This window comes from Oryctolagus cuniculus, chromosome 11, assembly GCF_051225735.1.
Source record: "Oryctolagus cuniculus isolate XC-2025 breed Fujian yellow rabbit chromosome 11, ASM5122573v1, whole genome shotgun sequence".
Classification (NCBI taxonomy): domain Eukaryota; kingdom Metazoa; phylum Chordata; class Mammalia; order Lagomorpha; family Leporidae; genus Oryctolagus; species Oryctolagus cuniculus.
Window position 1 is genome coordinate 14,838,479 of NC_142877.1, and position 495,636 is coordinate 15,334,114.

General features: G+C 52.6%; 6 protein-coding genes and 4 long non-coding RNA genes across 44 annotated transcripts; 5 read left to right on the top strand and 5 right to left on the bottom strand.

Moving 5' to 3' along the window:
• Positions 1–20,439: 20,439 nt before the first annotated feature.
• Positions 20,440–25,225, top strand: FITM2 (fat storage inducing transmembrane protein 2). The gene is made up of 2 exons (XM_002721080.6): positions 20,440–20,669; positions 22,247–25,225. Exons 1-2 carry the CDS (start codon positions 20,497–20,499, stop codon positions 22,860–22,862), a joined length of 789 nt encoding a protein of 262 aa, XP_002721126.4. The 5' UTR covers positions 20,440–20,496; the 3' UTR covers positions 22,863–25,225.
• Positions 25,226–32,899: 7,674 nt separating this feature from the next.
• Positions 32,900–83,770, bottom strand: GDAP1L1 (ganglioside induced differentiation associated protein 1 like 1). 7 transcript variants are annotated; one of them, XR_011379875.2, is made up of 8 exons: positions 83,665–83,770; positions 57,518–57,659; positions 49,937–50,129; positions 49,137–49,310; positions 44,001–44,098; positions 43,114–43,228; positions 33,960–34,615; positions 32,900–33,861 (listed from the first exon to the last, which is right to left on the bottom strand). XR_011379875.2 is itself a non-coding variant. In XM_070051819.2 (7 exons), exons 3-7 carry the CDS (start codon positions 50,040–50,042, stop codon positions 34,272–34,274), a joined length of 837 nt encoding a protein of 278 aa, XP_069907920.1. In that variant the 5' UTR covers positions 50,043–50,129; positions 57,518–57,659; positions 83,665–83,758; the 3' UTR covers positions 32,900–34,271. The 7 variants fall into 7 exon arrangements, 5 of the variants coding, with proteins under 5 accessions (XP_069907920.1, XP_069907921.1, XP_089164095.1 ...); XR_519789.5 differs by lacking the exon at positions 83,665–83,770 and having other exon boundaries at positions 49,937–50,180; positions 57,518–57,790; XM_070051819.2 differs by having other exon boundaries at positions 32,900–34,615; positions 83,665–83,758.
• Positions 83,771–83,935: 165 nt separating this feature from the next.
• OSER1 (oxidative stress responsive serine rich 1) lies at positions 83,936–94,180 on the top strand. 2 transcript variants are annotated; one of them, XM_051845036.3, is made up of 4 exons: positions 83,936–84,044; positions 87,516–87,632; positions 90,476–90,589; positions 92,945–94,180. In XM_051845036.3, the coding sequence occupies exons 2-4, from the start codon at positions 87,556–87,558 to the stop codon at positions 93,630–93,632; spliced, it is 879 nt and encodes a 292-aa protein (XP_051700996.1). In that variant the 5' UTR covers positions 83,936–84,044; positions 87,516–87,555; the 3' UTR covers positions 93,633–94,180. The 2 variants fall into 2 exon arrangements, with proteins under 2 accessions (XP_051700996.1, XP_069907923.1); XM_070051822.1 differs by lacking the exon at positions 83,936–84,044 and having other exon boundaries at positions 87,514–87,644.
• Positions 94,181–100,243: 6,063 nt separating this feature from the next.
• LOC138844291 (uncharacterized) lies at positions 100,244–102,574 on the bottom strand. The gene is made up of 2 exons (XR_011379880.2): positions 102,445–102,574; positions 100,244–101,990 (listed from the first exon to the last, which is right to left on the bottom strand). It is a non-coding gene; the product is annotated as an uncharacterized LOC138844291 (long non-coding RNA).
• A 556-nt stretch (positions 102,575–103,130) lies between these two features.
• Positions 103,131–178,133, top strand: JPH2 (junctophilin 2). Its single transcript, NM_001081998.1, has 6 exons — positions 103,131–103,552; positions 129,697–130,483; positions 171,420–171,538; positions 174,317–175,035; positions 175,587–175,681; positions 178,004–178,133. The coding sequence occupies exons 1-5, from the start codon at positions 103,174–103,176 to the stop codon at positions 175,665–175,667; spliced, it is 2,085 nt and encodes a 694-aa protein (NP_001075467.1). The 5' UTR covers positions 103,131–103,173; the 3' UTR covers positions 175,668–175,681; positions 178,004–178,133.
• Positions 135,518–136,396, bottom strand: LOC149123353 (uncharacterized). Its single transcript, XR_016216564.1, has 3 exons — positions 136,282–136,396; positions 136,087–136,194; positions 135,518–135,654 (listed from the first exon to the last, which is right to left on the bottom strand). It is a non-coding gene; the product is annotated as an uncharacterized LOC149123353 (long non-coding RNA).
• Positions 178,134–192,706: 14,573 nt separating the features above from the next.
• TOX2 (TOX high mobility group box family member 2) lies at positions 192,707–323,265 on the bottom strand. 17 transcript variants are annotated; one of them, XM_089307979.1, is made up of 10 exons: positions 323,084–323,209; positions 283,223–283,350; positions 272,167–272,232; positions 239,122–239,367; positions 204,734–204,973; positions 203,401–203,628; positions 197,635–197,715; positions 196,499–196,919; positions 195,717–195,844; positions 192,707–194,031 (listed from the first exon to the last, which is right to left on the bottom strand). In XM_089307979.1, exons 3-10 carry the CDS (start codon positions 272,203–272,205, stop codon positions 193,936–193,938), a joined length of 1,479 nt encoding a protein of 492 aa, XP_089164105.1. In that variant the 5' UTR covers positions 272,206–272,232; positions 283,223–283,350; positions 323,084–323,209; the 3' UTR covers positions 192,707–193,935. The 17 variants fall into 17 exon arrangements, with proteins under 17 accessions (XP_089164105.1, XP_089164099.1, XP_051700990.2 ...); XM_089307973.1 differs by lacking the exon at positions 283,223–283,350 and having other exon boundaries at positions 323,084–323,263; XM_051845030.3 differs by lacking the exon at positions 283,223–283,350 and having other exon boundaries at positions 196,499–196,894; positions 323,084–323,261.
• An 87-nt stretch (positions 323,266–323,352) lies between these two features.
• LOC103352312 (uncharacterized) lies at positions 323,353–368,895 on the top strand. 4 transcript variants are annotated; one of them, XR_016216565.1, is made up of 5 exons: positions 323,353–323,510; positions 323,766–323,963; positions 325,966–326,005; positions 331,258–331,408; positions 331,611–331,951. It is a non-coding gene; the product is annotated as an uncharacterized LOC103352312 (long non-coding RNA). The 4 variants fall into 4 exon arrangements; XR_016216566.1 differs by lacking the exons at positions 331,258–331,408; positions 331,611–331,951 and adding an exon at positions 328,315–331,251; XR_011379878.2 differs by lacking the exons at positions 331,258–331,408; positions 331,611–331,951 and adding an exon at positions 364,716–368,895 and having other exon boundaries at positions 323,354–323,510.
• Positions 368,896–407,215: 38,320 nt separating this feature from the next.
• Positions 407,216–444,236, bottom strand: LOC149123354 (uncharacterized). 9 transcript variants are annotated; one of them, XR_016215811.1, is made up of 4 exons: positions 443,863–444,214; positions 440,454–440,649; positions 435,013–435,184; positions 419,052–419,817 (listed from the first exon to the last, which is right to left on the bottom strand). It is a non-coding gene; the product is annotated as an uncharacterized LOC149123354 (long non-coding RNA). The 9 variants fall into 9 exon arrangements; XR_016215810.1 differs by lacking the exon at positions 419,052–419,817 and adding an exon at positions 431,630–432,494; XR_016215814.1 differs by lacking the exons at positions 419,052–419,817; positions 435,013–435,184 and adding an exon at positions 407,216–407,409 and having other exon boundaries at positions 443,863–444,208.
• A 34,644-nt stretch (positions 444,237–478,880) lies between these two features.
• GTSF1L (gametocyte specific factor 1 like) lies at positions 478,881–485,315 on the top strand. The gene has a single exon (XM_089307091.1). The coding sequence runs from the start codon at positions 484,750–484,752 to the stop codon at positions 485,194–485,196; it is 447 nt and encodes a 148-aa protein (XP_089163217.1). The 5' UTR covers positions 478,881–484,749; the 3' UTR covers positions 485,197–485,315.
• Positions 485,316–495,636: the final 10,321 nt, after the last annotated feature.

A 495,636-nucleotide genomic window follows, 5' to 3' on the forward strand; every position in this document is an offset into this window, starting at 1 on the left:
CTCCAAGAGGGCGGTTAATACAGCCCCATTCAACGAACACCTTCTGTGTCCCAGGCCCAGGCTTGAGTGCTTTACACCCACAAGCTCCGCCACCTCTCAGAAGCAAGACACTAGAGCTCCCCATTTTACTGATGAAGAAACTGAGCCCCAGGGAGGGGAAGGAACAAGCCGGAAGTCAGGCCAGCCAGTCTGCAGTGCGAGCTTCTGAGCCCAGGGCCCTGTTAGGTGGTGAAAAGGATGTAATTAAACCAAATATAGGTGCATGGAGGGAAATGGGCGCTGTGCTGCCCTCGGACACAGCACCGTGTAGTGTAATTAACTAGCCCCCGGGTCAGAAACCCATCCCGCCCCTCGCTAACTGGGTGTTCTCGGTGAGTTACTCGACCGTTCTGTGCCATGTCTGTAACATAGCTCTCTCATAGCTTGGTGAGGGGTAAATGAGTTCCCATTTGGGCACACATTAAGTGCTCTATGTATGCATTTGTGTGCACACATGTGTACTTGGTCGAGAGTGTATGCACTTGTGTATTATGTGTGTGCAAGGACACTGACATGCACGTATGTATGTGTGTTCCTGTGCCACACCTATGTGTCCAGCTGTCTGTACATGGTACACGTATGCTGGTCTCTGAGTTGCTGAATTTCTGCATGAAAGAAAGTTTTTCTTATTGATTCCTTGTATTCTCTACAAATAGCAAGCATTGTTTTTGTAATAGGAGAAGCAGATTACAACAAGAAAGGCGTTCAATCAGTCAACGAGAAAGCATTTCTATCCTCAGCCTCCTCTTCCAGCCCAGGCTGAACCCAGTCCTGCCCTGGTCCAGCTGGCAACATGTGACTGGGCTGGGACTGCCTACTCCAGCTGGGTCCCCCAGACACATGGAATTCCCACCGCAGGTAGCCACCAGCCTCAACCTCCGCAGCCCAGACAGCAGCGGCTGCCAAAGCACACAGCTTCCCCGCTGGAGTGGCTTCCCCGGCCAGGCGGCCGCTGCTGCCTGCCAAAGGGGGAGGCAGGGAAACAGAGCTGCAAGTGCTGGGGCCGCAGGCCACTCCCCTCTGCGGGGCTTTCCCATCACCGCCTCGCCAGGAGGACAAGAGGCACTGACTCAGTCTAGCCCACCTCTGCCTGCAGTGTGCTGGGTGTCCTGAGGCAGGACCCAGTCCTTCTCTGGGCCTCCAATGCCCCATTGGAAAAATTGAACTCAGAGCTCTTGTCTAGGCAGGCTGGGGTCCTCGCACCCCCAGGGCAAGCCCTGCAGCCCAGAGGGGGCACACTTGAACAGCCCAGAACATAGGAACCTGGGAGTGCCAACAGTGATGCCTGGCTCCCTCACACAGTCCTCTCCCGCGCTGGTTCGGGACTTCACATCTGTGACTCACTCGGGCTTCGTGGCTCCCTTTGGGGGTAGTCCTACCCACGGTGCAGATCGATCCTGAGGCTCGCCTGAGCCTGGATGACTTGCCCAAGGGCATGGAGCTGGTCTGTGTGGCAGCTGGAGTTCTGGTGGTGAGCATCCGGCACATATGTGGGATGGACATGCATTTGCTGTGCAGACCACACACACACACACATGTGTGTGTACACCTTCCTATCAGCCCGTACTCAAATCACAGAGGCCCCATCCCCGCAGCCCCTCATCCTCTCTGTAGGGCACCCCCAGGGCCTTTGCATAGCTCATAGAAGTTCGTCCTGCTCCCACCTGCGCGTCCTTAATGCTTATGAGCAAATACAGGTGCCCCGGCTACATCTGACCCATGCAGCCCTTGGCACAGATAACCTCATTCAGCCTTCAGAAATCCCCTGTTATCATCAGCCCCATTTTTATACGCATGAAGAAGTAGCACAATGAAGTGATTCACTTCCCCGCCATCACACATGCCCTGGGTGGTAGAGGCCAGGTGTGTCCTCCTCTCCCAGGGACAGACAGACAGACATGGAGGAAGGTACAGCCCAGACACCTGGACAGAGGCAGCATGTCTGTCCCACACATCGGCAGAAACCCAGCGAACCACACCGGCAGCAGGCACACAGCGACAGCCCAGCCGCTGCACCTGGAGGACCCTCCCTGTGGCCCCCACTGGCCAGGGCTGTTCCCAGGTGCACCGGCAGGTTTCCAGTGGAGTGGAAACGCTAGGTGGGGAGGGTCCAAAATTGGGCTCCAGCGTTGATCTCACCTTCCGGTAAGGACATCTTTCTCGCTTGTAGATTTTACCTGCCCAGACCCCAGTGGAATGCTTGCTGGGTTATGCAAGTGAAGTGAAAAATCTACAAATCTTTGAGAGTGGGGGCCAGCGCCGCGGCTCACTAGGCTAATCCTCCGCCTAGCGGCGCCTGCACACCGGGTTCTAGTCCCGGTCGGGGCGCCGGATTCTGTCCCGGTTGCCCCTCTTCCAGGCCAGCTCTCTGCTGTGGCCAGGGAGTGCAGTGGAGGATGGCCCAGGTGCTTGGGCCCTGCACCCCATGGGAGACCAGGAAAAGCACCTGGCTCCTGGCTCCTGCCATCGGATCAGCACGGTGCGCCGACCGCAGCGTGCCGGCCGCGGCGGCCATTGGAGGGTGAACCAACGGCAAAGGAAGACCTTTCTCTCTGTCTCTCTCTCTCACTGTCCACTCTGCCTGTCAAAAAAAAAAAAAAAATCTTTGAGAGTGGGAGCTGTTCGAAGCAGTGTGGCTTGGCGAGGAACAGTGCAGGCTCCAGATCCAGACAGCCAGGGTTTGTGGCCCACATCCATAGCTTAGTAGCTGCGTGACCCTAAGCACGTTACTTCAGCTGCCTCAGTTTCCACATCTATAAAATGGAGCTACCACATTGCAAAGTTTGTGAGGACTAAATGAGTTGGAACGTCTTAAGACACTTGAGACAATGCCTGGCACAGAGTCATCAATCGATAATAGCAGCAGCTAATAATAGTCACGTAGCCAACATTTGGGTAGCACACACCAGGCGCCAGGCACCAGATGCTTTCTGTGCGTGATTTTATTTCCGTGTCATCTGCAATCTCATGGGTGAGGAAGTAAAGCTCAGAGAGGGTGAGTAACGTGCCCAGGTTCACACAGCTCGTTCCAGTGGGAACTGGAGTCCATGCTACTTCTCTTTGACTCTTACCCAAGAAAGTTGCTTTTGGGAAGAGACTGCAGGACCAGAGCCTGGTGCTTGGAGAGAGATGGAGAAAGCTGCAAGGCCCTTAGAGATGATTCAGGTCACCTGGACATGTGCCAGTGGAGGAATGAGTTTCAGAGAGGTTAAGTGACTTGGCTAAGGTCACAGAGGAGCTGGCAGACTCAAGAGAGCAGCTCGGGGGCTGGTGTTGTGGTGCAGTGGATTAAGCCACCACTGTGATGCTGGCATCCCAGATGGGAGCTGGTGAGTCCTGGCTGCTCCACTTCCAATCCAGCTCCCTGCTAATGGCTTGGGAAAGCAGCAGAAGACGGCCCAAGTGCTTGGGCCCCCGCCATCCACATGGGAGACCTAGGTGAAGCTCCTGGTTCCTGGCTTTGGCTTGGCCCAGCCCTGGTTGTTGTGGTCATCTGAGTAGTGAACCAGATGATGGAAGATCTCTCTCTCTCTCTGTAACTTTTTCAAAATAAATATATAAATCTTAAAGAAAAAAGAGTGCAGCCCAGGGCGGGTCTTTGATACAGCGGTTAAGAAGTGGCTGGGGACACCCACACACCATATCAAAGAGCCTGGGTTCAAGTCTTGGCTCTGCTTCCAATTCCAGCTTTCTACTAGTGCACACCCTGGGGGCAGCAGGTGACGGCTCGAGTGCTGGAGTCCCTGACACCCCTGCGGGAGACTGGATGGAGTTCCAGGCTCCTGGCTTCAGCCTGGCCCAGCCCTGGCTGTTGGGGGCATCTGGGGAGTGAACCAGTGAATGAAAGGCATCTCTCTCTCTCTTTCAAATACAATGAATGAATGGATGGATGGACGAATATTGTACAGGAGAGTGCAGCCCAGACCTGTGTCACTTCAAACCCAAGCAGTTGCGAGAAGAGAGTGCCGCCTCTCTGCGGTATCCCGAGGGATGCAGGGGTCTAGTGGGCTGTGACCCGGCTGTGGAGCTGCATAGCTTCCGGTGGCCCAGGGTAGGTCATGGACCCCTCTCAGCCTCAGTTCCCTCACTGTAAAATGGGAAGAATAAATAGAGAGTACTTTCTCAGGCTCCTCTGAGAAATTCAGTGTGGTAGAGGAAGTGTTAGGACAGGGATGGATATTTGGTGCTTTGCCAAGTTAGCACAGGCACAGTTGATGGGTTCTGGGGGGTCCCGTAGTACACTAATGGAGCACACATTCAGGCAGACATGAGTTCGAGTCTAGTCTCAGGATTTAAAAACAAAAACCAAGCAAGTGGTTGGGACGCCCGCCTCCCATATTGGAACGCCTGATTGAGCCCCAGCTTCTTGCTTCCAGTCCCAGCTTCCTCCTAGTGTGCACCTGAGAGGCAGCAGACGGCTTAAGCACTTGGGTCCCTGCCACCGCGTGGGAACCCTGGGCTGGGTTTGGCCTCCTAGCTTTGGCCTGGCCTAGCTGGCTGTTATAGGCATTTGAGAAATGAACCAGCGCAGGGATGATCTCTCTGTCTCTCAAGCTTCTCTCTCTCTGCCTTTCAAATAGAATGAACATAAATAAACAAAATTTCCTAAAAAGTGGATTTCCGTGTATAAAGCACTAGTACAAAAGGCAAAATTTACTAGATATTAGCTATGGACTTCCCCACACAGAAGCACCGCGTGATTCCATCGACAAAGCGCCCAAGAACAGGCACGAGTAACTCGGGGAACGGCGGTCAGAACAGTGGCTTCTTAGTGGGGGGTTCTGACAAACGGGTGCCAGGGACTGCTCCTGGGGTGGCGCGCTGCTTTTTAGGTTGTGATTGCCACACAGTGGCTGTGCAGATTTCGGGGACACGGTGTGGGGTTCGGGACACGTGCACGGTGTGCACTGATCCAGTCTGAGTATCCAGGTACTTCTATTTCCTCCACTGCCAGCATTTCTCTGTGTTGGGGACCTCTGGGCTCATCCAGTCCAGGTCTTTCTGAAGCATCTCTACATGTCTTGTATCCTGACTGGCTCGTGACTACACGGGTGAACATATGTGCACTTTCATCTAGCTGTCCATTTAAGATTGAGGTACTCACACATTATAATTCAATTACAATCTTCAGGTTTATATATGGTAAAAGAAAAAATTTTGTGTGGGGCCAGCGTTGTGGCATAGAGGGTTAAGTCACTGCCTGAGACTCCATATGAGCACGGATTCGAGTCCCAGCTGCTCCACTTCCAATCCTGCGCCCTGCTAATGCGCCTAGAAAAGCAGCAGAAGATGGTCCCGGTCTTTGGGCCTCTGCTACCCACATGGGAGACCCAGACAAGAGTTCTGGGCTTGACCCAGGCTTGGCTGTTGTGATCACTGGGGGAGTGAGCCAGCAAATGAAAGACCTCTCTCCATCACCCTCTCCCCCTGTAACTCTGACTTTCAGATAAATAAAAAGGAAATCTTAAAAAAAAAACAAACATTGTGTCATTTAAAAAAGTTCTTTCACCCAAGTATAAAATTAAAATCCTACATAAGGAAAAGCACACACACCAAGAGAACTGGCTCATTCATGCCGCTCCCCCCCAGGGTATGTCCTACCCCACACACGTAAATACTCCTGCCAATATATCCACAAACCCCTCAAACTGTGCACACACAGGCAAAGACCCCAATGCAGACACAAACAGATGTCACGGTTCAATGCAGCAGCACACCTACTCGCCCGCTCAACCCCATGGCACATCCACATCCAAATACAAGCTCCAGGCCCACGCAAACACTCCCTCCAGGCAAACACACCAACCAAACCATGGGCTGAGTTAACTCAATGGGCAGATTCTTTAAAAACTTTATTTATTTTCATTTTATTTGAAAGGCCAAGAGACAGACAGACAGACAGAGATCTTCTGTCTGCTTATTCACTTCCCAAGTGCCTGCAACAGCCAGGGTTGGGCCAGACTGAAGCCAGGAGACCAGAGCTCCACGTGTGTCTCCCACACGGGAGGCAGGGACCCCAGTTCTGGGGCCATCCCCGTGGTGTGCATTCACAGAAAACTGGAATGGGTAGCAGAGCTGCGACTGGATCCCAGGCACTCTGCTGAGCGCTGTGGCAGATGCCAGCCTGCCTGCCCCCAAACGGGCAGCTTCTCGAATCAGACAGATGTGGGTGGACGTCTTGGCCCCATTGCTTCCTCACCATAGGACCTAGGGCAAGTCCATCAACTCATGAGCCTTATTTCCTCATCTGTAAAATGGGTCCCTCTGTCATGAAATGAAATGAAAAGGCAGACCATAAGCAAATAAGCTCCTTGAGGGAAGGAGCTGTCTGGCTGGTCTGCGTTCTCGGGACGCCCATCATGTTGTTATTGGTACCTTACATGTGCTACCAATCCACTCCAGATCAGTGTATGGATTTAAGAGTGTCGCCATCAAAATCCCAACGAGGCTTTTGGAGGAAGCTGGCAAGTTGGTTCTAAAGTTCTCAGAGAAGAACTTTATGGCCCACGAATTTTCGAGAGATTTCATTGATGGTATTAGGAGTGATGGACAATGATGACGCAGAAAACAGGAAGTGGGCAGAGGACAGGGGCACAGCAGTACAGGAGGTGCCCAGGCCTGACGCCAGGGGGACTTGGGTTCATTTGAAGACCTGAAGCTGTCAGAGTAGGGAGGACCCAACGGGCAGGCCGCTGGCTCACAGGTGAACAGGTGCTTGTGGGGCTGGGGGCCCTTGAATGCTTTGCCTGTGCTGGCTCCTGGCGCCCAATGGGGCCCGGGAGAGGGGAGCGGGAGGAGGCAAGGAGAGCAGATCGAGTGTGGCCCCCGCATCCCAGTCCTGTCCAAGGAGCCCATTTCCCGCAGACGCCGCACGCCTGGACCCAGAGCCGGCCCCTGCGGTGGCTGAGCAGGACGTTCTCGGGGCAGCCCCGGGACAGGGGGCCGCCCACCCTCGTGGGCAGCAGAAAGGACCTGCCCTTCGTCAGGGGCGCTGCAACCTCCTACCCCGAGGTGCCAGAGGCCTGGGGTTGGCCCAGGCCGGGCATGCCGACCCCCAGAGGGCGCCCAGTGCTCCGGAGCAGAGGCCCCCAGGCCCGGCCAGCCCAGGTCAAAGCCGTGCCCTCCAGGGCCGGCGGCCGGAGGACTGGGAAATCCGAGCTGCGGTCCGGCCCAGCTGCACGACCAGGTGTGGCCGCGGAATCTGCTGCGTTGCCGGCCCGCGCAGCCGAGCGGAAAAGCCTCGGCGTCAGCGCCCGCCGCATCCCGCATTCCTGCGCCTGGTGCTGAGCGTGGCCTGAGGCCAGGGCCCAGCTCCGGACCCTAAGCATCCGACAGGGCCGGTGGTGGGAGAACTGAGCCGCCTTCCCCATCCATTAAATGGGGACAGCAACCCTCTGCCTGCCCTGGCTTGCAAGCCGCTGTGGCAACCATTTATTGTGCACCTGCTATATGCCAGGCACCAGCAAAATAACAGCTTCACATACCCATCAGGCAGCGGGATGGGATGTAGGGGGTGGCGAGTGCTCCTACCCGCTGGTTCACTCCCCGAATGCCCAGGATAGCCAGGGCTGATCTCTAGCGGGGGTGGCAGGGACCCAAGGACTTGAGCCATCTCTTGCTGCCTCCAGGACGCACATGAGCGGGAAGATAGAATTGAGAGCAGAGCCAAGTCTCCAGCCCAGGCCCTCCGCCGATATGGGAAGCAGGCATCCCAAGCAATGTTGTAATCACCATGTCAACAGCCTGCTTGGTTTTTGTTTTTAAATCCTGAGACTAGGCTTGAACCCGTGTCTGCCTGACTGTGTGCTCCATCAGTGTACTACATGGGTGCCAACCCTATCAACTGTGCCTGTGCTAGCTTGGCAAAGTGCTGTGGCTATCACCAAGACAGGTGATGTGGGAGCAGCACCTCCAGAGCCAGGAGGCAGTGTGGGGTAGTGGTTAGGCCTGCCGATGAACCAAAGACATAGCCTCAGCCATTCTCCCTCATTGCCCAAAAGACAGATAACATTGGAATTTATTCCTTGCTCTTAAATCTCAATGGGTCTCACACCCTATTGCCTTCATACTCACCCCCCACAGACACCTGAAAGACCAGTCCAGGAATTCCCCTCCACCTGCTGCCCTTCCTCCACCCCCATCCCTAGCCCTCCTAAAATATAAAAGACCTGACCCCTGGGGGTGGGGGCCTTCTGCCACGTGTTTCAACACGTGCATGCGGGCAGCTGGTCACCCACCTCTACAAATTTATTTTCTCTGAATCAGTTCGGTCTGGCTGTAAAATCCGTGCACTGCCTCCTCTCTATTCTGCGCCTCTTTCCCTGATACCCGCCCTGGGGCGCACGGAGCTGGGTGGCCAGCCGTGTTTCCTCCGCGTTTCCCTTTGTGGAGGCAGGGGTGACAATCCTCACCCGCGGGTCCTTCGGAGCGAGCAAAGAATCAGAAAGAGTAAGCACTCAGCACAGTGCTTTGCTTGACACGTTAATGTCTCTGCGAAGCCTAAGCATCTCATTCCCAGTCGGAGGTTCCTTGTGTTGTAGTTTTTGCTGTTTATTTTTTTCCCCCCAAAGATTTGTTTATTTGAAAGTCAGAGTTACAGAGAAGGAAAGGCAGAGGTGGGGAAAGAGTGGGGGAGGAGAGACAAAGCGAAAGAGAGAGATCTTCCATCTGCTGGTTCACTCCCTAGCTGGCTGAAATGGCTGGGGGTGGACCAAGCTGAAGCCAGGAGCCAGCAGCTTCATCTGAGCCTCCCACATGGGTGCAGGCGCAAGCACTTGGGCCATCCTCTGCTGCTTTCCCAGGCCCATTAGCAGGGAGCTGGATTTGAAGTGGAGCAGCCGGGACTCGAACCGGCGCCCATATGAATTGCTGGTGTTGCAGGTGGTGGCTTTACCCATTATACCACAGCACTGGCCCCACTGTTTTTTATGCCATTCTTATGCAGTATAATAAACACACACAGGATTTATGAAATGCAAATGTTAGTGTAATGGCTGCTTTTAAAGCACACACCTAGGTGACTACACCCAGGTAAAGGACCACAGCATTGTCTGCACCAACCAAACCCTCCCTCCACCCCCAGCCAGGCCCTGGGAGACTGGCTGCTGCGATGGGAGATGGAAGTGTGGGGTCTGCAGGAGATAATGACCAGAGGCAGGACCTGGAGGGTCTTCAAGGCCGCTGGGGACAGTCAGAGTCCAGGCAGCCATTCCTGCCCTTCTCCTGTAGCTTGCGGGTGAGCAAAGTCAGACCCTTGCCCTGTAGCGCCCATCCTGATAACCTGGACCCAGATGGGCCCAGGTGATGGAAGCCTGGGGTTGAGTGTGTTGGGGAGCACAGCCAGTGGCTGCAGCCCTCCCGGTCAGGCAGCCAGGGAGCCTGGCCTCCAGCAGACCCTGGCTGAGCTCAAATGCCTTACCCCAGGGAGTGGCTTGAGTCAGCCCCTGGGGCCAGAAAGCAGTGGCCAGAGGTTAACACAGAGGCAGTGCAGAGCAGAGCTCAGAAGGAAGGCATTGGTGCTGGGGCCCCAACGGTCCTGCTCCCTGGCCAACAGCTGTGGACAAAGAGGGCCGCCCACTGGGAGAATTTCTGGGCTGCCAGTTCCCAGCCCCCAGCCCAGAGGGAATTAGTTCACACCCACCAGCCAACAAAAGAGCACCTGCTGGTTGCTGTTCCTGGAATGACCCAGGCCTGGCTGCTCCGCAGGCCAGTCCCTGGCCAGCCCTGCAGGCCTCAGCTTAGCAGCAATCCTACTTCCAAGAACTCTTCCCTGCCCTGCCCCTCTCCTCTGGGGCCCCTGAGCAGCCTCTATTAACCCATCAGTATCCCACTGCCACTTCTTTCTCTCTGCACCAGAAAACCCCTCTCTCAGCCGTTAGTAATTTGGGGAATTCCTTAATTAAAAAAATTAAATTTCATAATTATTTTCTGTTATTTCTCTTCTAGTTATAATAAATTCACAACTTAAAAACAACTGCCTTCAGATCAATCAGCATATGAAAAATGATTCACTTATTCAACAAATATTTTGAATGCTTAGTAGGTGTTGGACACTGTTCTAGACAGTTTGGGTGCATCTGTGAATGAAACAGGTAATATTTTTTAAAGAATTATGTATCTATTTATTTAAAACACACGGCAATACAGCGGGGAGTGGGGGAGAGAGATCGATCCTCCACCTGCTGGCTCAAACCGAAATGGCTACAGCAGCCAGAAGCCAGGAACTCCAACTGGATCTCTCACGTGGACGGCAGGGGACCGACCCTGTGGGCCACCCTCTGCTGCCATCCAGACACAAACGCAGGGACCTGGAATGGAAGCGAGCACTGTGCTGTGGTGTGGACACTGTGCTGTGTGTGGACACTGTGCTGTGGTGTGGGCGCTGTGCTGTGGTGTGGACACTGTGCTGTGGTGTGGACACTGTGCTGTGGTGTGGAAACTGTACTGCGTTGTGGAAACTGTGCTGTGGTGGTGACACTGTGCTGTGGTGTGGACACTGTGCTGTGGTGTGGGCACTATGCTGTGGTGTGGACACTGTGCTGTGGTGTGGGCCTCTGTGCTGTGGTGTGGACACTGTGCTGTGGTGTGGGCTCTGTGCTGTGGTGTGGACACTATGCTGTGGTGTGGACACTGTGCTGTGGTGGTGACACTGTGCTTTGTGTGGACACTGTGCTGTGGTATGAGCACTGTGCTGTGGTGTGGACACTGTGCTGTGGTGTGAGCTCTGTGCTGTGGTGTGGACACTGTGCTGTGCTGTGGGCTCTGTGCTGTGGTGTGGGCTCTGTGCTGTGGTGTGGACACTGTGCTGTGGTGTGGACACTGTGCTGTTGTGTGAGTTCTGTGCTGTGGCGTGAGCACTGTGCTTTGTGTGGACACTGTGCTGTGGTGTGGGCTCTGTGCTGTGGCATGGACACTGTGCTGTGCTGTGGACACTCTGCTGTGGTGTGAGTTCTGTGCTGTGGTGTGAGTACTGTGCTGCGGTGTGGACACTGTGCTGTGGTGTGGGCTCTGTGTTGTGGTGTGGGCTCTGTGCTGTGGGATGAGCTCTGTGCTGTGTTGTGGGCTCTGTGCTGTGGTGTGGACACTGTGCTGTGGTGTGGACACTGTGCTGTGGTGTGGGCTCTGTGCTGTGGTGTGGGCACTGTGCTGTGGTGTGAGTACTGTGCTGTGGTGTGGACACTGTGCTGCAGTGTGGGCTCTGTGCTCTGGTGTGGACACTGTGCTGTGTTGTGGACACTGTGCTGTGTTGTGGACACTGTGCTGTGGTGTGGGCTCTGTGCTGTGGTGTGGGCTCCGTGCTGCGTTGTGGACACTGTGCTGTGGTGTGGGCTCTGTGCTGTGCTGTGGACACTCTGCTGTGGTGTGAGTTCTGTGCTGTGGTGTGAGCTCTGTGCTGTGGTGTGGGCTCCGTGCTGTGGTGTGAGCTCTGTGCTGTGGTGTGAGCTCTGTGCTGTGGTGTGGGCTCTGTGCTGTGGTGTGGACACTGTGCTGTGGTGTGGACACTGTGCTGTGGTGTGGACACTGTGCTGTGGTGTGAGCTCTGTGCTGTGGTGTGGACACTGTGCTGTGGTGTGGACACTGTGCTGTGGTGTGAGCACTGTACTTTGTGTGGACACTGTGCTGTGGTGTGGGCTCTGTGCTGTGGTGTGGACACTGTGCTGTGGTGTGGGCTCTGTGCTGTGGTGTGGACACTGTGCTCTGGTGTGGACTCTGTGCTGTGGTGTGGGCACTGTGCTGTGGTGTGGGCTCCGTGCTGTGGTGTGAGCTCTGTGCTGTGGTGTGGACACTGTGCTGTGGACATGGAGGCCTCCATTGCAAGCTGCAGTTTAACCCCTGTGCCCCAGTGCTGGCCCCACCTCCTACCTTGTTTTCTCTGTGGAGCTCCCTTACAAATATTCTAGACAGCGAAAAATGGATAATATTACAAAGTCTATTTTATATATGATCTTTGATGGATAACCCTAAATATCCAAATGTTTTTTTTCATTAAACGAAATGATACTGGAGTTGACCAAAATCATGATTAAAATAAATATTTTTTTTCCAATTGGAAACACTCATTTTGTTGTTTTTTTATAGATTTTTATTTATTTGAAATTTATTTATTTATTTATTTGACCACTGTGCTAAATGCTCACCCCTACTTTAATCTTTAGTTTATGTACATTGATGTCCAAACTGGCCAAAGGACATTTGTACCCTCAGATCATTTCCATGTATCCATTCCACAAATGTGGTGACTTTGCCTATTTCAAAAATAAAAAAGTGACTTTTGAAACACTGGAAAAGCAGAGTGTTTATTTGTTGCAGCGACTCAAGTTTCAAGATCCACTCTACAATCCACAGACTCTTGCAACAAAGCGACCAATGTGTGAGGTTTGCTTGTGAAGTTACCTTCAGAATTCAGAAAGGAAACGTTACCTTTTGAGGCCCAGGTCTCCATGTCTGCTCTAACCATGAAGCCACATGCCTCTGGAAAACCTGACTCTGGGAAACTCAGAACACAAGATTCTGAGCCAAGGGCAAGATTATGATCATCATCTGATTTTTAGAGGTATATGTTACGAGGTGGAGTTTTAGAGATTTAGTGAAAAACGCTGCTGAATATTTTATCCAACGTTGCTCTGGGTGGGTGGCCATTATGGTTGTACGGCACTAAGCTGCCCCTTGGGACACCTGTACCTCCTATGAGAGTGCCTGGGACTGAGTCCTATCTCTGCTTCTCATCCAGATTCCTGTTAATGCACCTGGGTGGCAGCAAATCAAGGCCCAATCACTTGGGTCCATGTGGGTACCTGGGAGATCCAGATGGAGTTTCAGGTGCTTGGTTTCGGCCTAGCCCAGGCCCAGCTATTGTGAGTGTTTGAAGAGTGAACCAGTGGATAGGAGATCTTGCTCTGTCTTTCTCTCTCTCTCAGTGTCTCTCTGCCTCTCAAATAAATTATTTTAAAAATGATTTTTATTTATTTATTTATTTGAGTGGTAGAGTTACAGACAGAGAGAGGGAGAGACAGAGAGAAAGGTTTCCACTTGCTGGTTCACTCCCCAAATGGCTGCCTTAACAGCCAAAGCTGATCCGATCTGAAACCAGGAGCCGGGAGCTTATTCTGGATCTCCCACCTGAGTGCAGGGACCTACGCACTCGGGCCATCTTCCACTGCTTTCCTAGGCTATAGCAGAGAGCTGGATTTGAAGAGGAGCTGCCGGGATGAACCAATACCCATATAGGATATGGTGCTGCAGGGGGTGGCTTAGCCTAGTATGCCAAAGCGCTGGCACCCAAATGAATTAAATACATATATTTTTAAAAAGATTTTATTTCTTTATTTGAATGGCAGAGAGAGAGAGCACCAGATGTCCACAATGGCCGGAGCTGCACTGATCTGAAACCAGGAACCAGGATCTTCTTCCGGGTCTCCCACATGGGTGCAGGGGTCCAAGGACTTGGGCCACCTTCTGATGTTTTCCCGGGCCATACTGAGAGCTGGATGGGAAGTGGACAGCTGGGACTCAAACTGGCGCCTATATGGAATGCTGGTGCCACAGGCTGGGACTTTAACCCACTGCACCACAGTTCCGGCCCCTATATATACCTCTTTTAAATATTACAAATGGTCAATTGAGAAGTTACAGTTGTAAATACTCACAGGTGCAAAGTGATATATGAATACAATGTGGAATAGTTAAAATAAGCTAATTAATATAGCTATTGTCACCTATTTTCTGTGGTGTGAACATTTGATATTTACTTAGTGATTTTGAAATGTACAATACAATGTTACTATATTCACCATGCTGTGCAACAGATCTCAAAAAGCAAAGCACCTGTGCATCTAACTGAGGCTTTGTACCCTTCTGTAACCCTCTTTCTGCCCCCCCCCCCCCCCCAGCCTCTGTAACCACCATGTTACTCTGATTCACGAGCTGGATTGCTCCAGATCCCACCTATAGGCAAGAATGTGCACTGCATGTCTTTCTGTGCCTGATTTATTTCACCTCGCATTATGCTCTCCAGTTCCATCCAAGGTGTCACAAATGACAGAATTCCTTCCTTTTTGAAGGCTGAATAATATCCCATTCTATGTATATATACCCCAACTTCCTTACCCACTCACCCGTTGATGGACACTTAGAACGTTAACTTGCCCTTGTGAGTATCACTGCAATGGAAACGGAGTGCACGCGTCTCCTCGACACACCATTTCAAAACTCTGGGTGAATAGCCAGAGGCAGGACTGCTGAATCACATAAAGATTCTATTTCTAGACTTTTGAGGAACCTCCGTACAGTTCTCTGTAACGGCTGTACTAACTGCCATCAGCGCTGTTCAAGAGTCCCCTTTTCTCACACCTGTTACCTTCCGTCCTTTGATGATAGCTGTTCTGACAGGTGTGGGGTGATGCTTCATTGTGGTTTCAATTTGCATTTTGCTACTGATTAGTGATTTGAACATTTTTTCATACATCTGTTGACCATTTGTATGTCTCCTTTTGAGAGCTGTCTATTCAGATCCCTCACCCATTTTGAAATTGGAGTATCTGTTTTCTCTCTATAGAGTAGTTTGGATTCCTTATAAATCTGGGATGATAACATCTATCAGACACAACCATTTTCGCCCAGTATGTGGGCTGGCTCCTGCTCATTGTTTGCTTTGTTGTAGAAGATGCTTGCCATTGTGATGTTGTCCGCTTTTGCATTTGTTGCCTGCCTTTTCAGGGTCACGTCTAATAAACCATTCCCAGACCAATGTTCCCTGTTCCCGTGCTTTCTTTCTGTGGAAGTTTCAGTCTTGTGTTTAAGTCTCTAACCTGTTCTGAGTTGATTTTGCTCACAGTATAGGATAAAGCGCCAACTTCCTTCCCCTGTGGGTGACTATCCAGTTTTCCCAACATCGTTTATTGAACAGCCTTTTCTTGTTCTGCATCTATGCTGAAATTCAATCGACTATAAACATGTGGTTTCTTTTTTTTATATAAATTTACTTTCAAACTGTTGTTCCTTTTTTTCCCCCAAGATATTTATTCATTTGAAAGTCATAGTTACACAGAGAGAGATGGAGAAGCAGAGAGAGAGAGAGAGAGAGAGAGAGAGAGAGAGAGAGAGGTCTTCCATCCGCTGGTTTATTTTCTAATTGGCCACAATGGTGGAGCTGCACCGATCCAAAGCCAGGAGCCAGGAGCTTCCTCTGGGTCTTCCCACATGGGTGCAGGGGCCCAAGGACTTGGGCATCTTCTGCTGCTTTCCCAGGCCATAATAGAGAGCTAGATCAGAAGTGGAGCAGCCAGGACTTGAACCGGCACCCATGTGGGATGCCGGCACTGCAGTCAGTGGGTTTACCTGCTACACCACAGTGCCAGCCCCTGCATAGAGTTTCATTTCTGGGCTTTCTATTCTGTTCCATGGGTTGATGTCTGTTTTTATATCAGTAATATGCTGTTTTATTTACTATTGCTTGGTGGTATAGTTTGAAATCAGATAATGTGATGATTCTAGTTGTGTTCACTTTTCTCATAATTACCTTGGCTATTTAGGGGTTAAATGTGAATTTTAGGTTTTTTTTTTTTTTTCTATTTCCATGAAAAATGATACTGGAATTCTGGTAGGGATGGTGTTGAATTGGTAGCATGAACACTTTAACTATATGAACTCTCCCAGCTCATGAATACGGGAAATCTTTGCATTTCCTTGTGCTGAGATCACACACTTCTAACAAGTATTTGCAGGATAGGCCCTGGGGCTGCGGAGGCCTCAGGCAGGGCAGAAGCCTGGGATCTGTGGTCTTCTATCCCCCTCTAGGGGGAGTGCTGGGGATATCATTCTCTTAACGTCTGAAATTGCCTAGCGCAGTGTTTTTCAAACTACTCATTAGCGCGTTAGAAAAGCAATTCAGTGTGTCATGACTAGCATTTTAGAAAATTGAATTTAAAAACTGAGTAGAAAACACCAGAGTGCCTCACACTCAGGGAGAGAAATCCTAGCAGGATCTGTATGCGATTCTATCTACCGTTATGTCCTTACTAGCTGTATACATTCTCTTATATGCTACATACACTTAAAATATTTTAAAAATTATTTATGGGTTGTTTGAGAGAGAGAGAGAGAGAGAGAGAGAGATCCCTTTCTTGTTTCTCCCCCAGATTTGCCCGCAACAGCTGGGCTGGGCGAGGCTGAAGCTGGGAACTGGGTACAGCCTGGGTTCTTCCACGTGGGGATCACCACCTACTACCTCCCAGGATGCACATGAGCAGGAAACTGGAATTGGGAGCAGAGTCTGGCCCCAACCCAGGCACTCGGATACGGATCCCAAGCAGCACTTTAACCGCTGCACCGAACGCCTGCCCCCATAGATTACGTACATGGATATTAGATCCCACCCAGCAGCTTGCTGAAAAGTGCTTAACCACTAGCTCTCTAGGGAATACGTGTCACCACATATGTACACATGTTCATTGTAAATTTTCCCCATAGAAAGTATGTAGCACGTGATTTACAGAGAATGGAACTCCCAGAAGCCCTTTATTATCACTCTAGCAGAGTGAGTCTCAGAGAACACGCTTATGAATTTCTGCTGGGCTCTTGTGTCCATCGCCAACCTAGGGGTTCCATCCGTGCTTGGCAAATGGAACTGCGTCCCGATGCAGACAACCAACCAAGGAGTAACGCCCTGAGTTGCCTCACTTGTGAACTTCTTGGTGTAAAACTCCACCCTCCCTGCCCCTTACTGGCTGGATCTGGTTCTCCAATCAGACACCACGCACTGCGGAGTCGGGAGGAGATGTTTGGTACATGCAAGTGAGCCCAAGAGCCCAGGTTCCAGCAGAACGTGGTAACAGAATTAGGGAGCCAAGAGTTGGGAGTGTTTATTTTGGGCTTAACTGTCAGTTTATACAATGCAATTCTCAACGTGGCTATTTAACCATCAGCTTGCAAAAGTCCTGAAAACGCATCAGTCGGCTCCCGCAGGCCACTATCAGCTGCTGGAGCTGGTCAGTGGACCCACAACACAGCAGGTACTTCCTAGCATGGGTGGAAGTTCAAAGGAAATGGATGAAAACTGATCCAGAGCCCTGTAACAAGGTTTCAGGCCTGAATCTAATCAGCCTGCAAAAATCTCCAGCAATAGGAGTGGCTGTTTAGCCCACTGGTTAAGATGCCCACATCCCACTGGTTAAGTTGCGGGATATCTGCAGTCAATCCCACTCCACTTCCTGCTGCCTGCAGGCCCTGGGAGACAGCAGGTGACGGCTCACATACCTGGGGCCCCGCCATGCCATCCACGAGGGATCGCATCCTGCCTCCCAGCTTCTTCCCCGTCTGGTGCTGGCCGTTGTGGGCATTTGGGGAGTAAACCAGTGCATGGGAGCTTGCTCCTCTCTCTTCTTTCTCTCTCTTTCCTTCTCATCTCCACTTCCAAATCACTTTCCTGGTAACGCACAGCCTGGGAGGCAGCAGAAATGGCTCAAGTTCTCACCACCCAGGGGGGAGAGTTCTTGGCTCCTGGCTTCGGGCTGGCTTAGCCTGATCTGTTGGGGTGCATCTCAGGGCATGAATCAGTGAATGGAAGATCTCTCTCTCTCTCTCTCTCTGTGTCACTCTGCCTTTCAAAAATAAAAAGAAATAAATAAACTTAAAAGAAGAACTTTGATTAGATAAATGCAATTTACAGGTATGAGGATCATCTTAAGAAGGTCTTAAGGATCCATTACTTTTATTTTCATTGATTTGCTGGCTCTCTGCATTAGAGACTCTAACCACGGGTCCAATAGAGGCATAAATTAGACAATCTTGCCCAGAATGTGGTGGATATCTTAGATTCAGGGGCAGGAGATAATCCTAGGCAGCTAGTGAAGATGAATATTTCAGTACGTGCATTTTCTTGGTAATAGAAGAAATATAACTGACGCACAAAATGCATGATGTCATGGGTGATTTTGGTTGCAAAGCTATTCAGTAGGTATTTACATTTTTTTTTTTTTGACAGGCAGAGTGGACAGTGAGAGAGAGAGACAGAGAGAAAGGTCTTCCTTTTGCCGTTGGTTCACCCTCCAATGGCTGCCGCGGCCGGCGCACCGCGCTGATCCGATGGCAGGAGCCAGGAGCCAGGTGCTTTTCCTGGTCTCCCATGGGGTGCAGGGCCCAAGCACCTGGGCCATCCTCCACTGCACTCCCTGGCCACAGCAGAGGGCTGGCCTGGAAGAGGGGCAACCGGGACAGAATCCGGCGCCCCGACCGGGACTAGAACCCGGTGTGCTGGCGCCGCTAGTCGGAGGATTAGCCTATTGAGCCGCGGCGCCGGCCGGTATTTACATTTTTTAAAATTTTATTTGACAGATTGAGAGAGACAGAGAGAAAGGTCTTCCTTCTGTTGGTTCACCCCCCAAATGGCTGCAATGGCTGGAGCTATGCCAATCCGAAGCCAGGAGCCAGGAGCCAGGAGCTTCCTCCTGGTCTCCCATGCGGGTGCAGGGCCCAAGCACTTGGGCCATCCTCCACTGTCCCTCCCGGGCCACAGCTGAGAGCTGGACTGGAAGAGGAGCAATCAGGACAGAATCCGGCGCCCCAACCGGGACTAGAACCCAGGGCCCATATGGGATTCCGGTGCCATAGGCAGAGGATTAACCAAGTGAGCCATGGTGCCAGCCCCTAGGTATTTAAATTTTTTTTAAAAGTTTTATTTATTTATTCAAAAAGTAGCAGCAGCGAGAGAGGTAAACAAAGAGTAGTCTTCCATCTGTTGGTTCACTCCCCAAATGCTTGCAATAGGAGAGGCTGGGCCAAGCCCAACACAGAAGCCCAGAACTCAGTGCACTTCTCCCACATGGGTGGCAGGGGCCCGAGCACTCGAGTCATCATCTGTGGCTGCCAGGGTGTGCATGGGCAGGACTGCAGGAATGGAAGCAGGGCAGCTAGGACTTGGACCAGGCACTTCACTGAGGATGCAGGCGTCCTGAGCAACCACGCTCTGCCACGTGCCTACTCCTGCAATCTTTTTTTTTTAAGATTAATTATTTGAAAGGCAAATGACCAAGAGGAGAGATATAGGCAGAAAGATCTTCAATACCTTGGTTCACTCCCCCAAATGGCTGCAACAGCCAGGGCTGATCAAAGACTGAAGCCAGGAGCCTGGAACTCCATCCAGGTTTCCTATGTGGGTGGCAGGGGCCTAGGTGCGTGGGCCATCACCTGCTGCTTTCCCAGACACATCAGCAGGGAGCTGCATCGGGATGCCGGCATCGCAGGAGTAGCCTAACCTGCTGCTCTACAGCACAGGGCCCTGTAATTAAGTTCTGATGTGTGTTATTTAAAGAAAAGTTAGAGGTTATGATATTAGGTTACAGAACTGGTGGTAAACTGACGAGCATTGATCCCCCAAAAGATATGTCCAAATCCTAATCTCTGGTACCTAGGAATGCGAATTTGTTTGGGAATCAGTCTTTGCAGTCACAATTAAATGGAAGATCTGAAAACGCGATTATCCTGGATTTAGGGTGGGCCCCAGCTCCAGTGACCGGTGTCCTTGACCAGTGTCCTCAGAGGAGACAGGAGAGAGGACCCACAGGACATGACAAGGAAGAGACGGAAGCTGGGAGTCGCCAGAGCCGCGGAGGAGACTTCCCCTGGGGAACCAACCCTGCAGACACCTTGACCCTGGGCTCCTGGATTCCAGAACTACAAGTGGACACATTTCAGTTATCTTAAACCAGTAGGTTTGTGATCATTTGTCACATCCACCACTGGAAACTAAGACAGCGGCCAAGGAACGGCTCCAGGCTGGGAAACACTGACTTGGACGCCAGGCTGTGCGGGGGCAGGGTTCAGCTCTGTGACAACTGACGGGTGGCCGACACCCTCCAGCCGTCTACACTCACCCTGGCACCCACCACTTGCCCTCAGCGCACCCGGCGGCTTTAAGTGGGACAATCACTCATTTCAGTTGCGTAGGCTCGTGCATTTACGTCCTGGTGAAATGTCATCTCATGTCCCCGTACGTGACACCTGCAAGGAACCCCTGAGTGCATTAACTGACTCTCGGGAAAGGGGGCTCCCTTGTCCCCCCATTTTACGGATGAGAAAGCTAAGGCTCAGATGGAGGAGGCATCTCCAAGGCAGACTAAGTGATGGTGTGAACGCTGCTCCTATGCCTACAGGGCTGTATGTACTCATCTCCAACAAAAACTCCCACGGAGCTCTCCCCTAGACCACAGCAAACCGCGGAGCCTGCTAGAGAGAGGAGCCAGCAGCTCTCAGGCGGGCACTCTGCAGAGAGCGCCAGTGGCCACGAGGGGGAGCGCGCGGGCTCCGAGCGCCTTCCCTCCTCCCTTCCCGCAGGGGGGGGTGGGGCTCCGGGCAGTGCGCATGCGCCTGAGCAGAGGCGGCGGCGCCCGCCCAAAGCAAGGGCAAGACGGTGGCCGGGAGGCCGGGAGCCCGGACGGTGGCCGACGGCCGACGAGGTCGGGCATGGAGCACCTGGAACGCTGCGCGTGGTTCCTGCGCGGGATGCTGGTGCGGGCGGCGGTGAGGCGCTACCTGCCCTGGGCGCTCGTGGCTTCCATGGTGGCGGGCTCCGTCCTCAAGGAGTTCTCCCCGCTGCCCGAGAGCTACCTCAGCAACAAGCGCAACGTCCTGAACGTGTGAGTACACCCGGGGTCTCCCGCTGCCGCGCCGTCGCCCGGGGCCCCCTGGACACGCTCCTGCCACGCGCGGTCCGCGTTTGCAGAGCGGGAGGGGATGGCCCGAGCCGGACGCGGCGGGCGGCCGTGTGTTCGGGGGCTTGCGGGCCGGGCTGAGGGCGCACCTGCCCTGCAGTCAACCATCCGGCGCCCGCCTGCCGGGCTCAGACCCCGCAGCCGGGCCAGCCCCGTCACCGCCGCCACCGCCGCGCAGGGCCTGGCCCCAGCCTGGGACACAGCCCCGCCCAGGGTCCTGACGGGAGGGGGGGTGGGGTCCTGCAGCCCTTGACCTAACCCCTGGGCCTCCTCGGACCTTCCCAGCCCCCCAAGTGCGTGGCCGTGGCCCAGAGAAGCACTCGCTCCCGGGCTCTTTGGGGCTCCTTAACTCCATCCACGCACGCCTCTCCTTTCTTTCTTTTTTTTTTTTTTTTTAACTAGTGAGTAGTTTGCACAAAACACGGTTGCAATAAGCAGGGGAAACTCTGAACGGTAAAACTGCTCCCTGGGGGTGAGCCCCTGTCTTTCAGTGCCCCCAGCATCCCCTGTTTCTCCACAGGCAGCTGACAGGTGTCTGGCAGGTGTTGGTGAGGGGCCACGGCCCTTCCAGTGGTGTCTGCAGAAGCCGGGAAGCCGGGGAGGAGGCCTGTCCTCAGCCCACCCGCTGTCCTCACCCTTCCTGTGGGCTGGGCTAAGAATAGCCGTGAACGTGGCAGCCGCCCCACGTCTTCCTGGGCGGTCCCTGCGCTGGACCCCAGGTCAGCCCCCTCTGGGGGCACAGGGGCGGCAGGCAGGGTGGCGGCTGCCTTGTCCGGCCCGGGTGATGGCAGCCAGGCAGCCTGGCACACGGCCCGTGTTGTTTGGGGCAGCCATGAATCCAGGCTTCTGTGCTAACCCCTGGGAGGGGACACAGGGAAGCACTGCACCTGCAAGGAGAAGCTGGGGAAGTGGGAAGCCGGAGGGGCGTCAAGTCAGAGTCCGCGTTCGGATCCGGATCTTGTAGCTGGGAGCTGTTTGTTCTAGGATGATTTCTGCTGTTGAGGAATGAACCACGCTGGGGTAGAAAAAGCGTGGATTTGGGGACTGGCCAAACCGGCTTAATCCAGGCCTGCTGATGGAGAGAGTGACCCTGGGCGACGGCTCCTGAGCCTCCCACCCCTGTGTGTGCAGTGGGGCCTGCAGGGTAGCTGAGAGTTGAGTGCTGGCAAAGCTCCTGGCGTTTGCCAAGTGTTCCGGAGCTGTGCCTTCCTGAGCAGGTGGCAGAGCGCTCAACGCCGCAGACCCTGGCTTTGAACCCCAGCTCCACCGCTTACAACCTTGGCTTCGGGCAGGACGGGTCTCCAAGCCTCAGTTTCTTTGTCTGTAAAATGGGGATAATAACAGTGCCTCCCTCCAGGTGACCGACCCCGGACCCCTGGGAAGTGAAGCCCATGCTAAACACGGCTTCCGGCCTGCAGCTTTGGCCAGAGTTTCTCACGGGCCCCACGTCGTTCCCTGTCCGTCGTGTGCCCTGCCTTCACTCGTCTTTCCTCCTCTGTCAGGTATTTTGTCAAAATGGCCTGGGCCTGGACGTTCTGTCTCCTCCTGCCCTTCATTGCCCTCACCAACTACCTCCTGACGGGCAAGGCCGGCCTGGTCCTGCGGCGGCTCAGCACCCTGCTCGTGGGCACGGCCATCTGGTACGTCTGCACAGCCCTGTTCTCCACCGTCGAGCACTACACGGGCCGCTGCTACCAGTCCCCCGCGCTGGACGGGGTCCGGCAGGAGCCGCAGAGCAAGCAGCAGTGCCAGCGGGAAGGCGGCTTCTGGCACGGCTTCGACATCTCGGGCCACTCCTTCCTGCTGGCCTACTGCGCCCTCGTGGTCGTGGAGGAGCTGGCCGTGCTGCGCGAGGTGAAGACGGAGCGCGGCCACTCGCTGCACGCCGCCGTCACCGCGCTGGGCGTGGCCCTGGGCCTGCTGACCCTCATCTGGGTGTGCATGTTTCTGTGCACGGCTGTGTACTTCCACGACTTCTCCCAGAAAGCGTTCGGCACCTTGTTCGGGTTGCTGGGCTGGTACGGGACGTACGGGTTCTGGTATCTGAAGCCCTTTTCGCCGGGACTCCCTCCCCAGAGCGCTAGTTTGAGTTTGAAGCGAGACAGCTACAAGAAGTAAAGCCGGGAAGAAGCGGGGGCGGGGAGCGGCCGGACGACCCGCGTGTGTTTTAGTTGTTGGCGGAATTACCGACCCTGCTTCTCCCAGGCAGTTGGGGGGATTGGTGTTGGAGTCCTGGAGCTACTTTTGGCGATGGCGCCGGGTCACAAGCACCATCCTTCCCACCCGGGCACGGCTTGTCCCTGGCAAGACCTGACTGGAGCCTGGAACACCCCTTTTGTCCCGAGCGCCGAGAGCCAGGGCTCAGCCAAAGGACGGAATCAGGAGGCCTCCACGGAGCGGCCGCGGGGGGCCGAGCCCCGGGCTCCCTGATTCCCCATGCCTTTCGGTTTGAGTGGCTCTCATGTGTGGCACAGTGTTTCGCTGTGGTCAGTTTGCACACGCTTTGATTTCCGGCAGGGTTCTGGAAGATATCTGGTTGCAGGTTTGTGTCCCCCTTGGAATGTTCACTGTTGCACCTGGCGCGTGACCAGCCGCCCCAGCGCCCTTCAATCTGCAGTGCCTCCGAGCCTCAGTGCCGACTGACTCCTATGTAACAAGCAATGGAACTTCCTGTCCGTGTTGTCTGTTCTGTGTTGGTGTCTGGAGCAATAAGGTTGCCTTTTCCCCCTCTGCTGCACTGAGTGAACACTTTTGTAGTTTTTCGTAACAACTGACCAGAGGGCTGGCCCAGATGAGCCCCTGCTCCTGTGCCGTTCTTTGGCACGTGTGGCTGGTTTTGAGGGTTTATTTGAGGACACTAATTTACTTTTTATAAACCAGACTCTTGGCTTATAGTATTAAATTCCACCTCGTGGGGCTGTTTGCTCTGGGAGGAATAAACTGGAAAGCACTATTCTAATCGTAATTGGGTGGATTTTAAGCTGAATCAGAAGAATTTAGTGAAAGACTTATTTACACTGAAATTGTCCCCACCGCACACCCAGGTCGCAGGTCCTTTACTCTGCAGTGGCCCGAGGGGTTTTTACTTTTGTCCAAGATTGGGAGGATCCTGCAGTGAAGTGCAGCGCCCCCTTCTGGCTGCAGGGAGCTGCCCTGTTTGCAAAGACCTCTTATCATGCACCTTGGGCAAAGCAAGGCAAAGTCTGGGCCTGCCCCCCGCCCTTGACCTCAGTTGACCTTTGCTTTCTCAGCGCAGCTCTCTTGTGCTGTGGCCTTCGCGGTGCTGGCGAGGGGAGGTAGTCTTCCGCCTCCGTCCCACAGAGCCACAGGCCGCACTCTGGAGCCGGGCGCCCCTCTCTGCTCCCAGACCGCGTCTCCCGCTTAACTTCCCGATGCAGCCCCCCGCCTTTTGGATAATCATCCTGGAAGCTGCTCTGGTCAGGCCTGGCAATGGCATTGACTGATACACACTACACGTGACTGGCTCAACTCAAGCTTAGGTTGTTAAGAGCTCGAGGGCAGGTCTTCAGGGTAAATTTTCATGTATATATACATAAAGATATATTTAAAATACATATTTTATATCCCATCCAGCTGCAGGTTAGCATTATTGATCAACACGTGAGACGTGACAGTATTGTACCCAGAAACCCAGGCAATTTGATGTCAGGTGTCCCCGCCCGGGGGCTTTGGAGACGGTGGCACGATGTGGCTGGTGGACCCGAGAAACCGTTTTGCCTCCTGGCCTTCCCCTTTGTGAAGTGGGGGTAGGCGGCAGGGGCCTTGCTTGTTCAGCACCGGAAGGGGAGAAGCACCTGCGGAGTCCAGAGTTCTCAGGCCCACGTCAGTCTCCGGATGCGTTCCCTGGGCAGCCCGGGCTCTGGCTCGGTACTAAATGGGCCGTGGGGAAGCGGCAGTCACCGGCCCGCCGTGCGGTCCAGGCGCCCACCACTTGCTGCCTTTTCCTTGGGAGCCCCGTGTGAGACCGCCTGGCAGAGGTGGAAGAGTGGGGCTCAGGCAGACAAGAGGGGTGGGGTGTGGGCGTGGGCAAGCTTCATTTTCCCCAACGGTGTTGTCAGGGGTGAGGGACATGACGCGTGTAGCTGCGTCACAGACAACGATGCCCTCATTGCCCTTTTCTGGGCTAAGCCTCCAGAGCGTCCTGGCTGGTGACAAGAAGCCTGACAAGCGAGCCCCTTTGGGGTGCCGGGGTCCAGGTTTCCCGTTAGACTAGTTTGCAGAGTCTCCTGTCCCCAGGTGCTGAGCAAGAGGGTCTGGGGGCCTCTGCGACCCCAGAACACTGCTGTGGCTTCTGCCTCTCTGTGTTGAGGTTCAGTCCCTGGCGCCTCATTTTCCACGTGCATCTGCTGTAGTCTGGGTACCAGATTGTATTTGGAGAATGGCTGTTGCCACGGTTACGTGCACAGATGTCGTGTGTGTAAACAAGCAAATTGAAGTAAACTGGAGATAATGAAACCTCACGTGCCAGCGTCTCGTGTGTTCCTTTCTGATGCCCAGGAAACCCCAGACCACTTGAGGAGAGTGGTCATTCCTCCTGTGGACGTAGGGTGTTTCGGGCCGTCATTACTCCGTTTCCCCTATGCGCTGTGTCATGTCTTCCCTCGGTGCCGCCTGCGTGTCTTGCAGCCCTGAGGTCTGGGGCAGGCTTGGGAGCCGTCTTGTAGAAGCAGGGCTTGGCCTTGCGTGGAACCCTGAGGAGCAGTCAGAGTCCATGCACATGAGGTCATCTCTGTAAGTCCTTTGCAGCCCTCAGTGCCTCTGGCCGCGTGACCACTCCCCGGGCCTCTCACCGTCAGCCTCACCTGCCTGGACCCCCAGCTTGTCTGTTGAAAGCTCCCTAGCTCCGGGAGCAGCAAAACTTCCTGTTCAGATTCCAGCAGCCGAGCCCTTGGCCTCACACTGGGAGCTGGGAGCTGAAGTGGCCTGGTCCGCTCCCTGCCTCCTGGAGTCTTGGTCCAAAGTCCGTCCCTCCCTTGTTGGAGCTGGCGCAGGGGTTGCAAAGGTGAATTGGATACAGTGCTGCGTCTGGTGCCTTTGGCTGACTGCGTTCTCAGGGAGAAGAACCAGTGCCACCACCAAGGGTCCCGAGTGCCGAGGCAAGGGCGGGGCCTGCGGGCATTGGGGGGGCCCAGCGGCTGCTCTGCAGAATCCAGGAGCGTTTGCAAGGGAGGCAGCAGTGCTGCGGGGTCCTGGAGGATGAGGAGCTCAGCGGCGTGGCGGAGGGGGGCTCCCAGGCAGTGGGAGAGCAGGTGCAAGACTCGGCAGCTCCCCGGCCCTTCGTGCCTTCAGCCTTCCTCAAGCACCCAACTCACCCAACTTTGCTTTTTTTTTTTTTAAGATTTACATATTTGAAAGGCAAAGAGACAGATCTTCTACCCATGGGTTCACTCCCCAAGTGGCCGCAACATCCAGGCCTTGGCCATGCCAAAGCTGGGAGGCAGGAGCTCCGTCCTGGTCTCCCCTGTGGGTGCTGGGGGCCCGATTACCTGGGCCATCCTCTGCCGCCTTCCCAGGCGCCCTAGCAGGAAACTAGTCCCAGAGTAGCTGGGACTCAAACCAGCATTCCAGTATGGCTTAACCTGCTGTGCCACGATGCTGGCCCCTTTCCTGTCATTTTCCAAAGCAGCCGAGACTGAAGGCCGGCAGACTTACAGGACTGCCGTAATGTAAGGAGCGCTCACTAGAAGTTACAGTGCCTGGCTTTGTGTCGGCTTCTGCGGCTGCTTTTCCTGCTGTTCTCTGTGACCTTGAACTTGTCGATCAATGCATCTGAGTCCCAGTTTCATCTGTTCCTCTAGGTGGGTGCACTGCAGAATCACCAGCCCTCCTCAGCCTCTCTGCTCGCTTCTGTGTTCTTCCCAAGCTGCGTGTGGCTTTTATTTTAGGAAACAACATGAAAAGAAACTCCCACTCAGAATGAGGTGGCTGCTGGCTTCCCGGTGATGACAGGGGAGCAGGCCTTGGGGGCCCTTCATCACCACCTGCCTCTTCTCTGCCCTGGTACCTTAGTGTAGCACAGAACTTATCCCGTGGGCTCCTGTGGGCTTACTGGACCTTACTAACTCCCAGGTGGATGAACTCCAAGGTCCTTGAAAAGATCTCCAAAACTGGAACACTGTTGGTAGCTATGAAGGAGGGAGGCTCTGTGAAGAGGGACCTGGTGCAGTTTAGACATCTTCAGAAACTGTCCCAGATGGTGGCTTTGGTGCAGCGGCAAAGGTACCACTTCTGACAACCAGATCTCCTATCCGAGGGCCTAGGTCTGAGTCCCGGCTCTGCTTCCTCTTCCGGGTTCCTGCTGCTGTGTGTCCGGGGGGGCAGCAGGTCGTGGCTCCAGTACTTGAGTCGCTGCCACCATGTGGAGACCCAGATCGAAGTCCTGGCTCCAGATACTGACTTCAGCCTGGCCCAGCCGCTGCTATTGTGGACATCTGGCAGGTGAACTACCAGATGGAAGACCTCTGTCTCTCTCTCTCTGCCTTTCAAATGCATTTTTAAAAAAAGTTGTCCCAGAAACATCTGAGACAGTCTCTGGGGAGTTTAAAGTTGCACACACACAGTACATAAAACAAACACTCTCCCACCTGAGGGGGAGGGGCCGGTAGGCTGGTACCACCTGTTTATCTGGTGACCTCATTGTGTCCTGACTTAGGATGTACGTAAGGATTTGGGCCATGGAAATCCTTCTGGAAGTGGGCAAAGACAAGCACCAAGTTTTACTGCAGTCATCCACCAGAGTGATAAATTGTCAAGAACCCAGACGCCAACCTGCAACATAAATGACAGTGAGTGTGTGTCAGCCACATAACGCAGCCACCACAGAGTGTCCGTGGTGTGGCTCGTGTGCAGTCTGGGGGTGGAAGGGCCTGGGCTCGGCTGAGGATAGCTCAGGGCAGTGTGTCCTCGGCCGGGTCAGAGTCCTGAGCCCCTAGGAGTGAAGCGGGAGCCGGGGGTAGCAGGGCCTCACCTGGCTCCACATCCGTGTCCCGATAGCTAAGGTGTGGCAGGTGCTCCCAGCCCGGTGCTAAGTATCCATTCACAGAGACACGGGCCTCCCCGCAGTGGCCTTACAGCCCAGCTGCGCACGACAAAACAAGCCACTCCGAACAGCGTGTGAAGTTCCACCACTGAAGCAGGAAGGATTTCCATGCAGCATTGAGAAAAGCAAACAGAGAGGAGATTGTCGTGGACCACCTGGGCTCAAGTCTGGCTCTGCCATATACACTGACTGTGTGACCTTGGACATGGGCCTTACCTTCTCTGGACTCCGGCTTCCTCATCCGCAAAGCGGGAGATAAGCACCCACCTCACAGGGTAGTGAGCGATAAATGAGTGACCTCGGGCAGCGGAGGCACTGTGGGAGTACTCACTGCAGGTCCCTCACGGGCTGGCAGTGCCACAGCTTGCTTTCAAAACTGGCAAAAGAGGCCCCGTACACGTGAATAGATCAGAGGTGGGACTGCCCCAGAATGCCAGTGTGGGACTGTGGGACTGGAGCCTCATGGGGACTGTGCAGCCTGGCCTTGGGGCCAGCTAGAGGGTGCAGGGCTTTGAGAAGAGATAAAAGGAAAGGACTCATTGTATCCATGGTATCTTTCTTGCTAAGATAAAATAGTCCCCTATTTCGTTTGAGGTGCTGTCCACTCAGGCCAGCTAAGGGCTGCCTGACCCTGGTTCCCAGGCTACTTATTTTAAGGGACTAGGCTGGGATCCTTATGGGATCCTGTCTTTGTAGGGTGTGGCCACCTGGGTACGTGTACTGGCAAAGCCTGAGTGCCTAGGAGGTGAGTGGGCACAGAGCCCGAGAACCACCCGATCAGCATCTTAATTTCTGGAGCAAAGTTATTCCAGCCCTACTTGGACTGTCTGCCGTAGCCCTTTTCCCACCTCCGTGGCAATGAGGCAAGGACTGACTGCCTGCTGCCTCCCCCGGTGCACAGTAGCAGGACTGCTGGAATTGGGAACGGAGCTAGGACTTAAGCCCAGGCACTCCGAGATGTGACGTGGGCGTCCCAGCTGGCAGCTTCACTGCTATCCCGAATGCCTCCTCTGTGCCCGAGTTCTGACCGTGCACGCGCAGACGGGGCCCTGGAAGGTGGAGCTCAAGCTTGCAGAGTGAACCTGGGAACCAAGATTCTGTGCCAGCGCACAGCCCTCACCTGGGTATCGGAAGATAATGGAACTTTTACTCTCCTAGGTCCCTGCTGTTTCTTGGTAAAGCAGCTCAGCCTCACACAGGCAATTCTGCATCGCCCACCCCTGTGCTCCACCTCCGTCCTTATGTTTGCTTCTCCAGGCCTGGCCGCCTTGCTTCGTCCATGTAGACGCTGCTGGGAAAGCCACAATGCGCTAGGCATTTGTTGGGAGACAGCTCCGTTGGGTAGCCGTCCTGCAGGTTCTAGAAAGAGTTACCAGCTCTTCCAACAACTGAAGACCCTCCCTGTGTCCCAACTGAGATGGGCTTTCTCTGTCTTTGGTGTGAGAAGCCATCTCTGACCTGCAGGGTCACAGACCTCCCCTTCTTCCTGCTAATCTCAGCCCCTTCCCCACCCCCAACATTTATCACGGTGGCCAAAACTGCCTCCCATCCTGCTCCCAGCGTGCTTCTCACCTTTGAGCAGTATTGCTTGCTTCTTCGGCCCCAAGGTCCCGCGGGAGATGGGCTGGAAACTGGTCCCATTTAATGAGCCTGGCCCAGGATAGGTGCTCCAGGAGTGTTGTGAATGGGTTTTCTTCTACCTAGTCCCCCTGCCAGGGAACCAGAGCCAAGTCAACGTGCTTCTCTGCTCCTGCTCCTACTTCTGCCCCAGCTAACACATCTCATCTTGCCCAGCTCAAATCCCTGGGCCCCCAAAACAGTCATCTCTGCCTTCTCTCGGAGTGGAGTCATCAAAGCATCACAGGTCAAGATAAGCCCTCCAAGTGAGGAACAAGGTGCACCTGCTACTAAGAAAAAGCACAGCAATTGTTGGCCCCCTTGGAATTTTGGAGGCCACACACACCCCTTTGTATGTGCTGCTCAAACCGTTCACCGAGTGTCCCCCAACCACCAGTTAGGACTGCGTCCCAAGGCAGGTTCGGGCCACAGTGTTAGAAGCTCGGCCAGCTGCGCCTCACGATCCAGCAGATCCAGCTGTGCACACTGTGAGGAAAGCACACAGCATGGAGTGTTCCGTGAGCTCGAACAGAAAGACCTCAGGGCGTCCCTGGCGGACTTGACATAAAGCCATGCCCTCTCCTGCAAATGACAGTTGTTCTTTCTGAGCAGTGCTGAGTGCTTGCTCCTGGGCTTTGGTCGATACCAAGCCCCTGACCACGAGACGCCAAGTGACTGTGCAACGTGAACTCACGCACCGGGTGTCAGCTGACCCATCCAGCCATAAAGCTGGGCACATGCGTAAGTAGTCTGTCATCAAGTGAAAGTGACACAGCTCAGACTGTCCTGGTTCTGCCACACTGCTGCCTCTCCTTCAGCAGAGGCCTGGGAGAGAAGTCCCCATGATTAGTTGATGCAGGAAGAAAAAACTCAGGCCTGGAGCCAACTGGAAACGGATGGCCGTAGCACTCAAGAACGCCCGAGAGGCGTAGCAGGAGGCAAGTCCTGTGAGTGGACAGAGTTCCAAGCTGCACATTTGGTTATCCGCTTTTTCCAAGTGGAGCTAAAAGTCCAGAAATGTGACGTCACACAATCGCTGGACTGGGTGGGTTTGCTGGATGGTCAGGAGCGTGGGAAGATCGGGACCGGAGGGCTGATGGGAAGGAGGTCTGGGGGAATGTGCGTGAATGGACCTCCCACTGCCCAGCACCAGAGTTCCTTTCAAGGAGACCTGCTGCAGAGGAGCCCGTGGGTCAGCGAGCCCATGGACAACCTGTGCTGCGATGTCAGTCGTTCTCTCTCCCTGGCCACTCCAGTCTTGCTCAGTAGGCTCACACACAGACTGGCCATGACCGTTGAGCCAGAGGCTACTAACGGACACATGGAATTTTTCTCATCAAGACTGATTCGGCTAATCCTACTGCCGAGGGCTCAGCTTCCACAGAGTTCCTGCCAGGGCGCCGTCCACCACAGGAACTAGCCACTAAGTGTCAGCTTACGTCGAATCCCTTCCATCACAGGGAGCAGCAATCTGTACTCACTTTCTGCATGTGGTTCTGCTTTCTCTGACCACTGCATCCATGGACTACGATGCCTGGGTTTCAGTTTTGCTATTCCACATGTAACACCACTGCTGACAAAGAGCTGATGTTACAGCAAAAGAAACACAGCAATGTGGTTGCACCTGCCGACGTTTCTGGTCTTACTCTGAACTTCTCTCATCTTTAAGCTGCTGGACCAGAACACTGAAATGGCCAATGGGAGACCCTGTTACAGTGCCAGCTGGAGACACTGCAGGGTTGTAGCTGTGTCCTGCAGGATACAGTGTATCCACTGCAGCCAGCCAGTGTGAGTCCAGCAATGCTGAGGTGGACGTGGAAGTAACCTCACTACTGCACAGAATAACTCATCCCCAAACTTGTGTTCCCATCCCTGAAACTTTGGACTCTGATGGCTTAGGCCTTACTTTTTTTTTTTGGACAGGCAGAGTGGACAGTGAGAGAGACAGACAGAGAGAAAGGTCTTCCTTTGCCGTTGGTTCACCCTCCAGTGGCCACCGCGGCCAGCGCGCTGCAGCTGGTGCACCGCGCTGATCCGAAGCCAGGAGCCAGGTGTTTCTCCTGGTCTCCCATGCGGGTGCAGGGCCCAGGCACTTGGGCCATCCTCCACTGCACTCCCGGGCCACAGCAGAGAGCTGGCCTGGAAGAGGGGCAACCAGGACAGAATCCGGTGCCCCAACCGGGACTAGAACCCGGTGTGCCGGTGCCGCAGGTGGAGGATTAGCCTAGTGAGCCGCGGCGCCAGCCTCAACCCTTACTGCTCCCAAGGCAGCAGTGCCTCTTGGACTTGAGTGGTTCAGCTGAATTAGAAGTTGAGACTTCCACTTGGCCATCGAGCTCCTCGTATCATTGAAACTACAGGCAAAGAAGTCGGATACTCTTCTGGCTGGGGCACGTGATCTTGACTACTAAGGATGCACTGGGCTCTTCCTGCACGATGGTAACATGAAGACTATGTGTAGAAATCGGGTGCCCCATTGCACGTCCACATCCAATACGAAAAGAGTAGTGGAAGAGCACAGCAACCCAAGGGCCACCAAGCTTGAGCCATTTCACCTGGCGAGACACCCCCAGCAGCTGAGATGCTGGCTGAGGGCCGAGGACTAGCTAGAGAGAAAGAAATTTAAATGTCAGCAGTGACTTGGGCTCAGTTACAGCAGTGAGGGCTGGAGCAGACATGGGTATTTTTTTTTAATTTTTTTTTTTTTTTTGACAGGAAGAGTAGACAGAGAGAGAGAGAGAGAGAGAGAGAGAAAGGTCTTCCTTTGCCGTTGGTTCACCCTCCAATGGCTGCCACGGCTGGCGCGCTGCAGCGGCGCACCACACTGATCCGTTGGCAGGAGCCAGGTACTTATCCTGGTCTCCCATGGGGTGCAGGGCCCAAGGACTTGGGCCATCCTCCACTGCACTCTCTGGCCACAGCAGAGAGCTGGCCTGGAAGAGGGGCAACAGGGACAGAATCCGGCGCCCCGACCGGGACTAGAACCCGGTGTGCCGGCGCCGCAAGGCAGAGGATTAGCTTAGTGAGCCGCGGCACCAGCCATGGGTATTTTCTTCTTTGTTCCTGGGTGCAGGTGCACTGACTATAAGGGATGCTGATGACAGTTACACTGGCATTTTAACCTGTGTATGATGGGATGGGACTAGAGGAGGAATGGGAAGAGACTCCAGCATCCTACAGAGTGGTGTTTGTGAGTCTTCTTTTAGGAGGGGGTGAGCAGGTCCTCATCCTGGGAGAGGGGCCAATCCTGTTAGGTTGAGCATGAAGACCTTGTTCAGGTTTTACTGTGAGTGGGGAGTGCCAGTGTGGGTGTTTGCGCAGCCTGGGGGGTGGGCAGTGCCAGTTGCTGTCTGTGGACCCTAAGATCCACCTTGCCTTGCTTAACCCTGGCTATTTTTTCTTTTTCCCTTGATGAAAAGTTGTGCAAATTTTCATTCTTTTTTTTTTTTTTTCAAAATAAATAAAACTATGCCTTATATTCCATCAATTATACTCTGGTTTAATGTTCTTTGGGCATTTTAACAGATTTTCCCTGCTGGGGCTGTGGGGTGGAGGGGTGTGCCCTGGGTGCCCACCTGAGGTCCATGGATGGGTATCGTGAGCCGGTGGTTCTGAGCGTGCTCAGTGCGCTGGGAAGCGCTGTGCCCGAGTCAAGAGCAGAGCTGTGGGAAGTCTCTCCAGAAGCCAGCCGCAGACCCAGCAGCCTGACCGCTGAACGCAACTCCTGCTTGCTCTTGCTGAGAAGTGAGCTGGAAACTTCGTGTCTCCCCGCCTCTAGCCCGTTTTGGAGACGAGAGTTGGGTGGACCCCACCGGGTTAGAAAAGAAAAGCAATGGCTCCTCCTGGATGCTTTATTGGGGACTTTCAGTGGTTTCTAAGCATGAGCCTCGGTGACACCCAGACCCTTTCCCAACATGCGAAAGGCACAGGAAGGCGAGCCCTGTCCAGGGTGGGCAGTGTGGATGCAGAGACCTCCCTGCGTGGCACGGTGCAACATGGGGGGCCCCAGGGCCTGATGGGGAAGGAGGGCGTCGGAGGAGGTGGCATGGGCGGAGCCTGGAGAGGGACCCGCCCCTGCCCTGGGCTGGGCCTGACCTTCGGGCAGAAGGTCAGCATGGCTTTTACTGAACGTCCCACCTTATGGGAAAGCTCTAAGGTAGGCAAGGGTGACAGAGGCTGCCTCTGGGGCTTTCTGTTCCAATGCCAAATTGGGAGGGATGAGGGTATGCTCTCCAGGTTGGTCCCAACCATGGCCTGGTGTTTGGGTGCCACCGCCTTGGCCCGAGCCAGGGCTGCCTCAGTCCATGTCCAGGAGAAGAACGAAGCCCCTTCTGATCTTCAGGGGCCTCCCGGGGGCATCTCTGGCCCTCCAGCCCCACGCAGAGGTACTGGTTAGAAGAGTCGAGTCTCGATGTTGGCTTTGTCCCGTGGAAGAGTTCCCTGGGCAAGAGGGAAGCAGAGCCGAGGGGTCAGGCCCCCTGAGCCTCCAGCACCTCTCAGAATCTGGGCCCCGCTGGATGAAATGGCAGGGGACTCACCTCAGGTCCTAACCAGCCCCCGCAGTTCTGTCTCGAGACCTTGAGTCAAAAGGAAAGGCATTCAGGTTGTTTCCACTTTCACTTCCTTCCGGTCCTTAGCAGAGCCGCGGCCTCTGGTCAAGGTCACGGTCACGGTCACGCATTGGCAACGTCTACTTCTACACTATGGCACGTGTCCACACTGACGATGGGAGTACTCAGAACAGGGGCGGGGAGGGGCTGCCGCGTGTTCATGGGACATGGGTGGTGGAGAGCTCGTGGGGTATCACACGGCAGACACACCGACAGTCAGACGTCAAGCCCGGCCTGGCTCTAGATGTATTTTTTCTTGAGGTACCAGTAGGCAAAGTAGCCCATCCCGCCCAGGGAGCCCATGAGGAAGGACGCCCCGAAGAACGAGGGGGGCTTCCGCTTGACCAGCCGGAACGCATTGGGGATGACGGCTGACAGCAGGGTGGTGTGGATGTCGCCTAGAACTTTCCGGAAAGCAAAGCGTCTCTGGACCCTCTCAAAGAAGGACTGCAGGTTGGGCCGGCTGCCGTCTTCCCAGTATTTCTTGGACAGTCCCAGGAACTTGAGGCGGTGCAGGGTGGCTCCGAGGAGGACGTCGGCGAGGGTGAAGGCGCAGCCGCAGAGCCACAGCTCGCACTTCTGCCCTGCAGCGGGAGAGAGCAGAGGTCGACACCACTTCCCTCTCACCAGTCCCCTGGCTTCCGCCTGCCCACCATCGTGCTTCCCACTATTCCTGGTGGTGCCACCGCCTTACCCTGATGCTGCCTCTATCACGTTTTTCTGTAAGTCAGCTGACTTGAGCGCAAGTAGGGGTTTACACTCCAGACTCACAAATCCACTGTCCCTGACAGCCCCACTTGGGTGTCCACACACGTCCACCTCCACCCTTCCAGCCGCTCAGGCCGGAGTCCTTGGTGCCAACATGAGTTATTGCCTTTCCTTTCTTCTACCCTCCAGGCCCCACATACATGGCCAGCAGTTCCCATCGGCTTTATTTTAAAAACACAGCCAGGGTCTGATGCCACCTGCACCGTCCTGGTGTAAACAGCCGTGCTCGCCTACCCCAGTGCGCACAGCGTCCCCTGAGGTCTCCCTGCCCCCAGAGTTCACTCAGCACAGCCGCCGGGGGTCCTGAGAACTTCACCCTGACCATGCCACTTTTCTGCACCCAAGCCCCCTGAGGGGCACCTTGTTGGGGTCACAGTAAAAGCTGGGCCCTCTAAGCTCCCAGGCGCTGCGAGATTTGGCCCTCGGGCATGGCTCAGACCTGATTCTACTTCCCCCCTCTTCTACTCCTCCAGCCACACTACCCTCCTTGCAGCCCTCAGGCCAGGAACAGCCCACCTCTGGGCCTGGAACAGAATCCTCCACAGGACTCAGTCCTCTGCCTCCTCAGGTCTTGGCTCAGAGGCATCTTCTCAGGGGGCTTCATGGACCAGCGACTTATAAATGACCCCCGGCCAGCAGCCGCCGTCCTCTGCCCTGCTTTGTTTCCCTCCACAGAGCTTGTCACTGCTCTGCGCCATCTGTTTCCCGTATCTACTCTGTCAGACTCTGTGGGGCAGGGACTTGGACCTGCGTGCTCATGGCTGGATCTCGCACCTGAGACAGTGCCTGATGCACAGTGGGTGTTCAGCCAGTCTTTTTTTTTTTTTTCTTGATAGAGTGGACAGTGAGAGAGACAGAGAGAAAGGTCTTCCTTTTGCCATTGGTTCACCCCCCAATGGCTGCCACGGCCGGCGCGCTGCGACCGGCGCACCGCGCTGATCTGAAGCCAGAAGCCATGTGCTTCTCCTGGTCTCCCATGCGGATGCAGGGCCCAAGCACTTGGGCCATCCTCCACTGCCTTCCTGGGCCACAGCAGAGAGCTGGCCTGGAAGAGGGGCAACCGGGACAGAATCCGGCGCCCTGACCAGGACTAGAACCTGGTGTGCCGGCGCCACAAGGCAGAGGATTAGCCTAGTGAGCCACGGCGCCGGCCTCAGCCAGTCTTTATGGGATGACTGATGGTGCCATGATCAGTGTTGTTAGCCACAAACTATCTGAAATGATAAAACTAAGCCGAACAAAACACATACCATTCAGCTCTGACTGGTGCAACTGCTCACCAAAACCTCTGAGGCCAAGACTTATGTTTTGTTTGCTTGTTGTATTTTTTTAAAGGGGCCAATATTAACACATTATAAAGGGGTTAACACATATTTAAAGGTAGCAACAAGCACCCTTTCTTTGATATGGTCAAAAGAACTGAAAAGAGAGTAATCCTCAGTGTGTGGTTCTAATTGTTCTCACCACGGTCGTGGGCATCTAAAAGCAGCCTGCATGCAGAGGGTACGCTTTGTGCACGCTGCCTCTCCCGGCTGCTTAGACTTGAAGTTCTGCAGCTCCTTCGTCTCTCTCACCTCTTTGCTCACAGACCTTCAGTTCTCCTCACTGACTACAAGTTCATGTCTAAATTCTTTTGCTTGGTTTTGAAGCCCTTTCGAGAGAGGGTTTAGCTCCAATATACTTCTCTAATCTTTTTTTTTTTTTTTTTTGACAGGCAGAGTGGACAGTGAGAGAGACAGACAGAGAGAATGGTCTTCCTTTGCCGTTGGTTCACCCTCCAATGGCCGCCGCGGCTGGCGCACCGCGCTGATCTTAAGGCAGAAGCCAGGTGCTTCTCCTGGTCTCCCATGGGGTGCAGGGCCCAAGCACTTGGGCCATCCTCCACTGCACTCCCGGGCCACAGCAGAGAGCTGGCCTGGAAGAGGGGCAACAGGGACAGAATCTGGCGCCCCGACTGGGACTAGAACTGGCGCTGCAAGGCAGAGGATTAGCCTAGTGAGCCACGGCGCCGGCCAACTTCTCTAATCTTGACTTCTCTCAAATTGCCTGTCTGCTCACTGTTCCCCCAAACAGGCCACGCCCATCGCAGCCTCTGGGCCTTCGTCCCTGCTGTGTCCCACGCCCGTGATGCTCTCTTCTCTCCCTCCACTTCCTGTAAAGTCTGCTTTCCTGGGAAGAGCACTTCCGCACATTTGGATGAGCTATTCCTTCCAGCTCAGGAATTCCATGAATCGGATGCCCTCCATCATCAAAACTGCCACCCCCAGCATGCTTCCTGTTACTTCAACAGATATTGACCTGGGAGTATGTGCTGGGATGAAGACATTTCAAGACACAATGACTTCCCTCGGGAGGCTCAGGGCCATGGAGGGAAGGAGTTAAGATAGAGTGAAGGCTTTAGCCCGAAGTTGTTCTTGTGTATATAACTTCCAAGATGCCAGATGGACATGCAGGGGAGAGAGACAGTGAGGCAGCAGGTGGAGGCAGCGCCTGGTTCAGTGTCCTCAGCAGAGAGGTGGGTCTTGAAGCTGGGAGACTGCATGGCACTAGAAAGGGGATGAGTGCACAGACTTGCACATTGGGGTGCTCCAAAGCTTAGACACTGGGCAAGAAGGAGAAAGCAGCAGAGGGGTGAGGAGCATCTTGTGAGATAGGAGACAAACCAGGGGGGCGTGGTGGCAAAGAGGAGGGAGTGCTCAGTGTGTTCAAAATCTGGGTCAAATAAGAGGAGACCTGAGAAGTGGTGATTGCGTTTAGTGACTGGTGACCTTGACAAAGGCAAGTGGAGCAGAATGCTGCTGCTGAAAGCCTGGTTGGAGGGTGTTCAAAAAAGGAGGAGAGGAATTGGAGGCAGTGAGCAAAGATCATTGTTTCAAGTTTTGATGTAACAGGAAGGGCAGGCCAACAGAGTGAGACAGGTCAAATGCACGTTTCAAAGCACATCGATGGGAAAGATCCAGCAGAGACGAGAAATGCCTCTACCAGGAAGAGCGGAGAGAATTACGGACAGGTGTCTGGAGGGGATGAGTGTGGATGGTTTGCAGTGCGCTAGGGAAGGGACTGGTCTTAGCTAGTTCATCCTTGGCAACGAGAGGGAATATGTGCTACCACATTCCATCCAATCTCAGTCATCACCAAATGTAAGACACTGCCCCAAAGTAAGAGAGGTAATGAAGCTTCTGATTGTGAGAAGCATTCCAGTTTCAGGGGTGTTAAGATGTGATTGAACAAAAATGCACCCTGCAATTGGTGAGAAACAATTTAGGTGTGGACACTGATGCCAGCGGATGGTGGTTGTGGGGAGCAGAGCTGTGCAGTCTCTTCCAATGCTTCGATTTTCTCAGTGACAAAGCGATCGGAGGGTTAAGGACAGGGAGGTTAGGGAGCCACCTGGAGAGGGAGCAGTGGGAGGCCGGGGCAGCGTCTAGGTCCCCTGCGAGTTGCGCTCATGAGTTCAAGTGGGAGTCCAAGTCCCTGCAGCTGTCTACGCACAAGGGTATTGCACACATGGGCATCTTTCTGTGGCGTGGGATCACCACGTGGGTTAGCATAGAGCATGCCCACATCACCTGGCTGTTTGCCTGTAGACATGTTCACGAGCTTGTATGTGTGGGTTACAATTATGCTATTTATGTTTGTAGGCAAATACCAATAGCTACAATGCACAACTGTGTCCATGCAAGCTCCTGTGTAGCTGTCTGGATGTCACCTGAGGCCCTGCCCCTTCCCTTTCCTCCTCTCCTCTCTTCTAGCCATGCATGAACCCCACCTGGTGCTTCTCCCAGTCTGCCAGCTCCCCATAAAGCTGGCCATCCACACCTTGCCACGCCCACGCCCACGCCCTGGAGGGCACTCTGCTGACGGCCCCATCACCTCCTTCTCTGAGCAGACAATCGCGTGTCTTTGCATCTTCTCCCACTTCGCTCAGCCCTTTCCTCAGGGGTCTCTTCGTTCTGAAAAGAGAAGCCTTCGGACACGAAGGCCCTCACTCTCCGCCTTGACGCCCACAAACCCGCAGGCAGGCACCTCTGCTGGCTGCCGTCGGGGACACCATGGCAGGTGCTGTCCTATGCATCCGGGCCTGCGCATCTTCAGTTTCCCCGTCTAGACCCTCCCACCTTCACCACGCTGCTCCGCGCCCCGGAAGGCCGACGTAATGGAGGTGTCACTGGGGTCCCTGCCCTCTGGCTCCCCAGGGTTAGGCAAGGAGGGAGCGAGGCTGGAGATTTGCCTCCATCAGCCCCACTCTGTGGGTGGCCCTGGCCAGGGTGGCCCTGAACTGAAAGTCAGGTGGCCTGTCTGGTGGCCCCCCAACACTGTCTCTGTCCCAGTTCTTGAATCTGCTCCCACCCCTAAGGATGTCAGGGCCAGGGTGCTGCTCGTTGTCTTGTGTCCCTGCGTCCTGCCCACAGTCCCTTTATTGAGCCCTCTAATTTGGCCCAGTTGGAGGATGACCCGTTTCCCACGCCCTCCTGTCTTCCCATGATCTTTGTGTGGCCGCTCCCACACCATCCACTTCTTTCTGCCGCGTCATTCCGAGCAGCGTGAAAACACACCCGTCTGTCTCCTGTCTTAAACCTTTGCCTCTGCTCAGCCCGCATCCGTCTCCAGCTCCCGCTTCTCTGTTCCGTCTGCAGGCACACTTTGCACAAGGGCTGTTCTGTTCCTTGCCTCCCATTCATTCTTTAACTTGTTCCAATTTGCCTTTTGCCCCCACACCCTTGTGCAACTGCTCTTGGTGAGGCCACTGCCAATATTCTTCATAACAAATCCAGGGCTCTTTCCTCTCCTGGCTCACTCAGTCTCTGAGTAGCATCTGACACCATCTGCCTCCTTAAAACACAGCCTAGTCCCAGCTCCTGAGAGACAGGCCCTCTGCGCTGTCTGGCCACTCCCCCTCTGGCACCTCTGCCTGTTTTCCTCCTCAGAGTGGCAGAGCCCATGGCAGCTGAGGTGGTTGTAAAATATGTTGACAACTACCTGATGCTGCACCCTTCAGTGGAGCCCAAATCTGCCCCCTCTGCAGTAGGGGCTGTGTTTCGTGACTTCTGCGCAGAGCATGGCAGGCCACAGGAGACACTGTGCCTTCTGCCTCTGTCTGTCTGGGATCACTCACTCGGGAGACAGTCAGCTGCCATACTGCAAGGAAACCCAAGCAGCGCTGGGAGAGGGCCATGGCGCTGAGGACCTGAGATCTGCTTAGCTCACCAGTGAGGCCCTGCGCCTCTAGCTAAGAACCGTGGGGATGAACCAGCTCAGAAGGGAATCCTCCAGCCCTCGTCAGGCCGTAAATGACCACAGCCTCAGCCCACGGCGTGACTACGACCTGCACCAGACAGTCCGGAACGAGAGCCAGCCAGCTAAGCCGCTCCAGAACCCCGGATCTGCAGGAAGCGCTTTCTTTGTGGGAGCCTCAGAGCTCTCCGTTACGCAGCTAGAGGCAGCTAACTCGGCCCAACTGCTCCTCTGTCTCTCTTCATCCCTCCCTAGAAGACCATCCGTTTCTGCAGCTTTGCACGTCATGTGGTGGCTGAGCTCTCCCGAGTCCCTAGCTCCAAATCCTGACCCCTCCTTTGAGAGCCAGACTATAGTGTCTCACGCCTATGTGATATCCCCCGGGGTGTCTCAAAGGCATCCCAAACTCACTGTCTCCCAAATGGAACCCTCAGTTCCTCCTTGCCCCATCAGCAAATGGTTCCCTTCAGTGGTTCAGGCCTCTCCTCCCTTCACTCCTCCCCCCACTGTCAAGTTCCTTTCTATCCCCCAATCCTTCTTAAGTCCATCACACCTCTCCATCTCCACTGTGGCCACCTCAGCCCAAGCCAACATCACCTGTCTCCCAGGTGGCTCCAGTGGCCTCCCTGGAATCCATTTCCACAAGGCCATCAGAACTCAGCACCTCACAGACTGCAAGAGTGGCCACAATCCCCTCCACTCCTGTACACACACCCCTGGGTGATGCGGCTGTGCTGCCATCAGGAGGCAGAGTCTAAGCCTCCACCCCTCAACCTGGGCTTTACCGGATCACTCGCTTGAGCTCGGGGGACTTCAGAGCAAACGTGGGACAAGCAGAGGCTGGAGGGGGTTTGCACATCGGGTCTCTATTCTCGCACTGCAACTATTGCTGTCTGAAGGAGCCCGGGCTAGCCTGCTGGATTAGGGCAACTAGTGGCCCAGTCAGCTCCAGGGCCTTGCAGATGGCAGCAACAGCAGATATGCTTGTGAGACCACTGCCACTGGCCACGAACATGGGAGACCAGCTGTCCCCATATGGGACAGCCACGAGCTATCCCAGCTGAGCCCAGCCCCCAGACCAGGCCACAACTCATGAACAAACTCATATTTGGGATGGTTTGATATACAGCAAGAGCTAACGGACACAAAACCTTCCTAGGAGTTCCCCTTGTATTTAGTACAAAATCTAACCTTGTCAACATAGATAGCTCAAGGCCACGATCTCACCTTGTCCCTCTAGCTCCTCCCAAGCTCACTCACATCACTGACCACACAACACAGCACACGGTCACCTGGGGATCCCTGTCCTCTCCCACCTCCTGTCATTCCCTCAGCCTGGGACCCACCTCCCCTGGTTCTCCAATGGGCTCCTTCCGGTCACACCTTGAAGTCCAGCTCCTCACAGAGGCTTTTTCTGTCCTGCTCTCAACACAAATCACTGTTTGTGACTCTGTTGCCTTGCGACATTACTGGACGAATGGCCTTCCCCTCCCCAAGGTGAGCTCCATGAGAGCAGGAACAATGTCGGGTTGTGGTTCACAGCTGTACCTCCAGGACAAGCCACATAGCAGATGTTCAGTAAATGTCTGAGTGCACGAGTGAAAAACCAAGGTCTTCCCCATTATTGTGTCCATTTCTGCTCCTGGAGGACTTCGCCTCCAGCCAGGCGCTGTGAGAGCACTCAGCACTCCCTGTGCTCGTGGATCCTTGCAACCCTGTGGCCCAGACTTAACTCCCAGCACCTCGGGGTGTGACTGCCTTTGTAGAAAGGGCCTTTACAGAGGTGGTTACGTGAAAATGGGGATGTTCCGGGGGGCCCCGAGACACTCGGACTGCAGTAGTTAGAGGGGATTTGGACGTGCAAAGACACCAGGAGGCTGTGGCCCAGACTCAGCAGGAAGCGGCCACAGGCGTGCCAAGGAGAGAGGCTCAGCAGAATCAACCCTGACGACACCCTGACCTTGGACTTGCAGCCTCTAGAATGGTGAGACAATAGAGATTTCTGCTGACACTTTGTCTTGGCAGTCCTAACATCTAATACAGAAATAAACAACAGCCGAGAGTCAAGGTCACCCAGCGAGAGGACAGCAGAGCCGAGACTCCATCTGACCATGGAGGCCAGACCACCATGCCTTTCGGCCCTGACTCCCCCCAGGCACCGTCTCAGGTAGTGGCAGGAAACTTACTGTGTAAGTAGGCAGCATTTTTCACTCACTTAGCCATACCACGCGGATTTTCAGAAAGGCTTTAAGGAAGCTGGCTTCCATAGGCACGGTGGCATCGCTGAGCAGGACTTTAGGTTTCTGTGTGTGTCCTGAGGCTGAGGAGACTCGGGGCCCGCTGCAGAGGGGGACCCTGTCCTTGGCCCAGCGATGCCGTTTATGAGCTGCCTGACCAAGCCCGTCACAGCATCTCTCGGAGCCTTCCTTTTCACATCTGGAGAACGGGCACACTTTCACTCTCACGTGTTTGCCACTGGCATTGCCAAGAATGGGGCCAAGTGCTCTTCCCATCTTACCCATCAAGATGGGTCAAGGGCTATAAGTTGTGGTCTCACCACACCAGTTCACAGATGAGGAAGCAAAGACTGATCGGGAGAGCCATTTGTCCACAGTCCCAAAGGCCATCCAGCAAAGCTGGAACTCTAACTCAAAGCTGTCTCACTCTAGACGCCTCCTTCCAGTCTGCTCTGCAGTCCCCTCCCACCACATACACAGACACGTGTGTGCAGGGAGCCATGCGTGCAGTAGTGTCATACATCTGCATGGCTGAGGAGACGGGACTATCAGACTCAGAAAACAGAGCAAGATGGAAAGGATTTGAAGAGGGCTCTGAAAAAGATGGGGTGTAACTGGCAGATGGAGCCAGGTAGCGTGGGGTGGGTACGCCAGCCATAGGAGCAAGGCTGTGGAGGCGGAATGAAGCTGGCATGTCAGACTCAGAGACCCGCTCGCAAGCAGGAAGTCAGGGTCAGAGAGTGGGTGAGCTTGAATGTCTGGCTGTAGCAGCAGTCGGGGCTGGGCAGGGCAGGGAGGGTTGGGTGGGCTGCAGCCCCCACCATGCCCAGGCTGGCACCCACCCTCATTCTCGAGTTTCCTCTTCTCCAGCTCAGCCTCGATCTGGTCCAGCACCATGGCCAGCTCCCCGAGGATCTTCTTCAGGTAGCTCACGTCATCATGCTCCAGTATCTTGGCCTGGGGGATAGGGCAGGTGGGAGCGGGGGAGGCTGAGCCGGCTCCACACAGCCAGGATATCCAGGGGTAGAGGGAGCTGTGCCTCACCCACTCTGCAAACCCAGCCTCCAAATATCCCCTCGGGGGAGAGAAGGTCCCACTGTCAGTCCTATAGGTTTGGCTTCCTTGCCTAGGTCATTTTGTGGGGCTGGTCCCTCCCTCCTACACACGGCTGCTGGCTGCCAGTGGCTCACAGCTGCCTCTTTCCCAGAGAATTGCTCTCAGCCAATGAGGAGCTGCTCAGACCAGAAATCCCTGGGAGGTCATCCGCTCTACCACCAGATAGTCTGAAGGCAGGGATACGGCGACATGAAATGCTGGTCCCTGCCCTGAGGCGGGCCACCCTGACACTGCGTTTTATGCCACAAAGCATCTGTGGCGCTGGATGTGGCTTTGCTTCCTCTCCATGCTCCCCCACCCCCATCCTTACTGGGTTTTCTTCAGAGATCCCACACTTTCTCCTCAGCTGAGGACCTCTGCTCAAGGTGCTGCTTTTAGGAACACAACCCAAGACACGAGGAAACAGAAGCCCGGGGTGGCAGTGGCCTGCCCAAGATCAAGCAGTCGGCCAGCGGTGGAGGGGACAGGATTGGAAAAGCAAGTCAATAGTTTCTTCCATTTCATGTCATCAGTGGGTCTTCTATGTAGAACCAGCGCCTTCTAGTTGCTCCTTTCCATGGAAAAGAAGGTGTGTGTGTGTGTGGGGGGGGGGTCTGCAGGCCAGGGCACTCACCATGAGCTTCTTCTGTTTAGAAAGGTAGGGCTCAGAGAGCGGAGGCTCCTCCTCATGGTCCAGTTTCGTGAGGTCCGTGGTGGCGCTGGCTAAATGTCCTGCAGAGAGAAGAGGAAAGGCCCTGCCCCTCTGATACCCTGTGCCTCCCCCTCCCTTCCTGCACACAGCCCAAACACTGCGCAGGACGGTGACAACATCTACAGCTGACACTGGTGCTGCAGTGATGCAGTGATGGAGGGGATGCTACCCTGCCCCAGGCTCAGGCTGGTGGGAGACGGACGCACCAAGACACTCAGTGTCACAGCGTCACCCGTCTGTACTGCAGAGCAGACAGAATGCTGTGGGAGCCAGGGAGCCGCCCGCCTGGGGCACAAGGGGTCAATCAAGCACCTCCACCAAACAGGAGCTGCCACTCATGAGCTTGAGTAAGGATGTCAGAAATGGACAGAACCCCAAGCCATGACCTCATCGTCTCCCCTGCCTCACCTGCTCCTCCTCCTGCAGCCTCCCCCACCTCGAGCCCAGCCAGGCCCTGGGAGTGGTCCTTCCGTCTTTCCCTCTCTCCTCCTCACAGCAACCCAGCCCCAAGTCACGCTGACTCCTCCTCCTTAATCTTTCTCCTATGTCCTCACATCCAACCTCGCCCATTCAGCCCACTGATCACCTCTTTATTAAGACCCCCAGTCATCTTTTACCTGGATGATTTTTAACCCACCCCTATCACCCCACGCCCTCCCCTCCAAGCCCTTCTCCCCACTTCTGCCAGTCACACACTTGACCCTGCCTTTTTTTTTTTTTTTTTTTTTTTGACAGGCAGAGTGGACAATGAGAGAGAGAGACAGAGAAAGGTCTTCCTTTGCCATTGGTTCACCCTCCAATGGCCGCTGCGGCTGGTGTGTTGCAGCCGGCGCACCGCACTGATCCGAAGGTAGGAGCCAGGTGCTTCTCCTGGTCTCCCATGGGGTGCAGGGCCCAAGCACTTGGGCCATCCTCCACTGCACTCCCGGGCCACAGCAGAGAGCTGGCCTGGAAGAGGAGCAACTGGGACAGAATCCGGCGCCCCGACCGGGACTAGAACCTGGTGTGCCGGCGCCGCGGGTGGAGGGTTAGCCTATTGAGCCACGGCGCCAGCCTTGACCCTGCTTTTAAAACTACCTTTAAAACTTGCCCCTGGCTCCCCTCTGCCCTCAGATAATGTCCCAGCTCCTCAACCTGACTTCAGAGATCCTGCAGGCTCCAGCTCCTCTCCCTCTCACCCATTCCTTCTTCCACTGAGTTCCCCCAGCTGCCCCAATGGTACATTTCAGCCACTCCAAATGCTTGCTATTCCCTCATGGTGCCAGACCATTCCAAACTGCCAGCTTCTGTCCACACTGCTTCTCCCTCTGGAACAGCCTTACCCTCTGTTCCTGAAAACATTCTTCCAGGTCACTGCTCCATGAAGCCGTTCCTGTTCCTCCAGATCTGACCATCTGATGCCTTTCTTGCCCAGTGTCCACTGCCACCAGGGAACACAGACAGTGATCAGAGCGGCCATGGCACAGCTCGATCAACCTCGCAGACATGTGAAAAGAGCCCCACTGGACGTGAGCGGTGCACAGCCTGTAGTCTTTGCTCCATGGCCATACTGAACCCAGGCACTGTGGCAGGGGACACGGGCGTCTTAACTGCTGGGCTGAATGCCCACCCCCTGTATGTGGAGATTTTGATGCTGATGTCCCCATCTCTGCAGGTAGATGTCTCCCACTAGACTTTAAGCTTCTGGACAGCAGTGCCTATGTCAGACTTCTCTCCGTTCCCTTAAAACCCAGTGCAGGCTGGCACAGAGCAAGAGCTTAATGAGCGCTGAACAAATGAACGAATGAATGAATGAAACGAGTGACTGGTGTTGTTTATCCAGTGTCCTCTAAGGTCTCACCCTCCATCACCTTGATCCTGGCCTGATACTCTGGCCTGACACAAACCCATGCTACACACTCCCAGCTCTTTCAGCTTCAGAGCTATATTAAGTCTCATGGATGTTTTATGAATGTGAAGGTCAAGTAGCGCAGCTTCTTTCTTGCCAGTCACTGGGGCTGCCCGTGGCGCTCTCTTTAGACTGCAGGAGGCCAGGCCAGGCCGGGGAAGACGTTGGGCTGACTGGAAGGGTTCTGCAGGCTGGGTGATGCTCCTTCTGCAACCCCTGAGGTCCCTTCTCCCCTGGCAGGGGCCCTGAGATCCTCTCTGCCTTTTTATTTTTTTAAAGATTTATTTATTTTCTTGAAAGGCAGAGTTACAGAGAGGCAAAGGCAGGGAGAGAGAGGGAGAGGGAGAGAGGGAGAGAGGGAAAGAGAGAGAGTCTTCCATTTGCTGGTCACTCCCCAGATGGCCACAATGGCCAGAGCTGCGCTGATCTGAAGCCAGGAGTCAGGAGCTTCCTCCAGGTCTCCCTCGTGGGTGCAGGAGCCCAATTACTTGGGCCACCTTCTACTGCTTTCCTAGGACATAGCAGAGAGCTAGATTGGAGGTGGAGCAGCTGGGACTTGAACTAGCGCCCATTTTGGATACCAGCACTGCAGGCGGTGGCTGTACCCACTACACCACATCGCTGGCCCCTTCTCTGCCTCTTCAAAGGAAGGAGTAGCCCGGGCACCTTCAAGTGGCTCAGGACAGGTTGGGAGGACACCTCCAGCTGCCCTTGGGCCTGTCTCTGCCCCAGGCCAGGCATCATTGCTCACCTGGAAGACAGCGGGGCTCTGAGCGTTCTATGCACACTGCTCTCTGGGAAGCGCCCTTCCTGTCACTTTCTCCTCTGCTCTCTGGATGAAATCCCTCTCCTGCCAGACCACCCCCCAGACTCACACCACGGCCAGTGCCAGCTCCTGGGCTAACATCAGCTCCCACCACACCACATCCTGTCCCACCCAGGATCCGAAACGATAACGATGCCCCTCTCCTTCTCCAACCACCTCCTACTCATCCTTGGATGTTGCTGCATTCTGGTCCCACAGCCTCGATGCTGCTGCCTGGATTATAATGCTGATGGGTACTGGATGGAACATTGTTACACTCACTTACTTTGAACAGGTTATACATGCATACTTGCTAGCAATTCAGATTAAAGAATGTATGGGAGGGGCCAGCATTGTGGTGCAGTGGGTTAAGCCGCCATGTGCCACATCAGCATCCCATATTCAAGCGCCAGTTTGGGTCCCAGTTGCTTTGCTTCTGCTCCAGCTTCCTGCTAACGCACCTGAAAAGTGCTTGGTTCCCTGCACCCAGGTAGGAGACCTGGATGGAGTTCCAGGCTCCTGGCTTTGGCCTAGCCCAGCCCTAGCTGTTGAGTCATCTTGGAAGTGAATCAAAAGAGAGAGGAGCTCTCTTGCTTGCTCTCTCTCTCTGTCTTTCAAATAAATAAGTCTTTTTTTTTTGACAGGGAGAGTGGACAGTGAGAGAGAGACAGAGAGAAAGGTCTTCCTTTTCCATTGGTTCACCCCACAATGGCCACTGCGGCTGGCGCACTGTGGCCAGTGCACCGCGCTGATCCAAAGCAGGAGCCAGGTGTTTCTCCTGGTCTCCTCAAATAAATAAGTCTTTACAAGAACAACTGTTTAGTAAACTTCTCTTCTTTCCACCTGTGGTCCCTCAGTTTGCCTCAAGGGAAACACACCAGCAGCTTCTTGCACATCCTTCCAGAAGTCCCCTTTGCAATGCAAACAACCTGTGTGTTTAGCCCCTTTAGGTGCACTTGGGAGAGCATCCCAGGTTCACATGATAGCATTCCATACACCTGTTAAATTTTAGACACCTGCACAGTATCCGCATGTATGGAAGTACTGTAGCTTATTTTCCCAGTCCTTGACTCATGCATAGCTGGGTTATTTCCAGTGATATTTCTTGCTGTTGCCCTCTGTGCTGCAGTGAATATCCTGTTCCGACCTGTGAGTGCACACTTCCAAGTGTAACCTTGGATCATTCCCAAGGTGTGAGTCATTTTCGGGTTGGGACAGGCTAGCCACACTGCCCTTCAGAGAGGCTGCTCAAACTTACTTAGTCTCGTACTGTAACTAACTGGTTACTTTCTTTGCTTCCACAGAACCATGACCCTGGGATGGTAACAGCTGTGTCTGTCCCCGTCTGTCCCTGGCCCTCTGTCTAGAGCTTTTATAAGTGCTGTTGACTGAATATGGGCAGGACTGTATAGATATGTTCCGAGTCTTGTTCAAGGGGATTCTAAAGGGAGAGGGCTAAGTTCCTCAACCTGACACCCCACCCCCTCACCTTTGGACATCAGCCTCATTCCTTTCAGAGGGAGGAAGCGATCATTTACTGAGCACTGATTGTCTACTGAGAATCTTCAAGGGGCCCGATGCTGTGGCACAGCGGGTTGAAGCCCTGGCCTGCAGCACCGTCATCCCACATGGACACCGGTTCAAGTCCCAGCTGCTCCACTTCCAATCCAGCTCCCTGCTTATGCACCTAGGTGGGCAGTAGGAGATGGCCTAAGTGTTTGGGCCCCTGTACCGACATGGGAGAGCCAGAAGAAGCTCCTGGCTCCTGGTTTCTGCCTGGCCCAGCCCTGGTCGTTGTGGCCACTTGGGCAGTGGATGGAAGACCTCTTTCTCTGTCTCTACCTCTCTCTGTAACTCTTTCAAATAAATAAAATAAATCTTTTTTTTAAAAAATAATCTTCAAGAATCAGACAAACCCCTACATAGGACAAATAACCCCATGGCCACTACAAGGGTTGTAAGGGGGAGAGGGAGAGTAGGGGCAGGAAAAAGGAATGAGAGGAGAGAGAGACACAGAGAGAGAGACACTGGGAGAGGAGGACGGGCGCATTTAATTAGGAACACGGTGAACAAGATGGAAGGCCAGAGACAGGGGGCGAGAAAGCAGCAAGAGACGGAAAGGAGAAAGAGCACTGGGTGCCCAGACGAGGCAGAGACCAACAGAGACAGCAAGAGAGAGGAAGAGGTGGGAGGAAGGAGGCAGAGGAAGACACACACGGAGACACACACACACACACACACACACACAGAGCATGCACGCCCACGAGAGAGAGAGAGAGAGAGAGAGAGAGACCCAGGAGAGAGGACTCTGTCCAAAGAGGGGGGGGGCAGCGGGGGGGCTCGCTTGGCTGCGCCTGGCACTCACTGCGGATCTCGGCCGTGGCGTACTTGGGGATCATGGAGTCGGTGGTGAGCTCGGGGTGCAGGATGCAGCCGTGCGTGTAGGCGTCCATGGGCAGCGCATCCAGCAGCTCGCGGTACTGCAGCACCCGTGCGTGCTGTGGGCTCCCCGCCTCGGGCATCAGGGCCAGCACATGTTCTGCAGGCACCAGCAGGGCTCCGCCTCAGACACCCACCCTAGCACCCCCAGACCACAAAGGGTAGCATCCAGGGGTCCCGGGCCCATCCCTCTCCTGCTGGGCTGTCAAGCTGTCCCCCTGACAGCCAGCTCCTCTCTGCTTAAAACCTGTGGCCAGATGGGGTCTAGGCCCAGTGCTGCCTGACTTCCAGAGAATGGACGTCCAGGACTGAAGAGCCTTCCTTTCACCCAGAACCTGCCTGAGCCCTGAGGCCCTTCTGCCTCGGTGGTGGACAGCGAGCTCCTGAGGGAGACCACGCGCTGCTGTGGGCTTCGGGGTGTCTGGGACAGCGCACTGTGCTCTGAGGAGTCTGGCCCTGCCTGTGTCCTGCCCATGCCCCAGGACCCCGGGAGATCCTGACCCTGTCTGTGGGGACTGAGGGACTCCCGAGGGGCCGTGGCCCTGCCTGTGACTCCGGGCCTCCTGGGGAAGGGGCTGTAGCCCCAGTACTTCTAAGAAGTGTCCGGGCCCTGCCCTCTGCCGGGGGTCCTCGGGGAGCCTGCCTGTCGCCCCGCGGTGCCTCGCCCATGACCCTGGCGGATCTCCGAGGTGTCCCGCAGTGCACGCAGCCCCGCGGGGGCTGTACCTCCGGTGAAGGTGCGCTCCACGTAGTCGATGATCTGGTCATAGTCACTGATGATGTTGTCGCCGTGGATGATGACGGGCACCTCCTCGCCCAGGTTGAGCCGCATGAACCAGGGCTCCTTGTGCTCGCTCTGCGGCAGGCTCACGTCCCGCTCCTCACAGGCCAGGCCCTTCTCGGCGATCACCAGCCGCACCTGCAGGCGCCAGGGGCAGAGCGGGGAAGGCGGGTGGACACAGGGGACACTCTGCCCAGGCAGGGCGGGGGCGTGCAGGGAGGGAGGTCAGAGGTCACACACAGGAGGGGACACTGTTGCTTTCAGCCTGTTCTTGGGCACCTGGGTTGGGGCAGAGCTGCCAGGGACGTGCACTTGGTGGTGGGAAGAGCCCGGCTATGCCGGGGCACAAGGGGCAGTGCTGCCTGCTGGGTAAGGGGCTGGTTTACAACTGGGCACAGCCGGGATAGGACGCTGGTCCTGTGGGCAAATGCCTTGCACTTGCTGGGCCTCAGCTCCCCTCCAGGCAGGATGGGAGTATGAGCAGAACCAACCCAAGGCCCGGTACCCAGACACCCACGCCACGACTGATCACCAGCAGGACACAGGGGCAGACTTTCTCATCACCACAATCGAGAGTTAACTTTTTCAAACTACTTGAGGAACAACAGGTAGAGAAAAATGATTTGCCCACATCCGCTGAGCCCTTTATTATCCTCTGACAGCGTCCCACCTGGATGCTCCCCAGAGGAGGGCAGATCAAGGAGCAGTTTCCTATCTTTCCTGCCGAGAAAACTAAAGCTCCGAGAAGGGAAGTAACTTTCCCAAAGTCAAACAGCAGCAATTCAGCAGCAGACTTAGGGCCGGAAGCAACCATTGCTGACTCCTATCCCAGTGTTCTCTGCTCAGACGGCTTCCTCCAGGGGTTCCAGGCTCACCCCTCCTACCCCCACCCCTACCTCCACCCTCGGTCTTTCCTTATATCTCGTGGGAGCTAACAGACAGCCCTGAGACTGAGCATGCTCCTGAGCCAGCCCCAGGTTTCTGAGCTGGGAGATGGTTAGATCACCCGGTCCAGTCCCCCCACCTGTGGATGGAGATTCAGCAAGGAGGAGCACCTAGCGCAAGCCGCCCCTCCGCCGACAGGATGGCACGTGGTCAGCTCCCACACCCTCCTCCCTACCTCTGGCTCCAGCCCAGAGAGCAGGGCTACCAGACAGGCAAGGTCAGTTCTCAAGGAATCACCCCACACAGTGGGCAGTTCCTGGGCCTGGCCATCCCCGGCCTCCCCACCAACACTCCTGCTGCCAGAGCCAGGAAGTGCACACCCAGCGGAGGCCTCCTGCTGTCATGGGCAGCTCTGGCTGACTTGGCTCTGCAGGTAGCTCTACTTCTGTGTGCCTCAGTTTCCTTTCCTGGAAGCCCTACAGCAGTTCCCCCAGAGGGCTGCTGTGAGGATGAGGTGTGTCAGACCCCGTGGGACGGTGCCTGGTGCCCAGCAGGGGCAATGTGTCTCGGCTACTTGCACTAGATTTGGTTTTGGAGGCGGCCAGATCTGGATCTGAAGCGTGGCTCCTCGGCATGTTTTTGTTGTTGTTGCTGTGTGGGCCTGAACGCGTCAGTTGACCTCTCTGATCTCTAGTTACCATGAAATGGGCAATGTGGTATGCTTTTTCGAAGCTGGCATGAGGTAGGGACGGGGTGATGTGGATGGAGTCCCGGAATGGAGAGTACTATGTGGGTTCTGACATCACTGTGATCTCTCTCTCTCTCTCTCTCTCTCACACACACACACACGTGCGCTCCTGAACCCCCTGTTGATGTCCTGTAGTACTTGGCACCCTACCCTCACAGCTAACCTCAACATGCCCTTCTGTTTGGTGGAGTGTGGGGAAGGAGAGGGAATCGAGCCCTGAGCACCCAGCACTTCTTCATGGCTTGATTTGCTGTTAGCCAAAAGCAGGTCCTACAGGTGGGGCCCGAGGTACAGGAATAGTCCCTGGGCTGGGAGGCTGGGATTGGACTTTCATCCTTTCTCTGTCCCAGCAGTGCTGTGTGACCTTAGGGCTATTGCTGCCCCTTTCTGAGCCCCTGTTTCTCCTTAGCAAAACAAGGGGTCTGGACTCTGTGTCCAAGGAGTGTCCTGCAGCCCTGCTGAGAGCTGACAGCACATTCACGCTGTGCGGGAGACAGGGCGGCTCCCCTTCCCTCCGCGGCAGCAGAAGCAGCAGGTGCAGAAAGTGAGCAGCCCCAGCAGCAGCTATATGGGTCTGGGTGTGTGAGTGTGTGAGTGGGGCGCATGAGTGAGCAAGTATGTGTGCATGAATGTGGGCGAGTATGTGTGCGTGCACAGGACTCTGGGCACTCACGCCCTGCGTGAGAGCATATGTGCAGATGTGAGTGCGCATGAGCAAGAGTGGGTATGCCCATGTGCATCTGAGCTCCAGGGTGGCCTGTGGCCTTGTAGCAGCCCCAGAGCAGTTGAGGCTGGGATTTGACGGGAGCAAAACCATTCGTTCTATTTCTACTCACCCTGGTCTCCTTCAGCCTCAGCAGCTGAGTTCTACCCAGCCATTCAGCCTCCCTACCCAGCTGAATACATGCAAATGGCAACTGAACCAGGCTTTTGCCCTTGGCCTTCCATCCTGGCAGGGTGCCCCCTGCTCTTTCTGGGACTCCAGTGAGGGTGCCAGCTGTGGCTGCTGCCTGGGGGAGGGGACTGCCTTCAGAGGTAAAGTAACGCTGTCTGGAGCTGCCCAGGGTCTCCTTTATCTGAGCAGGCCAGAAACGTGTGCCATCCTGTGGGTGGGGGACCCAGAGCGGAGCCAAGCCAAGGGAAGGCCACGCAGCCACCAAGGCCCACACCCAGTGTGACCAGGCTTCATGCAGCCCAGGGCCAAGCTTCTGCCCCGTGGGAGCCCGAAAACAGCCCACTGATGCGTCGTGCCGTGGCTCAGGCACTGTCCCACGTGTGATGCTGACTGGGTTGGCATCTCCGCTCAGCCGTTTAGTTGCTGTGTGACTTTGTAAAGGCATTTGGAGTCTGAGCCTCAGTTTATCTCAACTATCTTTAAAAATAATTAATAGACTATTTTTTTTAGAGTGGTTTCAGGCTTACAGAAACAGATATCTTTTTCCTGTAACACCTTCTGGCTTGCAGACTCATCACTTTTCAACACTTATTGAGTATCTATTCTGTGCCACATATTGTTCTAAGTGTTAGAGACTCACGGGGAATGAAAGAAACACCCCTGCCCACGGCGGGGGGGGGGGGCTGCCCTTCTAGTGGGGCAGATGGAGGAGAAGCAGTTAAGATGCTACAGTACAGTCAACAGATGGTGGGGAAGGGGAACAGGGTGCCTAGCGCTGGGGAGATGAGTGGCAATTTAAGTGGGGTGGACCAGCAGGGCGCGCCTTGTGGATAGGGCCAAGCGTGGAACAAGCGGAGGGAGTGGTACACACACAGGGACCTGGGGCAGGGAGTTCCAGGCTGAGGGCGCAGCCAGTGCAAAGCCTGCAAGGGGAAAACATGTCCAGTAAGTTCCCAAAACAGGAGGGAAGCCAGAGTGGCTGGGGCAGAGTGATGGGGAGACGGGGAGATGAGGAGGAGGTGAGGTCAGAAAGGGGCACAGCAGGGACTTGTGATGGAGACTCCCAGACCAAGAGGCCCCCACGTGGATAAGCTCAGAGTCTTTGAACTAGGATGGATGGGAAAATTACATGTTTATGTCAGACTGACATTTAGCATTTCCTTCAATTATGAATGTAGGCGATAAGTATGGTGGTGCTAGCAGCACTTCCCCACTGCTGCAGCTACCCCGAAATTCCACGTAGCTCATCGTGACTTCAACACGACAGCGCTTAGCAGACCTGCCACTAGCTCGGGTTATGTAATGGGTTAATATGGAAACACATATGTCATTATATAACATACTTGTTTTAAAAATATTTCGATAGCTGTACTTCAATATGATGTTGCTTTTTGTAACCTAATACTCTCACGCGTTTTATTTTATTCAGTTAAAAATAATATTCAGAGAAGCGCCCCTAGGCATCCTCTCACTTGGCTGGGACCCTAGCAAGCCTGGGACTGTGCAGTAGGGCCTGAGGCCGCTGGGAGGGACTGGGGAGCCACTGTAGGCCTCTGAGCAGGGGAGCGGGGACAGGTGCTGCATATCGCCCTGCTGGTTCTTGCCTGTGGACACTGAACAGTCAAGTGCAGCATGAGTATAGGGCCAGGGAGCCAGTGCCCAAGAGTCTGCACAAGGGGCAGAGGTCATCCTTCATCTGTTTCTTCCCTGCCCTGCCTGCATGTCAGGACCCAGACCTGAGTCTCTTACCACTGAGGGCCGAAGACGGGCCCGGGAGCTCTCCACAGGCGCATTCAAGACAAGAGCGGACTCTGAGGATGTGGTCAGGGAACCTCGAACTGCACTCGCTGCAGGATCCATGGGTGGTCCTCAGGCAGCAACGATAACAACTAACTCTCATCCAGCACTTCCGTGGTGCTGGACACGGCTCTGAGAGCTTTAGCCGTCTTCTCTCAAATCCTCACAAACATCGAGTGAGCTAGGTATCCATTAACACCCTGATTTTACAAAAGAGGACACAGGCACAGAGACAGTAAGTAACTTGCCCAAAGTCACACAGCTAGTAAGCAGCAATCTTGGTTTTGAAAAAAAAAAAAAACTGGCAGGTGTAAGGACAGAAGGACATGAAAAAGGCAGGAGACACTGAGAAACCGAGCAGCTTCCTGTCTGGGGAGGGAGGGAGCAATTTGTATCACACATCAGTCCATTCTCCTGCTGAGAAAACTGAAGGCTGGTTCCCTGCATTTTTGCCCTTCTCAGCCTCGCTTCTGCCACCAAAGGAGGTCTCGGTGGCTGGGGGCAGGTGCCTGGGAGCATTTGTACCACACCTTACAGCCCTCACCTGCCAAGTTCACACTTAGTGCGCCATGTCTAAGGGCTTTGTGCTGAGTGCGTGACCATGTGGGACATCAACCTGCACAACCCCCGAGGCAGGCGTGGCTATGCCCTATCCTGCCACCCCAGGAAGAAGGTGGGACTTAGAGAGGCAAAGACCCTCACACAAGGCCTCCCAGCGGGGCAGTGGCAGGGCTAGGGTTTGACCTGAGGCTGGCCAGCGGTGAAGTCCCCTCCCTATGACAGTCTTGCTGAGTGCGCTTCCCAGTGATTTACACGAATGTGGTCACTGAATCCTCACGGCAACCCCGCTGGGCCCTGCATTTTTCTTACACATGTGGAGAACTGAGGCACGAGAGGTTAGGAACTTGTGCAGGACTACTCAGCTGGTCTGTGGCAGACCTGAGACGGAAGCCTGGCCAGTCTGGCCCCAGAGCCTGGGCTCTGCACCCCACACTGTCCTGCTGCCCTCTGGCTCTTGAGTGGGCCCCACATACCCAGTGGGATTGCCGTCACTCCTGGAGGTGGGCTGTTTTCTGCTGTGAATAGTTCAGGTGTCATTGAGGCAAGCTTCTCAGACCCTCCACAAAGCAGAGGGCTCTCTGCATGCAAGCAAGGCCTCTGGAGACTGGGGGGAAGGAAGGGAACTCACATGTATATGTCCTGGGACAGCCATACAGACCCATCTCCTCTAAAGCACTCAGCAATACCTTGTATTCTGCAGGATACACAAGTTCCCTTTTCCAGACAACGATGTTGAGGCACAGAAAAGTGAAGTGACTTGTCCAAAGTCACTCAGCCAGTAAGCCACTCTGATGAGACTGGAACCCTGGACCATCTGACTGCTGAGCCCACACCCTTTCTGCCAGGCTAGTCTGGCCCTAGAATCCACCATGGGTGTCTGGGAAGGCGCTGGCAGGGGAGGCAGGGAGACACTCAGGCTAGCTCAGTCAGAGAACTGGTCAAAAGTGGGGTAGTAGTGGGTGGTCTCATCCCTGACCAAGGGACCACCTGAACCCTGAGGTCAGGGTAATGGGGACTTTACCATTGGGGTGGGGTTGGGGGAGGGGGACAGAAGGCTCCCTTGGGAAAAGGTAACAAGAGGTGCCACGCCCCTGTCCCCTGTCCAGTCCCAGCCACTGGCGCCTGGTTCCTGAGGGGCTGGGTGGGAGAAGGTTCTACAATCAGGAAGTCACACCGATGCATAGCCACTCCCCAGCTCCTGCACAGGGCTGGCCATGGAGCAGGCATGAGCCAAATTTATGGATGAGCCCTGGTACGACCTTGGTCAGCCCTTGCCCCTCCTTTACGTGACACTTCAATGACGTCACATCACCCACTACTAGCAGGGCCTTGACCCCCTGCCAGGCACCACCCATCAGCACCGTCTGTGCATCACCTCATTCCACCCTCTCAGTAGCCCTCTAAGGAGACTACTGCATTGCTCCATTTTACAGGTTATACAGCTGAGGCTTTGGAGAGGCCAAGCGACCTGTGAAAGCACCACAGTGAGTTATAGGAAGACAACAGTTCTGCTGGGGACAGTGTGGCCTCTGAGTCTGCACTCTAAATAGGGGCTACTCCGAGGGGGTCAGTGGGCCTGCCCTAGCAGCACCAGCCCGCAGCTGGCTGGAGACACACACCTGGGGCCCCAACCAGAATTTCTGGGGTAGAATCCAGCAGACTATGTTTTAAAGAGGGATTCCCACGATCCTCACATACTCAAGTTTGAATAGAACACTAAGTTAATGGCCTCTTCAGCCCTCTTAGCTCCTGCAGACCCTGGAATCAGAAGCAGCTGTCACTGCTATATTCCGTGTTCTACCAATTCCCAGGTGGTGAGACTGCCCCTGGGCTCAGACTCAGACCCAAGTCCTTTGGTCCAAGGCCTTTTCCCTTTATGGTATCCATTTCTTCATCTAGAAAATGAGCCGATGGAACAAAGAGGAGCAGGAAGGTCAGGCAGCCAGTGGGTGTCTGGCTCAGGCCCTGGCCATGGTGCTGAATCCCTGCCAGAGACACGGGTGGGAGAGTGCGCCCCTAGGGGTGCAGTCCAGGCCTCAGCCCTGCCCCAGGAAGCGGGAAACCCAGCAACTCAGCACCAGGCTGGACTCCCCGCTGCTGGCCCAGCTCCCTGGGTCTGAGAAGGGTCTAAGGGGCCAGGCCACTCTGTGTCTTTAAGAGGGGAAACCTGGACGTGCTGGGCCAAGTAGGGCTGGCCCAAGGGGATGGGTTAACTCCTTCCCTCTCAGCTCAAGATAGAAGGTGGGGCATGGCTGCCGGGGACAGACTCTCCAAGCCCCAGCAGGACGAAGGCCCCATCTAGGACAGGGGGCAGAGGAGCAGTGACCTGCGCCAGGGTCTGCGATGCGGCCCCTGGGGCAGGACCCCAGGAGGTTTTTCTGCCTTCCATCCCCTCCACTGCGCGCCCCACCCCCAGCACCTGTGCCCCCCGCGGCCGCCCCCGCAGCAGAGCCCAGGCCCGTCCTCTTGTCTTTGTCTCTCTCCTGAGCCCCTCAGCACGCCGCGCCTTTCGGGGTGGGGATGGGGAAGAGGCAGAATGGGCGCCCCTGGAATTGGGGGGCTGCGCTCCTGGAGCCCGCACAGGGCCAGCCACCTCCTGGGAGCACCCCCTCCGCCATCTCGGGAGCCCCCAGGCCCTACCTTCTGCGAGCTGAAAGACTGGGTCCAGTGGTACAGAACCAGGCTCTCCTTGGGCCGATGGGCGGGGCTGGCCGCCTCGGGCGCGTCGGGGGCCTCCGCCGGCTTGGCCACATCGCTCTCCAGCGCCGAGATGGGCCACCAGCTGCAGTTGGTGGGGGTCAGGTTATTGGGGGTCGCCATGACGGCCCGCAATCGCAGGGAGCCAGGAAGGAGGCTCCGGCGGCGCGGCGCGACTCGCTCTCGCCCAGCATCACATGGCCTCGCCGAGCCTGCCCCCTCCCTCCCGATGAATGTCATTACTCACTGGGCCGGTGGGGGAGGGGCCGGGGATCCCGGGAGCGCCTCCCCCCCTCCCCCAGCCCCCTGCCTCGCAGCCGCCGCCCCGGGCCCGCGCCCGCCTGGAAAGCCACCAGTTCCTCGGTGGCGTCAGTCTCCTGGGAAGGGGTGCAAGGAAGCGCAAGCAGCTCCTAGGACGTGGCCGGTCACCCGCCAAAGATGCCACCATGACAGACGCATTCCTGCCTTCCAAGGAGCAGACACCTCTCAGGACAACTGGTGTGGCAGAGCTCTCCTCCGTTTGGAAAGCAGTGCCCAGAACCAGCGGGCCTCTCTTTGAAGCTGCTATTTGCTGACTCTCCTTCCCCCTTATAAGGGTCTCTGGGGCAGAAGGGAACACACTCCGATTTATTTTACACACATACTGTGGGCCCAGGCACGGTTCGCCCAGTCAGCCCCCACAAGAATCCCCTTAGCCTCGTTTTACAGGGGAGGAAACTGAGGCACCAAGAGGTTAAGTGACCTTGCCCAAGGTCACTTGCCTACTGAGCGGTGGAGCTGAGGCTTGAACTTGGGCAGTCTGGCTTCAGCGTTCCTGCTCCTAGCCACAAGGTCAAGAAAACATAATAATATAAACAACAGCACAGCAGGCATTTATCAACCTGAGCAGGTGAGTCATGGCCAGAGGTCACACCTTCCCCAGGAAACCAAGACACAACCAGAGTCCAAATAAAGCGGTGATGCCTCTGCTGTCACACACGATCTATCCTAAACTTCCGAGAACTTGGACATCCCGTTCCCTAACACGCCATGCTCCCCTTACCATGGAAGTGTGTTTCATTTATTTGCCACTGAGCGAACAGAAGCAGATGTTGAGATGGCAGATGCAAATGGAAGTACTAGGAAGGTGAGCTCAGTTTGTCCCCATCTCCTGCTACACCTGTGCTTCTAAGACTTCTGGGCACGGGAGCCTGGATCGAAGGCACAGCCCCTGAGGAGTCAGCTCCTTCCTTCCTCTGGTGTGTAGGGGTTCTGGGTCCACGGCCTTCCCTATGTTCTCGGCTGCCAGAGGCAGGGAACTGTGTTCTCTATGACATCCCTGGTGTTACATTAACCTCCCCTGCTAGCAAATTCTTCTTGTTACCCTTTTACAGAAATTGTTTTCCTTCTTTCCCTTCAGAATTTGTTGTTCACTGATTTTGCAAAGGAGGACATGGTACGTTTTATGGGAAAATTGAAGTATCTGTGAACTCAAGGAAGAAATTTGTTCAGGACGGAAACTGTGGCCCTACCTGTGGCTGCACCTGACTGCATGCTGGGAGCCTAGCAGCAGTGGTACTCAAACGTGAATTTACTCCCTCAGCCTGCACTGACTGTGGGCCACTGCGCCCGGCGCCACGGACACAACACTGAGTAACACAAGCAGGACTTTCTGGCACTGTTTGCTTTGTTCATCCAGCAACACTCCTTGGAAATCTGTTTCCTGCACAAAATGCCTAATCCATACTTCATAACATATGGGTACCATCAGCTCCTATTGTTGGACATGTATGTTGTCTCTAGTCTTTTGTTACAAGAATGAAGCTGCCATGGATACCCTTATTCATTGTGGAATTTGAGTAAAATCCACGTTAAATTCTTAGATGTGGAACTGCTGGATTAAAGCACATGTCTTTGCCAAGGTCCCTCCGAACAGGTTCCAAGTTCCACTAATAATAGAGGAAAATACTCATTCCCTACACCCCTGCCAAAACAGTATGTTTTCAAACTTCTTTAAAAAAAAACAAAAACAAAAACAAAAAAACCTCACTCTTCTTTTATTTGGCGGGGGGGGAGAGAATGAATCCCATCCACTGGTTTACTACCCAAATGCCCCACAAAGACCAGAGAATTCAACCCAGGTCTCTCATGTGGGTGGGTGGCAGGAATCCAATCACGCCATCATCGCCACCCGCCCAGGGTCTGCATTAGCAGGAAGCTGGAGTCAAGAGCTGTAGCTCGGCCTTGAGCCCAGGTACTCCGATGCAGGACGCAGGCATCTGAACTGGTGTTTTAACCACTAGACAACACCTGCCCCCAAACTTTAATTTTTCATTGTCAATCTACGGCTAGAAAGTAGTATCTTTTTTTAAAAAATTTCATTAGATAAAAAATTCAAACTTGAAAATTCAAAGAAAATAGCTCAACGAATACTCAGATACCCATCATCCAGATATAATAATAGTTCAAAATTTGTGAGGGGCTGGCACTGTGGCTTAGTAGACTAAGGCACTGCCTGCAGTGCCAGCATCCCATATGGGCACTGGTTCCTGTCCTGCCTGCTCCACTTTTTTTTTTTTTTTTTTTTTTACAGGCAGAGTGGACAGTGAGAGAGAGAGACAGAGAGAAAGGTCTTCCTTTGCCGTTGGTTCACCCTCCAATGGCCGCCACGGCCGGCGCGCTGCGGCCGGCGCACCGCGCTGATCCGATGGCAGGAGCCAGGAGCCAGGTGCTTCTCCTGGTCTCCCATGGGGTGCAGGGCCCAAGCACCTGGGCCATCCTCCACTGCACTCCCGGGCCACAGCAGAGAGCTGGCCTGGAAGAGGGGCAACCGGGACAGAATCCGGCGCCCCGACCGGGACTAGAACCCGGTGTGCTGGCGCCGCAAGGCGGAGGATTAGCCTAGTGAGCCGCGGCGCCGGCCCTGCCTGCTCCACTTCTGATCCAGCTCTCTGCCATGGCCTGGGAAAGCAGTGGAAGATGGCCCAAGTGCTTCGGCCCCTGCACCCGCATGGGAGATTTGGAGGAAGCTCCTGGCTCCTGGCTTTGGATCGGTGCAGCTCTGGCCTCTGTGGCCATTTGGGTAGTAAACCAGCAGATGGAAGACTTTTCTGTCTCTCCCTCTGTCTGTAATTCTACCTTTCAAACAAATAAATAAAATCTTTTAAAAAAAATTGTCATTTTTGTTTGGTTGGGGGAGGTGATGTATTTTGAAATAAACTATAGGCATGATGATATTTTGCCAACTAAATTCTTCTTCATAAAGTATCAGTTACTTTATATCTAAGCCAGGTCATTTTCTTACACAAACACAACTTTCACATTTAAAAAATTTATAAGACTGTAAAAATCTGATTCATATTCCATTTCTCCAGTTTTCTCCAGAAATGTCTTTATAGCAGATTTCAACCAGGATCCATCCAGTCAAGGACCATCCAGCAAATCTTGCTTCATCTCTCAAGCGTCTCAGTGAGAATGGACCTCACTCCTTTTCCCCTGGGCACTGACTCATGAGCGGACTGGGCCGGTGTCTCATACAATGTCTGGGATTTGGTTGCTTCCTCTGGCGTCCTTTCAGTTCTTATACTCTCCCCTAAATCTTCTATAAATTACTATCTAGATTGATGGATGCATTAGATTTAGGTTAAAATTCTGGGGGCAGGAATTTAGTTAATCCTGCAAGGGTGGTGCTGCGTGCTCCATTTCACCTGCATCAGGAGGCACACCATGTCCTGACCCCCACTATAAATGATGCCAACCTTGATTACGTGGTTTAGGGGATGCCCACACGTCTCTGTGGCACCAATGTCCATTTCTCCACGGCCAAGCAGTACGTGTGGATGTCCAGAATCTCGCCCACTGGGAGTCCTTCACTGAGTCAGCAGCAGAGGTTGTGAAATGATGACTTTCTAACTTGGTCCTTTTGTCTGCATTTATCAGCTGCCATTCTTTATTTGAATTTGATGAATTATGAGAGAAGCTGATCATGCTTCCAAATGTCTAAATGTCATTTTAATTTCTTTGTTGGAGAACTGTCTGTTTCCGCGAGGGCCTGAGCAATTACAGCGCAGCAGGGAAGTGCTGTGACTGGGACCAGGAAAGGTGGTGGAGAGCTGGGCAGGAGCCTCCTGTTTTCTGAGGGAATGCTTAATCTGTAAAAGCACTTATCTTTTCTAAGTCGAATCTTGATGGTTGTTTAGGATTAAAGCTCTCTAAAAAAATGGTTTGAGATACAAAATCCAAATCTCCGAAGGTATACTTCAATTGTGATTTCTTAAATTGTGATTCAAAACCAATAAGCCTCTCTGTCTTAATCATGGACGTAAGTGTCCCCAAGGAGGGTATAAAACATGCAGTCCCCTTCAAGATCCAAGTTTTCCTAAGGGAGCAAAGACTGTCATTATTAACAAGGCAACACAAGCTGGGACAATTGAGATAAATGTTCCACTTCTCTAAAGTCTCCATCACACAATCTTAGTCTCCTGGTTCTTGTTTCCAGAACACTAATTCCATTCACTGAGTATAGTTCTAATTACCAAGAACTTGAAAAAAATGTCACTTTTGTTCCTCAGACCACTTCAAATCCTGAGTGGATTAAAAGAGTAGTGTAGAGGGCTGACAGATTGGACACACCGAGCTTTGCAGAATTTTTGTCCATAAAAATGATTATGAAATTAAGTTAAAAGATAAGCCATGGGCTGGAAGAAATATCCACAACTTATATAAGGTCAGAGAAATACTCATCAAATATAAAAAGCTCCTACAAATCAATAATAAGTAGTTAAAATTTTACAAAAGACAGAGGGTATAAACAAATCATAATAAAATTGCAATGTGGACACTGTGATTATTTCTCGCATACACATTCTACCCCACCTGCCATTCCCCACCTCAGCACGTTGCAGCCATGGAGAGGGGGTGGGACTCACCTATTCCTATGCTCAGTGGTCAAAGCCAATCAGAGCATTCCCACCAACCCTTGCTCCAGTGATTGATTCTAATATCAGCCCATCAGCCCAGGGCATTGCCCTGCTAGTCCAGGGGTAGTCCTGCCACAGTAAAGCTTGGGGTTTGTGTAACATTTGGGGGCTGTGTCTTCCCACCCACTCTGAAGCTGACAGTAAAGGGAGATGGGGTGTTGAACTAGGAAACAAAGTGAGCTCTGGATGAAATCACTGAGTTGCTACCTTAGGCATCCCTAAGGCACCAGCCCACGATGGACTTGCCAGTTATAAAAGCCAATGATTGGGGCTGGCGCTGTGGTGCAGTGGGTTAACGCCCTTGCCTGAGGCGCCGACATCCCATATGGGCGCTGGTTCGAGACCCAGCTGCTCTACTTCTGATCCAGCTCTTTGCTGTGGCCTGGGAAAGCAGTAGAGGATGGCCCAAGTCCTTGGGCCCCTGCACCCACGTGGGAGACCTGGAAGAAGCTCCTGGCTCCTGGCTCCGGATCTGCCCAGCTCCGGCCGTTGCAGCCAATTGGGGAGTGAACCATCGGATGGAAGACCTCTCTCCCTCTCTCTCTCTGCCTCTCCTCTCTGTGTAACTCTGACTTTCAAATAAATAAATAAATCCTAGAAATTAAAGCCAATGATTCCCTACTTGCAATCCCCAAATCCAACAAATCATGACCCAAAAGTCTCCCTTCTTTTTCCCTCTGCTCACTTTGGGGTAACATCTGACCTGAAATGACAGGAGGGTATTTTCTGTGTATTTAACTGACTCTCCCTGGAGAATAGCATTGTGTTTGATTAAGTGCTGTTCTCTTTGGGGTCAGACATGGCAGATGGAAGACCTCTGTTTCTGACTCTCTTCTGCCTTTCAAATAAAATGAAATTTTAAGAAATAGCAGCACTGGGGCCACGCCACGTTGCAGCGGGACAGGCCGCCTCCTGAGCACTGGCGTCGCACAGGGGCGCCATTCTGAGTCCTGGCTACTCCACTTCTGATCCAGCTCCCTGCTGAAGCACCCGTGAAGGCAGTGGAGCACGACCCAGGTGCTTGGGCCCCTGCCACCCATGTGGGAGACCCAGATGTAGGTGTGGCTCCGGGCCTCGGCTTGGCCCAGCCCTCTGGGGATTTGGCCCTGCCATTTGGGGAGTGAACCAGCAGATGGAAAATCTCTCTCTCTCTCTCTCTCTCTCTTTAACTCTGCTTTCAAATAAATGTCTTAAAAAAAAAAAAAAAGAGGTGCTTTTCCCAGCCTCCACAGGGTACATCACATCCTCCGGATGGCCCTGCACTACCTTTCCGAGATCCTATGAAATCTGAATTCCAAATTCCCACTTCAGATAAGAGACTGTGGATTTCTTATGGGAGAAGAAGTTGGCAGAACATAACAAGCCTTTAAAGTGTGCCTACACTTTGATTCTGGGGCTTGACTTTTTAGGAACTGATCCTGTGGAAACCACTGGGTAGGTATACAGTCTCAGTCCCGCCCTAGGCCTGTTCAGCAAGAACCCACAGTTCTGCCAGACTCCCAGGAGACCCGCATGCACGTTAAGTGTGAGGAGCTCTGTTCTAAGGGACATAGGCTCTTTTTGGAAGAACAGCAGATAAGTCCCTCCAGTCAGGGTTGGTCTGTCTTCTCTTCCCCACGTACCTCCTGAAGCTGCGGAATCTTTGCTAGGGTCACCAGCATAGGCTGTCCTCAAAGAGCTGGGCCTTGTTGCCCTCTTGCTGTGACCATCTGTTCATAGTTGCTTTGCTGGAAAAGCTGGGCATGTGCACTGCCTGATGAATCAACAGGGAGCTTGCCCCCCCTCCCTGCCAAGGAGGGACATCACAGATTTGGGGAAGAGACTGTAGGATGGGACACTTCATCCAAAGAGGATCTAAAGGTTGTTTTATGAAGCTCTGGGACCAATTAGAGGAAGTTACAGGGAGAGAAGCTGCAGTTCAAAATAAAGAAAAGTTTCAAACAAGCAGCAAAGGCCTGAGTTGCAGGGTGGCGGCTGAGCTAACTGTTTCCAGAAGGGGACACGCATTCTGAGGCAACTCTGGGCTGGGTGTGAGTTTGAAGTAGGTGTCTGCTTGGGACTGAAACCCATAGTCTCCTCAAAGGCAAGAGGCCGGGCATGCAGTGAGAAAAGGATGGAGAGTGAGAAAATTCAGGGGCTACCATGGCAGAGCCGTGGGTCATGAAGGCTGGCTGGCTAAACGAGAACTTGTGTTTCTGTATGAAATGCTTCCAGTGTTAGTCTCCACCAATTGCAAGCTCAGTGGGGTGAACGACTGGGCTGTTGAGCTGCAGCACCTGCCACAGGTGCTGGCACAGAACAGTATTTGACCAATAGGTATTTGTTGTCTTAAATTTGGTTTGAAATGAAATTTGTCTCTTGCTTGTCTATCTTACAGGTAAACCTTGCACGCTATGAGATAATTTGGATTCTTTCATGTTCTTTAAATCGTTTTTGTTTTATGTTCAAATGTTCCTTTCCTTGTTTTCTCATTACATTCTAATTCTTTTTCATCTAGCTCTGCTGTGGGTACTTCAAAAGGCTCGTGGAAAATGGAGTTTAACAGATAACTTTATTTTGGTGCACAAAAACTGGAAGTCCACGCATAGTTTTTTCCTAATATGCATTTCCCACAAACTTTTTGAACGCTGCCTCATATTTGTACTGCATTCTTTGCAACAGTGAAACAACTAAGATATACAAAATGTCCCATAAACGGGGTCAAGAACTTCTCTGGAGCTGAAACACACAACTTTATTGGGTTCAGGGACTCCCTTCCCCCAAAGCCCATCCCCCAGGAAGAACCCCTTTTCTGGAAAGACCTCAGCAGATTGCCAACAGCTGGGTCTCTGGGTGGGCGGAATTATGGGTGTTCTGTAGGAACCACTTTCTGCTTGGTTGGACTGTTTCTTCTTTTTTCCCCCATTTTGAACAACCATTACTTTCAAGTGAGAAAAAATAATAAATAGGAACCAGGCTTGTTCTAAACTCTACTTTAAATCTCTAGTTTATTTTAGCCAGCTCTATCTAATTGGTTATGTTCTTATTAGAGAAAATTGCAAAATGGAATGAATGCTTTTAACAGTTAACCAGTCCAAGAAGGTCAAGCGACTCACTTGGCCCAGGCAGGCATCAGGGCAGGGCCAGGACTCAGGTCCTTTCCCTCCCCACTGGGAGCCTCTCACCCTCCTCTTTTTTTTTTTTTTTTTGACAGGCGGAGTGGACAGTGAGAGAGAGAGACAGAGAGAAAGGTCTTCCTTTTGCCGTTGGTTCACCCTCCAATGGCTGCCGCAGTTGGTGCGCTGCGGCCGGCGCACCGCGCTGATCCGATGGCAGGAGCCAGGTACTTATCCTGGTCTCCCATGGGGTGCAGGGCCCAAGCACCTGGGCCATCCTCCACTGCACTCCCTGGCCACAGCAGAGAGCTGGCCTGGAAGAGGGGCAACAAGGGACAGAATCCGGCGCCCTGACCGGGACTAGTACCCGGTGTGCCGGCACCGCAAGGCGGAGGATTAGCCTAGTGAGCCGCGGCGCCGGCCACCCTCCTCTCTTAAGTGATGCCCAGAGTCCCAGGCATCCAATGCCCTGCAACATGGACACCTCCACCCCTCCCCCAGACATGATCTGTGTGGATTCTAGCGTGGAGAGAGCATTAGACCATTCAGCCTCCACACACGCCTTTGCTTTACTGGAAACCCACACTGTACTGCGATCACACAGAATTGCTGGCGCAAGTCCTGTCCCTGGCACCAGGGCCAGCAGCTCTCTGCCCGCTCTGGAAGTCTGCTTATTAGGTGATTCCAGTCCACGTGACCTGCAGAGCCTGCTGGTAGGTTTATGCCATGTCTGCCGTGTGGGATACTTTCTTGGGAATAGCCAGGTGATCCTGACAAGTCCTCAGACTTTTTCCAGGCTGGCTGGCTCTCGTTTGCACTGGGTCACGTGGAAAGAGTCAGGCACTGTTCCAGGGGTCGCTGCCATGCTGGGCAGGGGTGAGGAGGGCTCTGCTTCATGTCCACTCTGTTGGGACTTGGCAGAAGTAAGGGAATGTGAACTCCAGCAGAGCCTCAGCTAGCAGCTCTGGGCTCCGCAGAAGTGCCAGGGGGCTTGGAGATCAGGTTTCCAGGCTGAGAACTGAGCAGGAGGGTGCCCCCACCCCTGGTGTTTGGTGAGTGTCCTGGATTCTCTGAGGTCAGCCCCAGGATGCATTTTGTTTGGAGCCCTGGTCTGCAGGGAGGGGCATCTCTAGGCCGAGATTTTTTTGTTTGTTTGTTTGTTTTTCATCCACTGGTTCACTCCCCAGATGGCCGTAATGGCTGAAGCTGTGCCAATATGAAGCCAGGAGCCAGGAGCTTCTTTCTGGTTTCCCACATGGGTGCAGGAGCCCAACAATCATCTCGGCCAGGGCCGGCACTGTGGTGTAGCAGGTGAAGCTGCCACCTGCAGTGCCGCCATCCCATATGGGCACCGGTTTGAGTCCTGGCTGCTCCACTTCCAATGCAGCTCTCTGCTATGGCCTGGGAAAGCAGTAGAAGACCCAAGAGTTGTTGGGCTCCTGCACCCATGTGGGAAACCAGAAAGAAGCTCCTGGCTCCTGGCTTCGTATTGGCACAGCTTCAGCCATTACAGCCATCTGGGGAGTGAACCAGTGGATGGCTCCTGCGTCTAGGTGTCCACTGGGAGAAGGTGCTTTAGAAGAGCCATAGAGAAATTCTTGAAGGCCAGAGAGTGGGAGACTTGAACCTGTAGTGCTGACAGCTTCCCACGGCCCACAGAGCAGCCTTCTTTCTATACCTACCAGGGAAAAACATCATTGAAACTTAAGATCGTCCATAAACTAACAGTCAAAGAGAGGCAGATTTAAAAAAAAATCTTTAATGAGTTTCAAAAGAATTACAGAAATAATACATGTCCTTCATAATTCAAATACAGAAATAACTCCATTATTCTGAAGAGGTATAAAATAAAATAAGAACTCATTTTTCAATTATTTGATTACAGATGAAAAAAATGAAGGGGTGAGGGTTAGGTGGAGCAGTTCGCCACTTGGGGCACCCCCATCCCACATGGGAGTGGCTTCCTGCCTAATACACTTCCTGGGAGGTACCAGGTGACAGCTCAAGTACTTGGGTTCCTGCCACCCACAGGGGAGACCCTGAGTTAGCTCCTGGCCTGAGCCTGGCCCAGTTCCAGCTGTTGCAGTCACTTGGGGAGTGAACCAGTGGATTGGCAATCTCTTTCTCTCTTCCTTTCAAATTAAATCAATTAATTCATCCAAAATTTTTTTTTAAAAAATGACAATATTGGGGCCAGCACTGTGGCGTAGTAGGCTAAGCCTCTGCCTATGGTGCCAACATCTCATATGGACACCAGTTCATGTCCCAACTACTCCTCTTCTGATCCAGTTCCCACTTCTGACTGGGAAAACAGTGGAAGACGGCCCAAGTGCTTGGGCCCCTGCACCTGTGTGGGAAATGAGGGAGAAGCTCCTGGCTCCTGGCTTCGGATCAGCTCAGCTGCGGCCGTTGTGGCCATTGGGGGAGTGAGCCAACAAATGGAAGACCTCTCTCTCTCTCTGTCTCTCCCTCTGTCTGTAACTATACTTCCCAAATAAATATCTAAAATCTTTAAAAAAAAAAAAAAAAGAATGAATGCCCAGCACTGGCAAGGGCTGAGGGCAGGATGTCCAGCCTTGGCACTGCTGAGGCACGATTCTGTGCTGTGTGGGATTTGCCCTGCCGAGGAGTGTTGTAGGATGGTGAGCAGCGTCCTGAGGTCTACCCATTAGACAGCAGTGGCACCTCCATCACCATCCCTAGACTGTTGCAACTGAAAACGCCCCAGGCACTGCCCATATGTCCCCTTGGGGGACACAATCACCTGCAGGTGAGAACCACTCTGGGCAATGAGCACTCCGAACACTTCTGCTGGGTGGACTGGCGTCTGCTCTCACTGTCGAATACGAAACTCTGTCGTCAGAACCTTCACTGCAAAATCCACTTAAACGTGTACCAACTTGCTGCACATACATTTTAACTCAGCACCCCTGGTAATGCTTAAAACTTGGAAATAGGCCAAAAGACATGGGTAGGAAATCAGGTAAATGCACATCCCTGGAAAAGAATTAGGCGTCTCTGATGTGGAGGTCTTCAAGATGGAAATTAAGGGGACGAGGCGAGTGTGCAGACGGCAGAGAGGGTATTTTTTAAACATGTAAAGAACACAACTGAGCGCAGGTGTCTGCAAGCCCTGGAAAGCGACACAGAGAAACACACAGGGCCCGCCAGGCATCTCTGTAGTGCAGGACGGAGGGGAGGGAGGAGCACACGGGATTTTCCACTTCTACTCCATTTCAGCGGCGCTTGCTTGCGTCACCTTACAAGGCCACTGCAGCAGAATGGAGATAAGAAGAAGAGGGAGAAGAGGGAAGGAACAGGGGGAAGAACTCTCACTGGAGGCCCTGCCGTGCGCTGCCGGCCCACTCCGCGCCACCTGACCAGATCCTCCAAGTTGGCAGAGAGGATGGGGAAACTGAGACTGAGAGGGTGGTGACTTGCCCAAGGCCCACAGGCAGTGCAGGGCACCTGTCTCCAGAGTCCTGGCTGCTACTATCTGTGGCGATGCCCCGGTCACAGGAGCAGGTCCCGCGCAGGCTGTGGCAGCACCGGGCCTCACATCCACCTGCATTTGAGCTGCGTCTCCGCTCCTTCAACCCCTCTGCAGCTTTAATTCCCTCCCATGGGGCTGGCAATCTTCTCCCCAAAGCCATTTCCCCCTCGGGCTCTCCCCCTCTGAAGGGGCTGGGGGTCTGACTGGCCTCCACAGCTCAACCCAAGGCTTTGCCTCTGGGTTCTGCAAATCAGATAAGTACAGGCACCACGAGGCGGCCTTGTCACCACAGCGGCAGGAGAGTGGCGGTGGTGGCAGCAACAGTGTCGATGGTTGATAACCTTTCTTTCCAGCAGCTGGTCAGCGTTTCCCAGAGACTCTGAACAGTTCCTACCTTCTCAGCCAGCCGCCCCGGGTGCAGAAGTCTATGCTAAGAAAATCATCAGACTCCTGGTCAGATGTAGCTGCAGGTAGAGACATGTGTATTTTTATGTGAATATATTCACAGATTTTTAGTTCAGAGTTCTTTGCTACAGTAAATATATACTTCTAATTGTCCCAAACCAGAAGAATGGTTAACTACGAAATAAATTATGAATATGTGTATATGATGGACTATTATACTTTTTATAGTCACGTTTTGAGGACTATTTTATGATATGAAGAAAGGTTCACAATAAATGAAAAAAGTCTACAAAGCTTGTACACAGTTTATCAGCAATTAACATCAAACACATTTCCACTTAAAATATGAATAATAAGTAGCAGGCAGGCCTCTTCCATCATGTCATCCTGCCCATACTCCAAGGTAGCTCCTATCAGTATTTCTGCTTTCAGAGAAGTGAATGGGGGCACAGCGCCTGGGCAGCATGTTCAAAGCCACACAGGGGTGGGGCAGGCGAGGCACGGCTTCCGCTAGGGCTGCTCTGGCTCTGACGCACACTGCACGCTAGGACAAAACCCTAGGGCTGGTGACCTTCTTTTTATGCTTTTCTGAATTATCTATAGAGGCAGTGTTTTCTTTTGTTAAAATTAGTTGTTACTAGGATATTAACATATTAACAATATTTCCAAAGTATGGGGGACAGGTATCCAATGATGGAGGTGGCAAGTCCAAGTTCAATTTGATTAATTAAATTGAAGGGCCTGGAAAGGGCCAGAAAACCAGGCGTAGAGGGAACGATAACCTGTTCCTTCCAGAGTACATCATGCTTCACCAGCTTTTGTGGGACAGCCCCGTGGACGACTGGCAGCCCCATGGCCCCAGAGGGGTGCAGCTGGGACGCAAGCATGAGTTAGACATACACATCTGGCCCCACCAGCAGGTGGGTGCGGCCTGAAGCAGTAGCAGGCATTTCCTGTCTGCCTGACCTTCCCCGCTATTCCCCACTCCCCCTCTCTTTGGGTAACAGAAACGGATTTTCCCCTTGGGAGAACTGCCCTGCCTTCCGACAGGCCTGGCGAATCACCGTGGGCACAGCCACCAAGACGGCTGTAGAGGAGAACATCTCTTCAAATCAAAACCAATGCGTTTCTGCTGCGGCTCAACCTCAATTCCCAGTGTGCTGGCAGCTCCCCAGCCATTCAGCCGAGGCCTCCACTGCTCAGGGAATCTTGGTTGAACTCTGGGTTTGAAATTTGATTTTCTTGTGTCCACAGGGAGATAACAGCCTGCCAATCTCACTTCACTGAGGGAGAAAAGCTCTTCCTACTTTCTAAACTCTTCCCTTTGTGGACCAAGAGTTTGCTGTGGGGAGCAGAGCTAGGGTTTTTATTTATTTATTATTATTATTATTATGCACGTGCAGAGATGATACAATCTAAGATTAAAGACAAGTTCCCAAGGAACAGGAAGGGCCAGAGCCTTCTGGTACTGCCAAGGAATAAAGCAGGACAAGCGTTCAGATGCAAGTGTCTACCGACCCTCCTCTAAGGCCAAATCCCCCGGGCAGGGCTAAGAAGCACCCGGACAGGCTTGGAGGATTTTGGTACTCCACTTCTTCCCTGAGCACAGTCCAGGCAAAGCACTGGGCCCCAGAAATGCCTCCTGCTGACCATGACACTGCACCAAGTGGGCACCTAAGATATAAAAGTAGCCTTGGGAGTGGTGTGGTGGTAACAGTAGCTCTCTGCATTTCTCTTGCGCCGGGAGTGCCTGGCCGGTGATCTGGAAGCATCTGAATCTCTAGTGATGTGCTTGGATGAAAGCTGTGAGGGCTGTGGCCCATGAAGATATCACAACTAAAGACAATGGCAATTTTCACTCTTCTAAGTAATACTGCTTTGGAATTAAATCAGGCCAGCCCCTCCGTAACCCATAGTGCCTGGGGCTAAGTCCAGAGCAGCCATGTGGTGGTGACGACCAGCAAAGGGAAGGGAACAGCAGCTGCCCCGTGAAGCTCATCCACCACCCCCTTAACCCAGATGCCACCCTGGAAGAAGGAAGAGAGGAGAAACCCTGACGTATTGAACGTGTATGTATAAAGCAGAGTGCTATAGACCGGAAGGGACTGGAGCACCTGCTAATGATGAGAGGGTGCGAGTTTGAGAGGAAGAGATCAGCTGGGAAATGCAGAGGAAGCTGCGCTGGTTGCGCACCTCCAGGTGCCACAGAGGCCATCAGAGCGCCTCTCCCAGGAATCTGATATACAGGGAGGACCCAGGATCAGACGTGTGGAGCTCAATCACCCTGACGGCAGTGCCCAGAGGCTCCTGGCACCTGGGACAGGCTCTGCTTCCCAGGCTGATGAGGCCTGGTTTAGTTTGTCCTTTTGTTGAGTGAGCTCTCTGGTATCCTTCCAGTATAGTATATTCCCTGTTTGCTCAGGTACATCAGGGTGTCTTTCTATATTATATTCTCCGACACAGGATCATCCAGGAAATAAAAATGAGATGAAGGGAATCAGCTCTCTGACTCTCCCCTTCTGTCACTGTCTTGCAAAGAAATTCATAACTAGTCCTATTGTTTTTTTTAAAGGCAAGGCCCTGAGGATTAGCAGATGGGCACAGGTGACTGAGGATGTCCCCAGGGGCCAGGAGAGCGAGCCAAGGAGGAGGCTGTACTCAGTGTCAGAGTTCAGAACTCCGGCAATGTAAGAACCGTGCCTGGGCCTGCTGGATTCAGCTACAGGGAGGATATTCACGACCTTGGCGACAAGCACCTCCGTGGGCACCAAAGTCTAGTTGCAGGAGGCTAGAGAGAGACAGACACGGTGAAGAAGGAGACACTGATGATGGCTCTAAATTGGAGGAAAGGTCAGGAGCTTTAAGGGAAATGTAGGTAGAAGGGGAACTTGTGGGTCTGGATTTCACACTTTTTTCATTTCTTTTTTTTCAAACACAAGAGAAGACACGATGTGTTTGCATGTACAGAAACAAATAGTGTGAGTTTCCTGAGGTGGGAGATGGGGGCCAATGTGACACTAGGGTAGGAGGAAGGGACTGGTCTTAGGCAGGAGTGGGGGCGGGACGGATGGCGACAGGCAAAGATCAAGGACAGGGCGAGAGCGCTTCTCCCAAGCTTCTGGGGACACAGGTGCACTTTCTGGTGAAACCTTTTTTTTCTTCCCCTTGGACGGAGTAAGATGCTCAGGAATGTGTAAGCAGAGGGTGAAGAAATACTTTGAACGATTTAGTTGAGTGTCAACATCTGAAGGGCAAGATTAGTTTGGCACACGAAGGACAAGAGCAGGATTCCTGGGAGTTCAAGTGCAGAACCCACTGAACGCTCACACCAAGACACAGCTTAAAGAACCAATTAAAGAACCAAATCCAAGCTCTCTGAAACTGGGGAGGGAGCGATCCCTGCAGGCTGTATTCAACAGCTCTCAGCAAGGGCTCTCAGGTTTTGTTGGGCACACACGTAATTCACTGATGTGGTGTAAAAATCAGAATGACAGGTTCTCGTTAAGAAGTCTGGCTCCCCCGACCCCTGCTCCTCACCATTCTATGAAATATTTCTCTTAGTTTCTTGTCTGTGTTTTTCAGTGTTTCTTTCTGTATCTACAAGCAACCCAAATATCTATTCTTATTTATTTATTTGAAAGGCAGACACAGAGAGACGGAAGGAGAGAAAGAACTCTTATCTGCTGGTTCACTCTCTAAATGGCTGCAACAGCCAGGTCTGAGCCAAAATGAAGCCAGGAGCCCAGAACCCTGTCCAGGTCTCCCACACCAGCAGCAGGAGCTCCAGTACTTAGGCCATTTTCTTGTGCCTTCCCAGTCATATTAGCAGGAAGCTGGACTGGAAGCAGAGCAGTCAGGACTTGAACTGACACTCTGATATTGGGATCACAAATAGTGGCTCAACCCACTGGGCCAAAATGCTGGTTCCCAAATATCTACCCTTATCTGTACATCTTGTTTTCTTCATTATCTTAGAGTTTTCTCAGCACACAAGAGGCTCCCTCCAGCTTTTTTTCTGGTTACAAAGTATTTCCCTCTGGGGACTCACAGGTTTTCTCCTCCAGTTCTCTGCCCACTGACATGGTTGTTGCCAATGTTTTGCTATTGCAACTGATGCTGCAATGAATAACCTTTTGCCTAAGCCATCACTTACATGTACAAATGTCATCTACAGGGTAGCTTTGAGGCTTGTTATTTTAATGGACATTGCCAAATCAACAGGGTTGTCCATTTCACAATCCCACTAGCAGGCCATGAAAGGGCCTGCTGCCTGCCCCTGTCCCCCATCTCTGCCAGCCCCAGCCAGTGTGCACTGCCACAGACTGGGGTTTCTGCCAATCTGATGGGCTAAGAGTGGTAACTCAGTGCACTCTAAGATTGAGGCTGAGTATCTTCTCCTACATGTCCGGGCCTTGGACTCCAGATCTGTTCATGTCCTCTGCTCACTTTTTGTATTCTACTGCTGCAAAGCTTCTTAAATTGGGGTTTGTGGCTGTCTCAGGTGATCTCAAGGCTCAGATAATGTTCATAACTGGAGAGAGGAAATGACCAGCTCACTCTAACCCAGTACCTACCTTGTAGCATACAGTTTTTCCCTGTTGTTCTTTTAAAAACTTTGGGGAGGGGTCAGCACTGTTGTGTAGCAGGTAAAGCTTCTGCCTGAAGTGCCAGCATCCCATATGGATGCTGGTTTGAGTCCCAGCTACTCCACTTCCGATCCAGTTCTCTGCTATGGCCTGGGAAAGCAGTAGAAGATGGCCCAAGTCCTTGGGCCCCTATACCTGGCTGAAGCTCCTGGCTCCTGACTTTGGATCGGCGCAGCTCCAGCCGTGGCAGCCAGTTGGGGAGTGAACCAGTGGATGGAAGACCTCTCTTTCTCTGCCTCTCCTTCTCTCTCTGTGTAACTAACTCTGACTTTCAAATAAATAAATAAATAAATCTTAAAAAAAAAAAAACCTTCGGGGAGCTTTCTGTTGAAGTTTAATATGCACATAAAGACATATTTGTACTATGTTGCGGCTTGATCACTTTTACAAACTGAATGTATACCCATAACCGACATCAGATCAAGTGGCAGTATTACCGGTGCCCTGATGCCCCCCTCAATACTGCCTCATCTTCACCAGCACACATTCCTGTCTTTTGTAGCTTTACTTGTTCTTTTTTTCCATCTTACACCATCCTGATGGTGTCACATAGTTTAAGTTACAAAGTTCAAATGAATGAAAAGTAGAGGGAGAAGGTGAGAGATGTCACTAACCTTGATCTTCACCAGGTTTGAAAGCCCAGGGTGAAGGGCGTCACTGGTTAAGGAAAGAGAACCTACAATCCTAGGGCTCCCTCTGCTGGGGATCGGTAGCAACTGGGAAAAGGTCCCCACTCCTGGAGCTCTGAGTCCCGGAGTTCAAGTTGCTGCAGACTGAGTGGGAGCCAGCAGAGAGGTGCAAGTTCAGATCACTGATGACCCCACAAAGTTCTCCTCCATCCACTCCCCATTCTGTTCCCTGACATCTCATGAAAGTCACCACAACAGTAACAGACCCCAGTAGCTTTGGGACAGGAAGAGAATGACAGGAGAGAGAAGCTTATCAGTCCCCACTTCCCCAGCTCCCACTCACTCCCCTCTGAGACAAGTCTGCCATGAGAGGCTCTGCTGCTCAAATCCACCATCAGAGTCCCCAGGCCCCAGGCATGGTTCTCAGGAGCCAGCGGGCAACCAGGATTTTTTGCTAAGTGAGACGACTGACTGACTGACCGACGCGCTCCCTGTGCTGGTGCAGTCACTGCATCATGGAAGCACCCAGTGCAGGGCGCTTGCTTAATCTGCACAAGGGGACCAGCGGTTGAGGGAGGGGGAAACGCTAGTGGATGCTTCCTGTCTTTCAGAAACAGGATCTAGCTGAAGATGCAAGAAACGCACAGGCAAAGCCTAGAACAGCCACGTGATGAGGCACCTGGAGTTCCAAGTTAGAGTTACTACAGGATTAGAGATGGGGAGGCGCTGAGCTGGCAAAGGTGACAGGTGGTAGAGAGGGGAGCGACAGGCTCTCCAGGTGCGGGAGGGGCAGAACCACCTGTGCCAGTGGTGTCCCATGGTAGAAGACCTGCCTGACCACCGTAGGGGTAGGTCCTTTGGTTGTGGGTCCAGGAGTTCTACTTCGTCAGGGACCCAGAGCTGGTCACATTCAGGCAGACGGGCTCAGTAACTGTTGACCGACCGTCTAGAACCAGATGCCCGTTCGGCCATCTGTAGGAGGGAGGACATCCTCCCCATAAAGGTCGGTGTTTCCCGCCTACACTTCCCCTGGCCTCTTCCCTCCGGTTATTTCCCATGCCTTCCTGGGGGTCCTCACCCTCCCCTGTGGCTTCAGAGACCCCACAAGCTATTTCTAGTCCCAATCTCCTAGTTGAGCTTCAGATTCGGATTTGGATCTGCTAGGGATTGGTTCCAGCCCCTAACCCTTCCTCAAGGACGCCAGGAAATGACCTACTACCTGCACTGAAACTTTGTGTATCTTCCTGTACCTTCCCGTTATCTCCAGATTACCTCTGATACCTACTATGACGTCAACGCCAAGACGGTAGTTGTTACACTACATTGTTTAGGGAATTGCCAAGAGAAACAGTCTGCACATCTTCAGGACAGAGGCAATTTTTTCCCCCAAATATTTTCGATCTGTGGTTCATTGATTCCACAGATGTGGAGCCTATGAGCAGGGGGAGTATTTTCCCACCCCACAGAACACTCAAGTTCGTATGTTCAAACTGAGCTGATGCCTGACGGGCGGGCATCTCCGCACAGGCAGGCAGGGAGAACAGACTGCCTGGGGTCAAACTCGAGTCCTGCCCCTCAGCAGCCGCGTGACCTCGCGCAGTGACTCAGCTCTGCTTCAGCCTCCTCACGTGGAAAATGAAGATGGTAATGGTGCTCTCCTAGGATTGTTGCGAACATGAAAATGAGTTTTCTGGCATATAGTAAGAACCATAAAATCATCGGCCATTATTCTCACCCTCAATTAAATGAGGTTCTGTCTCCACACCTTGTCCAGTGGATGCAACAGCTTAATTAGAAACAGGCAATGGTATCCACTGGAAAGCAAAATGTCCTGGTCAGCTTCCTCTCACTAATCCACCTCCACCCCACCCCACGCCTATCAGTCTCTCACCCACTCTTCAGTCTGTGACCCTGTTCTCCGCACTTACAGCCACCTGTGCTTTACTTTTTTTTTTTTTTTTTTTTTTACAGGCAGAGTGGACAGTGAGAGAGAGAGACAGAGAGAAAGGTCTTCCTTTTGCCGTTGGTTCACCCTCTAATGGCCGCCGCGGCCAGCGCACCGCGCTGATCCAAAGCCAAGAGCCAGGTGCTTCTCCTGGTCTCCCATGGGGTGCAGGGCCCAAGCACTTGGGCCATCCTCCACTGCACTCCAGGGCCACAGCAGAGAGCTGGCCTGGAAGAGGGGCAACCGGGACAGAATCCGGCACCCTGACCGGGACTAGAACCCGGGGTGCTGGCGCCGCAAGGCGGAGGATTAGCCTAGTGAGCCGCAGCGCCGGCCATGCGCTTTACTCTTTACATCACTGCCAGCCCAGGCTGAAACCAGAGCCATCTCTTCAAAATCAGTCTGCTCGCTCCTCCCCCACTCCAGAGCTCCCATGGTTCTCAGGATAAACCCCTGCCACGGTGTTAAGACCCTTCATGACCTGATCCTTGCTTTCATCTGCACTACAAGCTCCTCCCCAAACCTGTTCTGGAATTCCTTCCTTCGTGAAGGGGCCAAGTGCCGGCTCCCCTCTAACCAGAGCCCCTGCCCAGTGCCCTGTGGTCCCTTTTCAACCCACTGGCTCCTCGCTGTCCTTCCGCCTGGTTTCAGTTTCAGCCTTCCTCAGCGCATTTCGTGTCTTCCTCTCCTGCCGACTCTCCAGGAGGCTGCCAGGGTGACCGAAATGCTCACCAGCACAGCACCGTTTTGCTTAAAACCATTCCTGACCCGTAGGACAAAATCCAAGCTCCTTCCCACGATTCTCTCCTTCCGTAGGCTTGGCCTGGTCTCCAGTCACCCCTGCCTTCCCTGTGCCCAGGCCATGCCTGACTCTGAGAGCGTCCCCCTCCCCCTGGAAGGTGCCGAGAGGCTGCCCTGCACCTCCCATGGGGGGCCTCCAGGGCTTCCCCTTCCTCCTCCACTGGCCCGTGCACTCCTGCCCAACACAGGCGAGCAGCAGGCGCACTCTACGGTCTGTGGAAAGAACAAGAGGAACTGAGGACACGAGGGGCAACCCGATCCGTGTGGTCAGAGCCAACTGCACGCAGCTCTCTGCTCTCCCAGGTTCTAAAAATGATTCACACACACTCAATGCCTACAACCACGCTGCCCTGGGGATGGGATGTACTTCCTAACAGGGCAATTGTGGGGACTGAATTTTTTTAAAGATTTATTTTATTTATTTGAAAGACAGAGTTATAGAGAGAGGTAGAGAGAGAGAGAGAGAGAGAGAGAGAGAAAGAGAGAGGTCTTCCATCCGCTGGTTTACTCCCCAGATGGCCGTAACGACCAGAGCTGTGACATCCAAAGCCAGGAGCCAGGAGCCAGGAGCTTCTTCCGGGTCTCCCACGCAGGTGCAGGGGCCCAAGGACTTGGGCCATCCTCTACTGCTTTCCCAGGCTGGATCAGAAGAAGAGCAGCCGGGACTAGAACTGGCACCCATATGGGATGCTGGCACTGCAGGGCGGGGCTTTAACCTGCTGCACACAGAGCCAGCCCCGGGGACTGATGTGTAAATTTTAAAGTTTCCAGCACATAACATGCAGTGCCTTCACTATATACATGAGAGGCCCCAGAGTTATACTCTCCTTTTTGTATTCATTAAGGCAGAGAGGGAAAGGGAGTGGAGAGAGAAAGAGAAAGCCAGCGAGAATACTACCTCCCATCTGCTGGGTCATTCTCCAAACACAAGTGCTTGAGGCTGGGATAGGCCAATGCCAAAAGTCTAGAACTCATGGCTAGGGCCCCAGTGTGGGTGACAGGGAGCCAACCCCCTGAGCCATTACCTGTTGCCCCTCAGGGTCTGCATTAGCAGGAAGCCAGAGTCAGGAGTCAGGAGTCGGAGCAGGCATTGAATCTAGGCACTCGACAGGGGAGGTGGGAGTCTTAACCACCAGGCCAAATGCCCGCCACTATACTGTAATTTTCATCAACTCTAAAACATCATTGTTTTAAAGACTCAACTTTTTTTTTGTATGTACAATTAAGAAAGAAAAAACTAGCAATTATGCCAGGGCACATTACTGATTACAAGACATATCCAGATTTTCAGAGGGCTAAATTAAGAGACAGTAAGTATCTTAGATTCCATTGAAACAAAAAAAAAAGTAACAATAAAGAAAAGAGGCAAACTGTCCTCAGGTCATTTGGATTCTAGTGAGAGGGCCCAACAACAAAGACACATTGACAGGTGGAAAATACATGCCGTAAGGAAAACTAAATCAGGGTAAGTGGATACAGAGTGCAAGGAGTTCCCGGGGTGGCCAGAGACGGTTCCCCGGGGAACCACATGAGCAGAGATTAAATCAGAGATGCACTGTGGGTAAACAGTGATCCAGCAGAGGAAACATCACATACAGAGACTTAGGAGGGGAGTGTGTCTGGTAGGTCCAAGGACTCCAGGCAAGTGTAGCTGGATCATGGTTCCAGATCCTGGGCAGATTTCTCCAACCCAGCTGTATTCCCCAGGTGGAAGTGCGTACTCCCGGTCTAGTAAGACATGCAGTGGTATAGGGCTGGGAGCCAAGTGCTGCTGTGTGACTCCGCATTCAGGAGTGCGGGTGTAGAGTTACACTGCCCTGATTAGAATTCCCATTCTGCTGCTATGTGGTCTTGGGCAAGTTAACTAACTATTCTGAGCCTCAGTTTCCTCAGCTGTAAAATGGACATAATAAAAGTATTTCACAAGTTGTTCATGAAGGTTAATAATTGCAAATGAAGACACATTGATTACTATTATCATCACTACTTTCTATCTCAAAGTAATTTTATTTTATTTTATTTTTTTAAAGATTTCTTTTACTTGAAAGTCAGAGTTACACACAGAGAGGTCTTCCATCTGCTGGTTCACTCCCCAATTGGCTGCAATGGCCGGAGCTGTGCTGATACGAAGCCAGGAGCCAGGAGCTTCTTCCAGGTCTCCCATGCAGGTACAGGGGCCCAAGGATTTGGGCCATCTTCTACTGCTTTCCCAGGCCATAGCAGAGAGCTAGATCAGAAGGGGAGCAGTCAGGACTTGAACTGGCGCCCATATGGGATGCCGGCACTGTAGGTGGAGGCTTTACCTGCTATGCCACAGTGCCAGCCCCACCCCCCCAAAGTAATTTTAAAAAGTGTATCAGGGGCCGGCGCCGTGGCTCACTAGGCTAATCCTCTGCCTTGCGGCGCCGGCACACTGGGTTCTAGTTCCGGTCAGGGCGCCAGATTCTGTCCCGGTTGCCCCTCTTCCAGGCCAGCTCTCTGCTGTGGCCAGGGAGTGCAGTGGAGGATGGCCCAAGTCCTTGGGCCCTGCAGCCCATGGGAGACCAGGATAAGTACCTAGCTCCTGCCATCGGATCAGCGCGGTACGCCGGCCACAGTGCGCTGGCCGCGGTGGCCATTGGAGGGTGAACCAACGGCAAAAAGGAAGACCTTTCTCTCTGTCTCTCTCTCTCACTGTCCACTCTGCCTGTCAAAAAATAAATAAAAATAAAAATAAAAGTATATCAGGGCCAGCGCTGTGGCATAGTGGGTAAAGCTGCTGCCTGAAGTGCCAGAATCCCATATGAGCACTGGTTTGAGTCCTGGCTGCTCCACCTCTGATCCAGCTCTGCTATGGCCTGGGAAAGCAGTAGAAGATGGCCCAAATCCTTGGGCTCCTGCACTTGCATAGGCGACCTGGAAGAAGCTCCTGGCTCCTGGCTTTGGATCGGCACAGTTCCAGCTGCTGTAGCCAATTAGGGAGTTAACCAGTGGATGGAAGACCTCTCTCTCTGCCTCTCCTTCTTCTCTGTGTAACTCTGATTTACAAATAACTAGATAAATCTTTTCAAAAAAAAGTATATCAAGGTAAGGAATAAATTATTTGAGGCTTAAAACATAAGAAAACACTACTTTTGCAGATTACCTCTGCCAGGAGGGCATTCATGTCCTGAGGAAGATAAAATCTGTCAAGACTGTGACCTTGCATTCTCCAGGGCTGTACTGAGCATCTGCTAACTCCCAGGAACAGTGTTATGCTCTGGGAATTCAACAGTGACCTTGATACAGCCCTCGCTCTCAAGGATGTATGAGCTTCTGCCAGAAGCTACAATTTCCAAGGGCACCTGAAGTGTTTGGTCCTGACAATATTCACTTGGCAACCTCTGGGAAAAACCAGCATCAAGCCTCCCTCTTCCTTACTCTTCTCCAAGAGTGCTGTGGATGGCAAGGTTTCAGATGGTTTAGCTCCTGACTTACTAGCACTGTGCAACACAGAACAGGTTTTCTAATCTCCTGGGACCCAGTCATCCTCCTTGCAGAATGTGTAAAATCTCAGGATGATTAAATGAGAGAATACGTCTGTAACTGCTCCTCAGCGGAGGGCAGCCTTTACTATTAGCATCGTTAGGCTACAATGAGTGGGTTATTTATTTATATTTATGTATTTGAAAGGCAGAATGAGAACGAGAGAGAGAATATGAATAAGAATCTCCCATCAGCTTGTTCACTCCTCAAATGCCTTCAACAGCCTGAGCTGGGCTAGGCCAGGCCAAAGCCAGGAGGTAGGAACTCCATCTGGGTTCTCACATGCCTGGCAGGGACCCAGGTACTTGAGCCATCATCTGCTACTTCCTAGGGTGCACACTAGCAGGGAGCTGGGTGGGAAGCAGAGTGGGGCATCCCAAGCAGCAGCTTAACCTTTCACCTGTCAGCTGCTGAGCCTCCGGTATGAACACAAAGAGAATGAAAATGCTTTACCTAGGACTCACTACGCGCTTTAGGTTTAACAACCTTACACAGATGCTCTTTGACTTACAATGGAATTACATCCCAACAAACCCAACTTATGTTGGAAATATGTACAGTCAAAAACACATTTTGGGGTCCAGTGTCATGGCATAGCAGGTTAAGTCGGGGTGTGAAAGGCTGACAACCCGCACGGGAATGCACGTTTGAGTCCTGGCTGCTCTGCTGTTTCAGCTCCATATTAATGTACGTGGGAAGGCAGCAGAAGATGGCCCAAGTGACTGGGCCCCTGCCACCCACATGGAGACCCAGATGGAGTTCGTGGCTCCTGGCTTGGGCCTGGCCCAGACCTGGCTGTTGCAGCCATTGGGGAGGATGGAAACCTCTCTCCCTCTTCTCCTCCTGCTCTGCTTTTCAAATAAATAAGTAACTCTTTTTTTTTTTTTTTTTTGACAGGCAGAGTGGACAGTGAGAGAGAGAGACAGAGAGAAAGGTCTTCCTTTTGCCGTTGGTTCACCCTCCAATGGCTGCCGCGGCCGGCACACCGCTCTGATCCGATGGCAGGAGCCAGGTACTTATCCTGGTCTCCCATGGGGTGCAGGGCCCAAGCACTTGGGCCATCTCCACTGCACTCCCGGGCCAAAGTAAAGAGCTGGCCTGGAAGAGGGGCAACCGGGACAGAATCTGGCGCCCCGACCGGGACTAGAACCCAGTGTGCCGGCGCCGCAGGCGGAGGATTAGACTATTGAGCTGCGGCGCCAGCCATAAGTAACTCTCATAACGTACGTAATACATTTAGCTTACTGACCATTGTGGCTTAGTAACACAGCGCACTGTGTAGTGCCAGCTGTAGACCCTGGGGTCACAGGGCTGCCTGGGAGCTAGGCTCACTGCCACTGCCCACATCGCAGGAGTGTATCCTGTGCCACATTATCAATAGCTGAGCGAAAGATCAAAATTCAAAGTATGGCTATCCCTTTCACACCGGAAGCTGGAAGGCCTATTCCATGAACTGCAGATTTTATTCCCAGACCTGGTCCAGGCCGTCCAAGGTCTGGCTGTAGTTCAGTTGGATTTAGTCCAGTTGGGTGGTACCCCTGTGGTACCGAGGAGAGTTGCGAGGGGCCGGTTTGGACTCATGAAAAAAAAGGGCAGGGCTAGAACCAACTCTATTGAGAAAAGCCAGCCTTCTTCCTTCTTTTTTTCTTAAAGATTTATTTATTTGAGAGTTACAGAGATAGAGGGAGAGACAGAGAAATCTTCTATCCGTTGTTTCACTCCCCAGATGGCCACAGCAGCCAGGGCTGGGCCAGCCAGGAGCCAGGAGCTTCTTCCAGGTCTCCCACGTGGGTGCAGGGGTCCAAGCACTTGGGCCATCCGCTGCTTTCCCAGGCGCATTAGTAGGGAGCCGGATCAGAAGCGGAGCAGCCGGGATTCAACAGGTGCCCTTCCGGGATGAGGACGTTGCAGGCGGCAACTTAAGCTGCTGCGCTCCCTCGCCACAACGCAGCCCGAGAAGAGGCATCTCTTCCCAGGAAGCTTCGCGATGCGTAGACTGCAGGCAGGGACACGCGCGGCCGCATCAGCAAAACTAGGCCCCGCGATGAAGGCGTCGGCCACGCCAGATCGCTCCTTCCCTGCCTCCCGAGTGAGCAGCCGTCAGGATCAGGACTGGAAGACCCCGACGATCGCCGCCGTGGGCGAGCCGCCTACGCCTTTTTGCCAAATACGCAGTGCGGGTGCGTTTCGACGGGCCTCACGGCCTTCCCGGAGATCAGCGTGAAAAGAGGAGATGCGCTGACACAGCCCAGCGCCACAGACGGAGAAGCCGAGATGCGGAGAGGGAGAAGCGGTGCCTCGGCACTTCCCCCCCAGTTCCGGCCTCACAGCCGCGGCCCTGCGCCGGGCCAACTCCTCCGGCTCTCCGCAGGCCCCGAAAGATCCCCAGGAGGCCAGGCTGGCGCCGGAGCCAGGAGATGTCGCAGGGGGTCCAGACTCCGCCGCCACCGAGGAGACTCCGGGCGAGCGCCCCGACGGGGCTCAGCCGCCCCGGAGACTCCGCACACGGCTCAGACCCCGAGCGGAACTGCGTGTTCTGGGGGACTGCGGGTAAAGGGAGCCCCCGAGGAAGTGGAGGCGGCCGGACGACGGCGAACAGCGAGTACTCACTCACCTGACAGAGAGGAAGCAGGCACGCCCCAAAAACAGACCGTGAGCAAAGCCACGCCAGAGGGAGGAGGGAGAGAAAAGAATAACAGGAAATGACGTCAGGCGCACGTGCTTCCTAGAGGGGCGGGCACCAGGCGTTAGAGAGGCGCGGCTGCCGCCCTGCGCCTGCGCAGCAGCCGTCGGCCGCGCTGCCGAGTCACTGGGGCGGGCGGGGCTTGCGCGGAGGGCGGGGCGCGTGCCTGGGTGACGCAGGCGCAGTGCGGCTCCGGAGGCGCGGGCCGCCCCGTCCGCTGGTGTGGATCCGGGTCAGTCAGGCGCGGCGACCGGGGAGAGACGATCTGAACTGACGGCACCGGATCACCGGAGCGCTCCAGCTGCGAGGAGGTAAGGGCCCTGACGTGACGGGGAGGGGCCGCGGCACGGCGACGCGGCCTGCGGGCCCGGCCTGGCGGCGGGCGGCTCCCTGGGGGCCCGCCCGCCTCTCGTCGCGTCGTCTCCGGGCGCCGACTGCCCGGGTTCGGGCCTGGGCGTCCCAGCGCCCCCGGATCCGCCGCGGCCTGGCCCGGCCGGAGTTCCGCGCGGTCGCCCCTTCCCGCCTTGTTGTCGCCTCACAGCCCCCGCCCGCTCGCGCTCCTCCGCCGTCTCCCGCCCGGCCGTAGCTTCCCCTTTTCGCTCCCTTCAGCCGCCCTTTGCCCCTTCCCGCCCTTTCCCGCTCTGCTCCGAGCCCGGCTCTCGCGGGCTGCCCCCGGCTCCTCCGCCGTCTCCTGCGGTGTCCCTGGCGCCTCGGCCCCACTCCAGCCTGGGTTCTGGCCCGAGAAGTCTCCCGAGGGGGCAGAGCCGGGGCCCTGGACAGTTCCCCCGCGGCCTTGTGCCCGCTCTCCGAGCCCTCCCGGCTTCTGGGTGAAAAGAACCAGCGCCGTGCGTCGTGCGTGGAGGGGGCCGCGAGTGTGTGTTTTTGTCCCGGGGGCCGCTCCTCTCGCCTGTTGGAGGCTTCCTGGACCGGGGCTTCTTCCGCGCCTCCCGGCGGCCTGGGGAAGTTTGAAAGTCTTGGACATTGTGAGGACACTCGCGCCGACCCCTCCAGGAGGTCTGGGTTAAAACGGCGAGGGGCAGCTAGGATTGTGACACCGGCTCGGCGTCGAAAAGCCCGAGAAAAGCAGGAGTGTTCCCCCTGACGGAGGGACGTAAGAGAACTTACTTCTGAGCGCTGAGGGGGAAATCCGAGGCGAAGTTTAATTGCCCGGTGTCATTCGACTTGCTACAAAGTAACTTTTAATAGATCTTCATGGGTTTAATCTCTGTGGGGATTAAGTCGCTGCAGTGAAAACTTCGAGAGTGTCTGCCACAAGTTTAATGTCAAGGAGAGCAGACCTGTTGTATATCTGCTGTTCGGAGTCGCTCGGACAGCTCTTGCGTTGAGTGAATGGGAAGTTGGAAATCTCGAGGCGCACAGTAAACCTTTTGTTAATTACAAACACGTTCTGATCTAGCTCCTCAGGTCATGCCCAAGACTCACTCTCGCTGTGGATTAAAATCACAGCAGAAAAATTAATCAGGATGCTGCAAGTCTGAAAGTAGTTGAGATAGAACTTCATTCCTGAACTTTTAGTCTGCAGCCAGGTTTTTATTTGGGTCTGTTTTGGGTTTTTAGATGATGGATCCTTTAGTGTGTCAACCGGAATGCTAGCTAAGTGTGTATTATTGTATCTAGGGTGATCATCTGCCCTGCTAGTAAGTCAGCACTGTGTAATTAAGTTACATATCTGGGTGCAACATTTTTTTGTTAACACAGTGTTATATTGTGAGCTGCTGGGAGCCAGAAATGAGATTCTAGACCTTACAGACATGGAGTTTACAGGCTTTCTGTGTGTTGGGTTCACCCTTCTATCCCTAGCGTTCAGTCTGACCAAGCACATGGCAGGAATTCTGTACATATTTGTGGAAGGACTGAATTTCTGCCTATAGAGTCTAGCAATGAGTACTTAGATGTGACGGGTACTTAAATATTGACTGATCTCTAGAGAGGCCAGAGAGGGTTTGTGTGGGGTCTACAGGTTGAGGAGACTGGCTCAGATGTTTATTAACTCTCTAAAGGGCCATAGGCAGTGTGTGTTTAACAGATCATAAGGTAATTAAGAACTGTACGTCAGACTTCAGTTCTGTCAGCGGGGAGAATATATTTACACTCCGCAAGAGCATCCTTTGAGATGCTGTGGAGTTTGAAATGTACTAGATGTGTGATCTCTGTTCATTCCTCCCCCAGGTATGTAGATTATTATGGGTTATTGGGTTTTGGGTGGTGAGATGGAGAGGATTCTACTTAAATTGAGAAGAATCAGAGACTGCTGGAGCAGGACTTGTATGAATAAAGGTTTCCTAATGTTCCCGCGCTGGTTAAATAAACCAGCAAAATCTGTGTGGAGAGAGTATTTAAATTTTGTCCTAAGAACTTAAGCTGAAAGCTAGCAGAATTCTTCGCTGTTTGCAGTGTTCCCCAAAAAGATCTGGCTAAAATACTCTAATTTCTACACATGAATAAATGAAGTGAAAAGACTCGATTCCTTGCTTCTTTATTATACCATGGATACTACATGGTTACATTATATCAAACATATTATGACACCTTGACCTTTAGAATATTGGAGGTCTCACAATAACATCAAACTCACCTCTGAGAAATGAGCAGCTGTGGAATCAGAGGACCCACAGGTCCGCAGAGAGTCCTTGCTGCATCCCAGAGTGCCTGAGAGGAGTCGGGGGAATGGGCTTGGTGCTAACATTTTTCTGTCATCTGCTTTTTGTTTGACTTAAAGAAAATTTCTGATTCCCTGTGATATGTTCACAGATACTGGTTTGCTATTTTTTTGTTCAGGATTTGAAAGTGATTAGTTTATTGCCCCGAGTGAAAGTAATTTAGAGATTAGATTCTAGAGTTTATTAACAGACTTCTTTGTTGTGTTTCTTGCTGCCTTGATTGGTACTTCATTCTCCTGTCTCTGCTTAAATACAAAAATCAAGGTAAAAAGGAATTGAGAACTTTAGTTAGAGGAGGTTGTTTAAGGGCCCATCTACAGAACAGTAATGTGTAATTTTTACTTTACTTCCTAATTCTTTTTTTGTCTAAAGAAAAGGTCTGGTCTGTTCTTTATGAAAGTATAGTCCATTTATTTCTTTTTTGCTTAACAATTACAGTATTTAAAGCTATGAGGGGAAAAAAAATGAAAGTATCAGCCTTATAAGTAGAGTGTAGAATAATCAATAATTGAAATAAACTTCTAATCTTGCTTTAACAAGATTAAAGCATCTTGTTCTTTAAAACGTGTCTTCGTGAATATTGATATCTGGATCAGAATTGCTTGAGAGAAATGCTATCATTTATCATGAAGTTATACTAAATTGGAATTGTTAGAGTTTGGACAAAAAGTTATCATTTTAAAGAATCAAAGCACCGTAGTATGAGCTTTTCCCTCTTATTTCTGATGTAAAGGTCATTTTGTCTGAAGATTTCTAGTCCTCTATCATTGGAGAGGTTTCCCCTGTTCAGAAGTATGTGAAAATGTAGATTTCAGATGATTCCCATTCCAAAAGTGTCTTACACAGTATTGGCATCAGTTATTTGTACAGTTTAAGTCCCATCAGAATACATATATATTTTCTGTTTGATTTCATTTGTTTCATCTTAAATAAAACCCACAACCTCCCAGGCATCTACACTGAGACTTTCTTTTAGAAATGAAAATTTACATTTTTTTCTTCTGATAGAAGTTATATCAGGAATATGGATTTTAACAAGAGGTATACTTTTGATCCTGCCTATTTCCACATTGCTCATCTTATTTTTATTTTCTGTCTTAGAATTAACGGGAACATCCATAGTAGTGTAAAACCTTTAACAATGAAATCTGAAGCCAAGGATGGAGAAGAGGAGAGTCTACAAACTGCTTTCAAGAAATTGAGAGTGGATGCATCGGGGTAATTAAATATGTAATTGTTATTTAGAAGTATTTGTTTACTAGATTTAAGTAGTCCTTTTCCCCTAAAGAACTCTTCCTTGTCTAATATTTCTTTATTCATAGAAGACACATGCTTATAGTGGGACAGTCTACCAAATTCTGCACAATATTACTTTAAGAAGAAACCCTTCTGTTAAATTTGCAGAGTAACAGCTCCTTTGTATTCCTGTGTTGGATGTTCTGGTTTTCTTTAACTTTGAGGAGGGTTCTCAAAGGTTATCAAGCAGTATCCCTTCTGAGGTTTCCCCATACGTCTCAAAGGAATCACAATATTTTTCACTAAAAATGAATTGGCTCAGTAGAAATCTATGAAGAGTGCTGATTTCATGGTCTCTGATTGCTGAGTCTGTCACTATGGAAACCTCTATTCAGTAGTGTTCTGACACTGAGATCGATAATCTTGGACCCTTTGGCCAAACTAATTAGAGCACCTGCAGACCAGCTGCTGTCAAATGTTAATATTTCTCCCTTTGCAAAATGTTCTGTGCAAGGCTCTTCTCACCCTCATGTGTTGCTCTAGGCTAAAAGAAGCTCAGAATTTTAATGACTTACGATTTTTCATTTATATGAATGGGAACCAAATGCTGGCAAGGTCAGAATAAAACACTTCACAACAAATAGTAGTAATCATTGCTAATGTCTGCTACTCGTTTACTCACACCTTCACCACTGGATTAAGTACTCTGTGCACACTATTAACCCTCACTATCACTTAGAGGTAGGTAGTACTGTCATTTCAGTTTGCACGAGACTCACAAAAATTAAGTCACTTGCGAAAAGTCACATTGGTAAGAAGAGAGAGTCATGATTTGAATCCAGACTGTTTGACTCCAGAACCTGTGTTCACTATCCTTTATATGGTACCCTGAAGACAATATGAAATGTATGCAGTACCTAGCACAAAGAATTAGATAAATGTTATATCTGTTTGCCAGTTGATAATACTGTTTCTAGCCTACCAAAGATTTGTGTTAATAAATTTGTATGGTAGATGTTATAGGTACTCATCTTTGCTTTCATGACACTTTAAAACATATCTTTCCTCACAGAGGTTTTTCCAGTGTGATCATCTTACCATTTCACATCTTTACTTGGATAAACCATTTTAGGAAATGGAAACAAAGCACAGAAGCAGTTAGTTACAGATTGTGGTCACAGTGTATTCTTTTGTGATTTCTGGTATAGGAATAACTTCTTTTTTAAAATCAGGAAAGTACTAGGAGTGTATACAAATATAAACATGGAAATCACTTAGTGTGTAAACTTACTTGTATGTAAATAACTCTTGATATCCAGGCTTTTTTCCTGATGTTTTAAAAAATTTAAATGTAAGCCATTTCAGTGCTGCTAAAAATTAGTTGGAACATGAAAACAAATCTTAACGAAGTATTCACGCAGTGTATTATTGAGAATTATACAATTGTAGCATGTGTTCTGCCTTGAGTAAAATTCTAGGAGGAGAAGGAGCAGTAGAGAACATTTGAGAAAACCAAATAAGAGTGGAAGGGGTGAGTCATGAGTATGACTAAGCAGAGTAAGACTTGGGTAGTGTGTCACACGTTTTGAGTTGTTTCATATTGTTGCCTGTTTACAAAAGGGACATCTGAGGGACTGACTCACACGCTAACCGAGCCTTGCCAAGAATTCAGCATGATCCTGTTGAACAGGTTTTGATTCCCCAATGGTATTTGTCTTATCAGGATAAATCTGTATATGTTTATCATAAAACAACATAATCTGACCATAAAATAATACATGCTTACTATAGAAAAAATATCCAAAAATAAAAACGGATAAGAAAGGAAGAATCATAATTTTACATCCAGACCATCTATATATGAGGCTATGTACTCTTTTCACATAATTGAGAGCCTAATGTATATAGAGATACATCCATGCTGTTTTCTCCTGTTGGAAAGATCTCATTATTAAAAATTCTTTAATTTTTAATACATTCTTGATATTCCACTGTATAGCTGTGCTTTAATTTGTATAATCAGTATTTTTCCTATTGTTGGATATTTAGGTTATTCCCAGTTACTTAAAATTATGTTTTAGTATCTTTTTACTTTAGTGTATTAATGTCTCTTTCTAAAGGATTTTTTTTTTTTATCAATACCATGGCATATATAGCAGAAGCTCTGTGTATATATGTATTTTTGTGTACTGAAAAGGTCTTAGAAGGATTTACATTAAAATGTTAATGTGGCTTATCTCCAGGTTGTGAGATTATAGGTGATTGTCTTTTTCTCTGTTAAATTTTTTCATGTTTTTTTAACGAGAACCTATATTACCTGCACAGTTTTGATCTGTAGAGCTTTAATTCTGAGTAATAATTGAAGTTTATTGTAAAAATTAGAGTATTTTTCTAGAAGTTGTGTAATATTTTAAAATGTATTTATTTTCAATATAGTTAGATGGAGCCTCCTAAAGTTTTTGCTCCTAAACTTAGTTTCTACAGCTCTGGGTTGCTTGTATAAAACAAGTGATCCATGTCATTTGCATTCTCTCTGGATATAGGGCCTGATCTGCCCCAGATAAACAGCCTAAATGTCTATTTATATCTGGCTTCTGGTTCTACCTAAGAGTCATTCTTTGGCTTATGATTTTGCAACTATTGGCTTTTAAGGATCTTCCTTATTTGGCTTTAGAAAAGAATTTACACTGAAAGCTGAGCAATTTTTGAGAAATCTGAACTAGAAAGAAGCTAAAGGTGTTGATAAAAATTGTATTTGGGTTGATGAGAGCAATAAATTCTGCTCATTGTAGTTTTCTGTAACAATAAACTGTTCCTGCTTTCAGGTCCATAGTGTCACTGTCTGTTGGAGAAGGCACAAGTGTCAGAACATCGGTCAGAACGGTAGCAGATGATAGCAAACCTAAAACTGCATGTGCAGCTAAAGACGGTTGGCATGGGTAAGAATTTTTTATTGAGATGAGTTAAAGTCTTTTTGATTTTTTTCCCCCTAAGTGTCCAGAAGACTTTGTTTTGAAATAGAAACCAAGACTAAAAGATGAGGGGACCCATTCTGCTTATTTATGAATTTGTTAAGGCTTTAATATGGCTTGGTCCGTAGTCAGTTTTATGACTATCCTGTGTACATTTGAGCAGAGCAGGTCTTCTCCAATTACAGCTTCTTGGGTTCTAGGCCCACTAAGTCAGGCTGTTGAATGTGTCGGCTGAGTCCTTCTTTCACTCTTTCTTGTCAGACCTGTCAGTATTGAGAGGTATGTTGGTATCTCCTCCGTGGGAGCATATTTGTCTCTTTTCTCCTTAAGTTATGTATTTTTGCTTGATGTGTTTTTGAGATTCTTTTGTTAGCTTTATATAGCCTGGGTTCCTTCAAGCTAGAAATTTTTTCCTGGTGAATTGAAACCTTTAGTATGTAGTAACAGTCTTAATCCCTCATGATTACATTTTTTAAAAGTCTACTTTGGAATTTGTGTAGCTAATCCGGTTTTCTTTCAGTTAGTGTGTGCCTCATCTGTCTTTTTGTATTCTTTCAACCATTCTGTATTTTTACATTTTAGGTGTGTTTCATATAAATAACTTCTGGCTAGGTTTTATTTTGTTCTGTTATTTATTTCTATCATTGCATTTTTAAAAAACTGAATTTAGTGTGTATATATATTTGTTTTGATTTGATATTTTTAAACTTATGGCATTTTAGCTTATATGTTGTCCTTTTTCTTTAGTCTTTTTTCCTTCTTTTCCCACCTTCCGTGTCCTCACCACCTTTTAAAGATTTGAAAAGGTTTTGTTTGATTTTTTTTTCTCCTTTATCATTTTTCCCTCCACTGGTTTGGAAATTGTATACTTTGTTTCTCTTCTTTTGTTAGTCTTGAAATTTACCATGCATGCTTTTAACAAAGACAAAAAGTTAATATTTAAAAACTCCTTAGAATGCTTTTATTTTGGTCTAGTGTCTTTCATGATGTAGTTGGCTATTTCTTAAAATCTTGTTTCTTTTTCAATTTGCTTTATAGTTTTGATTCTCTTTTTTTCTTTGCTCCCTCAGTTCTTTTCTTTATGTACGTTTTTTAATGAGTAATTATATATTGTGTTTGATAAGTCCTAGTATCTGAAAATCTCCAGAAGTCTGCTAGGGAATCTAAATCTGTTTGTTTGTTTTGGTCAGCTGTTTCCAGTGATAAAAATAAGTCATGGGGGCCAGCGCTGTGGCTGACTTGGTTAATCCTCCGCCTGCGGCGCCGGCACCCCATATGGGTGTTGGGTTCTAGTCCCAGTTGCTCCTCTTCCACTCCAGCTCTCTGCTGTGGCCCAGGAGGGCAGTGGAGGATGGCCCAAGTGCTTGGGTGCCTGCACCCACATGGGGAGACCAGGAAGAAGTACCTGGCTCCTGGCTTCGGATTGGCATAGCTTCGGCCGTGGCAGCCATTTGGGTTGTGAACCAATGGAAGGAAGACCTTTCTCTCTGTCTCTCTCCCTCACTGTCTAACTCTGTCAGAAAAAAAAAAAAAATAAAAAAAAATCATAAACCTAAGACTGGTGATAATGGCATATTGGCCACAGAATGATATTACTATGCTCAGGCTTTGGGCACACCATTGGGCTTTACAGCATCAGTTTAAGTTGTCTACAGTATGATTCTTCAAAGACCGTCTGGTAAAAGGCTCCCAAGCTAGGGTGAGGACAAGGCACATGTACCATGTTTGGCACAGGAGATTAAATTGTCTCACCTTCCATAGCTTACTAATAAGGAGATGTAGGGGCTGGCATTGTGACAAAGCAGGTAAAGCGACTGCCTTGAGTGCCAGTTGGAGACCCGGCTGCTCCACTTCCTATCCAGCTCCCTGCTAATGCACCTGGGAAGGCAGCAGAGGATGGCCCAAGTGCTTAGGTGGGCCCCTGCACCCATGTGGCAGGCAGGGAGGATGCTCCTGACTCCTGGCTCTGGCCTGGCCCAGCCTCAGCTGTTGTGGCCATTTGGGGAGTGGACCAGCAGATGGAAGATCTCTCTCTCTCTCTCCTGTAAATCTGACTTTCAAATAAATAAAATAAATTTTAAAAAAAGATATGAAGAAAAATAAAGAGTCAAGAGGAAACAACAACAATAAAAAAAGGGAGATGTAGAAGTTTTTGAGACACAAAGAGAACTTGAAAATGGAGGCAGCCACGTCTCTTTGGGGGAGGTTTATGACCTTTGAGAAAATTTATGACCTGAGAGGAAATGTATTTCCATTGATCATGAAGAATCTGTTTAGGAGAGCTCTGTATCCGAGTGTCTTCTCTTATTTCTTTTCTCTTAGGTCTACCAGGAAGTCGTCACGAGGAGCAGTGAGAACCCAGCGTCGTCGACGTTCTAAATCTCCTGTCCTCCACCCTCCGAAGTTTATACATTGCAGTACAATAGCATCTCCTTCCAGCAGCCAGCTCAAGCACAAGAGCCAGACTGACTCCCCTGATGGCAGCAGTGGGCTTGGAATTTCATCCCCTAAAGAGTTCAGTGCAGGAGGAGGCTCTACTTCTGTTGATGGAAATCACACAGGGGCAGTCGTTGAGCCTTTGAGAACTTCGGTTCCAAGGCTTCCATCGGAGAGTAAGAAGGAAGACTCCTCTGCCACTACCCAAGTCTCCCAAGAAAGTCTCAAGGCCAATGATCTCTCTGACTTTCAGTCTGTTTCCAGGTTAAACCAGGGCAAACCATGTGCATGCATAGGCAAGGAGTGCCAGTGTCAGCGATGGCATGATATGGAAGTGTATTCCTTTTCAGGCCTGCAGAACGTCCCTCCCTTGGCTCCAGAGCGAAGATCCACGCTCGAGGACTACTCTCAGTCGCTGCACACCAGAACTCTGTCTGGGTCTCCCCGCTCCTGTTCTGAGCAAGCTCGAGTCTACGTGGATGATGTGACCATTGAGGACCTATCAGGCTACATGGAGTATTACTTGTATATTCCCAAGAAAATGTCCCACATGGCAGAAATGATGTATACTTGAGAGCGAGAAGCTAATTCTTATGCTTTAAACCAATGAAGGGTTGTCAGAGAGATTTAGTTAATGGCAGCCCCTGCAGCCACTTTGTGTGAGAAGACATCTCTTTCTGCTCACTGTGCTTGCAATAAAAACTTTTCTTGGCATCTCAGTTAATCCTCCTCCTTTAAACATTCTCTCTTGAGTTCTTACATACCCATCAAGGCAAACAAATCCCAGAAAAAATCTGTCATTTAGAAATGTTCCTGATGTCAAAGAAACCATGATGACTTGACTTACAGCGGTGGGTATACCATAAAAGCCTTTGTAAAACAGTGCATTTTTCAGGTCTGTTTAAGATTTCTTAGCCAAGGAAAATCAAACATGGTTTTGTAACTGGACTGAAAGTTTGTCATGTTGTAGTTGCCAGCCTGGAATATTAGAATTTGTTAAGACTGATTTAAGCCATCTCTGATTTAACACCAGATTTATTGTGTCTTTTCAGGTTTCTTATGTTATTGTTAAGCCAGGTATCTAAGATTTACATTCAATTTGAATAAACTAGCTGGCCTGCCTGTGTTGTTTGAGGGAGTCATTGACCATCACCAATAAACCTCTGCTGGTGCCATTCACATGAAGTACTCCAGTAAGCAGCAACCTCGGGTGGGCCACTTCCCTTGGAGCAAGGGACTGTGACGTTTGAAACTCGTGTTTGTCTTCTGTCTCTGCCATTTATGGATGCTGTGTTGGTGTGTTGCTTGCAATCAGCTGGTCATACAGGCCTCACACTTGAGGTTCAAACATTCTTCCTGATTATTATCTCTTTGACAAGCCCCCCTCAGACCAGCAATCCCAAGAATATTTTGTGCATACTATACTCTCCATTTTGGGGCAGCCATCCCAAAATTCCCTGCAAAAATTGGGGGGGGGGGGGAATGTCTTTAGTTTTACCTGAAGGATGAGTAAGATGGACTTTGCATATGCCACATAGCTTAGATTTTAAGTCACACACCCTAAGCATACCCACCAAATTTAGTGGAAATGTCTACCAGGAAATCTGTTTAGATTGCAGTACAAGTTTCTGCTAAAGTAGCCCACTGGCTGTGTGGCTGATTCTTGACAGTGGAGCCGGGGGACCTGTACAAGTTTACTAGGAAAGCCCAGAATTTGCATAGTGGGAGGCCCTTGCTAGTCACCAGTTTAGTTGGAAGTTTTGTAACCTCTGAGGGTTGTGATTAGAGTGCCTCGCCATCACAGCACTAGAAGTTAAAACGCTTCTGAATCATGGTGTTAGAAGGTAGACTATTTTGTATAAGGCAGTAATTCTCAAATGTTTTGGTCTTAATACCAATTCAGGCCCCCAAAGTGTACATTCTGTGCATGTGAATTATATCAATATTTACCAGATTAGAAACTACAGGTTGGGGTCAGGGTTGTGGTGTTAATGGGTTAAGCCACTAGCTGCAAAGCTGGCATCCCATATACGTGCCGGTTCAAGTCCTGGCTGTTCCACTTCTGAACCAGCTCCCTGCTGATGCACTTGGGAAAGCAGTGGAGGATGGCCAAAGTGCTTGGGCCCCTGCTACCCATGTGGGAGACCAGGAAGAGGCTCCTGTTTTCCGCCTGGCCCAGTGCTGGTGGTTGTGACCATTTGGGGAGTGAACCAGCAGATGGCAGATCTCTATCCCTGTCTAACTCTGCCTTTCAAATAAAAATTTTAAAAATGTATCTTTAAAAAAACTTTATTAAAAAAGGAAAGTAAACCAGTGTATGGAGATTGTGCTTGCTCTCCTGCCTCAAAATAATTCTGTAAGCTAATACTTCTTCATGAAAAATGATTCCAAAACAAAAAATATTTAGGAGAGGGGCATCATTTTATACTTTTTGCAAATCTCTGGAATGTTTGGTTTAATAGAAGGAGTCTGCCTGTTCCTGCACTCAGTCTGGCCATGCAGCATAGTGTCTGACCCCTAGCAAACTAGGGTACACCTGTGAGAAATGAGTGTGAAAACGGTTTTGACTTCTCAGATTGCCTAAAAGGGTCTCCGGAGGATTCTTGAGACTCCTAGAGCATCCTCTGGGAACCCCTCATCTGGACCATGTAAGCGCTGGTTGTAAAGGTGCCACCTCATGCTCCACAACTGGTGTTTTGCCTCCTTTTTTTTTTTTTTTTTTTACTAGAAATAGTAGAACTACTTGAAATTGGGTAGTTACTTAATTCAAGTAAGTGGCAAATGGGCTTAGCATGAGACTTGTATGAAGCTGATTACTACGTCTAAGTCTTTTTCAGCTTGCAAACCAGGGGTCGATTATTAATGCTGTATATTAGTATATCAGTGCACTCACTAGAGAGGGAAGAATGATATGTATTCTTTCCATATAAAGTTGTTAAGAAAGGTGTAGGGATTGAGGAGAAAGTCCCAATGATGTCATAACCTGTTGAAGAAATCCAATTTAGATCAAAATTAGGCACTCCATGTTTGGGGAATAAATTGCAAGTTACATGTCAATATTTTCAAAACGTGAATTTTTCAAAGGATTTTTATTTGAAAGGTAGAGTTACAGATAGAGGGAGAGACAGAGACAGAGGTCTTCCATCTGCTGGTTCACTCCCCAAATGGCCACAATGGCTAGAGCTGAGCTGATTCGAAGCCAGGAGCCAGAAGCTTCTTCGAGATCTCCCATACAGGTTCAGGGGGCCAAGCACCTGGGCCAACTTCCACTGCTTTCCCAGGCCATTAGAAGGGAACTGGATGGGAAGAGGAGCAACCAGGACATGAACCAGCGCCCATATGGATGCTGGCCCTGCAGGTGGAGGCTTAGCCTGTGCCACAGCGCCAGCCCCAAAACATGAATCTTATAGTTAAAAATTACTCTGTTGAGACCCAGTAGGCCAAACTGATCAGTGTGCTTCGCTGGAGCATTTGACTTTCCTGGATGAGACTGCCAAGCACATTTCCTTTCTCTGATGTGTTCTGATGAAAATGGATTCATTTTGTGGATTGAGGGATTGCTTAACTTTTATTCTGATGTTCTTAAAACTGGGCATTCTGACTTCCACATGTCTTCATTTCACAACTTTTAAAAGATTTATTTACTTGAAAGGGAGAGTTACAATGAGAGAGGGAGAGACAGAGACAGATCTTTTATCCACTGGTCTGCTCCTCAGATGGCCACAATGGCCATGGCCAGGCCAAACAGGAGCCAGGAGTTTCTTCTAGATCTCCTATGTGGGCGCAGGGGCCCAAGTACTTGGCCCTGCTGCTGCTTTCTCAGGTACATTAACAGGGAGCTGGATTGGAAGTGGAGCAGCCAGGACTTGAACTAGGGCCTGTATGGGATGCCAGTGCTGCAGGTGGTGGCTTTACCTGCTACGCCTCAGCTCCTGTCTGCTTTTTTCTTCTCTCTCTCTCTCTCTCACTGTGTCAATAATAAGAAAGAGAGCACACTTTCATCCACTGGTTCACTCCCCAGTGGATAACAATAGCCAAGTCTGGGCCAAACTGAAGCCAAAAGCCAGGAGTTTCTTCCAGGTCTCCCATGTGGTTGGCAGGGGCCCGAGCACTTGGGCCATCTTCTGTTTTCCCAGTCCATTAGTAGGAGCTGGATCACAAGTGGAGCAGCCATGAAACGGTGCCCATATGGAATGCTGGCATCACAGGCAGCAGTGCTACAGCACTGGTCCCTCACAACTTTTCATTGAACACTCGTTCACTCCACAAATACTGAGTGCCTACACACACCAGGCACACTGTACTGGGTGCTGGGAGAACGGTGAGTGGCGTAATATCCTTGTCCTCGTGGAGAAGGGGGAAGGACATGTAAGTGGTACAGAGAGAAAACTGTTGGGAGACAGGGAGGGCTGAGGAGGACTAGGGATTGCTCTTTTATTTGGGGTGGTAAAGAAGAATCTGTGATGAAGTGACATGCGAGCAGAGACCTGGGGGAAGTGAGTGAGCCGTGAGGATATGTAGCAAAGAAGTGTTCTTGGCATGAAGAGTGGCAAAGACATCAGTGCACCTGGAGCAGGTGTGGGGTGGGGCTGATCACAGAGGGCCTGGTGGCTCTAACAGCTTTGGCTCCTATTCTGGGTGGTAGGGAGCCATGCGGTGTTTGGAGCAGATGAGAGTGACGTGGTTAGACTGTTTTTGAGAAGTGCACCAGCTGCAATATGTAGACTCGGGAGGTGAGGAGGGCATTAGGAGGCCGCTGCAGTAACTGGACAATGGCTTTTGTGGCTTGGACACTTGGCAGTGCAGGACATGTGTTCTGGAATTACTCTGAAGGTAGAGTGGAGGGGGTTTGCTGATGGACTAGATACAGGGTGTGGGTGATAGGAATTAAAGATGACTCCAAAGGTTTTAAGAAGTTGAGAGTCAGCTGGAGGAGTAGACTTGGGAGAGGAAATTGAGTTTGGTTTTGTTTTTGTCAAGTTTGAGATGCTTATGAGACACAGTGATGTTGGGTAGAGGGTTGGTCGTAGATTGACGATGAGGAGAAAGGAGCAGGCTGGTGATGTACAGTTGTCGCTCAGCATCCCTGGGGGATTGGTGCCAGGGCCTCTGGCAGACTCCAGCGCCCATGGATGCGCAAGTCCCTAATCTAAAGTTGCGTGGTGTTTCATAGAACCTGCGCCCACCCCAGAATACCTAATACGATGAAAAGCCGGTGTGAACGGCTGCTCCACTGTAGTGTTGAGGGAATGATAATGAAAAAGGCTCTGCACATGCTCAGGTGCAATTCAAAATATATGGATTTTCCGTCTGTGGTTGGTGGAATCGGCCAGTTTGGACTCCACCACTAAGGACCGGAGGAGATCACCTAGGAAGTGACCGTAAATAAAGAAGTCAGAGGGGCCGGCGCCGCGGCTCACTAGGCTAATCCTCCGCCTTGTGGCGCCGGCACACCGGGTTCTAGTCCCGGTCGGGGCGCCGGATTCTGTCCCGGTTGCCCCTCTTCCAGGCCAGCTCTCTGCTGTGGCCAGGGAGTGCAGTGGAGGATGGCCCAAGTGCTTGGGCCCTGTACCCCATGGGAGACCAGGAGAAGCACCTGGCTCCTGCCTTCGGATCAGCGCAGTGCGCCGGCCGCAGCGCGCCAGCCGTGGCGGCCTTTGGAGGGTGAACCAACGGCAAAAGGAAGACCTTTCTCTCTGTCTCTCTCTCTCTCACTGTCCACTCTGCCTGTCAAAAAAAAAAAAAAAAAAAAAAAAAAAAAAAAAAAAAAGAAGTCAGAGGGCTAAGCTCTGGGACATTCCCGGGGGCAGAAGTCAGGGGATGAGAGGACCCACTGAGGCAGGAGCAGAACCAAGAGACAGACCCTGGGAATCCTCTGAAAAAAACACTTCAAAAAGGGAGCCTCCAGCTGCCCACTGCTGCTACGGAAGAAACATGAGGGTCACCCACGACGTGCAGGCACTGGCTGTTCACAGCTGAGCCAGCGTGGCCGGTGCACAGGCGGCGTTCATGTGTTTTTTGGAAAGAAGGTAACCCTTGCTTCAAAGAGCTCGGGTTGGGCAGGGCGTCAGCACCTGGGCAGGGCGCCTAACGGGCCGGAAACATCTGGCAAGGCTTCCCCAGGGAGTGAGGCCTCCTCGGCCAGCCTTGCATGGCCACGAAGGACTCGGGGGACTAACGCCTTCTGTCCTCCTCTGTCCTAGATTTTTGGTTCTCGCTGCTCCGGGCTTTCCTGGGACGCGGTGGACTTTGAGATGTTGAGAAGGAAATGGACGCAGGAGTGATTGCTTCCTCTGACCGAGGAGCAGAACCCTGGAGGGAGACAAGGCCTGGGAGGAACGGAAAATGCCACAGCTGCCTTTACGAAAGCTGAATTTCCTTTCACGTGTGGTCAATCCAGTGAGTGGAAAGAATTTTACCTCAGAAAAATCTGTTGTAATACACATATGGCCACAAGGGGTCTCCTTTCCCCTGAACTGCATGGTTTTTTGTTTTGTTTTTTTTTGAACAGAGACAAAAAAGTGGCGGCAGCCTGGACTGGTAAGGTCACTACCAAATTTGGCAACTTGGACGTAAACTTTTACAAAATCAGAGTGTTTCTTCACGGGTGGCTTGGTTTAGCAGCGTAGGAAATGAGAAGCTACTGGGTACTGTGGAGTGGGAAGAGCAAGAATGGTTCAATGTCAAGGTATTTCATGTTTAGGGCTTCTCCCCTCTCTCTTTGTTGGTGATTTTATTCCGCATGATGATCTGAAAAGCGATTTATTATGTGAGAATAATATTTATCATAGCAAACATTTGTTAGGTATTTAGTGTGTTCTAATCCTTTTTTACAATATTACCTGATGTGATTCTCACCCAGCCGTATAAGATAGGCAACATTATCCTTAATGCCAGTAATCCTTGGAGGTGGGGACTTAGCAGTGAAGGATTTGTGGCTTAGAGAAATTGACAATTGGCCCAGGGTCACACAGCTCGTGAAGGGCAGAAGTGGGATGTGAACACATATCTAACTCCACAATTACCTATCCTGTGTAGCCAATTGTAAGTAGATGGCTTTGTGAATTTAGAAATACTAAGAAACAGTTACATTGTTTGACAACATGCCCTGGTTTAGAACCAGGAATGAGAGTCGGATTTGTCTGAAGACCTTTCTTTCCCCCCAAATTTCTTTATGTCTTTTGGTTTCTTTTTTTTTTTTTTTTAAATAAGATTTATTTATTTATTTGAAATCCAGAGTTACACAGAGAGAGGAGAGGCAGAGAGAAAGAGAACTCTTCCATCCGATGGTTCACTCCCCAACTAGCCGCAACGGCTGGAGCTGCACTGATCCAAGGCCAGGAGCCAGGAGCTTCTTCTAATCTCTCATGTGGGTGCAGGGGCCCAAGGACTTGGGCCATCTTCCACTGCTCTCCCAGGCCACAGCAGAGAGCTGGATCAGAAGTGGAGCAGCCAGGACTCGAACCGATGCCCATATGGGATGCTGGCGCCTCAGGCCAGGGCATTAACCCGCTGTGCCACAGCCCCCACCCCTGTCTGAGGAGCTTTTAAGGGAGCTTTTAAAAAGGGCGTTGTTGTCACGGTTTTCTCCCACTCTGGGTCTCGGGTCTGGGGCGGAGCTCTCAAATCTGTTTTTTCAGTTTTACGGGTGCGTCTTTTGTGGAGTCACCCTTGGGAGGGACCCCCGTGGGGAGCTGCTGGGGGTGAGCAGTGGCTAAATGGCTACAGGTAGAGCGGCTCCACTGGGACACGGCCGTGGCCACTTAGCTGTAGGACAGAATCATGGTGACCTGCCTGGCATTAAAAAAAAAAAAAAGTATTTAAAAAATTTCTTTGAGAAGCAGAGACAGAGAAAGCAGACAGCAAGCTCCCGCCTGCTTGCTGGTTCACTCCCAGATGTCTGCAGTGGTTGGGATGGGGCCAAGGGGCAAGCTGGGAGCTGGGAAGTCAGTCCAGGTCTCCCATGCAGGAGGCAGGAGCCTGATCACTCGAGCCATCGCTGCCTGCCGGGGTGGGCATTGGCAGGAAGCCGGACTCGGGAGCTGTGACTCAAGCCCAGGCTCTGTGATGCGGACGTGGGCGTTTCAACCAGCGTCTCAGCTGCTGGGCCAGACGTGAACACAGAGGGTGTGACTCAGGCAGCCCCAACGCCAGCTTCCGGTTTGAGATGCTCTTCCCTCTTCCTGGGACAGCACAGTGGAAGGAAACATGTGATTCTCCGAAGACTTTGGTGAGACATGGTCAAAGCAGAACCCCAGAGGAGGCGTTGAGGTGTTCTGGGAGGTGGGCCGTGCCAGCAGGCTGTCAGTCAACCTGGCCAGGGGGTGACTCCCGCTACCTAGGTGGTGGTCTGTATCCGCCGTCACTGCTGCCTGTTAGCCTGGCAGCAGCCCACACCGGTAGTGCCTGGGTGTTTCTGCCCCGGGTGGAAATGTGCACTAGGAAGGGGCTCCCTCAAGGTCGGGGGCCCCAACACTGCCAAGTCCTGAGAACTGGCTCTGGGCAGCAGGAAAAGAGGGAACGGTTTCCAGCCACTTTAAGAACAAAACTTCTGCAGCGACGTTAAGTGGCTTCAAGTCCTCGGGGGATTTGGGGACAGGTCAGAAAGGCTGGAAGTCAGTTAACAGTGGAATGTCCTCCTGTGCTTGCTTCTCCAGCGACCCCGTCCCCAACAGTCACACGTGCCCAGCTTCCTCTTCTCCGTGGCCCGTACCTTTCCCGGAATGACTCCCCACCCCCGCCCCCACCCCGGCACCCTGGGCTCAGTGGGGATTTACAGCCATCAGCCCCCGGCGGCAGCTTCTTCAGATTTATTTGTTCTTTCTTCCTGGAGTTTGGTGGGAACCTGAGCACTCGTGACCCACCCAGGCCCTTTGCTCTCGACCCTGCCCCAGGAGCTTTCTGAGGTCTGGCCTCTCAGGCTCTTAGGACCCTGGAGAAAGAGGGGAATTGAAAAAAATAGCACTGTGACCCCTGAGCATTCCTGAGGGGACCTCATGCAGACTCAGCCCCCACCCAGGCTCTCAGGGACCGAGAGGGAGAGAGGGCAAGGGGTGGTCCCTGCTTTCTGCACTGGCACCCCCAGGGCTGTGCACGAGCTCAGGGCTCGCCTTCCGGAGCCTCACCTCGGCTTGGGAGCGCCAGCCCCAGCTTTCAGAGCCTGCGTGAAACAGTCCCGTTCCTTTCTCTCTAGGTCACAGGATTCCGGGATGGGGCTGGCATGGGTGCTGCAGCCCCAGGTCCCGTCAGGGCATGCGAGTGGGGGGGCTGAGATTGGCCAAGCGCCACGCTCGGGGGTTCTCAGCCTTCGGGGCTTGGGCCTCCTGCTCCTCCATCCACGCTGACGCCTCTGCTCCCTCCCGGCTGTAGCCCCCGGGGCCTCTTACCCACGGAGGGCACGCGAGCCACCACCGCATTGCCTGGCTGCCCACTCCCCGGGCGCCTGCCGCCTTCCTCAGTCCTCCAGCTGCGCTGGGTCTGCAGCCGCCCGAGTTGAAACACCCCTCGCTCCCTCCCACTTTGAAGGAGGCTGGGCTGGCCAGGGGGCTATTTTGGGAGCAGCTTCTGAGATCCAATGGCCTTGTTAGGGCAACACTGACCTTTCCGTCCCAGGGGGAGGGCAGCATGGGAGTAGGGGCGGGGCCGCGGCAGAGTGCAACCGCCCCGCACACCCACTGGGGTGCAGGAGAAGGGGGCCAGCGGGCTGTGGAATTCAGCCTGGGGCTGGGGCTGCCGCCGAGGGGGAGTTGCCCCTCTGGAAAGCGCTGGGGACCCCGCCAGCCCTCCCCTTTCACTGTGCCTCCTGAAGGATCACCGTGATTTTCCTTGGACTCCATGGAAGCCCGGCTTGGGATGCTTCGTGGGGGCTGTGCCTCTTCCCCACCTGACCCCCTCCCGAGGGGCAGCCTGCCCCTGGCTGACTGAGGGGGGCCTCCCAGGCATGGCTCTGCCCAGCCCACCCGGCACTGACCTGGCTGCTGGGCTCCTTCAGCCTCTGCTGGCCTCTCGCTCCCCCTGTTGTGGGGCGCGGTGGTGAGTCTGGGGCCCAGCCCTGAGGGTGCTGCAGGGCGTCGCCCAAGCTGGAGGCCGGGCAGGTGGCCGGAGGCGAGGATGCCATGAGCGGGGGCCGCTTTGACTTTGATGACGGCGGGGCGTACTGTGGGGGCTGGGAGGGGGGGAAGGCCCACGGACACGGGCTGTGCACGGGCCCCAAGGGCCAGGGCGAATACTCCGGCTCCTGGAACTTCGGCTTTGAAGTGGCAGGCGTCTACACCTGGCCCAGCGGAAACACCTTTGAAGGCTACTGGAGCCAGGGCAAGCGGCATGGGCTGGGCATAGAGACCAAGGGGCGCTGGCTGTACAAGGGCGAGTGGACGCATGGCTTCAAGGGACGCTACGGAACCCGGCAGAGCACCAGCAGCGGTGCCAAGTATGAGGGGACTTGGAACAATGGCTTGCAGGATGGCTATGGCACCGAGACCTATGCAGATGGAGGTGAGCCCGGAGGAGGGGCCGGAGCAGGAGGAAGGCCGGTGGAGGGCGGGGGGGGGGGGGGGAGCCAGGGGCTGTTGGCAGAGAGTCTGAGGGCTAGGATGTGATTTCGCTGTGTGGCTTTGGGCAAGATGACCTACCTCTCTGAGCATCGTTTTCTTGGTAGCAAAGGTGGTGCCAATAAAGGGGCCGCCGAGAGCCGTGGCAGGGATGCTGCATGCACGCCTGCCACGTAAACACAATAGAATGTGCCTGCTGCTGTTTGCATGCCCGGTGGAGGAGCAGCTGTGGAGCAGACCCCAGCTTGTGCGGTAGCAGCGTCAGGGTCCAGTCTCAACTCTGCCATGACAGCCATTTGGCTATTATTTTCAAACAATAGGTCACGAGCGGTGTTCATCCGTTCATCCCTCCACACACCTGCCCGCCCACCCAAAAGCCGACACACTCACCCATCCACATGCCCAGCCACCCGCCCATCTCTCTGTCTGTCCATCCGTCCATCCGTGTATCCATTCACTGTGCATCCACACACTCCTGATTCGCTGCACATCCTATTTGCTGGGCACTATGCGAAGGGTTAGTTACCGTCCCCGACTTCCAAGCCGGCCAAGCAGACAAGCTGCTGCTCACGGGTACGTCCCGCGTGCCGAGACGGAGAGCAGTTAGATGGATCGTGATGGGAAACTTGCTGTGAGGGTGAGAGCGGGGGCTGCACAGGCTGAGAGGGGAGGGCCGCGGGGCCGCAGGGCTCAGGAGCAGGAGGGCCGTCGCAGGGCGAGAACACACACAGGAGCCTGGCACAGGGACGACAGAGCCGCTGTCATGGACCTCATCCATCCACCGAGTGTAACTTCCCATGCTCCACTTACTCAGCCTCAGTTTCCCCATCCATAAAATGAGACACCTTAAGTATAGGTACCGCTCCAAATGTGGGTGGTCGACGAGCCTTTCCACCCGTTAGAAATGTAAATTCAGGACCCCTCGCGGCCCTCCTGAATCCGGATCCCTGAGCAAGGGCCCAGGGAACTCTGAACCGGCTCATCAGGCAGTTTTTTACATATTACAGTTTGAATCAGGGGCTAGCAAGCTATAGACCACAGGCAAAGAGACAAACAGTATTTTGTGAGTTGTAGAACTTTTGTGACGGTCCCGAATGATGACCCCAAAGTGCCCCTTCTCTGGCCAAGCCAGAGGCCTTGGCTGTGCGACGCCCGTGGAAGTGGACGTGGAAGCGGGTTGCCCCTCCTCCCTTGAGTGGGCGTTAGCACTGGACTCAGGGTAGCTCGATGGCATTTTCCTGGCAGGCTGTTTACCTGGAAACCACGGCTAATGAAAAGCGTGAACTTGGGTTAGAGGCATTTGTATGGAATGGTGTTTGCCACTGGTCTCCTCTCTTTGTGCCAGAGGACTGGGAGTAGGCCGCTCCGAGTGGGCTGGGGTCGGGGTGTGACCCAGGCATGTGGGGCAGAAAGAGGCGTCAGGCAGCCCAGGTGCAAGGTTTGCTCACGCCGGGCCCCTGGGGTGCACTGAGACACCCTGGGGTGCAGGGTGGGTTGGTGTCTTGGCTACAGGTGGTGGGTGTCTGGGTGAGCACTGCCCTCATGTGCCTTGAGTTTCCGTGGCCACCTGGGGTGGCTGCAGAGCACAGGCCGGCATGGCACAAGCTTGGGGTCAACGTCTGGCTGCACCACGTGCTACTTTGATGACCTCCAGCTATTTGCAGAAACTCTGTGATCCAGTGCCCTTCCGTCCCCCAGAGGTTTTTGCCAGGCCCTGTGCTGGGCGCCGGGCTCACAGCAGAGAGCAGGCCTCAGTTCCTGTGGCTGGAAAACGCAGGAGATCCTTGAGTCGTTTGGAGGTGTTGGTTACCTATGCAAAGGGGTGCACCGTGGGCGCGCGCCAAATGCCCTTTGCCTTCCCACTTCTCTCTTCCCTCTCTCCACACCAAGGGGTGTGTGCAGTGGGGGTCCGGATGCAAGTCAAAGGGACGCACATTTCCAGGCTGAGCTGAGCGTGGGAAACTGAGCCGATGCCAAAATGTTGAGAAGGAGAAAAACTCACTCCTTCGTTCACGCAGTCATTATTACCGAGCTCCTCCTCTGTGCCAGAAACTACCCCACAGCGTATGTTAGGGGCCAGTGAGCAAGACAAGGGGCTCCCTGTCAAGTGGAGAAGAGAGAAGACAAACATGTATAATTTTCAGAAGTTGACAGGGCTATGAAGGAAGCTGGCAGAGCGGGAAGAGGGCGGCATTTTCACATGGGATGGTTTCAGAAGCGGGATGGGAGAGGTTGGAAGGACGTGAAGGCTTTCAGGCAGAGAGAGTGGTGACGCAAAGGCCCTGGGGCAGGACTGGGCTTTGCTCTGTGGGAGGAACAGCAAGAATACCAGAAGGCAGGAACAGAGGGGCTGAGGGAGGCAAGCCGGGTGCAGGCTGGAATTGTGGGCGGGGCCAGGTCACCTCACTCTGCAGGCCCTGGGTTTTGCAGGCCCAGGTGTGGCCAGGGGCTCTTCAGGCCGGGTAATGAGAGGACCTGCTGCTCAGGTTTGTCAGGGGCCCAAGGCTTCCTCAGAATGAGACGCCTAGAGGCCCTGGAAGCCTCACAGATTCTCTCTCCCAAGCCACACACAACGTGTAACCCTCCAAAATTAGATATGGCGGCTGCTTCGGAAAATCTCTTTAATCAACCTGTCAGCAGTGCCCTGGAGAGTTTGCTAAGGCCCTGCCCTCTGCCCCATCCTGGGTAGCACGGAGGGGAATGTGCACAAATAAGATCCTGGGATTAGGAAGTCAGGAGTCAGTAGCCCAGCCTCTTGCCCTGGCCCCATCCTCTTGTTTAATCTCTTCGAGCCTTCGTTTCCTTACCCATACGATGGACCTATCCTAAACCTCTCATAAGACTTCACATGAGATAAATGAATATTCAGTAATGATAGTCACCATTACTGCTATATATTATGAATTCATTCAACAAATGTTTATTGAATGATCACGAAGCCACTCAGGAATTTATTGAGTGATTATGAAGCCACTGTGCTACGCAGTGGGTGAGCAATGAACAGCATGGAGAGACTAGCAGGAAACTGTGCTATGGCCCAGTGTCGGGTAGGAGGCGGGCACGGGCAGGGGACCAAGGAAGCGAGAGCAGGCCACCACCTGACGTGCGCACCCAGGGAAGTGTCCTAGAGCAGATGGGGTCCGTGTCCTGCCACTGTGCAGGAGACAGCCAGGTGCCCCCAGGAAAGGGCCGCTCCAGGTGGAGCTAAAAGCGGGCACAGACACCGGGACGTCCAAGTTTGCTGTCCGGCCAGGAGAGGAAGCTGACACGGGTCTCTCATCCCACATGCTGGGGGCTGCCTTAGCCCGTGTCAGAGTCACCGGGGCTGCAACCAGCAGCGCCCACCCCTGAGCGTGGTGAACTCACTTTAGCGACCCACAGGTTTTCACATGCAAGAATGGAATAGAACAGAACATGCGAGAATGTTTCACAGAGAATAAGAGAGAGGATTATTTCCCGAAAAACTTGCTGGTCGGGGGATAGATGTATGTGTATGAGTGTGTGTTCATGTATGTGTTTATGTGTGTTGGGATATAAAATATATTTATTTATTTGAAAGGCAAAGTAACGCAGAGAGGAGGGGAGACACACCGAGAGATCTTCCATCAGCTGTTTACTCCCCTCTGGGAGTGCGCAGTGGCTGGGGCTGCGCCAGGCCAAAGCCAGGAGCCTGGAGCTTCTTCCAGGTCTCCCACTTGGGTGCAGGGGCACAAGGACTTGGGCATCTTCCATTGCTTTCCCAGGTGCATTAGCAGGGAGCTGGATCAGAAGTGGAGCAGCCGGGTCTCAAACTGGTGTCCATATGGGACGCTGGCATCTCAGGCAGCAGCTTAGCCTGCTCTACCACAATGCCAGCCCCCCCAAAATGTTTCTCACTAGAGGTCATGGACAAAAACACTGGAAGGTCACAGTTCCGAAGGGACTCAAACAGACTTGTGCTCCCAAGCCCCTGCTGTTCCAGTGCCCTCCCCACACCCTCTCGTCTTGCCTGGCTTGGAGGCGACGCTCTCTCTCTTGCGTGGAAAGAGGAAGGAGAAGGCACTTGGGCTCCTGCCTCCCAACCTGTTGTAAGCCCCCAGCACCACCGCCCTCCTATAGCCCTCATTCCTCTCTGGCCATATATAGCAAAGCTAAAAATAGCTGCTGATTTAAAGCCGGCGTCCCCCCTCCCCCCGGGCCCCAGCCCCGAAGTTGTCATGTGTGGCTGCCGACTGTTCCTGCCCAGCGGCCCAGAGGCTCCAGCACTGCAGGGGCCATCAGGGATCCTTGCTTCCTGAGCTTCTCGACTGGGGCCCTGCCTTGGTCTCAGAGGCCTAACGCGACCTGAAACCGTGTGCCTGGGCTGGCTACACGTTGCTGCTAAGCTTTCTCTTAGCTCGTCCCCAGATACTTGAAGTGATCCTGTGTTCAGATACAGTCCAGAGCCTTTGGTTAGTTTTACAATCCTCTCCCCAAACTGTGCTGTGGAAAAACCAGGCCCAACGTTGACTTGTTTCCATAGGCTAATTATAATAATAATTAATACTAATATTTTAGGACTGCTTACTGTGTGCTGAGTGCAGTTCTTGGCCCTTCACAACCACAAGGAGCAGAACTGTTATTCCCTGTTATACAGATAAAGAAGCTGAGACGAGATCAGACAGGGATTCTCATTCAAGGTCCTCTAGCTAGAAAGAGGAAGGGATGGAATTTGATAATAATAAGAGACAATTGAATATTTTATAATGTGAATACATATTTTAAAAAATTATAGTGATATAAAAAAGTTAGGATTGGCTACGTAATTTGTGGGACCCAGATCCAAATGAAAGGGCAGGGCTCCTTCAACACCATTTAAGACTTTTTTTAAAAGAAGATTCATTTATGTATTTACAAGGCAGAGTTACAGAGAGAGGAGGAGGAGAAAGAGAAGAGAAAGATCTTCCATCTGCTGCTTCACTCCCCAAATGGCTGAAATGGCCATGGTGGAGCCAGGCCAAAGCTGGGAACCAGAAGCTCCATCCAGGGCCGGCACCGTGGCTCACTAGGCTAATCCTCCACCCGCAGCGCCAGCACACCGGGTTCTAGTCCCGGTCGGGGTGCCAGATTCTGTCCCGGTTGCCCCTCTTCCAGTCCAGCTCTCTGCTGTGGCCTGGGAGTACAGTAGAGGATGGCCCAGGTCCTTGGGCCCTGAACCCCATGGGAGACCAGGAGAAGCACCTGGCTCCTGCCTTCGGATCAGCGTGGAGCACCAGCCGCAATGCGCCAGCTGCAGGGGCCATTGTGGGGTGAACCAATGGAAAAGGAAGACCTTTCTCTCTGTCTCTCTCTCTCACTGTCCACTCTGCCTGTAAAAAAAAAAAAAAAAAAAAAAAAAAAAGGCAGCTCCATCCAGGTCTCCCACATGGGTTGCAGGTGCTCAAGCACTTGGACCATCCTCCACTGCTTTCCCAGGCACATTAGCAAGGAGCTGCATAGGAAGTGGAGCCCTGGGACTTGAACTGGTGCTCATATGGGCTGCTGGTGTTCCAGGTTGTGGCTCAATCTGCTGTGCCACAGCGCCAGCCCCACCACGTAATAACTTGAGAGGGACAGAGCAAGTATTGAAATAGTGCCGGACTCTCCGAAACTGCGTGGAACCAACACCAGTGAAGCCTACCTCAGCAATGGTTTTAATCGCACCTCCCGTGTTTTGAGTCTACTATGTTCCAGGCTCAAGGCTAAGAATCTTATGTGCATTATTATTTAGGCTTCTTCATCACCCTCTCTTGCACTACTCTAGTAGCTTCAAACTTTTAGGATTACAACCCCCTGCAAGGCATGCATTTCATCCTATAATTGTCTATCCACACGTAAGTACAAAAACAGAAAACTGACTCCAGTCATCACAAAATCATATTTCCCTTCCTACGTGTCACCCTGACTATTTTCTCTCTAATGCCTTCTTGCTGAGAGAATTAAATAAAGCTCTGGTATGTGTGAAGTTCTTAGAACAGAGTTGGGCACATGTTAGGGCTTTATTATTACTGTTGTTCCATGATGAAAAAATGAGCCCTCTGCTTTCACTCTGATAACTGGGTCAGAACCCAGGCTTCTGCTCTCTGGAACTGGCTTTGTTTCCTACCCAAAGTTAATGACTTAAGCTCTTTGGACTCTGAACACAGGAGCTAAGTGAATTTGCCAGAAAGGAGGACTGAGCAATACCTGGTGTTAATTCTCTCGGCTCGTGATATCCTATGAAGACAAGCTTAAAGAAGCTTAACCTTCATATTTATTTGCCCCAAAGGAATATGTTTTCTGTGGATCTATGAGTATTTTTCTGTCTCTATGCCAGTTTCAATCTGTCTTGGTTACTGCAGCCTTATAGGAAATCTTAGAACTGGGCAAGTCCTCCAGCTTTGCTCTTCTTGTTTGGGATCGGATTGTTCTAGATCATTTCCATTCTTCTATGTATTATAAAATCAGCTTGTCAATTTCTAAAAGAAAATAAAATAAGAAGAGCCTGCTAAGGTTTTGATTAAGATTGCATTAGAGCTACAGATTAGTTTTGAGAGAATTGACATCTTAGCAACAGGGAGTCTTCCAATCCATGAACATGGTATGTAGCCATATTTGTTTGGTTCTTCCTTAATTTCACGCAGCCATGCTTTGGAGTCTTCACTGTCTTGCACATCTTTTGTTTTTTATGGAATGATATCATAAATGGCATGTTAAATTTCATTTTTCCAAGTGTTAATTGCTAGTTTACAGATATACAATTATTTTTGCATGTTGACTTGAATCTCTTTAGCTTTTACTGTAATTTCTTAGTTCTAGTGAAGTTTTTTGTTTTTGTTTTTCAGCTTTTAAAGGGGTATTTTTTTATGTAAAATGGCTTAATTGCTGTTAAACATCAAGTGTAGAAATCCTAAGAGAATCTGACATTCCTAAAGGGAGATATGCAGTTTGGAAGCTTGCAGAAGCCAGATCTGGGTTCAGATCGCAGGTGTGCTAATTCTTAGGCATGTGATACTGGGCATATCATGTAACTGCTCTGAGCTTCCATTTTCTTTTGTCCACTAGATATGTTAAAATATCCCTCAATATATATTTGAGACATGAAATGAGATATGACATATAAAGTACTTAGCATAATGCCAGACACATAGAAAATGCCAAAATACATATTTTATTTCCTGTATTGTCTTCACACTTCAAAAGGTAAATGAATCCAGGATGGCCCAAACCACAGCTGTCCTTGTCTGTGGGAGATTTTGATACTGGAAGCATTAATAAGCCAAGACTCTGATTCACTTGGTTCTGCCTTGAGTCCTGCCAGTGTAGAGGGAACCACGCCAGGCACGATTCCTTTTCCAATGTGGAATCAGCATAATTTAACCTCATCTTGGAAGTTTCATGTCCAACTTCACAGCCAGGGGTCAGCTTGACAGCCGGTGGAGTTGCTGTCTTGGCAGCTTCTTGGCATCATCTGGAGACCCCAGGAGAGCAGGGCAGACCAGCAGTAAGACAAGGAGGCAGACATCATGAGTCCTTCCTCACCACGGCCTTCTCTGGTTCAGGGGGCAGATGGGCCCAGTGCCTGCAGCCACGCCCCTGCCCAAGGCCAGGCCCTGAGGTTCATGACTTGCTTGTTTCCTGGGCCTGCATATTCTGTGCCCCGACCGCAGCAGCTGTCCCTGGATCAAGCCTTGCCCACCACACCCTGGGGAAGAATGTCGAGTGTTTGCAGAGGGCCCTGGCTGAGGGGGGAGCGTGAGGTGAGGGGACAGGGTGGCTTCCTGCCGTAGGCTAGAGCACCGTCCTTGTTCTCACCCATCTCCTACCAAGCCAGAGCCGCGGAGTCGGTGGGCCGTGAGGCCTGGCCCTCCTTGCTCCTGGTAGCTTCTACTCCCTGTATAAGGGGGAGTTGATGAGTTGAATGGCCCAGACAGACTCCAGCTGGCAGGAGTCACAGAGCAGCCCAAGGCAGTAGGAACGCAGAGCTCTCCTCCACCAGGCCAGAAGTGAGCACCTGGTACCTAGGGGTGGTCAAGCCTCTGTGGGCAACTGTGGCTGTGGATGGTGTCAGAGGCCCAAGGGCGTGTGCAGCCTGCAGGAGACGCACTGCCTGGTTGGCATCATGTTTCCATGCCTGTTACTAATTTTTTAAAAAGACAATTTATTTATTCGAATGGCAGTTACAGGGAGAGAGGGAGAGGAAGAGAGAGAGAGATCTTCCATCTGTTGGTTCACTCCCCAGATGGCTACAATGGCCAGGGCTGAGCTGACCCGAAGCAAGGATCCAGGAGCTTCTTCAGGGTCTCCCACATGGGAGGCAGGGGCCCAAGCACTTGGGACATCCGCTGCTGCTTTTCCCAGGCCATTAGCAGGGAGCTGGATCTGAAATGGAGCAGCCAGGACATGAGCCAGTGCCCATACAGGGTGCCGGCACTGCAGGCAGCAGCTCTTACCTGCTGTGCCACAATGCTGGCCCCCATGCTTGTTATTTCTAATTAAATTGGAAGCCTTTATGGACCACTTCGTAAGCAGGTGGTCAGATTTAATAACATCAGTGACAGGACAGACTGACAGTCTGTCTCCTGTGTGGGATATACAGGAAGGATACATGATCCACGTAATGTTCCTGCCCTCAAGGTGTGGAGGGGCCAGCGCTGTGGCGTAGTGGGTAAAGCTGCCGCCTGCAGTGCCAGCATCCCATATGGGTGCCAGTTTGAGTCCTGGCCACTCCACTTCTGATCCAGATCTCTGCTATGGCCTAGGAAAGTAGTAGAAGATGGCCCAAGTCCTTGGGTCCCTGCACCCACTGGGAGACCCAGAAGAAGCACCTGGCTCCTGGCTTCAGATTGGTGCAGCTCTGCCCTTGTGGCTAATTGGGGAATGAACCAGTGGTTGGAAGACCTCTCTTTCTCTCTTTCTCTCTCTCTCTCTCTCTCTGGCTCTCCTTCTCTCTCTGTGTAACTCTGACTTTCAAATAAGTAAATAAATCTTTTAAAAAGAAAAAAAAAAAAAGGTGTGGAGGGCTGTGCAGGGCCAGGTAGGCCTTGGTGAGATTTGAGGTTTCACTCTGGGGAAAATGAGGATTATAAGGTACAGAACCTGACTCCGTGAAATGGGATCCTTTAGCTGCTGTGTTGAAAAGAGACTGGAGTCGGGGGGCTGGCATTATGTGACACTGGCTTGCATCCATATGGGTACCGGTTCGAGTCTCAGCTGCTCCACTTCCCATCCAGCTCTCTGCTAATGCGCCTGGGAAAGCAGAGAAAGATGGTCTATGTGTTTGGGCCCCTGAAACCCTTGGGGAAACCCGGATGGAGAAGAGACTGGGGTGGGGGAGGAGGTAGCGTTGAGAACATTTAGTGAGTTCATTGCAGTAACACAGATGAGAGATGACGGAGACCTGGGCCACCACCTCATAGCAGCCAAGGTGGCCAGAGGTGGAGTTTTGAAGGAAGAACTGATGTATTTTGCTGGTTGTTGGATCAGAGGAGTGAGAAAAGAGGGGTGAAGGCGATCCCAGGGCTTTGGCTCGAGCCATGGAAGGACAGCATTCCTGAGCTGAGATGGCTGCCGAGTGTGAAAAGGGGATTAGGAGTTCAGTCTCGGGCAGTGTCGGGTGGCGATGCCTGTCCAACGTGCCCAGGGGCATAAGGGTGGTAGGCGGCCTGTACACACTCAAGGTGGGCCTCCCTTTGAACCCAGCCCACTTCTTTGGCCCCATTTGTCCCCTGCACCCCCAGTCATTTCTGGCTTCCAAAGCCCTTAGTGTTGCAGCCTCAGGATCGCGGAGCTGCCCCAGGCCACCGGCCCTGGGCTGTCAGCATGTGGGCAGTCGCCTGGCTAATCCTCGGCTTCGTGTGTGAGCCACAGGGTGTCATCCGGGGCAGCAGCTCTGGCTGTGGGGGCGGCAGAGCCCTGCAGGCTGAGGGGACTTCTCTTCCTCTCACCACAACCCGACCCAGCTCCCGGGAACTGCTCACAAACGCCGCCAGGCTCTCCGTTCTGGGGTGTCCGTCTGTGATCCCAGGAAACCGGAGACTCAAACTTTGATGGACGGCCGCATTTGGGACCTTGGGAAGAGACTTCGGTGCCAGCCCCGTGGGCGGGCCAGAGAGCAAAGCCTTGCGATTGTTCTGGGAAAATGTAATACAGTCCAAATGCTCACCAAAGGGACTCTTGGATTCATCCGTGCAGCCAGACATGGCGTTCTAAAGCCATTTGGGAAGGCCCAGGTAGACCACTCACCCTGCTAGGGAAAGGAGCCTGAGGCGTCTCAGGGAGCAAGAGCCATGTGGCAGGTTGTCGTGGGTGCTGCTGGGTGCTAGGTAGTGTTCCCAGGGTGGAGTGGGGAGCAACCACTTTTTGAATTTTTTTTAAACATTTTATGATTTATTTGAAAGGCAGAGTGACAAAGAGAGATCTTACATCCACTAGTTCACTCCCAAAACGGTCACAATGGCCAGGACTGGGCCACGCCAAAGCCAGGAGCCTGGAACTCCATCTGGGTCTCCCACATGGGGTGGCAAGGACTCAGATACCCGGGCCATCTTTCACTGCTGTCCCACGTGCATTAGCAGGAAGCTGGATTGGAAGTGGAGCAGGCAGGACTTGAACCAGCACCCATGTGGGATGCTGGCATTGCAGCCTTAACCAGTTGTGCCACAACACTAGCCCCAATTTGTTTTATGTAGATGCTATAGTGAGTAGAAAAAGGCCATGAAAGAACTTAACTTGTTAACAGCAGTCACCCCTGGGGACGGTAGAGGTCATCTATTTTATGTTTGAACTTTTGCAATGAGCAAATATGACATTTGTTTTCAGAAGTTTTAGGAAAGTGCTCCTTCCCCAACACCCACACAATATTTACCCACAGACATGATGAGAAGACCTTAGGTTGCAAAGAGGGTTTGGAGGGGTCTACACAGAGTCCCCAGCATCTAGACTCAGAATCTCAAATGGTTCCCCCTTTGGTCCTCTTCACTCAAGACCAGGCAAGCAGGAAAGGACAAGTGAGGGATAGGTCTGTTCTGTAGTCCCAGCCGAGATACTGCCTGGCTGCATGGCCTCAGGCGGGTCCCTCTACCTCTCTGAGCCTAAGCTTCCTCCTCTGTACTATGAGGGTGCTGGACCACACTTACCCCTAACGGTAGGTTGATTTTCTACCACACACACCACTAGCTAGTTGGCTGTGGTTGCTGGAGAAGCAGTGAGGGGAGACTGTGAGGCCATATTAAGATTGAGCATCATGATCGATTAGTAATGTCTGTTGCAAACACAGGACAAGGAAAGGTGGCCCATGAGATTACTCATTGCCTTGGGCTGGATGGTCTCCAAGCTCCGCTGCAGCTGTGAGCCTCTCAGAACTGAGATATTCTCACTTCTGCGGGGCCGATTCTCTATGACCGTGTCACACATTTGCAGATATCAGGAATATGAAAGTCCATATTAAATATAAGGTGGTGAAGCCAGCTCCTACTGGACATGGGATCCCATCATTGCACTTTCAGGAATTTTGCAAGCGAGATGTTCAACAGTTGGTAGCCTGTGGTGGAATGAGAAGGCCATGCCAAGATGGCTGCTGGCAAGCGAACGTCAGTTACTCAGGAATGGCTTCAAAACCCACCTGGCAACGGAACCTGCCTGGCAGCAGGCTGTGATTGGATGGCTTCGGATACTGCCTGGCAACAGGCTGTGATTGGTTAGGGCATAAACCGCCCCTTGACCGGATTGGCTGCCTTGGCTATTTAAGCTGCTGTACCAACTGAAATATATGCGTCTGCAGGCTGCTCGCCTCAGGCCTGCTTTCACCCGGGGTCTGTGTGGTGACTCTACGCCTCTTACCCCCACCACGCTCCTCCTCTCAGAACGAATCCACAGCAACATCTGGCGCCCAACGTGGGGCTCGAACCCACGACCCTGGGGTTGAGAGTCCCATGTTCTACCAACTGAGCTAGCCACAGCAACAGTAGCCTGACCAGCTCTGGTAGGATATTGGCTGCAGAGACTGTTCTGTGGGTTTTTGCAGAAGGGCTGGGTGGCCTGCCTGCCTGAATGTTGAGCTACAGTGAGATCCCCGTCTCTCCTTCTCACCCAGACTTAGGGTAACCACTCACCTCAGGTTGCCTGGAACTGTCCTGGTGTTAGCACTGGGTGTCCCATATCCCAAGAGCCCCCTGGATCTCAGGCAAGCTGGGGTGGTCACTCATGCTGTAGTCTGTCCCTGTGAAATGAAGGGAGTCAACAGTTGTTGAGAATTGGTGCAAGGCCATGAACTCACTCATGCACTTGACAGTGTCTACTGGATGCCTTCTGGTGTCAGCCATTGCACTGGGTGTTGGGGCTGCTGTGGTGGGCAAGGCAGGCTTGGTCCCTGTCCTCAGGCACATGCACTCTCACAGCAGAGATCGCGTCTAACAGTTTCTTAGTTACCAAGTACAGCAAGTGATTGGCAGGGAAAGCAGAAGAATTGATGAGCTGGTAACAGGGGAACCTGGCCTGGTAACAGGGAGAAGTCTTCCTGGAGGAGGTGACGCTTGAGCCAAGGTCTGAAGGATGAAGAGGAGTTAACGGGGGGAGACTATACTGGCAGGCAGAAGAGCAGCGACTGTGGGAATGGAGTGTACTGTGTTCTAGGAAAGGCAGGAGCACAGAGACGGGGCAGGGGCAGGGGCAGGGGGCAGGGGGCAGGGGTTCTGGAGTGGATAAGGCTGGAGAGGTTGTCAGAGCCCAGCTAATTTGACGTTATCCTTGAGTAGACTCTGGGGTGCACCTTCAAACAGCACCCAGGACGGTGCCTCCTGCTGCCAGGAGTGTCAGCTGCTGGCGGCTCCCAGCCTCTTGCATAGTCAGGGAGTGGTTCCATCATGGACAGCTCCGACGGGCTGCACCGCTTAGGAAGATGTCCCTGGGGTCAGCTGGAGCTTCTACTGCAGATGTTCAGCTTCTTCCTCTTCCAAACCCTGAGTCGTCCCTTTCAGGCGTGCTTCCCAAGAGCCCGCCCTGCAAAGTCACCCACCTGCAGCACCCCTGAGGCCGACCAAGGCATCCTCAAGGCCCTGGGAAGCCATTGCACACTCCCAAGAGGGGGAATAACCTGTGGAGCCCTGCCTCGATTAAAGCAAATGACCCCGTCAGCAGCCAAGGTCAAGCTGAGGGGAGACCAGGGGGGATTCTACTGTAGTCAGCTGGAGGGACCAGTGTGGCTTGGGCTGCAGGGATAGGGTAGAGATCATGGGAGGTAGAAAGATTAGGGAGGCTGTGGGTCAGCTCTTTCTGTTCCACAAACCCATGCAAATTCTACGATTCTTTGCTGCCCCAAAGATGTCAACTCTGCGTGGGTCTCTAGTCTTTATCAAGTGGGGCAGAGCTAATCTGGGATGTGTCCCTACACCCAGGAGCATCTACACAGCGCCTGTGCATGGGCATGGCGGCCACCACAATGTGTGTCCCTGGCTTTCCTGGCCTGGCCTTGGTGGGTTTGGATGAGAGCTGTAGACCCCTCCAAAATGGAATTCCTACTGTCAAGGTATCACTTCAACTTCTGTGGTGCCCACTCTGAACCTGCCCGCTCCATCTGAAACCCTGTGTGGTGTCTGTTGATGATGTTCACGTGGGCCGTCCAGAGACCCTGTGCTGACATCTGATCTGCGTGAGAGGCCGGAAGGAGCAGGGATGGCTGTCAGACAGAGCAGACGAGATACAGACAAAGCAGATGAGGTACAGAGAGCTGCCCCAGAAGATGGGAGATGACACACGTGGCAGGCAGTGAGAATTTGGAGGGAGGACCGTGGTTTCCTGAAGGAGGTGGCTTTGAAACTGGGCGTGGGAAGACCAGGCTGGCAGGTGCATGGGAACTGGGGCAGTCAGGACTTCCGTAGGCAGTGGGGATCGCCAGGATCCTGTGTCTCTCAGTGGCTTCCAGGTCTTCTTGCCTTCTCCTGGGCTTCTGTAATGGCCACGCTCTCTGAACAGAGCTGGGATTGGGTGAGGGCCTTGGAAGGGAGCTCTGTTTCTCAGAGGAGCAAGTTCTAGTCAAGGCACTTGGAACAGTGCCAGGTTTTCTGCTGTAAAATCAGAATGATACCCATGTGTGTCTGTTAAGTTTTTTCAATCTGCAGTTCACTGAAGTGACTTAAAACTGTACTTTCCAATGAAGTCTATTGTGATCTACATGTGCATTCGAACATTGTCTAGTAGGGGTGTTTAAACAGGGGAGATAAATTCTAATGATACATAATTAGCCCATTATCCAAAATATTATTGTTTCTGTGTGATATCAATGTACACTTATTAATGAGCCATTTTACATTATTTTCTACACTGATTCTTTGAAATTCATTGCTCAGTGACCACATACAGCTGGAGGATATGGTGTCAGACAACACAGACATATATGATTTCACATAAATGAAAATCTCAAGGTAGGGCAGCCCCAGGATGTTAATCAACAACACCAACAAGGACCTAGGTTCCCAACACCCTCTTTCTTGGCCATCCACAGTGCATCACCTGTGCTCTCCACTAGCTTGCCTCATGGTCTCAGAACGGCTACCACAGCCTCCCAGGCCACCTGTAGCGTGTGTCAGATTCTGGCAGAGGGAGAGGGTGTGTTTTCCTGTGTGCATCTCTTCTCAAAGAACTCTTTCCTGCCTCCCCACCAGGCTGATTGTCCCTCAAGTCTCAATGTCAGATCTCGTCACATGCTCGTGCCTAATCCAAGCCCTGGAAAGGTGAATGGACTTGGAAGTCCAATTTCAGAGATCGGAATTTGTCCCTGAGTTAGAGAGGTTTCCCCTTCTCTGAGTCGGTGGAAGAGATCAGACACTGGAATAAGACAGGTCGTATCAGCAAAGCCCCGGGGGAACAGTTGAGTAGACAAGGACCCAGCAGTGTCTGCACAGCCCCTACTCCACGGCCCTCGGCTCCTTTGCTAGTCCACATTTCCCATGTGGAAAATGATGGAGTTTCAAGTAGTTTCCCAAACTGGGTTCCATGGAACACAGATCCCAACAGATGTGCTGCGAAAAGACTCTTGTAAAAGAAATTCATTTCTTAATTAACTGTGTCTATTTATGGGCCACAGTGTGAGGTCTTGATCTATGTATGCATTGTAGGAAAACTTAAGCATGCTGATAGCATATTCATCACCTCACCAACCTTTCTCTTCTGTGGTGAGAATGGCTGTTAAAAGTCCTCTCTTTTTAGCTACTTTGAAATCTGCAACACGTCACCAGTCACCTGGGCACTTGCAGCATGGTCGGTCCCTAGGGCTCCCCCTGAAGTCTGAGACCCGCACCCCTTGGTTCACATCTCTCCTTGCCCCATTCTCCACCCCATGCCGCCCCCAGCCTCCGGGAACCATGCTTCTCCTCTCTGTTCTATGAGATCAGCCTTTTTTAGATTCTCTATGTAAGTGAGATCACAGAGGTTTTGTCTTTCTGTGCCTGGGTGAGTTCACAAAAGGAGGCTTCTGACGAAATAGCACCTGCCTCCTGGCAACTCACAGCACCTACGAGAACCTTCAGGTTCTGGGAAGGCCCACTGTGATCTACCCTGGGTTTCTCAGATTTCTTGGCTTCAGAGCCCCAGGGGTAGAATACATTAACCCAGGTTTGAGAAACACATTTGGAGCTCCTGCCTTAATGAACTATGAGTTTATCCAGCAGGAAAAAGCTTACACAGACACCACGTCCCCCACGTGGCCTCTTGTGGTTGGCAGTAAATGACCTGCTCCTGCTGGGAAAATTCCCACAGACCATGCACGGCGAAGACTGTAGCTCAGACCACAGACTACACATGGTGAAGACTGTAGCTCAGACCACAGACTACACACGGCGAAGACTGTAGCTCAGACCACAGACTACGCACGGCGAAGGCTGTAGCTCAGACCGCAGACTACACACGGCAAAGACTGTAGCTCAGACCACAGACTACGCACGGCGAAGGCTGTAGCTCAGACTGCAGACTACACACGGCGAAGACTGTAGCTAGGACCACGGAATACACATGGCAAAGACTGTAGCTCAGACCACGGACCACACACGGCGAAGACTGTAGCTCAGACCACGGACCATGCACGGTGAAGACTGTAGCTCAGACCACAGACTACGCATGGCGAAGACTGTAGCTCAGATCACAGTTCTCATTTCCCTGAGGAAGAACAAGAACTACAGGGCCCCACCTTGCTTACCTCATCCAAACCTTTGATCCTCACCCCACAGGGGAGTCTCCCACTTGGTCAGACGCCAAGCAGATGGCTACTCACTCATTTTCCCTGCCTCCACTTGGTGATGTATCTGGTGTCTTCCTTCCTGGGATGGGCAGACATCTGTGTCCAAGGAGATGTGTTCAGGCTCTTATCTGACGTTATCAGTACCAGTTATAAGTTAGTTGATCGAATGAGTCGGTAAAAGCAGAGAAACATAAAACATGGTACATACATCTTCTAACCTTTATTTTTTAACAGGAGTCACATGTAACACATGTATAGTCGATCAGTCTGCTTTGTCGAGGGTCCTATTGGATGGAAGTCCTCCTTGTCTTTCTTGCTTTCTGTGATGCAGCATCAACAATTCCCAGTTCCCTTAAAGTGGAATGAGAAATGAAAGACCCATGCAAAATAACTGAATATAGAAAATGAGCAAACTTTTACAGGTTCCCTCGCAGTCTTTCATGGCTGTCACATTCCTACCGAAGTCGGGGGCAGTTTTTTAGGGACTCCTTGGGGATGTTCAAAAGCACTGAGCTTGTGTTCAGAGAACCATGAGAATGCACTCGTACTGCACTCCTCTAGATGGTAAATTTTTTTAAGGATTTGTTTATTTGAAAGGCAGAGTTAGAGAGAGAGAGATGGAGAGCCAGAGAGAGAGGTCTTCCATCTACTGGTTCACTCCCCAAATGGCCACAATGGCAGGAGCTGGGCTGATCTGAAGCCAGGAGCCAATAGCTTCCTCTGGGTCTACTACGTGGGTGCAGGGGCCCAAGTGCTTGGACCATCTTAGCTGGATCAGAAGAGGAGCAGCTGAAACAGGAACTGGCACCCATATGGGATGCCGATGCTGCAGGTGGAGGCTTAGTCTACTACACCACAGTGCTGGCCCCCAAGAGTAAATATTAAAAAACCACATACATTTAAAAAATTTTATTTTATTTTTTTAAAGATTTATTTGTTTATTTGAAAGGCAGAGTTACAGAGAAAGAGGCAGAGACAGACAGAGAAAGAGAGAGAGAGAGAGAGATTTTCCATCCATTGGTTCACTCCCCAAATGGCCAAAATGGCCAGGGCTGGGCCAGGCCAAAGCCAGCAGCCAGGCACTCCATCTGGGTCTCCCACATCAGTGGCAGGGGCCCAAACATTTGAGCCATCTTCCACCGCCTTCTCAGGCATATTAGCAGGGAGCTGGATCAGAAGTAGAGCAGCCGGGACTCGAACCAGTAGTCATTTGGGATACCAGCATCTTAAGCCATAGCACCAGCCTCCAAATCACACACTTTCAACACTGGGCACCACTGACATCAACAGTCTGAAAATGAACATGTAACTTCCCACGTGGACTGGAGCCTGCGTGTGCTAAGGGTGTCAGCTGGTGTGACAGCAGGAGTGGAGCGTGCTGGTCCATCGGAGGTCAGCAGAGGTGGCCAGGTTGTGTATTGGAATCACCTGCTTTAAAGAAAACTCCAAGGGGCTCAATTCCATCATGGTCACCATCTCCAGCTGGGCAGGATGGGGGGTCTGTGCACGGAAGCCATCCTGTGGTGCAGGTGTAGGGAGGTGCAGGCCGAGGAGCAGAGCCCACGTTTTTTCCTCCCAGGGCTGCGGGCCCTGCGGTCTGCTACCTGAGTCAGGGGTACAGGAAGCTCTGCGTGTCCCTGAGCACGCACACGCCGCTCTCCAGCATCCAGAGCCGGACAGGAAACTGGAGCCCGGCTCCGCCCCTTGCCCGGTTCTCCGTGTCCTGCCTGGCTCGTTCTCATCTTTCCAGTTAATCCTCTGGGCCAGCTTTCCTCGCAGACTGACCTGCCAACCAGCGAGGCTTTCTCGAGTGCTTCCTGTGTGCCAGGCGCCGTGTGAGCCACGTCCCACAAGGTTCACGTAGTCTGCAGCTCATCAGGCCCCTCCCTTGCCACGCCACTCAAGACCTGGACCATCCCCTCTCACCTGGGCCCCTGCTGGGGCTGCCATCTGCTTAGTTTTGTGATCCAGGGCTTAAATTTCTTTTCTCTTTTTAATATTTATTTATTTATTTGAAAGTCAGAGTTACACAGAGAGAGGAGAGGCAGACACAGAGAGAGGGCTTTCATACGCTGGTCCACTCTGCAATTGGCTGCAACGGCCAGAGCTGCGCCGATCCGAAGCCAGGAACCAGGAGCTTCCTCCAGGTCTCCCACGTGGGTGCAGGGGCCCAAGGATTTGGGCCATCTACTTTTTCCCAGGCCATAGCAGAGAGCTGGATTGGAAGTGGAGCAGCCGGGTCTTGAACCGGCGCCCATGTGGGATGCTGGCGCTTCAGACCAGGGCATTAAGCTGCTGTGCCACAGCGCCGGACAGGGCTTAAATTTCATCTTGGCCTGGTGGTAGACTCCACACCCCACCAAGGGTAGGGACTCTGTCTCCAGCTCACCGCCGTGGCCACCATCCCTGGCCTGGTGAATGGATGGAAACACTTGTCAAACGTAAAGGAACGGATAAACAACCACATGAAGTAGCTATCATCATCTCCATTTTGCAGGACAAACCGAGGCTCAGCAGGCTGATGTGACTGATGCGTGTTTTAGAATCATTCAGGTTCAGGGTTAAGGTTAAGGTTAAAATCCGGGTTATGCAACAATAAACCAAAGAGCAACTGGTTCTGTTAAATTCAGGAGCCCTGTGTACGCGATAGGTCTGCATTCACCATGGCTATGGCCTTTGCCAGCCTCTTTTGTGCATCCCAGTAGCTCCCAGGGTTTGAGCTGATGGGTTCCTTGGCATCCCCTGCCATGCACTGTTGAGCGCCTGCTGTATGCTGAGTCACAAGGGAAAGGGGGTGTGGTTCCCGCCTCCTGCAGGAAAAGATGGCCCCAGAGTCACCGGGTGTTTCTGGGGTATCTCCTTGGGCCTGGGAACCATGCTGGAATCTGGGAAGCAGCTGGACATGGCTCCCTCTCGCAGAAGCCCAGGTTTGGTAGGGGAGGCGTATGGGGAACAGATGATAACATAATTATTGAAGTGCACTGGGGAGAGTGCTGTGAAAAACGTGACGTGACAGGGTGTGGCTCTCAGCGGGACTCAGGCGATGGGGCTCAAGCAACCTGGATGAAGTCACACTGAGGATGAAACTTGGCCAGGGGAAGAGGGAGGAGACGAGCATGGCAAGAAAAGGGGGAAGCCAGTGCAAAGGCCCTGAGGTGGGAGGATGAGTGTGACTACAGAGCAGTCTCGGCTGAGGCAGGAGCAGTGGGCAGGGGCGGCCAGGCTAGGCTTTATAGGCTGCTGGGCCTTGGTCTGGAGGACAACGGGAGGCTCTATAGGGATGACAGGGCCCATTGAGGGGCAGCCCAAAGGGAGTCAGAGGAGGCGCCGCCCTCCCCAGAGGCCCCTCCCACCAGGTGGCTGTGGGCAGGGTCCTCCTTCTGGGCCTCTGCGGCTGCTTTCTTCCTGTCCCCAGGGAGGACTGTCCAGTCTTAGAGAGCATCAGGCTGGGGACGGCCCAGCACTTGGCTCTTCCCCCTTCCCAGGGCCCCGCCACTCCCAGCCTCCCCTGGGTGTCTGCGCCTCTCGCCACTTGCTGGGAGCTTCCTAATATAGTCTGGCTGTTTCCTCCCCGACGGTGGCCAAGAGCTGCTCTCGTATCGCAAGCTCCATTTTTCTTGGGCTTAAAGGGACCACGTCAGCCCATCTCATGCCAAACGGAGGCTAAAGGAAGGTTGCCTGAGTTAATGTCATGGCCTCGTCCGGCCCAGGGATTAGCTGTCTCTCCCGTCACCATCTTCCCTGCCCTGTTCCTGCTCATTTTCCGCTTTCACGTGCACTTCTTTTTTCTGAGCAGCAGCAGGGGTGGGGGGGGGGCAGAGCTGGGCTCGGATGCGTGATTGGCCCTGGTCGTTCATTAGCTGTGTCCTCTTGGGTGAGTCCTTGGTCCCTGCCGGGCCTTCATTTCCTCTCATCTGTAAAAGAGGAACCGTCGAATCCATCTCCGGGGGTTTCTGCAGAGCTGTTTCCAGGTGATAAAGCAGAAAGCAGCAGCTGGGCTGCTAAGGAACGCACGCCGCTCATTCATTCGTTCACACACTCATTCATTCATTCGTGCATGGAGTGCCTCCTTGGCACCGTTATGGGCACTGAGGGTGCAGTGGACACAGAAGAAAGGAATCCCTGCCTCTGGGAAGGTGCGTGCCAGTGAGACCATCCATAAGCAACAGCAAAAGCAAAACACAGTGGATTCCATACGCTGTGAGGAGAATGGAGATGGGGGTGCAGGGGCCCCACCTCAACAGCCTGGTCGGGGACGCGTCACTGAGCAGAGCAAAGCCTAGGAGATGGTGGGGGAGGGATATCTGGGGGAAGGGCATTGTAGACACGTGCAAAGGCCCTGAGGCAGGACCACTGCTCCTGTGTGGGAGAAGCAGCAAAGAGGTCTTTGAGGCAAGAGTTGAATGAGGGGAAGGAGAGAACGGGAGAGGGGAGAGGAGAGGGGTGATGGGAAGAGGTCAGGTAGGGTCTTGTGGGCCACCCCGGACTTCAGCTTCTCCTGAGTGAGAAGGAGCGTGGCAGGGTGATAATCTGACTTACTGCGTCTGGACAGAACCCCACCGACTGCTGTGCTGGCGACAGACGCAGGAGCCCGTGTGGCAGCTGTTGTGAACACCCAGGTGCGAGACACAGTGGCTCAGACCACCCTGGGTCGAAGGGCTGGGAGATGCTGAGAACAGCTGGGTTCTGGATCCATTTGGAAAAGATTTCTTCAGGAATATTTGTAGAACACCATGCTGGGTGTTTTATTTTTCCTTAAATGTTTATTTACAAAGAATTTGTTTAAATTTAAACAACAACTTTATTAAGGTATAATTTCCATACAATAAAATATATTTTGTTTTATTTTCTATTCATTTGAAAGACAGAGATAAAGAGAAAGAGCTCAAATGCCTGCCAGGACCGGGCCGGGCTAAAGCTGGGGCCAGGACTCCATCCAGGTCGCCCACCTGCTGCCTCCCAGGGTCTGCATTAGCGTGATGCTGGAGGCAGACACTGAACCTAAGAATTATATGGGATGCAGGCATCCGACCCGTGGCTTAACCCCGAGGCTAAAATGCATTTCAAGTGGGTGGTCCTGACAAATGAGTACACCTGTGTCAACCACCAGCAGCATCAAGATACAGAACATTTCCGTCACTCAGAGTCTCCTTGTCCCCCTCCCCAGTTCTGCCTCCGTCCCACTCCCCGGGCTATCACAGACTGAGTTTTTCTAGACTTTCACATGACTGGAATTGTAGTTTACTTCTCTTGTCTCTGACATCATTCACTTGGCATGTTCTTGAGATGTCTGCATGTGGTTGTATGTATGGTCATGTGTTCCCTGTTACTGCTGGCTGACAGAGCCCTGTGCAGGTGTCCTGCAGCGTGTGTGGCTGTCCTACAGTGTGCAGCTGTCCTACAGTGTGCGGCTATCCTACAGTGTGTGTGTGACTGTCTCACATTGTGTGTGGGGCTGTCCTACAGTGTGTGTGTGACTATCCTACAGTGTGCAGCTGTCCTACAGTGTGTGTGTGACTGTCTCACATTGTGTGTGGGGCTGTCCTACAGTGTGTGTGACTGTCCTACAGTGTGTGGCTGTCCTACAGTGTGTGTGACTATCCTACAGTGTGCGGCTGTCCTACAGTGTGTGTGTGTGTGTGTGTGTGTGTGTGTGACTGTCTCACATTGTGTGTGGGGCTGTCCTACAGTGTGCAGCTGTCCTACAGTGTGCGACTATCCTACAGTGTGTGTGTGTGACTGTCTCACATTGTGTGTGGGGCTGTCCTACAGTGTGTGTGTGACTATCCTACAGTGTGCAGCTGTCCTACAGTGTGTGTGTGTGACTGTCTCACATTGTGTGTGGGGCTGTCCTACAGTGTGTGTGACTATCCTACAGTGTGTGGCTGTCCTACAGTGTGTGTGTGACTGTCTCACATTGTGTGTGGGGCTGTCTTACAGTGTGTGTGACTATCCTACAGTGTGCGGCTGTCCTACAGTGTGTGTGTGACTGTCTCACATTGTGTGTGGGGCTGTCCTACAGTGTGTGTGACTGTCCTACAGTGTGCGGCTGTCCTACAGTGTGTGTGTGACTGTGTCACATTGTGTGTGGGGCTGTCCTGCAGTGTGTGTGTGACTATCCTACAGCGTGCGGCTGTCCTACAGTGTGTGTGTGACTGTCTCACATTGTGTGTGGGGCTGTCTTACAGTGTGTGTGACTATCCTACAGTGTGTATAACTGTCCTACACCATGCATTGCTGTCCTACAGCACATGAGGCTGTCCTACAGGGTGTGTGCAACTGTCCTACAGTATGTGTGGTTATCCTACAGCATCAGGCTGTCCTACAGTGCGTGTGACTGTCCTACACCATGCATGGCTGTCCTACAGTGTGTGTGTAACTGTCTTACAGTGTGTGACTGTCCTACAGCATGTGTGACTGTCCTATACCATGCATGGCTGTCCTATAATGTGTGTGACTGTCTTATGGTATGTGGCTTTCCTACAGTGTGTATGACTGTCCTACACCATGCATGGCTGCCCTATAGCATGTGTGGCTGTCCTACCATATGTGTGTGACTGTCTTACAGTGTGTGGCTATCCTACAGTATGTGAAGCTCTCTTACAGTGTGTGGGGCTGTCCTACAGTACGTTTACCCATGCATCTGTTGATGGACAGTGGGTTGTTTCCATTTTGTGTTGTCTCACTTTTGAACCCTGGTGTGGGTGTCATTTTTCTGTTTTCTGGATGAAGAAATGAGAATCAGAAGAAGGAACTTGTCCAGGACCCCACAGCTTAGGTGATATTGAAAGCAGGTTGGCTCCCCATTCCGTTCTGCCTCCTGCCTGATCCAAGGTGATCACACGTGAATGAGCTTGGAAAATGGCAGCCAGTCGCTTCCACCTGTCCATCTCCCCATGTTCATCTTGTGTGCCATAGTCTCATCCATTTGCTGCACTTGCCTCGCAATCTCATTTTCTCGCTTCCTAGCTGGAGATGGGCCTTAGCTCAAGCCCCAGTCCTGCTCCTTCCTCATTGTGTCTTTGGGCAAGACCCATACCTCCTCTGAGCACCAGTCCACCTATGAAATGGAGGCTCTATCCTCCCCTCAAGATCATGCCCGGTGCCCTCCTCTCTCTGTCTCTCTTCACTTCCCTTTGGCCCATTCACAGCTGAGTGTCCACGCTCACTGGTTTTCTGTGGCTTGCCACTGAAGGGAGGTGAGCTCTGATGCCTCCCTCACCTCTGGCTATCCTGGCTACAGGACAGAGAGCTGGAACTCTCCCACCAGATCAGACTAGGGTTTCTGGTGGTGAGAGCCAGGGTCAGTTTTTTTTAAGGTTTCCCTGGCACTTCAAAAGTGTGCCAGGACCAAGAACACGGGCTCAGACCATGAGCTTTGGCCTCGGTTGGCCTGGGTCTAGATCCTGCTTCCTTGGTCAAGTCGTTTAACCTCTCAGACCACAGCTTCCTCTCCTGGACGTGAGCGTCGCCATGGACCTGCCTACCAGGACACTGTACATGCTGCTTAGTGGGGGCTCTTAGGGAAGGAAGTGGGACCCTGAGCTGGAGCAGTCTGAGCTGGGAGGGGACCAGGCCATGTGGAGACATCTGGATGTGGCACCCTCCACCTCCGGAGCCCCAGTGCCCTGATTCCTAGAAGCCAGCATCTCAGTGCTCCACACCCAACACGTCTGACAGGTGGCGGCTGGACGAGGGGAGGGGAGTTGCCCAGGAGGTGGAGTTTCTGATCAGGCTCAGCCAGTCAGTCATGCAGCAGGTGTTAATGGAGCAGCTCTGGGCGCCAGGTTCTGGGGATGCATCCTAGAGCCAAACAGAAGAGACCCATTTTCTCAGGGGGAAAAAGCTGGCGTGCAGGAGGAGAGAAATGCCACAGGGAACACATGAAAGGAGACCAGGGTGCGGGGTGCAGGCGGATTGCAATTCAAGGTGGGGTCTCAGGGCGGGTCTCCTGAGGCACAGGCAGCGGGAACAGCCAGTGTGATAGCCGGGTGAGAGTTCTCCTTCCGGCTTGAGCTTAGACGTCCCTTCCTGGCTGGCTGATTGGGCTCCCCAGTGTCCCCACAAGGGCACGAGTAGGGAAAGAGGCCGTTTGATGTCTGTGAACCAGGGGATGGATCATCGTGGGGGACAGTCGAGGCTTTGCATGTCTGCCTCCAGCTCTGCGAGGGTGACGTGTCAGGGACCGTCCACCTCCTGACGGTAGGGATGGAGGCGCTCTTGTGGGGCACAAAGACCCAGAAGGAGGCACGGAGGTGTGTGGGCCAGGGGAGTGGAGGAGCCGGAGGGGGCTGGGTTAGTCTCGAGGTGGCATCTGTCTGCCCGCTGACGCCTGGGGCAGAGGGGAGGCCAGGGGCAGGGGCTGGACCTCGGGGAGTCAGCAGGATACAGGACACAGCAGTTCTGAAACATGAATGATGCAATCAGGGAGAACGGGAGAAGGTTTGGGTGGCGCCCTGGGGAGCAGCATGTGACAGGAGGAGGATGAAGGATGGGGCTGTGGGCAGGTTTTGTATCAGCTTGCTCCTGCAGCTCACCCAGCAGCACGACTTTGTACAATCACAGACCTCATATGTATTTTCTTCCAGCTTTTCAGGCACATTAACTCATTAAAACCTTATCACAATGAGGTAAGAGTCAATTGCTGTATGTTTGACAGATGAGGCCCAGAGAGGTTAAGTCGGTTGCCCAAGGTCACACAGCTAGTAAGAGCAGAGGCAGGGTTTGGAGTCTGCTCCCCACCTGTGCCCTCTGCTGCCTCTGCAGTTGCACAGGAATTACACAGCCACCTCCGCAAACTCCTTCCCAGGAGCTCACGCACTGCGCACACCCTGGCTGCTGACGCCCCCTGGGCACGCCACCATTCTGCATGCGTACGGTCTCACACAGCCTCGCACACCCACCCAGCCTCCAGCACCTCGGATTGCTCTGTGCTTTGACACTCGAATGGGCTTACACACTCAGAGCCTACACACCCGTGGTGTCACCTCCCGGGGACCTCGGGCCCTGCACACTTACGATCGTATACACTCAAAAGACACGGCCGTGCTTACCCACACGTCTCTGGGACAAATAACGTCGCACAAATGCCCTCTCGCAGCCTCACGCTCCCCAACATCCACGTTACTGTGCAGGCTCACCCTTCCCCGCTCATGACCTTCAACACCCACATCACCCTGGACACTAGGATAGGGTGCACCTGCCTGTCACCTCGTGTACTGGCAGGGCCTGGCCTGCCCACACAGCTTTGCACTCCGTGACCTGCTAATGGTCTTGCACCCTCACTCAATGCCACCTTTCCTGGCACACTCAAGACCTCACATCTCTCACACCTGAGTTTACACGCCACCATGTCTCGCTCACGTGACTTGGCCGGCCTCTGTGCACACTCTGTTTTGCACACTCCCACAAATGCAGTCACACTGTTGCACACCCTCGCAGTCTTGCCCATTCTCTTATGCGAGCCAAGATCTGTGCACACTCATGTAAACCCACACTCAGGGCTCACTGCTCATGTCACTTCACACGGCTGCAACCTATCTCGCACACCAACGGAAATGCTCACCTCATCATGCAAAATCCTCCCGCCTTGTCCACGCGTGTCCTCGCACTCATTCAACTTCCCACATCCCCAGGCCCCACCTGCGCACAACTTCACACACCGATGCCCACACACACCGCACCCTCTCTCCACACTTGTGACCTTAGCGCGTGTCCACCAATGGGGAGTTCCACATGGCGGGGTCCTGGCTCGCCCCGTCGTGGCCCTGCACACTCGCACCCTGCCCCTCTTCCAGGCCCGCCCGGCCTTGCCCTCCCGTGCCCCGGCGCCCGCGTGGGGGCCGGGTTCCACCCCCTGACGCCCCTCTCCTCGCCCGCAGGCACGTACCAAGGCCAGTTCACCAACGGCATGCGCCACGGCTACGGCGTGCGCCAGAGCGTGCCCTACGGGATGGCCGTGGTGGTGCGCTCGCCGCTGCGCACGTCGCTGTCGTCCCTGCGCAGCGAGCACAGCAACGGCACGGTGGCCCCCGACTCGCCCGCGTCGCCGGCCGCCGACGGCCCCGCGCTGCCCTCGCCCGCCATCCCGCGCGGCGGCTTCGCGCTCAGCCTGCTGGCCAATGCCGAGGCGGCGCGGGCGCCCAAGGGCGGCGGCCTCTTCCCGCGCGGCGCGCTGCTGGGCAAGCTGAGGCGGGCCGAGTCCCGCACGTCCGTGGGCAGCCAGCGCAGCCGCGTCAGCTTCCTCAAGAGCGACCTGAGCTCGGGCGCCAGCGACGCCGCCTCCACCGCCAGCCTGGGAGAGGGCGCCGAGGGCGCGGACGACGCGGCGCCCTTCGAGGCCGACATCGACGCCACCACCACCGAGACCTACATGGGCGAGTGGAAGAACGACAAGCGCTCGGGCTTCGGCGTGAGCGAGCGCTCCAGCGGCCTCCGCTACGAGGGCGAGTGGCTGGACAACCTGCGCCACGGCTACGGCTGCACCACGCTGCCCGACGGTCACCGCGAGGAGGGCAAGTACCGCCACAACGTGCTGGTCAAGGGCACCAAGCGCCGCGTGCTGCCGCTCAAGAGCAACAAGGTCCGGCAGAAGGTGGAGCACAGCGTGGAGGGCGCCCAGCGCGCGGCCGCCATCGCGCGCCAGAAGGCGGAGATCGCCGTCTCCAGGTAGGACCGCGGGCGGAGCGGCGGGATGGGGGCCTCAGCTGGGAGGGGCCCTGCCTCCACGCCTGTTCCTGCGGCTTTTTACCCTCCCCGGGTTCCCTCACGGCCTTTAGGGGCTTGACCTGAGGCACTGCTGAAGCTGACGTCACCTCTTCAACCATTGTTCATCCATCCACTGGTGTAACCACCCAGCCAGCCAGCCACTTTCCCATCCATCCTCCATCCGCCCATCCATTTTTCCATACACTCATCCAGTTGCCCATCTGTCCGCCCACTTGCCCATCCATTCATCCTCTCATTCATCTACTGTTATTCCTGTCCACCAAAGTGACCCATCCCCTTCACTGATTTAAACCTTCCATTCACTCAACCTTTCTAATACTCACTTGATAGCCATCTCTCCACTCCATCATCCAAATCCACTCCCAACCCCCCACTTTCTGTAAAATCCAGTTACCCATCCATCCACTGGAACACACAGATGTCCATCCAACCCCAGTATTCATCTAGCTTCTTTAATACCCACCGGAACAACCACCCACCCACCCAGCCATTTTACGCATTCTCCCATCCGACTTTCCATCTTTTACCCACCCACTCATTCATTACCCATCCATCCAACTACACAGACACCCATTCAAACATCTGTTCACTCAACTGCCTAACCACCAATCCTAACATCCACACATCCAACCATCTCCATCACCCACCCACACTCCCACCCACCCAATCATTCAACTACCCACCCATCTCTCATCCATCTAACCACCTTATGGCCCAACTGTCCTTCAGCAACCCATCACACTTCCACTCACTCAACCAACGTCACCCATCCATGCATCCATCCAGCCTCCCACCCACTAAGCACTCACTCTGTCACCTACATTCAAACCAGATCACGTCTTCTCTCTGTACTTCAGATAAAGTTGTCTTGAAGCATTTGTAGTGCCTACCAAGTACACAACAGTTTTCTGTGGCTTACAAATATTGACATACTCAACCCTCTGAAAACCCTTATGCGGTGGGCACTATTTGTATTTCCATTTTACAGATGAGCTAAGTGAGGCTTGAGGAGATAAGGTGACTTGTTCAAAGTCAGCCGTGAGTGAGTGGTTGGTCTTTCATAATCTGTCCAGCCTCACCTGCTACCACTCTTGCCCTGGGCTCAGATGGTCTTCCTCTGTGATGGGCACTCTGACCTGTATCGTCCTTCTTTTGTTCCTTTTGCCAAAGTGTTTTTGTTCATGCTGATCTCTCAGCCTGGATGGCTCCTCCCTCTTCCTGCTGTCCATGCAGTTCCTACCCGGTGGGGCTCAGATCCAGCCTGACTCCCTTAGAGAGCCGAGAAGGTCCACCCCTGGCAGACTGTCCCTAGGCTGCAAGAACCGATCTCAGAATACAGTGGTTGCAACGTTACACTGCTTACACGATTTGTTGCTAACCTACCATTTAATGAAGGGCTCCCTGAGTGCCAGCCACAGCCCTGAGATCTTTATGTGTACTAACTCAGCCCGTCTTTCTAAGCTCTGGAAGAGGTAAGTACTGTTATTGTTCTCATTTGGCAAGTTTGGGGTGAGCTGCAGGGACAGCAGTGGGTGCGGCAGGGCAGTGGTGAAAGGCACTGCTGTGGCTGTAAATGGCCTGGGCCGAACGCGGTGGCTCGTGGTCTTCAGAGTTAGGCAGACCCAGAGCCAAAATCTGGCCCTGCCGTCTTAGCTCAGTGATGTGCCCAGGTCTGTTTCCTGTGAGTTTCAATGTTCCCATCCATGGCGCCATCATTGCTTCATTGCCTGTCCTTGGCCAGAGCAGTTTTCTTCTCTGACTTGAAAAACGAGGCTTAGGAGAGAGAGTACGGGCCCAGCATCCCAGTCCCACGGTGGGGCGAGTGCCCTGGGGAGCAGACTCTGAGACTGAGATCAGTGCACAGGACAAGGGTGGGGAGCGTTCCCAGGATCAGCTCTTGGGGGAGCAGAAGGAAGCAGGATTGTGCAGAGGGGGCCTCTGGGCTGCCATGCAGTCTCCACAGAGGCCCAGCAACCACAGGAGGGCCTAAGCCGTGGAAGTGACCTTCAGTGTGGTCCCAGGTTGGGGTGCGGGAGCTGGAGCTCTCTGCCCTCTGCACTGGGTGCAGGTCACCCACCATGCACTGGGGCGGAATGCCGCTCTTCAGCCAGGGCCAATGCCTGGAAGAGCCTGGCAGCTGACAGTTCCCTGGGCCGCTGGGGATGGGAGAGAGAATCCTTCAGGCCTGAGGGCACCCTGGGAGGCCCGTCACAGTATCCACAGTAGGGAGCACGAGTCCTGGTCACCCTTCACTGAAAGCCTTAGACAGACAGATGAGGTGCAGAGAGAGAATGAGAGACACCCAAGGCCACCTGGCAAGCGAGTGGGAGAACCAGAGTCTTGGACCCTTGCTTCCTGATTCCAAAGGTCTGACCACCACGTCTTGCTATGTCTGCCCTTATACACCCTACACCGCCGTGAATGTCTGATCAGTTAGCATCATTGAGGGAGAGCGTAGGTCTGGGTGATTCTCTTAAGACTCCTTGGCTAGGGGCTGCTATGGTCTGGGGCTGTGTGGCTGCCGTTGTGACAGCGTTAAGGGGTAGGAGCTTTGCGTGGTGAGTGGGCCATGAGGGCTGTGCTGTCACGGGTGGAGTCCTCTGTTACTAAAGGCTGAATTTGGCCCCTTTTGCCCCTTGGCCTTCCACCCTCTGCCTTGAGAGGATCCAGCCTTCTGCCCCACTGGAGGACACAGTGTGCCAGGCACCATCTTGGAAGATGAGAGTGGCCTCACCAGACACCACGCCTGCTGGCGTCTCGGCTGCAGCTGCCCCAGGCTCCAGACCTGTGAGCCAGTGTGTCTGTGCTGTTACACAGTCCCTGGCCTCAAGCGTTCTGTTATGAAAGCACACACGGACCAGGGCAGAAGCAGGGCTCAGGTGACCGCATAATTCTGTCTAAACCTGGATACTCTTATGTAGGGGCACCTGCCACCCACGGGACTTCCCGCTGGTGGTACCAGCTGTGATCCCTCGCTCGGTTCCTCGGCTGTAAAGTTACTATTTCCCCTTTCCGTACTCTATCCTTTGGAATCCAGACATTAAATGCAGCCCACCATCAAGAGGGAGAAGAGTGGGGAGTTAAGCTGCACCCTTTGTTGGGGGGATTATTTCAAATTCTCTTGCATGTAGGGAAGATTTGTCCCTTCTTCTGCAGGGAGCATTTTATTTATTTATTTTTAATATTTTATTTATTTATTTGAGAGGTAGAGTTACAGACAGTGAGAGGGAAAGACAGAGAGAAAGGTCTTCCGTCTGCTGGTTCACTCCCCAAATGGTTGCAATGGCCAGAGCTACGCCGATCCGAAGCCAGGAGCCAGGAGCTTCTTCCTGGTCTTCCACGCGGGTGCAGGGGCCCAAGCACTTGGGCCATCTTCTACTGCTTTCCCAGGCCACAGCAGAGAGCTGGATGGGAAGAGGAGCAGCCGGGACTAGAACCGGCGCCCATATGGGATGCTGGCGCTGCAGGCAGAGGATTAACCTACTGTGCCGCAGCGCCGGCCCCTGCAGGGAGCATTTTAAATATCTGTGCCAGGTGAGACCTGTGGTTACGACAGGTGAAAGCCAGCGCTGTGCTGGGCCATCCCAGGGAAATGCTGGAGGCAGGTGGGTGAGAGCTCAGCCTCTTCGTACTGAAGAATTGGAACTCCGGCTGCTCAACTGACAGGCTGTGTGACCTTGCCCAGGTCGCTTCACCTCTCTGAACCTGGGATCCTCTCCTCCTAGGGTTGTCAGGGACAAGCAGGGAGTTGGTGCCTGCAAAAGGCTTGGCATAGAACAGCCTGCAGTGAACACAGTCATTGTCCTCACCCAGCATCTGGGCTGCAGGGTGGGGAAGAGAGGCACAGTGAGGGGGGAAAGGCGGGATTTCCCAGCCATCACCTGTCGGGGTGAAGCCTCGCCCCTCTCTGCCCCTGGTTTCCCCTGCTCCCCGCATCCTCCGTGCCAGCACCTGTTCCCTTGAACGTGGAGGTGCTGAGCTCCCACTCAGAGGGTGGCCAGGCCCAGAGCCGGGGCCTGCATCTCTGGAGTGAGAAGTCAGTGCAGCTTCCTGCCTATGGTGCTGCTACGAGGGGAGAGAGGAGGGTTTGGGTCCCTCCTGTGTGTGAGGAAGGCGGCCCGGGGCTGGTGCCGTGCATGTGTGTGTGTGTGCACGCACGTGTGTGGAGCGCTGGCTGCCAGCTTGCTTTCCAGCTGTGGTGGAGTTTCCAGTTGAGGGAATGAATCTCTGGATCACACGGAGAAGCAGAGCTGAGGCCGTCTTCTCGGATGCTGTCCTCTCCCGGGGCCTGGCTGGCTGCAGAGGACAGCCAGCACCCATGCAGCCAGCGGCCTCCCGGCGCCAGGCAGGCCTGGGCTCTGCCCGCTTTGTGGGCTCCGGGTCCTTGCCCGGGGGGATGTGGGACTTGTCAGCCCAGAGTCTACGCTCAGGAAACCCTCCCAGGAGAAGAGAGAGAGCCGAGGCAGTGCCTGCCCTCCAGCTGGGCTGTGGACTGAGCAAGATGCTAGACCCGGGAGTCACGTGTGCCTGTCGGCGGCTGGAGGGCCGCTGGTCCCCACGGAGGTGGGCTGTGCGTGTGAAACAGTCTGACTCTGGGGAGAACGTAAAGGAGCCTGTTAATGTGGAAATACCGACTAGTTGTTGAATATGGCTGTATGTTAGGTGTCTCGAGTTAGTTAAAATACAGCACGGACATTAATTTCACCTGTTTCTTTTTACGTCTTTAATTGTGGTTATGCGAGAACATTTTAAGATTAGGTATGTGGCTGACAGTGCCTCCATCCACCAGGTAGGGAAACCAAGGTACAGAAGGGACAACAGAGCCCTCAGGGCCATCAAGTGGTGGCAGGGGCGGGGGGACGAGAGTCTCGCCTTCCGATTCCGTGGCTATGCACTCTTTCTGTAACGCCTTTTACGGTCGTGGCTGCTGAGCTGTGGAGGGAAGCTGGCATGTCTGGGGCGATGCCGAAACTTGTCTGGTCTGGTTGTCGTGCCAGTGCCCTGTGAATGGCTCCCTTCCGCCGGAGCGCCGGGAGGGTAAGGGGGCCGCTTTGACTTTGCCTCTGGCCTGCTGTGTCTTGTCCTCTCTCCAGACCTCAGTTCCCTCGTTTCTAAAGGAGAACAGTGAACAATGAACTCCTCTGGCAGCGTTCACATGGATTCAGGTGGAGCTTGTACACGAAACACCTGGCACAGCGCTGGCCAGCAGGAAGCCCCCCCCCCCCCATCCAAAACGCTGGCTGCGGTAGTCACTGTGTCCTACTCTGGCTGTGCTCCGGAGCCGGGGGCAGTGGAGCCTGGAGGAGCCCAGGGGGTGGGGTTGGAGCAGCTCAAGGTGGCACCGCTCAACTGGCCTCTGACCCTTCTCCACCTTCATCCCCTCCCCAGGCAGGCCCTGGAGCCTCCCACATTGAGTGCAAGGCGTAGAGTTGGTTTTGAGAATTGCTGGGAGCCGTTTCTCCCGTGAGCAGGTGCCCTTGGGGTGCAGGGACCAAGAGCTGGGCCGTGGCACTGGACAGAGCCGGGTTTGAGTCTGAGTTCACCGTCTGCCAAGCTGCGTGGCCTGAGACGAGTTGCGTCGTCTCCCGGGGGCTCACTTCCCTCTGCAGTCAGCTGCTATGAAGTCCTCGTGCTCTCTGCCCGCCGTATTGCTGCAGAGAGTAAGAGAAGTGGCTCGGGTGAAGGCACGCAAGGGGCTGTACAGTGTGGTGACGACCCCTGCAGCATGCTGTACTGACCTGAGTCTCTCCCTGCTAGTGAAATCACGAGAGAAAGCCCTGTATTCTCATATGGTGTGGGCACGTGTTTCCAAGTACCACGATTCTGAGTACTTCATGTATGTCAGCATATTTCATCCTCAGAGCAGCCCCACGAGGAAGGTGGGGAAACTGAGGCATAGACAGTTAAGCATCTCAAACAAGGGCATGCATGTAACAGCACAGCTGGGTGCTGAAGCCAGGAAATCTGGTTCTAGAATGTTCTAGATGGGCTGCCCTCGGGTCAGTTTTCTCTCCCAGGCTTTGATTAGCACTTCCTCTGTGCGGGGGCGCTGGTTATGCAGTGCTAGATTGAAGTGGTCGGCACTCTCCGGGGACTCACAGCCCGGTGGGGAAGGAGGACAGGGGCTGGACACGGTCACTGGTGGAGCAGAGGAGGGAGCGGGCTGAGAGCAGCAGGTCCAAAGCCAAGAGCGACTCCGTCCTGGGCGTGGTGGGGGAGAGCTCCCTGCAGGTGGTCGCCTCTGGGTGGGAGTTGGCCAGGTGAAGAGGGAGAGGTCACTCCAGGGAGAACCGTTAGGATGGGCGCAGGCATGGAGGCAGGAATGTGCATGGTATATTTAGGGAACGATGAGTCACTGAGGACTGGAGTACGCAGGAGTGGGGTTGGGGAGAGATTAGAGACGCGGCTGGCCAGGCAGCCTCCGCCAGGTTAGGTTGGGCTTTGCATGCCAGCGCCTGATGTTACAAACTAAAATACTGCGGGGACCAGGCAGGCAGCGGGCTTGTGTCCAACTCACGGGGGCCTCGCCAGGCTCCCCCGGGAGGCCACACTGCTTCCTACCGGGGCCCGGACTGTGGACTCAGCTTTTGCATAGTCCTTGAGTTTTCAAGAAAACTGGGGATTTGCATTTTGACATAAAATCTTCCTTGTTGTGATTTTGTTGTTATAGAAAAAGTTAAACATTTATAAAAATAGAGAAACTGATATAATATATACCCGTTGGATTCAACAGTTGTTAACAGGTTTGCCATATTTGCTTCACCATATATATATATATTTCTGAAATAATATCAAGTAAATTCTAGATATCATCAGAGCATTTACCTTAAAGCGCTTTAAAGTGCGCTTCTAAAAGACAGAGGCATTTCTGGGCAGGTGTTACAATGCAGCCGATCAAGCCATCGCTTGGGGCACTTGCATCCCGTATCAGAGCACTAGGTCAAGTCCCAGCAGCTCCTCTTCAGATCCAGCTTCCTGATAATGCATGCTGGGAGGCAGCAGATCAAGTGCTTGGGCCCTGCCCCCACGTAGGAGACCTGCACGGAGTCCTGGGCCCCTGGCTGTGGCCTGGCCCAGCCCAGCCCTGGCTGTTTTGGGCATTTGGGGAGTGAACCAGCAGCTGGACCATCTCTCCTCCCCTCTTCTTTTCCCTTTTTCTCTCTTTCTCCCTGTCACTCTGCCTTTCGAGTAGATGGAAATAACCAAAACTAAACATAAGACCTTATGAATAATTCTCAGTTTTATCCAGTGTACTTCTTGTCTGATGTGTTCAAATGAGTTATCTCACTGTGGCTTTGATTTGCTTTTCCCTGGTGACTAATGATGTCATTTTTTGGCTGTCTGTGTGTCTTCTTCCAAGCAATATCTATTCAAATCCTTTCACCATTTTTAAATTGAATTTTTTTTATTATTATCAGGTTGGGAGAATTCTTTGTATATTCTAGATACAAGTCCCTTATGAGATTGGTGATTTGCAAATGTTTCTGCCCATTCTGTGGATTGTCGTTTCACTTTCGTTTTTCTTTTTGAAGATTTTTTTCTTGTTTATTTGGAAGGCAGAATTACAGAGAAAGGCAGAGAGAGAGGGAGGGAGAGAGGTCTTGCATTTGCTGGTTCTCTCCCCAGATGGCTGCAATGGCAGGACTGGCCTCCTAGACAGGATGCCGGCGTCTCGGGTGGCAGTGGAACGCACTGAGCCGCATGCCGTCTCGGGTGGCAGTGGAACGCACTGTGCCGCATGCCGTCTCGGGTGGCAGTGGAACGCACTGTGCCGCATGCCGACTCCTGTCTCTTCACTTCTTTACCTGCTACGCCACAATGCCAGCCTCTCTTTACTTTCTTTCTTTTTTTTTTTTTTAATTTATTTTTTTGATAGGCAGAGTGGACAGTGAGAGAGAGAGACAGAGAGAAAGGTCTTCCCTTGCCGTTGGTTCACCCTCCAATGGCCGCCGCTGCAGCCGGCGCACCGCGCTGATCCGATGGCAGGAGCCAGGATCCAGGTGCTTTTTCCTGGTCTCCCATGGGGTGCAGGGCCCAAGCACCTGGGCCATCCTCCACTGCACTCCCTGGCCATAGCAGAGAGCTGGCCTGGAAGAGGGGCAACTGGGACAGAATCCGGCGCCCCGACCGGGACTAGAACCCGGTGTGCCGGCGCCGCAAGGTGGAGGATTAGCCTGTTGAGCCACGGCGCCGGCTCTCTCTTTACTTTCTTAATGATGTTCTTTGAGGTCTAGAAGTTTTCAGTTTCGACGAAGTCCAGTTTATCTGTTTCTCCTTTGGTCGCCTGTGCTTTTGTGTCATGCCTGAGGAACCATTGTCTACTTCGGGATCTACTACTACCTGCTTTCCAACTCTTAGAGTTTTTAGTTTATAGTTTTAGCTCTAAAACCTTTGATTTTGAATTTATTTTTGTCAGTGGTATGAAGTTGAATCTAATTTCATTTTTTAAAAGATTTATTTTATTTATTTGAAAGGCAGATGCACAGAGTGAGAGAGAGGTCTTCCATCTGCTGGTTCACTCCCCAAATGGCTGCAACAGCTGGAGCTGTGCTGATCTGAAGCCAGGAGCCAGGAGCTTCTTCCGGGTCTCCCACACAGGTGCAGGGGCCCAAGGACTTGGGCCATCTTCTACTGCTTTCCCAGGCCATAGCAGAGAGCTGGATCAGAAGGGGAGCAACCAGGTCTTGAACTGGTGCTCACATGGGATATTGGAGTCACAGGTGGCGGCTTAACCCACTGCACTACAGCATTGGCCCTAATTTTCTTCTTTTACTTTGGAGATACAGCTGTGCCACCGCTGTGTGTTAAGACCAGCCTTTCCCCCTTAAGCTCTCTTGACTTCCTAATTGAAAATCAGTCGGTCACAGATGTGGGGCTCTGTTTCTGGACTCCCGTTCCGTTCCTGTGAGCTGTTTGTCCTGCTGTCAGTGGCTGCTGTTGAGTGCTCTAGCTTTGGACCAAGTATTGACATTGGGAAACAGGGATCCCCTAACTTTGTTCTTGTTTTTCAAGATGACCTTGGATGTCTGGGGTCTTTTGCATTCCCGTAGATTTTTGCATCTGCTTATCAATTTCTACCAAAGAAAGGCAACTTGGATCTTGGTAGGGTTTGTGTTGCATCTTTAGATTCGTTTGAGAGTATCATTGTTTTAACAGTTTTAAGCCTTCTTGTCCATGAACATGGGGGCATCTTTGCAAAATGCCCCTGTCTGGTGTCCCCTCCAACCCATCCAATATGCCTTCAGTAGTGTTTAAAGAATGATTGTTGGGGCTGGCGTGTGGCATAGCAGGTTAAACTGCTGCTTGTAATGCTGACATCCCATATGGGTGCCATTCGAGTCCTGGCTGCTCCACTTCTGATCCAGCTCCCTGCTAATGGCCTGGGAAAGGCAGCAGCAGATGACCCAGGTGCTTGGCCCCCTGTAACCCATGTGAGAGACCTGGATGGAGCTCCTGGCTCCTGGCTTTAGCCTGGCTCAGTCCTGGCTGTTGCAGCCACCTGGGGGAGCGAACCAGTGGATAGAACATCTCTGTCCCTCTTTCTCTATAACTCTGACTTTCAAGTAAACAAATAAATCTTTTTTTTTTTTTTAAAAAAAAGACTGTTGCCAGGGAAATGCAGATCTAATTTAGGGGTTAAATGCCTAGCAGTGGATTTGCTGGGTCAGCGAGAGTGTGCGTTCAAGTTATTATCAGAAGCCCAGTTAGCTCTCAAATTTACCCTTCATCTCCCCTCGGCCGTCTGGAGGAGTGAGGCATCGCTCCCACCTCGCTCCCAGTGCTAGGTCTTCTCTGGCCTTGCCTCTGACTTTTGCCACATCATTTGAAGACAATCAGTGTCCCACAAACCCAGTGCCACCTTCGACGCCCACCAACCCCCTGCCCTTGCCCATAGGGGCCAAGTTCGTCCTTGGTCTCTGTCCCTGCTCTGTCTCCTGAGACTGCTGGACCTGAGGTTCCGCTGAGTGGGTGAAGCTGCCTGGGCATGGGCTTGAAACATCAGAGAGGCCCCCAGCCCCCTGCCCTCCCTTGTGACCCTCCTCTGAGAATCAGCAGATGGATAAAATCGCTCTGCACCTGGGCCTGAAGACTGGGCCAAGCGGAACTTCCTGCGCTGTCAGAGCGGGCCTCTCGTGATGTACGCGAGGCAGCTGTCACTGAGGCTGAGTGGTCTGGGGGTGAGGGTGGGGGAGAACAGCTGGCCCGGTTCCTGGCAGTAGGGAGCTGTTGGAACTACAAGGACAGTGTGCCCAGGTGAGTCAGGCCCCCCAAACTCGGAGAGTAGAGAACTAGAGAAAAGACCCTGCCCGCTCCTGTCAGTCCTCAGAATTAGCTGGTCTGAGTTGAAAGGTGCCTTAGGGATGAGGAGGTCCAATGTGCCCATTTCACAGATGAAGAAACTGAGGCCTACAAAGGTAGAGGGTTGGTCGGGGTCCTGCAGTGAGCCTGGTGAGAGCAAGCGGAGTGTGGCTGGAGGGCCAGACGAGGGAGGCTGTCCTGAAACTTTGAGTGGCTGCTGAGTCACCTTGAGTAAGCCACGGGGAAGGGGACAAGGCCTGCTAAGTGGGAGGCGACGTTTTTAATCTTCCCCACCCCAGCTCTGTAAACTGTGCCGAGGGTCCGGCTCCAGGGCCTTTCCAGCCTTATTTTTTAGCTTAAATAGCAGGGTCAGGGGTCAGGCAAACCAGCGGCCGACACCTTGAGAAGCAGAGGACCCCTGCCCCCCAGACGCAAGGGTTTCCCCACTTCCCAGTGGGGCCAGCGTGTGGCTCTGACCCTAGCACGCAGACTGAGTGCCAGGGACCAGGGCTCAGCGCTGGGAGGGCCCGGGCACGAGGACGTTGGAGCGCCGGCGATCACAGAGTGCCAGTGGCTGCTGCAAGTCGGTGTCCGAGCTCGGACCAGGGTCGGGAGGGCGGTTCCTAGGCCCTCGTCCTGTGTGACGCCAGCTTCCTGCCCCTGCGCTTCTCGGTCTTTGAGATGAGGCTGTGCCTCGCGGGGCAGGGAGGGAGCTGGGTGTGCACAGGACCGGGCTCCCTCAGTGCTTGGCTCCTCCTGTGCGTCGGCTCCCGTGATGCTCACGACGGAGGTGCTGCAGGTCATATCTACCCACTTCACAGATGAGAAAGTGAGTCCAAACTTACGGAACAGTTGATATAGCCAGGTCTTAGATGCTCAGATCCAGACCCTGCCCTTTTAACCACTGTTGGAAAGGAAAGTTTGTCGGATGACCATCCTGCCAGCCCGAGGCCCCAGGCCTTGACCTTGGTGCTGGGCAGAGATGTTGAGAGCATGGAGGAGGACACAGAGAGACAGGCTCAGATCCCATCTGTTACTTCCTGTTGTGTGTTCCTGGTCCTCTCTCAGCCTCACTTTGCTTGTCTGTAGAATGGGGACAATAACAGCCCTGCTTGTCAAGGTTATGATGAGGACTGCATGGCGTGGTGGTGGCACACAGTGGGTACATGATAAGTAGAGGCCATGGTCAGTGGTGCCATTCATCTTCTTACCTAGAGATGGAGGCCAGTGGGACTTGGTGACACCAGCGTGTTCCTCCTTTAAGCTCTTCCCTCCCCAAGTGCATTTAGCTCCCCTGGGTTTCAAAAGCCCCATGCAGCTTCCACTTGACTTCCTAAGTTCGTATCAGCAATCCCTGCCACTGGGAGGGCAGTTAAAAATAAAGCCGGTCTTCCAATCCCTCACGTAAACACCCAGCTTGCTAAAAATAGCCCCTTTGCAGCGGGTCCTGGAGCCAGGCCTGGCTTCGGGATGGAGCTTGGCAAGGCTGGTTCTCAGGCCAGGCCGGACCTGGACAAAGCCTGCGCACCACCCCCCTCCCCGCCCCGCCCCGAGCCTCTGCCCCTGCAGGGAGCCAAGTGCACCTATCTGTCTGCAGCCCCTGCTCTCTGCCTCCCCCTGCTGCAGCCCCTGCCCTCTCACTGCCCCCGGCAAGTGTCCCTGCCTGGTTTTGTGCCTCCTCCCTGCCTCTCTGCTCTTCCCCACGCAGCCGCCGGCTGAGGTCTTCAGCTGGCGGCCAGGGTCTCTTGGAGGCCTGAGTTTGGGGCCCTGAGAAAGTGGAGCCCGAGACAGGTGCAGGTGGGCTGTTGGGGAGGCGATGCTAGGAAGGAGGAGGTGAGGAGGGGTGGGGAGGGCGAGAGGAGGATGAGCCAGTGAGTGTGTTACTGAGGGGGCATCAGTGCAGGCCACGGGGACTGGGTCAGCCGGGGCCTCGGTGCTCCCAGGATGTTCCTGAAAGAGGGCTCCGATGCAGGTCTCTTCTACACTGGGTGTCTCCCCCAGGGCCGATGTCCCCTCTGCCCCACTTCCGGGCTGTGCTTGCTCTTGGGGTGAGGATGGAGCAGCCTCCTGCAGCCTCCCAGCAGGCACTGGGCGCTGTGCTGGGCTGGCCCTGACAGTGCCAGGCCAGTCTGATGGCACATGGATGTTCCACGCCCACCAGGGATGAAATCAGGTGTAGGCATGATAAGGGCCCCAGGGTGTCTGCTCTTAGGGAGAGGTGCAGCTCCCTTACCTTGGCCCACCAGACCCTTCCTGTCTGGCTCCAGTTCACCCCCCAGCCCCATTCCATACCCCCTCTCCATCGATCCCTGTAGCCGTGTCCCACTCTCTCCCCACCTTGCTCTCCCACCCATGCTGCTCCATTTGCCTCTACCATGACCTCACTAACACCTGCCTGTTCATCCACTCACTCAGCTCAGGTGCGTCTTCCCCAGGGAAGCTCTGGGCCCCCTTCTAGCTGGGATCTCCGTGTTATGCGTCCTGGGCACTCTGGTCCTAGGCACCAGGACCTGGCAAGGCACCCGCCACCTCTGTGGAGCTCGGGAGGCATGGGTGGCTAATGTTAGGGCTCTGTCAGCTTAGGCTGGGCTCTTAGCAGGACAGAGGCACCCTCCGTTTTACACAGGTACGCCCTCACACTCGTTCAGCAGAGCTGTGTCGAGAGCTGACTTTGTGCTAAGTGGTGTTCAAGGCTCATGGGAAAGGAGAGCCAAAAGATCCTGCCTTCCCGGCCCCCACGTTCTAGCCAGGCAGGCAACACAGGGGACGTGGTACAGGACAGAGCACGTGAGAGGGCCCAGTGGCCAGGGCATACCTCATTGATTTTTCTGGTTTTCTTTTTCTTTCTTTTTTTTTTTTTTAAGATTTATTTATTTATTTGAAAGTCAGAGTTACACAGAGAGAGGAGAGGCAGAGAGAGAGAGAGAGGTCTTCCATATGCTGGTTCACTCCCCAGATGGTCTCAATGGCTGGAGCTGTGCCAATCCGAAGCCAGGAACCAGGAGCTTCTTCCGGGTCTCCCACACAAGTGCATGTGCCCAAGGACTTGGGCTATCTTCTACTGCTTTCCCAGGCCTTAGCAGAGAGCTGGATCGGAAGTAGAGCAGCCGGGTCTTGAACCGGCGCCCATATGGGATGCCGGTGCTTCAGGCCAGGGCATTAACCTGCTACACCATAGCACCAGCCCCTGGTTTTCTTTTTCAAGAGCCAGAGAGACAGACAGAGCGCCCATCTTCTGGGTCACTCCCCATGTGCCTGCAATGATGGGGCTGAGCCAGGCCAAAGCCTGGAGTTGGGGACTCTCTCCGTGTCTCCTGAGTGGAAGGCCAGGGCCCGACTACTTGAGCCATCACCTGCTGCCTCCCGGGATCTGCACATGCAGGAAGCTGGGATCAGGGATGGAGCCAGGACCCAAAGCCTGGGCACTGTATGTGGGACATGGGTGTCCCAGCTGGCAGTGGCTTAGCTGCAGCCCCAAACGCTCGCCCTCTCCCTGTTTCAGCAGAGGCATGCAGGAGCTGAAAGAGTTGTCCAGGGGCCGTCTCGGGGCAGAGCTGCCCTGTACGGGACGAGCAAGGAGACGCTCCGAGGTGGGCATGTGGCTGGTGTGCTCCAGGGACAGCAGGGAGACCAGTGTGGTGGGCGTGGAGGCACGGGGTGGGCCGGGGTAGGAGAGGAGGCAAAGAATGCCCGGGGTGGGGCAGGAGCAGAGGGCCGTGCTGTCCTGTGCAGAGCCACTGGCAGCAGGTGTATGTCGCTCCCCCTCTTCGTGGAGGAGCAACACAGGACCCTGCGCTGTTCTTTTGTCTGCTCGGCCCTCCCCGGGTTTGCTGCTGGTTCTTCCCGGGTTGGCTACTATCCCTTCCACCTCCGTGGAAGGGCAGTTCCCCCTGGCCGCATTCCCCACTTCCGCAGGGGAGCGGCACACCGCCGGCCGGTTCTCTCGGGGGCTGCACGGGTTCCCTTAGATGTTCCCCATAGATGTTCCCGGTGCATGCCGTCTCTCTCCTCCTTTATAGTCCTCCTCCGCCAATCCCAACTCGGCTGAATACGCTGCTCTCCAATCAGGAGCAAGTCCTACAGTTAATTGGTTGAACTGGAGGCAGCTGTGCGGAAGCTGTTTACTTCTCTCCCAGCGCCATATTGTGGGAGAGCAGATGCATAGAATAAGTCCTAATTCGAGCAACTTAGTCTAGTCCGGATTGCTCCCCACAGATCCCCCTTTCTTTTTATTTTTGGCGTTGATACGCGCCTGTCTTCGGTGTCCCGCGGCACACACTAGAGTTGCCACAGGCTCTTACAAGTCCTATCCATCAGGCAAACCGAATCCGGGTCCTCTCTTCGCCATGTTGTGAGGAGGTTTTTAGGCGCTGATGCGTGCCTGTGTTCGGTGCCCTGCAGCGCATGCTCTGCTCTGCTAGAACTGCCTGCAGGTGTTTACAAAACCTATCAGGCAAACCGAATCCAAGCCTTCTCATTGCCGTATTGTGGGGGAGACTTATTAGTGTTGGTTTGTGCCTATCTTCGGTGACCTGCAGCTCATACTCTGGTCGAGCTTTGCTGGCGCTTACCGCCTTAAATCAGGCAGACCGAATCCAAGCCTCCTAATTGGCATGTTGAGGGGAGGCCTTATTTTTCTCTATTTCTCTATCTCCGGGCATTTCTATTTCTCCCATTTTACTTCTGTCTGCCAACATTCCTATTTCTCTTTTACTTCTAAACTTCTGTTTCTCTTATCCCCGCAGCTTTCCGGCACCCCGCCCCGCCGGCGGGTTCCCGGCTCTGCGCCGCTTCAGCCCGCGCGCCTCTCTCATCTGCGCAGCTTCCCGGCTTTGCGCGGCTCGGCTTTGCGCGCTCCGCGGTCTCCACGCTTAACCCTTTCGCGTCTGAACCACGGCCTACGCCAGCGTTCCCTATCTATTCACGCCCCGTGCTCTCTCTGCACGCGGCGGCTTCCGCGAGTAACACAGCGTAGCTTGCGTCTCCGCCACTAGGATTCAATCTAAGTTCCCCGGGCTAGCCTGGCGAATTCAACCCAGCGTACGTCTCCGCCCCACGATTTGGCTTCCCGTCCTTTGCTCCCCGGGCTAATCAGACGGATCCCAATCTGGCTTACGTCTCAGCTTCTGGTTTTAACTTTTCGCCCCCTATTCCCGGGCTAACTTGAGAATCCCAAAGTGGCTTTCGTTTCCGCCTTGGCCTGCCCCCCGCGGCTTCAATTTCCCTAACATTTTTCTCTACCCGGTATGTTTCCCCAAGCTTTCCTCCAACAATACTCCTCCCTCATTTCTCCTGGCCTCTCCCCACAGTCCGCGTCCGAGTCTGTTTGTTCTAGCTTTCACTTTCTGGCCTCTCCCCACAGTCCGCGTCTGAGTCTGTGCCTAGGCTTTCAATAGCTTCTTCCGGCTCCTTTTTCGTCCGGCTTTTCCCTAGGCTGTTTCGAGTCTATGCCTAGGCTTTCAATAGCTTCTTCCGGCTCCTTTTTCGTCCGGCTTTTCCCTAGGCTGTTTGCTAGTTTCTCTCTCCGATATTTTCCCTAGTTCTTCCCGTTTCTTCCCTCCTAAGTTTCCTATCCGTCCTAGGTTTCCTATCCGAGTCACGGCACCATTATGTCGCTCCCCCTCTTCGTGGAGGAGCAACACAGGACCCTGCGCTGTTCTTTTGTCTGCTCGGCCCTCCCCGGGTTTGCTGCTGGTTCTTCCCGGGTTGGCTACTATCCCTTCCACCTCCGTGGAAGGGCAGTTCCCCCTGGCCGCATTCCCCACTTCCGCAGGGGAGCGGCACACCGCCGGCCGGTTCTCTCGGGGGCTGCACGGGTTCCCTTAGATGTTCCCCATAGATGTTCCCGGTGCATGCCGTCTCTCTCCTCCTTTATAGTCCTCCTCCGCCAATCCCAACTCGGCTGAATACGCTGCTCTCCAATCAGGAGCAAGTCCTACAGTTAATTGGTTGAACTGGAGGCAGCTGTGCGGAAGCTGTTTACTTCTCTCCCAGCGCCATATTGTGGGAGAGCAGATGCATAGAATAAGTCCTAATTCGAGCAACTTAGTCTAGTCCGGATTGCTCCCCACAGGTGTATAAGTTTAAATTCACTGAAAGTGCATCAATGTCAAGTGGCCTTCCCCGGTTGCAGTGGCCACATGGCAAGTACTCGGCCGCTGCCGCCTCGGATAGCACGGATGGAGAGCGTTCTCACTGCTGCTACAGGTTCTCCTGGACAGGGCCTCTGTGGGGCCTCGCAGGTCACTGGCGGGCGGGTGTGCCTGCCCATACATAACTGGGCACGCGTCCTGGGGGCCTTTCCTCACCTCTCAAAGAGGGTATGATTAAAGCACGCATGGCCACGTGGCCCAGCCAGTGTCACAATGCCCTCCTGTCACTCTTGCCAAGTGGGCATCCATCACTGCTTCTCTGTTTCCAGCGTGGGGAGCGCATGGTCTCTCCAGCAGGTCTGGGCCACCTTGGGCAGCTTGGATTTGTGAAAACCAGACTTTCTGCCCTCAAACCCCAGCCCTGCCCTGGAAGGGCTCCATCAGCTCGCGCTGTGGAGCCCTCCCAGGGCTGACTTCTCAGTAACAGGATCAGAGAGGCGGTGGGAGGCTGATGAGGCCACACTGAGGGAAATCCCCAGGGACCCCCCACCATCTGACTTCAGCTCCCACTGTCCTTACAGTGTGGCCTTTGTCCTCACACTCAAAAGACGGCTGCTGAGCCGCACACCTCCTCTGCACTCCAGAAACAGGTCAGAGCGCCACTGCTTCCCTTTGTGGGGACGGGAGGCCCAGCCAGGGATTTGCCCCTCCTTAGATGCAAAGGAGCTGGGAAGGTGACTGTCTCACTCCAGACACGCAGCCTCCATAACAGAGGTCAGGCCCCTCGGGCGGGCAGGGAGGGACGCTGGGCATTTGCTGAGTGGCAGTCACCGTGTGCCCCGATGTCCCAGCAAACATGGGGACATTCCCCCTCCCACCCTCGAGTTCTCTTTGGTGGACAGCTCTCCCAGCCAGGCCACATGCACGGTTTAGGGCAGGAGCCAGGAATTTGGGACAGCCCTCGTCCCTTGGGCAAGACACTTCCTGGAGCCTCAGTTTCCCGTGGTTGATCTGCTCACTGCGGAGGGGGTTGCCAGAGCAGAATACAATCACCTGTGTGGAGCGCTGACCATGGCACCCAGCCCACAGTGGTGGGCGGGGTCTCTCTCTCTCTCTCTCTCTCTATATATATATATATATATATCTCCCTCTCTCTCTCAAGATTTCTTTATTTACTTGAAAGGCAGAGTTTTATATATAGAGAGATCCTCCTACTTCTGGTTCACTCCCCACATGCCTGCAGCAGCTGGAGCTAGGTCAGGTCAAAGCCAGGAACCAGGAAGTCCATCAGGGTCTCTCACATGGGTGTCAGCCATCACCTTCTGCTTTGCCAGATGCGTTAGCAGGGAGCCGGATCGGAAGCAGAGCAGCTGCACCCAACTGGCACCCTGTTGCAGGCTGCTGGCGGAAAGTGGCGGCTTAGCCGCTGCACCTCAGCCCCGCCCTGCAGTGGTTGTGTCCGTTATTGTGACGATTCTTACCCTTACTCCAGTCCTCTGGTGTTGCTGAATGAAGAACCAGAGAGCCCAGGACAGAGTAGGCTCTGTGGGTGACACCCGTGAGTTCCCATTATCCCAGAGAACCTGTGTCCTGTGCTGAGAGTGGTGTGCTGTGAGAGACCGCTCTTAGGAGGAGGGGCTGTCGGGGGGGGGGGGTCCCTCTGCAAGGCCACCTCCGGCCACGCCACATCCTTGTCCCCACATATCGCTGACCTGTTGCATTACTGCTGAAATGCTGTTCCATCAGCCCTGGCTTCGCGCAACCCTATCTGGGAAGCGGGTGTTACCACAAGGTCATGGGAGCCTGATGCCAGCACCTTAGCCCCACAGGGCGGGCTTGCTGTGGCTTTGCCAGGGCCTGGCTGAGGCCTGGGGGCCCCAGGTCCCTGACTAACTGGCGGAGGGGGCAATGCCACAGCTGGTTCTGTGGAAGAGTTTAAGCTGGGGGCCTCACCCCTCGCAGGCGTAGTTCCTCCCTGATTACCCCAGCACCGTGACACAGAAAACCTGACCTGAGCAGCCCAAGGATTTTCCCCTTTATTAAAAAAAAATGTTGTACTTCCCTGGGCCCCAGTGCCCAGCTGTAGAAGTGGGGAGAGTCCACCTCCTGTCCCTGTGCCCATCTCCCTGTCACCTCCACACCCCACGGGCAACTGTTGTTTGTAGCATCTCTCCTTCCTCTCTGGAATCACTTTGTGCATATATTAAGGTGGGACTTTGAAATCGCTGGTCTTGAATGGCAGTTTCACGTGGCCCAGCCTAACACAAGCACAAGCACATTTAGATTCCTGTGTTCCCCGTACCCAAAAGGTGGCATCCATGCACTTGTGAACCTTGCCTTTTCCTCTTTGCTGTACCTGCGTTGGAGATCTTTCCGAGTCAGGAACTTTGTCCATTTGTTTTCATGGCTGTGCATTATTCCAGCACCCGGCTGCATCGAAACACATTTCCTCATGCCAGTGATTTTTTTTTTTTTCTTAAGATCTTTAAAAAATGTACTTGAGAGATGGAGTTACAGACAGACAGAGGGAGAGACAAAAAGGTCTTCCATCCTCTGGTTGACTTCCCAAATGGCCACAATGGCTGGAGTTGGGCTGATCTGAAGCCAGGAGCTTCCTCTGGGTCTCCCACTTGGGTGCAGGGCCACCTTCCACTGCTTTCTCAGGCCATAGCAGAGAGCTGGATGGGAAGAGGAGCAGGTGGGACTCAAACCGGTGCCCATGTGGGATGCTGGCACTGCAGGCGGCAGCTTTACCTGCTATGCCACAGCGCCGGCCCCCGGCCCGTGATGTCGACTGTATCTGTTGTGACTTCCGCAGCATTAGACGGAGCTGCACGCCCTCCAGATCACCCACGGGCTCCTCCAGAGAGCACCTGCTCCCCCAGATGTAGGGTGCCCATTTGGTCTTCCCATCTGCGCTACCTTGGTGGGGGAAGGCCTCTGCTGTGAACTTGATGAATGACCTTGGGCATGACCTTGCTTCTCTGCAGCTCCATTTCCCAGAGCACTGAGCCGTCTTTGCCTTGTCCCTGCGGAAAAAGAGCCAGCCCAGAGCCGCGTCCTTGTTTGTCCTTTCCCACGTATTGTGACCCTGGCTTCTCTGGGAGATGACTTCAGCCCAGACGGTGTCCAAGGCAGCCCAGGGGGGCCAGCGTGGAAGGGCGGAAGGACCAGCCTGGGCGAAGGCACAGATCTGTGACAGCGGGAGCCTCTGGTACATCTTCCTAAGCCCTCACGCCTGCATTCTGATCCCTGCACTACTTACCAGTGTTGTCACTTTCTGAAATCTGAATTCAGCTTTATAAAGATAGTTTAGAGCCGGCGCCGCGGCTCAACAGGCTAATCCTCTGCCTAGTGGCTCCAGCACACTGGGTTCTAGTCCCGGTCGGGGCGCCGGATTCTGTCCCGGTTGCCCCTCTTCCAGGCCAGCTCTCTGCTATGGCCCGGGAGTGCAGTGGAGGATGGCCCAAGTGCTTGGGCCCTGCACCCCCATGGGAGACCAGGATAAGTACCTGGCTCCTGCCATCGGATCAGCGCGGTGCGCCGGCCGCGGTGGCCATTGGAGGGTGAACCAACAGCAAAGGAAGACCTTTCTCTCTGTCTCTGTCTCTCTGTCTCTCTCTCACTGTCCACTCTGTCAAAAAAATTAAATAAAAAAAGATAGTTTAGTACTATAAATAGAAATCATACAGAAGGTTAAGAGAAGTTAACCAAAAAAAGAAAAAGAACAGGAAAAATATGTTAGCAACAGGGCAAAGACTATTACATCATCTGCAGTTGCTCACTTGCCACTGCTCTGCTCAGGAGAATCTTTAAATTTTTTAAAAGATTTGCTTATTGGCCGGCGCCGCGGCTCACTAGGCTAATCCTCCGCCTTGCGGCACCGGCACACCGGGTTCTAGTCCCGGTTGGGGCGCTGGATTCTGTCCTGGTTGCCCCTCTTCCAGGCCAGCTCTCTGCTGTGGCCAGGGAGTGCAGTGGAGGATGGCCCAAGTGCTTGGGCCCTGCACCCCATGGGAGACCAGGATAAGTACCTGGCTCCTGCCATCGGATCATTGCGGTGCAACGGCCGCAGCGCTCTGGCCGCGGCGGCCATTGGAGGGTGAACCAACGGTAAAAGGAAGACCTTTCTCTCTGTCTCTCTCTCTGTCCACTCTGCCTGTCAAAAAAATTAAAAATAAAAATAAAAAAAAAAGATTTGCTTATTTATTTGAAAATCTGAGTTAGAGAGAGGGAGATACAGAGAAATCTTCCATCTGCTGGTTCACCCTCCAGGTAGCCGCAACGGCCAGGGCTGGGCGAGACTGAAGCCAGGAGCTTCTTCCAGGTGCAGGGGCCCAAACACTCGGGCCATCTTCTGCTGCTTTCCCAAGGCCGTTAGCAGGGAGCTGGATTGGGAGGCAGCATCCGGGACATGTACCAGTGCTCAGATGGGATGCTGGCACTGCAGGCAGCAGCTTAACCCACTATGCCACAATGCTGGCCCCAGGAGAATTTTTTTTTTAAAGATTTATTTACTTGAAAGGCAAGTGTGTGTGTGTGTGTGTGTGTGTGTGGGAGAGAGAGAGAGCGAGAGAGAGCGAGAGCATTTGCTGATTCCCTTCCCAAATGGTTGCAACAACCAGGTTTAGGTGAGGCTGAAACTAGGAGCCAGGAACTCCAACTGAGACTCACATGTGGGTGGCAGGGATCCATGCACTTGGACTTTCTTGTGCTGCCTTCCCAGGGAGCTGGATCGGAAACAGGGCATCGAAGACTTGAACCAGTGCTCTGATGTGGGATGCAGTGGCTCAACCCTCTGAGCCATAGTATTGGCCCCTGTGTGCTCTGTGTTGAAAAATGGAGTGGGGTGGGTGTTTGGTGCAGCACTTAGGGGGCTGGTGCTGTGGCACAGTGGGTTAAAGGCCCAGCCCGCAGCGCCGGCATCCCATATGGCCGCCGGTTTGAGTCCCGGCTGCTCCTCTTCCGATCCAGCTCTCTGCTGTGGCCTGGGAAGGCAGTGGAAGATTGTCCAAATTCTTGGGCCCCTGCACCCGTGTGGGAGACTTGGAGGAAGCTCCTGGCTCCTGGCTTCAGATAGCTCAGCTCCGGCCGTTGCGGTCATTTGGGGAGTGTGCCAGCGCAATGGAAGACCTCTCTCTCTGGCTCTATCTCTCTATAACTCTTTCAAAGAAATAAAATAATTCTTAAAAAAAAAAAAAAAAAAAAGATGCGGCTTAGGATGCCTGCATCCCACATTGGAGTGCGTGGTTGAGCTCCGGTTCTGCTTCTGCTGCAAGCTTCCTTCTAATGTACATCCTGGGAGGCAGCAGGTGATGGCTTAAGTATTTGGGTCTCTGCCACCCGTATAGGAGACGACCTGGAGTGAGGTCTTGACCCAGCCCAGCCCCAGCTGCTGTGAGCATTTGCGGAGTGAACCAGCAGATGAAAGTCCTCTTTCCATCTGTCTCTCTTTCAAATTAGATGAATGAATGAATTCAAATAAGTTTTAAAAATAGAGTTTAAGAGGGACCTTTGAAGTACACTAGCACCCAGTGAGACCTTCTCATTGGTACAATTAGGATGGTTGAAATTGGATTTCAGGGACTGGCGCTGTGGCGTAGCAGGTAAAGCCGTCACCTGCAGTGCCGGCATCCCATATGGGCGCTAGAGGTGGAACAAGGATGTGAATTTACTGAGAGCGTTCACGTTTCTCTAATGAGTGTCTGTTGCCAGGATAGCAGATGGACTCAGCGGCTCCTCCATGTGGCCAATTCCACCTGCTCTGATGTCACTGATGGAGCGGTTGGCCCCACGGGCTGATTCTTCAACCCTGGTCAGCTTCAAGCTACAGCTCACAGCTCTCATTTGTAGGGAAGTTTTCCAAGCTCCCTCTGCTTTTTTTAACCTTCTGGGCTTCCTGTTTTAGAAGCCAGAGTAGTCTAAATTGGATGGTTTTCTTACAGATCTTCCTTTTTTAAAATTTATTTTACTTGAAAGAGTTACACAGAGAGAGAGAGAGATGTCCTCCATCCACTGGTTCACCCTCCAGGTGGCTGCAACAGCCGGGGCTGAGCCAGACCAAAGCCATTTGCCAGGAATTCTTCCAGGTGCCCCCGTGGGTGCAGAGGCCCAAAGACTTGTGTCCTCCTCTGCTGCTTTCCCAGGCACCGCAGCAGGGAGTTGTACAAGCACTCGGTATGGGATGCCAGAGTCGCAAGTGGTGACTTAACCAGCTGCCACCCAGGCCTGGAATCCTCCCTCTAGACGTCTCTCCCCTTCCCTTCCGCTGCACCCCGGGCCCCAGACATGGACCCGTGTGCAGGGCTCAATAAGCACGCCTGAATTAAGGCAATGAACCCCTTAGCTTTCCCTTGGACTCTAGCTCCAGGCCGAGTTTTAAGTGTCTTTGTTGTATTCTTCCTGGGAAGATTCAAGATCAAATCTGTTAAACAAAACCTCAACTCCCTTCCCCCGAGTGTACCTACTATGTGCTGGGTGTGGTGGTCACTGCCATGGTGGGGGAGGCATAATCGCCATCCTTGGTCTCCGTGTCTCCTTGGCATGGCCGAGGCTGAGACGCCCGCACGGCCCCGTGTGCCTGGGACGTGCCTGGTCCATGCCGGGTGCGATCACTACTCTCAGATGTCCTGCTTTGAATGATAAACTCCCTGGTCCCCTAACAAGGCCTGAGAATGTGGCCTGATCTGCCAGCACTCAGTAGACACCAGGTCACTTAGTCCTTTCAGCCCTGTGAGGGTGGTGCTGTCTCACACACACACACACACACACACACCCCGTCATGATGGCTGTGACGAGCTCTTGTGACAGGAAGACAGCGGGGGGATCTGCTCGGGAGCCCTGGTGCCTGGCGCCGCCCTGGAGATGCTTGTCCACGGGCTGTGATTTCCCAGGGCTTGGCCTGGGTCGGGCCTCCTTGTGGCTTCTTCCTCCCCTGTCCCGTGGCAGCTGCAATGCCAGCCCGCAGGAGCAAAAGCAGCTGCCTGGGATTCCATCCCAAATCCCCTTATCAGCCTGCAGAGCCGGCCTGTGGTGGGCTGGCAGGGGGTGTCAGTGACCCTGGGGCACCTCTGGGGCAGCTGGAATGCTCAGTGAGCCCCACCTGGGGAGGGGCCGGAGGCGGGGGCGGTGCTGGGCAGGGAGGGCTCAGCTGTCACATTCCTCCGGCTCCCAGAAAGCTCTCCTGGACGCCTTGTCCTTATTTAGGCAGGAGACGTCCCGCTGACTTGGGCCTTGTCAGATGCCATTGCAGCCGCTCAACCAGGCGGGGGGAGGGGCAGGGCGCTCCCTGGGCCAAGTCAGCAGGCTCTTCAGTCCAATCCGTGCAGAGAGAGAAATCTCTAAGTGATAATAACAAAAATAGCCGTTTCCCTCCATGGGCGCCTACTGTGTGCGGGAACCATGCTGAGCTAGTCTGAGTGCTCTGGGAGGTGAGTCTCCCCTGTTCACCTGGCACACAGCAGGTACTCCATAAGTGCTTGTCACAGTGGAGTGGATATACGTCTTCCATGTCACAGTTCAGTTAATCTTCACGATATTTCTAGGGGTAGCTAAGTGCTTTTATTAAGCCATTTTGCAGATGGAGAAACTGAGACTTGGAGAGATTTCATGACTTGGCAAAGGTCATGCAAGTTGGAAGTGGGGGAGCTGGGGCTTAAAGACCAGGTCATGTGACTCCAACACTAAGCAATGCTTCCATGTTCTTATTTTGATGTCCTGGCTTTTCCCTTTCCCACCATGTGAGCTGGCAGCATAGCCTTCTTCCCTGTAAAATGGGACTCGATTGTGACATCTAGTCTAGAGAATGTTATGAGGATTTACATGAGATAGCACAGTGCTTTGGCGTAGTTCCCGGCCCACAGTAGGTGCTCAGTGTAGGACCCCAAAAGCGGTGTCCTCTTGTGACGACCCCAGAAACACAGACTCCAGACCAGACGATGCAATAGAGCACGAGGTAATTTTATTTATTTCATTTGCGCAAATGGGCCCTCTACTGCTGCAAGCAGCGAGCAAGCGAGAGGAGCCCCGAGCAGCTATCTCACACAGCTTTTAAGGGGCAAAACCACAAAATTAACATACCATAGGGTGGCGTAAGTTTATTGGGTAACTACAAGGGGAGGAGGTCGTCGAGGAGGAGGAGAGAACAGAAACGGGGGCTACGTGCCCTACGTGTCTAAGCTTGGACAAGGGGAGGGGGTCCTTGAAGAGCAGAAAGGGGTGGCTACGTGCCCTACGTGTCTCGCGGTTTCTTTGTTAAGCTTGAACAAGCACAGGGGAGGGGGCTTATGTGCATACCAGGATGTTCTGTCGCCCTTATCTCTGGGTAGTAGCCCTTATCTCTGGGTAGTAGCCCTTATCTCTGGCTAGTAGCTATCTGCTTTCTCTGTGAACTTAGTTTACTCCCCATTTCCCAGGACTGTTTTATTAAGGCCATTTTATGGCGGCTCTCGGCCGCTCCTTTCACTCAGCAGGTGTTGCTTATTAATGATGGAGGTCGTGATGTGATGATGATGGCGATGGTGATGGTGATGACGATGGCGATGGTGATGATGATGGTGATGGTGGGCTCTGGGTGCAGCGGAGGAGCAGCGTGGGCCATTCTCCAGCAGGCTGTGGCCCCTTCTGGAGCCCCTGACAGCCCTGGCCTCCTGGGGAGGGTAGCAAGGCCTTCGTCCTGTCCCCAGTTTCCTAAAGAGAGACGTGCACTGCTTCCTAGGCCACGGGAAGCTGCCCAGTCTCGCAGGGCAAGAGGCCAGGGGCTCCAGCTTCTGCTCGTACCTGGTGCATGATCCAGCTCTCGTGTCGGCCTGGTCAACCATGGCTTCCGTGAGCACCTGCTGGGCGCCCAAACCTCCTGGCTTCCCATCCTTTGCTCTCTCCGTGCCCTTGGGCATGTTACTGAAGTGTTCAGGGTCCCAGCTGTGCCGTCTGTCCACTGACAGTTATGGTAGCCGTATCTGTCTCGTGAGGAGGCTGTTGGAGTGCAGGGGCAGAAGGTGTGCACACTGAGAGTGGGGGCTGTCATGTCGCGAGCCTTCCAGTGTGACCGTACGGAGTAGGGATCCCAGTGGCTGGAAACTGGAACTGACCCCAGGGCTTCCCTGAGCCGCAGTCCCCCTCTTGTCACCGTGTTGGCCTGCATGAGATGAGACGCTTCCTGGAGGTCTCCCAGCTCACACAAACATTTCCGGCCCATATAACAACATGTCTCTGACGAGCATTTGATGAGTCTTGTTGGTTAAGCAGGCATCCGCATGCCAGCCTCTGTGTGGTAGCAGGGGCTCGCGGACTAACCGAAGGAAGGTGATGTCACCTGGCAGCTGAGTGCAGGGGACTGTGAGAGCCGAGAGCTGGCAGTCGGGGTGAGTTCTCCCAGCAAGGGTCCTCACCCAGCAAAGTAGGAGCTCAGCCAGCAAGGAAGTGAGGCTCGGAGGTGCGTACGAGTGTTCTCAGGAGAGGAAACAGCCCGTGTAGAAGCCCCAGGGCTGAGGCCAGTGCTGTGGTGCAGTGGGCTAAGCCTCTGCCTGCAGCGCCAGCATCCTGTATGGGCACTGGTTCGAGTCCTGGCTGTTCCACTTCTGATCCAGCCCCCTGCCTATGGCCTGGGAGAGCAGTGGAAGATGGCCCAAGTGCTTGAGACCCTGCACCCATGTGGGAGACCTGGAGGAAGCTCCTGGCTCCTGGCTCCTGGCTTTGGATTGGCCCAGCTCCGGCTATTGAGGCCACCTGGGGAGTGAACCTGCAGATGGAAGACCTCTCTCTGTCTCTCCCTCTCTCTGTCTGTGACTCTGCCTCTCAAATAAATAAATAAATAACTTTTTAAAACGCCCCAGAGGAAGAAACAGGAGATAGGATGCGTGTGAGGAGCTGGGCGTTTCTGTCTGGCTGGGAGCTGAGTGTGGCTGTCACAGGAAAGTGTTAGGTCAGGGTCCGACGTGCTGGTGGCTTCTGGGCAAGGCTTCCGGGGCCAGGTGGGCATAGGAAGGGAAATTCACATCCAGGCTCAGTCTCTGGTTCAACCTCCAGTAGGGTCGTGCCAGCTGAGATATTCTGGGCTGGTGGGTAACCAGCAGTTGCGCTGAGTCTCCCAGGTAACTACCATCCCCTGTCACCCTGACCCCTTGGCCTCCTGCCCAGAACATTGTCTTCCCCAGCACACAGCAACTATATAGCACCTGGCACAGCAGGGGGACCTCCACACCATTCTCACTGCAGGGGTGCCCGCCCCCACCATGCCAAATGCTGCATGTCTCCCTTCACCCCTCCCTGCTACCCCCTGCCTGCATCTCAGCCAAGCCTTCCGGCTCTAAGGAGGCATTCCAGGGCACCCGAGAAGGCAGGACCAGCCCGTGAGACCCAAGCGTCAGCACAGCCCTGCCCTCTTCTGCTAGGTAGGCGGGGGGTTAGCCTGCAACGGCCTCTAGGGCCATCCTGCACTAACTGACCCTGGGCAGCCTCTGCAGAGGCATAGCTCAGGCTGTGCAGCCAGGTGGACCTGCAGTTCTCCGCCAGGCCAGTGTTTCCTGGCTGCATGGCTGCGCCCAGAGGTTTCCCTATGTACTGGGTGGACAGAATAACATCCTACCCCTAGGGTTGCCGTGGTGAAGAACGGACATCATCCTCCTGCTGGCCCCACACCCACACGCGCTGCACCACAGCGTAGAGCTCTGGCTTTTGGTGTGAGTCTATGTGATGCACCTCCAGGGTTCTGGCAGGAGAGGCTTGAAGAGACTTTAGTGAGGATACAGTGTGCAGAGGCGTGGGCAGGAAGTGAGCAGGGGCTGGTGAGGCGTCCAGGGCTAGCAGCCACCGGGGGCCGTTGGGACCCCAGGGTTGAAGGCACGATGTGGGGATTTGGTGGAGCGACAGCTGGAACACCCAGACCTCTGTCTGCTCCACCCTCTCCCTCCAGCCTCTCGCTGGTGGCTGCCATGGGCTGAGTGCCGGGAGCAGGGGTGCTGCTGGGTGCTGCTGGGTGCTGCTGGGTGCTGCAGGCTGTGGAAGAGTCTTCCAGGCACAGGGCAGGGTGGCGAGCAGGTAGGGCAGGGCCGAGAGGAAGAGTTGGAGTGGAAGGAAATGAACCAGCCCCAAATAAACCAGGCCGTGTGTGTGTGTGTGTGTGTGTGTGTGTGTGTGTGTTCACGGATGATAGAATGAAGTTTATTTTGGTGCAAGATATTTTTGTAATCCATGCATAGTTTTTTCATAATGTGTATTTTCATGAACTTTTTTGGTAACCTCTTAAATGCATGGATTTGATTTTTTTTTAACCAAAATCAGCTTATCTTTGGATCCCATTTCCATGATCTTTCTGAAATATTTGTTTCCCTTCCACCTGCTCGCAGCCACTCAGTTTCTTCCCAACATGCGACCTGTCGACCTGTCTTACCAGCTTCCTGCCTGTCCTCCCATGAATATTCCATGTGGAGAGGACAGCATGCTGTTTGCAGTGTTACAGAGGGTGTGCGCTCTCTCAGACCTTGCCCTTCAACCAAACTCATCTTGGAATTCACTCAGCATCAGTCCATAAAGCTCACCCTCCTTCCTGCTGCTGGCTACAGAATAAACCTTCCGATGGTTATGCCATAAATGAGTTAACCAGCTTCCAGCTGCTGGCTGGACTCAAATGCCCCTACAAACAGTGTTGCAATAAATGCTCTTATTTGTCCCTGGGTCATTTTGCACGATTTGGATGTATTTGTTGAGCAGATTCCTAGGAGAGAAAGCAGAAGCTATGTAGATGCTGGATTTCTAAAGAAGAAAAACAGTTGAGCAATTTGAAACAATAGCTACGAATGTATGGAACTGGGGCAAACAGGTAAGGGAGAAATGCCTGACAGTGGCAGCAGACACTTTCCTAGTGTGTTCTCTGAGCCAAGCACCGCTCTGAGCACTTAATTTTCCTAACGGTCCCAGCAGGTGGCCATTATCGTTATCCCATTGTATTTGTTACCTGTTTTTTTTTTATTTTATTTATTTATTTATTTGAAAGGTAGAGTTACAGATAGAGAGAGGGAAAGACAGAGAGAAAGGTCTTCCATCTGTTGGTTCACTCCCCAAATGGCTGCTATGGCCAGAGCTGGGCTGATCTGAAGCCAGGAGCCAGGAGCTTCTTCCGGGTCTCCCATGTGGGTGCAGGGGCCCAAGCACTTGGGCCATCTTCTACTGCTTTCCCAGGCTGCAGCAGAGAGCTGGAACCGAAGAGGAGCAGCCAGAACTCTAACCGATGCCCCTGTGGAATACCAGCACTGCAGGCGAGGGCTTAGACTAGTACACCACAGCACAGGCTTGCTACCTGGTTTTTTAAAGATTTATTTGAAATGCAGGGTGAGAGAGAGAGAGAGAGAAAGAGAGAGAGAGAGAGAGAGAGAGAGAGAGAGAATATCTTCCCTCTACAGGTTCACTCCTCAAATGGTCACAATTGCAGGTGCAGGCTAAAGCCAGAAGGCCGGAACTCCATCCGGGTCTCCACCAGTGCCCCAAGCACTTGGACCATCTTCTGCTGCCTTCTCAGGCACACTAGCAGGGAGCTGGATCAAGAGGAGGGCAGCTGGAACGCGAACCTGTACTCTCACATGTGATGCCGATGTCGGAGCTTAACCTGCTGTGCCCCAACATCAGTCCCAGCATTTGACATCTGTGACTGCATAACAGATTATCCCCAAATGCAGCCACTTAAGACAACACACGTGCATAAGCTCACAGTCTCTGTGGGGTTTCAGGGCGTGGCTCTGCCGGGTCCTGTGGCTCAGCATCTGTAACAAGGCAGAGGTCAAGGTGTCAGCCAGGGCTGTAGTCTTACTTGAAGGCTGCATGGGGGAAGGATCTACTCCCGGTTCACACACATGGTTGTTAGCAGGATCCAGTTTCTTGCAAGCCATTGGACTGAGGGCCTCAGTGCCTTCCTGGATGTTGGCAGGAGGCCACCCTCAGTTCCTTGCCATGTGGGTGCCCCCTGCACACAACCGGCTTCGTCAAGACAGCAGGAGGGTCTGCGGTTGGAGTCAAGCCATCTGCTTGTACTCACTACATGGAAATGACATCCCATCTCTTTGCCGTATTCTGTTTCTTAGAAGCTGTCACCGGGCTCAGCACACACTAGAGGGGAGGGCACTAAACCGAGTGGGAGCGCCAGCAGCCTTCTGGGAAGTCTCCCAGAGGTAGCACAGAGAGGTCCTGGGATTTGAGCAGGTCACACAGCCCATGAGCGTCTGAGTCGGAATTCAACTTCAGGTACAGGACTGCGGATTCCATGCACCTGACCGCGATGCCTCCCAATTGCACCTTTACGGGGTTCCCAGGTGTGTGCAGGGATGGAGGAGAAGAAAGGCTCCAACCCTGGGGCAGCTGCTGTGTCTGCACAATGGCCTCAGGCCGCTGTGGCTTTGATGGTGCTGTTTGACAGACAGTAAAACGCCATTTTAAAGGCCTTTTGCAGAAGGAAGTTCCGGCTGCTTTGAAGCCCTGCGCCAGCTTACTCATGGACGGATGTGGGGACGGCCTCCCTGCAGGCCAGGCCTCGGGGGGAGGGGGAGCGAGGCCCTGGGTCCCCTAAGGCATTTCACTGGCTGCAGCCGCACCTCAGGCCTCCAACCAGGCTGCAGCAGACCAGCCTTTCTCTGGGAAAGGGAGAAGGCCCCAGGCAGTTACCACGCGCTCTCCCACGGGAGCGTGGGTGCCGGAAACACGCACGTCGGGCCTCCCAACTCCTCTGAGGAAGGTCTGTGGCCGTCTGCGAAGTGGGCTTGACCTGGGCAGGGTAAGCAAAGGCTCTGGGGTTGATCAGATGTGGGGTCAGGCTCGGCCAGTTTGGCCTGTTCCAGCTTTGTTCCGGCTTCAGGCTTTGGGCGAATGATCTCCCCCTGCAAAGCGGGCCGCCTGGAGGGGACCTGAGGCCGCACAGCTGTTTTATCTCCTCTGGCCGTGGGCTGCCAGCATGCCCCAGGTGCCTTAAACGCGTAGAGGGATCCTCTTGCCACTGTGGAGGTCCCTGGGCTGCCCGGGTCAAGGCAACTGCAGGGCCAGGTCCTGCTGGCACTCGGAGGGTGGGATCCGATCCCCTGAATTTGCAGTTTCCCGTGACCACCCCCATTCCTTGCCTCAAGCCCTCCCCCCTTCCTCTGACTTCAAAGCACACTACTGCTGTCTCCGCTTCCATCCCCACCGCGGCTTCTCCTCTGTCAAAAAATAGCCCTGCCGTCCCTGTCGTAAGGACACTTGTGGTTACATTTAGGCTGCCCGTGGAGTCCAGGATAATCCCTCATCCCAAGATCTTGAATTCGATCACACCTCCAAAGCCCCCTTTGCCATGTGTGGCAGCGTCCCCAGGTTCCAGGGATTAAGAGCTGGAACTCTCTGGGGCCGTTATTCAGCCGACTGCATAGGTCAAGTGTCTGGCACGGGGTTAGCACTCAGCACACAGCGACTCCTGTTACTTGGCTTCCGTCTTCTGGGCTAGGAGGGCCGCATTCCATCCCCAGCCACGGAGGGGACCTCGCGCGGGGCTGGGGGCTCTTTAAGAAGACAGGTCTCCACGATGCAGGATCTGGAAGGAGCCACCTCCGTGGCCAGGGGACTGGGGCGGGGCTTCCAGCAGAGAGATTCTGCACAGGGCCTGTGGGGGCAGCACAGCCCCCCAGACTCAGAACCCACCCCCACCCTCCGCTTCAGCTAGGACAGATCCACGTTTTAAATGTTGCAAACGCCTGCCCAGGGCTGATGGCGCGCCAGGCCCTGTTCTGGATGCTCTCGGAGCCTCAGCTACTTCATTCACTCTGTAATCTCCACAGCCCTGAGGTAGGGCTTTTTGTGTCCCCATTTAACAGATGGAAAAATTGAGGCACAGAGAATTTAAGTCAATCATGGCCATTCAGCTGTGCTCCTAACCACCGCAAGCTATCAAACTCTATACAGAATTGTTTTCTTTTTTTAAATCCTACTTGTTTTCTAAATTTTCTATAATGAAGCCATATCATTTTTATAATACAACTGTATGTTATGTGTATAATATACTTAAAATTTATTCACTTTATTTAAAAGATAGAGAGAGAGAGAGATCTCTTCCGTCTGCTGATTCACTCTTCAGTTGCCTACAACAGCCAGGGCTGGGCCAAGCCAAAGTCTGGAGCCAGGAACTCCATCCAGAGCTCCCACATAGATATCAGCAACCCATGTACCTGAGCCATCACTGCTGTTTCCCAGGGTGCATATGAGCAGAAGCTAACACTGGGAGTCAGAGCTGGGACTTGAACCCAGACTCTCCAGTATGGAACACAGGCGTCCCAAGCACCTAGCCCTTGCCCTTTTAATGTACATTTTCTAATAATGAACACAGAGACAATAAAATACGTTTTATTTGCATATTTATCCACATGTATTGCAAAGTACAGACTGTGAACTTACAACCCACCAGATGGGCTGCTCTTGCCCCGTGCTCTGCCCCGGGTAAGTGACTTGCCTGAGGGTTTTTTTTTGTTTTGTTTTTGTTTTTTTTTTTGACAGGCAGAGTGGATAGTGAGAGAGAGAGACAGAGAGAAAAGTCTTCCTTTTGCCGTTGGTTCACCCTCCAATGGCCGCCACGGCTGGCGCGCTACGGCCAGCGCACCGCGCTGATCCAAAGGCAGGAGCCAGGTGCTTCTCCTGGTCTCCCATGGGGTGCAGGGCCCAAGCACTTGGGCCATCCTCCACTGCACTCCCTGGCCACAGCAGAGAGCTGGCCTGGAAGAGGGGCAACCGGGACAGAATCCGGCGCCCTGACCAGCACTAGAACCCGGTGTGCCGGCGCCGCTAGGTGGAGGATTAGCCTAGTGAGCCGCGGCGCCGGCCTGTGCCTGAGTTTTGCCATCTGTAAAATGGCCATGTTTCTTAGCTCCTGGGTCAGTATGAACCCGTAAGTTATTTTCCACTTTTGTCTTAGGAGAGGCAATGTTCATGCGTCTAAACAGAAGAGCCAAAAGCATGATGGAAGAAAATGTAGGACTAAGTCTCTGACCTTCCGCAAAGCTTTGCTGTGACAGCTGAAGTACAGGAGACAACAGTACAAATAGATCAGTTGCACTAAATTGAAATTTAGAACTTCTGTGTTTTTCTTTAAATGGTCACAATGGCCAGGGCTGGACCAGGCTGAAGCCAGGAGCCAGGAGCTTCATCCGGGTCTCCTATGTGGGTGCAGGAGCTAAGGACTTGGACCATCTTCTGCTACTTTCCCAGGTGCATTAGCAACCTGGAAGTGGAGCGGCTGGGACTCCCTCCAGCGTCCATATGGGATGCCGGTGCTGCAGACCGGGGCTTAGCCTGCTGCACACAGCGCCGCCGCCTGGAACTTCTGTGATTTAAAGGGCAATGCAAGAAAGAGAAAGCCCAAGGTTGGGAAAAGTATCTTCAAATTATAGACAGTTTGCTATGAGAAGGGACTTGTATCTGGACTATCTAGAGGACTTCCAGAACCCAAACAAACAAATCCCAAGTACATGAAAGCCGACTGAGGGTCTGAGTAGTTCCTTCTTCTAGGGAGATGCACAGATGACCATGACGCTGGGAAATCCAAACCAAACTATGATGAGACAGCACTTCCCAAACCGCTGCTGCGGCCGTCATCAGAGAGACAGACAGGGACAGGTGCAGCGAGGCTGTGGGGAGGCTGGAACCCCCGTATGTTACTGGTAGAACGTAAGATGTTGCCGCCGCTTTGGAAAAGTCTGGCAGATCCTCCACAGACCCAGCCATTCCACCTTCACGAATACGCCCACGAGAAATGACAGGCTCCGTCCACCCAGAGACGTGTGCGTGAGCATTCGCAGCAGCGTTCTCCGTGACAACCCACTCGTGCAAACAGCCCAGGTGCCCTCACCTGGTGAGCAGGGCCACGGGTACAGCGAGCCCACACGTGGGATGTTAGCAAGAGAGAGGCAGGAAGTACTGACACCTGCTACAACGTGGGCACGAGGCGAAACTGTTCAGTGGCGTATCCCAGTGTGTCGGCAGTGGGTAGAATTTTGGAAGGGAATACTGCTAAGCATGGTCGTAATAATGACAAAAACAAGAACAGTGATAGTGAGTCTGTGTTGGGCGCTTAGTTTATGCTAAGCACTTGGGTGCTAGCTCATTTCAGACTGCCAGGAATTGCACGAGAGGAGTGTTATCCCCATCTCACAGCTGAAGACCTGGAGGCGGGGTCCTCAGAGCGGAGTTGAGTGCCTGCCCCTGCCCCTGTGCTGAGGGGCCTCCCGGTGGGTGCCGTCTGCGCTGTGGACCACTGTCTGTGTCTCTGGCACCCAGCACTGGCCCCACACAGCAGGGGCTCAGCATACGCTCGCAGAATGAGGGTGAATGGTGTTCCAAGTTGGGGGCTCGCTGCCTGCGTCCTTGGGGCTGCAGGGGACTTTCTCCCCGGGAGCTCCCTGGGCCAGAGCCTGGATGCTCAGCTCTGATTCCTTCTCCTAATTAGTGGGATTCTGATAGTCCTGGGGAAGTGATGGTGGCCAGCCGGAGCTGGGGCGAGGGGCTGTTTTGGGAGAGGGAAGGCCACTGGCATCTGAAGCCTCCCCAGTCCCAGGAAGGCTCCTGGTAGCGCTGTCCTGTAACCACTCCTCCAGGCTCCTCCAGGGGGCTGGCAGGGGCCTGGGCGGGGACTGGCTGTCCAGCCCCTTCCCCAGGCTCCCTTCAGAAGGATTTTCCTTCTCATTCTAAAGAGAGCAATTGAGTACATTCAGCATTTATGTCTTAGTCCTCTCCAAAAACTGGGCTTCCTGGTTTTTTTTTTTTTTTTTTGACAGTCAGAGTGGACAGTGAGAGAGAGACACAGAGAGAGAAAGGTCTTCCTTTGCCGTTGGTTCACCCTCCAATGGCCGCCACAGCTGGCGCGCTGCAGCCGGCGCACCGAGCTGATCCAAAGGCAGGAGCCAGGTGCTTCTCCTGGTCTCCCATGGGGTGCAGGGCCCAAGCACTTGGGCCATCCTCTACTGCACACCCGGGCCACAGCAGAGAGCTGGCCTGGAAGAGGGGCAACCGGGACTGAATCCGGCCTCCCCCACTGGGACTAGTACCCGGTGTGCCGGCGCCTCAAGGCGGAGGATTAGCCTAGTGAGCCGCGGCGCCAGCCTTCCTGGTCTTTTTTTTTTTTTTTAAAGGTTTTTTTATTTATTTTAAAGGCAAAGTTACAGAGGGCAGAGGTGGGGGCGTCTTCCATCCACCAGTTCACTCCCTGGATGGCCGCAATGTTCAGAGCTGGGCCGATCCGAGGCCAGGAGCCAGGAGCTTCCTCTGGGTCTCCCATGCGGGTGCAGGGGCCCAAGCGCCTGGGCCATCCTCTGCTTTCCCAGGCCACAGCAGAGAGCCGGATCAGAAGTGGAGCAGTTGGGACTTGAACCAGCTCCCATATGGGATGCTGGCAACATAGGCGGTGGCTCTACCCTCCACACCACAGCTCCAGCCCCCGTCTTGTTCTTTTTTTTTTTGAAGAGATTTATTTATTTATTTGAAAGGCAGAGTGACAGAGAGGGAAGAAGAGACAGAGGGAGCTCTGCCTTCAGCTGATTCACTCCTCAAATGGCTGCGGGAGCTGCAATAGCCAGGTCTGGGCCAGGCTGAAGGTAGGAGTTAAAAACACCATCTTCTGCTGCTTTCCCAGGCATATTAGCAGGAAGCTGGATTAGAAGTGGAGCAGCCAGGACTCTAGCCAGTGCTGCCATATGGGATGCTGTGTTGGAAGCAGCCGCTTAACCCACTGGTCTCTTGTTCGTTTTATGTAACGAGCACTTAAATAGCACCCATGTGCCCCAGCCCCTCTCCTGAGATCTGTGACTGTGACAGACTCCTCCTGAACCGTTCCTCTGGGGTGAGTGCTGCTTTGTTCCCATTTTGCAGATGAGAAGAGTGAGGCTCAAGGTTCTAAGGAGCAGAGCTTGGATCTGTGCCTGAGCAACCTGGCCAGGCCTTGCTCTGAGCCCCTCTTCGTCCACTGATTTGCAGAGACTTGGCCTGCCTTAGGCCGCATCTTTAGGCTGCTTTAAGCTGCCAGCTCGCCAGGGGCTCCTGGGTCTTTTTCATCTCTGCCCTTGGCCTCGGCACATGGAAGATGTTGGTGCCCGGGGTAGAGGCAGCTTGGGCAGCTTCTGCCAGCTGTGTGACCTCGCGAATGTGACTCCACCTCTCTGAGGTCTGCTGTGTTTATAACGGGGGCCATAGTGGAGTTGAGTGCAAAGCCTCTTACAAGTAGCCAAGGTCGTGACCATTAACAAGAGTAGTAGAAAAAACGTTTGTTGAACAAATGCATTAGAATAGGGATCAGAAAATCGCTTCTGTAAGGGACAGGGTGGTGGATAGTTTTGGCTTTATTGGTTAGAGTCTCCATGGCAACAGCTCAGCTTTAGACAGTATCATTGAGCATGGCCGTGTTCCAATAAAACTTTACTGATGTGGACACTGCTGTATGAATTCTATGTGATTTTCATGCCACAAAATATTGAGTTTTTTGTCCAACCATGCAAAAATATGAAAAATATTCTGAGCTCACGAGTGCTACAAAGACAGGCATTTGCTTCCCCCACAGTGGAATGGGAGCCCTAGAATGGGTTTTGGATGTTGGGTTTGCTTCTGTGTTCACAGTGCCCAGAGGAGTGCCCAGAACGTTGTAGGCATCTCGTTGTATCAAATGAATGGACCGATGTGCTGGCCCTTTAAGGCAGGAAGAGCATTCCAGGCAGGGGACAGAGCAAGGGCCTGGAGTCAGGGCAGGCCTGTGAGTGTCCTTGGATCCTGTGGAGCCACCAGGGCCTGGGGGAGGCAGTGGAGCAAGGTGGCCCTACCTGAGCAGTTGCGGATATGGGAAGCAGGCGAGGGCCGGGGGGGCAGCTCTCAGAAGTGGTTCTGTTGGGTGCAGGCCCTGCCCCATCCCAGAACCACCAGCCTTATTTTTAATCTTGCTGACGAAAGATAATCTGAATGCAATCAAGAAGCCTGACTTCTCTCTGCCCCTCCCCTTGCCCCAGTTACTGCCCCCACCCCCACTCCACAGGGGCAGAGCTGCCCTGGGGGACCCTCCCCGCAGGCCCCAGGCTGGATGTGGTGAGTGGTCCGAGGGGAAATGGCTGGTGTATTCCCTCCAGGGTCCTGTCTCAGGGCTGCAGACACACAGGGGAGGCTCCTGGGGCCCTGAGCCAGCTGGGAGCGGCCCAAGGCAGAGCTGGACTTTCTGACAGCCCTGCACCTGCTGGCTTCTCGGACTTCAGTGAGCCGCAGCGCACCTGGCTTAGGACGCACAGATTCCTGGGCTCTGCCCCGTTCAGTTCTGCTCCAGCAGACTGGGGTGGGGCCCTGGAATGTGCCTGTCCAAGGAGCCCCCATGTGATGGAGATGCTGGGGTGGGGAGGTGTGTGGACCACACTGGGGGTCACTGGACAGCCAGGGCGCCGCCTGCCCTCGGCCCTGTGAGCACCTGTCGTCCCCTGTGGAGACTGCCTCTGGTGGAGGACCAGGAGAGCCACGGGACTTCATTTTGAGGACGAGAGGAAGCCTTGCAAAGATTTGAAGCCAGAGGTGAGGCTGTGGGAGGCCGGGCTAAGCGCAGTCCCTGTGCCGCCAGCTTGCTCTGTGTGTGTGTGTGTGTGTGTGTGTGTGTGTTTGCGCGCGCGCGCTGCAGGGAGACAGATGGGGGAGGGGTTTTGCAGGAGGACTGGCAGGGGGACTGGGAGATGGGCAGGGTCAAGAGCTCCAAGCAGGGCAGGAGAGACAGGAGCTGGGCAGGGGAGTGTGGGAGAGCACTGGGACCCCTGGCCTGAAGATTGGAGCGCTGGGAGCTGTCTTGGGGTCCAAAAGGCAGGGGTGGGGAAGAGGGGGCTGCCGAGGAGTTCCCTGGGGCCAGGCTGATGAGGGGGCAGAGGAGTGCGCGTGCTTCCTCCAACCCAGCAGTGCGCCCTGCCCTGGGCCCACTTCTGGCTGCCCATACAGGCCTGCAGTTGATCCCCAGAATCTTCTAGAAGTCTGGGTGGAAGCTGCCACTTCAGCCCGAGTCCCACAACGCGGCTCACCGAGGCACTGCAAATGAGCGTCATTCGGCTCACAGCACCAAAAAAGGCATCTTCTTGGCTCAGCGCCGCCCCTCCTCCCCCACCGGGGTGTCAGGTTCCCAGGGAAGCGGCTCTGAAAAGTTGAGGACTTTGTCTCAGGGGCACCCGCGGGTGGGGGGAGGCAGAACTGCACCTGGGATCCACGTGGTCGCCCTCGGTTTTGTTTCCAATGTCACCGCCCTATGCTCTTCCTCCGTGGCTACCCCCACCACCACCACCACCATGTGGGCTGAGCAGGCTCAGGTGCTGCCTCTCACAGTGCCTCCAAGAGGGGAGAAGTATCGTGTCCACTTGACAGATGGAGAAACTGAGGCATGGAGTGAGGAGAGCCAGTGTCCTGGAGTCCCAGTGGGTGAGGACCAGAGGAGGGTGAGGTGAGAAAGGGACACAGCTCAGGAGCCAACCCAGTCCGTCCTTAACAATCTATGATTTGTTCAGCAAGGATTTTTTTTTCTTTTGGCATTTATTTGATTCATAAAAATACTGCAGTAAAATATGATTTATCTTGATTACTGGTTTTTCCTGGCCTCCCTGTAAATTTTGTACCTACGACTAGTGACTGTCCCCAGGCAGAGCCAAGATTGGAATCCAGGGCTGCTGATTCCAAAGCGGGGCCCTGCCTCTTCCCTCTGCTGCCCCCATGCTCGGGCACGAGTTCACGGTCGGGCACAAGTTCACGGCCACGTGTGTGTGTTCCTCCATGCCCTCCTTCACTGGGTAGGCGGCGGTGTGGCCGGGAGGTGCAGTGGAGAGTGCTGGGACCTAGAACTCAGGCAGTTCTGGGTTTGGCATCTCACTTCACACCTCCTGGAGTGGAAGAGGAATCACTGTGGTTAGAACAAAGCCCTGGAGCCGAGAACGCCGTGGTTGGAGGCTTCGCTCCATTGCGGGTTGTGTAACCTGGGGCGGGGTTCTTTCAAACGTTCTTGTTCTGTGTTTTTCTCCATCACACAGCTCCGGGCGGGGGGTGGGGGTGAGTGAATTCGTTTCTGTGAAGTCCTCGGTGTGCTGACTACTATTCTGCAGCCTTGAGCAAGGGTCTCCGAGTCTCAGTTTCCCCATCTGTGAAGTGGAGCCAGGGAAACACCACCTCAGAGGCCTGGCAAGGGTCAGAGGTGGCGGGGCGGGGTGGGGTGGGGGTGCTTGGTCGCCCCTGTCTGGGTGCACTGCTCTGCTGGACATGGAGACACAGGGGTGGGATCACTGTGAGTTGGCCTTGCAGTCACCCAAGGCACCAGATCTGGGCTTGTCTCAGGGCCTTTGCACATGCTCTCCTCACTGCCTGGTAAGATAGAGAGAGAGAGAAAGAGAGAGAGAGAGAGAGATAGGGATAGGTAGAGGTAGAGAGAGAGAGAGAGAGAGATCTTCCATCCACTGGCTCACTCCCTAAATAGCTGCAACAGCCAGGGCTGAGCAAGGCTGAAGCCAGGCACCAGGAGCTTCATCCGGGTCCATCTTCTGCTGCTTTCCCAGGTGCATTAGCAGGGAGCTGGATCAGAAGAGCAGTCGGGACTCAGACTGGCACTCTGATAGAGGATGCTGGCGTGGCGAGGGGCACCTGCTGTGCCCCAGCCCTGGTTCCTAATCCTCTGTACTTAGTTCCATGTTATTCAGGATTTTCTGTTCATTGTCCATTTCCCCCACCTTACAGTAAGGATGAGAGCCAGTGGCCTGGTCCACCAGCGTCTCAGTCACCAGCTCCTGGTGGTGCCTGGCACATGCTCTAGGGTAGCTCAGAACACAGGGTGGGGTTGGGGCTCCAGCCATAACCACTTTGCATCCCCGCCTGGCTGTTCGTAAAGAGGGGGTGTTGTTGCTTAGGTGCCTCCGTCAGTCCAGCTGGAGTGTCTCTGGGACTCCACAGGAGAAGTGTGCGAGCTTTGGTCTGCTCGTGTCGATGGGCGGGCTCTCTGCTGCATGCAGTCGGTCACGGACTTGACCTTCCTTCCGCTGCATTTCTTAACTTGGGTCTGTGGATGGAGTGCAAGGGGCTTTGTGACTCTGGCCAGCGCTTTTAGGCTCGGTTCCCTAGAAACAGAACCGTAGATGGTGATTCCATGCGAGTGATTTATCGAGGAAGCACGCGGCAGAGGGGCGGAGGGAGGGAGGCCCTGGAGGGTTAGGAAGCCGCCAGGCTGTGACCTCGGCTGCAGACCTACTTCAGCCTGGCCCCCAAGAATTGCTCCATGCTGGCCCTCGCACGCTGCATTCCTTTTGGAGCAGGACGTGGCTGGCAGGTGCCCACTGGCTGCTGCTGTGGGCTGCCGCGGGCTGCCTGGGCAGGGCTGGCTGTGTCTTCACTTCTGGAACAAGGTGGCTTCTCTTCACTTCTGGAACAAGGTGGCTTCTGTCGGTTGGCAGTTCTCTGGGAGCCGGGAGCCATTAGCAGGCACCACTGATAGCAGCAAGGGGAAGAGGCATGAACCTAGGGAAGGGATCAGGACAGGGCACTGGGAGCATGCACTAAAGACGGGAGAGACAGCATCCGTAGTCTGCTCAGCCTCTGGCTGGAAGTTCACGTTTCCTTCAGTGATGGAAGTGAGTGGTAAACAATGCCGGTATCGGCAGTGTCTGTGCCTTGTCGCCAGTCGTAATCGCCTCTGTTTTGATGTCACGTTACTGTCATTGCAAGCATCCTTGAAATATCCTTTGAGCTAATCTAAGCCTTAAAATTAAAGTCATTAATGCAGCTCATATGCTGCTGGATGTGTTAATAAAGAACATAAAAATTTGTTCTTTTAAATATTTTGGTAGCAGAGTGGCGCTGTCGCTGCGTCCATTTTCCAAGAAGGGGCGCATGGGGCTCACCAGACTGCCCAAGGGGCCAGTGATGACAGAGATCCAGAGCCCTGTTCTGGGGCCTTCTTCTCTCTGCATTCAGCCAGCAACTGGAGAAACGCAGAGGGCATAGATTTTTTATGGACCAGGCCTGGAATAGCGGTACCCTGCCTTCCCATGATGCATTGGGCAGCGCTCAGACACCTGACACCACTGAAGTGCAAGGGAGCCTGGAACATGTAGTCTGGCATAGCAGTTTTGGCCACAGGCAGGGGCGGGCATTTGGCCTGCCCGTTAAGACAGGTCCCACGCCAGAGTGCCGGGGTTCAACACCCGGCACCGGCTCCTCATTCCATCTTCGTGCTGGGAGGCAGCGACGGTGACTGGAAGCAGCTGGGCTCCTGCCACCCCGTCTGGGAGGCCTGGATTGAGTTCCAGCTCCGGCTTTGGCCTGGCCCAGCTCTGCAGGCATTTGGGGAGGAAGCAGTGAGTAGGAGCTCTGTCTGTCTCTCTCTGCCTTTCAAATAAGTAACCAATTTTTAAAAACCCTCTGGCAGCCTGAGTGAAAGAACGCTCTGTAAACGCTCATGTGGGCTGGGGAGGGCTGACAGCACCCTGATCTCCCCCGTGTTGTCTTCTCAGGACAAGCCACGCCCGGGCCAAAGCCGAGGCAGCGGAACAGGCTGCCCTGGCTGCCAACCAGGAGTCCAACATCGCCCGCAGCTTGGCCCGGGAGCTGGCGCCGGACTTCTACCAGCCAGGTAGGCCCAGCCAGGCACGCGGCAGGCAGCCGCTGGGCGGATCCTTCCCCTCGCTTGGGGGACAGCTGAGATGCTCGGGGTGTCTGCATGAGTGCTGTGGGTTTTGGAAACTCTGGGACACGGCGCGCTTGGTACAGGTGTAGGATGGGTCAAGCGAGGGGCGGGGGAGGCACTTCCCTGCTAGAGGCTGAGCAGCGGGGGTGGGGGCAGCCCAGGCTGCAGTCACGGAAGTGGCTCCTTCCAACCTGTCTCTTTTCTCTGCTCCGAGACGACTGGAGCTGGGCTAGAGGATGAGGAGGCTCTGATGGCTGAGGAGCCAAAGAGCCTTCCCGCCCCTGCTCACGCTTTGTCGAGTGCGCGTTGGGTGCTGCCCAGGTGTCAGGACTAGGAGGGCCTTGGGGGACCTAACCCTAACCCTAACCACAACCCTAACCCTAACTAACCCTACCATAAACCTATCCCTACCCCTAACCTAACCCTAACTCTAACCCTAACTAACCCTATCTAACCCTAAACCTAACCCTAACACCAACCCTAACCCTAACCCTAATTAACCCTAACCCTAACCCCAACCCTAACATAACACTAACTAACCCAAACCCTAACCCTAACCTTACCCCTACCCCTACCCCAACCTAACCCTAACCTAACCGTAACCCTAACTAACCCTAACCCTAACCCTAACCCTAACTAACCCTAACCTAACACTAACCCTAACCTAACCATAACCTAACCCTAACCTAACCTAACCCTAACTAACCCTAACCCTAACCTAACCCTAACCTAAACCTAATGTAACCAAACCCTAACCCTAACCTAACCCTAACCTAACCCTACACCTAACCTAACCGTAACCCTAAGCTAACCTAACCATAACCCTAAATAACCCAAACCCGAACCCTAACCCTAACCTTACCCCTACCCCTAACCCTAACCTAACCCTAAGCTACCCCTAACCTACCCCTAACCTAACCCTAACCCTAACCACAACCCTAACCCTAACCCTAACTAACCCTACCATAAACCTACCCCTATCCCTAACCTAACCCTAAATCTAACCCTAACTAACCCCTATCTAACCCTAAACCTAACCCTAACCCTAACCCTAACTAACCCTAACCCTAAACCCAACCATAACCCTAACATAACCCTAACTAAACCAAACCCGAACCCTAACCCAAGCCTTACCCCTACCCCTAACCGAACCATAACCCTAACTAACCCAAACCCGAACCCTAACCCTAACCTTACCCCTACCCCTACCCCTACCCCAACCCTAACCTAACCCTAACCTAACCCTAAGCTACCCCTAACCTACCCCTACCCCACCCCTAACCTAACCCTAACCCTAAACCCAACCATAACCCTAACATAACCCTAACTAAACCAAACCCGAACCCTAACCCAAGCCTTACCCCTACCCCTAACCTAACCCTAACCTAACCGAACCATAACCCTAACTAACCCAAACCCGAACCCTAACCCTAACCTTACCCCTACCCCTACCCCTAACCTAACCCTAACCTAACCCTAAGCTACCTCTAACCTACCCCACCCCTAACCTAACCCTAACCCTAACCTAGCCCTAACCCTAACCTTACCCCTAACCTCACCCTAACCTCACCCTAACCTAACCCTAACCTAACCTAACCAGAATCTGGAAAGAACAGAGGGTCACAGAGACAGCAGAGCAGGGCCAGAGCACAAGACTGCACATGGGCACGTCCTGCCTCCAGTGCTCACCAGCCGTGAGGCCTGGGCAAGTTCCCCAGGCTCTGCAAGCCCCAGCTTACTGATCTGGAGAATGGGAGGAAGAACGACCCTGCTGTCCCGGGCAGGGGTGAAATGCACGGGTGCTGCGGGCCCAGGCCCCGGGCGGCTCTTGGCCACTGCGGCTGCTGTTGCGCTGTGGTGATGCAACCTCACACAGCGCGATGAGTGGAGCTCAGGGGAAGCTCTCTGCTCACTTAGACAAGGGGGGGGGGGGTGTCAGGGAGGGCTGCTCCCAGGAGAGACCACTGGAGCCGAAGGCCAGATGAGGCCAGTGACGCTCAGACTTGACAGGTGGCCGGGCCCGCCCTGAGCTTCTCACTCAGTAGGTGCAGGGTGGGGCCCGGGAGCGCGCACCCCTCATCGGGATCAGGTGGTGTGGGTGTTGCTCAGCCCCAGGGAGCGCTGGTGGGACAGGATGGGCACTGGAGGCCGCCAGAGCAGGAAGTCCGTGTTCTCCACGCTGAAGGGTGTCAGGTGAGCCGCGTGGTCACTCTCGTGTTTTCTGGACATGACTGAAGCTGCAGCAAAGACTCCCAAGGGATACCCAGAAGCGCGGCTCTGCCTGGGAGATCAGTCACTGCTGGTCACAGCGCTCCCCCTGCTGGTGCCAGGAGGCGCAACAACCAGCCGGAGCCACAGCTGCACCTGCTCGTGCCGCCGGCACGGGGCTCGGCGCTCTGTGCATTCCCGCGTGAATCCTTCCATGGGCGTACATCAAGGAGGCAAGGCTAGGCCCGCTTTCCAGATAAGGAGAGGCGAGTGGCACGCTTAAGAACATCACCCAGGCGGCGTGGCTCTGGCCTTTGCCTGCTGTGAGGTTCACAGTAGGGGCAACCTCGTGGGGCGAAGCCGTGAAGCGACTTAGTATCTAAGGGTGCTTGGGAGCAGTGCCTGGCGCTCCACCAGGGCTGCAAATGAGTGGGGGCGCGCGGCCGGGTGGGATTGGGCGGCTGGCCCACGGGGCTCCCGGGTGCCAGACCAGCCTCGCGCCCTCGCCCCGGGCAGGTCCTGAATACCAGAAGCGCCGGCTGCTGCAGGAGATCCTGGAGCACTCCGAGAGCCTTTTGGAGCCGCCAGACCGGGGAGCCGCGGGCCTCCCGCAGCCGCCCCGCGAGAGCCCGCAGTTGCACGAGCGCGAGACCCCTCGGCCAGAGGGAGGGCCCCCGTCGCCGGCCGGGACGCCCCCGCAGCCCAAGCGGCCCCGGCCCGGCGCGTCCAAGGACGGCCTGCTGGGCCCCGGCGCCTGGAACGGCGAGCCCAGCGGCGGCAGCGGCGGCGAGGGCAGCCGGCCGGCCACCCCGGCGGCGGCGGGCGCGGGCCGCCGCAGCCCCGCGCGCCCGGCCAGTGAGCACATGGCCATTGAGGCGCTGCAGGCACCGCCCGCACCGTCGCGGGAGCCCGAGGTGGCCCTGTACCGGGGCTACCACAGCTACGCCGTGCGCACCGCGCCGCCCGCACCGCCGCCCTTCGAGGACGACCCCCAGCCCGAGGCCGCCGACCCCGACTCCGCGCCCGCGTCCCCCGCCACCGCCCCGGGCCAGGCCCCCGCGCTCGGGAACCCTGAGCCCGCACCCGAGTCGCCGGCCAAGCTGGAGCCCAAGCCCATCGTGCCCAAGGCCAAGGCCCGCAAGACTGAGGCCCGAGGGCTGAGCAAGACCGGGGCCAAGAAGAAGCCCCGGAAGGAGGCAGCGCAGGCAGCCGAGGCGGAAGTGGAGGTCGAAGAGGTGAGCCTGCCGCCAGGGGCCGGGGGGGCCAGGGTGGAGCCAGGCGAACGGGCAGGGTCGGGCAGGGGCCACGTTCAGCTGAGGGTGTCCTTGGCCTGAAGGGGGAGGGTTCTGGGGCCCAGAGGACACCAGAGACCGCCCACTTTGAGTGAGTGCCTTAGCACCTGGGATCCCCTCAGCAAGGCAGTTCTTGCAGCAGGGGCAGCTGGGGGAAGGGCACCCCTGCCAGGTCACGGCAGCATCAGCTACCAGGTATAGCAGGGAGGGCTTCCTGGAGGCGGAGGAAGGGCCCAGCAGCCCTGCTGGCTTACAGGTGGCTGGGAGCCAGGAGCAGCAGCTCTGGGAGACCAGGGGATGCTTCTTCGTAGGAGCTGTGGCCAGGAAGGCTGCAGGCCCACTCCGTCCACTGAGTATTCTTGGGCACTCTCTTGTCGCTCTGTGGACCGTCAAGGACCCGGATCCTTATTTCCCAGAATCCTTCTGGCCCTGACAGGGAGCGTGCCGAGGCTCGGAGTCGCCGGGCACTCAGGCAGCCTCTGTCCCTGTTCCAGGTCCCCAACACCGTCCTCATCTGCATGGTGATCCTGCTGAACATTGGCCTGGCCATCCTCTTCGTGCACCTCCTGACCTGAGCCTCATTCTCCAGGTGCAACGGGGGCGGGGCTCCCTGGGTGGGGCGGGGCTCCCTGGGGGCGGGGCTTCCGGGCAGGGCGGGGCGGGGAACACTGGGTCTGGCTCTGCCAAGGCAGCCACGGGTGGGGCACGAGATTCAGAAATCTACAGCAGGTGACTTGGTAAGTTGCTAATTCTGTGTGGCCCACAGATGATGTTATAAGTACCCAAATAGCCCTTGGCAGACAACGGTCCCCCCAACCCCTGCTGGGTGTCCTGTGACTAATTAGGGCCACCCCAGGAGAAGCAGGGACCCAGAGTGTGGGCGGGACGGACCAGACCCTCCCCAGAACGCACACACACATGCACTTGCACACGCACACACACGCACGCGCACGCACACGCATGCACATGCACCCTCCATTGGTCCCTGCAGAGCACCTGCTCTCTGCCAGGTGAGCACACAGGGCTTCACTCACTCATTCATTCACTCATTCATTCATTCAGTTGGCCCACATTTTCCAAGCAGGTGCTCTGTTGGGATCTAGGGGTACAGCTGGCACTCAACTCCTGCCCTAAGATACGGAGTGAACGCCAGGAGGGCTGACCTACAGCTCACGATGGAAAAGTCCTGCTGTTCCAACCCCACGCTGAGCAGTTCTGGATGCTGGGACCCTCCTCCCTTCCCTCCTCTCTCTCCCACCCCTGTCTTCAGTCCCTCTGCCTCCCCAGCCCTCACCCCCCACACTTGGTGCCATGCCAGTGTCCCCACGACTGAAGCTGGGGGCCAGGGTAAGGCTCTGTGACAAGGGCTGGAGGAGAGTGGGCCCCGCTGGTCTCTGGGTCAAGTGTGCATGTGACAAGTGAAACTTTTGTCTTGCGGGGCCAGCCTTGGCAGCCCTGTCCTGTGCTTGCTTATGCACATGGAGTTTCTGCCTCTTGCCCTGCCCCCACCACACTCCATTCTTTGACCCTAGCTTAGGGTCCCGCTCAGGGACCATACCAGCCTCATAGGCACAGCTCTGGGGGTGAATGCTGAGCTCTGTGGGTTCCCCTGCTTCCTACAGGACCTGGGAGCCCATGCTGCAGGCGCTGATGGCTTCAGTGACCTTAAGAATGAAAAAGAGTGACGCAGACTGGGGGAGGGGTGGGGAGAGTGTACAAGCAAGGGAACAGCAGGTGCACGTGAGCAGAGGCGGGCATCCTGGGGCTAGGAGCGTTCTCCGGAACTTGGTTCTCATCCTGTGGAGCTTCAGTGTCCAAGGGCGAGGCTGCGGGGTGGCGGTGGGGATGGAGGGAAGGGGGGATGGGGGTGGAGGGCAGGGGAGATGGGGGTGGAGGGCAGGGAGATGGGGGTGGAGGGCAGGGGAGATGGGGGTGGAGGGCAGGGGGATGGGGGTGGAGGGCAGGGAGATGGGGGTGGAGGGCAGGGGAGATGGGTGGAGGGCAGGGAGATGGGTGGAGGGCAGGGAGATGGGGGTGGAGGGCAGGGGAGATGGGGGTGGAGGGCAGGGGAGATGGGGGTGGAGGGCAGGGAGATGGGGGTGGAGGGCAGGGGAGATGGGGGTGGAGGGCAGGGGGATGGGGGTGGAGGGCAGGGGAGATGGGTGGAGGGCAGGGAGATGGGGGTGGAGGGCAGGGGGATGGGGGTGGAGGGCAGGGAGATGGGGGTGGAGGGCAGGGGGATGGGGGTGGAGGGCAGGGGGATGGGTGGAGGGCAGGGGGATGGGGGTGGAGGGCAGGGAGATGGGTGGAGGGCAGGGGGATGGGGTGGAGGGCAGGGGGATGGGTGGAGGGCAGGGGGATGGGGGTGGAGGGCAGGGAGATGGGTGGAGGGCAGGGGGATGGGGTGGAGGGCAGGGGGATGGGGGTGGAGGGCAGGGGAGATGGGGGTGGAGGGCAGGGGGATGGGTGGAGGGCAGGGGAGATGAGTGGAGGGCAGGGGAGATGGGGGTGGAGGGCAGGGGAGATGGGTGGAGGGCAGGGGGATGGGTGGAGGGCAGGGGAGATGGGGGTGGAGGGCAGGGGGATGGGGGTGGAGGGCAGGGGAGATGGGGGTGGAGGGCAGGGGAGATAGGTGTAGGGCAGGGAGATGGGGGTGTAGGGCAGGGGAGATGAGGGTGGAGGGCAGGGAGATGGGGGTGGAGGGCAGGGGGATGGGGGTGGAGGGCAGGGGAGATGGGTGGAGGACAGGGAGATGGGAGTGGAGGGCAGGGGAGATGAGGGTGGAGGGCAGGGGGATGGGTGGAGGGCAGGGAGATGGGATTTTGCTCTGGAGAGCAAGCCTGAGGCGTTGGCAGCACCCCGCCCCGGACGCCCCGGCTCCCTTAGCCTCACCCTGCCGCTGTCTTTGCAGAGCCGGGAGTCCCTGCTGAGGATGCCAGGACCCATCTTTGTGCAGTGCCAAGCAGGTGGCCGCGGAGGACTGGACTCGACCTGGAGCCCCGGGCCAGCTCAGTGCCGCACACGAACGTTTAAGGAGGTCTCCCGTGGCACCCCTGCTTGGTGGCGGTGTCCCGAAGAATAGAATGTGCTAGACCCTCCAGGAGTGCTCTGCCCAGGGCAAGGGGGGCCTGAGAGTCCTGGCCAGCCCCTGCCCCCCCTCACCTCCCCCAGGTCACCCGTCCCTGGGCTTTTCTGCTTTTCCGGACAAATCACCCAACCAGGATGTTCACGCTGAATCTCCCCCTTCCTGTACCCTGCCCCCACTTTAACTGACTTCCCTGAATGGAGGGCTGAGAGTTCCCGGGAAAGCTGGGGTGTAGAGGGGCTGACCAGGGAGACCGTGGCCCAGCACACAGTCTGCCCCTCGCTCACAGATGTCCCGGATGAGAGTGGAGGAAGCCGACAGGCTCAGCCTGACCATCCCTGGGCGCAGCGCTCTGTCTCCTCCCCCTCTGCACCAGAAGAGGCAATGGGAGCCCTTGGCTGGGAGGCTGGTGCCCTGGGGAGGGTGGGGGGTGGCGCCGGGGGAGGGGCGTGGGGAGAGGGGAGAGGTTAAGGCACAGTGGTGGTGGTCCCTGGTTTTGTGTGTCTGAGCCTGAGCCTGCCCCTGAGGGCTCCAGTGCACTTGGGGCCACCGTGCAAGAGCCCTGGGGAGCCAGAGCTCCTGGGGTGCCTGGGTCAGACTGTCAGGTGCTCCTGCGGGCTGTGTCCGACTGGGCTCCAGCCGGGGGTCATCCTGCAATCCTGAGCCCCTTCGGTTTGCTTGGCAGAGGATGATCCTTGCATGTTTGGCCTCACGCTGGGTCTCTGGGCCCTCCTGCTTGCTGGGGTGGGGGTGGGGGGCTGAGGCCCCGGAGGACGGAGGGAAAGGGCTTCCAGGCTGCTTCCGTGCCAGGGGGTGCCGGCGTCCGGGAGGAGCTGGAGGGAGCTGCGGCTGTGCGGCCTGGCTTTCTCCCGACCTCTGGGGCTGCGGCGCGGTGGCTGGGCCTCCCCCAGGCCAGCTCTGGGGCCTGGACGTTTGCTGCCGAGGGGCCGGCCTGCCCATTCCCCACTCAGCACCCAGAGGCCTCCCCCCTGCCAGTTTCACACTTGCTGTTCACAGCCCTGCAGTGGGCCCGCGGCTCGGCTCGGAGGGACTCCCGGACTGCATTTCAGCCAAGAGGAGCCGGCGGATCCCCCGCCCCCCAACGTGGCGGCCAGCCCAGCCTGCTCTGCCCCTGTGTGTGGGCTGCTCTGGACTCCCAGGGGGTGGGGGGGCTGGGGGCACTGCCTGGGACACAGCCCCCAGGCCCGGCCCCGAGGTACTTACTCTGGTCTGCTCTGTCTGGTCCCGTGCTGGGGACAGGCCTTTGGCTGCCGGAGCTCCCGGGCTGCTTTGGGGCTGGCGCTGGGTGAAGTTCAGGACGCTGCAGTCTGACGATAATAAACCCGCATCTGCTCACGGGCTCTGGCCGGGCTGCAGTGCCTGTCTGTGGGCCCAGGACAGGGGTCAGGCGGAGGGAGGGCAGCCGAGGGGCTGGAGAACCCTGCATCCTGCCGGCCCGTGCTCTCCGAAGATCCCATACCCTGCTTGAGGGCAGCTGTGGGGCTTCCAGAAGTTTATCTACCATTTACAGTAAAAGCAAGAGCCTGCCCTTTGAGGCGGAGCCCTCTACCCCACCCTGCCCCGGGGGCTGCCGTCGTGGCCCAGCCACGGTCTACACTTCCCTGAGCCTCAGTGTCCTCATCTGTAAAGTGGGGATACTCACGGCACCTGCCTCTGGGGGTGGGGGTGCAGGGAGGACTCGCTCCCTGCCGAAGCACACAGAGTGGCCAGCCGTAGAAAGCAGGGCTGCGGGTGGTCCTGGCACCAGTTTCACAGAATGTCCTGGTCGGCAGGGACCCAGATGCTGTCCCCACCTCTCAGGCTCAGAGGAGCAGAGACTTCCCAAGGCCACACACACAGTGAGTGGGGGGCAGGAGAGCTGTTCTCTTGATGGTGCCCATTAAGGTCCTCCCAAAGCCATGGTCCCCGGGAGAGGGTGGGGAGGGCGCAGTGCAGGTGCACCCAGGAGTGATTGGCTGACAGGAGCCCTGACTCTGCCCCCAGCGATGCCACTGACTTGCTGTGTCCCCTGGGCGCCCACCTTCCCTCTGTGCCTCCGTTCCTCTCTCTCCCAGGAGGCTGTAAACCTGGTCCCATGGCCTCCTGCCCCAGCCAGAGTTGTGAGAGTCAAATGAGGTCTGCACAGCCCTGGGATGATCCAGGGAGCCTGAGGAGGGAGGGGTGGCAAGAGTTGGGGGGTGAGACAGGAATTGTGGTATGCGGAGATTTGATAAAACTTGCAGTAGGGGAGGGGGAGGCCGCCAGCCTGGTCAGCTGGTGAGCAGAGGGTGTGTGTGTGTGTGTGTGTGTGTGTGTGTGTGTGTGTTGAGTGGGAGCACAGGATGCCTGCATTAGAATCCCCCTCTCCAGCCCCAGGACTGGACAATCAGGTAAGGTTGGCTGGAGTCTGGCGCCCCCTGGTGGCTCGGGCCCGGGACACACGCCGGCTTTGCCTTCATTCCTTATTGGTGCTCAGCAGCTCTGGGGAGCGAGCGCGACCTGTTCCCTGTCACATCGTGGATGCATTGAAGGTGTTCTGTACGGAGCTTGGGTGGAGTTCCGGGCTCCTGGCTTCTGCCTAGCCAAGCCTCAACCACTGAGGCCGTATGGGGTGTGGACTCGTAGATAGGCGATCTGTTTTTCAAATAACCACCCAAGTAAGTTTAATAATAATAATCACATTGATACAAATGTATAGAATTATTTAATTCTTACAGCAAGGAGCATAACCTACATATATCAACAGTAAGTGTATCTGAAAACCTGTGAGTAGAGAATGGTTACAGTATGGGAAATTTATATAAAAGTTTAAAACATGCACAGAAATATGTTAATTATGGCTGTTTACATACTTGCAGGTTATAGCTAATGTATAAATAGTTTTTCTTTATTTGAAACAGACACAGAGCTCTCGTCTGCTGCCTCACTTCACTCCCCATGCGCCCACCATGGCTGGGGCCAGCCCGGGAACTCAACCCAGGCTTTCCCGTGGGTGGCAGAGGCATGTGACTCACAAGAGCCATCACTGCTTCCTCCCGGGGGCTGCGTGGCAGGAAGCTGGAGTCAGGCCCCGGGGCCGGGAACGGGAGCTAAGCTAAGTGCCGAGGCACTTCAAATATTTCAGAATATTTCACAAAAAGATCGAATTTGACCCACAATTTTGCTTAAACACAGATTAAGCATCCCCAAGTCAAAAATGTGAAATCCAAAAATGCCCCCAAACCTGCAGCATTTTGAGTCCCACCCATGGTGCTACGGTGGAAAATGCCACGCCATGGAACTTTGCTCCACGCGTGGAACGATTTGCCACGTGGTGTAAGATCAGCTGCGGGCTGTGTGCATAAGAGGTCTGGGAAGCACAAACGAATTCCGTGTTTAGACACGGGTCCCTTTGCCAAGGCGTCTCATTATGTGTGCGCACGTATTCCCAAACATGACAAACATCGGGAATAAAAAACACTTCCGATCTCAAGCACACAGACTAAGGGACCCGATCCTGGATGAAAAAGTCAGCCCTCGAAGGGCTTAGGTTGTGGGAAGAGGAGAAGCCCTTGGCAGCCCTGCCTGTGTGTGCTGGTGCCCGATGGCCATGGCCACCAAGCAGGGTTGGGGCATACATTAGAAGAAGGAGCCTCTCCCTCCAGTCATTTCTTTTAAAATTAGTGTTCCCTGAGAGCCGCAGAGACAGACACACACACACACAGGAGCTCCCAGTGGCTGGCTGAATCCCAAAATGCCCATAAAGACGGGGGTGCTAGGCAGGTCCAAAGCTGGGAGCCGGGACCTCAGTCGTGTTTTCCCAGCCAACACCTGCTGTCTCCCAGGAGCCCCAGCAGCAGGAAGCTGGGATCAGCAGCCAGAGCTGGGACAGGAACCCAGGCCCTGCAATACCAGGCCTGGGTGTTCCAACAGCCGACAAGTGCCTGCTCCTGCAGTCTTGTCTTAAACCATCGAGTCACTGCCCAGCCTGGCTGGCCAGAGGCAGCCCTGGGGAAAGGTAGGGCCCAGGAGGGACCGTCCCTCCAGGTATGTGGAGGGACGAGAGTCACGGCCTGAGTCAAGGGTAGGAGAGGGAGAGGGTGTGGAGGCCCCGGCACTGGGGCATAGATAGTAGCAGCCAATGTACTAACAGCAGTCTCAGCGATAGAGTATTTTTGTCACATCATACACCATAAAAGGAACACAGGACACGTATGCATGACTCTGGAGATGAAGCTCAAAAAATGAGTTTGAGAAAAATAAACCGTATGCAAAGGATGCCAGGAGGAGAGTCTGTTTATATAAAGTTACAGAGTGGGCACACTCAGCTTACAGTGATAAAAGTCAGGGTTGTGGTTGCCAGGGGTGGTGGTGGGGAGAGGGGTGGAGCTATCGATGAAGAAGGGGCTCGGGGTTTTCAGGGGCGATGCCTCTGCACCGTCTGGATCTGGGTAGTGTGGCAGAGAGGGCCTTGTGAAAATTCACCAATTAGAAACAAATGAAACACACACAAAGCCATCTTGCTGTTTTAACACTTTACTTATTTGAAAGAGAGAGAGAGAATCTGCTGCTCCACTCCCCAAATGCCTGCAACAGCCAAGGACTGGGCCAGGCTGAAGCCAGGGGCATGGAATTCCATCCATGTCTCCCTCGTGGGTGGCAGGGACCCAAGGACCAGGGCCATCACCTGCTGCCTCCCAGGGTGCACCTTGGCAGGAAGCTGGAATCAGAAGAATCTGGATTTGAACCCAGGCACCCTGATATGGGATGCGGGCTTCCCGAGCAAGGTCCTAACTGCTGTGCCAAACGCCCGCCCTTGTCCTTTCATACAAACGTCCACGGCTTGCACAAGGTGCAAGAAGCCAGGCAGACCTTGAGCTGCCAAAGCGAGCTCAGCAGCACACACGTGGGCCTCTGGCTGCAGTATGCTCACACGCCCCCTGACAGCAGTGTCAAGGCCAGAGTGAGGGGAACCTGCTGTGCCCAGCGTGTGGCATGGCGGGGCTGCCAGCATGCCCCCTGGGATCAGGAGGGAGCCCGAGATCCTGCCTCTGCCACTCATAAGTTAGTCCATGCCTGCCAGGGTCCCCTTAGATATTTCTGCAGTGCCCAACCTGGACACCTGGACACTCATGTCTTACCTGTTTGAATCCAAAACCCACCCAGGGCAAACCGTGAGCTTCAGGCCATTTTTTCTGCATTTCTCGGCTGGTGTTGGTTGGGCTGTGTTGTGGTTTGAATCCTCCAGCTCAGATCCACAACAAATGAGCCACCAGAGGTCCTGGATCTGGACCGGGGCTCACTCATAAACTACAGCTACAGGTCCAGGTCCCATGATCTCAGGGGGGCGGGGCCTACAAGTCTCAAGCCCAGTGTGAGGTGTCCCAAAGAGGTGGGCTGCCCCTGAAGGCCGTCAGGGAGCGGGCCGGTGCCCCCACGGTTCCACAGGCTCCTCTCGTGGAGTCAGCCTGGCCTGATGATTTGTTTACCCCGTGGTTTTCAATCCTGGGTCAGTCTTCCTCCCAGGGGACACTAGCACTGTCCAGAGACGCTTTGTCTCATCGTGTCCTGGTGGGGGTGGCACCTGTGCTGCTGACACCCAGGAGGTGGAGGCCAGGGTTTGGCTAAACATCTGGCATGGGGTTGGCATCGTGGGCTAATGGGGGGAGCTGCCGTTTGCACCACTGGCACCCCGTATCAGAGCACTGGTTCAAACTCTGGCTGCTCCGCTTCTCATCCAGCTCCCTGCTGCACCGGGAAGGCAGCAGAAGGTGGGCCAAGGGCTTGGGCTCCTGCACCCACGTGGGAGACCCGGATGTAGTTCCTGGCTCCTGGCTTAGGTCATGTGGGGAGTGAACCAGAGGATGGACAATCTCTCTCCCTTCCTCTTTCTCTCTGTTGCTCTGCCTTTCAAATACATACACACACCCACACACACACCATCCATACACACATATGCACATGTACAGATACATACACACATGTATATACACACATATACATACACATACACAAATATACATAAACATGCATCTATATACACACCACACACACATATATACATCATACATACACACATATGTACACATCAATCTTTTCAAGACAAATCGTCCTGACGTGCTCAGAGCCATATCCTCCCTCGCTCCCCCGCCCCTGCCCAGGCAAGCCCCTTCATGCGTTCAGAGCCCCTGGGCTGAGCAGCCCCGCTGTGAGCAGGGGACGGTGGCAGTGACACTGGGTGCCCAGGTGCCATGCGTGCCCGTCCCCAGGCTGCCACAGGAGCGCGTTCTCACCCAGCTGCGGAGGCTGGGAGGCTGCCTCTGAGCTGTGACAGGATGGGCTCCTTCCGGAAGCTCCGAGGACCGTCCTGTCCCTGCCTCTGTCCTGGGTGCTGGCGACACCTGGCGGTGTGAGCACAGATTCCCTCCCCGTCCCCTCTGTCCCCTGCGCACCCTCTGGCCTTCTCTGCAGGACACTTGGCATGGAGTTAGGCTCTGCGCTCACCCTGGTGCCCTTGCCTCAAGACGTTCCATCTGCAAAGACCCTGTTTTCAAGTCGGGTCATGTTCTGAGGTTCTGGACGGACACGAACTCGGAGGGGACGCCACGCAGGCCACCACATGCAGGAAGCCCTGTATCCTCCCCACCAGGATGCTATGAGCACGCCCCAGCTCACCCCCTGGACAGCCCACCAGGGCTGCCCATCCACCCCCGGGTGTCTCAGCCATCCCAGCTGAGCCTGGATACAGAAGCCGTCCTGTATGTGCCGGCTCAGCCGCCCTTGTCTGTCCCTAAGCGTGTGTTGCAGGAGACCCACCTAGCAGCCCACGCAGTCGCAACAATTGTAAGCTGTCAGCTTTGAGGCACAGAAGGGCCCTGCGATGGACCCGTGACACTGGCCAGGCTGGTGACGGTCTTGGCCACCCTCTGGCGGGCCCAGTCACTTCCTCTCTCAGATCCGTGGTGCAGCTGAACCCAGAACTCCGAGGCACCGGCCTTCTCCCTGCTACCACCCCAGTCGTGGCAGCCTTAGGGCCCCGGTCGTCCCAGGGGCGCCTTGCTGCGCATTTCCCCTCGCAGCCTGCAGGGGGAGCCAGAGCAGAAGTCCTCAGCCTCCCTCCTGGGGTCCCTAGTGTGGCTTTTCAGATGAGTAGCTCCAAGTAGCTGGCCAGGCGGTGCACCTACTTTGGGAGACACTCTGGTGCCGCTTCCTGAAGTGAAACATATTCTACCGTGCGATCCAGGCTCTCCACTCCCACGTCCCTACCCAGAATACATGAAAGCATATGTCCAGAAAAGCTGTGCGGGAATGTTTGTGCAGCTTGCAGTGTCATTGCCAAAAGCCAGCCACACCACCTCCGACTCTCAGAGGACAAAAATGGAAAACACAAAAAAAACAAACAAAGAGCCACGCCCAGCTGTGCTCTCCCCCGGCCTCGCGGGTCATCAGGCCGCGCCAGCTGCCTTTGCACGCCTCGCTGCTCAGGGAATGCAGCCGTCACGTGAGCGGCACGTTCAGAACACGGCTATTATAGGAAATTCTAGAAAAAGCAAAAGCCAGCTCTAGTGACACGGATCAGAGCAGGGCGGGCTTGGGGCGGCGGGGGCGGGACTGTGAGGAAACTTTGGGAGTGAAGGGCTGGTGACCACCCATGCATATGCCCAACCTCTTCCATCTGTCCACCGAAAGCTTGGGAATTTTAAGTTAAACTTCAATTAAATGCTTAAAAGTGTTTTAAAAAAACTTTTAAATAAAATTTAAGATATTTTAATTATTGATTTAATATTCCTAGTTTCATGTTTCAAATTTTCATTTGTTTGAAAGGCAGATGGGGCCGGAGCTGTGCCATAGAGGGTAAAGCCGCTGCCTGCAAAGCCAGCATCCCGTATGGGCTCCGGTTCAAGTCCCGGCTGCTCCATTTCCGATCCAGCTCCTTGCTGAAGCACTGGGAAAGCAGCAGAGGATGGCCCAAGTGCTTGGGCCCCTGCACCCACATGGGAGACCCGGAGGAAGCTCCTGGCTTCAGCCCAGCCCAGCCCAGCCTCAGCTATTACAGCCGTTTGGGGAGTGAGCCGTCTAGTGGAAGATCTCTCTCTCTTTCTGTGTCTCTCCCTTTGTCTCTGTAACTCTGCCTTACAAATGAACAGAACAAATCTTTAACAGAAAAGAAAGAAATAGAGAGAGGAGAGGAGAGGAGAGAGAGAGAGAAAGAGAGGAGAGAGAGAGAGGAGAGAGAGAGAGAGAAAGAGAGGAGAGAGAGAGGAGAGAGGAGAAAGGAGAGAGAGAGAGGAGAGAGAGGGGAGAGGAGAGGAGAGAGGAGAAAGGAGAGAGAGAGGGGAGAGGAGAGGAGAGAGGAGAGAGAGAGAGAAAGAGAGGAGAAAAAGAGAGGAGAGAAAGAGGAGAGAGAGAGAAAGGAGAGAAAGAGAGGAGAGAGGAGAGAGAGAGGAGAGAGAGAGAGAGGAGAGAGAGAGGAGAGAGGGGGGGGAGAGAGAGAGGGAGAGAGAGAGGAGAGAGAGAGAGAGAGAGAGAGAGAGAGAGAGAGAGAGAAGAGAGAGAGAGAGAGGCTGAGAGGAAGAGCTTCCGTCCGCTGGTTCACTCCCCAAACGCCTGCAATGTTCAGTGCTGGCCGCTGGGACATTAGAGGGCCACAGCTCAGCCCAGGTCTCCACCCGCGTGGTAGGGACCCAGGCTCCTGAGCCAGCCCCCCTGCCTCCCAGGGCGCCCGCGAGCAGGAAGCTGGAATTGGCAGTGGGGCTGGGACTCCGACCCAGGCCCCTGGTAAGGAATGCAGGTCTCCTAGGCGGCCTCTTAGCTGCTGCCCCGAACTCCCCACCCCTTAGGATGGTTCACAAAGCACAGAGGAGCCGCCGAGGAAGGCGCCTGTCCACCTGCCAGTGCGTGAACGCCCTGGGTCTCAGCGACCCCCACAGCTGCTCGGTGGGGAGCAGGCCCCGAGTCGGGGGTGAAGAGAGCGCCCATCACTGGGCAAGCCCTGGCGGGTGCCAGACTGCCTCGTCCCCACCCCCACCTCCACCCCTGCCCCAACCCGCTCCGCGACCCGCCAGCTCTGACCCGCGCGGGCGGCTAGCCCCTCCGTGCCTCCAAAGCCCCTTTCCCAAGGACGTACGCACGCCACTGTTGCGTTCTCGACTCTGGGGGCCCCGCGGAGGCCCCTCGCCCGAGGTTTCCAGACCCTCAGTGCTTGGGTTATCGGCGGGGCTGGCGTAGGGGAGGCTGCTCCGGGGGCAGCTGGAGGGCAGGTCTGGCCGGAGCTCCTCTCTGGGGGTGGCTGTGCCGGCCTGCAGGTGGGCGCAGTGCAGCAATGAACAACGCAGGGTGTCCCCCCCGCCCCCCGGGAGGGAAGCAGCTGGGAAACTCACGCTCACCCGGGAGCCTGGGATGGAGTTCCTTGCAGAGACTTTGAGTTTGAATGAGGGTTCTGGAGAGAGCAGTGCCCAGCCCCGGGGACTCTTGTGCCTCGATGGAATTCTGAGCGTCCACCCGGGGGTAACCCCTTCTCACCACCCAATCAAATAAATCCTGACACGCGGGGTCCCGCCTGTCTCACCTGCTCACAGCGGGAGGGATGTTGGCCACGCAAGGCCCAGGACGCTCTGAATTCTGGGATCCTGCTGGCTTCTCGCTAGAGCCATCCTGGGCTCATAGCCCGCACCTCCTAAATGCTAACTGCATGCGGCATGATACTATACTGTCTCATTAAATTGTCAGAGCCGCCCCGCGGCGGGTAGAACATGGAGACTAAGTGTGCAAGTGAACAACGTGTGTCACCTGCAGATAGCAGAACTGCATTCAAGGCGCCGCGGCTCAATAGGCTAATCCTCCGCCTGCGGCGCCGGCACCCCGGGTTCTAGTCCCGGTCACTCCTCTGCCAGTCCAGCTCTCTGCTGTGGCCCGGGAAGGCAGTGGAGGATGGCCCAAGTGTTTGGGCCCTGCACCCGCATGGGAGACCAGGAGAAGCACCTGGCTCCTGGCTTCGGATCAGTGTGGTGCGCCGGCCACAGTGGCCACTGGGAGGGGGTGAACCAACGGAAAAGGAAGACCTTTCTCTCTGTCTCTCTCTCACTGTCCACTCTGCCTATCAAAAAAACAAAACAAAACAAAACAAAACCAAACCAAACCTCTGGAACTCCCAACCCTGCTCCTAACCATTCTTATGGCTGCTACATATGCAGTTCTTGATGATGACCACCAGGAGGAGCCACCACCCCACACGAGAGTGAGCTCATCAATTTGCGCTACAAGAAAGATTGTTTAAAAATAATCACCATGGCTACTCTCTCATTTACCACAATAGTAGTAGTAGTAGTAGTAATGATAATAGCTGCTGTTAACGGAGTGCCAGCTCCATCTCGACCCGGGCTCACTGCTTAGCCTGATTACCAACATCTCTCACAGCGGCTCTAGATTGGAGACACAATTGTTTTACAGATGAGAAGCAAAGATTCAACATCAGGCCTGTGTGACTGTCGCAGAGCCCATGCCATTCACCATGTCTTCCCCGGAAACCACAGACTAGATGGTCTGGGGTGCATTTCACTGGAAAACCTGGCAATTTTGGCAAACTTAGGTGTGTGTTTGGTTTTTGTTTGGGGCTAGCATGGTGGTTTTTTTTTTTTTTTTAAGATTTATTTTATTTGAAAGGTAGAGCTACAGAGAGAGTGAGAGAGCGAGAGAGAGAGAGAGAGAGAGAGCAAGAGAGAGAGAGAGAGAGATCTTCCATCAATCAGTTAACTCCTTTATGGCTGCAAGGGCCAGGATTAGGCCAGGCCAAAGCCAGGAGCCAGGAGCTTCATCTGGGTCTCCCACATGGGTGCAGGGGCCCAAGCACTTGGGCCATCTTCTGCTGCTTTTCCAGGTGCATTAGCAGGGAGCTGGACTGGCAGAGGAACAGCTGGGGCTGGAACCGGCACCCATACGGGATGCTGGTGCTTTGAGCAGCTTCACTCACTGTGCCGCAATGCCAGACCCTGGCACGGTGTTTATTATCCATCAACTTTAAATGCCTGTAGGCAGAGCGGTCATGTTCTGCTTAGCCACAGTCCCCACCACGCCCTCCTGCCCCTTCCTTTGTGTGCAGCAGGATCATCTGGGGACCTTGGCCATGGCCCCAGCGGCTCCTGCTAAGGCTACACTGGTGTATGGGGACATCTGCAGAAGGCACTTGGTACCGGGATGGGTGAGGGGTGCCGGATCTGGGGCCAGCTCTGTAGACAGTGGGGACAGGACATGCTCCAGGGGCTGGCAATGACACAGGGCCTTGAGGGGTGGCGGGCCAGGTGCACACTGATCCTGCAGGGTTGAGGCTGTCACTCCCACAGGAGTCCCTGGCCTGTGACAAGACCACAGGGGAGCAGGCCTGGCACCTGGCAGGAGCGCACCTGGCAGAGACCTCAGGGCTGGAGTGTGGAGTGGTGCTGGGCTCTCAGGGCCAGCGTCGCTGCAGGATGGACTGGGAAGATCCAGGGGACGCTGCTTCCCGGATCTGAGGAAGCCCTGGCGTGAGGCTTGGGTGGGTGTCTGAGCTTTCTGTTCTATGATTAAAATACTTGAGGAAAACTAGGTGCAAAGGAACGAGGTTTGCTTCAGCTCATGGCCAAAGCGGATGGCGCCATTCGTCTGGCCTCTGACAGCAGCAGGTGGAAGGCGCATCATGTGGTGAGCCAGGAAGTGCAGACAGAGCACACTGGGCCCAGCACAGCTTCCTAAGCAAGCCCTGGAGGGGGTGCACCCCAGCGACCTACAGACCCCTCTCTGGGCTGATTGATTTCATTGATTTCAAATGCAGAAGGATAAAGAGAGAGAGAGGGAGCTATCACCACTGGCTCACTCCCCATTGGCCACCGCATCCAGGGCTGGGCCAGGCCAAAGCCAGGAGCCAGGAGCTTCTTCCAGGTCTCCCACTTGGGTGCAGGGGCCCAAGCACGTGGCCCATCTTCCGCTGCTTTCCCAGGTGCGTTAGTACAGAGCTGGATCAGAAGTGGAGCAGCCAAGACTGGAACCAATGCTCTGTTATGACGTGCTGGGATCACAAGTGGTGGCTTCTCCCGCTGCACCACCACGCCTGCCCCTCTGGAGTCTTAGGAGGGCACAGAACCCCACAGTGGATCAAGTCTTCATCGCTACTCCGTTCATCATTAGCACGAGACTTCGTGGTATAAACAGGAGCACAAGATGGGGAGTGGCCAGGGGCTGAGGGCCTTGCACCTGCAGGTAGGACTGGAGGCAGTGACCTAGTGTGCAACGTCATTGTGGGGCTCCAGGTCCACTTCCCAGACTCAGACAGAGGCCCAGATAGGGTCCTGGCTTACAGCTATGACTCATTATTCAGTCACTTAGTGAGTGAGTACGCACAGAAGGGGCGGAAGGCACCAGAGCAGGGCGCCGTGGGCCAGGGGGACGCTGCAGCCGGAGACCTGCGTCGGGCCCACCCCGTGGGGCGCCAGAGTGTGAATGGCATCAATCAGGGGGCTTCTCCATCATAGGTCACCATTGTGTGGTGACCAGGGGCAATGACTAGACCATGGGCAGCTGTAAATCAGGAGGGCAACACTCAGGGCCAGTAGCAGAGACCTGGGTGGGTTACAGAACCCACCATGCCCACTGCTGTCTGTGGCTCCCACACTCACTGTTAAGGTCCTTGCCCCCAGTGTGATGATTTTGGGGATGGGGCCGCGGGGAGATGGTAAGGCCGTGAGGGTGGAGGCCTCATGACTTGGTTCTGTGCCCTCGTAAGACTCCGGAGGGGCAGGCGTGGTGGTGCAGCGGGAGAAGCCACCACTTGTGATCCCAGGACGTCATAACAGAGCATTGGTTCCAGTCTTGGCTGCTCCACTTCTGATCCAGCTCCGTACTAACGCACCTGGGAAAGCAGCGGAAGATGGGCCACGTGCTTGGGCCCCTGCACCCACGTGGGAGATCCAGAAGAAGCTCCTGGCTCCTGGCTCCTGGCTTCGGCCTGGCCCAGTCCTGGATGCGGTGGCCAATGGGGAGTGAGCCAGTGGTGATAGCTCCCTCTCTCTCTCTTTATCCTTCTGTGTTTGAAATCAATGAAATCAATCAGTCTTTAAAAGGACCCCGTTGCCCCACTGCCACAAGAGGATAGGGCGAGGAGATGGACGTCGACGAATCAGGAAAGCGGCTTTTGCCAGACAGCAGATCTGCTGGCCCCTTTGGTCCTGGATGCCCCAGCTCCCAGAACTGGGAGAGGCAGTCACTGTGGTCCATAAGCCACCCTGCACACCGTGAGGACAGCCTGGATGGACTGGGACAACGGGTGTCCACCCTGGCCCTGGAATCACCTTTCTGAACCTTCCATTGACCCAGTGATTCTGTTCCAACCCTTCGAGGCCACAGAGCAGCCACGTGGCCGCCCCTGGTGTCCGCAGGCAGGCACGCAGGCTCTGCTTGGGGACCTCAGGGCGCAGAGCAGCCGCGATGCCAGCTGGGCGTGGGGGACACTTCCATGCGACCCCTGAGCCGCTGGCCCAGCAGCGAGGGGCAGGGGTCTCCTCGGAAGAGGAGCCTGACGGCCTCACACCCTGCTCCTTGGGGCTGAACGCAACCCCGTGACGCTGTCCCCTCCAAGGCAAAAGCAAAAGCTGAACGCGAGACAAAGTCGCCCCGCCGGGGGACTGACCAGGAGCCTCTGCCCTTCGAGCTGCTCCGGCTCCACGTCGGCGCTGCCAAGGGGACCCGGGCTGCTTTTTGCTTATGGTTCTTTCCTTTTCCACGGAGGAATCGGCCCCCACAGCTCCCAGCCCACCCACTGGCATCTGCAAGGATAGAGCTTCTTCCGGCTGCAGCAGAGACCCCGAGAGCTGTCAAAAGTGGAGGAGGGCGGTGCTCCTCGGTCTGGCCCGTGGGTCTGGGAGCACCTGCCGTGTCCAGACAGCGGTGTCACAGTGGCAACGGTGCAGCCTCCAAGCTACTGCTGGGCCCCAGGCTGCCGTTTTGTGCCCGCAGTGAAAGCCGTCGCCAGACTGTTACTTGTTCCTTTCCACCACCCAAGATCTGGGGAAGGAAGTGCAGAGAGCTCGTCCGGGCAGCTGCCTGCACTCAGGGTCCCCTGGGCTCTCCCCACTCCCCACCCCCGCCGACAAGAACGGTGGGGGGGCCTCTCCCTGCCACCGGCTGATGAGAGCCCCAGGCCGGCACACCCGTACCCCCTTTCCCTCGCCGCTGGCACACCTGGGTCTGCTCCATTGTCACTCCGCTCCTTCCCCGCTGTCCCCGTACCGTGTTTGCTTTCACACAATGCATCAGCTGCTTTTCATAGGAAAGCAGAACATGGGATTGTGCATCCTCACATTGGGGTCCCCCTCTGGGCAGGAGGGATTTTGCTGAGACTTTTCTGTTCCTGCAGGGGCAGATTCAAGCCGCGCTGTTGGGGGCGACACCCTGCGCCCATCCACAGATACTGACTGCCTCTGGGCTCAACTTCGTTCTCACCTCCTTAGACGGCCACACTGAGGTCAGGGAGATCCTGCCGCCCGCACAGAGCCCCCTGGGCTGGCACGGGGCAGGCGGGGCTTTTTTTTTTTTTTTAAGATTTATTTATTTATTTGAAGGGCAGAGTTACAGAGAGGCAGAGGCAGAGGCAGAGAGAGAGAGAGAGAGAGAGAGGTCTTCGATCTACTGGTTCACTCCCCAGATGGCTGCAACTACCTGAGCTGAGCCAGTCTGAAGCCAGGAGCCAGGAGCTTCTTCCAGGTCTCCCACGCAGGTGCAGGGGGGCTCAAGGACTTGGGCCATCTTCTACTGCTTTACCAGTCCATAGCAGAGAGCTGGATTGGAAGTGGAGCAGCCGGGTCTCGAACCAGTGCCCATATGGGATGCCGGTGCTGCAGGTGGTGGCTTTACCCACTACGCCACAGTGCCGGCCCCCAGGCGGGGCTTTTACCCGAGCCCGCCCACATGAGGGGCTCCATCCTGGCACAGCCAGCACCAAACCCACTCTGAGAGGCCCAGCCTACAACGGTCAAGAAGTCACAGGCTTGTTTCTGGAGTTTTATTACAAAGAGATCTGAGAGAAGCACTGGGCACCCGGATGGATGTCCGCCAGGGTGGGAGACAGCCACGGACAGAGCCAGGAACCGAAACCCAAGCGACCCCTGGGCCACACGCACGTCAGGACAAACCACAACAGTGGCCTCCAGTTTTCATTGGAAATAGACGACAGTCGTGGCTGCCCATCGCACATCCGTGGACGTCGGCTTGGAACCAGGAGCACCGTCCACACGTGCGGCCAGCAGCTCGGGTGCTCGCTGTGTAGACGACGAAACGCTAGACAGCCAGTCCCTTCAGAGAAACTTAAGAAAGAAGGTGCTAGGGGCATAGAAAATGCTTCTGACCATACAGGAAACGACATTTCCCCCCAACAAAATAACCTCACAGATGTCTCGGCACGGTTCTAACACATTTAGTCAGCTACGCACACGGGGCCCACAGCGAGGCTCTTGGAACTTCAGTCCACACCGGAAAACCATAAGTGCACCCCTGCGGCTGGGCCGGGCGCCCAGGGCTGGGTTTCTGTTGGCGGCGGCCCTGCCGGGGCAGCCCGCGTGAGCTGGGGCTGGGGCCAGACGTCCAGACCTAGGGGGCCGTGTGCGGGGCGAGAGGTGGGGTCCGCGGTTCCCCGGAGCAAGCAGGTGAGCAGCAGGGGCTGCTGGGAGTTGAGGGAGAGACTGAGCCCCGGGCACTGGCGTGTCACTGCTCTGTCCGGCCGTCACCTGCCTCCTGCCAAGGCCTCTTTCCTGCGCTCAGCCCTTCAGGCGCCGAGCAGTGCCCTTCCAGCGAGCCTCAGGGAGAGGAGGCAGGATTAGGTGAGGTAGAGCGATTTGTCCCTGGGCAGCAGGCTGTGGGGGGGAGAGAGGAGGGGCTGTCAGAGCAGCTGCGAGCCCACCAGGTGCCCACCAGGAGCCCAGTCCAGGGAGCGTGCGTGAGGACCCAATTCTCTGCCCCACTGGGGATCCCTGTGGCTGTCCCCCGCACTCCCGTCCCCAACGGCCCACCACGGAGAACCGGACACCCTTCCTGGAACCACAGCGGGGATTCCTCATCCCCAAGCCTGGGGCAGAGCGGCAGGGGGCTTGTCCTAGAAGCCCATTGCAGCAGCGCCCGTGCCCAGGCCAGCTGGGATCGCCATGTCTTCATCTGTCCACTCCAAACAGAACTACAGGGGGCAGGCGCTTTCTGTGTGTTTAAAACAGGGACTGAGTGCCACGTGGGATACGAAGGGCCTGCCCCAGGAAGCTGGGCACTGGTGACGGCCCCTAGAGACCGTCCCTCGTGGGCTGGGTGTCTGGTGTAGAGGTTAAGATGCCGCTTGTCATGCCCGCGTCCCATATCGCAGGGTCTGGGTTCAAGCCCCAGCTCTGCTCCCAATTCCCAAAATCTGCTCATTGCACACCCTGGGAGACAGCAGGTGCTGGCTCAAGTACAGGGGGCCCTATCACTCCCGTGGAAGAGCCTGGGTGGATTTCCCAGCTCCCCAGCGGATGGGAATTCTTGCACACGCGCTTTCTCTCTCAAATAAACAACAAAAAGAGCACCTTCTATCTGCCCCCATTCGCTGACTTCTGGGAAGGCAGAGACAAGGGAACGGGTGGGGAACGGGATTTTGCTGAGCTGTGCCCACCCACCCCCTGGAAGCTCTGCTCGCCGGGGCTGGGGCAGCTGGCGCTCTCTGGCCTCTTGGCCACCACACATCAGTGCTTGCCCTCCCCGGCGTGGAGCTGCCGTGGGGACAGCGGCTGAGGGCTCGGCTCCCCAGGTGTGGCCCTGGACTCCGCGGCCCAGGGAGCAGAAGCCAGCCTGGCAGGATGTGGAGCAGGTGCGCCCGCTCTGCTGGCTAACAGGAAAGGGCGCTCTTCCTTGAGCTGGTGTGGCGCGGACCCAGGAGGGCTTCCGAGAGGAGGGGCAGGTGAAGGGTGCAGGACGGGAAAAGGACCAGGGTGACCTTGGAGCCCGTGTGTTAAGAGGATGCTGGGCCACGAGGGCTGCAGTCGCCCCTCCCCCTGGCCCCCTTTCCTGTGCCCCCAGCTGTCCCCTTCTCTCAGTGGGGCTGCCCTGCCGGGGGGGGGGGGGCACACCCTGGGGACAGCCCAGAGCTGCGTCAGGGCTGGCTGACGCAGGGCAGACACAGCCAGCTCCCGACCTCCAGGCGGGGCCTGCTCTGGGGTACCTCAGGGCTCCCATGGGGGGTCAGTGAGTCTCCAGCTGGAGCCACGACCCTGCCCCGCCCTGCCTCTGTGTCCTTTCTCCCACAAACCCCGCGACCCATGGCAGAGGCACCCGGCCCCTGTCACTAGGGCTCTGCCCCGGGAACCTGGCCAACGACCCACCTGCGACTGTCCCAGGGAGGTGGGAAACCCAGGAGGGAAGGGGGAACGCAGCCTGACGGGCAGCCTTGGTTTCCCAGCGGGACGAAGCCTCTGGAAGACCCGGGGGTCCCCTTTCCGCGTCCCCCTTAGCGTTGTCGACCACTTTGTCATCTCTGTTCCCCACGCTCCCGGAGCTGGGACGGAGGCCGGGGACTGACCTGCAGGTGCTGGTGCTGCACTCCCCGCTCCGGTAACTGCTGTCCCAGTCCCCACTGCTTGGGGGGTTGGATGGGCCCGGTGAGCGGGACCCGGAGCCGCTGGGGAACTCGGAGATGTGAGGGAAGTCCTGGGGAGGGGAAGGAGGAGACGGTGAACGAGGGAAGGCAGAAGGGGGTGGGGGCTGTCTCGGGCGCTCTGCAGATGGACACGTCCGCTGGGGGCCCACAGAGTCCCCTCTGCCTCTCTGCCCCCCAGCGCTTCTTCCCGTTCCCCATGAGACACCTGCCCAAACAATTCAGCTATTGTCTAAGATGACTGGGGGTGGGTGACATTGTTGTCACAGCCTTTCCTTTCCTGGGCCTCAGTTCCTCAATCTATAAAATGGGGCCATTAGGCTGAATGAACTCCCAGGGTGGTGTGCGCCTTGGAATTGTCTCTATGAAACAATTGTGGGGTGGGGGTTAGACCTTGGAGGAGAGAGCAGGGGGCTGGGGCCAATGCCCACACCTTCCTCTTGGGGCGGGGAGCCAAGGTGGACTGGGCATAAGAGGAGGCCCTGGAATATGCCAGGCTCTGGAGCTCGTGAACTCTTCACTGCTGCTGGGGCCTCGGATGAGCCAAGGTGATTTCAGAGATGGGGAAGTTGAGGCACAGAGAGGTAGGGTGCCAAGGCTGCAGTCACACAGCTGGTGAGTGGCAGGGCCAGTGTTCCAGATCCCAAGCCACCTCCCGTCTCCACCAGGGATCCCAGAAGGACTCACCCCTCCTCTGCTCTGCTCACCTGTGGCCCTGGAGGCGAGGGGCTCATTGCCAGCTGCACCTGCAGTGCCATGGGGGTGGGCAGGACAGAGGGCTGGGGGGCAGGGGACATGCTGACAGAGGGACTGAGGAGGGCGCCCTGTGCGTGCGGAGGCAGTGGCAGCTGCTGATGCAGGGAAGGGCTGAGCGGGAAGGCGGGTGGCGGCGGTGGGGACGCGCTGAGGCCTGGCAGCAGCGACTTGGAGCCCAGTGTCCGGGCGAGGGTGGCGGGAGAGGCCCCGCTGCGGAAGGCCTGCAGGTCCGAGGGCGTGAGGAAGGAGGCGAGGCCTGGCATGGCGTACATGGGCTGCTTCGGGGGCAGCATCTTGGCTGGCGGGTTTGCCTGCGTGCTCTTGCTCTCGCTCTGCTCCGGGGGGCTCTGGAAGGAGAGAGGACCCATCACTCTGGAGGAGAGCGGGCAAGAATGTGGGCTGTGAGGCCAGGGGCTTTGCAACCCCCGACACAGCCTGGGCTGGCTCTTTAGGCCCTTAGGGGAGCAGTGTGGACTGACCAGGGAACTGTGCAGAATCCCTGGCATGCACTTGGACCTCACTAGACACCTCCCCCTGCTGTTACCCCCACCCAGGGGGGACTCCTGTGGTCCTTGGCCAGCAGTGAAGCCAGCACCAGCCGGCAGAGCCATCACCCGCTGAAGCCCTGCCCCGGCTCCCATGCCTTTGCACGAGGTCTTCTCAGAACTGTGCCCTTTGCCACCCCCCTGATGCCATCTTCTCCATAGCAGCCCTCTCTCTGCTGGGCCATCCAGCCCCCTGCACTGCTGGTGTTGACCGTGGGGAAAGATGGTGTGGGCAGGTGCAAAGACTGGTGAAACCAAGTTTGAGTGCGAGTGCAGGCACCGAACAAACTGGATAACGTCAGGCATGCTGCCTGCCCCCTCCGAGTGCTGGGCCCTTCCTGGAAGAACTGGATGGCATTTCATTGCACATAAAGAGGCCGGCACGAGCCTGGCACATGGCAGGTGTGCTGCAGACCTGGCCATGTCGGTCTCACCCCTCCTTTCCAAGGTCCAGGCTGCTGCCCACTCCTGAGGGCCTCTCTTCTTGCTGCCTCCCCCAGGGGCCCCTGGCTTATCGAAGCTGTGCTCAGGGATTCCGTTACCTTGGAGACCAGGCTAGCCCTGTAGGCCGCCAGAGCCTTCAGATACTCCTTCTTTGCTGCTTCGGTCTTCCTCTTGTAGGCCTGGAAGATCCAAGACACAGGCAACGCTGGGGAGGGGTGCCACAGAGGAGACAGGCTGCAGGGGCCTGGGGCAGGGAGGCATGCACTCAAGGGCCTTGTGTGGATGAGGGTGGCTGATCAGACGCTGGGGAAGCCACCAGGGGCTCATTTCTGGGAGCACTCTCAGAGTGTGGAGGCAAGACTGTATCCCGGCTCCTCAGCCACATGGCTGTGTGCCCTTGGCTAGCGCATTTCTCCTCCCTGGGCCTCCAGCTCACATCAGCACAACTGACAACAGAGAGACAGAATGAAGTCTAGAAAGAAGCCCCTAAAGCCCCTGATTTTAATCCAGCACAGTACAGAATGTCTTAATCATCTTTGTATCCTTGAATGAACGCTACTTGTTTATAGTGTCTTCGGATTCATATTTACTAAGCTAGTTATTAGGAAGTTTAGACATAGGTTCATATGCCATAGTAGGAATGGCCCCATTTTGTCCAAACCTCCTTGTGTCTCTGCCTTTGAATAGAGCCCTCCCACAGTGTTGTGGGGCTTGGCCTTGGAACTTGCTTTTGCCAACAGAACAGGGGCAGAGTTGATGCCAGCAGACTTGAAAAGTGCTTGCACAGTGGGGCCTGCCTTCTGCCGCTCCTGGGACTCTGATTTGCCACGTGAGCAAGCATAGGCCAGCCAGCTGGGTGATGAGACACTCGTGGCCCAGTTTGACTGACAGTCATCTGGTTCCCAGAAGCAGAGCTGCCTACCCTACTGCACTGCAGATGCACAGCCGAGCCCAGCCAAGAGCGGCAGCAGAATCACCCAGCTGAGCCCAGCCAAGAGCGGCAGCAGAATCACCCAGCTGAGCCCAGCCAAGAGCAGCAGCAGAACCACCAAGCTGAGCCCAGCACAAGCCCCGGAACCTCGACATCTTAAGTTGAGTAAATGGTGGTTGCTTTAAGTTTGGGGATTGTTTGTTATCTTTCAAACCTAACTGACACAGTTTCCTTCATAATGCTTAGTTTCCAGATTACATTGTATAGAAAGACTTGGGCAGGTTTTCCTTTTTCTAAGTGCTAGAATCATCTGCTGTTCGATGATTTGTAAGAATTTACTACCAAATCAGCTAGGCTAGAAATTTTTGAGGAGAAGTAGGGTTTTTATTGGTTTCCTATAATTTTCTCAACACTACTGCCCTTGGTTATTAGTGTATTCAATATTAGTAAAATTGGAGTATAAATAAAATTTTAAATGTGATTTAAAAAACTGACACAATAGTCTCCCTTATGCTTAATAGTTAAAAACTATTACATGAAAGGTAATTCAAAGAACCTAAGACCACTGTCATCACCATTATTTAACATATTTTTGTGAAAGTCCTAATTATTATAACTGGGAAGATAAAATCAGAATTATAACTACAGGAAATTAGGAGATAAAAATAAGGAGACAAAAACCGTCACCATCATTTGTAGAGCATACATGCATGTAATGTATTTATAGATTATACACACACACACATACGCACACACTGAGATGTGTATGTTTTTATATTTATGTATATTTTTTTACCTGAAAACCCAGGAATTAATTGAACATTCCCAGAAATAATAAGACAGCTTAGCCAGGTGGGTAGTTAAAAAGATAAATTCTGGGGCTGGCCCTGTGGCATAGCAGGAAAAGCTGCCACCTGCAGTGCCAGCATCCCATATGGTATGTTTTGAGTCCCAGCTGCTCCACTTTTTTTTTTTAATTTTTATTTATTTATTTGACAGGCAGAGTGGACAGTGAGAGAGAGAGACAGAGAGAAAGGTCTTCCTTTGCCGTTGGTTCACCCTCCAATGGCTGCCGTGGCCGGCGCACCGCGCTGATCCGATGGCAGGAACCAGGTACTTACCCTGGTCTCCCATGGGGTGCAGGGCCCAAGCTCTTGGGCCATCCTCCACTGCACTCCCTGGCCACAGCAGAGAGCTGGCCCTGGAAGAGGGGCAACTGGGACAGAATCCGGCGTTCCGACCGGGACTAGAACCCGGTGTGCCGGCGCCGCTAGGTGGAGGATTAGCCTATTGAGCCACGGCGCCGGCCTGCTCCACTTCTGATCCAGCTCTCTGCTATGCCCTGGGAAAGCAGTAGAAGATGGCCCAAGTCCTTGGGCCCCTGCACCTGTGTGGGAGACCCAGAAGAAGCTGCTGGCTCCTGGCTTTGGATCAGGACAGTTCCAGCTGCTGCGGCCACTTGGGGAGTGAACCAGTGAATGGAAGACCTCTCTCTCTGCCTCTGCTTCTTTGTAACTCAGTATTTCAAATAAATAAATAAATTTTTTATTTTTAAATTTATTTTATTTATTTGAAAGACAGAGCTACAGAGAGAGGGAGAGTCAGAGAGAGGTCTGGTTCACTCCCCAGATGGCCGCAACGGCTGGAGCTACGCTGTTCCGAAGCCAGGAGCCAGGAGCTTCCTCCGGGTCGTCTACTGCTTTCCCAGGCCATAGCAGAGAGCTGGATTGAAAGTGGAGCAGCCGGAACTAGAACCAGCACCCATATGGGATGCCGGCGCTTCAGGCCAGGGCTTTAACCCACTGCTCTACAGCACCAGCCCCAATAAATCTTTTTATTTTTTATTTTTTGACAGTCAGAGTTAGACAGTGAGAGAGAGAGAGACAGAGAGAAAGGTCTTCCTTTTTCCGTTGGTTTACCCCCCAAGTGGCAGCTACAGCCGATCCGAAGCCAGGAGCCAGGTGCTTCCTCCTGGTCTCCCATGCGGGTGCAGGGCCCAAACACTTGGGCCATCCTCCACTGCCTTCCCGGGCCACAGCAGAGAGCTGGACCGGAAGAGGAGCAACCAGGACAGAATCTGGCACCCCGACTGGGACTAGAACCCGGGGTGCCAGCACCGCAGGTGGAGGATTAGCCTAGTGAGCTGCGGCACCGGCCCCCAACAAATCTTTTAAAAATGCCTATTTAGCAAGCACTTGGGAGGCCCACATCCCATAGCAGAGTGTCTGGGATGGAGTCCCACCTCTGTTTCTGTCCAGGTCCCTGCCAATGCACCTGGGAGGTGGCAAGTGATGGCCCAAGTACTTGAGTCCCTGCCACTATGTGGGAGACCCGGATGGAGTTCCTGGCTCCTGGTCTTGGCTTGGCCCAGCCCTTGCTGTTGTGGGAAAATGGGGAGTGAACCAGTGGATAGAAGATCTTTTTCTCCCAGTCTGCCTTTTTAATGAGTAAAAATGGATGTTTTTAAAATAGGAAAAAACATACCAACAACAGTTTGCAAAAAAAAAAAAAAAAAATTGGATGGGGGGCAGCAGCACTGTGGCGTAGCAGGTAAAGCCATGGCCTGCAGTGCCAGCATGCCATTTGGGCGTTGGTTCGAGTCCCAGCTGCTCCACTTCTGATCCAGTTCTCTGCTATGGCCTGGGAAAGCAGTAGAAGATGGCCCAAGTCCTTGGGCCCCTGTACCTGCTTGGGAGACCTGGAAGGGGCTCCTGGCTCCTGACTTTGGATTGGCTCAGCTCTGGCCATTGTGGCCATTTTGGTGAGTGAGCTAGCAGATGGAAGACCTCCCTCTCTCTGCCTCTTCCTCTGCCTCTCTGTAATTCTGGTTTTCAATTAAATAAATAAATAAATAAATAAATGTGCGTGCTCACCATTTATAATGCATTGACTGAAAGGAGAGATTACCAAGCTCTTGGATGGAAATAAATATGTATCAAGTTGTTAGATTAAAAAAAAAACAGAGAAGTCAATGAAAAGGAATAAAAATGCCTCAGAAACAGCACCAACATGGGGGCTGGGCCCCTCAGCCTCCTCTGCCGACTCTGGGCTGCCCTCTGGGGTCAGTGGGGAGCCTCCTGGGACAGAGTGCCTGAGCTCTCCATCCTTGCAGGGACTGAGCACGAGAGGGAGATGGATGCCAGTGAAAGAAACCAATGACAGTGACAGTGTCGGTGCAGCAGACGCCGCCGGTGCCCTCCCCAGCCCTGTCCACAGCCCCTGGGGTCTTGGCATTGCTGCAGCTCCGCTTCCAACCACACCCACCACTATGGCATCCATTGGCACAGGGCTCTTTGGGCACAGGGCAGAAGTGCTGGGGTATTTGTGTCCCCTGCAGCAGCTGTCAACCCATGATGGACAGAGCAGGTGTAGGACAGCAGCCTTGCTCTCCCGTGGGGTGACCCACCATGTAGGGTGTCCTACACTGGCTCCCCAAGTGCCCTGGTGGGACTGCTCCAGGCGCCCGTGGTGGCCACCTCCTTGAGAAGGTCCCCTTCTGGCCGCCCCCTTCCTCCCTCCCCCGCCAGCCAATGCAGCCTCCCCGGTAAAGCCCTCCCACTGTAATCTATTCCAAAAGGGTAGTAGATGTTAGGGTGTGATAAGGGCTAGCGCTCAGGCAGGACAACAGCCCTTGTCTCTGGCCCACACCTGCTACCTTCCTCGTGTTTCCCGGCTCAGTGAGCAAATCTCCCTTCACCCCGAACCCAGACCAGACTCTTAAGAAGGCGTTTCCCATGCAGTGTTCCACGGCCACCCCCAATCCTCTGGTCCCAGCTGCTGTCACCTCCCACCTGGACGTCGGTCGCCCTGCCACGTCCACCCTTACCTGCCTGCAGGCGGCCACACGGGTCTTCGCTCTGCTTAAACTTCTTCAGTGGTTTCCTCTGCTCTTAGAATGTGGACCTGACCCTTTCCCAGGCTCCGCCCCTGCCACCACCCCAGCTCCGTCTCTGCCCCACTGGCTCTCACTGCCCTCCACAGCCACGGGGGTCTCCCTGCGGTCCCAGGGCCTCACTGGGCTCCTTCCCTCCCCAGGCCTTCGTAAGCTTGGCACTCCCACCTGGAGCACTTCCTCTCCCCCAAAGGAACTCACCCTCAGCTTGCACCTGGAGACCTGGCCCTAGGACTGGGGCCGTCCCCTCTCTTTGCTCTCGTGTGTACCTGGGCCCTCCTGGTACGTGGCACAGTGACAACCCCAGCGTTACACCCATGATGTATCTGCTCACGGGACTGACACGGGGCTGTGTCACCAGCAGCCTCACTGGGCCTCCTGGTTCCACCGATCTGACTTCAGATGCTGACTACCCTGACTCACAGCGGCGACCTGGGCCAGGTGCTTAGTCTCTTGGCATCTCCATTTCCTGCTAACGAAACAGGAATGCAGCGGCCACTCCACAGGGTGTTGTAAGGATTCCAGGACACAGTGGAGAGAGCCCTGCACAGCACTCAGCTCCGACGTGAGCTCAGAGCACGGCAGCCAGCTCTCTGCTTCGCAGATAGGAAAAGCGAGGCTCAGAGAGGTTAAGTGGTCAGCTCAAGGTCACACAGCTGGCGACTGCATTGGCCAGTGAGCTGGTTCTGCTCTCTGTTGCCCCCAGGAGGCCTCTAGGGGGGCCCCAGACATGTGGTGAGTGGGACAGGAAGCTCTGGCCTGGACTCCAGACCTGCAGAGCTGAGGGGCAGGATGGACAGAGACGCTCATTCACAGCTGGGGAAGCAGAAGTCTAGGACCGGGGGTCCCCTGGGGAACACAGCTGGCACTCAGGGGAGCTGGAGGGAACCTCAGCGCTGGCCAGGGAGCTGAGCCCGGGGAGGCCCTCTGCAGGAGCCGTTGGCTGCAGAGGCCAGGCCTGGGTCCAGACCTTCAAGGTCTGTCCTTGGCCCCAAGCACATAGGTCCTCAGGGGCCATCTCAGGAAGGGGTCCTGGCTCACCTGCTTCTGCTCCTCTCCCAAGCTGTCCCACATGGAGGCCACGATTTTGGACACGTCCCCGAAGGTGGCGCTGGGGTTCTGCCCCTTGATGGCGGCCTGGGTGTCCCTGAAGAAGAGCGCGTAGGCTGACACGGGCTTCTGCGGCTCGTTTGGGTCTTTCTTCTTCTTCTTCTTGGGGTTCTTGGCCTTTTTCCCTGGGTCGGCAGAGGGTCTCTTCTCTCCTGAGAGCTGCCCAGGTGAGAGAGGGCAAAAAGCCACACAGCGTGGGTGTTTGGCCCAAGTGCCTGGGTTCGAATCCCGGCTCTGCTCCTGGCTCCAGCTTCCCGCTAATGCACACCCCGGGAGGCAGCAGGTAAAGGCTAAAGTTCCTGAGTCCCTGCCACCAACATGGGAGGCCTCCATGGACTTCTCGGTTCCTGGACGCAGTCTGCTCTGGCCTTGACTAGTGAGGGCATTTGGGAATGAACTGGTGGAAAGAAGCTCTCTCTGTCTCAAATGCTCCTACTGCTACTCCTATTGTTCCTACTGCTGCTGCTGCTGTGGCCATTTGGAAAGTGAGCCAGAGGATGGAAGACCTCTTTTCTGTGTGTCTCCCTCTCTCTGTGTAAATCAATAAATAAATCTTAAAAAAAAAAATTGAAAGAAAGAAGGAATGAAGGAAGGAAGGAAGGAAGGAAGGAAGGAAGGAAGGAAGGAAAGAAAGAAAAAAAAGAAAGAAAAAAGACAGAAGGAAGGAAGGAAGGAAGGAAGGAAGGAAGGAAGGAAGGAAAGAAAGAAAGAAAGAAAGAAAGAAAGAAAGAAAGAAAGAAAGAAAGAAAGAAAGAAAGAAAGAAAGAAAGAAAGAGAAAACCAGGGAAGCCCCGGAGCCCGCTGTCTAGGGGGCCCTGGCCCAGGCTGAGGCTGAGCTGGACTTTTCCCGCAGCTCCGGTGTGTGCTGGTCTAGCTCCTAGAACACACAGGCAACACCAGGCCACCGCGCGGTCCCAGACACAGGCACCCGGGCTGGGCTGTGGGGTCAGGCTCCATGCCCCACAGAGTATGGACAGATGCCCACACCCTGGGTCGGAGCCCGGGCTGTGTGTGTAGCTCATGCGTGAGAACCAGCAGGGCTGTGGCGTTGACTTCACCATGGGAGGGAGAGGAGGCGCGAGCAGGATACTGAGCGGCAGGTGGACCTGGCGGATGCTCTGCAGGCAACTGAGCCATCACCTCTGGGACGGTCCAGCGTCCTGCCGTCCAGGACCCTTTGCCCTGGGGTCACTCTTTCCCAGCTGACACCTTCCTGGCTCCTCTACGAGGGCTGACTCCAGGTGCCATGCCCCACCCCGCCTACCTTGAAGTGAGCTTCTGACTCCTCCTCCTGGGTGGAACTGGAGGGTGAGGGCGTGGCTGACTTGCTCCCTGGGGGCGAGGGGGAGCTGTGGGCAATGCCGCTCCGGAGGCCCATCTGCGAGATGAGCTGGGACTGGCTGAGGGCAGTCATGTGGCTGGCCAGCATGGCAGGGCGGCCCAGCAGGGGCCCTGGCCGGCCCGCGTCGTAGGCCGCCACCTCCGAGTGCACCATCTCCTGGATCTGCAAGCGGAGCACAGGGCACTGGGTCATCACACAGTTCTACCCCTTCTTGACCCCTGCAGGATCAGTGCACCTGCAGGGGAGCTATGGTGACCAACTGCCACTCCGTTGACGGTCACCTGGGAAGACAGTTGGCATCTCAGCCCGGGCCAGAGCTCAGGCCAGCTGCAAACGGCTCATTTGATTATACACAGTTTTGCCCCTGGAATGGGACGAACCTCTGCACTGATTTGCCAGGCAGCATACTAGCAATCAGTACACAAGTACACACAGACTGTTTTCAGACTGTTTTGAATCCTTTTTTTTTTTTTGGTCAGGCAGAGTGGACAGTGACAGAGAGAGAGACAGAGAGAAAGGTCTTCCTTTCCGTTGGTTTACCCCCCCAATGGCCGCTCTGGTGGCATGCTGCGGCCAGCGCAGTGCACCTATCGGAAGCCAGGAGCCAGGTACTTCCTCCTGGTCTCCCATGGGGTGCAGGGCCCAAGCACTTGGGCCATCCTCCACTGCACTCCCGGGCCACAGCAGAGAGCTGGACAGTAAAAGGAGAAACCAGGACAGAATCCGATGCCCTGACCGGGACTAGAACCTGGGGTGCCAGCGCCTCAGGCAGAGGATTAGCCTATTGAACCACGGTGCCGGCCAAATCCTGGTCCTGTTCCTAAACAGCTGGGTGACTTGGCCAAGTTACTTACCCTCGCTGTGTCTCATTTATTCATTAGTAAAATGTGGATATAATGTGGGGTTGGCCCTGAGGTATACTAAGTGCAGCCTTTGCCTGCAGTGCCTGCATCCCATATGGGCACCAGTTCCAGTCCTGGCTGCTCCGCTTCTGATCCAGCTCCTTCCTTATGTGCCTGGGAAAGCAGCGGAAGATGACCCAAGTACTTGGGCCCCTGCACCCACATGGAAGACCTGGAAGAAGCTCCTGGCTCCTGGTTTCGGATTGGCCCAGCCCTGGCTGTTACAGCCATTTGGGGGGGGTGGGGGGTGAACAAACCTCTCTCTCTGTCTCTCCCTCTCTAACTCTGCTTCCCAATAAATAAATAAATCTTTTAAAAAATTGGATGTAATCAACCCTACCTTCTACGGCTGTTACAGATCAAATCTACCTGGCATTTGCTAAGCCCTATATTGAATAAGCTTTTCTTAAATACACTGAATAAATACAATTGATAAAGTTTAGCCATAATTTCCTTATTAACTCTATTCCCTATGAGTCTCTCAGTGGTTATTTCTGGCATACACACATAAGCGTTCCTCATAGCAGACACACGTTGAGAACCGTGTGCACATCTGACCTAGGCGTAATCCGTATGCACACAGGTCAGCAAGGCACAGCGATTTGTAGACTCCTAATTATTTTTATTTCCTCTGTATCTGGGGTTATTGTCTACCATCTAATGCTACATATCTGTGTTTTCCTCACTTTTTCTTCATTAGGCAAGTTAATAGGTTTTCAATTTTTTAATTTTATTTTTATTTAATTTCATTTATTTGAATGGGGAGAGAGAGAGAGAGAAGTACTGGTTGTTTATTTTCCTGTTGCTGCTAATCTCTGGCAAAAAAAAAAAGTGATCGAAGAACGTAGAAGGTACTCTTTGCACCTTCTAGAATTCGCTAAGTTTTCTTCAGGACCCAACGGTGATGACATTTTACAAAAATTCCACAGCGCTCACCTGCAAAGACCCAAAGGGACAGGGCTATGCCCCTTCTCACCTGCTGCCTCCTGTATCTGACAGCACCTTGTCAGGCTTCCCGCAACTTTTTCTGCTTCTATCAAAATCTCCCTTTAATACGTACAGCTTTTGTTTTGGGAATCTGAAGTGGGTTTTTATTGCACACAAGAAAGACCACAAACTGCATCTTCCTTCTGGATGGAACTTTTTATTATGATGAAGTATTCAGTCTCTTGGTCTCACTTTTGCTTTGACTTCAGGAGAGTCTGACACAAACGCGGCTGCCCTGGCCTGTGCGTGGGTTTGTCTGACTTAGCCTGACATGTCTTTATTTCTGAAAAGCTTGCCCGTTTCAACCGATCTCTTAGTTTTATTTGTTGGGGTTTTCTTTGTGCAAAGCCGGTGCTTATATTATGGTATAGGGCAGACACAAAACCATCTGAAGCCCAGCACCTTTTGTTTTTGCAATATTTTCCATGTCTGGTAGGTTTATTTTCCTTTCTAGTTCTCGCAAATATTTTGGTAATTTAAATATGTACTATATGGTATATATTTAAATTTGTAAGTATATGTTCCATACATACACACTCACACACACATACCTACACATCTAAAGAAATGGCCCATTTCATCTAGATTTTAACTGAGATAATATAACATTTTTAATCTACTATATGGCTTTTGTAGTTAAATCCTCATTCAAAATTTTAATATTGTGAATGTAGGCTGATTTTAATTTTTTTCTTTTCAATAGTTTAGATTTTAACTGCTCATCAATTAAAAAAATTAACTTGACAACTTTAATCATTTTTAACCGAATTATGCTTTCCTGTCTATTAAGGTAGAAGTCAGGTGTCACACGTGGTTTTCTATCTAGCTTTTCCAAACTACACAATTTATTTTCATATTTCCTTTATTAGTAACAGAGGCCTCCAGGGCAGGGGTTCACATGGGAGCCAGCTGGCCAGGCAGGGGACAATTGGTGGTGTCTGAATATATTTGTGCTTCTCACAGCTGGGGTACTACGGACCTCCCACAGCGCACGGGGCGACTCCCTCCCCACCCACTGTCCCCAGATGTCAATCTGCTGAGACTGAGGGACCCTGCTCCACAACTTGGAGTTTTCCATTGAAAAGATTCTTAGCTGCGTCATATAAACATTTTACCACTGAATGTGTGCCCTCCTTTTTTACCTGCCGTTGTCTGGAAGAGTGCTTTATTTCATGCACCCTTTTGTTATTGTGGTCAGAGAACGTGACTCGTAGCATTTTACCTTTTTGGTCCATGCCGAGTTTTTCATGATGGCTCAGGATAGGATTGAATCATGTAAAATTTCCATGCACCTCTGAAATAGTGTCTACTCTGGAACATCCAGATTTCTCTGCATGTCTATTTAATAAATTATTTTGACCACTTTAGCTGTGAAATCTCGAGAAAAATGAGTTAAGCCTGCCATTCCGATTGTGTTCCCATCAGTTTCTCTACGGGGTTTAAACGGGCTTTCTTCATATATATTGATGTGAAGCTGTTCACCCCGTAAGTGCCCCAGAACGCTTCCTCTCCACCATGGCTGCTCCTTGTTCATAAAAAAATAAGCATCTTTGCCTGGATGGATGCTTCTGTCTTAAATTCTGCTTCAGCTGCTGTCATTATCACTTTATTTATTCCCCTGCTCTACTTTCGTCCTGCGTGCACCTTGTACCTAGCAGCTAAGTCTGACAGAGGCACAACTGAGCCCGGTGGGTAGAAAAATGACTGAAGCGCTACATTCCACCGCCCTACAGATAGTGTGCAGTTTGGCATTCCTTAGTGAATTTACGTTAACATTCCTGATTGCTACACGCGTATGTTTGTTCTCTGTACTCTCCTTTGAACTGGCTGTAATTAACCTTACTTCCTCACTAACGAATGGATTAAAAACATTTTTTGACACGTTTTCGTTTTACCGTTGTTATAAGAATCATGTTTGGAAAATTTTCCTTGCAACAAAGATGATCATGTCAGCATTTTTTTTTCATTCCAGAAAAACTTGTAATCACCTAAATGCTCACCAATTTGGAAATGGCCAAAGTCCATGTCACAGTCACATAATGGAATTCTGACCCGGAACTCCATCTGCCATTGTGGGTGAACTTGGAAACAATAGCAAGTGAAGAGTTCCAGGAGAACACGTAGTCTAATACCCTATGTACGTGTTTAAGGCACATAACATTATGAAGCGTGTATGGGCATGTAAGGAGGTAGTAAAGGCACACAGACACCTGCAGTTGGACAGTGATCATGGCCTTCTTCTTCTTTTTTTTTTTTTTTTTTTTTTTTTTTGACAGGCAGAGTGGACAGTGAGAGAAAGAGACAGAGCGAAAGGTCTTCCTTTTGCCGTTGGTTCACCCTCCAATGGCCGCCGCGGCCGGTGCGCTGCAGCCGGCGTACCGCGCTGATCCAATGGCAGGAGCCAGGTGCTTCTCCTGGTCTCCCATGGGGTGCAGGGCCCAAGCACTTGGGCCATCCTCCACTGCACTCTCTGGCCATAGCCGAGAGCTGGCCTGGAAGAGGGGCAACAGGGACAGAATCCGGTGCCCCGACCGGGACTAGAATCTGGTGTGCCGGCGCCGCAAGGTAGAGGATTAGCCTAGCGAGCCGCGGTGCCGGCCAATCATGGTCTTCTAAGGAAAGAGTGACACATACAAAAGGAGCTCAACCGAGATTCAAAGTGAAAAACAAAATCATCACGCGCGTTCTTCAAGGCAGAGTCTAGACCACAGTCATGGTGGGCTCTGGGAAGGCTGGGACAGGGCACAGCTTGGGAGGGGTGGCTAGGATGGGAGACAGGTGGCCTCCAGGTGACACATTTGGTTCAAGGCAAGCCTGGCCCCCTAACCTCCAGCCTGGGCTCCAAACTCATCCATTCAGTGGCCTCAGCAACGCCTTTCGTGTGGTGAAAGCAGATCTTGAATTCTGAGGTCTGGTTCCCTTGCAGTTTGACCAGAACAGTAGCGAAGGGGCCTGGCACCAAAATTCCTACAGTTGCCTGAGCCCCAAGCCTGGGCGCAGCCTCTCTCTCCCTGTCCCCCACGCCCTTTGCTCTGGCCCTGCATACCCACTACTGGCCCCGCCTCCACCACAAATCCTAAATCTCCATCCCACACTGCTGTCACTCTCTCTAAAATATAGAAATGAGGCCATGGGATGCCCCTCCTAAAAACTCTCCCCTGGGGCGGGTGTTGAGGCACAGTGGGTTAGGCTGCTATTGGGGACACCTGCACCCCACATCAGAGTGGCTGGGGAGGTTTCCTGGTTCCACTTCTGATTCCAACTAAGGGCACCCTGGAAGGCAGCAGATGATGACAGAAGTGCGTGGGTCCCTGCCACCTGTGTGGCACACAGAGTGAGTTCCTGTCTCCTAGCTTTAGCCTGGCCTAGCCCTGGCTGTTGCAGACATTTGGGGAGTGAACCCACAGATGGAAGATCTATGTCTCTGTCTCTCTCTCTCTCCCAACGCTCTGCCTTTCAAACACATAAAGATAAATAAAATTAAAACAAATTCTTGATCAGCTTCCTAATCCTTTTAGAATAAAATTCTATCCAAATAATAATAGTATTTTTAACCTCCAAGTTTCTTTGAAAGAAAAAAAAAAACCTATACTATGCTATTTTACATATGGGCAATATATTTGCTTTTACTGATAGTTGGTAAGCTCTTTCTTTAAAAAAAAAAAAGGTGTTTTTTGTTTGTTTGTTTGTTTGTTTTTTTACTTACTTGAAAGGCAGTTGGAGGGAGGGAGGGTGGGAGAAAAGAGAGAGAGGGAATATTTTCCATCCAGTGGTTCACACCTCAAATGGCCTCAATGCCAGGGCTGGGCCAGGCTGAAGCCAGGAGCCTGGAGCTTCTTCCGGGTCTCTGACATGGGTGCAGGGGCCCAAGGACTTGGGCCATCCTCTGCTGCTTTCCCAGGCACATTACTAGGGAGGATCAGAAGTGGAGCAGCCGGGTCTCAAACCAGTGCCCATATGGGATGCTGGCATTGCAGGCGGAGGCTTAACCTGCTCCGCCACCACGCCAGCCCGATAGGCTCTTTCCCACCTGCCAATTTCTACTTCTGTTCACTTGATTATGCCTTTCCTCTGAACTCCCTGTTGTGCACATGTGGAGCATCAGGATCTTTTCTCTTTGCAGCCCTCCCCAGAGCTCCCCAGGGACACGTGGCTTCGCTCTGCATCAGGTCCTTCCCTCTGTGTCGCCATCCTTCGAGGCCTACCTGAAATGCCACCTCCTCAGGGCAGCCTTCCTTGCCTGCATCTCCTCCTCCATGCTGGACCCCCACCTGGCACAGAGCGCTCCCTGGCGTGCTGGACACCCCTGCTCACGAGCAGGGAGACACAAGTCTGGTGGAGGGCCTGGCACACGGGAGGGGTCTGGGACCAAAGGAGGTGTGCCTGCTGCTCCCTGCATGGAAGCAGACTCCATGGTCAGGAGCCACGGCTGCAGCACTCCGGGAAGGCGGAGTGAATGATGTGAATGTATTGGGTCCTCAGAGGGTCTCAGCGCAGGGGAAACACAAAGGCCTCGTGACCAAAGCCTCATCCACCTCTGGATGCAGCCTGAGGACAGAGCAAAAAGCCCACAGCTGCCCTTCGCACCTTCTGTCCGTTCCCAGAACTTCCTGGGAGGCGGGCCCAGCTGTCACTCACTGCACGCAGCCGCCCTCTGCCCAGGGACTCGGAGCAGCGTTTCTGGTGGCCACAGCAGCTCTGCTCCACTGCGGTCTCTCACCCTCTGCCTCAGCTCAGAGGGTGCGAAAGCCTTGCCTCCATTTCTGGGCCCATTAGACCCCAAAGGAGCAGTAGCAACTCACCGGTCAGCACAGCAGTACACCCCCACCCCCACCCCCACCCCGGCAGTCTCAGAAGTAACGAGGGCTGGGAGGCTCATGACACTCAGGGTCAAGCGAGGCGGGGCTCACCTGTCTCTCTCTGTCTCTAAATCTTTCTGTAACTCTGTCTTTCAAATAAATAAAATAAATCCTAAAAAAAAAAAATACATGTTGGTTCACATTCTCTCTGTGTCCAGTCTTGGCTTCTTCCTTCCTCATGAGTGACATTCCTGAGAGCATCCCCCAAAACCTGCTGACCACAGCCCCCCTCCCAGTCTGTGTGCAGGGAACCTGAGTGGTGACAGCCCTGTAGCTGGCCCCTGCCACCTCCCCCGCACCCCCCCAAGTACAGCTGAGCTCTTTGCAGCTCCCAGCCCTGCTGAGAGCGCCAAGGGCCAGCCTCTCCCTGATGCTCACCCGTGCCTCCCCACCCTTCAGCAACCTTCCTGAGCATGCCCAGTGTGACTGAACACAGCCGTCTCTGCAAGAGGCCTGCGTGGTGGGGACACAGTGGTGAGACCTGTAGCTCCGTCCCCAGCCAGTCGGCAGAAGAAGGCTACTGGGAGGAAGCAGAGTGAGACTGGGCCTCACAGCTGGCCACTTTGCTGGCAAGGAGGGGAGGATGTCAGAGAAGACGGAATGGTCTGTGCAGACCTTGGAGTTGCATCCAAGGCAGCTTTATCGAGGCTTTCAAGGTCAAGGTCAGCAGGGACAGACAGCGCCTGGCCCGGTGCCCAGTTGGGAAGCTTTGGCCAGGCCAGTGGGGGAGCCATCAAAGCCACACCAGGAGAGAGACGTGTTCAAGGTTGCCCTTTGGAAAGGCCAGTTTGACTGCATGTGGATGATGCTGTCAGGACAGGAGGCCACTGTAACTGTCCAGGAGAGGGGACGGTGGTGTTGACCATGGCAATGGCCAAGGCCAATGGGGGTCTAAGAGACACTGAGGAAGATTAATGGATGATTGAGTGGGAGGTAGGGGATGAGTAGTAGCCAGCAGTCGAGCACAATTCTTGGATGCAAGGTGACACGGAGTGGACATTGCAGTTCTCTGAGGCAGAGACGCAGGAGGAGGACGGGGTGGGGGGGAGGGAGAAGGCAGTGAGCAGAGGCAGAGGGGAGTCCACAGAGGGTCTGTGGAAGTTACCATATCCATAGGAGCTGAAGGTTAGCTGTGGACATATGGGGGACATTATTTGGCCTACAATACTTGGATCGCTGAAGGGAGAGGTCAACGCCAAAGCTCCCTCACACAGTTCCGGAGTGTGAAAAAGACTCATACGCCTGAGGAGCCAGCCTAGGAGTCGGGGTTTAGCAGAGAAGCCTGGACTGGAGACAGAGACCTGGACATTGATCACTGTCCTCTGACCCTGGGCATCCACCGCTGCCTCCATCCTCGTTCTCCTGCCCTCTACTGGGCCTCTGCCAATGTGACCATTTCGTTCCTTCAGTCCTCCAGGGTCCAAGCCTACTGCTGTCACTCATTCACTCACTCACTCATTCATTCATCAAACGTTCCCAGAGGCTGAGACCCTGGGTCAGATGCAGAAGACAAACAGCAGACTAACAACACCTCATCTAGAGAGTACGGTCTGAGGGGAAGAGGCAGAGGTGCACCTGCAGTTTTAACAGCATCCCAAGTATGCCTTTTGTCCTGTGTGTGTGTTGGGGGGGCGCCAGAGAAGAAGCCCCTCTAGTGTCTAAAGAGCCAGAAAGCCTTTCCACAGGAAGGCTGAGCCGACTGTGGAAGGGGAAGTTTGTGGAAGACAAGGAGGGTACAGAACAGGAACCGCATATGCAAAGGCACTGAGGCAAGTGGCAGCTTGATGAGCTTTGCAAGCTGACCACAGCCTGGCGGAGCTGGAGTGTCAGGAAAAGTGGGAGATGAGGATGGAGCAGTGTCCAGGGGTTAGGACTTGGTGGAGGCAACTGTGCCTGCAGGTTCTAAGGGGATGGCAATGGGCAATGAGCCTGTGCCCTGACTGCTGGCAGGAAGCCCTGCCATCTGCAGCAAATCCACCTCCCTAGAGAGTTGCCACAGTGCTATTGCTGCTGGAACAAATGGCCACAAACCCAGCGTCTTACAATAACACAAACTCATTCTGTTAAGGTTCCAGAGGCTGGATGCTCCAAATCATTCTTGCGGGACAAAGGTCAAGGTATGGGCAGGGCTGGCTCCCTCTGGAAGCTCCTGAGGGGTCAGTTACCTTTCTTTTTTCGGGGTGGACACTGTCCTCGACCCTTGGCACATGATCTTGCTTCCCGTGGACTTTTCTCTCATTCTGCTTCCATGGTCCCGATGGTCCCTCTGTGTGCTGGACCTTCCCGCCTCTTTCTTATAAGGACTCTTGTCATGACAACATTGGGCCCGCACAACCCAGGAAAATCTTCCCATCTCATGATCTTTATCTTTTTTTTTTTAATTTTTTTTTTTTTTGACAGGCAGAGTGGACAGTGAGAGAGACAGAGAGAGAAAGGTCTTCCTTTGCCGTTGGTTCACCCTCCAATGGCCGCCACTGCAGCCGGCACACCGCGCTGATCCGATGGCAGGAGCCAGGATCCAGGTGCTTTTCCTGGTCTCCCATGGGGTGCAGGGCCCAAGCACCTGGGCCATCCTCCACTGCACTCCCTGGCCATAGCAGAGAGCTGGCCTGGAAGAGGGGCAACCGGGACAGAATCCGGCGCCCCAACCGGGACTAGAACCCGGTGTGCCGGCGCCGCAAGGTGGAGGATTAGCCTATTGAGCCACGGCGCCGGCTCTCATGATCTTTATCTTAACCAGATCTACAAAGTCCCTGCTGTCATATAAGGGGACAAACACTCACAGGTTCTGGCACCAGACTAGGACGTCCTGGGAGGGAATTATTTAGCCTATTCCTCCCCAGAGCGGATGATGTGAGAAGTCACTCCCAAAGCCTCACCCTGCCAGTGTTCCCAGGGGCACGCTGCCCTCTGAAACAGCCTCAGGTTTTAAGGGTCAAATATTTGAAAAGTATCTCCCTTTAGGAAAAACAAATGCAGCACACAAGAGAAGAAAAGAAAGCCGACAGCAGGCCGCCCCTGTGCCTGGCCCTCGCTGGGAGCCTCTTCGGAAAGCATCTCTAATAAACTTTCATGCTTGGCGGGAGATCCTTCGCACGCTGACAAATTCCTCCTGAAATTTAGATGTCTTGTTCAGAGTAATAGCTTTAGCGCACAGGTGCCCAGCTGCTATTGTACAATCAGTAAGCATTTAATTGAAACAAACGACTATAATAATAGTACATTATCCCTGCAGGCCGAGCGCCACCACAGTTTTAATTATTAAGAGTCAGACTAATTTATCCATAAAGCAACAGCCCCTTTCCTGGTTAAACGGATGATCCTGTTATGAATATGAAGTCACCAGCAGGGAAGGACGTGAATGGAAAGCAATTTGTCCCCTCTGGGGCCAGTTTTGTCTTTGAAGAAAGGTTTGTAAACATGGTGGGCTGGTGGGCGGGCAAACTGCCAAGCTACCAACCCATGGGGTCTGGGATTGCCCAGCTGCAGGTGTCGGATTTCTGTTCCAGTTAGGAGGGAGGTTGCCATCCTTCTGCTTCAAACAGCCGAGATGCAGGCCCTCCTGCCTCTGCTCCAGAGCCTACACTCGTTCCCCATTTCATTCCAAGTCAAAGCCAGAGTCCTCACTGAGCCCCTGTGACAACGGCCCCCCAACCCACCCTCTTCCCATCTCTTCCCTCACCTATCCAGCACACTCACCCTTGATCTTCAAAGGGCCCTTGATGGAGCAAGGACGTAGGTCTCAGGACCATTCTGGCTCCTTGTGTGAGATCAGGCCAGCTCCATCCCATGCCCTGTATTCTTCTCTAACCTACCCTCTGCTCATTGAGTTTGAAAAGCCCTAGAAAAGCTAGCTCAGCTCTGCCCCAGGCCCCATGGCTCTTATCTGCCTTATGCTATATAAACCCAGCCTGGAACTACATTCTCGCTCTCTGCCATGTGCTCGCTCTGTGTGTACACCAGCAATTAGCCACCTCTGTGAACGTATTTTCCCTTGAATCAATGCATTTTGGCGGTGAGTTTGTATCCTGTCTCCTCTCTGTTCTGCCCATCTGTCCTTACAGCGCTGCTCTAGCCCCCTGTGTGTGGGCCCCTCAGGCGGTGTATGGTGGTATTTACAGACACTTCTACTTGTTACAGTGAGAGGGTGCTGCCAGCATGCAGGGTGCCAACACCAGGAAGCTGCTACTCATGGGACACAGACACGACAGAGGATGATCTGGCTCCAAGTGCCAACAGTGTCGAGGCTGGAAAGCCCTAAGTTAAGCTGTATGGAATGTTCTTCCCCTCTCCTTGGGGTCTGCCCCAGCCCACTCTCCCACTTCCCACAGGACTGTTCAAGTCAGTCTCTGGCCATGCTCCCTAACACTGGCTCCTGCCCTCCTCTCCACCACTGAAGAAGTCCCAGACCCTTCAAACTGAGGTTCCTGTTCTTTCCCCACAAAGCACTGAATGCCAGCTAACAGGCTGTACGACTTACTTACTAGTTCAATGTTTGTTATCTTGTGTCCCATGCTAGGATGTAAATTCTGCCCGGGAAAGATCTTTGTTCAGCACCTAGGACAGCGCCCAATGCATCCCGGGGTGGGAGGAGCGTTCATTGCAGGAATTATCCTCCCAGGCTCCTCCTCCCCTCCCTTCCCCTCCCCTCCCATGTCCACTGGCCTCCTTTCCTGGTTAAATGGCCGGGCACCTGCCACCTCCTTGTCATCTCCTCAACCCACCCCTTCTGGTCAAGCTTCAGGGCCCCTTTCTTTTTCCTGGACAAGGAAACGTCTCTCCATGGGCCGCTCAGGTCTTTCCCAGCAAGCATTTTTGGGCAAGTCCCACAATCTTGTTCTAGGAGGGCAGAAACCAAAGCCTGTGAACTGCTCTCAGGGCCCCTAGCGTGACAACTCATGAGTCACAGGCCCTGGGACACCAGGAAGGCAGGCCATTCAGAAAGGGCCCCCGAGTCCAGCAGGACAGACGGGTAAGTGAGTTGGTCAGGACAATACAGTAAAACACATGCCACTGAAGCACTGGCCCACTCATACAACACAGGGTGCTCCTGTGATACGAAGCATGGCATGATGCTTCCAGCACAGTCACTCTGTGCTACCCAGGACAGCTGCTGGTGGCACAGGGTATGGATACTGGGACTAGGCAAGCAGTGAGGAAAGAGCGTTATTCCCACACCTGCTGGGCCATGCCTTCCTGGAATTCCATTGGGCCACATGTTCCAGTGCAAACAGGCAGACCCAGCTTCTCCCTAGCCCTTATCTCCATAACCTAGCAGCAGGAGGGGTCCACATACCTCCTCCCACAAGCTGCCTTCTGGGTTCTGTTTTTTTTTTTTTTTTTTTTTTTTTTGTAAGAATAGAACAAGTGTTTTTAAATTGTGCCCATAGATGCATCAGGATTGTTGTTTTCTCTTAGTGCTCTGGTTACAAAGTTGCATAGACCTCCAGCGGTTTGCTCCAGCTCTACCTCCCCCATAAACTGCCAGTTTTAGGAACTGGAAGGTTTTTCAGGGTTGCACCTGTCACGTGTTAGCAGACATGCCTGCATTTATGAAGCATCTGCTGCATGCCAGGCACTGTACTCAGCCTGGGGGATGCTCGGTGACCAGTGCTGGTGATCCCTGCCCTCTGGAGCTAGTCCCTCACCCCAGTCACTGTTCTGCACAGTTGTGGTGGTGACAGGAGTGGAAAGACAAGGCACAGGCCATGGGGAGGCTATCAGGCAGGGCCAGGAGCATACTGGGAGATCAGGAAAGGCGCAGTGCTGTGGCAGTGGGGCACGGTGAGGGGGAGGGGTGCAGAGGGCTGAGGGAGGAGGAGCTTGGGAGAGCAGGCAGGGGCAGGCTGCTGGGCCCTGAATGTCAGGTGAAGCTGGTGGTCACTGGGAATCCGGAAGGTCTTAGGCAGAGCAGTGTGTTTCACAAAGGCCAGCTTGGCTGCCAAGGGCAGGTGGCAGCTTCTGGGTCAGACGTGATGTAGGGGCTGGGAAGTTCAGTGTCTGGGGCAGGGGGTATCTTTTCCCCATGGGAAAAGGCCAGAGAGGGTGAGGGCAAGAGAGCAAGAGGGGCCAAACTCGCTTTTGCAACACCTGCTCTCTCAGTGACAAAGCTATTCCCGCAATGACAACATTAATCCCAATTAATTCTGATCACCTCTTGTGAGGCCCTACGGTCAACACTGCAGCGCTGGGGGCTGAGTTTTCAACACGAGGACTTTGGGGAACCCACTCGAACCATAGCAAGATGGGCATGGGAGATGCTGGGGGACAGAATGCAGGACACAGAACTGCTCCTAGCGGCTGGTCAAGAAGGCGTTCACAGGCTGGCCACGTGGGAGACGCGATGTGTCTGTCCAGGTGGGGAGCAGTGGTTGGTCTGGTGTAAAATCCTGGTGGGGTCTCCAGGTGGACACAGGTTGATCCCATTGTCTATTGCTTGGGACAGAGGACTAAGCAGTAGAAACTGGTCTGGGCTTCCAGAGTGGTACCCAGCCATGAAGGAGGGGGCCGAGAGAGAGAGAGAGAGAGAGAGAGAGAAGAAGAGGAAGAAGAAGAAGGAGGGAGAGGGAGAGGGAGAGGGAGAGGGAGAGGGAGAGGGAGAGGGAGAGGGAGAGGGAGAGGGAGAGGGAGGCCGTGAAGGGGTGTGCTGAGCAGTGCAGGACATCAGGAGGGTGTCCCGTGGAGGGAGCAGAGAAAGAAATGATGTTCATGAAGAAGCAACCGGCCAGCTGGTCGCACACAGTCAGTCAGCTCGGTGGATCTGCCAATGTGGAAGCCACCAGTGGCCCTCAGCAGAGAAACCTCATATCATGGGGCAGCCCCAGAGACCAAGAGTGCACAAAGTACAGCTTTGACCTCTGCTGGCCCGGCTCCTTCTACCGGGGACCCAGTTTCCTTCCCTCAATCACTTTTCGAGACTCAGCTTAAATGCCTCTGCCTCCAGGTGGCCTTCCTGGCTCTCCCACGTAAGTCAGGGTCCCCAGTGATGCCCTCTCATAGCGCCCTGCTAGTTCTCCCATGGGACTTGTCCCATTTGCAATTGTACCTGAGTGTGTACTTGATTCTGGCTGTGTGCTCCATCCATGAAGGCAGGGACCCTGGCTGGTCTGCTCTGGGCCATTTTCTGGAGCCTGGCCCCAGGCCTGGCATACAGCAAGCACTCAGTAAAGGTTGAGGAACGAGCCCCATGGTGGGCCCCACAGTGTCGGCCTCCTCAAGCCCCTAAGCAGGACCTGTCTCCTCTGCTCTTTCTTGCCCTCCAAGCACTCAAGGCCATGGCCAGGCCCTGCCTCCTCCAAGCCCCTCCTCATCCTGCCCCCTTTTGGCAGCTCCTACACTGAAGGTTCCTGCCTCCTCACCTTTGCTTGGGCAGCTCCCTCTGCCCAAGTGGTGCCTCGCCTGGCCCCAGAACCTGGCTCTACACAGCGGATCCTGGAGTGCCCGTGGAATCCGTATGATCCCCCAGGCTTTCTCAACCAAGGGGCAGAGATGGAGTCAGATCTGCACTCCGAAAGCTCCCACTGTGCTCCATGGAGATGAAAGGGAGTGGGAGTGGGAGACACAATGCAGGGAGACCAGGTCAGAGGCTCCTGTACCTGCCCAGGCCATGGTGGAAGATGCCTGAGCCAGGATGGGGCAACAGAGAGGAAAGGATTCAGGAAGCAGAGGCTGGAAAGCCTAGTGGTGGGCGCAGGTGGGCTCAGTGTGGCTCAGAGACTCTCCCCAGGTGGTGGGCACCACCCCAGGCCCCTACCATGAGAGGGAAACATAGGAAGGGCAAGGGTGACCCCCACCCACTCCATTACACTGCACATTCTCCATTCTGCATCAGCACCTGTGCTAATTAAAACCATCTTTCCCAGAGAATTTATTACAGGCCGTTCCAGGCTAATTATAAATTCCCTGTCACTGATCCTGAGCAGTTGCTAATGCAAGTGTTGAAATCTCTTTGGCCACCCTCACGTAAATTATTCATCAGGCCCCGCAACAGTTGTAAACTGTAATTTAAACCGTCAGCTCATGAATATTCAATTAACACAACAAACACTGGCGTGTTTTTACTGCCTTGCCGCACGATATTTTGTATCCTCACCCGTGTTTACATGTTTTTATGAACTCTCCAGGAAAGCGCTGCCTGTTACCATCCCTGGTTAAGCGGAGATTGAAATGCCGGGGAGCGGAGGAGGCAGCAGGCACAGCCGCCAGCATCCTTCCTCGAGAGAGCTGTGGACGCTCAGGCTGCAGGGGTGCAGGGCTGAGAGGGTAAGGGCCGGCCTTGAGGCCACACAGCAGATCCAAGGCCCAGACGGGGCTTAGAGTCTGGAGGGGAAGTGCCCACTGCTTAATCTGCTGCAGCTTAGTTGGCAAAAGAGGAGTGGGAGGAGACCCGGCCTCCGAGACAAGGTGAGGGAGGCAGAGGCTGCCAGGCAGGCCCTGCTGCCCAGCCTCTACGGGCAACACCAGGTGCTGCCAGATCTAGCGCAGCTGATCCAGGCCATGGCTGGCTCCACCTGTACAGGTCAGATTGCCGCCCGCCCTGCTGGGGTCCGAGAGAGGAATGGATGTTCTCTCTCCTCCCGTGTGCGCTAGGGCTCCCAGTCCACGAGCCAATCTGAAGTTGCCACAGATGGCTCTGTGGCCGTCCAGACACCCCACTGTGGGCGGGTGCTGTGCTGGCCCCATGGATTACAGATGAGAAACTGAGGCCCAGAGGGCTGGGGTGCTTACCCCAGGAAGGGGGCGGGGCTTGAGCCGGGTCTGCTAGGCCCACCAGGGTCTTGCCTCTCCTCACTGCAGCAAATTGTCCCCAGCTGAGGGGAGAGGCTGGGGCTCAGCTTGGGGCTGGGTGGGGGCTGTAACACAGTCCTCCCAAGGATCCAGAAAGGGGACCTTGGGGAACAACATTTTTCAGTCATCAGAGCAGTTTTAAAAGCTTCAGACCTACAAGATTTAGTGCCAACATGCCAGGGGGAAGCCTGGCATCTTTGGCACTGTTAGCGTTTGTGTGTGGGGGAGGGCAGGTGGTGCACCTGTTCACTGGACAGTGACACTGGACAGATGCACCTGGCTTGAACACTCCCCCAGAGCTTCCCGTATGGCCCCATACCCTCCAGTTGCCTCATCCATACCTAGGCTAACAAGGCCTTGCTGTTACAGGTGTGTGAGAACAAAGCCACACAGAGGAAACACCTTGTGCACCACGCGCCTCATGAACAGTCCCTGGCAAAGGACAAGCACGCCCCCAATGCGCCACAGCCATCGTGACTGTCACTATCAATCTTTCTCAGCAAAGTCACTTGGCCACACTCTTCAACACCAGATGCTTCTAGGCCACACACTAACATAGAGCTCCCTCACGGGGACAAAGAGGAGGCAGGGATGACCCCAGGTTTTGTGATCTGGGCACCTGAGAGCCTGCAGCTGCTGTTTATTGAGACAGGGAGCAGGGGGTAGTGGAGGAGCAGGGGAAGGGAGAGGATCAGGACCTTGGTTTTACACAGATAGAATTAGACATCAGGGAAGATATTCAAGGCTGGAGATAAAAAATTGGACTTCCTGCTGGGCATGGTGGCTCAGCAGATTAAGCCACTGCTTGTGACACCAGCATCCCATTTTGGGGAAGCTCCATGACTCAGTTTCCAATCCAGCTTCCTGCTCATGCTCCTGACCCAAGTACTTGGGCCCCTGCCACCCATGTGGAAGACCCAGTTCCTGGCTGCTGCGTTCGGCCTGGTCTAGCTCTGGCTATTAGAGCTATTACAGGCATTTAGGTGTGAACCACTGGATGGAAGAGTCTCTCTCTCTCTCTCTCTCTCTCTCTCTCTCTCTCACACACACACACACACACACACACGCTCTGCCTTTAAAATAAATAAATTTTTAAGACAAAATTTGGATATGATCAGCACGTTGACGGTATTCAAAATCACAAAACAGAGGTGGGATCCTTGCACGTGTGGGTACAGATAAGAAAGAGGAGAGGAGCAAGGACTGAGCATTGGGCCTTTCAGGGAACCTAGAAGGCTCAGCCAGGAATGGAGAAAACCAGGAGCGTGTGGTCTGGGAGCCAAGTGCAGGGAGCACTCCCACAAGTAGTTAAGCTAAAAACTTGAGAAACTAATTGTGGCACAGTCGATGGCTGGGTGAGCGAGACGAGGGTGGAGAACCGTCCGTGAATTTAGCAACACAGAGGTCACTGGAAACCACGCAGAAGGCAGTGCCGTGAAGGGGTTGGAAAGGAAGCCGAGATGTGGGGAGAGAGAAATCAGTGATTCCAAGGAGTCTTGCAGTTCCATGGAAGATAAATACATAAAGCTACAAATGTGAAAAGATAAATCCACACAAATTGTTGTGCAGGGTGGCTCAACCTTGGTGCTAATGACGTTCAGAGCTGCCCTGTGCAGGTCAGGATGCTTAGCCATCACCCCGGCCTCTCCCCACTCCAGCTGTGACCACCAGACACTGACGAATGTTCCCTTGGGCAGCAGACCTCCCCGTGAAACAGCACAGATGTAGCAGGAGCTCATGGGGCCTTGCCCAGGCAGCCTGCACTGGGTGCTAGCTCAGCCCCCCACCTCCTGGCGGTGTGGTTGGAGAGGTTCCCAGCTGTCCCCTTCCAGAGGACAGCCCTTGGCCAGCAGGTGCCACTGCCTCCAGGAGGCTCTTCAACCCTCCAACCTCTGGCCCCTGGCCGATGGGCAGGGAATACAGAAGGCCAGCCCTTGCCAGCCCTCGGTCCTAGGGGGACCTGCTCTGCAGTGTGATTCATGTTCAAGGGCACCCGTGGGTCAGGGTGAGGCTCACCTCCAGACAAAGGCGACTCCTTCATCCCCTAACACAGTTCTCTCACTCCCTCTCCTGAGACCCCACTCTCAGAAAGGCACTTTTCCAGCTCCTAAGGGACACATCCCAAGACAGTGTGCACCAGGAAATCAGGGAGAGCCTCTATGTACCAGTGTACCACCCAAGCTGTGTTGAGGGCGTGTGGCACCTTTAAGAGGTGGGTCTGAGGAGAGGCCCCCGGACGTACTGTGGGGCCCCAGGTGCTTGATGGCTTTCTTTCTTTTTATAAGCATTTTGAAAAAAATTTATTTATTTATTTGAAAGGCAGAGTTAGAGAGAGAAAGAGAGAGAGAGAGAGAGAATCTTCCATCCACTGGTTCACTCCCCAAATGGCCACAACAGCTGGAGATGGGCCAGTCTGAAGCCAGGAGCCAGAACTTCTTCCAGGTCTCCCACAGGGATGGCAGGGGCCCAAGGACTCAGGCCATCTCCTGCTGCGTTCCCAGGCACATTAGCAGGGACCTGGATCAGAAGTGGCACAGTCTGGACTCAAACCAACACCTATATGGGATGCTGGTGCTGCAGGCAGCAGCTTAACCCACTGTGTCAAGTGCTGGCCCCTCGATGGCTTTCTGTTTCCCAATGTGACCTCTTCTGTCGCACCTGCTCCTCCTGTGATGCCATCCACCATGAGGCTCTCACTAGAGCTGGACCAGGGGTCACCCGATCTTGGACTTTTGGCCTTGAAAACCGTGAGGTCATCAGCTGCTTCACTTTATAAACTAGCCTGCTGCGAGTTATCCTTATAGCAACAAAAACCGGACCAAGTCAGGGCGAGGTTCACAATGGGGCAGCCACACAATGGGAGGCTGCACAGCCCCTATAAGGGAGAGCACGCCTTAAAATGATGGATACGGGAATGTGCCTACTGCACACTCTGCTGGAAACCGGCAAGTCACAGACCGACTCCTACGGAGCCGGCCACAGCACCTGAACAAGCACCGCATGACCGTCCCGTTTGCGTAACGCGTATGTGTGTAACACACACGGAAGTGACTGGAACGATATTTAGCAAATGGTTAGGTTAATAATGGCCACCTGTGGATGCTACAATGTTAATGATTTTCAGTTCTTCTTTCTATTTGTCTATGTTTAATTTTATAAAATCCACAAGTCTTTGGGGAGAAAGAAGTAAAACATGTAAGAACACTTCATTTCAAAATTTATAGGACACAGCCAAAGCCATAGTAAGAAAAACTGCAGTCATGATTTTTTTATTGTTAAACAATAAACAGTAAAAGTAAATGAACTAAAGAATTGAAAATGAAAAATTTAAGCATCTACACGAAGAAAGAGGAAAGGATTCATAGACATAACAGGGAAATGAATAAATTAAGAAAAAGGAAATAGAATTGAAACATAACTTGAATGGTTAGTTATGAATAAAATAAAGTAGGTAAACCAATAATATAGACAAACCTCCAGTGGAGGATGAGCATGAAAAAAAGAGAAAAATACCCACAACTACACAACTTTAGGAATATGAATGGGGTATAATTACAGGTGCATAGGCTATAAAACTGATAAGCTAATACCATCTACAATTCAATGGTAACAATTGTACAGACCTCAGCATAATAAACTCTTCATCTTATGAGATGATATAACCTCAATAAAGAAGTATGAGAAAGCTGTCTTATAAAAAGGAAGCTACAGTCCCATTTCACCACGAAATATGTAAAAGAAAAATCCTACGCAAAACAATAAGTCAAATCCAGTCTCATATTAAAAATATATACAAGTGGGTATTTTTATGTATATATGTTTAAAAATCTATGTATACCCCACACACACTGTCACCAAGAACTTGGCTACACACATACACAAGGGGGCTCCAAATTTTTCAGGAAAATTTGTGTAACAATTTGTTAAATCTGTAACAATTTGTTAAAAATTATTTTTTATTTATTTGAGAGGCAGAGAGACACACAGAGAAAGCTTCTGTCCGCTGGTTCACTCCCGGAATGCCTGCCGGAAAGGCTGAAGCTGGGGTCTGGGTTCAGTGCAGGACTCCCGTGTGGGTGGCAGGAGCCCGGTTACCTGAGCCATCACCTGCAGCTCCCGGGGTGGGCACTGGTGGGAAGCTGGAGTCCGGAGCTGGAGCCAAGCTCCTGCCGTGGGCATCTGAGCCAGCTTCTTGACAACTAGGCTAGATGCCCACTTTTGTGCGGTATCTTTTAATTGCATTTTCCCTTTATAGCTGCATGTAAATGTAGTTACAGATACAGTGGTTACTACTGATATCGGGGACTCTATTAACAAAACTCACCACATCAATATACCACGGAAAATGATGTGACCATCCTAATACACAATAGGCATTTGATAGAGCTCCACAAAACTGTAAGGAAGCTGAAAAATTAAGAATTTTTTAAAAGTATGCTAAAGAGGGACTGGCGTTGTGGCGTAGAGGGGAAAGCTGCCACCTGCGATGCTGGCACCCCCTATGAGCACCAGTTGTGTCTCGGTTGTTCTACTTCCAATCCAGCTCCCTGCTAACGGCCTGGGAAAAGCAGTGGAAGATGGCCCAAGTGCTCAGGTCACCACACCCAGGTGGGCGGCTTGGAGGAAGCTCCTGGCTCCTGGCTTCAGCCTGGCCAGCCCTGTTGTTGCAGCCATCTGGAGAATGAAACAGCACATGGAAGATGTGTGTCTCTCTCTCTCCCTCTCTCTACACCTCTGACTTTCTAATAAATAAATTTCCAAAAAAACTGAAAGGGGCTGGTGCTGTAGCATAGTGGTTAAAGCCATGCGTGCAGTGCTGGCATCCCATATGGGCCCATAAGGGCCGGTTCAAGTCCCAGATACTCCACTTCTGATCCAGCTCCCTGCTATGGCCTAGGAAAGCAGTAGAAGATGGGGCCCTTGCACCTGCATGGAAGACCTGGAAGAAGCTCCTGGCTCCTGGTTTCGGATCAGCGCAGCTCAGGTCACTGTGGCCATTTGGGGAGTGAACCAGCAGATGGAAGACCTCTCTCTCTCCTTCTCTGTAATTCTGCCTTTCAAATAAATAAATAAATAAATCTTTTTTAAAAAATGAAAATATGCTAAAGAAAATGGACTCTCTGCCAAGGGTGCATCTCATTGTCATTAAACTGGGGGAGAAGGGAGAGGCCTCTGCCATGACAGCAGCAGCACCAGGTCAAAGCTCAACCTCTTGCAAGGAAACGAAGAGAAGTGTTAAGAGCACCGTAAGGCTCTTCCTTGTGGGTGTGGGAGCACTGCTAGCAACCTCAAACCTCGGATTCTGAAGAGTTAGAATAAGAAATCAATATAAGATAAAATGAACCTGAGACATCATACAAAGACTCAGGGGTACAGGAAGAGGCCCAGGGCTGCACCTCACTTCCCAGCCACTTCGATTTCTTATTCACCAGCAACAATGTGAATACAGGAACATACTTCAAAAAGTTCATGGAAAATGGAGATAAGTTTATGTTGGTCAAAAAATATGAAATCCATGCCCGATTTTTTCATGATGTGCAGTTCCATGCACTTTTGAAGACTCCCTCATGTAAAATTATAAATCATAAAATCTGTAAGAGAAGTGCTGGGCTCACCTATAGGCAGATGTGGATATACATACAGACATTAAAATAGGAGGCAAAAGCGTTTGAATGAATGGAGATTCACGATGTGTGTCTGGATGGCAGAGCCCAACACCAAACCGACAAACTCTGGCCATCTTCACTTGCGGATATAATGAAATTTACTATGAAAAAGCAATGGTTTTATAAAAGTGACTTCAAAACTCATGTGGGAGAAGAAATGGGTGAGATCAACCCAGGAAAGTAGCTGAAGCGCTTGGAAAGACAGTCTTGTCCGATACTAAAACATACTATGAAGCCACAGTAACTTTCAAAGTGTGGGAAGGACATGAGAGAAGGCAGGACAGAGAAGGGAGCCCAGCTATGGGAGAGTATAATTTTTTGGCATACAATAATGGCAGTGATTCAAGTTGGGGGGAAGGGCAGATTTTTAAATAAATGATATTGATAACCATTTGGGCTCTTAGAAAAATAATTTTAGAACCAGTGCAATATTTTGTTGAAGAGCTTTCGAAGTATCCCATTGAAGGCAGAAATCATAAAAAAAAAAAAAGTTAGATTTAGGTTCATAGGAAGCAGAAGTTTTACATGAAGGAAAAGAAACCCCAAGCTCGTGAGGAGGTGCAGGGCTGGCGTGGGGCCATTTTCAGCAGACTCAGATGGGTCCCTGCATTGAATCAGAGACGTGGATTGACAGCCAAGGTGACGAAGTGAGAGCGGCCCTGCTGGTGTCCTCCCAAGACCCACAGGGGAGTGCGCCTTCCTGACACGCGGCTCTCCACGCCCATGTGACACAGAGTCCCAATATGCTAGGAGCTATGGCTGCTGCCAGGGACTCAGATGCCCTTGGACTGCCGATGTCCAGGGCCGGGCAGGCGAGGCTGCTGTTACTCCACGAGGGACCCAGGAGCTCCACGTGGTGCTTCCCAGACACCTTTCCCCACTGCAGCTGTGCGTGGCCCCGGGCAGCACCCGGACCTGAGGAGGCCACAGCTGTCAAGGGCAGCGATGATTAAACATCTGGACCTGCCAAGGCCATCGCTGAAGGTGGGGGACTCAACATGGAGGAAGCAGGAGAGGGTGAGTACAGATGATGGCCTAGGCTAGAAGCAGCAGTGTGTGTGTGTGTGTGTGTGTGTGCAGGGGGGAGGTGTCATTTGTTCCAACAATGTCCCCTGGGCACAGGGGCCCAGGGCTCCATGCAGGTGCTGCTCCCTCACCTGCACCGAGCAGCATGGCAGGGCACAGTGGCTGGGCTGTGGTGGCCACGGGAACGCACGGCTCAGGCCTCTGTGCTGAACACACCACGTGCTGATCTCCCGGCTCCGTGACTGCGGGCCGTTCCCAGCCAGTGCCTGAGTTCAGGGCCCAGGGCTCCATGCAGGTGCTGCTCCCTCACCTGCACCAAGCAGCATGGCAGGGCACAGTGGCTGGGCTGTGATGGCCACAGGAGCGCACAGCTCAGGCCTCCTGTATCAGGGGCACCTGTGCTGAACATACCACGAGCTGATCTCCCAGCTCCATGACTGTGGGCCGTTCCCAGCCAGTGCCTGAGTTCAGGGCCCAGGGCTCCTACAGCAGGTGGTCCCAGTGAGACATGTGACTCTGGTGCACAACTCACGTTTGAGGACTGCCTGTGAGCCTGGCCAAACCTTTCTTAAAACGATGCTGCAGTCCAAGATCCCCCCCCCCCCAGTCTTCTTCCTCCCTCCCTCGGGGGTCAGACCTGATGTTCTCTGAAATTTCCCCACGGTGCCTTCTCTGTCTCCCCCCTCAACAGATCTCGCCTGGTCCAAACCAGTCTGCTGACAGCTTCTTGGGAGACTCCAACTGATGCAACCAGGATCCCTCTTGGGGAGGAAACTGTACGAGGGGTCCTCACACAGGTAGTGGAAAATACACATTCTGAAACATCGTGCATGGATTTCGAAACGCTTTTGCGCTGAAATAAACTCACCTTCATTCCATTCTCCGTGAACTGTTTGAAGTGCCCTAGTATTTGTCTCGAGGAAAAACACCGATGAGCAGCTCTGGGTGGAGGGTGGAACACAATGGTGCTCCAACTCAGACCCCAGGGCCCCTAGAGTCACCTCTAAGGAAGGCGTCCCATTCATGGAGGTGTCTTTGCTCAGGGAGTGTAGAGGTGAGTGTGGACCCCGAAATCTGGGGCAGACACCGAGGCTGAGGGAGGAGCCCCAGGTCAGTGCCAAGAGAAGAGATTGCTACAGTGACAGTGTGGCCACCAGGGACTTGGGAGCGCAGAGATAAGCCAACCATCTGCAGTGGGTACCCCAGAAAGCAACCAGGGAGTCAGCTTCCTTCACCTGTACTTGGGCAGGTGGGCTTGCTGGGGGACCCACAAAGGACAGACCTTCCACGTGGGGTAGCAGGGAGAAAAGCAGGGACAGCTCACACATAAAGTGCTCAGAGACAGATGACAGCGTTGTCGCTGCGGACACACTCAGCACTGTGTGCACATCACAGCATTGAACACGCAAAGCCACCCCTCAAGGTCCGGGTTATTCACATATGTCACACGTAAGAGAGCTCAACCTCACAACAGGAGGGACTTGCTCAACACAGCCAGAAGCTGGAGGAGGTCAGGTTTAAACTCAGGCCTGGCCGGCGCCGCGGCTCACTAGGCTAATCCTCCGCCTAGCGGCGCCGGCACACCGGGTTCTAGTCCCGGTTGGGGTGCCGGATTCTGTCCCGGTTGCCCCTCTTCCAGGCCAGCCCTCTGCTGTGGCCAGGGAGTGCAGTGGAGGATGGCCCAGGTGCTTGGGCCCTGCACCCCATGGGAGACCAGGAAAAGCACCTGGCTCCTGGCTCCTGCCATCGGATCAGCGCGGTGCGCCGGCCACATCGCGCTGGCCGCGGCGGCCATTGGAGGGTGAACCAACGGCAAAGGAAGACCTTTCTCTCTGTCTCTCTCTCTCACTGTCCACTCTGCCTGTCAAAAATAAAAAAATAAAAAAAAAAAAAAATTAAAAAAAAAAAAAAATTAAACTCAGGCCTGTGCTATCTGCAATCCCTGCAGCCCATACGGGTGCCGGTTCGAGTCCCGGCTCCCAACAAAGCCCCATCACACGGGCACCAGGCTGCCACGTCACAGCCCGGCCCTGCCCAGCCCGGCTGGCACTGCAGTGCAGCCTTCGGTCTCCCTGGAGCGTGGATGTTGACATCTGTTCCATCTGTCTTGCTGCCTTTGCACAGACTCCGAGCTGTAAATGGACAAAGTCACAGAGGAGGAGTGTGTGCAAGGCGGACTTTCCATGATCTGGCGAGCCGGGGTGGGAATGACTCCAATAAAACTCACGTTGTCTGTGCTCCTCGGTGCTGCCCACGATGCACTAAAAGCTCATTTTCCCAAACACGGGGCTGAGTATGCACTCGGGGTGGAGGGGTGGGGGCGGCACACAGAGCCACGGTGACGCTGCTGCGCTCCCCCTTCTCACTCGCACCAGAACTCGCTCTCTGCTGAGGCTGGCAGCTTGCCTGGAATGCAAGTCAAACACCCGGGCTTGTACTCCCTGAGGCTGGGGTCACAGCCCCGATTAGGAGCCTGGCGGGAGGGGAGAGGGTGGGGACAGAGGGCAGCTAAGCGATCATAAAACATCACAGCCCGTTTCACGAATTCCAGAAGGATGCTGACTTGGTCTCACCAGGGAGGTCTGTTTCCTCCTCTTTGGTTTTGCTACTGTCCTCTGGACGCCAAGACCCAGCCTGAAAGCCACTGCCTCCCGGAAGCCCTCCCTGCTGTCACGCTCCTTTGAGTCCTCAGAACTTTGTTCCCTGTCTAGGGCACTGAGCACCTCATCCTTCACCCTTAACATTCGGGAACGGCGCAACTCAGCGCTGCACACACAAGCCGGTCTCGCTCACCCCCTTGCTCGTGGATTCACTGATGCTGAGGGAGCAGGCTGGGGAGTGAGCCTGCTTGGGTTCAAATCTTGGCACCACCGTTTTGATCGCGGTGTAGCCAAGTCACCTCCCTCCCCGTGCCTCTGTCTTCCCATCTATAAAATGGCAACAGTAACAGCATCTCCTTCTCCACACCAAGGATCAAATGACATCAACATAATGGGTATAAGGACTAGTGAGTGCTAATAAACATCAGCAGACGACAGTTCCAAGAGAAGGCACCTGCCCACCCGAGCACCCGGCCTCCGTGGCTGTGCCCTGAGGGGGTGCCCTGCCTCGGGAGCTGCCTGCCCAGCCCTCCTGGCATGGGGGCTGTGAGGGCAGTAACGGAGCAGCCACTGGGAAAGCCAAGTAGACACCAAGCGGAAATGCCCCTCCCCCGACCGTGAGTGCTCACAGCGCGTTTAACTCCTTCATGGCTCAGTCGCCACCTGCAGGCAGGGAAGAGGCACCCAGGTGCACACAGCACCGGGTTTGCAGGCAGAAGTCTGGGTTCAAGCTCCGGCTCCACCCTTTGTCTAGCTCTGTGGCCTTAGACGAGAGATTCTCTTCCACGGCTCATCAGGACTAAACAGACACTACACAGACTCGCTAGGCAGGCCCCTCGAGAGATGCTGGTGCCAGCAAGGCAGAAAGCGTGAGCCCGGGCTTCGGGGTGCCCCAGGCTGGCAGTGCCAATGAGCCTGTGAAGGGACAACCATGAACTCCCAGGCACTCAGGCTGCGCCCACCTTCATTTACATTTTCATCTGATCATCGCACAGTCCTCTGTGCGAATTCTGACTTTTTAAACTCTTGCATTACCTGTTATTTGCTTTGATGACTGAAGTTCTTGGCACTCCCTGAAATTTTAGGATCGAGGCAGGTGCCTCACTTGCTTTTCCCAATCCCAGCCTGGAGGGTCCCGAGACCCTCAGGGGACAGAGGGTTTCTGAATGGCTCTGACACTGGCCTGGGAGTTCCCCAGAGGAACAGAGGGAAGTGACAACAGTGCAGGGTGGTTTCCAGCCAGGGGCACAGCACTGCCCTAGGGGATGCGTGGCAACATCTACAGACGCCTCTGGATTTGCTTCTGACCTGGCGAGGGCTGCTGGGGGCCCGGACCGTGGGTGGCAGCCAGGGATGCGCTGGACTCTCTGCAAGGCACAGGCCAGCGCCCGCTCTGGGGAACGGGTTCCCCCCTGCAACATTGGTGGTGCCAAGGTTGCAGAAACCCTGTGCCAGACAGCCAGGGGGTGAACACGATGGCACCCAAGGTGCTGACCTCATGGCTGCCCCAAGCCTCACTTTCTACATCTGAAAAATGGGACCAGAGGGATGTGGGGAGGAGGTAGCCACACCAAGTGTGTGCACAGCAGGTGCCCAAGACACCACGCTCCGCCCTTCCCTGATCTTTGAAGGCACTGCAAACTTTAGAGAGACGGCTCTCAGCTGAGACGGCGACCCCAGCTTGCAAAGCAGAGCAGCACACAGAAAAGAACACGTTTTCTTCCTCCCCGACTTTTCTTACAGCAAAAGCCATGAATCTTATCTTTGCACAAACGCATCTTGTTGAGAAGGAACCAGCGCTGTGCGGCTTATCGCTGGCCCGAGTGCTAGCGGGGAGAGGATTTTTATGACCGAGTTGTAAACCTTCGCAAAAACCATTTTTACGCTAAAAACGCTGACAGATCCTTAACTACTCAAGCTGCTAAATTAAGCATGAGGGATGGAGCGGGGGGGGGGGGGGCGGGGGGGTGCGGCGTGCAGAAGGAAAAACAAAAGTGCCCGGCCAGAGTTCGTGGAAGTAAAATAATGTTCATTAAAAACAGAAAAACAAACACACAGAAAAAAATCTTTTGTGTTCGACTTCACACTCGTACATCATAATGTTCCAGTAAAAGGCCATTTCCCCCTGAGATAATAAAAGAATTGAATTTTTCCTTATCGGTCATCTATTTTCCTAGCCAAAGCTATTACTCCCGCTCTGGGGTTGCTAGGCAACCAGAAATATTAATAGCAGCTTTTATTAGCTTAGCTTTCGCAGCCGAGCACCAGAATGAGAAAATGGGAAACACAAATGTGTTACATAAATCTTTCAACCTTTCAGAGCCGGTGTTAGTCTCTGTTTTCATAATGATTTATTGAAGTGATGGTTCATTTATGAGAAAAAGGAGTGTAGGGTAAGAAAACGGAGCAGTCCCCTGCAGGAGTGTTTGAAAATAAATAATTATAGCAGGGGAGCAAAAGCTGTTTAAAGCCATTTTTCTGAGTTTTAGAAAATGTAAAAAGACATATGTCTTGTGCTTACTGCCTTTGAAAAACAAGGCATGGGGCGGGGGGTTTCTCGGGACCCTGGTGCATGCAAAAGAGACCTTGGGGCCTCCAATTATCCCCATTTAGATCAATGTCCCCCCTTCTCCCACCCCTGGAGGGAAGTTAGAGGCAAACATGGCGCCAGGGAAAGCACACGCTGCAGGTTCTCCCACCGGCCCCTGCTTCCCCAGTCACACACCGAGGAGGGGCGTGTCTGGCCCTTGCTGCCGCTGCTGGTGGAGCTGTCACTTCACTCTTGCTTTGCAGCTCTGAGCCCTGCCCAAGTCCTAGTGCAAGCAAGGCGTCCTGCGCTGCCCACCCCAGCCACAGGCCTGCCCACGGTCCCACGAGGCCCACAGCCCACAGGCTGGCCTGGACAGAGGTCAAATGAGTAAGTTAATCAACAGGGTGGCTCACTTTTACGGAACGCTGACTGCGTGCCCCTCGACCTGCATCCAACCAGTGAATCTCCCTCAGTTCCTCCAAGACAAGTCATGTTACCTCCCTTGTACAGATGGGAGGGTTAACCCCTTGCGCTGGGTCACAGGGTGAGCGGTAACAAATGCAGGAGCTGGGTTTGGAGCTGAAGTCAGCCTGACCACAGCCCTGTGCTCCTAACCACTAGATGATACCATTTGTCAAGAAAGCAAAACACATATATGATGGCCACAAGGCCACGCCTTCCTGCCCTCCCTGCATTCGGCCCAGCCCCCACCCCCAGCCAGCAGCGTGGCTTGGCCATCCCTGCACTTGGGAGGCAGGGTGTGGCTCTGCACCCCTTGCTGCTGGGTTTCACCTTGGGACAGTGGCAAATGTGCTGCTGGCAGAGGTTTGAAAAGCACTTGCATGTTGGGTCCTACCCCTTCTTTTCTTTGTAAAAAAAGATTTATTTATTTGAGAGGCAGAGTTACAGACAGAGAAAGTGAGAGACAGTGAGAGAAGTCTTCCATCCACCGGTTCACTCCCCAGATGGCCACAATGGTGGAGCTGGGTTGATCTGAAGCCAGGAGCCGGTAGCCTCTTCCAGGTCTCTCTTGCAGGTGCAGGAGCCCAAGCACTTAGGCCATCTTCCACTGCTTTCCCAGGCCATCAGCAGGGAGCTGGGTCAGAAGTGGAGGTGCCAGGACTTGAACTGGCGCCCCTATGGGAGGCTGGTGCTGCAGGCAGAGGCTTCACCCAGTATGCCACAGCCCCTGGGTCCTACCCTTTCTAGATACTCTCGGGAGCCCTGTGACAATCACCATGGGAGTGAGCCCAGGCCACCACACGATGACATATTGGGCAGACGCCGAGCCAACTGCCGAGGCATGCATGAGGCCCTTCTGGGCTACACAGCCCAGGCCCAGCTGCCAGCCGGCCCAGACACCCCCAAGCCAGCCCAGGTATAAACGGACACCTTGCTGACCCTCAGAATCAGGAGCAACACCCCAAGTTCATTGTCCGAAGTCATTAAGGGCTGGGCTGGCTTGTTACACGGCCCACGCTAACTGACACAACTGGAAAAGAACAACAAGAGACTATGCACTAAGCACAATCAAAGGAACAGGTTGACTGGGGAGGTCCTAGGACCCCCCATGTGGCTCAGAAGCCCAAGGGGGCTCTGGTCCCAGTGCCCAGATCAGGAGGGGGACTCAGGCTTCAACTTGTGAGGGTCAAGCAGGGACGGGGAAGCCTCCTGGGAGCAGGAGGGCAGCAGCACAGCAGGTTAGGGAGGAGGAGGGGCGGGGAACAGCACAGAGCGGGAAGAGAGGGGCTGTGAGGAGGTGCACTAGGGACTCCACAGGTGACTACCCAGACACCGCCCCTGGGCTCAGGGCCCTGCCCTAGGCTCCAGTCTCCACCCCAGGTTCTCGGCTGTCCCGTGAACATCGCGAAAGCAAGGTGGCCAAGCGGCAATCGAGGCGCTGCCCAGCCCCCTCCCCAGCAGCCTAGCCCAGGACGCTGGCCTGGAAATGCCCTTTGCTGGGGTGGGGGTGGGGTCCCTGGACCGTGGACCCCACCTCTCTGCCCAGAGACAGTTCTGGGGCAGTGACTTGGAGCACAAAGAATCTGCCACTCAGCACTCGGACCTAGACCCGCAGGGGGACCGGGTTTCAGACCCTGGCCAGTGGCACGTGTGAGTGGTGGGGAGCCGTCGATGGGCTCTCAAAGCCAGGATTCCATAGCTGACAAGCAGTTATGCCCGTTGTCCTATGTGCGAGTTTACCGCAGCTAGAATCCTGCTCCCTATTTCACAGATGGAAAAACTGAGGCTGGGACAGAAGTGCCGTCTCTAAGGAGAGGTCCCACAGAAAGCTAACAGCAGTCAAGGTCTGCACACACCCCATACTGCTACCACCCCGTGGACCCCACAGTGCCAGTGACCCACAGGGCTTGGCTCAGGGAAACCCCACCTTTCCCGCCCCCCAGAACCCACAGGTGGGATGTGGGAGTCCTCGTCAGAACTCATTGCCCCATAGGCCCAGCCTCCATCCACTCAGAGCTCTACCAGCAGATTCGCGTATCGCACAAAATGTGCAGCTTCCCCAGTAACCTGCCTGGAAATGTCAGACTGAGCCCCACCCAGGATAATTCCTCCCGTGGAGGGGAAGGGCCCCAAGCTCCCACCTCTCCCAAGGACGACTCCAAAATAAAGGATTTCAGACTTCACAGAAGCTGCTTAATCAATTCCACTCTCTGAGTTTCTTTGGGTATTTTAGAAACTGATTTATACATACAATATCTCTCTCAAAATGAGACAATCAACACGGGATAAAATTATTGAGTTATGAAAATAGGGGTCAGATGGAGGTGCAGTGCTTTAAATTAAACTGGCAAAATATATCTTTCATACTAAATTGACTCTTTTTGTCTTGGAAATGAATGTTTAATCAGTTAAGACGCTGAAGTCGAGGGAGAAGCCTTGAGCATATTTAATTTTGTAAGAAAAGGGTCCCACTGCAATCCCGGACACCATTCCTGCTAGCAGCCACATCTTTAGGCAGAGGGGATGACTCCCACACTTGGCCCCGAGGCTGACAGGGCCAGCCAGGGGACCACAAGGGATGGGTGGCTCTCAGATCACAGCCAAGGGAGGCTGGGCTTTCACGAGATGTCTGTCAAGTGCCTGAGCCTAACCACCTCCGCAGACACACACTGGGTGCATCCCAGTCCGCGCACTCCACACCTGAGGCACCCTGGCCTCAGGGCTTCCTGTGTGCCACCTGGGGCCCTGTCTCCTGGTAAAACTGACAGGTGGAGGGCAGGGACAGGGCTGGGTTTGAATCCTGGAGTTGCTGCTTAGGCATAAATCAGGGTATCAGTTCACATACCAAGGAGTAGCCCCATCTACTGCTTTACACAGTGGCGACCATACAGTGTCCTAGGCTCAGTCTGCTAACCCCTAACCGTGCTGAGAACCTGGCAGACATCTACTGAGCACCCTGTCAGTACTACTGGCATTGCCTTTTACATGTTAGGCCATCAAGGCACCGATTGGACTTTGTGTCTTTGGACTCATGAGAAATCTTGTGTTCCTTCTACCACGTCCCCTCCCTGAAAAGGACAGTGCCCCCAGGGAGGAAGTGATGACCTCATGTCCAAGTCAGGGACCTGTCCCGGGTGCACACAGCAGTGTGCACTGACCCTACAGAGCATCCACCATGTGTCTGGAAATGAGCTTCCCCTGCCTGTGCGCCAGGATAGCTTCTAGAGCGTCTTGTAGGACCCAAGACCAGAAAATGCCAGGGACGCGGTTGGCGCCCAGTAGAGGCTGGGCCATGACAAAGGTCACTGCCCCAGGGAGCAATGCCTCCACAGATGCTGGCTCCTACTCCTTGGAACTGGCATCGGGGAAAAGGGCCTTGGTGGATGTAACAAAGTTATGGATCTTGGGATGACCGTCGCTAAATGCTCCAAGTGGGGTAATTTGTTAGAGCGGCCACAGAGAGCTGGCACGGTCTCCTGCCTCGGGACAGCAGCACTCCTGCCAGGCCTGCTGTATGGGCTCCACCCCCCAGCAGGTGTAACAGGAGCTCCGGCCAGGCCCCCTGCACCCTGCCGTGCAGATGCATTTGCGACCGCATCCGCAAGGGCCCCTTGTCCTCTTTGCCAGAGTCCCAGTGTGTGTGCAGGGTCTTATCTCGTTTTCCCAGTAGGTCCGGTGCTCTCCCCTGGGTAATGGGTTTGGCTTATCTTTCATTATGTAACAAGGGCATGTGAAACTCAGCGAGCCTCTGCAAAGCCAGACTAATGGAAGAATTAATGCTATCTAAATTCGCGAAGCATCCTAAACATGGACCAGTTATAAAGAAATCTGGAAAACAGCTGCCTCTTTGGACACCACCCAACAGCAGTGCCTCCTGGGAGGGGCGGCCAGGGGTCCTCTTTGGGAAGCAGATAACATACTTTGTCATTGTCGGAGCTACGATAAGCAGATGGTCTACAAGTGTGCCGGAGACGATTTGCAGTCTGCTCCTTGGGGTAAATGAGATGGAAGGAAAGGCACTAGCATTCGGTTACAGCGGGAGTTCTTTTTATTGCTACCGATAATGGCAAACACGCAACAACTGTTGACTCTGTGCCAGACATTTGCTCAGAGTTTACATACATTACCCCAGACACATGTCACCATGACCTCAAGGTGGGTACTACCAGGGTTCCAAGGCAAGAAGATCCAAGCCCTAGAGGTAGAGCCAGGATCTGACTCAGGTCCAGGGTATGCTAGAGCCTGCACTAACCACTACCCCACATAGTCTCCATTATCTGCCAGTGCCAAAGGCCAGTGACCTGTGGTTAGAGCTGTAGCCATCCTCATCTTTGAACCTTGAACTGTGACCCTCACAGCACCTGACAAAGGTGTCCGCCTGGTCTTGATCTTGCTTGTGTTATCATAAATCCCAAACGGGGGCAGCTGGGGGCAGGGGAGGTTCTGTTAGGACAGATGCTAACTGGGCAAGCAGCTAGAACCTTCTAACAAAGTGAAGTGAAAACCACAAGGCTATGGGCTGGCGCTGTGGCGTAGTGGGTGAAGTCGCTGCCTGCAGTGCTGGCGTCCCACATGGGTGCCAGTTCATGTCCCATCTGCTACACTTCCCATCCAGCTCCCTGCTAATGCACCTGGGAAAGCAGTGGAAGATGGCCCAAGTGCTTGGGCCCCTGCACCCATGTGGGAGACCCAGAAGAAGCTCCTGGCTCTGCCTTCATCCTGGTCCAGCCCTGGTTGTTGGCAGCCATCTGGGGAGTGAACCAGCGGATGGAAGACCTCTCTCTGTTTCTTCTCCTCTCTGTTACTCTACCTTTCAAATAAACCTTAAAAGCAAAACAACAAACAAAACAAACTCCAAAACCACAGGGCTGTGCAGTCTGAACCACGACGTCTCTGCGTGACTGACGGGTCCAGAAAGAAAGCATCCCCGGAGAAACCAGGCAAAGGCGCTCGCTGCCCTCTCCCCTCCACCACACGCTGAGCAGACCACACCCAGGACTTCAAGCCAGGGAATTCGGAGGAATTCAGAGGTAACAACAGAAGAGCCGAAATGTGACCAGCATGCCCCAGATGCCACAAATCCCACCGTGGCTGCTGGGCTGCCCTTGAGAGAAGAACAAAGCCCAGCCACCACCCTGTCACCCTCATGGGGAATTCAGTCCGAGGCTCCTCCTCCCCATCACAGGTGTCTATGACACAAGCTGACAAAAGCAAGGCCGCCTCCTCCTGGACAAGGCTGAGACAGTAGGTGGGAGTGCCTGGGCTCCACGCCTACCTCCTGCCCCAATTCCGGCTTCCTGCTGATGCTGACCCCGGGAGGCAGCAGCAATGGCTTAAGTCACTGAGCTCCTGTCACCCATGTGGGAGACCAGGATTGAATTCCTGGCTTTTGGCTTTGGTCCTTTGGCCTTTGCAGGCACGAGAGGAGTAAACCAATGCATGGGAGTTCTCTCTGCCTTTGTCTCTTAAACTCATTAAAATAATTTGGCTATTAAAAACTATGCAGGTCCATTTATATGAACTGTCCAGGATAGGTGTTTACATAGGGGCATGAAGTAGATGGTGGTTGCCTAGAGCTGTGTGTTGTCAGGGTGGGTTGTAAGTGATGGCTAAAGGTAGATCTCTGCTGGATGGTCAGTGTTCTAAAATCCATGGTGTTGATGGTTACACAATCATGTAAATACACTAAAAGCCAAAATTCAAATGAACTTACACTGTTAACAAATACAAAGCATATAGTAGGTTGGGCATCTCTAATCTGAAAAATCTAAAATCCAAAATGCTGCAAAACCCAAAATGTTTTGGGTAGCAACGTGACATTCGACACATTCTGGATCTTGGAGTACTTAGATTTTCAGATTACAGATGCTCAACCAGTAAAGTCTGCAAACATCCCAAATCCAAAACACTCCAAATCTGAAACACTTCTAATCCTAAGCATTTTGGATAATCGATATTCAACCTATACCCAGATGTTTTCAATTTTCATTTATTAATTTTTATTTTATTTGAAAGGCAGGAGACAGAGAAAGAGAGAGAGAGAGAGAGAGAGAGAGATCTCCTATCTGCTGTCTCACTCTCCAAATGCCTGCAAGAACCAGGGTTGGCACAGGTCAAAGTCAGGAGCCCAGAACGCAATCTGGGGCTCCTCCATGGGTGCCAGGGACCAAAACACTTGAGTCATCATCAGCTGCCTCCCAGGGTAGGCTTAACCAGGAAGCTAGATAAAAATCAGAGTAGCCAGGACCCGAACCAGGCACTCTGATATGGGATACAGGAGCTCCAAGCAGTGACTTAACCCCATGCCAACCGCCTGTCCCTTCTAATACACTTTAAACAGAGCTCCTGGAATGAGCAATGTGATGTCACTGAATCTCCCTACCCACCTCCCACTTTCTGCAGACTCCCATGAAAGCAACCAGTTCTGCTTCCCTCATCATCCCCCTTCCTGCCATACCTGGCGGGCGCCAGGGCAGGTGGCAGACACTCACCGTGGGCAGCTGGCTGGAGAGCAGATGGCTGTCCTGGGCCAGCATGTTGGACACCATGATGGCTGGGAGGTCCATGGCCTGGTAGGAGTAGGCAGGGAGCAGACCGTTGGGAGCGAGGCCGTGGCACAGTGAGTGGTAGCTGGCTTCGTGGTCCCCCAGGTGCAGGAGGGGTGGCTCAGGGAGGTTGGGAGGTGTTATCGGGGGGATCTCATAGTCTTCGTTGCTCTCGCTCTGGCTGTTATAGGTCTAGAATGTGAAAGGGGCATGCTGGGGTCAGTGCATTACACCCGCAGAACACAGCAGCAACATCGGTCACAACATCCCCTTGCCAAGGAGAGAAGGGACGACCTCCTGCAAGGCACAGGGTCTAGGTGGCCCAGCCCCAAACAGAGGCTCTGGCCCATGAGAGGGTCTGCCCACAAAAGCCTTCCCCATGCAGAGCGGGGGCTGGCTTCTCTCACCTGTTCCTCTCTGCTTTCCCACCACTCCTCACCACCACTGCCCACCTGGGACCCATCTTTCCACATCCACCCATTTTGCAGATGGGGACTCAGGTCTGAGGAGGAAAGTGGCCCATCTGGGGACAGTGGAAGAGTTGGGACTGGAGTAGGAGTGTATGACTCCATGTCTGGTGGTCCTGACGGGACAGCCGGGTGCTTTTGTCTTGTGGGTTTCTAACGCTCAGTCCCATGGGGTCCCTCTGGGTCCTTCTCTCTTGGTGAATGCTGCAAACATTTCCGCAGGACAAAGCTCCTTGGGCCCCTCTCCTTTCAGTTCCTATCTGTTGATTTGTTCCTACCTCACGGAACTGACCAGGAACCTCCAGGACAATGCTGGGTGGAAACAGTGAGAGCGCACCCTGCCTTTTGCCTTATTTTAAATGTCTCCACATTTTACCAGAAAGCACAATGTTCACTGTGGGTTCTTTCAGGTCGTCTTTAGAAGGGAATTCCCTGCTTGTCAAAGTGAACAGCTGTTTAAAAATTGTGCATGGATTTTCAGTTTTATCAAATTCCTTTTCCCTGTATCGACTGGAAGGCTCAAATAACTTTTCTCATTCTTAAAAAAATTGACTGATTTACTTTCATTTCTATTTGAAAGAGAGAAAGAGAAAGAGATCTTCCATCTGCTGGTTCACTCCCCAAATGCTCACAGCAGCCAGGGCTGGGCCAGCCCAAAGCCAGGAGCCAGGAACTCCATCTGGGTCTTCCAGTCGGGTGGCAGGGACTCAAGTTCTTGAGCCATCACCTGCTGCTTCCCAGGAAGCTGGACCAGAAGTAGAGGAGCCAAGAACTTCAGTTAGGTGCTCTGATACTGTATGTGGACATCCCAGGGGGTGACTCAATCATTGTGTCAACTTTTCCCTTTTAATACAATTAATATGATAAACCATGGGCTGGTGCTACGGCATAGCAGGTTAAACTGCCACCTGCGATGCTAGCATACCATATAGGTGTCAGTTTGAGTCCTGGCTGCTCCACTTCCAATCTAGCTCCTTGCTATGTGCCTGGCAAAGCAGCAGATGACCTGAATGCACCCACATGGGAGACCCGGATGAAGCTCCTGGCTTTTGGCTTCAGCTTGGTCCATCCCTGGCTGTTGCAGTCATTTGGGGGAGTGAAGCAGCAGATGGAAGATATCTCTCTCTCTCTCTCTCTCTCTCTCTCTCTCTCTGCCTCTCTGCCTCTCTGCCTTTCCCGTTTTCTGTGTAACTCTGCCTTTCAAATAAATAAATAAATCTTAAAAACAAAACATGATAGACCACTAATCTTTTTTTTAATGTAACAAAAAAAGCTTCTTGGAGGTGCTCATTAACTTATAGTTAACTGTCTTCTGATGTTTGATGTGAGTTCTGCTTTCTGTGTGTCCAAAGCATAGGTCAGAACCAGATGCAAAATCAGGCACACAGTACAAGCACCAAACAAGTCACTGAATAGAAGTCAGCGTTAGGGCAGGCGCTGTACACACGCATCTCACTCAACTTCCCGGACCCTCTAAAAGTGGGTACCACCATCCCTATTCTCACAGACAGCAGTGGGGTGGAGCGGGTAAGAGGCAGACATCCTGGCTCTGCCTCTCACTGCCTGTGGGTGACTGGGAGCACGACTTCCCTGTCCGGGCTGTTTCATCATCTGGGAGACAGAGGGTGAAGGTGGTGTGCATCTCTGCATTGTTGTGAGGAGTGATGAACGAATGCAGGCAAGGCGCTCAGGACCATGGCCAGCACCCAGTCAGTCATCTGGTGGGAGCAAGGGGGTACGGGGAGGGGGTTATGCTCTCCTTGTTGGCCTTGCCTGGGCTCAGAGATGTTAAAGGATCTCCCTACAGAGTGGGTCAGCAGCAGCTCACAGGCCCAGCACCCTCACCCACGGATGCTCCTGACTCTCAGCACAGCTGATGTCCATCTCCAGCCTGACCACTGAGACGCCTGGGGGCCGATCGCCTTCACGTGGGAATCGACTATGGTGTCACCCCAGAAAGCACAGTCCCACCAGCAGCCTTCTCATGAAGTCACTTCTTCCAGGAAGCCTTCCCAAACCTCCCTGCCCACCCCACGGCATGAGCCCCGCCTGCATTCCCCCCTGCAGCATTTGTGTGTGTCCCCATAGATTCATCACCACCTGGAATTGTTTCTGACTCTACTTACCTTCAGCTTCTGTCCCCTCCCCCAGGCTCTACGAGAGCAGGGGCTAAGCCTGGCTTGTCACCAGCGCCTAGCCCAAAGGAAGCCTCAATTGCAAGGTGGTAACTGAGCACAGGACAGAGGAAGAGCCCGAGGCTCTGGATGCAAACCTTACCGATGCATTTTCCTATCCGTCCCTCCCAACACACTGTCTGTCAGCCTCCTGTTGTTCCTATCTATTCACTGCCACCTCCCTCCCAGCCCCCAGCACCCAGAACAGGTACTGGCACATAGCAGGTCCCCAGTGAAGGCCAAGTGACACCCAAGTCCCTTCCTTTCAGCCAAAAACCAAAACCTCAACCCATTGGAATCAGCCCAATTGAGCAGAACCCTTTTCAAAATGAAGCATATGTTGTATGAAAATATTGGGATAACACAATTACGACAATTCACGCAAAGAGGCAATTAGCAGATTAAAATAACTAAGTCCTCAGACACAAGTGTGCCTCTTTGGGGTGTGATCAAATCCAACCTATCCGGCACCTGGACACAAACCAACAGCCCCCAAGCCTGGCAGTCCATGTATGTTCTCCATCACACCTGTTATATGTTCTGTGAAGAAGTGGCTCTCATCTCCCGTCACAAGACGAGGACAGTGGAACTCAGGGAGTGCAGGGTCACAGAGCGAGTGAGCCTCAGCCCCAGGTCTTGTGAATGGATCCCAGCATGCTCCCAGGCTAGGCCAGAGGCCTCTTGAAGATTCCCAATTCAGGACCTGCCACTCAGTTCCCCAAAGCAGGAGCCTGCCACTCAGTGGTGCCTCGTTTGCTCTCATGAAAATAGAGATGCAGTTCAGTCCACAATAGCCAAGATGTGGAAGCAACCCAGAAGCCCACCAACTAAAGACCGGATAAAGAAATTACGGGTCATGTACACCATGGAATACTACACAGCGGTGAAAAAAATGAAATCTTGTCAATTGCAACAAAATGAAAGCAACTAGAAAACATCACACTTAGTGAAATAAGCCAGTCCCCAAAAGCAAATACCATATGTTCTCCCTGATCTATGGTGACTAATAGAGCACCTGAAAGGTAACTGTAGCAGTGGAATTGACACTTTGAGATGCAATGCTTTTAAAGTCCTTGTCTGGACTATTGAGGAACAGTTTTTTTTTAATACTATTTGTTGAACTCTTTACTTAACAAAGCGTTAATCATACGTGTGTAAAGTTAACTGAAAATAGATCTTAGTAAAAAGAAGAATGGGAATAGGAGAGGGAGGAAGAAGAAGGGTGGGAGGAAGGTCAGGGTAGGAAGAATCAGGATGTTCCTAAAGTTGTGCTTATGAAATGCATGAAGTTTGTATAACTTAAATAAAAGGTTTCTGGGAAAAATCCTAAAAAATAGAGAAAGGGGTGTCACGTTGGGAAAGCCCTTTGTGTTACAAATATCGGTAAAACCTTACAAGAAATCTGCAGACTGGCCTCTTCCTTTCCATCCATTTTTCTCAAGCTCATCCCAATCACATCTTTTTTTTTTTTTGATTTTTGACAGGCAGAGTGGACAGTGAGAGAGAGAGACAGAGAGAAAGGTCTTCCTTTGCCGTTGGTTCACCCTCCAATGGCCACCGCAGCCGGTGCGCTGCGGCCAGCGCACCGCGCTGATCCGATGGCAGGAGCCAGGTACTTCTCCTGGTCTTCCATGGGGTGCAGGGCCCAAGCACTTGGGCCATCCTCCACTGCACTCCCGGGCCACAGCAGAGAGCTGGCCTGGAAGAGGGGCAACCGGGACAGAATCCGGTGCCCTGACCGGGACTAAAACCCGGTGTGCCAGCGCCACAAGGCGGAGGATTAGCCTGTTGAGCCACGGCGCCGGCCCCCAATCACATTTTAAACCCTCCTGCCCCCACCAAAACTGCCTGGGAAGCTCACCATTGACCTCCAAGTTAGTAAACCCAGTGGTTAATTCCCAGTCCTCATGTGACCCTCCGACTTGACCTTCTCAGTGCAATATGGGGTAATTGACCTGTCTCCCTCCCTGGGAACAAGCTTCACTTTGCTCCTGGTCCTCTGACATCTCCATTTCTCCTCCTGATGATGTAGTCCTGATCCCAGATCTTAAATCTTTTTCTCTAAATACGCTCACTCCCTTGGGGCTCCTGTCTGGACTTCTGGCTTTAAATACCATCCAAATGCTGTTGACCCTCCAGTTCTTATCTCCAACCCAAGCTTCCCCTGAACTGCAGCCTTGTATAATCCACTGTGGTTGACTGGCACCTCTGTCTGGTTGGCATCGTGCACAGCACTGTGTCCAGTAGAGACCTGTCCATCCCACAGTCTTCCCCACCCAGCGAATGACAACTCCACCTTTCAGCTGCTCAGGCCAAAAATCCAAAGGGTTGTCCCTGATTCCTCTTTCTCTCACATCTTACATCAAATCTGTCAGGACATTCCCTGGGATCCAGGAGGGGACCACCGCCACTATGGTTCAAGCCACCGTCCTCTCTGTCATCATTGCCCAGCCCTGGATGATGGCAGTAGTCTCCTACCTGACTGCTCTGCCTCCACCCTTGCTCTGGTCTACTCTCACTCAAGGGCCTGAATTATCCTGCTCACAACACCCCAGAGATCTCCTCACTCATGGCAAGAACAGGGTCCTTCCAGGGGCCTCTTGCACCATGCCACCTGGTCTTGTCCTAGGCCCACCTCTGCCCCTTTTCCCTCTCTGATAGCATCTCCTACCACGCTCCTAACAACCACTGCCGCCACACCAGGCATCCTTCTGCCTTAGTGCCTTTGCACTGGCTGTCCCCTCTCTCTAAAACATTCTTCTTGCAAATATCCACACAGTTCCCTTCTTTGCCTCCTCAGGTCTCTACTCAAACACTCCCTTCTCAGGAGGTCATGCTCTCTCTTAAAAACAAAACCACTTGGCCAGTGTCATGGCTCACTAGGCTAATCCTCTGCCTGTGGCGCTGGCACTCCAGGTTCTAGTCCTGGTTGGAGTACTGGTTCTGTCCCGGTTGCTCCTCTTCCAGTCCAGCTCTCTGCTGTGGTCCGGGAAGGCAGTGGAGGATGGCCCAAGTGCTTGGGCCCTGCACCCACATGGGAGACCAGGAGGAAGCACCTGGCTCCTGGCTTCGGATCGGCACAGCGCACCAGCCATAGCGGCCATTTGGGGGGTGAACCAACGGAAGGGGGACCTTTCTCTCTGTTTCTCTCTCTCACTGTCTAACTCTGCCTGTCAAAAAACAAAACAAACAAACAAACAACAAAAAAAACCACTCACCACCTTCTGATGGTGCATGCATTCTCTGTACTCATTGTTCTGTATTAACACTGCACACATCTTGTTACTGCATCTGCTCTACATGATCTATCACACCCCACCAAGGTGCCAGCTCCACAAGGCCAGATCTTTGTCTGTTTGGTTCACTGCTGCAGCCCCAGTCCTAGAACAGTGAGTGCCCGGCACGTGGAGGGTGCACCAAAGTGTTGCTACGTGAATCAGTGAACAAATGAATGACTCCCTGAATGGCAAAGAAACAGGGGCAGGTAAAGAAATGGATTGGCCAGTCGGGAAGACGCATTGCTCCTAGGAATCCCAAAAGAGGGCCTCTTCCTGGCTCCGCCCCAGGGTAAGACACAAGTTGTGGGAATCCATTCGCATTCTTCCCTTCCTTCAACTGGTCCAAGTCCTCCCAGGGGTATGAGGCTTGAGGCAAAGAGTAGGGCTGGCAGATGGGGATTCACCACAAGGAAGGGAGGGAGAGCTCCCCTGTGCTGAGGCTGCTACACCCTCCACGCCTCCCTCTGTGCTCCTCTGAGCCAAGGGCTACGTGGGGGTGCACGGGCTGTCTGCTAGGCTTGCATGCACCAGGTCTGGGAAGGGAAGAATGGGGGGCTGACGCAAAGGACTCGGGCTTACCCATGGGTCAGGGAAGGGGTATGCACTCTTCTGGAATTCTTGGGAGGCAGATCTTAAGCACTGAATTCTGGAGGCACAGGGGAGGCCCCTTGAGGAAGTGGTGAGGAGAAGGATGGGGAAGAAGGAATCTGAAGAACATCCCATCGAGCTGATGCTCTATCAGATATCAGAATAAACTGACTTCCCACCACAAAATACAATGATAAACCAAGAAAAGCTTCAAGCACAGGAAGTAACCTAAGAATTCCTTTAAATAATCCTTTCTGGGAAAATACTCAAGAGTTTTAATTCAGAGGTCAAGAGTGAACTTAAGGAGGGTTTCTAAGAAGAGGGGTGAGCTAGAAACCACCGCAAATCATGTCAATGCAAAAGAGTTGCTGGACGGACTTTGGCGCTGAATGAGCCGATGAAGAAGGGTTCCTAAAACTTAGGATGTTTCAGGTTATGAAGTTAACACTAATCGCACACAAAAAATCTAGAGGGTCTCAGCCAGGAACCATGTTTTCCTCAGTAGAGGAAATCCATTCTGGGACATTTAATGCATCACAATGTTATGCCCCCACCTAGTTCCAAAACATTCTCACCACCCCTAAGGAAACCCAAGTCCATTGGCCATTCCTCCCTGTTCCCACTGTCCCCTCACTCCTAGCCAACCACCGATCTATTCTACGAATGTACCTTTTCCAGATATTTTCACATAAATGGAGTCACAGGGCCTTTTGCATCTGCTTTCTTTCACTTAGCATAATGTTTTCCAGGCTCATCCTCTGGGTACACAGTGTTCACTCAGCATCACTTGGCAGAACGTGTCCAAGCTGCACAGTGCACATAAAAACAGGTGGAGCATCCTTCACAGGAAATGTGTGGGACCAGAAGTGTTCGGGATTTTAAAAAAAGGAGGGGTGGAGATTTCTGGAAGATTTGGATAGCCATGGTAAGATAATGTGGGGATGGGACTCAACTGAAAACACAAAATTCACTTATGTTTCATATGGAAAGGACTTCAGAAACTTCATGGACAATGCAATTAAAAGCTAATTTTATTTTGATGCAAAAAACTGTAATCCATGCTTCATTTTTCATAACATGCTTTCCACAACTTTTTGAAGACCCTTCATGTCTAAGGGTGATTTTCTACAACGGTTTTGTAATTTTATATGTAGAACCAAGTTTGTGTACACTCAACCATAAGAAAGCAAAGGTGTCAAAGGTGTCATAACCGTGGGGTCATCTGCTTGTTGGACGTCACCAGCATTCCCGACTTTATCACTGGAAAGCAACCATTGCCTTGTACTCGTTCCCACGCATAAGTACTTAACATTAAACACATGAAGCACCATTTGATGTCATTTCGGTGCTCAGAAAGTTCTGAATTTTGGAGTGTTTCAGATTTCCATTTAGGAATGCTCACTCTCTACTTCCTTTTGACGGTTGCACCATGTTCCTCAGTGGGTACACACCACTAGGTGTTTTCTCACCTACCGATGGACACTTGGGTTGTGTCCATCCTTTGGCTATCAGGAATGATGCTGTTAGGAACATGCGTGTATGCCTAATTTGTACGAGTCCCTGTTTTCAATTCCTTGGGGTATATAACTAGCAGGGCTGTGCTGGGCCACGTGATCACTCTGTGTTCAACATTTTGAGGAATTACCAAGTCGCATTTCTCCGCAGCTGCACATTTCATGTCCCCACCGACAACGTACAAGAGTCCCAGTTTCTCCACATCCTCACCACCAACACTTATTTTGCGTTTTTAAAAGAATTATTTCACTTCTTTGAAAGGCAGAGCGAGGGGTGGGGGGAGAGATATCTTCCAACTGCTGGTTTACTTCCCATATGGCTGGGCCAGACCAAAGCCAGGAGCCAGGAGCTTCTTCTGGGTCTACCAAGTGTGTGCAGGAGCCCAAGCACTTGGGCCATCTCCTACTGCCTTTTCAGGCACATCAGCAAGGAGGTGGATCAGAAGTGCAGCAGCCAGGCCTTGAACTGGTGCCCATATGGGATGCCAGCATGGTAGGCCATGGCTTTACTGGCTATGCCACAACGCCGGCCCCTTATTTTCCATTTTTTAAATCATAGCCACCTTAGTGGTTGTGAAGTAGAATCTTACTGAAGTTTTGGTCTGCATTTTCTTTCTTTTTAAATATTTATTTGTTTGAAAGGCAGAGAGACAGATAAGACAGACAGAGAAATCTATCTACTGGTTCACTCCCCAAATGTCTGCAATGGACAGAGCTGGGCCAGGAGCCAGAACCCCCGTCCAGGTCGCTCATGTGGGTAGCCTAGACCCAAGTACTTGAGCTTCCCAGGGTGCATAGCAGCAGGAAGCTGGGATTGGAAGCAGAGATGGGACCAGACCTCAGGCACTCTGATATGGGATACGGTGTCTCAAGTGGTGTCCCACCTACTGTGCCAAACACCCAGCCCCCACCTGTATTTCTCTAACCTCCAGTGATGTTGAACTTCTTTTCCTGTTCTTGGCCATTTGCATAACTTCTTTCAAAGAAGATCCATTCAGGCCTTTTGCTCATTTTAAAAATTGGGTTGCTTGTCTTTTTGTTGTTGTATTTTAAGAGTTCTTTATATATTCTAGGTAATAGACCCTTATGAGATATGAATATTTTGTGAATCTTTTCTCCCATTCTGTGGGCTGTCTTTTCATTTTCTTAATAATGTCCTTTCACGCACAAAAGTTTTTAATTTTGATGAAGTCCAATTCATTCTTTTTCCCTTTTGATGTCATATCCAAGAACCCATTGCCAAATCCAAGGTTATGAAGAGCTACTCCTACTTTTCTTTTAGTAATTTTGCAGTTTTAGCCTTGATATTTAGAGGATGAATCCGTTTAGAAAGAACTTTTGTATCTGGCATGCGGTGGGGTCCAAGTGCATTGTTCCACACGTGGATAAAGAGCTGTCCCAGCACCATTTGGCAAAGTGACTGTTCTTTCCCCATTGAGTGGTCCTGGCACTCATGCAGACAATCAGTGGGCTACAGACGGATGAGTTTATTTCTGGACTCCTAATTCTATCCCATGGCTCTGTACGTCGGCGCTGATGCCAGTACCACATGGCTTTGAGTACTACAGCTTTATAGAAACTGGGAAATGCGAGCCCTCTGACTTGTTTTTCTTTTTTCAACATTGTTGATGCCGATTCAGGGCCCCTTGGAATTCCATATTAATATGAGGATCAGATTTTCCATTTCTGCAGAAAGGCCAGGGGAAATTTGATAGGGACTGCACCGAATCTGTGCATTTCTTTGGTAGTACTGTCCTATGAACAATATTAAATCTTCCACTCCATAAACACAAGATGTCTTTCCATCTATTATTTAGGTCTTTAACAATATCTTTTCAGCAATGTTTTGTAGCTTTCATTTCACAAGGCTTCACTTCCTTGGTTAAATTTATTCCTACACATTTTATTCTTTTGGAGGCTACTGTATATTGTGTATAGAACTGTTTCCTTAGTTTCTTTTCTGGGACTGTCTATTGTTTTATAGAAACACAACTGATTTTTCTAAATTGATTTTATACCATAAGACTTTAGTGAATTTGATCATTAACTATTTGCTACAATTTTAAGGGAAAGTGAAATTCCATATTATCAGAGAGGTAAAAAATAGAACTTGACAGATATAACAAAAACATGAAAACAGGAATGAACTACAGAATATATTAATTAAAAAACCTTATAAAATGACAGTATTGAGACTAAATGTTAGTAATCACAAATGCGAATAATTTCATTTGCCTTATTAAAAGCTAAAATTTAATGTTTTGATTAAAATAAAGGAAACCAGCATATGCTGTTTATAATAGACATGTCCAAAATAAACTAACATGGAAGGTTAAAAATAAACAGATATATCAGACAAATAAAAATCAAAGTGGCAGAATTAATAACAAATTAAATACAATTCATGGGGAAAAAACATTAAAGAGACCAAGAGGAATACTTAACTTGATAAATGACACAATCCAGTCAGAAGAAATGAGAATAAACTTTTATGTAGATTGATAAACCACCGGAAAATAAAATATAAAAAAAAAGCTGTTAGAAGTACAAAACCATAAACAAAGAGAGACACTTTAACACATCTCTTCAAAAAACTGACAGATCCATCAAATAAAAAGGAGCAGGGATTCTGATATTTAAAGAGCACGCATTCATTTCAAACACCCGTGGCACATTCACAAGCGTGAGACGCACCAGCTACAAAGATGACATCAAGCTTTTTGAAGGGTGGAGATGGCACAGGCTGCATTCTAAGACCTGAATGCACTAATCTAGCTATTATCCAAAAGCAGACAAGGCAGAAGGAGGGAACAGGCAAAAATGGGGGGGGGGGCCCACTTTAACAGCAATTTTCTAGAGAACTTTTGCATTAATGAGGCAATGAAATTGCAATCATGAGATCGCTACCAGACAAAACCCGTGGGAGGGGAACAGTGTTTGTGAGGTTTGTTAGACGGCAAGAAAGACAGGATAGCTCAGCAGTCAATTCAAGGAGCTACAATCAGAATAACAAAATAAACTAACAGTCAGCAGGAGGACGAGCCATCAAACAGAAAACAAATTTTAGTTCAGAAGTAGGAGGAGGAGCTGGATTTTGGAAAATCTAACAAAATAATCACCAACAACAGGAAAGACTACCCCAAAGGAACAAAACATAGACTGACTTTTTAAAAAGTCAGAGAGCTCCTGTGTAACCCAGTACGTGGCACATCTTGATGAATGTCGATCATTTCCTGTGGGTTGATTTTGTCGTTTAAATCTTTGAAATAACTATTACTTTTCTGTCTCTACTTGGTCCACTGGTTTCTGAGGGGGGCGAGTTAAAAGTTTCCACCATGATCGTGGTGTCATGGATCTCTTCTATTTCTGTCCATTTTTGGTGCGTATGCTGCGCTGTATTTACGCATTCATTGCCGTCACATCTCGGCGAAGCGCTCCTTTCCCCGCAGGTCGGCTCCCCCAGGGAGTGCTTACTACCAGGTTCTCAGGCTGATGTTCTGACAGCCAGCTCCACTGCCCCTGTCCCCACCCCAGTGCTGCTCCCAGAAAAGCAAAGATCCACTGAGCAGGCAGAAGCCGCTGGGAGCTGTCCCCTAACAGCTGTCGAGGCTCAGAGCACAGCACAGAGTGGAGGCGGCACCCCACTCCCTGGGGAAGCCTGGCATGAAAGGGTTCTCAGGAGAGCCCAACGTGTGACCCCAGGAGGAGGTCAGCTGGGAGCCGCGTGCCACGCGAGAGTCTGGCAGATGGGACGGTGGCTGGAGCAGCCGGCTATGGCAGAGCGAGGAGAGAAGGAGTGAGCATGTGGTCCGGAAGGTAAGGATGAGTGAATTCCTAGGGCACATGTGGCCAGCTGAAGCCATCTAAAGGGGCCCCGCCCACAGCAGCAGCCTCTGGGACAAGGGGACGTCAGCAGCAAGAGGTACCAGCTGCAGGTCACAAGAGGTGAGCTCCCAGCTCGGGGCCTCACGCTCACAGCCACAGCGCAAGGCAGGCGAGAGTTTCTGATCCTACACCTCACCCTGCCCTGATCCCGAAGTCTCCAGCAACAGCCAGCAGACCTGTGACTGACAGACCACAGGTCCCCAAGGCCAGGAGTGAGGGGAGGAAAGATCCTGGGTGTGACCACGCGACTGCGGCTGAGAATGCTCACACGGCTGGCCGGCCGCAGGCTCGAGTGGCGATGTCGTCCAAGGACGAGGGAGATGCAGCAGAGCCAGGCAGGGCAGGGCAGGGCAGGGCAGGCAGGAAGAGGAGCCCCTGCTGCTGGTGCCAGGTGGACGCCCGGCTGCTGAATGAGCTGGAGTCACCCCGCCCACGCCCTCGGCTCATTCAGGATTCTGGCCTTCCGAGGGCCTCCACGCGTTTCAAGCATAATTAGCTCTGAGCCTGCTGCATCAGCCCACTGAAAGTATTCTGGGGAAAACTGCATCCGCGCAAACCTGCCCAGACTTTCTGCTTGTCACCATCCGCGAGCACTACAGCACAACAACAATTTGCATAGCAATTGCACTGCACTAGGTGCCGCAGGTCGTCTAGTGGTTCAAAGCACACAGGAGGGTGTGCATAGCTTATAAGCAAATACAATGCTGGGTTTTGTTTGTTTGTTTGTTTTGTATAAAGGACTGGAGCTTGGAATCCTGCAGATACCGAGGGACAAGTGAATTCCTCCCAACCGAGCTAGAAGATTCTGGGAAGATGGAATCGGTGAGCACAGTTGTGGAAGCTGCACAGAGTGTCCTAGTGTCAGAGCTGGAGTGTCCCGAGGAACCCAGCGCTGCCACTTGCTTGCTGAGGCAGGATTGGTGCGGTGTCTACACTGCCTTCTCCTGGGTTCCACAGCTAAGAGGCCCCCACTAACAGCTGGGAGGACTATACAAGGAAAGAGGTGCATCCGCTGAACATCAGTGTGAACCCCTTCCACTTACACGTCCGAGGAAGACAGACCTGAGGTGGTGAGCACAACACGTTTTAAATACTGCTTCCATTTTACAGATGAGTACACTGAGGCTCAAAAGGCCAAATGACTGCTCCAAAGCACATGGGTAGCATTTATAGAAATGAGGTTGAGAGCCCTGCCTCACTGAACCCAAGCTTGCTCCACCACCCTGCATGCCTCTCCCAACCGCTTAGACCAGGGCAGTGCTGCTCGATGCCTCTGGTCCTGGGCGTGTCCTGCATTGCATGATACATGATATGGCCACCATTTCATCATAACCATTTTAATAAGTAAAGCCCGTGCTGGGTAAGGACAGCTCAGCTCCAGGACTGGAACACAATGCAGTGTTTCCCCATCCGTTTTCAAAACAAGCAGGATGGTATCTAATCCAAACCCCGGCTCCCTGCTCTGTAACTTCTTGTCATGTGCACAGGGGCTTTATGAATTCTGCAGGGAACGGAATGCAATTTTGTCAGGCTCGTCTGTGTCCATAATGACCGAGTCAAATTAATCATCTCGGATAATACCCCTGTGTCGGCCATCCCGGAGACGGTTAATAGAATCTTTCTGATTCATGTCTCGCAGTGCATCAGATCTGGAGTGCTGCAGCACTTCTGAAAATCAGCACAATTATGCCTTCTGCCGGGCCTGCCACTTTCCCGGGCTAAGACGCTGCTTAAATAAATAAATAAGTAAAAGCCCAGGCCATCTATAAACCAGATGGGAGCGGGAAAGCCATCCTGTTAAAATTCAGTGTAGATTCCAGAGGCGGTGGGGGAGGGGAGTGCAATATCTTTTTAAGCTGAGCTGTGGCAATCACCGTGGAGGAGTGTGTCTGACACCTCCCACGGGTGGTCTGCCACGCTGCTGGCCATGGTTGCTTCGTGGCTGCTCCTGACCCTGAGCCTGGATCTGAGCAGACGGTGGCATCATCGTGGGACGATGGCATAGTAAATGGGAGTTCTGTTTACAAGAGCCATATCTGGGGAACACACACGATAATCCACGTGTGTTCCTGCTCAGGAACTGATCTGACTCACGCCAAGACCCTGGCGGCTTTCTGGGTGATCTACCTTTGGGGTGGGGGGAGAGGGGTGAGACGGTTCTGGAAAGATTAAGCCCGAGGTTGGGTTGGGGGTTTCTGTTTTTGGAAGCAGCAGCCCCAGCAGAACTTAAGAGGCGAGACTGGGGACAACATGGGGGGGTGGCAGCATTCAAATAGGACGAGGCAGCCTGTACCAGACATCTCCACATTCCACAGGTAGGGAAGCTCACTTTGCCAATGGTGGCAGAGATGGGTTTGCTTACTGGTTTGTTTCTAAGGCAGATTTGCAGAGAGAGAGAGGGAAGAAGAGACAGAGAAAGAGAGCTCTTCTGAGGCTGGTTCACCTCCCAAAAGGCTGCAACAGCCAGGGCTGGGCCAGGAGCTTCACCCGCGTCTCCCACGTGGGTGGCAGGGGCCCAAGTACTTGAACATCTTCTGCCATTTTCCCAGGCCCATTAGCAGGAAGCTGGACTGGAAGCGGAGCATCTGGGACTCGAAGCAGTGTACTATGGGATGTCAGCGTCACAGACTAAGCTTAATCCGCTGTGCCATAATGCTGGCCCCCGGAGATTTTTTTAACAACACAGTTTTGTAACCACCTAGCCAACCGCCTCTTTGATGCCTTCTCCAGAAACATGCTCAGTCAACTTTTTCTACAGAGGTCAAAATGACAAACATTTCTGGTGTTGTGGGTGATTCACAGTCTGTCACAACCACTCAACTCTGCTGAAGTAGCCACAGACAAGATTTAAACCAATGAGCATATCTATGTTTTGATAACAATTTTACTCAGAAAAAATAGATGGAGGGTCAGATTTGGCCCATGGCCCGTTGTCTGTGGAACCCTGTCCTGAGTTAGGAGAGTTAACATGCCCCAAACTGAGCCCAGGGTCCTCCTGGGCCCACCAGGCGAGAGTCCACCTGGTGGCTCAAGCAGGAAGCTGGACGTGACGCCCAGTTGCTCCCTCTCTCTCAACCCCCTCTCCGACCTGCTATGAGGCCCTGCTGGCCCGACCTGCCAGCGTACGTGGACCAGGAGCCATCGGCAGGGTGACCACCTCGTCTACGGGACCATCACCTCCCCACAGCAGGTGCAGTCACCTCTTCACGCTCTTCCAGTGCCTGCTCTGCCCCCCTCTCCATAGTGACTGGGGCATGGCTTTACCCACAGGTCTGATCACGATACGCCCACTCGTCATCATCCCCTCTGCACCCTGGATTCACAGTACAACTCTGCATGAGATCTGGCACTGCCGTCCTCCAGCCTTGTCTCCTCTGATACCCTCTCACCACCATGGACCAGCCCTGATAGCATCTAGCAGACCAGGTGCCTTGCGATCTGACCACTTGGCACAAGCCCGTGTCTCTGTGTGGCTGGCTCTTCTGTCTTTCAGGTCTCAGCTCCAGTGCCAACCCCCTCGGCCACTGTAAGCAGGGTCCCCTTCCAGCCTTGGTCACAGCACCCTGCTTCTTTCTCTGTGACACTTGCCATACTACGTGATTGCTTCCCGGGACTGTTGTTGGTCCCCCGTATGTTCCAGGGCGTAGGCTCCAGGAGGGCTGGGACCATGTCTGTCTTGTCCCATGCAGAGCCCTCGGGCCTACAGTACTGCCCACCCAGCACCTGCCAGAAACTCGAGAACATCTGCTGTGTGAACAAATCAACGCCGTCAAACACACATCACCTGCAGCCATTCTCCTCTTTGCTCACTATGGCACTTGACAATGACCCTCTCCTTGATCAAACTTGGCTGGGCACCCCTGAGCCTTCTCTACGCGTCTTGGGTCCCTAGCTCGCCACGCTCGGCCTGAGCCCAGTTCAGCAGAGATCCTCCCACCTTGGACAACTCACCAACTTGCTCTTAGTGTCCACGGACTCCCTCAGCCTGCCCACGGGCTGTCAGTCCTCAGCTGCCCTGCGGTACCTGAAGCTGAGCCTCTCTCCCCTACTGCACGCAGCAGCCTTGACCCCTACTGTAACAGTCTTGAATGAAGTCTTCCCTGCTCATCTAACTGTCTCGGGTGCGACATCCCTTCGATACCTGTCACTCTGATTCTCCCAGTTCCCGTGAGACCTTCAGGGCATTCCCAACGCGGGGTCTTGCAGTAGTGGTGGTGGTGGTGGGGTCCCCCCATACAGAATGCCTTAGCTTTCCTAGCCACCTCTCATCTTTCATGCCTGGGCTGCTGGTTTGCAAGTACATGGCAGACACAGGCAGTGGTGCTTTTAAAACATTTTAAAATGATGAGTAGGCTTTCCAGTTGCTTCTGTGCTAAAATAGCTTCTGGAAAAATTATGTCTATTTGTGGCTTTTTTCTTTTCCATTTCTACCTTTTAAAATCTACAGAAGCAGCATCACTTAAAAAAGTGCCAAGCCAGCTGCCTGCAGACGAAGACCCTGATGTTCTCAGAGAATGGCCCTCGTGGTTCCCTGACAGCATGTCCCCAGGCTGAGCAGGGATGTGCTCAGTCCAGTCCACGCAGCTCCAGGGACACTGCCCTGTTCAGCCCCTCCCAAGCTCCCTGTCTTAGAGCTGACTCCCAGCCGCTCTGGTGTCACCAGGGCCCTAGTGGGCAGGCCCCTCTGCTCAGGCCACTGTCCTCCTTGGTGACACCTGCTCATCAATAGGACTCATGCCTTCCCGTGTGGTGGCACCAAGCTGCTCTGAGACGGATGCAGCAAAGCCTGCCACTCCTGCAGCCTGGACCTCCTGTTGTTGCCCCAAATGTCCCAGTAGGGGGCTACAACCCCCAGCTCATCTTTGAGGCTCACTGAGCACCCACCCTGAGCCAGGTTCCTGCTGGGTCCGGGAGAGTCACGAGTGAGAAGGTCACTCGGCCCTTACTACTCTCGGGTCAGTCTCGCTTGTCTACAGCTTTGTCTAAGTCGTAATAACAGCAGCCAGCATGTACATCGCCCTGGCCTCGTATACATGCATCCCTGCTTATGTCACCTATGAACTTCTTAGTTTTCACGACAGCCTACGAAGCCGGGGCAATTATTATATCTGTGTCACAGAGAAAGAAACAGAGGCACTGGGATGGGAAAGCTGCCCAGGGTGACACACTGGGATGGGAGAGAGCCAGGACACCAGCTTGAACGCCTGGCCCAGGGGAACTGGGTTCTGCAAACCACCACCAGAGGGCGCCTGGAGGTGTGCCCTCCCTCAGCTGAGCCATCGGATGAGACCACAGCCCCATGGCCACTTGGAGAGCGGCCTTGACCTTGAGGCCCCAGCTAACTCAGCCAGGGGCTGAGCTGTAGGAACCACCAGAGCGCCAATGTGTGTTGTTTTTCAAAGCAGTTGAGCCCGGGAATCGGTGCTCTTCCTGACTGCGTGACTCCTGTGTTTTGTAGACAGGAGGAACTGGGCCTCCTGGGTGTGAAGCTGTGCCTCTGTGCCGATTCTGTCTTCCTGGGTAGCTCCCGCCCACCTCCTCTCCCGTTCTCCGATTGCTCCTCGAGTAGGCCTTACCGTGCCCAGCTGCACTATGGGTAGGAGCCCCCTGAGCACAGGCTCCCTCATTTCTCAAAGGAAGGCACTGCTTCTGAATCTGTACTGGGCACACAAGTTACCCGGGGAGCTGCCAACCTGCCGATTCTGCCTTGGATCTGGGGCTGTGTTCACCAAGCTCCCGGTACTGCCGCGGCTGCCAGCCCACAGACCACTGTGTGCAGCACAGCCCGACCCATTAAAGGCACAGACCCTGCCCCTGACAGACTGGGTTCGAGTTCCCATTCTGTTGTACGCCAGCAGGGAGTCCTTGACCTCTGGGAGGAGGAGACTAGCCCAAGGTCAGGGAATAACAAGAGCTACCTGGAACCTCCCCCACAGAGCTCCGTGTTCCAGCTTCTAGAAGAGGGGCCCAAATCTGCAACTCAACCCACCCTCGAGTCAGCCTGGGTGCATCCGTCCATGTGTGTGTAGCCCTGTCTGTGTCTACACGCACGAGAGAATGCGTCTGCCGACCAGCACAATGCATGGACAAAAGTGCTTGCAAAGGCATCTGAACACCAGCAGGTGTGCCTGTGGGTTTGTGAGAGACCTCCTCTCACTCCCTCCGTCGCCAGCTGTCAGCTCCCATCATGCGCTGGGCCCCCGAGACCCACAGTCCAGGACAGCGAGAGGTACTCATGAAATGCAAATCAAGATTTCCTGTGTGTGTGTGTGTGTGCACGCACAGGTGTGAGCACTGCTCACAACACCCCCAAGAGCCAGGAGCTGTTTTCTGCATCCACCGGGGAAAAGGGGGACAGACAGGTTAAGTAACTGGTCTGGAATCACACAGCATGTATGGACCGGTCCGTGTAAGAGTGTGCATGTGTGAGCGCAGCATGCCCGTGTGCTTGCACCTGTGCACGGGTGTGTCGGCACACAACTGCCGTAGACTCTTCAAATCCTCCACTACCAAGATTTTCCAGAATCCCAGCATCGCATCACAAGGGCATCAGCACACACTTTGGGATGTTTGTGCTTTAAACACTTCCTGAAACTCTGTCCCCAGCCAAGAGGGACTCAACACCAGCACTTGTAGAGCTGAGCAGATCCAGGGAAGCCCGTGTCACTTGCTTCCCTGGGGCAAGCCCCTGTCCAAGCAGTTCCCAGCTCGCCGTCCAGTAGGAGGCTGGAAGAATCCTCCCTCTCCCAGGAAGTTAGCCACACTGTCCAGGCCTGGTGGCCTGATTGATACAAGACACAAATCACCGCACCTGGCCAGGTTCCCTTCCCCATCCTGCCTCAGCTCCAAGAACGTAGACACTTGGACAAACCCAATACCTTGATCATTTCTTTCGTTCTTTATTAAAGCATAAAACACCCACTGCCAAGGGCAAGGATCGTCGTGAACAGCTCGATGGATCTGCACAAAGTGGACTTGGGCAAACAGCACTCCAAGGAAGAGGCAAAGCTTGCCGCATCTCCAAAGCTGCCCAGAGCCTGTTTTTAGTCCCTGCCCACCTGCTACCAGGGTAACCACCGTTCACGGCTCCACTGCCGCTGATTAGTTCTGCCTGTTCACCTGCTTCACAGAAGTGGCCTCGTGCCGAATGACATGTTCTGTTGCCTGGCTTTTTCCACTCCATACAACGAGTGTGAGAGTCCTCCACGCTATCACACGGCGCTGTACCTCGTTCCTTCTCCTCGCTACGTGGTGCTCCATGGTCTGAGAATATTTCGCCATCACTCGCCCGGCCTACTGCTGATGGGTATTTGCATGGTTTCAGATTTGGGCTTTTCTGAAGAGTGTGGCTATGCACACTCATACCCGTGTCTCTTGGGGGGCATGCCACAGCCTTCGTGGAGTAGAACTGTGGGGTCCCAGAGACCCACATCCAGCTCTGGACACTGTGGAGTGCTTTTCTGCAGTGGCTGACCCGAGTTCCACAGCGACGGCTGGGGATCCTTCCCACCCTGGTCTTTGACGTCATTCTTCCTGCTCTGCATACCGTGGGGAGCAGGTCAGAAATGTTAAAATGTGTCCCCCATCGCCCTCTCCATGAAAGACCATGTGGGCCAGCAGCAAGAGAGACAGGATAACCGCGCAACGGACGTGCGTGCGTCACACACACACAACCACACACCACACGCACCTGCTCTTGTGGGCAGAAGTCAGAGAGGCGACGTGAAGGCCCTGTGTGATCACGGAGGACTTCACTGTGTTTCTCGTGTGGGGATTTTCGAGAGGAAGAGCCCACCCAGGACAAAGCAAACACCTCATAGGAGGAAAGTCTGCCTTCCCCATCTTCCTCTCCAAGCCCCTCCCCTCGCCTCCCTCTACCCCCCAGCCATTCATTCGCACAGCCCTTCCCCTGCTGCTCCAGCCTGGCACCCCAGATTCCCAGTGCCTTCCCGACACAGAGCTCAGCACCCCGGGGCTTTGTCCAGCACCGGCTCGGCCTCTGGGGCCCACACAAGGGGCCGGCCTGACCAACGCGCAGGTTACTGGGTCTGTCACCAGGCAGGATTTCTGTCAGCTGAAATGCAAGCCACACCTCATCTCACTCCAAAATGGCAAAAAAAAAAAAAAAAAAAAAAGTGCAGCCAACATTCTCCCAGCAACGTCACTGTGCTGCTCCTCTTGCCCCAACTGCAGGCTCTAACAATACGACCGTGTCCAGCTCCCGTCACAGCCAGCGCAGGCAGGGCTGGTCACCTTGCCAGATCCTAAGCTTCTTAGCATGCATCTCTAATCCAAACAGCTGAAATCTGACACAAAGTTTCCGATCTGGAGCGTTCCAGATGCCCAACTGTGAAGAGATTCCCAGATCTGAAACACTGCCATCTGACACCCTTCTAGTCCCAAGCACTTCAGATAGAGGATATGCAAGCTGCATGAACGCCCCCATTTCAGAGAGATGGAAAGTGAGGCCAAGAGAGGTTAGGTAATCGGGTCAGGTCACACAGGGAGGACAAGGCAGGCCAAGGTGCACAGGGCACGGGACTTGCACCAGATGCTCACCTGTGTCCCTCAGGCATCCTTCATTCTGCCAGGCTTTGAGTACCTGAGAGATGGGGAAACGGCCGCCTGCACCTTTTAATGCTGATGAGATGTGGGTTGGGAGGCTGGCAAATCCGGCTGTGGCCTGGAGCAGAACCGGAGGGCAAATCGCAGCGCCATGGTGGGGGGGGGGGCACCTTCAGTGAGCCAGGAACCACCACGAGGCTCCTTTTGCTGACTTCGTGATTTTTATGCAGACTTTGTTTGGCACATTTTAAAAGCAAGATGCTTCCAATAGCACCTTTTTAAAATTACAACCTTAACAGAATTTGATTTTTCATGGGATCAAACAGCAGCCTGGAGCCTGGCTCCCCTCTGCTCGTGTCCCTGATGCCGCACCGGACTTGTCCTTGGTAGGTGACCTTAGGCATGCTATAACAACTTAGTGAAAATATGGTTTTCCTCTTTCCTTTTTAAATGCTTATTTATTTATTTGAAAGGCAGAAAGAGGGAGGGAGGGGGAGGGGGAGGGGGGGGAGAGGGAGAGGGAGAGGGAGAGGGAGAGGGAGGGGGGGAAGGGGGGAGGGGGAGGGGGAGGGGGAGGGGGAGGGGGAGGGGGCGGGAGGTCTTCCACCCACTGGTTCACTCCCCAGATGCTTGCAACAGCTGAGGCCCAACCAGGCCAAATCCAGGAAACTGGAACTCCATTCAGGTTTCCTACGCGTGTGCAGGGGTCCAAGCATGTGGGCCATTTTCCACTGCTTTGCCAGGCCATTAGCAGAGAGCTAGACCAGAAGCAAAGCAGCTGGGACTGTTACTTTGATAATGGATGGTTGGCATTGGAGGCCAGGCCTTAACCCACTGTGCCACAATGCCAGCCCATTTTTTTTTCTTTAATAGCATCTCATGCTAACTACATATGCCATGTACCAAGCACTGAAGTAGGCACTTGGAGTATAAACACGTCTTGTTAATTTCTTCCCGTGTGTCTTTGAGAAACGTGGAAAGACAGAACTGAGGCCTAGGAGGTTTGTTAACCAGTCCACCTGCCCCAACCATGAAGGGTCAAGACCAGAACTGGAGCACAGGTGCGTCTGTCTGCCTGTGTCCTTACCTGGTAACCCACCCACACGCATCTCCTCCTGCTGTCCCCAGTGTGCAGACACGCTGAGAGCCACTGGCCTTGTCGGCACTGATGTGATTTAGCCAGGTGAGGGGGGGACAGCCAATCCCTTGGCCACGAGACATAGCCTGCTGGGTTCCTGGAGATACCCATTCAGTCCCCAAATGCACACACTAGGGTGGAGAGAGGACAAGTGATCCATCCAAGGGCACACAGTGGGAGAAGCTGAAAAGGGGCCAGGCCCAGAAGCTAAGGGCCCAGCGCCATTCTGGAAAGTTCCCCAAATCTGGCCTCACTTCTAGTTTGTGATCTCAAGCTGAGTTCATGCTGAGCAATGAACACATGTGTAAAATCAGGATTTCTCAAACCAGAGCCAAAGACTCGGTCCCTGCAAGGGATGCAAAGTGTCAGGGGGACTGTTGGGGGCGAAGAGAGGATGCTGTTTTGAAGAAAATCTTGAAATTCCATGTTTCCAACCCATGGCTGTGCCCTCCCCCCAGCCCCGTATACTTCCTTTACCATTGCCATTGTGTGCAGCCCATTTAGAGAGAGTGAACATTTCCTGGGATTCAATTTTCCTCATAATAGTTGGAAGGAAACAGAACTATATGCTGTAAACATTCACCTCATTGTATGAAAAATATCTTTATTATGGAGGAGGCATCACAAATGCTCACCAAGGTCCCCCCCCCCCCCTGCTCCGATCCCATTCCTAAGCCTCTGGGCCTGGGTCCTCCAATATGGAAGCCTCTCACGGGGCGGAATCCGGAGGGTCAGAATATTTTCAGGACGGGGATGCAACACCAAGATGGGTGAGAAGTAAGTGCACGCCCCTGCTCTGAGGTTGTCGCTGAGCGACGCCAGAGAGGCTGTGCGTTTTTTCTGAGCACGTGCCGAGTGCGGACGGGGAAGAGCTCATTAGTTCAATCTGACACACACTCGATCCTCTCCGTACGTGCGGGGTGGGGGCCTTCTCCTCCCTCCTTGCATTTCATCCTTCAGCTGTGAAATGATATTACATTTCATCAGATTCAAGCAAAATCTACGGTCGTGAAACCGCTTCCTTTAGGGCCCCTCATATGTATTCCGAATTCATGAATCGTGTTCCGATAACACAACCATAATTATTTTTAAAGTGTGAGGTTTGTGGCTTTCATAGGAAATGCTCACAGAAGGCCTTTTTCCTTGATGGCTCGCAATCGGGGTGGTAGTCGCTGCTGTTACCTGCTCCGCGCCACAGCAGGCGGAGCACAATTGCATTTTCATATGGATCACAAGCTCCTCGCCCCAGTTTTAATTAAAGCAATAAAAGCGCAGTCGTCTGCCCTTTACAGTGTACACAGATGCAGAGGCCAGGGCTGCTCAGCTTAGATTTCACGCCCAGCACGAGGGTCTCCTGTGCCCCGATGTCACTCCCGGGGAGTGACTGCCTTTGTCTTCAACCACCCCTGGCTCGCTGAGCTGCAGCATGGCAGCATCAACAGTGCCCACTTGAGAGGGTTAATGTGAGGACGCCCGACACGAGGCCAGGCACGGCGCTGCCCAGCGGAGGGCTCTGTAAGCACTACTAACAGTGCCAGCGGCAGCAGTAGCAGCAGCTGCTGCAGCACTGACCCTGGAGAGAACCAGCCGGGCATTCACCCTCATTATTCACAGGAGGAGCAGGTTCTGAAGGAAGTAAGGCGGGACAGAACCTCGAACTCAGAGCTCCCAGCTTTCTCCCATCCTGGGCATCTTACACTGCCCCCTGCTGGAAGGAGGCCATGACTTCAAGGCCCAAAGGATTTCCGCTTTCAGGGACTAGCAGGTCCAAGGTCTCCCCTGCACCAGCTCCCTATCTCCCTGCCTCCTGGGGACACCATCTACCCACCCTAGGTCTATGCTGGGTCCAAGTGGGAGGACAGAATGGCCATCCTGGAAGACCGCAAGGGAAGGCTTCTGCCAAACACAGCAGTAGCACTCAGAACCAAGCGTTGGAGTCCACTGAACTCTGAGCTCTCTGTGCCCGTGGTGTGCCAGGCACAGTGTGGGGCACATATGGGGACTCTGGCCTGTATGACAAGATGACTGCTCTCCAGCATGCGTCCCACCATCCCTGGTCAGGGTGCTGATGGGAGCAGGGGGTGGACAGAGCCATGCCGAGAGCTGCTCATGCTAGGTGAGGGTCGCACCTGCTAGGTGAGGGTCACACCTGGTGGCGCTCATCTTTGCTGATGCTCACTGCTCTCTGGAGGCCCAAGGGCTCCTCCGTGAGCACCCTAAGCAGAAGCCCTCCCCAAACCATCAGGCCTAGAGGGCAGTGTCTCCTTACAAGCAGCTCCTGGGCCACCGGGATTGCCACTCTAACAACACGGCCCTGTTTCCCAGCTACATCTTAGAAAGTGCCCTCCACTGCCTCCGGCCCCAGTGGGAACTTGGCTTCTCCAGCACACCCCAGCCTCATGCCTCCTCCCTTGGATTGGAAGGTGGGATGGACACCTCCCTCTCCACCGCCCATCCATCCCCTCCTGAGTCCCCTCAGCTTGGTCTCCAGGTGGATGCTGCACTCACTGCCAGGAGCCTCGGCTCCTCCGCCCCAACATGCCCAGAGGCCTGCCAACACCCACCGTGGCTCAGCCCCTTCCCTCTCTGACTAGAGCGCCCTCGTCGTCCCGCTCCCCACTTGTGGCACTTCTGCCACTCTGGACTTGCGCCCCAGGCCCATGTCCTCTCCGTGCCCAGCTCAGACTGCTTGGCCCTTCGTGTCCGCCTCTCTTTGGAGCTGAAGAGCTAGGGTGCCGTCCCGTACACCTGCGTGGGCAATCCCTTTCCCTGGTCTAACACACCCTGACTCCCACCCCGTCTGCACCCACAGCACCTGCACGGGAGCTCGCTCTCCTACACTCCAACAAACACCCAGACCCTCTGCCCCCTACCTGGACCCCAGGGCACTGGCACTCAGCAGGTGACCTGCCCCAAGCCTTCAGGCGCAGATGCCCGCTGCTCCCTGCCCACCCCAGCCCCCTCTGTCCCCGCTCTAGGCTAAGGCCACAGCCCCATCTCCAGGCAGGAGTCACCCCTTCCCATCTGCTTTGGAAACTTAAACCATGAGTCCACCTCACCCTCTCCTGGACGCCTCCCAGCCACAACCCAACACTACAGACTCCTGCCTGTTTAGACGATCCCATCTACGGAGCCCCCATCTCACTGACCTGCAGTCTCCCCTCGTCGTGCAAGCTATTTCTGCTTACTGTTTACACGTCCCCCCTCCCGCTTCTGCTTCCTTCCACCCAGGGACCCACATGATGGCCCCTACCAGCATAACTGCTTTAGCTGAGATCTAGATGGCTTCCTTTTAAAAAAAAAAAATTGATTTTTATTTGAAAGGCAGAGACAGATGGGGAGAGATCTCCAGTCTGTTGGTTCACTCCTCAAGTTCCCACAACAATCATAGTTGGGTGAGGATAAAGCCAGGAGTCTGGAACTCAACCCACGTCTCCCGCATGGGTGGCAGGGACATCATCTGCTGCCTCCCAGGCACATCAGCATGAGGCTGGAGTGGAAGCAGAGGCACTGTGAGACGGGATGCAGGCATCTCAGCTTGTAGCTTAACCCACCATACCACAATGCCACCTGCTTAGCTTTCTGAAGTTAAAATAAACTCCTATTTTAAAATCTCCTGGCCGGCGCCGCGGCTCACTGGGCTAATCCTCCACCTTGCGGTGCTGGCACACTGGGTTCTAGCCCTGGTCGGGGCGCCAGATTCTGTCCCGGTTGCCCCTCTTCCAGGCCAGCTCTCTGCTGTGGCCAGGGAGTGCAGTGGAGGATGGCCCAAGTGCTTGGGCCCTGCACCCCATGGGAGACCAGGAGAAGTACCTGGCTCCTGCCATCGGATCAGCGCGGTGCGCCGGCCGCAGCACGCCGGCCGCGGCAGCCATTGGAGGGTGAACCAACGGCAAAGGAAGACCTTTCTCTCTGTCTCTCTCTCTCACTGTCCACTCTGCCTGTCAAAAAATAAAATAAAATCTCCTAAATATGAAAATCCAAAACTCTTTTCTACCCATCCACGACCTGCCCCCCCCCATAACACACACACATGATGCACACACAGGCACATACACACAATGCACAACCCACTGTTCCTTTCTATGTGTCTTTCCAGAGATACTGTAATCAAATGCAAGCACATAAAACATTCTTATTACCTTTATTGCATAAATGGTAACAAACAACTCTTACTGTTTTTACACCTTGCCTTTCTGCATCAATAATGTATCTAAAAAACTTGGATATCGCTTCAGTTTCCTTATTGAGTCTCATGCTATTCCTTTTGATAGAGCTGCACGATTTATTTAATTAATCCTATATTGCTGGGCATTCATGTACATCCAATCTTTTGCCATTATAAATAATACCACAATGGATAATCTCAAATATGTCATTTTTCATGTGCACAAATGTATCAATCAGTAGGATATAGTTCCAAAAGGAGATGATCTGAATTAAAAATCAGTGCACTGGGAGTTTTGCTAGATGGTGCTAATTTGCCTCCTGAGTTGTTAAACCATGTACTACCTGCCTCCCCCAACAATGCCTAAAATGCCTGGTTCCCCACAAGAACACCAACAGAGAGGTAGCAAACCGTTGGGTTTTTATTAATCTCAGAGGTGAAAAATGGTAGTTTTTTAAAAAGTTATTTATTTGGGTTGGAGAAAGAAGGGGGCAAGCGCGCGCGTGCGCACACACACACACACACACATAAGCAGGGAGAGAGAGAGAGCTTCCATCCACTAGTTCATTCTCTAAATCCAATTGCCTGCAACAGCTGGTGCTGGCTGGAGGCCAAAGCTGGGTGCTGGGAGCTGGGAGCTGAGAGCTGGGAACTCAACCCAAGTCTCCCGTGTCGGGGGCAGGAACCCAGTGACCTGAGCCAGCACCTGCTGTCCTCTAGAGTCTGTGTTAGCAGGAGGCCGGTATCAAGAGCCAGAGCTCTAAGCTGAATCCAGGTGCGCTGATGTGAGAGGTGGGCGTCCCACCCAGCACATAACTGCAAGGCTAAGGGCCCATCCCCCAAGTGCAGCTTTGCTTTGTTTCTCGATGAACCCGTCCTAGCCCTTGTCCACATGTGGAAGGTCCATCTATTTCCTTTCCTTGGCCCATATCTCCTTCCCTTTTCTCCACCAGGGTTTGGATGGATTTGTAGGAATTCTTCACTTATTCTGGTGGTTGATCCTTCGATTATGCTGTGGTTGATAATATTTTTGCCCAATGTGTCATTGGTCTTTTTGATTTTACTTACGTTGTTTTGGTCACATCAGTCTGTGGTCAAATTTTTCGGTCTTTTCTTTGGAGGCTTTGAGTCCTAGAAATGCCCTCCTCACTCGAAAGCCACAAAGCATAATTCAAAGTCTGTCCCGCCGGTGTCTTTTATGGTTTCCTTGAATCTATTTGCATCATTCATCCATTCGAAGTGGATCCTTTGACAAGGAAGGAGCTGTGCAGCCAACATCATGTTTCCCTCCTTGGGTTCTGCAACTCTGTGCTCTCCTCCTCCTTCCCATCAGTGCCGCAGTCTTCCACTCCTCTTCTACTTTACCCTCATACGCCGGAGCTCAGCACCAGAGTCATCAGGGAAGTCTCCTCTTCCCTCTCTCTCCATGAATCTCACCCACTCCCAAGGACTCAATACCAGGACTTCCAAATGCACTGCTCCTGTGAGCTCTAGACTCTTGCTTGGATGAGCATCTTAAATGAAACATGTCCAAATTTGACCTTATCAAATCTGTACCTCTCCAGGCCTTCCCAGGGCAGACAATGGCACCAGCAGGAGGACTTAAGATCTATTTGAAAGGCACAGTTACAGAGGGAGAGAGAGGGAGAAGCAGAGAGAGAGAGAGAGAGAGAGATCCTCCACCCACTTCTCTCCCCAAATGTCCACAACAGCCAGGGCTTGGCCAGACCAAAGCCAGGAGCCAGGAACTTCCTCTGGGTCTCCCACGTGTACAAAGGGGTCCAAGTGCTAGGCCATCTTCTACTGATTTCCCAGGGGCACTAGCAAGGAGCTGGACCAGAAGTGGAACATCTGGGACTCAAATTAATGTCCACAAGGGGATGCTAGCATCACAGGTGGTGGCTTTCCCCACTGCACCACAAGGCCGGCCCAGAGAGAAGTAACTTTATTGCTCTTTAACACAGGAGGATGACAGGTTGACAGCAACGATATAGTTAATTATACAAGGTAATTCAAGAGGTTTGTGGAAAATGGAATTAAAAGATTATTTTGCACAAAATATTTTAATTCTATTTTCTATGAGCTTTTTGAAGTACTCTCATATATTTCAAAATAGTTAGTAGAGAGGACTTTTAATATTCTCAGCACAAACAAGCGATTTGAAGTGATGGGTACTCTTGTTATCCTTGTGTGATCATTACACATTGTACACAAGTATTGAAACGTCATCCTGTGCCCCCTATGTAAGTCCAATTACTATGTCTCCATGGGAAAAAATGTTGTAAAAAAGGATTGAAAGTAAAAGAAAGTGGCACCACCCCCCACACTAGGAACAGGCTCATGCTCAGAGCCCAGTGTCACCCATCAAGCCATCACTCTCTCCCTTTCACTGTCAATACCTACAGCTTTATTTCCAAAACACATCTCAGATCCTTCTGCTTCTTCCCGCCTGCTCTACCTCTACCGTAACCTAGGACCCCAGCAGCCCCCACGAGGGCGATGACCACACCCTCCTGGCTGGTCTCCCAGCATTCACTCTTGCCACCGAGAGCTTTGAAAACAGCAAACTTGATCGTGCTATTCCATCTCCCTCGATCTCTACTCTGTCTCTCCCTGTTACACCCACACACACACACCTTCAGTGATTCTTGGGAAAAATCCTGACAGCTTTAGCAGTCAGAATTAAAAGCCATGCACATGGCACATGGCCTCCACCCCCTGCCAGGAAGACAGCAATGAAGGGACATTGGCAGCACGGCTGAAGGGACGAATAGGCACTTGTTGGTGACACCCAGGGCAGAGCTGCGGCTAAGCACCAGGGGCCAGCAGAGGCTCCTCTCCATGGTCCCAGCGTTACTTCTGGTGACAACAACAACGAACCCGCAATGCAGCTGGCTTTTCCCAGTGCCGGCTTTGCATACTCTTGGGTTAGATTCCCCCAAAGCAGAGTCTGTGACAGGGCTTCCTATGAAAAGAGAGGGGTGGAGCTGAGCGAGGCGTGGTCTCAGCTGGGCCTCGCTACAGTCAGCTCCGTGGTGAAGGCCCCTTGAGAAAAGGGACTCTGCTCCTGGACACCCCTGGCACCCCCTGCTCAGGGTTCCCACCTGGCAGCGGCCAAGTCCCTGAGAAGGGCGGCTGTGAGTAGTTAGCAGCTGCCACCAGCAGCCGGACGACAGGCACCCCAGCCTGCTAGAGAGGCTGGGGCCCCAACAGACTCCAAGACGCACCCCTCCTTGGATTCTCAGAGCACCCGGGAGGCAGGCGATGCCCGCCCATTGCACGGGAAGCAGACATCCCTTGCACAGGGACATCTGGCCCCTGCTGGGCATGGCAGCCCTGGACTCTGGATCCTGCCAGCTGGGGCCGGAGCCCACTTGTTTTCTCCTTCACCTCATTCCAGGAAGAAGCGGACTCTTCCTGGATCACATAACCAGGAACTAGCAATCCCGGCAAGCCCTGGACAGGATCTGCTCTCACTGGGGGAAGGGCCATCTGCCCCAGGCACCCCGCCTCCAGGTGCTGCTGATGGGCTGCAGCCCTGGCAAGTGGGGCAGAAAATCGTCCCGGGGCGGGGTGGGGGTGTGTGGCAATGCATGAGGGCTAATGGGAGCTGTGCAAGGGATTTTGAGGAGGCCTGCAAAAGCCACACTGTGAAGCATGTACTTGCAAAAGAGACCTGAAGTCCCTAAGCGCAGGTTTGAAAGCTTTTTAAAAAGGCACACATTTCCAAGTCAAGAAGAGGCTGTTTGGGGGAAGTGCTCCATTAAGGGGGCCTTGCGGCGCAGCAGGTGAAGCCACTGCTGGAGGCGCCCCCTCCCACATCGGAGTGCTGCTTCAAGGCCCGGCACCTCTGCTTGCAATACAGCTTCCTGCCAACATATCTGGGGGTGGGGGTGAGGTGGGCAGGGGGCAGCGGGTGATGCTGGAAGTGCTTGAGTGCTCCCCTGGGATGGACTCTTGGGCTCCTGACCCAGCCCCAGCTGTTGGGGATGTTTGGGGAGTGAACCAGTAAATGGAAGTGCTGTGTGTGTATGTGTGTGTGGCTCTGCATTCAAGCAGGTGAAAATAAGTAGACTTTGTCTTCAAGGGAGCGGGTTTGTAACATGATAAAACAGAATATTCTGAACACAAATGCTTTCCAGAAATGGCTCCCCACTCCTAACCAGATCTTGTACACAGTAGATGTCCAACAAGCACTGCAAACGAGCAAGCTTTGCATTTAACCATATTTACAGTGTTCTCGTGGAGAGCTGATCCTATGAATGCTGCATGGGCTGTGGGGCCTTCCTTGCACCCACACGGCCACATATTTATGTCAATCCTTCAGGAGCTGGGACAAGCTGCTCCCTGCAGTCAGTGAGCAGACACCGTGAGAGGCACGCATGTGTGTGTGCAGGTGTGAGTTTAAGCAGGCACAGGGGAAGACGGGGAGGAAACACACAGACGTTTTCCATTAGAGACTTAGAATCCGGCAGAGTCCCACCAAGCCAAGGGAGCTATAGGAAATGGAAGAATTTAAGTCCTTTCTCATCAAAATCAGCATGAATTACATCCATGTGTTTTCCACATGCGGTAGTTTGTGCGTTGCAGGCCCTGCTGTCGTGAGGTACAGTCTCTTTCCCCGTGACTGGCTTGATCAACGGACTGAGCCGCAAGAATCATCTGCAGGTCCAAACCTAAACCTCAGGAGGTCTTGCAGCTCTGCAACCCTTCTCCCGCCACGTGAACAGGCTGAGGCCGGCCTGCTGGAGGGGGAGAGACCAAGTGGAGCAGGACAAGCGCCCCACCCCCAACCCACCACGCTGACTCCTGTGATCCTAGCCTGGACCAGAAGAGCCACCTAGCTGAACCCAGCCATACTGCCAACCCCTGGGATCATGAACTAGGTAAGCATCTGTTGCTCTCCACCCCGACATTCTAAGGTATTTGTTATGCAGCGAAAACTCACTGACACACTACAGGAAGTCTCCATTGCAGCTGTACAACTCACTCCCATGAAGATGCCATCTGGTAGACCTGAGAATCCTGATGTCAACTGCATAAAGCCCTAAATTAGGAGGACCCTTTCCTGGGTGACAGAAGACTGGGAAGGACCCTCAGGAAGTCCAACCACCTGGTTCCATTGTCAGGAAAACTGGATTTCAGAGCAGAGAAGGGATCACACTCACTCATGGCGCAGATATTTTCTGAGTGTCTGTTTTGTGCCAGATACTGGGCTCCCCTGGGCCACGCAGCAGTGGATATGAGACTAGAATCTTCTCTCATGGAGGTCACGGTCTAGCGTGGAAGTCAGACATTAGCCAAGATAGATATGTGGAAAACGACAGTAACTAATGCCAGGGATTCAAACAGCCAGGTGGCATCAGAGAGAATCAGGGGAGGGGACCTCATCAGATTGGGAGGGTCACCTTCGAGGGAGGGGACATTCAGGCTGAAGCAGGGTGGCAGCAGCGTTTGGTGGGAATGGGGCCCTGCACAGGCAGGGCAAGGTGAGGCTGTGCAGCGTCTCTGAGCCCCAGCCACACAGCTGTGAGCCACCTGGGCTGTCGGCCAGCAGCCCTCAGCCTCAGTTCCACCCAAACAACCACTGAGAAGGCACTTTGAGATCTGAGAAGCTGTGGGAGAGCAGCCGAGAAAGTTGCCGTGCGTGGCTTGGCAGGGGCTTGGTTTGTCCTGGGTCTCCTCTCCCAGGACCACACTCCTCTCTGCCTAAGCCCACAGAGGCCACTGGGTCCCACTTTCCAATAGAGCCTAAGCCAGCACTGACCACACCGCAGGACGGCTCAGGCCGCCAGCACTCCCCGCGCTGACACAGTGCATTGCAGGTTGTGGGAGGGCCCGGGTGGATACTCAGGGGTAGGTCTGTGCTTGAGGCAACCCCATGTCCAGGTTGATTACGGACCATTGAGCCACTTCAGAGTGGGCTACCAAAATGACAACCCACAGGGCTGGTGCTGTGGTACAGGGGGGTCAAGCCACTGCCTACAACACCGGCATCTCATATGGGCGCCGGTTCAAGACTCAGATGTTCCACTTCTGATCTAGCTCCCTGCTAATGCACCTGGGAAAGCAGCAAAAGATGGCCCAAGTGCGTGGGCCACTGCCACTCATGTGGGAGACCTGGAAGAAGCTCCTGGCTCCTGGATTCAGCTTGGCACAGCCCTGACCGTTGCAGTTTTTTGGGGAATTAACCAGCACATGGAAGATCTCTCTCTCTCTCTCTCTCTCTCTAACTCTGCCTTTCAAATAAATTTTTTAAAAAAATGACCACCTGCCGGACCTGAGCCCGTCTTGCTGGCTGACACAGCCAGAGGCACACGAAGGCAGCTCTGCAGCAACAGCAGTACGGCGTGCACACAGGGACTGGCCAGTGACGAGCGTGCTGGCAGCCCCAGCGCAGGGACCCTCACACGGCCGGGGACAGGGAGCAGCCACGTAGCAGAGCTTCCGTGCACCCCTGGCCCCGAGACTGCAGCATCTTCTGCGCTGGCCACGCTCCGCGAGGCCCCGGCCACACATTACTCACCTATGGCCTGTCACAGAGCAAGGCATGTAAACACCTGTGAGGGTTCTCGCTGGCATCACGTTGTGCAGTGAGGACCCTACCCTGGCCCTCAACCAGAAGGTAGAACCCTCCCCTGGCCCTCGGCCCCCGCAGTGAGGACCCCCTGAGGTATCACGGTCTACACTGAGGAAGCTCCCAGCTCAGAGAAATGAACTCTGCAGAGAGCAGGGTCAGTAGAAAACCCGATTCCCACCGGTATCTGTGCATGCCTGGGCATGGGGACCTCACAGGCAGCCTCTGCTCTCCTCCCTTGGTGCCCTGTCCGCTGCCCTCCCAGGGCCGTGCCCTGCTCCAGGTGGGCAGGAGAGCCCTGCGTGACTGTAGGGAGCGCGTCTCTGTGGGGGCTGCACAGCGGCAAGAGGCAGGTGACACGGGACACCTCAGCTCACTGCTGCTGAAAACCTCCCTCTGAGCCTGGGGAACACAGGCCAGGCGTTTCCAGCTCCATGGGGGTCACTGATGTCCACTCCAAGCCAGAGAACACTGTAGCTCCACTTTGATCGTCCCTTTCAAGGGCACTCAACTGGGAATCGTGACCGCTGTGACGGAGGACAGTCATGGGCTGTGCCCGCCCCCCTCACTCCAGGAGCAGCCCGGCTTCAACCAGCCCCACGCTTAGCCCCCGGCCTGGGGAGGACAGGGCACCCACCTGGCTGGTTGACAGGAGTTCTGGGTTGCCGTCACTCATCCCCACGTAGGCACTGTCACCATCAAACTAGAACAGAGAGAGAGAGAGAGAAGCAGCTCTGATTAAACTGTTCCTGAAGCGGCACCAGGAAAAGCCACTGCAGGAGGTCAGGGTACCGAGGGCACTGGGAGGGAGGGGCTGTGGGCCCGCAGAGGCCAAGGTCGGAGCCCAGGACGCCCCAGGCCCCATTTTAGCAGGGCTTCTTCTAGGGTGGAAGGTGTAGCCCCTGTTCTGGGAGCCCCGAGGGCTTGAGCTGCATTGTTACTCATACTTAGAACAAAGTGTGCTCTCTACACAGGCAGGCTGCCTCATCAGGTACTGAAACTCCCATCCCCCAGAAGTATGCAAACATCTCCCATGGCCAAAATGATGTTCAGGGACTGGACTCCCGCATGCTGGGGAACACTGAGATCTCCAAGCCCGAGGTCCCGAGAGTCTACCCCAGCCATGCCATCCGGCTGTTACCATCCTAAATGGCTGTACCTATGCAGCCACCCCATCTTCGTCCCTCAGGGCACCCTGGCCATGTGCAGGGAGTGCTGTGATAGGAACCACCAGCAAGAATTACAATCCTGTGTTCAGAGAAGCAGGTGTAGAGAGAAACGTGGGCTCCGAGGCCACGGGCTCCTTCTGTGTCCTGATGTGTGGTCTGAGCTAGTGTGCAAACACTGGAGGCTCCTCATCTGCCCAGTGGGGGTGACAGCAGTGGGCCCCCTGCTGTAAACTCCTGCAGTGGACAGCACTGGACTCTTGGGTGTCTCGGGCAGCAGTCCCCAGACACATGGCATCAGGCAAGGGCTCACCGCATGTGGTCCTTCAGGGGGAGAAATCTGTAGGGTGAGAGGGAAGCAAGACAGGGCAGTGGCCAGAGCGAAGTAAGGATGCAGATTGTGCTGGACACTTGCTTTGGCCCTGTCCCTCGGACACCCTGGGACATGCATTGCTATGCAGAGCTAGTCAGGCCTTGAAACTAAAGGCAAGGAGGCCCTGCAGGCCAGGCAGGCTGGTCATGGGCTGTGGGCCACCCCACATTTGGTGAAGAACAGCCCTCGGAGAATGACACTGGCTGCCAGCCACCAGCAGGCAGCGCTCACGGCGGGAGGCAGATGGCTTGAGCCAGCGGGTCCAGAGTGGGACACCAGCAGCAGTCACTTTACTTTAATTACACAACTGATAGGCACAAGGTGCAAAATTCCAAAACTATGGAAAGCAACACTGCCCAGCCCATCTGCTGCCCTCCCTGGAGACTCCCAGGTCCCCCAGCTTTCCAAATCCCTTCGGAGGTGGTCTACATCATGCGAGCGGGCTCTGAAAGGTAAGTTCATGTCCATGCAAGATACAGAAATCGATGCATGGATTTTCCATTCCCGTGTTTGCCACGTCCTGAAGTCATCTCTTTCACACCGACGACAGCACACTAGACACACTACTTGCACTAGAGTGCTCTCTTTGTAACACGCTTCGGGAAGGGTTTCACATCTTTCTTCCGGGACCCGGCAGTCCACAGATGTAGCCAACATATGTGAGCAGTCGAGCTCCCGGGCAGCTGAGTGGTTTCCAGCCTCCACTACTCCAACATTGCTCCCAGAAGGTTCTGTACCTTCGTCAGCTAGCGTGGCCTGATTGATCTGCCGGGCTCACTGTGTGAGTAGATTTTCTGCTGGACCACTCAGACGTGTTTTTGCGATTGACAGCCATCACCATGGGGAGGGACCTTGCGTAGGTTTTAAACATCCTCACTCCCACAGCCGTACTTGAGGGCTTGGCTCACACCCTGCCCGCAGAGAGACTTCACTCAACAAGCACCTTGGAGGCAGCCCCTACCCCCCCCCCACCCCGCTCTGAGAACCACCTGCCCCTGCCTGCCGTGCCCACGCTGAGCCCTGCACTGCCTCACTTCACTTGTTGTGCTACAGCCCCTTTTGCCTTGTGGCATGCTCAAGAATTTACTTTTTTTAATAGAATTAAATTTGTTAAAGATTTATTTATTTATTTGAGAGGCAGAGTTTCAGAGAGGCAGAGGCAGAGAGACAGAGAGGTCTTCCATCCACTGGTTCACTCCCCAGTTGGCTTCAATGGCCAGAGTTGGGTCAATCTGAAGCCAGGAGCCAGGAGCTTCTTCTGGGTCTCCCATACGGGTATAGGGGCCTAAGGACTTGGCCCATCTTCCACTGCTTTCCCAGGCCACAGCAGAGAGCAGGATCAGAAGTGGGGCAGCCGGGACTGGAGCCGGCACCCGTATGGAACGCCACAGCGCCAGCCCCAATAATCTACTTATTAACCATTTTCATTGCCTGCAGTTGGAGTCCTCCTGCTGAAATGAAGGATCCTGGAGTCAAGGATCGGGTGGATCCATCCATGGATGCCTCCCAGCTCCTAAAATAGTGCCTGACCCAGAGTAGATAGTCAAGAAATGTTTGCAGGGACTGGCGCTGTGGCGTGGCAGGTAAAGCCTCCACCTGCAGTGCCAGCATCCCATAGGGGCTCTGGTTCGAGTCCTTTCTGATCCAGCTCTCTGCTATGGCCTGGGAAAGCAGTAGAAGATGGCCCATTGGGCTTCTGCACCTGCATGGGAGACCCAAAAGAAACACCTGGCTCCTGGCTTAGGATTGGCGCAGCTCTGGCCATTGCGATCATCTGGGGAGTGAACCAGCGAATGGAAGACCTCGCTCTCTTTCTGCGAACCAGCGAATGAAGACCTCTATCTCTTTCTGCCTCTGCCTCTAACTGCCTTTCAAGTAAATAAATAAATCTTTAAAAAAAAATGTTTGCCGAACAAATGAATGATTGAATGAAGACGTCACTACAACATTCACATTCTCTCTCTCTCTCTCTCTCTCTATATATATATATATACACATATATTTTGGACAGGCAGAGTTAGATAGACAGTGAGAGAGAGAGAGACAGAGAGAAAGGTCTTCCTTCCGTTGGTTCACCCCCCAAATGGCCACCACAGCCGGCGCACTGCGCCAATCCAAAGCCAGAAGCCAGGTGTTTTCTCCTGGTCTCCCATGCGAGTGCAGGGCCCAAGCACTTGGGCCATCCTCCACTGCCTTCCCGGGCCACTGCAGAGAGCTGGACTGGAAGAGGAGCAACCAGGAGAGAATCCGGCGCTCCAACTGGGACTAGAACCTGGGGTACCAGCACCGCAGGCAGAGGATTAGCCTAGTGAGCCGTGGTGTCGGCCTCTCTCTCTTTTTTTAAGATTTATTTTTATTTATTTGAAAGACAGAGTTACAGAGAGAGGTAGAGACAGAGAGAGAGGTCTTCCATCTTCTGGTTCACTCTGCAAATGGCTACAATGGCTACAGCTGAGGCGATCTGAAGCCAGGAGCCAGAAGCTTCTTCTGGGTCTCCTACATGGGTGCAGGGGCGCAAGGACTTGGACCATCCTCCGCCGCTTTCCCAGGTGCACTAGCAGGGACCTGAATCGGAAATGGAGCAGCCAGGACTCGAATCAGGGTCCATATGGGATCTTGGAGCGGCAGGCTGGGGCTTTTATCCTCCACATTGTCTCTTACCAAACCTGTCTTCCTGTGTTGGTTCTACCCAAGTGCCTCCTTGACATAGGGAGGAACTGAGTTCCTTGGTGACTGCTGTGTTGCCCAAAGATAAGGACAATGCCATACCTGGTGTGGACGCTGATCCCAAATGCAAGGCTCCACCCACCATACTGCACCCGGAGCTAATGCTGCAAGACCCTGCTTAGGGGCCACCTCCTCTGAGAGGCCCACCATGCTATGGCCTCCCCTGGCTGCCTCTCTTACAACAGACTCTCTCCACATTTGTCATCTGTCCCAGAATGGCAGCAATGTAGATGCTAGAATGTGTCCCGGTCACTCTGAATGCCCCAGCACCTGGCACAGGCATTAGGAGCAGAGCTGTGAATGGGGCTGGGTGGGGGACCTTGAAACAAAAGCTCCTGGCTATGGTAGATGTCACCATGGCCACTGAGGACTTGGATAAAAGAAAAATTTTTTAAAAAATGATAAATGATTTATACATATATTCTAACAGAAAGAATAATTGGAAATGGAGAGGGACTAAGTTTAATGAGATATCTGAAATATAAAGCAACATTTCTTAAACTATGATATTGGTTAAAAATAGGACTATGTATCAAAGGAGCAGAGGGAACAATGATCTGCCAAACCTTGGTGACAGCCATCATTTCCCAAATGTTGGCTGGGACAGGGCCACCATGAAGGCAGGGGCCACTGTCTACGTAGTCTGCTGATGTGCAAAGCGGGCAATCAATGCACATTTGGTGAATGAACAAACATCTCACTGAGCAAAATGCTTCCCGTAAAATACTTCAATTAATCCTCACAACAGAGCAATGAGGAAAGCATTCGTTTCCCTGAGTCAAAGCAAGGAGACTGGTCAGGGGTAGGCATTTAGCCTAGCGGTGAAGACGTCCGTGTCTCACATCAGAGATCCGGGTCTGCCTGATTTCAGCTTCTTGCTAATGCACACCCTGGGAGGCAGCAGGTGATGGCTCTAGTTATTGGGTTCCTGCCACCCGCATAGGAGACCAGGATGGAGTTCCCGGTTGCCAATTTCAGCTCAGCCCAGTCCTAGCCTTGGAGATATTTGGGGATGAACCAGTGGATAGGATCCGTCTGCTTGCCTGCCTGCCTCCCCCCCAACCCCGCCGCCTTCTGTCTCTCAAACAAATTAATTAATAATAACAATAAATGAAAAGCAAGGAAACAGGTGTAGAGAGGATAAGTAGGGACTCCAGGGTCATTTATTTTCTTTTGCTCGGTTTTTCCCATGGGGCTGCAAGCTCCTTAATGGATCTTTCTCATAATGAACAATTAGCCCAGGGCCCGGCATCTAACAGGTGCTTGCTAAATGTGTGTTAGAGACCAGGGAGAAGCAGGAACTCCCCACACGGAGCAGTGGGCAATGGCCTTGGAGATGGGGGTGGGAAACCCTGGATTTTGCAGCAGGGAGTGTTGGGGGCAGGCATGGGGGAGGGGCAGTAGAGCCCATGAGGTCCCCAGAGCTTACTCATTCACTTGTCTGTTCAGCCAACATGGAGACAGCCGCTGCACGGCACAGCAAAGCTTGCTTCGGGCTCTCAAGGAGAACTTGAAAGGTCAGCATAGGTGTCCGGGGAGGGCCTGGGTCTGCCTGAGGTCTGTTGCCCTGGGGGCCTTGCATGGGGTCCTGGAGCAGGCCAAGCAGTCCTGTACAGAGCCCCACAGGCAGAAAGGGAGGCCCTGGCTCTGCCCACCTCTGCCAGGGCTCCACTATGCCAGAGCCCATGGAGGGAGGGAGAAGAGAGGGGTGTGTGAGGGGAGCCCTGAGGGCTCCTGGGTTTTGGGTTTCCAGGGCACTGAGGCACAGGGCTCACTCTTTCTTCCTCTCCTCCTACAAGACCTTCTAGGGGATGGACTTACAAGCCAAGGGGTCAGATCACAGAGCTGCCTTTGCCCTCAGACATAGCAAGGCCGCCTCCTCTTCGCGTGCACACCTGCACCGACCCCCACTAACGCAAAGGTACAGGACTACACAAGTGTGGAGTCAGGACTACACAAGTGTGGAGTCACATAGGCATCACAGACCTGAGCTGGTATGGACCCGTGTTGCATACTGCACAGCAGCTGAGACAGCACTTAACCACACACACACCACGTCCACAGGTGACACACGCCAACACCAACAGTGCAAGCTTCTGTGTGCACATCTCAGAGACCCTGCACGTGACTGGGTGCAAGAACCCACAGCAAGCACGTCTGGGAGAGACAGGTGAACTCGCACACCGTGCATCTGCAACCGCAGGAACGCAGCTCCAAACAGCCACTGCATATGTGTAGACGGATATGCAGAGGCACGTGAACTTCAATTCTGGGCAGATTTCACAGTGTTTCAGTCCCTTAGTCAAAGGTCTTTTTTCACCCACCCAACCTCTGCTTTGCTTTAAAATGTAGGGGGGATAAATGGAGAGGGAACAACAGCCTAAGAATTTCCATGAAATGCCAGGAGAACATCCTTGTACACTGACTGGAATAGATTAATTTCCCCCATTTCATATTCTAATTATAATTCCTTTTCCCACTGCCATCTTCAGTCCTCATTACAGCTGGAAGATTGTTCTGCAGAAGCCAGGCCTTCGTCTTCTCTTCCCAAGAGTTTTGTCATGGAAATGAGTTTTGGAATCAGAAAGAACCCATATTTTTGCAAATATCGAGTGTGTGGGGCTAACCCTTTCATGACAGCCACCAGGGACACAGCTCACAGAGGCTTGGACAGGGTCTGCCTCTCCCCACACTGTGTGGTCCCCTTAGGGACACATTCCTAGAACCCTCCCCACCCCAAATAAGCACATGTTTCCCCAAAGTATTTTCTTAATATTTAAGGAAATGTAGCAAATAGGTAGCCAAGGTAAAAAGCCTCGATCTTAGAGAATCAGATCCCAGCTCCATCTGTGCCACCTTGGACAGGTTTCTTAACTGCTCCAAGCCTGTTTCTTCATTCAATGACCCACAGAGTCACTGATTCTTGATGGGCACACTAAATACTTGTGGATGGACACATACAAGTGGATGGTGGATGGACAGAAGGAAGGGAAGGAGAGAGTAATAGATGGATGGTGAATGGATGGATGGATGGATGGATGATGGATAAGATGGATGATGGATGGATGGGTGAATGGACAGATTATGGATGGAATGGGATGGGATGGGATGGGATGGATGGCTGGATGATGGATGGGTGAATGGAGAATGGATGGATGGATAAATTAGTACTATCCAACAAAAACACAATTCAAGTCACAAATGTGAGTCATCTATTTAAATTTTAAACTTTCTGGTACCACAGTTTAAAAATTAGATATAGAAACAGGTGAAATTAGCTTCAATGACAGTTTAAGCCAATATGTTCACAATATTATGATTTCAACATGTTCTCAATATACAATTATTAATTATCAATAAAATGGCTATTTGGTGGTATGGGCGAATGGAGGGATGAAGATGGGTGGTTGGAATGTAGAGACTGGTTGGTTGGAATGAGGAGGGATGGATGGATGGATGGATGGGACAGGATGGCTGAATGAGGTTGAAGAGACAGGTGTATGAGAAGGCGAGAGGGACGGTGGGTAAGAGACAGACGCCTGGGACTGGTGTTTGGGATGCAAGGATGGATGTCTGGATGGGTGGTACCTGGTGGAGCGCACAGGTGGAATGGGTGGGAGGGACAGTTAGGTGTGTGGGTTTGTGGGCCTGGCATTTCCTCCTCACTCTATTTGCTCTTTCCCTGGACAATGTCACAGCTTCTCAGGGTCACATGTCACTCACTCTCAAATTCTCATCTTCAGCAAGTTGTCTCCAGATTCCACAGCTTCCCCTGGGGGCCTCCCTCATTTACCCAGGAGCACCTGAGATTCAGCACATCCCAAACCGGACTCTTGACCTATGAATACACTTGCTCTCTCCCCAGCACTCCCATCGTAAGAGAAGGTGTCACCACTCTCGCAGTGCCACCCCGGTACTCCTGGGTGACGGAACATGCCTTCTCTCCTCCATCCCCGACTCTGTCATCCACAAAAGCCTGCTGCTCATCTTCAAATCCAGGGCTAGCACCAGGGAGCCCTGGGCAAGCACTTCCCTCCTGGGGTCAAATCTGCATCACGTGGCCTCGCATCGGAGACTTCCGTGACAGCGCAGCCCGAGTCTCAGCCCCGACAGCAGCCCAGTGCTGCACCCTCCGGCGCCCTTGCCTTTGCTTGCTGCCCCGTCTCGAGCCTGCAACACCCTCCTCCTCCCTTTCTCCACCCGCTGAAACCCAACCCTTGCTAGGTCTACCTTTTTTTCCAGGCTTGCTTTTACATCTCCAGATTCTTGGGCCCAACCTGAAAGCCTCCATGTAAAACTCAGCTTTGGACTTAATTCACGTCTGTAATCCCTGAATCTGAGCGATGCCGTCACCACTCACTGGCTGGGTGGCCCTGGGTCTAACTTTTCTTTGCCTTAGCATCTCCGCCTGTCCAACAGTAATGGTGGTGACTGTTTTTCCTACCTCATGGCATTCTTGATGTCTGCTATCAGATATGAGTTAACTTCTGTAACACAGTGCTTGCCAATGTTAACTATTTCTGATGGATGCTTAGTGAGTATTTTCTTCTATTATTATCATATGCTAAGTTCATGTCCTCTTATCAGCCTCATCCCACCCTGTCTGGCAGGGGGCCTTGTCTCCCATGTCACTGAACAGTTCTCCCAACTTTCCCCACATCATGCCCATCACTCCCAGCCTGACTTCCTCTCCTTTAGCCTGAAGCTACTCCCTCCTCCACCCCTCCACCTCCATCCCGTCGCGCTCATAGCTTCTTCCCACTCTCTCTTGTACTGTCCTGGGCCTAAGCTACGATTCACACACACTGAAGCCAAGTGACAGCAGGCGGTGCTTCTGTTGTATCACACACAGAGGATCTGCCAAGCACCAAAGAACAGGCTCCCAGCGATAACTGGTTCCTGTGGCTCCCCTCTGGGGACTCACACACATGTCAACAAGTAATCACAAGGCACGGAAGAGTGGGGACCACAGGGACTCCGAGTCACAGCCGTCACTCACGGGCTGATCCCAGGCGAGTGTGTACTGTGTGCCAGACGCCAGGCCCGCTGTAAGGATCAGGGCACAGCACCTCCCCTCAAGCAGCCCGAGTCCTTTACAGGGGCTGTCAGCCAGGGCGAGAGAATAAAATCTCCTTAGTCTCCAAATCCGAGAAAGGAAAGCATGGGGCGGTGTTTGTGACCATAGCCCCAGGCTGCAAACAAGTAATCACAAAACCATCACAACTGGCCAGTGACAGCTGTGCAGTCCCCCAGCCTGTGGAGGTCAAGTGATCAAGGTAACAAACAGCCTTAGCCCAGGAGCCACACGTGCACTTCCGGGGACGCCAGTCCCAGACCCTCCTGCTCCTGAAAGGCCCTGGTCCCAGGACTCCGCACTCCCTGAAACCCTGCCAAGCTGAGCTCTTGCTTCACTTGCAAGCACTCGCTTTGCACCACGCGGAACTCAGCCTCTTGTTTCAGATATTACATGCTGGCCTCTTCTTTGACATATAAGACGAGGGCTAAGATGAGCTCATCACAGGTAAGTAGGAGCAAGGAAGAGAATCTGTCAAGAGAAGCATCCTGAAAATGACTTGGAAACCGGACGCACTCGAGGCAGCTGGGGAAAGAGCAGGAAGCAGGATGTCCAAGGCTCCTGTACCCGTGGGCCAGTGAGCAGCCACTGTCCCAGAGCTGCCCCTTGCCATCTCACAGGGTGCCCCTGGAAACCTCCAGGTTGCAGGACCAGATCTACTGCAGAGACGAGCAAAGTGAGGCTCGGGGTGCTGGGGAGCTTGCCCAAAGCTAGCAAACCTTTCTGAACTTGGCCTTGGCCACAGGTGCCCAAGCAACAGCTGTTCTGTAAAGGTGCTGCTTCCCCCCCGCCCCCCGCACAGACACACAGATCAAAGACCATGGAGGCACGGCTCTGCGCCCAGCCAGTCACAGACACGGAGAGATGCGCATCGCGGAGATCTGCAGAGGAAGCAATCAAAGCAACATCCACGGCTCCTGCCTGCCCCACTCCGGGCCGTGAGAACCTCGTGCTGCACAGATACAGCACGGCTCAAAAGACAGAAGCAGCGAACGTGGCAGCGGCAACTCAGGCCCCGCCGAGAGTGTGGTTTTATGTGGCAATCTCATGCAGAGATACACATCAGGACCAGAGAGAGGCTGGGGGAAGGGGTGGGGTAGGGGTAGGGGCAGGGGCACAGGGGCCTGTGCAGATGGAAGAGAGGCAGGAGAGGAGCATGGCCCTCTATGTATGGCCAGTTCCAGGCCACCTCCCCTTGCAGAAGCGAGAGAGCAAAGAAGTTACCTACATGGGTGCTGGTGCCAGGCTGTCTTGGTTCAAATCTGGGCATGTTGCTTTCAATGTGTGACATTTTGATTGATTTATTTGAAAGTTAGAGTTGTTAGAGAGTTAGAGAGAGAGAGAGAGAATCTGTTGGCCACTCCCCAAACAGGTGCAATGGTTGGAGCTGGGCCAGGCTGAAGCCAGGAGTCAGGAGCTTCATCTGGGTCTCCCACGATGGTGACAGGAGCCCAAGTACTTGGGCCATCCTCCGTGGCTTTTCCCAAACCACTAGCAGGGAGCTAGATTGGAAGCGGAGTAGCCGGGACATGAACCATCTCCTATATGGATGCATGCATCGCAGGTGGCGGTTTTACTGACTATGCCATAACACGAGCCCCCCAGTTTTGTTTTTTTTTTTAACCAAGTTATGTGTGTCAGTTTCCTCATCTGGAAAATGGGTATGACTGCCGTTTGGGTTCAGTTAGCATACAGGAAGTGCTGGGGACGCTGCCCAGTAGACAGACAGCCCTGGAAAGCTGGTCGCTAATTCTCACTGGACGACAGAGTCCTCACATCAGCCCTGTCAGGCTGCTGCTACTTCTCTTCTGTGGACAAAGGACCTGGACGTAGCTTCATGCAAATCGCCAGGGTCAAGTATGGGAAAGACTCTGGGTGCACACCTCTGTGTGTAATGTGAAATAAAATGTGTAAATTAAAGTCTGTAAGAAAGTTCAGCTGAGGGCTGATTTTTCCCCCAGGGGTTAAGGTCTGTGTGTTGTTCCTGAAATACCAAACATCAAGTTTTCTCCAAAAAAATTTTTTTTCACCTGATTGGTGCTCCTGCTTTGCCAGATGTCACTCCCACTCCTATTCTGCCCAGGGCTTTGACTGAGGTCCTGAGAGGTTGTGAGAGCTGCCCAAGGTCACACAGCCAGGACACTCTCAGCCCAGTCCAAAGTCAAGGTCCCTGGCCTCCCTAAAGGCCCACACTGGCCCCCCACCCCGAGTCCACGCTGCGTGAAGTTGGGGGTGGGACCCAGTGACCTCACGGCTGTGGGTCTGGGGCTTCGTCCTTGGGCGTGGCTTCCAGAATGATAAAATGTGGGATATGCTGGGCTTAATGAAAATGTACTCTTAAAATGAATTTTACCTGTTTCTTGTTACTTTTTTTAACTGACAGCTCGAAAATTCTAAATCCTGGATGTGGTTTGCATATATTCCTAGTGGGCAGTGCTGGTCTAGACGTTGTCCCAGCCTCTGTCTACCCAGACTCAGTACCTGGGAAAAACAAGAGTTGACGTTAGCCATAGCCAGATCCAGTTTTCCACAGCAGATATGGGGAACTGAGGCCCCAAAAAGGCCAGCCACTTGCTTAAGACATGAGTCTGCTAAAGGGGCATTCACTCATTCAACAAACATTAACAGAGGCCCTGCTATATGTTCTGGGTATGGGAGCAAATTATGGACCCATATCCCAGACCAGAGCTCTACTCGCAGGCCAGCTTGCAAGCTGGGCACCAGTGTGGTTGGGGTTCTGGCCTGGATAAGTCATCCTGGAGACCAAGGAAGCTGGACCTGTCACAAGCCTGTCTCCCCACTCGGCCCTGCCACAGATCTCCTGGACTGCACACAGGAACTCTAGCTCCAACCAACAGCAGACCCACCTCCAGGAGCACAGCATGCCAGCTGGCTGAGCCGCCAAAGGGGTCCGATGGGCAGGGCCTCCCTGTGGGCACAGCACAGTGGCCCGGCAGGTCACTGTGTCTTCCCTGCTGCCACTGGTGGCCCACACATCGCCTACATGACCACGGATTCACGGCGAAAATCATCCACGCGCTCAGCTCCATTTGAAAGCTGTTTGGAGCTCGCTCCCATGCCTGATTATAAATCTAATTGCACATTCCAAACTGACAAGCGCTCATTAAGCTTTAATTATGCACATGTTGTTTTCAACAAACATTTTCATTTGGCCGCTGTGAGGGGGAATGGCTCCAAGGGGGCTGCAGACCTGCCAGGGCGGGGGCTGCAGGGAGCTGGGCAGGGAAGTGGGTCAGGGCATGGTCAAAGGGGGCCGACCAAGGGACAGGGCCCCGACCCCATCACGTTGGCCCCAGACTCCACCTGGGTCTTCACTGCAGAAGTATCCTCTATGCACGCCCTCAGCGGGTCCCTCTGCTTGCCTGAGCTGGTGCCAGAGGGCCTCTCTGGGGATGGGGAGGAGGATACACAGGGACCCACAGCCCCCACTGTAAAAAGGAGACCCTCCCACCAGGAGCAGGTGTCTTCGGAGCCCCCCACACCCTGTGACCAGAGGCACCTTTCCCCAGCACATCTCCCCTCCCCTTGTTCCTTGGCTCATTTATTTATTTATTTATTTTAAAGAAACTTTTTTTTTTTTTTTTGACAGAGTTAGGCAGTAAGAGAGAGAAACAAAGAGAAAGGTCTTCCTTCCATTGGTTCACCCCCCAAATGGCCGCTACGGCTGGTGTGCTGCGCCGACCCGAAGCCAGGAGCCAGGTGCTTCCTCCTGGTCTCCCATGTGGGTGCAGGCGCCCAAGGACCTGGGCCATCCTCCACTGCCTTCCCAGGCCACAGCAGAGAGCTGGACTGGAAGAGGAGCAACCGGGACAGAATCCGGTGCCCATATGGGATGCCGGCACCGCAGGTGGAGAATTAACCAAGTGAGCCATGGCGCCGGCCCCTCCTTGGCTCATTTATCCCACACTTACTTACTGAGTACCCACGGGCTCAGGCAGTCAGGGGCCAGCAGGGACCACGACAGGCAAGGCCCCTGTGTGGCTCTGCACAGGCCACTCTCCACCAAGTCCCATCTTCCCAGCTGTGGAAAAGTCCAGATCCTTCACTGTGCACTCAAAACACTTGAGGGTCAGACCACGGCAGGACTGCGGTACGGTGGCCAAGCTGGTTAAGCTGCTGCTTGGGGCGCCCACGGCCCCCATCAGAGTGCCTGGATTTGAGACCTAGTTCTGCTTCCGGTCACGCTTCTTGCTAATGTGCCCCCTGGAAAGCAGCAGATGATGGCTCAGGTAGTTGGGTCTCTGCCACCCACGTGAGAGGCCCAGATGGAGCTCCAGGTTCCTGGCTTTGGTCTGGCCCAGCTCTGGCTGTGGTAGGCATTTGGGGAGTGAACCAGTAAGTGGAAGATTTCTGTCTCTCTCTCTCTGTCTCCTGGTGTATGTGTGAGTGTGTGTGCATGTGTGTGTGTGTGTGTGTGTGCAGGCCGGCCCCCCTCCGTCACAGGTGCTCATCCCGGTCCTGCTTTTCAGGATGGAAGAAGCCCCCTGTGAGTACGCTGCCCGCCCACGTTTCCGCCTAGGCCCTGTAGTGGCTGTTGGATACCTGAAGCTCCCGTCACTTCCTCTCCCGCTCAGTTCAAGGCCCTCACAGACCCCCTGCTGTAGATGCACCTGCTAATGCGTGTCATGGGCCCAGGTACCACAGCCGACTGCCACGTGTCCAGGCCTGGGACCAGCCTGTTTAATACATACCTAGGCACCATCTCCAGAGGCTGAAAGTGATGATGTGGCCACAAACAAGGCCTTCCCTTTCCTGGGCCTCAGTTTCCTCATTTGCACCCCAAACGTCACACTGGGTGGAGCCAGGGCAGGGGTGAGGACCCTCCTGGGCCAAGGGGGCAGCCTAGGCAGGTCAGGGAGCCCCAGGGCCACTCCTGAGAGCAAGTGGCATCAGTCAGGATCCATGCGGCACCTGGCTGGTGACCAGCTGTCTTACAGCCACTTCCCCAGCTACGCACCTGAGGCGAAACCTCAGGTAGGCACTGACTGGGGAGCTGCAGGGAGCCAGGCAAGCAAGGTGGGCAAAGGGGCCCACGAGCTGTGCTGCAGCAACCATCGAGGCTTCTGTCTGTAGCACAGGCGCCCTGACCCTGCAGAGTCCCCAAGCTGAGGCCAGAGACAAGCAGCTGTGTCCCCAAATGGATCAGCCAAAGATGTAGACCACTGCGGGGGAACAGGCTCGCCAAGGCATCCTCCCTGAAGGCAGCATCCACAGAGACTCAGCTGTGAGACGCCTGCAGGCTGGCAGGAGGACCATGGCAGTCCTGAGGAGGCACGTGTGACACGCAATGGCAGCCACACAGCCAGACCATCCCAGGAGTGGTGACACATGGTGGCATCCCCCGTAGCCACGACCATCCCAGGCATGGTGACACGCCACAGGGCAGGCAGCGCTCCAGGCCCGTCCTCCGAGGGCCAGGCTCAGCCACTTCTATGGCCTTGCTCTGTGGCCTCCCAGAGTAGGGCGCCAGGGGGTGGGCTGTGGTCAGTGGTCTGTGGCCTTGTGCTGCCAGTATTGGTGCCTGACAATGATCCATCACCTGAGCGGCTGGGAACACAGCCCAGAACTGATTCTTGCCAAAGACAATCGGCTAACAGACGTGTGAGGGCTTGGCAGGCGGGACTGCGGCGTGCGGGTCGGGGGGTGACAGACAGCGGGCCGACGATGTGAGCGAGGATTTCTCCCCAATGCTATAAACCAAGCCCGCAATCATGCCACCGAGGGCTTGAATTGTTGGAGGGGAAATCTGTCAACGACGGCGCTCTGCCGTGAGGCGGTTAGAAGAGGAGGAGGCAAGAAGAAAAGCTTCAGAGATTGTAATTTGACCTAGAAAGGTTTTTCTGGGTCACCTGAACTTGGCACTTGAGCATCCGACCCCAAAAGCTAGCAGAGTGCCAGGCTCACTTCCTGCTGCCAGTACCGAAGACACAGGAAATGGTATCTGGAAACACTGTTGGTCTAAGGACCGCGTCCAAACCAGCCTCTGGCCTGGGGGCCGAGGGTGTGCAGGTGCAGTGCAGCCTGGGAGTGTGCAGACAGGGGTGCCAGCCCAGACCCCACACTCAGCCTGGCCCTGGGCAGGCATCGGCCCCTCTCATCCTCAGACTCCTCCCCTGCAAGGTGGCGACAGAGCTGGCGGAGCTGTGCAAGCTCCCCTCTTTACCCCAGCCCCTTCCTGGGCCAAGGGCCGCAGTGACCACTGAGCCCCTGTACCCCAGACCTGGGCTCTCTCCTGCAGGCCCTGGACAGCAGCAGGGGGCTCTGTCCTTCCAGGCCTTTTAGTCTTCAGAAAACCAAGGGGAAACCGCACCCCGAGGCCCAGCGCATGCCAGGGAGTTTCCCTAACTCACCTTCACTGCCAAGTTGTCCACATCGAGATCAGCTTGGGGCCCCAGGCAGCAGGGCTGCAGAAAGCTTGTCCGTACCCTCCGGAAGCTAAGGCCAAGGCTGGTAGATGGCCCCCACGTGTGGGGAGCAAGCAGCCTGTGCAGGGTGACGACCCCCATACTTCCCCAGGGGAAGCCACATTCAACCCAGTTCCCATCAACACCCAAAGGTGCAGTGAGTATCCCCCACCTTCCCGGACCCCTGAGCTGAGCACCTGCAGTGCACCCGACCTGGGACACAGACCCGATCCCAGGGAAGCATGGGGGACAGGCACCAGCACAGCGGCAGCACAGCATGACGAAGCCCTAAGATGGAGACGGGCCAGGTGAGGCAGGTGACGCTCACCTGACAGGCAGGGGGCCAGAGTGAGCTGGGAGAGGAATGCGCATTCGCTGAGGAGTGGAAAGCAGCAGTCAGAGCAGAGCAGTGGGAGGGGGCTCCCCGTCTGGCCACGCAGTAGAAGCTGCAGCTGGGGCCGGCGTTGTAGCACAGGGGCCTGAGCTACAGCCTGTGATGCCGGCATCTGCTCCTCACGACCCAGCTCCGTGCTGATGCTCCTGAGAGGGGAAGCAGCGGAAGATGGCCCAAGTACGTGCGCCCCTGCCACTCACGTGGGAGACTCAGATGAAGCTCCTGGCTCGTGGCTTTGGCCTGGAGCAGCCATCTGGGGCGTGAACCAGTGAATGGAAGAGCTCCCTCTCTCTCCACCTCTCCTCCTCTCTCTGTAGCTCTTTCAAGTAACAAATCTTTATTAAAGCAACACCTATGGCAACGTGGCAGTGCACGACTGGAGAACTTGCGCTCACTGGGCCAGCAGAGCTGAGCAGGGACGGGAGCCCGGACTCCGCAGGTGCTGCGCCACTTTCTCCCCGCGACACTCCCAGCAGGGGAACTGCCGCCTCCTCTTAGAGAGGAGCAAACAGGTTCAACACCAGCAGTGTGCTCGCGAGAAAGCAACAAAGCGTGGCCCTGAACACTGCCAAGAGTCACGCTCGGAACAGCGCCCTTATTCTGTCTCTCCTGGAAACAAAGAGATAAAGGAAACACAATGGCGCCGCAATGGAAAGGACGTCGGCCCCGACCACAGACAGTTCATACACACGACGCAGACAGGGTTCCACCAGACGGGATGGAAACCAAGAGGCCCACAGACAAAAGGACAGGGGTTCAGAGAAGTCATCCGCGACACGACATCCCCAAGAAACAAACGCGTGGCAAGAAGGGACACCTGGTCCAGCGGCACGCGGAGGACGGTACATGAAATGAACCTGCTATCCTGACGCCACTGTTCACTTGGGACATAGTTTGAAGCTTCCTGGAAAGCAAGATGGCAGCTGCCCTTAGGCCAAGAGCCAGCCACAAGTCAGGGAGACGAGGGCCAGGCCCCTGCCTGCTCCATGAGGGGCACCACTCACACACAGTGTGCTTGGCTCAGTTCCACCCAGCCTGGCTTAATGTGGCCTTCGGCTTGGTGCAAGGGGTGGTGGCAGCGATGTGCAGGGCCCAGACTCAGCCCTCCCAATGCCTGTGGTGGTGCATAGAGGGCCTAGGAGCAGGGACGAGACTGTGGGGGAGGGGCAAGGGTCCTGGGAGCCAGGCTTGTGTCCTGACCAGGGCCTGAAACAAAGCTTCATGGAGCAGGTGGCTTGGAAGCAGATCCACCTGCAGGCTGCCCGGAACCAGCCGGGTGAAGGCAGAGGACACCGATGGAGAGAGGCTGGCCCTGAGAAAAGCATCCACAGGCCCGGTCCATGGAGAGAGGGGCCCATTCACCAAGCGGCGAGGCTTCAAGGGTCGCCACAGAAAAGCAGCTAGGACCCGCCTGCCTTGGGTGGGATTGAGAATGAAGGCAAGAACGGGAGCTGTCTCAGGAGCTGGCCTCTGGCTTCCTGTGGACAAAGAGCAGGAGGAGATCCGGCCGGAGGTCTGTCCAGGAAGCCAGGCGGAAGCTGCAGGGGTGAGGGGCGGTGCCAGGAAGCAGGACCCTGCACCAGGCTCGGGCAGGGACGAAACACAGAAGAAAGCACTAAGGAGCAAAACGGCGTGGCAGCGACCCCAGAACACAAATGTGCACCGATGGCTACAGTGGGAAGCAGGTCTGCGGCCCAGACGAAGCCCCGACCGCCGCGGTGTGCTTTGCGGAACCCCGCACCGTGCGTCTCTGAGATGAATGAACACTGCCAAGAGCAAGGCGTCACCCAGGAGTCAGAAACAAGGTGACTCACGCAAGTCACAAACCCTAATTTCCTCTCCTTGGCCACACACTTCCTCTGATTTCTTTTTCTGATGATTCATTAAAAAAAAAATTCCCCTTTTAAATTCATACCAGAAAGGACTGAGCACCTGGGCTCACCCTGCCGCAAGCAAAAGCTCTGGCCCTGAGCCAGCAAAACCCAGCTTCACCTCAGCTGGCTGCAGAGCATGCTGGATTTCAGATAAAGGAGTTCTGACCCGAATCACGCACCAGGCATCAGTGTGCTAGGCCCTCACTGGGAGACGCTCCCTCTGCATGCCCATTTTACAGATGCAGAAACTGAGGCTGGGAAAGGTAAAGGAAACTGCTCCAGGTCTCATGGCTAGCAAGTGGCTGGGCTGGTCTCAACTCACAGCTAACATCTTTCCTTACACCCTTGTGGCTCTTGTGGGAGGCTAAGACACCAGGCAGAGTTGTGTAACATTGCAGGGAATGTGGGTGGCACTGGGAGTGAATTCAAGCGAGGCACAACCTGGCTCAGGTGGCTGGAGAAGGCACTTGCTTATCCTCGGCTGCTCCCTGCAGGTTGTCTGTCTCGGGAGGCAGGCCCTGTGCACCCAGCCTCCCCTGGAGGTCCAGAGCTCCTGGCGTTCTCTACCTCGGGATCCACCCTTCACTCTTCTGCAGTGGCTTCCTGGGTGCCCCGTTCAAGCCAGGCCCCGTGCAGGGTGCTTCCTGGGAGCCCCCTTCAAGCCAGGCCCCGTGCAGGGTGCTTCCTGGGAGCCCCCTTCAAGCCAGGCCCCGTGCAGGGTGCTTCCTGGGAGCCCCCTTCAAGCCAGGCCCCGTGCAGGGTGCTGGCATGCAGTGAAGATGCCGCTCCCGCAGGATTCAGTCCTTGGGGAAGAACTCAATGGACGCCGTGAAGCAGGCTCGAGGAGAGGCGGAGGGCACAGCTCCTGAGCCTGGAGGGGCTGCTGAAGCCGGGGGCCCTTCTGGAAGAGGAGGAGCCACCGGATGACGATCACGGCTGGGAGTATTCCAGGCCTAAGAACGGCAAATGCAAAGTCCCTGAGGTCAGCAAGCAGGAAGCTCTCGCCCGGAGGAGGAATAAGTGGCTGGGACCAGCAGAGAGGCTGGGAGAGGATGAGACACGGGGTCCTGGGCCATGCTAGGCCTTCTGGGGTTTTGCAGGGGAATAACCTGCTCTGGTTAGTATTTTAAAAGATGACTCAGGCAGCCACATGGAGGATGGAAACTGCTCTGAGTCAGTTTACTCATCTATAAAATGGGTTTATTTGCGAAAAGCACAGCTGAGGGCTATCTGGCCTAGAGTTGACTCTCAGAAGGAAGAGGCACAAAGCCTGGGTTTTCCCGTTCAATCAGAAGTCACCACACGTCACTTCCCTCCTCAAACTCCAGGACAGAGAGCCCCCTCTTTCCTTTGGTCCCCACGTACTGCTTGGCCTGGGTGCTGCTGATTTCTCCGGCCCCGCCCCTCTGCCCTGGCCCCTTCCCCATGGGCCTCTGCCTAGAGCACAGGTGTGCTGGATGCTGCATGGCCACCATCCCCCCGCCCTCCCCACAGACATCACACGAGCACCCCGACCCTGGCGGGGGCCGAAGGTGTATGTGTGTGTGAGTGTGACATGGACAGCACCGCAGCACGAGACCCATTTGGCCTGGGCAGACAGGGTCGGCTTCAAGGCACTGGTTTCAAGTGATTTGCAGACCTCTGCTCAGAGCCCACGGGCCTGAACTGCGTGCACAGCCCGGTGAGCTGCAAGGTGAGCCCGAGGCGGAGCGTCCCGGGGCCAGCCGTGGGCCGTGGCAGAGCAGCAGTAATCGCTCCCCGGCGGCGCGGCCCTCCAGGTCCCCTCCACACACACACACGGCTTGTCAGCAGCCTTCGATGCTTTCAACGCCATCCTTAGGTCAACACCCAGGCAGGGAGAGAATGTTCTACGCTGCACCCTATGATGGGTGAGGGAGCTGAGAGCCAAGGAGGAGGGGGTGACCACAGCTGGGCAGCTACAGAGCTGGGGTTCAAACCCTGGCAAGTGTGGCTCCAGAGCCAGACTCCTAGCTCTGCTGCTCCCTGCTACCAAGCGCCGCAGGCCCCAGGAGCCTCCGCTAGCCCCCAAAGCCGTCACCTCGAGTCCTCAGGGGCTTCCGGCCAGCATCCCCGTGGCAGGGTGAGCTCGTCCCTGGGCCCTGCAGCCCTGAAACCAGAACCCCCCAAAATACAGCCTGAGCCTGTTCTGATGGCTGGCCTGGCTCTGATTCACCCATGCACGTATCCACAGACCAAAGGAATCTCGTTGAGCACCTACTGTGTGCCAGGCACTGTCTGGGCACCTGGGAGGTGGCAGGGACCAAGATCCCTGGAGTCCCACCCTTGCCTTGGAGTCAAAGCAACAACGCTCATGGTCAGGAAGCCCCTGGCCAAGCGTGCGAGGGGACTCTGAGAACTGGGGGAAGAAGGAAGAGAAGGGCAGGTGAAGGCCTGGCAGGGCCAGGGTGGAGGGTGTGCAAGTCTAACCAGGGTGGACTTCACGGAGGCAGTGATAGAACCAGGCAAAGGCTGGAAGCAGGTGAGGGAGTGAGCAGACTCGGCGGAGGGCTTTGCAGGCTGGCAGCCGCCCATGCAAAGGCCCTCAGGGGGACAGTCGCCCGTCTGCCCTCCATCAGCAAGGGGACCAGCAAGGTGGGCACAGCACGCATGGGAGGGGGAGCAGCGGCCAGAGGCACCTGGGGCTGGAACGCAGCCCGCAGATGGCTCTGAGATTGCCCTCCCCAGAGCAAGGAAGCTGGGCTGTTTCCACCGCATATCTGATGTTGCGGTCGGAGGAGCTGGCGCGGGCAGGCGTGAGCCGCGCAGCGCGGCACAGCTGAGAGCCGCGGGGCCTCGGAGCAGCTGACATCCGCTCAGCCTGCGGCTCCTTCCTGTGGTTTCTGCGTCTCAAATTGCCCCCGGGGCTCTATTTTGGCTCTTGTTCGGGGTTTGGTGTTGGGGGAGCTCCTCTGTGTATCTGAGCCTGGCTCCTCTTGGGGTTTGTTCAGCACAGACGGGAGGGGTCACTGGACATCTCAAGTGTCCTTGGGGGCCTGCACTGCCCTTCAGGCTGAGTTGTTGAAGGTCACACGGCTGGAGGAGGCCACAGACCGAGGGCCCTGGGACAGCCCGTCCCGCCTGTCCCATCTAAGCAGGTTCTTGCCACTTACTGCCTCACTCACGCCGCCCCAGCAGACGCTGTGCCCTGTGGTGGCAGGACAGCAAAGGTGCACATTACCTTCACAGCACCGATGGGGTGGCCACAATGGGAGCACAGGGTAGGGGGTGGGGGTCGGTCAGAAAGGTTTCTGGAAAGCTGTGGGGTCAAGAAAATGCCTGTGATGTCATGACCACACTTGTGATGTCACACCCACACCTGTGATGTCATGACCATACCTGTGATGTCACGTCCATTCCTTTGATGTCATGACCATGCATGTGACATCACAATCGTGCCTGTGATGTCATGACCATGCCTGTGATGCCAGGACCACGCCAACAATGCTACACCCACACCTGTGATGTCACATCTATACCTATGATGTCAGGACCACGCCTATAATATCACACCCTATGATTTCATGTCCACACCTGTGATGCCAAGACCACACCTACAATACCACACCCCACCTGTGATGTCAGGACCAAACCCCACCTCTGATGTCATGTCCACACCTGTGATGTCAGGACCACACCCCACCTGTGATGTCATGTCCACACCTGTGATATCAGGACCACACCTATACCACACCCCACCTGTGATGTCACATCCACACCTGTGATGTCAGGACCATGCTGGCACCCATAAGTAGGAGTCTGAGGGGAAAGGCAGTGACGGGGTCTGCGGGCTTGGTTAGCACACAAGGGGCTTTGAGAAGCAGCACAGGGGGCAGTGACGCAAGAGGAGGCAGCAGCTTCTCGAGGGCAGAGGAGCCCCCGCCCCGGGTGGGCATCCTGGGGTCATGGAGCAGACCCAGCAGGTTAGGGGAGGGGCATGTGTATCTGGGAGTCCACAGAAATCCCATGGCTGCTGGGAGGAGGTCACAGAAAGGGGATCCACTCCCAGCACAAAGCCCGCCCTCCATGGGGGCCCCCACGCCCCAGTTTCCAAGAGAATCAGACACCAAAAGAGAGCAAAGAACTTGCCCAAGAACACCCAGAGATGACACCAGGACGGGGCCGACAATGGGGCTCCCCGCCCCGGGCAGCCTTGCTCTTGCCACGAAGGCTCAGTGTCCACCGAGCACCAGCCTCGTGGGCAGCAGAGACCCTGGGTACCCCCATCCCCGGGGAAGGCAGAGCACAGTTATTTACCAAGCACCGCACAAGGCCATCTACCTTCTCTCGTGTGTCGCCACCACTACAGGGGAAAAAACCCTAAACATGCATTCCTGTTGTGAGCCAGGGCCCCTCCTGAGCCTAGATCACGTTCTGGGTCATTTGTTCATTCAGTCACTCACACTTATCGGAGTTCCTTCCACATATGAGCCAAAGCACGGGAACGTGTGTGTGTGTACACACCCATTGACACACACACACATCATCACAATGCAGGGATGACATTGTGCCCCATTCTACAGATGAGGAGACTGAGGCTCAAGCAGCTTGCCCAGTGTCACAGTTTATATTTGTGGCAGAGCTGAGATTTAAAAGCAGTATATAACCCACACCCTACATTCAATAGGCACTTAATAGCTGCTCACCCCAATGGCCAACTGGCTCCAACGCCCTCCCTGGAAGCCCTGGGGTGTGTGTTCTCAGAGCAGAGGAAATGCAGATGCTACAGGGGACACAGAACTGCTCCTTGGAGGTCTGTGAGGTTCACCAAGCGGGTGGCTTCCTTGTATGGAACACAAGTGCGTGACACGGGACCGTCAATCATGACGGACGATAACGAGAGCCCTGGCATGGGCTGGGCCTCCTGGGCTGCTGGGCACTGTTCACGCCGAGGAGCCCACCCCTGCCTCAGCCCGCTCCCAGCACAGAGCCGGCGAGGGCTCCCGGGCTAGCTTCCCACCGTCGTGCGGCTGTGTACGCTCTCACACCGCGACGGTCCTTCCCCGCTTGCTGCTGTCTCTCCTGCTACAGAAGGACGCCGAGTGACAGCTGGTGATTTTCCAAGCCCCTTCACTTGTCAAAAGGCAAAGGCAGAGCTGCCAAACGGGCAGGAGTCGTTACTGAGCCTTCAAACTGCAAATCCCCTGGGAAAGGCAGCCCAGACTCTGTTCTTGGTCACGTCCCCGGCTGCTCCGCGCCCCTCCTGTCTTCGTGGCGGGCCCTGCCCACTCCTCAGCCCCGTGTCTGCTGGACTTCTGCATGCCAGAGGCTGGCCCATCACTGCTGTCATTGTTCCGGTCCCGGTCAGCCAAGTCTCCCTCTCTCACCTGGCCAGCCCCTACAAGGTGTGCTGAATGAGTGAACAAAAGCTTGCTGAGCCCCCGGGGCTCCTACGATGCTCTGGGCACCAAGACTAGACCTTGACCTTGCTCTCCAGAGGTCAATTCCAACACCTCGAGAATTCTTTCCCATGAAGGCGCTGCCCACCACGGGCGCTGACCCCCGAAGGCACCCTCTTTCCAGGACACGACAGCCTCCAGTCCTGCCCCCACCTCTCACCCGGCACAGCCAGCCTGACCAGGCGGCGGGCACCTGCTGCTTACCTTCTGCAGAGACACACCTGCAATGCACCAGCGTCTCGCAAGAAGAAGGAGCCTGCGTCTCATTCCACAGAAACCCAGGCAGCGAGAGAACGCGCCCGCGACAGCCTCTGTGCGCTTCTGCTGCATAATCAGCAGAGAAAGAGAAAAATGCCAGAAATAGCAAGCTTTCTAAGCCCTCCTGACAACTCTTGGTCCTCTATTGGCTGCAGGCCCGGCACCCCCGCCCCCTATCCCGTTCCTATAAGGTGAAATGGAAAAAACAGCTATTTAACCTCTTTTTTCAAAATCCATCTTCCATCCCAATTTGGGCCTGTGTGTTCAGAGCTCCTGGTGGCGGCCTCCACGCAGGTCTCGGGGAGCAGACAGGGAGTAGCCATTACACACAGCGCTGCGTCACATCGCCTGTGGCTCGACAGGGGGTGGGGGCTGCACTGCACGGGCCTTTGGCAAACAATCCGGCAGCACCTGTCAACGTGGCAAACCTGCACGCCTTTTCATTCGGCAGCAAGACTTCCAAGCAGAAGTACCTGTGCTCAGCGTGCACGGACAGGCACCCAAGGAGGGAGCTTGTTACGGAGAGCGGCAGAGGCAAACTCAAGGTCTAAACCCAGGAGAGGACCTTGGAACGCATCCATGGGATGGGATAGGGTGGATTGAGGAGGGCCCACAGGTGCTGATTTGCAATTGGTTGGGAGAAAAGGGCAAGGCCACAGTCCCATCTCTCTAAAAACAACTGTGTGCGTGTCTGTATACATGTGTGTGTATACATGTGCGTATGTGTATGTGTGTGTATACGTGTGGTGTGTGTATGTGTGTGTGCGTGTGTGTGTTGTGATATGCACTGTTAAGATGCCAAGCTGTTAACAGTGGCTGCTCTAGGGAGTAGGAGGAAGAAGTATTTTCATTTGCTTTTTTTCTTCCTTGTCTTGTTTCATTTCTTTTCTTTTACACAAGTGTGTATTATATTTGTAATTTAAAACAAAAACACAGGCGCCTCCCCTGGTTCAATCGTTGGAAGCCAGCTGGCCAAGGGCCACAGTCACCAGCCACAAGGCCAGATGGGGCTTGGGACAGCACTGCCCGAGGCTCTCAGGATCCCCCCGCAGTCTCATTAGTTCACGCGCACTAAATCAGGGCTCTGGAAGAGCAGGGATTTGGGGGACAAGAGTCCTTACTCTGCCTGTTGAAATGGCCAACTCCCCTGAGCCTTGGTTTTTCAGTCTGTAAAATGGGGGATCAATGTCACATACTGGGCAGGGTGCTATCAACCAATTCAAATTTCGCATGTTTCAGAGGCCACAAAGGCAGGAGACGCATCATGGAGTTAAGAGAGGGGTCAGAGCCCTGGGGAATCACCCCTCGACGGAGCACCAGGGAACAGCACGGGTCAGGTGGTGATGAGGGCGATGCCAGCGCATCTGCAGGAGGAGGGAGCCAGAGTGGGGCAGGGGAAGGAGGCGGCTCCAGAGGGAAGGGGACTTGCTGCTGCTGAGCCTCTGCACCTCTCCTGGGCTGGGCCTGGGCCTGGAGCCTCTTCCCCCCGACCATCACAGATCTGCCACCTTCTCCTCCCTCTACCTCCATTCAAATATCTCATCCTCCCAGCAAGGGCTCCTCTGGTCTCCCCCGGCCCCAGGCTGGGCTCTCCATGGCACGGCCCTCCAGCTGGGGGCTCTGCCTGTCTGTTTTGCTGGTTTTGTTTCTGTGAGCGCCTTGATGGCCGGGACCATCTCAATCATCTCTGGGCCCCTGCTCCCAGCACAAGGTCTGACACACAGTAGGCACTCAACAAAGAGAACACACAACCCATGGATCTGTGGCCAAGATCCAAGCACATGGAGCCCATCTAAAAGAAAAAGAGGCTGGGACTTTCGTACTGTGGTACCAAGAGGAGGAAAATTTCAGACCCACTGAAGGTTCAGGAAAGCGTGAAGTCGAAACCATCCAGGAATATTTGTACAAGCTCAGGATGGGAAAGAACTTTCTAAGCCCAAATTCAAGTGGCTATTGATTGCACCATTATTTCAGAGAGAACTGAAATGACAATACCCTCAATAGGCATTGGTGAAGCAAATCACGGCTCGTCACACAAAGGAATACAACACAGCCACGAGAAACAGCCGGCATTTGTTGATGTGGAAAGAAGCCCACGCTGCGTGGCGAATGTGTGACTTGCTCATCAGACCCTGGTAAGTTACAGGCATGACTGCTCGTCCCAGAGAAAGATGTCCTTCAGCGATCATCCACACACTCACCCGCACCCTCATCCAGTCCACAAGCATTCCAGTCTCAGACGCAGGGGCAGTGCGTGAACAGGATGCTGGCCCTGCCCTCCAAGGCCTCCTGGCTCCCACATGTGAGTGAATAACTGCTCACAGCTGAGGGCCTGAGGCCAGAGTGAGGACTTCATGGAGAAGGCGTCCTTCAAGCTAGGGTTTGAAGGAGCCGCAGAATTCGGGTGTACAGACGCTTCTTGACTTACCATGGGAATACGTGCTCTGTCCATGGCTAGCACCGGAGGAGCAGACGTGAGATCTCTCTGCATGTCCACCTCTCTCTCTTTCTCTAATAAGTGAAAGATGCACTTGATGCATTTAGCTTAGCAAGTTATGACACCTGCGGCCCACATCAGAGTACCTGGGTTTGATTCCTGGCTCCAGCTCCTGACTTCCTGCTCATGCAGACCCTGGGAAGCAGTGGTGATTCCGACTCATAAAACTGGGTTCCTGCCACCCACATGGGACACTTAGGTGGCAGTTCCAGCTCTTGGCTTTGTCCCAGCCTAGCTCTGATCATTGCAAGCATTTGGGGAGTGAACCAGAGATGGGAGCTTCCTCTCTGTCCACTTGTCTCTCTCCGCCTCTGTCTCTGCTTCTCAAATAAATACATAAATATTTTAAAGTGCATTTAATACAACTGACCTATTGAACAGCAGAGTTCAGCCTAGCCTACCTTAAACATGCTCAGAATATTGACAATGAGGTGAAACCATCACAGTTATAGTAAGTTTTGAATATCCTGTGTAACGTATCAAATACGTGACCGAAAGCAAAAATTAGAACAGTTATATAGGTTCTTCCAATCTGGTTTTCTTTGGAATGTGGATCACTAAAGTCACAAAATCTGAACTTGAACCCATCGAGGGATGGTCAGTATGGACACGGGAGGAGGCACTGCAAGAGGCAGAGGTGAGATGATATGGATCAAGTGTAGGAAGCCCCTGCACTCCTCACCCAGCATTTACCAAATTCCACCATCTCTCTGCAGGGAGCAGGGTCTGTCCGGAGGAGCTAAGCCTGGGGACAGAAGGTTCTGGACTCGATTCTGCCATGTGTGCTGGGAGGCGGCATCCTGGGGTTGGGATAATGGCATCTACCAGTGCATGGGTGATGGGTGATAAACTCACTCCCTACCATGACTCACTCACCCCGGGACAGTCAGCACCACAGGCAGGCAGGGCTGGGGCAGGTGCGTCCATCTGGCAGGTTGAATGACTGAGGCTCTGCAAGGAAAACCCTGGTGTACAGCAGTAGATTCCAGACGCAGTACCCTTTGCTTTGTACTAAATATTGAGGCCAAGGGACTCCGAGCCAGTTGGAGGGAGTCTCATCTCTACAGACCCTCTGGGGCGGAACCAGGGAGGGGGCCCTGCACCTTGAAGAAACTCAGCAGTTTTTCATCTCATTTTGATTTTAGATTCCGAGGCAGCTCGATGGTTACGGTTCAAAGGCTGAGAAATGACTCAGCTTCCTGTGTCAGAGCCACAGCCTGTTGGGAAAGATATTTCTGTTTTCATCTTCTCTCTTCTCAGCCATAGAGGCAGTTGGTCCAGGCTGCCTTGCTTTCTGGGTGTAGGAATGTTCCCAGAGGGAGGGGCAGGGACAACGGCCAGGCCCTGGGGCCAGACTGCCAGGGTTTGAAGCCTGGTTCCAATCCTTGATGGCCAGAGAACCTGGTCAAATTTATATCCTCTTGGAGCAACTGTTTGTCAATCTCAAGGTGGGGATGACAGCTCCTTCCTGATGGGGTTACTGTGAAAAGCGGCTGTTACCTGTGGAAAGGATCTCTGTGGTTGGTAAATGTCAAGCTCATGGCCACGGTGCCACAGCACCTGGATGAGCTCACTTACCCATCACAGCTGTGCAGCACAACAAGGGGAGACAGAGGCTCAAAGCAGTGAGTTGACTTCAGTTTCCGTTTTCCCACCCTGGGGGTTGGTGCACCCCACCCCGACCAACCTACAGTCAGAGCTGCATGAGCTTTCTCCTCCAGCTGTCTGCCCTAGCAGCCGAGGGCAACGCTGGTCCCTCGCTGGCTGCATCTGCACAATGCGGACACACGTCGGAAGCTGCTGAGATGCTCTAGCCTTGATTTAATAACACAGCTGCACAAAGGGCTCAAGAACCTGCGATCTGGTCACATTACTCCTTCCTCCAGGGCACGGAGGCGTCCGCAGAGGGCTGAGCGATCCCCTAGCAACAGCCCAAGGAGAGGCCCGAAGCTGCTGGGGAAAGCCCCTCGCAGGTGAGCCCGAACGCTGATACTGAGAACAAGCTGCAGGCTGTTGCAGATCAAAGAGGCTCATCCGCCAAATGGCCACCTTGCACCTTGCACCTTTGTCCTGGAATGAACTGCGAAAAGCACTGGGGGCAGGTGAACCCAAGGTAACCAACCTCACGTCTCCCCCACCCCAGCTTCACCCTGAAGCGTGCACTGACAAGCACAACCTTAATAGTAACTAATTTTAAACCCTGTGATTACCAGGGTTGATTTCCATGGAACTTTCTTTTCACAGCGCCGAGAACCTCTCCAGAGCGGTAAGTGCCAAGTTCAATTTTAGCTCTGTCATGCCCAACCATCGGTGCTAACTAAGGCTGCTGCTTCCTTGCCAGGTAAGCTGGTAATGAAGTCGGCTTCACGGCTTAATTTCACAATATTGTGATGTCCCCGTCAGCACCTGTAAGTGCTGAGCTGCGAGCGCCTATTAAACAGATCTCACCCGCGGGAAGGGACGAAAGCCTCTCTGTGCTACACAGAGCTCTGTGTAGATCTTCACGCCCGCGGGGGTGATGCAGTGGCTGGATCCTACCCAGCACCGAGGGCGCCCTCATCCCTGCACCCCTAGCACCCCCCCAACCCCTAGAGTCACCTCCCATCCCCCCTCCCCATCCAGTCCGCCCTGCTGGCACCAGGCTCCCCCATTCATTGTCAAGGTGAAGCAGGAAAGTTCTCTTGCTGGGGGAAAGAGAGAGAGAGACAGGAAATGTGCCCCTACCCCTGCTGCTGCTCCTCGCCACGTAAAAGCCTCGGGGCCCCTAACTGCTCTCAAGGTGAAAGTGCTGATGCTGTTGTCTTCTAAAGCTCATCACGAGAGCCCTGGCCAAGCACACTCAAGCTCACTGCACCTGATCCCCAGCCCCCGAGTCCCAGGGACCTGCCCGCAGCACCCAAGCCCCATACAGCCCTGGCCTGAGTTCCCTGCGGGCAAACAGGACCCTCTGACCCCACTTCCTTAGGGGCAATCACCTGCGGGCACTCAGCAGTGGTATCGGCTGACTGTGCGGCATCACACAAATAGCCTCCGCACACCCTTTCGGCACTGAGTAAGTGCCTACTGTGTGCCAGGCCCTGGCACTCTCTGTGTCCCCCTTAACCCTCCAACAATGGCAGGACAAGATGAGTGGCTTCTCTTTTCTGGTGTGACAACGACCTCCGAGAGGCCCAGGACGCTCTCGGCAGCCACACAACTACTAAGTCTCAGGGTCAGAATTCAAACTTTGCCCCAAAATGGTCTCACCCCACGGGTCCCTCACTCGTCCTCCAACCCCACTGACGGGCACAGTGTGGGACCCACACAGGGCTCCACATTCCAGTCTCAGTTTGCCAGGCCGCCCTTCAGCCTCGGCATCTGTCCTGTTATTAACCAGCCCCCCCTACACACACACGCCCTCCTCCTGGCCGGCTTCGGTCTCAGCTGTCCTGCACGCGCACTGCGTACGTTTGGGCCGACACAGTGCCGGCTTCAGCTTTTGCCCAGAAGTGGACACAGCCACCACTGAGTTTTCACTTTTCCTCTTACCTAACTCCGCCTGCCCCCAGGGGACGGGATCCCTCTGCACAAATGAAGCAGGAACAAGCATTCTCCCCGTTTTACAGGGGAGGAGACTGAGGCACAGAGACTGAGTCCCAGGCTGGCTGGGCACAGCTGGCACCACGATGCTGTGCTGCCAGCTCAGCCCCCAACTCCCTCATTCCACAGCTAAGGACACCAAGGCCCCAGAGAACAGGGGTGTGCAGGACACCGAGGCCCCAGGATACCAGGGGTGCGCCCAAGGCAGGGCTGTGAACTCCAGCCGGGATGGTGGCAGACACAGGCGGTGAAGCCAGCACGCCCTGGCAATGGCTCCCAGGGAAGGCAAGGCCGTGCTTCCAGGAGCGAGGGCACAAGCCCACTCCCACCAGAGGTGCACAGGAGGCCACGAGGCAGAAACGCAAAGGCTGGGAAGCCTCGCTGGGGTTCAAGGCCACCTCGCAGCCTGGACCGGTCACCCCACAGGGCAGCTGAAGCCTCTCTTTTCCCAGCCACAGACGGTATGCAAGTGAGTTCTGGAACCTGACATTCAGTGCCCTGCTCTGGCACTGAGGGGCTGCAGGGCTCCGTCACTGGCTGTGTGAAGAAGACATGAGCGGGGCACTGGCCCAGCGCCCCCTCCCCCACAGCACTGCGGCCACTGACCCAAACACAGCCACCCAGAGAGGGCCTGGATGGGGAAAGGCAGGGCCAAGGCTAGCCTCTCCCAGCTGAGACTCGATTCCCGGGACATAGCAGTGAATCAAACCAAATAGAGGTTGAACAGAAACCCGGAGTCAGGACTGATTCTTCTACAACTTCCCAGTGCTACCTTATGCAGGAAGGAGAGGATGAGGGGGTCCCTGGGGGCCACCCCCCACCTGTGGAGTCACAGAGCCTCTGCTGGTGGCAGGCCCTTTTCCTGGCCATGGCTGGGACCTGCTGCCTGGCCACGTGACACATCCCGGTTACCATGGTTTCTGTTTATCTGGGGGAGGATGACTGCTGACATCCCGGGCCTGGTGAGACAAGGGTTTTCTCCACTCCACTGTGCGGTCTGCTGGGGAACCCCGTTGTCCTCAACCACACACATTCACTCAGCCTCACGGCGCCTCCCACCTGAGCCAGGGAGCATAGGACTGGACGCTCCTCCAGATAAGAAACCCAGGACTCGGAGCTGGGCAGCAGCTTGTCCAGAGCCTTGCAGAGATGCAGGTGGAAGCGCAGATTCAAACTCGGACACATCTGACCGGTCCCATTACTCCAATCAGCGCTGGCTCGTTTAGGACCAAGACTCTGGCTCCCGGGGACCCTGATTCACTTGGGGGACTGTGCTGACAGATTCCAGTGCCTCAAAGGCAGCTTACGGGAGAAGCAGGCAGCACCCCATGAACTCGATGCTCTTGTCCCCCTCCAAACACCCCTCCTGGCCTGGCCCAGGGACACAAGGGACTTAGGATAGGAGCTTGTGGTGTGGCTGGGGAGGGGAGCCTCCCAGGCATTCCTTCTGGTCTCCCCCATTCCCAGTTCTGATCACATCATTCTGAGTTCATGGTCATGGATCACCAGTCAACAGCACCAAGTGCAAACCCTTTAACGCCGTGCCAAGCCCCCTGCCTGTCATAACCAGTCCCCAAATCCCTCGTATCTGACCCCTTCTTTGCCACCCCCTGCCCTCCCTGAAGCAGAACCCTCTGCCAGTGACGCCCTTGCCAGTCTCCAGGCCCTCATCTTTCACACGGATTTCCTGGGCCCCCACAACGAGCAGCCGCCTCTCCATCCTCCCAAAGTCCATGAAGTCCAGCCACCCTGGCGTCCACACTGCCCACTGGACAGTCCTTCCCCACTCCCCTCCTGGGACTGCATCACAGCTTCATCCCCAAAGTTCCTTTCTCAGCCCAAGGTTGCCAACACTTACAGGGAACGGCACTGCTCTGAGTGCGCCATGTGCTGGCTCCCTCCTTCCACAGGGCCTTTGCACATGCCACTCTGGCTGGCATGCTTCCTTTGTCCCCACACCTAGCAACTCCTCGTCCTACTGCAGGTCTCAGCTTAAGAGTCAGGGCGGGCCTCCCACTGCTCCTGTTACCCAGGCCCCACCTTCCTCACACCTGTCACACTTCCCTCAGGTGTCTCCTTGCTGGGATTATTTGCTGGCTGGGCTGGAGATGGGAGAAGCACAGCAGAAGGTCGGTCTCGTTCACCCTGCAGCCCCTGCCACAGTGCCTGGCACACAGCAGGGGCTCAATAAATGTCTGGTGTCTGAAATAGCAAGGGTAGCTGTGGCAGACTCCAAAGACGCCCACAGAGCCTCCTGCCCCTGCCTGCATGGCCTCTGCATTGTGATGTGGCTGCTCCTCTCATCAACAAAGGGAGTCTAGCGGCTGGCGCTATGGTGGAGCAGGTTAAGCTGCTGCCTGCAAAACCAGCATCCCATATAGGCACTGGTTCAAGTCCCAGCTGCTCCACTTCCCATCCAGCCAATGCACCCGGGAAAGCAGCAGAGGTGACCCAAGTGCTTGGGCCCCCGCATTCATGTGGGAGACCTGGAAGAAGCTGCTGGCTGCTGGCTTCAGATCACCCTAGTTCCTGCCATCTCAGCCATTTGGGGAGTGAGCCAGCAGATGGAAGATCTCTCTCTCTCTCTCTCTGTGTGCGTCTCTGCCTCTCTATGTGTAGCTCTGCCTTTCAAATAAATAAATAAATCTTAAAAAGAGAGAGAGGAAGGAAGGAAGGAAGGGAGAGAGAGAGAGAAAGAGAGAGAGAAAGTGAGTGAGTCTAGGGGGTGGACACTGTAGTGCAGTGGTTATGGCTTGGGATACCCACATCCCATATCCGAGTGCCTGGATGCAAGTCCACTGCTGATCCAGCTTCCTGCTAATGAGCACTCTGGGAAGCAGCAGGTGACGGCTCCATAGCCAGGTCCATGGCACCCAGGTGGGAGACCCAGATGGAGTTCCCGACTCCTGGCTTTGGCTTCTGACAGTAGTGGGCATTTGAGGAGTAAAGCAGCAGATTCAAGACCTGCTGGAGGGCAAGGCTATGGGGAGAGCTGAGCCAACTGCCAGCCTAGCTGAGCAGCAGCCTGCCAAGTGCCAGACTTGTAAGTGAGGTCATCCTAGGTCACCCAGCTCCCTGGCCACTGGCCAGCTGACCCCAGAGGCGGGAAGTGGCCGGCAGAGACTGAGCAGGTCAGCCAGCGAGCCTTCCAGCCAGCCCACATGAGAGCCAGCTAAATAAAACAGTTGCTGTTTGAAGCCACTAATGATGGTGGCTTGTTGGGCATCCACACGCAATTCGCACTGGAACTAATGGAAGGGCATTCGCCGTGCTGTGCTCACAGCCAAAGAACATGTGTCTGGCCCGTGTGACATCTAAGTGGAAGACAACAAAAGCCCCCTGGGAGCTGGAAGACAGCCCAGGGCAGGCAGGGCCAGGGCCCCGGGTTTGAAGTGGGCTGGCTGATGACTGGCTGGTACCTGCACCGGGTGAGTAGTGCACTCACCTCAGTGCCTCTGGGGTGGCCACAACGCATTCCTTGCTGGGCCTTCTCAGGTGGGAAGGGCTGTGTCTCCTCGGGGAGCACACGTGAAGGGGTCTGCAAAATGAGGCAGGAGACCTCTGCACGCACAAGGACTCCATCCAGGCTGTGGAAGCTCGGGCATATTCCTTGACCTCTCTGAACCTCAGGAGCACATGTGTGATGTGATGATGACAGTACCTAGCTGGCGGCTGCTTTCAGCGTACAAAGGGCACCTGGCACAGAGCCCGGTGCACAGCGGGCATTCAGAAAACAATGGTTCCTCCTCTGGCCCAGCCCCACTCTGCTGGTGACACCAGCACTGGAGCCCAGCCCCCACCTGGGCAGTCCAAGCTTCCGTGTTTGAGTTTGAGTCAGTATCGTGTGCCAGCTGCCAAGCTGTGGCTGCTGCTTCCACAGCACCCTGTGCAGGTGAGGTTTACCCGGAAGATGAGCAAGCTGCACCCTGGCAGTCTTGACTGGGAAGGAAACCTCCAGGGGAAGTCCGAGATAATACAGAACGAATCCTCGCCCCCAATGTCTCCACCCAGCCCGTGGGACAATTAGCTGTGGCCCTGCCTCCCTTCCCAGTTCCCAGCACTGCTCAGCATGGGGCTGGCCACACAGGAAGGCAGACTCATCCCGGGGGCAAGGGACCCGTTGTGAACAAGAACCCTGGCCAGCAGTGGCTCCAGGGCAACTCCAAGCATCTCAGCCCAGCGCTGTCCCACATAGCACCTGCAGCAAAAGCAGCCACCCTTGGCCCCAGTTGGCCCAAGAGCCTAGAAAGTGCTCCACGGCCAGGGGCCAGGGAGGACCTTGCCCACCCCCAACACACACTGATGAAGAGGGGTGAATCCAGGGAGGGCAGACTGTGTGGGAGGAGACAGCACACAGAGGGGCTGGGACGGGACCCCCAGAGCAGAGGCAGAGTGCTGGACTCCTGCCCCGCACACCAGGCCCCCAACTACAGAGCCGGCACTCGAGGCCTTCCGGGCACGAGCCTGCATCCATCCACATGGCTGGCAGTCAGCCCTCCGCCCCCCCCCCCCGCCCCCGTGCTGCGGGTCCCCTCCTCCTTCCTCACGCCTCCGCCCTCCGCGGCACGTCCCCTGGGATGACAAGGGTAGGTGCTCCCGGCACACAGGCTGGGCTCCAGTCCTATGGTGATCACAGCTTGGCCACCTCGCTTGTCAGCCTCAGCCCCAGCCTGCACACTGGGCCTGGCTTGTCTCAAGAGCTGTTGAGAAGCTAAGGAGAAAACAGACACGAATACATACCCTGTGATGGATGCTACCCCCCTGCCTGTCCCTTCCCCTGCTCAGCATGTCGCCAACCTACCCTTCTTGGAGACCCTGCCTAAACGGCTCCCTCTGCCAGGAAGCCCTCCCTGCCTGGACACTGCAGGTCTCGGGGCTCTGTCTTTCTGTCTCCCTCCAACCTTTGGCTCTGAAGAATGAGCTCATCCTGGGCCAACCCCACCCATGGCTACCCCTGGCTCCGTGACAGCCTGAGGACAAGGACCAAGGACCGAGTGTGACTGACACCATGTGAGGCCGCAGCACAAGCTGCTCCCAGAGCGGAGAAGCAGCCTCCCCAGGGCCGCGCCGGGTCAGCAGGAGCCCCGGGCCTGCTCCAGCCACGAGCCAAGGCCCCTCTCAGGCACCACTTGTGCATGCCTGGGCTGTCGCCCGGCTCCCCCTCAGGCAGGCACCCTCCGCAGAGGCGGGGAGTGCTGTGACCTTGCCATCCACACTGCTGCTCCTGTGGGGAGGGGCTGGGCGCCAGGAGACCTCCCCTTCGCCCCAGCGGCCCACGGCGAGGTAGGGCACACTCTGGGGTCGCGCATGTCCCCGGGATCTCGTGGGATGGGTTGCTTGGCCCCTGCCCCCAATCTCTTCTCCCTGCTGGGTGTCTCTCCTAAGAATCACCCCCAGGGATCTCAGCCTGACACAAAAGCCTTGAACCAGTGTGGCCCACTGAGCAGTTCCTCCAGACCTTGTCAGAATCACACACTCTCGGCCGGTGCTGCAGCTCACTAGGCTAATCCTCCGCCTGCGGCGCTGGCACCCCAGGCTCTAGTCCCGGCTGGGGCACCGGATTCTGTCCTCGTTGCTCCTCTTCCACTCCAGCTCTCTGCTGTGGCATGGGGAGGCAGTGGAGGATGGCCCAAATGCTTGGGCCCCTGCACCCGCATGGGAGACCAGGAAGAAGCACCTGGCTCCTGGCTTCGGATCAGTGCAGCGTGCCAGCTGTAGTGGCCATTTGGGGGGTGAACCAACGGAAGGAAGACCTTTCTCTCTGTCTCTCTCTCTCACAGTCTAATTCTGCCTGTCAAAAATAAAAAAAAAAAAGAAAAAAAAAAAAAGAAACACACACTCTCAGGCCCGTGCATCCGAATCTGAATTTCTATCTTATCTGAGAGTGAGAGAGACAGACAGGGATCTCCCACCTGCTGGTTCACTCCCCGGATGTCTGCAATGACTGGGGCTGGGCCAGGTCGAAGCCAGGGGCCAGGGACACAATCCACGTTTCTGTGGGACCCAACTACTTGAGCTACCACTGCTGCCACTCAGGGTTTGCCTTGGTAGAAAGCCTGTGTGAGAAGCCAGAGCCAGGAATCGAATCCACATGCTTGGAGGAAGGACCAAGGCATCTTAGCGGCTAGGCCAAAGGCCTGTCCCCAGAATCCTTACTTCAACAAGACCCCTGGGTGACTCCCATGCGCATTAAAATGTGAGAAGCAGGGCGCGGGGTGGGGGGGTATAGTGGGTAAAGCTACAGCCTGCAGTGCCAGCATCCCATATGGGCGCCGGTTTGAGTCCCGGCTGCTCCACTTCCCATCCAGCTCTCTGCTATGGCCTGGGAAAGCAGTGGAAGATGGCCCAAGTCCCTGGGCCCCTGCACCCACATGGGAGACCCAGAAGCTCCAGGCTCCTGGCTTCAGCATGGCTCATTCCTGGCCATTGCAGCCATCTGGGGAGTGAACCAACAGGTGAAAGAACTCTCTCTCTCTCTACCTCTGTCTTTCTGTAATTCTGCCTTTCAAATAAATAAATAAATAAACAAAAAATAGATGTGAGAAGCACTGACGGGTTCAGTAGGTAGGGATCAGCCAACTGACACAGCTCATGCAGATGTTATGTACGCATCCCCCAGAAATTCACACAGTGAAATGTGGAAGGCGTCAGGAGACGGGCCTCTAGAGGTGACAGGTCATGAGGACAGCTCCGGCAAGGCTGGGATTAATGCCCTGATCAGAGACCCCGGGCCCTCCTACCAGGGGAGGTTACAGTGAGAAGAAGGCTTGCTCTGAGGGGCCTTTGCCCCACGCCGAGTCTGCTGGCACCTTGAGCTTGGACTTCCAGGCCCATAGAACCGAGAGAAGTAAACGGTTGTCAATAAGTCTGCTGGTCCCCAGGAGTTTGTCAGATCAGCCTGCATGCGTGAGACACTGCCCAGCCCAGCCCAGCCCTGCCCCGACTGTCCACTGTGGGACAAGCAGCAAAGGCGGCTGTTAGTCCCCGACCTCCAGCCACAGGGCCTAGGGGTCCCTCCTGTTCTGGGCGAGTATGAATCCAACAGCACCCAGGTGGGAGCTCTAACTAAGCCCATGCAGCTCGCTCCCGGAATTCCGTCTCTCTGCCATCACAGAAACTCATCTAGCACCTGTGACAACCCATCAATGCCCATGTCCCTGCTTCCATCCCACCATCAGGCAGCGAGGAAGGGCTCCCCAAAACACCCCCGTGGAAGGTGCCAGAAAGAGGCGCGGATGGGCTTTTCCAGGGTCCTGCGATGTGGGGAGGGGAGCGGGGCTCACACCTGTCTCTGTTCCATGGGAAGAGACCCCGGCCTGCCCTGAGTCAGAAACGTGGGCGGCAGTAACACTGGGGTGGTGAGAGCGCCCCCTCCGAGGGGACCTCTGTGACCTTTGAGAAACCGAAGGCAATAATAAGTCCTCTGTGCCGAGCAGCCCGGGGCCAGCCCTGGAGGCTGCGGTAATCCTGACTCCTGTTTGGACAGCAGGCCTCCCTCAAGGCTACGCCAACCCTGCCCGTCGCCCAAGGGCCGAAGCCGTTCACCTTTTGCTAATCGCCCTAATTCATTTTTTATTACTAACTTTCCTGTTTTCTATTTGCCATCTGATTGAAGATCTTGCGGGAGGCATTTAGACAGCATCAGACTGTGCCACAGGGGCAAACGCCACACCTCCCACTGAAATCTGCGTGGAGACGCTGGTAACGCCCCCTCGCAGGAACCTCGGGTTCACGCTAGGCCCCAAGTGGCAGGAGTTTGGCGGGAGGTACAGACATAGCTGGGGATTCTTGGAAGATTCCAGGCTGTGCGAGGGTGTGCAATGAGATGGGGATGACCCTTGTGGAAAATGACAAATCGACAACAATCAGGAGCTGTCCACATGCTCACTCCTGTTGACCAGGACTTGTACTTCAGCCACAGCCTACATCCAGGGTCCAAACGCTGAGACGCCCTCTCTGCCACACCCCACACCCAAATGATCCCCAGCTCTCACCCATTCCACCTCCCTGGACTTCCCAGTGCCTCCATTTCTCTCCATTCCCAACCCCCTCACCATTGTAACCCAAGCCAAACTGAGCCAACAGACCTTTCTAGAATGAAGAAATATCCTACATCTGTGCCGCACAATAGGGTCTACTCACACGGTGACAGAGAACTTGAAATACAGCTAAGTGGGACTGAGGAATGAAACTGCATTAAAAAAAAAAAAAAAAGATGTATTTATTTGAAGAGTTAGAGAGAGAGGAGAGACAGAGAGATCTTCCATCTGCTGGTTCACTCCCAAAATGCCCACAATGACCAGGGCTGGGCCAGGCTGAAGCCAGGAGCCAGGAGCTTCCTCCAGGTTCCTAACACAGGTGCAGGGGTCCAATCACTTGGGCCATCCTCTGCTACTTTCCTGGGCACATTTGCAGGGAGCTGGACCAGAAGTGGAGCAGCTAGGACTGGAACAAGTGTACATATGGGATGCCGGCACTGCAGATGGTGCCTATTTTATTATTTTGTTATTTATTTACTTGACAGGTAGATTTACAGACAGTGAGAGAGAGAGACAGAGAGAAAGGTCTTCCTTCTATTGGTTCACTCCCCAAATGGCCACAACAGCCGGAGCTACACCAATATGAAGCCAGGAGCCGGGTGCCTCTTCCTGATCTCCCATGCGGGTGCAGGGCCCAAGCACTTGGGCCATCCTCCACTGCTTTCCTGGGCCACAGCAGAGAGCTGGACTGGAAGAGAAGTGCCCATGTGGGATGCCGGCGCTGCAGGCGGAGGATTAACCTAGTATGCTACAGCGCCGGCCCCCCCTCACTCTATTTTAGATATAAACAGCCACACGTGGCTGCCGAACAGTGTCACCACCAGCCACCATCAGTTCTCTCCTGGATCATGGAAATCCCCTCCCAACTGCTCTGCTGGACCCACTCTTGCCCCGTGCAATGCTCCCTCCCCCCCCCAAAAAAATAGCCACATAGATTCTTCCAGCAGGTGACACATCTCCAGGTCTCCCATAGCCTTTGGAGCTAAAGCCAAGCTCCCAGACCCAGCTTTGGAGGTCCCTATCTCCTGGAGCCCATGGGACTGGCTGCATGGGGCCAGGAGAGCACACGTAAGCATTTAAGGAACGGCCAGACCTGAGGCCTGGAAGGCCAGGCTGCTCTGATGGCCACGCCCAGGAGCAGCCACGAGCATCCCTGCCCTTGCGGAGCGGATGCTGTAGTGAAGGGGACCGAAGGAACCAACAAGCAGAAGGAACAGCTCATACTGATCACAAGGAAAAAGAAGAGGGCGAGCCAGGGGTTTCCAGGAGACCGGCAGAGCAGAGCTTTCTGCAACGCTGGATGTGAAGAAAGCAAAGTGCAGACCTAACGCTGCTCATGAGGCTGCGGGCAGCGCAGCAGCAGGTGACTCCCCCCTTCCCGAAGCTTCTGGGCAGGTCACATGACGGTCGGAATTTGCAGAGACATAAAGCGAGGGGGTGAAAACTTCAGGAGTGGAGCCACCAAAGATGCCTGCTCGCTGGACACGGCCGACCCATGGCTGTAGAGAGATTTCGTTATCTCTGAAGGCCAGGCCGGCTGTGCCCCAGCTGCCCCGGCCCAAACAACGGCAACTGCCACCTCCCTCCCGGCAAAGCAAGGTCACCGTGGCAGGGGCCCGCCAGCCTGTGGCCCAAAAAGTCAGACATTCACTCAAGGACCACAAGGACCAGGGTTTCAAACAGCAGCCCTCGGCACTCGCATTTCAGCTTCGCCTGCGCTGTTCCTTGGGCTCAGCGGAGGGCGAGCCTGGCACCGTGCTACCAGGAAAAGTGGCATTCATTAACACTCCCAGGCCCCAGACACTGTCCCTCCCATTCATGAGTTCCATTCTCCTGCTAACAATGTGCCAAAAAGCTATGTGACACTTAGGGAGGGACAGGATTTGTCCAGAAGTGGCTTGGAATAGGTGATGGCTGGACATCTTGGGAAAAATGTAACCTGCCCCATTCACCTGTTTGTCCTTTCAGTGTGTTTTGATTGAGCATCTGCTACAGAGCAGACAGTATGAGAGGGACCCACCAGTGGGGAGCAAAACAAACTCGACCCCATGGTTTGCAGCATTGACCATCCAGCCTCACCTCCTGATACTCTCACCCTTTCCGTGCCTTCACGCATGCTGTGCCTCCCACCTGAAATGCTCTTCTTTCCCAACTTGACTTGGCTAAGTCCTACCCACCTCCAAGCAAAAGCAGGGGTCTCCTCCCATGAGGAGTCTTCCCTGACCATGCCCAGGCTGGACTCAGGGTCCCAGAGTCTCTGGTGCTACTTCTAAGACTCGCCACGCACATTTGAAATAGTTTCTCTCTCTCGTAGACTGTGGCTCTCAAGGGCAGGACCAGGTCTGAATCACCTGTTTATGCTGGGCACCCAGTGCCAAGTCTTGCGTACAGTAGGTGGCCAATGTTCTCTGGATGAACGAAGGAATGAATAGGGGTGTTAACTCTTAATCAGCAGCAGAACTGGGATTTGATCCCAGGCCAGGATGATTCCAAAGCATCCCGGGAGAGAGAGAGAGAGAGAGAGAGAGAACAGACGAATCAGAAAATGTGCAGAACAGATCACAAAACCCATTGAGTTTGCTCCCCTCCCAGAAAGAGGAGCCGACGCTGGCTGTTCTCCAGGGGTCTGATGGCCTGAGCAGCCTTGGCAGCAGGAATGGGGGCGGGGCTTACTGGCTTCACCTCCCAGAGGCCTCCTCACCCACTGGAGATGCATGTGTAGGAAAGGGAGCCCAGGGAGGCTGAGTGACAAGTGCAAAGCTTGTAGGCACCGGGATATAAACCTGAGCACATCCAGCAAACTCAGAGTCCCGTTGGACGCCACATCTGGTGTTGCTGAACAATTAACTTACGTCTCAAGCAGATGCAGAGCTCAGAGAAAGCATGGGGTGATGTGGGGTGGGGTGGGGTGGGGTGGAAGGGCCGTCTTTAAAACTCTGAGAGGCACCCACAGGCACTCAGTAAATATTTGCAGAATCAATGAGCAACAAAGAGCCCAGGGTCCATCTTCCACATTATAAAGTTCAGTTCAAGTCCAAGGCACAGCGCAGTGGGACAATAAAATTTATGCATGAGATTGACCCCGGGTTACGCTACTGAGTCAGATCTGTTTCTGACAAGCTTCTAAATTATCCCTGCAAATGAGGCCTAACTTCGAGATAAGCACGTTTTAATTAGCTGTAATGTGAAGGCATTCTATTAGCAAATGAGGTCTCAGGTTGCGGATGAACGCAGGGGACCCAGCTGGGAACTTGCACCCGAGCGCCACCAGGCCCCCTGCCTCCTCCTCCTGCTGGGGCAATCTGGACCTCAGTGTTCTCACCAACAAAACGGAGCCACCTGTGCCTGGCAGCCCAGTGCTGGTGAGGACATGAGGTGGGCAGAGGGGCGAATGAGGCTCGAACCTGGTCAATGCCCAAAGGGTCATGTGTGCTTATTTCTATCCTACTTTCTCCATAAAACAGCACAAAAAAAAATTAAAACAACAGTCACTGAGAGGGAAATTTTTGCTCAAGAAGGTGGATGGACACACATTTACCTATCTCCCCTCTCTTCTAAGCCCCACTGGACTGATCAGAAAAGCCTTAGCTGATAGATATATAGACACACATTTGTAGATACACACGCACGCACACTTATACTCACAGCTCACATGTGTGTGGCCATATGAAAATGAAATCAAGCCCTAAACGTGCACGTGGTAACGCAGGAGTGAGAAACACAGAGAGAAGCCAGAGAGAAAAGCCCAGGAACACCCAGCAACCAGAGCCCTGGTATTTTTTAATCTTTGTCTCACTTAAAAATGCAAGCTTGGCTCTTGGGCATCTGTAGGTAGATTTGGAAAAGGAACTGAAGTTAACCATAGCAGGTGCTCACACACACATTAATACCTCATTTGACTGCTCAAGCAGGCAAGCACTGTTAACCCCGTTTTGCAGATGAGGAAACTGAGGCCCAGAGATAACGACTAGCTTCCCAAATGCCCCTGATTCCCTTCTCCAGCCTCACCTCCTGACACTCTCACCCACTTCTGTGCCTTTGCACGCGCTGTGCCTCCCACCTGAAATGCTCTTCTCCCCCGTCTTTACTCAGCTATGTCCTACTCACCTCCAAGCACAAGCAGGTGGCCCCTCCTCTGAGAAGTCTTCCCTGACTATGCCCAGGCTGGCCGCATGGTCCAAATGCTATTTTCCTAACTGAACCCCATAAAAATCCCAAGAGACCGGCAGCCAGGGCTGGGAGTCCCAGGAGGAATCCAAAGCCCTCGGAGGAGCTGACTGCCCTCTGCCCCGGGCTGAAGCGAAAGGGGCAGTAATGCCTTCCTCATAGTGCACTGTGAGACCCAGGATGACATATCAGGCCCTCGGGGGCCCTCCAACCTGGACCGCTGTTCCCCAGGCTCAGCGCCGTCGGCTTGCTGGGCCTGTGGTGGGGGCAGTTCCAGGTGTTGTAGGAGGCTCACAGCATCGCTGGCCTTGACCCACTGGGCGCCGGTCACATGCCCTCCCCAGCTGCGGCAACTACAGCTGTGTCCAGACTTTGCGTCTGCTTGAGAGCACCAAGGATCTAGAAAGTGGGGGAGGCAGTAAACTGGAAGATGGTGGCTGAGATGGGGGACACAGGCACAGGGCCTGTGCTTCCTCCAGAGACCTCAGCCCCGGGTCTCCCCTCCTGGCAGCAAATCCTCTGTCCGCCTGCTCCACAGTCATCTCATTCACAGGGACCCAAACCTACGGGGTGATTTCTCAGCGTGGGTTGGGAACAGCAGTAAAAACATATGGTCGGTAATTATTAACTTAATGGGTCGTGGTAAATCGTACTTTTACATCTCAGTGAAAAGATGTTGTACAACACAGGATAATAAATTTTGATCAATTACCCTGATGCTCGAGGCCTGCTGCTGGACAGCTGGGATTTCTGCTGCCCGCTAGGATGAGCAGCAGGACCGGGGATTTTCAGTTAATGAGCTGTTTCCTGCTGGGCTTCTCAGATGCTCAATGAGTTTTTATTGAGTGTTTACTGCATGCTCCGTGCTGGGGATTCAGCCCCGTCTGAAAGCTCAGTGACTTGATGGAGAATTGTCTTTGCTGCGTAAAATACTACGTGGATCTGTAATCCACTGGCCCGAGACGCAGAGTGACGGTATAAAATTGTCCGGGGCCCCCACTGTGAGCAGGTTAAGCTCTGCCTGCAACACCGGCATCCCATACTGGAGTGTCTGATTCCAGTCCCAGCTACTCTGCTTCCGGTCCAGCTCCCTGATAACGCACCTGGGAAAGCAGCGGAGGCTGGCCCAAGGACTGAGGCTCTTGCCATCACGTGGGAGACCCAGATAAAGTTGCAGGCGTCTGGCTTTAGCCTGGCCCAGCCCCACTCATTTGGGGAGTGAACCAGTGGACAGAAGCTCTCTCTCTCACTCTGTGTCACTTTACCTTTCAAATGAGTAAATAAATCTTTCAAAAATAAATAAAATTGCCTGGGGCAATGACAGTCTGGCGCTCTCTCACACTCTCTCTCTCACACACACACACACACACACACAGAGCCTTACAGGAAACGTCACAGTGACCCATGTTCTTGACCGTGGGCTCTAGCAGCTGCTGGAAGGTGGGCTGGGGATGCCATGGGCCTACGGAGGGGAGGCCCAGGGGCACAGGAGCCTGGACAGCTGCAGAGGGAGCCACAGAGCTTTCACCCCCGCCCACCGGGTTAAGGAGCGGAGCGTGGGGGCTAGGGGAGCTGGAAGCACCACATCCAAGTACAGAAAGCTTCATGTTGCTGTTGTCCGATGCTTCTCAACCTCCGTCTCGGGTCTTCTGCTGATGGGAACACTGGCCTGAGTCTGATGTCCCCCATAGCCAAGGACACACTGTGTCTCAAATTTTGGCCCAAAACAACCACCTGGAAGGCAGTTCAAACGCCTGGGCTCCACCCCCAGCAGTTCGGATTCAGTACACCTGGGAGGAGCTGAAGCTGGTGCTGTTAGCGAGCTGAGGTGCAGGTGGTGCTGCGGTCTGCGGCCCATGCTAGAACCACTGGCTATGCTGGAACACCGAGGAGTGTCCTGCCCTGGCCTAGGACGACAGGGATGTGTTGCTGGCCTGGGGAAGGCAGCCCTGGCTCGGACACAGGTGTCCAAAGGCTCCTGCTTTCCTCAGCCCCCGGGCAGGTCACGGGAGAGTTACCTTCATCTCGAGGACAGTCTCACATTGGGCTCCGCGGAAACAGGTGGGTGTGCGAGCGAGAGCTGCCGTGGAAAGTTCAGCTGGGGAGGTATCGGGCCGTGGGGTGCACCTGTAAGGGAGGCGGGAGGCGGGGCGGACACCTGGGCAGAGGGAGAAGCCGATCCACGCAGAGACTGCAGCCAGGGGGCACTTCTGCGTAGTCCCAGACTGAGCCAGGTGCCACCGCACCTCTGATTCCCCCCTCATGCAGTCACTGGCTGAGGGCAGGTCCCCTGGCGAGGAGGTTCCTTTCCCAAGAGCAGTTCCCAGCAGGGCAAAACAGTGAGCCCAGTACTGGGGTGGTTAGGGGAGAGGGCATGGGGAGCAGGGATGCACCATGGGGTCTGTTGCAAGCATCTTGGGGAGAAAATCTATCCCAAGCCTGCGCAGACGAGAAAACCGCTGCCTGGGCCGGTTAGGTGCTGTGCCCGAGGTCACCAGCCCCAGCCAGTAGATGGTGCAGCTGTGACTTGAACCAACTTGCTCTGCCTCCAAAACCCACTTTCTTTTCTACACAGATTCAAGAAGGAAGCAGGGAAAGGCACAGAAATGAGCAGCTCACTCCCAATCCATAATCCTCCGCGGTCCGCCCAGAGGTGTTGCGAGATCAGATCCAGAGGCCCCTCCCCTCACAAGGAAAGGGGTGGGGCAGCTTCAGGCATGCTCAGCCCTCCAGCAGCTGGCAGGAAAAGTGAGTGCCCGTGCATTCTAACTTCGCACGTGCACTGCTCTTTGTAAGCGGAAATGAAAGCATTTCCTGCTGGGGCCAAGAGCTGTCAATGCCTGACCTCCGACCCTCAGGGCAACTCCTGGAGCAGTGCCAAATGCCCATTTTGCAGACAGAAGACTGAGGCAGACAGAAGTTAAGTAATTTGCCTGGGGCAGTGATGGTGAAGACGGGGTTCCAACCTAGGTCTGCTGGGCTGCAGAATCCGTGCTGCCTTCACGCCCTGAGACCAGCTCTAGAAAACCAAAGCAGCAAACAGAGGCTCTGCAGAAACCCCTCGGGCAGGCTGCCACACGGCAGGGCGGCGCCTGGGACCTGGTTCCGTGTGCACAGACCCAGCCTCTTCCCACCTGGCGGCTGTTCTACCTGCCAGGCGCTCGCTGCCTTCTGGCCTACTCAGGGAAGCGCCTCTCGGAATGGCCGGTCAGTCCAGAGACCCTCGGCCTCTGCTGTGGACACCACGGTCTCATCACAACGTTTGCAGATTATAAAAGCCAAATGGATGCTGGGTTTCTCACGTCACAGGCAACACTGGCCAGCTCGGAATCCATCTATTCATTCAGCAAATAGTCCCACACCTGCGTGCCAGGACAGCTCTGGGAACACAAAACCATTGCCCCTTTTCCATGGGGAATAAAGACCCGGTTCCAAGCGAGCCTGAAACCAGACAGTGCAAGACCCTGGTGGATGCAACTTTCTGCTACACATGCATACCTACAGAAAAGTTTAATTCTGAAATTAGGCACAGGAAGACATTAGCAGCAATAACTGAAGATAAAACAAGACAATTATAACAGTATACCAAATTAAAGTTATTTGCAACTTAGGAAGCGTCTATGGTTTTCTATTAATTTTCGGGCTGGAGTTGGCTACAAGACTGAAACCACCGAGCAAGGACTCACAGAGAAGGGGGCCTGTTGTGCGAAAGCAAAGGTGGGCACAGTGGCTCCTGCCCTCTCCAGCTCCCGCAGGCCCACCTGCCCAGCACGGGCCACCCACATCTGCCTGCTGCAGACACAGCAACAAAGGACAGTGCAGCCTTTATTTCACTGCCACCTCCACCCCTCAGCACCCCACCAGCTGATGGTCACTGGTTCGCTTTCCCTTTCAACAGAGAGGACCCGAGGCCAGGAGAAGGTGCTCAAAGTCACCTGGCAGACTGGGGCAGCAGTCCCAGGCCTGGGAGGAGAAGCTGTAGGGAAAGTGAAGAAGGGCTCCCTAACTCGAGAGCTCCCTGGGGCCAGCCCCCGCAGCTCATAGCCCACCTAGCCCAGGGATCCTCCCTCTGCAGCCACCTGTGCCCCTACACAAAGAAGCTACGTGCATCTCGCCCACCAAGGATGCTGAGCAGCTGTCAAGCTGAGGCAGGACCAGCAACCCGCACCTTGCGGATTTTTGTCAAAAGGAGACTCCGATCACTCATTAACCAAGCTTAACGAGATCCCCATGCCCACACAATGCAGAGTCCAGATGTATGTGGGTGGACAGGTGACGCTTCCATCCACCAGCTCATATATATGAGCAGTCATGGGCGGGCACTGGGCCAGGTGCTGAGCACGGTTCCCGCCTGCCAGGAGCCTGCAGCAAACCTGTACACAAACAACCAAACCCTGCTCCACAACCTGTGATCCCTGGGCCAACATTAGCATCACCAAGGCAGTCATTAGATATGCAAAATCTTAGGCTCCACCCAGACCAAAAAGGGGGTGGAGCCCAGGAATCTTTTTAAAATCTTGCCAGATGATTCTTCGTATGTCCATAAATTTAAGAAACACTGGTCTGACAAAAGGCCTTCCTTATTTAAAATTGCAAACCAGGGGCCTGTGTCGTGTCTGAGCGGGTTAGGCCGCTGCTTGTGAAGCCGGCATTCCACATCAGTGTACGGGAGTTCCTGCTGCTCCACTTCCCATCCAGCTCCCAAGTAATGCACCCAGGAAGGCAGATGACAACCCAGTACATGGGTCCCTGCCACCCACGGAAGACATGGATGGAGTTCTGGGCTCCTGGGTTTGGCCATTGTAGCCATTTGGGCTAGCAGATGGAACATCTCTCTCTCTCTCCCTTTTAAATCCATTTTTTTTATCTTTTATTTAATGAATATAAATTTCCAAAGTACGACTCATGGGTTACAATGGCTTTCCCCCCCATACCGTCCCTCCCACCCACAACCCTCCCCTTTCCCACTCCCTCTCCCCTTCCATTCACATCAAGATTCATTTTCGATTATCTTAATATACAGAAGATCAGCTTAGTATAACTTAAGTAAGGTAAATCCATTTTTAAATCTTTAAAAATATAAATAAATAAAATGCAAACCAGCTCCCAGGTCTTGGCACCCCCAATCCTCTTCCCTGCTCCCTTTTCTTCCAAGGTTGAATTACCAACCAACCCCAATGCTGTACAAGTATTTCACCCCCATACTTATGACTTCTCACACTGATATGTAAGCTGGAAAGGGCAACAATTTGAGTCATTTTGTTCACAGCTGTTGCACTGGTTGCCTAACACTGTGCCTAGTACACAGAATTGATCACTAAGTACCTGTGGCAGAACACACTACATCGATGTAGTTCAGGTTCTTGGGCAGGGGCGGGGGGGGGTGCTGGAGGAAGAGAGGAGGTTGCTGACCATGGGGCTGACCATGGGGCACTACAGGGGAAAGGTGGTACTCAGTGTGGTCTTGAAAGATGTTTGCACCAGGGATGAAGGAACAGAGATGCAAAGCCTCTTCCTGGAAGAGATCCCAGATGACCGATGCCGTTATCCACTGGCTAGTACATGCCAAGCACTGTCCTAGCCAGTGTCACCTCACCTAACCCTCCTGAACCTCAGAGGTGGATGACTCCCCAAGAGAACCCCAGGGCTCGGAGATATTAAGTAATCTGCTCCACCCACAAAAAGCTACATATAAGCACATTCACAGTAGCTTCAATTTTGGTAGCCCCAACCTGGAAACAAACCCATACATCCATCAGCAAGTGCACGAACAAACCCACTGCTCTGGATTCATACCATATATTACTCAGCAGTGAAACCATGAATACACGCGACAGCACGAATCCTGAAGACATTGCATGTTAAGCAAAAAGAATCCAGATATAAAAATGTTTATGATGCATACGAAGTTCTTGTTTAAAATGTTTGTTAAAGATGTATCTATCTGTTTGAAAGGCAGAACAATGGGGTGGGAGAAAAAGGGAGAACAACGTCCGGGGTGGGTAGAAAAAGGGAGGGAGAGGTCTTCATCCACTGATTTACTCTCCAAATTGCTGCAAGAGCCAGGTCTGGGCCAGGCTGAAGAATGAGACAGGAACTCCCGCCAGGTGTCCCACACGGATGGCAGGAACCCAAGGACTTGGACCATCTTCTGTTGCCTCCCCAGATGCATTCACAGGAAGTTGGATCAGAAGCAGAGTGCCAAGTCTCCAGCTGGTGCTCCAATACAGGACCCTGGCATTGCAAGCAGTGGCTTAAGGGGCCGCGCCACAATGCCACCTCCCTTATGAAGTGCTGTAACTTATTCTTCACACCTAATCTGAACTTGAGTAAAGCACTGGTGATAAAGCCAGAGAAGCAGCTGCTTCTGGGGGTGCTAAGTAGAAAGGGGCATGAGGGAGCTCCCCAGGACGATGGAAAGGTCTCATATCCGGATGGGGATGGCGATTTCACAGGGTTTACATTTGTCAAAACTCGTGAACCATGCACACGGCACCTGCATTTTATTGTATGCATGCAAGACATGGCTGAGTAACAAAGGAGCTAAAAAGCATGTGTCCTGGGTCACAAACAGAGGTCGGAGTACCCCGGTCTGCCATGGTTGAGCAGGGAGCTGGCACAACCCCTGAGCCTGGCGAAGTGCCTGACCAGCATCAGAATGGCCCTAGGAGGGACATCAGAGGCCCTTAAGCCCCAAACCAGGACAGAGAGTTAGAGGACGGCCAGATAAGTGTCCAGCTGGGAGTCCAGACACTGGGGGTCAGCTCCACTCTTCACTTGCTCTGTGACCTGCAAGTACACCACTCCATGACTCAGTTTCCCCTTCTGCCAAGCAAGGGAAAAGGAGGTGATCAATGGCCACAAGCTTGGGGCCACCGATCCTGGGGACCACAGGGTCACAAGCTGCTTTGCGCATCAAGCACTGTTACTCCATTCAATAAGTAACATGCCTGCCTCATATCTGCCCAGCTATTTTTCTAATGCATGCCAATATTATTGAGATAAATAAGACACACATCTATTTCAAAGCAAAAAGGAAGACAGAGCAGCTTTTTGTCATTGTGTGTTTTCTCAAACAAAAGAACAACCACTGCTCATGACTTCGGTTGAAAGAGGCTAGAAATCTCTCAGTAAAGGATCTCTAAGGGGACAGTCGCCAAGGGGATGGTCGCCAAGGGGACGGTCGCCAAGGGCCCTTCCGGGTCAGCTGCCCCATGGTTGTTGGGCATTACTTGGGCAAATGCTTGTGCCGGTGTTTCCAATGCCTGAGTCCCTATGGAACGAGCCTCTCCTGGGCTCCAGGGACAGAGCCCCCAATGTGTGGGCTGTGTCCTGGCTCTGCAGACCACTCTACAGGCCCCAAGTGTGGCCAGTGCTGCATTTTGGGCCTCAGTTTCCCCTCCAGTTCTGAGAGTGACCAGGTTGCATCATGGGCATCCCCCCAATTCCTCACCATCAGCCTCTGAAACCAGGAAAGTGGCATTCGGATCACAGCAGCTCCCAGTCCACCCCTCCCTTGCTTCTGTCCCCTGCTTCATCCCGCCACAGCCTGAAGGAGCGGGAAGCAGGTCTCAAGTCCAAGGGCAAGGTCAGACCTTATTTTGCCCATCTAAGTGACCAGGGTGAGCACTCTCCCCCCAGACACACACACTGGACACCCACTGGACACATCCTCAGCTCTGCCAGGCCTCCTAGAACACAGGCAGAAACCAGAACCACGCGCTCCCGGCAGGGCCTGACAGAGGTGCTGAGTCAGAGGTTTCTAAAGCACCAGAATGAAACCCCGGCTTCAGCTGAGTCCCGCTTCCGCCCCAGAGCCAGCAGCACTACGGCTCAGGCACCCACCCAGCCACCCACACTGTAAGACAAATCCCCAGTCCCCACCCCCAAGCCAAAGGCTGCTGCCTGCCTTGCCAACTTCACATAAAAAATAAATAAATAACAAGGCCAAGGGCAGGACGCAGACCAGCTGCCCCCACACCTAGTCTTCTCCTCCCTGCCCTCTGCTTGCTACTTTGAATCTGTCTTCCCTCGGTCAGGCTGGAAGCAGTGCCAGAGCCACCTCTGGGGTACCGTCCACCTCCTCCTCTTCTAACTTTGCCGGTCGCTGGACAAGACCTCGCCGGCCGCTCACCCCCAGGCCGACGCGAGCCCAGGCTCCGGTGGCCCCGGACCCGCCCCGCCCCCAGGCGATATGCGCAGGGCATTGCTGGAGGCCTCTCCTTTGGGGCCTGAGAACGCACTCGGCGAGGGCCCGCCCGGGGGCACCCCGCGATCGGCTCCAGGATGCCCCCCCACCCACAGCATCCCTACGGCAGGGAGCTAGGACGAGAGCCCGCCGGGTCTGCGAGAGACCCCGGGAGGGCCACCGATCTCGCCACGGGATGCGCACTCACCGAGCAGCACCACGGAGCCCGCGCGTCTGCGCCGGGGCCGCAGGAAAACCCACGCGCGCGGTTCAATCCGGGCTCCGAGTGACGAAGTGCGCGCTCGGCTCCGGCCGGCCCGCACCGACCCGCGGACGCACAGTCGGTGTGGTTTCCTAACTAAGTTTGAAAGTTCCCTCCCAGCGAAGAGGACCCGGGCCGTGTGGCGGCGCCGAAGCCCCCGACCCGGCCCGGCGGTGGAGCGGGGGGCCGGTGGCTTCGCGGCCGGGGTTCGAGGCCCGGGGCCCTGGCTGGGCTAGGGTGGAGGGTATCCCTTCCGGCAGCCCCTGCCCGGAGAGGCGCCCGCTCCCCGTTCCCGGGAGGGGCAGGCCTTGATTGGTCGTTGCCAGCTCGCAATCCGAGGCACCGCCAGGCAGCGACGGCCAATTAGTGAACCGCCCAATTAGTGCGCTCCAGCGCGGAGAAGTTAAAACCCCGGCGCGCGAGTGTGGAGGACCGAGGGGGTGGGGGGAGGACCGGGCGGTGCGGGGCCCGCGCTGTCCCCGGGTGCGACTGCGTGACCATCAGGGAGGCTGGTGCCCGCGGCTCACCGTCCAGGGGGTGGCTGTGAGCGGCAGGGTGCGCCTACGCGAGTCCCTGTGGGTGCGCGCGGGTGCCTGTCGGAGCGCCTTCTTTGTGTGACCGTCCCCGGCCGTGCCTGGGTATGACGGCGGACGGGGCAGGTGACGGTGCTTGCGGCACCACTGTGCAGGGTGCCAGCCTACGTGGGCGAGCGGCTGCGGGTCCGGGTGCACAGCCTTGTGCGGGACAGTCAGGCCGTGCACGAAGAACGCGGCCGGTGGGTGACAGTGGGTCCCTGGATGTCAGCGCGCGTGGGTGCGTGTGTCACCGTGTCGTCGTGCGGCTGGCTGTCGGGGTCACTTCTGCCTGGGATCTGAACTCAGGACGCCAGTGTGACCGCGAGGGTGTTGGGCGAGCTGCAGGTGCCCGTCGGGCGGGGCTGCCGCGTCCGTTTCCCTTCCCCGCCCCCCACCGTGTGCCACCGGCGGTGCAGGAGGACCTAGCTGCCAGGTGCCTCCAGCGCCGTGCTTCAGCCAGGGACGCTCGGGCCCCCGCCGCCGGTCCGAAGGCGCGGGCAGGCCCCGCCCGCCTCGCCCCCTGACCCGCCCCCGCCTACCTTGCCGCAGTGGTAATAGTCCAGGTGCGCCAGGCCAGCGGGCTCGGCCCCGGGCCGCGCGCCCACCGCGGGCGCCGAGGGGTACAGGCGGACGTCCATGGCGGGCGCGGCGGCGGCGGCTCCCGCGGGCAGTGCCTGGGCGGGCGGCGGGTGGGAGCCAGTGTGCGAGCAGGAGTGCGAGCGCGGGGGGCGGGCCGGGGGCGGCGCCCGGCGGAGCGCCCCGCCCCGCCCCCCGCCCCGCCCGCGCGCGCTATTGTTCCGGCCTCGGGCGCCGCCAAGGGCCCGGGGCCGGGGCCGGGGCGGGGAGGTCCCGCCTCCAGGCCGGGCCGCCGCGGGGTCCCGCGCCCGGCCCTCCGCCCCTGAGGGTCCGCGAGGGTCGCGCACCTGTCCAGACGGCCCTTTCCCGTCCCGCCTTTCGCCACCAAGGGTGAGGGGAGGGAGAAGCTGGAGAGACGCCCCTCCCCAGAAGTGGGACACTCCGGGTCCAAGTGTTTGGGGCCGCGCCGAGGCCCCCAGCGGCGTGGATGGGGGAGGAGGGGTAGCGACAAAAATACTTTGGGACGTGGGTGCGGCCTGCCTGCGCGGATCTCAGGACCGTGCCCTCGCTCCTCGTCCCGCGGATTGGAGCCCTGAGAAAGGGGCCTCGGCGGGATGGCTGCGCTTAAACTCACTCTCCGTACAGGGGCAGCGGAGGCCAGCACCGGCCGCCTCGGTGATGGAGCGAGTGGATCCAGAAGTGAAACCACCTGGAGGCGGCGGGCGGAGCCGCCCCCGGACGGAGCTGTGAGGAAGGGTCTGCAGGAGTGCGCAGAGAAAGGAGACCGGCTGGCTCGGACGGGGGCCTAGGGGTGACAGCGAAGAGGCTTCCCTTCCCCGCAGAGTGAGCCCCCTGGGTCTCAGAGCACTTGCGGGGGGTGGGGGCGAGGCTGTGGCTTCTCCTCTTTTCTGGCGAGAACTGTCTACACCTGTAGTCTCCACTCGCTCACCTCCCACGCGTTGCTCCCCCACTGCCCTCTGGTTCTGGGTTCTGACATCCTGAAGGGCCGGGAGGCAGACAGCCAGAATGGGGCTTGGATGGCAGCAGGACACCGGAGGCCACTTGGAGGACAGGGCTTGAGTCTCCCACCCACTGAGGAGCCAGCTTGGCCATTAACTCGCAGCTGTTGCCTGCGTGGGCTTTGCTGGTCCTGGCCTACAGCTAGGACCACTCTGTGTATCCACAGAGATCCACACTGTGTGGGAATTGGTGTTAGGTGTGTGGGAAACAGGCCTTCACGGAAGGTTAGGGAACAACAGAAGGAAATGACAGCTCAGAAAAGAAAGAATTTCTAGGTAAATATCAGTGGTCCTGCTTTCTAGAAACAAAGGGCCACACCTCATCAAAAGTAACTTCCCACTGGCCCCTGTCCTTTTGCCTGTCTGGATATCCAGCTGACCCAGAAATACTTATTGAAAAATCATTGCAGCCACCGCCACCACTCCCCACTCTTCTGCAGTACTGGCTTTGTTGTAAATCAAGCCATCCAACGTGCATGGGACTGTTTCTGAATCCTTTATTCTGTTAGCTTATTTTTCTCTCCCTGTGCTGTTATCACACTGTGTGGATTGACTGTAGCTTTATAATAAGCCTTACTGTCCCACAGAATAAGTCTACTCACTATGTTCTCTACATCTTGCTTTGTGTATTCTTGACCTTTGCACTTACGTAGAAATTCAAATCAGCTTGTCTGTTTACATGCGTGCACATGCACGTGTGTGCACACATACCCAGTCCTGCTGGAATTTTAATTGATACTACATTGAATCTTTAGATCAATTCTGGTGCAATTGACATTTGCAATATTAACTCTTTTGTCTATGAACATGGTATGCCCTTCTATTTAGGGTGTTTTTAAAGTGCTCTCAACAGTGTTTTCTAGTTATCTGTGTAGAGATCTTGCACATATTTTATTAGATTTAGCCCTAGATATTTTATGTTTTGATGTTATTATAAACTACTTTTTATTTTTTTTCTGTTTATTACTTATTGCATAAGTCCACAAATTCTTTGGCACTGTTTGCAAGGGGTAGAGTCTACCTGGTTTCCTCTCTTGGGACTTTTGTCTTTGGAGCCCTAAGTCACCAGGCAAGAAGTCTTAGGCTACCATCTCTGAAGAGGCATGAGAGCCCACAGCAGAGACCCTAAGTCTCAATGAAGAGAGAAAGATGTGTAGCCATTCCTCAGCTGACCAACCATTGGCTGTTCCAATTCCAGCCACTGTCTGACTGCACCACATTGAAAAACCCTGAAATGTGCAGCTAAGTCCTTCCTGAATCCAAAATGTACAGAAACCACAGGAGATAAAAAATGAGCACTATTCTTTTAAGCCATAGAGTTTTCAGATGATTTAGTACTTAGCAGTATAGAGCTGGAGCATAATAGAAATAGATTTTTAGGCCATGCTTTTACATCCAGCAACATTGCTAAACTCACCTGTTGGTTATAATAACCTATCAGTAGATTATTTGACTTTTTTATTTATTTGGTTGAAAGTCAGAATTACCAAGAGAGATGAAGAGACAGAGAGAGAGAAATCTTCCTTCTGCTGATTTACTTCCCAAAGGCCGCAATGGCCAGGGCTAGGCCAGGCTGAAGCCAAGAGCCAAGAGCTTCATCTGGGTCTCCCACATGGGTGCAGGGGCCCAAGCCCTTGGGTCATCTTCCCCAGATGTATCAGCCGGGAGCTGGATGGGAAGTGGAGCAGCCAGGACTCAAGCCTGAAGAATGCCTTGGCTTTAGATCAAAATGTTCCACCCCCAAAAAGCAACTGTGGCAGAGGAGCCAACTGCCCAACAGTGAGAGACTGAGGTTTGAGTAACACATCTTCATTTTCTTCTTGTAGGCACAACATAGATGGTTCTTCACCTGCTACCTGAACTCAGGTATGACCTTGTGGCTTTCTTTTACTAAGGGAATATGAACAGAAGTGGTATGGGGAGGGGGGAGCTTTACGGATCTGGGCATACAGAGCCCCCTTCTCTTTTCCTTTAGCCATGAAAATCCTAATACATCCCAAATCTTTTCTTTAAGACCCAATTCCAGTATCATTTGCTTAGTGAAGACTTTCCCAAGACTCCAACTCAGTGCTCCAATTTGCTGCTCCAATAACTGTGCACGGGGCTGTTGGCCTCAACTTCACCCAACTGTGATAACATGTTTTCCCTCTGAGTTTCTCCAGGGAAAGGACAATGTCTCTCTCTCTTTCTCTCTCTCTCTTTTTTTTTTTTTTTTTTTGACAGGCAGAGTGGACAGTGAGAGAGAGAGACAGAGAGAAAGGTCTTCCTTTTTTGCCGTTGGTTCACCCTCCAATGGCCGCCGCGGCCGGCGCGCTGTGGCTGGTACACCGCACTGATCCGATGGCAGGAGCCAGGTGCTTCTCCTGGTCTCCCATGGGGTGCAGGGCCCAAGCACTTGGGCCATCCTCCACTGCACTCCCAGGCCATAGCAGAGAGCTGGCCTGGAAGAGGGGCAACCGGGACAGAATCTGGTGCCCCGACCAGGACTAGAACCCGGTGTGCCGGCGCCGCTAGGCGGAGGATTAGCCTGTTGAGCCACGGCACCAGCCGACAATGTCTCTTTCATCTAGATGCCACCAGTGACTATCACAGTGACTCCCCTATCTACACACACAAGAAGAGGCAGTCTGAATGATTCAGAGTCCAAGCCCAGGTGGCCCACATTTGCCAGGGAGAGGAGTCACATTTCAGCACCTGTGGGCAAGGCCCCAACAATTCTGTCTCTGTCTCTTCTTTCCCAGTGGCCAGTATGCATAAGACCTGGACTCTGGTTTGTGCGTTTGGATAGGTTAAACTGAATTAGGATGCAGAAAATGAAGATCCACAGAGAAAAATCTCACTTCTCTTCATTGCGGTTCTGCAAAAGTAGATCCTGAGATGAGGATCTTGGTACTGGAAGTTTGTTGGAGAATGATCCCAGCACCATAGGTAGGGGAGTGGGGGAAGTGAGACCAGGAAAGGGAGATGGTCAAGAAAGGGCATTTAACCAAATCTATCACTCCATTGAGGAATTCTAGAAAACAATATGGAACAAGTATCTCAGAGTTATCCCACGTACGGAGGCAGGAGGTGGGGTCTTTACTTACATCTCCTAACAGTCTTGGTTGAACACTGCTCCCTGAGGGCGTTAATTCCTATAGATTTCAGCCTGGCAGGCAGATTGGGGTCTGGCAACCAGGGAAATCCATTAGGTAAAGAGCTGCAGGTACCAGCAGTCAGAAGCCAGGACTGCCTGTGTGCAAATGCTGAGGTTTGAGGGCATGTGAGCAGAGCATTGGTGTAGTGTCTGCTGCAGGGCTCAAGTTCATGTGAAAGCAGAGCAAGATTCTGCTTTCTTTAGACACACCTGCTCTGTGCATCGTGTGTGTGTGTGTGTGTTGCATGTGCACGTGTGTGTGTATACACATCTTCAGGAATTTAGCTGATGTGTGTGGCTGTGCACTTAGGCATTCCTGGGGCCCTGGCCGTTGTACCTGCCACCCTGCCAGGCCAACAGCACTATGACATGTCCACTCTTTGTGATGACTGGACAAGTAGGCACACAGCTTCCACTCAGAAGAGGTCTACAGGACCAAGGAGCCAACGAACCAATGCATGTGTGGCAGAGACATTGGCACAAGGGGACGTGGCCAGGCCCCTACACACAGAAAGAGCAGCAGGCGAGACATCCAAGGCTCTGAATTCAAGGCCTGAGCTCTGCTCAATTTCATTTGACCTCAGCCAAGCTGCCGCACCTCTTGGACCCTCAGTTTCCACTTCTGGTAATGCATGCTCCACGGACTTGTGTATGGAAATGGACAGCAAAACACCCCTGAGACCCTGGAGCTCCTCCAGTGTGTGAGTCATGGTTATTCAAAGATATTTACCTATTCAGCGTTTCTAAAATCCCCTCACAAAAGGAGACAATTTCTCCTTCATATCCTACCTCTGAACCATGACCCTGCTCCAGCATTCTAGAGAGGCAGTGCCCAGGTCCATCTGGGAGACTTCTCACCCCCTGGAGTTTCACAGGGAGCAGGCAATGTGAGGCTGAGAAGGAAGAGGGAGTGTAGAAAATCCTTCGGAAAGGACTGTTCACGGAGAGCCTGCTGTGAACCCGCCCTGCTCTCTTGGGGTCCTGTCATCAGCCTCTGATGACAGCGTGGGCATCATCATCCGAGCTCTTTTACCCACAGGGACAGTGAAGCATGGAGAGCGGAAGTCTCAACCCCAGCCATGCATCCGTGGGTGCATCCCCGCAATCCATGCTCCTACAACACTGTGTGTGAGGATAAAGGACCTGGTACAGGTTGTCCTGCAGTACAAAGAGCTTCTAATGGGTGAGCTGGCTGGAACACGTCCCCCAGGAATTCTCAAAGGCTCCTCATCCTGGCCTGCCACCACACACACACCTTTAATGTGTTCATTACATAGAGAGAATCAGTTGAATGTGCATGAACTCCATGCAGAAATGACATATGAAACCACCACATGCGGCTATTTAGAGAGAAACTTTAAGTGCTAATAACAACTCAGAATTTACTGGGTGCCTAACAGTAAGTACAGTGCATCCACACCCCCTACAATCTTTGTTAACAATCCCCTGGAGCCGATACTACTATTATGCCTGTTTTATCACTGAAGAAGCCAAGGCACAGAGAAACAATTCACAGGCAGATAGTCTGCAGTGCAGCCAGGATTTGCAACTAGCCAGTTTGACTTCAAATCTCTTACTCATAACCACTAGATCTGACCGTGTCATATAAGTTTTAGGTAAAGATAAAAAGAAAACCCAGTTGGTGTTTTGATTGGAATTCCACTTCATTATTCCATTAACTTGGGGAGAAGTGAATTTTTTATAAAAATCTTTCAGTGTATGTGTGTGTGTGTATCAACCTATACAAATATTATTAAAGTTTTGAATGTTGAGCTTATATCTAAAAACTTAATAACTCCCTTATTTGTTCTAATGGTTTTTTTCTATAGATTCTGATTTTCTGTGTAGACACTTTCTAGGGTGAGGACTGATTCTGTTCTTCCTTCCCAGGCATCTTTCTTCTTTCTTCGTCTTATTGCATTGTGCAGTGCCTCTAGAATCTAAGCTAAATAGAAGGGGTCATAACAGGCATTCTTGTCTTGGCCCTTACTTCAGTGAGCACACTTGTATTTCACACCATGAAGCCACTAAGAAAGAAACTCATTGTAAGCTCTTGGTAATGCATGTTGTTAATGAATAAAGTTTATTTTTCTTCCTAGTCTGCTAACAGATTTGTTTTTTTTTCTGGCATGGATTAATTATAGTTAATGCTTATTTGGCATCTATGAAAATAGTTATCTGGATTTTATTTTCTAACTATTAATATATATATTCTATTAGTAGATATTATTAATATTGAACCATCCTTGAATTCCCAGAATAATTTTTGAGACTTCTGTGTGATAATTTATTATAAAATGCATTGCTAAATTCCATTGCAATTATTTCATTTAAGATTTTTTACATCCATATTAGTAACTGAAATTGGCCTAAAATTCTTTTGTGGGTTGTTGCCAAGTTTTAAGTATCACTGGTTTTTGCCTAATGAGTTGGGGAAGAATAATTTTGATAACCTTCAACTTCTTAAATTACCATGAAAGCACCATATCTTATATTTCTTTTTTGCAAATTTTAGTTAGACTTTTCCATAGTTATTCATTTTCCATTTATTGGAAAAAGATGATGCTAATATTGTGACTTTCCAAAACTCAATTGTTTATGCTCTTTTTTTCTAAATCAAGCATAACCAAAGCTGGCCTATGCCATTACATTAGATTTTTATTTCCTATTTCTATTTTCTATATTCTCTTATCTCCAAATTTTCTAACATAAGTGGGTAAAGAAGTTGACATTTTTAAAAAAGAAGTTGACATATATAAAAATTATATATGTAAAGTATCTGGTGCTTAGAAAGAGTTTGGAAATTTTGGTTATATTATTATATGAAAAATATTCTTGAGACACAGTTAAATTCAAAGAGATAAACATAACAGAGGTGAGTATGAAGCGGAATGGGAACACAGAGGAGAGTTTCCCGAGGGAGGTGGTACTGAGGTGAGCACTATAGGATAAGGAGGAGCCAGGCAGGTGAGGGCCATGGGCATCTCTTGACCCTACTCTTGGGCTCACCTGCAGCTGGCTCAGTGCTTAGCAGGGGTGGGCATGGGCTGCCTGACCTAGGACTCAGGAACCCGTGATCTTAAGGCCACTTCATCTCCCCCAGATGAATGTCAGCTAACTTGCCCCTCTTCTAAGAATAACAGTATTCCTCTCTGGTCCAATGTTCTCTACCACCTGTCACAGCCTCGGTGCTGTACGGGCTTGGGCACAGGAATAAGACAGCTACTTCTCACTCTGATAAGACATTGTGGTAAAGACCATGTCAACTGCTGGTAGCTTTGGTAACAAGGAACATGAGGACAAGAACCTGAAAAGAAAAGATACCAGATTCTGGGCCTTAGGAAGTCATGCCCCAGGAGCCTAAATTTTTTGGGCCCCAAAACACTCAGAGAAGTGGGACTTTTCATGCCTCAAATTGGACAGAAACAGCAGTTTAGTCGACGGCCATGAGAAAGAGAAGGGTTCCAAAGTCCTGGAGTGCTTCCAGCAGCCATTCAGCCGTGGCCTCTCTCGGGACAACTACGTAGATCGAGCACTTACTGGACGCTACATGTGTGCACATCTCAGAGAATCCACCCAAAAATCTGTGTCGCCAAGGAAAGGGAGCTTGGAGAGGTGGTGACTCGCCCTGGAAAGCCATGGCCCTGAGATTCAGACCCCGATGCTCCAGCGCATTCTCCCACGGTCTCCCGTGGGCTCACGTCCCCAGGGCCTGGGCCAGTGGAGACCCTGGGTGACAGAAGAACCAACTGAGTGAGTTCCCAGAGGAATAAGTCATCACGAAGGCAGGAAAGCCGTTTTGCTATAATGGTAAGGGAGAAGCAAATGCCTGGATCCCACGACTGCTGCCTGGCAGGGCGCACAGCAAACTTGCTGGGATGATCCTATGTTCCATGTCTGGGTAACAGTGGAGGTTACGCCGGCAGAAGCATTCAGCAAATTTCAGCAAATGTACAGTTCAGATTCGTACGTTTTCTTGCAGGGGAATTTCAGATCAAGAGAAAACATAAGGAAACGTTGGACTCTGATGCCATGCATGCCGAAGCATTTTATGGGGAGTGAGAGGATGTCTGCCCCACCCCCCAAAGAAGAGGGCTCGATGGCTGGGTAGAGAAATGGCTCCATGGATCAAGGTGATCAAGCCGGGAGAACAAACACCCATGGGGAGTCCAGGTGGTGGGTCTGTAGGTGCTCACTGCTCATTGCTCTCAACGCAGTTTATTAAACTGTCACAACACTGCGTTGAGGGAAAACATCGCGTGTGCGATGGTGGGACTCTGTCAGCATCTCTACACCTGCTGCCTTCTGCTGCTTACCAGGCTCTCCCCTTTAAAGGGATGCAGAGGGGCCGGTGCCATGGCATAGTGGGTAAAGCCACTGCTTCCAGTTCCCATATGGGTCCCGGCTGCTCCACTTCCGATCCAGCTTTCTTCTATGGCCTGGGAAAGCAGTAGAAGATGGCCTAAGTCCTTGGTCTCCTGCACTCATGGGGGAGACCTGGAAGAAGCTCCTGGCTTCTGGATTTGGATCAGTGCAGCTCAGGTCAATGTGGCCAACTGGGGAGTGAAGCAGTCAATGGAAGACCTCACTCTTTCTCTGCGTTTCCTCTCTCTGTGTAACTCTGACTTTCAAAAAAATAAATAAATAAACAGACCTTTAAAAACTAAATAAATAAAGGAATGCAGAGTGGCCTTCCTCCCTGCCTGCCCTCTTCTCCCCCTGCCTCGCTCATTTCATATGCGACCAAGTGCTTGCGCTGGCACTGGCTTTGCAGCCTGACTGGGCCTGACTCTCTTTTCCCCATCACCCTCTGCCCAAGCAGCGCTGGTCACGGCCTCTGTCGGGCGACCGCCTGGTGCCCAGGAAAGGCTGTGTCACATGTTGCACTGTGTGGAGATCACACGTCCACCTTGGAGAGTAAGAGCTGGGTGCGCGGGCCCCACCCCAGCTCCTGGCCAGCAAGCAGCGCAAGTGCCCGGGGAACACAGACACAGAGGCGAGGAAACAGTGCCCAGTGTCCAGCAGATGGAATTCCAGGTGATTTTATTTTCAAACTTGAATGGTGTCCAATTGTCTGTTGGATAAAACAACAACCCAAAGCTCACGCAGGACCCCTCACCCACCCCAGTAACGCCCTCAACAAGGCTTTCCACCAAGTTTTCCACCAACAGAGGAGGAACCCGCGGGCTGAATTGCAATGATCTGTGTGCTGGCTTGCCTATGTATTTATTGTTTATTTTTTGCTTTGGTTTGCTATATAGGTCTTTCCAGAATCTCCAGGGAAGGAAACCACTCCACATATAGAAATTTGAATTTTTGAATGCGCACTTCCCATCTGAAATGTCACTTGCACGTTAAGTCTGGGTCCCTGAGTTGCTGTGGCAACCTCGGCAGCACTCTCGGCCCAGGGTGACAAAGGGGCCCTTTGTTCGCCGAGAGGCCAGGTCTGGGTGCAGGGACATCCTATTCAGGCCGTCCTAACAAAGCAGCACACGTCCTCTGTCTGTGCAGGCCAGCGCCGGCCCGATTATGCCTGGACTGTTGACAAGCTTCCGTGGGGAGCCCGGGAAAAGAAATCCACTGTTATTGACATCTTTGAGGCAAAGTGGTTTTCTCCTTTTTCTCTCTGTGCTACTTGCTGTACAAAAACCCTTGCAAAGGGCCCACTCACGCTCTCGAAAAGAAAAACGCCAATTGTGAGGCCTCCCTGGAAGAAGGATGAGGCTCCCAATCTTAATTGAATCTCCCAAACTTGCTTATTAAAATGGCAATGCCAGCGGTGCTGGGTGAGCAGCTGGGTTCCTCCAGTTTTATCAGGCAGCCTGGCCCTGACCCAGAAAAGGGTCCTGGCTGTCCCTGGTTCTGTACTCAACAGCAAGGGGTTTGTGCTTAGGGCAACCCTGCTGCCCCTGGAATCAGATCAGACCTGGGGGCTGAAGTCTCCTGCAGGCTTAAGCTCTCTCTCTCTAGGTGGAAGCCCAGCGGGACAGTGCCCGGTCCAAGAGAGCAAGCCTGGGAGTCCTGAGCTCCACGTCTGGGCTCTTCAAGGTCATGGGTGTGCAGGGAACAGTCCCAGGCCTTGGCTACACTCCAGGGATCTCCTTCAGCTCCCAGGACCATGAGCCTCCACCCCCACCACTTCCTGATTAGACCTACTTTAGGCTCCTGGAGGCCTCTTTCCTTTCCTCTATCACTGTCCCCCATCAGAATCATGGTTTCCCATTTTCCAGACCCAGTGACGTATGCAGAAGCTAGGAGTGGGAGCTACCAATATGCACAAACAGTGTCCATCCTGCCGCTGTGCCCCAGCGGCCAGCACACGCCTGGCACACACTGTGTTCTGAAAGAATTTGTTGACACAGTGAATCACGAACAAATGAATCATCAGGGTGGACTCATTTTATCCTATCAAGCACTCGCTGAGACTGAAGCCATTTTCCCTGTTTAACTCAATTTCCTGTTCTATTGCCAGATCCAGCATTGGGGCAGGCCACCGAGATGACAGAGATGATCCCTGCCCACATCTGCAGACAGATGTGCGCACAGTGAGTGCCCACAGGGGTTCCCAGGGGCTGCAGGAGGCAGGAAGGGTGCAGGCAAGGGCACAGAAATACTTCCAGGAGGAGACACTCCCAGTGGTTCAGAACAGGAGCTGGCTGAGCTGAGAAGAGTATGTTAAAGAGCCACCAAGGCAGGGTGATGTGAAGTCATGGACCCTATGCAAGTGTCCCCCTGGAGCCATCCATTGGTAGAGAATACAGGGTGTGGCAGAGAAGGACTGGATACTAATGGAGAGGCAAGCCAGAGAGAAGTCCCTGTGAGCCAAGTCAACCACTGGACACTTGTGCAGGTTGCATACTGTGAAAGGGTGTGAGAGGAGTTGAAATCTAGCCTGCAGTATGCTGGCCAAGCCCTGAAGCCATAGCTATCCCCTTCCACTTAAAGAGACCATAAGGGCCGCTTGCACAGGGGTCAGGAACTGGCACATCTCTTTCCACCGGTGGGGAGCAGCATCCTGGATCCAAGCTTAGAGCGCTGTGGGGAGGACACACCAAGTCCAAAGAGAAGGTGGCGGGAGAGCTTGCGTCAGGGCACAGGCATGTACACCACTGGTCCCTGTTAGGATAGGGTTGCCACTAACCACTGTAATGAATAAACTCCAAACTTCAGTGGCTTAACGCCTAAATGAAAGTTTGTGTCCTACTCAGTGAAGAGTGTGATCTCGAAGTGCCCCATTGGCGGAGAGCTCTCCTCCACCTGGTGATTCAAGGACCCAGGCTTCCTCTGTCGGGGGCTCCACCAAACCCTAGACCCTCAAGGTCCTTTGCATCCAGGTGTCAGGTGAAAGCGGAAGAGTGGAGCGAGCCCCAGCCGCGTGGTCAAAACCCCAGCCCTGTGACAGAGTTGTGACAGCACAACTCTGCACACCTTCCCCCAAGAGAATGGGTCGCCTGGCTAAGTAAGCCCCAGTGCAAGGCAGGCTGGGACATGTAGTCCCAGACTGGACTGATGCCTCCTGGAAACAACTTTGCAGCCCGGATTTTCAGAGCTCCTACACAGGAGGTGACACAAACCTGTGGCAATGGCCAGGATAGGAGGAGCCACCAGTTGACCCTGAGTTCAGCTCTCGGGCTTGCTGGAGATTCTAACTGGGTCAGGAAGATGAGCTGGGATGGAGAGGGAGGAAGGTACATGCAGTGGGGTAGTGGCTCACCCACTGAGTGCGACACCTGGTCCTCTCATGGTCTTGGAACTTGACTATTCTTTTCCAGATGAGGGAAGAGGTTCGGAGGCAGAGAGCCTTGGGCAAGCTGCACAGGGTGAGGCCAGATCTAGGACTCAGGGCATTTCATCTCCTAGCCTGTTGTTGGCTCATCTAGTCCCCGAAACCTAGTTGATTCTCTAGAACACCATTGAGATTTCTACGCGATTCTAGAGAAACTGCAGACAGCAGGGCACATCACAGTTTTGTTTCCAAGCCAGAGAGGCCTGTAGCCATCAGACTGGGTGATTTCTTTTAATGACAGCTGGGAGGAGGGGCCTCTGGTCCCCAGCCCTCGGGGGCGGGGCTTGGCCAGGCTCAACCTGCTGTGTCAGGAATTCCTCCATGATGCTCAGTAACTCTGCTACAAAGTGTAAGATCTGCGGACATATTTTTAAACACTATCAATTCTACTCTGCCTTTCTTAACATTTTCCTTTGTCTTGAAGCTGGGTCCAAGCAGAAACATTTTTTTCCATCAACAATTCAGTGGGGCTGTAGCAGAATGACAGTGGATTAAACAGCTGCATTTATGACAAGCTTCCCCTGCCACACACACACACACACACACACGGGCACACGCACACTTTTTTTTTTTTTTTTTTTTTTTTTTGGCCTAGCACCAAGTGCCAAAAAGGCAGCGGGATCTCGGCTGCTTTGAGACAGGCTCTGTCTATCCAATGCTGTTTCATTTTAGAGGCTATGTGATCCTGTTTGGCCTCATATTAAATTACTAAGCGCTTCATGGCAGTCAGCACTGGATTCCCAGGGCCTTGCACAGAAGCCTGGCCCACAGCAGGTGCCGTAAATTTAAGAAGAAAGCCACACCCTGGGTGTCGCTGACCTCTCTGGGAAACAGCGGATTAGAGTTGGCAGAGAAACGTGGTTTGTGGTTTTCCGTTTTAAATCCAGGCATCGTCATGGTGCTTTAAGCTTACCAACGTGTGGGTATGGAGAGGATTCCCAGTGTCTAGAGCCAGGGTGGCTCGGAGTGAGTAATCAGTAAATCATTGTTGAATGAATGAACCCAGTAGGTAAGCAGCACCACAAGGTGGGCTTTAAGTATCATGTTTATCCTGAAAATAAGGACTGAGGCTCCCTTCCCGAGGCAAAGGGAACTCAGTGCAAATCCGAGGATCCAGAGGTGCAAAGTGACAGCTGTGGGGCTTGTAGGGAGACATGTGTCAGCCACCCCATGCTGCTCTGCCCTCCCTTCTAGCTGCCTGCAACTCTGGCTCCCAAGCCTTCACCTCCTCCGCTTCCCTCTCCCTCATCTGTCAGGTTCCCACGTTCTGACCCATCCCTGCCCACCGTTCCTGGCCCCGCCCCCTCCAGATCTAGGGGAGGGGTCTCACAGTATTCCTCCCACTACCTAAGCTAATTGTGAAGCGGGGACAGGTGGGACAGGGTGAGCTTTCTGCATGGCAGAGGGGCGGGGGTTCAACAATCGGTATTTCTTAGTCTCCATGGCCCTCCTGCCCTGCCCCGGAAGTCAGCATGGCCTACTGGGGTTCCGCGAGGCAGATCCTTCAGGAAGGGGGTGGGAACAGAACCCTAGGCTCCTCCTTCCCCCACCAGAGTATTTATTTAGTGGCCAACTTTACTCCTACGGGAAAATGAGTATGACTAACATTGAAGCTTTCTCTCATGTGCAGTAGAAAACGGTGTTTCCTTCTGCAGTGCTGTTTATCTTTGAACTTCATTCTTTTGCGCAATGGCAGCTGTTTTTTATGCAAGTAGATCTGTCAATCTTTCATTTTTCTAAAGGTTACTAAAACGCTCCAGTGTGCTTTCTTTTATGTGGGATGGTTCGGTTTCACTTTCCTTCCATCTCTCATAGTAAGAGGGAGGACATGCTAGAGCAAAATTTCTTATCCAAATGGCAGCCCATTTACATGCGGTTCAATAAATAACTCATCATCTCCCCCCAAATGGAAAACCCCAGCTTCATCACCTGCTGAGTAGCCAGAGCCTGTGACCTGGAGTCCTGGTCCCTTCCACTGTTCACCCACTGCCCTGCTCGCTTGGTTTGCATCTCTTACCGTGGTATACACTGTTTTGGTAAATAATTAGGATAAATTACTCTCATTATGCTTCCTTTTCAGGAAACTCCATCCTATTCCTTCATACCTATGGCTCTAGACTTAACAATAATCTGTTGCATTTGCATCCATTTGAGTTTGGGTTGACTTTATTAGGGTTACATTGAATTAAAGACTCATCTAAGAAGAATGGACATCTTTCCTATGCCAAATCTTCCTCTCCAAGATCAGTCTCCTCTGATTACAGCCCTAGTTATGTCCTTCTGTGGAAATTCACTGTTTCTTCATAGGAGGATACTACTTGATCTTCCAAGTGCTTTGCAAAATGTTTGTTGAAAATGTGTCTTACGAGGCCATGTCAATTATTTCAGACAAACGGGGTGGTGCCTTAGAGTGGGAGCTGTGAGTGTGGTAAGAAATTGCTGGGCTCGGGGCTCACTTGGTTAATCCTCCGCCTGCGGCGCCAGCATCCCTTATGGGCGCTGGTTCTAGTCCTGGTTGCTCCTCTTCCAGCCTAGGAAAGCGGTAGAAGATGGCCCAAGTCCTTGATCCCCTGCTCCCACATGGGAGACCTGAAAGAAACTCCTGGTTGCTGTTGCGGCCATTTGGGGAGTGAACCAGAAGATGAAAGATTCCCTCTCTCTCTGTGTGTGTGTGTATGTGTGTGTGTCTGTCTCTTCCTCTCTCTGTGTAACTCTAACTTTCAAATAAATAAAATAAATCATTTTAAAGAAAGATTGAGAATGGAGTAGGTGTAGGAGGAGGTGAGGGATCTACTGGAAAAAGCCCCACAGGAGAGGTGGATATTTCTGTACAGGGAGTGATCAGGCAGGCAGCTGGATACACAGTCTGGAGGTCAGGAGAGTGGCCCTAACCAGCATACAAAGCTGGGATTGAATAAGATAATGAGCTAAGGGTTCAGCCCTTGATGACTCTCAGGGGGAAATCAGACAGGGATGTACCAGGTAATTGTCTAGGTTCACTCTCTGCTGGCTAACTTGCTGCACCATATCAGTGTGCACAATTTAAAGTGATGCCCCAGTGACTGAAATCCTGCCACCCACATGGGAGAGCTGGATTGAATTTCCAGCTCCTGACTTCAGCCTTGACCCAGCCCTGGCCATTGTTGGCATTTGGGGAGTGAACCAGCAGTTCAGAGCATGCTCTCTCTCCCCTTCTTAAATTGATCAATCAAAAAAAAGATTTTTTTTTTCTGTTTTAAAACTGAAGCATTTCTTTTTATTCATCCAGACAGGGGAAAATGGAACATATCGGGGCATTCCATACAATCAATACTTTTTAAACAGAAACCAATACCTCTGCCAAGTCCTTTAGACCTCCCACAGACGGATTGAAACCTTTCTGCAAACAGAGTTATGCCCTCAAGATTGCAAAGTGGATTAGCACTTGATTTTATAAAAGCTCCCCACAGAGGTTTTCAGGGACACCCCTGGTGCGCTGTCCATTGGTCAGAAGCTTGAATGCTAAACTCACGGTGCCAGGAATATTGTGAGGGAGAAGAATTTGGGAGCAGTTTGAGGGGTGGGGATTCTTATCTTCCCCCACCAGAAGAAGAATCTGCAGCTCGGAGGTGAAGCGACCCTCCTAAAATCATCTAGCTGGTGCCTGGCGACCAGTGCTGTTCCTGTCCCCACACCAGCTGCCTCCCGCTGCTGGGTCACTCGTGGTCCTGCTAAGAAGGTGGAAGGCAGTCTGCAGGGGGAAGACTCCTGTCTGCCCAGCCACCTCTTCCGCTGGAAAGAGGACAGGAGTTGGACCAAGTAGCTCCAATGTCAGGACGATCAGAATCCTGGGGCCTGTGAGTGATGCTGGGAGGTCCAAGTGACATGCAAAGCGCCGGCTGCCCCAGGACTCGGCGGTTCTGCATTCTTTCTCCCACTTCCCCAGGCGCCAGGCAGCAGATCCCAAGTGTTCCCCTTGCAGCCCTGGTTCTGGGAGTCCTGGCACGAGAGGGTTAAAGTCCTCAGATAGGGTAGGGGCTCTTCCCTCATGAGATCGGAATGTGGAGGGGGAGAGCTGAGGGGCTGCAGGACTGAGCTGGGCCATTGTTGCCGCCACTGCCACCGCACAACTGATCCCAGGAACAGGAGCAGATGCTAATTGTAGGACACTCGTGTTGTCCTGCAGCGATGAGGCCTTTGTGACCACTGTCACGGGCGGGAAACCGCATTCCGTGGCTTGTTTTCATCATGATTTTCCTGACTCTGCTCTGCTCAGGGTCTGACGAGGTAAAGCTATTAATTCAGGGTATCCTACGAGACTCAGCCCACAGATGCTGCAGCTCTGGTTACACCAGAAACAGGGAAATGCCTGGTGGGAAATGCATGTTCTCCGGCCCTTCTTCCAGAAACGTGGGTTAGCTGGGGCTGAGAGGAAACGAAGGTGATCTAGCCACTGGGATGCACAGACGTCCAGACCTGAAGCTGGCAGAAGCCCTGACAACCACTCTGAAGTGTTCCAAGGACCTCAGCTCCCTGAGCAAGGGCTCCTAAAGTTCTGCTCTGCCTGTGTGAGCCCTGCCCTTAACCCCAGCTAGCCCTCCAGCAGAACCAGGTGGGACAACTGCCCCAGTGCACGGGAGACAACAATACAGAGCTGCAGTTCTGAGGGGCCTGGGGACGGGAGGGGATGGAGGGGAGCAGGATCTTACCTGCGCTCCCCTGGTCTCCAAACCACGAGATAATCAGCTGACTGTATGCGTGCACCTGAAACCTATCTTCATCCATCTTGGGCAAAAAGGGAAACTGATGCTTGGGTCTGCTTCTCAAGGCTACAGAAATAACCAGAAGCCAGATGTAAATGTCCCCAGGGCTCTCCCTGGGCTTCCTTCTAACACACTGGCTTCCACGCATCTTCCAAGGTCTCCCATCCCAAAGAACCTCCCCCTTATTCCTTTCATCTCAGCGTTTTCACCTGTGCGCCCAGCAAAGTAAGCTGTAGTGATTGACAGCTCAGAGAACCAATGGTGGGGGGGGGGCAGCTGCTTCTCCAAGAAGAGGGGTGTGGGGCTAAGCCTCACTGCTTCTCTAAGTCTGCCCCCAGAATCTCCATTTAAACCTCCCGAGTGGCTCATGTCGACCAATGAGGAAAGCAAGGCTCGGGAGATGAAGTGAATTTCCCAAGCTGGACTTCCTGATCGGGTTTCCCTGAAGTCCAAGTCCACGCTGTCAGCATTGTTGTGCTGAATGGCATGTCTGGTGTAGGGAGGTAGACACCTAGGTTCACCAGAGTGTGTGGTCAAGCCAAGGCCACGGGAAGCTGGGGGAATAGTGCCCAGGAAACGACAGGTGGGTTGAGTTCATATTCTGTGGATGTTAGATTATAACTCAGGCTCTTCACATTTAGAATGTGATGAGGAAGCAATGAAGCTTCTTAGCAGAGTGGCAAGTCCTGGATTTTAACCTTGGTTTTAAAAAGAGCTGGATAAGTGCTGGCCAGTGCAGAGAGAGGTTAGGTTCTTGGGCTGCACCTGCTCACAGAACCACAAACTCTCAGCTTCCCCAGCTCAGCAGCGTCGCCAGTCACCCTCACCTGGACATGCTCACACTCTCAACTGGCCAGGTCCTAGGCTCAATACCCTTACACATAGTCCCTCTTTAGCCTCACAACAGAGGACAGGGGTGGTTTCTGGTATGGGATCCTAGCTGGTAATGGGGGGTATGGAGAAGAGAGCTCCAGAAGGGGATACAAAGGGACAAGTGGGGCCAAGAGCTGGTTTCCTTCCTCCATAGATGGATAGATATTGATGTGGATTTTGATATCAATAACAGCATTGGTATCCTATTGGTTCTGTTTCTCCAAAGAAGTCTGGGTAATACGGAGACCAAGAGGAGCCAAAGTCACATCAGGAGAGCCTCTTAGACACACCCGAGCAGTAGACATAGGACATGAGAGTGGTTTCTTGTGCTTTATTTTTTAATGTTTACTTATTTTTTTTTTGAAAGAGAGAGAGGGAGAAGGGAGGGGGAGAGAGAGAGAGAGAGAGAGAGAGAGAAACATCTTGCATCTATTGCCTCACTTCCCCAAATGCCTGCAATGATCTAGCTGGAGCTAAACTAGGTTGAAGCCAGGAGCCAGGAACCCCTTCTGAGTCTCCCCTATGGATGCTGGGAATTCAAGTATTTAAGTCATCATCTGCTGCCCTCCCAGCCACATTACCAGGAGGCTGGTTGGGAAGCAGAGTAGCCAGGACTCAAACAGGCGCCCATACGGGATGCCAGCAGCCCAAGTTGGTGGCTTAACCCACTGCACTGCAATGTCCTCCCTTCTACTTTTTTAATAATCTAAATATTTAAAATGTGTTTGTGTTTTCTAGTTTCAAATTCAATTATGGTTTAAAATGTTTTACAGAAATCATTTTTTCTACTCCATTTTTAAACTTGTTGTTATAAAGTTGTTTATATTAGTCTCATTTATTTTATTTTAAAGTCAGAGTTATGTAGAGAGAAAGAAAGACACACACACACACAGAGCGAGAACGAGAACGAGAGCGAGAGTGAGAGCGAGAGAGAGAGAGAGAGAGAGATCTTCCACCTGGTGGTTCACTCCCCAGATGGCTACAATGGCCAGTGTTGGGTCAGGCCAAAGCCAGGAGCCAGGAGCTCCTTCCAGGTCCCCCATGTGGGTGCAGGGGCCCAAGAACTTGAGCCATCTTCTGCTGCTTTTCCAGCCACATTAGCAGGAAGCTGGATCAGAAGTGGAGCATCTGGGACTCAAACCAACAGGCATATGGGATGCTGGTGTTGCAGGTGGCAGCTTAACTCACTATGCTACAACGTTGGTCCCAAAAAAACTTTTCTCTTATATATTTGTGTTTTTTTAAAAGATTTATTTATTTATTTGAAAGGCAGAGTTACAGAAAAATGGGGGGAGGAGGGGAGGAAATAGAGAGAGAGAGAGAGAGAGAGAGAGAGAGAGAGAGGTCTTCCATCTGTTGGTTCACGCCCCAGATGACTGCAACTGCCAGAGTTGTGCTGATCTGAAACCAGGAGCCAGGACCTTCTTCTGGGTCCCCTACGTGGGTGCAAGAGTCCAAGGACTTGGGTCATCTTCATTGCCTTCCCGGGCCATAGCAGAGAGCCGGATCGGAAGTGGAGCAGTCGGGACTCGAACTGGCACCCCAATGGGATGCTGGCACTGCAGGTGGCAGCTTTACCCGCTATGCCACAGCACTGGCCCCTATCTTATATAGTTTTATTCCCACCTCCACCTGTTTGCTACTTTTGCCAAGATAGATGCATAATTTTTGCATTATGCAATTATAATTTTTAAATATAAGAGAAAAAGGGTTCCAAAGTAAAAATAACTTTATATTGCCTTTTGAGTTTACCTTTGTAGTTACTATCTTCAAAGCAGAAAGATAGGAACCAGCATTGTGGCATAGTAGATCAAGCCTCCAGCTGTGGACCTAGCAACCCATATTGGCACCGATTCTGATCCAGCTCCCTGCTAATGGCCTGGGAAAGCAGTGGAGGGTGGCCCAAGTGCTTAGACCCCTGCACCCACATGGGAGAGCCAGAGGAGGTTCCTGGCTCCTAGCTTCAGAACGGCACAGTTCTGGCCATTGAGGCCATCTGGGGAGTGAACCCATAAATGGAAGATCGTTCTCTCCATCTCTCCCTCTGTCTGTAACTCTGCTTCTCAAAAAATAAATAAAAATATCAAAAGCAAACAAACAAACAAAAAAACAGAAAGAGAGAAGTGACTCATTGCATATATGTGATTGTCTAGTGGGACAAAATTCTGTTACTTTCCTTCAGTTCTTTAAACATGATTTCCTTAATTCTTATAGCGTAAGTTGAATAGCCAGTGTAAAGTCATCATCTACCAAGTCCAGTATCTTCCTTAGGGAAGCATCTATTGGCTGCTTTTTTTTTTTTTTTAACCCATTTATGGGTCATGTGTTCTGGTCTCTCTCCATGTTTGATTTTTTTGGCTGACAAAGTGGACCTTTTAAATAACAGCGTGTATCAAATCAGCTTCTTGCCCTCTCCCGAGTTTGCTGTCGTTGCTTGGTGCTGCTGCTACCACTTGCTCGCTTAGTGCCTTTTCTGAACTGCTCAGTGTCTTTGCCTGCATTCCGTTGCTGTAACAGAATTCGATGCCCTGGGCCATTGATAAAGAGCTGAGCTCGGAGGCCTGGAAGGCCAGGAGCACGGCCCCAGCCGCTGGTGAGGTGTCCGTGCTGTGTGAGAACCTGGCAGAAGCTCAGGTCTCTTTTCTTACAGAGCCACTAACACGGCCCTGGAGCCTAGCCTTCATGACTCGGTCTAACTCCACACATCTCCCCAAGGGCCCACCTCCAAATACCAACAGCGTAGGGACTTGGGGGCTAAGTTTCCAAGGGCCCACCTCCAAACACCATCAGCGTAGGGATCTGGGGGCTGTTTCCAAGGGCCCACCTCCAAACACCATCAGCGTAGGGACTTGGGGGCTAAGTTTCCAAGGGCCCACCTCCAAACACCATCAGCGTAGGGACTTGGGGGCCAAGTTTCCAACACGTGAACTTCTGGAGACACTGGAGCCAGGGCATTCTGTAAAGTCTGCAGTCTTTGCCACGTGTTGTCACTGAGTCTCTGTTTGGCTAGCTGAACCACTGATGATGACTGGACAGAGGTTTCCTCCAATGCCTCAGCCCCGTAAATCTCCCACCCCTTGCCGTGTTGGGACACACCTTCAACTCTCCGCCAGGAAGAACAAAATAAATAAATAAATAAATAAGATCTGAAAAAAAAAATCATTTGCCAAAAGAAGAGTAAGGTTGGGGCCGGCATTAAGGTGTAGCCAGTGAAGCTGTCACCTGGGACACCAGCATCCCCTGTGGGCGCCAGTTCAAGTCCCGGCTGCTCCACTTCTGATGCAGCTCCCTGCTAATGGCTGGGAAAACAGAGCAGGATGGCCTGAGTCCTTGGACCCCTGCTTCCAACATGGGAGGCCCAGATAAAACTCCAGGTTCCTGGCTTTGGCCATCTGGGGAGTGAACCAGGGGATGGAAGATCTTTTTCTCTCTGTCTCCCTCTCCCTCTGTAACTCTTTCAAATACAATAAATAATTAAAAAAAAACACAGTAAGTTCCCAATAAAATTCAAGGAAACAAGAAGCCCATGAAACTCATCAGACAAGGGGAGAAATGATAATACAGCAGAAAGGGGTGACAGAAACCTGAGATTGTTTTGATGGAGAGAAACTAATAATAAAAAATGAATCCTGTTATAGCAGAATTTTATCTGTGCCAGAAATAATAACATACTGCAACGGTGAAATAAGGGCACAGCAAATCTTCAGTGTTCAGATATCAGCAATGTGGTAGTGAAAGGAAAAAGATGAGAATTATGAGAGGGGAAGCAGAGAAGGGAGGGTCAGATAGCTGGTCCACCCTATGGAACAGTGGTGTTTCCAAAGAGATTTGCTCCTTCATAAATTTAACAAATATTCATGACATGCAGGCTTGGTGTTAGGTGCTGAGAATAAAGTGTGAACAAAATAAAGTCTCTGCCTTAACGAAGCCAATGTTCCAGTGCGAATCCAGATGACAGCAAGTTAGCAGAGCATAAATAGTACACATTTATACATAATACATAGTACAGTGAACACACCATCGGGGGGAAGTGAGCTGTGCAGATCACAAGGTGAGAGGTTCCGGGGTGCCGTGGGGACCAGGGTTCCAGCAGTTGCAGCTGGGGAGATGACAAAAGCAGAGCCCCAGGTGAAATAGTGGAGAGGGTGTGCAGGCACCTGAAGGGACAGTGTCCCCCAGAGAGGGACTAGCACATGGGAGAGCTTTAAGAAAAGAGCTAGGGGCCAGCATCCCATATCAGAGCATCAGTTCACATGGCCCAACTATTCCACTTGCAAGCCAGCTCCCTGCTAATGCACTTGGGAAAGCAGTGGAAGATGGCCAAGTGCTTGGGCCCCTGCACCCACGTGGGAGACCCAGAAGAACCTCCTGGGTCCTAGCTTCGTCCTGGCCCAGTCCCAGCCATTGTAGCTATCTGAGGAGGGAACCAGAGGGTGGAAGATTCTCTCTCTCTCTCTCCCTCCCTCTTTCTCGGTAACTCTGACTTTCAAATAAATCAATAAATGTTTAAAAGATAAAGATCACTGCTATTTTAAGTGCAGTCTGTGGACCAGCAGTGTTGGCATCACCTGAGATCTTAATGCAAACAATCTCAGACTGAACCCCAAATGTGAAGGATCAGAATACACACTTAACTCCCCTGGGCAGTTCCGTGCCTGTTAACAACGGGAGGCACTGTTCTTGGAGGACTGAGGGTTTTCTTCTCTGGGTGAAGAGAATTCACTGGACCGTTTTGGGCCAAGGATTTAGGTTTGTAAAAGGATCCTCTGGCTGTATGGGGTCACAGACACCAGTGTTGAGGCTTTTTACGAGAGAGAGACAGAGACAGAGAGAGAGACACACACAGAGAGAATGAGAATGAATGAATTAGTAACTTGGAGCAAAGTGAAAGTGGAGGATGTTAGAACGGATCAATCCCTGGCAGATTGTGAAGAGACAGTTGTCAGCTCTTGGGGAAGAGTTGGGTGTGGGTGGAGCTGAGGAGGGAAAGAGAAGAATCCAGAATGACAAGATTGACCACTAGCTGAGGATGGAGAGGGAAAAGAAATCAGGCAGTCTTCTGTACTCCACACGCAACATGTTCAGACTGAGATGACTACTAGACACAGCTGGCGGTGTTGAATTGCTAGATGAACCTATAAACTGAAGGTCAAGAGAGGTGTCAAGGGCCAGCGCTGTGGCGTAGCAGGTAAAGCCACTGTCTGCAGCACCGTCATCCCACATAGACACTGGTTCTAGTCCTGGCTGCTCCGCTTCCAGTCCAGCTCCCACTAAGGCTCCTGGGAAAGCAGCAGAAGATGGCCCAAGTGCTTGGGCCCCTGCGCCCGCGTGGGAGACCCGAAGAAGCTCCTGGCTCCTGGCTTCGGCTTGGCCCAGCACTGGCTGTTGTGGCCATTTGGGAGTGAACCAGAGGATGGAAGATTCTCTCTCTCTTTGCCTCTCCTCTCTGTAACTCTGCCTTTCAAATAAATAAATTTTAAGAGAAAGAGAGAAAAGTGTCAAGACAGAGTCATCAGCGTGTAACTGGCATTTAAAGCCATGGTACCTGAAGCCCACTGGCTATCAGATCCAAGTGTGGGCACTGGAAATGAGGACAGAGATAGACGAGGGCCAACAATAGGCACTAAGACCCACTGAATGCGCAAGGTGCTCCATGTATCAGATATTTCTAAAAATTAACTCAAAAAAGAGTGCTCTAAATTTGAATTCTCACAAAATCGCTCATATTATGGCAACACACCCTCAGTTTCTTTATTTTGGACAAAATCTTGTTTGGGGAAGAAACATCAGCCCAAAATGACCTCGGTCAATGCTAGTTTGCAAGGATTAGAGACGGCTCCTGACAGATTCAGTGAATAAGGAAGACAAGGAAATCTGACACAGATTTAGTAATGATTGCTGAAGGTATCGCCTCCAATTGCAAGTGTCAGGTGTCTTCGCAAACAAGGCTTTTAAAGCTCACTTTAAAATCAATACAGGAAATGGTTGTCTGGGAAGCACACACATACAACCCCCAGGACAAATTAAACAACCAAATACCAGCTCTGCCATAAGGGATTATTACAGCTTGGGATAAAAACCTCTGCAATAGCAAAATGACAGCGGCATGCCTATATCGCGATGCTTCAAACGGAAATGAAGCTGATGTGCCGTGGAAAACTGTGCTGGATGATTCAAAACAATGGCTCTTCTCTGACAACGACACCGGGGCCCAAGACGCTGGTCCAGAGATTGAATGAAATGGCTTCTGAAAATATGAGTTGAAAAGGGCAACACATTATTTTTCATTGCATGTAATTTAAAATTGTATACGTAAAGAAATTATTCCAATGAAATATATAGATAAATTCAATGATACCCATAAAGTTTGTTTATATTTAACCTGGCCAAAATCGTGAAGAGAATTCTCAAGTAGAAATCAGGTATCCTGGGCTGCTTTACTCTGAAGCATAGATAGGTACTGGGTATTCCAACGGCCATAAAACGGATGCAAAGCTGTGGCCCTAGGAAGCTGTAAATGAGCCATGAAAACACCTCTGGGACCTGTTTCCTGTGCAAGTAGTGTTCTTAGCTGAGTGAGCAGAACACAGCCCTGCCCCTCACAGCTCCCTGACCCAGATTCCTGAGCTGCTGAGGGTTCACTCCAAAGAAGGAGGCAAGTGTGAGTATGTACGTGCGACTGCGCACACCAGGCACACAGAAAGATGTGATAAAGGCTAAGGCAGCCTATCTGAGAGGCTGGGGGAAATAATTTTGGAGTGACTTTCCAAGCATCATCAGCAGATATCTATTGGGATGGCAGCACCAGTGACCGACAGCTTGGAAAGCGAATGGTCATGAGCTTTTCCTTTAGTTGCCATCTCTTTGATCCAGTTGGTCCACCACAAAAAAGGAGAAGAATGTGAAGCAGAATGGGCACCCCCAGTAGGACAGTGCAGCTCCCCAGCTCCTTGTCATGTAGTAGGTGCAACAAACAGAGACACACATACCAACTTCCAGTGAAAATGGCGAACTGAACCCAAGCCTCAAGTGGCAACTCCTTTTAGAAACCATGAAAGCAAGAGAAAAGGGGATTCAGCCACAAAGCACAAGGCATCTATTAGTAAGTAGGAGAAAAAGCAGTAACAAAATTTTGGAAGTTGGAAAGAGATAAACAAGTGAAATTTACTTAGCTGAGAACCTAAGGAAATTGAGTTCCAAGTCAAAACAGAAGGTAAATTCAAGAACCAACCTGTCTAGTATACCTGGAAGTAGAGGTGAAGCTGTGACCTGAAAGTCAAGGGCTGGCTGGAAGTCTGAGACACCGGCCCTCCCCCAGCGGCACACCTGGGCAGGAGCCTGCAGGTGCAGTCCCCACCCAAGGCCTGCCAGGCAGAGCAAAGGACACAGGATTTGAGTGAACATGTGCATCTTGGACCCTGCAACCTCCAAGGCTCCTCCTCCACTCAGCTTGTACAACTCTGGGGGGGGGGCAAGATTCTGGAAGGGTCTTCTCTGGGGAGTCAAAGAGCAGCCTTGAGATACCAACCAGGGTGCTATCCATGCCAATGGCCACATTCTCCACTGTACACGGTCGACAAGTCCCACTCATATTTTCAGGGCTCTCAACAAACTTTTGAGTCCTCCATCCAGAAATATGAACCTGACATCTAAGGAAAATCACTACCCCGAAAATCAGAAAGCAAAACTGATGTGGGAAAGCTTAGATAGATAACTTTAAGTTCATGAGCTGGAAGTTACACCTCGTTTGCTCTGTGTTGCCATGTTCATCTACCTGTCAATCAGGGGACCCCTCCCCTGGAAGTACCCCTCTTACCCAGGATGTGGGAGTGGTACCCCATAAACACTTCTGTGTTTCTAAGCTCATAAAAAAAAGCTCGGAAGAGCAGAAGCTGTCTCTCTCCTCCACATGGTCTCAGGACAAGCAGAGCAGAGTATAATTCCCTTTCCTAGGCCCCATTCTCCCTTAATAAAGCCCTAATGAGCCTCTGTATTTTTCTCACTTTGAAAATAAAGTTTTTCACACTGCATGCCATGTTTGAGCCTGTATTTAGAATTCTTCTCTAAGTAAAAGGTAAGAACCTGGAAAATTAACTTAGGCCCAAACCCAGCCCATAACAAAACCAAGAGAGGGGTACTGGGGCCAGGGCTGTAGCACAGCGGGTTAAGCCGCTGCCCGCAATGCCAGCATCCCATATGGGAGCCGGTTCCTGTCCCAGCCGCTCCACTTTCAATCCAGCTCCCTGCTGATGGCCTGGGAAGACAACTCAAGATGGCTCAAGTCCCTGGGCCCCTGCCACACATGTGGGATACCTGAATGAAGCTCCTGCCTTCTGACTTTGTCCTGGCTCAACCCTCACCAATGCAGCCATCTGGGGGAGGGAAACAGCAGATGCAATATCTCTGAACCTCCCTCTGTCTCTCCCTCTCTAAAACTTTGCCTTTCAAATAAATAAATCTCAGATATATATAGAGAGAGACACAGAGAGACAGAGAGAGAGAGACAGAGAGAGAGAGAGAAAGAGACACAGAGAGAGAGACAGAGAGAGAGAGATAATAAGCGGAATAATGGCTCCCTAAAATGTCCATGTTCTAATCCACACTGCATGCACTTTGCAGGTTTCAAACTACAAATGCATTTACAGTTGCTAACTGAGCTGCTTTTGAGATGGGGAGATGACTCTGGAGAGCCTGAACCTTTCAAAAGCTGCGACGTCTTTGCCATGGTACAGCAAGATGTGACAAGTGGAGATGAAGAGGCCGCGTGATGGGCTGTTATCTGCTCCATGGATGGAGCGAGGGGCCATGAGACCAGCAGTGCAGGTGGTCTCTCAAAGCTGGAAAAGGCAGATGACCCACAAGGAAACAGTATCCCCGGAGCCTCCAGGAAGAAACGTGGTCCTCCCGATGTCAGTTCAGTGCAACCGGTGTGGAACCTCTCCCCTGCAGGGCAGGAAGGCAACACATCTACTTTGTGCTGATTTCTTACAGCAGTGAGAAAAACCAATACAGAGGTATTTAGGGAAACATATGATTCAGGAAGAAGAAAAATCTATTTTCTAAAAGTATTAGTTTCCTCAAAGGGATGAAGCATTGCAAACATGAAATAGGAACAGGATTCTATTTTAAGAAAAGCAACATTCTGAGACCAAAGAAGTGCTCTGAAAGTTAAAAATATGATAGGCGAAATGTTAAAAAGTCAGCAGCAGGCTTAGAAGATACAGGTGAGGAACTCTCCCAGAAAGTAGATCAAAAAGACAAAGAGAATATAGGCAAGGAAAGATAAAGGAACCAGAGAAACCAGCCAGACAATGCTTCCAAATAAAAGGAGTTTCCAGAGAGAAGAGAGAAAATGTAGGGGAGAACATCAGAAGAAAAACAAGAATAGAAATTTCCCCAAAAGAGGACAATGATGGGCCAGACTGAAAAGGCCCACGAGCACCCAGTAAGATGGACAGAAATAGGCCCATGCTGAGTGTGTAATTGTGAAGTTGCAGAACACCAGAAGCCAAGAGATTTTTAAAAATACACCTGGGGGCAGGCACGTAGCCTAGTGGTGAAGGTGCCCATTGTCGCCTACGACCCTCAGCAGAGCACCTGCATTGGACACTCAGCATCTGTTAATGCAGCCCCTGGCGGGCATCAGTGGGGACCCCAGGGAGTGGGTCCCTGCCACCCACATGGGAGACCTGGAACAAATCCCTGCTCCTGCATTCCATCTGGGTCAGCTCAGGACATCGGTGGCATTCGGGGAGTAAACCAGCAGATAGGAATGGTCTCTCTCTCTCTCTCTCTCTCTCTGCATCTCACATAAATTTTAAAATCAAATTAAAGAATTCCTGACTATTTTGCAATGACCTCATCTGTTTTTCAGGGAATGTGCTAAAATATTGGCTTATTGGCTTGCTGTTTGATATGCCTTAGTGTATTTGTTAGATGCAGGTATGCTTGCATTGGTTATATTTTCTTGTACTACATCCCTTTTATTAGTATGCAGCCTTTTGCTTGGGTCAATGTATTTTCACACTGGATACTATTTTGCCATATGTCACAATTGCCAGCCTAGATCTCTTTTAATGTTTGCCTGAAGTCCAGTCCTTGATTTTCCCCAACATTCTTTGTCCTTTTATATTCTTTCCTTTAAAACACACACACGGGGCCGGCGCCGTGGCTCACTTGGTTAATCCTCCGCCTGCGGTACCAGCATCCCCTATGGGCACCAGGTTCTAGTCCCAGTTGCTCCTCTTCCAGTCCAGCTCTCTGCTGTGGCCAGGGAAGGCAGTGGAGGATGGCCCAAGTGCTTGGGCCCCCTGCACCCGCATGGGAGACCAGGAGGAAGCACCTGGCTCCTGGCTGCAGATTGGTGCAGCGCCAGCCATAGCGGCCATTTGGGGAGTGAACCAACAGAAGGAAGACCTTTCCCTCTGTCTCTCTCACTATCTAACTCTGTCAAATAAACACACACACACATAACACTGACCACTTATTTAAAAAAAATGTAATCTGATGTATCTGTCTTTTCATTAGTAAGCTAAATTCATTTCCATTCACCATAATTATTATATATGATGTCACTTTAGACAATATTGTCACTGACAGGAGCTGCTTTTTTGTTACCTGTCCACCTCTTTCCTACTTTCTTTTTGTTAGAATTTTGTCTGTTGGTTCGAAATTGATAGTTTGCTTTGGTGGCACGTTGGCTCTCCTTAATTTTAGACCGTAATCAAGCTTGTTTACCCTTATGTATTTCTGAAATGTGATCCTCTTTGTCCGGTCCCCTTGCTTTCCTTATCACCCGAAGGACCTTCCCAGGGTGCGTCTGACTCTTGTTTGTTGGCGACTGGCTTCACCTCCAAAAGTGTTCAGAATCTGTCTTTGATTCTCTTGTTTAATTTTAATGTGGAGGAAGGCACTTCCTTTTGCTGTCATTGTATTTGGTGCCTTACAAATATAATCCTCTTTAAGTCAGGGAATCTTGTCTTCAATTTTTTTAAGAGATTTACTTATTTATTTACTTATTTATTTGAAAGGTAGAATTACAGACAGAGAGGGAGAGACAGAGAGAAATGTCTTCCATCCACGGATTCACCCTGCAAATGGCTGCAATGGTTGGAGCTGGACCGATCCGAAGCCAGCAGCCAGGGGCTTCTTCCAGATCTCCCATGAGGGCTTTCCGAGGCCATAGCGGAGAGCTGCAACAGAAGAGGAGCAGCGGGGACTCCCACCGGCACCCATTTGAGATGCGGGTGCTGCAGGTGGAGGCTTAGCCCATGACGCCACAGCACCTGTCCCCTCTGGTCTTCAGTTTTAGAAAACTGAATCTTCACTGTTTCTTTAACTCTTTTGTCTCCAGAGTTCTTATTTTCCTGACCTCACTAATTTGTCCTTCAGCTGTTTCCTTCCTGCTGTCAATCCCATCTCTTGTATTCTTTACTTTCACAATTATACTTTTCACGTAACATTTCCACTTGGTTCTTGTCAATGATTTATTATTTTTTAATACGCTTAAAATCTTCCTTTCCATCATCTCTTGTTTTATCGTTCACTTTACATTCTAAACGCTTCTCAGTACCTCTGCCTGGATGGGGTGCATTCAGTTTCTAGCCCTTCTTTTGCAAGACAGACTACGCTACGGTTTGCCTGTGAGTTTGGATGTCCCCTGTGTTAAAGGCTTGCTCTCCCAGGTGCTGCTGTTGGAGGTAGTGGAAATTTTACGAGGTGGCACCTAGTGAGAAGTCTGAGGGTCACTGGGCGTGTGCCCCCAGGGGGTAATTCTCACAACAGGGGTGGCTACATGCTAGTACTTCAACATGAATGTCTCCTAAGAACAGGCATGCTCCTGCATGTCACCATTACCTGACGTGAATGTTTTACATCTTCCTCTAATGACAATCTAACGTGTGCTGGTATCGAGGATCACTGCTCCAACCTTCCTTCCTACCACACCTGAAGTTGCCTTACCCCTTGCTCTCCAACATACAGGAGCACATTTGCAATGTGCACACACACATTCCAGCCCAAAGCAGCCCTCACATGCTCCAGGAATTCTTTGTTAGCTCTAAGTGGGAGACCCGGACGAAGCTGCTGGCTCCTGGCTTTGGTCTGGTCCGGTGCTGGCCATTGTGGCCATTTGGGGAGTGAACCAGCAGATAGAAGATCTCCCCCTGCCCCGTATCTCTGATTCTATAAATAAATAAATGAGTAAATATTAATATAAAAAGTAGATGAAACATTTCCTCAGTGAAAAATAGAGGGGCTGGTGCTGTGGTGCAGTGGGCTAATGCCCTGGCCTGAAGTGCCAGCATCCCATATGGGCACCGGTTCTAGTCCTGACTGCTCCTCTTCCAGTCCAGCTCTCTGCTACGGCCTGGGAGAGCAGTGGAAGATGGCCCAAGTGCTTGGGCCCCTGCACCTGCATGGGAGACCCAGAGGAAGCTCCTGGCTCCTGGCTTTGGAATGGCGCAGCTCCAGCTGTTTCGACCAATTGGGGAGTGAACCATCGAATGGAAGACCTCTGTGTGTGTGTGTGTGTGTGTGTGTAGCTCTGATTTTCAAGTAAATAAATCTTTAAAAAAAAAAACAAAAAGAAAATAAATAGAACAAGACTAAATTAACCCCACTAAACCATCGAATGGAAGACCTCTCTCTCTCTCTCTCTCTCTCTCTCTCTCTGTGTGTGTAGCTCTGATTTTCAAGTAAATAAATAAATCTTTAAAAAAAAAAACAAAAAGAAAATAAATAGAACAAGACTAAATTAACCCCACTTTGTCCATAGGTCCATTTTGGTCTGAGTTTAAAATGCTTGAAATGATATTTTAAGTTATATGACCCAGGGTTCAAGTTCCCTTTTTTTAAAAAAAAATCTTGAAAGAGTTCATCTTCCCTGTCAACTCTACCAAATTGGATATTATAAAATTGTACATTTTTCCACCCTAATGTGCAAGAGATAATGCTTCAGTGTTGTTGTTGTTGTTGTTGTTGTTGTTTTTGACAGGCATAGTGGACAGTGAGAGAGAGAGACAGAGAGAAAGGTTTTCCTTTTGCTGTTGGTTCACCCTCCAATGGCCGCCACAGCCGGCACACCGTGCTGATCCGATGGCAGGAGCCAGGTACTTATCCTGGTCTCCCATGGGGTGCAGGGCCCAAGCACTTGGGCCATCCTCCACTGCACTCCCGGGCCACAGCAGAGAGCTGGCCTGGAAGAGGGGCAACCGGGACAGAATCTGGTGCCCCGACCGGGACTAGAACCTGGTGTGCCGGCGCCGCTAGGTGGAGGATTAGCCTAGTGAGCTGCGGCGCCGGCCAGTGTTGTTTTAATTTGTATTTCATTGGATATCGGCAAGATTAAGCATCTTTCTATGTGGCAATTTAGGCACTGACAAATTTTATCTGATACTCATAATGTTTTTAAATAAAGAATTAATTTTAAATAAAGAATTAAATTCTCTTTATCCCTACACTTCTACTTTGAGGTAACCAATATTTTCTGTTGATTTTGTATCCTAAATCTTTCTGCAAATGCATTCAAATGTACATACACTTAGAGAGTTCTAGTAAGAAGACGCTGAGGCTAAGCAGACACCTATGGAAAAAGTGTGGCATGTGGGGAATTGCCAAGGAAGATGTCTCTACACAAGAATCCTATCAAAGGGTTAAGAAGAAGGCAAGACATGGCAAACAAAAAAATTTTTTTTGCATCAGAAAGAAAAGGACCAGCAACTTAGATGAAGAATATATTTCTGGAAACTGAGCCTATAAAACACTCAAAATTTGGGGCAAATCTACTTTCCACTCTCAGTGGGATGGAGAGAAGGTCAAAGATTCCAAAAATACAAAACAGGATGAAAAATGAGATCCTAAAGCAACAGATTGTGTTCACAAAATAATGGGCAGTACTAAGAAAAAACATTAAAGAAACAGCCAATGCTGTTCCCACTTGTTTTAAATGGTCTGGGAGGCAGTGGAGAAAGGATTCACACCTCACTGAAGAAACCCAAGCAGTGAGGCCAGGGTATACTCAAAGAAAAACCATGCAGATGATAGCGGAAAAGGAGAAAGGAGGGGAAAACCCATAGAGGAAAGAGGACAGAGACTCGTCTGACCCTGAAGAGACCGGAACAGATCGGAGCAACATGGGGACATAAAAGATCTTTCCTGGCAGGCGCTGTGGCTCAATAGGCTAATCCTCCACCTGCGGCGCCGGCACACCGGGTTCTAGTCCTGGTCGGGGTGCCGGATTCTGTCCCGGTTGCTCCTCTTCCAGGCCAGCTCTCTGCTGTGGCCCGGGAGGGCAGTGGAGGATGGCCCAAGTGCTTGGGCCCTGCACCCCATGGGAGACCAGAAGAAGCATCTGGCTCCTGGCTTCAAATCAGCACAGTGTGCTAGCCGCAGCGGCCATTTGGGGGGGTGAACCAACAGAAGGAAGACCTTTCTCTCTGTCTCTCTCTCCCACTGTCTAACTCTGCCTGTCAAATAAATAAATAAATAAATAAATAAAAGATCTTTCCTAATATGAGGCCATCAAGGACACAGGATTTGAGCGAACAATACCTGCACAGGAAACAGGTCCCTGAGGTGTTTCCTAATACAAGGCCATCAAGAAGACAGCACTGAGCAAATTCGAGAAAATTCCTTCATTTTGCGTATAAATAAAATTACCTACGAAGACACCTCCAGACATTGACCTTTCTACTGTGCAGTCACTGCCAGAGGCCATGAGAGCTTTTGGAGGAATAATGAGAATATGGTCTCGGAATCCTGAGCCCAAAGTGCCGGTCACCTGCGAGGGACAGGAGCGCTTGAGGAAGGGGCCCCCTCAGTGCTCCTTCTGAACAAGTAGATGCTTCTGAACATGAAAGCCGTGTCCTGGAAGAACTGGAGTGGAACCAAAGCCATCCAGACCCCATCACGGAAGCAGCACTCAGTGACGGTGAGACACAGACGTGCGTTAAACATATGAAGTTCCATGACAAATAAAGGCACATAACACAAATGCTAACCGTAACACAGACGTGCGTTAAACATGAAGTTCCATGACAAATAAAGGCACATAACACAAATGCTAACCGTAACTTCCTTACAACGCGCCAGGCTAAACATTCAGGATGCACAACTCTGCTCGGTGGCTTTGGAGTGGAGACTGACAGAGGCGATGCTGTGGCTGGAATTGTTCTCGGCAGAGCTCACGCTGGAGTTCGGTCCCCAGGGTGGGGCAGGAGGAGTGGGGAGCAACCCAGCTGGGGTGTGCGCAGGCAGGGCCACTTGGTGGCAGTGAAGGTTACGTGAGGCCGTGAGGGTGTGGCCCTCCTCCACCAGGACTGCGGCTTTGCAGGAAAGGCAGAGACCAGGCCAGGACATTCCCCGTGGCCACGCGACGCCTGCACTGCCACACGGCAAGCAGGCCCTCACCAGACAGACACCTGATCTTGAATTTTTGGCCTTCAGAACCATGAGCCAAATCGACCTGTAGGACTCATAAATCCCTCAGTCATGGTATTCAGTTACACCAGCTAAGACAGGAGGAAGGAGAGGGAGGAAGAATGTGCAAACCCCTTATCCGTAAAGGGACACACAGAAGCTAGGATTAATCAAGTTATTCAATTATTAATAGATCAGAAAGCAGACTCCACGTAGTCAATATAAACAGTGCAACACAAGACACAACTAAGACTGCAGTGAATCACTCACTCACACATGCAATAACCTCACAAAATTTTTTGACAAATGAAATTATTCTGACAATAAACGAAAATGGGATAAAAATATGTTCTTTGAAATTTACTTTTATGCTTGTGACACATGCACCCCATATCACAGCACCTGGGATCAAGTCCCACCTCTACTTCCAACCCAGGTTCCTGCTAATATTCATACTGGGAGGCAGCAGGTGATGGTTCAAATACTTGGGTCCCTGCCACCTACATGGGAGACCTAGATGGAGTTCAAGGCTCCTGGCTATAGCCTGGCCCGGCCCTAGTTGTTACAGGTATTGGGGAGTGAGCCAGAAGATGAAGGATCTCTCCATCTCTCTCTCTCTCTCTCTCTCTCTAGTTATCTCTGTCTCTGCCTTTCAAATAGATAAACAAATAAAATTTTTTTTAAAAACTCAGAAATCTACTGTCATTTAAATAGTTTTAATGCATAATGAAAGTTTTCATGGATTTTTTTAAAACATGCAGAATTCAAAATAAAAGAACAAAGCACAAAATGGAAGACCACAAGCCCTACTGTGAACACCTACACAAAATAAGAATTAAATGTTAACAAATAAGCTAAATAGTATATTTACAGAAGAAATGTGAGATCGAGCAAGAACTATTAAGAATTTGATAAGCTGTTAATGTAAGAGAAAAGATCTCAATAAATGCCTAAAAACAACTTTTTGAAAGTAATAGCTGGGGCCAGTTCCGTGGCACAGTAGGTTAATCCTCCACCTGCAGTGCCGGCTTCCCATATGGGCACCAGTTCTAGTCCCGGCTGCTCCTCTTCCAATCCAGCTCTCTGCTATGGCCTGGGAAAGCAGTAGAATATGGCCCAAGTCCTTGGGTCCTGGCACCTGTGCAGGAGACTGGGAAGAAACACCTGGCTCCTGGCTTCAGATTGGCGCAGCTCTGGCCATTGCCTCCATTTGGGGAGTGAACCAACAGAAGGAAGACCTCCCTCTCATTGTCTGTAACTCTACCTCTCAAATAAATAAATAAATTTTTAAAATTTTTCATTTAATAAATATAAATTTCCTAAAATTTTTTAAAAAAGAAAGCTATTCTTTAAAATGTTATCTAATTATTTACTTTGAGAGAGACAGACAAACACAGAGACACAGAGAGCCTCCAAACACTGGTTCACTCCCCAAATGCCCATTATAGCCAGGGCTGGACTGGGCTGGGCCCAAAGCCAGGAGCTTGGAACACAGTTCAGGTCTACTATGTGAGTGGCAGGAAGCCAGCTACTTGAATCATCACCACTGTCTCCCAGGGTCTGCATGGGTAGCAGGACAGGATCAGGAGCCAGGATCTGTTCCTGACATCTATTCCTGGTAACAATGTTTCATAAAACAAGATTTTTTTTTTTTTTTAGAAAAAAGTTGGGGGGGGGGATTCAACAAGTTTATAGAAAGTATGTATTACTAAACTACTATGCATGGATTTCAAAAATTTTGCACCAAAATAAATTTATACTTTGATTTCATTTCTCGTGAACCTTTTGTTGTACCCTCTTATTTCTGTAACAGAAAAAGACTTTGGCCGGCGCCGTGGCTCAATAAGCTAATCCTCCGCCTTGTGGCGCTGGCACACCGGGTTCTAGTCCCGGTCAGGGCGCCGGATTCTGTCCCAGTTGCCCCTCTTCCAGGCCAGCTCTCTGCTGTGGCCCAGGAGTACAGTGGAGGATGGCCCAAGTGCTTGGGCCCTGCACCCCATGGGAGACCAGGAGAAGCACCTGGCTCCTGCCTTTGGATCAGCGCAGTGCGCCAGCCGCAGCACACCGGCCGCGGCGGCCATTGGAGGGTGAACCAACGGCAAAAGGAAGACCTTTCTCTCTGTCTCTCTCTCTCACTGTCCACTCTGCCTGTCAAAAGAAAAAAAAAAAGACTTTGCATTGATGTCAAGTAACTGTTGACATCATCATAAAGACACTCACAAGCATGCACCTTAAACCAGAGATAAGACAAAGGAGATTGGTGTTGTTACGGCTTTCCTTTAAAAAGATTTATTTATTTATTTGAAAGGCAGAGTTACCAAAAGAGAGGAAGAGACAGAGAGAGAGATCTTCCACCTGCTGGTTCACTCCCCAAAAAGCTACAGCCACTGAGGATGGGCCAGGTTGAAGCCAGGAGCTTCTTCTGGGTCTCCCATGTGGGTTCAGGGGCCCAAGCGCATGGACCACCTTCCATGCTTTCCCAGGCCATTAGCAGGGAGCTGGAATGGAAGCGGAGCAGCTGGGACTTGCATTGGTGCCCATATAGGATGCTGGTGCTACAGGTGACAGCTTAACCTGCTGTGTCACACAGTGGCCCAGTGTTATGGCTTTAGAACTCATTTCTGGAAATGTTACCTAACCCACTGGGTATGAGAATGACATAACAGGTGCAAATATTAAGAAAAGAACCAAAATGATCAATATTTGCCATCTTATAATTTTCTATGTAGAAAAAAAGCCAAAAAATCTATTAAAAATGTGCTATAAATAATATATTCATTCAGTAAGGTGGTGATTGGGAAATAAATACACTAAAGTTAAGCATTTTCTTAGATTTCAAAAAAAGGCCAGCTAGAAAATATAGCAGATTATAACAATTTTATTTGTACTAGCAATGAAAATCAAAAATATTTAAGAACAAGCTTTTTTTTTAAGATTTATTTTATTTATTTGAAAGAGTTACAGAGAGAGGTAGAGACAGAGAGAGAGGTCTTCCACTGCTGGTTCACTCCCCAAATGGCCACAATGTCCGGAGCTGAGCCGATCCGAAGCCAGGAGCCAGGAGCTTCCTCTGTGTCTCCCACATGGGTGTAGGGGCCCAAGGACTTGGGCCATCTTCTACTGCTTTCCATAGCAGAGAGCTGTAGGACTAGAACCGGCGCCCATATGGGATCCTGGTGCTTCAGGCCAGGGCTTTAACCCACTACACCACGGCGCCCGCCCCTAAGAACATACTTTTAAAACACGCATGATCTATATTAGAAAGAACTATTTATCTCACCTAAGATATTGAACAGAAAGAAAGAGAAAAATGGCAATGTTGGGCAAAAACATACCATTCGGGTCAATTTTGGAAGATACTTTGGTGATGTTTATCAAAATGGCAAAAACACCTTCCTTTTTATGCAGCAAGCTACTCCAGGGCTCTCCAGAAATTCTACAAGATACAAACTCAATGTCTGCAGAGTGACTTGAAATTTGGCCTAACAGGGTGAGTGGCAGTGCAGTTTCCAAACTTATCCAAGTTTATCAAATTTGCAAATTATCAAGTAAGCACCTTAAAAAGTGTTTGCCCTTTGAACTGGCAATTCCATCTATGCTTGGGAATCTACTCCTTGGGAAATATTCACGGTCATACTCAGAATAAGCTTCTGGGAAATTAAATGCAGTGATATCCATACAAATGGAAACAGTGTAAACATTTAGCAGGGATATTTCGCTATTTGTGATTCTACTACAACAGAAAACAATCGTGTTACAGACTTGTGGTTGGTTAATTCAGCCCCCAACCACAGCAGCTGCTGGCAGGGACCCCCCACCCCCACCCCGCTGTGACCCCAGGGCCCTAACCACACCCCAGCTCTGATCTAACTTTTGATTGCCCTCATCATCTCCACGTCTTTGCCCAAGGGCTTCCCCCACCCCCCCAGCCCCCCCATGCTCAGAGCAACTCTCCCACCCCTGCAGCCCATCTGAGTGCTGGGGACCTAAGGATCCAGGAACAGCCTTTGAGTTGGTGCATGGACAGCCACAGCTCCCACAGTTCACCAGTGGGGTTGACCTCCAGTTGCCCACCATGCTAACAAGCTTGTCTTCCTTCCCTTCCCTGTGTCACTGTCCTACCCACTTCCTGCCGCTCCTGGAATCATCTTCCAAGTAAACCTTGTACTCTTGGATCCTTGACTGGGGGAGGGGCAGGTCCTGCTTTTCAGCAACCAAAAGTAAGATCACCCACACTCCCCACTCCCCACCCCCACCTCCTCCCCCTCTCTGCTGTGGACCTTGCTTTGTATTTTGTCAAATAAAAAAGGTTCCTTGTGTTTGTGTGCATTAACTCCTTCCATACTCACGATTATTTCAGGAGGCTGGAGCTGTTTGTAGCGTATCGTCTGAAATGAGGAAATGTGGCGTAGAACAGCTGTGTGCTTTGTCCAGCACCACACAGCTGGTCCAGAGCAGTGATGGGCTGACTTCAGGGTCTGTGCTCCTCCCCACCCCTGTGTACCAGGCAGGGCAGCCCCCAGCATCAGGTGGCACAGCCCAGGCCATGGTCAGCGATGCCACCGGTGACCCAGTCAGATGCACAAGCCTTGTTCCTCTCAGTCAGTTCTCACAGCAATTTATGAATTAAGTATTAACTGTTCCCATTTTAGAGATGAGAAAACCAAGGACCTGAGAATCAATAAACTTGTCTAAGATCACACATGGTGCACACCAGGTCTTAGGTGGCTCTGGCTTCCTGGCGGACACCCAAAGAAGATTGAGTGAATGAAAGAATGAACAGATAAACGCAGAAAATTCTCTGCCCATTCAGTGTGATATAGGAGTAGGACAGGCTGGGGGGAGGAGCCGAGCAAGCTGTGGAATAGGAGTGGGCAGAGACAGGGGCTGGGGCTCAGGCACGAAGGGCAGAGGTGACTATGACAGCCGAGGGGTGTGGGGTAGAGGAGGCTGCTTTCCCTGCTCTGACTCAGACACCCCAAAACAGAGCGGGGCCCTCGGTCACGTAGTGACTTTGGAATCCTGTGTGTGAGGGGTCCCCATCTCTGCGTGTGACCCTAGCCAAGCCAATTGCCCCCTCTGACCTTGGTTCTCCCTTTGTGAACTAGCAGGGACTGTCCCCAGCCCTGAGGCTGCCGTGAGGACAGTCCATGGTCAGGTGCGAAGTCATCTGGCAGTAGCACCAGCTGCTGTAGCCCAGTGTGCAGGCAGGTGGTGAGGCTCGTGCAGGTTCAGGGTAGGCACTCTGAAAGGAGCCGTATGGTCCTTGAGCTGCACCCTTTGGATAAACCTGGGTGTGCCCCAGTTTCTCCACCTGTAACATGTGATCCCAAATTCCTCCAACTCTAATCTTCGGAATCTCGGTATTCATGGCCACAGCAGCTAAAGGAAGAGCGGAGAGCCTTCTGACCATGGGCCCCCCGAGGTGAGCCACAGGGACAGGGCGTGCACTGCCTAGCGTCACTCACAGCACGTCAGGATACCAGCTCCAACTCTCCAGTTCCCAGATCCAGCCTCGATCTCTGGACCCCAAGAAAAGGAAAGACCACCAGACTTGGGCTCAGCCCTGGGTCTGCCACCTGCATCTGTGGCTCTGGGCAAATCACTGACGGCTCTGATCAGTTCCTCCTCTCTGGACTGGGAAGAACAACCTCATGTTTCTTAGAAGAACATGTGGGAAACATTTCTGGGATTTCCCAAACAATTTACATAAAGCATAAACCACAAAGATTTGACTGCATTAAAACTTAATGTCCCGGGGCCAGCGCTGTGGCACAGTGGGTTAACGCCCTGGCCTGAAGTGCTGGTATCCCATATGGACACCGGTTCGAGACCTGGCTGCTCCACTTCCGATCCAGCTCTCTGCTTCGGCCTGGGAAAGCAGTAGAGGATGGCCCAAGTCCTTGGGCCCCTGCACCCGTGTGGGAGACCTGGAGGAAGCTCCTGGCTCATGGCTTCGGATTGGCACAGCTCTGGCTGTTGCGGCCAAATGGGGAGTGAACCAGCAGATGGAAGACTTCTCTCTCTCCCTCTGCCTCTCCTCTCTCTCTGTGTAACTCTTTCAAATAAATAAATAAATCTTAAAAAAAAAAAAAAACTTAATGTCCCTATAACCAAAAAGTACCAAAACTAAAATTAAGAGAGAGGCTGAGGTTGGGAGAAAATATTTACAATGCATATAACTGACAAGGAATTCATATCTGCCACTGAAAAATGAATTCCTCTAATCCAATGAAAGAGGGGGAATGAGAGAAAACTAGCAAGAGGCATCCACAGACCAAACTCTCCAGGTCACAAACACGTGAAAGCAGGCTCAGCTTCCCTGGGGCCAGCGACATGCACACTGAAATGATCGGCAGACGACTTCAAACACAGCAGATGGGGAAAAATCTACCACTACCGCAGGTGCACAGGAATAGGAAACAGGTGCTCACGTGCTCTGGGATGGGACTGCTGGTGCGCTCAACTTGGAGAACAATTTGGCAATAAAAGTCTCACTGGTTGGGACCTGTCTTGTGGTTTTATGCTCCTTTCAGATGAATACCCTCGGATAATTCTTATGCACAGGCTCAAGAATATTCATGGCACCTGATCTTAGGAAGAAAAATGGGAACCAGCCTCAATGCCTCTCAATAGAGGATTGGATAAGCAGAGTTTAAAAACACTTGCAGGGCCAGTGCTGTGGTGTGGTGGGTAAAGCTGCTACCTGCAGTGCTGGCATCCCAAATGGGCACTGGTTCAAGTCCTGGCTGCTCCACTTCTGATCCAGCTCTCTGCTGTGGCCTGGGAAAGCAGTAGAAGATGACTCAAGTCCTTGGGCTCCTGCACTTGTGTGGGAGACCTGGAAGAAGCTCCTGGCTCCTGGCTTCGGATCTACCCAGCTCCAGCCATTGCAGCCATCTGGGGAGTGAACCAGGGGATGAAAGACCTCTCTCTCTCTCTCTCTTTCTCTCTCTCTCTCTCTCTCTCTCTCTCTCTTTTTCTCTCTGCCTCTACTTCTCTGTAACTCTGCCTTTCAAATAAATAAATAAATCTTAAAAAAACCACTCTTACATGAGGACACTCTTATGACAAATGAATTAGATCTGTTTGTAAAAAGGCAAGTGGATCTTAAAAGCATGTGTTGAAGAAGCATATGTTGCAAAAGGACACACACCATATGATCTATTTTTCATGGAAAAAGCAAATGCCTACCAAACAAGATTGTATGTTATTTGCATTCATACACAATGTAGTAAAAGTTTAAAACAAGGGTAAGACAGGCTGCCCTTCAAATATGGGTAATTACCAGTGGTTATCTTTGGGGATTGGTTTGAGAAAGATTCCAATGATACCTGTAAGGATTCACTTCTTTTTTTTTTTTAATATTTTATTTATTTATTTGAGAGGTAGAGTTATAGACAGTGAGAGAGGAGACAGAGAGGTCTTCCATTCACTGGTTCACTCCCTAAATGGCCACAACAGCTGGAGCTGGGTTGATCTGAAGCCAAGAGCCAGGAGCCAGGAGCTTCTTCCGGGTCTCTCATATAGGTGCAGGGGCCCAAGGACTTGGGCCATCCTCCACTGCTTTCCCAGGCCATAGCAGAGAGCTGGATCAGAAGTGGAGCAGCCGGGACTAGAATCTGTGCCTATATGGGATGCTGGTGCCACAGGCAGAGGATTAACCTACTGTGCCACAGTGCCAGCCCCAAGATTCACTTCTTTAAAAGCATTTTATTGGGAAGTGAGTGCTTAGCCTAGTGGTTAAGATGCCACTTCGTGTATCAGAGAGCAGATTGAGTTCTGGCTCTGGCTCCTGACTCCACCTTCCTGGTACAGCAGATCCTGGGAGGCAGCAGTGATGGCTCAGGTAATTGGTCTCTGCCACCCATACGGGAGAGCTGGATTGCATGTCCACCTCCCAGCTTCCACCCAAGCCCAGCCCTGGCCATTGCAGGCATTTGGGGAGTGAACCAGCAAATGAGAACATCTATTTAGTTGTCTCTTTCTGTCTCGCTGATCTCAAAGGAATGTTTCTTTAATTAAGAATTTTAATTTTATCTGTTTATTAGAGAGATTAGATGAAGGGAGGGAAGGGAAGCGAGAGAGTGAAAAGTGAGGACAAACCAAAACAAATACAGCAAAGCAAACCTTATCTTGGTGATAGACTTATAAGCATTATTTTGCAATACTAATTTCTGTACTTTCTTGGCTGGCTGTAATATATCTGAGTTTAAAATAAAAATTATCTAGGAGATGGAAGTGTCCTGTGTCTCCACTTTGGCATGGTTGTATGAACATGGATCTGTCAAAACTCATTGACCTGGACACCTAGCATGGGTGCATTTTATCGCACACGGATCATAGAGAACAACCCAGGGAGATGCCCACTGCGGACTCCCAGCTCCCCTACGGCTCCTGGTTCCAGAGGGATAGAGGGAGGGGAAAGAAGCCAGATTCTGTGCCAGTCTTGAGGGTCTGTGCTCCCTGTGCTTTGTAGGCAAGAGGGGATCAAGCCCTCCTCCCAGGGCTTGCAGAGTCTAATTTTAGAGCTTTGGGGAGAGGGGGAAGAGCCGACTCTGCTTCTACAATGAGTTCATCATGTTCTTGGCACCTCAATGTTCTCTCCATTTAATTTTTCAGAAGCACCGACAAATCAGAAAAGAAGTCTGCCCCGAAATTGCTCTCTGGATGAACGTGACATTGCAGCCCAGTGGCAGTCACTGGAGGAGCTGATGTGTTTGCGACGCACAGCCTCAGCTCGCCGCCCGGGTTCTCAAGCAACGCGCACACTTGCAAGGAGGAGCAGTCGCCTGGATGGAAAAATACAGCACAGCAGACAGGCTCCCAGCAAGGCGAGGGAGGCGGGAGGAAGGCAGAGAGGACAGGCAGGCTGGCCAATGTGTCACAGGCTTCCTGTGGGCCACGCCCACTGTCTCGCCCCGCCCTCGAAAACAGCTGGCTACCCCAGTTTTAGAGATGGGGACGCGGACTAGCAAGGGGGGAGGGGGTGTTAATCTGCCACGAATGCAAAGCCAAGGAGTAAGGAAGTGGGGTTGGACCCGATCTGTTGGATGTCAAATTCCTTGTCTATCATCCCACAGCGGGGAGAAGGAGCTCAGGGAGTGTTTCTCTTCCTTTCTCTTCCTTCCTGAGGAAATCCAGGCCGGGAGAGATCAGGCAACGGCTAAGGGGCGAGCCGTTCTGGGTGCAGAGCCAGGCCCGGCCGGGGTGGCTGCGTGGGAGAACACAGGATGGGGGCGTGGGCTTGTGTCTCGGCGCCTTCACCTGGAACCGAGGTGCTGGTGAGGAGCCGCAGAGGGGCTGCTGGGTTTCGATCATGAAGCCCTGGGACCGCGTTCTGCAGGTGGTTGAGGCTCCGTCTCCCATATAAGGGTGCCCCGCGCAAGTTGCTGACTCCAGCTTCCTGCCACTGCACACCCCAGGAGGCAGCAGTGGTGGCTCCTTCTCCCTGTGGGAGACAGGGATTGAGTTCCTGGGTCTAGATTTGGCCCCAACCTGCACTCATCTGGGAGGTGGACCAGTGATAGATTTTCTCTTTCTTTCTTTCTTTCTCTCTCTCTCTCTCTCTCTCTGTCTCACAAAATAAATTTCTTAAATGTTAAAAAAAAAAAAAGTCTGCAGACAAGTGTGCTCTGGTTTCTATATGGTTTGTCCCCAAAACTCATGCAGGCACTTTGACCCCTTGATCCTATGTTAACCGTGAGAAGAGGGTGGAGACTGTATCTGATTGTAATGCTTGGAAGTGGGGCTTTTGAGAAGTGGGTGGAGCTCCCAGCTCCCAGCTTCAGCCTGGCCCAGCCCCGGCTGCTGCAGGAACTCAGGGAGTGAACCAGTGGACCAGTCCCCACTCTTCTCTCCCTCTTCTCTCTCTCTCTAAAAAAAGTAACTACTTTTAGGGGCCGGCGCCGTGGCTCACTTGGTTAATCCTCTGCCTGTGGCACCGGCATCCCATATGGGTGCTGGGTTCTAGTCCCGTTTGCTCTCTGCTGTGGCCCGGGAGGGCAGTGGAGGATGGCCCAAGTGCTTGGGCCCCTGTACCCACGTGGGAGACCAGGAGAAGCACCTGGCTCCTGGCTTCAATCAGTGTAGTGCCGGCTGTTGCGGCCATTTGGGGAGTGAACCAACAGAAGGAAGACCTTTCTCTCTGTCTCTCTCTCTCACTGTCTATAACTGTACCTGTCAAATAAATAAATTTTTAAAAAAGTAACTAATTTTAAAAAAGAAAGGATGCCGTCCCTGCAGGTCAAGCCAATGGGGCCTGCCCCACCTGGGAATGTGAGGCTGCAGAGGAATGAGCCAGGACAAGCAGACTGCCTCAGGTTCTTTGTAATAGTAACGATGGCAGCCTTCTCTCCTCGGCACTACCTTGATGAAGGGGCCCCTCCCGCCCAGAGGGAGGGAAGGTTGTGCACTCAACCCTGCTGAGCCAGCTTCCTTCCATTTCTAGCAGGCAGGGGAGAAAACCACATGCATATGCATTGCACTCGTAACACCTGCTATTCCTGATGGTGAGTTTGTGGTTGCTTAACAGCGAGATACAAAATCTAATAATAAAAATTTAACACCCTGGATCATTGTTCTAATTAAGTTCAATTAAATATGCCCTTAGGTAGAGGTGGCAAGCGGTGTCTTGCAGAATCTAATTTCCCCAACAAACACACTTGCCGACTTACAACAAGGATAGGTTATTATTTCATTTGTGGAAAAGGAGTGCAGTGTAGCAGAAAAGACATAACATCAGAGCCGAACAGATCTAATCCACATCAACTCACCAGCCACGGCTGAGTGAAAACCACTATGAAACCTGCACAACGACACCGATCTCAACAGGCTGCTGGAGGTTAAATGAGATAATGCATGGGACAGAGAGAAGGTAACCACTGCCACTTCTGAATTAATTAAAGGAATGAGTGATCTTGTGAGGTTTCCTTTACAACTCCTGAAACATCCCAGGGAAGCTGATGAAATAAACATAGGCTCCCTACATGGCCCTCTCCCCAGATCAAACAGAAAAACAAGAAATGAAAATAAACTTAGAGTGATCAATAATATGATAGCAGTTCTGAAGCCAGGGCTGCTATGGTTTAAATGTGTGTGTCCCTCCTTTTGGCGTAGGTGGTGTAGTAAGAGTTGGGGCCAGGGCAATGCTGTGGCACAGGGGTTAAGTACCACCTGCAGTGCCAGCATCCCATGTGAGTGCTGGTTCCAGTCCCAGCTGCTCCATTTCTGATCCAGCTCCCTGCTTATGTTCCTGGGAAGGCAGTGGAGGATGGTCCAAGTACTTGGGCTGCTGCCACCCATGTGGTAGGCCCAGATGGAATTCCAGCCTCCAGCCTGGTCCAGCTCTGGTCATTGTGACCATGTGGGGAGTGAATGAGTACATGGAAGATCTCTCTCTCTCTCTAACTCTACCTTTCAAATAAATCTTTTTAAAAAACAGAGTTGGAGGCCAGCGACGTGGCTCAATAGGCTAATCTTCCGCCTTGCAGCGCTGGCACACAGGGTTCTAGTCCTGGTTGGGGCGCCGGATTCTGTCCCGGTTGCCCCTCTTCCAGGCCAGCTCTCTGCTGTGGCCCGGGAGTGCAGTGGAGGATGGCCCAAGTCCTTGGGCCCTGCACCCACATGGGAGACCAGGAAAAGCACCTGGCTCCTGGCTTCGGATCAGCGCGATGCGCCAGCCGTGGCAGCCATTGGAGGGTGAACCAACGGCAAAAAGGAAGACCTTTCTCTCTGTCTGTCTCTCTCACTGTCCACTCTGCCTGTCAAAAAAAAAAAAAAAAAATAGAGTTGGGGCCTTCAGCAGGTAACCCACGAGGGCTCTACCCTCATCAATGGGATTAATGCCCTCATAAAAGGGCTGGAGGGGACACTAGCCGGGCCCCCCCCTACACACACACTCATCTCTTCTCAGTACTCAGTACTCAGCCCTTCTGCTGCAAGGACACAGCAAGACCTCACCAGATATGGAATGCCCATGCCTTGATCTTGAACTTCCCAGCCTCAACAACTGCATGAAATAAACTTCTGTTCTTTATCAATTGCCCAGTCGCTGGCATTTCTGTTAGTAGCAGTACAAATGGACTAAGAATGGGTTGAATCTTGAGAAGTGTCTTCCTGAGAAGGAAAGTTCTGGGCAGGTTAGAAGTGGCCCTGAGCACTGATAGGCTGGTCCTCTCTACCACGCGAGGTGCTGATGACTGAAACCCATTGACCCCCTGACATCACCCGCTTGGTGGGGTGCAGCCAGGGACGGCACACAGCCCAAGAGCATGGCCAGGGATGTCAGCCTGGAACACTTCTCAATCTCATGACTGGCACTTTGGACCAGAGAACTCTGCATTGTCAGGGGCTGTCCTGTGCAGAGCGGGATGAGTGACAACACCCCTGGTTTCATACATAAGATGCCAGGAGCGCCCTTTCCCAGGTTGTAACAACCAAAGATGTCTCCAAGGTTGCCCCAGATGAGAACCACTGGTCCAGAAGACCCTCCCTTCCCCCAGAAAGTAGTGAGTAGGCCAAACCCAGATGAACCCCACTACTTGCCTCTAGCTGAGAAGCAGAACCCTCCCAAGGAGGTAACCACTGGAATACACTGACGACCAACAAAGCCATCAGAGGATGCTGTGGGAGCCGGGGGGGAGTACGGAAGGCCCTCTGGTCTCTCTCCCTAGCTGTGAGCAGACCGAGGAGCCAGCACCACCAGAATCCAGTCTCACAAGAAGGCAGAAGAGCGTAGCTGCACTGATGCCTGAAACTGATTGTTTTTACAGCAAAATGTGTCCTCGGGAGGTGGGGTCTGTCTGAAGCTGGGGACCACTTGAAACCGAGAGTGTCCCTGCCCACCACTCCCATTGGATGTGCCCCCCCAACAATGCGGGGTGATTCCCCAGCAGAGCGTTAAGCCACACACTACACAGAGGGTCATGAAAGTGTCACTTCTTACCACGGTGTCAGGGCCCCAGCACCCCCCACCACCACCACCTTCCAGGCAACAGGTGAACAGGCTTCAGATCCAAGACCAGAGGGCAACACTGCAGAGCCAGGTCAAAGGGGAAGGGAGATAGGATACTCCTGTCTTCTACGTCTGGGCAAACTACAGAGCAGGTACAATCACTGGAGCAACAGCAGCAACACCAAAATAACATCAAAGCCGTGGGAATTTTCAGCAACCAAGAAGAAAGGAAAGGAGAGGAGGGACTAGACCAGGCCAAGGATATAGACTCCATCTTAGAAAAAGACATGGCCTGGGGAACAGGGAAATGTTGCACATAAATGCATTGTGGTCTCAGGGCCAGCATCCCATGTGGGTGCCCATTCAAGTCCCAGCTGTTGCATTTCCAACTCAGCTCCCTGCTAATAACCTAGGAGAGCAGCAGAAGATGGTCCATGTTCTTGGGCCCCTGCCACTCATGTGGGAAACCTGCATAGAGTTCCTGGCCTCTGGCTTCAACCTGGCCCAGCCCCGGATGTTGCAAGCCATCTGTCCATTTCTCTCTCTTCCTCTGCAACACTGCCTTTCAAATAAATAAATAAATCTGCAGAAAACAATTTTTAAAAGTATCATGGTCTCGGCCGGCGCTGCGGCTCACTAGGCTAATCCTCCGCCTAGCGGCGCCGGCACACCGGGTTCTAGTCCCGGTTGGGGCGCCGGATTCTGTCCCGGTTGCCCTTCTTCCAGGCCAGCTCTCTGCTGTGGCCAGGGAGTGCAGTGGAGGATGGCCCAGGTGCTTGGGCCCTGCACCCCATGGGAGACCAGGAAAAGCACCTGGCTCCTGGCTCCTGCCATCGGATCAGCGCAGTGCGCCGGCCGCAGCGCGCTGGCCGCGGCGGCCATTGGAGGGTGAACCAACGGCAAAAGGAAGACCTTTCTCTCTGTCTCTCTCTCTCTCTCACTGTCCACTCTGCCTGTCCAAAAAAAAAAAAAAAAAAAGTATCATGGTCTCAGAGAAACTAGAGTTGGTATGATAATGTAGCAGAGTAAGTTTAGAAAGATGGCAGGGTCTTGGTAGGAAATGATGGCCAGAGTAACGCCGCTGTGTGTCCTTAAGGAGCTAAGAAACAGTGAGGACAGAACTGACACAGCAGAAACATAGGTCGGGAGCATTCAAGGCTCTGGAGAAATCACACAAGATGCCAAGAAAGGGTTGGTGAGTTGGAATCAACAGAGAAGATGACTGTTGTGGACAACAGACAACGACAAGTCCTTCCTTTGCATCTCCCAGTGATCAGCAACCACCACAGACCTTGAAGAGGAGATGGAAGGGTTCTGTACTCTGTGTGGTAATTTCTGAATCTAAGCATGCGTTCTAATGCCTACAACTGTACACTCTCCAAGTAAGACTGATTTTACTGTGTGGTCGTTTGAAAAATACAATCAAGGAGAAAAGGGTAGTGTTCAGAGAGCATTCGGAGAGAATTTTCTGAAATTAAAAAAAGTTCCTAAAATGTTAAATAAAATATTAAGAAAAAAATTATAGCATTGCACTAAATAACTACCATAATATATCTAAGGAGAGACTTGCACCAAGACTGCAAGGATGGTACACTATTAGAAAATTTATAATTTTGATTCACTGTAATAATGGGTGAAGAGAAAAGTGACAAGGTCGTTGCCTTAGATACCAAAGTAAAAGGTATTTTATAGACCTTCATTTCTAATTAAATGAAATATCCATGTCTAACGAAAAAAATTTTTAAATAGTTTTATAACGTTATGAAATATACAGATATTCAGAAGTTCATAAATTTCTAATAGACGAATAAGTCTCCAATAACCAATGCCTCTCTCAAAGGTTCAGGTGGAAGAGCACTTTGGGTAGAGCAGAGATGGGGTCAGGACATCCGCAGTCAATGAGAAAACAAGGAAATGCTCAAGGAATGGTGGTGTCCTATCAAAAGGACGCAGGCGCACCGGCTGCAGCAGCGCACGCGAACAGGGCACAGGAGCACCGGCTGCGGCAGTGCACACGAACAGGGCACAGGTGCACCCGCTGTGGCAGCGCACACAAACAGGGCACAGGAGCACCCGCTGTGGCGACACACACTAACAGGGCACAGGCGCACCGGCTGCGGCAGCGCACGCGAATGGGGCACAGGCGCACCGGCTGCAGCAGCGCATGGGAATAGGGCACAGGAGCCACTGCACCCTTGGAGAGGCTCCTACCAGCCAAATATGGGGCAACTTGAGCATCAAAATAAATAATGATGGAAATGGATTATAAGGTAAGTATCAATGTACACTTGATGATATAAATACATGCATATATTCAGGAAAAAGACAAGCTCTTGCTTGTGATAGGATACCAGCTAACAGGTGTGGGCAGAGTGATGAGAATGGAAAGTCAGCACTCGGCAACTCTCACCAAGGCGGCCGATCCAACAGAGCCGCCCAAAGGGACGTGGCGACTCTCAGGTGGGGAAACCCAGCAAGCACAGCAAGACCAGGTGGTTGGGGTTAACGTCTCCGGGGGGGGGCGAGTCACCATCCCACACACTGCAAGCACCAAGTGTCACTTCCACGGGCTTCCCACCCAGGAGGCGGAACCTGAGCCTGCACACAAGGAACTCCAGATGGATCTGGGTTGAAGTCGTGCTAGAAAAAGGAAGACCCACGCACCTCTAAAAGTATGAAGGATTCAAACGACAGGGGAGGAGGGAGGAACCTCAGAACTAAACACAAGCCATGTTCCTGGGGAAGATTCCAGACCAGAAGGGGAAAGACTCATTGTTGGCGCAGTTGGACTGTGGACTGGATGGAGGTGTTGGGACTGAAGTTGATTTCTTGATTTGGAGGGTTGTGGGGGGGTTATATACATCTTGAACTTGGTTTGAGGAAATCCACACAGCAGCATTTAGAGATGATGGGATGTCAGGTCTACAGGTTGCCCTGAGAATATTCCAAAAAGAATGAGAGAGAGAGAGAGAGAGAGAGAGAGAGAGAGAGAGAGAGAGAGAGAAGACAATGTGATAAAATGTTAACAGCTTGGGGATCTGGGCGAGACATATATGGGAGCTCTTTTGTATCATTCTAGCAACTTTTCTGTTAAAATGTTCAAAAGAACAAAACCCTCCATCAGAAGTGTTAGTAGAAGCAATTGTAGAAGCACCTATGGGATATTTAAATTAGGTTTGCTTTTTGCTGAATAAAGTGTGTTCTGCTCACTAAATAAAGCACCCAGGGTTAGTGAGAGAACAGGAGAAAACATTTGGCGGTGATGGGCTGCAGGTTGGTTCAAGTTACAGAAAGGGCGATTTGGCAGGATCTAACAAAACAGGCCCTCCTTTGAGACTAAAAATTGCATCGGGAAATATGTGAAGATGTCTACGCTATGAGGATGCTTGGTGCGGCATGGATATAAGCTTGAAACATTGCCTACAACCTAAGTACCCATCAGGGGGTGTTGAAAAACTCACCACATCCCTACGACTTGGTTCTCAGCTACCCTGAAACAACAAAGCATTGTCCAGTGGACAAAAGAGTGTATGTTTCTGAAAAGTAAATTCATGTATTACTAACTTGGTCATTCATCTTATAAATATGTATATATTAAACGCTGTTATGGGCTGGCGCCGCGGCTCAATAGGCTAATCCTCCACCTGTGGCACCAGCACACCAGGTTCTGGTCCCGGTTGGGGCGCCGCATTCTGTCCCAGTTGCTCCTCTTCCAGTACAGCTCTCTGCTGTGGCCCAGGAAGGCAGTGAAGGATGGCCCAAGTGCTTGGGCCCTGCACCCGCATGGGAGACCAGGAGAAGCACCTGGCTCCTGGCTTCGGATCAGCGTGGTGCGCCAGCTGCAGCAGCCATTGGAGGGTGAACCAATGGTAAAGGAAGACCTTAGGGGAAAAAAACAAACAAACAAAACCTGTTATGTATAAACTATCAGGAAGGATATCAGATTTGTAAGGATTTAAAATTTTGCTTTATTAATTAATTTGAGAGGTGGACAGCGAGAGGGAAGTCTCATCTGCTGGTTCACAACCCAAATGCCCCCTTGGTCAGGGACTGGACCAGGCCAAAACTGGGAGCCAGGAGCTCAGTCCAGGTTCCCAGCACGAGTGGCAGGAACCCATTCACTTGAGCTATCAATGCTGCATTGATTGGGTGTGCAATGGCAGGTAGCTCGCACCAGGAGTCAGAGCTGGGACTTGAACCCAGGATATGTCATTGCCAGGCTAAATGCTGCTCCTACAAAGATTATTAAAGGTCACCATTTCTCCATCAGAAACTCAAGTTCTAGTTGAGGAGACATCTAGACAGATAGCTTTTCTATCCTAGAAGAAAAGCACAAACTGCAGAACAAGTCTCATGGAACGCCCTTTGGAAAAGAAATGTCTGAATGGCAATGTGTGTGAGTGGTTGCGTGGAGACAAAAAGCACCGTGGGAAGTCTTCTAATCACTACTAGCGCTTCTCCCTGGAGAATGACTTGAAATGGGGAAAGTTTCACTCCGCACTGTTTTGAAATTTGATAACGAGCAGGTACTGCCTGAATAATCTGGGAGGAATAAAGAAATAAAAATCCCTGTGACTAAGGAGAAATCAGCAAGGCAATGTCACCTGAACACAAAACAAGCGCAACAACGGGGCTTTGTTTCAAACGCCCAGAAGCAGCTTCACCCAGGAGAGACTGACCTAAATTATTATTAATTGCAGTTGTAGGCCTCAGCGCTTTGCCATGTCTGCAATTTTGAAAAGTAAACAAACATCTTGTTCTCAAGATAATCCCGAACGGTTTATATTTGGTCTTCCTGAGCAAGGACGTCTCGTGACTCACCAGGGCTGAGACGGGGAAGAGCAGGTGCATCACAGCTCCCAGGCTTAGAGAAGCCGGCCCTGGGGATCGGTCCCCATTGTCCCCTTTTTTAGCTATGGAGACTACACTGGTCCCAGGCACCTCCCTATGCTAAGAACTCCTGGACCCCAGCCCTTCCCTGCTCGGCGCCTACCCTACCAGTGACCGGGGGAGAGCTGATAAACTTGAATGAGGAAAAGCCAACTCCACGGACCTCTTCCGTTGAATTGCGATTGAGCGTTTCCTTCCCTTGCGAATGCAACAGCAAACCACTGCCATCATACCGGCACTGCCCTTGGTGCTGTCACCGAAATCCCAGATACCTTCCTACCACGTTACAGTTACTGCCGCTATCTCCAAAGATCATTTACACTCATCCCTCGCTTCAAAGTTACGGTACTAATTAGACCTGTCCTGGCGCTGGTTATTTGCTGTGTTAATAAAGGAACCCATTTATTACTGTGTCAAAACGTGTTTTTTAGTATTTTGATAACTCTGCTTCAATATAATTGGAATCTTTCGGAATCAAATGCATTTTGTTTTATGCATTTATAAGATTGCTCAGAGAGGGGCTCTGTGGCTCAGAAAGGTTAGGAGTCTTTGTCCTTGAGGATGGCAAAGGATTGGGAGTTCCAGGAGGCCTCACTGGCTGCTCCCAGCACCCCCTAACAGCCCATCCTTTACAACTCAACACATCAACGTGAGAATCTGAATTTCTCGTTCTTGTAAGAAATGCTGGCCATCCTGGGCCTGCCTTCCTCCGCCGGGCCCAGCCCCTGCAGCCACAGAGGCTACTTCTTCGACCTGGGCACCCTCTATCTAGCGCCTAGGCCCTGCCACACACAGCCTCCACTCAGTGCCCAGGCCCCAGCCATCCATGAAATGCTGGAGCCAGGCACTGGCCAGATCTACATGTTATCTCCGGCGCCTCCCAATCGAAGACCAAACACCCATTTCAATGGCTGTAACTGTGGCCTGAGAGGCAGGGAGTCGGGATTCCATACATGTTAATGGCACCCCCAGGATCAGCCCCAGCCAGACCTGTTCCGCTTGGGGACCAGGTCTAGGGGGCACCCTAGTCTGCCTCCCTTTCACTCCGTAGAGGTCTTCAGAGAGGAGATCTAGCTGTAGACACCCGCAGACCTGCTTTGGGATCTTGGACATTCGCTGCACTGCCCAAACCCTCAGCTCTTCCATCTGTAAAATGGGTGTGATTTTACCAGGTCTGCGATAAGGCACAAAGTGTAAGGAGGTGCATGGTGTTCTCTCCTGCCCAGGGATGTCATGAGGCCCACGGGAAATGAAGCAAGGAAAAGAAACTACACAGGCAGAGCAGACAGGGGAGTCACCCCCACAGCACTCTCCTTAACATGCCCCAGCCTTAGCACCCTTCCTGCAAACGGAACTCAGTCCCTGTGCCAGAGCCAGGAACCGAATGCAAGCACTCTGATTTGGGATGCAGGCATCTCAACCAGCATTTTTTATTTCAAAGATTTATTTGAAAGACAGAGTTACAGAGAGAGGGGGAGACATAGAGAGATCTTCTTTATTTATTTATTTTTTAAAGAAGCAGTACTTTTTTTTTTTTTTTTTGACAGGCAGAGTTAGACAGTGAGAGAGAGAGAGACAGAGAGAAAGGTCTTCCTTCCATCGGTTCACCCCTCAAATGGTCACTATGGCCGGTGCACTGCACCGATCCAAAGGCAGGAGCCAGGTGCTTCCTCCTGGTCTCCCATGTGGGTGCAGGGCCCAAGCACTTGGGCCATCCTCCACTGCCTTCCCGGACCACAGCAGAGAGTTAGACTGGAAGAGGAGCAACCGGGACAGAACCGGCACCCCAACTGGGACTAGAACCCAGAGTGCCGGTGCTGCAGATGGAGGATTAACCCAGTGAGCCACGGCACCAGCCAAGGGAGAGGTCTTCTAACCACTAGTTCAAATGGTTGCAACAGCCAGTCTGCACCATGCCAAAGCCAGGAACCAGGAGCTTTCTCCAGGTCTCCCAGGTGGGTGCAGGGGCCCAAGCACTTGGGCCGTCCTTTGCTGCTTTTCCAGGCCATTTGCAGGAAACTGTATCGGAAGTGAAGTATCCGGACTCAAACCAGCACCCACGTGGGATGCAGGTGTCACAGGCAGCTTCACACACTACGCCACAGCACTGGTCCCCCAATCAGTATCTTTTAAATGTTAAGCCAAAAGCTGCCTCTTGAATACAGACAGTTCCGTGTCTCCAAATCTGGCTATGCCATGATACACCTGGAGACTCGCTTCCTCCCTGCTGCCTGGGCTGGGGTAAAGATGAAGAACCTGTGCTCTCTGCCTGCCTGCCCTCTGTGCTCTCTGCCTGCCCGCCCTCTGTGGACAAGGATGCTGCCAAAGTCACAGAACGAAGTAGCAGGTGTTTGGTGCCTGATGGGTCCCCAAAACTGCAAGTGTTTGTGGGAACTGATAGAATGGGGCATTTTGCTGAAGAGATGTCATGGTTCACAATATTTTCAGCCTAGGCAGAAGAACAGTGCTCAGAAGGCTTTAAAAAAAAAAGATGGATTTATTTATTTGAAGTTAGAATTAGAGAGAGAGAAGGAGAGACAGAGAGATCTTCTATCCACTGGGTTACTCCCTAGATGGCTGCAATGGCCAGGGCTGGGCCAACCCAAAGCTAGGAACCAGGAGCTTCTTCTGGGTCTCCCACGTGTGTGCAGGGGCCCAAAGACTTGGGCCATCCTCTCTGCTTCCCCAGGCACATTAACAGAGAGCTGGATGGGAACTGGAGCAGCTGGGTCTCAAACCAGCACCCACATGCCAGCGCCACAGGCAGTGGCTTTACTCATTACCCCACAACACTGGCCCCAAATGCTCAGAAGTTTTATACAAAAATATGCAGTAGCATGAAAACCAGGCTTCACTCATTTCTACAAAAGATGACTGGAAAGATGTCGTGGTTAAGAAACACCTGGTTCTCTTGGGCTCATGACCTTGGGGTGCCTAGTTTTCCGGCTGCATCAGCAGCCTCCCCCTGGGTCTCCTTTGCTCGTTCATTCGCTCTCTCACTCAACATTTGCTTTCCCAGAGCATACGAAATGACTGATACACTCCTGAGTGCAGGAGATGCAACTGTGAACTCAACTCCCTGTCCCTGTGGAATGCAGGTGACAGACGCTGAACAGAGAAGTGAGAACTGCAGGTGGAAACACTGTTGAGACAGGCAAGGTAGGGAAGGGGAATCCGAGACGCAGGGGAAACCGGGTGTTGCACCTTGAGTTGGTCCTCAAGGAAGGTCTTCAGGCCAAGACCTCACGTTGAGGGGGGAACAAGCCAGGTAGCTACGGGAAGGGTGTTCCAGGCAGAGGGAACAGCCAGTGCAAAGGCTTGGACACTGGAGAGGACAGGTAGCAGCTGACAGCTGCCTGGAGGTGTGAGTAGCTGGAGCAAATGCGGGGACACAGAGCTGCACGCCTCCAACACGCACTCTACCTGGCAAATCAAAGCACTGCCCCTTCTAAGTTGGGGCGGCTGCCAGCCTTCCCCTCCAGTCTACACCCGTGGTTATGTTGCCATGGCTTCTGTATAAGCCATATCTCCCCATCTCTCTCTTAGGACAGCGAACAGGGCCCATCTAATCCTGGATATTCCCCATCTCAAAATCCTTCAGCACATCTGCAAAGAACATTTCCCAACCAAGGTAACATTTGCAGGTTCTAGGGACTAGAACCTGATCCCCCTGGCACTCAGCCTCCCGTGGGGAAAAAGGTCCATCACCTGGATCTAAGGAACTACTCCAGCCAGGCTGCCCCAGAGCCACTGGTCACCTCCAGGTTGCCAAGTCCCAGGCAGCTCAGAGCAGCGCAGGGCCCCTGGTTCCCCTTCACCCCCTCCCCAGCCACTGTGCCCACATCCCCTCTACTGAGTATTCCTCATCTCCCCAGGCCCTCGCTCCATGGCCATCCAAATGCTAGCGACTCCAGCCCAGGCCTTGCCCTTCACCTCAAGCCCATGAAGCCAACCCCCTCTCAACCTCTCCACGTGGATGCCCAGGAGGCCCCCTCCACTTCTGCATGGCTCACGCTGGGCTCCCACCCAAAACCTCACTGGCCACAGCTGCTGGCAACTCCATGCAGCAGGCGCTGGGACCAAGACCCCAGCATGCCCATGACTCACGCTTTCCTGGGCATCCCACTTCCAGTCCATCAACAAGCCTTGCTGCCTTGACCTTCACAACATGACCCCTGCTGACCCCTGCTCCCTGCTGCAACCGGCCCAGCCACCGCCGCCGGTACCCCTCTCACTCAGACTTGGTGTCCCTGCCTCCGCTGGTGTCCCTTTCACTCTGTGGAAATGCCAGGCTGCTCGGTGCCCACCGTGTGCTCTTCCCTCCCTGTTTGCTCTTTGCTCTTGTCTCCTGCTAACATCTCCCTCCCTTGCTCCTCCCCTCCACTCAGCCTTGTCATTACTCCTGGAACGTACAAGACCCATTTCCTTCCCACCTTGGAATGCTCTTCCCTCCACTGTCCCCATGTCCTTTAAATGCCGGCCCAGTGGAAAACTGCAACCGATGGCTCCCTCCTGCCCTTGCACTTGCCCTCTCCCGGCTCTGTCTCCTCCATAGCCGTGACCGCCGGCTCACGCATCACATACTCGCTGGCTTCCTGTTCGGTCTGTGGCCCTGAGACAGAAAGTACAAATGCCACTGGTTTCCCCTGTGAGCCTAGAACAGTGCCTGGTACATAGTAGGTGTTCAGTAATTGTTGCCTGAATCACTGGGTGTGGGGCCAAGGGAGCAGTGAGAGCTTCTAGGAGCCTGAGCCCTGGCTGAGAGCCCTCTGACTATGAGAGCAGGACAGGAGAGAGACAGGGTGGGGGAGCTGGGGTCCGAGGGTGTTATATTCGAGGCCATGCGTGGAGGAAGCCTCCTGGGGCAATTGGCTCTCTGGGACAGGAACATGGAGAGGGACCTGGCTGCACAAAGGAACCCGGCCCACATGACAAAATGAAGCAGAGGGCCCTGCCCCAGACCTGGACACACCTGGGTTTGGCTCCCAGCTCCTCCTATTATAGCTGTGAGGTTCTGCACGGGTCTCTCTGGCTTGCTGAGCCTCAGTTGCCCCATCTGTAACCTGAAATAGTCACAGTCCAGCACCCCCACCCCAGGGTGCTGCAGGGATTAAGTGAGATAATACCCTGAGCACTGAGTATGTGTCAGGTGCTCCTGGCTCCCCTTCAGGGGCTGGGGGCAGAGCCCTGGGCCCCCCAGGCTTCATGGCTCAGTCCCCCAACCCTGCTCTCAAAAGGACCCACGCACCAGCCCTACCTCACCCAGAGCCCCCGCGATGGCGAAGCAGGCTTTCAGCCACTATTGAGCCCGAGTTAATGGGCCTCTGACCCACTTTTCTAGCTGACTCATTACCTCTCATCAGCCTTGAGGACGCTGGCAGCTGATTGGCAGAGAACCCTTGGAAACTGCAGGGGAAGGGGTTTGGGGGAGTGGGCCAGTGTTGGTGAACGCTGGCCCCAGCAGCGAATGGCAGAACTGGAGCAGGCAGATGAATTCACTGCCCCTGGGACTGGGTCCACCAGGGAGGCGGAGCCACCACCTGCCCCACCTCTGAGCCTCGCTGGCTTCCACAAAGTCCCATCCCAGCCACCCAGGTGGGGGTGTGGGAGGGGTGGGAGGGGTGGGAGGGGCCCACCCCAAGCATCCCTCCCTGCCCTGATGCACCCGGCCCACATTCCTACAGATGGCGATGGCAGGACAGATGCAGTAAGAGGATGTGCAGGCCTCCCCAGGGCTGGTCTGTAGGCAGGGGGATGTGGGATGCCACTGTAAAATACACATTGAATTTTTTAAAAGATTTATTTATTTGAAAGGCACAGTGACAGAGAGAAGGAAAGACAGAAAGAGGTCTTCTATTCACTGGTTCACTTGTCCAAATATCTACAACACCAGGTCTTGGCCAGGAAGAAGCCAGGAGCCAGGAACTCCATCCAGGCCTCCCACATAGGTGCCATCTTCCACAGCCTTCCCAGACACATTAGCAGAGAGCTGGATCAGAAACAGAACAGCCAGGACTCAAACAAGCACTCATATGGGATGCAGGCATAACTTACTATGCCACAACACTGGCCCTGCATACTGAATTTTTAAGACTTAGTATAGGGGTCAGTGATGTGGCATAGCAGGTTAAGCCACCACCTGAAGCACCAGCATCCCATATAGGCGGCAGTTCGTGTCCCGGCTGCTTGATTTCTGATCCAGCTCCCTGCTAATGCACCTGGGAAAGCAGAGGAAGATGGCCCAAGTGTTTGGGCTCCTACACCCAAGTGGGAGACCTGGAAGCTCCTGGCTCCTGGCTTTGGCCTGGCCCAGCCCTGGCCATCTGGGGAGTGAACCAGCAGATGATATTTCTCTCTCTCTCATTCCTCTCTCTCTCTCTCTCTCTTTCTCCCTCTCCTCCTCTCCTTCCCCCTCTCCCTCTTTCTTTCTCTCTTTCTCCCTCCCCCTCTCCCTCTCCCTGTGTGTGTGTGTCTGTCTGTCTCTCCCTCACTCTCTGTAACTCTGCCTTTCAAATAAAAAAAGACAGTCCAAAGCACAAGAACATAAATTATTTAATAAATTTTGATTACATGTTGAAATAATATTTTGAATACATTGGGTTAAGTAAAATGTGGTATTAGAATTCATTTCACATGATTCTCTTAGTGTGACTATAAGAAATTTTAAAATTATATATGTATTTTGCACTATACCCATACCCATGATAGTGGGCACTGTTCCAGAGGCATTCCAAGTCTGAACTTATTTTTATTTTTTACTTATTTGAAAGAAGAGAGAGAGAGAGAGAGAGAGAGAGAGAGAGAGAGGTCTCCCATACACTGGTTTACACTCTAAATGACTACAATAGCCAGGGCTGGGTTAGGCGGATGCCAGGAGCCAGGAACTCAATACAGGTCCCCCACCTGTATTGGGTGGCAGAAACCCAATCACCTGCTGCCTCCCAGGATCTGGAACTGGAATCAAGAACCAGAGCCAGGACTTAGGACTTAAAACTTAGGCTATTCCTGATATGGGATGCAGGTGTCCCAAATAGCATCCTTACCACTGCACCAGATACCACCCCCAAGTCTGAATCATGGATGCAGGTACCACGAGAGAGAGTGTGTGTGTGTGTGTGTGTGTGTGTGTTGAGGTGTGTAATTGGCAGGGGGCATGTGTGAGCACCAGCACACACTTACCACATGCACCTAAATATACATGCCAGGGTGTGCTGCAGGAGGAGAGCGCAGGCAGAGGGGGCGCCTCACAGCCCCAGGCTTGTCCACCCAGCAGGACCCATGGCTCCTCTGTCATCCTGTCGGGACCTCAGAGTTTATAAAAGAGGACTTCAACGTGAGGGACAGTTGCCTTTCAGCCCACTGATGCCCACAACACAACAAGGGTGGCCCCACGGGACGGGTCTTGAGAAAGAAGACACATTTAGGGAATCCTCCCACCTAATACACCCCCACCAAGCTGCAGGGAACAGGTGAGGAAACTGAGGTGCCGAGAGGTGAAGTCTCTCAGCCCCATCATCGCCTTCAGGCACACGATCCACCAGGGACTACGCAATCTCAAAAAGGAGGGCGTGTCCTTGCTTCCACCTCCCCCACCCGTGCATCACCAACTCTGGTGGCACCCGCCTCTCAGGTTCCTCTCTGCAGGCTTCTCTCCAGCCCTGCCAGCCCTGTCCCACTCACGGCCCCCATCCCGACATCAGCTCTCCCCACCCACTAGAGGGAGCTTCTATAATCGCCAATTAGATCTTTTTTTTTTTTTTTTTTTTTTTTTTTTTTTTTTTTTTTTACTTTTTAAAAAAGATTTAATTTTTTTTGTGAGTTTTTCGTGAAGCGACATTTGGTTTTTTTGTTTGTTTGTTTGTTTTTTAACTTTTATTTAATGAATATAAATTTCCAAAGTACGGCTTATGGATTACAATGGCTTCCCCCCCATAACGTCCCTCCCACCTGCAACCCTCCCCTTTCCCACTCCCTCTCCCCTTCCATTCACATCAAGATTCATTTTCAATTCTCTTTATATAGAGAAGATCAGTTTAGCATACATTAATTAAGTAAAGATTTCAACAGTTTGCTCCCACACAGAAACATAAAGTGAAAAATAATAGATGATTTTTTAAATGATGATGAAATCAGATCAGACCTATTGTCATGTTTAATCCCAGTGAGAGTCAAGTTGGGAATTGATAATTTTTTTTTTTACAGAAGATCAGTTTTGTATACATTAAGTAAAGATTTCAACAGTTTGCACCCCCATAGAAACACAAAGTGAAATATACTGTTTGAGTACTCGTCATAGCATTAAGTCTCAATGTACAGCACATTAAGGACAGAGATCCTGCATGAGGAGTAAGTGCACAGTGACTCCTGTTGTTGACTTTACAAATTGACACTCCTGTTTATAGCATCAGTAATCTTCCTATGCTCCAGTCATGAGTTTCCAAGGCTATGGAAGCCTTTTGTGTTCTCCGACTCTTATCTTGTTTAGACACGGTCATAGTCAAAGTGGAGGTTCTCTCCTCCCTTCAGAGAAAGGTACCTCCTTCTTTGAAGACCTGTTCTTTCCACTGGGATCTCACTCACAGAGATCTTTCATTTAGGGTTTTGTTTGTTTGTTTGTTTTGCCAGAATGTCTTGGCTTTCCATGCTTGAAATACTCTCATGGGCTTTTCAGCCAGATTGGAATGCCTTTAGGGCTGATTCTGAGGCCAGAGTGCTGTTTAGGACATCTGCCATTCTATGAGTCTGCTGAGTATCTCGCTTCCCATGTTGGATCACTCTCCCCTTTATTTATTCTATCAGTTAGTATTAGCAGGTACTAGACTTGTTTATGTGCTCCCTTTGACTCTTAGTCCTTTCATTATGATCAATTGTGAACTGAAATTGATCACTTGGACTAGTGAGATGGCATTTGTACATGCCACCTTGATGGGATTGAATTGGAGTCCCTTGGTATGTTTCTAACTCTACCATTTGGGGCAAGTCAGCTTGAGCATGTCCCAAATTGTACATCTCTTCCCTCTCTTATTCCCACTCTTATGTTTAACAGGGATCACATTTCAGTTAAATTTCAACACTTAAGAATAACTGTGTATTAATTACAGAATTAAACCAGTCATATTAAGTAGAACAGACAAAAAAAACTACTAAGAGGGATAATGTATTAAGTTGTTCATTAACAGTCAGGGCTATGCTCATCAAGTCACCGTTTCTCATAGTGTCCATTTCACTTCAACAGGTTTCCTTTTTGGTGTTCAGTCAGTTGTCACCGATCAGGAGGAACATACTACTACAGGGTAGTTGTAATCAAAACAGCATGGTACTGGTACAGAAACAGATGGATAGACCAATGGAACAGAATTGAAATACCAGAAATCAACCCAAACATCTACAGCCAACTTATATTTGATCAAGGATCTAAAACCAATTCCTGGAGCAAGGACAGTCTATTCAATAAATGGTGCTGGGAAAACTGGATTTCCACGTGCAGAAGCATGAAGCAAGACCCCTACCTTACACCTTACACAAAAATCCACTCAACATGGATTAAAGACCTAAATCTATGACCTGACACCATCAAGTTATTAGAGAACATTGGAGAAACCCTTCAAGATATTGGCACAGGCAAAGAATTTCTGGAAAAGACCCGGGAGGCACAGGCAGTCAAAGCCAAAATCCACTATTGGGATTGCATCAAATTGAGAAGTTTCTGTACTGCAAAAGAAACAGTCAGGAGAGTGAAGAGACAACCGACAGAATGGGAAAAAAATATTTGCAAACTATGCAACAGATAAAGGGTTAATAACCAGAATCTACAAAGAGATCAAGAAACTCCACAAAAACAAAACCAACAACCCACTTAAGAGATGGGCCAAGGACCTCAATAGACATTTTTCAAAAGAGGAAATCCAAATGGCCAACAGACACATGAAAAAATGTTCAAGGTCACTTGCAATCAGGGAAATGCAAATCAAAACCACAATGAGGTTTCACCTCACCCTGGTTAGAATGGCTCACATACAGAAATCTACCAACAACAGATGCTGGCGAGGTTGTGGGGAAAAAGGGACACTAACCCACTGTTGGTGGGAATGCAAACTGGTCAAGCCACTATGGAAGTCAGTCTGGAGATTCCTCAGAAACCTGAATATAGCCCTACCATTCGACCCAGCCATCCCATTCCTTGGAATTTACCCAAAGGAATTTAAATTGGCAAACAAAAAAGCGGTCTGCACCCTAATGTTTATCGCAGCACAATTCACAATAGCCAAGACCTGGAACCAACCTAAATGCCCATCAACAGTAGACTGGATAAAGAAATTATGGGATATGTACTCTTTAGAATACTATACCGCAGTAAGAAACAATGAAATCCAGTCATTTGCAACAAAATGGAGGAATCTGGAACACATCATGCTGAGTGAAATAAGCCAGTCCCAAAGGGACAAATGCCAATTAGATCTTGACGCTCCTTTGCTCAAAACCTTCCAAAAGCTCTGCAGAAGGCCCCAGGCTCCCCCTCCTCAGGTCCCCTCGGCCTCTCTGGTCTCATCTGCCCTCACTGCCCACCGTGATCACGCTGCTCCTGCCCCAGTAGCCTTGCTCAGCTGGCAAACTGCACCACAGCCCTTCCCACCAAGGGCCTTTGTATATGCTGTTCCCTCAGCCTGAGTGCTTGTCCCTCCCTTGGTTGCCTAGCTGCTGCTGACTCATCTCTCACAGGTCAACTACTGCTGACTCATCTCTCACAGGTCAGCTCAAAGCCGTTTCCTCTGGGAAGCTGCCCTGCTCTAGTCATGATGATCATGATGAGGAGGAGGAGGAGGAGGAGGATGACGCTGACTTTAAGAGGTGACATTTAGGGGCTGGCGCTGTGGCGCAGTGGGTTAACGCCATGGCCTGAAGCGCTGGCATCCCATATAGGCGCCGGTTCTAGTCCCAGCTGCTCCACTTCTGATCCAGCTCTCTGCTATGGCCTGGGAAAGCAGTAGAAGATGGCCCAAGTCCTTGGGCCCCTGCACTTGCATGGGAGACTGGGAAGAAACTCCTGGCTCCTGGCTCCTGGCTCCTGGCTCCTGGTCGGTGTAGCTCCGGCCATTGTGGCCATCTGAGGAATGAACCAGTGGATGGAAGACCTTTCTCTCTGTCTCTACCTCTCTCTGTAACTCTGAATTTCAAATAAATAAAAGAGGTGACATTTATGAGACTTTACCTTGTACCCAAAAACTCGAAGCACCTTCCTTGCATGTGATTACTTCAATTCAACCTCACACCGAACCCAGGAGGCGAGAACCTCAACATGGAAAAACTGAAGCAGAGAAAGGGCAAGCGGACTCTGTCTCAGCACTGAGCACTGAGCAATGAGCACTGAGCACCGTCACCATCACCATAGCGACCCTCGGGAGCGCTTACCACCTCCTAGGTGTGAGCACCCGTGGGCATTCTCACTGCTGTAGGTTTGCGTTTGCCTGCAGGCCATTGGCTGTCTGACAGTCCAGAGTTCACACTCTCACTCAGACTTTGTGTCAGTGACAGGCACACAGAATACGGACCGGAAGCCTGAGGACAGCAAAGCCATAACACAGGTTAATGAGCATCGCAGACACTGATCACTCACTACAGGAGCCTCGTGGCGCCTTTTGTTGCTGCCATCTGATCAGAGTCCTTATCAGGCACATTCATATGCTTCTAGCACCTCCAAGAACAAGTAGGAAAGAGAAAAAAATACAAGGATGAATACTCCAGACTGACTTGTCCCTGTTCTCACCAGCGTGTTTCTCAAGTAGGTCTCACCAGAAGCAGCTTGGAGCCTTCTCGCCCACAGATAGCCGATTTGAAACAAAACCTCAAAATTCATCAAAAAGCCAGTGGCTTTTATGTTAGGGGACAAAACATAAAAATCCCTAACATCAGGCCAGGCAAGCAGTTTTTCTCCCTTTTGATGATGAATGTGATTAAAAAATCAATCTACATGTTCATAGGTGTTTGCTTCCTCAAATCAAACAGGATACGTCACTCAAAGCTGTATCCATCAACAAACTGTGCTGTTTGTTACACAATTAATTCAAAATAAATTGTGTATCTTTTACAAGGGGCTGGATAAAAAATGTCTCTTTCTGGATAAACATGAACCTTGTAATGCGATCTCAGTCTGGGTGCTTATCTACATAATTAGCTCCTTTTTAACATATGCCCTATGAAAGTAATGAAATAGATTACAAGTCTGCTGAGAGGGCTGGAGAGTAATTTTTACCACAAATGGGCACCCCCTGAGGCTCAGCTCCGGGAGGGGAAAGGCTCCACAGAGGGCAGGTGACTGATACCTCCTGCAGCTGCCACTCAGGGAAGAGCTGGGGCCAGCTCTCCCGCCTCCCAGCCTGGATGGGGCTCAACATTCTTTAAAAAAAAGTTTTCATTTGTTTATTTTTATTAATTTGAAAGGAAGAAAGACAAGAAGAGACAGAGACAGAGATCTCCCATCCCCTGATTCACTCCCCAGATGTCTGCAGCAGCCAGGGCTGGCCAATCTGAAGCTAAACGCCCAGAACTCAGTCTGGGCCTCCTACGTGGGTGGCAAGGACCTAAGCACTTGAGCCATCACCTGCTGCCTCCCAGGATCTGGAAGCTGGAATCACGACCAGGGACAGACTCGAACTGGTGCTCAGTAAATCTTTGTTGAATGAATGAACAGCATTGGGGCCTGCGCTGTGGCGTAGTGGGTAAAGCTGCCATCTGCAGTGCCGGCATGCCATATGGGTGCCGGTTCAAGTCTTGGCTGCTCCACTTTTGATGCAGCTCTCTGCTATGCCCTGGGAAAGCAGTAGAAGATGGCCCAGGTGCTTGGGCCCCTGCACCCGTGTGGGAGACCTGGAAGAAGCTCCTGGCTCCTGGCTCCTGGCTTCAGATTGGCCCAGCTCTGGCCATTGTGGTCATCTGGGAAGTGAACCAGCAGATGGCAAACCTCTTGCTCACTCTCTTTCTCGGCCTCTGCCTCCCTGTAACTCTGCCTTTCAAATAAAATAAAATAAATCTTAAAACAAACAAACAAACAAACAGGAGATAGGTGCTATTGGGCAGTGGATTAAGCTGCCACTTGGTATGCCCACATTCCATATCAGAGTGTGCTGGTTCACATTCCTGGTGCTCCACTTCTGATCCAGCTTGCTACTAATGTGGTAGACGATGGTGTAAGTGCTTGGGCCCCTGTCACCAAGGTGGGAAACCCAGATTCAGTTCCAGGGTCCTAGCTTTGGCCTGACCCAAACCTGGCTATTATACACATTTGGGGAGTGAACTAGTGGACAGAAGACCAATTTCTGCCCCTGGCTTCCCCCAGTCCACATTTCAAGCACATGAGCAGGCATTTGTCCCAGTGGCTGAGACACCCATGACCTGCGTCGGAGTGCCTGGGTTTAATTTCTGGCTCTGGCACCTGACTCCAGATTCCTGCCACTGCAAACCCTGGGAGGTGGCAGAATAGAGCTCGAACAACAGGTTTATGCCACCCACATGGGAGACTTGGATGGCGTTCTGGCTTCAGACTTTGTCTTCAGTCAGCCTTGCTGTTGCACATGTTTGAGTGAACCAGTGGATGAGAGTGCTCTCTCTCTCTCTCTCTCTCTCTCTCTCTTATGCTAGATCTTGCTCTTGCTCTCTTTCTCACTCTCACTCTCGCTCACTCCCTCTCTCCTTCTCAAATAAAATTAAAATAAATAGCAACAGTCTCTTCAACAAATGGTGCTGGGAAAACTGGATTTCCACATGCAGAAGCATGAAGCAAGATTCCTACCTTAAACCTTACACAAAAATCCACTCAACATGGGTGAAAGATCTAAATCTACTACCCAACACCATCAAATTATTATAGAACATTGGGGAAACCCTACAAGACATTGGCAGAGGCAAAGAGTTCTTGGAAAAGACCCCAAAGGCACAGGCAGTCAAAGCCAAAATTAACAAATGGGATTACATCAAATTAAGAAGTGTCTGTACGGCAAAAGAAACACTCAGCAAAGTGAAGAGGCAACCAATAGAATGGGAGAAATTATTTGCAAACTATGCATATGATAAAGGATTAATAACCAGAATATATAAAAAGATCAAGAAACTCCACAACAACAAAACAAACAACCCAGTTAAGGAATGGGTGAAGGACTTAAATAGGCATTTTTAAAAGATTTATTTATTTATTTGAAAGTCAGAGTTACACAGGGAGAGGAGAGGCAGAGAGGGAGGGAGGGAGAGACAGAGAGACAGAGACAGAGAGAGAGAGAGAGAGAGAGAGAGAGAGAGAGAGAGAGAGAGAGAAAGGTCTTCCATCTGCTGGTTCACTTCCCAGTTGGCTGCAATGGCCGGAGCAGTGCTGATCCGAAGCCAGGAGACAGGAGTTTCTTCTGGGTCTCCCACATGGGTGCAGTGGCCCAAGGACTTGGGCCATCTTCTACTACTTTCCCAGGCCATATCAGAGAGCTGCATCAAAAGTGGAGAAGCCAGGACTTGAACCAGTGCCCATATGGGATGCCAGTGCTTTCAGGCCAGGGCATTAACCAGCTGTGCCACAGTGCCAGCACCATTAAATGGTCATTTTTCAAAAGAGGAAATCTAAACGGCCAACAGACACATGAAAAAATGTTCAGGATCATTAACTGTCAGGGAAATGAAATCAAAACCACAATGAGGTTTTACCTCATCCCGGTTAGAATGGCTTTCATACAGAAATCAACAAACAACAAATGCTGGCAAGGATGTGAGGAAAAAAGTACCCCAATCCACTGTTGGTGGGAATGTAAACTGGTAAAGTCACTATGGAAGATAGTATGGAGATACTTCAGAAATCTGAGTATAGACCTACTATATGACCCAGCCATCCTACTCCTGGGAATTTACCCAAGGGAAATGAAATCAGTAAACAAAAGAGTTATCTGCACTCCCATGTTTATTGTAGCTCAATTCACAATAGCTAAGACATGGAATCAACGTAAATGCCCATCAACTGAAGACTGATAAACAAATTATGGGATATGTACACCATGGAATACTATACAGTGGTAAAAAATGAAATTCGATCATTTGCAATAAAATGTATGAATCTGGAAAACATCATACTTAGCGAAATAAGCCATTCCAAAAGGGACAAATACCATATGTTCTCCCTGATCTGTGAGAGCTAATAGAGCATCTAAAACGAAATCTGTAGAAGTGAAATTAATACTTCAAGAGGCAATGACTTGAACAGTCCTTGTGCTGACTGTCAAGGAACATCAGTTTTTTGTTTTTTTCATACTATTTGTTGAACTCTTTACCTAACATAGTTAATCATATGTATATAAAGACAATTGAAAATAGATCTTAGTGAAAAAAAATGAGAGTGGGAATAAGAGAGGGAGGAGGAAGTTTGTAACTGTAAAGCTGCACACATTCCTATGGATTTAATTCTAAGAGTACAGCTTAAAAATTTGTCATGGGACTCCAAATCCCATTAAGCTTGGTGGCAAAAATGCCATCTTAATTGATAAAGTGATCACATTAAGTGTTAAAGAAGGCATATAGATAGGATTAAGTGTTAAGGTGATCATATAAATAGGATCAAATGCCTGGTACTAATAATAGATACATTAAAAATGAGAGAATGTTCCAACATGGGAAGCAGTCCACACAGCAGACTCATAGAATAACAGTCATTTTAAGTAACACTCTGATCTCATAATCAGCCCTTAAGTCTTCCTGGTCTGGATGAAAAGCCCATGAGAGCATCTCAGGCATGGAAAGCCAAAACACTGTGGCAAAAAATGTTCTACATGAAAGATCTCTGTGAGTGAGACCCCAGCGGAAAGAAGTGGCCATCTTAGAAGGATGCACTTTTCTCTGAAAGGAGGAGAGAACTTCCACCTTGCTTATGGCCTTGTCCAAATACTGACAGAGTTTGTGAACTCAAAAGGCTTCCATAGCCTAGGCAGCTCATGTCAAGAGCCTCAGGTGGTCACTGACATCTTACATAAGAGTGATAATTGTTAAACTAACAACAGGAGTCACTGTGCACTAACTCCCCATGCAGGACCTCTGTCTTCAATGAGTTGTATTTTTTTTTTATTTTTTGACAGGCAGAGTTAGACAGTGAGAGAGAGAGACAGAGAGAAAGTTCTTCCTTTTTCCGTTGGTTCATCCCCAAAGTGGCTGCTACAGCCAGCGCGTTGCCGCCAGCGCACTGCGTTGATCCAAAGCTAGGAGCCAGGTGCTTCCTCCTGGTCTCTCATGTGGGTGCAGGGCCCAAGGACCTGGGCCATCCTCCACTGCCCTCCCAGGCCACAGCAGAGAGCTGGACTGGAAGAGTAGCAACCAGGACAGAATCCGGTGCCCCTTTAAGGAGTTGTATTATGAGAGTTAACTGTAAAACTAGTTCTCAAACAGTTTGTGTGTGTGCAAATTGTTGAAATCTTAACTTAGTATAGAGTTGGTCTTCTGTGTACCAAGTTAATTGAAAATGAATCTTAATAGAGAATGGAACTGGCAAGGGGAGAGGGAGGAGGAAGAGGATGGGAGTGTGGGTGGGTGGGCTGATATGGTGGGAAGAATAACTATATTCCTAAAGTTGTACTTACGAAATTTGTATTCCTTAAAAAATAAATTTAAAAAATAAAATTAAAATTAAAAAAAGAAAAAAAAAACATCAGGGCAAAAGACACTTATTCATATTTTAATTTATGCCTGAATTTAATAAACAGGTGAAACAATTTGGAAAGGTTAAAAATAAAACACTTACTTTCTAGGAAAAAATAAACAAATAAAATGAAATAAAGAGCAGCCTGAGCAGAGGATAGCTCCCCTCCTTGACCTCAGCTGTGGGGCGTGATTAGCACCATAAACTGATTTGCCTCCTGCTCAGGCCGCTGTGTTGAAGAGAGCCCCCACAGGCTGAGCCACTGTGGGATACCTCACTCACCTTGCCAGGCTGTGGGGCTGAGCTGTGAGATACAGGAGCCCGTGGGACCACATCAGTGTCTCTGCAGGCCCCTCCCTCCCTTGTTTCCTGGGCCACCCTCGCATGAAAGACACTCTGGGATGCAGACTGTGTCTCTTGGTATTCAGAACCAATTTCTAAGTTTCTGCGGGTGTCTGGCTACCTCTTGACACCAAGAGTCTTAATTAATTATGATCTGAAAGAGTTTGATGTTCCAGGAATAAAAAGACATAAGGGAGCCCAGACTATTTTCAGGAACATTAATTATTTAATGGACATTATTCGTAGAAAATTGGGACTGTTAAATATAAGTTTAAGGTCAGGAACACTATAATTATTTTAACCCTAATTCTCATTCTCTCTGGCTTACCAAGAAGAGGCTCCTGGTCTAGTGGAAGAAAGATAAGGTTCTATCTGGGCTCTGTGTGACCTTGGGGAGGTCGCCACCTGGCTCTGGCCTGCTTTGTACTTGAGGGCTTCCCCCTAGTGTCTAAATTCTCACGACACTTCAGAAATGTCCCAAAGTATCATTTTCCATCCAGAAGTGACCCTACTTCTCAGATTCTGATTTAGTGGATCTGGGGTGCAGGGACCTGGCTGTCAGAGTGCTTGGGCCATACCCCAAAGAGAGCCGCTGTGACCCCTCCAAGGAGATTCGCATGGGAAAGATGTGTTCTTACCCAGCTCCTTCCCTGCAGAAAGCTCATGCTAAACTGCACTTGAATGGATTTGCCCTGTCCTTGATTTTCCACTTCATCAAAGTCCATGTGCTTAATTCTGGGGTCAAAACATAAAAATTTCCTCTTGGACTGAGCTCCTGATCCGTTCACCACAATGACTCCCCAAAGAGAAACATTCATTCTTGTCCACATGCATTAGAGCTGAAACACACACAGAGAGACCAGGCTCTGTGGAGAATCTACACAAGGATGTCCTAAACACGTACTTCTCACGTGGGAACTGGAGATCAACCATCCATCCATGCATCCCCCACCACTCATCACTTGGCCATTATTCACCAATCAATCTACCCTTCCATTCACTCCCCCCAAACATCTACCTAATCATCCATCATTCATCTATCTATTCACCAACCTACCTCTCCACCCACCCACCCACCCACTCACTCACTCACTCATTCATTATTTACCCATCAACCCATCTCTCCATCCACTCCCCATACATTTACCTAATCATCCATCATTCATCTATCTATTCACCAACCTTCCTCTCCACCCACCCATCCACCCATCCATCCACTCACTCATCCATTATCCACCCACTCAGGAGAAGCTTCCTGATGATCTCCTATTATGTGCCAAACATTGGGATACAGACAGTGAAGAAGACAACTTGACCTCTGCCCTCCTGCATCTACTGGCTTTGGAACAATTCAGACATTACACACATAATCAACATACATAATCAACGAACAATCACTACAAATTATGAAAAATCCTATGAAGGAATCCAACTGGTCTCAGAAACAGAGGAAAGCACCTGCCTTGAGCAAGGGGTCAGAGGAGCCTCCCCCGTGTGAAAGCTGAGAGCTGAAGGGTGAGAAGCCCTCCTGGCAGAAGGAACAGTAAACACAAAGGCCACCAGCACAAACTGCTCAGGAGCCTGAAGCTCTGTCCAGTCCAACTCCCTCCCCCAGTGCCCTGGGGAAAGCAGCGGAGGATGGCCCAAGTCCTTGGGCCCCTGCACCCGCATGGAAGACAAGGAAGAAGCTTCTGGCTCCTGGATTTGGATTGGCCCAGCTCCAGTCATTATGGCCATTTGGGGAGTGAACCAGCGGATAGAAGATCTCTCTCTCTGCCTCTCTGTAATTGCCTTTCAGATAAACAAAATAAACCTTTTTGTTTATCTGAAAGGCAGAGTTACAGAGAGAGAGAGAGAGAGGGAGAGGGAGAGGGAGAATCTTCCATCCACTGGTTCACTCCCCAAATAGCTACAGTGGCCAGGTCTGGACCAGATCAAAGCCAGGAGCCAGGGGCCTTGAACCTCTTCCAGGTCTCCCACATGGGTGCAGGGACCCAGGCACTTGGACCATCCTCTGCTGCTTTCCCAGTGCATTAGCAAGGTACTGGATTGGAAGTGCAGTGGCTGGGACTCATATGGATGCTGGTGTGTCAGGCGTCAGCTTAACCCGCCGTGCCACAACACTAGCCCTGGCTCTTATTTGTTTTTAACCTTTCCAACGCCATTGACCTCATCCATCCATAGCTCAGCCTATCCTGGGATCAAGGCTTGGCCCGAGGTCTGCAAGCCTGAGTGCTCCCTTGCTCCTGGTTCCTGAGGCAGCATGTTCTCACAGAGACACAAGAACGGCAGAAGTCCCCACTACGCTCCTCTTCAGGCTCCTCCTGCCATCTGGAACCGCGCCTGCACCATAGGAGGTCCTCGGTAAGCATCAGGCACGTGACTGACAGATGAGTGGATAACACTCAGCCACCAGGGCTTGGGTCCTGATTGCCTTTTGCCCCCTGGGCTAAGTGTCTGCGTCTTCACCTGCATGTGAGTCTCCTAATTCTCTCCTGAAACCAGAGAATGTGTGCAGATGTGATGGCAAAGCCCGGTGCACAGAGGAGGCTGGGTGGCAGGGACTGTCTCCTGCAGCCTGTGTGTGGCTCACTGTGGGCAGCTCACAGCCCTGTGGGCACTGGGCGGGGACCTCTGGGTCTTGGGGCTCAGCAGGCCTAGTATTGAAGGGAGCAACAGTCAGTGCTTACTGAGCACCTGCCATGTGCCAGGCATGTGGATTTCCTCACTGCATCCCCACAACAAACCCGGTGGGATGAATGTCCTCACTACACCTCAACCATGCAGCACTCTGCCTCCTGCTTCCTGCCAATGCACACCCCGGGAGGCAGCAGGTGATGGCTCGAGGAGATGGGCTCCTGGCTCCAGCCCAGTCCAATCCCAGCTATTTATAGGCATTTAGGGAGTGAACCAATAGAAGGAAATCTTCTTCTCTTCTCTTCTCTTCTCTTCTCTTCTCTTCTCTTCTCTTCTCTTCTCTTCTCTTCTCTTCTCTTCTCTTCTCTCTCTCTCTCTCTCTCTCTCTCTCTCTCTCCCCCTCTCAAACAAGGCAGACAATCCACACTTTAAAAAAGAAGAAGAAGAATGAGGCCAGCGCCGTGGCTCACTAGGCTAATCCTCCACCTGCGGCACTGGCACACCGGGTTCTAGTCCCAGTCGGGGCGCCGGATTCTGTCCCGGTTGCCCCTCTTCCAGGCCAGCTCTCTGCTGTGGCCCGGGAGTGCAGTGGAGGATGGCCCAAGTCCTTGGGCCCTGCACCCCATGGGAGACCAGGAGAAGCACCTGGCTCCTGCCATCGGATCAGCGCGGTGCGCAGGCCGCAGCATGCCAGCTGCGGTGGCCATTGGAGGGTGAACCAACAGCAAAAGGAAGACCTTTCTCTCTGTCTCTCTCTCACTGTCCACAGAAGAAGAAAGAAGAAAGAAGAAGAAAGAAGAAAGAAGAAGAAGAAGAAGAAAATTCTGACACACACTACAAGGTGGATGAACCCGAGGACATTTCACTGAGTGAAACAGGGCTGTCATGGGACACAGACTGAAGGGACCTGCTTGGATGAGGCCCTGGGGTGGTCACACTGAGAGAAACAGGAGAGGGAACGGGGGCTGCCAGAGCTGGAGGAAAGGAGACTGGACGTCACTGTCATGGGCACAGAGTTCCAGTTGTACAGAGTGAAAGGAGTCTGGAGTCGGGTCACAGGATGTGCGTGTACGTAGCAGGGCCTGGCTGCTTGCTCGTTTTGAAAAGGTTAAGGTGGTGAACATTGTGTTTCGTGTATTTTACCAGCATTGCTGAAAGTGAAACATGCTATACCTGCAGGAGGGCCTGCACTGTCTGACCTGCAGTTTTCACAAACCTGAAAACGTGACAGAGCACGGCCCGGGAGGCTCGTGTGCCCTTAACCTACACTCAGCAGTGACAAGAGGGCTCATTACATGTTGAAAGATTGATTTTTAAGTTCTTATGAAAATACTCATACACACACACACACACACACACACACCATGTACTCAAAATCAGCCTTCTGCAGTCCACTACTAATGACTTATGACAGGAATTCACGCATAATTGCTATCCGTGGAGTCAGCCTGTAAGAATATTCCAAGCATTTAATTGACTTTTAAAAGAATAGCTACAGCAAGCTAATTAAATACCAAGTTAGGGAATGCGTTAATTGATATTTAATAAGGATGTCAATTGATGTCTAACTAGCCAATATGTCTCTTAAAATATGTCAATTAGATGCCTAAAGAGCCTTTCCAAAGGGATTACCAGTAGAATGCATCGAGGATGCAATTTGTTAATTTTTTTTTAATTACAAACTGCAACTCTCCCTGCTGACTTTCTCTGGATCCTGGAGCCATCTGTGGGCCACATGGTTGGTCTTCAAGTTGTCTTTACAGATCCATAAAGCCAGGTAGGCTTCCGTTGGGTGTAACATCTGTACAAATATAGGGGCCCAGAGAGGGTGAGTGGACCCTACCCACACTTTTCATCAAGTCAAAGGTGAGCTTTGCCTGCCCTCACCATGGCTGACTCGAGACAGTCATATACAGAGGTCCACATACAAAGTCCACGCATGCACTGTTCCCCATGCCTGACCACCTGGGACAGCAGGGGCTTCAAAGGCACAATCCCCTGCCTTCCTCCAGCACCGCTCTTCTCCCACATGGATGCCACCACGCCTGAAACCTACACACGCCAGCACCATCGCTTCCTGACTGCTCCATGATCACAGTGAGAATTCACTCAGGGAGCTGGCATTGTGGCATAACAGATCAAGCCACTGCCTGCAATGCCACCATCTCTTACGGGCACCGGTTTGAGTCCCTACTGCTCCACAGTGGATCCAGGTTTCTGCTGATATGACTGGGAAAGCAGTGGAAGATGGTCAAAGTATTTGGGCTCCTGCCACCCATGTGGGAGACCCAGAAGAAGCTCCTGGCTGTTGCCGTCAAACTGGCCTAGCCCTGGCCATTGCAGCCATTTGGGGAGTGACCCGGTGCATAGAAGATCTGTCTCTTCTTCTCTAACTCTGGTTTTTGAATAAATAAAATTAATCTTAAAAATTTAATCAGGAGATTAAACTTCCCAGTGCAATTTGGAGCCAACAGCAGAATCTCGCCTTCCTCTTCAACATTCTTACCAAATAACTACAGAGAAAATTGTGTCTTTCTTCCTTTCATTCATTTATTTTTTTATTTATTTATTTATTTTATTTTTTGACAGGCAGAGTGGACAGTGAGAGAGAGAGACAGAGAGAAAGGTCTTCCTTTTGCCGTTGGTTCACCCTCCAATGGCCGCCGCGGTCGGCGCGCTGCGGCCGGCGCACCGCACTGATCCGATGGCAGGAGCCAGGAGCTAGGTGCTTTTCCTGGTCTCCCATGGGGTGCAGGGCCCAAGCACCTGGGCCATCCTCCACTGCACTCCCTGGCCACAGCAGAGGGCTGGCCTGGAAGAGGGGCAACCGGGACAGAATCTGGCGCCCCGACCGGGACTAGAACCCGGTGTGCCGGCGCCGCTAGGCGGAGGATTAGCCTAGTGAGCCGCGGCGCCGGCCCCCTTTCATTCATTTAATATTCACTGAAAGCCAACGTGTGCCAAGCACTTTGCCAGGATCTGGGGAGCTGGCTACGGACCCCACCCTCAAAGAACTCATAGTCCAGTGGGGAAGGATCAAGACAAGCCAGTCCAAGGTTACAGGGGCCCGTTCAGAGACGCCTGGTGTGTGCTAGAAGCCCCTATTTGGGGCCCACCCGGAAGCATGCCTAGAGGCAGTGATATCTGAGTTGAGATTAAGAGATGGGTCCCCAGTGGCTAGCTGAAGAGGGCAGAATGCTCCAGACCGGGGGTCCTGTGTGTACAAAGCCCCTGCGTGCTGATTAGAGTTGATGACTGAAGGCCGTTTGCAAGTGTTGAAATCTTGATCCAGTTATCTCCCGCTGCACCCTAAGCCCTCCTCAGCAACTGCCGGCTTGTGACGCTCTTGTTTCACTGCTCGTGGATTCTGTAGGAATCCAAATGGAACAGCCGTGACGGCTTGTCTCTGCTCTCCAGTGTGTCTGGGCCTTAGCTGGGAAAACATAAATGTCTGGGAGTGACTCCATGGCAAGTTTAGTATCATCGACTGGCTTTTTCACTCAACTGTCTGGCTCCCAGCTTGAACAAATCAAAGGCTGGGCTCAGCCCTGACTGTCAACAAAGCATGGATTGTGGACTTCTTGTGTGCCTTGGGGTTCCTCACAGCCTGACAGCCTCATGGTAATCAAACATCTGACCTGGTGATCAAATATCTGACCAAAGGCTAATGTCCCACCCAACAGGGCAGGCTTTCATGACTTAGCTCCAGGGCCAGTGTTTTGGCATAGCAGGTAAAGCCACCACCTGCAATGCTAGCACCCCATGTGGGTGCCAGTTCATGTCCCAGTTGCTCCACTTCTGATCCAGCTCCCTGTTAATGCACCTGGGAAAAGCAGCAGAACATGGTTCATGTCCCTGGGCCCCTGCCACCTACGAGGGAGACCTAGAAGGAGCTCCTGGCTCCTTGCCTCAGAGTAGTCCAGCCCTGGCCACTGCAGCCATCTGGGGAGTGAACCAGCAGATGGAATCTCTCTCTCTCTCTCTCTCTCTCTCTCTCTCTCCCTTTCACACCCACACCCACACACACACCCACACCCACACACATGCATGCACACTTTTTTTAAAAAAGATTTATTTATCTGGAAGAGTTACACAGTCTGGAGAGAGATCTTCCACCTGCTGGTTCACTCCCCAAATGGCTGCAATGGCTGGAGCTGCACTAATCCGAAGCCAGGAGCCAGGAGCTTCTTCCAGGTCTCCCACATGGGTTACAGGGGCCCAAGCACTTGGGCCATCTTCTACTGCTTTCCCAGGCCATAGCAGAGAGCTGGATCAGAAGTAGTACAGCCGGGACTCAAACCGGTACCCATATGGGATGCTGGCACTGCAGGCGGCGGCTCTACCCATTAGGCCACAGCGCCAGCCCTAATAAATAAATCTTTTTTTTTTTTTTTTTTTTTGACAGGCAGAGTTAAAACAGTGAGAGAGAGAGACAGAGAGAAAGGTCTTCCTTTTTCCGTTGGTTCACCCTACAAATGGCCACTACAGCCGGCACACTGCGCTGATCTGAAGCCAGGAGCCAGATGCTTCCTCCTGGTCTCCCATGCAGGTGCAGGGCCCAAGCACTTGGACCATCTTCCACTGCCTTCCCTGTCCACATCAGAGAGCTGGACTGGAAGAGGAGCAACCGGGACAGAATCTGGCGCCCCAACCGGGACTAGAACCCGGGGTCCCAGCACCGCAGGTGGAGGATTAGCCAAGTGAGCTGTGGCGCTGGCCCCTAATAAATAAATCTTAAAAACAAAGAAAGACTTAGCCCCAGAAGTCACAGAAGGTCATTGCCACCTAGAGTTGAGATGGTGATCAGACTCAAGGAATAGAATATAATTTGCCACCATGTTTTTTTTTAATTTTTTAAATTTTTTGACAGGCAGAGTTAGACAGTGAGAGAGAGACAGAGAGAAAGGTCTTCCTTCCATTGGTTCACTCTCCTACGCCGGCGCTGTGCCTATCCGAAGCCAGGAGCCGGGTGCTTCCTCCTGGTCTCTCATGCGGGTGCAGGGCCCAAGGACCTGGGCCATCCTCCACTGCCCTCCCAGGCCACAGCAGAGAGCTGGACTGGAAGAGGAGCAACTGGGACAGAACCGGCGCCCCAGCCGGGACTAGAACCCTGAGGTGCCAGCGCCACAGGCGGAAGATTAGCCTAGTGAGCCATGGCGCCAGCCTTTTTCTTTTTTCTTTTTTTATTTTATTTTTTTTAAATTTTTTGACAGGCAGAGTTAGACAATGAGAGAGAGAGAGACAGAGAGAGAGGCCACCATGTTTTAAAACTACCACAGACGTTCATTGTTAGAGCAGAGAAGCCTGTGGAAGGATTTAAACAGACATAATATGATCTGATCTGTATTTTTAGGACATTCTGATATGAGTAGAGAAGAGTTAGTCAAAGGCAGAGTGGAGGCAGAGAGACCGATAAGGCAGCTGCCACAATCGTGAGTGAATGATGGCAATGGGGGTGGACATGCAGACAGGGGAAGGTTCTAAAGACTCGTTGGGGGATAGAATCAGCAAGATGCGGTGATGGCTTGGATATAGGAGATGAGGAAGAGGAAACATCAAGAATGACCTCCGCGGCTGGGGTTCAGGTGCAGAGGGCTAAGCTGCACTGGCGCCTGCATCACACACTGGAGTGCCAGTTTGAGACCTGGCCACTCCCTTCCAATCCAGTTCCTGGGAAGGCAGCAGACAATGGCCCTGCCACCCATCTGGGAGGAGGGAGTCCCTGGCTCCTGGTCCAGACTTGGATATTGCAGCTATGTGGGGAGTGAACCAGCTGGTAGAAGATCTCTCTTTCTCTGTCTCCCTGCCTTCCAAATAAAAATGAAAATAACTATTAAAAAAATGGACTTTCCCCCCATTCCTGAATTGAGTACTGAGGACATAGTAGCACCATTTGTTGAGATGGCAAATATTAGATGAGGATGGGGGAAGAGGGGAGAGACAAACTTTGGTTGTCATGTTTAGTCATGAACAAGTTGAGTTTGAGATGCCCTGTAAAATGATCTGTGAAATGCAGGTTCAGGGGTTTCATTTTGAGAATCACAGGTGGAAACTGAAACCACAGCCAGCGGATGATGTGGCCTGGATCAAGCCATGAGCCACTTGAGCCACTCCAACATGTAAAGATCAAGTAGAAGAGGAAGTGCAAAGGGAACTGTGGGGGAACAGCCAGGGAGAAGAGAGAGTCACGGAGGCCACAGACAGGTGAGTGGTCGAGATGGAAGGAGCAGTCAGTCCTAACACCAGGAGATCAGAAGAGGAGTGTGCTTCATAATAAAGGGTCTAGCATTTGAACATAGAGGACCACATGCCAAGCTCTGGGTTCCCTCTCACGTCCGTGTGGCAGGGCTTCCACAAATTATAAGCTCTGTACAGTTCGTTAGTTCTGCATCTTGCCAAAAATGGTTCCCAAGTTTATCCAGGAACATCAACCAATGGAAATGGCCCAAAATATTCTGCCAAACAAGAGTATTCAGAGAGAGAGTAAACCGAATGCAACGGCCAAAGGTCCTGCGTAAGCCCTGTCTGGGCCTCACTCCAGTGAACAAGCCTGCTGCACTCACGTTCTCCAGCAGCATGGGGGGACGGCGCAGAGGGGAGGGCGGGGAGCTTGGGGCAGCGGCTTGGGTGGACAGTCCCGTCACCTCTCTGAGCCTCTACTGCCCTGGTAATTCCAGAGCTACAGCATCTCGAGGTCCTATTGGCCCCACCGCAGACCCATCAAGTGATATCCCTTCTAGAATAGACAGCAAATCACTGTAGGCTGCCACCCGGCCCCACAAATAATTGGGCAGATGATGGTGTCATGCGGACAGCTGATGGGATTCCTGTGTGATCTCAGAGAAGGACAGAGACAGAACAGCCATGTGGTCACAAGCACAGCCAGGGTTCAAGTTCTGGATCTTATGAGTTGGATGGCCCTAAGCATGTTCCCCAACCTTTCATGGAAGCTGGAAAATAGATATTAAATCAGTTTGTCCCACCCGCTTTGGTGGCAGAGGACAGAGGGGAAATAGAAGGATAGCTTCAGCTTTCCCAGTATCAAGTGCAGATCCCAAAACGGGGACAAAAAGCTCAGCACTTGGTGTCAGTCAGCAAAGAGCCTGGCTTCTCTCACTTCCAGCGAGCAGGAAAAACCATCAGCAGCTCTAGCTGCTGTTCTCAGAGATGCTTATTCAGTTACCAATAACAACGGTTGCCAAGGAGACGGGCGGTCCAGCCTGCCAGTCTGGTGGAATTGCTCTCAGGCCAGGGCTAGATTAGCTGCCTCCACACCCTTTCCAAACCAACAAGGCAGCCTGAGCCTCAGCTCCCTCAATCACCTACCCGGGCAGGGGGCTGGGCGAATTCCACTTGAGTTTTTCCTTCATCTTCCTGAGACAAGTCCCCACTGTTGGAAAGCTGATCGGGATATTTGGGAAAGGCACGAGAAGTCTTGGGTATGGCATCCTTCCTAAGTCTTTGTAAAGTCAGTAGAAAGCTTGTGTTGGAGTGAGGTGGGGTGGGGTCACAGAGCAGGGGATGAAGCAGGCTACAGCAGGGTCCCGGACCCCAGCGATCTCAGACTGCTTTGGAGATTTGTGTTGGGGTCGGGCTCCATGGAGGGGGCCAGAGCAGACTGGGTTGTTTGCAGAGGGAGCTGGCTGGCCAGGCAGCTGGAAACAGCACACCAAGAAGGACAGCGCTGATTCGTGTCCCGGCTGGGAAAGCAGTGGAAGATGACTCAAGTGCTTGGGCCCCTGCACCCACGTGGGAGACCTAGAAGAAGCTCCTAGATCCTGGCTCTGGCTCCTGGCTTCAGATCGGCCCAGCTTTGGCTGTTGCAGCCATTTGGGGAGTGAACCAGTGGATGGAAGACTTTCTGTCTCTCCCTCTCTGTCTCTCCCTCTCAAAGAAATGGAAAAGCACCCCTGCTTCTCTAGGTCCTTGCAGGCTGCTCCTGCAGAGACAGGGCCAACTCAGACAATAAACCAGAGGAGTAGTGGTCAAAGGGACCAGAGGGGAGCTCTGAAATTGAACCCCTCAGGGGGGTGGGGCTTCACCATAGCTACCCCAGTCTCTTCCCCGAGAAGCCCACCTCCTAGTCTGGGGTCTTCCTGTCGCAGCATGCGTGTGAGTTGCTCCTAGCAGGTTGCCGAACGACAGCACCGTCCATGGACTGGCTGTCTGCTGAGGTAGGTAGTGAGCTCTCTGTCACTGGATGTGTACAAGCAGAGGTCAGGTGACCTGTGGGTGGGGCACATCTGAGAAGGATTCAGGACTGGAAGGCCTAGGAGCCCCCTGCTTTCTGGACTCCCTGACGCTGCAGTGAACGGCGGTGTCTCCAGCTCACCCCAGGGGCCAGTCGTGTACCATGAGGCTGCCTGGGTCCTCCAGCTGTCTGCCTCCCCTCCCAGGGCTGGACCTCCAAGTGGGGACAGGAGGTGTTTTCTCAGCTCAAGCAGAAATGACCCAGAGTTGCTTCAAATGCAGCATCCACTTTGGTTCTCTGTCCAGCAGCCTGCACAAGGCCAAGCCCAGGGGGCTACCCCAGGATTGAGAGCAAGGGTGCTCCCATGCAAGGGTGCTCCCATGTGAGAGACAGGGGCAGGCAGGAAAACAGGAGCTTCTCCCAAAGGGCCAGTGTGAAAAAGACAGGCAGATGTGGCCCCACCAGCTCTCATCACCTGAGGTCAAACTTAGGAGGCTGCAGCATCAAGATCTCAGTGGGACTCTGTCCTGTGTGCCCTCAGCTCTGGTGACCTGGGAAAATCTCCTAACATCCATGAGGCTCTCCCGACATCCCTGCTTCCTCAACTGAATACCCGGATACTGCCAGCCCTCCTTGTGCACAACTTCCACGTTCATGGATTCAACCAGCTGGGCGTGGAAAATACTCAGGGGAAAAAACCCATCACGTCTCTTCTCATTATTCTCCGACCGAGGCACTTTAACAACTGTTTACATGGCCTTTACGCTGTATGAGGATTGTAAGCAAGATGGGGTTGATTTAAAACACTCAGGAAGATGTAGGTTATAAGCAAATGCTACATCGTTTTATATAAGGGACTTATGCACCCATGGATTTGGGTGTCCGTGGGAGGTCCTGGGACTCCCCTGTAAGCCAGCAGACCACTATGTCCAGATCTGCCTTGTCAAGAAGAGAAGGCAGGAACACGCCCGGCACAACACTGGTTGTCACTGGTGAGTGTGGGTTTGCTTCAAAATAATGAAGGGGAAGAGACAGAGACAGGAGAAGGGGGAAGAGACAGAACAACACTGACCCTGAGTCAATTGTTACAGCTGGCCCACAGCACCAAAACCGTTTTCCTAACAGTACTAAGATGCCATGTGCCTTTCTCCTCTCCTTCTGTCACGGGGGGGGGGGGGGGGGGGGGGGGGGGCGGTCCCATGGAATCCTCCAGGGACCACAAGGCAGGTGAGATCACAACAGATCTGAGGATCCAGCTGCTTACCCAGCCAGAGGTTTGAAAAATATAAAGCAATGCCTCTTTTTCACTAATTGGGGGGAAGGGGAGAGTAAAGTTTTTTTTTTTTTTTAATTAAAAAGGTAACACCCATTTGAATGGCTATTGCAAGAAAAGCCAAACAGAAAACAGGTGTTGGTGTGGACATGGAGAAATCGGAACCCCTATGTACTGTTGGTGGGAATATAAACTGGTGCAGCATCCGTGGGAAGAAGTGTGGTGGTCCCTGGAAAGCTCAAACGTTGAATTACCTATGACGCAGCAATCCCACTTCTGGGTACAGAATCAAAAGAACTGAAATCAGGGTCTCAAACACATCTCTGCACACCGATATTCATAGTAGCAGTCACAAGAGCCAGAGGTGGAAGCAGGGGCTGGCACTGTGTCCTAGCAGGCTAAGCCTCTGCCTGCGGCATTAGCATCTTATATGGGCGCCAGTTCCTATTCTGGCTGCTCCTCTTCCAAGCTCAGCTCCCTGCTATGGCCTTGGAAAGCAGTGGAGGAGGCCAAGTGCTTGGGGCCTTGTACCCACGTGGGAGACCTGGAAGAAGCTTGTGGCTTCTAGCCTCGGATCTGCCCAACTGTAGTCATTGAGGCCATCTGAGGAGTGAACTAGCAGATGGAAGACCTTTCTCTTTCTCTCTTCTCTCTCTCTCACTCTACCTCTCAAATAAATAAAATCTTTAAGAAAAAAGAAAAAGAAGGCAGAAGCAATCCAAATGGCCGCCAGTGGACGAATGGGTGGACGCTGCGGTACGGACACACAATGGGATATTACCAGGTTCACAGAGGGAGGAAAGTCCACTGTAACACGCATGAATCTAAGGACATTCTAAGTGAGATAAGCCAGTCACAAAATGACACGTACATAGAATTCCACTTACATGAGCTACCTGGAATAGCACAATATAGAGACAGAAAGTCAAATGGTAGCTATAAGAGTCAGGGAGACGTGGGAGACCCGAAGAAGCTCCTGGCTCCTGGCTTCAGATCAGCGCATCTCCGGCTGTTGTGGCCAGTTGGGGAGTGAACCAGCAGATGGAAGACCTCTCTCTCTCTCTCTCTCTTTCTCTCCCTCTCTCCCCCTCTCCTTCTCCCTCTTCCTCTCCTCTCTCTGTGTAACTATGATTTTCAAATAAATAAAGAAATCTTAAAAAGAGAGAGAGAGAGAGAGTCTGGGAGATAAAGGAACAAGGGGGCCAGTGCTGTGGCGTAGTGGGTTAAAGCCCTGCGATCAGCGCTGGCATCTCATATGGGTGCAGGTTCGAGTCCCAACTGCCCCACTTGTGATCCAGCTCCCTGCTAAATGTGCCTGGAAAAGCAGCAAAAGACGACCCAAGTACTTGGGTCTCTGTATCCACATGGAAGACCCAGAAGAAGCTCCTAGCTCCTGGCTTCAGATTGGCACAGCTCTGGCTGTTGTGGCCATCTGGGGAGTGAACCATTGGATGGAAGACCTTTCTCTGTCTCTATCTCTCTCTGTAACTCTTTCAAATAAATTTTAAAAATCTTTTAAAAAAAGGAATGAAGACTTGTTATTTCATGGGTACAGGCTTTCTATATGGGATGATAAAAAGTTATGGCAATGGACAGAGGTTATGGTTGCACAACACTGGGAATGTATTTAATGTCACTGAATCTTGTACTTAAAAATGGCTAAAATGGAAAACTTTGCTATGTACATTTTACAATAAAAATCAGATCTAGTGGAAAATGTATAATTTCATCTATAGCTCATAAAGAAAAACATGAAAGATAAAAAGGCCTGTTGAAAGCAATGTTATTTTAAATGAGCTAATAAATAAATATTTTAAATGTCTGCATTTCAGCAGCTCATATGGTAACTATCAATAGACAGAACCCACATAGCCAGAGTTCCTTGAGAGCCTTAGGAGCTTTGCAAGGCTGTAAAACATTCCTGAGACCACAGATTTTGAGGAGAGTTAGATTCCATTCACCGCTTGACTCTTGTAAATGGCTTTCATGGTGCATATCAGAAAAGTTTTCATCTTTTTTAAAAAATCAAAAGTGACGAGTTTCCTTCTCCCAGGTGGGTCAGATTGCTTAACCTTCGCAGAGCGTGGCCTCCTCACCTGTCTGAGGGGCAGATGATTCCTGAGCCAGGTTCTCTGGGTGAAACCTGACCCCACACAGGCCACCCCCACCACCCTGAGCTCTCTGGGTCGGGGAGGAGAGGGAGTGTGCTCTCGTATTAATCAGATCCCATTAATTTTTCAAAGTAGACAACAGCCCACTTACTCCTCTCCCGTGGAGCTTCATCCATAATTGATGTCGAGCTGCACTTACCCAAATAGCCGACTGAGGCCCAGCTGCAGGTGGGGCTGGGGGAGGGCTTCTTGCTGATGAGCCGGCTCTCTAGAGTGATGGAGGCACTCACAGCCACCAAACGTTATAACTTAAGGGGCCTGGCACTTTTCCTTCCATCAAACACAATGAGGAGGAGAGACGGGAGCTACTCCCTGAATGCACCCATGATTGTTCTGAGGCTATTTCTATACACAAAGCAGCTTGAGGGGAGTTAAAAAGGATGGGGCCTCTTAGTGCATCAGTCAGTGTTCCCTAAGAAAACTCCATGGACTGGGTGAGTTGTAACAGCAGTCTGCTGTGTACAGTGCAGGAGGCGCGAACCCCAAGAACAAGGTGCTCACGGGTTTGGTGTCTGCTGAGTGCCTGCTTCCTAGTTCAGGCACGGCACCATCTCGCTGTGTCCTCATGTGGTTAAGGGCTGGGGAGAGGGGGTCTCTCTTGGGCCTCTTTTATAAGGAAACTAATCCCATTCATTCTCTACCCCATGACCTAATCCCCTCTCAAAGGCCTTGCCTCCTTGGAGAGGAGGATTTCAATGTGCTAAGTTGAGGTGGGGACATAACATTCAGACCACAGCAACGTGCCCCGGGGACAGCTCAGATCCCTGGACACCTCAGCAAGTTCCTCTCCAAGACCCACTTAATCACTCGTAACCTCATGTCACCGACCTCAGATCGCACACCCCACATAAATGCCAGCTGCACTGAGGATTTAAGTATTTTAAATGAGTTTAAAGCCCTTAAAGACAATGTAAGGCGGGGCCGGGGGTTGTGGCACAGCGGGTAGAGCTGCCACCTGCAACACTGGTACGAATGCCAGTTTGAGTCCCAGCTGCTCCATTTCCAATCCAGCTTCCTGCTAATGCACCTGGGAAAGCAGCCAAAGACAGCCCAAGTCCTTGGGCCCCTGTACCCATGTAGAAGACCCATATAGACCTCCAAGCTCCAGGATTCTGCCTGGCCCAGCCCAAGCCATCTAAGCCACTTGGGGAAGTGAACCAGCAAATGGCAGATTGCTCGCTGGCTCTCTCCCTCTCTCTCTCTCTCTCTCTCTCTCCATCTCTACAATAAATCTTTAAAAAAAAAAAGACAACACAATGTGAACATTTATCAGATGAGACAAAGCAAAGCATCCCTTGACATTGAGGGGCTTGCCTGGCACTGACAGCTGGGCCCTGGCATGCCCTTATGGAACAGAGACATTCACAGAACACTCACAGGAGACAAGGACACTCTGGGATCAAGAGAGTGTCTGAGCAAGATGAAGGCAAAGCCACTCTGGTCCCAGCAGAACCGTATTCGTTTGCTAGGGATCCATAACAAAGCACAGCACGCTGAGTGCCTTCAGTCATGGGAAGGGAATTCATTCACGCTCTGCAGTCCGCAGTCAAGGTGTCTGCAGGCCGTCTTCCTCCGAAAGTGCAAGCAAGGAGCCTTCCCAGGCCTCTGTGTGAGTTTCTGCACTTGCGTGGCTGGGGCAGCATGAGCTCAGTCACACAGAGCATCCTCCCAGCACATGTGTCTCTGACCAAATCTGCCCCTTTGACACCAGCCACATTGGATTGGAGCCCACTCAACTAACCTGATCTCAACTACGACGTTCACAGAAATCCACTGAGAAACCAGGGCACCTTCTGAAGAACGTGGTGGGGGACATAACATAGAAATCGGGGGCGGGGGGGGGTGGGACACAGTCCTGGCCATAACCTTTGAATATAGACAAATTTAGGGACACTGTCCAAACCACCAAAACGACCAAATATCCCCAGTGTTGGTGGCCTACAGCTGTTACATCAAATTGTTTTGTCAAAACCTAATGGAGTAAATGAACAGAAATGTATTCACTCACCATTCCAGAAGCCGGAGCTTGAAATCAGTACCACTGGACCATAATGAAGGCACCCACAGGGTGGTACTCGCTCCAGTCACTGGAAGAAAGAGCCCGTTCCTCACCTCTTCTGCTTTCCTTGACTGCCAGCACTCCTTGACTTGACATCACAGTACTGCTCTCTTCAATGCCAGCATCTTCAAATTTCTCTTAGCTCTGTCTTTGTGAGAGAGAGGGAGGGAGGGAGGGAGGGAGAGAGAATCGTGTCATCTCCCCATTGTGTCTCTTACAAAGGCACTTGTGATTGTATTTAGGGCTCACCTGGATAATCTCGGATAATCCCCAGAATCTCAAGATCATTAATAATCACATCTGCAAAGCCCAGTTTTCCACGTAAGGCAAACCTCATAGGTCCCAGGGATTAGGATCTGATATCTTTGGCAGCCACTCTGCAGCCTCTCACATCCCATCCTAGCTAACAAGGGTGGCTGTTGCTTCTTTGCCAATCATAGCTTTACTCTCATTCCATTCCCATTCTTCTCACATTCTAAGTGAGATTTGTTAGAATATCCAATTACAGAATTCCCCCCACTTCTATAATGTATCCAATTTAGAGATTTCCCAGCTTCCCTGGAGTCTCCTCAAAATCACCTGACTCAAGCCCACATCCTACAAATCATTCGCAATCATTCCTACACACTGCCTCTCAGTTTCCCATGATGTGTGATCTTTCTCATTGTAATGAGCCAATAAGCCCAACTTTGCTCCAGTCTAGGTATATGCTTGGTGGTATTTGTATGGAGATTATTAACAACAGCAGAGAAACTATAAGAGATGTCACAACAAAAAAAATGCGTATGGTTGTGTTATGACAGACAGCAGACTAGGAATCTGCAAAGCGTCCTCTTCTCCATAAAAGCAAGGAAAATTTAGCAAAAATTGTCAGAATCCACTGCCTCAGAGCTCTGGAAATTAATTAATAGCTGGTCACCTCTTTCTACATATTATTGGTGGAGCCACATTAGCTCTAACATCCATTAGCCCTGCAGCAGCTCTAAGTACATTTATTATTAACCTTACTTCAAATTCTTGAATTTGCCATCACCCTAATTTAAGCATATGTTTTGTATCAGTCTAGGGACAATTATTCTAGGAAAACACTAAAAATTTTAGAAAACTTTTATTTAATTACAGCTTTTGGAATACAGTGGTTCTTCCCCCATACCCATCTTCCCACCCCGACTCCCGTCCTACCTCCTAATCCCTCTCCTATCCCATTATTCATTAAGATTAATTTTTAATTATCTTTATATACAGAAGACCAACTCTATACTAAGTAAAGATTTCAACAATTTGTACCCACACAGACACACAAAGTATAAAGTACTGTTTGAAGACAAGTTTTACCATTAATTCTCATAGTACAACTCATTAAGGATAGAGGTCCTACATGGGGAGCAAGTGCACAATGACTCCTGTGTTGATTTAACAACTGACACTCTTATTTATGATGTCAGTGATCACCTGAGGCTCTTGTCATGAGCTGCCAAGGCTATGGAAGCCTTTTGAGTCACAAACTCTGTCAGTATTTAGACAGGGCCATAAGCAAAGTGAAAGTTCTCTCCTCCCTTCAGAGAAAGGTACCTCCTTCTTTGATGACCCCTTCTTTCCACTGGGATCTCACTCACAGAGATCTTTCATGTAGGCCATTTTTTGCCACAGTGTCTTGGCTTTCCATGCCTGAAATGCTTTCATGGGCTTTTCAGCCAGATCCAAATGCCTTAAGGGCTGATTCTGAGGCCAGAGTGCTGTTTAGGGTGTTTGTCATTCTACGAGTCTGCTTCCCATGTTAAATCATTCTCTCCTTTTTAATTCTACCTATTGTTATTAGCAGACACTTGGTCTTATTTATGTGATCCCTTTGACAGTTATTCCTATCTTTATGATTAGTTATGCACTTAAAATGATCACTTTAACTAAAACACTGCATCTTGATAAAGAGAATAATCTTGGTAGCATTTTGACTTGCCCTATTCCCATTTCCTGTCCTCCAGTCCACAGTAACCCTGAAAACCAATAGCCTATAACCACAGAGCTAACCGACAACCTAGCAGCCACTGGAGATGTCAGAATATAGTTGGAGCTCTTGCAAAGCTCCATTATTAGGGCATTGGCATTAATTGACCTGTCGGCCAGCTCCCTGGAAAGCCTCACTCACAAGGTTTGTTGTTATTTGACCTGGCTCAAAGTGTTACCATTGTGAAGTCTTTTTTCACTCCCTCTAGGGAGTTTTGTCAAAAACAATAAACAGAATTATTTAGCATTATAGCTGCTGGAGGGAAAGATAATTTGGACAAACAAGCTAACTACAAAACTTAAAACACTGGAGAATGGAATTCCATAGGGCGCTTCAAAAAAAGGCCACACACATGAGTAGGACTGTGTGCATGATTGAGAAGGCCCTAAGCATCTACCTCTGGCTGACCTTGGGACCCTATGCAAGCAAGAAGTGAAGACTAAGCTGGAATTGTAAACTGCTTGGCGGAGTGTTGAAGGCATGCCCCAACACGCACACAAAGCTCCTTGGCAAAGACTAGAAGACTTATTGGTTCCAGGCATTTAAGGAAACTTTGATCCAATCAACAAATAACCCCACAAGCTAACATAGGCAGAGACTACAGAGGCCACATGCAACAAAAAGCACAGGCTTTATAGCATTAGTTCATGAAAGTCACTAAATAAACACACAACAACAACAAATGGCAAAATAATAAGCCTTAGGGAGAAGGAAGATTCTGATATTTAGAATGCCTTGTTTTCAACAACAACAAAATAACTAGGGCATGAAAATAAACAAGAGTGTATGGCTAATATACAAGAAAAAGAAAAGCAGCCAATAGAAATTATCTTTGAGGAAGTTTAGTCACCTGACTTATTTAAAAAAAAAGCTCTTAAGCCAGCTTTTTGAAATATATTTTTAAAAGAAAACAACTATGTCTAAAGAACTAAAGGGAAGTATAAGAATGATGTCTCATGAAATTGAAAATATCAGTAATGAGATAAAAATCACCTAAAGGGACAAAATGGATAATCTATAATTTTTTTTTATTTTTTATTTTTTTTATTTTTTGACAGGCAGAGTGGACAGTGAGAGAGAGAGACAGAGAGAAAGGTCTTCCTTTGCCATTGGTTCACCCTCCAGTGGCTGCCGCGGCCGGCGCGCTGCGGCCGGTGCACCGCGCTGATCCGATGGCAGGAGCCAGGAGCCAGGTGCTTTTCCTGGTCTCCCATGGGGTGCAGGGCCCAAGCACCTGGGCTATCCTCCACTGCACTTCCTGGCCACAGCAGAGAGCTGGCCTGGAAGAGGGGCAACCGGGACAGAATCCGGCGCCCCAACCGGGACTAGCACCCGGTGTGCCGGCGCCGCTAGGTGGAGGATTAGCCTAGTGAGCCATGGCGCCGGCCATGGATAATCTATAATTAAAAACTACAAATGGCATGAAAATTTCACTAGAACATTTCAAGTGTAGACTTGAGTGAGTGGATAAAATAAAATAATAAAACATGATTTAAGATATTTGAGATTATCTAGTCTGAAGAACAGAAAGAAAATAATTAATAAAATGAACAGAATCTCAAGGACTATTAAGTTCCATCATGTACACTAATATACACACAAGGAGACTCTTAGAAGAAGAGGAAAGCAAGAAGGAGATAGAAAGAATAGTTGAAGAAATAATGATCAAAGCTTCCAAAATTTGATAGAAATATTATTCTGTACATCCAAGAAGGTCAATGAACTCAAGTAGGTTAAACTTAAGTAGGATATGATGACTAGAAGCATCATAATTTTTAGCCAAAAACAGAGAGAAACTTCAAAAGCATCAAGAGAGAAGTGACTCATCACACACAGCTTCGATAAGATTAGCAGCTGACTTCCAATCAGACACTATGGAAGCCAAAGTCAATGGTATGGCACATTCCTAACACACGCACACACACACACACACACACACACACACACACAAAACCTGTCAAGTGAGAATTATGTATCTACCAAACCTACATTCACAAATTAAGGAGACATTAATAATTTCCACTACCGCACTGTGGCCGGCGCACTGCGCTGATCTGAAGCCAGGAGCCAGGTGCTTCTCCTGGTCTCCCATGGGTGCAGGGCCCAAGGACTTGGGCCATCCTCCACTGCACTCCCAGGCCACAGCAGAGAGCTGTACTGGAGAGGAGCAACTGGGACAGAATCCGGCACCCCAACTGGGACTAGAACATGGTGTGCTGGCGCCGCAGGCAGAGGATTAGCTGATTGAGCTGCAGCGCCAGCCAATAAATCTTTTAAAAATAAAAAATGAGCCGGCACTGCGGCTCACTAGGCTAATCCTCCGCCTTGCGGCGCCGGCACACCGGGTTCTAGTCCCGGTCGAGGCGCCAGATTCTGTCCTGGTTGCCCCTCTTCCAGGCCAGCTCTCTGCTGTGGCCTGGGAGTGCAGTGGAGGATGGCCCAAGTGCTTGGGCCCTGCACCCCATGGGAGACCAGGATAAGTACCTGGCTCCTGCCATCGGATCAGCACGGTGCGCCGGCCGCAGCGCGCCGGCCGCGGCAGCCATTGGGGGTGAACCAATGGCAAAGGAAGACCTTTCTCTCTGTCTCTCTCTCTCTCACTGTCCACTCTGCCTGTCAAAAATAAATAAAATTAAAAAATAAAAAATGTAATCAATTCTGTCTATACCTACCCTTTGAAGTGCTAAATATATTTATATTTACTATAATTACTGATAAAATAGGATTTACATTTTGCATTTACTACATGTTTTCTTTTTTTTTTTTAGATTTTTATTTTATTTATTTGAAAGACAGAGTTACAGAGAGAGGTAGAGACAGAGAGAGGTCTTCCACCCACTGCTTCACTCCCCAGATGGCCGCAGCCTGCACAGGGGATTAATGCCCTGGCCTGAAGCACTGGCATCCCATATGGGCACTGGTTCTAGTCCTGGCTGCTTCACTTCTGATCCAGCTCTCTGCTATGGCCTGGGATAGCAGTAGAAGATGGCCCACATCCTTGGGCTCCTGCACCCAGGTGGGAGATCTGGAATAAGCTCCTGGCTTCGGATCAGCGCAGCTCAGGCTATTGCAGCCAACTGGGGAGTGAACTATCGGATGGAAGTCCTTTCTCTCTCTCTCTCTCTCTCTCTCTCTCTCTCTCTGCCTCTCCTCTCTCTGTAACTCTTTCAAATAAATAAATAAATTTTTTTGAAATTTTTTTGACAGGCAGACTTAGAGAGAGAGACAGAGAGAAAGGTCTTTCTTCCATTGGTTCACCCCCCACGTGGCCACTATGGCCGATGCACTGTGTCCGGTGCACTGCGCTGATCCAAAGCTAGGAGCCAGGTGCCTCCTCCTGGTCTCCCATGGGGTGCAGGGCCCAAGGACTTGGGCCATCATCCTCCACTGCACTCCCAGGCCACAGCAGAGAGCTGGACTGGAAGAAGAGCAACCGGGACAGAATCCGGCGCCCCAGCCAGGACTAGAACCCAGGGTGCCGGCGCTGCAGGCAGAGGATTAGCCAAGTGAGCCACGGTGCCGGCCAATAAATAAATCTTAAAAAAAGAAAAGGAGAGAGAGAGAGAGAGAGAGAAACTTCCATCTACTGGTTCACTCTCCTAAGCCAGGCCAAAATTAGGAGCCAGGAGCTTCATCCATGTCTCCCACACGGGTTCAGGAACACAAGTACTCAGGCCATCCTCCGTTGTTTTCCCAGGTGCAATAGCAGGGAGCTGTATTGGAAGTGGAACAGCCAGGACTCACACTGGCATCCATATGGGAAGCTGGTGCTGCAGGTGGAGGCTTAACTACGCCACAGCACCAGCCCCCAGATGATCTTTCTAGTTCTATAGTTCTGTGAGATTGACTGCTGCTCCACTTCTGATCCAGCTCCTTGCTAATGTGCCTGGGAAAGCAGTGGAGGATGGCCCAAGTGCTTGAGTACCCCCACACATGTGGGAGACCTGGAAGAAGCTCCTGGATTCAGATCAACAGAGCTCTGGCCATAATGACCAGTGGATTGAAGACCTCTCTCCCTGTCTCTCCCTCTCTGTTTGTAATTCTGCCTCTTAAATAAATAATTGTTTTTTAAAAAATGATTCAGTAGCAGGAAATCAACTAGATAACCACTTGCTAAAGAATGAAACTGGACCCTTTACTCTATATCAAAAATAACTCACAGTGAATGAGAGCTCTAATATAAGATCTAAAGCTATAAAAATCTTATAAGATAGACATAACCGTTTGTAACCTCAACTAGGCTATATTTTCTTAGATATGACACCAAAGCATCAAAAGAAAAAATATATATAAATTAGGTTTCAACAAAATCTAAAACTTATATGCTTCAAAGAACATTATTCAGAAAACCCAAGAATGGAAGGAAATACCTTCAAATCACATATATGGTAAGGGAGCAGTATTCAGGATATACCAAATAGTCTTACAAGTCAATAATAAGAAAAATAGCCCAATTTAGGAATGAGCAAAGAATTTGAATAGACATTTCTCCAAAGACATACTAATAACCAAGAAACATATGAAAAGATATGCAACATCATTTGCTATCAGGAAAATGCAAACTAAAATCCCAATGAGACTTAACTTCACATCCACTGGGATAGCTGTGACCAAGAAGACTCAGCAAGCATTGACAAAGATGTAAAGAAAGCAGAACACACGTACATGGCTGGTTGGAATATAAAACCATGCGGTTGCTTTGGAAAACAGGCAGTTTTTCAAAAAAGCTAAATAAGCATATAGTCACCACGGGAGCAAGCAACTCCACTGTATATATAGCAAAGAGAAGTGAAACACAGGGTGCAAGAAAAACACATACACAATAGTAACAGCAGCACATCCATGAATGTCCAAACAGTGGAAACAATTCCATGTGCACCACAGATGAACAGATCGACTATGACGTATCAACACCATGGAATCCTATCAGGCATTAAGAGGAACTACCACATCATGGATGAGCTTTGAAAATATTCCAGGATGTGCAAGAAGCAGACACAAAATTCCACCTATGACACAGTTCCATGTATGTGAAATTTGCACACAGCACATCCAGAGAGAACAGATCGGTGAGGAGGGGAGGGGACTGATGCTTCTGGCTGGGTGGCCAGCGGAAGCCCCTCCGCAGAGGTGCCGCTGGAATAGGGCCCCATCTGGACAGAAAGGGTGTGCCGCACACATTTCCTGGAAAAGCACATTCCAGGCAGGGGGAACAGCCAGTGCAAAGACTCTGAGCTGGGAAGAGTTAATGGGAAGAGAGACAAGGCAGTGCGGATGGACAGAACTACACACTAAAGGGCCTGGAGTGTAATAAGGGGGTTGAAGTTTCCCTGAAGGCAGAAGGAAGCCTCGTGGGACCCTAAGGGTGGGCTGATTGGTGCTTTGGAAAGATCTTTCTGGCTGTCATGTAAAGAATGAATTGTGGAGGGTGGTATCAGGGAGTATAACCAGTGAGAAGAGAACAAATGGACATGGCTTTGTCCCTGGTGGGAATGCGGAAAACAGAGATGAGTGGAGACATTTAAGAAATCCCTGGGAGCTGAAGCTGATGAGATTTGCTGATGCACAGAATGTTCATCTCCTACAGAGAGCTTTTTCCTCTGTTCCTCTTAGAGGCTTTTATTCTTCCCGCATGCATCTGCCAAGAGCATGAATGAGAGTATTTTTAGAAAGTCTTTAGGAGTGAGAGCCAATGAGATGGGAGGAAAGCCCCCCACCACCTGGACTCTCAAAACTGAAGCACTGTTTGTTCAGAATGGACCTCACAAGAGTGCAGCATAACAGCCCCGAGCTGGACCCAACCCAAAAGCCCATCCACCACCGGATGGACAGATAACATGAATACTCCTACAGTGGAATACTAGACAAGAGTGAAAACCTCTACTGCTACCAGCAACATGGGTGCATCTTTTGTTATGCAAAAAAGAAAAAGTCAAGGCAAAAGAAGTCATATAGTTAAGATTTTTTTTAAAAGATTTATTTATTTATTTGAAACTCAGAGTTACACAGAAAAGGAGAGGCAGAGCGAGAGCAAGAGAGAGAGAGACAGGTCTTCCATCTGCTGGTTCACTCCCCAATTGGCCACAATGGCCAGAGCTGTGCTGACCCAAAGCCAGAAGCCAGGAGCTTCTTCCAGGTCTCTCATGTGGGTGCAGGGGCCCAAAAGGCTATCTTTCACTGTTTCCCAGACCATAGTAGAGAGTAGGATCGGAAGTGGAGCAGCTGGGACTTGAACTGGCTCCCATATGGGATGCCAGCACTGCAGGTGGCAGCTTTACCCACTACACCACAGCGCCAGCCCCACATAGTTAAGATTTCTCATCTGTGAAGTTCAAGGGCAGGCACTGTTAACTGAATTACAGAAATCTGATCAGAGGTTACCTAATGGTGAGAGGCAGAGTGGAAAGGAACCCAAGGAGAAGCTGGCAGGTTCTATAGCTAGCCGTGGGTGGAGTTAGCAGGTATTTGTGTGCCTAAAAGTGTCATTGCTCACCAATGGCAGGACACGTAGATGTCACGTTCCTCCTGATGTGATGGATGAGAAGGGCACTCACGTGGCCTAACCATGAGCAGAACTCGAGAAACCCAAACCGAGGGACATTTTACAAGATACCTGACCGGTACACCTCAAAACTGTCAAAGGCACGAGAAACAAGGGGGGAAAAAAGAGGACTTGTCACAGACCAGAGGAGACTAAGGAGACGTGACAGCTAAAGGCTCTGAAACAGAGAAAGCACGTGAACGGCAAAGCTGGTGAAACCCAAATAAAGTCTGGAGTTCGGTTCACAGCCATGTACCCACGTCAATTTCTTTGTTTTGACAACTGTGTTATAACAATGCAAGATGTTAACATTAGGAAAAACCGAGTGTAGGATATGTGAGAACTCTGCAACATTTCTGTAAATACAAAATTATTCCAAAATCAAATTTTGGGTTTTTAAGTCATCAAGCTGGGGTGGGCGTTTGGTGCAGCAATTAAGATGACGCTGCATATCAGAGTGTCTGGGTTTGAGTCCCTGCTCCACTTCCAATGCCAGCTTCCCACAGACGTACCCCATGGGAGGCAGCAGGTGATGGCTTAAGTAGTTGGGTCCCTGCCATCCGTGTGGGAGACCCAAATAGAGTACTTGGCTCTTGGCTTCTACCTGGCCCAGCTCCAACTGTTGTAGGCATTTGGAGAGTCAACCAGTGGATGAGAGCGCCCTCGCTTGCTCGCTCTCTCTCTCTCCTCTCTTGGCCTCCCAAATTTTTTAGAAGTCATCCCACTGAATACTTAGATTTGTTGCATTTTACAATGCAAATGATCTCTCAATAAAATAGTGGAGGGGAAAATGGACAGAACATGTAAGATGTTTGCGAGAGTGGCGGGGCACTCAGGCAGCAGCAAGGGGAGTGGAGAGGTCCACAGGCCCCACTCTCCTGGGCCCGGTGGGCACTCAGCTCACTTCTCCGCATCTCCCCGGGGCCAGGAACGCAACAGCTGCCACAGGTCTCGTGATTCTCTCAAAGAGATCCGGACGTCTCTCTGAAAAACTCCTATTTCCCTCTTGAATGTTATCGTTCAAAGTTTCCTTCCCAGCCCTGCAGTCTCAGTCGCCTCCAGGAGTCAGCCCTGTGCCGGGCGAGGGCTGCCTGGAGGAGGGTTGGAGGAACCAGCAGCTCTGGTAAGAGAGCCGGCTGCGTCTGGGCTACACGGCACAGCCATGAAAAGCACGGACTCCAGGGCCAACCGCCAAGTTCAAGTCCCAGCACTAGCACTTCCTGGCTGAGTGATTAGTTAACCGGGGTCCCAAATCTTCCGTCTGTGAAGTGGGAATGATCCTGCCTCCTCATGGGGGCTTAACTTACATGCACGTCTTTCAACAGCAAGCACCAATCACCCCCCGCCCCATTCCTCCTGGAGACTTTATCTTGTCCCTCCTCTGACACTGGTCCTCCATGCCCCCACCACCAGGGCTGGCCCAGTCTCTCATCTCACCAACAAGTATCTATTGAGAGCTCTTCCCCTGGGAGACTCAACACACTGTGGAGAGAAGGATAGACTCTGGCCCCTGTGCATAGCCAGGGCTCACCCCTCCTCTAATCCCTCTCCCTATCCCTCCCTCCCTCTGTGCCTAACTCCTAGGCACCCTCCAGATCACCTCGAGTGTCCCTTCCCCGAAGGAGCCTCCCCTGGCCCTGCCCCTGTTTCCTGCCTTGCACTAGCAGGGAGCATCTGTCATTTCACTGTTAAGTCATCTGCACACAAGACCTGCATGTGAGTGAGTGAGTGAGTGAGTGAAGAAGGGAGGGAGGGAGGGAGGGAGGGAGGGAGGGAGGGAGGGAGGGAGGGAGGGAGGTGAGAATTATTCTAAGTGCTGGGGGAGTTAGGGAAGGCTTCACAGAGGAGGTGCCATTTTGTTGAGTCTTAAGGGATGAGGAAAGTTAACCAGGCAAGGAGTTGGAGGGGAGGGTCTGCACGTTTGAGGGAGGTCTAAGGATCTGGGTGAGACTGATGTTTTCTGGGGACAAAGGGAGAGGTGGCAGTTGAGGCTAGGGGTGGTAGGCTGAGGTTTCAGGGCTGGATCTTCTAAGCCACAGGCTGCCACCCCGGCAGAGCATCCAAATGACCTGGGCCTCAACTTTATGGTCTGTGGTCTAGCCGGTCTGACCCCCAAGATTCTAATGAGCAGCCAAGGTCCAGGGCCCACTACTGGGGTGCCAGGAAGAACAACGGGCCATTTCAGCAGCAGGGGAAGAGCAGGATCGCATATTCAGGGTCCACACTGTTCAGGGAGAGAGCTCAGACTGAAGGCGGAGAGTCCAGATCAGAGCTGAAGGCCAGTCTCGGGCAGCGTCGCCCAGGAAGACAGAAAGCGGAGAATTGGCAATCAGCGCATGTCCTCCATGGGAAGCAGTGCCGGGGCTGAGTGACGAAGAAGGCGGAATAGGCAGAAAATCTAGGCCATGTGGGTGAGTCTGATCTGTGTGTGCACATGGCCCAAGTCAGCGCTACCTCCATGCACACACAGTCGTCCCTCCCGGGAGCCGGCGCCCATCCCAGACCACCGAGCCCGGAGGACAGACCTCCAACCTCATCGGGTGTCACCTGTGCGTGCGCCGGCCAGGCGAGAGGCCCAGAGCAAGCCAATGCCCACTGCATCAGTTTCCACCGAACAAGACACGCAGTGGCTTCCAGAGCGAGTTTCAGGCTCCAGCAGCTTTGCCTTTTCTCAGAAGCAATTACTGCTTCACACACACGAGGTGGGGGCAGCGGGGAGATGGCGCAGACAGCGGCTAAGCTGTTGCTCATTACAGGCAGTCCCGATACAGGCAGGAGGAAAAAAATTGAGTCTGTCCTATCTTCAAGTCTCCCCGCATGGTGACTTACAGCAGCATCCGCCCCCGCCGTATCTCAAGTGATTACAACCGCGGAAGAGGGGCAGAAATTGAATTACCATGCTAATGTCTTCTCTTTGGGTGAAATCTGTGGTTCAGGTACGTGGATATGAAATACATCATTAGTTGCTTTTAAACTTGTCTCTAATGATGAAAACACACTGCAGGCCGTGCAGTACAGAGCTGACCGCGAACTTGGCCGGCTGGCAGGATTGGCGCAGTCTTGCTACCGTCATGTGACAGAGCAGTTTCTTTTTCCCTGAGAGATGACAGTTAATTCCAGACCAGGAAGGCTGTCAAAAATGCTTAGTTCTGCTCCACTTGAGTTAATTACCAGCCCGGGGGCAGCCTGCCCTCCACTCTGCTGCTAATGGGGCTGGGCTCCAGGTAAAAAATCCATTTGCAAGAATGTTTTCCTTGCTCCAGATCTAATTTATTGAATATCAAATATTTATGCCAATGCAATTAAAGTGACAACATTGCTCTCCCTTCTCCCCTGCTCCCAGTCCTGGGCAAGCCCAGGCTCGCTGGCAGCGTGCATTATCCAGTCCACACAGCCCAAGCTTGACGTGAGCGAGAGATCTGGAACCTCTTCAACCCACCAAGTCACTAGGATTCATTTTTCTTCTTCTTCCTCCACAGGCAGCCACAGGACAGGTTATGGAGCCATGACTGCAAAGCTAGGGCAGGTGGCCCAACTGCGGTTGCAGCTCAACCAACATGCGTGCCTGGCAGCAGACAGACAAGGCACTGTGGGTGAGCAGGATGGAGTAGACTTGGTCCATGTCCCCCACAGTCTTCCAGCTGACAGAGGAGCCCACTGAGGGTAAGTGCAGAAGAGTGACAAACACTGACCATGCAGATGAGCTGTGGAGGGTCCAAGAGCAGGTCCTTGGAGATCGGGGATGTGAGGTCTCCGAGGTCTGAAGGCCACCCAAGGTCCCCTGCAACCCAACCCAACCTAACTGTAGAGAGATCCAGATCCAGCCATGCACGCTTCGTTTCCCCAGACCCTGGAACCTTGTGGGATTTCCCCTTGGGACAGCACCCAAACCCCAGCATTACTCCCTTGAGCCTCTTGGCATCTCCAGACACAGTATTTGACACCTGCCCCAAGCAGAACGGTGACTGGTCAGACAGGCTGATGTGTGCTCTCCCCAAGGTATACCCTGAAAATAAGAAAAAGAATTGCATTTGGGTAAAGAAAGAGGACTTTTTAAAAAGATTTATAGATTGATTTATTTATTTGATAGGCAATGTGACACAGAGAGAAGAGAGAGACAGAGATAGAGAGAGAGAATCTTTCTTCCACTAGTTCACTCTCCAAATGGCCACAACATCCAGGGCTAGGCAAGGCCAAAGCCAGGAGCCAGAACTCTATCCTGTCATACCCGCTGGGTGCGGGAGCCCAGGCACTTTGGTCAGCTTCCACTGCTTTCCCATGTGCATTAGCAGGGAGCTGGATGGGAAGCAGAGCAGCTGTGACTTGAACCAGTGCTCCTCAGCCCACAGCTACACCTGCTGCACCACAACACAAGACCTAGGACTTTCTCTTTTCTTCCCTGACACAAGAGAGCTCAGCAAGGCCTAAACCAGCAGGTAATGTAAGGTGTCTTCACAAAGTTCATGGAAGGAGCCAGCGCTGTGGCACAGTTGACTAAGCCTCAGCCTGTGGCGCCAGTATCCCATATGGGTGCCAGATTGTGTCCTGGGTCCTCCTCTTCTGATCCAGCTCCCTGCTAATGTCCTGGGAAAGCAGTGGAAAATGGCCCAAGTACTTGGGCACATGCACTCACATCGGAGACCTGGAAGAAGCTCCGGGCTCCTGGCTTCGGATCAGCTTAGCTCCAGCCATTGCGGCCATTTGGGGAGTGAACCAGCAGATGGAAACCCTTTCTCTCTGTATCTCCCTCTCTTAAAAAAATAAAGAAAGAAAAGTTCATGGGAAATACATAACACGTAAAAACTATGCCTGGATTTCAAAATTGTTATAGCAAAATAAACTTAGTTTTTCATTCCATTTTCCCACAAACTTTCTGAAAGGACCCTTATATAGTGCCAAATCTAGTAACATATGTGGGGCTGTGCTATGGCCTCTATTGGTCGGGATTATTTCAGGGGCTCCACTGGCTCCACTCACGTCTCCCTTCTCGCAGTGAAACACGGATCTCTCCCTGATCTGGACAGTGTTGTGACAGAGGAACATGCATCCCAGCGTGGGCCACATGCACAAAGGCTTTGTAGAGAGAGTACAGGACATTGTGTTCAAAGAACTAACAGTAGATTGATTTTTACTGATGCCTGAACTGCAAGGGAATGAGCCCCGGGAATATAAGCACCAAATGAGGTAATCTGAGCACATTAGAAAATGCCAAGTCCTGGATAAATGTGAATTATTACTCACACCACAGGAGTGCTGGGGAGCCAAATGATACGCTATACACACACTGGCGCTACGTACATAATTGTTGCTATAAGATATTTTGGAAAATGGATTAAGCTTCAACCATGAAGATAGATCAGAAAAGCACATATTTGTTCATTTCTTTGGCTCTTACCTCTTTAGAACTGTTTAAAAATCTAGAATTTTGATAAATTTCCCTTCTGTTCTCTTGTCCAGATGAACACATTCTCCCCAACTTTAACGCTTACTGTCTGAAACATTCTTGGTCTTCTGTCAACCTGACCACTATGCTTCAGGGTTGAAGTCTGTGAGCTTCCTTTCAATGCCATACAACTGTTCTTCCTATGAGTTAAGGGGAACAGGGCTAATGTTTTCATACCTTCCTATCTTCAGTTCTTACCCTTTCAAAGACATCAGCCCACATCTGAACTACTGCCCTACTTTCTTAGCCAGCTATACTGCCTCTAGCTTCCTTCCTCTCAAAGTCATCTCACTCCTGGCTGCACAAATACCAGTATCACGAGTTCTTAAAGGGTCTGCATCTTAGCCAACATGATAAGACAAGAAAAAGAAATAGCAAGTTGAACTGTCATAAGGGAACAGGCAACTTATCATCATTTGCAAATGATATGTATAATACATATCCCCCAAAATCACAGAGAATCTATTCAAACTAATGGTAGAAATCAATACAATGGTCTAATACAAATTATATTTGTATGAAATGATAGCTTCTCTTATTTAACAATAGCCAACTAATGGTGTAATAGAAAAGTCTGGCTCACAATACCCACATATATTTTCCTACCTTGCTAACATTTCCTTGAGAATATATCACAGAAACCTCAGTGCAAATCTGCTCTTCCTCCAAGTGCTCCTTAACCCAGCTAAGGGCTCTCCCACCTGCCTACAGGCACCAGGCAGAACCCTAGGGTTCAGCCTTCCCTCCTGTCTGTCGTGTGCTTCCACATCCGAATTAGTCCCCAAGCCCTGACAGCATTACTGTTCACACCCACCTGCTTGTCTCATCAACCTGACGACGTCTACCTTTGTCTCAGCTCCTACCCCCTCCCACCTGGATGACCTTAGTTCCACATTGTTCTTCCTGCCCTCTCTAACCCATCTCTATAAATAGCATTCATAAGGCTATCTTGAGATGTTAAGCTAAACTATGCCCCCTGCTGCGGAGTAACTTCTGAACCCCATATCCTTGTCATGGCCCATGTACAGTGGCCCCTTGGAAGACCCTTGAGCTTTGGCTCAAGCCATTCACCTGCTCACTTCCAGTGCTGCAGCTACACCGGCCTCTTCTGGGTTCCTCAGATGTCCCCCGCTCTCTCTTCCACCTCTGGCCTTCACACTTCATATCCCCTCCTGGGGAAGATGACACTAGGAAGCCACAGGCCACCACTTCCATGGTATCTAAAACACTGAGTTCTCTCACTTTATTTTTGTTAGAAGGATGACCCAGATTAAATCTTAGCAGGATTTGGGACCATCATGATAATTTTGTCATGAAGAGAGAAAAAGCCAGCTAGCTTGTGGTATTTAAATATGAAATACATGAACTATATTAAAATGTTGACAGCATTCCATGGAAATAATTCACATCTTCCAAAGCCAAGAGAAAAGAAAAACAGGACTTCATTCATCCATGTAAAAAACTTCTAGTGAGGGGTTGGCACTGTGGCATAACAGGTAAAGCTGCCACCTGCAGTGTTGGCATCCCATATGGGCACTGGTTCGAGTCCCGGCTGCTCCACTTCTGATGCAGCTCTCTGCTATGGGCTGGGAAAGCAGTAGGAGATGGCCCAAGTCCTTGGGCCCCTGCAGCCATGTGGGAGATCTGAAAGAAGCTCTTGGCTTCAGATTGGCGCAGCTCCAGCCATTGCAGCCGATTAGGGAGTGAACCCACAGATGGAAAACTTCTCTCTCTCTCTCTGCCTCTCCTCTCTGTGTAACTCTGACTTTCAAATAAATAAATAAATCTAAAAAAAAAAAAAAAAAAAAAAAAAACTTCTAGTGAGCCGAAGGAGGGCTAATTCAAATCTTCCCCCCTAACAGCAGTGTGGTTCCACCCAGGGAAGCAGCGTGCTCAATTAAAATGCTACATTTCCCAGCTTCCTTTGCCAAGGGGGTGGCCACACAGCCTGGTCTGGCAGGTGAGATAAGAAATCACTGGGAGGGCATCAGAGACAGGGCAGGCAGCTGTCACGTGTCCCCCGCTGCCCTCTGCTTTCACACTTTCCCCTTATTCAACCATCTAGTGACCTTCACTCCATTCTTCAAGTATCTTGTGACCTTGAGGTGACCTTGAGGTGACCATGAGAGACAGGCCAAGAGAATCAGAGGATTCCGTGTCAATCCCAGCTCTGCCACCTCCATCTATGAACTTGGACAGATCCTGTAACCTGTTTTATCTGGAAACAGGAGACATAATGCCTCCCTTGGGATATTGTTACGATTGATGGAAAACTTTATCACACATACGCGACCGTGCTTTACAAATGCTACTCTGTCTGCTTATCCCTCCTTATTTTATAAGGGACTGTTTTTCTTCCCCTATCTAAACCTAAAATACTTTTAAAATTAGAACGCTGTGTTTCTTCTACATGACATTCTTTCATTGCAGCAATGTCTACATCCCCGACACGCCACCAACCCCCTTTGTACGTGGTCTGGCCACATGAAAATCATAAGCTACTTAGCTTTCTACAACTTCGGCATTGATTATCTTCTAAGTAAAACAGAAACTTCAGAGGCATCATTCATCAAATACCCTCTTCAAAGGTGGATATCTATTTTATTGAGCTTTTGGTGGACCCTGTAATCTAGAATTCCACATCCTTAATTCTAGGAATTTTTCTTAAATTATGTCTTTGATGATGTTTTCACTTTCATTTTCTGTGTCCTCTCATTCTCCAGCTTCTGTTGTTTGCATGCTGGACTCAACAGTGTTTCTCTAATCTTCATAGCCTTTTCTCTTTGAACATGTCACTCTGTTTCTAAGATGTTGACTCGATTTTATTTGTTTCATTTTTAAAACATTTATTATATGTATTTGAAAGGCAGGGATGCAGACAGAGGAAGATAGACAAAGAGCTCTCCCATCCACTGATTTACTCTCCAGATGCCAGTGACAGCCAGGGATGGGCCAGGCTAAAGCCACAAACTCAATCCAGGTCTCCCATGTCGGTGGCAGGAATCCAAGTACATGAGCCATCACCTGCTGCCTCCCGGGGTGCACATTAGCAGGAAGCTATAATGGAGAACGGAGCTGGGACACAAATCCGGGCACCCCAAAATGGGATGCAGGCATCCCAAGCAGGGGTTTAACCACAGCACCAAACTCCTGCCTTATGTTTTTCGTTTTTAATTGCCCTGGGTTTCTGTTGTTTGTATTGTTCTCTGAATTCTGTGTTCTTTTCATTCCACTCCTTACTTGCTATATGAATGTCATATCTTTCGACCTTATACTGTTTTTCTAAGGATGTCAGTCATTTTAAGATTTCTTTTCCCAGCATAGCCATCTCTCCCAAGTTGCGTTTGGGTCTCTGTCCTTCATAATGGAGGCTTTCCCTTTGTCTTCTGCTCATATTTAACACTGAGCACTGAAACACTGGTTGCGACCTCCAAGCTTGTCAACTGTGAGTCACACAAGATCCGCAGGGGCCGTTGGGTTGGGAAGACGCCGAAGGCAGCGTCTCTAAGGCTCTACCCTTGGACTGGTCCTGTGCTCCAGAGAAGACACTTTCCATCTCCTGCTTGGCTTCCGTCATCCTGGGAACAGACAGGATCCTAGCACTGAGATAAAGCTCACTCATGGCACCCTCATGCCAAAAAGTCCATACGGGTAGAACAGTCAAGCCCTGCTCAACCCAGCCTGGTTTTCCAAAGTGTACTCTCAGCCAGCTCCCTTCCTGCCACATCCCAGCTGGGCCTCGTTACTCCTGAGTTCCCTGAGGCTCCTGTGTCTCAGCTACACGCAGTCTGTGCTCTCCACCCCCTTCTCGCTGCCCACCTCCCCGGTGAGTCCCAAGAGGCATTAATCTCACTTCCTGTTTTGTGCAGAGCCATTGAGCTCAGAGTAAGTTTCCTTAAAGCTTTTGTACACCTGTCACCCCTGTGTATCAGGCAAAGGACCCTAAAAGGACAGGAACCATCCTCCCCGAAAGGCAGAGAACTATAAATCATACATTCTGCTTTCTGTCACACACACCAACCAACCCAATCACTTACATGTTGTAAAGTGTTCTCCTGAAATCACAGGCTAAAAAGCAAAAACAAGAACTGTGGACAGCCTATTTAAAAGCAATTGGAGGGGCCAGCGCTGTGGCATAGTGGGTAAAGCTGCTGCCTGCAGTGCCAGCATCCCATATGGATGTCAATTCGAGTCCTGGCTGTTCCACTTCTGATCCAGCTCTCTGCTGTGGCCTGGGAAAGCAGAAGATGGCCCAAGTCCTTGGGCCCCTGCACTCATGTGGGAGACCCAGAAGAAGCCTGGCTTTGGATCAGTGCAGCTCCGGCCGTTGCGGCCTTCTGGGGAGTGAACCAGCTCTCTCTCTGCCTCTCCTCTCTCTGTGTAACCCTCTGACTTTCAAGTAAATAAATAAATCTTTTTAAAAAAAAAAAGCAATTGGAAAAGAGGCCAGCGCTGTGGCATTGTGGGTAAAGCCATCACCTGCAACACCAGAATCCCATATGGGTACTAGTTGGTGTTCCAGTTGACGTCCAATCCAGCTCCCTGCTGATGGACTGGGAAAAGCAGCGGAAAATCGCCCAAGTACCTGGGCCCCTGCCACCCATGTGGCAGACCTAGCAGAAGCTCCTGGCTTCTGATTCCAGCCTGGCCCTGTCGTGGTCATTGTGGCCATCTGGGGAGTGAGCCAGTGGATGGAAGGTTCTCTCTTGCTCTCTCTTTCTCTGTGTGTATGTGTCTCTGTCTCTCTGTGGAACGCTTTCCAATAAATAAGTAAATCTTTTTAAAAAAAAATGGAAAAGAGAATAAGGCAAAGCTGATTCATGGGCAAACTCATAACCTTAAGTGTCTTTGTGCTTAATCAGAAAAGGATGAAAGTAAGTAAAATAAATAAAGAAATTATTTATTTATTTATTATTATAAAATTATTGGTCTTGATAACAGATCAAAATAATAAGGAAAGAAAGCTAGAAAATAGTTAAAAGAGAACATTATTAATCAGTGTTCTTAACAGAATTGATTAATTTTAGAGTTGGTTCATGAAATGGCCTTGCTTCAACCACTAGAAGAAATAGAAATAAATGTTCCAAATGCCAAAAGGTAAATGCAGATTTTTAAACTCTTAACAGGACTCTAATTAAATTTCAAAACCTCAATGAAATGGATTTTTTTCTGGGAAAGCAAACATAATACCCCAAAATTGCCTAAAAAGAAATTAGACTGCCCCAAAAGACCAATAATAATAAAGGGAAATTTTAAAGAAAGTTGTTAAAGTATTGTCTCCTAAGATAGCTTCCAGCTCAGACAACTTCACTAGTGAGTTCCTTCAATCCTTCATGGAAAAAAATACCATTTCTATGTAAAATAAATCCCCTAAGGACATGAAAAAATATGTAAATCTTATCAGCTTATTTTACAAAGCTAGCAAAACTAGTGAAATAATATTTTGGATGAATCTCAAAAACCATCATGCTGAATGGAAGAAGCCAGACACAGTGGAGTACAAACTACACGACCCTGTTTGTACGAGGCTCTAGGACAGACAGAGCTCATCTCTCATGGCAGAAACTACAGAAGTAGTTGTAGGGGAAGGAGGGGCCGCAAGAGAACTTTCTGGGGCCATGAAAGTGAACCCCATCTGACCTGGGTGATGGCACCAGGGTGCACACATTCATCAAAATGCATCAAGCTGGACCTCAGTAGTAGGGTCCCTGTCTCCCACATAGGAGACCTGGATTGGATTCCAGATCCTGGCTTTGGCCTGGACCAGTCCCAGCTGGAGCACTGGTGCAGGCAATTGGGGAGTGAACCATTGGGTGGACGTTTTCTCTCTCTCTCTCTCTCTCTCTCTCTCTCTCTCTCTCTCTTTCTCTCTCTGTGTGTGTGTGTGTGTGTGTGTCTTTCTCCTTCTCAAATAAAATTTTTTAAAAAATTTATCATGGGCCTGGCACTGTGGTGTAGTGGGTAAGACCACCAACCTGCAGTGACAACATCCTATGTGGTCACTGGTTCGAGTCCCAGCTGCTCCACTTCTGATCCAGCTCTCTGCTGTGGCCTGGGAAAGCAGTGGAAGATGGCCCAAGTGCCTGGACCCCTGCACCCACATGGGAGACCCAAAGAAGCTCCTGGCTCCCGGCTTCAGACTGGCCCAGCTCTAGCTGTTGTAACCATTAGGGGAGTGAGCCAGCAAATAGAAGATTTCTCTGTCTCTCCTTCTCTCTCTCCCTAACTCTGCCTTTCAAATAAAAAAATAAATCTTTTTTAAAAAAAATCATCACACTGCAAACATAAAATTTGTGTATTTCACTACATATAAATTATATCTCAATAATATCCTGTGAGTAAAAAAATCCTTGTTACTGTGATTTTAAAAATAATCCACTAAAAAAGGCTGATTATACTTGCTATGTTATAAATACAAAAAAATACTAAAGAAAATATAAGCGAATATAATCTTGCAGTAGAATAATATGCAAAAACTACAAGATTTTTTTCAACATTAGAAGTGTATTACTATAATAATCCAAAGAAAAATATATCAAAATAATATTGAAGCTCATCTATTGAAGATTTGTTTAAATATACTCAAGTGGAAACGTTAATTCCTCAACCTGATGAATAATATCTCTCTGAAGCCAAATGCCCAGTCACCCTTAGTGGTGGGAATCAGGAGGCCACCTCATTGGTCAGGGACAAAATGAGGGTGGCCACACGTCCATTGCCGTTTACCAGCGTGCTGCAACGTCAAGGGACCAGAAATAGACACGAACATCACTACAGGAGAGAAAGCAGCCACTGTGCCATTTCCAGTCTGCGATAATATTGTCTTTCTAGAGAACTCAAGAGGACCAACCGAAAAGCAATATTAAAACTTGTTTAAAAATAAATATGCAAAAACAAACAATGGTGGACACTGAAACTCTGTCATAACGAACGACTGGAAACCACCTACAGTTCAATAATGGCACTGTATAGAAAGAACTGGACTGGATAGAAAGAAGTGTGTGTGTACACAATAGAATACTACACAGATATTAAAATGAATTCAAGAGATTAAAACTATTTGATGAAAAAGATAATGCAAGATGACACACATAGTGATACTTTTAAGGCAATGTTTAAAAACATACCACTCGGGGCCAGCGCTGTGGCCTGTGGTGCCGGCATCCCATATGGGCACCAGTTTAATTCCTGGCTGCTCCACTTACAATCCAGCTCCCTGCTAATGCACCTGGGAAAGCAGTGGAAGATGGCCCAAGTCCTTGGGTCCCTGCACCCACACGGGAGATCTGAAAGAAGCTGCTGGCTTCAGCTCGGCCCAGTTCCGGCCATTGTGGCCACTTGGGGAGTGAACCAGTAGATGGAAGACCTCTCCCTCTCTCTCTCTCTCTCTCTCTCTCTCTCTCCCCCTCCTTCCCTCCCTGCCTCCCCCCTTCTCTCTCCTTCTCTCTCTCTGCCTTTCTTTCTCTCTCTGTAACTCTACCTTTCAAATAAATAAATCTTAAAAAAAAAAAATACTACCCACCACCAACAAAAAACAACCTTATTCTAAAATGGACAAAGGCCTTGAATAGTTGTATCTCCAAAGAAAATATACAAATGGCCAATAGGCACCTGAAAACAATGCTTGGCACCAGCGATCCCTGGGAAATGCAAATCAGAACTACCACAAGAAACCTCCTTGTGCTAATTAGGATGGCTGCTGGGGGGGGGGGGGGAGGACAGAAAAACAAGTGTTACTGGAACCAGAGGCCTGTGCACTGTGGGTGGGAACGGAAAATGGTGCAAAATGGAATACAGAATGATGGATCCTCAAAACATAAGCCTAACGTGACCGTATGATCCAGCAAAGCTGCTTCTGCATATGCACCCAAAAGAGCTGCAGGCAGTGTCTCAAAGGGATATGTGTATACCATGTTCAAGGCAGCATTGATCACTACAAGGTCAAAGCCACCCAAATGTCCATCAACAGAGGAACGGATAAACACGACGTGGTGCACACACACCTTGGACCTTACCCAACCTTATGACGGAAGGGAATTCGAGCACGGACCACACAGGAACAAACGCGGAGGACAGTATGCAAAGTGACATAAGCCAGACCCAAGGGGACAAATCCTGCAGGATTCCGTGACGTGAGGTCTGGAGAGCAGTGAAAAGCACAGAAATACAAAGTCGAGCGGCAGCTGCTGGGCTGGGGGGAGGTGCAATGGAGACTTGGTGTTTGATGAGGACAGAGTTTCAGTTTTGCAATGAAGAGAGTTCTGGAACTAGGGGGTGGTGATGGTTGCACAACACGAGTGTGCTTAACCCCACTTAAAATGGGTACGGTGGTGAATTGTATGTGACACGTATTTTACCACAACTTCAAAAATGGCGGTGGAGGCGGGGAGCTCCCCAAGGTACACTGTTTGGAAAAATACAAACGATACCAAGCTCAGGACAGCGGCTGCCGCCAGGGGACAGAGGAAGGGGAACAAGGCTGGGGAAGGACGCAAAGGGCTCTCGGCTACAGCCGTGTCTGATTTTTTAAAGATGACGCAGTCCTGGGGAACAACACTCTCCAACCGACATCCAGGCCCACTGCACCCTAAATAATTCCCGGAAAGTTCTCGGGCGGCGCCTTTCCGTGGATCCTCCGCCCTCGGCCTCAGCGGCCATTGGGTGACTCCTCCCAGCTCGAGGGAGTCTCGCCCCTACGTGCATTCATTTCAGTGGAATCAGGGGTTGTTTGCTGGGCCTGTCTTGGGCTCCCCACAGAGGACTGGCCTCCTGCAGAACACTGAGCTCTAGGAGGCCTGAGCCAGCCTGAGCCAGGGGAGGGGACCTCACATCTCTGCTCTTGGGCTCCAGGCAAGCTGCAGATGCAGCCTTGCAGGGGAAGCCACTCTCCCCAGGGCGCAGAGCAGCCCTAAGGACAGGGTACTCATCCCTCTTGGTGCCCGTGCGCGGGGCGTTTCTCCTCTGACCAAAGCACTGCGGCAAGGCAGTCCCCGGGGAGAGGGCTTCTCAGTCTCAACCCCACTGGCTTTTGGGGCTCCACGTAATTCTTTCCTGGGTTCTACCAGGGTTGAGCAGCAGCCCTGGCCTCTACCCTCCAGACGCCACTTGTGACAACTACACTGACTCCAGGGTACGTGTTTGGCGCGGCACTTAAGAAGTTTATGATGTCCACATCCCAAATCAGAGCGCCTGTCAGCAAGTCTCACCTCCGCTCCTGTTCCAGCTTCCTGCTAATGCACACCGTGGGAGGCAGCAGGGGATGGTTCAAGTACAGGGGTTCCTGCCACCCACATGGGAGACCCAGATGGAATTCCTGGCCCCTGGCTTTGGCCTGGCTCAGCTCCAGCTGAGCATTTGGGGAGCAAACCAGGAAATGGAAGATTCTTGTTTGTTCATATCATCTCCCTCTCCCTCTCCCTCTCTCTTTCTCCCTTTCAAATAAAATCAAAAATAAATAAATGAAATATTTGGGAAGAAATGCTCCATTGCTAAATGTCCCCTGAGAGACAACATTTCTCCAAGTTGAGAACCACTGTGATGGAGATCGATAGATAAATCAGATGACTTGAACCTGTCGATAAAATCACCAAGACAAATGCAGAAGTTTTAGAAGCAGCAATAAAGCTTTGTAGAGGGTATAAAAGAAGACTGGCATAGTTAGGCAACACATCCTACCCATGGGTGGGAAATCAAGATCAAGATCGCCAGTGTATTGATTCTGCCCAAAGTCATACGTACACTTAATGGAATAACAATTAGCTGACAACTTTCTGGAACTTAAAAATGTCAAAGTTTGAGTGGAAAAAATACATGATGTTGAACAATATAATTTTCAAAAATGGAATAATGGCTTTTATTTACCAAATAATGGGTTTTATCTTACCAAGTTATGAAATCGGTTGTAAAATCATAATTAAAACCATGTGGAAGAGTAGAGATGGCCATGAAAGAATAAAAAGCCTGGAGCCTAGGGAGATTGCTGATGCCATAAATAAGAGTATCAATTTGTTAAGTCAACAATAGGAGTCACTGTGCACTTATTCCTCATGTAGGATCTCTGTCCTTAATGTGCTGTACATTGTGAATTAATACTATAACTAGTACTCAAACAGTATTTTACACTTTATGTTTCTGTGTGGGTGCAAACTGTTGAAATCTTTACTTAATATACACTAAATTGATCTTCTGTATATATAGATAATTGAAAATGAATCTTGAAGCGAATGGAATGGGAGAGGGAGTGGGAGATGGGAGGGGTGCGGGTGGGAGGGAAGTTATGGGGGCAAAAAGCCATTGTAATCCAAAAGCTGTACTTTAGAAATTTATATTTATTAAATAAAAGTTTAAAAATTAAATTAACTTAAATAATCAAGGGTACCCCCATGCATAGACAAAGATGTCAGTGCTGTAGTCAATTCAAAAAGTTAAGGTGCACTGTATTGATTCAAGTCTTCACCTATGCAACATATGCAAACTTGGATAAGTTTTTCCATTGAAGTTCCAAGAATTAACTTGAAATAAAAGTTTAAAGACATAATTTGAAAAAAAAAAAAAAAGACTAAAAAGCCTGGCAGCGGGCCTGAGTGTGTGTGAGGATGGAGCACGGACTAAAGTGGCATCGAATTAATGGGAAGCAATGTGGAAGGCTCTATAAATGATGCAAGAACAATTCATTAGCAATTGGGGGCAGAAAAATTCAGCGACGTGTAGCATACATTAAAATAAATTTCAAAAGAAAGAGTTATTATTTTAATTAAATCATTAAAATCAGAGTGAAATATAGGCTAATATTGCCCTGGTAGCAGGAAGAAGCATGGCTTTCCAAGAGACAGCGATAAAAGCAGAAGAAAGGACCCAAAAGGGGGAGAACTGACACACTTGAAGGTGTTCCTACGCCGACTTTCTATGTATCAGGCAGCACACAAACAAAATTAAAAATCAGAAAAGCCATTTGTCATGCAGCAAAGAACCTAACATCTAGAATTCGTTTTTCATCAAAACGAAGCAGCTGACATCCCGGTCTCATTGAGAGACACGACCACCCAGTCCACAGGAGATGAAACAGAAGCGGCCAGAGACCTCGACGAGGGAGACGGGAAACCCAAGGAGTACGGCGCTCTGCCAACCTATCCATCGGCACGGATTTTTCCAACCTATCGATCGGCACGGATTTTTTCGGCAACATCCAGCATTCGGGAGTCTCCATTCCCTCTGCAGAGAGAATTCATTCACGAACCTTTCTGAAAAGGAATTTAATAATTATCTTCCAAAGCCTTAAAGAAGTTCACGTCCATGTAGGAGTTTCACGCATGTTCCTCCACCCCGAATGCTTCCTGAATTCCACAGCTGGGCCTCCGCTGCCTCCTGCCCGGCCTCCAGTGAGGATTCAAGCAGCGCCACGTCACCAGCAGGTTCCCCTTTCCACGGCCCTCCTCCCCCGCCCCGACTGTGGCCTCCAGGGCAGAGGGGGTCAGCCTCTCCCCTCTGCTTTGCTCAGATCAAAACACCTCAGTCTCTCCCCTGACTTCTTTGTCTTCCTGACATCAGGTGCTGGGGGCATCACGCTTCCTAGCAGATGTCAGAGCCCAGCCCTTGTCACCAGCACCCTGGTCCAGGCCTCCTAACCTGGATCCCAGCAAGGCCTCCTCTCTGCTCACCCTGCCTCCACCTCAATGCGCCGCCCAGAGGGAATTCTGCCAAAACCCGGCTCAGTCAACTCACTTTTTTTTTTTTTTTTAACATGCAGAGTTAGACAGTGAGAGAGAGAGACAGAGAGAAAGGTCTTCCTTCCATTGGTTCACCCCCCAGATGGCCACTACGGCCGGCATGCTGCACTGATCCGAAGCCAGGAGCCAGGTGCTTCTCCTGGTCTCCCATGCGGGTTCAGGACCCAAGCACTTGGGCCATCCTCCACTGTACTCCCGGACCACAGCAGAGAGCTGGCCTGGAAGAGGGGTAACTGGGACAGAACCAGCGCCCGACCGGGACTAGAACCCAAGTGCCGGAGCCGCAGGTGGAGGATTAGCCAAGTGAGCCGCGGCGCCAGCTTCAACTCACTTCTTGCTCAAAACCCTCCTGTGGCTCCCTTCTCATGGAAAAGCAAAGCCCAGGTAAAGACACACCAGGCCTATTGGAGCAGGCTAGTTTCCTTGCCTTGCCCTAAGTAAGATGACATAATCACAGGACCCAGTATTGCAGCAAATCAGTTCCAGGAAGATTAGACTCTGCCTGGGCTGGGCTGGAGCACTGAGAGGTAGCAAAGGCTTCTCTGGTGGCTCCCTAGCTTGGAGCCACTGAGATTCTCAGCCAACGCTTCCACGCTACACTGTTGCAAACCAACTCTGAGATGTGCAGAGTCAGCAGCACAGGTCCTTGATCCAGTGCTTCCTGCATCCCCTCATGCTCAGAGTCTGAATGACCTAAGAGGCCGGCTTTCGCTGCTGACTGCTGCACCAGCCAACCAGAACACAGACTTAGAGTCAATGCTCAGAGTAAATACCACTTGCCCAGACAACAGAAATTCTTCACCAAGTCCTCTATGGTCATTTCTGTGGAGATGGATAGTTTGTTGTGGCCAAGGGTCACTCATCACACTGAGTAAAGCTCTGGAATATGCAGACCCCAGGACAGAGAGAATGACCTCCCGGAGGGCTCTTGTGCGTTGGTGTGGAAGCCCTCGTGTCTCTGTTCCACTTCTGGCTTGCACGCAGGCCGTCTGTCTATCGTTATTTTTCACTGATTTGTTAACCCAGTTTGCATTATCAGCTGCAACTGCGGGCCAGGCCCTGTGCTGGGTTGTAGGATGCTGACAGTAGGAGCCCCCAGGAACCCTGCATACAATCAGGAAATGAGGCAGGAGGCAGGTGGGAGGAGAGCTGGGCAGGCAAACACCAGCCACACTAGCGAGAGCCAGAGGTCCAACGGCTGGCCTCATTGTCCCCACAACCGATGAGGCAACCGAGGCACAAGAAGAGTGAGGCTCGCCAGGGTCACATGGTGAACAGGTGCAGAGCACACACACCCACAGCCCAGACGTCCAATCAACGCTCAGAGCAGAACTCGGGTCCCACGAGGTGCAGAGGCCATGGCTGATGCCCTCCTAGGTGCCCAGTCTGGGCGGGAAGTTCATGCTTGGCTCCCCATCATCCCAACATCTCTCCAAATCCCCCAGGGTATAACCAGCAACCCTGCCCAGGGCGCTTGTCCCTGATCCCTGAGTGGCCAAACTGGCCACTTCCTCCTACCGCGGTTTGGGTGTGGTTTGTATGTCACTGAGGGCTTCTGGCGCTGGAAACTCGGTCCTCAATGCGGTGACACTGGGAGGTGGCAGAGTCTTCGGGGTGCTGCCCTCCGAAGAGACTGACACTGGCCTTACAAAGCGAGTCAGCTCTCCGCTATGAGAACAAGTAACACCCGGGCAGGGCTCGCCCCCTCCCAGCCCCCTGGCTTCCTGTCTTGCCATGTGACTATGCTGGCAGGGGCTCCCGCCATGATGCTATCCACTGTGTGCCCCCCCCCCCCGTCAGAGGCCAAACAGATGGGGCCACCTGATCTGGGACTTTCAGGCCCCCAAACAGTGAACTCAACAACCTTTTCTTGATAAGGCACTCGGCCCCGAGTATTTTATTACAGCCACTAAAATGGATCCGTGCACTTCCTTTCGCAACATCCCGTCCCTTGTCTAGGGTCTCTGTATTCCCACCCATCAAGCTGTGGCTCAGAGCTTTGCAGGGCCACACAGGTGCCCAAGGCTCTCACCTAGAGCTCCGGGCAAGTCCCCAGGTGCTGCAACGGCCTCCACTAACAAGCCAGCAGGAAAAGGCAGCTGGCGACGAAGCCGCCTGCACCACAGGCCTCGACAGCATGTCTGCTTGTGGCGCGTTCTTCCTTCTCCGTGGCGCTGGATGGAGACGAAATCAGAAAGGAGCCCCTGGCAACAGCAAAGGAGAGACCTGAGCCGTCTGAGGACCCCTGCTGTGCACAAGCGCTCCTTCCAGCAGGGGGCCCCTCTGGCACTCACACGCTCCCAAGCAAGTTTCTGGATCATGAGGCCCACTGGAGGACGCCCTGGACCCATCACACACATGTGCAAAGCTTGGGCTGAAACAGCCAAGAAGCAGCTGTGCCTGCCCTGGGGCCTCTCTCCCCGCCCCCTCCATCCCCATACAAGTTCCAGGTGAAGGTGGGCAGGGCCCCAGGGGGGAGACTGGAGAGGCCAGTGGGTACCCTGCCATCAGCCTGAGCCCGCCCAGCACCCGCTAGCCTTGTGATGCAGGCAAAGTCGCTCGTGCCCTTGAACCTCAGTTCAGAAGCATCTCAAGGTGGGAACATCAGCATCTCGGAGGAGTCAATGAGACGCCAGCGCTGTGCCCACAATCGCTCCTGCCAGTGAGCGAGCGTGGGTGGGACAGCGACACTTGGAAAAGCCTTCCTCCCAAGTTCTCCCATGGGTGCCGCTCTGGGCCAGCCTCCTGTGCAGAATGGGCCCCAGAGGACAAGCCGCGAGGGCCGAGGGGGTCCCACGTTGACGTCCTTAGTAGTGCCTGATGGCCAGGAAGCTGCGACCCCTGTCAGCCGGGGTCAAGGTCACGCGTGCAGCTCGGCTTTGAACTACACGTGGCAAGTCCCTAAGCTCCTGCTCCTGTACCGCGTTTGGGATCCTGGCAAGGCCATCGGTTCCACGGAGGCTGATCCAGTGCCCGGTCTCGAGCGAAGGCAGGAATCCCCCAGTGTTGGGTCAGATTTAAGCACAAAGGCTGGAGAAGAGAGAGACCGCCCACGCTCAAGTTCCAATTCCCTGCTCGTCACTTGTGCGCCCTTGACAGCTCCCCACCTCCCCGAGTTTCAGCCTCCCCATCTGTAAGACAGAGATAATATTATACCATTTAACAGGGTCTGTGTGAGGATGAACTGAGATGAAATACACAAACGGCTTAGCACATTCCTTCAAAGGCTGAATAAATGTTATTTTTGTGCTGTTACTGTTGCCACTTTGAGCTCTGCTACCAGGCAGCTGGCTGTGCCCTTCCCTTCCCTGTGTTGGTACAAGTTTTCCCAATGGTGTGATCACCTCACGCCTAACTGCTCAGACACTGTTGCTACATCGCACAACTCCAAGGGCATTCCTACACCTATTGCATTTGAATGGTACCCTCTGGGCTTGTGCAGTGCACAACCTATACTCCTGTACATGGCAACCCTGAGCTCAGAATGAACTACAGGACTCTATAGAGAATCTGGGGATGTCTAGCTGGAGAGCATGAGTCCCATGAGCATCCTGGTTCTGTGGTCCTCCAGAATAGAGCTAGAGAAACCCAGGGAGACACTTTGTTGCCAGAGGAGAGTATGGTGAGATTCCCTCCACACACGGACACAGTTTGGGGATAAGCAATAGCCTCAGCCCAGTTCAGGGTCTCTGAGTGGAAGTCTGCAGTGGAGAGGACCCGTGCTCCCTGGCCAGGGAAGGCTAAACGGCACACGCCAGTCGCCGCATCACAGCTTGTACTGTTTCCCGCCCAATAGCAGCCCGGCCTGCAAACTGGCAGCAGCCACGACACCCTCCTCTCCAGCTGGCCGCTTCGCATCTACTTGGTAAACACAGCAACTCCCCGAGCCCCAGCCCTTAGCCTCAGCCACAGGAAGGACCATGGCTGTGAGGATGCACTCAACAAATTTGAGAAGGGCGATCTGCCAGGAGCGATAAAATTGGACGTCTGGAATCAGTGTGTGTGACTCTAGAGCTGCAGGGGCCAGTGCACCCCTCAGCATGCCGGTCACCGCACCGAGGGCTTGGTGACGGCACCTGCGGCTGGCCCTGACAGCAGGAGCGGCCCAGGAAGTCCTGGGGTGGAGCCTGTGCACTGCCCAGACCATGTGGTCATGCGCATATAGCAATGGGGCCGGCCAGGGAACGGAGGGTTGGCCATCCGCAGGGCAAGTCGTCTTGTCCGCTGGCCGGTGGCATTAGAAGCTACATAATCGCCGGCGCCCGCGGCTCACTAGGCTAATCCTCCGCCTTGCGGCACTGGCACACCAGGCTCTAGTCCTGGTCGGGGCGCCGGATTCTGTCCCAGTTGCCCCTCTTCCAGACCAGCTCTCTGCTGTGGCCCGGGAGTGCAGTGGAGGATGGCCCAAGTGCTTGGGCCCTGCACCCCATGGGAGACCAGGAGAAGCACCTGGCTCCTGCCATCGGATCAGCGCGGTGCGCCGGCCGCAGTGCGCCGGCCATGGCGGCCACTGGAGGGTGAACCAATGGCAAAAGGAAGACCTTTCTCTCTGTCTCTCTCTCTCACTGTCCACTCTGCCTGTCAAAAAATAATTTAAAAAAGAAGCTACATAATCAATATTTACTGAGTGGATAGATTAACCTGATCACTGGAGGGGGTGAGGGCTGCACCAGAGTGAGCTCTGTCAGACTCTCACCTTGGGCTCAAACTTTAAGGCCACATGCCAAAAATCTCAGTTTTTAAGATAAATAATATCGGTTAAAGATGAATGTCATATCAAAATATTCAATAAGTGCAGGACCTGCCAGGGCCAAGATGAGGGCGAGATGAGTGGAGCGGAGGCGTGCAGGTGCAGGTCCGACCCTGCCTTCACTTACATGGTCTCTCTAAATGGGGTTTTTACTGGGTGAAGTGTTGTGGCGTAGCGGGGAAAGCCACCGCCTGTGAACGCAGCATCCCTACGGGTGCCAATCCGTGCGCTGGCTGGACTCCCAACCCAACCTCCTGCCAGCGGCTCAGGGAAGGCAGTGGAAGACGGCTCAAGTGTTTGGGCTGCTGCCACCTGCGTGGGAGACCCAGATGAAGCTCTTGGCTTTGACCTGGCCCAGTGCTGGCCATTGTGGCCATCTGGGGAGTGAACCAACAAATGAAAGATCTCTCTCTCTCTCTCTCTCACTCACTCTTTCTCTCTCTCACTCTGATTTTCAAAATAAATAATTTTTTTTAAATTTGATATTTATTTATCTGAGAGTTTCCATCCACTCCCTCACTCCCAAATGCCACAACAGCCATGGCTGGGCCAGGCCAGATGAAAGCCACGAGACAGGCGCTCAGTCTGGGTCTCCCATGTGGGTGGCAGGCTCCCAACTATCTGCTGTCTCCCAGCGCGCACTCTACCAGGGAGCTGGAATGGGAGAGGAGTGGGACGCCAGCCCAGACACTCCAGTCTAGGGCAAGAGTCACAATTGGCACCTTAACTACTGCACCAAACACTCTCCTCTACTGAAAGTTTTGGTATTTTGTGTGGGATGGACCGTTGCATTAACTTCTGCATTATAGAGGCACTGCATGAAATACTAGCTGCTCGGATCATTGAGGGGTTTCTGTGCCCCCGGTAAGTGCCTCACTCACCTTAGCCTAGTCCTGGCCCTGCCCACAACCATCTACCAGGACTGGAGATTTTCCACAGGTGGCAAACCGCACCCTCATCTGCCACCAGGCCTGCCAAGCCCAGGGGTCACTTGTACGGTTGCTGGACCTGTGGGGCCTGCTTTTGCCAAGGGCCCCATTTTTAAATACATGGTCATGGGTGTGAAATGAGACCACTCGGGTGCAGAGGGCAGCACGTGGCCTTGGTGCTTTCTGCCTCACAAGGGAAATCCCCAGAGGCCCCACCCCCTGAGACCCCAGGAGCTTCCCCCAAAGTGACCCCCCAGCCCACGAGGGTCGGCTGGTTTGCTTTTTAACTGACTTCACTTCTGAGAGCAGATGTTGGCTTACAGAACAACTGAGTAGAAAGTGCAGAAAACCCCATGATGTCCTCTCTGTCCCTCCAACCTCCCAGATGGCTGCCCTCCGACTGACACCTTCCCTTCACGGCGCTTCTTACACTTGACGAAGGAATGCTAAAGCGTCATTAACTGAAGTCTGTGGTTCACGCCAGGGCTCACCCCTTGTGTGGCACACGCTATGGGCTTGGACGAACGCAGAACGCCCATGTGTCTGCCACTGCAGTGTCATACAAGAGTCTCACTGCCCTAAAATCACTGTGCCCCTCGTCCACCTGTTCACCGCCCCCCCCCCCCGAAACACCTGGCAACCAGGGGTCTTTTACTACCACCATGGCTTGGCCTCTCCCGGAACACTGCAGAGGTGGCATCACACACAGCTTGGAGCCCTCTCTTGTTCAGTGGTGTGCCCCTACAGCGCCTCTATGTCCTTTGTGGTTTGATAGCTTTTTCCCATCACTGACTTATTTAGCCACAAGGGGGGGGGGTACCACAGGCGGTTTATGCATTCCTCTCTTGAGTGACATCTTGGTTGCTTCCAAATTTTTTTTTATTTGACAGGTAGAGTTATAGACAGTGAGAGAGAGACAGAGAGAAAGGTCTTCCTTCCATTGGTTCACTCCCCAAACGGCTGCTACAGCCGGAGCTGTACCAATCTGAAACCAGGAGCCAGGTGCCTCTTCCTGGTCTCCTATGCAGGTGCAGGGGCCCAAGGATTTGGACCATCCTCCACTGCCCTCCCGGGCCACAGCAGAGAGCTGGACTGGAAGAGGAGCAACCAGGACTAGAACCAGAGCCCATATTGGATGCCGGCGCCGCAGGCAGAGTATTAACCTAGTGCACCACAGTGCTGGCCCCCCAAATTTTGAAAATTATGAATAAGGCTACTGAGAACACTCATGTCTAGGCTTCTGTGGGACACACAGGCTCAATGCATTCGGGTAAATAAGGAGCACAACTGGCCCATGAGGCTTTGAGGCCCAACAAGACCCCAGGGACCCCATTCCCTGAGTGCTTCCCAGGACACGCAGCCACGAGTTCTCCAGTGGTGTGGACCAGCAGGACATTGGGTAGCACGTGGAGGCCACCAGCCTCTCGTCCATAGCAGCCAACCCGGCTTTGGAGCTGGAGGGCCACACCGCACTGCTGCCTCTCCCAGGACAAGGCAAAGGTTTCTAGAAGTGCAGCTAACAGAAGCAGAGACCCCCAGCGAGGGTGAGGCATGGATGAGACTCTGGAAACACAGTGCCCCTGTCCCAGCCACCAGTGTCCACGTCACAGCGAGATGCGTTCGCCTGAGTGTAGCAGCCTGAAGCAGGGGCCCAGCCGGGGCAACAGGTGCAAGCAGGCCCACAGGGTGCTCTCGGTGCAGGAGGCTACAGAAGCCAAGGTCGGGAAGGAAAAAAACCACCTGTGTGTGATGAGTGAGGCAGGCAAGATCAAAGGAGAAAGTGATTAATCTCACCGGAGCGCGCGCCAGCTGGTTTTCACACGTTGTCTCATTTACATCACACAGCCGCCCTTTGGTGGGAGCTAATTATCCTCATTTTTCAGATCAGAAACGGGATCCCAGAGGCGCTACACGACCTGCGGCTGGCTGGCGGTGGAATTCAAACCCAAGACTCCCGGATTCCACACGCTTCATACTCTACCTAGTCCTTCTTTAAAAAAAAAAAGTATTAGTTTCAGAGCCAGAGAGAGAGAGAGAGAGACAGAGACAGAGAGAGCACTCCCTCCTGCTGGTTCACTCCCCAAATGCTGGCAAAGGCCAGGGCCAAAGCAGGGAGCCAGGAATGCAATCCATGTCTCCCCAGCAACGTGAGCCGTCACTGCCGCCTCTCTGGACCCGGGAGAAGCTGGAGACAGGAATCAAAGCCGGCCACTCGGATGTGAAACGTGGCGTGGTGACGGGCAGGCTGACTGCGCCTCCCGCACACTCTTTGAGATATCCCGTCGCTTCCCGTGGTCTTGATTGCCACATTCGCGCTGTGGTTCCCAAACTGCCACCGGCAGCCCCCACGCCCAGTTCAGTATTTCGTCTCAATGTCTCACAGGCACCTCAAGGACAACAAAACTCACCACCTTTCACCGAAAGCCTGGCATCTCCACCCACAAAGATGCCCGAACCTGGACGCTGGGGTCAGCGCCTCTGCCTCGCGCCCACACCCTCAGCCCCACCAGGTCCCATTCCCACCATCCCAAGTCCTACTCCCTCCCTCTCCAGTGCTCCGGCTCTGGTCTGTGCACCGTGGCCTCCCAGCAGGTCCCCGCTCCCTTCACCCCACCCCAGTGTCCCCTCCTGTGCTGGTGGGAGTGGCTTCTTGACTTTTTTTTTTTTTGACAGGCAGAGTGGACAGTGAGAGAGAGAGAGAGAGAGAGAGAGAGAAAGGTCTTCCTTTGCCGTTGGTTCACCCTCCAATGGCTGCCACGGCCAGCGCGCTGTGGCTGGCGCACCGCGCTGATCTGAAGCCAGGAGCCAGGTGCTTCTCCTGGTCTCCCATGGGGTGCAGGGCCCAAGCACTTGGGCCATCCTCCACTGCACTCCCTGGCCACAGCAGAGAGCTGGCCTGGAAGAGGGGCAACCGGGACAGAATCCGGCGCCCTGACCGGGACTAGAACCCCGTGTGCCGGCGCCGCTAGGCGGAGGATTAGCCTAGTGAGCTGCGGTGCCGGCCGGGCTTCTTGACTCTTAAACACGATTTCATTTCTCTCCTCACTCACACCCTCTGACAGCTACTCGCTGTTGTAAGCTCCTTGTCCACTCACTTCACCCCGAAACCACCCGATGAGACGGGCACTTGGCTGTCTCCTTTCACAGAGGTGAAAGTTGGGGTGCTAAAGGGCAAGTAGCCCCAGGTCCCACAGCAAGAGGCAGCTTCGCACTCTGACCAGTACCCTGAACAGCCTCGCACGCAAAATCCTCATCAGGGCCCTCCACCTCTCTTCATTCTCATCCTCTTTCTCTCCACCACATCCCCCAAGTCCAGAGCAAAGGTTTCTTTGTAAGTCCTCAAGACTGTCACACTTCTCCCTGCCCCAGGGCCTTTGTACATGCTGCCCCTGGAGCATGGCCGTCCCGATTCTTCCCTTGGCTGACTTCTATTCCTCCTGCTTGTCTCACTTTCAGTGTTGCTTCCTTGGGGGGGTGTTTCCCTGAGCCCCAGATGGAGCTAAGTTCCCTGTTGTAAGATTACACTCTCAGGGGTGGTTTTGGGGCACAGTTGGCTACAGACATTGGTTGGGGTCCCCACTTCTCCACTTCCAATCCAGCTCCCTGCTAACACACCTGGGAAGGCGGCAGAAGATGGTCCAAGTGCTTGGGCCCCTGCACTCACATGGGAGACCCAGATGCAGTTTCCAGGCTCTGGCTTTGACCTGGCCCAGCCCCAGTCTGTCACCTACACTTCTTTGAGGGCAGAAACCACCCCTGCCTGTTTCTCCAGGACCGGGTGGGTCGAAGGAACAAATGAAATGCGGATGAGAAGAACAACTGATCCGCTGAGCGTGCTGCTCTGGCTGTGCAGCCAAGAGGCACGTTTGCTGATGCAGCGCTGTGCCTCGGCGAGCGCCTCGCACCCTGAGTGTTACATAGACCTCCTGCGGGTCGCGGGGGAGTGCTAATTCTGACACAGCAGCCTGGGCCGGGCCTGAGAATCTGCATTTCAGACAAGGTGCCGGTGACGCTGACGTTGCTGATCGGGGACCACACTCACGGCAGCAAATGTTGAAGAACCCCCACCCCCGTCCCTCTGTCTCATCTGTGAGCCAGGTTTTCCCGAACTCCTCCCTCCCTTCCAGGTAGCTCCTGCTTATTTTTTAAGATTGAATGATTTGAAAATCAGAGTGACAGAGAGAGAGAGAGAGAGAGAGAGAGAGAGAGAGATCTTCCATCTGCTGGTTTACTGAACTCCATGCAGGTGCAGGGGCCCAAGCACTCGGGCCGTCCTCTGCTGCCCTCCCCAGCGCATTAGCAGGGAGCTGGATGGGAAGTGGAGCAGCCAGGACTCCACGTGGCTGTCATAAGCTACAGCTCCACCCACTGCCCCATATTCCCAGCCCAGCTCCTGGGTACCAGGAGAGGACTTTATATGAACTTTTGTTACAGGGACCAGGGAGTGAGGGGCAGGCGGTGAAGAGCTGGCTCGTGCTAGGGCCTGGTGTACATGGGCTGTGTCTGTTGGAGACGCCCGTCCAGATGCCGGTGGCTTCGTCACTGAGGGACCACATCCAGGGGCTGTGCACGGTGCACTTTCCCACCTGCTCCCGTGGCAGTCCCACAAGCAGATCCCTCGTCTGTGGGCAGCTTCCCTCCACGTGATGAGCCACGGGCTCTGTGCATCTTTGGTTCTGCCAGCTTCTCAGACCACAGAGCCCTCCCCGAGCCTCAGGCACTTCTATAACGCTGCCACTCAGAGGGACACACATGGTGTCCACATACCCAGGGCTAACTGGGAAAGACAGTGGCCGGGACCGCCGGGAAGGAGGCGCACCAGCGTCTGGTGGGCACCACGTGGTGGTCCCTGCCACAGGGCCTGGTCCCAGACGCCACCGGCTTTCACCGCGGCTGCGTTCTGCTCCCCATCCGCTTCCCCAGGCCAGGCCTGGTGTCTCTCCAAGCTGCCCCTCCCCCACCCCAACTCTTCCCAGCCCCCTCCACACCCCGGCAGGAGGGATACCCACCCCACCCCTTCCCTGTCTCCTTGCTGCCCTCCGGGGCCTCCAGCACTGCCACCCTCCTCTGGAGCCCCACACAGGAAGCCAAGCCACGCCACTGTCTCACTCCTCCCCCATGTCTCGAGGGCCGAGCTGGGCCCACAGCATCTCCTGTTCACTCTCCACACCAGAAAGGATGCCCACGTCCCACAGGGGGCTACCTGATTCCCGACTCCAGCTTCCTCCCGAGACAGGTGCAGGGAGGCTGCGGAAACGGCTCAGGCAGCCAGGATCCTGCCCCCGGCGTGGGAGAGCTGGATTGCCTTCCTGGGTCTCTGGCTCTCCGCCGTGGCTCCCCTAGCTGTTGCTGGCATTTGGGGCATGATCCAGTACCACATGCGATACTCTCGGATCAGGAGCACCACAGTGGCTGCCCTCTGACACTCCCACGAGCAACCCTGGCGCAGCCCTGAGCCCTGCCTCTTGCTGGGAAGCCATCCACCAGAGAGGGAGGAATGTGGGATTGAGTCCACGGACGTCACGTGACAAGCTCACAGCTGATCCTCATTCCTAAGCCCCACGTGGCCTCGCCTTGGCCCTTACCAAGGCAAACCCACTCCCCAGCATGATGGCGGCATGTGGGGTAACAGACATGCAGCAGGAACAGGCAGAGGGCCTGGCACATCAGGAAATCCACAGCCCCATCCCCGGCCTAACCCCCACCCACATCCCCGACCCAAGGTCTGCAGGCAGGTGGTGGAGGTGGTGAGGCAGGTGGCAGTGCCCTGGTGCCCAGGCCGGGAGGGATGGGGCGAAGCTGGTGGGAAGAGAGGGTTAAGGAGCCGGCAGCCCACACCAACACCTTCCATTCTGCACTCCTGGCCATTTCTTCCCCGTGAATTTAAATGCATTCTGTCACACTGAGTTATGTCACCCGGAGGAAATGCCCAACTCGGCGACGTTTTTAAAGATTATTTTTTAGATCACCTATCACTATCCATTTGAGGAACGATTGTTCAATCTGGAAAAATAAATTCAAAACTGTCCCCATCTAAGCTAGCTGGAAAAATAACTTTCCCTATTCTTTTCTTTTTTATTTATTTATTTTTTTGAAGAAGGCTCATTTCTGAAGGACAGATTTGAAAATCCGTTTTCACCTTGATAGTCTGGCTGGATTTGAGCACCTTGGTAAGCTGCGGGTAGACAAGCACAAGCACAGCCAGCTGTGTGACCTCGGGCCATCCATTTAACCTCTCTGAGCCTTACTCTCCTTCCTGGCCACCCTGAGGTAACACCGCCACCCGTGATCATCAAATGAGATGATGCCCAGGCCAGGCCGTGAATGAGAGACAGGTGTAAGGTGTCCGATCCACTAAGCTGTCAATTCCTCAAGGGCAGAGAGCAGGTGCAGGCCAGCGCTGCTCTTCCGTCTGGGCTTGTACAGGGCCTGGTGCCCAAGAAGTGTTTCAGAAATTCTGGCTGGATGGCTGGCTGGATGGATGGACAGGCCAAGGGGCGATGGCTTGGTAGATGGCTGCATGATGAGGGCAGGAGGGATGCCACACGTGCAGGAAAACAGCTACCCAGCAAACAAACGCCTTAAATCCCTTACTCATGGCCCTCCAATTCCCATGGGGTAAACACAGCCTTCGTGCTGGTTCCCATCACTGAATGCAGCACTGGGGAAAGAGGCGTGCACAGTGAGCTCTGAGGAGCCTGCGGACGCCGGCTCCTGTGCCCAGGGAAGGAGGCAGGGCGGGGCGGGGTGGGGGAAGAAAGGAGAGGAAGGGACAGAGAGAAGGAAAGAAGGAATAGGAAGGAAAGAGAATCATGAATAAACGTTCACCACAGAGAGGAAAATAAAAACACTTGGGGGGGGGGGAGCTGTGGACAGTGGGTTAAGCTGGCATCCCACAGGGCGTCAGTTCGAGTCCCCGCTGCTCCACTTCCAATCCCGCTGTGCTAATGGCCTGGGAAGGCAGCACAGGATGGCCCAAGTACTTGGGCCCTTGCACCCACATGGGAGACCCAGATAGAGTTCCAGGCTGCTGGCTTTGGCTTGGCACAGCCCTGGGTATTGTGCTATTTGGGGAGTGAACCAGCAGGTAAAAGACCTCTCTGTCTGTATGTCTCTGACTTTCAAATAAAAATAAAAAAAAAAAAAAAAAAAAAACCCTCAGGGAGCAAGAGAAGGAATGCAGTCCACAGGGCAGGAGGAATGTGTTCACCAGCACACGGGGGGAGGGGGCTGGGACCCTCGTGTTCGTTCCTCTTGTTTTTCTATTTATTGTATCATTTATTTGAAAGGCAGAGGAAGAGACAGTGTCCTCCCATCTACTGGTTTACTCCCCAGCGGCCACAACAGCCAGGGCCAGGCCAGGCCGAAGCCAAGAGCCAGAAAGTCAACCCAGGCCTCCTGTGTGGCTGGTAGGGACCCAACTACCTGAGCCAGGGTCTGCACTGGCAGGGGGCTGGAACTTGAGCCCAGACGCTCCGACAAGAGTCTCAAGTGCTGCCTTCACCACGGCACCAAACAGCTGCCCTTGAACCCACTCACTCTGGAGGAAAGGCCCTCTCAAGCACCAGGCTGGGACCGGGTTCATAAGAATGGAATTCAAGCGGAAATTTCTCTTGTTACAAAATAACTTGAAGTCCATGCGTGGTTTCTTCATAAGACGCGTCTTCCACGAACTTTTGAAGCCCCTTCCTCATACTGAACAATGCTCCTCAATGACTCTTTAAAAAAAAGAAAAAGTTTTTAAGCGTTTTTATTCAGTGAGAGAAATGCACAGGAAAGTGAGGGCTTTAATTAGGGGAGAAAGAAGTCCGGAAGCTAAGTTGGGTCCGTACCAGGCAGAGAGCAGGCCAGGAGCCACGTGGAGCAAGCACGCAGGCAGGAAAGCAGAGAGCAAGGCCAAGGGCCCAACAAGGGTGCAACCAGAACAGGGAGGGGCCCACCTTGCTCCAGGCCTCTCAGCTACTCCCAAAGGGGCGTGGTTACATAGTCTGATTGGCAGGTGGGCATCCAGGTGAGATCAGGTAGGGGCAAGAGATCACACAGCGGGAGCCGGCATAGCTAAGCAATTTGATCCTGTCTGCTTTATCATTCCCCCTCAGAGACTCCAGACCTTAATCCTAAGGGACGTTGAAGGGCATAGAATCATCACATCTTCTGTAGCTGCTTCCTGCTTACGAGGGGTGTAGCGCAGGCCCTGCCTGTCCTGGGTCTGGAAGTCTCACCTATCTCATCTAACACATTGGCTTTATGAGCTGGAGGATTTTCGGTCACCACCAATGGCTATGTCCCTGCATGGTCAGTTATTCTTAGGAGTCACTGAGTTCTGAAACATAAGTTTGTTGATCACCATAAGTAAAACTGGAACAAAACCAATTGCAAGTGGAGTGTCCCATGAGATGGAAAGAACATGTCTTACAGAATCCCAGATAGTGGGTGGTGATGTAGATTATAAACCCACTTAGCTTGAGCATAGAGAATTATAGTAGAAGAACTATAAGGATGAGAGGCAGCTGTATAAGGAGTTTTCTTATTAATAACAGTTCCCAGAGAGAATCAAAAGAGGCAGATACTATATGTCAGCCTTAAGGTGCAGTAGTTTTTTTTGTTTGTTTGTTTGTTTGTTTGTTTGTTTTTTTCGACAGACAGAGTGCACAGTGAGAGAGACAGAGAGAAAGGTCTTCTTTGCCGTTGGTTCACCCTCCAATGGCCGCCGCGGCCAGCGCGCCGTGGCTGGTGCACCGCACTGATCCGATGGCAGGAGCCAGGTGCTTCTCCTGGTCTCCCATGGGGTGCAGGGCCCAAGCACTTGGGCCATCCTCCACTGCACTCCCAGGCCACAGCAGAGAGCTGGCCTGGAAGAGGGGCAACTGGGACAGAATCCGGCGCCCCAACTGGGACTAGAACCCAGTGTGCTGGCGCTGCAAGGCGGAGGATTAGCCTAGTGAGCCGCGGCGCCGGCCAGTCTGTGGTGACCTTAGACATAGAATAGCTTCCTTTCTCTTGACTGCAAGGGCATGCTTTCCTGGAGTCAGAATACAACCCAGGTAAGATACCTCCTGTTTAGAAACCTCAGCTTTTGTTTGGCAGATTCTGTATCCTCACTTTCCCAGATTTTGGGTTTAGTGGGATGCAGAAGAAATTATCCCTTAGGAAGGCAGTAGAAGATGGCCCAAGTCCTTGGACCCCTGCACCCACGTGGGAGACCTGGAAGAAGCTCCTGGCTCCTAGCTTCAGATCGGCACAGCTCCAGCCATTGCGGCCATCTGGGGAGTGAACCAGCGGATGGAAGACCTGTCTCTACCTCTCTCTGTAACTCTGTCTTTCAAATAAATAAAATAAAAAGAAATTATCCCTTAGGCAAAGGTTTAGCATACAATAAGATGTGTTGAAACAACTGTCTCATTAGTAGCCCTGAGGCCTTTAACCATTTTGTACTCTCCACTTGACCTTGTGTTAAAACGTAGGAGACAGGAATATCACAGGGAGACATGGACCCAAGAGTCCATGTTTGAGACACTTAGTTAACTTTAAAGAAGCACCTAAGAATACAGGCAATGGAGTTTGACATCTAGACATAACTAGAACTTATGACACACAATAATATAACACACTAGAACAAAGTAAATCTTTGGGAACAAGTTTTACCATTAATTTTAATACTGTAGGGGGCAGCGCTGTGGCGTAGTGGGTAAAGCTGCCGCCTGCAGTGCCAGCATCCCATATGGGTGCCAGTTCAAGTCCCTGCTGCTCCACTTCCAATCCAGATCTCTGCTATGGCCTGGGAAAGCAGTAAAAGATGGCCCCAGTCCTTTGGCCCCTAGACCTGCATGGGAGACCCAGAAGAAGCTTCTGGCTCCTAGCTTCAGATCAGCACAGCTCCAGCCATTGCGAACAACTGGAGAGTGAATCAGTGGATGGAAGACCTCTCCCTCACTCTCTGCCTCTCCTCTCTGTGTAACTCTTTCAAATAAATTAATAAATCTTTTGGGGCCAGCTCTGTGGCTTAGTGGGTAAAGCCACTGCCTGCAGTGCCAGCATCCCATATGGTGCCGTTTTGAGTCCTGGCTGCTCCACTTCCAATCCAGCTCTCTGCTATGGCCTGGGAAAGCAGTGGAGGATGGCCCAAGTCCTTGGGCCCCTGCACCTGCATGGGAGACCCAGAGGAAGCTCCTGGCTCCTGGCTTTGGATCGGTGCAGCTCTGGCCGTTGCGGCCAGTTGGGGAGTAAACCATTAGATGGAAGACCTCTCTCTCTCTCTCTCTCTCTCTCTGCCTTTCCTCTCTCTGTGTAACTCTGACTTTCAAATAAATCAATAAATATTTTAAATAAATAAATTAATCTTTTTTAAAAAATTTAATATTGTAACACTTTGAGGACAGAGATCCTGCATGGGAAGTTAGTACACAGTGACTCTTGTTGTTAGTTTAACAATTAATACTCTTATGTATGACATCAATGGCACCCGAGACTCTTGACATGAGCTGCCTAGGCTATGGAAGCCTTCTGAATCCACAAACTCCATCAGTATTTGGACAGGGCCATAAGCAAAGTGGAAGTTCTCTCCTCCCTTCAGAGAAAAGTACATCCTTCTTTGATGGCCACTTCTTTCCACTGGGGTCACACCCAGGGAGGTCCTCCATGTAGGGGCACTTTTTGCATGAGTGTCCTGGCTTTCCATGCCTGAAATGCTCTCATGGGCTTTTCAGCCAGACCAGAAGGCTTAGGGCTGCCTCTGAGGTCGCTGAGTGTTACTTAAAGCAAGCGCCATTCTACGAGTCTGCTGTATGAGCTGCTTCCCATGTTGGAACAGTCACTCTTGAATTACTCCTATGAATGGGAAACCTTCCTTTTCTAAAGAAATCTTACCTGGAAGCACAGTAATAATTGTTGCTGGTATTTCTTGAGCGCTTACTGTGTGCTGGGGACAGTTCAGTGCATTGCTGGGTATACACCATGGAATCTCTCCAATGACCCGGAGGCAGAAATTCTTCCCATCCCAAGTTTACCAGTGCACTTGAGGCACTTGTCCAAGGTCACATCACAAAAAGGAGCTCCAGGACCTAAACACAGGTGATGATGGCCGTCCTAACCACCCTGCTGTCCTGTCCCCAGTGGGGAAAGAAAGGGCTATGCACTGAACTGCCCATGCAGGCAGCACAGGGAACCAGAGTCTTGGAAAGAGGCGGGAGGAACAGGGGCTAGTCCTGGTTCTGCTCGTGGCTGGCTGTGTGTCTTGAGAAAGCCTCTCGCCTTCTCTGAGCTTCAGTTTTCCTGGTCACCTTCTGTGAGTATTACAGTATTACTCTGTAAGTATCACAGAGTATGCGCTGGACGATCCTGCTCACAAAAAGGATCATGGCTGCGTGATCCGTCTTTGGGTACCCCAGGGTCCGTAGGATTTCAAACGCAGCTATGGTTGAGCTTACCGGAGGTTCTTGAAGAATCCTCGTAGTAATCATTTCTCTAATTAACTTAAACCCAGTAGAGCTGTATTACTCTCAAGCACACTTATTTTGAAAGTCATTTCTGTGACTGCACGATACTGTGCATTTAGCTCCTAGCACTGCCTGCCTGTAATCTTTTACAAATGCTGGTGCAATGAAACCTATTTTTGTGGGAAAGGAAAACAAGAGAAACAGACGCAGGAAGGAGGTCTGCCTGGACGAGGCATCCTCTCTTTGGGATTCACAACCCCTGGAAACCTGAAAAAGAAATGTCAACTTCCCTCCCCAGAGAAATGCAACGCTCACCAAGCTTGGGCGGTAACTTTGGGACGGAGAGACCTCAGGGACTCGATCCCCAGAGCCAGGGCAAAGGAAGAGCTTTGCCCCGCCCAGACCACGGCTGAGGCTGCAGGTAATCCTTCAGGCCTGTGTGTGAACATTCTCCATCAATGCAGAAAAACAGCCCAGGGCCACCCAGACACTGGCCAGGAGTGTAAAATGCAGAATGCTCTTGTCAAATCTCTTAATGAAACATAAGCAATTAGGCTGAGGGTCCTATCAAAGGCAGCCTGTCACTCAGCAGCCTGACACTTAATTGAATTTTTGTTTTCCATCCCCTGGCTCCTTCCCCCGATAAACAAATTCATTCTCCACACATCAGGTTTCCCCAACCCAGAACCCAGCGATAGTCAGTCAATTAACTGACGCAACAAAAACTTCCATTAAAAAAAATTTCCCCTAATTAAAAGAGGAGTGAGATTTTATGACACTCGGGCCTGATATCTATTTCTCTGTGGTTAACCCTCCCTCCTCTTCCTCAGTGACCTGGTGGTGGCAGGGGAAGGGGCAGTGCCAGCATCACCCAGAGTTTACTGTGTGACCTTGGGACATTGCTTCCCCTCTCTGTTTTCCTTCAGCTGTAACACAAAGGACAGAACTAGGGGATTCCAAGGCTGATTATGGCTCTAATCCTTACTAACTCTTATATTTTCTGATCTAGGGGACAGTCTGATGGCATAGTCCTCCTGTGCCTCACAGGGGAGCCAGCACAGCTGCCAGGAAGTCTCACACAGCAGCGAACCTGAAACATGGCCCATCTCCCCCAGCAGGCCACCTCTACCTGACAAAGGTAGGAGCCCAGAACACCTCCACTGCTCTCCCTGGCATGCACCCCCACGTTCCCAGGCCCAGTCCTCATGCACCTGCTTATACAAACCTCCTCATGCAGCACACTCCCTCACACGCTCATATCTCACTTACACGTGCAGGGAGACACATGCATGCACAGCTAAACACGTGCCCCTTGCACAGCAAAGCCATGCACATGCATGAACATGTGCACACATGCACACCCATGCGTGTGCCCCTCGAGAGCGCAGATCTCTGCAGAGCCGTGCACAGCCGACCCCTTCACTCCCGACACATGCACGTGCGTCCAGAGCCCTGGGCTGCCTTAAATAGCAACCCCCCATCACTCCCTCGCAGGCTCCTCTCCTTTCCACACCGTCAGCCCTGAGCGTGGGCTGGCTTCCAGCAACTTTCTCCATCACAAGCAAGCTTTGACGGGACAGCCCAGAGGATCTACCCAGCCCCTGACCCACCAGGACTTTCCAGAACTATCTGAGTGCCAAAGTTTCATTCGACCGTGGGCTCCTGGGCTCCTCCCTTGTACCAGGCACTGCATGGGAAGGAGCAGAGTGACCTGGACAGACACGGTCCCTTGGAGTGGCTCCGTTCCTGGCAGTTCCCATCCCAGACTCCCGTGAAGGTAGTTAGGGCCCCGTTCCTGGATGCTGGCACATCCAGGGGTCTCCCCCGCAGACAGTCCTTGCAGGACATCATGGTCAGGGGTGGCCTGGGAAGTCACCCAGCCTCTCTAGGCTTTAGTCCCCTCATCTGTGAAATGGGGACAGCAGCAGTGGCTCCCACGGAAGGACCATCCGTTCACTCAACAAAGAGACTGAGAAATTACAATGAGGGTCTTCAACACGTTCATGGACAACGCAGGTTGTGAAAGACAATTCAGGGATCTCAGAAGCTTCTGCACCAAAATGAGCTTATCTTTTTCATATACTTTTTAAAAGACTTATTTATTTATTTATTTGAAAGGCAGAGCAAGAGTGAGAGAATCTCTTCCATCCACTGCTTCACTCCCTAAATGGCCATAACAGCCAGGACTGAGCCAGGCCAAAGCCGGGAGCCAGGAGCTTCATCTGGGTCTCCTGCATGGGTGGCAGAGGCTCAAGTACTCGGGCCATCTTCCATGGCTTTCCCCGGCGCATTAGCAGGGAGCTGGATTGAAGAGGAGCAGCTAGGACTCGATCTGGTGCTCGGACATGGGATGTCAGCACCACTTAACCTGCAGGGCCATGGATTTGCCTGCTCCAGATGAACTTCTCTGAATTCCATTTGTCCACGAGCCCTTTGAGGCACCTACAGATTTGCCAGGCACTGTCCTAGGCAGTTGGGGTTGCTGTGAAGGTTAAAGGGAGTGATGAACACAGCCCCAGCCACTGGGGTGGGGGTGGGGGGGAGCAAGCAGGAGGCCCTGGAGGCGGTGGGGCTCTGAAGTGGACGGGGAGGGAGTGGCTTGCAAGCACTGGAGCTGGGGAGGAGACTGAGGCTAAGGCTGCAGCCCACCAGAGGGCAATGGCCAGCACTGAGGACAAAGGCTCAGGCTGCCCGGCACCATCCACAACCTGCACCTCCTGGTGAGAACAATGTCTCAGCCTCCATCACCCTGAAGCCCTTCCTGGGTGGGGGCCTGGCTGCCCCTGCAGTTTTACAAAGCCAGGAGAGGGTAGGGGAGGCGGAGACAGGGCCCCATTCCTCCCTCTTGGATCGGAGCAGCTGCTCTCCGCACCCCGGGCCTTCGGCTTAGCCCCTCTCCCTGTCTCTGTTTTCTTGTTTTCCTCCCTTGCACTGCCTGTGTGGAGCACATCTCTCAGAAAATACTTGCTTTTGAAAGTTGTTGTCATAACAACCACTTCATTACCCGCCAGGCCCAGTATCTCAGAAATGCAGAATCTTTCCTTAAAAGCGTGCACTGCACATCAAAGGGGAATAGGAGCTCATTATTTTTACATTATTTTGCAGGCAAATAGATATTTTCCAATACACATTTCTTTTCTAAGTTGATTTTCTTGTTCAGTGGAAATGCACATTTCTTTCTTAACGCTTTCCTGCCTGCAGGCTTCAAGGCCTAGAAACCTAAGCTCCTCAACGCGAGAGAGAGAGAGAGAGAGAGAGAGAGAGAGAGAGAGAGAGACTGAGAAGAGAGAGCATTTCCTTACCGGGCATCCAGCCCTCAGTCCTCAGTGCTGCAGCTCACCAAGGATGGTTTGCTCAAATTCACAATTCACACCAGAAATCTAGAAATGGAAGGCACTATGTGTAGCCTACACAAGCCTTCACTGCTATAACTGTGTTCATAACAAGTAAAGCTCGTTATTTAAGGAGCCAAACTTAAACAAACCAACACACACAACCATTTGGGACAGTGACATGCTGCAGGATTTTGTTTTCTGAACAAGCAGGCGCCGTCAGCATTTCCGAGTTCCCTGTGGGTGCCTGCCTTGTCTCCCTCCCCCTGGCTGGCAGGTTAGCCCCTGGGGGCTTTGCTTGACTGCCCCACTGCTTTCCGCCCTCCCCCTAAACAGTACCCAGGCCTATAGGCACCCTGTACACATCTGGTGAATGAACCAACCAATGAACATGCTGCAAACACCGTACCTTTTAACAATTCCACAAAGAGGTCATTGTCCCCATTACACAGATGAACAATTCAAGCCTCCATGAATTTGATAACAGCACTCATGATATGCATGCAATCATAATAAAATGTCCTCTAACACTATGTGTAAGTGCACACATTCTAAGTGTGCAGCGCCCTGACTTTCCGTGGGCTGAGCCCCTCTAAGGAACTGACACCAGCCCAGAGGTGACCATGGGAGGAAGAGGCAGGGCTGTGACCAGGCCCGGCTTCCCACAGTAACAACCCACTAAGCTGCTGCCTGCTGACTTGCGTGCACTTGCACTTCCATTCCATGTCACAGGAAGGGTCAGCCCCTCAGAGCCACAACCCACTGGACCCGGCATCCTGGCCTCTGATGCCATCCATTCATTTTTGCCTGGGTTTATGATCTCTGGAAGAACCTCCAAGTAGGCACCCCTTCAAGCCCGTCTTCTTTCCCTCCTCACATGTTTTTGAGACGCATCCATGTTGCTGCAGGTAACTGACCATCATTCACTCTCTGCTAACAGCAGCTCATCTCTCACCAGCATCTACTCCGTGCCCTGTAAATGCTCACATAACCCTCCCAGGATCCTAGGCCGGGAGGGGCCCATCTGGCCTGCGGGCCATAGAAGACCCTCAGTATCATTAGGCCACAGACGGGACTCAAAAGTCAACAAATCTGTAGCAGGCTAATTTTTAAGCCAATAATTTTGTATGGCCGGTGAATGATGCTATAACTATCCAAATGGCCCTCTGCATGTAAGGGAAAGTCATTATTATATGTCTGGAGCCCCCACAAACAGCAAGTGGAGAATTAAACCAAGAATCGGATGGCTGCAAAGCTCCCGTTGCTGTTGTCAGCAGCCTGTACCCCTGATGACTCAAGGCTGTTGCGACCGTGCAAGGAGAGAGCTCTGTGCTCTGACATCGGATGGCCCCAGGTGCTGTGTCCACCTCTTGGAACCATTCTTCCACTTCTGCAGTCCTCGACCTCACTGCCACACCTCCAGCTGCTCCTTCCTGCCCACAACTCTTCCTGTTCTCCTGACCCCCCCAAGGTACTAGGGCGTTGACAATTATGTGCAAAGCCAGAGAATGCACTCCCTGACGGACGAGATCTGTGAGGTTTGCTCCAGAGTCCAGGTGGGAGACGAGTCTATAGCAGGCGAGTGCCACTCAAGTCCATTGTCCCCGTATCGGGTGGGGGTCCGTGGGCCCCGTTCTGCAGCCTTTCTGGAGCTCAGCTGCCAGCCAGTGGCCAACAGGCTGGGCTTGGATCACTTCTGCAGCCCCATCAGACAAAGGAGCAACAGACACACAAAGACCCTTTGCAGCTCCCAGCTCTGAGGCAGACGAGTGAGCTGGAGTGTCACTGAGTGGGATGGTCCCTCGCCCCATGGCAGAGCCAGTGTCCTGCACGCTGGCCCTTCAAAGTCGGTCTGTTTGCTCCAACTGCCCTTTCCTGGGAGGTCCCCTCTCATCCTGCCTTCCCCCAGCTCTGAGGGGCACCTCCCACAGGTGGGGGCCGTGCAGGATACTGGGGACACTCAGCAGAAGCAGGGCAGAACCTTGTCTCCCTGGCAGCCTCCTGCCCCATCCGGGTCCCCCACCCCCTCGCCTGTCCAGCCCTCACTTCCTCCACTGACTACTTCTGGGCTCTCAGTGTATTTTGCCATGAAAAGCTGAATCTCTCTCCACCTCCCTCACCCTCTTGGAAGAGCCAATTGCGAATCTGTTAGGCAGCCCACTCCCACATTCTTGATGACCAACATTCACATCTGCTCCTGGGATTCTGCTCCAAACCAGTTTTAACACCTGACTGATTCCTTCATTAATTAATGAGTTTCAAAAATCTTTGACACATGTTCAAATGAAAAAGAAGGTGAGAGAAGGATGTTGAGAACAGTAGTTTCAGAAGCCGCTGGGAACGCCCACATCCCATATCCGAGTGCCTGGCTTTGAGTCTGGCTCTACTCCCAGTTCCCCCAGCTGACACTCACCCTGGGAGGCACAGGTGATGGCTCAAGTACCTGGGTCCCTGATACTCACATGGGAGACCCAGATGGAGTTCCCGGCTCCTGGCTGACCCCACCTGGCTGTTGTGGGCCTTTGGGGAGTGAATCAATGGATGGAAGACATCACTCTAACTCCTTCCCTCTTTCCCTTTTAAGTAAAATGAAATACAATTTAAAAAAAAATCTATAAAATTTAAAAAAAAGAATGAATCTGTCCCTCTGTGGCTTTCACCGTGCATGTGAGCACTCACTTCTGCAGTTTCACTTTCCCCTCTGGTGCCAGGACTGGTGCCAGGGACAGTGTCTCTCTTCCTGGAGACGGACAGCCTTTGCTCATCTTCTGACACTTTGCCGGCAACCTCTGCGGCCCCTCCACCCTGGGCCCACAGCTTACGTCTGGCGACTGTGCCCCTTTAATGGATGCAAGCGTGTCTATTGTGGGTCCAGGCACAATGGTCTCCATGGAGACACGATCCCAATGACTAATTAGACAAAAGAGAGTGTTTCTGAAGCCTTGGAACTCATCCTGGATGGAACACACGAGCATCATCATGTTCAGTGGACCTATTCCTCCTCATTCCTCCCTAGAAACGTCAACAAATGGTCCCTGGCAACCTGACCTCGTGTAGAACTGGACTCTAGCCACCTGCTCAGAGTCTTCTAGATCCTCCACTGCAGGGTCCCAATCCTGGGACGCAGTCCTAGGCAGCCATGGAGATGCCTGTCCCTCTCTGGCCCCACCCACCTGCTCTCATGGTAGCCAGTAAGGAGACCAAGGAAGCTCCAGGCTGTGGGGACCACGTCTTCCTCCCTCTGTTGCCAGCCTGGCTCAGCCTCCAACTGCCCCACAGGGCTCGCTCCAGCACCTTCACTGGTTTGTTTCAGGATGCTGGGTGGGATTCCTCATGCTGTGCCCCTCACCAGTAAGGCTCAGGGCAATGGGTGTTAACTCCGCCCCATTCTCCCGGGATATGTAAGATTAGGGTAACATTTGGACAAAATCTCAGAAATAAGCTGCCCCAATGAGCTTTCCCACTTTCTGCCTTCATACCACCATGACCCCAGGTTAAAGGGGAATTGTTCAGAACTCAAAATACCCAGACCTCAATCCAGGGCTCAGCTGTGTCAGAGACACTGAGAAATTAGTCCAAAAGTCATATTACTTAACAGCAAAAGAGAACTTGGGTAGAAATGTCCAAGCACAAGAAACACACGTCAACTACGCAAGCACAAGCTCAAAAGGAAAGTATTCCAAGGACAAAGCATCCAATCTAGAAGGAAACCTAATGCCAACATGGAAGAAAATGCCACATGACTGCTCAGGGCTCTACAACTACAGAGTAGGAATAGGACTTCAGAACATAAAACTTCAAAGATGAGATGACGAAACATGACAAAAAGCGACCCAAAGAAACAAACTGAGACCCAAACAACATTAAAGAACTCACAAATGGGGCCAACGTTGTGACACAGCAGGTGAAGCCAGCACTCGCAACGTCACATCCCACTTCAGAATGCCAGAGTCCTGGCTACTTCACTTCCTATTCAGCTTTGTGCTAATACACCTGGGAAGGCACTGGAGGATAACCCAAATGTTTGGACCTCTGCCACCCATGTGGGAGGCCAAGGTGGAGTTCTGGGCTCCTAGCTGCAGCCTGGCCCAGCACTGGCTGTTACGGCCATACTAGGAATGAACCAGTCAACGGAAGATATCTCTGTCTCTCCTCCTTTTCTCTCTCTCTGCCTTTCAAGTAAATAATCATTTGTTTAAAAAGACTCACAAATTAATCATAAATCTAAAAAAAACAGATTCTGATGAAAATAGAATTACAAAGAGAGAGAATGAATGTTAAGACAGACAAAGATATGAAGGCAGGGGCCAGCGATGTGCTGTGGTGGCCTTAGCTACTGCATGCAGTGTCAGCATCCCATATGAGTGCTGGTTGGGAGTCCTGGCTGCTCCACTTCCAATCTAGATCCCTGATTATGTGCCTGGGAAGGCCGCAGAGGATAGCTCAAGAACTTGGGTTCCTGCATCCACATGGGAGACCTGGATGAAGCCTCTGGCTCTTGGCTTCAGCCTGGCCCAGCCCTGCCTGCTGCAGCCATTTGGGGAGTGAACCAGCAAATGGAAGGAAGATTTTTCTGTCTCTCACCTTTCTTTCTCTTTCTCTCTCTCTCCCCCCCCCAACCCCGCCCCGCATTTCAAATAAACATTAAAAATAAAAAAGATCGCTCCATGTTGGTTTTTTTTTTAGATTTATTTATTTATTTTAAAATCAAAGTTACACAGAGAGAGGAGAGGCAGAGAGAGAGAGGTCTTCCATCCGCTGGTTCACTCCCCAATTGGCCGCAACAGCCAGAGCTGCACCGATCCAAAGCCAGGAGCCAGGAGCTTCTTCCGGGGCTCCCACGTGGGTGCAGGGGCCCAAGAACTTGGGCCATCTCCTACTGCTTTCCCAGGCCATAGCAGAGAGCTGGATCTGAAGTGGAGCAGCCGAGTCTCGAATCGGTGCCCATATGTGATGCTGGCACTTCAGGCCAGGGTGTTAACACACTGCACCACAGCGCTGGCCCCTCCATGTTGATTTTTTAGAAAAGCATGCCATTTAACATGATTTTCAAAGAGATGCTAATCTACCTTCCTACACTATGTACAAGAAGTCAGGGCAGGAAGGGTATAGGGCTGGCACTAGCAGGACAAACCTTGTGATCTCGACCTAACATCGGGTGCCACATCTCCCCTCCTGGAGAGGGCCTGAGCCTTTGACAGAAGCCCAAAGACTGAGATTCTGGAGTTAGGAGTGAACAAAGCGAACTTCAGGATAGGACAGAGCCACGGAAGCCTAGAAGATACCAAGGTTAGGCAGGGGTTGAGCTGTGACTCCCTGGGGTGATGTCCCTCCATGAAGTCAACACTGATCACTTGTAGACTGTCCTCTGAGACTATGGCATGAGAGTACCTGGCACTGCCTTCGCTAATGAACTCAAACCACATGCATAGCAGAACTGGCGGAGTGTTGAAGGTGAGTCAACCACTTAGCACTGAATGAGCAAAACCGACCACCCAGCACATCCCAGCTGATCCTTACACCTCTCCAACTGCCCCCGAGAAGTGATGAAACCCTGTGAGAAGTGGCCCTGGGTAAGTTCCGGCATTCATGCTGGTGATGAACTGAAGCGGAAGTGAAGGAAAAGCAAAGGCCTCCAAGAAAGTGATGATGTGGAACTACAAGGGGACTTCCAAAGTCTGTGGGGGCCAGTGCTGTGGCATAGCAGGTAAAGCTGCCGCCTGCCATGCCAGCATCCCATATCGGCGCCGGTTTGAGTCCCGGCTGCTCCACTTCCAATCCAGCTTTCTGCTATGGCCTGGGAAAGCAGTGGAAGATGGCCCCAGTCCTTGGGCCCCTGCCCCCACGTGGGAGACCGAGAAGAGACTCCTGGCTCCTGGCTTCGGATCAGCGCAGCTCTGGCCGTTGCGGCCATCTGGGGAGTGAACCAGCGGATGGAAGATCTCTCTCTATCTATCTATCTCTCTCTCTCCTTCTCTCTGTGTGTAACTCTGACTTTCAAATAAATTAATAAATCTTTTTTAAAAATAGAAGTTTATGGAACACGGAATTAAAAATAAGTTTATTCTGGAATAAAAATCCTTGAAATCCATGCATAAAAAGTTTCTTCAAAAAGTTCATGGAAAGGGACGGCATTGTAGCACAGCAGGTAAAATTTCCACCTGCGACACCAACAAACTACATGAGTGCTGGTTCCTGTCCACTGCTCCACTTCTGATCCAGCTCCCTGCTAATGTGCCTGGGAAAAGCAATGGAAGATGGGCCAAGTGCTTGGGCCCCGCTACCCACATGTAAGACCTGGATGAAGCTCCTGGCTCCTAGCGTTGGCCTGGCTTAGCTCTGACTGTTGCAGGCAGTTGGGGAATGAACCAGCAGACGGAAGACTTCTCTGTGTATCTCTGGCTCTCTCTCTCTCTGTAACTCTAACTTTCAAATAAATATATAAATCATTTTTTCAAAAAATTCATCAAAAATGCACATTATGAAAAAACTAGTCATATATTTCAACAGGAAATCTTAACAGATAAATAGTTTGCTCCCCCCATTTTTTCCCATGTTTATTTGAAAGACAGAGAGAAAGAGACAGAAAAAGAACTCCCATCCAACTGGTTCATTCCCCAAATGCCCACCACAGCTAGAGATGGGCCAGCCCAAAGCCAGGAATCTGGAACTCAATCCAGGTCTCCCATATGTGTAGCAGGTGCCCAAGCACTTGAGTGATCACCTGCTGCTTCCCAGGGTGTACATTAGCAGGAAGACAGCACTCGGAGGAGAGCCAGGGCTTGAACCCAGGCACTCCAATGTGGGAGGCCAATGTCCCAAAACCTGGCTTAAGCCAAATGCCCACCCCTCAAAAGTTTTTTACACCAAAAAAAAAAAAAAATCCTTTAACTGTTTTTCCATGAACTTTTTGAAGTACCCACATACACACTGAAAAGTAATTTTTTTTTTTTTGACAGGCAGAGTGGACAGTGAGAGAGAGAGACAGAGAGAAAGGTCTTCCTTTGCCCTTGGTTCACCCTCCAATGGCCGCCACAGCTGGCGCGCTGCGGCCGGCGCACCGCGCTGATCCGATGGCAGGAGCCAGGTGCTTCTCCTGGTCTCCCATGGGGTTCAGGGCCCAAGCACTTGGGCCATCCTCCACTGCACTCCCGGGCCACAGCAGAGAGCTGGCCTGGAAGAGGGGCAACCGGGACAGAATCTGGCTCCCCGACCAGGACTAGAACCTGGTGTGCCTGCGCCGCAGGCAGAGGATTAGCCTATTGAGCCACGGCACCAGTCAAAAAGTAATTCTGAGCCACCCTGTGCCTCAGATCTGCCATGGGCACGACTTCAACACGCCTGCGGTAGGAAACCAGAAGATGTGGCTCTTGATCCAAAAATGCTTAGCGCTGAAACTCAGCTCAATCCTTCATTTGCTCCTTCATCCAATCCAACCAACAGTACTGATGCCTACTCTGGCCTGGCACTCGCCTTGGCTCTAAGGACACAGCAGGGAGTGGAGCAAAGTCACTGTGTTCACGAAGTTGTGGTCTAGCGTGGGAAGAGCAATAAAATCTAACCCATGTTGGGCGACACAACATCTGAAAAAATTACACACACACATAGGGATTAAGAGCAAAGGAGGCTCATCTTTCATTTTAGGAAGGTGATCTTTTAGACAGAGCAGTCAAGAAGAGCCTCTTGGAGAAGATGACAACCGAGCAGAAACCTGAAAGAGGCTGGGGAGGGAAGAGCCTTCCCGAGGGAATTCAAGTGCGAGAGCCCCGAGGTAGGGATGAGCTTGGAAGAACAGCAAGGAGGCCAGGGGTGCCGCAACCAGTGAGCAACAGGAGCAGCAGAGCTGAGCTCAGGGCAGCACAGGGCGGCTGAGCAAGGCTGGGAGGCCGCGGCGAGGACTCGGGCCCTGGCTCCAGTGGAGGGTGTGAGCACACGATATGCGGTAAGCTTTAACAGGACCCTGCTGTGCGGAGATGCCTGCTGGCCAAGCAAGGGGTCGGCTACCTAACAATCTCTGTGGGTGGCTTGGGAAAGGGGAGGTAGTGAAAGGTGGTCAGATTAGGGGCAGAAGTGCAAAACCAAATTCACAAGTCTCAGGGACTGTCAAGTCCACCCCCAGGGTGTCCAAGGTCTACTTTGAACAAGCGGCCAGGACTCGAACAGGCAGCCTTACATGCTAAGCCACATTGCTGGCCCCAGGGACCTATTATCTGAGACAGAGAGAGGGAGATGGAGAGGGAGAGAGAAGAAAAAGAAAAAGAAAAAGAAAAAGAAAAAGAAAAAGAGGAGGAGGAGGAGGAGGAGGAGAAGGAGAAGGAGAAGAAGAGGAAGAGAAGGAGGAGGCGGCAGAGGGAGGGAGGGAGGGAGGAAGGGAAAGACTATGTGCATCAAGTCATTGACATTTCTTAAGCCTTGCTTTAAATTACACATCATATTCTTAAATATACTGCTGATAGTAATTAACGGTGACTTACATTCAATTTCAGTACCGATCCCATTTTGATAAGAATAACCAGTCAAGGAGCAGGTGTTTGGGGTCATGGTTAAGATGCTGCCTGTACAGCAGGTTGTGGCACAGTGGGTTACACCACCACCTGGGACACCCACACACTGTGTCAGCATGTCTGGTTTGAATCCAGGCTGCTCTATGCTTGCAATCCAGCTTGCTGATAATGCAGCTAGGGGGCAGATTATGGCGCAAGTACTTGGGTTCCTGCCACCCACATGGGAAACCTGGATTGAGTTCCAGGCTCCTGCTTTGGTCTGGCCCAGCCCCTGATGTTACAGGCATTTGGAGAATGAACCAGTGGATGGAAGATCTCCTCCTCTCCCTCCCTCTTTCCCTCCCTCCCTCCCTCCCTCCCTCCTCTCCTCCTCCTCTTCCTCTTCTTCTTCTTCCTCCTCCTCCTCCTCTTCCTCTTCTTCTTCTTCTTCTCCTTCCTTCCTTCTCTCTCTCTCTCTCTCTCTTTCAGATAATAGGTCCCTGGGGTCGGCAATGAAGCTTAGCATGTAAGGCCTCCAGTTCGAGTCCTGACTGCTCCACTTCTGATCCAGCTCTCTGCTAATGAGCCTGGGAAAGCAGAAGATGGCCCAAGTGCTTGAACCCCTGCACCCATGTGGGAGACCCAGATGAAGCTTCTGGCTTCAGATCAGCCCAGCTCCAGACATCGCAGCCATTTGGGAAATGAATCACTAGATGGAAGACCTCTGTCTGTAACTCTGCCTCTCAAATAAATAAATAAATTTAAGGGGAAAAAAGGGAACATCTGGTCTAGCTCTTTACTTTCTAACGGGGAAACTGAGGCCCAAAGAAAGGAGGGAGTTAGCCAAGGCCCCAGGGTCAACAGAGGGTGAAGCCGTACCTCGGACTCAGCTGCCCGCCTGTCCCCGGCACTCCCTTGGCACCTGGCCCTGAGATGCTGGGGGGAGACGATGTGAAGTGTTTTGTTTTGTGCCGCACCTGTGGTGACAGCTGAGTTAGACTGAACGCTCACAGTCATTTCACTCAGAAACCACACACGGGTGCGATCTACTGGGGTTTCAGAATGAATCAGGCGTCCACCCTCTGCTGTTTCTGCCTGATGGCGAGTCTGTATACGGGAACCTTTCAGAAACGAGTCTGCTAATGAGTCACCCAGGCCTGGGTGAAGGCAGCAGCAGGCTCTCCAACCTCACTCTGCTTCCGACAGGAGAATGATGCCAACGGTAATTCTTGCCCTACTTAAAACCTTCTCCTCAGCTGGTCCCTGCAGTCAGCCAAGAGCACGGGCCCCTGCCCACAGCCTCCCCTCTCCTCACTCTATCTTTTTTTCAGATTTTATTTATTTATTTGGGAGGGAAAGTTACAGACAGAAAGAGGGAGGGAGGGAGGAAGAGAGGCAGAGAGAGAGAGAGAGAGAGAGAGAGAGAGGTCTGGTTCACTCCCCAGATGGCCACAACAGCTGGAGCTAGGCCCATCCGAAGCCAGGAGCTTCCTCTGGGTCTCCCACGTGGGTGCAGGGGCTCAAGGACTTGGGCCATCTTCTACTGCTGTCCCAGGCCACAGCAGAGAGCTGGGTTGGAAGAGGAGCAGCCGGGCCTCGAACGCAGGCACTCCAATATAGTAATGGCTCCCTAGGGGACCATGTCTCCTAACTGCTCGACCAAAGACCTGCCGCACAGCTCAGGAGCCAAGCTGAGCCCTCTGCTCAGAGGCCTACCCCCTACTCAGTCCCATCTGGGTCCACCCCACCTGTTGACAGCAGCTGTGTTCTGGAAACTGTGCTGGGCGCTCCAGGGCCATCATGATGCTGCGTCCTCTTTGCCAGGCAGACCTTACTGTCTCATTGTAAAGATGAGAAACGTGAGGACACTGGCCTTGTCCACGGCCCAAGCCCCTGCCTGCCACAGCTCCCCCAAGACAGAGAGCTCCACTCTCTCAGCTGTGCAGATGAAACACTCTGTCCCTTGATTCTACCCAGTTAACTCCTGCTCATCTCATGCATAAGTTCCTAAGGGAAGAATCACTCACATCCTCCTTAAATTCCTACGGCCCCTCACTCACCCTAAATTGCTCCTCCAAAGCAGCTTCTGCAAGTCGTCATTTCATACTTAAGGGAGTATTTGCTATTATCTGGCTCTTCCACAAAAGCATGAATTCTGGGAAGGCAGAGATGGTGTCTGTCTTGTCCACACATTCAGAAACAATACAATGTAAGGGTTTAGTTACTAGATACTGGATGGGTGGCTGATGGATGGATGGGTGGGTGGATGGATGACAGATGAATGATGGATGGTAGATGATGAATGGATAGATGGATGGATGCTGGATGCTGGATGCGAGATGGATGGGTGGTGGATGGATGGGAAATGCTTTTTAAAAGCCTTCCCACTCATCCAAGTAAGAGGTGGGTCAAAGTGCCCTCTACAGGGCCAGCGCTGTGCGTAGTGGGCTAAGCCTCCACCTGTGGTGCTGGCATCCCATATAGGCACCAGTTCGTGTTCCAGCTGTCCCTCTTCCAATCCAGCTCTCTGCTATGGCCTGGGAAAGCAGTACAAGATGGCCCAAGTGCTTGGGTCCCTGCACCCACATGGGAGACCTGAAGAAGCTCCTGGCTCCTGGCTTTGGATCAGCCCAGCTCCAGCTGGTGTGGCCATTTGGGGAGTGAACCAGTGGATGGAAGACCTTTCTCTCTGTCTCTCCTCTCTGTCTCTCCCTCTCTCTGTAACTCTACCCCTCAAATAAATAAATAAAATATTTTTAAAAAAACAATACCCTCTGCCAGGCTGGTTGGGTCTGTTGGGTCTGATTCATTCTCTTTCTCTTTCACACACACACAGAGACACAGGAGCACCCTACCTCTCTGGAGCAAGGGCCACAACCTCACTTCCCCAAGACCCACACCTCCCATCCCACACACCTGGCACTGCAGAGATGCTGCCTCGGCAGGTCCAAGAATCCACACGGCTAACAAGCCTCTGGACCTGTTGAAGGAAGGGTGTCCCAGACCTCCCTTTTGAGGATCCAGAGTGGGTCCCAGCGAATCCGAATCCCCAGGGCGAGCCTCCCAGCGCCCCACCCCCATGGCCTGAGAAGCTCCCGGGGCGACAGAAATGGGGCCTTGCTGCCCTCTGCTGGTGGTAGTGGCGCTGCAGCCGCTGGGCTTCCCACTCCCCCATAGCAGGTGCCAGGATCCTTCCAAGTGCGGATCTGGGTGAGGCAGAGCACCTGCGTTCCAGGCCCTGACCATCTCCTGACCCTCCAGGGACCTCGCCAAGCCTTTTTTTTCTCTTCTGAAGTAAGCACCGTGTTTCCCAAACCTCAGTTGTTTGGACCACACCTTGATCATTCTGCCTTTCTCATTCATAAGTTACTTGAGCCTCTAATAATCTTTTCCCACATACATTTGTGTAGAATAGCTCATTTTAAGAGGGAAACTTAAATACCCACATTAAATGAGGGGAATGGTTTCCCTTGCCATAAATAAGGTGTAGAGAAGAGAGGATATAGAGAGGTAGGAAAAAGGAGAATTCCACCAGGATGACCAAACTTTTTTAAAGTAAAAGTTCCTATTTTTAAAACAAAGGTAAACAGTCGATCACCTGGGCAGTGAAACCATGAAGAAGATCAAAGAAGGGCCGGCGTTTGGCTTAGTGGTTAAGACGCAGGTTAGGACACGAATGCCGGGGTTTGAGTTCTGCCTCTGCTTCCAATTCCACCTTCCTGCCATGCAAACTCGGGGGGTGGGGGGGCAGCAGGTGATGGCTCAAGCAGTTGGATCCCTGCCACCCACGTGGGAGATCAGGATAGAGTTCATGGCCCAGGCCCCAGTCATTGCAGGCATCTGGGGAGTGGTCCAGAGAATGGAAGATTGCTCACTCTCTCACTCACTCTCTCTCTCTCTGCCCCTTGTAAATAAATAAACAAAAATTATTTTTAAAAAATCAAACAGAGTATGGTCCAGGTAAGGCTAGTGGTCCTTGGGGGTGGGTAGGAGAGGCTGCCACGGGGAAACCAGTTCTTCTCGGCCTGGGAAATGGGCACAATCACGTGTTAGCCAGCACACGGGCACTGGATGCAGTTCTCCCTGCATTTATGTCTCACGATGAAAAGACGTATGAAGGGATAAAAAATTAACCGATGACAGACAGTGACCCACACTGCACACCTGCCAGTAACAAGGGAAGGGACACCAAGCTACAGCTGGTAAGGGCCACTGGTGGGCTAAATGCCCCAGACACAGGCTGATCCTCCAGGGCCTTCCACACAGTCCTGGGGAGAGGTGGGCTCCAGGCAGCACCCCTCTACCCACGCCTTAACCCTCTCCTCTCCCTCCCTCAGGAGCCCAGGATCCAAGCTCAAAGCCAATGTGGCAGAAACTCCATGACCCCTCTCTCAGGGGACCCATAGCTCCCGACCACCAGGCCCGTGGGCAGCGGGAGACACGCATAGCACCTACTCGGATTGGCTGATACCTGTGCTCTGCCAGTTGTCACACAGGTTTATGATTAGCCCTGCTAATAGGCATCAAAACATGTGTAATTACAGCAATAAAAACTGTCCATCAAATACCATCAATATCACTCACACACCTCCAGTGGGACGTGGTAGGCATCGCCCGGCCCCTCACAGGGCCACCCTAAGGACCTAAATGGCCCATCACCAATGAGCTCCACACAAAGGAACAGGTGGACACCAAGCACCTCCTCACCCAGGAAACATGGAGACTGCAATATTCCCAGCACTCAGGAGAATGCCGGGCCCACAGGTGCAAGGGCCCCCCTGGGGACTCAAGTGCTCTGCTGTCTGCCTGTTTCTCCCCATCCCCTGCCGAGGAGCAGCTGGGGAAACTGAGGCAGGCTAGGGAACCAACCATTTTGTTCCTCTGCAGAGACCTTTCCTCCAAGGAATTCAGAGCGCAGTTCATTCTACACGTTCCCAGGCGACCCCGCCTCTCCTCCTTGCTAAACCCCTCCCACTTTTACTAAATCTGTGCCTCCACGCACAGACGGGCGGACTGCAAGACTAGAAAGCAACATGCACTTTGCATCCTCAGCGTTCCTGCATTTTCTGATTTCCTCTCACAGGAAGGGTGGGAGAGGAGCAGAGGAACCGTGCTTGTGTGTCCACGAAGTAGGCAGCGGAGCTGTGAGCAGAGAACGAGGGCGGCAGGGGCCGCGTCCTCACTCTGCCCCTCCACTGCCCTGCCTGGGCCTCAGGTCCCCGTCTATTCAATCAGACGGCACGCTAGCCACACTCTGCCCATTTTTCTGCCCTGCCTTGGGCCCTGGAAGGGTGGCTGGCCCCTGTGGTCTGCACCACCCAGACCCCTTGCTGGGCCATCAGTGAGAAGTGGGGGTAGTCCTCCCCTGCTTCCTCCCTTCCGCGGGGTCTCATTTCTGCAGTGGCCAAGCCCCTGCACAACTGCTCCATGCCTCCAGTCCTCAACGGACTCCAATCCCGCTCCCCTCACCCCTCCAGGCTTCCCCTTGTTGGTGAGCTTGGGTCCTCTGTCCCGCCCACTCCCCTGTAGTCCGACGCCCGCCTGCGAGATGCTCACCCAACGCAGGGGCTTACAAAGCAGGGATGCATTCTCCAGACCTCTTGGTTTCTCCATTTCCTCATTTCAAACTTATCTGAACGTCTAAGCTTCCGTTTCCACCGAAGGTGGAAGACAAAGTCATGACCACAAAGAATAGGGTTCCACTCAACCCCTTCCTTGGGTGAACGCTGCTGTGCTGGGAGTCCCGACAGGTGCGCATGCGCGCCCCGAGGCCTGCAGCTGGGGCAGGGCAGGGTTTACCTGCCACCCCGGCACCTGGAGCAGGTGCACCACCCGGGTGTCGTCCTCCGCGCTCACTGATCTCCAGGACTCTGCAGCACCCTTGACCCCGTTACTGCCATGGGCCCAAAGACTCCCCTCCAGGACCCTGAGGCCCACCGGGGACAGCCACGCACATGCCACACACACACTTGACTCCAGTCTGCCCCCTACGTGTGCTGGCCCCTGCTGTCTCAGGGGAGCCGTCCTCAGGCCCCTCATTCCCACACCCCGCCTCGACCACTGCTGCTCCGCCGCTCGGCGCCATATCCGGCTGCTCCACGAGGCTGCTTCTGCGATCCCGACGACCCTAGCACGGCCGTCACTCTGGAGAATGGGGCGCTGGCCTCAGGCTTCGAGACCCAGGAGCTCTGACCCTCACCACACCTCCCCGTCCTGGGCTGTTCACACTCCCTGTGGGACCCCTCTCTTCTGGGACAGGAGGACAGTCTTTGTAGCCGCCCATTCCTCCCCACCTGTGGTTTATGCTGTAAACAGTGTACAGTATGATGGTGTTGATAATATAACATATCAAACATAATATAACATATCAAAACTTATGGGGGGAGCAGGGGACGGCGCTGTGGTGCAGCAAGTAAAGCCACTGCCTGTAGTGCTGGCATCCCATATGGGTACTGGTTCAAGTCCCAGCTGCTCCTCTTTCAATCCAGCCCTCTGCTATGGCCTGGGAAAACAATGTAAGATGCCCCAAGTCCTTGGGCCCCTGCACCCACGTGGGAGACCTGGAAGAAGCTCGTGGCTCCTGGCTTCAGATCCACACAGCTCTGGCCATTGCAGCCAATTGGGCAGTGAACCAGCGGATGGAAGACCTCTCTCTCTCTGCCTCTCCTTCTCTCTCTGTATAACTCTGACTTTCAAATAAATAAATAAGTCTAAAAAGAAAAAGAAACTTAGGGACACAGCAAAAGCAGTGTTAAGAAGAAAGTTTATAGCAACTGGTGCCTACATAAAGAAACTGGGAAAGCACCAAATAAATGAGCTATCAATGCATCTCAAGGACCTAGAAAAACAACAGCAAACCAAACCCAAAACTAATAGGAGAAAAGAAATAATTAAAATTAGAGAAGAAATAAACAAAATTGAAACAATAAAAAATACAAAAGATCAACAAAATGAAAAACTGTTTTAGGGGCCGGCATTGTGGCATAGTGGATAGCGCCACTGCCTGCAGTGCCGGCATCCCATATGGGCACTGGTTCGAGTCCCAGCTGTTCCACTTCTGATCCAGCTCTCTGCTATGGCCTGCGATAGCAGAAGACGGCCCACATGCTTGGGACCATGCACCTGTGTGGTAGACCTGGAAGAAACTCCTGGCTCTTGGTTTTGGATCGACACACCTCCAGCTGTTGCAGCCAGTTGAGGAATGAACCAGCAGATGGAAGACCTCTCGTTCTCTCTCTCTCTCTCTCTCTCTCTCTCTCTGTGTGTGTGTGTGTGTGTGTAACTCTGACTTTCAAATAAATAAATAAATCTTTAAAAAAAAAAAAGCTGGTTTATTGAAAAAATTGACACAGCATTGGCCCAACTAACTACAAAAAAGAAGGAAAAGACCCAAATCAATAAAATTAGAGGTTAAAAAGGAAATGTAACAACAGACACCACAGAAATAAAAAAAAATCATTAGAAATTACCACAAAGAGCTGTATGCCAACAAACTGGGAAACCTAGATGAAATGGATAGATTCTTGGACACATACAATCTACCTAAATTGAACCATGAAGACATAGAAAACCTAAACAGACCAATAACCAAGACAGAAAAAGAATCAGTAATAAAGACCTTCCCAACAAAGAAAAGACCAGGTCTGGATGGCTTCACTGCTGAATTCTACCAGACATTTAAAGAAGAGCTAACCCCAATTCTTCTCAGACTATTCAAAGCAATTGAAAGAGAGGGAATCCTCCCAAACTCATTCTACGAAGCCAGCATCACCTTAATTTCTAAACCTGAAAAAGATGCAACAGAGAAAGAGAACTACAGACCAGTTTCCCTGATGAACACAGATGCAAAACTCCTCAACAAAATTCTAGCCAATCGAATCCAACAACACATCAGAAAGATCATCCACCCAGACCAAGTGGGATTTATCCCTGGTATGCAGGGATGGTTCAACATTTGTAAATCAATCTATGTGATACATCACATTAACAAACTGAAGAGCCGGCGCCGCGGCTCACTAGGCTAATCCTCCGCCTAGCGGCGCCGGCACACCGGGTTCTAGTCCCGGTCGGGGCGCCAGATTCTATCCCGGTTGCCCCTCTTCCGGGCCAGCTCTCTGCTGTGGCCAGGGAGTGCAGTGGAGGATGGCCCAGGTGCTTGGGCCCTGCACCCCATGGGAGACCAGGAAAAGCACCTGGCTCCTGGCTCCTGCCATCGGATCAGCGCGGTGCGCCGGCCGCAGCGCGCCGGCTATAGCGGCCATTGGAAGGTGAACCAATGGTAAAGGAAGACCTTTCTGTCTCTCTCTCACTGTCCACTCTGCCTGTCAAAAATAAAAAAATACAGTATGGAGTTAACTCAGAAATCTGAATACAGACCTACCATATGTAGCTTATGTACCACATACATATATACCTACCATATGTACCATGTACAGCCATCCCACTCCTGGGAATTTACCCAAAGGAAATGGAACCAGCATATGAAAGCTATCTGTACTCCCATGTTTATTGTAACTCAATTCACAATAGCTAAGATAGGGAATCAACCCAAATGCCCATCAACTGAAAACTGGCTAAAGAAATTATAGGATATGTACACCATGGAATACTTCACAGCAGTAAAAAAAAAAATGAAATCTGGTCATTTGCTACAAAATGGATGAAACTGGAAGCATCATACTTAGTGAAATAAGTGAGTCCCAAAAAGACAAGTACCATATGTTCTCTCTGATCTGTGATAACTAACACAGCACCTAAAAGGTATCTAGAGAAGTGAAATTAACAGTTTGAGACGCAATTACTTTGAACAGCCCTTGTCTCGAATGTTGAACAAGGTTTTTTTATACAATTTATTGAACTCTTTACTTAGTATAGAGTTAATGGTGTGTGTATAAAGTTAATTAAAAATAGATATTAGTAAAAAATAAGAATAGGAATAGGAGGGGGAGGAAGAAGAGGGGTGGGAGTGTGGATGGGAGGGCAGGTATGGTGGGAAGAATCGCTATATTCCGAAAATTATATTTATGGAATGCAGGAAGTTTGTATTCCTTAAATAAAAGGTTTCTTTGGGGGGGGGCAAAAAAACAAGGAGAATATAAGCAATGTGTTCTCCCCAGCATCTGGCTCTCGCAATCAAAAGCCATGGCTTTCAAGAGTACTAAGAAACCAAAAATGTGGCTTCTCTGGTAAGGGAACAAAGGTCATTTTTAGATTGCTTGGGTGAGCCAAGCATAAGGTTCCCATGCAACGTGTGAGGGAAGCAATCAGTTAGCAAGGCGGATCCATGGGCTGGCACCAAGCAGATGGTGTCCATACCCAGGTGTGTACAGGTGAGTTATCTACATACAGACAATAAAAGCAAAACCTGAGCCCAGACAGCTCTGATACCCAGTGACCTCACACCAGAGGCTAGGAGGGCTCCAAACAGTAAGTTCAGAAAGGGGAAGAGGAAGTACAAAGGAAATAGAAACTAACAACTGAAATCCAAAATACAAGGCTGACCATAAATACTGAGGCATAAAACACACTGTACAAGTTAGAGATAAATATCGAGGACCAGCTTCTAGCCTAGCAGATAAGACACCAATCAAGATGCCCCCATTCCACAGCCCAGTCCCTGTGTTCCACACCCAGCTCCAGCTCCCAACTCCAGCTTCCTGCTGGTAAAGACCCTGGGAGGTGGAAGTAGCAACTCAAGTTTTTGGGTCCCTGCCCCTCCTGCCTGAGATGCTGACATCCTTTATGAGCCCCATTTTGACTCCCGGCTGCTCCACTTCCAATCCAGCTCCCTGCTAATGCACCTGGGAAAGCAGTGGAAGCTGGCCTAAGTAAAATGGTTCCTGCCACCCACGTGAGAGACACAAATGAAGCTCCTGGCTCTCAGCTTTGGCCTGGCCCAGCCCCAGCTGTTGCAACCACTGGGGAGTGAACCAGCAAATGGAAGATCTTTCTGTCTATCCTACTCTAACTGTACCTTTCAAATCAATCAATCAATCTTAAAAATAAAGCTAAAAAGCTACACAATATGTTAAAGCAATTTATTAGCAATGACCGTGGTCTGTAATCACCTGGTTCTGAAAATTTCAGATAACTTTCTCCAAAAATGAAACATGAAAGGAAGTAAAAGTATGGGATAGGGAATCCATGTTGTTTCATTCTTGGTCAATGAAGAAATAGTTTTGATGTCTTTATATTTAAGTAACACCTAAGAAAATTAATCTAAGAAAACCTGACTCACTGAAAACAAAGGACAAACAAGATGGCAGAACAGGCATCACAATAAGGAGCACAGGTTAAATTCATCAGTAACATATAAATTGGATCAAAAAAAAAAACAAAATCCTAATTGGTAGACCTCAAAGCGAGGATTTGATGGGATTTGACAGTGGCTTGTTGGAGGATGCAGACACCCAAATCCTGCCCTGCCACCTGCTCTTCCTCACGGAATTCCCAAGGCACAGACTCCCAGAACAAACAAAAGAGAACAGCAAGGTTAGGACCAGGTCGGAGCCCCAACCCGGGATGCCACGGAACCCGGATCTGGATCTGCCAGCCAGTGGTTCCAGGAGACCTCCTAGGACAGCCACCCAGGAACACAGGTTGCCAGATTTAGCAAACAAAAATACCAGATGTCCACTCAACCTTGAATGCCAGATAAGCACTAAATAATCTTTTTGGCATAAGCAATATTTGGGACATTGTGTTTTTTGTTTTTGGTTGTTTTTTTTTTTTTTTTTTTTTTTTTTTTTTTTTGACGGGCAGAGTGGACAGTGAGAGAGAGAGACAGAGAGAAAGGTCTTCCTTTGCCGTTGGTTCACCCTCCAATGGCCGCTGCAGCCAGCGCGCTGCGGCCAGCGCACCGCGCTGATCCGATGGCAGGAGCCAGGAGCCAGGTGCTTTTCCTGGTCTCCCATGGGGTGCAGGGCCCAAGCACCTGGGCCATCCTCCACTGCACTCCCTGGCCACAGCAGAGAGCTGGCCTGGAAGAGGGGCAACCGGGACAGAATCCGGCGCCCCGACCGGGACTAGAACCCGGTGTGCCGGCGCTGCAAGGCGGAGGATTAGCCTAGTGAGCCGCGGCGCCGGCCTGGGACATTGTGCTTTTAAACAAAGGTGTTCGGTACTTACCTGAAATTCAAATTTAACTCACATCCTGGGTTTCTGTAGCAGCCCAGCACACCATAGCAGGTGTGTTAGAAGATGGGAGTCAAGGAGGAAGCGTCCTCCGCTAAAAGTGGGTTCATCAGCCCGGAAGGCGGCCCCGGGGTCCACTGCTCTGCCTGGAGAGACATCAGCGAGAGCAAAGGGCAGGAGCTTGCCCTCCTTGCACACAAATAACTGCTGCTTACAAAAAGCCCACGTCCACTGAAACAGTGCATAAAGCCTCAAAGCGAAGGGATTTCCAGATGACCGGCTCCGGCATTCACGGAACCACTCCTGCCCACGTCTGAGGCGAAACACGGGAAAGCCTATCTGAGCAGGGAGGGAAACCAAGGAGGAAGCCAGGCCACGTGCGGCAAACCTGGCCGTGAAACCCAAGGCAAGGGAGACCCAGCTGAGCAAGAACTGAGCAGGACGCGCCAGAGGCACTGGCTCCCGTGACTCACAAGGGCTGACCTCCGTGCAGAGGCTGGTAAGCCCCTGCTGGCTCGGAAGTGGCCATGGGGGTCGTATCTACACCGTGGACTTTGGTAACGGCAGAGAGTTTTATTTTCTTCTACTTCGGAGCAGTGGTTGTTAAACACCACTTGGACTGACTGCTCCACGAGTCAGCAGAGAGAAGGAATACTTGTCTGTGCACTGAAGCAGTGTGAGCCCCAGGGCTGTCCCTGGCAACTTTGCGGCACTCTGGCCAACTTCCGCCCGTCTGTGCATGCGGGACAGGAGGGCAGTGCCGAGACCTCCCCCCAAAACAGCCTTCAACAAATGGCTGTGTTGGGAGGAGGGGCTGGCTGTCATGAGGCCATGCTGAGCTGTGTGTTTTGTATCGCTTCCCAGGCTCCCCCTGCTTTCCTTTGGATGCCCACGGCGGTATCCACTTCATCACACACACCTTGGCTCTCGAAGATCTTTCCTGGTTTCCATACATGCTTTTTCTAAGCTTGAATTTTCTTATGGACGAATGTACCTGATACAATTTTAGAAGTTACAAAAAGTCATTAAAAGGTTTGTACATTTTTATATGTGGGACATTTAGTCATTGGTGAGGATGCTCACATCCTGTTATGGAGGGCTTCAGCTGGATGCCTACGTCTGGCTTCTGACTCCAGCTTGCAGCCGCTGGGAGGCAGCAGCGATGGCCAACACCCAGGTCCCTGCCACCCACTTTGGAAACCTGGACGGAGTTCCAGGCTCCTAGCTTCAGCTCTCCTGGCATTGTGCAAATCCGAGGAGTGAACCAGCAGGTAAGACAGCACTCTCGCATCTTGTATTCTCTCTCAAATGCATAAGAAAAGTTAAATAAATGTGACTGTACAAGGGAACTTCAAAAAGTTCACAGAAAGATGAAATTAAAGGTTAAGTTTATTTTTATGGAAAAAAAATGTTTTGAAATCCATGCATAAGTTTGTTACAATACACACTGCCCTGAACATTTTGAAGACCCTCGTATATATAAGTGTGTCATTTCCTCAGGCTCCTGCAGGCTCTCTTGTCCTGACACTACATGCACCTGTCTTAGGCTCTACCCTGAAAGAATCTTTGTCCTGGGCTCTATTCTGGAAGAACCCAAGCACACTCCACTCCAAGTGGTGACACGGAGCAGCAGGGGGCAAGGAATCCACCGCCACCACGCAGCACCAGGGAGGGACACTGAGTGCCCTGGGGAGTGGCAGGGCTGGTGCCTGGCGCTGCAGGTTGTGGCTCTGTTGGATGCCAGAATGTGAGGCAGGTCGTTCCTGTGGCTGGGAACAGAGAAACCCTGAGCCCAGCAGTGAAGTCATTGCCACACACATCTGTACTCCCCAGTTGGGTCCCTCGAACAACAGGGCCTCCAAGATGGCTGAGCAAAAGGACAGCAAATCCAGGAAGAAGGGAGCTAGGCATAGCATCACACAGAGACCAGTGAACAAGGGCAGAGGAAGAGCTGGGCCCTCAGGGATGGCTCGAAGGCTATCCCTGGGACGGAGTGCCAATGGCCCTCCCTCCCTCAGTAGCTCTGCCTCAAGGAGCAAATCCTAGAACAGAGCTTTCTGAGATACCGTCCACAAAACCCTAGCTGCCGGCTGTGAGAACAGGTGCTAAGGGGAAGGGGTTACCCTGAAAAGACCCTGGGCAACAACGGACGTCTGGCCTAGAGTAACACGCTGGTTAGGATACCCAGGTCCCACCAGAGTACCTGAACTTGATTCCCAGCTGCAGCTTCCAGCCACCAAGTACCCTGGAAGGCAGCAGGTGACAGCTCTAGTGACTGGATCTCTCCCACCAGCAAGACCTAGATTGACTTCCAGGCTCCTGACTTTGGCCTGGCCCAGCTGTAGCTGTCACCAGCACTTGAGGATTGAACCAACAGATGGGATCTCTCATGTTCTATTACCGCCTCTCAGATAAGTAACATTTTTAAAAACAAAGCGTCTAAAATTGCAATTCGAGGCATTAGAACATAATGTTCACTGGAATCCCACATGAGCCAAAGCTCTCTCATAGCTGCGAATGTTTTGCTATCAAACAAGGAAGAGTGAGAGAAGTTCTAGAAAATAAGCCACGCAATAATCCTAGAGAGAGAAGCAAAAGATGAGACTTAATGGAATAGAAAATACAAAAACCAGAACAGCTGTGAGGGTCTGGTGGCGCCCCCACGAAGGGAGGGGTGAGAAGCAAGAGAGCCACAGAGAAGGCAGCAACAGAGAATCAGAGAAACGGAGGAACCTGGGTCCAGATGCACAGGAGAGTGTTCAAATTAAAGAGAATTCCGAATGCCTGCAGTGGGCGAGGCGGTGTGGAGATTCCGTGGAGGGTGCGTAGGGCTGGGCCAGGGTGGTTTAAACCCTGGATGCTAATTTCCACCCAGCTCTGGAAGCTGGCAGCAGCAGGGCTGGTGTCTGGTGAGGGCTCCCTGGCTTGCAGACGGGAGCCTCATGGAGGTGTACTCACCAGCTGCTTCCTCTGTGTTTGAGGAGTGCGGGCCACTTGGCGTCTCTGCTTCCTCCAAGGACACCCACCCAATCAGGTCAAGGCTTCGCCTGTATGCCCACACTTTGCCCCCTTAAAGGCCCTATCTCCACCTGCAGGCGCATTAAGTGTTAGGGCTTCAACACGGGAACAGAGGGACAGGATCACAATTCATTGCACAAAAGTAAGATTTTCTAGAAACATGGGCATTTGCCAAGAGAAGTAGGAAACCATGGAGTCAACATCAAAACTGACCTGCTGGTATCTCCCCAAAGGGTGGGCACGGCCAGTGGACTAACTCCTTCACACTTGCAAAGAGTGTTTCTAGGCTCTTTCAATTGTCCAGGAAACAAAACAAACAAACAAAACAGAATGTGCCCGGAGGCATTGTACAGACCTAGCACAGCTGTGACACCTAACTTGCCAAACACAAGCAGACTTCACCCTGTTGAGAAGTTTAACAAGAGGCCAGGGCATCATGGGCTCATATAGTTTAAGAAGCACTGCAGGGCTGATGCTGTGGCACAGCGAGTTAAAGCCCTGGCCTGCAGCAGTCATATCACATATGGGCACCAGTTCAAGTCCTGGCTGCTCCACTTCCAATCCTGCTCTCTGCTGTGGCCTGGGAAAGCAGTGGAAGATGGCTCAAGTCCTTGGGCCCCTGCACCCTCATGGGAGACCCGGAAGAAGCTCCTGGCTTCAGATGGGCTCAGCTCCGGCCATTGCAGCCATTTGGGGAGTGAACCAGTGGATGGAAGACCTCTCCCTCCCCTCTGTCTCTATTTCTCTCTGTAACTCTTTCAAATCAATAAAATAATCTTTAAAAAAAAAACAACACTGCAGATGGTGCACTGAATGAAGTCCTGCCATGAGCAGTTTTCAAAGGTCCGCAGCCAGCATATGGCACAGTCCCCACTGCTCCACTTCTGATCCAGCTCCCTGCTACTGCACCTGGAAGAGCAGCCCAAGATAGCCCAAGTGCTTGGGTCCCTGCCACCACGTGAGAGACCCGGATGGAACTCTGGGTTCCTGGCTCAGCCCCAGCTATTGCTGCCATTTGGGGGAGTGAAACAGTGAATGGAAGATATCTATCCCCCCAACCCCCTCTCCCTCTCATTCTGCATTTCAAATAAAATAAATCTTTAAAAAATAAAACCAAGTGCTCAAATCAAAAGGGCCAGCAGGGGCTGAAAATGGCTGAGGCCGGGGGACCCTTGAGCTGTGAGCGGCCACAGACAAGGGTGGCACGGAGGGGTCCTGGCTGGAGTTCAGGTGCTCACGGGGGCTCCTGCTGGCCACACCTGTCTTCTGTACAAGGCAGGGAGGCTCAAGGAGCCACACACGAGTGGCCACCCTCACCCTAGTGCCACATCCACACGGCATGAAGTGGACCTGCTTAGGGGGCCCTGGGCAGAGGTGAGTGTCAACACCCATGGCTGCACGGTATCAGGCAGTTCAGCTCCATGCAAAACCTAACAGCGCACTGTCTGGAGAGGGAGTGAGCTCCCCGTGGCTGAATGACCAACCTCCAGGGACACTCTGGAGGGGATGCTGGCCCTAGGGGGTAAGCTGGCCTTGTTGGTGTCAGACCAGCTCCGAGCCTCAGGAACTCATACTCAAACCAATCCTCCAGCAGCTCCCTTGTAGCCCACAGCAATCCCTGCTGGCTTGGCAGACCACACACACAGTTATCATTTTCTGAAAGCATGGCCCTCTGCCCTCTCCCCCTCCACGCCTGCATTTCCATGTGTCGGCAGCAGCATGCCTCGGAGTGGAGAATAGTGGGGGGGGGGGGGGGGGGTGAAGGGAAAGCAGAGCCCGACTCCCTTGCACTCTTGCTCACGTCCACGCAGGTGAATGTGCACCCCCACACTCAGGTTGCCATGGTGAAGTTTATTGGTTCCTGGGCTTGGAACAGAGTGGCAGGAGCAGGCTGCAGGCTTGAGGACCATTCAGGATGTCCATTAGAAGCACAAACGGGCTGGCCTTCCCTTCCTCTGTAATGGATCTAATGCCAGCCCACAGCACTAACAGGGGCTGGGTCACACGGAAACCTGCAACCATGGATGCCTTCCCTCCCACATGGATCTCGGGTATCCCCGTGAGCTGACTTAGAGAGACCTGCACACCCCTGCCTGGGCCATGAGCATAGTGAGACCAGGTACCATCAGTGTCATGTTGTCAACAGACGGGGCCAGGTGTTGGAAGAGCAGGCGCTGGACTGTTAACTCCCAGCAGGGCCAGTGTCAGAGTCCCCCCCAGTCCTGGCTTGGAGAAGAGGGGTGCTGTCACACGAATGGCAGGGAAGTTACACTGAGCAAGGGCACCTTCTCTGGGTGGTGCCCCAGGGGCTGTCCCTGAGGGGAGTGGCTAGGGCCCAGGGAGCACAGCTCCAGGACCCCCCAAGGGCAGAATGGGCACCTTAGGGCTCTCCATTAAGTTCCTACTTCTTCTGAGCAAACGCAGGACTCCACCTCCCCGACCTTGAAGTTAGCGGTGGCCCTGGGACTGGCTTTGGACAACGGAATGCCAGCGGAACTGATCATTTACCATTTCCAGGTGGGTGCAGTGGGTGCCTGGCTCCCCATACCCCTCCCTCCTAGAAGGAGCATGGTTGCCGTGGAGACATAACCAGCCTGGGTCCCGCCCCCACCGCACCGCAGCCACCCGCTCAGGATATGAATTGAGAGTGAGACACAGTCTTCCGAAGTCTCAGCCTCTGAAGTCCTGGTGCTGTGTGTGCTACAGCCTGACCTTGCCTATGCCGACCCAGCACACCAGTGATCAGGGCGGCACGGGTTGGAAAGCTGCCTTTTCTAGACTCCTGTATGGATCCTTACCTAAGCTTGCATTTCCATATCAGTTTCTCACTGTGACACCAGAGTCGTGCCGCTATGTGACAAATAGTGGGAGACATCTCACATGTAAGGTCACGTTGCCCACAGATAGTGTGTCAACACATGGGTATGGCTGTGTTTCAGTAAAACTTTATTTACAAAAGCAAACAGCCACCCGCAGTTGGTATGTGGGCCATAGTTTGTTCACACCTGATGTAGAAGACCTCATCTTTGAGGTTAGTCGGGGGAGGGGGGGTTTGGGAAGAAAAATAACAAGCAGGCACGTGGTCTATCAGAGCTCAGCACATAAAATAAAGCTACCACAATCTGTTGTTTGGAATCGCATTACAATGATAAATTAATTTAGGGGAACTTTGACTTCTACTTGGGGAGAATATTTACATTTATTTATGATTTTGAGCCTTCTTATTCAGGAATATATTGTTTCTCAACAGCCACTTGGATCTTTTAAAATGTATTGTTTTAAGAATGTTTTCTGGCCGGCGCCGCGGCTCAATAGGCTAATCCTCTACCTAGCGGCGCTGGCACACCGGGTTCTAGTCCTCATCGGGGCGCCGGATTCTGTCCCGGTTGCCCCTCTTCCAGGGGCCAGCTCTCTGCTATGGCCCGGGAGTGTAGTGGAGGATGGCCCAAGTGCTTGGACTCTGCACCCCATGGGAGACCAGGAGAAGCACCTGGCTCCTGCCTTCGGATTAGCGCGATGCGCCGGCCGCAGTGCGCCAGCCGCGACGGCCATTGGAGGGTGAACCAACGGCAAAAAGACCTTTCTCTGTCTCTCTCTCTCTCTCTACTCTGCCTGTTAAAAAAAAAAAAAATGTTTTCTATAATGTGCTTTCTCTACTTCTTTTAAAAATTTATTCAAGAGTCAGAGAGAAAGAGACAGAGTTCCCATCTACTGGTTCACTCTCCAACTGCCCAGGACTGGGCCAGGCTGAAGCCAGGAGATAGGAACTCCATCCAGGTCCCCCGTGGTACAAGAACATGTGTGACCTGAGCCATCAAGCAGGAAACGAACTGGAGCCAGCGCTGGAACCCAGACACTATCGTATGAGATGTGGTGTCTCAACCAGCAGGCCACTGCCCATCCTTTTTCTTCTTAATTTTTTTCTTTATTTCAAAGGCAGAGAGAGAGAATCTACCCAGTGGTTTACTCCCCAAATGGTAGCAATAGCTGGGCCAGGCCAAAGCCAGGAGCCTGGAACTCCATCCAGGTCTCCCACGTGAGCGCAAAGGCCCAAGCACTTGGGCCATCTTCCATTGCTTTCCTGGGTGCATTAGCAGGAAACTGGATCAGAAGTGGAGCAGCCTGGACTGGAACCAGCGTCCACACAGGATGCTGGTGTCACAAGTGGCAGCTTAACCAGATGCGCCACAACGCCAGCCCCCTTATATGTACTGTTTGTGTAACCACACCAAATACACCTTTCTCTCCCTCTCCGTATTCTGATGCAGAAAACTAACAACTGAGCCTGTGACTAGAGTGCCCACTCAAACATAAATCACACTTGCTTCCGAGTTCCAGAATCGCTCTGAGAAGGTCAGCAGTAGCTGCAGAGTGATCTGGCCTCCCTGTCAGCATGACCCAAGGCTTAAATTTATTGCAACAAAATGCAAAGTGGTGCAAGTAACTAAGACACAGCAGGCTGGGACTGAGGACTGAGGGGGCTTCATCCGTATTAACGAAACAAAGGAATCTCAGCACAGTACTCTGCCTCTTTCAGATCTCAAATAACAATGACTTCGTTATGCAGAATATCTGATACCCCCTCCTTCAGCAAGTTTCTCAAGGAACCACATTCTCTTCCTGTTTTCAAACCCTCGACCAGCAGCCTCATCTCCCTTTCCTGCTCCTTGACCGCCCTAGACTGCCCTCACGTACAGGATCAAGTCTTGAGGCCCCTGGCCTGCGGGGGTCCTCAGCTATTAGTAGATGAAACTTTCTCTTGGGGCCAGCGCTGCAGCAGAGCAGGTTAAAGCCACAGCCAGCTGCACCAGCATCCCTTATGGGTGCAGATTCGTGTCCTGACTGCTCCACTTCTGATCCAGCTTCCTGCTAATGCACCTGGGAAAGCAAAGGAGGATGGCTCAGATGCTTGGGTCCCTGCGACCCTTGTGGGAGACCCAGATGGAGCCTCCAGCTGCCAGCTTCAGCCTGGCCCAGCCCAGGCCATTGAGGCTGTCTGGGGAGTGAACCAGTAGATGTCTCTCCCTCTCTCTTTCAAATAAATAAATAAACCTCTTAAAAAAATGTTTCTTTAATCCTCAAAATTCATTCTTGTTATTGTATTTTTGTTTTTAATTTATAATTTAATTTATTCATTTTTAGATTTTAGTTTCATTTATTTGAAAGGCAGAGTTACAAAGAGGAGAAGCAGAGAAAGGGAGGTGTCTTCCATCCACTGGTTCACTCCCCAAATGGCTGCAATGACAGGAGGTAGGCCTATCCAAAGCCAGGAACCAGGAACTTCTTTCAGGTCTCCCATGTGTATTCAGGGGCCCAAGGACTTGGGCCATCTTCTACTGCCTTCCCAGGCCACAGCAGAGAGCTGGATGGGAAGTGGAGCAGCCAGGACTTGAACCAGCGCCCACATGGGATGCCAGCACTGCAGGTGGTGGCTTTACTGGCTAGACCACAGTGCCAGCCCCCCATTCTCGTTATTCTAATTCAGCACCACTGACAAGGACCAGATTTCTGGTAACACGCGTACACTGTTGATAAGGTGCAGTGCATTGTCTCAATGCAGAGAAACACATAAATCAATCACATCAGGCAATCAGCCTGTTTTTACAGCTCTTGTGTTTGGCGCCTACCGGCTCTGCTACCAGTTCTCTATGCAGAATACAATACTTGACTGTGACCTGGAGTCACCCCAGTGCCCTGCAGAACACCAGAACCTGCAGTCTTCACCCGACTGTGTCCTGGTTCCCTTAGCCAAGCTTCCCCCACCCCTACCCGGCACTTTCCAGCCTCTAGTTATCACTGTTAGGTTCAGGTTAATCATTAAAGAAAACTGCACATACGAAAGGAGACAGGTGGCCTTCATCTCCCATGCTTGCCTTAGCTAACGTAATCTCAAGTTCCATTCGTTCTACTGCAAATGTCAGGATTTCATTGTTTTTAACGGCTGAATACCATTCCACTGTGTCCATCCATCCAGGTATGTACACCTAGGTTGATTCTCAGTCCTGGCTATGGTGAACTATCACTTAGATCTCAAGAAACAGTTTAGCAATGGGGAACTCAAGGCCAATTTTAATTTTCTTCTAAGATGTTATTTTTATTTCAAAGACAGAGTGACAAAGAGGCAGGGAGACAGAGAGAGAGATGGATCCACTCTCTGGTTCACTGAAATACCCTCAACAACCAAGGCTAGAACAGGCTAAAACCAGGAGCCAGGAACTCCATCTGGGTCTCCCACATGGGTGGCAGGACCCCAAGTACTTGGGTCAAGGCCAATTTTTAGATGAAAATCTAAAACCAGAGACACAAGCAGAATGTCAGAGGCCGCTGAAACAACACATGCCTTGAGAAATGTGCCAATGGCCTCCATGTGGACTCTGGTTCAGCCCTGTGTGGGGCAAGAGATGGCAGCAGGACCCACCCATGTTTATAGGAAGTGCTTTCCACATTAGGCGGCAATGCCAAAGGACTCCAACCCCAGGGGAGCATGGGTAGACTAAACCACTCCCCCCAGCCAACCCCAGGGAAGAATGCATGGACTAAACCACTCCTCCCGCCCCGAGGAGACTATAACAGGCTACTCCAGGCCTCAGCAGAGTGAGAGGCCAAGGAAGACAACCCCGAGGACCAGCTTCACCCAGGTCCATAGAGCCTGGCTTGGCTCTGACTACGGTGTCCCGAGGGACCTGGAGAAACCTCCCTGATGCTTGGCATTGGGAAATCCCACTAGTCACTGCTCAGGGAAGATGAACAGAAGTCGTCAAGGTGACCAGCGTGCACCACAGGAAACCTGCAGAACTGGACCCGGGCAGGCTTCCGGCTCTGGTGACATCCGACACAGCTTTCACGACCACCCAGCTCCCATCTTAAAGACACCCTTTGGAGCCTTGTGTGAGGCGGCACCAATCTGCACCCCTTTTCCTTACAATACCACGTCTCACAGCAGAGTGCCTGAGTTTGAGTCCTGCTCTGCTTCCAATTCCAGCTTCGTGCTTATGCACACCCTGGGAGGAAGCAGGTGATGGTGCAAGTAGTTGGGTCCCTGCCCACACACACACACACACACACACACACACACACACGAGACCAGAACTAAATTCCTGGCTGCTGGCTTCAGCCTGGTCCACTCCCGGTCATAGCTGCCATTTGGGGAGTGAACCAGCAGATCAAAGATCTCTGTCTTTCCCTCTCTCTCTGATGCTCTTTCAAATAAATAACTTTTTAAGAAAAAGAATGAGTGAAATAGAGCTGTCAGACAACAGAACCAGAGTGTGTCTAGAAGCGACTCTGAAAGTTAACACTAAGGCGATCCAACATGGAAGGTCTGGAACGTGAGATCAGGGGAGCAGAGAGCCAGCAGGGAGCAGGAGGTCGGGCACAGACAAACCCAGGACAGCGACAGCAGCCACAGTGCCTAGGGAAGTTCTAATTAAGCTTAAGATGCGAGGGCATTTCAAAAAGATCACAAAAAAGTGAAATTAAAAGTTTATGTTGGGGCCGGCGCTGTGGCATAGCGGGTAAAGCCATTGTCTGCAGTGCTGGCATCCCATATGGGCACCGGTTCAAGTCCTGGCTGCTCCACTTCTGATCCAACTCTCTGCTATGGCCTGGGAAAACAGAAGATGATGACCCAAGCCCTTGGGCCCCTGCACCTGCGTGGGAGACCCTGAGGAAGCTCCTGGCCCCGGATCGGCGCAGCTCCAGCCGTTGCGGCCAATTGGGAGTGAACCAGAGGATGGAAGACCTCTCTCTCTCTCTCTCTCTTTCACTGCCTCGCTGCCTCTCCTTCTCTGTGTAACTCTGACTTTCAAGTAAAATAAATAAATCTTTTTTTAAAAAAAAAAAGCTTATGTTGGCACAAAAATATCCAAAATCCAAGCATATTTGTTTCATAAAACACATTTTCCCATTAGTTTTTGAGAACTCATATAGGGAATGAGGGGTCAAGAGGGGCATAAGTGAAGAGAAGCCCCTCCATTACCCAGAAAGAAGGCAAAACATTTATTAACTTCAAGCTCTGGTCAGTTACCCATGAGTGTTGCAATGTGTGGAGGAAGAGGGTGCACAAAATAGTGGGAAAATATGGAAAAAAATTTTTGAATTGTTTAAAAGAGGGAAGGAAGGAGAGAAAAATAAGACAAAGACAAGATAGCACAAAACAGGTGGTAGATTTAAATCCAGATAAATCGGAAATTAGATTAAACTAGCACGGGCAGTTAGATTTAAAGGACAACACAGATGCCATGACTGGCTTTGAACAGCAGCACCCCCAAGCCACTAGCCCCTCCCCCGAGGCAAACAGGAAGTGACCTTCTCCTGCTGATGTAAGCTGCCCATTGTGACCGGCCCTGACATCACACAGCGTGTCTCTGCCAGTCCAGGCCGGGGGTGGGTGCCTATCTCCTTCACCTCCCTGTGCAGCTGAGATGGTGTTCTGGCCCTTACACCTGCTCCATAGAGTTCTTCCGTGTCAAGTGCCATTGGCTAGCTCTGGTCTCTGCCTAGCTGCTTCCAACAACCCCCGGTGCCTCTCCTAACCTGCCACTCGTGGTCCAGAGCGTTGCCTACAAAGTTCCAAGGGCCAACAGCGGCAGAGGACGACTCCATCCTTCTCACAGGAGGACTCTTCCTCGGGGGACACTTCTCTTAGACTCTGGGCAGTGAAGACACTGTGCTTTGAGAACAATTCCTCATGGAGCCAGAAGCCTTAGAAATTTGCCCTTACGATCCGCACCACCGGATTCCCCTCAGCAGATTCCAGTACCACCTGGCATCATGCAGGAGAAAGAACCCCAAAAAAGCCAAAAAGATGGCCAGCTGCAAATACAACGCCTGCCACGTGGTCCCCATCAGAAAGCTGGAGGAGCACGAGGCTTCCTGCATCAACAGAAGCTCCCTGGAGGAAGACGACAGCTTGAGCCCTCTGAAAGGTGGTCTCCCAGGCCCACAGCAGGAAGACGACCCCCTGCAGGTCTCCCCCTGGCTTTCCAACTCTGACATCTGGAATGTCGACGGCGCTAACTGCCACCCGATGTTTGTCCTGAAGACTTTTGTCCCACAAAAGCTGGTTTGTGAAAGTGACGCGAGAGAGTCAGAGAAAGAGACCAACCCCCAGAAGATCCTCAGACCAGGACAGTAAGGTGCCCGGGAAGGAAGAATCACGCACCTGCCACATGCATGAGCGATGATATGCAACTCATTGGAATAAAGGGCATGCAAAGTGCTCCACCCTGGAGATCTTTTCTTTGGTCATCTAGCATATTGGTAAAGAGCCAAAGGCTTCAAAATATTCTGCAGGCAGAGGTGGGGTGAAATGGGCCCTGGGAGAGCAGGGGCAGGATGGAAGGTGACGCCCCCTCCTTGGGGGCAGTCCCGTGACAGCTGTGAAGTGATCCATGCACCTAGTGTTGGACTGGGTGAGTCCACTCCTAGGATTTTGTCTTGTAAATACGACGGGGCTTCACAAAGTTCAGGGAAAATGTGTATTAGGGAAAAACTATGCCTGGATTTCAAAAACCTTTTGCTCCAAAACAAGCTTATCTTTTAATTCCATTTTCCATGAGCTTTCGGGAGCACCGTCACACCTCCACACACGCGGAAGGCGAGCAGGTACGGGGGACTCACTGCAACGCTGTCAGCGGATCAGAAAAGCTCAGTCAGGAGGGTCCGGGGTGGCCACACCATGACATCGGGCACGACCCGCTGTCCGCACGGCCCTGGCAAGGCTAAGGCCTACTGCCTAACTCGGAGGTCAGCACACATTTTCGGTAAAGGGCCAGAGAGCAAACATTTTAGGGTTTGCCACCCACGTGGTATCGGTGGCAACTACTGGGCCCCGCCATAGCAGCCACAGGTAGCAGGCAAACCAATGAAGGCAGGGCTGGGTGTGGCTTAAGATAGCAGCCATGTCTGGAGCAGTCTGCCCGCTCAGCCACTGTTTCTGTGGAGCTGTGGGCAACACTTGTGCTTGCCTGGGCTTTTTCTCCAAGCACACATCAGAAGAGGAGTCTAAAACGTTTGCCATGGGCTCCCCTTACAGAGGGCTCCCCTTACCTCCTCACCAGGAACTGACAGCGGCCATCCCCAGGAAGACAGTGAGTTCACAGCAGGACTGGGCAAAGAGACCCCTCCTGTCTGTACATCCTCTAGCACCTTTGGTGTGTGAATACATGGGAAAGGGTTATCTGGCAGAAAACTAAAATACATTATTTATTTATGTACGTGTTTAAATACACAGAAAGAGACATCTCCCAATCCTCTGGTTCACTCCCAAATCCCATAACAGCCAAGGCTGAGCCGGGCCAAAGCAGGAGCTGGGAACTCAGTCCATGTCCCCAGCAAGGGTGGCAGGGACCCAACCACTTGAACTCTCACTGCTGCCACCCAGCGTCTGCACTGGCAGGAACCCAGGGACTCTAACGTCACTGGGCCAAATGCTCACCCCTCAAATACGTATTTTTAAAAAATGGAAGGTAGGAGCTGGCTGGCGCTGTGACGTAGCAGGTTAAGCCACTGCCTACAGTGCTGGCATCCCATATGAGCGCTGGTTCAAGTCCCAGCTGCTCCACTTCCAATCCTGCTCTCTGCTGTGGCCTGGGAAAGCAACAGAAGATGGCCCAAGTGCTTGGGCCCCTGCACCCAGGTGGGAGACCCAGAAGAAGCTTCTGGCTCCTGGCTTCTTCGGATTGGTGCAGCTCCAATCGATGTGGCCATCTGAGGAGTGAACCAGCAGATGGAAGACCCCTCCCTCTCTCTCTCTCCCTCTCTCTCTCTGTTTGCCTCTCTGTAACTCTGCCTTTCAAATAAATAAATCTTAAAAAAAAAAAAAAAAGAAGAAGAAGAAGGTAGAAGCCTGAAGTGTGACGGAGTCTTTTCATAAGGAAATCCTAGCCACTATGTCCCTAAGTCGTGGTAACCCACTGCCTTTGATCCCTTGCCCTGTTTCCTCAAAGCATTAAAAGACTTCTTGGGGAAGGAAATTCTTATGAAGGAGTTCTGAGTGTTGGCCTTAGAAACCAGATGACTAATAAATAAACTAGAGAATTGTCACAGAGGCAAAACAAAGGGACGTGGAGGGCATGCTTGTGTGCCTACAACCTACGGGGCCAACAGGAGCAGGACAAGAGAAGTCTGGCTTGAGACGTGAATGAACCAACCAGGTCAGGATGTAACCACCGTCACAGCCAGGTGACGGGCAAATTTACTCTTTTATACAAATCTGCCATCTTGCCGTTCTCTCTGTACATATAGTAAAGGCAATATGGAATTCTGGGAATGGAGAAGACATTCACGGAAGTGGTGAAATCCATACAAATGTTGAGGTGGAGTTAATATTGTACCAATCTGAATCTCAGCTTTGATAAAGGTGCTGTAGTTTTTAAAGATGTTAACATTGTGGGAGACTAGAGGAAGGGCATCTGGGAACGCCTCACTCTATCATTGCAAAACTTCTGAAGTGATTTCAGAATGAGAAATGTGACGCAGAGTGAAAGGCATCATGATGGAGACAAGAATGGACTCTGGACCGTCCTGTGCGGGGCGGAATCCCCACCTGACCACCTGTCGGCTCCCAGACGTCTCTGCCGGTTTCTTCACCCACAAGCAGGGGTGACACATCCACAAACACACGTAGGACTCCTAGGGAAACCTCAGCCAAAGCTCCCTGCTGCTGTGACAGCGGTCTTACTCAGCAAGAACACGTAAAGGAGTAAGAGATAATGACAAGCAAGCAAGTTTAGAAAACAGGTAAATAACCAATGAGATAATCAATTTTGCATTTAAAATAATAAAAGGTTGGAGAAGGCTTTGCTCAGAATAGAACACTGAGCAAATATGTCTACTAAAACACTATAGTCTCTAAAATAAAGTGTTTTACGTTTTCCAAACCAGGCAAGAAGAGAAAAGAGACCAGGAGATGACAGAAAACTTTATAAATTCAACCAAAAAATAATAAAAACAGAATTAAATAGTATAAGTCAATCCAAAATACATCCACAATTCATATTAATGTAAAAATATTTCACTTGGGATCGTTTAAACTTCTACCTGCAGCACCAGCATCCCATATGGGCGCCATTTTGAGTCCTGACTGCTCTACTTCCAATTCAGCTCCTTGCTGATGGCCTGGGAAAGCAGTAGAAGATGACCCCAGTACTTGGGCCCCTGCACCTGCGTGGGAGAACCAGAAGAAGCTCCTGGCTCCTGGCTTTGGATCAGTGCAGCTCCGGCCGTTGCAACCATTCAGGAGTGAACCAGTGGATGGAAGACCTCTCTCTGTTTCTCCCTTTCTCTGTAACCCTGCCTCTCAAACAAATAAAACCTTAAAAAGAAAAAAAAAAGCTAAAGAAAAATTTTTAAAAAAGTATCTTATGTCCCTAAATAAAATACACATTCATTCCAACTATAGAAGCAGAGATAGTAAACAGCTAACATGAGTGCCATGTAACAGACATAACTAATCAACCTGACACTCTTTCTGAGCTGGGACAACACCTTCAGAATCCTTGGCACAATGCTACACCTGCCAGTACACCCTGATGGAAGTCAGCTGTGTCTTACAGCGCCCACTGTGGGCAAGGCTTCCTGTTCACACTCACAGAGCGCCTCCAGGTGTTGTTTCCAGAACAGGACATAAAACTCCTGTCTGGAGAGCCGGGGACGTGTATGCTACACTCCTGGGACATCAGCGGCTGTTCTCTCCCCTTCCTTCTTTCTGGCCTGTGTGCAGGAAAACGATCATAAAAAATCCCAGCAGTAACGGTGACCACAGCAAGCAAGTGCTGAGGTCCCCCCCGGAGCTGGGGGACCACAAGGGGAGCTGGCCCAGGCTGGGGGAGCGGCAGCGGGCGAGGCGTCCCAGTGCATGCTGAGAGGGAGCCGGGAAGGGGAGGAAGGCAGGGGAGAAGGTGCGGAATCTGTGCTTTCATCAAAGAATGGTGCAGGAGGGCTGGAGCCGCAGCCCGGCCACGCCGCTGATGGGCCAACGTTCTACGTCCCGCACACAGGCACGAGAAGTGAGCCTCAGCAGCTGGCCTGTGTCCCCCATCAGAGTGCCTGGATTTGATCCCAGCTCCCGCTCCCAAGTCCAGTTTCCTGCTAATGCAGACCCTGGGAGGCAGCAGGGATGGCTTACGTAAGTGGGCTCCCGACACCCACATGGGAGACCAGCCTTTGGGGCTATCTGGAGAGACCAGCAGATGGGATCTCTCTGTCTCTGCTTCTCAAGTAGTTTTTTTTTTTTTAACTCAAAAAGGTAAAATCATAAAAGAAACAAAGACTCAGAAGCTAAGTAGCTTGCCACCATCACAGAGCTGTTAAGGAGCAAGTGGCCGCACCGCTCAGGTTGAACGCATCCCCAGAAGTCTGCTTCCAGATCTGTACAGCCCAGAAATGCACACACGAGTTCACCCACGTAGGAGGCTGACACGTTCACATTGGCAGACCACAGTCCACACGTCCTTAGCATGGGCAAATCAGGGAAGTCACACTATGCGATCCTAGGCAATGCTGAGAAAAGATTCTAAATGCTCTCACCACACATACACACAAATGATTCGCATGAGGTGACAGATGTGAGCTCATTTAAATTATTCTACCATGCATGCATAAAGCATCACTTCATGGCCCATAAATATAGAAAACGGTTATTCGTCAGTTAAAATCAAGTGGACAGTTGTGCAAATGACCAACTAGCACTACTCAGACCACTCCAGGTGAAGCTCACGTAAAGTGAAGTCTGCTTACACCCGCACCCATGGGGTCTGAAGTCAGGGTGCGGTGCCCGCGGCAGGTGCTGGATTCAGGCCATGGTGTGCCCTGGAAATTCCTCCAGCTGCATGCACAGGACGCTGTCTGCACGCTGCACGCCCACAGCGAGTTCACACAAGTAAACCTCGATCTCACGCTTTCCACCTGCCCCACACACCTTCCCTGGCTGGTAACCAGGGCACAATGACACGGAACAGGGCACAATAAAGCGTTGGCCTCCAAGCCCAGGACAGGGATCCAGTGCTGACCTGAAGCACTCCACTGAAAATGGATGCTCCCTCTCCTCTGCAGGACCTCCCATGCAGAAGGAAGGGCTGGGACAGTTTCTTGCAGGACATAATAAAAGCCCCCTGTTTGGTCTCAGTGTTCTCACCCACCCCTTCCACAGCTCTGAAAGCTGCAGGAGCCTCCCCCACTCCATTGCGGAGGGCCCAGGGCTCCTTGGTGATATCAACCAGGCAAAGCTGGAGCTTTACCCAGAGCTGCAGAGAGCCCAGGAGGGTGCACTGGAACCCACAGGCGCCCCGAGCCTGGGGAACCATCGAGTCACAGCATGGTCACCAGGGCCGTGGGCCCCAGGTCCCTCCCCTACCACTGCAGCAGTTGTGGGAGCCTCAGGTCTCACCAACGTGGACCTCAGGAAGCAGCAGTGATGGCTGACGGCCGGGTCCCTGCCACCAACATGGAGACCTGGGTTGAACTCCTGGCTCCCAGCTCCAGCCCAGCCCAAGCCGAGCTATTCCAGGCATTTGGAGAGCAGCCGGCGAACAGGAGCAGTCTCTCAAATAAATAAAGTCACAGCTTGGGGGATGGGCGTGTGTGCAGATGTCTGTATCCCTCCCACGAGAGCCTGCTTCAAATCCCAGCCGCCTGCTAACGTGCACCCGGCAGGCAGCAGGGGAAAGCTCAGGTACTTGGGCCCCTGCCAGTCACACGGGCGATCCAGACAGGGCTCCTGGCATCAGCCTGACCCAGCTGTTATGAGCATTGAGGAGTGAACCAGTGGATGGGAGCCCCCATTGTTCTGCCTTTCAAATAAACAGGATATGAAATCTCCCCCACCCCTCTGGCCCTAGCTGCCCTCAACTTCTCTCTCAGCCCTGTCACTTCATGGCGAGACGAGATATTTATTGGGCACCTACTGTGTACCGAGCCTTACCGGGCAGGGGCGGGGACTATTGTGGGGGGAGCATCCTCTTAAGTCTCCTTTCTGAGGGGCTCTTGGGACCCAGGCTCTGTGCTGGCACTGGTCAGCCGGTCTGCGTCAGAGAGAAGCCGGGTTCGGAGCGCACCGACACTCACCTGGCCAAAGGTGGGGACACACAGCTCATCTCCGAGAGCTTCAGTCACGCCATGGCCAACTCGACGCCTCGGGAGTGGAGACAGCGGGGCTGCGGAACCGACTCTGAGAACGGCCGGTTCAGCCTCTAGACCATTGCTGGCCCATTCCTGACCCGTCCGCGGTCTCCTCACAAACCAGCTTCCCACGCGCCTCCGCCACTTCTATCGCTTTTGTTATTACAAGGAGGGGGCTCTCCCCCAGGAGCTGGCTGCGGAGCCACAGCGCCCCCTCTCCCGTCTGTGGGAAGGCGGGAAAACTGCCTGAGGCGGCCGGCGCCCGGCGGATTAAAGGCCCCGCCTGCAGCACGCCTGCAGCACCGGCATCCCGAATGGGCACCGGCTCAAGCCCCAGCTGCACCACTCCCCATGCAGCTCCCGGCTATGGCCTGGGAAAGCAGCGAAGACGGCCCAAGTGCTTGGGCCCCTGCACCCAGGTGGGAGACCCGGAAGAAGCTCCTGGCTTCCGATTGGCCAGCTCTGGCCGTGGCAGCCATTTGGGGAGTGAACCAGCAGATGGAAGGCCTCTGCCTCTCTCTGCTTTTCAAATAAAATACACCTGGGGGAGGAAGGGAGGAGAAACTGCCTGATGAGGTTGCCGAAGAAGGGGCAAAGGCTTCAAAGACTTGCTAAGCCCTGTTCCCAGCTGCTGCAAGCACACTAACGGCCACCAGGTGGCAACAGAGGGCACCAACCTGGCAAAGCTTTTATCAGTCCAGCATATAGCTTTTTGTGACAATACCAAAAATCTAATTGAAACACGATATAAACAACTGAAAATAAAAACAGAACACTCAGGACTCCTCAGTCTCACTTTTGAATTCCAAAGCAACTAACAGCAGGGCTCCCAAGAATCTGTACACCCAGGTTCACGGCAGTATCATGGTGGAAGCCACCGACACTGGACAGGAAAGGCGTGCTACATACATGCAATGGACTATTACTCGGTCTCACAGAGAAAGGCCTGGCACGGACCAGCACAAACGTTTGGCAGAACAGTTAAGGTGCCACCTGGGGGGCCAGCGCTGTGGCGCCGTGGGCTAAGCCTCTGCCTATGGTGCCAGCATTCCATATGGGCACCGGTTCTAGTCCCGACTGCTCCTCTTCCAATCCAGCTCTCTGCTACGGCCTGGAAAAGCAGTAGATGACTCGTGCTTGGGCCCCTGCACCCACGTGGGAGACTCAGAAGTTCCTGGCTCCTGGCTTCAGATTAGCCCAGCTCCACCTGTTGCAGCCACCTGGGGAGTGAATCATCGGATGGAAGACTTTTCTGTCTCCCTGTGTCTGTAACTCTACTTCTCAAATCAATCAATCAAATCTTTAAAAAAAAAAAATGCCACTTGGAATACCCAGACACTTATTAGAGTGCCTGGCTCTGCTCCTCCCCCACCATCCTGCTAAAACGCACCATGGGAAGCAGCTGATGGCTCAACCATTTGGGTCCATGCTGCATGTGACAGCCCTGGACTGAGTGCTAAGCTCCTGGATTCATCCTGGCCCAGCCCAGGCCGTTGTGATTATTTAGGGAGTGAACCACCAGATGGAGCTCTGTCTCGCTGCCTTTCAAATTAAATATGTATATACACACCTAAGAATTTTGAAGAAGCACACACTGGGGGCCAGTGTGGTGGCATAGCAGGTATGCCTCTACCTGCAACACCAGCATCCCATGTGGGCGTCAGCTGAAACCAGCTGCTCCACTTCTGATCCAGCTCCCTGCTAACGTGCCTGGGAAAGCAGCAGATGGCCAACATGCTCAGCCCCTGAACACACGTGAGAGACCCAGAACACACTCCTGGCTGCGGTGGGAATGAACTAGCAGAATGAAGAGCTCTCTTTCTCAAAACAAATCAAATTTTTAAAGATACCTAGCAAAAGCACCTTGAGAACAACACAAACCAGCATCAGACTCCACAGGAGACACTGCAGAGCAATACCTCAGGCATCACCCACCCCCGGCTCTGCCCAGCCAAGAACAAATCCTGGGGCTGGCGCTGTGGTGTAGTGGGTAAAGCTGCCGCCAGCAGTGCCAGCATCACATATGGCCGCCAATTCGAGTCCCGGCTGCTACACTTTCGAACCAGCTCTTTGCTGTGGCCTAGGAAAGCAATGGAAAATGGCCCAAGTCCTTGGCCCCTTGCACACACATGGGAGACCCAGAAGAAGCTCCTGGCTTCAGATTGGCACAGCTCCAGCCATTGCGGTCATCTGGGGAGTGAACCAGCAGATGGAAGACCCTTCTCTCTCTCTGCCTCTAACTCTTTCAAATTAAATCTTAAAAAAAAAAAAAAAAAAAAAAAAAAAACAACAACAAAAAAACAAACAAAAAAAAAAACCACACACTTCTTTCCACTTGTAGAGTTCTCTGGGGTGCTGAGCCTGCTTCTCCAGCCCTGCGCTGGCCCAAACCAAGGCTCACGCCACCACCTGTGGCCTCTCTGCCCCTGCCCTGTCCTCACTGACCACTTTCACCTGGACCATAGTAACCCACGTCCCCATTCCCTCGCACTCAGCTCCTGCTCGGTAACAAATAACCAGAGACCCAGCAGCTCACAGGGATACTGGCCAGTTCTGCCAAGTCTGTGACGCAGGGACAGGTCCTCTGAGCTGGGCCACATCGGTGAGGCTGGGTGGCTTGGAATAGCCTCATCCACCTCCCTGGATCTAAACCTGGACAGCTGAAACTCTCATCTCCCCCAACACAGCAAACCACAGGGCCCACTCCCGGATGCTCGGAACAGTAACTCCGTGGGCACAGCCCTGGAATGACCTACCACAGCCTCCGTATCTAGGGACCCTAAGCCACACCCTTCCCTTGCACCTGCCAATCCACCAGGGGACCCCAGCACTCCGACTCCTGCACCAGGCCCTCTGCACAGATCTAGGCTGCTTCCCTGTGCTCACTCCCCCTAGCCTGGCAAACACCTGCCCCCCTCCGTCAACCCAGTGACCCAGTGCTCCCATGGCTGTCGAGCCTCACGGTGCAACAAACCCATAGGTAGCCCTCCCTCAGCACTTCCTGTGGCCACCAGGGTCCTTCCCAGGTGAGCTCCCCTTGCCCATCGCCATGGTGGCCAGGGCTGTCAAATGCCATCATGCTCGTCTCCTCCCCCCTCTCTGTGGCTCAGCTGCTGCCACCTCCGGTGTGCTGTGTTGCGGTTTCATCTCTGGCCTCTCGAGACTTGCTTTCAGTGTTTGGTTTCTCTTCTACCTTGAGCACCAGAGCCAGGCTGGCATGGGCGGGCGAGGTTGACAAGGGAGGACCAGGGAGCTGGAAGGACCATCAGTGTGAGGCTACAGAGCCCACGGGAACGGTGCAGTGAGCATCTGCAGGGTCTCAGGATAGCACCTGGGGAATGAGACAAGGGGCAGGGCTGGCAGGAAGGTGCTGGGGCATCACCAGCCAGTTCTTAAGTGAGGGCTGCAGACCACCTGCTTCCAGACTCACTCCCAGGCCAAAGGGCACAGGAATCTGCACCCTCAGTCAGGGGCAGGCAACCGCAGGGTCAGAGAATGTTCTACAAGTCTCCATCCCCACCCCCTGCATGAGGTGGGGGACAGGGGTCTCCCATCCACAGCCAATCCTGTGTAGCCAGGGTCAGAGCCCGGATCCCACCAACCAGCAGGGGAAGCTGGGAGGTGGTGGCTTTCAGGCTGAGAAAGGACAAAAGCACAGGGCGGGGGAGGGGGATGAGGCAGGTGTGGCCCAGCATGGGTCGCAATCAGAGCGCCCATCTCAGCCCCAGGTGCTGGGGAGTGGAGCCTAGGCACCTCCCACCTCCCCCTGGAGCTAGGACACAACCAGGCTCCGCCCAGCCTAAGGGGCTATGGCTATACAGGGGGTCTGTGATGGATCCCCACGTGAGAGCTCAGCAGGGCGTGTCTGAGGACCAAGACAGGAACTCTGGTATTCCAACTCCATCCTCTTTATAGACTGCCCCATGTCCCAGCACAGGTCGGAGGATGTGCCCTCCAGGCTCCCCTGGGGACGAGGCCCTGAAGCCAGGTATGGGTGTGGACCTGCCCCAGGGATAGTCATGCAGCCTGTCCCATATCCCACAGCTAAAAAGCAACACCCAGGGGCCGGCGCTGTGGCACAGCAGGTAAAGCTGTCGCCTGCAGTGCCGACATCCTATATAGACGCTGGTTTGAGTCCCAGCTGCTCCACTTCCGATCCAGCTCTCTGCCATGGTCTGGGAAAGCAGTGAAGGTGGCCCAAGTCCTTGGGTCCCTGCACCTGTGGGAGACCCAGAAGAAGCTCCTGGCTCCTGGCTTGGCACAGCTCCAGCTGTTGCAGCCATCTGGGGAGTGAACCAGCAGATAGAAGACCTCTCTCTCTCTGTAACTCTTTCAAGTAAATAAATAAATCTTTTAAATGATAAAATAAAAAGCAACACCCTGATGTAACCTGCAGCTTGCCACCTGCCCCTTCTCAAGTGCCAGTAACGTCAATGACCAGCCAAGTACCACTGGG

Excerpts from the sequence above, each read along its gene's own strand:
- JPH2 (NM_001081998.1), top strand. The coding sequence starts at position 103,174 with ATGAGCGGGGGCCGCTTTGACTTTGATGACGGCGGGGCGTACTGTGGG. Across the intron at positions 103,553-129,696 it reads CGAGACCTATGCAGATGGAG|GCACGTACCAAGGCCAGTTC; the intron begins GTGAGCCCGGAG and ends CCTCGCCCGCAG. Across the intron at positions 130,484-171,419 it reads GCGGAGATCGCCGTCTCCAG|GACAAGCCACGCCCGGGCCA; the intron begins GTAGGACCGCGG and ends TTGTCTTCTCAG.
- GTSF1L (XM_089307091.1), top strand. The coding sequence starts at position 484,750 with ATGGAGCCAGAAGCCTTAGAAATTTGCCCTTACGATCCGCACCACCGG.
- OSER1 (XM_051845036.3), top strand. The coding sequence starts at position 87,556 with ATGAAATCTGAAGCCAAGGATGGAGAAGAGGAGAGTCTACAAACTGCT. Across the intron at positions 87,633-90,475 it reads TTGAGAGTGGATGCATCGGG|GTCCATAGTGTCACTGTCTG; the intron begins GTAATTAAATAT and ends TCCTGCTTTCAG. Across the intron at positions 90,590-92,944 it reads GCTAAAGACGGTTGGCATGG|GTCTACCAGGAAGTCGTCAC; the intron begins GTAAGAATTTTT and ends CTTTTCTCTTAG.
- FITM2 (XM_002721080.6), top strand. The coding sequence starts at position 20,497 with ATGGAGCACCTGGAACGCTGCGCGTGGTTCCTGCGCGGGATGCTGGTG. Across the intron at positions 20,670-22,246 it reads AAGCGCAACGTCCTGAACGT|GTATTTTGTCAAAATGGCCT; the intron begins GTGAGTACACCC and ends CTCCTCTGTCAG.
- TOX2 (XM_089307971.1), bottom strand. The coding sequence starts at position 295,309 with ATGCAGCAGAAGCGCACAGAGGCTGTCGCGGGCGCGTTCTCTCGCTGC. Across the intron at positions 203,629-204,733 it reads AGTCAGAAGCTCACTTCAAG|CTCTCAGGAGAGAAGAGACC; the intron begins GTAGGCGGGGTG and ends TCACCTGGGCAG. Across the intron at positions 195,845-196,498 it reads CCTCGCCTCCAGGGCCACAG|GACTTCCCTCACATCTCCGA; the intron begins GTGAGCAGAGCA and ends TCCCCTCCCCAG.
- GDAP1L1 (XM_008274466.5), bottom strand. The coding sequence starts at position 57,697 with ATGGCGACCCCCAATAACCTGACCCCCACCAACTGCAGCTGGTGGCCC. Across the intron at positions 50,181-57,517 it reads AGTCTTTCAGCTCGCAGAAG|AGTGTCCCCTGTGTCCACCC; the intron begins GTAGGGCCTGGG and ends CTGCCTGGGCAG. Across the intron at positions 49,311-49,936 it reads GGAGCGCACCTTCACCGGAG|AACATGTGCTGGCCCTGATG; the intron begins GTACAGCCCCCG and ends TGGTGCCTGCAG.